Genomic DNA, 576,716 nt, shown 5'->3' with positions numbered 1-576,716 from the left:
GCAAACATTAGATCATGGGATTGACTTCAGTCTCACTAAATGCTGTCAAGCACTATGATGTTAAAGGCTTTGTGCTAAGGGATATGGAAGATACAAGATGTTCACCTGTAGGAGGAGAAGTTAGACAGATGTACAAATAAACTACACAACCACATAGAAAGTGCTAAGGATCCTAAAAGAGATAGAAAAGATTCTTAGATATGGAGGAATAGGAGACCACCTCCCTGGAGAGGTCCGGGAAGGCTGCATGGAGGACGTGGGAAGAGGTAGGATTTGAGGGGCTTCTGAAAGGTGGGTGAGATCTTAATAAGCAGAGGAGGCTACAGGAGAGTGAGGGATTCCAAGGCAGAGCAGACACCTGAGGAAGAGAACTAAAGGGGAAACACAGTAGCCCAATCAGACTGACACGTGTGGGGCCAGAAGGGTAAGAATGGGATATAAAGCTCCAAAATCCCTTTCGTTGAAGGAGTTGGATTTTTTTTAACACAATGCTTACCAATTACGCTAATTACGCAAATTTGACAAATCACTTACTCATGGCTCATGGCTGTTTTACTCAATGTAGGGACCTCTAAGGCATTCATTCCCATACTCTCACTGTTATATATTCAGATAAAATTTGGCCCCATGAACTGGAGGTATAGTATATATGGATATTTTGGCAAACATAATAACAGCTGAAATATTTTATTTTATTTATTACTCTTCACATGCCGAGCATTGTACTAAGTACATAAATAAGTTTATAATGTCCACATGAAGTGGACATTTTTCTTCCTGGAACTGTTATTTTTCTGGAGCTGTTATTTTTCTTCTTATAGAAGAAGGAACTGAGGTACAGAGAGGTTAATGAAGACACTTGCCCAAGATTCCACAGCTAGTGGGTGGTAGAGGTAAGATTTGAATCTAGAAACTCTGGCTCCAGAGCTAATTTGCTATACCATGCTGCCTCTCACATCAAAGATGTGGTTAATTATTTTAACAACCTGTTTATACCCTTACTAATTCAGGCTTTTTCAAAGTTGTTTTTAGCCTACAGGATGAGTTAAAGCAACTTTTTTGGTTTATATCTATGTGTTCATCTACCGGAACTCTGACACCATTCTGGATACTGATTAAGGGGCTCATTTAGCGAGTTGAATCCCAAGAACTCTGAATCATCATCGAAAACAAGTCATGCCTCCATGGCTAGCCAAGGGAAGACTTGCCTGTGGTAAAAATATATCTATAGATGATACACAATTCCCCTCATACCTCCTCTAAAGCAGTTTCCATAATTAAGGGCAGACTAATCTCTCCTAGCTGCCACCCCCTCCCGGCTTCCAGCTGAATAACTCCAGACAGATAAAAATGTAACCTGCTGTTAAAATCCCTAGGAAAGAAAATTCCACAGCCACCCCCAAGGTAACAAATCCCCCCGCCTGACCACTTGGGGCGATGCCTATTCATCAAGTCAGAAAGTTTATTTACTTACATCCAGTGAAACTGCTTTGTCCTGATTTCCTTAGGGGCCCTCAGGTCCCTGGAAAACCTGCTTTGTTCTGTGGCAGCTGGCGCTGTTTCAGATTCTAGGATCACTTAATTGGGTTGTGACTTGTTTTCTAGTCCTGACTCCTCTGCCACCAAGGAGACGCTGAAGTCAGCAGCCTGAGCAGAGGGGACTTCAGGGAAGTCTGTCCTTCTAGAGGGGGCTGTTCTTATTGTTGCCCAAAGAGCTTGGCCTCTCTTGGTAGTTGTAACCCCTTCCTTTGGGTGTCAGCCGAGCCTAATGCTCTGACCATCTGGCCCATCTCTTGGGGGACTCATTCTTTAAGTCCTCAGAAACTTGAAGGGCTAGGCTGCCTTGGGTAAGAGAGCCCCTAGATCTGAATTTCCAGGAAGCTTCAATAGTCTGGCAATGAATCCTACACTGGGTGCTTGGGGCAGGAGGCCCTCCTCGGCCTCCCAGTCAGTAAGGACATGGGCATAGGGCACAGCAACCCCTCCCTTCATTTCCTATTCCAACCCACAAATTCTCCTGCTACTGCCGGATATGGGAGGTATAGTAATTATCCCAACATTAAGACTCCACTCAGAACATTAGAGTCTCAAAATCACCAGATCCTCCTGACTCCAACCAGCCCCTGGCTGTTTGTTAACTCTTGAGGTGGGGGGATGCTTCCACTCCACTACTCTTTATTCAACAAACATTTATCAGTGGGGTGTGGTGGCTCACGCCTGTAATCCCAGATCTTTGGGAAGTCAAGGTGAGAGGATCACTTAAAGCCAGGAGTTCGAGATCAGCCTGAGCAACATAGCAAGACCGCATCTATGCAAAACATAGAAAAATTAGCTGGGAATGGTGCTGTGTACCTGCAGTCCCAGCTACTAGGGAGGCTCAGCCAGGAGTATCGCCTGAGCCCAGGAATTTGAGGTTGCAGTGAGCTATGATGACATCACTGCATTGTAGCCTGGGCAAGAGAGTGAGACCCTGTCTGAAAAACTAAAAATGACAACAATAAAAAAACTATTTATCATGAGTGAGATGTGCACCATCTGGGGGATGGTCATGCTGGAAACTCAGACTTGTGGGGGGAGGGGGGAAAGGGCATTTATTGAAACCTTAAAATCTGTACCCCCATAATATGCCAAAATAAAAAAAAAAAGAACAAGAAAAAAAAAAAAAAAACTATTTATCAAGCATCTACCAAGTTACACCAGATACTGTGTTAAGTGCTTGGTGGCATCACGATGCATAAGACACTGCCCATACCTACCAGGCTCTCACAGTCTAGTGGGACAAGCTGATTACCAACCAAATGACTATATTATATTACAGTCCTATATACCTGGAGTGATGTGTTCATATGCTATCATAACATACAGCAAGAAGTAAATAACTGCCTGGAGAAGTTAGAGGATGTGAAATTTAAGCTGAGCCTTAAAAATGAATAGGAATATTCCAAGAAAATAAAGGGACTAGAACACTCTTACCAAAGAAAGCAACACGAACAAGATGCTAATGCAAAACATGATAGATGCCGTAGAAGAATGTGTGCATTATTCAGAGAAGAAAGAGTGAGTCTACTGTGGTGGGGAAGGGCTGAGGGAAGGAGGCAGACAGGGCCAGAGAGAGCAACCTGAAAGGTAGGCTGTGATCAGATTGTGAAGGCCTGGCCGAGGAATTTGGTTTCACTCAATGGGCCACAGGGACCAGAAGAGTCAGGAATTCTTCTGGGTTTTAGAAAAATTCCTCCTATAGGGAAAAAGGTATGAAAGGTGTAAGTACTCGAGGTAGAATTGCTCTAACAATCCAGGTCCTTTCCATTGTTCTCCCTGTCTACAGATGGGAGGAAGAAGTGGGGAGAACATGCAGCTGCTATTCTGGGGGATCAGTCTCCTCCGTGGTCCCGAAGGGTAGCAGCAGGCACCGTGGAAGAATGAGATCTCACCTCAAGAGAAGAGACCTGTAAGGTTTGGCACCGAGGATGGAATAGGCTGCCTTGAAATGTCACTGGGTCCCCTTTGCTGCAAAGAGGAATTCCTACTGTCTGGGTTGAGCTGCAGACCCTTTCGTGTCCTCAGGGGCACTAAAGAGATGTCAGGTCTGTAGGATCTGTGAAAGGCTCAAGTGCAATCACAAGGGAGGAAGTGTTTATAAACGGTGATGTGCCGCAGAATTGGAGGGTTGTTGTTCTAGTTCACATTCCTCTTAAGTCCTTTAAGAATTACATATCGGCCGGGCACGGTGGCTCATGTCTGTAATCCTAGCACTCTGGGAGATCGAGGCTGGAGGATCATTCAAGGTCAGGGATTCAAAACCAGCCTGGGCAAGAGCGAGACCCTGTCTCTACTAAAAATAGAAAGAAATTAATTGGACAACTAAAAATATAAAAAAAAAAATTAGCCGGGCATGGTGGCACATGGCTGTAGTCCCAGCTACTTGGGAGGCTGAGGCAGCAGAATTGCTTGAGCCCAGGAGTTTGAGGTTGCTGTGAGCTAGGCTGACACCATGGCACTCTAGCCAGGGCAATAGAGTGAGACTCTGTCTCAAAAAATAAAATAAAATAAAAAATAAATCACATATCATGCCAAGGACATACAAAAGCATTCCCATAAGGACTGCCCACTATGATCTTACTGCTGCATGTGAGAAATACATTATATTTTTGAACTTTTTGGTTAAGGGATGACATGGAGATTTGTGGCTAATAAACTACTGAAAATCAGCGAAACAAATATTTACTAAACCCCTTTCATATGCCAGCGCCAAGGACATAGCAAAGATTAGCTCTATTTATTTTATTTATTTTTATTTATTTATTTTTTGAGACAGGGTCTCACTTTGTTGCCCCGGCTAGAGTGAGTGCCATGGTGTCAGCCTAGCTCACAGCAACCTCAAACTCCTGGGCTCAAGCAATCCTACTGCCTCAGCCTCCCAAGTAGCTGGGACTACAGGCATGTGCCATCATGCCCGGCTAATTTTTTCTATATATATATTAGTTGGCCAATTAATTTCTTTCTATATATAGTAGAGATGGGGTCTCGCTCTTGCTCAGGCTGGTTTCGAACTCCTGACCTCCAGCAATCGCCCGCCTCGGCCTCCCAGAGTGCTAGGATTACAGGCGTGAGCCACCGCGCCCGGCCAAGATTAGCTTTTCTTTTGAAGGCTCTATTCCTAGCTTGGCAGAATAGCTACCACCGCTGATTACCTGTTCTGTCCCAGTCTTCATCCAAACTGCTTTATTATAAAATTTTAATCCTTACAACAACCATACCAGGTAGATATCATTATCCTCATTTTATAGATACTGAAATGGAAGCTGAGATATCTAGCTATAAAAGACAAAAGTAAGTGTACTTTCTAAAAGATGCATAATAATCTATTATTCTTAGTGAGTGGAAGAGTTTGACAAGGAAACTCCTTTATAATATCAACCAGCAAATACATTATGAAGACATGTTTCCTTGTGCAGAGGGTAAATATTAATAACTTTTCCAAGTTCACATGACTGAAGGGCAGTAGACATGGGATTGGATCCCAAACCATCCACTGCCCAGGTCCCACATCTTCCCTGAGCTGCCGTGCTGAGGGTGGGCGAGCTCTGAGGGGTGCCCTGACCACCAGGGCTGAGGCTGAGGCTGGAACAGGGAAGATAGCAGGTGCAGAGTGTGGCTCTGGGCGGACATATTTTTTAATACATTTTTTCTAAATTAAGTCGCATTCATTTCAGTGTTTCCTCAACTACCTTCTAGAATAAAGAGAAGAAAGGGTTACCAGATTCTAGGAGACCAAAGTGACTCGCCTTCTAGCTCTGCCTTTACAGCCCTTTCTTTGGGGGAATAACCTAGGTCAGCATCCCCCAAAGTGTGACTGAGGAAACATGAAGCTGCTGAGAAGCAACTTTTTAAAAAAGAAAAAAATATGCGTTTAGTTTTATGTAACTCAGCAGTTCTAATGCTCACTTGACCCCAGAACCTTTTATTGGTGGTTCACAGAACACTTGGTGACGCAAGCTGAGGACACCACCCAGCCCTCACACCCCCTAAGACAGTCCCTATATCAGAGGTGTGGATCAGCCTCTTGGCAATAATTTAACTGCAGCCATTTGCAGGCAGTGTGGGTGTGAAGAAACAAAAAAGCTGCCAAGTACTAAAATGACTGATTGGGGGACTCATTTAACTCTGTTGAGCCTCAGTTTCCTCATCTACGAAATGGAGGGAGCATAAGGTTGTCTTGGAGATTAATAAACGACTGCATTGAATGGGTTCAATGTAACTGCCTGACGTATAGCAAGACTCAATGAGTGTTAGCTATTACTTTCTTAAAGTGTATTAAATGCTGAAACCACATGAGACTTGTGAAATACTTTATAAACTATGTAGTACTCTATAAATGTCACCGGCCAGTTGTTACCGTTATCAGGAACTTCCAGGTCTCCGTGAAATGCTGCCATCCAATTAAGTCCTCTGTGCCCACAGAAAATACTCAATTGTTAAAGATCGATTACTCAGCTTGTTAAGGCGTCATTGTGCATGCGGTTCTGGCCTGCAATGGAAAGCAGCAAAAGTCCTGCTTTTCCCCCTCTGTGAATGGAAACTGCTCTTCAAGAAGCCACTTCCTTGTGAAATGAGAAGCAAAGCACATGGCTAAGGGGGGCTTTGCGATCAGTAACATGTGAGAGAACAAAGATCATTTAAGCAGTCCATAAGAAAGTTTAAAATAGTAATCCATGAGGATCTTTAGAATTTCTTGTTCAGCTGGTCAATTCCTAACTAAGTGACCTTACACTGGAATTTCAAATATCGAGTAAAAAGTAGAGAGGAACTAGAAAGTAATCCACTGGGTGGCTACTCCACAGTGTGCCGGGCATGCAGCTTGCGAGGAGCCCTTGTTTCTCTCTACAGCGGTCTCTGATAGCAGGAGCTTCGTGAATGTTTCCTTTACCCACACATTTTGTTTGTTCATCTGGATTTTCAGAGGAAGCACGTGACACCTTTAGCATAAGCCTGGCTTGTTGGTGCCCAGCAGGGTGGGGTCCAGGCACTTGGAAGAGCATACTATCCCTCCCAAAGAGGCTAACTGCCTACCAAGGCGCCCAGGATGTGCTGGAAAAAGCTGTGAAAACAGGCTACAGACACGGGTGCACAGTCGTGCTTGCCCACCTGACTGTGGGCACGGGGTACATGAACACCACCCACCGCCCAGAGGCTCCATCCTCCAGTCCTCTCTTGGGTTTGTGTGTTGGGCATGAAAACAGAAACCAGACCCGGCTCTGGTCCTCCTGCCCTAGATCTCATCTCCCTTCTCCCACCACCCCCGCCCACTCCCCACCTTCCTCACTCTCTTTTCCCCAGAGAAAATGCCTTGTCTATGTTAACTCTTTCCAGTTTACAAAGCGATTTTACAGTTGCCCCTAACACATGGGCTTGCAAGCCCAGGTAGAGCAGTGTGTGTTTGAATCTAGCTCTAGCTCAGGCTCTGTGACTTTGAGCAAGGTTGACTGACTCCTCTAAGAACAGTAAAATTCAGGTAAGCATACCTACCTCACAGAGGTATTGGGAGGATTAAGTGGCCTGATGTACTAGGCCATTTTCCACAGTGCCTGGCATGGAGGAAGCACTGTTTGGAGCAGCAGATACTAGTCTTAGGCCCTCTGAGTTCGGGGCTCATGACGTTTTACTTAAGAGGAGACTGAGGCACAAAAGGAGGCTGGACTGCTCAGGGCCACTCCATTAGTAAGATCCAGAACTGGATTTTGAACCTAGGCACTTGACTACCTGGACACTTTTCACCACTCTGCCTCCTGGCCCTTTTGTCTTTTATTTTTTGTCCCATCCTCCACACAACCTAAGAAATGTGTTTCTTAGTTATATAGAGAATGATTCTGCTATGAGATTTGTTTCATTTTCTGGCTCTTGTGGCCAAGAACTGACATGATTCCCACTGTTCTACAGTGGCCAGGCTCATAGCGTTAAATACATAAGAAAAAAATATATATAAAAATACACTATATACTTAATACTATGCATATATACATGTATTATATATGCAATATACATATATGCACATATGTATATGTGTACATGTATATTAAACTACATATAATTTTTGTCTAAGAAAAACTAGACAAATGTAGGTAAATTAGGTGTGGAAAATCCTCAGTGACATTCAGGGGCACATTCAAGAACAAAGCAGAGGCCATTCAGTGATGTGAGAGAAGAGAGAAAACAAATCCAGTCTCCATGTGATTCCAACTTCGCTGCAGCACTGCTGATTCAGTGTTTTCATTTCTTCAAAGAAATATTTGCAGTAGCTCTTATATTTAACAAGCTGGTTTGTGCTTAATGTTTTATAAATACAAAATAAGAATACAAGTTTTAAAAAGAGCAAGAACACACAATAACACTGAATAGTGCTGAGAAGGCATTATTATTTGGAACAATATATTTGATGTACCAGAAAAGAATTTCTCCGGGTACAGTTTGGATAGCTATTATCTTAGAACTTGAGAAAAATATACATAAACTATTAAGACATTATCAAATATAATCATGTTAAGAAATCAGAAGGCAACTAGTTTTCTCATAAATAAACACTCATAAATAAAACCTACCTTTTATTACAACCTGTCTTAAAAAGTAGATGGAAATTTTCTTTCAGATTAGAATTAGTCTCTCTAATAGCCCTTTAAAATGCATATTATTAATTAGAGCCATTTGAAAAACCTCAAAAGTGGAGAATTTGTTTGAGAGTGAGTGGTATAGGTAGTTTCTTTGATCCTCTGGAGTAGACCCAATAGTTCTTAAAGCTGGTGACTTCCAAAATCTTCCAGTCTTTGTAAATTGTTATCATAAGGCAGGGGTCCTCAAATTTTTTAAACAGGGGGCCAGTTCACTGTCCCTCAGACCATTGGAGGGCTGTTGGAGAGTGTGGTACACATTCCACGCATGCGCACTGTGGGCCCGGGACAAGTTGGATGCTAAGCAGGACAGGCAGCGGCGGCAAAAACACCCAGTGGGCTGGATAAATGTCCTGGGCGGGCCGCAGTTTGAGGATGCCGGTCATAAGGACAGGAAAGCTCAGAAAATACAAAGGCATCTCCATGGGACCACTGTATAAATGAGTCATTTCACCCATAGAATTTTTTTTCCATCTAATAAAGTACTTTTAATCATAAACAGTGCAAATGATGTGTAAATAGGTTGTAATGAATAAACTCCCAAAGTTTTAGGTTCTAAGACTTAATCCATGTTGTAATAGAAAGCTATAGGGAGATGTATTTGAATCCTGGCTCTCTCACTATAAGCTGTATGTTTTTATACAAAACATTTATCCTCCATGAGCCTTCGTTTACTTGGTTATAAAGTGGAGGTAATAATACATACCTCAAAGGTGCTATGAAGAATGGGTAAGATGTGATGCATAAAAGCTCACAGCATGGGTTGGACACACAATCGAGTTCTGTAAATGTTGGCTGAAATGGAATACTAATGGAAGCTGAAGCTAGACATGTCCAGTCCTTAAAGACAAATATATGTGGCTTCCAATTCTCTACTGCCCCCACCCCACCCCAAATCCCTGGAGTACCTTTCTAGAGAATAGTGGGTTTCCAATCCATCAAACTGATATTACCTTGTGAAGATCTCAAAATTCTTCTTAGATATAACTTCATTCTCAGAAAGCAAAGAATCATGCATTTTCTTTGAAAGCATCAGTTTCCAAACTTGAGGGGGCTTTGTTTGTTTTATGTTGCATAAGGAGGGTGATCTTCATTAAACTGAAATTTTATGTTTAAGCACAATCTCTATAAAATCAGTAGAAGCTGTGTGCTGTGATGGTGAAGACATGTGGGTTTGGAATGGGGTAGGATCTGCCTCCAGCCAGCTTGCCTTCTCTCCAATGCCCCATCTCTTCCACATCCCCTAGAGGACCCCATCATAACTCCCAGAATTCCCTAGGATGGTGTGAAAACTTCTGTTTTAAAGGGAAAAATAAGCCTTCCCATTCTACAGTAGGAAAGCTGTTGGGAATAGTCTGCTACAGCACACATGACAGTGATCCTGCTCTTTCACCAGCTAAATAGAAACATATGTAATTCTGGGACACTCAGGATGTTAGATGTTAGTAGGGTCACCATCTATTGAGAAGTCACAACCAGGGTTCCACACCCTTATACTTGATCTTAGCCAAAAGGCCGAGAAGAAATCCCATACCTTTATTATTTCAAATTCTTGTGATCTTTAAAACTTTCTTGGTTTTGTTCATAAAGGCTCAAGGTGGAATTTATTTTTACCTCACTTGTTAGCCTATCCTTAGTATGCATTTGCTAGTGATTGGCAAAATGGAAGTCACATAGGTTATTTTGGAATTTGGGCATAAGAGAGCAAAACTGCAAGTTTTAGTATTCTACAAGTTTAAATTCAGCTAATGCTTAACACCTCGTTGCAGACATCCTCCAAAAGACTATAAAGTAGATGCAATCCATTTGAGTCTAAATCGAGCAAAGCAGGCATAGTAACATGGGAGTGTTATAGACGAGGTCTTGCCCTGGTGTCACGTTTACCTCGATCTCCCAAGCGGAAGGAATAAAGAAAGTACTGTGCTTCAATTTGGGGGGCTATTTATACACCTTAGTAATTACAGATGTGAAAGCAATGTCTTTTGTAAGAAAGTTCTGGCTAAAACCATACTTTTAAGGATCTGGATAATAGCTTTCCAGTAGCTATTTGTATTTCTCTTCAGATCGACTATCAGCAGTATCTTTATTTACAGAAATGTGCTCCACACAGTTAAATCTAAAGCTATTACATTTCGGAAAGAAGAAAGAACCCCTTTATTTGGTTGAAAGCAGGCAGAAGGATATCTGTACTAATCCTCTGCAGCTCCAAACTTTTCACCAGCACCACACATAACAGTTAAATCATTTTAACTATTGAGTACAAGTGAATAACTACATAGCACTTTGCAATTTAAGCTCTTCTTTTAAATAATACATATTACTATTTTTGCTCCTAAATTAATTTCCATGCAAAACCTTATTTTTAAAGGCAAGTGTTAATAATACACAAGCTGCACTATGTCCTACATAGAACATTATCCATTAATACAGCTTGCTCCAATCTCTTGGAAAAAGGGCCCTTTCAAATCAGTGAGTGGCCTCTAATCTAATAAATTTAGATCAGTCTGAATTTGTTACACTCTGCTCGTTTTTACCCTTTTTCATCTAAAAGCTTAAACTAAAGAGGTTTATTTAGTCCTAGACTTTGTGTTTGCTCTTAGAGAGATGCCAGAAAAATTTCTTGAAAGAATCATGTTTTGCTAGTTGTGAACTGTAGAGAAACAGAACATGTGGGGCTGGGAGACACTGGGAAGACTGACTTAGAAACAAGCCTGCTGCTCAGCCTTCTGGCTGAAGATCTGAAAGCACCAATATTCTGGTCTGAACGGGTGGCTGAGTTGCACAAATATCCATGCTGTTGTGTGATTAGTCACAGAAAGCGAAACTGTGAGCCATTGAAATGCAAGCAAATTAAAACAAACAAACGAAAACCCCCAAAAAACCAAAACTGTAATTTAGTGCAGCATGCAGGGATAAAATGCTGTTTCATTGCCAATGGCCACAGATTATACTCCAATGGTAGCAAGAAAGTTTAGAAATTCATAAGACAAGACTCAGATTCAAGAGGAAAGAGCAAATATATGCATCAACTACTCTTGCTTCTCTTGTGTCCTATTGAAATGGTAGGAAAGTCATTTGTTTTTTTAATGAGACTATAACAATGTTAGGTTAGAAAGCAATCAAGCACAAGAACAGAAAGTTCAAAGGAACCAGGAAGATAGAAAGCAAATATGATCAGATGAACCAAAAAAATAAAAATAAAAATGGTGTGGGGAAAACAGCACTTCGAAACCATATTGTTCAATGCAACTCCAAGATCTAGGTCAACTAACACAAACAGGAATGGGACCTGGGACACCCATCAAAGTAATTAATAAAGAACTGAATGTAGAACAGCTGAGTTAATTGGTCCCTTGCAATATCCAGAGTTATAATGGCTAACATTTAATGAAGACTCACAAAAGTCAGGTACTCATTGAATCTTCATAACAGCCCTCTGAAGTAGGTACTATTATTATCCTATTTGTTAAACAAAGAAACTGAGGCACACAGATGATAAGCAACTTACAGTTGCATGGCTAGTAAGTGATAGAATAGGAATCCAAACCCAAGAACAGTTTGGATCCAGAAAACATGTCCTAAATAGCCATGCTGTGCCACACTGCCATAGAAGGCCAGTTGAAAACCACTTTTTGAAACTGGAGGGCTTTGGATTCAGAATAGCAGACCAAGCACAAGCTCCAGCCTCACCTTCCTGTACCATCCCTATAAATAGCAGCAGCCAAAAATGTATTCATTTTGACAGTGAAAAACAAGGAATGCACTGTCCCTAGAAGTAATGGCAACAAAAAAATTTAGTATTCATTTCTACGGTGAAAAACAAGGAATGCCCACATAGGATCAGAAACTTTGAGGACTCCTAAAAGACAGAAGTCAAATGGAATCAGGTTAAAGAAGGAAGCCACAAACCAAAGCACCTGCAAGAAGGAAGGACTGCTGAATAAATAGGGGAAGGAGGCCCAAAGGTGCTTGCGACCCAGATATAGCAGTTATTAGAAAAAGGAGTGGGACTTGGGGCAGCTAATGGGACAGGCACTCCTACCTATGGCTCTGGGGCTCAGCAAAAGAAATGCTGGCCCTTAGTGAGGGCTGTGACTGCAGGCACTTGGGTCACAGACACAGAGCAGAGCCTGGGTAAAATAAGGGGAAACAGGTACCCAGGTATCCACTATACCCAGAAGACTGTCTACACGCCTAGCCATAAGCACTTCTGCCCCTCCTCCACAGTCCTGGAGAGTATACCTCAGCAGACAGCACACACTGAGCCTCTCCCAAAAGCAGGCTTCACAGACAGACTAACAGGGAACCTCCCATCTGAAGAAGAATGCAAAACCATGAATCACCAATATTTGATGTAGAGGCACCAAACATAACAAATGGAAGCACTTGCATACTGAGGAAATAGAGAAAACAGAATAAAACTTTAGGATAGGTATCAACAATATCCTCAAAGACGTAACAGTATGACATCCATATATGACATCCATAAAGTATCAAGTGTAGATCTTGAAAACTAAAAATTAGATCATTTTAATTAAAAATCAAAAACACAACAGCTAAACTAAGTAGCAAAATGGACAATGAAAAGCAAATTAATGAGCTAGATGATCAGACTGAGGAATTGACAACACAATTCAAAAGGACAAAGAGATTAAACATACAATAAAATGTAAAGAGGCTTGGAGGAGACCCAAAGTTTCTAATATTTATATAATTGTTATCCCAGAAAGGAGATTATATAGTATCGAAGGGAAAATATATTCAAGGCAATAATAGAAGAACATTTTCTATTACTGAAGACAGGCATCTTCAAGATGGAAGGACCCACAAATGTCGAGCAGGGTGAATGAAAAACGCCCATTGTGGTGTAAACTCACACTCCAAAGATAAAGACAAAATCGCAAATGCTTCATAGAATAAAAATATCCTGATTCTGTACAGAAGAAACCAGAATCAGACTGATATAGACTACCTTACCATCCACAGTACATACATGAAAGAATGTCTTCTTGGGCTGTCTCTTAAAAACTCATATGGGAAAATTATTTTGAGCCTAGAATTCTATGCCCAGCAATCTCTCATTCAAGAGTGAATCAAATTGAAGACATTTTTGAACACACAGGAATTAAAACTTTTTTATAACCTATGAACCTTCTCTCAAAGAATTATTAAAAGTGTACATCTGCAAAAAACACAAAGAAAAAGTGATTTGATCCAAAAAAATAAGTGAAAATAATATGAATAATATCTTAAAATATAATATATGGACTATATCTTAAATATACTTTCATAAGATATAATAATATAATTATTATATATAAACACAATATAACATTTATTATATACTTATGTACTAGTATATAATAATATATAGCACTGTATTAATATATAAATATAATAATAATATCAACAAAAGAGATATGTCAAGTATATAACTATTCCTAATAATCTGAAACTAAAATTCTAGATAATCTCAAAAAGAGAAATAGCGGGGAGATGTGGAGGAGGAAATACCAGCATTTTAAGGTTCTTTTCTTTTTTGGAGGAGAAATTACATAGATATTAATTAACTTAATGATATTGATAGAAAATATGTTTAACTATTAATATTCAATTTTTAAGAACAACCACCAGAAGATTAGAAACAAAAAGACTGTAAAGGTTCCACACTTTAGGATAGGAGGCAGAAATGAAACAGGAAATAATCTATCCTGAAAGAGGAAACAGAAGGAAACAAGTTCTTAAAAAGAAAGACAACTAGAAAATACAAAATAAGATGGAAAGTAGAATAAATCTAAATATATCACTAATTACAATAAATATGAATGAGTTTTAAAAGGTTTAAAATAAAAGACAATTCAATAAGCATAAAATGAGAAATCATAACAACAAAATTTTGGAAGCTGGAAACAAAGATAAATGGTTACTAACTTAGCAGACCTGAAACTAAAACAGAAAGTCTCTGGACTGGGGGAAATGGAACACAGCTGAGGGATGAATTACCATATTAAAAACAGAGGGATAAGTGAAAGTCTAAGTACCCAGAGAATCTTGAGACCTATCACCCTATTCCCAGCATGTTTTCAGTGATGCTGCTATCCCCCAGGCAGAATACTGGGAGATTCTTTTCCAGGGAATAAGAACAGCCAAAAAAAAAAAAGAAGAAGAAGAAAAGAAAAAGACCTTGGGATACTGACATTAGAGATTTCTCCCAGTCAATCGTCCTGCTTCCTGCTGGGATATCTATGGTAAGCATGTCCTACCATGTTCACAAAGCTGCCCATCAGCTTGTTAGTGCCCCATTCTTAAATGAGCATAGAACCAAGGATCAATATATATCTGAGGAGAGTCTAACAGGAAAGATCAAAACCACATACAAAATAAAGCAAAGTTGGAAGTCACAGAGTCTGTTTTAAAGAAAACTTTTAAAAAATTGATTCATTCATTCATTCATTTATTTATAATCTCAGGGAAATGAGAAACTATTGCATCCATCAAATAAAAATAGGATGCTTTTAATAAGGAGCATTCAGAGCAAACAAAGATCTCTTAAAAATTAGGTATATTATGAATAAATTTTAAAATTTATCTGGGAACAAAGAAACAACCCTAAAAGCATTTAAAGGGTAAAAACAGGTTGTATGCAACAAAAAATGAATAATAATAAAAATTGCATCAGACTTTTCAATGGAAAAACTAGAGGCTTGGAGAATGGATCAATGTCTTCAAAAATCCTGGGGAAAATGGATTCCAACAAAGAATTTCATATCCAGTTAATTGTTAATTAATTATGATGGTAGAAAGTTCTCAAAAACTTATATTCCATGCACTCTTTCTCAGGAAGCAACTGGAAGACATGTTTCTCCAAAATGAGTAAATAAAACAAGAAATAACATGTGAGATTCTGGAACAGGAAATTCAACACAAGTGAAAATTTCCCAAATTATGGTGAAAGGAGACCCTCGAAAGATAGCTGTGTAGAAAGCCAGGGAAGAAACGAGTCCAAGTTGGAGAAGTTCAGATATTTCCAGAAGAGAGTTCTGCAGAAAGAAAAAATATATGGCATGTGAGATGTGCTCAAATACATCAAAAGGACATTTAAATAACCAGCAGGATTTGGGTATAAATTAATGATAAATATATTTTAAAAACTGAAATAAAAAAGGAAATAACTCCAAGGAGAGCATGAAAAGGTACAAGAGAGCTTTGAATAAAGTTTACATGGTCTAATCATGAAAATATAATATGGATCTAACCAAAGTTAAGTAAAAGTTTATGAGAAGGATAGGAGGAATGGAAGACTGCTTGGGAAGTAATAAAAGAATGCTAAAGTTCAGTCTCTCTAATGGTAGGTCAATAGATAATGCTTCAAACAAACAAACAAAAAAGCAAGAGGTGGCAGTAAAACATGTTATATTTAATAAGCCTCTTGACTCTTTTATTTGAAAACAGCAATAACTGGGAAGGACTCATGTAATTATTTTGCTAAAAATAAATTTTTAAAGACTCACACCTACCTACGAAGAAATGAGAAACGCACTGACAATAGGCCTTCAACAACACTGCATAGTAGACTACCAAGTTGATAAATGTATTTTTAAAAACTAAAATAGAAAAGCAAATAACTCCAAGGAGAGCAAAAAGAGTTACTCTTCCAAGATCCCAGGAAAAATAATTTTCAACCCAGAATTGTATACCTATCCAAACTATCAAATATTGTAAGAATAAAGATATTTTCAGCTATGTATGGATTCAGAAAGTTCACATTCATGCATCCCATATAAAAAGTATTTCACTAAAAAACACTTCAGCAAAACTAAAAAGGAATGCAAGAAAGACTATGACATGTGATACAAGCAACCATGGCAACTGAGTATTACCCAAAAGAAGAAAAGAAACTGAAGATGCAATTGAGATATTCTTTTCCCCATAGATTTCAGAAACAGTACTATAGTTTTTGTTTTTGTTTTTTTTAATGAGCAAAAAGAACATTTGATTTGGGCAATAAAGAATATTGTAATACTGCAAATGTTACTTTAAGGTTAAAGTTTTAAAATCAATCTACAGATAAATCAGGGAATGCTGAATTATAGTTAAAGACCATATTCTAAATATTATAAACTTTGACCATGAAAAATAAAAATAAAACTCTTTTTAAAAGCAGGACATTGAATGGGGTTGTAGTTGAGGTACTATATACTAAATTCCTTATTGTTCATAGTTAAGAATTAAAAGGTACCATCCAAGTTGTGAATTATAAATTATGAATCATACATATTTTATTTAAATTATGAAGAAAAGTATCAGATGATATAAAACAGAAGCAGTTAAAAGTGGTACCAGTGCTCCCTTTGGGAAGTGGAATTAGGGGCAGGAAGAGATAACAACTATTATAACATTTTTCGTTTTATATATTTTTTCTTATGGTTTGGATATTTTTACTATGCCTAGATAAAACTTTAATTTTTATAAAAGTCTAGCTTAAGATGAAAAACTAAAATGAAGGTGGATCCTCACCAAGAGGGAATTGATAGTATATCTCCCAATATCTCACAATGTATCCACACAATGGAACCCTGTGTGGATACAGGGAGGACCAAAAGGGATCTCAAGACCCTTGTTGGAGGGATGTCCATAATGTGATATTGGTGAAAATGTTTTTCATTCATTTGTTAATTAATTTATTCAATAAATATTAAGCAAGCACTTATTACGTGCCTAGCACTGTGCTAAGTACTGGGAACACATCGGAGGATAACATTTCTCATGTAGACACAGAGTTTGAATCCATCTTTCTGTCTTTAGAGCCTAAGCATTTAGCCCCCTAATCTATACTAAGGGTGAAGTTCCCAAGACTGTGAGAGACAACAGTAGACAAATGTATTAATCTCATGAGGTAGTAGAGACAGGCAGGGAGGCTTAGAAAGCCTGGTTGTGACTAGAATGCTAATCTTTGGGTTAGGTAGAAGTTAATTCTGACAATATGGGATTCCTTTGCTTTAATAAGAATAATGTACTTGAAAAGTCACCCCATTATGTTTCTTAGGCAGCATTTAGTCACTTATTTATATCATGGGAATAATTAGGACTCATTTTGTAATTTATAAAATATGCATAATGAACTATTTACAATATTAAGGCCTGTGATTATGGCATGTAATTATAGTATAATGGGTTTTTTTTTTTACAAAGGTTGATAAAATTAATCTTTTACTTAGTTTTTAATAATGCCTTTTTCAAAACCCCAATGTTTAACTAATTATTAATATTTTCCTTCCTGTCTAACATGTTTGGTAAAACTCCTTCCCCTTCTCATGGAGGTATTTTTAAACCTTTGGATTCAGAAAAACCTAGGCTTACATCTCAGTTCTACCACTCTTCAGCTGTGTGATGCTGGATGTGTTACTTTACCTCCCTACACTTCAGGTAACCACAGGTAAAGCAGAAATAAGAAGTCCTAATTTGTGGAGTTCTTTGAGGAGAAGATATAATGTACATAAAGCCCCTAGCACAGGGTCTGGAACCTGCATAGGGGTGATGACAACAATACCAACAACCTTTATTGAGGGCTTACTATTTCTAGGCCCTTTTCTAAGCACTTTGTATGAATAAACTCATATACTCAACAAATAGTAGCAAGCAGTAATCACTGCTACAGTAGTGTTCAGTCTGAGGACTGTATTCCCACTCCACCATTCTCTTGTCAAAAACACAGAGTGCTGGAAGCTTGTATTAATAAAACATCTTGTAGCTCCTTGGTATTTACCTAAATTAGTTGAAAACTATGTCAACACAAAAACCTGTATACAAATATTTATGGCAGCTTTATTCATAATTGCCCAAACTTAGAAGCAACTAAGGTGTTCTGGTGAATGGACAAACAAATTGTGGTGAATCCACACCACGGAATATTATCCAGCAATAAAAAGAAGTGAGCTATCGAGCCACAAAAAGACATGGAAAAAACTGAAATGCATATTTCTAAGTGAAAGAAGCCAATTTTATATACTGCATGGTTCCAACTATATGACATTCTTGAAAAGGTAAACCATACAGATAATAAAAAAGAGCAGTGGTTGCCAGGGGTTTTGGTGGGGTTGGGGGCAGGCGGGAAGGAATGACTAGGTGGAACACAAAGGATTTTTAAGGTAGTAAAACTATTTTGTATAATACTGTCATGGTGAATACATATCATTAAATGTTTGCCAAAACATGTAGAACACAGAGAGTGAACATTAATGTAAACTATGGACTTCAGTTAATAATAATGGATTTATTTTTTTTTATTTTAGCGTGTTATTGGGGTACAAGTGTTGAAGTTATATATATTGCCCATGCCTCCCTCCTCCCTCGAGTAAGAGCTTTAAGCATGTCCATACCCCAAATGTTGCACATCTTAATATCAATTTTAATGCTGGATCATCAATTGTAACAATGTACCACACTAACATAAGATGTTAATAAAAGGGGAACTGAAAACTGGGAGGAGTAGTGTATGTGAACTCCGTACTTCCCACTGAAATTTTCTATAAACCTAAAACTGCTCTGAAAAATAAAGCTTATTAATTTTTTAAAACCTTATCAATGCTACACTTTAAAAATATAAAGTTGTTCCAGAAAGTTAAGTAATGAAAATATTAATTTTTCCTAAAAAAAAGATCATTTTAAATAACTAAAAGTTGGGAATTATCTTACTTAAATAAGATTAAATGTAATTGATCACAATTGCAAAGATGTAGAAACAACCCAACTGCCCAACAATATATGAGTGCATTAATAAAATGTGGTATATGTATATCATGGAGTACTATTCAGCTATAAGAAACCAGGGTGATATAGCACCTCTTGTATTTTTCTGGATAGAGCTGGAACCCATTCTACTAAGTGAAGTATCCCAAAAATGGAAAAATAAGCACCACATGTACTCACCAGCAAATTTGTTTCACTGATCAACACCTAAGTGGACATACAGGAATAACATTTATTGGGCATTGGGCAGATGGGAGTGGGGAGGAGGGTATGAGTATATACATACATAATGAGTGTGAGGTATACCATCTGGAGGATGGACACGCTTGAAGCTCTGACTGGGGGGGGAGAGGAAGGGAAAGGCAATATACGTAACCAAAATTTAAAAAAAAGATTAAATGTAATTGGGTTCATTGCTATGTTATCACTGCTTATTTTTCACACACAAAACTGCATGCACAGACATACAAGAAAAAAAAAAGAAAGAAAAAATTACTCAGAGACTAAATAAAGGATCCTACTTTATCTATGCTGAACAATCTCAGACATAGAGCAATCTGCAAGTATTGATTCTTAGTGTGGTCCACACAATGGCAGCACCAGCAGCAGCATTTGTGTCACCTGGTCTTTGTTGGAAATGCAAATTCTCAGGCTCTGGTCACTTGCTGAATGAGTGGCTGGGGCCCAGCAATCTGTGTTTTAACAACCTCAGGTGGTTCTGATGCTGCTGAAGTTTGATAACTACTGCTCTATGTCAATGGATCTCTACCTTTTTTTTTTTTTTTGAGACAGAGTCTCATTTTGTTGTCCAGGCTAGAGTGAGTGCCATGGCGTCAGCCTAGCTGACAGCAACCTCAAACTCCTGGGCTCAAGCAATCCTCCTGCCTCAGCCTCCTAAGTAGCTGGGAATACAGGCATGTGCCACCATACCTGGCTAATTTTTTATATATATATTAGTTGGCCAATTAATTTCTTTCTATTATTTTTTTATAGTAGAGACAGGGGTCTCGCTCAGGCTGGTTTTGAACTCCTGACCTTGAGCAATCCGCCCACCTCAGCCTCCCATAGTGCTAGCATGAGCCACTGCGCCCGGCCGTCTACATTTTTTTTAACAGACACATGATACGTGAGAAAACGATCCCATGCTTGATAAAGGCGCTTCAGCTTAGGACTAGGGTGAGGTAGAGAGGTGCCAAAACATGAAATAATCATGATGAATACTATTTGAGTGCAATATTAAAAAAATCAATATTAACGCAAAAAAAATGCATGATGAACAAAATACCAGAATTTTTAACAAAGACAGGATCAGTGTTAATCGCTACTCCCTTTCAACTCAGGCAGGCACTGCTTCAGCACTCAGCAAAGGCTCAGGGCCAGGGTCCCGGATGGCAGCGCCAGCTCCCTCTCTTGACTGGCAGCACACACCCACGCCCGTGTGTCACTCCATCCTCTGTCAGAGCCATTGTCTCTCCTCTTTGTCTAAGTAGACCTCCCTCACTACATGCATTAAAAAGTGATTCTAACTGAGTGGAAACTATTAGCATTTCTAAAAGAAATTAATGACTGTTCCCAAGAAATTTACCTTTTCTGTGAGAACACTGAGTCTACACACAGAAATAATAGCAGAGAAGCTGCTAAACAGTCTCTCTTCATGCAAGCTACAGCAGGGCTAAGTGTTGAAATTCTGAGGAATCACTAAGAAAAAGAGCAAACCAGGCCACGTGGAGTTCATTTGATCACGTCGTTAAAAGTGCTTTCTGAACTGCCCGTGGCCACAGGAATATTTGCTGAGGTTATTATTTTCTTCCTGGGACACAGCATCTTTAGAAGGAAGGGAAGGCCTGTCGATTGGCGGAGGGGGTTAGAGAGGAAACAAAATCTACCATGGCCAGGAAGAAGAAATGAGAAAACAGATGTGCTTACCACCTATAGAAATAAAGAAAACTGAGGTGAGAGGGACAAGGTGTCATAGGGAACAGGGCACAGTGGGGAAAAGGCTGGGGGAGGGGGAGGCAGGTAACGCTTGTGCCTCAGGGCGTGGCTCAGCCTGAACCTCCCCTGGGATCTGGAAGCTGAGGAACTGTGGGTCCTGACTCAGGTTAGACGTGACCAAAAATTAAAAGAAGCAAATGACATTAAAACGGACTCAAGTAGTCATTTTTAAATTTCAAGTGAAGGAACCTGTTGGAAACTTAAACGCAGTTCAGACTTGTTCTCTGAAGTGATGGGCGGTGGGTGGGTGGGTGAAGGAAAGGGGACTCCCACCGTAATTTTGTCCTGAAAAGAATTGAAAAGAGGAAGAGTGGAAGCTCAGTTTGAGAGCACCGATCAATCCCTCGGAACGGAGACATTTAGTGACGCGTTGGGAATCTACTCCCCCAGTGATTTTGGCAGAGCAGAACTTTGCACACTGTTTTCTTTCAGAGAAACATATTTGTCTTTCTCAGTGATTGTTGCTGAAGTCCTGCAGCTGCAACTCGGCAGTGCCCACAGGAGCCAGAACAATGGGACAAGGCTCAGCAGGTTACAGAAAGGAGGGCACCAGCCCAGGCTGACAACGCAGGTAGAGGAATCTGGCTGGGCTAGGTAAGCTCATCCCTAACCTGCTGCTAGGAACTAAGTTGCCCACAGATATTAGGGTCAAGTAAAAATTGAAAGGCGAAAGCAACAGAGGAAGAAAGGACCTCCTCGGGGTTATTGGCATAGCTTGTAAGAACTCGAATTATTTAAGATCAGTTTCCCACAAAAGGCCTATTAGAGAACCTGAAAAGAGGTGAATGACATTTAAACAGAGCCTGAAAGAGTCTGAACATCAGGAGCAGGGCCTCTCACCTGTGTTTAGCAAATTACCCAAATTTCCTAGAAGTAGTTAAGAATGGGAAGGCCCCTACAAAGCAGGGACTTTGTGGAACAGGATAAGGGGTGGGTGTGTTCTAGCAACAGACTTCCAAGGACAGTGCTTACTTTCTCAACCTGTTACATTACAATTACACAAGGTCATCATGATCAGAGTAGTCTCCATACAGGAGGTCAATACAGGCTGGCCAGGTACAGGAGAGGAAGCCACTGGCCATAGCTGAAGTGTAACTCAGCTCTGGATCTGATGAGATGATCAGACAACCTTGGATCTACACCCAGAGAGGGAAAAAAAATGGTTCTGAGAGGGATGGAGAATTCTACCAGCCAAGAGGCCATGCCCACTTCAGGGCTGAGGGTGAGGAAAGAAATTCAAAGCTCAGGTCCTGAAAGTTGCATCAATAAAGTAGATAATAGTTTTCCTAAAATTAAAAAAAAATCTGTTTTTTAATCTATATATGCATATATTTATTTTTGTTTTTTCTTCTTTTAGAGTTGAATAATAGTCCCCTTTGAAAATACTTACTTGTCTCTGATAAATTGGGAGTAAAACATTCTTGTTACTACTGGAAAATAAAGACAAGGCTGAAAAGTTAAGATCTTTGCATTACAGTGCAGAGAGTTTTTGAGGATTTTTGATTTACCCAGTGATGTGATAAAAATCAGTCCTCGAGGAGAAAGATTTCAGCAGCAGGGTGGAGGATGAATTACAAGACAAGGCTGAAGACAGAAAGCCTAGGATCTCACACAGTTGGGGTGATTTAAAACATAAGAAAATAATTGCTAGGACTTGGTGATAGTAGAAAGGGACAAATCTGACAAAGAATTGTTCAGAGCTACATGTTCGTAGAAAACAGAGGAGAGATGAGTCCATGTCTTGAGGAGGGCACTAAAAGGACAGCAATGAAAAAAGTGGGCAGAAGGGACTGTTTGAGGAGGCCAGGTAATGGATCACTTCAGGGTTGGATTTTAGGGTAAATGGGACATTCATATTTTGTGGACAACTAGAGATATGGTAATGGATAACAGGTGACAGGTCAAATAAAATTTAGAAAAGAAAATACCCAGGTTGAAACTATGTGTATAGTGGTAGAGAAACAAGGCAAAGGCATAATAACAGCAACAATGGTAATTATAACTTCTACTACTTACAGAATGGCTGCTGTGTCCTAACCATTATACCAGAAGTGATATCTATTTTATCTCTAGACCCTCAGATCTGATTGTCCTATTATAGATGGGAAATCAAGGCTCCAAGAGGGTAAGGGACTTGCCTAATGTCACACATTGAACAACCACAACTAGATTTCAAGACCTCAAGATTTCAACAACATCAACTTTCAATTTCAAGACTCCCAATTCAACGCTCTTTCCATAGCCTATTTCATTTCATGTATGCTGGTACAGTCTCCCTGACACAAAACACTTGAGGTGGCAATATGAAAATATGGATATCATGGAAATATGATCAGAATAACTTTAAACAGAATAGAGTAAGGAACATCAGGGTGTAAAAGACTGGGTAGACCCAACTGGGCACAGGCCTGATATAGAGAGAGGCCAATAAATTGTAATGTCCTCCTACAACAATGAAAAGTTGCTAAAGGAAGAATTTTCCCCCTTTTCCTAACCCTGACATAGCACAAGGGTAGGACTTTGAAACATAATTTGGTTTTGAAACAATTGTCTCCCCTACTGATGCAAAGGGAAAGAAGAGATCCAAACAACAGCTTTAGAGAGAAGAAGGCCCAGTAGAGAGTTGAGCAGAAATAATTGAGATGCTTTATAGCTTCAGTAATAAATTCCCAGGACTCTCTCTCTGTATTATATATATAACATAATATATAATACATAATATACAATATATAGCATATATATATACACACACACACACGTACACACACAAAATCAGTTATAAGCCCCGTGTGTCCTCCTCTCTTCTCTTGGCTCCATACATTCCAAAGCCAAATGTAACAACTTCTATTTTCCTACTGTTGGCTTTAATAAGTATATGTTAGTTTTGAAGTCAAATGGCAAGATTTTTAAATCATTTTCATTTATCATACATTTACTAATCAGTTAATAATATATGCTAATCTCTGATGGACACTAGAGATACAGAGATGAAGTAGACATTTCCTGCCTTCAAGATATGCATCATATTTACATAGGCAACTATAAATTATGCACATGATGAAGGCTATTACAGAAATATGAACTAAATACTCTGGGCTTAAAAACAGGAATGAAAATCTTGGCCTGGAATTGCAAGACAGAATCTCATCAGGAGATGATGTTTTCTCTGGACCGTGAAAGGTGAGTAAATGTTTCTCAGAGGATCAAGGACACATAGAAAGGATGGAATATTTTAATTTGGGCAGAAATGGAAGCCAGAATAATTGATCAGACTAGAACGATCCCCCAAGGGAAATAACTCACAATATAATAGATAATGTGGAAAGTGTCTGAAGGATGCGTACCCTCCTCCAGTCCTGATATTGAATGCAGGCCCATCGACTGGGCAGGCAAACAGCAGAAGCCCAGACAGCAAGGAGCACCTAAAGTCAGAGCATGAGCAAAGTCATGGTGCCAGGGCTCTATCTCTGGCTATAGGAGCCCAAACCTGGGGGAGACTTTGGCAAAAGCCAGCCATAGGCTCAAGACAGGGCACAGTCCACCTCTGTGTTAGAGTGCTTAAAGAAGCATGAGGTCCACGGAGAATGGTCTTGGCCATTCCAACAGGAACCAGAAAAGGCCTGGCGAGCAGCCTTCTGATGCCTTAGAGTACATCGGACACCAGGTCTGTGATAGTAAGATTGACGTGAGACACCACCCAGCCAATATGATCTAGTTCTGAATATTTGTAATATTTTCCCAAATTACTACTATAATAATTCACAAAAGGTGAGTATTAGATATATATTTTCTAAATAACTAAATGAATGTGTTTTTATGCTACTTTAAACTTGTTTCTGTTCCATTTCCTGCAAGACTACAAGCAAGCTACATTATCATCATCGTTGTCATCAATTATCATCATCATCATTGCACTACCTACCAATCTTGGGGGGTTTACCATGTGCCTGACACAATGCTGGAGGTCTTTAATCCATAGAGCACTCTACAAGGAAAATGTTTATGGCCCCATTTTATATTAGTAGATGAAGCAAGTCAACTCCAGGTGGTAAAATGCCTCAATGCAACTTTCTGTGAATAAACTCTGGGATTACCTCCTTCAAAAAAAAAAAAAAAAAAGAAAAGAAAAGAAAGAAAGAAAAAGAAAAGAGTCAACTTCAGAGAGATGCAAATCTTGCCCCAAATCCCATATAGCTAATAAGTGGTGAAAATGGTGGGATCTCAAAGTTCATGTTTTATCTGGAATCAAAATAGCCCACCTCAATGGTGAATAAGTCATTTTAATTAAAAATTTTATCAATTAAAAGGGAGCAAAAGTTGGATTGTTTAGTTGGTAAATAGTTATGAGACTTTTAAAATGTTTTATTAAATTATATATCCAGAAAAGTATACAATTTTGTTGAATTTTCATCAGCTGACAAGACTGATTTTTCACATGTTGGTTAGATATAATAAGTTCCATGGATATAGCACAAAATCACATTTTCTTTCTTTATTATAGCCTTCTAACAAATAAGAGGGGAGATGTAAGTTTCCAATATACAGACTTGTATGATCTTATTCTAAAATTTACAAATAGTCTTCTGGCCCAAATAACTCAAGTGTCTTGTCTACCATCCTGACCTTCACCTATTAAAAATTCTATTAATTAATACATGCAATGAACTCCATCACCAAAAACTTCTAGACTGACTTGAAGACATTTTTACTGCACTGTATGCAGGTTATCTCTCTCACAGAAATATCTCAATTCTTCCCGCATCTCCTAAGGAGACTCAGTTCCTTTGAACTCCATTCTCAGTTCTTCAGAAGTTACAGAGCTGGTGGGACCTGAGTAGCCCATTTATTCTCATCACACAAAACATACAAAATGTAGCAAGGAACTTACATCTGACTAGCAAAGAACCTTGCAACATTCCACTTTTAAAAGTGTTCCTGTCTGTCATGGCATATGAATTATTATCCTGCTGCCCCGATCGCTAAATCTGCCCCCTCTCATGGAGAAGCCAGATGCTGCCTGTTCACTGCAATGCCTCTGTCACTTTTACTTTGCATCCTAATTAAGAAGACATTGAGAGACACATGGAAGTACAAGTTCCAGAAGGATTGTGCTATCTGTCATACTGTCCTCCAGATGTTCTAATGATACCTTTGAATTTGGATGGAGGAGACACACTGAAAGAACTCTGGCACCATGAAACCTTCCTGTGACTACTTGCTGAAGAAAGACAATTAACAACCGAACAGCTGCTAATGGGAACCTTTAGCTGGAGAACTTGTTATGAAAAGCATTTACCAGCTCTCAGAGGAATTCATACTGATAAACATGTTAGTTGCATGCCTTATTTTTGTCCTAAAATGCACAATCCAGCCTTTATAAATCAGTTTCTTTCAATTACAAACATGGCTCATTAAGACAAGAAAGATTTATCACTCGTTTTTAAAAAACCGTTATGTGAGCTCTTGAAAGCCTCTAGTAGGAATCATTTCCCTGAAATATTTTTAAAACTTCCCAAATATCTGACTGGTAACCTCTGTGATTGCATTACAAGAGAATTGCAAACAGATACTTTTGAATATGGGGCCCAGATATTAGGAACTTCCCTTTTGGACATATCACTAATTCACTTTCACAAAGATACTGTTCTGTAACAGCTCCACACCCCCATCCAGGGACAATTAATACAAGGTCTTGCTTTGGATATGTGTAACCTACAGGGGCAAAAAAGGATATAGTCAGTAATTCTTAAATTATCATCAAGGCAGTGAGCCTTGTCGTCGAAGTGGCCAGACTTTATTATAACTATGGGTTACTATTGTTCATATCTGCTCCAAAATGTAGGGTAGAATTGAAAGTTAAACATCTAATAAGGAACAGATATCATTCTCCGAGGGGTGAGAAAGATTAATTAATAAAATGGTCTTTTAAATAGAAACTCAGACAATTCTGTCCAACTTCATTATTTTAACAACCTCTTTCTCGACTCTGAAAGAAAAATGAACAATTCTCACTAATTTTCATAAATACTGTGCTAAGTAATCAGAAAATAATTAATTTAGAGCTCTTCATCAGTAATGGGGTTGAAGTTTCTTAATGAACAGCCTTCCTTTAATTCAATGATGAGGTAACTATTACTGAAATATTTATTGATATAAAATTAGATCAGAGAAAAGGAAAAAAGCTTTTTTAAAAAAAGTCAAATCTTTAAGTGGAGCTGATTGCTTGTCTGCTTTGGCACTTGAAACAATAAAATTCTAAAGAACACTAGAACTTTAAAAATAAATATAATGCTGGAGACTCAGACTTGTGGAGGGAGGTGGGGAAAGGGCATTTATTGAAACCTTAAAATCTGTACCCCCATAATATGCCGAAATAAAAAAAAAACAATAAAAAATAAATAAATAAATGTAAATACTATTTTTGTTAAAAATAGTCAATAGCTACTATGCATGTGTTATAGCACTACATTAAATGATATGGAGTGATACAAGTGAAAGAGAAGACTTTTCCTTCAAAAAATTATTGTCTAATTCAGATTTTTCTCAGCAGCAACTCTATTGATATTTTGTGCTGGGTAATTACTGGCTGTGAGTGTTACCCTGTGCATCATAGCCAGGGCAGAGGCCAGGGGTACCACCTCTGGCCCCAGCTGTGTCAACCAAAAATGTTTCAGACATTACCAAATGTCCCCTGGGAAACAAAATCGCCTCCAGTTGAGGACAACTGATGAATTGAAGGATCTAAAGCTCTGGAAAAACCTTCAAGCACACAATTTTCATGAGAGAGATACACTGATAAATCACATAATAGCTCAGCATCAAGAGAGATATCTAAATATAATAGCGCTCTAGGCAGATAATTGGGTGATCTAGTGCCAATTTCATTATTGCATGTATTAAGAAACTAATAAGTACAGTCTTAAAATTGGAGGAACTAAAAATATATAAAAGTATAATTAAAAGATAACCAAATCAAAAAAGCAAACTCCTTAATATCAGAAAAACTGCACAGAGGCAATCTAAATGAAAACAGACCAGAGAGTGAGAGATTTTTAAAAACAGAAACTATAACATGAACTAACATGACAGAATCAAGACCACATACCTGTCATTTCAATAAATCTAAATGACCTACACCAATTAAAAGACAAAAACCGAATCACGAATCAAAACCCAATTCTAAAATAAAGTGATTCAGAAAGTGAAAATGAAAAGATAGCATTATAATAAGAAAAGTGCTTACAATTTTAATATCTAGCAGAATGGAATTCAGAGCAAAAAGCATCAAACAAAACAAAGAAGCCTACTTTATAATGGCAAAATGTAAAATTCACAATGAAGATACAAGTGCTACAAACATTTATGTATCAAATAGCATAGCAGCATCATAAATAGAGAAGAAATCATAGGAGAGTCAAAGAGAAATACCTAGGAACCCACTAGTAGTAACATACTTGAAATCACCTCTCTCAGATTATGACAAACTGTATAGAGAAAAATAAGGTAATAGAAGAATAAAATAAAAATTAATGATAAAATATGACTAATAAATATAAAACTCTGTAGCATGAAAATTAAACTATACTTTCATTTCATATGAACATAGATATTCACAAAAATTAACAACAGCTGGGTGCAATGGCTCTTGCCTGTAATCCCAGCCACTCAGGAGGCTGAGGCAGGAGGATCCCTTGAGCTCAGGAGTTCAAGGCCAGCCTGAGCAACATAGTGAGACCCTGTCTCAAAAAAAAAATTTTTTTTTAAATCAACAATATATTAGACCCCAAAGATAACCTTTATAAATCTGAAAAAGTAGAAATAACAATGCCATAAAACTCTTCTGCAAACAACTCGAGTAAAATAGGAACTTTTTAAAAAGCAAAATTTCCAAATTTCTGGAAAACAATGGTTATAACAATGAACATATAAGGATAAATGAGATATAGCTAACACAGTACTATACAAAAATTCATAGCCTTAAATGCCTATTTGAATAATAAAGGTTAAAAACAAATGACATAAGCATCTATCTCTAAAAGTTGTATACAAAATTAATTCATAATTGCAAAGATACGAAAACAACCCAAGTGCCCATCAATCCATGAGTGGATTAATAAAATGTGATATATGTATACCATGAAGTACTACTCAGCCACAAAAACAATGGTACTCTAGCATCTCTTGTATTGTCTGGATAGAGCTGGAGCCCATTCTACTAAGTGAAGTATCACAAGAATGGAAAAACAAGCTTCACATGTACTCACCATCAAACTGGTATTAACAGATCAACACTTACGTGCAAATATAGTACTGTGTTTCCCTGAAAATAAGACTTATCCATAAAATAAGCCCTAGCAGGATTTCTAAACATTTGCGCAATATAAGCCTTACCCCAAAAATAATACCTAGTGATGGGCGTGGCTACGCAGCACATCTGCACAGAAAGGTGACCAGAAAGGTGCAGGCAGCCCCACCAACAAAGTCAGCTCCCCCCGTCAGGTCCTGGCCATCCTCTGCATGCTGTAAGCTGAGGCTTTGAGGGGAAAATAACACATCCCCTGAAAATAAGTCCTAGGGTGTCTTCTTGAGGAAAAATAAATATAAGACCCTGCTTTATTTTGGGGGAAACACGGTAGCAGCATTCATAGGGTGTCAAGGGGGAGAAAGGGGTGGGTATATACACACCTAATGGGTGCGGTACGCACCGGCTGGGGCATGGACATGCTGGAAGCTCTGACTTGGGTGGGGCAAATGCAATATATGTAACCTAAACATTTGTATCCCCATAATATGCTAGAATAAAAAATTTTTTGAAAAATAAAAAATAAATTGAAAATAAAATAAAAAATTAAAAGCTATATACAAAATTAATAGAAGGAAAATATATAAAAGGAATTAATAAAGATAATATGATAGCAACTAATAAGTAAGAAACAGATAAATAGTAGAAGTTACAAATTAATCCAAAAACTGTTTTTAGGAAAGAAGAAAGGTTAATAACTAGCTAACCTTATCAAGAAAAAACAAAGAAGAAAAAACTGCATACACAAAACAAAGATAATAAAGTAGAAATAGAAACAGAAGAAATTAAAGAATGACAAGGCCTTAATTGGCATAGAACTTGGTGAATCTATGAAAATACATTTTAAAACCTTTATGAAATAGATAACTTTCTAGAAAAGGTCACTTACTAAATTAGCCACAAAAGAAATAGAAAATCTGAAGTGAACAAATTCCATTAAAAAATAGAGAAACATGTCAAAAGAGCTTCAAATAACAATAAAAAGTGAGAAATCTAGTTTATTCACAGGGTAATCCTAAAAAATCTTTAAAAGCAGATAATTCTAATGGTATTTAAACTGTTTAGATTATAGGTACTGATAGAAAAATTAAAATTATTTTTGCGAAGCAAACATAATAATGATAGTTTAACCTAGCAAAATTGCATTTAAAAAAGAATACTACAGACAAATCTCACTTATAAATACCTGTGCAAGAATCCTAAGCAAAATATTTGCAAATAAAATCTGGCAGTACATTACAAGAATAATACAACATAATCCAGTGAAATTTACTATGGAAGTGAAAATGAAGAAAATTTGACAACCATTCTTTAAACAATGACACTCAGTAAAATCCAAAAAGATGAATGCCACCTTAACATTGCCTTAAAGCCAACCACATACTTAGTTAGGAAACCCTGGAGGCATTTCACAAGAGGCAGGAACAATAAATGATGCCTACTATCACTTCTATTATTTAACATTTTACTGATGTTATTATCCCATAACAATTTGCCAAAAATAAAGATTTTGAGGTATAAAATATTGGAAAGGAGGAAGTACTTTTTTTCCAGATTAACATCTGGTTTATACCTGGAACACACAGGTAATAAACTACAAACAATAAGAGAATTCAGTAAGGGAGCAGGGTAAAGAAAAAAAGATAATCAATAGCATCATATATTTAAAAATATGCATCCTTCTTCACTCGTGGAGACTGACTAATTCCTCTCTGGAATGTAAAAAAAAATTTTTAAATAACAGAAGATATAATAGAAGAAATGGCCCCATATGCCATATGTCAAAGAAAAAATAAGAAGAAATGTATAAGAACATTATGAAGAAAACTTTAAAATGCTATTGAATAAAACAAAGGAACACATGAACAAATGGAAAGATATATCATTTTTTACACATTATAATATTAATGACTTAATATTACAAGAAGGTCAAAACTCCCCACATTAATTTATTTAATAATATCCCAATAGGAATACTAATTTATTTCTTAACTAAACAGTAAATTCTAAATTCCATATAAAAGATTAGAATAAGCAAAAACACTCTGTAAATGGAGAGCAATAAAGGGGAACTAGTAGCACTAGATTTTTATTTCAAAAAACCATTATAAAATCTAAATAATTAAAACAATACTCAGGTCTATGAGCAATGAGTCAAAAATAGACTCAACATCATTAGGTGATTGAGGATATTACAAAGTGGCATTCCAGGCAATGAGGAGAAAGAGAAATGGTGCTAGGAAAAATGGATAGCCATATGGGGAAAGCATCCACACAATGAACTGGGATCATTTCTAGATGGATTGAAGCGTTAAAACCAAAAACAAGTAGAAAAAACAAAAACAAACAAACAAAAAAAAAACAAGTAAACATTAAAATACCTGGTGAAATTCCATAGGGGAATTTTTTTTTATATAATTCTCAATTTTCTGAGTATGACACCAAATCCAGAAGACATAAATGAAAAGATGTATAATTTAAAACACATAAAACATAATTTCCACATGGCTGAAACCAACACATGGCATAGACAAAATACAAACAAAAAAAATGATTAAGAACATTCGCAACACATATTCCAAATTGCTAATATTTCTAAACTAAAAGGAAACCCTTATAACTCAATATATAAAAGAGCAACAATTCAATTTTAGAGACTATGAACAGTTTGTGGAAGAGAAAATAAAAATGACTCTTGAACAGATGACAAGATGCTAAGTGTCACTCATACTAATAAAAATGAAAATTAAAACAACACTGAAATTACATTTTTCACTTATTGGCTGATATAGTCTGGATGTTTGTCCACTTGTCCAAATTTCACGTTGAAATTTGATCCCCAGTGTTGGGGGTGGGGCCTAGTGGGAGATGTTTGGGTCATAGGGCAGATCCCTCATGAATGGCTTGGTGCATTCCCCTTGGTAGTGAGTGCGTTCTCACCCTATCCGTTTGAGCAAGAGCTAGTTGTTTAAAAGAGCATGGCACCCCTTCTTCTCTCTTGCTCCCTTTCTTGCCATGTGACATGCCCACTCCCCTTCGCCTTCCAACATGAATAGAGGCTCTCACCAGAAGCAAATGCTGGTGCTATGCTTCTTGTACAGCCTACAGAACTATGAGCCAAATAAGTCTCTTTTCTTTATAAATTACCCAACCTCAGGTATTCCTTTATAGCAATGCAAAACAAAAACATTGGCAAAGATCAAAGAATAAGATAACACATTAGGCATTCTCATGCATTGCTGCTGGGAGGTTAAATTCACACAACCACTGCGGAGGGCCATTTAACATTATCTAGCATAAATAAAAATGTCCTCACTCTCTAACCCAGCAATTCCACTTCCAGAAAGGTATTCTACAGATAGATGTATACTCACATATCTGACGTGGAATTTGTACAAATGTATACATAGTCACATAAAAATAGCAAATGTTTACAACACAACCAAAATGGTCATTAATAGGGAAATGGTTACATAAATGCTGGTACATCCATATGATGGAATCAAAAAGAACAAGAATGTACTGAAATGAAGGTACTAAAATGGAATGAGCTCCAAGATAGAATGTTAAGAAAGGCAGGGAACTTTGGGTTCAAGATGAGATCTTAAAGAAAAAAAAATTAAAAATTAAAAAAAAAGGCAAGGAAGGAAAAGATAGTATGGAAAAGTGTGTACATAATTGGGGTTGAGGAATGGACCACACATATTTATTTATACACACATATGTACAAACTATCTCTGGAAGGATATGAAAGAAATTGGTTACAGCTCTCCCCTGGGCAGCAATAGTGGAAGAAAGACTTGCCTTTCACTATAAACCACAAAGTGTCTGTTAAATTAAAAAAAAGAAAAATCTATTTTTGAATGTGTAGTTGGATTTTGCTTGTGTTTTGCTAGTTTGCAATCTCTTCAATGATCATTAAGCCAAAAATGATCATTTTATCATAAAATTACTAACTTTCTCTCTAAATTTATCTATAGTCCATGTAATATTTGCATTATGCAGTCAACTTCATCTCAATAGGACAATTATTATGTTGCAAACACTGTTAACTCCGAAAGCCTCAAAGTCTGAGTCTATTATAAAAATAAAGTATTTCATTATGTCACAGATGAGATTATTCTGTTGCAATCTAAATTATATAGGATTTTGCTTAAAAACCTGTCTGTCTCTGACTCAATAACCCTATCATGTAGATTGATTCATTCAGACTGAAAAAAATATTTTATTCTGTTCTATTAGAAATTCAGGGAAAAGACAAAAGGAAAAAGAATAAAAGTTTATTTTTCTCTACTCATTTCTCAAGAGAAATATAAGCTACATTTGCTCATATTTGGGGAAGAGTTTAAAAGCATAAAGGTTGATAAATAGTAAGTAATCATAAAAAAGGAAGAAAGAAACAAATCATATCTGACAGCATAATCCCAGAACAAAATTTTTCTTTTTATATCAGAAGAGTTAGGCAAAAATCACCATGTTGACTCCCAAATTGCTCTATAGATTCAATTCTCTCTTGTCAGTCCCCAAATGGTTCAAATTTCTCGAATTTGAAGGCTTTTTGATCTTTGCATAATATTTATATCACCTGGTCACACAATTTCTTGTATATATCTCACTTCCAATTCAATCTTTAATGGATTTTAACTAACCTGATATCTCTTATTTCAAGTAACATTTAGTGCCACACCTAAAGAATAGTTGCAAATAGTATCTACATGATCTCATTTTAATGTTTTTTCTTCCCAAAAGGCTATTTCAACTTCTCATCATATAAACTAAAATTACCCAAAGCCTTTGTTGAACTATTTATCTATATACTCTGGGCCATTATTTCATATAAAAGTTTTTGTTGAAACAAGAGCATGATCTCTTGAACCTTGCCTTTTAATTAGTATAAGCTCCTTGGAGACAGATGGAGTGACTTCATAGCAGATAATAGAATGGACCTAAGAAACAGTGCTAAAATTAAACATTCCTTCCAAATGTTTCAGGCAATCCTAAACCATGAAATGCCTGCCAACCCCCTGAGAAGATCAATAGAGCAACTACTGGGTATATAAAGCAGAACCACCCACCGGAAAGTCCAGTTAATGAAAATCCACAATGGGCAATAGGTCTGCAAAATAAGCACATTCTTACAGAGAATGGATTCTCTTTAAATGTGCCTCTAACACTGGTAGATGGTCCAGTGAGCAATTAGACCTGCAAAAACTAACACCCGCAAGCCCCAAACTGATAAGACGGCTTCACATAAATAAGACTAGATTATTATTGAGTTCTTGCCTTTAGGAATCACTAGAGTACTGATATTAAACACAAGCATTCTAGGATCATCTTGAATATTGCAGCTTTTTCTTTAAGAAATTCAATTCAAATCAGCAACCATTAAGATTGTTTTGTGGAAACAGCATTTTTTGTTTTACTGACCAGCACATTTATCCATGTCTATTAGATTTACTGTTCATGTATTGTACATTATTTTTAAGAGGAAAAACATGCTCAAGTGTCACAGACTCTTCCCAATAAATCCATCAATACAGTGAAGTATACTGTATCTACTTTGCAATTCTATACTAGGTTAGAATCTCTCTTCTAAGAGTATGTTATTTATCTTACTAATGATCTATCAAAATAAATATCTCCTGTGGTACAGTATTATTAAATATTTTTCATAGCTAAAATTCCCCAGCTCCCTTAGGCAGAATTAATAGCCCTTTGTTCATACATGTTGTTATGGTTGGAATGTCTCCTCCAAAGCTAATGTTGAACTTTAATTGCCATTGTGACAGTATTAATAGGGGAGACCTTTAAGAGGTGATTAGGTTGTGAGAGCTCGCCCCTCACAAATGGATTAATGCTGTTATCATGGGAATGGATTTGTTATCGTGGGAATTCAGCCTTCTTTTCCTCTCTGGCACGCTTTCTTGCCGTGTGATAACATCCAGCTCGTTATGATGCAGCAAGAAAACCCTCAACAGATGTGACCCTTGATCTTGGACTTCCCAGCCTCTAGCAACACTAGCCAAATTAATCTCTTTCCTTTATAAATTAACCAGGCTGTGGTATACTGTTATAGTAGCCAAAAATAGATTCAGACAGAAAATCAGTACCAGGAAGTAAGGCTGTTGCTATAACAATAGCTGAAAATGTGGAAGTGCCTTTGAGCTAGATAATGGGTGGATGCTAGAAGAATTTAGACCAGCAGCCTGGAAAAAGCCTAGATGGCCATGAATGGAGCAATGGGGCCGTTCTTGTGGGGGCTCAGAAGAAGAGAAGATCTATTGGGAAAGTCTGAAATTTCTTAGAAATTACTTGAGTATCATCCATATCTGACTTAGATAAGACTCTGACCTTTGGACTTTTGAGTTGGTGCTGGAACAATTTAAGACTCTGAGGACTGTTGGGATAGAGTGATTGTGTTTTGTATGTCAGAAGGATGTGAGTTTTAGGGGGCTAGGTACAAAATGCCATGGTTTGAATGTGACTTCCAAACTCATGTTAAATCTAATAGCCATTATGATGGCACAGTGGTCCCCCCTCATATGCAGGGGGTACGTTCCAAGACCCTCAGTGAAGCCTGACATTGTGGATAGTACCAAACTCTATACATACTATTTTTTTTTTGTATACATACTTACCTATGATAAAGTTTAATTTATAAATTATGCACAGTAGATTAACAACTAATAATAAAATAGAACAATTATAATAATCCACTGTAATAAAAGTTATCTGGATGTGGTCTCTCTCTCTCCTCTCTTTCTCTCAAATATTGTAACTCAAACGATAGAATGTGAAACTGAGGATGGGGGGGACACTATATTAAGAGGTAGGACCTTCAAGAAGTGATTGGATCATGAGGGCTCTGACCTCATGAATGGATTAATGCCATTATCATGAGAGTGGGTTAGTTATCACAAGAATTTGACTTTCTTTTTCTCCCTCATGCATGAACTTCTTTGCCATGTGATACCATCTGCCATATTATAACACAGCAAGAAAGACTTCACCTGGGCTTCCCAGCCTCCAGATGCATGAGCTAAATAAATCTCTTTTCTTTATAAATTACCCAGTTTGTGGTATTGTTTTATAGCAACAGAAAATGGACGAATACACATAGATCATAGTGCTTCTCACATTTTTAACATGTGCTATTGTTGATGGTTCTTTTATTCCCACCAGATTGGGACCTCCCTGAGGGTGGAGAATAGATCTTATTCATTACTAAATGAAATGAGTTCCAATGACTTTCACAGAGCCTCCCACATTATAGAAGAATAATAATGAAAACTTGTAGCCAGCGGTTTATAGTCCTTTCTCCCCTGCCTAATCCCCATAGTAACACTGGAATGGGTGGAGGGGTACGGTGGCCGGGGTAGAGTGCTGAACTACTTAAGACAATTTCTCCTGAGTCATAGTCATGGTTCTCTTTTTTCCCTTGTGACTCCTAGATTCACAGTATAACTCTCTTCTGAATGTGGAGGTTGCTACACAGAATGAAAATTTCAGTCCATGACAGTTCATTGCAGAAACAGGCAACCTGTGGCACTGAAATTAGCAAGTGGCACCTGAGGTTCTTGGTGGTGACAGCCTCTCACACTACCCACTGCATAACCTTCTTTTATTTCTGTCTCACACAGTCTCTCCTCCCTCCCTTCCTTTGGTTCTATTCTGCTCCTCTCTTTTCTTCCTCCACTCCATATTTCCATTTTTCTACTTGTACTCAGGATAGCCCATGAGCTAAAAGTATTGCTGGGGAGGGATAGAAAATACTCAGCAGAATGGCACCACTTTTCTGTCACTTGCAGAGGACAAAAATCATTAATTAATTTCTAAGACTCTTCCTTGCAACCTCAAAATCCTAGAACAGAGCTGGAGATAGCCATCATTAATATAATAAGGGTGGGCATGAAAGATGAAATCTATTGCAATCTCTAGGGAATTTTTATCCTCTGGGCAATAGAAAGTTGTTTTCTTTTCAGAGACGAGGTCTTGCTCTGTCATCCAGGCTGGAGTACAGTGGCATGATTAGCTCAATGCAGCCTGGAATTCTTGAGCTCAAGCAATCCTCCTGCCACAGTCTCCTTAGTATTTGGGACTACAGGCAAGTGCCACCATGGATGACTAATTTTTTAAAATTTTTTTGTAGAGATGAGTTCTTGTTATGTTGCCCAGGCCAGTCTTGAACCCCTGGCCTCAAGTAATCCTCCCATCTCAGCCTTCTAAAATGATGGAATTACACATGTGAGCCACCACACCTGGCCTAGAAAGTATTAATTTAAGCCTTTGTATTGAACTGGAAAAAAAAATTTCTTGTTTTTCTTACTCCCTCCCCCATTCTGATTGATTAATGGTGGCTCTTCGGAGCACTGTTTCAATTGACCAAAAGAGAGTATTCTGACCCAACAAGAAAGAATGTTATGATGCACTAGTAATGTCTTCCTATACAATCAAGAAGAGAGGTGGCAACTTACATGCTAGGTATTTGCCCCATTTTGCCTCACTCTCTCATCCAGTGAATGACTATTCCAGTATCCTCGGTGTAGTCACCAAAGTTTACATTCAACTATTAACTGAACTTCAATATGAGTAAATTAATTAGAATTGAGTATAACCACAGCACTATGGTAGACACTGGACATATAAAGATAACTAAACACATCATTAATCTCAGGCAATAAATAGAGTCTAGCTTCTAACAAACACTTCCACTTGTGCATAAAACCAATCAATAGGCAATATTGTCTGTGTTGTTGTAGTTTTTAAGAAAAGGATTTGCATTCCAAATAGAACCATTCTTTTTAATTAAGCCACAAAATCTGAACCTTGGATTTCCAAAAGCCTAAACAAGTCACAGATATTTCTAGGGGACACCCAAAAGTTTCTCACTGCATTTGAAATGGAGTTAGGCTCCATGATGGAAATTTGAATAATTAAATACTGAGTACTGCCACTCCAAAGAGTTTGAGAATTTTCAGATTGCATGTACATAGTATATGATGTCAGTGACAATAGATGAAATGAGAACAAAGGTGGAGAAAATAATAGATTAAAGCAATATAATTCTGTACAGACATAGGAGTACAGCGTGCAAACATTAACTTTCCATAATGATCAGTTCAGAACAAATTGTGACAAACATAGAAACTGTGACACTGACACAGACTTGATGGGAGTAACAACTAGCTATCTGTGCTAAAAAGAGCTGTTTCCTTGCAAAATGATTCAACTTGAGAACGGGGCAGAAGCAGGGCAAAGACAGCAAATTCGAATGGAATACACATAACATAGCCCTCTGAGTTGAATCACCATCTGCCATCAGGGTCTCCTTCTCTCTCTCATCAATCATCATGCTAGTTTCAAGTCCAGCTAGAAACCATGCTAGTTTCAATGCCCTCCTAAGCATTAGGCTGCTGCTGTTTGTTAGATCTCAAAACTTTGTTTGCCTCTGACATCTATTATATTAGCAAATTTTTAGTTTTGTTTGATTACTTACTTGGGCTGTATTTGTACATGGACTTCAGAAAAGTCTCCTAGCTTTTAAGTTTTTAACTAAATATGTGCAATATATTAAGTACATAATGTTTAACTAGATACATCCCAATATGAAATTGGGAGTTTGTGCATTTTCCCCAAACCAGCCAAAATAATCCAAGAATTGGTCAGTTTTCCAGCTACCGCTCTCCACTCAAAGGTGAGATAGGTCCCCAGCCCCTGATCATTAAAGTAAAATAGAGCCACATGACAGAAAAACTTGCTCACCAGCAAGGTATTTCTCAAAGTGTGGTCCATGGACCACCCACCTCAAAATCTACCTGAGAAACATTAAAATGCAGATTCTTGGGTTCTACCCCAGAACTATTAAGAGCCCACAAATCTGTATCTTAACACTCACAAATCTGTATCCTTAACAAATTCACTAGATGATTCCTAAACAGATTGAAGTGTGAGGAGCCCTACCATTCTAGGGCAATAGCTCTGTGGCAAACAGCTTTTCTCTTCTACCCCTTAAAAGCATTTAAAACATATCAGTCAAACTAGTCACATCTGTGCAGTTAGCATTAAGGTAATTCAAGGTTTGGATCACTGGAAATTTTCCAAGGTTGACATGAGGCTCCCAGGCTCAACTAATGGGCTCAGAGTAGCCCTGTTCTCTCCCTGAGCAAGACAAATGGAAGCCACGTACCTCAGTCATGTAGTGACTCCACAACTGTTTACAGACTTAGTGGAGATCTCCAAACCTCATAGGACCCCTCACAGCCAGGTGCCCACCCTTTACCGGACAGTACCTCTGGGCCACCTGCCCTGTTATTTATTGACTGATATTGCTGGCACCAGAAGGGCAGCTCCAAGTGAGTCACAGGGGGATTTCTGTAGCGTCTCTGGCTGGTGCTGCTCAAAGCCAAGCACCCATAATTCCTCCAGCCGCCATCGATCAATGGCAGACACAACAACAAAAAACCCTAGCCAGGCAATTTAAAGTTCAAACATGGCTGCTGAGGGACAGAAGGCCGTATGCTGACTCCCCAGTTCCTTTTTAAGAGAGAAGAGCTCAGAGATAAATACAGAAAATCATTCTCTTACTATTTTCAAATATCTAACCTTTAACTTTGTTTAACTTCAATAATTGCTTGAGTTGAGAATCCTTTTAAAACCAGGTTCAAGTTGAATACTAAGTTCCCCACTTGATTTTATTGAGTATAGATTTCCTTTCCCAACACCTCAAAAGAGCAGTTATTTTGATTCAGACCATACATTTTAACACACACAAAAAAGCCCCCATGCAAATGTCGGCATAGAATGACAATACTTGAATTTGTGAATTTCCAAAGTATTTGTGAGCCTCTTGGTGCTTATTTTATGCTTCTAGCAAATATACTTCTACCAAATGCATACAGAGCATGACTTTGCACAAAGATCTTACTTTGTACAGGACCATACATGCATGAATGATCTAAAACAATGAAAGAATTGAATAGTTAGAGACAAAAACGACTACAACATATCTGTTCTACAATCCTCATTTTGCAGTTTAAAAAAAGTAGATTCTGTAGGGTAAACTCAAAGTTTCTTTTCAGCCCTGAAATTGTGGTTTTCCTAATATGGCAGAGGCTATCAGTGCCCTGCCTTATCCCTTCAGCAATCATGGTTCCCAGCTCTGCCCACAGCTTCCTACGGCAAGCACCTGTGCCTCTCCACCTGACTAAAGGCTTCTTCTGGCCAAAGGAACATACTGAGTTTATGCATGGGAGGAAGGAAGGTGCTGGGGAGTTAAAACCTCTGGGCCAGCTCTCAGCCAATGCCAGAAGCAGTCCCTAACCTTTTTGGCACCAGGGACAAATGGAAGGGGTTGGCGGGGCAGGAGGCAGGTGGGAGGCAGGCAGAGCTCAGGCGGTGATGCAGGGCCCTGTTTTCCTAGCTCGATACTGGTCCGTGGCCCACCGGGTTGGCAGTTTACACCAACTCCCAGAGGTGGGATAATCTGCCTGCTAACACACCCAGTGACATGTCTCACTTCATTCCCCTGCCAGAGCCCCCTGAATATTTACCCCTACCGGCACTCAGATCCTGGTCTTGGAGCATTCTTCTGGGAGACCTTACCCTAATATGCGAGGTCCCGCAGTTATGGCAGAAAGGGAAGACCAAGCTGACTTGGTTTTATATTTTTAAAGACACATATATTAGAGCATGTCATGAAGAAGAGGAAATAGTTTTGTCTTAAACAGTGTGAGACTTGTTCATCCAGTTCTTAACAAGTGCCAAGTTCTCAGGACCTTTGTCTCAATTCATACCAAGGGGTTATTCAGAATTGAATATCAACTAGGCTCAAAACTGACTTACCAAGCAATTTTGAGGTAAAACAAACAAACAAAAAATATTGTTCAAAAGCCTAAAATAGCATTTGGCAAACTTGCCTTATGAGATGAGAGCAAAGTATAGCAATTCTGTAGATATCTTCAGAATTAATATTTGGTCTGAATAAGCCAGGTGTCTCTACTTGGTTCACTATGTTTCAGTTTTATTTTAACCAAGAGACTTTTTCACCTACATTTCATTAAATTTGTTTTGAATCAACCCTAGAAATACTCACATTAAAGTTTTGCTTTTGGCCAGGTTTGCGGCGGCTCACGCCTGAAGTCCTAGGCCAAGGTAGGAGGATCGCTTGAGCTCAGGAGTTCAAGACCAGCCTGAGCAAGAGCAAGATCCCATCTCTACTAAAAATAGAAAAAAAAAAAAAAAAAGCCAGGTGTTGTGGTATACCTATAACCCCAGCTACTCAGGAGGCTGAGGCAGGAAGATCACTTGAGCTCAAGAGTTTGAGGTTGCAGTGAGAGTGAGACTCTGTCTCAAAAAAAAAAAAAAAAAAAAAAAAAAAAACTTAGCTTTTACCTTTTCTTTTTACTAAAGTAGTATTCATAATACTTTAGTTTCTGTAACAACATACAGGTTTTATTAAATAGATTTTTTTACAAGTTATAGGTTTTCAAAACAAAGACTTTCCTCTCTTCCATTGTTATATTGGTGGCTATATAAAGACATGAGAAGTGGGCTTTAAATTTGAGCTTCTGCTCCACTGAGTCTGAGGTCACTTAAAAATTAATTTAGGGTGAAAAATACAATACTTGGTGGATTGGTACAACTTTCTTCCCAAGAAAATATATTAAATGTCTTAAAAATAGTCATTGCTTGCTGCAGGAACACTGACAGGAAAAAAAAGAAAGTATCTGTGTTTTCCAGAACACACCAAGGTGCTAAGATTCCAAGTGAGCAAGTGATTTGACTGAGACCATTCAGAGAGCCAAAGGTGTGAATGAAAACCAGGCTGTAGGACCCCGATTCATGCTATCTAGCTAAAAATTTGGTTATTTAATCTCCTTACTGGGCAGAAGTAGATTTGCCCTGAATGCAATAAAGCTTAAACTCCAGGGCCCCACATATACCTACATCTCTTCCAGAGCTCTGGGAGGTCCTTCATATGACCTTAGTTATATAATCCTACAAAATTTGCAAAAGTGCAATTATTTTAACTGTAATCCATTGAGACCTATCTTCACTCTCACTTTAATAAGGATTCCTCAAATTTTATAAGCTTTAGATTCTACAGAATCTGATCCATTCTTCTGCTGGGTCTACCTTAAAACATGACCTGTATTTCTCAGCTGAATACTTACCCCTACAACTTGCAAACCCACCAGAGGGGACTTTTTTAGTCCAAAATTAACTCAGGCCTCACAGCACCTCCCCAACTAACAACTTCACTAATCCGTGGACTTCCAGAGATATTTTACAATTACTCTGAACCTTTGTGAGAAACTTAGGAAGCTTTAGTGCATCACTGAGCAGTTAACATCTGTGGATTCCTACTGAGATCTGAGGTTTAAACCAATTAGTGGTAACTGGGACTCTTTGCAATGGGCTTTCATACAGAACAAGCATATGCTGATGTTTTAAATTAAAAATGTACTCTCCTGTAGAGAGTGTCCACATAGCATCCTCCTTCTGTGGCCCATGTAATTACATTATTATTACATTGCATGCTCCAAGAGTGATTATGAGACTCATAGAAACACTGAATCCAGAAAGAAAATATTTCTATATAAAAAAACCATAACTCTCCCATTTATTTTGTGAATTTCTAATCATGGAACTCTTTTTATCTTTGCAAGGCTCCACAGCTCATTCTCCGCCTTTCATTCTCCACTCCCAGACCACAGCCAAAGTGCTAGATAAAAGGCAATGAACCCTAACACAATGGCCGGACACCCTTGTGGTTCCACCCTTGCAGGCAAACGCTTAGACCTGGAGAGGAGAGGGCAACTCGCCCTTCTCTCCAGCTCTTTAAATTGCAATTAATGTTGCCAAGTTTGCCTGCACCAGTTTCATTAAGCAGAATAATAGCTAACATTTCTTGAGCTCAGACTATGTGCCAGGAAATAAGTACTTGACATGCATTACTCCATTTAACCAATCAAATAACCAAGAAGGTAGGTACTCCGCAATGTCCCCATTGGATAGATAAGGAAACTGAAGCACAACGAGGTTAGGCAATTTGCCTAGAAGTACTTTTTGTTTGGCCACGTTGCTCACCTGGTATGCTCAGCCCTAGCCCCTGTCCACATAGGGCTTAGGGATGTGACTCAGGCTGGCCAGCTAGAGAATCCCATGCCAGCTGCGATGGTCGACTCAGGGATGGGCATTGTATTCATTTTCTATTGCTGCATAATAAATACATCATCACAATCTAAGAAGCTTGAAACAACACGAGTCCATTGACTTGCAGTTCTGTAGGGCCTAGGTCCAGGCACAGCATGGTTGAGTTCTTTGCTCGGAGTATCACAAGGCTAAAATCAAAGTGTTGGCCAGGCTGAGCTCTTACCTAGAGGCTCTAGGGGTGAACTCCACCTCCAAGTTCACCCTTGTTGTTCAATTCCTTGCCGTTGTAGGACTGAGGTCCTGACTCCTTGCTAACTGTCAGTCAGGGCCACTTTTCAATGCTAGTAGGTGCTCACATTCCAGGCCACAAGGACCCCTTCATCATCAAGCCAGCAATGGTGTGTTGAGTCCTTCTCACACTTCAAACTCTTATATAACCATCTCTGACCCCTAGACTCAGATTGAAAAGGGTCATGTGATTAAGTCAGGCTCACCCAAACCATCTCTCCATCTTAACAGTAACTGATTTAGGATCTTAGTTATATCTGCAAAATCCCTTTACAGCAACACCTAGATTATAGTGTATAGTAGAATAACTAGGAAAAGGTATTATAAATACCAGGGGCTGGGAATTTTCAGAACTATCTTAGAATTCTGCCTACCACAGGTATATAAATAAATCAAGCTAGACTAGTCAGAATCCTCTACACAAAGAAGCTCTTTTCTGGGCTCACTAACTGTATGCACAACATATGGCTAGAGCTGTAAGATGGAGAGAGCCTGACAGCAAATGAAGCCAAAATAGAAGGAAGAAAAGTTGAGAGAGAGGTTGCTGATAACATTATCTGAGTCTGGATCCAGCAGCTTGAGTTAGCCTTCTGTTACTTCCAATTGAAGAGTTCTGAACAACACAATTTCCTCACTCCAAATCACAAAGCTTTCTTACTTTAAAGCCCAAACTCTTAACGACCATGAAATTTTTCATTTTCTTTGGTAGGTTCCTGTATCCTAAATGTAATTTTTGCAAGGTTTTTTTTTTTCCTTATTATTTATAAAAAGAACAAGCCAGCACTGTCAATCTTCATTTTTTCCTCGCTATAATTTGGTTAATGATACCAAAACATAAGAAACCTACAATAACTGGAGAAAATTATCTGCAAAGTCAATGAATAAATAGGGAGGAAGCCGAGTGAGGACACTCTCTGTATTATGTCTACAACTTCCATTGAGTCTTAAATGATTTCAAAATTAAAGGCTCTGTTTTAAAAGTCAGTTGATAATTGAATCATTTAGACATCAAATTAAGCAAACCATACTGTTTTGCCACATGTTTATAAAATAAGTTGTTTTCTGTTTTCAGGTAAAATATACAAAGTGAAGAAGGGGAAACCAACAATACAAGAAACTTTGCCTTTAGTCTTCTACTTTATAGTGAAAAGTTCTAAAAGGAAAAATACTTAAAATATTTTATTTAGTACATTATATATAGAGAGAGATGTACTGACATCTAAAAAGTGTGCCACCATTCATATTTTTGTCATTTGTTATTATTGATAGTGTTGAAAGCATCAATATTTTCTCTTCCCTGTAATCTTTTCTTTTTTAATAGTTTATAGGCTGAATTGTGTCCCTACCATTCCCCTAAAATTTATATATTGAAGTTTAACCCCCAGTACCTCAGAGTGTGGTTGTATTTGAAGATTAGGTATTTTAGGAGGTAATGAAGGTTAAATAAGATCATTAGGATGGGTCTTCATCCAGTAGGACTGGTGTCATTATGGGGAGATTAAGACATGGACACACACAGAGGGAAGAGTGTTGAAGACACTGGAGAAAGACAGTCATCTACAAGCCAAGGAGAGAGGCCTTAGAAGAAACCAACCCTGCTTGAAACCTTGAGCTTGGACTTTTAGCACCCAGAAATGAAAATAAATTTCTATTGTTTAGGTCACCCAGTCTGTGGTACTTTGTTCTGGCAGCCCTAGCAAATTCATACCTAGTAGTATGATGCCAAACAAAATGCAGGCATGATGTTACTACTGTAATTGTTTTGTGTACCACAAACAGTGCCCATATAAGACAGCAAATGTAATCAATAAGACACTATTCCCCCGTCTTTCTCCCTCTCCTCAGGCCTCCCTGTTCCATGAAACGCAACAGTCTTGAAATTATGCCAATTAACCCTACAGTGCCTATAAGTGTCCAAGTGAAAGGAAGGATCCCACATATCTCACTTTAAATCAAAACTAGGAATGATTAAGCTTAGTGTGGGAGGCATGTCAAAGTCCAAGATAGGCCAAAGGCTAGGCTTCTTGTGCCAAACAGTTAGCCAAGTTGTGCATGCAAAGAAAAGTTCTTGAAGAAAATTAAAAGTGCTGTGCCAGTTAATACATGGATAATAAAGAAACAAAACAGCCTTATAGACAATATTGAGAGAGTTTGAGTGGTCTGGATAAAAGATCAAACCAATCACAAAATTCTCTTAAGCCAAAGTCTAATTCAGAGCAAGGTCCTGTTCCATTCTGTGAAAGCTGAGAGAGGTGAGAAGGCTGCAGAAGAAAAATTGAAAGCTAGCAAATGTTGATTCTTGAGGTTAAAGGAAAGAAGCCAACTCAATAACATAAAAGTGCAAGGCGAAACAGCAAGTGCTAATGGAGAAGTTAAAGTTATCAAGAATATCTAGCTAATATAATTAATGAAGGTGCCTACACTAAACAATGAGTTTTCAATGTCAATGAAACAGCTTTATAATGGAAGAAGATGCCATTCAGGACTTTCATAGCAACACAGACATCAATGTCTGGCTTCAAAGCTTCAAAGGACAGGACGACTCTCTCATTAAGGCTTAATGCAACTGGTGACCTTAAGTTGAAGCCAGTGCTCATTTACCATTCTGAAAATCTTAGGACTCTTAAGAATTTTGCTAAATCTATTCTTCTTGTGGTCTAAAAATGGAACAACAAAGCCTGGACAACACATCTGTTTACAGCATGGTTTTCTTAATATTTTAAGCCCACTATTAAGAGCCACTGCTCAAAAAAAAAGATTTCTTTCAAAATATTACTGCTCATTGACAAGGCAGCTGGTTACCCAAGAGCTCTGATGAAGATTAATTTTGTTTTCATGACTACTAACACAATGTCCATTCTGCAGCCCATAGATAAAGGAACAATTTCAATTTTCAAGTCTTACTATTTAAGAAATATATTTCCATGGACAGTGATTTCCACATGTCACCATAGACAGTGATTCCTCTGCTGGATTTGGGCAAAGTAAATTGAAAACCTTCTGGAAAGGACTCATCACCTAGATGCCATTAAGAACATCTTGTGATTCATGGGAGGATGTCAAAATATCAACATTAACAGGAGTTTGGGAGAAGTTGATTCCAACTCTCATGGGTGACTTTGAGTGGAGGAAGTCACTACAGATGTGGTGGAAATAACAAAAGAACTGGAATTAGAAGTGGAGCCTAAAGATGTGACTGAATTGCTGCCATCTCATGATAAAACTTGTATGGATGACGAGTTGCTCCTTATGGATGAACAAACTAAGTGGTTTCTTGGGATGAAATCTACTCCTGATGAAGATTGCTGACTATTGTTGACATGACAACAAATGATTTAGGATATTATATAAACAGTTGATAAAGCAGTGGCAGGGTTTCAGAGGATTGACTCCAATTTTGGAAGACGTTCTACTATGGGTAAAATGCTATCAAACAGCAAGGCATGCTATAGAGAACTCGTTCATGAAATAAAGAGTCAATGCAGCAAACTTCATTGTTGTCTTATTTTAAGAAATTGCCACAGCCACCCCAACCTTCAGCAACCACCACCCTGATCAGCCATCAATATCAAGACAAAAACCTTCTATCTGAAAAAAGATTAGGACTCACTGAAGGCTCATATGATTGTTAGCATTTTTGAACAATAAATTATTTTTTAATTAAGATATGTACTTTTTTTAGACATAATGCTATTGCACACTTAATAAACTACAGTGTCTATTAATTTTTATGTGCATTGGGAAACCAAAAAATCTCATGTGATCTGCTTTATTGTGATATTCGCTTTATTGCGGTGATCTGGAGCCACACCTGAAACATGTCTGAGGTATGCCCGTATTTAGTTCCAGTTCTAAGCAAAGGTCTACAGCATGGAGGAGACTAGGCCCGATCTAATGTGGTGAGCTCTGATTCACTACGCAGTTTAATGAACCTTCCTGTCCAATCTAATAATGAACAGCAAGCCACTTTCCCATTATGACTTATTTCAGGGAGGTACATGGAGAGGTTTAGGGTTGGAGGAAATTTGAGTACTGCACAGAGGACTGTACAGGAGACAGTTAAAATGGTGCCCAGACAGCTACCATTTATATCATTTGCAACACAATTCAGCATACCTGGTGCCATTGAAAAGCTGCCTATGAAGAAAAGTGTATTTTCCCACTGACTTCCATAATAAATCCAAAGGTGCATCTATGAAAAATAGATGCAGTAGAAAAGGGTGACACTGGCAGAGCCTGAGGAATGCTATTCTTATTCAGGGAAGGTCTTTCCCTTGGAGATTGTGATTCAACTGCTATGCAGTATAGCCCAAGTGTCAAGATTTTTGGAAACTTCCCAGGTGATTTCAAAGTGAAGCTATGGTTGAAATCATCTGATCTAGGACAGTACTTCTACAACATGAGTAAACATACAGATTACCTGGGGATCTGATTGAAATGCAGAGTCTAAGATGGTGCCAGTGAGTCTACATTTCTAAGAAGTTCAGGGAATGCCCGGCTGCTGGCTTGTGAACCACAACTGGAGCAGCAAGGCTGCAAGAGTGTAAGTTGTAAGGGTGCAAGTTGTAAGGGTGACATGAATTTAACCAGAAGAACCTGAAGGGCAATTTGGAGGCAAAAAAAAGTGGAACCTATAGAAAGCATAAAAATTGCTTCTTTACGTTGGCTACTGTGGGATCACTTTGCAGAGAAATCCATGAGTGGGACTCTGTCTTCCTTGTTCTGTTTCCATAAACTCATCAAGCAAGTACAACATCATTGATCTATTGTGATCAGAGTCAAAAGTTGTAGGGATGGGTCTCCAAATGTGCGGCATATAGAAAAAAAAATTGTAGGGATGGGGACAGAGCAGCTTCCCTTTGTGAGTTGAGACAATATGGAGTAGGAAAGGTATATTCATCTTCTTTTTTTGTATAGCACCAGCTTGCTACAAGCTGTAAACAACAGGGGGACTTATTTGGCACACTTTCCCTGCAGCAATTTGTCAGATGTCATAATTCCAAGAATAAAAGGCCCTTGGGAAAGCATAATGAATGCATTCCTTACTATTGAGTTTCTATGCATCCTGATATCTCTTAAGAGTCTCAGCTTTTATTTGTATAAAAACATTATGTTAATATTCATATCATTAAGCTTTTTGGAAAATTTTTATTTGATACCCAAATACAAGGTATTTTGGGTAAATAAAGCAAGAATAACATTTCAGGATTTTCATTGTCCATAAATGTTTACACCTAGAAACAACCAGAAAAGATATGCTTTTCACAGTTATAACGTTACTGAAGTTTTTTGTATGGCTTTTTTTCACATTACTGGAAGTAGAAATATGGGTGCTTATTTTAATTTCTGTATTAGCAAGTAAATATACATACATGAAGGGACTTACATGTGGTCTCAGGAGGTTTCTTCTAGTGCAGCAGTTTTCAAACGTTTTTGTCCTGGGCCACCTTTTCGATCTTAAAAATTTTGGAGAATCCAATTTGTTTTTGTTTATATGGGTTATTTCTATTGATATTTAACAAATTTTTAAAGTATTTATTAATTCATTTTAAAATAACAATGATAATCTTTTACATGTTACCATAAATATTTTTTCAGAAATAGTATATTTTCCAAAATAAAAATTTAATAAAAAGTAGCATTTTAAAAATATTTTTTGAGAATCTCTTTTGAGTCTGTTTTAATGGAAGACAGCTAAATTATCATATCTGCTTCAGCATTCAACCTGTTATATGTTGTATTAGTTAAAGCATATAAAGAAAATCTGGCATCTCAAGATCTATGATCTAGAAAAGAAAGAGGATTTTAATGTTATTTCAGATAATTTTGGATATCCTTCTTTGATACTATAGCAAAATTCAACAAGTGGTCCTTTCTGAAAGGTTAGCTGCAATATGGAATAAGAAATTATATCAAGGAACTTTTATTCTCTATTACATTAAAATCCACTGATCTACCTTGCTTTTTGAATGCATTTTTTTATCCAAGCATAACGTTGTGACTTTTGATTCACTGAGTTGTGGAGAGCTCCCAAATGTTGGTGCGTTTTATTATACAATATCAAAAAACACATTCATTAATGTCTCTACCAGTCACATTAGAAATATCTTTATGTATTGGAAAGCTATCACACACATGGTGGCAGAAACAAATTTTCCAAAATTCAGATTTTCACTTGAAAACTGAAACTTTATCATTGGCAACAAATGCAGTCAGTTGTTTTCTTTGATGTGATAGAACAAATTTTTTCTTTTAAAAAGAAAAAAATCAGCCAAATATTTATGTCTCAATATCAACAGTTTGTCATTCTCTCAACTGAAAATGCTCTAGGAAAAATGTGGTCAGTACAGATACAACTCAAACAACTCCACAAGTACTTTTCCTCAAGATAACCATCATACTTCACATGCAGTACGAGTGTTTGATGTGCACTTCTCGTTTAGTCACTCAGGATATTAAAAAAGATATGTGCTCAATAGCCAAGATTTAATAACGTTAATAATTTTTACTACTCCACTGAGGACTGTACTAAGCAAAACTGGCCTTATTTTTTTCCTACCACTGTGTGGCAATGTATACAATGATGACTAGTACAGTTTGAAGCCACTTCCTTAATTTGTCCTAAGGCACTAGCAATTTTACCCACCATTGACTTTGCACCATCAGTATTTGACCACAGGAAGGGTTTATTTATTTATTTATTTGTTTGAAACTCATACTATCTTCTGCAATAGTGCCCTATGTGATACATTTGGAAAAAGCTGTATTAAATGCCCTCTGGTAAAATTTCTTCACTTCTATGTATATGTCAACTCATAAAGATAATATGGCAGATAGATGCAACTAGAAACTCTTTCACAGGATCTTGAAGTAGAAAGGATTAAATGCCCTCTAGGGCATATTATCTTTTTGAGTTGACATATACTTAGAAGTGAAGAAATTTTACTAGTTTCCATTAGGCTTCAATGTCCTTTCCTATAATTTATTAATCAAGTTTTGGCTTACATATGGAATATCTAACACAGTGCCTGGAACAGAGTATGTGTTTTGAAAATGTTCGCTCATTTTTATCTAACCACCTTAAAAAGAGGATTTGAGGCATTCTTTTATGAGAACACATACATACACCATGACAAATGCATTTTAAAAACCTGAACAAACCAAAAAATACAGCATGAACAATTATAAGTGGGTTGTAAATTTGACTCTGAGCTTCTTGATATCCAAACAAACATGAGATTTCACAGTTAGAAAAGCCACATTATAACTTTAGGTTTTAATAGAAGTTGACCAGAACAGAATTCAGGGTCACAGAAAGTGATCTCTTTCTGGGTTGAGACAGTTTAGTAAGTATTAGATGTAGATTGCTGTTCTAATTTATGACTAGCAAAATATTATTTCTCTATAATTATATTGTATGCATTTTATTTTTAATATTATATATTTTATTAAAAATTATTTTATGTTTAAAATATATATTTTATTGTTATAATATGTTATATTTTGTATAATAATCTTTATAAAATATACTTTTCATTATATCTTTGAGGAGCCAAGTTGTTTAAGAAGTATCTTACTTAGGTAGTTATTTGTCTCATTTATTGAACAAGTTAAAATCTTCTCATTCACTATGAAATCTCCAGAGCCACAACAACAGCACATGCCAATCACTGAAGAAGTATCAAAAGTTTGTAGGAAGCCTACATATTTTTATTCATCTATTCATTTATTCATAAAATATTTATTGAGCATCTTGAATGTGAAAAACCACTGTGTATGTGGTATAAACACCTATGTAAGATCTTCATATTTCTTGAAGTCAGGTATCCAGGTGATATAACTCATACAATTTTTTCCTTAAAATGATAATATTTATAATACTTAAGCAGCTAAAAGCAACCAACTTTTGTATTTATTAGAGGCAAATTGTATACAATGCTTGGATAAGAGCTCATATTACGTACATGTGCTAATAGGCTTGGGTCTACACAGTGCAATATGAAGTGGAGACTTGTAGATAATATAAATGAATGTGAACTTGATTTTGGTGGACTGATTAATTATGTGTGGTAGGAGAAAAGAGGAAGATTACATGCTAAACCAAGAAAACATGAATAACAAAAGAGCACAAAACTGAGAATCAGACTCAGTGTTTGTCTTAGTTTTGCAATTACTGGTGATATAATCTTGACTAAAACTTTCAAAAACTTTTTCTCTCACTCTTCCTAAATATGAGTCCTTCACTACAGCCAAGTGATTACTCTCATGTCTTGGAAATTCAGGTTTACTCTACCTAATCATAGTCAATTTATTCAAACTGTACTCCACCAAAAATGATCTCCTCCCAATCAAAATTATCTGTTCATGTCATACATGAAGCCTTGCTCAGCATTCTGCATCTCATTGCATTCTCACCCCTCTCTTAATTCTTAAAGCATGTATAATATGTAGACCATTGATTTAGAAAATCCTTCAGGGCCTTTTGCTCTTAACTATTTTGTCATCATGTCTCAGATTTCCCTATCTAGCTAATATATGCCTCACAATGAATGTGAAATTCTAGCCTTCTCAGTCCGTGACATAATACTAAATAGATACAGGATAGTTGCTCAATAAATGCTTAAAGAATTTAATGGAATTTCATTGATCTGTGAGAAAAATAACTTACTATCTAGAATAGCCAAAGCCATCCTAAGCAAAAAGAACAAAACCAGAGGAATCCTATTAATACATTACCTGACTTCAAATTATGTTACAGAGCTATGGTAACCAAAATGGCATGTGCTGGTATTAAAAACAGACTCATAGACTAACCAAACAGATAGAGAACACAGAAATAAATCCACACCTCTACAGTGAACTGATCTGCAACACATGTGCCAAGAACATATGTTGGGGAAAGGACAATCTCTTCAATAAATAGTGGTGGGAAAACTGAATACCCTTATGCAGAAAAACAAACTAGACTTTTATCTCTTGCCATATACAAAAGTCAAATCAACATAGATTAAAGACTTAAATCTAAAACCTGAAGCTATGAAATTAATAAAAGAAAACATCTAGGAAATGCTTCAAGACATTGGTCTGGGCAACAATTTCTTGAGTAATAGCACCAAAGTACAGGCAATCAAGGCAAAACTGGACAAATGAGATCACATGAAACTAAAAATTCCTGCATGGCAAAGGAAACAAAGTGCAGAGACAACCCAAAGAATGAAAGAAAATATTTGCAAACTACCCAACTGACAAGGGATTAATAACTAGAATATATAAGGAGCTCCAACAACTCAATAGGAAAAACATCAAATAATCCAATTAAAAAAATAGGAGAAAGACTCTCAATAGACATTTCTCAAAAGAAGACATACGATTGGCCAACAGGTATATGAAAAAGTGCTCAATATCATTAACCATCAGAGAAATGCAAATCACTGCAATTTTTAAATGGCTTTTGTCAAAAAAATAGTTAATACCAAATGCTGACGAAGATGTAGAAGAAAAGGAACCCTTGTATACTGTTGGTAGGAATGTAAATTAGTGCAACTGCTAAGGAAAACAGTATATAAGTTCCTCAAAAAAACTAAAAATAGAGCTACCATATGACCCAGAAATTTCATTGGATGAGAATTCAGAATGTTGGAAAGATAGCTGCGTTCTCATGTTTGTTGCAGCACGAATCATGATAGCCAAGACATGGAATCAACCTAAGTATCCATCAATGGATAAAGAAACTGCAGTACCTATACACAATGTGGTATCATATAACCACAAAAAGGAATGAAATCCTGCCATGTGCAACAACATGGATGAAACTGGAGAACATTATGTTATAAATAAGTGAAATAAGCCAAGCACAGAAAGACAAATTTCGTATGTTCTCACTCATATGTGGGAGTTAAATATTAAAACAATTTATCTCATGGAGATAGAAAGTAGAATGATCGTTACTAGAGGCTGGGAAAAGTAGTGGGGAGGGAAGGATAAAGTGAATATGGTTAATAGGAGTAAAAAGATAGTTAATTAGATAGAATGAGCAATATTTTATAGCACAACAAAGTGACTATAATCAATAAGTTAGGATATACTGTAAAATAACTAAAAGAGTGGGATTAGAAAGTTCCTAACACAAAGAAATGATAAATCCCTGAGATTATGTATACTCCAATTACCCTGATTTGATTTATACATATTGTATGCCTGTATCAAAACATCACATGTATCCTATAAATATATACAATTATATACCTATAATAATTAAAAATAAAAGTTTTTTGAAAAGATGACTTACTACCTATCAATGATAAAGAGACATTTATATTAACAAGACAGTCATCAGTTACCAAAATTATCCTTAGACTATCTGATCATTGAAAGCTTCCCAGCAGTCTCCATGAATATCCTTAATAGGATGGTTCCCCCAAAATACTCTACCTGGGACTTCATAGTTTTTACTTTGTATTTTTATTAAGCACACCCACTAGGCTTTCCTGTCCTATGAATTCCCTTTGGAATTAGTACTACAGAGCAGGGCAGATCATAGTGAGTAATTAATAACTTTATTTCTCATGTCATTGTGTTGGATTCATTTTATTATGTCAGGATCTTATATAAGGACATTATTTTCATCCTTCCTTACTGAGATCTTTTCAGTTTATCGTTCCAGTGGTAAACCAATGACAGTGTTCCATTATTGCTACAGCTGGCATGGCAAATGATGACACTTTCATAAATTTTAATATGATTTTCAGTTACTTGTTTCATAATAAAAAGAATAATAATGTATGTGGTGCCAGAAAACCAATTATTATAATAAGTCAATGAAGGAGCCAGTTCATGTCATGAAAATCAGTATGGCATCTTGCCCACACATGCAGGTGTCCATGTAAATTAAGTTTGGCCCTGGGAAGTCTATTAGGTACACATCACCAGAGTAACTAGAATCATTGTGCTTGCACTGTGCCAGCCTATTCATTCTTCTTAATTTGGCATGATGATATCTAATAGTTCCATGCTATTTTTTCTCTTAAATTTATATGCTTAGAGGATAAAGGGGAAAAAAAAAAAACTCTTTGAAGAGCAACAACATAGGCTTCATTTGGTATCCTTTATTCAATATCCCTTTAGGACGATGTACTTCAGTTAGCTTTTCCAAATAAGTAACATGTGAAAGGTTAACTTGAGTTAGACATCAAATAAATAATAGACTTGAAGATCCAGAAATGATGTTTTTTCAAACTGGAAACAATTTGAGCAATATGACATTAATATTCCATTTATAATTACCTGGAAAGCTCAGGTAGCTGATCTATTTACATCCCCATATGAAGCATCCACATTGCTGGTTTTTTTCCATCTAAACCTAAATTTTCATATTTTTTTAATGAATCATTGACTATAGGCCCAGACTGAAACCCAGAACAGCTGAGTTAAAAATCTCCAACTCTGTCAGCTAACTCACCAAAGAGGATTTACAACAAAGAATCTTTAAGGATGTGCCTGGTTTATGTGCTGTAGCATTTTGAGGGCTAGAAGGAATCATGTATCTCAAATGCATGTGAGTTATCACTCAGCTATTAAGCTGGAATCATTGTAGGACTCTCCTCATTTGTTTTCTCCTCAGGAATTATATTTTTTATCACAAATAGGCCTCCTAAAACATTGAAGACAGACGACTTGAAGCATGGTATTTTGTGATTTGTATTGAACAATCCATTCAATCAGGGATTTTAAATCAGATAGAATTAGAATTGCTGCAATTCTCTAATAATTACTGGAACTCCTACTATCATTTATGGTCTACTGTGTTCCAGACACTGAGCTAATCTCCACAAATCCAATTAAATTGATATTAATGTCACCATTTTACAGATAAAGAAACTGAAAATCAATGAAGTTAAATAACCTGCAACAGATCACACAGCCAAAAAGTAGAAAAGGTAGGAAGTAAATACAAGTCTATCTAATTTCAAGGTCCGTGCTTATAAATACTCTGCTATGCAGCCTCACCCTTTTAAAATTATTTATATTCTGCCAAGTTTTGAAGAGGATTCAAGGTGGCTTCCAATAAAAGAGCTAACTATAATCCAATTATTAAAACAATGATAAAAGAAAAGTAATCAATCAAATAAGGAAGATTGTTATACCAAAGGACCCAATTAAAATATTATTTTCAAGCCAGCCCTTAGAGAAAAAAAAAAAAAACATATACTACATAGTTCTCTCTAACTAATAAAAGGAAACAGAGCAATAGTTTTAGAGTGGTCAAGTTTCTTAGCATTAAGCTCTAAGGAAATGTCATTGTGTCCATGGTTAGTGATATGGCATTAAACAAAACTTTTTCCATATACAGCTTTATAAAAGATGAATATTCCTTGTATGAGAATTACAAAGATCGTTCCTCAAAAACTGCTGAGGGTATAATGTTAAATTACAGTTCTATGAAGGAATTTCTATGGGTGCATAATTTTTTGGTGATGTGGCATAATATAGGTATAAAGCTTAGAGTATATAGAAGTGATTGTTTAAAATGGCCCTTAGATGGAATTTTCACATTGGCCTTGAAATATTTTAATTGCTATAAGAATTGCCCTCCCACCATAAACCACTAGAAAGCCAGACAGAATATAGGAAACAACTATTTTCAGCAATCAAACATTAAGCAGTGTAGAACTATAATCCCGGAGATAGGAAAAACAAATGAGGAGAGCCCTACAATTTTTCTAGCTTACTAGCTGAAGACAGTTTCCAGGGTATAAGAAGAGGAACCCAGGCAGAGCCTGGTAGTCCCACTGATTGTCCTGGAAGCCCTAGATAGTGTTATAAGTTGAAAAAAAAAAAAGGAAGATAGAAAAGAAAAATGCATACAAATTGGAAAGGAAGAAATGAAATTTTCTTTACTCATAGATGAATGTTTATCTATGTAGAGAATCCTAAAGAATCTGCTAAAAAGTTACTAGAGTTAACCAATAAGTTAAGCAAGGTCACTGGATACAAAGTCAATACAAAAATCTGTATTTCTGTAATACAGATGTAATACTTACAGATGAACAATTAAAAAATGACATTCTAAAATACAATGATAATAGCACCACAAACATTAAATACTTAGAGATAAATGTAATGAAATATGTTCAAGACTTGTACACTGAAAACTACAAAAACTTTTTGGGAGAAATTGAAGAAAACCTAAGTAAATGGAGAGAGATACTATGTTCGTGGGTTGAAAGACTCAATGTTACCATTTTTTTCCAAATTGATCTGAGGTTTGAGAAAAAAATTATATTTTCTCTTCAGCATAGAGTCAATGAAATTCTAATAAAGATTCCATTTTTAATAGAAATCAACAAGTCAATTCTTGATATGGAAATGCAAAGAACCTACAATAACCTAACAATTTTGAAAAAGAACAACAAAGTTGGAGAATTTACACTACTTGATTTCAATACTTACTCTAAAACTACAGTAATTAAGATGGTGTTATATTGATGTAAGGAAGGCATACAGATTAATAGAACTGAATATGAAATCCCAAAATAGATCCACACATATATGGTCAATAGATTTTTTCTATATAGGTGCAAAAGTAATTCAAGAGAAAGTATAGTCATCTCAACAAATGGTGCTATAACAATTCAATACAAATATGGAGAAAAATTAATCTCAAACTTAACATATTATGTACAAAAATTAATTTGAAATGGATCATAAACCTAAACACTTAAGCTAGAGCTATAAAACTTCTAGAAGAAAATATAGGAGAAAAATTTTATGATCTTTCATTAGGCAAAGATTTCTTACATAAAACACAAAAAACATGAACCATTACAGAAAAAAATCAGTTGACTTCCTTTAGCAATCTTGTAGAGCAAGTCTACTAGCAATGAACTCCTTAAGTTTAGGTTTATCTGGAAATGTCTTAATTTCTACTTTTGAAAAGTTTTGCCACTAAAGAATTTTTTGTTGACAGGTTTTTTTGTGTCAGCACTTTAAATATGTTGTCTACTGCTTTCTGGCCTCCATGGTTTCTGATTCAAAATCAGCTGTTAACCTCGCTAAGCATTGCTTGTATCCGATGAATTGCTTCTCTCTTGTTGTTTTCAAGATTCTCTGTCTTTGGTTTTGTACAGCCTGTTTATAAGGTGTCTTGATGTGTATATCTGTAAGTGGATCCAGCTTGGAGCTTGTTGAGCTTCTTGGTTGTGTAGAATTATGTTTTTCATCAAATTTGGGACATTTTCAACCACTATGTTTTCAAATCTTTTATCTCCATTTTCTCTCTCTTCTCCTTCTAGAATTCCCATAATGTATATGTTCATATGGTTTGATGGTGTCCCACAGGACCCTCAGGTCCTATTCATTTTTCTTAATTCTTTTTTCTCTTTGTGTCTCAGACTGGACAGCTTCAATTGCTTTATTTTCAAGTTCACTGATTGGTTCTTCTGCTTGCTCAAATATTCGTTGAATCCCTCTAGTAAATTTATTTCAGCCGTGGTATTGTTTAGTCATGTCCTCTCTGTCTTTTTTATAATTTTTAACTTTCTATTATTATTTCTATTTGTTCAAATATTGTTCTCCTAATTTCCTTTACCTCCTGGAACATTGTTTTCTTTTAGCTCAATGAGTATATTTAAGATACTGGATTTAACATCTTTGACTAGTAATTCCAATGTATAGACTTCCTCAGATATAGTTTCTGTCACATTCTTTTTTCCTGTGAATGAGCCATATTTTTCTGTTTTTTATGCTTTGTAATTTTTTATTAAGTACTAGACATTTTTAGTATTACATTATAATGTGATAACTCTGGAAATCAGATTCTTCACCTTCTCAGGAAGAATTTTTTGCTGTTGTTTAATGAAGACTGCATTGCCCATCTGTATAGTGACTTTTCCAAGCTGTCTTTGCAAAGTCTCTATTCCTTATTGTGTGTGGTTACTAAGGTTTCTGTTTCATTATCTCTGTAGCCAGCCTGTGACCTGACAGAAATTTCCTTAAATGTCTGTATTAAAAAATTTTAAAGGTGTATACATCTCTTTAAATCTTCCCATAGACACCTTAGAAGAAGCCACTATAGCCCTAGGAGGCTGAACTAAAGGCAAACATCCGTGCTGGTCTCTTAAAAAGCCACCAGACCAACTTTATGGAGGACAACATTCTTACTATCTACCCTAGCACCAGACAGCTACTCTAGGAACACAGGCCACTATTCCCATGGCCACAAAAGGGCTGAGGAATGGGGATGGTATCTGATTCACACGCGTCCTTCTCTCACCAAAGTTCAGCAGCCTCTCTCTTCATCGAGCGCACCCTAGATTGCTATAAGTGTCTGATCAGGCTCCAGAGTTCCAAAATAGTTGGTTCTGATCTTTTTTTTCCTTTTATTTTATCATATTATGGGGTTACATATATTGTTAGGGTTACATATATTGCCCCTGCCATTCCTCCCCCCATTCCCCACCTTGCCAAAACCTCAGGCATGTCCAACCCCCAGGTGGTATGCACCACACCTATTTTGTAAGTATATATCCTTCCCCACCTACCCCCTTCCATCTGCCCACCACCTGATTAAAGTTTGTTTTTTTTTTTCCTTTTTTAACCTTTTGGTTACATTGTATATCTTTGTCTCTCCCTACAAAGGGTTAGAGGTATGCCCTTCCCCCCCCCTCAGTGCTCGCCACAACCCTAAGATGTGTATCTCTCCCCCCCAAAACCTGGTGAACACTACCACCATTTGAGCACCATAGTTTTAATTAGTCAGTACCAATTTGATGGTGAGTAGATATGGAGCCCATTTTCTTGATCTTGTGTCGCCTCACTTTGGATAACGGGCTTAAGCTTAATCTAGGAGAGCATAAACGGTGCTAGCTCACTGTCATTTCTTAGAATTGAGTAGTATTCCATTGTGAGCATATACCAAATTTAATTATCCACTCATGAATTGACGGACACTTGGGTTGTTTCCATGATCTTGCAATAGTGAATTGTGCTGCCATAAACATTCGGGTGCAGATGTCTTTATAATAGAATGTCTTATGCTCCTTTGGGTAGATGCCCAACAATGCTATTGCTGGGTCATATGGTATTTCTATATCTAGCTGTTTGAGGTATCTCCAAATTTTTTTCCACAGAGGTTGCACTAATTTGCAGTCCCACCAGCAGTGTAGGAGTGTTCCTGTCTCTTCCACATCCTCACCAGCAGTTGTTGTTTAGGGATTTCTTGATACAAGCCATTCTCACTGGTGTTAGATGGTGTTAACTGGTGGTATCTCATTGTGGTTTTTGATTTGCATTTCTCTGATGATTAGAGATGTTGAGCATTTTTTTATATGTTTGCAGGCCATTATTCTGTCTTCTTTGGAGAAGTTTCTGTTCATTTCCATTGCCCATTTCTTGATGGGGTTGTTTGATTTTTTATTTGTTTGTTTATTCTTTTAAACTCTAGATAGATTCTTGTTATTAGACCTTTATCAGAGGTGTAGAGAGCAAATATTTTCTCCCATTCTGTGGGTTGTCTATTTGCTCTAATGATGGTTTCCTTAGCTGTGCAGAAACTTTTTAATTTGATAAGATCCCATTTGTTTATTTTTGATGCAGTGGTGATTGCCTTGGGGGTCTTCCTCAAAAATTCTTTGCCTAGACCAATGTCTGATAGGGTTTTCCCAACATCTTCTTCTAGGATTCTTAAGGTTTCATGCCTTAGGTTTAAGTCTATTATCCATCTTGAGTGAATTTTTGTGAGAGGTGAGAGGTAGGGATCCTGTTTCAATCTTCTGCATGTAGCTAACCAGTTTTCCCAGCACCATTTACTGAAGAGAGATTCTTTTCCCCATTGTATATTTTTGTCTGCTTTATCAAAGATAAGGTTGCCGTATACTGATGGTTTCATCTCAGTCTTGTTCCAAAGATCAATGTCTCTGTTCTTGTGCCAGTACCAGGATGATTTAACTATTATTGCTTTATAGTACACTTGAAGTCAGGAAGACTGATGCCTCCTAGTTTGTTCTTTTTACTTAAGATTGTTTTGGCTATATGAGGTTTCTTCTGGTTCCATACAAAGTGCAGAATTATTTTTTTCTAGATCTGTAAAGAATGCTGGTGATATTTTGATGGGGATTGCATTAATTCTGTAGATCAATTTAGGTAATATTGACATTTTAATGATCTTGATTCTACCAATCCATGAACAAGGTAGATTTTTCCATCTGTTCAAATCATCAGCAATTTCTTTTTTTAGTGTTTTGTAGTTCTCCGTGTATGAATCTTTCATACCTTTCATTAAGTATACTCCTAGATATTTCATTTTCCTTGGTGCTATAGTAAAGGGTATTGCATTTTTGATTTGAGTTTCTGCTTGATGGTTCTTGGCATATATGAATGCTTCTGATTTGTGTATATTGATTTTATAACCTGAAACTTTACCAAATTGATGTCCCTCTTGCTAGATTGACAAGGACTCAAAGGGAAAGGACTCTAATAAACTCAATAAGAAATGAAAAAGGAGAGGTCACAATGGACACCACATAAATACAAAACATTATATTTGATTACTATAAAAAACTATATGCCCAAAAACTATAGAACGAAGATGAAATGGATAAATTCCTGGATTCATACAACCTCCCTAAGTTCACCCAGGAGGTAACAGATCTCCTGAATAGACCAATCTCAAGCTCAGAAATTGAAGCAGCAATTAAAAACCTCCTCAAACGGAAAAGTCCCAGACTAGATGGCTACATTTCAGAGTTCTACCAAACATACAAAGATGAACTCATAGCTATACTACAGAAACTAATCACCACCATTGAGAAAGATGGTATCCTTCCTAACTCATTCTATGAAGCCAATATAACCTTGATACCAAAGCCAGGAAAGGATGTAACAAAAAAAGAAAATTACAGACCAATATCCCTCATGAATACAGATGCAAAAATCCTAAATAAAATTCTAGCAAATAGAATTCAGCAGCACATCAAAAAAATAATTCACCATGACCAGGCAGGCTTTATTCCAGGGTTGCAAGGCTGGTTCAACATACATAAGTCTATAAATGCAATTCACTTCATAAATAAAATCAAGAACAAAAACCATATGATTCTGGCAATAGATGCAGAAAAAGCATTTGACAAAGTCCTACACACCTTTATGATAAAAACTCTTAACAAAATAGGCATAGATGGTTCACACCTTAAACTTACCAAATTCGTTTATGACAAACCCACTGCTAATATCATTCTAAATGGGGAAAAATTGAAATCATTTCCTCTTCGATCCAGAACTAGACAAGGATACCTACTGTCTCCTATTCAACATAGTACTCGAAGTCCTAGCTATAGAAATCAGACAAGAGAGGGGTATTAAGGGCATCCAAGTGGGTGCAGATGAGATCAAACTCGTACTCTTCACCAATGATATGATATTATACCTAGAAAATCCCATGGATTCATCCAAGAGACTCCTAGATTTAATAAATAAATTTGGTAAAGGTTCTGATCTTTTTTCCAGCTTAATGACTATTTCAATAGAGGGACTGATTTCTTAATCTTCCTGCTCCACCATTTTCTGTGACATCTCTCTCTGATTTTTAATTATAAAAAAGTTTAGTTGTCATTTTAACTGAGATAAAATACTAAGTTACAAATTGAAGATAATAACTTGATAACCTTTAATAATACCCAAAACACTCATAAAATCAACTCTTCGTGTCATGAGCATAAAATAAACTATATGCAAGGCAGGTGAATGATAGAAACATTATTGAATAATAGGCAAATATAATCTTTGCTCACCAAGGACAAAGGGCCAGGTTCAGCTTCAGCAAGGATGGCAACGCAGAGGCAAAAAGATGTTATTGTCATGGATGGCCTGGTTTCTATAGTGTTAACAGATTGTTGTCCATTTCTTCAATCTGAATTAAAATGGACTGTGGCTGTGACTTCCTAGCTCCGGACACCATGGAATCTGCTCAGTGTGTTCCTTAGCCTTTCTATATCTATCACCTTCTCCCCCATCTCCCTAATTAAACACACACACAGGTGAAATGTAGGTTACTTACAGGGAGGATTGATCTAATTTTAACTTACCTCTTCAATGTTCTTCTCCTTTGTGGAGTAAAAATAAAATTTCCCCCTAAACATAATGTTATTTATCCTGATATTTGCATATCCTTACCGTGGTGATGAGCCTTTTGCCTAGGGGTAAAAGTTTAGCTATCACTATATTAGGGAAGTGGTGGAGAATAAAACATGAATAATAGAAAGATAATTTTTTTCTTAGCATTTATTTGTTCAACAAATATTTATTGAGTACATTCCTCATGCAGACATCGTTCTTATGCACTGGGGATACAATTACAGGCAAGTAAAAGAGTCTTTGCTTTCATGGAACTTGTCCAGTGGGTGAGAAAGACATTTATCAAAAATAATCATATACTATGAATATACAAAAAAAGTTAAGAAAAAGACTCTAACGAAAGATAAGAATCTATAAGAGCATATAACAAATAAAGATGATAAAAGGCTGAGATCATAAGCATGACACAATGTTAACTACATAAAGGGGATAAGAATGGAAAGAGGATACTTTAGAAAGAGAGACTTGCTTATGCAAAGGCCCTATGGTAGGAGACAAGGTAGAAGGATTAGAAACCTGAAAGAAAGTCTTGCGGCTACAGGAAACTGAGGAAAAGGAAGAGCATTAGTGTGTTGTAAGAAGTAAGAAAGACATATAGAAAAGGTAACACATAATAAGCATTTTGTTCTTTATTCTGAGAACAGTTTGAGGCTACTGGAATATTTTAGGAAGAAAAGATGGGATGACATAGAGCAGATGTGAATAGGTCACTTGAGAGGCAATTGTAGTAGTCCAGATAAGAATGGATGGTGGCTTGGGCAAGAGTGATGTTGATGAAAAGCTTTCAAATGGAAACATTTGAGGATGATCACATTGCTAGGACATGGTGATATATCGGATATGGAGAGTAAGGGAGAAGTTGGCATCAAGGATAACTCATGGATTTCTGGCTAGTACAAATGGACTGATGAAAACATCAGTCCTGGTGAATAAGAAATATTGAATGTTCTATGGTAAGATTCTAAGTTCAAGGCTGGACATGTTGAGTTTAAGGTATGCTTGAAATATGCAAGAAAATTCCGTGGGCAGATGGACATATGGGACTATACTTCGAGGAGAGGTTTTTCATGAAAATATAAATTTGTTGGTCATCTGAGCATCCGTGATAACTGAACCATAGTTCTAGCTGAGATTCCTTATGGAAGAATGCAACATGGAAAAAAGTGGGGCATGGGAGAGCAAGCCTAGAACTGTGCTTAGAGGAAGATGAGCATTCATGAAGGACACAGAACTGGTCAGAAAATATAAGAGGAAAAAAGGAGGGTATGAGAGGATTTCAGGAAAGCCAAGAGAAAATATTATTTCAAATAGGAGGCAGTAGCCATCAAAGTCAGATCAGGTAATTGGGTTCTGAATTATCCACTGAATTCTGTCCCACAGAGAACACAGATGACCTCCACAAAAGGTATTTTGGTGGATTGTTGAGACAAGTTAGATTGCAGTGACAGTGAAACATACACAACTTTTTCAATAAATTTGGCTGTGAATAGGGAGTAGGGAAATAGGACAGAAACTTATGGGAGTGTGGTGGTGGTGATCAGGAATTTATTTTATCTAGGAGAGATTAAGTAGAAATGATTCATACTTATGGTGGAGGTGACAACTGTGATCCAGGTGTCAAAGTCATCAACAAACAAAGATACTCAGAGGCTGCCAGATGACAAGAACTAGGAAAGAAAGAGGGTGATAGAGCTGAATGGCATGAGTTTCCAAGGAATAGATTTTTCTTATAAGAGGATAAGAGAGTACTGAGTTGGAAGAAGCAAAGAGAACACCAATTTCATCTCCAACCACAGGTTTGCCATGTGAGTGGTTAAAGAATAAATAGCACCATTTTGAGATGACTACAAGGGTTGCCCTTCCCAAGGGGAGAACTTGGTTTCAATTAAGGCAAGGGGGATCTTGGGAAAACTTAGAGTGGACTAGAAAATAAAGGCATCTCTCTCTCTATTAGGCTGTGCAATCCTCAAAATCAAGAATTATGTCTATATTGACAAGATAGTTTAGTGTGAGACCTTAGGGTTCTCAAAACTTTAATGTATGTCAGAATTACCTGGAAGGCTTGTGACAACAAAGATCACTGTGTCCCACCCTCAGAGTTTCTGGTTTACTAGCCCTCAGGTGAGTTCAAGAACATGCGTTTCTAGCAAGTTCCCAGGAAATGTGGACTCTGCCATCTGGGAAACACACTTCAAGAACTCCTGAGATAATCTATGCTGTGATGACAAATCCTGAAATCTCAGCAGCTTAATTATTTTTACAAAACCTTATTTTCACTTATGTAAAGTCAACCTGGATTGGGAAGCTCTGCAGGGCAGTTCTCTTCTGAGCAGAAATCCAGGAATCATGTTACTCCTACCTTGTAGTGATGCCATCTTGAACATGTGGCCTCGAAGGTCACATGGCAAGAGAACAGAGACCTGGAGAGTCACGTGAGATGTTTCCAGAGGTCAGGACTGGACATGGTTTACATTATCTCTGTTTAGGTTGCATTGGTCAGAACTTAGGGAAATCTGGGGAATGTAAAGGAGAACATAGATGTTTTATGAACATAAATAATCTCTGTCAGGGCATCTTCTCTTTAACTTCAGCAGAGGGAGCAATGCCAGTCAATATGAAGATGCAATATATGTTGCCTGGTTCAATGAATTGAATAGAATTTAAATTAATAGAATTTAATGGACTCTACTAAAACCTGGATTTTAGTTTCCCTGCAGAGAGTCAAAGCACCACTTACAACTAACCACTGTTATCTACACACATTCCCCCAACACACACACACACACACACACACAGATTATGGCCTCCTCTGAGTTATCTTTTCCAACCTTGCCAGGCTCAACTTTCCATTGCTACATTTGGCACATTCATAGATTGAAGTGATATGCACATGCTGAGATGGAAAAGAAAATAACACTGGTTAAAAAAAGAATGGGACTGTAGCGTGCTCACTCCCCTTTGCTGTGAATTTAAACATTTGAAGTAGAGTATTGGCTCAACGAGCAGTCTCCTTTTAGAGGTTATACCCTTGGGATGTTCAACTTCCCATATTGCTTTCAAGGTCTTTATTATAGTCAAGGGCTGGTGACGGCCAAGTGACAGGAGAGCTGACAGTTCCATTAGCTATAGAAGGAGGACAGGTCAATCAAGACTTTTCACATCTGTAGGTAACAAGCTGAGTTTCTGAAGGCAACCCAGATTCCACTAGGACAAGCTGCAGACTCTTGCAACAAGATGAAGTGGGCTCTGTAGTGGCTGCTTTTACCTCAATGACCCTACATCAACCACTTGAAATAGAAAGCATTAGAGCTGTTCCAGACATGTTTCCTGCCAGCCTTTGGTAGCACCTAGTGCAGAGTATAGGAACACAAACTGAGAGGGAGAGAGGACTTTTCTGGGCTCCAAGGTGCCAGGAGAGCAAGCTTCATCCTCGACCACTCATGGTCCTGCAAGGAAAGAAAAGATGCTGTGATGAGTACTGGGGGTGAACACACCCTTTGGTTCCAATCTTTGGAGATCAAAGAGGTCACATTTTAATAATCTGCACCTTATTTATCTCCAATTGAAACACAAATCTCACAGTGCTGAAGAATTACTTTGTGTGACAAGCGCATCTCTTTGGGGGAAGGTGAGAAAACTAAGGAAAAATATGAAAGAAATTCCAACAAGGAGTAAAGAATGTATTTATTATTCAGTGTCTCAATACAATTGGTATAATGGAGGTGATTCCAATTAAAAAGCAGTTAGATTGACATTTTCTTAGAAATATTAATTTCACGGCATTTCATAGAAAATATATTGACACATGTATTACCTAGCTACTGCTTTGAATCTTTGCACAGTACAAATCTATTTAGCTTCAAGTTCTCATGGTAGTGATCAAAGGAACAAAAAGTTAGTTTAATTCTTGTCCTTAGTGAGATGGCTTTCTAAAGGAGAGGGATACATTTGTGGCAACTGCCATTGAATTCACTTTTTTTTTTTTGGCATATTATGGGGGTACAGATTTTAAGGTTTCAATAAATGCCCATTTCCCCCCCTCCCCCCAAAAGTCTGAGTCTCCATCATGACCATCCCCCATGAATTCACTTTTTAGACGTAAAAGTATGCTGAGACTTGCATAAACATGAGCTGCATTTAGGTCCCAGGAAATGATTGGCTGAATGACATTGTGTTTGTAAAATGTCAGTGTACCTAAAAGCTACTCTACAGGGTGGAAAAATAATTCTATGTTATTTTACATAATATTACTAAATATATAGAAAAGTGAGAGCATGAGCCTTGGAACTACGGTTCAGGTTTCAGTATGTATTTCATATATAGTGAGAACAATTTTAAGAAATAAATTAGTGTCAAACTGCATTGTAAGTTGTTCAAGGATTATGCAGTGTAAAGGAAAGGGTTTTTATGGATTTTTTTCATCAGAGAGACTTGAGTTTCTCCATCACTCCATCATTTTCTATCTGTGGGATCATAGGAAAGTTACTTAAGCTCGCTCAGCCTCAGTTTCCTCATCTATAAAAGAGACATAATATTATTTACCTGTAGAGTTGCCATGAGAATTAAATGAGATATATGAAAGCACCTAGTCTGTAATAAATGTTCAATAAATGGTAGCCGTAATTGAGCTATAATTATTACATTCAGCTTTCTGTAAACAGGTGACTGTATTAAATACTGCTTATCAAAAAGGATGTGATTTCTAAATAAAAAGCTTTCTTTGTGAAAAAAATTTAAAAAGGATTTAAAAATTATTTTAAATGATCTTGCATTTGTGTAACTGCTAATACCAAACATACATTAGCTTGTAAATGTCTGCTGAACTAGGAAGCCGGTTTATGTTTCAAAATAAATGTGGATGAAAAATAAGAGGGAATTAATTCTGGCTTGCTATTTGATTATACTTTCTATAGTGTATTTGGATTTCAAAATTCCCATTGACCTTTACATTAAACTGTTTATGTGTCACAGTGTACATACCTTTGAATATTCTTTTAGACACACACCTAGATAATCTAAGAGAACCATATCAACTATAACATACACATTGAAGATTATAAAACATCATATGAGAGAAAGATGATTCCTGAGTCACAGAGTTTAAAGAATTGCAAGGGCCGGATGCGGTGGCTCACACCTGTAATCCTAGCACTCTGGGAGGCTGAGGCAGGCGGATTGCTCGAGGTCAGGAGTTCGAAACCAGCCTGAGCAAGTGCGAGACCCCATCTCTACTATAAATAGAAAGAAATTAATTGGCCAACTGATATATATAGAAAAAATTAGCCAGGGCATGGTGGCGCATGCCTGTAGTCCCAGCTACTCAGGAGGCTGAGGCAGCAGGATTGCTTGAGCCCAGGAGTTTGAGGTTGCTGTGAGCTAGGCTGACGCCACGGCACTCACTCTAGCCTGGGCAACAAAGCAAGACTCTGTCTCAGGAAAAAAAAAAAAAGAATTGCAAGACTAGAAAGTTATTTTAAAAGCTGCTCATTTTAATTAGTTCCTATAACATCATTTATCATGATAAACTGTGAGAGATCTGTTCATAAATACTGGAATTTGAAGGTCACATTTATAGATAACATAGCTGTTAGGCTTTTTCTAACTGGTCAATTCTCCAGAAGTAGGTCAATTTCACATCGACTAGGCACATTTTTATAGTTTTCAAAAAAAAATTCATTTCTAGGAGGTCATAGTCATAGTTCCTAAAAAAAAAAAAACTTAAAAGACATGTATTGTAAGGAAATTAATATATCTTTTTACCAACATGAAGTCCCTGGGTTTCCTCTCCCACACCATTCAACTGAGTTAAATGTCAAAATCAGTAACAAAGTTTAAATGTTCCATGCCATCTCTGACAACTGTATAAATTAAAAGCCTGTCAAGTTATTTAGTTTTTAAAATGAAGGTAGACTTCCTGGCAGTCACATTTTCCACCCCTGATGACTCTGACCATATCCAGAGAGGATATGCACTAACAAAACCCAGACAGGCAAGGAAGGAGAAGGACAAAAGGAAATAATAAAGGAAAGAAAAATAGGAAAAGAACAGTTTCCAGAGCAGGAATAGAAATAATCAATAGTTATTTTTCTAACTGCCTCAAATACAAAGAGAATTCAAGAAAATCAGAAATTTTTTTTTTCCAGTAAGATATGGTAAATAAAAAGAGGCACTCCTTCAGAATCAAGTGTTTCTAACTTACATGTAGTAATCCTTATGGGAAAGGGACACTCTAGGCAAATGTTTTCAAATTGCATTATAAATACAGAATACGTTTCATATTTTAGTTTTAGGAGTGGCCATACAAGGCCTCTAGATATTTGGTCCTCCTATCAAATCCAAGCAGTGGTACCAAGACATCTTTGATGAATGAAGATGAAAACAGGATTTGGGAAACTAATTGGATTCCTTATCTAATTTGTTCCTTTGGAAATGAATGAGATTCATTTCTTTCACAGGAATAAATTCTAGAATTAGGATTCATCTATGGTAAGTTTTATATAGATATCTGATTGTGCTCTTTTTGTATACAATATTGTATCTGTATATGATCCCATTAAAATAATGAAATGAACAACCATACAAGCAAATATCAGTGTTAATCTGTTCAGATCACAGATTTCTATAGAAGCAAAGGACTAACACATAATGGTACTTATATTGTTACAGTGAGATACCATTTAAACAGATTTAAATATACTGTTGTTATACTAAATATAATTTAGTATAGTAAAAATATGATTCAATAAGGACCAACATGAGTGCCAGTAACATTATCTTGTAACAGATTCTACTACATATACATTAATTCACACATGCACGTTATTAAGTGTATAGGCAAAATGCCATGTGTCTGAAGAACTGCAAACATAAAATAGCCACAGTTTCTGATCTCTCTGTCATAAATCTTTGCTGCTTCTGTAGCTGCATTGCACAATTGAGCCTGTTTGCACCATATGAGCAGTCCCCAGAATACAGTGTTTATAAAGGAAAGAATTCTACAAATCCAAGATGGCAGCGACCACAGGCCCTAGTCAAATGATATACTCTTGTCCTTTGTATTTACAGAGTTTGAGTTCCCGCTTCCTTAAGAGAACCAGGACAGGTAGAGGGATGGAAGCCTTACTTGGGACAACTCCTGATGCCCTTCTTTTCTTGGGTATTTCCCAGGTAACTGACATCATCCAACAAGCATATGCAGCTTTTCTCTTATTTGAAAGTCAGATTCAGAAGCTGGCACTGATTATGCATTTGTGATAGAAAGAATATAATAACCAGAAATGTGCAATGAGTTCAACGGAAAAAACTATGGACTTTTTCTGGGCTGTATGGAACTTCCACATGCTTTACAATGTTGTGATATCATTCAATAGTTCGCATGGGTTTAAAGTGATTCTTGACTCATTATCTTCTCTTCACCCTTTCTTTCCCTTCCGTTCCATAGCAATTCAGTTCTAAAGCCATTAGGTGGGACAGAGTAAGGCAGGTGTCCAGACCAGGAATAGGGCAGGAGTCACAGTGGTCCAGAGAAAGTATCAGAGTCTGAGTGGGGAGAGGGTATCCATATGTGAGAGGACTCAGTGTGGGGTATCAGAACCTGAACTGAGTGATGAAGCCATCTGCCCAAAGGAAAGTGTGGCAGCTGTGATAGGAAATTGGTGACATGTTGGGGAACTGATGAAATAAAAAACACATCAAATGTAATGAGTACTGGGTGTATCCCTGTCAGAAGAGGGAGCTACAAATATGAAAAGGGAGAAATCCAGAATGAACTCTGTGGTGTTGGATTGGAATTGAAGGTACCAGTGTGAACTCACAGTTGTTGTTTTTGTGTATATATATCTATATGTATGTATATATTATATATTTGTATATAATATATATTATGTATATGTGTGTGTTTTCTTACAGAAATATACATAAATAGATATATGCATATAAATGTACTTACATGTGTGTATGAAGATGCACACATCTATTCTCTAGCTCTGCCTACTGATATTGCTACCCTAGTAGCAATGACACATTCCTCACTGAAAGGAACCAGAGCTTATTGGAAAAGTGGCTATTTTCCAGGGCTGAAGCATGGAAAACATAAAATGAGCTGGGAACATCTCATTGTGCCAGAAAATGGTCACAGAATGAATGTAACATTCCAAAGGAACCCAGAAATCATCTTAAAGGGGCTCTCACTGGCCAAGACAATTGGATCATCTAAATACATAATGGTAATAATGTATTGTAATGCTTTTAATTAGGAAAACCTGAGAAAATACAGTTATAAGTAAACAAATAAATTGAAGGGCTGATATTTACATGTTTTTGTATTTACCTAGTTACACAGCACCTACCCACAAAATATTTGTAATTACAAAGGAAAAAAGAATAAGACTGTAGGGAAGGCTGGCAGATACCACCTTGATCAAGATGAGGGTGAACATCATCAGTAATGGAACGGATCAGAACTGATACTACGTGTTATGATGCAACGAGAAACAACAGCATGACTTCTGCAAAATTCCTGCAAAAGATGTATAATCTGAATCTAATCACGAGGAAACACCAGACAAATCTAAATTCAGGTCCCTTCTACAAAAAACTGACTTGTAACTTAAAAAATATTAAGGCTATAAAAGTCAAAGAAAACCTGAGAAAGTGGTCCAGATGGAATGAGGCTAAAGAGACATGATACTAAATGCAACCAATGATTCTGAACAGGATTCTTTTGGTATAAAGGTCATTATTAGGACATTAATATAAAGTACATTTGGTGCATGGGGTCTGAAGATCAGATGGTAATATTTTATTCATATTGCCCCCCCCCTAAATTCATATGTTGAAGCCTAACTCAGAAGTGACCCCATTTGGAGATATGGCCTTTAAAGAGGTGATTAAGTTAAAATGAGGCCAATGAGATGGGCCCTAATTCAATTTGACTAGTATCCTTATAAAAAGAGAGATACCAGGACTGCATATGCACAGTGTAAAGACCACATGAGGGTACAGTAAGTAGGCAGCCATCTGCAAGCTGAAGAGAGAGGCCTTAGAAGAAACCAAACCTGCTAACTCCTTGGTTTTAGACTTCTAGCCTCCAGAACTATGAGCAAAATAAACTTCTGTTGCTTAAGCCACTCAGTCTGTGGTACTTTGTTATAGCAGCCCTAGCAAACTAATACAATGGTTATACTGTGGTCATGTAGGAGAATATTCTTGTTTGTAGGATACTAAAGTAACAGGGATGGTGAGGTATTAGGTTACTAGCTTACTCTTACGTGGTTCAGAAAAAAAATATTCTTTGAAATGAACTTGCAAATTTTCTGTAAGTTTGTGATTGTTTCAAAATAAAAATATATGAACATATAATCAAAACTTAAAAGCCCTAAAAAAAGTGTTTGCAAAGTTGAAAGAAGAGCAGAAAGAATAAATGTCATGCTGTTTTCAACACACACACTGTTCCACATCACTGCCAGTGATAGGCTGAGAGGAAATGGGTTTAAACTGAAAGATTAAATACATGAGTAGAAATTTCTATATCTTCTTTTAATGAAAGAAGCTCTAAAGGTCTTTATAAATAGAAGATATCTTAAGTTTTATTCCCATACTTAACTGAGTCAAGCATCTGCTTTCATCCTCTGTAAATCTGTGGTTCCAAACTCTTTACAGGAGATCTCTATTTACAAACTCAATCTTATGAGGGTCCCCAGTTATGTAAGCAGGTAAAAAATGTAGCTACTCTAGATAAAATAATGATTCTGGATTAAAAAAGAAAAAAAAAAAGTCAAATTCCCTTACCCTCCTTTCTCCTTCCCTCATAAGCTCAGGAATTCTGGGGTGCCCACTAAGTTTGCATTTCTATGAGGATTCCTTTGGCTCTTTAGAAAGAGCTATATAGATTTTAGGTTTTTATCCCCACATACATGCACACACCCCCAGGATTTAATTAGCATGCATATGTGCCAAAGGATGATCCATGGCCAAATGTTGGCACCATGCTGACAATAAGGTGGCACTAACATCTGGATGCCGCTGGTGCTTCAAGTTTAGCCCCTTCAAGACAGTGCGATTGTCTTGGGGTCCAGGCAACCTCTAATGCAAAGATCATGCTAAAATATCCGTCTCAACTGAACATAGAATACTTTTTTTTACACCCATTAACCATCCCCACTTTATCCCCATCACTTCCCAGCCGCTAGTAACCATCATTGTATTCTCTGTCTCCAGGAGATCAAATGTTTTTAATATTTAGCTCCCAGATATGAGTGAGAACATGTGAGATTTGTCTTTCTGTACTTGGCTTATTTCACTTAACATAATGTTCTCTAGTTCTATCCATGTTGTTCCAAATGGCAGGATTTCATTCCTTTTGTGGTCATATAATATTCCACTTGGTATATGTACCACAATTTCTTTATCCATTCAACTGTTCATGGACACTTAGGATGATTCCATATCTTGGCTATTTTTAATAGTGCTGCAATAAACATGGGAGTGCAGATATCTTTTCAATATACTGAATTCCCATCCTTTGGATATATACCCAGCAGTGGGATTGCTGGGTCATCTATGGCAGTTCTATTTTTAGTTTTTGGAGGACCCTCCATACTGTTCTCCATAGTAGTTGCCCTAATTTATATTCCCACCAACAGAGTCCTAGGGTTCCCCTTTCTTCACATTCTCACCAGCATTCATAATGATATGAATGCTGTCTTTTTGATAAAAGCAATTTTAACTGGGGTGAGATGATAGCTCACTGTAGTTTTGATTTGCTCTGCTCTACTAACTAATGATATTGAGTATTTTTTCATATACCTATTGGCTATTTTTATATCTTCTTCTGAGAAATGTCTATTCAGATCTTAGCTCATATTTTGATAGGATTATTTGATTTTTCCTACTGAGCTGTTGGAGCTCCTTATACATACTAGTTATTAATCCCTTGTCTGTCGGGTAGTTTGAAAATATTTTCTCCCATTCCGTGGGTTGTCTCTTCACTCTATTGATTGTTTCCTTTGCCAAACAGACACTTTTTAGCTTTATATGATCCCATTTGTCCAATTTCCCTTTAGTTGTCTGTGCTTTGGGGGTATTACTCAAGGAATCATTGCCCAGACCAATTTCTAAAGTGTTTTCCCAGTGTTTTCCTTTAGTAGTTTCATAGTTTCAGGTCTTAGATTTACATCTTTAACTCATCTTGATTTGATTTTTGTGTGTGGCAAGAGATAAGAGTCTAATTTCATTCTTCTACATATGAATATCCAGTTTTCCCAGCACCATTTATTGAAGAGACTATCCTTTCCCCAATGTATGTTATTGGAAACATTGTCAAAAATAAGTTCACTATAGATATGTAGATTTATTTTTGTGTTCTCTATCTGTTCCATTGGTTTACGAGTCTGTTTTATGCCAGTACCATGCTCTTTTGGTTACTACAGCTCTCTAGTATAACTTGAAACAGGTAATGTGATTCCTCCAGTTATATAATTTTTGCTCAGGATGGATTTAGCTATTCTGAACCAGAATACTTCTAAGCCTACCTTGAGGAGTTGGGATACTCTGAAGCATTAAGGAGATTGATATGTATTAGAAAACTAAGGTGAAAAATTGAGCTACCCAACCAAAGAGCCTCTAGATTAGATTTGGAACCAGAAACCTTCTAGTATAGCTAGAGGTTCCTTGAGTCTATCCTCCCCTGTCCCCCATAACCTACATTTCTCTAACACAAACTCAGGAGCTCCATGGTACGCTGCATTCTTGTTCAGAAATATTCACCGTTCCTCTCTGAGTAAAGATTATACTTTCCCATCCCATTCATGTCAGGTTTGATCTTGTGATTTCTCTTTGGCCAATAAAAAAATGCCAGAGTGACTTGTGTCACTCCTGGACAGAAGGTTTAAGAGCCAGCACATGGTTTGCTGTATTTTTTTCCTCTGCCACAAAACTAGCAATGAGCCAAGTAAAAACTACTGCACCAGCCTAATCCCAAAATCAAGATTATGGGGATCATATTTGTAGTTTACCCATGATGGACCTGTCTGTGCTGTCATTGTAACATGGATGAAAAATAAATCTTTGAGTTGTAAACCCTTGAGATTTTGGAGGGGTTTGTTATCAGAACAAACCTAGCCCAAGCTGACTAGCACAATATTCCAATTACTCAGCATCATTTCATAAAAGGAAAAAGTTTATTGATATAATAAATACTTTAAAGTATTTAAATGGAATATCAGATATTTAGTTTGTTATTTTTAAAGTCTTTTTTTTAAACAGGGTCTTACTCCATTTCCCAGGCTGGAGTGCAGTGACATGATCATAGCTCACTGTAACCTCAAACTCCTGGGCCCAAACAATCCTCTGGCTTAGCCTCCCAATTTGCTAGGACTACAGGCACGTGCTACTACACCTGGCTAACTTTTTTGGGTTTTTTTGTAGAAATGAGGTTTCACTATGTTGCCCAGGCTAGTCTCAAAGTCCTGGACTCAAGCAATGCTTCTGCTTCAGCTTCCCAAAGCACTGGGATTATAGGTGTAAGCCACCATGCCCAGCCAAAGATATCTTGCAAAAATCTGTGTTGTATTGCTTTGTCTCTATGAAGTGACCACTTCCTAGACAGCTAAAGGTAAAACAATGTGAAGACCCACAATTTGAGGTCACAAACACCACTTCAAAAATATATATCCAACACTCGATTCGCAACCTGTGGCTGCTGAGTAATTCACCAAAATGACGAACACAAAGGGAAAGAGGAGAGGTACCCGATACATGTTCTCTAGGCCTTTTAGAAAACATGGAGTTGTTCCTTTGGCCACATACATGCAAATCTACAAGAAAGGTGATATTGTAGACATCAAGGGAATGGGTACTGTTCAAAAAGGCATACCCCACAAATGTTATCATGGCAAAACTAGAAGAGTCTACAATGTTACCCAGCATGCTGTTGGAATTGTTGTAAATAAACAAGTTAAGGGCAAGATTCTTGCCAAGAGGATTAATGTACATATCGAGCACATTAAGCACTCTAAGAGCCGAGATAGCTTCCTGAAGCGTGTGAAGGAAAATGATCAGAAAAAGAAGGAAGCCAAAGAGAAAGGTACCTGGGTTCAACTGAAGCGACAGCCTGCTCCACCCAGAGAAGCACACTTTGTGAGAACCAATGGAAAGGAGCCCGAGCTGCTGGAACCTATTCCTTATGAATTCATGGCATAATAGGTGTTCCAGACTTTGTGAGAAGTGACAGAAAGGAGCCTGAGGTGTTGGGACCTGTTCCCTGTGAATTCATGGCGTAATAGGTATAGCACACCTGTGAGAAGCAAAGAAAGGACCTTGAGCTGCCAGAATCTATTCCCTATGAATTCATGGTATAGGAGACAAACCTAATAAAAGCCGCTGGACTCTAAAAAATATATATCTCCAAGCAGGGCTTTTCTTTCAATCCATCAGTCAGAGAGCACATGCTAATTTTTTGTCCTTCTTTAACATCACATATTATACATCCACATTCCTTAGAGACAATTATCCCCCAAACACAAGTACTTGGGTGTCATAAGATTCTGTGTCACCTAGAGACCCATGATCCCATCTATTTCTCAGCCCTACAGAAGCTTTAAAGCACCAGAAAGTTTGAGCTATACTCCTAGCCTCCATCTGAGAATATCACATTCAAAGGCCTATTGTTGTTAAATTATACCATCTCAAGCAAAACAGACAGTAGTCTGGACTGCTCCTATATTTTGCTAGAAGAAAGGTCTGATTCAGACAATTATCCTTCTGGAAAATGACTACTATACTATACCAAATTATAAGAAAACTCATTTCTATAACTCAACAGTAAAACCTAGGCAGTGTCCTATACTCTTAGTGAATTTTTTAAAAAATTAATAAAAATAGGAAAACAATGCAATCATGGCTATAAACCAAAGCAGCAGTTCTTCCATTGGGAAGAATTTGTTTTTCTTACAGTGGACTAAATGTCAATTCCCAAGAGAATTATTTGGAAATTTAGAACCAGAGGTGACAGATTGTCCCCAGTGGCTCAGAGAGGTAATTTGGCTAATATAATCTTGTTAATGAAGTTGGAATTTCACCTAGAATTAATAGCTCAGCTCTGCCAGGGGTTGATAGAAATTCAAAAGGCCAGGCTAAGGTTTTAATTTCTGTAAAACAATATTTCTCAAACTTTACCTCTTGGAACAGTATTGTCCTGAAAGTTATTAATGAGAATTATGTGAGAAAGGGATATTAATAAGTATTCTGTGAGAAATACTAAAATAAATTTGTGAAATGCCTAATACTATATCATTTTCTCTCTTTTCCCAATGGCAATTAACATATTAAAGAACTTGAAAAATATTGCAATAAAGAAACCTGTGTTACATCATTTACCCAAGTGATTCACAAATGTATAGGGAGGACCATATAGCAATCGTTGGAACTAGTAATTCTCTGTATGCACTAAAAGATCAAATCTGTATCAGCACCATAGAATGGATGATCAGCTGGTTAGAAATGAATTCTCAAAACTGTTTCCAATGTCCCAAGGGTGATCAGACTCTGTGTGACCAAAGACATCCTAGTCTGAAGAGACACAATTTAGAGGAAATATCACTCAACATTCTGTAAGACATGAAACAGTTAAATAGAAATGCTCCTAAACTATTCCTGAGGCACTGCAGAGAGTGCTTAGTGGTGTTAAGCAGGAAGTGCCATCTGGTTAGGCAAATAGATCCATTGTCAACTCTAATCCAATTTGGAAGTGGTTCTTATAATCAAAGAGATTTAAACCCTCTGCTACCACCTTCCAACCCCCAGCTATCACCACCATGGTATACGGAAGAATGCTGATCCAACAGAAGGAGCATAGATGGAAAGCCCGGGGATCCGAGATACAGACATCTACAGCATTACAAAGCTGTTCCTGGGGTTACTAGGCAAGGACTTCTCACATGATCTGTAATTAGCAGACAGCCAGTGACCTCAAATGATCACAAGATGCCCCATCAACCCTCACCTCTTTTGGTCTCTGTGGTTCTGAACTGTCACCCGTGCTGTCCTAACTGTGCCATATTGGCTTCCGTTATGCTGAGTACAGATCCTTGTAGCTCTCCCATTTCCTTTGTCATGAGAGCTCCATAGACTCCTCGGAAGTGCGAAGAAAAGTGCTCCCTCCAAGTAACACTGTTACTGGCTGGAGAGGGACAGATTCGAGAGTGTGTGACATTATCACTCTTATATCTGAAATCGCAATTTCCTCAGGCCCTCAGCATCTCCATTGCCCCTACATGAAACCTGTATTCATTGTGCCCAACCCCCATTACCCTAATATGTCCATATGCATTTGAACTTCCTTGGAAGTCACAGTTCAAGATAAGGTTATCATTGTTGTTATTTCCAGAAGGTTCCTTGGCCCCTATGAACATCACTGGAAATAAAGTTACCTAAAAAAATTATAAATTTCACACATCAAGTCTCAGTTCTAGACCATTTATGATCCTTCATATGTATTGTCTTAGTCTGCTAAAACTAGGTGGCTTGAAGAAAAAACATTTATTTCTCACAGTTCTGAAGGATGGAAGTCCAAGGTCAAGGCACTGGCAGATCTAGTGTCTGGTGAGAGTCCCCTTCCTAGTTTGCAGGTGGCCAACTTATATGTTCACATGGTGGAGAGCAGAGAGAGAGGCCAGCTCTTTCATGTCTCTTCTTATAAGGTCACTAATCCCTTCATGAGGCCTCTACTCTCACAACCTAATTACCTCCTACAGGCTCCATCTTCAAATACCATTACATTGGGTGTTCAACATATGAATTTTAGGGGGACACAAACATGCAATCCATAATACTCTGCCCCAGCTCCACAAAATGAATGTCTTTCTCACATGAAAAATACATTCATTCCATCCCAACAGTCCCAAAAGCTTTAACTCATTCCAGCATCAACTCTAAAATCTAAAGTCCAAAGTCTCATCTCAATGTCATCCAAATTAGACATGAGTGAGACTCAAGGTACAATTCATCCTGAAGCAAAATTTCTCTCCAGCTATGAACCCATGAATCCAGACAAGTTATGTGCTTCCAAAATACAATGGTGAGACAAACATAAGATAAACATTCCCCTGTCAAAAGGAAGAAGAAAAGAAAGAAGTAAGGGGCGATGGGCCCCAAAGAGTCAACTACCTACAAGGCAAACTCCATGAGATCCAAACCTCAAGGATAATCCTCTTTGACCCAGTGGTCCACCTTCCAGACCTACTGGGGCAGCACTCCGTAACATTCTGCCCTTGATCCCTCAAAATTCATTTCAGTGTGAGTTGGGTTAGTCTAAACAAAGCTGTTATGTGGAAATTGGCTGGCAACTTACTAAGCCAGTAGAGTCAGGACTCCGAATAACCTTATAGAATATTCCCTGGGTGTGCTGCATGTTACACGACACAACCACAAATCTACTTGTTACCTTTTGGGGAGGGAACATTCACACCCACACAGATGTACTCTTAATTTTTAGGTGAAGAGGCAACATCAATCTAGCGGAACATCCTACCATATGCCTTGGTATATTCACTTTCTATTTAGCTTCTCCCTCTCTGCTTTTAGTACATGGAGTTCATTTTAACATGTCACTTTTTTTCCAGATAAGTATACTTTTTTTTTTAATCTTTTTGAAACCTGAAGAAGATTGTCTCTCCTGACCTACTGAGCCTGACCTTTTATTACCTGATTCCAAGTTCTCATTCACTTGCGAAGTTACTGTCACAGCTTAGGGGCTTTTTCCCATTCTCCTGGCAATTGTCAGTCTCTCCAAGAGTTTATATTACTGAAAAGACTACCAGCATCTCAGCTGAGATTCTGACTAAATGCAACAATATATTTACAGCACTTAGATCAATCTCTTACCAAACAATTTAAATATAACTGATAGACTTAAAAAAAACTTTCCAAATCATCACTAGATGATATCTTAATCTTTTGCCTGTAATACGTTTTTCCTAAATTTTTTTTCAAAATTTTATTGTGGCTAAATATAACATGGATTAAATAATGACTTTAATTATAATTTACTTATACACATTTTATATACATTTTTATACTTAATAACTATTTTAGACATACTTAAACTTATAAAGATGTACCTATCCATAATTGTTTTATCTAGGTTTTATTTATATATATTTTAACCATATTATGTGCTATAGTCTTTTTTTAAGACAAATAGCTTCATAGAACATAAATCATTGAAATAATCTTTCTTTATATAATAATAGTAACCTTATTAGCAACAACTACACATTTAGATCAGGTTCTTCCAAGTATAAAACTCCATTTGGAACTTATCACTTCCCTAACACTGGAGTAGGATTTAGGGAGCTGCAGGAATGATGTTCTAGACACCAGGAAATGGTTTTATAGTTGCTATTTTTATGTGAAGAACTAGATTGAAAACAAAAACAAAAACCCTGCCATCCCTAGTTATGGGGAAAGACTGGCTGTCCCTCACTTGGGCAGTGACACTCCCTAACACTGCCCTCCCTGTGGAGGTGAGGCTAGCTGCCTCCGCCTTTCTTTAAGCCGCAGAGCTCTCCTCCAGCGTATACTCTGGTGCCTCTGGGAGAGGTGAGAGGAGGCACAGAGAAACGCTGGGCCCTGAGTGGAGAACTCAGAAGGTAAGAGCGGCTTCTGTTTGGGCTCCAGACTGAGGAAAACAGCCCTGGGGTGAGAGCAGCAGGGGCACATGCTATTTCTGAGAAGGTGGTCAGGGTGATTTTTTTAATTATTAAGTATATTTAAGGAAATACATTTCCATTACCTTCAGGTACACTACTGAGATGCAGGGCAAGGAAGTATAATTTAAACAAAGTTTCTTAAGGGAATTACTTTAAAGAAAATCTGAATGACTTGCAATTGATGAATCAATTATTTGAGGATAAATGGGTATTTCTGAAGTGCTTAAGGGTATTTAAGTGATTTCACTCTCCTCTGAAAATAAGTAACTGCCTCTAATTTTGTCAATACCATTTATTACTCTAGTATAGCCACTCCAGAGCTCTCCGGCACTGGCCTGCACTTGACCTGATATGGGCCCCCCACAGCAGGAGGCTGACCATGAGCTTCACCTTGAGCCTCAAATTGCACTGACACCAAGGCACTAAATCCCAGAGTTCTGTCAAAACGTTGAGGCCTAGATTTTCCTTGGCGGTGACCCCAAACAGAAGCAACTCTTATCACCTGTGCTCTCCACCCGTGTCCGGCATTGCTCTGTGCTTCCTCTCCCCACCCCAAAGTTTCACTGCTTCTGTCCTTCCCAAAGTTTTCCACTGAAACATGGTAAACAAGCTCTCCTACACCCTTCCGCTATTCACCACAAGCTCCTCCCATCTCTTTGCCCTGGCTAAATCCTGTCTCACCCAAGACTGTTGCTCCCTAAGCCTATTAGGCTTCAGGACACAGTTCTGGCTCAATTTCTTACTCTGTGCCTTGGCATTGGGAAGTAGAGTCAGCATTTTCTTGGTTCATACATGCTGCTTCCAGACCATTATTTCCTCCTGTTGTATAAAAATCCCTGCTCAGTTTAGGAGGCTGCCATTTGGCTATATGACTTCTTACCCCTCCTCATCTCTGTCAGCTCTGCCTGCCAGCCACTCTACCTTGCTCTGAACAGTTTATTGACCTGGCTAGAATTCTTCCTGAATACTGCAAGGACTGCCACCATCCTGTGTGACTTCATGTGGATGATGATCCAGGGCCCTGGACTCATGGTTTCTCACAGTTCTACTGATGGTCATTTTGGTCGCTTTCATCCATCCCTTCCCCTATCTCACCGGGGCCCTTCTCATAGCTCAGAATTGCTCCTCTCTAGAAAATTCATTCCACATACTCTAACTTTCCAACCCTGCCTTACTTTATCCCCACTGTAGCAGTTCAGAAACCTCAGCCAGATTTCTAGTCCCTTAACACCTTCCTCTTCTAATCTACCAGTTCTTAATATGTCCATACTCTTCCCTGCCTGGAGTCCCAGGACCCATGTTCCATTACTGCCACCTTACCCTCTTTAATAGTCTTCATTATGATAATTATCAAAAATTCTACTGCTCACTTTTAGTGACTCTTCCACTAGAACATAACTCCTTAAGAGCAGGGACTCCAGTTCACTGCTGCAACCCCGGGGATTAATAGAGTGAACCACTAATGAACCTCATGTACAGCAGAGATTCATAAATATATATGGACAGAAGAAAGGATATCATCTTTTCTTCATTCTATAGCCTAAGAACCCCTTATTTAGTCCAATAAGTTTTGATTTGTCACAACTTTTCAGAAATGTATATGATGATTCAGTAAGTCTGAAAATATTCAACATTAGAGGGTTGATTTAATACTTATTAGTACATCTATATAAGAGAATACCAAGCAGACAATAAAAGAATACCCTAAAAGAGAATTCAAAAACATGAAAAAAATCCACAATATATCATCAAGAATAAAAAGCAAGTTGTAGTGTAGCATATACAGTACAATTTCATTTTGATAAATGGGCATAAACACATCTGGAGAAAAAAAATCTATGTGACCCTGAGTTTGGTGATGACTTTTTAAATATAATACCACAATCATGACCTGTAAAAGAAAAAAATTGTTAAGTTTAACTTTATGAAAATTTAAAACTTCTGCTCTGCCAAAGACACTGTTAAGAGGATCAGAATGCAAGCCACAAACAGGAAGAAAATATTTGCAAAATACATCTGATAAACGACTTGTATCTAAAGTATGTAAAGATTTCTTAAAACTGGACAATAAGAAAACAAACAACCATCAAGAAATAGGCAAAAGATCTGAACACATGCTTCACCAAACAAGATATACAAATGGCAAAAGAGCTTATGTAAAGACACTCAACATTAGCTGTCATGAACCGCAATTAAAACAATGAAATACCATTACACATCTGATTCAATGGCTAAAATCCAAAAAACTAACCACACTAATTGCTACTGAGGATGTGGAGCAGCAAGAACTCATTCATTGCTGGTGGGAATACAAAATGGAATAGCCATTTGGAAGACAGGTTGGCAGTGTCTTACAAGGCTAAACATACTCATTCCATATAATACACTCCTAGGTACATACCCAAAATATTTTAAAACTTATATCACACAAAAACCTACATGTGAATGTTTGTAGCAACTTAAATTGAAAATTGAAACGAAGCTTCTTGTCCTTCAATAGATGAATGGACAAATTGTGGTACAATCAATCAATGATGAAACATGCAATATTATTCAGTGATATAAAGAAATGAGTTATCAAGCCATAATAAAACATGGACAAATCTTCAAAGTATATGGCTAAGAGAAAAAAAATCATTCTGAATAGGCTACATACTATATGACTTCAATTATATGACATTCTGAAAAAGATAAAACAATTTTACAAAGAGAAGTTATTTGCAGGGTTTTTGAGGAGAGGGGAAGAGGGTTGAATAGGTGCAACATGGAATTTTTAGGGCAGCGAAACTATTCTATATGCTACTGTAATGGTGGATTCATGTCATTATACATTTGGCAAAATCCATGAAACTTTACAGCACAAAGAGTGAACCTCAGTGCATGCAAATTTCTTGAAACTCATTTAGGAGGTCAGGGATCCAGGATCCAAGATCCTGGAATGCAAAATGTGACCAAAAAATCTAACTGCATTACAAATGTGTGAAGCAACTTCACTGAAAGGGGTGGGAGAAAAAGGTACTAAGTAAGTTTAGGAACAAGCAAATACAGTAAGATTAAAGGCAAAAGAAACTGCATATGCTACTGTACTCTAGCTAGTAAAGTTGATTGCATGGAAGTATGCATTAACAATTCTGAATCTGCTATACATGTATGCTGGAATTGAACCATATGTAAATGGACAGCAGATAGTGGGAGCTAGGTTTTTCACTGTTGGAGTGGGAGATTTCAGATGAGCAAGAAGAGGAGGTTAGAATGATGACTGTGATAATGAATTAGAGTTGGAGAAATCAGTATGAATTCATGTTTTAGCTTAAAATAGGTATAGAAATAGGTTACATATAGAAATATATATATACACACATACACATATTAATATATACAATGTATTTTCTTGCTTGGTTCAACTCCAAGGACCTAGAAGCAATGGCACCCCAGTATTAACGAGCACCCCTAGCACCAAGATCTTGCTTTCTAATACCATTCTGTAATAAAAAGACCAGGGATCCTTGGAGAAATGGCTGATTCTAGGCCTGGGGTCATGACAATGAGCCATGAAAATGAATAGATGCAGTACCAGAAAGTAATAAATTATTCCTCAAAAAAAAAAACACTCAAGACAAAAAAACAAACCCACAATTATGGGGTTATGTCTAAGGGCAATGATATATGAGCCAATTGAAAGAACTCCCAGTAGCTAAAGCTGGAAAACTTTAGGGAAAAAAGTAAAGCAGCATTGCATTATAACCCAAAGTATAAAAATACATATCCATGAATCCATATTGATATAAATAAATGATTGAATAAATAAATAAGTGGGAGAGAGGAGAAAAATCTCCCATGCAGAAGAATCCCAAGTAATTTTTGTGATACTCTATCTTCAAGGATGTAGAGCATTGAAACAGTGTTTAAAGAGAAGTAAACCAAAGAAAAAGAAAATTAAAAAATAAAAAAATTAAAATAGATTTAAAAATTTTTTTTATTATATAAAAAAAAAAGGATGTAGAGCATAACTCCCCATTCCATAAGTTTGGGCTGTACGTATAGACTTTCTTCCAACAAGTACACTATGGGGCAGGGTGGTAATAACTTCACAATGAAGAAACCTGACAAACACTATCAAGGTCAACCTCAACAGTAATAAGTCATGTATGTAATACCTACCCTGGATACGATGTAATCAGAATGGCATTTTACCTTTGTGATCTTCCTTCCAAAAACCCATATCCCTAGTGTAATCATGTGAAAAATCTCAGACAAATCCCAATTAAGGGGCATTCTACAAAATTCCTGACAAGTAATCCTCAAAACTGTCAAGGTCATCAAAAATAAGCAAAGTATTAGAAACTGTCACAGTCAAGAAAGGCTTAAGGAAATATGATGACTAAGTGTAATGTACCATCCTGGAACAGAGAAAGGACATCAGGTAAAAACTAAAGACTAAAAACAATGAATAAAACACATTATTTAGTTAATACTAATAATGTATTAATATCAATTCATTAGTTGAAACAAATATACCATGCTAATGTAAAATGTAAAATAGGAGAAACTGGGTACAAGGTATTTCTATACTAGCTTGCACCTTTTTTGTAAACTCAAAAACTGTTCCTTTTTTAATAAAAAAGTATATTTCAAAAAAAAAATAAAGTAGAAACACATGCCTCAAAACATTATCCGTGATTATCTTTTAGTAGTGAGATCACAAGTAATTTTTCTTTTTTGTTTGTCTATACTTTAACAATAACATGACTAGATTTTGTTCTCTAGCTCTTGAAGGTTTGATATTAGCCTAACAGTCCCAGCATTCGGCTTCTTCAGATAGGTAAAGTTTTGGACCTTGTCAAGCAAGTGACACCTGTTCCTACCTGTAGGGGACGAGTCCCACTGTGCAGAGGATAGCAAAGAGCATAAAAATGCCTACCACCACGAGCAGCAGTCCCAGGATGTCACCGCACTGCACAATTTGCAGGTATCGGGGTCACCAAGAAAGACACGACTCACACGAGCAGCAAATGGAACAATGCTTTCCTCACACAGAGAAGCAGAACAAGACCGTGTCAAGAGAGATCCCCTGGTCAGCGGGTCTTGCCTGCCCCACAGCTAACACAAGGAGGTGGTCTGCATGCACCCCTCTTGTGCTGCAGGTGAAGGACCCCATTCCCTCCTCTACCAGGGACAGAAATAGCAGAGGCGTTGGCCAGGTGCCATATGATGCACATGCTTTAAGCAGAACAAGAAAGTAAACCTTGAACCTGGATCAGGGAAAGATACTCCTTCTAAACAAGACCATGTCCCCAGCACAGGCCCTGTGGGCCTCCATCTCCCTGTAAGGAAATGTCCAGGCCTCTGGCACACTCTTATGCAGCCATGCAAGGGTCAATAGCTGGTGCACGACCCCCTTTCCCAACAGCCTCACTCATACCAGACAGTGTAACCTCTCTTTGAAAAAGAAAGTAAATATAATTATGTCATAGTGGCTGATAAAGGTAAGTCATTTTTAAATATTAAGGAAATGCAGTAAGTCATTATTATTAAAGGAACAATTACTTTTGCAAATTAAGCTTTAGGAATCATGGCAGAAAGGCAGTTTCAAAACTAATTATGCTGAGTAGAAGTAAAAGCTCAAGTTCTTCAGAAAGATAATCCTCCACATATGTTACAGAAGTCAGAGAGAGACCAACAGAGCAGAATTTCTTCCACTGAGAGTGGCAGAGAAGGGATATGAGAAGACATCAGTTCTACCCTTGGCTGATGGGTGAATCCCTCTGAAACTTGCCCTTCATATCTGCCCAAAGTGTCAAACCCCAGTGACAACAAGTTTATTTGTCACTAAGGTAACTGGCTTCATTTTCAGATTGCAAAATCAAGTTATATAAATCAAGACTAAAATACTCCATGATGATTTGCTTGTTTTATTTGTAAACAAGAGGTTAATGAATACTAATTGTGGATCGGGGTGATGAATACTACTTATAAAATGACTAGTGCCTTTGTTATCTAGATTTTAGCCTTCTCAAACTTTAAACATAGGACACAGCTGAACCCACCCAGATTTCTGACCTACAGAACTAATGATGTGAACGAATAAATGTGTGGGGGATTTTTTGTTTTGTTTTTATTTTTTAATTTGTAATTTTTAATTATTATGGATACATAATAGTTGTATATATCTTTATGGGGTACATGTGATGTTTTCATACAGGCAAACAATGTGAATTAATCAAATCAGGGTAATTGGGGTAGCCATCACCTCAGGCATTCAACATTTCTTTGTGTTGGAACATTGTGCTTTCACTCTTTTAGTTATTTTAAAATATACCCTAACTTATTGTTGATAGCACTTTGTTGTGTTATCAAGTATTGTTCATTCTAACTATCTAGCTATATATCTGCCCCCATTAACCATCCCCACTTTATCCCCCCTCCACTGCTACCCTTCCCAGCCTCTAGAAACCATCATTCTACTTTCTGTCTCCATGATATCAATTGTTTCTAATATTTAGCTCCCACACCTGAGTGAGAACATGCGAGATCTGTCTTTCTGTATTTGGCTTATTTCACTTAAGATAATGTTCTCTAGTTCCATCCATGTTGTTCCAAATGGAAGTATTTCATTCTTTTTGTGGCTATATAATATTCCATAATATTCCATTGCATATATATAATTTCTTTATCCAGTTATCCGTTGATGGACACTTAGGTTGGTTCCACATCTTGGCTATTGTGAATAGTGCTGTAATAAACATGGGAGTGCAGATATCTTTTCAATATACTGAATTCCCATCCTTTGAATAAATACCCAGAAGTGGGATTGCTGGATCATATGGCAGTTCTATTTTTAGTTTTCTGAAGAACCTCCATACTGTTCTTCATAGTGGTTGCACTAATTTACACTCCCACCAACAGCGTACTAGGGTTCCCCTTTCTCCACATTCCTTACTGCCATTTTTTTTTAAATAAAAGCCATCTTAACTGAGGTGAGATGATATTAATATTTCACTATATTTTTGATTTGCATTTTTCTGGTGACTAATGATGTTGAGATGTTCAGCATTTTTTCATATACCTGATGGCCATTTGTATGTCTTCTTTGGAGAAATATCTATTCAGATCTTTGCCCGTTTTTAAATTGTATTATTTGATTTTTTTTCCTATCCAGTTGTTGGAGCTCCTTATATGTTCTAGTTATTAATCTCTTGTCAAACAATGTGTGTTTTAATGTGCTTTAGGCTGCCAAATTTGTAGTAATTTGTTATACAACAATAGAAAACTAATACAAGGACTGTCAAGATTCATTCACTGCAGCAGAGAAGGGCAGCATATTAAGAGTGGGGCATAGTAAGTAATGTATCATGCAAGGAGACCTTTGGAAAAGTAAGTGTTGTTGGCCATGGGACTTCTTAGCCATATGAAATTCTTCCTTTATTTGGAAAATGATAGGATTGCTCAACTATCATCTGTGTTATACTCTGACATCTGAAAGACATGACCATTTAACTTGTTCCCCACACGTGATTTATAAACATTCAACAGGAAAGAAAGTAGAAGGATGAAAATTTTTATAACTTGCTTTTTGGACAGGGGAATTATGCTTTCTTGCTACATTGTAATTTGCCCATTAGAGACTAAAACAAACTCATTTGGTTTTGTACCAAATAAGAAGCAGAAGGTTGAAATTAGACATTATAACTGTCCATCATTTACCTTATTACAGAGGCATTCGGTTATTCACAATAGGCAAAAGATGGAAGGAAGCAACTCATGTGTCCATCCAGAGATGAATGGATAAACACAATATGGCATATACATACAATGGAATATTACACAGCCTTAAAATGGAAAGCAATTCTGACATATCCTGCAACATGGATGACATTATGCTTGAAGACATTATGCTAAGTTAAATAAGCCAGTCAAAAATGACAAATATTGTATTATTCTACTTATAATGAGGTTTCTAGAGTAGTCAAATTCACACAGACATAAAGTAGACTAGTGGTTTCCAGGGGTTAGAAGGGGGTAGGGGATGGGGAGTTAGTGTGTAATGGGTACAGAGTGGCAGTTTCAGAAGATGAAAATGTTCTGGTGATGGTTGTACAATAATGTGAATGTTCCCAATGCCACTAAACTGTACACTTAAAAATAGTTAAAATGGTAAATTTTCTGTTATGGATATTTTACCACAATAAAAAAATGAGGGATTAGATCAACTCCCCTTCTTTGGAAATCATCAGTTTCTGTCAGCAGAATTTTACTGTGGGTGACTTTCTATAATAAAACTCCTTCCATTCCCATCTACTTATTTGTGTGAAAAATGTTCTCAGAACTGACATTTAAAAAAAAAAACCTAGGAATATAATTACTGCTGAATCTTGTGTCTTTCTAGCAACACTTACACACATGAGCTAATTGAAACAAAGTAGCAATTTTACTTTTTGAGTTTAATTATGCTGATCAAAATGTGTGCTACATTTGTGTTGTTTTGATCAATTGCGTGCTAATAATAAGTATAATGGTAACTAAATAAAAAATGTAGTAAAACAAAGAGCATATTCATAGGAAATAAACATTATGTAAGCTTTACTTTATATCCATAATTTTGTGGTGAGAACTGTGATAGAGTGATCAGTTAAAGACCTTCCAAAAGAAGTATATTATATTATTATAACTTTTGGGAAAAGAGTGAAATGGAAATCTAGCTTAAATTGGAAACTAGAACAACATAAAATTTCTGGCTGTTAAAGGTAATCTTGTTCTTGTATTTTTTTAATAGATGATGGTGGATCTCACTCAAATGCTATAATATTTTGATTCCACACTAGATACATTTAAAAGTAATCTGAATAATTATCTTTTAAAATTAGACTGGAAGTTATATTTCAGGTAGTTATACTACCTGAAAATATATTTCAGGTAGTTATGCTTTCTTTTGAAAAGTTATACAGTTTTATATCTATTACTTTAGGGGTTATTCTTAAAATTTTACAATGAATATCTAGCACAATGCAGTCCATAGTTAAGACATTGACCTTCTTCTAGATGATATAATACATGGATTTAAAAACACTTTAATTCTAATCACCCTTTCCAAATTACATAATACTAATTTTCAAGTATTTTAATTCTGCCCTGTTTTAAACTCTCACAATTTAGATATTTTATACAGATATTTGTTTAGATTTGTTTATGAGTTTACCAGAGTCTTTGTTCACCATTCCTTCTTGCATCTCTAGAATAATATTTCTTCTTTTTTAAACACATCCTTTAGAAATTAAACACATCCTAAGCAAATATAGATCTGTTGACAAATTCTCCCAATTTTTGATTATCTAAAAAAGCCTTTATTTTGTTTGTCCTTATTCTTAAACGGTAGTTTTGGTTGGTAAGAAAGAGTTACTGTTTCAGATATTATTCCACTCCTTTTTTACTTTATTGCTGTTAAAGTCACTGTAGCAGTGCTAATTGTCAGCAGTCTAAGTATCTTTTCTCTGTAGGTAACTTTGTGATCTCTTTTTGGATTTTGATGTTCTACAGTTTCATTGCAATATTTCCAGGAATAAATTTCTTTTTATTTATCCTGCTTGGTATAAATGGATTCATGTCTTCCATCAATTCTGGAAAATATGTAATCATCATCTCTTCAAATATTGCTTTTCTTCTCCATTCTCTGTATTTTCTGTGTGGGATTCTGACTATACATTTATTCTTCTGGTTCTTCTCAAACCTTTTGATGCATATGGTCACCTGAGGAGTTTACTGATTAATACAGATTATTATTCAAGAGGTCAGCAGTGAGGCTGAGTCTCAATTTCTAACAATCTCCCAGGTGAAGTTATTGCTACTATACTTTGTACATGTAACAAGGGACATAGTGTTAGACCTTCTCTTTCTGTCCTTCACATCTATTAATATTTCTTTCATATTTTATACCTCCTATTTCTCTACATTGCATTCTAATTAATTTCTTCAGGCCTGTCTCCCAGTTAACTTATTTCTCTTTCCTTATCTCTGTTAGGCTCTTTAACCCATCTGTTTTATTTTTCAACAACTACATTTTTTATTTCAAAAAATTGCATTTTGCCTTTGTACTTTTTTATATATGCCTGGACGTTTTTAAAAGTGCCTTGTTGCTTATGTAATTTTTTTGTTGTTTTTCCATCTTATTTTTTAAATAGTTCACAAAATGTTATTTTATGTTCTAGATTTTATGATTCCCATGTCTAAAGTCTCTGAGGCTCCAATATATTGTAGGTTCCCTGCACCAACTCTCATTCATGTAGTTTTATTCCTTTGCATGTTTGGTAATCTTATTTATGGGCTCATATTTGATCCTGATCAATGGAAAATGTGAGAGCATAAAATGAACATATTTTCACCAAAGTGGATTAAGTTTCTGTCAGCCACCAGCCAGGGTAGGCTTCAAACCTGTGACCGCTAAAATCACCTTCGGGGTTCCTGAGCTTAATCTGGGACACTCAAGTTTAGCAACTTCCCGTGCGCATTTAATCCTCCAGCCAAGGCACAGTTTCTTGGTGGCAGTGACAATTTGGCTCCTGCCTTTGTTAGAATCCCTCCTTTCTTATATGCTCATTGTGTGCCAAGTCCTCATAGATTTTTCTTTTCTTCTTTTTTTTTTTTTCCTGGCCCTTTGGAGATTTTCCTTACTTCTTTCAAACCCCAAAATATGCCAACTATGTTTTATGAAGTATCTAGATTTTTCCCCCTAAGGAAAAGAACTCCCCAATGCACACACAAACACATACGTATTCAAGCCATGATATTCCCAAAGCTATAAGTTATGAAAAAAATTTTCACTTGAGTTACCCTCACAATTGGCTATGTGTGACCCTCAACCCATTACATGGTTATTTCCCCAGATCCTGACTATAACATTTGAATACATTTCATAGCTGAAAAAAATATACTCATTAGATTCCCAACTGTAGAGTAAGAGCTATAGAAAAATAGGTCCAAGTGGAGACTATGTATCTCTTTGCACATACAGAATAGTAAGTCAAGAACAATAATTACACCTCTAGGAAAAGGGCAGAGAATATTGCTACCATCAAAGACTGGAAATGCAGGGTGGTAATTCCAGCATGCCCAATGTAATTCTCTAGTTTAGTTAGTACAAAAAATGATCGATTCTCAGAAAGTAATAGTGAATTTTCAAAACCTGAGTTAGTAGATGACTCCAATAAAAGCTGTTATTCCAGATGTAATCTTTTTAATGGACTAAATTTGTACTGAAAACCAGTCATCTATCCAGTGATTTTCTTTTTTCAATATCAACAAGCAGAAAATAGCAGAAACCAACAGCTTCCCCTGAAAGAGAGAGAGTAGTACAATAAGTCCTCACTTTAAATCATCAGTAAGTTCCTGGAAACTGTAACTTTAAGTGAAATGACATATTACAAAACCAATTTTATCATATGCTAATAGATATAAACAAGAGTCAAGTTCCTACAGCATATTTCTGGTCACAAAAACATCACCAAATTTCTCAATAAAGAAACAAAATACTTGTCATACTAAGTGTTGAAACAAATGTGAGCTATGCATATACACTTAAGAAAGATTAATATAAAAACAAGTAAGATAATTATTTACCCAGGTTTTGGTGAATCAGTGAGGGATGGCAGTCATAGTGGTGGTGGATTAAATCAAGGAAAAAATGTTTGCAAAGCGGAAGTTGAAAGCAGTACCTCCTACCACCATGCATTTCAAAAACAGACAATCACCAGTATGATGGGCTCACTGGTCGTTTTGGTTCTGCATTGTTCTTCCCAACCCTATTACTCCAGTTTAGGCTCAGAGATAGCCAGAGCCTATCCCAGCAGCTCAGGGCACAGGTGGGAACCAATGCCATTCCATCACAGGGCACACTCACACACACCCACAACTCACTCAGACTGGAACAACTTAGACACACCAATTAACTAACTGCGCACATCTTTGAGATGTGGGATGAAACCGGAGTACCCAGCGAAAACCCATATAGACATGAGGAGAACATGCAGAGTCTGCACAGATGGTGGCCACCAAGAATCGATTTTTTTTTCTCATCAACATTATAAAGAAACCACGTTGAAGGAAATGCCATTGAATGAAATGATGTTATTTGAGGACCTGTTGTATATCTTCGTTATCCGGTGTCAGGATACATCAACTCCCAAGTTCTGTACCACAATTTATTTCTCAGGGATCTTGACTGTTTCTCATGCCTCAAGGTCTCTTACTGACTCATCACCTTGATGATAATAATACAACCTAAGGAGCAAAAAGAAGCTAGTCACCAAGAAGCCCAAGTTAAACCTAGGCTCATCAGAAGATGGAAAGTATACTCCACAAAATTAGACAAATCTGATAGCTCAGTGAAGTTTTTGGCAGATCAGTAGCCTGGCTCAAGTCAGTATATTCCCTCCAAAATGAAAAATTAGTTGCAATATTTTATACATACAATTCTTGGTGGGATCTTTGCATTTTGGAAGCTATATACACTATATCTACAAGGTAACTTATTTATTTGGTGACCCGAAACTTTACCTAATTTGAGTAAGGCACGGAGCAGGAGAAGATCCTTCATTTTTTTCCAAACTATGCTGCAAACAGCTCTGCTCTTGGATCCCCATGACCCAGCCAATGTAATGGTAGGGCAGATTAAATGCCTTAAGCAGATTAAGATAATATATGAAGCCTGTAGCAAGAAGAAAAATCACAGTAGAGTCTTCCAAGAATTTGGAAGAAAACTACAACCTCCTTGGTATGTAACTATCATTTTTTTTTTTTTAAAAGCAACAGTTTGCTTGCCACTAGTCCTTGCTAACCATGGTACATCTGGTGATCAGGGACTCAGCTGACCAACATAAAGTTGGAGTTTTCAGATATACCTAGCCCTAAACTGGCTGTAAGCAATGTACTCCACAGTCAAGGAGAAGTTGGTATAATAGAAACCAGCCTTAGGAAGATGCTAAAAAAAAATAGTTGAATAAGAATGTTGCCCACTTTTCTAGCAGACCTGCACCACCCATGCTGCCATCTCCTCTAAGCTCATTTCATGGGCAGACATTGCTTCGTGGGAAGTTCCCTATGAGTAGGCGATGTGAAAGAGAAACCTGTGGCTGACAACTGAGAGAGGTGGACCACCAGGACATTAGAGCCCACTCAGGGCAGGGCTATCACTGAAGAGAAGAAAAGGGGAGAATTCTTCCCAGTGGGCAGAAACTCAAGTACATTTCTTTGTCCATGTTGCCCAAGAGAAGGGCCTGATTGGTTAATAGAGTTAATAGATTGTCAAGCTCTTAAAAGAAACATGATCAGAGGATTGATGACAAGACTATCTGTGTCTCCCATTCATGTTCATTATAATGTCTCCGCTGCAGAGAAGGTTCTTAGCAATCGGGTGAAGATCAACGAACCTGTGGCATCAGTGAGCTCCTTTCTCAAGTAAGCCCATCTTTGTTCAGTGATTTCTGAAATTATCCATCTGGGTAGGGACAGAGATTATGCACAGGCTCATCAACAAAGACCTACCCTCACTCCAGTTGACCTGGCTATTGCCAGAGTCAAGTGCCAAGTCTGCCAACATTTACTGACCCTGGCCCCTCCCCAGTATGGTGGATGGAATACTCTAATCGCACCAGGAATCCATCCTGTGGCAGACCGATTGCACTGAATGCTGCTACATCCCAGGAACAGACATTTATCCTGGATTTCGGTATGCCTTCCATATCTCACAATCTCAAGTAACACCTACCATAGACTTACTGGATGGCTTTTTCATCCTTGTGGAATATCACACACCATTGCACCTGGCCAAGAAAGTCCTTTTCACTATAAAAAGAAATAAGTCAAAGGGATAAAAATTCACTGGTCATATCTGCTTCCTCATCACCCAGATGTAGCTGGAATTGCCTATTAAAGACTTACTCACTGTATCAGCCAGTACCTAACATTTTGAAAACATGAAATGCTATCCTACAGAATTTGGTATATGCTCTGAAATCAATAAATGACTAGAGGGCATGAATTCAGCACTAAGGGGTGAATAAGGTTGGCCCCTCTTACACCTATAATTGATGACTCATTCACAAAATATTTGCTACCAATCTCTATAACTTTTTGCTCTGCTAACTTAGAGTTTTAAATATCCAAGAAAGAGAAGCTGCCACCAAAGGATTCAGCAATAATCCCACTAAACTGGCAATGGCAACTGCCATCTGTCCAGTTGGTTCTCCTGAGGACACTGGATAAAATTAAAAAGTGGTGTTTAATCCTAGTTCTCCATGAGAAATAAAATAATTGCTACAAAATGGGAACAGGAAAGACTGGAATCCAACTGATCCTGAGGTGTCTCTACTAAGTCAAGAGGTAAAGATTAATGGAGGAGTCTAATCCAAAACAGAATAGATGCCAAGAGCTCATATTCCTCAGGAATTAAGGTCTCAGTGAGAAACTCAACAGTCTGAGGTGCTTACTGAAGGAAATATCAACCATTATGCCTTTGCAGAAGTAAGAATTATAGCATCTGTTCAATGTTTCTTCCTTGCCATGTTATGAATATAGTCATATACCTTTTCCTTTCTTTTCCTTTTCCTCAGGATAGCTAACTTTATTGTTTGCTACTTATATTGAAGAATTTTAGATGGGGACCTAATTGATAATCTAAATAAATAAATTTTAGTTTTCTCCTTTTGGAAAGTTCTAATCATTCAAAGCGTGGATACACATTAAGCAACTTTTTGGAAGTATATACACAGAGTGTAGATACTGTATCTTTTGTATTAAATGTAAAAGATAAGTATATACTTGAATATATTTGTACGGAATGGATATATGGAAGAGAAAAATGAATGGATGGATGGATATGTAGTAATAGCAAAGAAAGAATGTCTCTGATTTTTTTCTTTTAAGAAAAATTCTACTACTCTCTATTTTTTCCTTCTGAAACTTGTATTAGACATACATGGTACAGCATCTCAGTCCATTCTTTATGTCTTTTTATCTCTAGTTTATGTCATCTGCATTAAAAATTGTTTTCTTTAGGTCTATCTTCCAGTTCACTAATTCATTTTTCAGCTGTATCTACTATCCTGTTTAATATGATCAATGAGTTTTTATTTCAATGCTTATATTTTCAATTTTTATAGGTTCTATTTGGTCTCTTTGATACTGTATTTCTTTTTTAATTAATTATTTTTTTTATTTTAGCATATTCTGGTGGTACAAGTGTTAAGGTTACATATATTGCCCATGCCTGCCTCCCCCTCGAGTAAGAGCTTCAAGCGTGTCCATCCCCCAAACATTGCACATCTTACTCGTTGTGGTTGTATATACCCATCCCCTCCTCCCCCCTCCCACCCTCCTGACACCCAATAGATGTTACTCATATATGTCCACTTAGGTGTTGATCCGTTAATACCACTTTGCTGGTGAGTACATGTGGTGCTGGTTTTTCCATTATTGAGATACTTCACTTAGTAGAATGGGTTCCAGCTGTATCCAGGAATATACAAGAGGTGCTATATCACCATTGTTTCTTAAAGCTGAGTAGTATTCCATGGTATATATATGCCACATTTTATTAATCCACTCATGAATTGATGGGCACTTGGGTTGTTTCCACAGCTTTGCAATTGTGAATTGTGCTGCTATAAACATTTGAGTGCAGGTGTCTTTTTCATAAAGTGACTTTTGATCTTTTGGGTAGATGCCCAATAGTGGAATTGCTGGATCAAATGGTAGATCTACTTGTATCGCTTTGAGGTATCTCCATATTGCTTTCCACAGAGGTTGAACTACTTTACAGTGCCACCAGCAGTGTAGGAGTGTTCCTCTCTCTCCACATCCACGCCAGCATTTGTTGTTTGGGGACTTTTTGATAAAGGCCATTCTCACTGGAGTTAAGTGACATCTCATTGTGGTTTTGATTTGCATTTCCCTGATGTTGAACACTTTTTCATATGTTTGTTAGCCATTATTCTTTCTTCTTTTGAGAAATTTCTGTTCATGACCTTTGCCCATTTTTTGATAGGGTTGTTTGATTATTTTCTTGCTGATTTTCCTGAGTTTTAAATAGATTCTAGTTATCAGCCCTTTATCAGATGTTTAGCTTGCAAAATTTTTCTCCCATTCTGTGGGTTGTCTGTTTGCTCTCTTGACAGTTTCTTTGGCTGTGCAGAAGCTTTTTAATTTGATCAGGTCACATTTGTTTATTTTTGTTGCTGTTGTGATTGCCTTTGGAGTCTTCTTCATAAATTCTTTGCCTAGGCCAATGTCTAGAAGAGTATTTCCAACATTTTCCTCCAGACTTCTAATAGTTTCACCCCTGAGGTTCAAGTCTGTTACCCAGCATGAGTTGATTTTTGTGAGAGGTGAAAGATATGGGTCTTATTTCAGTCTTCTACATGTGGCTATCCAGTTTTCCCAGCATCATTTATTGAATAAGAATTCTTTACCCCAGTGTATGTTTTTGTCTGCTTTGTCGAAGATTAGTGGGCTATTTGAGGATGGTTTTATATCTGGGTTATCTGTTCTGTTCAACTGGTCAATGTCCCGGTTCTTGTGCCAGGAAAAAGCTGTTTTAATAACTATAGCCTTGTAGTATAGTTTGAAGTCTGGTAAATTGATACCTCCTATTTTGTTTTTATTGCCTAGTATTGATTTTGCTAAACAGGGTCTTCTCTGGTTCCATATGAAGCGTAAAATTTTTTTTTCTATATCTGTGAAAAATGATGATGGTATTTTGATAGGGATTGCGTTGACTCTGTAGGTCACTTTGGGTAGTATAGACATTTTAACAATGTTGATTCTGCCGACCCATGAGCATGGTCTATTCTTCCACCTGTTTACGTCCTCTACTATTTCCTTCTTCAGTGTTTTATAGTTCTCCCTCTAGAGGTATTTTACCTCCTTAGTTAAATATATTCCAATGTACTTTATTTTCTTTGTTGCTATTTTGAAGGGAATTGAGTCTTTGATTTGGTTCTCACTTTTATTGTTGTTGGCGTATATGAATGCCTCTGTTTCTGTGTATTGATTTTGTATCCTGAGACTTTACCAAATTCGTTTATCAGATCAAGGAGCCTCATGGTTGAATCCTTGGGGGTTTCTAGGTATAATATCATGTCATCAGCGAAGAGGGAGAGTTTGATCTCTTCTGCTCCCATTTGGACGCCCTTAATCCACTCTCTTATCTGATTGCTGTATCAAAGACTTCCAGCACTATGTTGAACAGAAGTGGAGATAGTGGGCAACATTGTTTTGTTCCAGTTCTAAGTGGGAATGCTTTCAATTTTTCTCCATTCAATATGATATTGGCTGTGGGTTTGTCATATATGGCTTGTATCATTTTTAGTCAAGCCCCGTCTATGCCTATTTTGTTGAGCGTTCTTATCATAAAAGGGTGTTGAATTCTGTCAAATGCTTTCTCTGCATGTATTGAGAGGATCATATGGTTTTTCTTTTTGCTTCTGTTTATATGGTGAATTACATTTATAGATATGCATATGTTGAACCATCCCTGCATCCCTGGGATGAAGCCCACTTGGTAGTGATGAATTATTTTCTTGACAAGCACCTGGATTCAATTGGCTAGGATTTTGTTGAGAATTTTTGCATCTATATTCATAAGGGATATTGGCCTGTAGTTTTCTTTTTTTGTTGCATCCTTTCCTGGTTTTGGTATCAGGGTTATGTTTGCTTCATAAAATGTGTTGGGGAGGATTCCATCCTTCTCGATGTTGTGGAATAATTTCTGCAGGATAGGCACCTTTTCTTCTTTGTAGGTGTGGTAAAATTCAGGTGTGAAACCATCTGGTCCAGGACTTCTTTTTAGGAAGGTTTTATTTATTGCTGTTTCAATTTCAGTACTTGATATTGGTCTGTTCAGGAATTCTGTTTCTTTCTGGTTGAGTCTAGGGAGGCTGTGTGCTTCTAAGAAATTGTCCATTTCCTCCACATTTTCCAGTTTGTGTGCATAGAGGTGTTTTTTTTTTTCGGCATATTATGGGGGTACAGATTTTAAGGTTTCAATAAATGCCCATTCCCCCCTTTCCCCTACAAGTCTGAGTCTCCAGCATGACCATCCCCCAGATGGTGCACATCTCACTCATTATATATGTATATACCCACCCCCCTCCCACCTGCCCAATACCCTATTACTGTAGTACCTATGTGTCTGCATAGAGGTTTTTGTAGTATTCATAAATTATATCTTGTATCTCCATGGCATCAGTTATAATTTCTCCTTTATTTTTCCTGATGGAGCTTATTAGAGATTTTTCTTTTCTGCTTTTTGTTAGTCTAGCCACTGGTGTGTCAATTTTGTTTATTTTTTTAAAGAACCAACTTTTTGTTTTATTAATCTTCTGTATAGTTTCCCTGTTGTCTATTTCATTTAGTTCTAATTTGATCTTAATGATTTCACTTCTTCTGCTGGGTTTGGGGTTGGTCTGTTCTTCTTTTTCCAGCTCTTTGAGATGATTCATTAGATTGTCTATTTGTGACCTTTTTGACTTTTGGATAAAGTCATTTATGGAAATAAACTTTCCTCTCAGGACTGCTTTAGCTGTGTCCCACAGGTTTTGGTAACTTGTGTCACCTTTGTCATTTAATTCAAAGAATCTTTTGATTTCCATCTTGATTTCCTCGTTTAGGAAGTGATCATTCAGCGGAAGGTTGTTTAGTCTCCATGACTTTGTGTAGAAATGAGGAGTCCTGTTAGGATAGATATCTACATTTATTCCATTGTGGTCTGAAAAGATACATGGTATAATTTCTATTTTTTTAAATTGTTTAAGACATGCTTTGTGTCCTAGGATATGGTCAATGTTAGAGAATGACCCATGAGCTGATGAGAAGAACGTATATTCAGTGGTTTTGGGGTATAATGTCCTGTAAATGTCAGTCAGGCCCATTTGTTCTAGGGTTCTGTTCAAGCCCATTATTTCTTTGTTGATTTTCTGTTTGGAGGATCTGTCCTGTCAGTGGGGTGTTAAAGTCTCCAACTATTATGGTGTTGTTGTTTATCCATTTGTTTAGATCCAGTAGAGTTTGGTTTATGAATCTGGGTGCACCAAGGTTGGGTGCATATATATTTAGAATTGTTATGTCTTCTTGTTGAACTGTACCCTTCACCATTATATAGTGACCTTCTTTGTCTTTTATTACTTTTGTTGATTTAAAAACTAAATTATCTGTAGTCAACACTGCCACGCCAGCTTTCTTTTGGCTTCCGTTTGCTTGAAATATTGTTCTCCACCCCTTTATCTTTAGTCTGATTGCATCCTTGCAGGTTAGATTTGTTTCCTGAAGGCAGCAGATATTTGGCTTGTGTTTTTTTTATCCATTTGGCCAGCCTATGTCTCTTGAGTGGGGAGTTCAAGCCATTCACATTTATTGAGATAACTGATAGGTGGGGCAGATTTCTGTTCATTTTGTTGGGTTGAACTTTGTTGCTTTGTTTTCTCTCTTGAGCCATTGTAGTATCTGGGCTTTGATCTTTAGCTTTGAGTAGATTTACATTCATGAGTGTTTCGTGTGCTGATCCATGGGTAACACTGTTTTGAGTACTTCTTGAAGGGCTGGTCTTATCTTGGTGAATTCCCTCAGTCTTTGCTTATCTGAGAATGTCTCGATTTCTCCTTCATATATGAAGCTTAGTTTTGCAGGGAATAAGATTCTCGGCTGGGCATTGTTTTGTTTCAGAAGAGTGAGAATGGGGCCCCAGTCTCTTCTTGCTTGTAAAGTCTCAGTAGAGAAGTCTGGTGTTATTTGAATTGGCTTTCCCTTGTATGTTACTTGCTTCTTTCATCTTACAGCTCTTAGAAGGGCCTTTTTAAGTTGATATTTTGGTCAGTCTGATGACTGTATGTCGTGATGTCTTTCTGTTTGCGTTGGATCTCCCAGGGGTCCTCTGAGCTTCTTGAACTTGTATATCCAGATTTTTAGCAAGGCCTGGGAAATTTTCCTCTATTATATCTTCAAAAAGCTTGTCCAACCCTTGAGTGTTGTCTTCTTCCCCTTCTGGTAAGCCTATGACCCTCACATTAGCTTTCTTTACATAATCCCACATTTCTTGTAGGCTTTGCTCTTTTCTCTTGTTTCTCTGCTCTATCTCTGTGACTGATTTATTTAATTGGAGGGTGTTATCTTCAATCTCTGAGATTCTTTCTTCTGCTTGATCTACCCTGTTCTTGAGGCTTTCCACTGTATTTTGTAGTTCCTTGAATTGATTCTTCATTTCCAGGGGTTCAGTTAAACTTTTCTTCATTGTATCAATTTCTTTAGTGAATTTTTGTTCCAGGTCCTGGAGGCTTTCTGTGGTTTCTTTGTGTTGGTTATGGAGTTGTTCTTGCAGGCCATTGAATTTTCTTATGATCCACATTCAAAATTCCTCTTCTGTCATTTTGGTTGCCTGATTTTGGTTGGTGTCCGTTTCTAAGGGGCTGGTGCTCCTCTTTGGGGGTGTGGTTTCTGTTTGGTTCTTCATATTTCCAGAGTTCCCTCACTGATTTCTTCTCATGTCGATCAGTTGTTGCTTTTTTCCTTTAGGTTTTCGTTTCGGTATTCACATGCCTTGTGTAGCTTCTGAGCCGTTAGGTGGTGTCCATGGGTGAGATTTGATCACTCCCTGTATGCTGAGTCAATAGGTGCCATGAAAAGGGTTTGCAGAATGTCCTCCCTGTCAGTAGGTGGCGCTTGCTTAGAGGAACAGGCTATGCTGTTGTTTTTGTGTCCTGTAACCAGCTCTTGTTCTTGTAGGGAGGCACTCTAGTGCCTCAGGTGGTGGGTGGAGCCCTGGGACTTCCAGGTGTGTCCTTTTCTCCCCCTCAGTGAGGGCTGGTCTAGGAGTGAGTCTGGGCAGAGCTGGGTTGGGTAAGCCTGCCCTCAGACACCACCAATGCCATTAGCAGGGGTCAAAATTCTGTTCTCTGCTTCCAGGAAAATCTGTCAGGGAGGAGCTGGAATGGCCCCACTCAGTCAGAGAGTCTGCGTGTGGGTTTGGGCTGTCTGAAACCTGCAGTCTGGAATAGGCTTCTCTTCTTTCCACCCTCCCCAACTCCGCAGCTACTTCTGGGTCTCTGCCAGCAGGCCTGACCTCACGCCACCAGGCCTCCCCTGGCTGTGATGCTGGCCAGGAGGTTCCCTGCTCAGGAACGCCATCTGGGCTGGGCACACGGCCTCCCTTTGGGAGGAGGGTTGCCCTCTAGGACACTGATCTGCCCCTGAAGGAACACACACCTCAGTAGGCTGTTCGTGTATATCCCTTCTGTGCCCCGGGCAACGCGAGACCTGGGTGCACGGGATCTGGTCTGCAGGTCTGACCTCTGGGCCCCAGAGTTCAAACTATATCCCCACCAGGGAGAGGAGTGCCAGTCCCAATTTGCCCACAGGGAGCCAAAGCCAGGTCTATGTCTCTCAGCCTCAGGGTCTGCCCCGTTCTCCTGGGATCACTGTGCCAGCAGCACGTGGGAGGGCTGGCGGGTAGGGAGCTCACAGTCTGAGTTCCCCTCAGTCAGCTGTAGGGCCCCAAAAGGGAAGGTCCCGTTCCCTGGAGGTGCCTCCAGCTCATAGCTATATTGTCTCTCTCAGCAGCTGCGGATAGGGTTGGGGGAGGGGAGAATGAGGCAACATGGCACCTGCCACATGGCCCAGGTCTGTGCACAGGGAAGTGCCCTGCAGAAGTTGGGAGCCTGGTGCTGCATCCGCTACAGGCTCACCGCTCACTGGTGGTGGCCATCTCTGGGCTGGTGTCCGCACCCAAGTGGGTGGAGAGCCACCCACTTGGAGCCCATCAGCAGTCCGAGATACAAGAGAGGTGAAAGTTAACCGCTCCACCTACCCTTGCTCCTGGTTTCCAGGCTGCTCCGGAGGTCTGTATTTCTTTTTTAATCATTTTAATATAACTTCTTAAAGTCTAACAGATAAATGTAACATCTGAATTTCTTAGAATTATGATCTTGATATTTGTTTATCCTCTTTGTTGATTCTAGTTCAGGGTGAATTATTTCCTTGAATATTATATAATTTTAAATAGTGAGCTCATCTTTAGAGTATTTCTGTGAGCGAGTTCTTTGGCCTGGGTTGTGTATTTGCTTTTCCCAGGTGCCCATGGGTTTCATGGACCTGTGACCACTTCTCATGTTGATTCTCAGCTTGTAAGTTCATGAATCATACAGTGTAGTGTATATTTGAACCACAAACCCATGAGATGACAAGCCTGTGATTATAAAATTCTCCAGGCGAGTCTTTGTCTCCCAGCAACCAGAGACAGCTAGAAAAGTTCTACATGGTCTCCTTGTGTGGGTGAGCAGATTTATTTTCTAGTCACTCTTACTGAGTGTTGCCCTTCAAGAGTCCTGGCTTTATGCATATGTCTCAGTTCCAATTCCTACTTCTTACAGTCCCCACACCTTGTCATCTGTCCTTTCCTGGTGTTATAATCTAAATCCCTAGCTTACCCTAAATCCCTGACTACTGGCACCCATTCCCCTACACGCATGCGTGCGCACACACACACACACACACACACGCACACAGAATATCAGTAGCTGGCACAGTGTCAGATGTGGGTTTTTATTCACTTTCTCGCTGGAGATTATGCTCTGTGAACTCATCTATCCATTTAAGGGGGTGAGGCTTGAAAAATTGTTCATCCAGAATTTCTAGGCATATTGTCAGGGGAGGATGTGCAGTTTATTTCATATAAAGTATTGTCCGAAAAGAAAGTTTCAGGTAGTAATAAATTAAAAAGGTCTGTGACATAATAAATCTTAAAGAGAGGGTTTAATTTGCTGAGAAAGGAAGAATAAATAGGTGGAGGGAAGGAGGAAAAAGGCACTCCCAGCAGGAGAGCAGCGATGGTAAAGAATCTACAACAGGAAAGCGGAAAGCAATTGGCTTCCATGACTGAGGAGAAAATCTTTGACCCAGGTAGGGAGGACTGGTAGATAAACAGGCACGGAAGTGAGGGAAGGAGTGTGCTGGATTGTGTGTTTTCTGGGAGGCTGTGGGAATTTTATATTAAAGATCTATATCAGGTCGTTGTTAAAGGAAGTAAACAGTACATGTGGCTTTAAGACCCAGCCCAGATTCTCAGTTCCAGGGGGAACAAGACATGAAAAAAGCCCGACAGCTTTAAAATGAAAGTTCATTTGACCAAAGGAGAGATACAATAGAGTTAAGAGGCGACTGTTTTAGTCCAAAAGGAGACCGAACGCTGTGATACCATTTGACATTGAACAAGTGTTGACAGATGAGCATCCACAAGCACTTCTGACAAGACGTAGTGCCCTCAGGCTGTGGACAAACCTGCAAGTGGGCGAGACAGACTGTAATACACACACCACTTTATTCCACCGTGTCCGCAGTTTATGATTACGAATCAGTTTTCTTTGACATGCCCCATTTTTCACTGCAGCATCCTTGTCTTGGTGCCTTTATCAGTTATAACTTCATCAGAGCATTTGAGTGCACCATTTACAAAATCGCTTTTTGCTGAAAGTTAGAGAGTACAAAGAAGTGCAATTCTCCAGAACAAAAGAGAAGACAAAAGCACTACCTGGAGACTCCAGCACAGATGGCCTTCATTTTTCTAACAAAACACCCTTGCGAGGTGTTTTGCCAATAAATCTCTTTATGTGTTACACTAAGATGAAATCACCATTGAGTGGATAATGCATGCAGGTTGTCTCCATAGGTGGATAAGAGAAGAAAGTAAAGGTCTTCGATGTAATGTAAAGGATTCAATGTAATACTCAAATGCTTGATGGAGCATTTGAATATGTAAAATAACCATGTTCAGCCTTCTCTCTCAAATCCTCCAGCTCATAATGTAGTCAGTTATTCACATTCCAAGTGAGAAGTCAGTTCTCTCTGGAGGCAGCTCTATTTTATGCCCTCCTATGTGTTCTCAGGCTTCCCTAATATACTGGAAGGCGCATAGTAGAGGCCTGGCAAATCCTCTAATTTCTAAGAGCTACCTGCACTATCAGTTCAGCTTTGGCATCCTTTTCAGTTGACGAAATTGCTTGTATTTATTCTATCATCCCATGCATTAATGTAATGCTAACCACTGAGAATCAAAATAAAATCCCAAGCCTCCCAACCGATTGAACACATCCCCTCTTGGCCAAGGGGACCTCAGAGAAATCTTAAAAACTGAAATCCCGGCCATGGCAAGACAGGAGGTGAGACACATCCCCTCCCTGGCCAACAACATTTACTGACCCTGACCATTAGGCTTTCTTCCCTGAGGGTTAAAGAGAAACCAGCTCTTTGGAAAGACTTACTCCCATGCTGATTTCAACCAACTGCCTAAAGCTGCTCCTACATCTTTGTAGTTTCAACACAACTGACCAGCATTCTTTCCTGGTAAGAGGCCACCAACCATGGAGTGGTTCTTACCAGTCTAGGGAGGCTGCACACAGAAGGTTTTGTGTATCCTCTGCTTCACTTTTTGACACCAGAGGGTAGATCCACCCTGGATCATGCTAACCATCTTTTGAACATGGGACTTGTGAAGTGGCACGAAGCTCAATTGCACATGCGCATGTTTCTCCTTTCGTAAATATCCATGACTCCTCCAACAGCTTATTAAATATGTATATTTGGGCAACCCACTCAGCATAAACCCCTGTTCTCTTTACCCCTCCCTCAAAGAGCTTGCTCTGGGCTTCTGCCCGAGCCTCTGCTCCTCAGCCTGCAAGATGGCCATCTGCAGGCTACAATCCTGTTTTTGAAATAAAGCTCTCCTTTCCTGGCCAGGCGCGGTGGCTCACGCCTGTAATCCTAGCTCTCTGGGAGGCCGAGGCGGGCGGATTGCTCGAGGTCAGGAGTTCGAAACCAGCCTGAGCAAGAGCGAGACCCCATCTCTACTATAAATAGAAAGAAATTAATTGGCCAAATAATATATATAGAAAAAATTAGCCGGGCATGGTGGCACATGCCTGTAGTCCCAGCCACTTGGGAGGCTGAGGCAGAAGGATTGCTTGAGCCCAGGAGTTTGAGGTTGCTGTGAGCTAGGCTGACGCCACGGCACTCATTCTAGCCTAGGCAACAAAGCGAGACTCTGTCTCAAAAAAAAAAAAAAAAAAAAAGCTCTCCTTTCCAAATTTATGAACCTCACCATTCTCCAGTTGACACTACCACAGCATAATCAATTCCAATGCCTTCATTCACAATTATGACCCATGAACAATCCACAGCCGTGAATATTTAATATTGTTTATGAAAGCAACGTCAGTCCTTAAGTCACAGGTTTACCCAGGTATCAATCACAGCAAGCAGGGGTTGGCATTTGCAACACAGCTTCTGCTATGCCCCAAAGGTCAGAGCCCTGACACCAGATCGGCTTCTCTGTGTTCCTATCCTAACTATGCCACTAAGCCACAAGTCCGGAGGAGGTCATTTACCCTCTTTCCACCTTTCTTTTTCAATCAACAGAGGGCAGGCTACTACTTGCAACTGCGCCAACAGAGTTCAATATATATCAATGAATAAATTGACATTAATATAAATTTAGATTCACAGAATATAAATATTCCTGAAATGTACCTTCAAAACTACCAAGTGTCATTCTCCTAACTACTAATTACTTCAGATTGCAAATGTTTGGTTTAAAAGTTGAATCCAGGCCATTTTTATGATGTTTTAGGGCCTCTTCATATAACAAATTATCCTAGTTTAACACAAAATACAATACACATTGCACTTGGGTAACCACCAAACCCCCCCTAGAAACATGGGGCATACAGTTTATTTTGCTAAAACCCAAAAAACTCCAGCCGCTCTCATGGAAAATAACTACCCAGATAAGTTGAGTGTTGGCTCCTAAGAGTCTTAGATTGGGTGGGCAGCTAACCCTTTCCTGGAACTGTTTTGTATCCAGCCCAGCAAACAGGAAATGGCTGTTGATTGTCAAATTCCAAAAGTTCTGCAGTGACCAGAAGCAGCAAGGTGCCCATTTTAGCCCATGGGGTCAAATGATTCACAAACACCTATCCTATAGTTGTGTTTTTTCTCCTTTTCTTTCCTTTCTTTTCTTTTGGCAGTTCCAGCAGTTGGATCAATCAAAGCCCCAGAGCCCTTGTGCCCCTCAAAGGAAAGTTCTAATAGACCCAATGTATGAATGATTTTCCTCTCATTCACTGATGCACATTTATCTTTTCATTAGCAAATAACACTGAGCTGAGCTGGTCATCAAGTCAACACTTCTCTGGTTTTTATTATGAGGCAGTCTGCATTTGCTGTGGCTTTTTACATCTTCAAGTTGCCCTCCCCTTTTCTTCTTCCTCCACCTTCAGATTTCATGTAAAATTTTTTTGAGAAAAATCCCCAGTAAATGTTCCATGAGTGGCCTTGCTTAACAGCTTCCCGCATCACTTACATTTTCCTTCAGCAACTTTCTCATTACGGGCTGCTGCTCAGGTGTGGGGTGTGATGGGGTGGGAATGGTTGGGGGTCAACATCTCTCACCCATCTGTATGCTTAGAGGCTCTGGCATACCATATTTTTGCCTGGTTACAAAGAGACAAATATATGTCTTATTTGAAATAGTCAATGCCTTTTCTTCATCTGCATGTTATAAACTGTATGCCTCCCTCTTACAGTATATCCTGGAATTTCTCTTAACTCCTTTTCTCTGCCACACTAGCTGGATCTGGTGTATTGCGCACTCTGTATTTTCAGATATTTATCATTGAAGTGCTATGCCTGTAAAAATCTCGAAAATTGATTTTAGTAAAACCCATCAGTTCACATATCACCTCTGGTCTTTAAAACAATATGTCATTGCAAAGAATTTTGTTCTACTGCCTTGGCCATTCCACCATTCTTCTTCATGCTGCTTAGAAAGCAGCCAAAGTTTGGGGGTGGCCATCCTCACAAGTTTTGCAGCTGCAATGGGGTCTGGTGCACTTGTGGGCTGTTCTCTCTCAGCGGGCCTGTCAATAGCATCCATTCAATCCCTGGCACACACTATCCCCCCACTCTACCCCTGCAGCCTTCAGCAACAGGATCAGTTCTGCCCACCCAGTGACACCACCTAACTGTATAGCCCCTGTACCCCTCTTCATGAGCAGGCAGAAATTTCTCTGTCCCACCTAGGTGAAAGAAATTAGAAACATTTCGCCCCCCAAAATATGGCATTTTGACATGCTGGCCTGACTGAAGAAGGCTCAAGGTCCCTGTGACCTTACCTCCCCTTCCACTGGCACTCTCAAAAAGTTAAAGTTTCTTTAACTTTAACTAGGAGAACAATTGTTCATTTCTTCCCCTCCCTATCAGACCAAAAATGTGACCACATCTGAATAGACTCTTTAAAAGGATAATGTTCGGCCTCTCAGAGTCATTCAAATTCCAAAGAGAACTCTTTATCAGTTAATCCTTGTTCCCTATCCATTCCTCTTCCCTGTGCAGAATTGCTCTTTTCCCCCCTCCCATTACCCATTTTACCAGAAAGGCATATAAGCTTCTGAAACCTTTTGGGGAGTTGAATCTTCATGCTGAGGGCTCCTGTGTATATATGTTAAATAAATGTGTACTTCTTCCTCCTATTAATCAAGCTGCCTCACGTCAGTGATTTTTCAGTGAACCTTAGCGGGCAAGAGCCTTTGTTCCTTCCACAAGTCACTCAAGACCCAGAATTTCTTATAGGAGCTCAACTCAGAAATTTCTTCCTCAATGCTAGGACTTCAATCAAATGCACCTCAATGGTCAAAGTCCACTGGGCCTTGACACATGAATGGCAAATACAAGAATCAGAAAATTTCTTTGCCTTAGAAAGTCTGGCTTTTAAGAGTTGGGTCTTCTTGTGAAATCCTATTTTGGATTTCAGGAGCTGTTTTAAAACCTTCTTGGTTTTCTTTTTACTTGCTCTCCTCCACCCAGCCCCATCATAACCTCAACACACTCTCCCTCCCCTTGTATTCCTGTTATAACAATCTTCAGCCTCCCCAAGGCAAAGAATGCTCTCCAGAACAGTGGGAGGAAATAAAAAAGAGAAAGCATATAGAGTTTTAAAAACTGTGCCCCTCACAAGGACAAGTGTTAGAAAACAAACCTGGGGCCCACTCACCCAGCACAGTAAGGCCAGACCCTGGAGCCAAGAGTTGCAGCGGCAGAAAGAGACATTGTCTTGCAGGGTGCCATGAAAGGAGAACTTCTCAATGGCTCATAAGTCGGGGTTTTTTAAAGGCAAAAGTGTTACCAGCCTCTGAGTCAAGGTTTTTCCAAGTTCTCGGTGTTTGTGGGAAAAGAATTTCAGGACATGCCACGTAAGCCAAACAAGTGACAGCTTTTATTGAAAGCAAAAGTACACACTCTCAAAGAGGAGAGCAGGCAGACTTGAAAGAGAGCAGCTGCCCTGGAAGTGTAACAGAGAGAATGGCCTGAAAAGGTGTAAAAATGTTTTTTGTCTCTTCAAAACCCCTTCACCCTTGTTGAGAACTAAAACCTACATCCCTGCCTCAGACTAGTGGTTGGGAGGGGTAGGAGAGTGTCCTTTGTTCTTTGTGCCACAGGAATTGCCCGGGTGGAGGCCACAAGATTGTCTTATTAAAAAATGGGATTATGGGATTAATCAGAACTTTTAAAAGCTCTGTACTTCTGCCCAGAGGTAAGACGTTAGTACTTTGAAATAGAAGTCTGCCAACCTCCTCTTTTACCGGCAAATTAATGAACTCCTCTTTCCTTCTCCTCAAACCACTTGTCCTCATCCTTCTGATGCAGCATCAGGGATAAGTGCCGGAGTTTCAGCAACAGAAGGAAGTGGTGTGTTCTTGGCCAAAGAACAACCAGACACACCAAAAGCAAACAAGCAAGAAACAAAGTTTATTGAGGAAGTATGAGATAGGTTTACAGAGCAAGAGCAAGACATGTTCACCACAGACGATGAACAGACCCCTCTGTCATAACAAAAGGGCTCTGGTAATGGTCTGGGGTCTTGCTTTATAGTGTCTGGATTTGGCTCTCCTCATGGTTTAGACATCACCACTGAACAACTTTGATGGACATTTAATGGCATGATAATTAATCTTAGGTTATTCTAGGTCACTTTCCAGATCCTATCATACCTGTGCTGCTTAGCCTGCAGGCTAGGGAATGCTCTGTATTCTTTTGCAATTGGCATACTAAGTTCATTTTTGTTTGTTTGTTTCACTTTTTGACAAAACTTAGTTTTGTCATTCATTTTAATTTTGGCCATTTGAGTGAATGTGTAGTGGTATCTCATTGGTACACTAAGTTCTCATTGGCAGATTGGTAGGGTGTTCCCTCCTCCCCCAGGTGTGGCAATTGCTCAGGGCACCTTCATTTGTCCCCAGGAGGGCCAGAGGTCTCTAACTGTTTACCTAACAGTATTAGAGTTTTTGTAGTCTTACTAATTGAGACAAGGAATATTCAAGGCCAAGAGGTTGTCTTTAAGAATTTGAGTAGTAATTTCTGGAATTAGTTTCTCTCTCATTTTCATACTTTATATGGTTGTCTTGGAACTGTCATGGTGATTTCAAGGGTGGAGAAGTTTTAAAACCACAATGGAAATGATATTATAATTAGCCAAAGTTCATGTAGGGTAGCAGAGACATCTTACAAGCTGGTGAAAGCCAGTTCTTGCCTGCAATTGTCATCCCCTTTATTTAAGGTTGTTTACTTTAACACCTTTACCCGATCTTCAAGCCCCTGCATCAAGTGTTAGCCCTGTCTCCTAGTCTCCTATTCTATCAGGGGTACATTTCAGGCAGGCCTGACCCCAAAAGGCAGGATATCCTAAAGTAGGGGCCATGTGGATTCAGAGATTCTTGTAATAGTGGAAAGGAATGTTAAGATGGGTGTGATAGGTCCCTTGGGGGAAATTTAGAACAGGGAATGGTGGTCAGAATTTAATTCCTCAGTTCCCCCTTATCTGCATTTTCCATCCAGTGGGGGTTTCTGGAAAACAACTCCAGAACTATTTTAAGAAGCCATCTTTAAAAAAAAAAATGCCATCTTTTAGTTTCCATAGAGAACCATAATGCCTTGTGACTCTGGCTTGCTTGGAGAGCCATTGTTGTCTTGGAGGGCCTCATCAGGTTGCCCATTCACTTTTCAAGGCTAGTCAGGTGCCCAGAACTTCCCATGAGAACTCAAGATTTTTCTTTATTTCCATGCTTTGGGGTCCTGGCAGGGTCCCTGTAACCAAGTCCAAGCTTATACTACTTGCTGTGTGAAAGCAAATAAGTTGAGAGACAAGATGCCAGGTCAAGGAAAGCGACTTATTTGGGAAGACAGCAAACGAAGAAGGTGGTGGACTAATGTCCTAAAGAACCATCTTAAGTTAGTATGAACTTTAGGCTCCTTTTAATGTTAAGGGAAGGAGGAAGAGAAGGGAGTGTTACAAGAGGTAATTGATGACTGCAGACATCTGGGCATCATCTAGGGTCCAAAGAGGTTGTGAAACTTCTTTGTTCTTGGTCAGTTAACTTTGGAGGACGTAGGTCGGGTCATGATGTTCCTATAAATCCTTAACATGGCATTGTTACTTGTGTGCATACTTTCCTTATCTCCCAGGGAGATAGATTTGGGAAAGGGATGGTTATCATTTATTTTTTCTTCCTAGAGTTGAACTATAAACTAAATTCTTCCCATAATTAGCTGGCCTACATGCAGAGCTAAGCAGAAGCTTTTAACCTAAAGGATATTACTGCAGGGGGTCAAAAGTAAAACGGAGCTAGTCAAATTATGCCACCCTTCCACTGCTACACCCCAGAGGGGTTCCTGCTCAGCCTCACAAGGAGCCACATCCTCTGTGCGTCTTTATTTTAAAACCATTCCTGACACCATCTTCACTTTTCCTGTTTCTCTCTTTAAATCACTGCCCCTTTTTCTCTGCCTCTTGCACACTCTGGGAATGGGATATTTATTGTTGCCTGAACTTGTCTTTCTTCTCATCTCCTTGACTGTATCAAACTTTTCATTTCTATTTTAACTTTTACTATTTTGATTTAAATTTCATCACCTCCATCTACCCCAACTGCCATCTCCATTAAATACTTCTGCAACTAGGAATATACAGTGTTCAAAACCTTTGGATTTATTTTTTCCCCGAAGTACTACTGGAACAAAGAGGATTTTTGTTGTTATTCAGGAAGCCTTAGAACTATGTAGTGGAACATCCATTTTAATCAAAGACCCAAACGAAGAAAAATTTCTTAGCAAGAAGAAACTGCTGCCATCAAAATGAAGAACTTAGGACCGGCCATAGTACCCAGCTAAAAAAGAATACTTGAGTTAGTATCCTTAGCAATAGTTAGCAAGAGGCAACTTTTCAAGTTATAGTTTACCAATAAGGCAGGCAACCAGCATTTTGCAAAGCATTGTGAAGGAAGAACCTCTATAAAGACTGAACCTAAAATGAACATTTATCATTTGCATAGTCATTGACTAGAAACAATTTGCAATTAGTAGTAAGAACCCTGAAAGGAAAGAGAAAAGCAAACCCCACCACTATTTAATGAGCATTCACCCGTTGACAGGCAGAATGCAAAGTTTTTACATGCTTTGTTTTTATCAATGTTCACAGCCAACCCTATAAAATGGAGCTACTATTTTAGCCATCTCACAGAAGATGAAACTGAGGTTCAGAGCAGTTAAGTGGCCCAAAATCATGTAACCTATCTGTGATAGAATCTAGGTCATTTTAACACCAGTCTACACTCTTGACCCAGAATCAAGTGAGACAAGAAGTGGTCACAGGACATAAGAGGGAGAGAGGATAAGCTGAATTTAGACAACACAAAGGGAGGAGAAATCCAAAACAGCGACCCTTCCCTTAGATACATTTATAACAATAATCACCCAATATTTAATAAGAAAGAACATGACAATGGTCCCAGAATCCCACTCAATAGTATATATAGCTACTGTATATATTTATGTTTTTAAAAATGTATGGTAAAATATATATCACTGTCTACACAGAGAGTGGTCTCTGAATAAATTATTTTTAGATTTTTATAGAATTATGTTAAAAAACTCTCTATTGTTAACTTTAGATACATAAATATTTCAGTCAGTGTTCTGGTAGAAAGAATGGAAAACCAAATCAATAGTTTTCTTGTCATAGAATTATATCTTAAATAGTGTTTTAATTGGGTGTGCTAATCAATGTTCTTCATTTTGTATTGTGTTCCGTACTACCATTCTAGATCATCCTGAAAAGAGACAAAAGGTTCTCACCTTTAAAATCATTTTAAGTCATATGTTAACATTTTCTCTTGTTCAAACAAGAAATTTTTTTATCCTGTATGCATACTTTGTAAAGTATTCTAGTACCTGATAACTTTTCTTAGTCATTGCCAAATCATATCAGAAAGAGCAATTCTCTCACATTATATGGGATAGTCTGTGTTCTTTTTAGTTCATAATCCTATTCATTCTTTTAGTTTACTTATTTTTTGTCAATATTTATACTTCAAAGTGTTAGCATACATATCCAAATAAAGACCTTTCAATTCTCTATTCGTGCAGTCTGATTAGAAAATGTGACGGACGGCACCTTTACATTATAAACTCCTTGGCTGTAGTAACAACAACTTATTAATGGTGTCTGGCATTATATTTACGCTTGGTGCATAAAATGTGCTTAGTACAATAAATATTTGTTGACAGAATTTGGGCCACTGCCGTACTTAATACCAGTAATAATAATAGTAATAATAGTAATTAACATTTACCTAGTGGAAGTGACAAGTGAGTTTGGCATTGTTCTAGGTTTTAAATTACTTCTCTCATGTAAGCCCCATAACAATACTTCATTGCTATTTTGCAAAGGAGGAAATTAAAACGTAGAGAGGTAGGCTGCGCTACCCAAGATCACATATCCAATAAGTGGTAGAGCCGGACTCCATCCATCCCATGTGTATCAGACTCTAAAGCCCACCACTCAAATACTATACTTTCACTGTCCTCTCAACTTCTCTTAAGAAGCTGCTGAATACCTTTTTAACATCACCATTCCCTTTCACATTTTCTTGGAAGTCATATCTATTTGCAAATTTCATTCCCCAACCCCTGTCCAATTTGCATCTGTACTCCTGCAAGGAAATGTCAGATCTTAGCATGCATGCTCATTATTTATGGTTCTTCCCAACCGTATGCTTGTAAATGTTTAACACTCCACTGGGTGGTAGTGGTGAGGGGAACCATGATTTGTAGTGTTGTCTGATTTCCTTGGTATAGATACCACCAACATGGATGATTTCACGACACCAACATGATAACGAAGAACAGAGTAGGAAAGAGGTGTGCACAATTGGCTTTCTGCACCTGGTGCCAGTGAATTCTGACACACAATCAGCTCTTGCCCATATAATTAGTGAGGCTGAAGAACAGCCTTAAAAAATAAAAATCCTCCCTATTAGGATTAGCTTTAGATGAGTACCTAGTAAACACACATTTGTTTTAAACACATACTTGTGTTTAAATACATACTTGTTTTAAACACATACTTCTCACATACTTGTTTGATGAATTAAACTGATTTTTTGCTCTTCTAGAACAGTTCTCAAAGTCTGGCCCCCAGACCAGCAATATCAGCATCTCGTGGGCATGTACTATAAATGCAAATCTCTGCACCCCACTCCAAACCTGCTGAATCAGAAATTTGGTGGTGACAAGGAGAGGTCAGCCATCATTGTTTTAACAAGCACCCAGGTGATTCTAATGCATGCTAAAGTGAACCACTGCTCAAATGTCAGAATCTCTTCCATTTCAGCCCACAAGGTAAAAAAGTCAAGTTAAAGAAAGACTAACAAGGTCTTTCTAAGATCAATTTTAATGAAAAAAAAGTGGGGGAGGTCAAAGTTCTGGCAAGTAAGTGTGCAATGCAGACTGCAGAGGAAAAAGGTCCTGGCCCAATTATTACTCACATCTGAGTGAGAAGAGGTGCGTGTAAAACCTACCCAAGAAGATTGCTCCAAAACACAGAAGAAATTCACTGACTCCCCACAGAAGCAATGCCTTAACAGATATGAGAAGAAAATGAGCCCAGTTGGAAAGCTTCGGTCTTTACCATAAAGCTGCAGGGGTCCCCAGCCTATGGTGAGTTGTATAATTATTTCATTATATATTACAATGTAATAATAATAGAAATAAAGTGCACAATAAATGTAATGCATTTGAATCATCCCAAAACCATACCCCACTCTCCCCAGTCTGTGGAAAAATTGTCTCCCATGAAAACGGCCCCTGGTGCCCAAAAGGTTGGGGACCACTGAGCTAGGGGACCTCTGCACTTTACATGATGAGTCTCCTACCTAAATACCACCTGGGATCAGTTTTTTCTGTCTACTTCAGTAGTCCACCTGCATCAGGTTCTCCTGGAGGGCTTGCTAAATCACAGACTGCTGGCTTCCTCTCTCCCCACACCTGACGAAGATTATCTTCTTCACCAAACTTTAGTCAGGCGCCTCCAAACTCTTTTCTCAATGACACCCTGGCTTTTAGTCTTCTCTGTTCATCTGGACCAGGCATCCCGCGGGCCTCATGTGAGTGTTTTTGCCTGTCTGTTTTTTTAATTCAAAATAAGATATATGCAGTGTGCATAGGAATTTGTTTATAGTTCTTTTAAAAACTATAGTCTGGCCCTCTAATGGTCTGAGGGACACTGAACTGGCCCCCTGTTTAAAAAGTTTGAGTACCCCTGACCTGGGCATTGTCCATTTAGCAAGAATCCCACTATATCGGTTTAGTCAGAATCCTCCCCCCTTGATATCTGATCAGCTCCTCATCTGCCACTACCTCCCAGCTGATGTCTCATCACCCTGGTCTGCCTTCAGCAAGAATCCTGTTAGGTCCCTGTAGCCAGAACCCCCATCCCCTTAGCCCGGATGTTTCCTCTCGGTGGTTTCTCATCCTCTGACCTGCACCCTGCTCTTTGGCTATAAACTCCCACTTGTCCTTGTATTTGCAGTTGAGCCCAATCTCCCTCCCCTATTACAAAACCTCACTGTAGCAACCTCCTTTGAATAAAATCTATCTTACTGGCTTTATCAAGTGTCACAAATAGAATTTCTCTCTAACACACCCCACCAAGTTCCTGATTCAATTAGGCTGGGGCAGGGCCCATGAATTTCCATTTGTGACAAGTTCCGGGTGATGCTGATGCTGCTGGTCTGGGAACTACACTCTGAGAACTACTGGCCCTACCTACACTCCCTAAGTTCTCTTGCCCTCTGGATAATATTCTTGAATTATGAAGAAGCTGTTGGATTTTACCCAGAGGCTATCCTGATGGAGTGGTAGGTAAGGAGCTGTGTACCCTGAAACTGGCAACAGAAAATCTTTCATTTTGGTAGGACCATCCCAGCAAAGCAGAGACACAGTTTAATCAGAGCTGTAATTGGTGCATTGCATAAGAATTTCAGTGTTCTCTGCTGTACCTCATTTTACTCTGACGAGGCATTTATTGCAGTTTTTAAATGAAAATTTTTGTAATTAGAGAATACTTATAAGTGTAATCAATTTTGGCTTATGGGAATGCTTTTCTAGAAATCAAAACCTATGCTGGCATCAACATACAAATATTCCAGAAACAAACATTATGCCATTTACAAGGTATTCATTAATATTGTGATATATTACAATATTGTAATATTGTAATCTATTTTCAGCATCTCATTCAGGAATGAGCTGATACTTTCTCTGTGAAAATTCAATGTTCCTATTACTGAAATGACCCAGATGTAGCAGAGTAGTCAGTACAACCTGTCTTCTTCATTTTGCTCCTTAACCACATAAATAACCAAACAGTATTCATTAAGCTTGCAAATAGCATCATATTGGGAGAGAAATTACCACAAAAGAGAGGGAACAAAAAACTCCAATACAGCATGACCTTGATAATTTGGAGCAAAGGAGAGAAAATGTAACAAAAATTATCAAAGCAAAGTACTACATATAAAGAGAAAATCCAAACAATGAAATAAAAGGAAGGTCATTATATATGCAAATTTGCTACTTATTTATTCAGCTATTAATTATTGAGCACCTATTATGTACCAGGCTGTGAGGGTAGAGTGGTGAACAAAACAGACACTGTCCTTCACTCAGGGAGCTCACAGACAAGGGGGGAGAGAAGCTTTAAGCAAGTAAATAAACAAAAAATTTCCAGTTGTGATAAGTGCTTTGAAGGAAAAAAAGCAGAGTAATATGAAATGGAACAATGGGTGTGTGAGAGAAGGAACCATTTAGGTAGAGCTGTTGGAGGAGTCTCTCTGAATAGGTGGTGTGAGCTAGAATGTAAAGGATAAGCAGTCCACTTTGAAGAGAAGGTTGTTCTACACACGGAGGACGGTTAAGGCAGAGCAAATATCCTGTGCTAAGTGTCTGAGCGTGAAAGGTCTTGGTGCATTCTTGGAACAGAAAGACCAGTGTGGCTTGAGCACAGTGAACAAGGGGGCAGGGAGAGCAGTGAGGTGGGGGAAGAGGGGGAAGGAACCCAGGTGAGCATGCTTCAGCAGCATAATATTTTCAAGCAGCGGTCAGCAAACTTTTTTTGTAAAGGGCCGGATAATATATGGTTTATGCTTTCGTGGGTCAGAAGGTCTCTGTCACAACTACTCAATTCTGTGGTTGCAACACAAAAGCAGCCACTGACACTACTTAAATGAATGCATGTGGCTGTGTTCCAAAAACACTTTATTTACAAAATCAGGCAGTGGGCGGCTCGGCCTGCAGGCCAAATTCTTGCAGTTGCCAACCCCTTGAAGAATAAAACCGGGCATGATGCTGAATAGGAAACCGAAGTAGGAACAGGAAACTCATCTTCCAAATTAATCAGCATTAGTCAGACCGTCCCTGAATAAAATGTCTCCCTTGGACCCCACACTTAAGTGGGATATGATAGGTTCTGAAACAGTGATGACTACAGCTTTGGAAAACAGGCCAAGCAAAAAGTTTAAATGAGTTGATTTATTCAACTTGAACAATAGAGAAGAGGTAATAAAATAGTTTCACATGGTCGAAGTGCTGTTTTGCTGAGGATGTGGCTGTTTACCTGGTCACTGAGTACAAAGACACGGGGATCAAATGGAAGGGAAAAGTGAGAAGCAAATGGAACTGGAAGAGCAAACACCTGTACACAACGGGCCGCTGGCTCTCCTCTCTGCCTCGGTGGCAGACACGTGTGTCTGGGAGTAAAAGAATGTGTCACTCACTGTGTGTTAGAGATGCCACTGTTTAGAGGAATGCCATATTGCAAACTTTTACCAAGTGAAGAGTTGCCTATAATTAATCATCTTTCAAACACCGCTTTTTCCTTTCTAAAAAAGGATGTATTGATCACTTACGCTAGCCCAGCTGTGCTGAGCACTTGACACGCACGGTCTCGTTTACTCTTCACAACGCTCCTAGGAAGTCAGTACTATCCCCATCTTCATTTTACTAAAACCTGAGTCAATGCTATTATTAGCCACATTTCACAGAAAACGTAGACTTAAAGATATTAATTACATAATTTGCCCAAGGCCAAATAGCTAGTAAATGGTAGACTTAATTAATTTAATTTTTAAAGTGAGTCACATTATTCGAGGAACAGCTGTATTTACACTTCTTTCTTAAAGAGCACCAGGTGATATAAATCATAAGATCTCCACTGTTTCTGTTCAGAAGGTCACACGTTAGAGAGAGCACACCTTTGACCACAGCTCTGTAAACAGTGATTTCCATTGATTTCCATTGATGTGTGTGTGAGCACTATGTGTAAAGGCCCAAATCTTCGAATACTCTGAGGTGTAGATTCATTTTTATAAGCTCTCCTAGTCCCTTTTGTAGTAATTAGGGTTTTAAATTTCTTAAAATATAGGAAGCATAGTTGTTTTATCATTCTCTGACACTTCCAATATTTGAAGTATTTGTAGGTCTGTTTCTGTTGTCTTTTATTCTGTTGGTTTCTACTCTTGTGTCTCACTGCCTTATGTGCTTAGATTTTTATTATTATTATTATTGGGGTAGCTTCCCCTTCTTGTATCACTCCTTGTGGCCAAGGCCCATAGCCTTGCATTCTCTTGGAGGAGAGTGTGAGGTGAGTGTTTTTCTAGCCTACTCTGACACTTTGAGGTCCCAGTATTATGTATAGAAGGATCTCCTATTAGATTTCCTGTCTTGGGCAGGTCTTAGGCTTTGTCTTAGTCCCCACCCCTTTAAGGCCAGCTGGACAAGCCCACTAGGACTGGCAATTGTCCTCAAGGCAGGAGTGGCTTCAGGGCTTTGCTTATCTCTCTAGGTCCTACCTTCGCTTAATTTAGGCCTAACATCCCTAACAGTTCTTCAGTGTTCTTAAAAAGGGGAATTTTAAATATTTGGTAGCATTTTAGGTCCTTATACATGCAGCAGTCCCCAACTTTTTTGGCACCAGGGACCGGTTTCATGGAAGACAATCTTTTCACGAACTAGGGATGGGGGTGGTGGGGTGTTGTGGGTGGGGGAGGCGTGGTGCAGAGCTCAGGTGGTGATGCTCACCCAGCCCATTTCCTGGTAACAGGCCACAGCCCAGGAGTTGTGGACCATAGTATTAAATGATTCATCTTACCCAAAGACCAGTATGGCCTTTGTTCTTGGCTCCTGGGAAATGATCTCTAAACCCTTGCACTGTACCTGATAAGAGTGTCTTGCATACCTGAAGGCCTGGGCCACACCAACAAGCTAATGATGTGATTTAAGGTAGGGGCTCTGAGTCAGGTGGTATCAGCTCAACCTCTAGAGGGGCAGTTAGCCATATCTAAGTGATGGAGCCCCAGTAAAAACTCTAGACACCAAGGCTCAGGTGAGCTTCCCTGGTTGGCGCTACTCTATGCACATTGTCTCACATTCATGCTAGGAGAAGTTAGCACTGTCTGTGGCTCAGCTGGGAAAGGACAATGTATGCTTCAGGCATGGAACCTCCCTGGACTATGCCCCATGTGTCCCTGCCCTTGGAAAATGTTAATCTGTATCCATTTGTGGTAGTAAATGATAACCGTGAGTACATTGGCTCTCTATGAGGTCTGTGAGTCCTTCTAGTAAGTTGGGGAGCCTCAAACTTACAACTGGTGTCAGAAGCTAGGGTGGTCTTGGGGACTTCTCTACCTCTGCAGTTGCTTTCAGTGGAAAGGTAGTCTCACTACCTAGCCAGCCGTATCATTGGAAATAGAAAATTCTATAGTAATTAGGAAATGCCTTTAGTCTGTGTTACATACATAACTGTTTCCCTTGAGTTGAGCAGTATGACTGAACTCATATTTTTTTTAATTTCAGCATATTATGGGGGTACAAATGTTTAGGTTACCTATATTGCCCTTGCCCCACCCAAGTCAGAGATTCAAGTGTGTCCATCCCCCAGACAGTGCATACCACACCCATTAGATGTGAATATACCCATCCTCTCCTCCCCCCACCATCTGCCCAACACCCAATGAATGTTATTACTATATGTGCACTTAAGTGTTGATCAGTTAGTACCAATTTGATGGTGAGTAGGTGGGGGAATGAGGCTGGGCAGAGCTGGGTTGGGTAAGCCTGCCCTCAAGCTCCACAAATGCTGTCAGCAGAGGTCAAAGGTCTGTTCTCTACTTCTGGGCAAAGCTCCAGGGAGGGGCTAAAATGGCTCCACTCAGCCAAAAAGTCTACATGTTGGGGTAGGGCTCTCTGAGACCTGCAGTCTGGAGCAGGCCTACTCCTTTCCACCCTCTCCTATTCCACAGTTTCTCCCGAGCTTCTGCCAGCAGGCTGGACCTCAAGCCTGGGGATCTCCCCTGGCTGTGATGCAAGCTGGGAGGTTCCCTGCCCAGGATTGCAGCCTGAGCTGGGGGCACAGCCCTCTTGTGGGAAGGAGGTTTGCAGCTCAAGCACGTTGATCTCCCCTGAAGGCACACACACCTCAGTAGGCTCTAAATATCCCTTCTGTGCCCCTGGGCAATGCGATTGAGACCTGGGTATATGGGATCTGGTCTGCAGGCCTGTCCCCTGAGGCCTAGAGATCAATCCCTGCTCCTGCCAGGGAGAGGAGTGCTGGTGTCAAGTCACTCACTGGGTGCCCAGCTAGACTGATGTCTCTCCATCTCAGGATTTGCCCCACTCTACTGCAGTCACCAGGCAAGCAGCAACTGGGAAGGCTGGCAGGTAGGGAGCTCATAGTCTGAATATCCTTCAGTCTGCTATAGGGCCCAAAAGGAAAGGTCCCATTCCTGCAGATGCCTCTGGGTGGTGACTAAATTGTCCCTCTCCACAGCCGCAGGTAAGGAAGGGGGAGGGGTGAATGTAGCAATATGGCACCTGCTGATCGGCTCTGGTCTGTGCCCCGGAAGGTTCCCCAAGGGAGCTGGGAGCCTGGTGCTCTGTCTGTAAGAGGCTCACTACTCACTGGCAGCGGCCGTGGGCTGGTGTCCACAGGTCTCTCCAACCACCTAGAAGTCCACCAGTAATCCGAGATGGAAGGGAGGGGAAATTTAACTGCTCCACCTACCCTTGTCACTGGTCTCCAAGCTTCTCTGGGGGGCATTTCTCCAGTTCTCCTCCACAACTTCTTCCTGTGGGGTTTCCTGTAGTCTCAGGTACCCTTCCTTCCAACCCTGATCCAATCTATGTTTGTCTACCTGTTTATTTTTTTTCACTTTCTTCTAAAATCTGTCTTTCTTACAGAGACACTCTGGCTGGTGGTTTTTCTCGTCCGCCATCTTGCCTCTGACTGAACTCATTTTAATCAAAATGTCAGAACTAGCTTTTATAAAATGCAGATATCATCAAATACTGACTAGATGGTTTTTCAACAAATGTCATCATATGTGTGTGAATATATATAAATGTAACATATGGTTGTGTGTGTACGAACATACCTGACTAACAAAACAGCACTGGGTGAGGAGTCGAGAGGTGTGGATTATACTTGTACTTCTAATTCTGCTACTTTTTATCAAGGTCAGTTCTGATGATTCACTTAACTTCTTTGAATCTACTTCTTGATAAACCCAGTGATCCAGGTCGGGGGTTCTCAGTGGGGATGATTTTGCCTACCTGGGGCCACTTTAGAAATTGATGGGGCTACTTTTGGTTGTCATAACATCTGAGAGTGCTATTGGCATTAGGGGAGCCAGGGATTCTAAGTGTTCCACAATGCATGGCAAAGCACTGCCCAACAAAGAATCGTTCTATGTGCCACACAATTTTTGGATGTTTTATCAGATATTCATATAGGTGAGACATCTGTTTATAATTATCTGAGCCTAGAATCTAACCCTGTTTTATACATTAAAAAAGTATGTTTTTGCATGATTTTAATATATATGGAATTACTAGGACTTACACTGCCATGGAAATTGAGAGAAGATTGCACACTTTGTTTGGCTTGGCACTTTCCCAGCAATGCTGCTTGTATCACTGAGCCCACCCACCTGCATGCATCTCTGTGTGTGGCTGCACACTTGTGGTGTGAGCACCGACTACTCCACAGTCTTCCAGTGTGGTCCTAAACTGAGCATTCACATAATGAAATGCAGTGTATTTATTATAAATCACTGTCATTTCTTTTCTGTATTGTAGTCAGTGCATTATGACTTTTTAAAATTATGTGTGTATGTAGGTTATAGTATCTCTGCAATTGATTCCCCCCCGAATCAAGCTTATTCCTCCCATCTAAGCAAGGCTTTGTGCCCTTTGGCTATCATCAGTTTGATTTTCTTTTTGACATCAGTTGCACAGTGTGGTGAATATAGCTAATAATTGAGAACTGCATGTTTCAATATTCCTAAGAAAATAAATTTCAAATGTTCTAAAACAGTGGTCCTCAACCTTTTTGGCACCAGGGACCGGTTTCATGGAAGCCAATTTTTCCATGGGTTTGGGGAGGGAGGTGGAGCTCAGGCAGTGAGGCAAGTGATGGGAAGTGGCTGTAAATACAGGTGAAGCTTCACTTGCTCACTGGCTGCTCACCTCCTGCTGTGCGTTTGCCCCCTCCCCACCCCCCATTCCTAAGTTTCATGGAAGACAACGTTCCACGGACAGGGGTTGGGGGTGTGGGGAGCAGTGGAGCTCTGCAGCCCAGTCCCTAGCAGGCCACGGACTCAGTGCCAGTCCTCAGCCCAGGGGGTTGGGGACGGCAGTTCTAAAATATTAAATATTCGAGATGATGGATGTGTTAATGAGCTTGATTCAATCATTCCACATTGTATTAAAAAATCATAACATCAGTTTGTACTCTATAAATATATACAACTATAATTTGTCAATATTTAATAAAAATAAAATTAATATCTACAGATTTCATTGTTTGGTGTTGTAGTCTCCTGTCAAATTTGCTCTCTGCCAATTGTACACACACACACAAAATAGGAAATCACTTGGGATCCCCCTTTTTCATGAAAAGTGATTCCACGTCGTTAAGAATGTGCCCAAGTAAATAATTCTGCAAACTCTTTCTTCCTGCCTTCATTCCAATTAATTAGTCTGGTTTGGGCTTTGCACAGTAAAGCTGGATATATTTCTGAGCCACCTTGTACTATGTGGCTCCATAATAACCACGTGCTCCCTCAAGGATATTCTCTTATGGAGGATAATCCTCTGCAGAGATCAAAAATAGGTCCATCGCGTCCATTTTCAAAGGTAGCCTCAGCTGAGGACCAAGTGATTGTGTCTCCATTTCAGTATGATTCATTTTGGTGAACTTACTACTAAATAGTGGAATCGCACTGAGTGAGACAGTGTCTTTTATCATGAAGGCCTTATAATCCAATCGGGGAGAAAGTCATAAACCCAAAAAGCTATGATATAATGCAGTGAATGGGAGAATCTGAAGTGTGAGATAGAAGCAAAATGCTGTGGGAGAGCTAGGGGAATAACTAATTTGACCTGGGAGAGTAAGGAAGGGTTTCAAGAAGTGAAATGGGGTTTGGGCAGGGGTGTTTCAGGCAAGAGCACTTCATTAACAAGGTGTAGAGAGGAGGCTAGAAAGTATAACGCAGGTCTCAGGACAATCTGGTTAACGTGCTCAGAAAGTCAACGTCAGTGAGGAGACGGGGACAAGGTGGCTGGAAAGATAGGTGGACCTGTCTCAGCTCAGGCTACTATAATAAAGAATCATAGACTGGGTGGCTCATAAACAACAGAAATTTATTTCTCATAGTGCTGGAGGCTGCAAAGCCAAGGTCAGGGTGCCAGCATGGTTGGTTTCTGGTGAAGGCTCTTTCAGGTTGCAGACTGCTGACTTCTTGCTGTGTTCTCACATGGGAAAAAGAAGACAAGAGAACTCTCTTTTATTAGGTCACTAATCCCATTCCTGAGGGCTCAATCCCCATGATCTAAACACCTCCCAAAGGCCCCACCTCCTAATACCATCACACAGAGGGTCAGGATTTCAACTTATGAATTTTGAGGTGACACAAGCTGTAAGTCCATTGCTGGACCCAATCGTGGATGACCTTGAAAGTCAGGCCGAGAAGCCTGGACAGAATTCTGTAGGCATGAGGGAACCCTGAAGTTTGGAGGAGAATGAGATGACCAGAGCCCTGGTTTGGGGAAATTTTCTAGCTGGCATCTACAGGGTGAGATGGGGCCAGGAGGAGGTAGGGAGAAAGAGATTTCTATCAGGAGGTGATTGTATAGCCCAGGTAAGCACGTGAGGGTGGGGGCAGAGCAGCAGCAGCTGGGCTGGAACAAGAGGGCAGCCTGAGAGTCTCACAGAGGAGGTGGATTGTGGGAAGGGGCTACACCTTGCTCCAGGCTCTACCTGGTTGCCTGAGTACATGGTGACAATGCTGTAACCTGGATGCCAACTTTCAGGGGGAGGGTTGCCCAGGAAGATGGAGGTGATGATGAGCTCAGCATGATTTGGAGGGCACTCTGTTCATGTGGGGATGTCCAGCAAGCTACTAGAAAAAGAGGCTGAGTGCTCTACGATTTCCAGAGTATCTGTCACTTCTCTACTGCCCTCTCCTCCTCTGAAAGACCTCTTCTCTATCACAACTGAAAGGCTATGGCTAGCACCGTGGTTAACAGCTCATGCTGAAGCCAGCTGACCTAGAATCACAGAGCAGCTCTGCCACTCTCTAGCTATATGACCTTGGGTAAGTTACTGGGTTTCTCTAAGCCTCAGTTTCCTCATCTATAAAATGGCAATAACAAGAGTATCTTCTGTATAATGTTCTTTTGACAAATAAACAAGTTAGGACCCACATATTAGAAATGCCTAAAAATAGTACCTGTAATTAAGCCAGATTATTTCCCATTCCACACACACACCCAGAAATTTCCTACCTCCTGTCATTTGTCCCTGCTGCTGCTCTCTGCTTATAGTACACTGCTACCTTCTCCCAACCAGCCACCAAGGAACTGAGTCCTGCCATTCACCTTACTCTCTACATAAGATCCTGAATCCTACTTACTCTCAATTCTGGGAGCTAGGGTTTGATTTAGAATTATTCACAAGTATGGAAGAGTTCGCATGCTCACTGTGATGATTAAACAAAAGTCTTGGCTGGCTCAAAAGGGGAAGTCCAGACTTTATCCTATTACAGAAAATACTCTGATTCTGTAGGGCTTTCCTAATACTTTTTAATAGAGGAATCATGTAGCAAAGCACTTCACCAAAAATATAAATGGTTGGGCGCAGCGGCTCACGCCTGTAATCCTAGCACTTTGGGAGGCCCGGGAATGGGGGGTGGGAATTGTTGAGACCAGGAGTTTGAGACCAGCCTGGGCAATAGGGAGATTCCCGTCTCTAAAAAGAAAAATATTTAAAAATTAGCCAGGTGTGGCAGTGCTCACCAGTAGTCCCAGCTGAGAGGCTGAGGCAGGATCACTTGAGCCCAGGAGTTGGAGGTTGCAGTGAGCTATGATGCCACCATTGCACTCTAGCCCAGGTAACAGAGTGAGAACCTGCCTCAAAACAAACAAACAAACAAACAAACAAAAACAGGCTTTATCAGCATATAAAAAGGAGAAAAACGAAAGCTTGGGAAACCCAAACAAATTTGGTAATGTCTAATGTTTGCTACTGGCTTTTTGTAGATAATTGAATGCTTGGCATCTCTATTATGAATCTTTTTTGGCAGCATTTTTCCAGGTGAAAAGCATTACCAGCCAGTTCTTCCCGGCTACCTTCTGCCCATACTTTGTTTTGGCAAATGAAACTTGCCTGGGAGCTGCAGAAATGCTACTCTGCACAGAGCTGATGCCAGTTCAGAAGAGACATTGTCCTCTGTAAAATTAAGATAAGAGTTCAGAAAGGCCACTCTGCTTCAAAACATGATTTTAACAATTTTTTTTAAGTTAACTGAAACAGTAGCTCAATGTCATTCCTTGAGTTTCTACTTATTACGGTATCTTTCTTCTGTTTTAGAACAGTTCCTACAGCAATATAATGAAAATAACCTTTATTTTTTTTATTCAGCCTCAAAGAGAGAACTATAAATTATTCCTCATCCTAGTTTCCTTTCAGCTCATACAAAAGCCAGTTCTTGCTCTGCCCCAATAAATCAACCCTTCAAAAAGGGCAAGGTAGCTAATCGGAGAACGCAGGTTCCACTAACTAGACAATGAAATCCTGTGTCTGTCATCTTTGGAATTAATAAGAGATAAAGGGCCACTTTAAATAAAGTTTCCAAACCAGGTCAGGAAAGAGTTAGGACACAAATTGAACCTGTAAACCTGATCATTATATTCATCTAAGACCATATAATTTAACAAAGATTGAAGATTCAACTGCATTTTACACCCATGAGTAAATGCCTTCAATACATTTCCAATAGAATCAATGACTTTGGCCGGGCGCTGTGGCTCACGCCTGTAATCCTAGCTCTTGGGAGGCCGAGGCAGGCGGATTGCTCAAGGTCAGGAGTTCAAAACCAGCCTGAGCAAGAGCGAGACCCCGTCTCTACTATAAATAGAAAGAAATTAATTGGCCAACTGATATATATATGTAAAAAATTAGCCGGGCATGGTGGCGCATGCCTGTAGTCCCAGCTACTCGGGAGGCTGAGGCAGAAGGATCACTCAAGCCCAGGAGTTTGAGGTTGCTGTGAGCTAGGCTGACGCCACGGCACTCACTCTAGCCTGGACAACAAAGTGAGACTCTGTCTCAAAAAAAAAAAAAAAAAAAAAGAATCAATGACTTAATCGTTTAATTTCTGAAAAATGTATTTCCAAAAAAGAAATAAATGTTTTGGGGCTGGGAGTGATCAGGAAAATGTTTCTTAGAGGAAGTAATATTGGTACTAAACTTTGAAGGATATAGAACATTTTAATAGCCAGAGAGGTCCATAATTATTTTGCAAGAATGGATTAACTCAAATCAATCATACCCTATGATCCAACTTTTCTAGTTTTCCAATATCAATGTCCTCAACAGAGTAATTAATGAAGCCAACATTTATTGAATTCATTCTCTACATGGGTTAAAAAGATGAATAAAACATCAGACCTGCCCTCAAGGAGCTCTCACCCTCTAAAAAGTTCAACTGTTGCTTAATTTTATTACACAAAAATAAAATACAAGAATCACTATAAATTGATTTTGGAATTTAGTTGAAAGCTCTACATGAAAGTTTTGCTTCATAGCTATTTTCTCAGTAAAATAAAATGAAATGACCTAAGATACAGAGAAGACAGCTTTCCCAGAATAGAATGTGGTTGCAAAAATCAACTAAATTGAATAAACTTTCCCCATAACCATAGTCACAGCTTAGTAATTTTACATAACTGCTTGAAAACTAAAAAAAAAATTTTTTTACATGGTTAATGCTTATGGTAGAGCACTTCTGTAAAGGTAGAATAGGAAAAAATTAAGTTATATTTAATATGTGGAGTCCCAGCTTGAACCCAAACAGTGCTAACTTTTCTGGCCTGAGTCTGTTTTCATGCAGGACCCAGAGACCTCCTGGGAGAACCTCATTTTAGAAGAAGAAAGAATTCTGCACATGGGCTTGGTTCAAAAATGGTGTTTCAGTGTATGACACTCAAAATTTGTCCTCAAGTCCAACCCCTGGGCTTGAATAAGGACTTTAAATTTTTTTAAAAAATTGAAAAGAACAACTTTTACTAAGAACCCTATAATTATAGACACTAGGGTACAGGGAAACGCACAGTTTGGGGATGCATGTCACATGGTGCAACACAAAGTGGAGAAGACCCACTCTGTCCCTCCTTCTGCATCACATATCTTTGGCTTACTGAAGTTTCCGAGACTCTTGCATCCTTTTGCTCTGTTGGCGGCTTCCAGGTGGAAGAAGGGGCACGCCTTACACAGGCAACTTGACTGTGGACATGTTAGCAGTTGTGAGATCATCAGCACCAAATGATGCTAGAGGACATAGGAAGAAAGTGGCAGGCGTCACCTCAGATGCCATGAGGAGATAATAGATGGTACATGATGCATGTGGACACCACAGACATAATTAGGGAGTATTTTGCAGAGAGCTGCAGGACTTTCAACCGCAGATGAGGAGTAAAGGGTTTATTCCTGCTTATCTGACCTCATTTGTCTACTCCCCCACATTGGAGTGGACTACATGAACATAGGTTACTCAAACATTAGGTCCTTATTTGTTTCAAGAATATGTTGAATTATTCTCTAAAAAGAAAAGTGTTCACTTCTCTGAAATTTAGTAACATATTCCACAACTTCTTTCCCATCTGTGGTATTGCTGGTGGTAGACTCATCTCTTAAACTGCTGTGACCCAGCAGAATATGCTGAACATAAGCGAGGGGGAGAAATGCACAGGGAAATTAAGAACATAAAGGAGTAGAGTTTGTTCACCAGGAAATACTCTTTGCCTTGCTCTCCTGAGAACCAGTGACACTAAACGAGGAAAAAGGATTCAGGGTATTTTTGGAAATTATATAAAATGTAAATTGAACTTTAGTCCAGAGGACATCCCTGTAGAATGCCTACTTAGAAACTTCTGGGCTGGATTCCTTACCTCATTTAAAGATTTTTGCAGAAGCTTTCCTGCTTACAAGAGAAATCTCTGGAAAGGAACTCATTTTAAAAGGTCTGTATGAAAATGCTTAGAATGGGTTGTCACATACCTTGTTAGAACAAAGCTGACTGGAGATGGAAAACTATGTATCCTGTTGTACTTTTAATGGCCTTCAAAAATAATTAAAAGTAAAATAGGAAAAAATACTGACAAAGTTATTTGGTCAAGACTTTTTTTGACAGTTTTTTGGAATTTGAAAGCTTCTTGTTTTTGCAACAATAGGTCTTCCTTTCTTCTTCTCAGTCTACCTTGTGCTATGCTACCAGGTTAATTTTTCTAGTGCATCACTTTTGTGCTATTTTCCTGCTTAAAATCTCAGAAATTAAATTCCATAGGCAATGGGGAGTAGGGATGGCAAAGAGCAACAAATTTACAGAATAATCCCTATATCTAAAATGTATTGCCTGCTATGTTCCAGGTGCTGTTCTAAACACTATGCCAGCATTAACCCATTTAATGCTCAAAAGACCCCTGTGAGATAGATGCTATTGTTTTACTCTATTTTAAAGATGAGTTTAAGGAACTTGCTCAAGATTACACAGGTGGCATTTCAACCCAGGCAGTCTGACTCTAGAGCTCAAAAAGCCCTCACAGATACAAAAGAAAAATGCATTTCTTGTCCATTGAGCCCAGAAAAGTCAGAAACAAGGAGGAGGAGGCTCTCTAGCCTCATGTCAGCGTTCAACACTTTCCACAATCTAACAAGGACTCTTTCCTATCTTATAATTCGCTGTCCCATCTCAATTCCTCTCCACTAGTGGAATGTTCTTACTACTTCCAAATGACATTCTTCCAGAGTATCATTGTTTTCCTATCCTTCCAGATCTTAACCATCACTTAGGACCCACATAAAATCCTGCCTATCGGACAAGGATGTCTACTGCATTCATTGGGAGGGACCTCTTTGAATCACAAGCCCTGGGGTCCACACCAGTTGTTGGGCATCATTGCTCACTGCTTTGCAGGCTTCTATTCTTACGTGTTTTTTTCTCACTTCTAAATTTTAATCCTGTCCAAAGCAAGATCTAATGATACTACACATTTCAGAAACACCGTATTGTCTGTGTAAGGAATATAATTGCCGTGGCACAACCACAGGTGTCAGCCCATGTTTACATACAGGGCATCCTTGGCTTGATAGAATAAAGCAGGGGACAAATAAACAACAAGCACTGAATCTGGTTCTTCTCAAATTGCCAGGAGCTATTGTCACAGGGCTGGAAAGATCCATAGGAAATGTGTTTTATGGCTCCAGTTCTCTTTGTTTCCTCTAGTGATTTCTACCACACGCATTTTCAGTTTACTGGTGATTCCTTTACAAATTTAAAAAATATATTTCAGCTTAATTTTCTCCCAATATCAACATCTTTTGCCTCTGCTAGACAAAGTGCCTGTGCTTAGCCCACTTTTTCTTTTCTTCTTGACATCATCACTTCTCAGATTGTATTGCATTAAAACGTAGAATTTTATTTCAATTCCTTTGTTGCACTATGCACCTTATTTCAAGCATTCTTAACATTGGCACTAAACTTTATAGTCACATTAACAATTTAGAGAATTTATAGTGCCTTTCATTGAGTTTATTATTCAGAATACCTGTATTTGGAGGAGTCAGGGGAGTTATTACTGTAACTGAATCTTTTTTTTTTTCAGAAAAGGAAAGTGGACAGTATACTTTCTGAGCCCAATATGTACTATTATAGAACATAAAACTAATGATGACTAATATGGGCATTTATATCACCTTCCTGTGAGGAGAAAGTTTCAAGTGAAGGCTCCATACAGTTACCAGCCCTTAAATCTTGATTCAGGAAAGGTAGTACAAGAGTGACAGAGGCTGGAACTTCTGGCTCATTTTCCTAGAAACAGCATTGCTTAGAGAAGGGACAGAGAGGGAGTGGGAAATGTAAAGGGAGGTAGAGGTGAGAGAGATATTTCTCCCCAAGTACTTGTTCCCTTTACTGGTTTCTGGTGAAAAAAAATAGAGAAGATTCCATTATGTTGTGGGCACTTATAAAGTGCTTTTTTTCTACAGTTTCATTCCCAGCTTAAATTTACAGAAAGCCTGCTATGTCCTCCTTATGCCTGGAAGGGTCTGGGCTAAGGGTAACAAGTCCTATTTTTCTTGAGTTTAGGAAGAGTCCAGCCAGAACCTCCATATAGGAAATCTGCTGCTACTGTTTTAAATTAAGTTACAATGTTCATGATTTGGGTATGTTTAGTAGTTATATTGAAATTTGCAACCAAAACATACATAGAGTATGTATAAACAAATCATGGCAATAAAAATCATTCTCATCTTTTTGTTTCCAAAACAAGTAATAAGAGAAAAAAGTTTTAATTCATGAAATGTTAAAAGAGATCAAATAAAAATATTAAAATATTCATAGAAAAGGAACTAATCAGGTCAGGGATAGTAGGGGATGAAAATAAATAAGGAAAATATAGTCATCAATTCTCATTTTGATAAGAAAGGCTGCCAAAGGTCACAGGTGGGTCTACTAAGAGACAGAACAAGGACACAAATCCTGCACTCTGCTTATTGCACCTTGTAACTAAAGGACCTTAGAATAAATTTGGCCCTGAAAATGGGTCTCTTATCTGTAACAGGATTGAGAACAAATTGGTTTAGTTTCCAGAATGAAAATGAAGCTATATTTTTAAAGCAACAGTGGTACACATATAGGAGTAACCTTCACTGAGTGTGGGACAGGTGGGAGGGGGTGGAGGGTATGGGTATATTCATACCTAATGGGTACGGTGTGCACCGTCTGGGTGATGAACACGCTTGAAGCTCTGACTCAGGTGGGGCAAAGGCAATATTTGTACCCCCATAATATGCTGAAATAAAAAAAATTCCTAGTGACCACATTAAAAATATATATAACTGAAAAAAAGAATAGTGGTACATGTTGGATGCTTTCTTAAATATTTTGAGCAAATGTGCTTATCTTTCTTATTAAAACTAGAGAATTTACCTCTTAAAATGACTCATTTCTATGTAACTCCCTCCTATTTTTCCCCCTAGATTAAAGATTGATGATGAGCTTGAAGCATCTCAAGATGCACACAAAGAGAAAGTGTTATATCAAGTCACATAGTGGTCTTGCACATTTGAGATTTAAGAATGTGTAGAACTCTTAGATAAGCATTTAGTGAGAATCACCCCTCTGATGTGTAAAATAAATGGTGATTCTTCTAACTACAGACTAAGATGTACCAGTCATCCCTACAGTCCTGAATTACAATGAAATGTGGGTGCCAATTAATCTTTGTTATACATGAGGCACAAAAACAAATGTACAGGGACAACACCTAGGCTGGCTTTATCTATCATGCAAAACTATTTAATGCTGTCAGCACTTTTTGATACAGTGGCTACTGAGCAGGCTTAATTACCAAAGGGCCAATGTAAGACCAATTACATCAGCGCATCTGGTTCTGGTTAGATTCTTTTTCTGGAATCAAACAAGCTTTGCTAATATTGGTGGATCCTTTTTTTAGTCAACTTTCTTTAGGCAAAACAATGAAGGCTACGGTTTGTATGCAACATGCTGATATATAATAACGTAGCATTACACTCTTGATGGAATTATTTTGACAATTTATTGTACCAAAGATGTGAGTGTGTGTGTGTGTGTGTATATATATATATAAATGCTCAATTTAGACATTCCTATCTGAAATAGCACCTCCTTTTTTCCTCTTCCTTTACCCATTTTTCTTATTATGCTTATCATTTTCAGAAATTACATATTTTATAATGTAGCGATTTTATGATAAAATATAGTACTTTTTTGTCTGCTCCTCCATAATGTAAGGTCCATCGAGTGCCGGGACTTGCCTTATTGTCTCTACCTGACATGTCGTAGGTATCCAATAGAAGGTTAACATGGTCTATCTACTGTAATTTTGTTGTAATTTTATATGAGGTGAGCATGATTTTGCAGAACCACTTATTTATAGCAATTTTTAGAGATACGAAAAATGAAGTGGAAATTTGGTGTTTTACTAAGAGGTGCTTGGTAACCTCTTGGAAGTATGTTAGCATTCTTCGGTACCATTATCTAGGAGTGCTACCGAATAGCTTCTGGAATTATACTCACAAGATACAGGAGGCTAAGGTGGAATGATTTCTAAGGCTCAACATTAACATTGCACATCCCATTTCAACTCTTTCCAGCCTGCCTAGCATGGCTTGAAACTAAATTTAAATGTCTTTAACACTGGCCATCTCTGTCTCTCTGATTCTGTGTCTCTCTCACATACGCACATATATATGCACATAGCAATTTTCTCTTTATTAAGACAAAGAGAAAAAGATAGGAAGACCCCCGTTTCCCTTCTCCTTCCACTCCTCGTGGCCCCAAAGTAGACTCTCACAGGTTCAGACTCCGCTGCCCCCTCAGACCTACCCAGCGACTAGCTGTTAAGAGCTCAGCTGTGCTGCCAGTTTCCTTCCCAATCGTGACAGACTCAACAGGCCTGTTCAGCTTGAGAACTTCACCATGATAAGATTTTAAGTTACATAACAGATGCAATTTCAAACATATAACTGCAATCTGTAGTCTGTCTGCCGTGTGTGTGCACGCGTGCGCTTGCACGTGTGTTTCAAGACCTCCCCTTACTCCTGCCCCTTAGAGCTTCTCATGGTTATTTCACCTCCACTCCCCACATTGTGCCATCAGAAAGGAGGTTGGCTTGGTTCCCCCTACGACCCCGGACAATGGTGAGGGGGTTTCATTACATTTGACTCAACTTGATTTTGTTAGGGAGACAAGGTTAATAAATTAGGGTATTCTTCCAGTTGGATTTTTTGAGTAGTCCAGAGTCATCTTTCGAATCATGAGCACCTTCAGCATCTAAACTGTAAACATATCTTACTATGATCATGGCTTCTTTTTTTCCCCAAGGGAGAAAAACGACCTCAGAAGGAAATTCTTTCTTAAGAACAGGATGAACTCTGCTTCAACCAATTTATTCCAATCTCCAATGTTAGATCAACACAAAAGACCCCTGTGAGATAGATGCTATTGTTTTACTCTATTTTAAAGATGAGTTTAAGGAACTTGCTCAAGATTACACAGGTGGCATTTCAACCCAGGCAGTCTGACTCTAGAGCTCAAAAAGCCCTCACAGATACAAAAGAAAAATGCTGATCAATAGGAAATAGTCACTGATCAATAGGAAATAGTCACACACAAAAGTGTTCATCATGAATGTATTCCTTTGTGAAAACAACAGTATACTAAGGCCAGGCCATGTGCCAGAAGACACAGATTTTATATAACCTGTGTCATGGGCAATATACAACTCTAGGCAGTCACCAACTCTTGTTTGTCGGACAACATCTTCTATAGCAGTGGTTCTCAACTGGAGTCAGTTTTGTCAGTCACGACAATATCTGCTGGCATTTTGGTTGTCACAAGCAGGAATGCAAGAGCGGGCTGTGATAATGGCATCTGGTGGGTACAGACCAGAGGTGCTGCTAAATGTCTTCCGAGGCACAGGGGAGTCTCCCACAACAAAGAACTACCCTGGCCAAAATGTACACAGCGTAAAGGTTGAGAAACCCTGCTCTGTACCGACAGATAGGAATCTAAAGCATGAGAAGTCAGCATGGTGCTTGGAAGCACAGTAGCTTAAGCCAAACTAATTCTCCTCTATGGCTGTGAGTCTTGGACACATCACTAAGAACGTCAGTGTTTCAAACTGTGCTTAATAAAATGACTCTGCAGGATCAAACAGATGCATTTTATTCCCATGTCAGTCCACTGGTTACAGAATTTGCAGTGCTATCCCACTGCTCTGCGAGTAGAACAAACGTTTTGGTTGAACTACAAGAAAGAAGACATCCAGGAAGATTCACCAAATCATAATGCCAGTGACACCTGTCTGAAGAATGTTAGAAAACTTGGGGCTGGATGACTCAGGTTAGATAGTGGGTGACCTGCAGGCTAGGATTAATGCCAAAAGCCTTGAGGAGCATCAGGGAGAGCTGCAAATCCACAGACCGTCCTCTAGAATGTGAGCACAAAAGAAAGATGTCAGAGAGATACAGATTAGCTCTCCGGCAGAGGAGGTGGATCTGTGGGGCTCCAGTCCCAGCTTTGATGCTAGCTGTGTGATTCTAGGTAAGTCTCAGACCTTCTCTATAAAACCAAGAGCTGTCTTTCTCTCCCAGCCTAATATAATGAGAATTAAATGTGAAATAAGCAAATGACCGTGGTAAACAAACAAACAAACAAATAAAACCAGGACCCAGCCTGTGCTCTGTAGGATTCCCTCCAGCTCTGTCATTCTCACTCAGTGGTTGCCTCGCCACCTGCTCTGGTATACAGGGATTGCAAGAACTCTGTGACAGGATGCCAGTGAAGTATATTTATTAATTCGTAATAGTGTATGGTAAAGAAAATAAAGAACAAAAGGCACACATGCAGGTTTGCATAAATGGGAAACCTTTAAATTGATAATCATTCATTCAACAAAGAATTACTGAGCATTTCCTCTGAATAAAGAATAGAAAAGATCCAAATTTTTCTTTTGAAAAATATGTTTTAAATGATCCTGAGAAGCTCTGAAAAGGTTTGTTTCTTAGGATTTACAGTAGTTAACATTCAGTTCCACCAGTGAAGTTCTTCACTGCATTCCACATGGGACAGATGGGTCTCCTTTAGCTAATAATCCTTCCAGGTGGTGCTGACACAGCACATATTTGAATATTCCTCTCTGTGGGAAACAGAGATGTAACTTCTATACTTATCTTAATCTGCTGACAACCTGCTACTATGACTTTTTTCACAGCCCTGGGTTTTCAAAGATCTAAAGTTAACTCTTCTCTTAGAGAATATACACAAACAAGCAAACTCAAAACTTGAATGCCACGCTCTCATTCTGTAGCTCTGGTTCTTGTCTTTGTATCGATTCCCACTGAGCTGACTGTTGGTCTTCGGTGTGCTCCGTGCTGGACAGCTGTCTGCCTTGGGAAGAGAATGCCTTGGTTCCAACTGTTACATCCTCAAAAAGGCCACCTGGAAAAGGAAGAAAAGCCCACAAAGCTTTACTTCGATGACATGATGAAATGGCTGCATGCACATCAAATCAGAATCAGGTCAGTCTGGTCAATAAGGATGCTTATCTAAAAAGAAAAATGACTCCTCTTGTAGCCAGACATTGCATTTTATAGCAAGAGCCAATTAGTCTTTTTTTAATGAACCATATAGTAATTAAAGTGATTCACATGCACTTTAAAGGTAAAAAAAATAAAGTTCTAATTGACACTAAAGTTATATTGCCATGAAGTAATCCAGTCCTCTTTCCCATTGGTTCACAACTACCGATTTGGACTTTCCATAAGCAGAATTCTAAGTCTCAAAGATTCCTAGGCAATTCCACGTCCTCAGTACTGTCAGTAATTACACCAGTCTCTCCCCAGGTCAGGCTGATACTTTTAATCACATTCAATTATACTGTGTTTGTCAGTAGCAATTCATCTTAAAACCTCGTGTTTAAAAAATTTTATTCATACAGGTTTATGTGCAAAATATTTTCAGACTGTTTAATGAGGCCCAGATCAAATGCAGCTCTTTTCCCAGTAGTTTTGGCAACAGTGGAACAAACAAAACAAAGTCAATCATAAATGTTTAGAAAGTTTTAGTTCAGAGGTGACAATTAATTGGGAACTGGGACAACAGGAGGAAGACAACCAAACATAAAGTAGAGATAAAGACGGGGAAGTGTGGGAGGCTTGGGGAGCTCATACTAGGTCTTTTCTGAGGGGAAAGGGTAAGCAACAGAAGTAAAAATTATATTCTGCTCTTGGAGATATATGGGACACCTGTCCACAGCATCAGGAAAGGTGGTTCCTAAATCCCCAAATGCAGTCAAAGGAGGCATGTATTTAATGATCCGTATTAAAGGGAAAGGAAAAAGGAAGGGTCAAGGTAGGGCAGAAAGCATCTGCTTTATGTTGAGTAACTCAGAGGGATGTTACTCTTCAGAGAGTGCTGGTGAGAAAGGCACCCGCTGAGTTGCCGTATCAACTTCCTGCTGGGTTTCTGTATCAAGAGAACACCAAAGTGGAAGGAGCAGGCAAAGAAGAAAGGTTAAAATTCCTAAACAAAATGTAAACACTTACAAGCCTCAACGGTTCAATGTGAAGCTCAGATGAGATAACGGTTATGAAAAATCTGTTTCCCCAGTCTCTCAGCTGATAACAGATATTAGAAGCCCAGGAATATACCAGATTGGGGGTGGGGTTGTTCAAGAGAGGCCAGTGGGGCCCATTAGGGAATGATTATAGAATTACAGGGGAAGAGAGACCAGAGGTCCTTATGCCTGACTTTGGACCCAGTGTAGACAGTGTCCTTGACAGGTGATATTCCGCTTCTATGAAACAGTTTACAGGGACAGAAAGCTCACAGCTGTACTAAGAAGACAATGCCACTGCTTATATCCAGAAACAGGAAGATAATGGATAAAAACCAGTCATCTCTTTTTTAATTCTGAAAATTGCTATGTCATGGAGTGTTCCAACCAGTGCTCAGCATAAGGATAACACTGATAAATGTCATCATGAAAATGATTAAGAAATTTAGCTCTGGAATCATACAGAACAGTGATTCTCAACTGGGGGTGATCCTGCCCACCAGGAGACATTCAGCAGTGTCTGGAGACATTTCTGGTTGCCAAAAATGGTTGGGAGGGTGCCGCTAAATATACTACAATGCGGAGACAGCCCCCAGAGCAAAGATTTATCAGCTAGCCTCTTTCAACCTTTCCTCATCTGCAAAATGTGAATTATAGAAGGACCTATTTGAAATTTGTAAAACACTTTATAGTATAATAAGCCTATTTTGACCCCTTTCTTCCCTCCTAAGCACAGCCCTACAATTTAGTAAAGCAGGCATTTGAAACTTTGTATTACAAATGGGGAAAGAAAAACTCAGAAAAATTAAGTAACTTGCTCAGATAGCTATGCTGTTAAGTGACAATGGTGGGCTTACAAAGAAAATGATTTCTAATCCACGCTTTTCCCACCATAACTTTACAGATGAATGAGAGAAAACTATAGGGGCTTAGGGACTTTCAATCTTTGGTATTGCCTCAAATCACAAAAGATTTCTTTTGCATGCCTGTGAATATGAACTCAAAATAGAGAACAACTACATAAGAGGCTAAGCTGATTAAATTAATGCAGAATGGAGCCCCCCACCAAAAAATTGACAGTTTAAAACTTGGCCTAGTATGTCCTTTTTTTATCTCTAGTTTTTATAGTTTCACCTGCTGAGGACATTATGTATTTTTCAGGACTTAACAAGAAACTGCAATCATCCTTAGGGACAGGCACTGTACCAATGCATTTAAAAGAATTTCTAAAATACTATGTGTTAACATATTTCAAATGCTGATTTTGTGTTCCCTACCATTTATCCATGACAGGAAAAATTGCTTCCCATAACTGCTATTTATTTTAAGAGAGGATAATTTTATTTTGTTCCACTACACTGAGAAAGACCTCTGTATTTCATCTTTCTAGTTTAATTCACCAAAGTAAGAGAGTATATGAGTACAGCTGCAGCTTGAGGCTCTGTTGGTTGTTACATTTCTGAAATATATACTTATGAAGTATAAATAATTATTTTAAAAACGGAAGATTATATGAGTACAGCTGCAGCTTGAGGCTCTGTTGGTTGTTACATTTCTGGAACATATAGTCACAAATTATAAATAATTATTTTAAAAAATGGAAGACGGAACTCTTTCCTGTTGGCTATAAGATTTGACTCTGAGTTCTGTGCACCTGAGTATGAACACTTGGGAATGGGAAGGGGGAGAGGGCATTAAGATATGCAAAAATAATGTCTCTGCTTTGAGTCATCATCCAAAAACAATCTTCCTAATCCACAATCATCAGGGCCAGGCTGATGTAATTGTTGGCCAAATGTTAAGTTTATAATACACTTGTGTGATATGTTAAATTCTTTTAAACGTATTTGTTGTTTTTTTTTTTACCTTAAAAAAATTACATTCACTTCTTCCTCAACATAGATTTGGAATTTCAATCAATAAAAAGATATGCTGTCAAGGCAGTCTGCACAAGATAAAATTGACCTTTTTAAAAAAAAACATACATAAGTGCTTTGGAGTATGCTAACCAAGATAGATAAAACTATAAAATACTGGAAAATGTTAGTTTCATAATAATTATAGGCATTAGAAAGAAATCTTTACAATAAGTAGCAGAGCCATACACAAATGTTCCTTTTAAAGGGCACTGCTGACTTAAAAAAAATAAAAAATGAAACTGTGCTTTAAATAATGTATTTTTTGTCTAGGTACAATTCATGTTCAAAATTGTATTCTGAAATAGACTGTTTTTATGGTGTGGAAAAGGAGAGTTTATATTATAAAATATACTTTATAAAAATCTAGTTTCTAGGATCCAAATTTCATTTATAAAATAAAACATATAATATAAATGTAAAAACAAAAATAAATAATAAAAAAAACAACTTTTTCTAGCATTTTATCAAATATATTTGATGTCTTAAAAATAACAAAAATAACACTGGGATTAAGTAGTTTTTACTAACTCACTAATTCAGCATGAATTAGGCCCATGTTGATGACAACTGGACTCAATGTTTTGAGTTAGATAAATACTAAAAGATACCTCTCTCTCTGGGCAGGCAGGGTGGCTTCACTCATATGATCCACTCAATAGTTAGGTACCTCCGATGTGGCACTCACTGTCCCAGCCACAGACCACACTGAGGAAGGATCCCCTCCTCATGCTGACTTGAGTGTGGGGGAGGAGTCAAGTCATGGTGGTGACTCTAATAAGGTGGAACAAGTTTCAGATGGACACCTAACACCTCCTGGGAGAAAAAAAGACTATTCTTGGGTTATGAAAGCAAGAGAGATTTCCGAGGCAGTAACCTGAACGAGGTAATTATTACTCTAATTATGTATGAACCCTGTGTTGGCAAGGGTGGGCCATGAAACCTGGCATGACACAGAGTTTGGCACATGCTAGTTCTCACTAAAAGATGCGGGTGCGGGCTTGCTACATAAATTACTGGCAAACAGGAAGGACAGCACAAAAGACCAAAAATGTGAGAAGCAGGCCAACGAGGAAGATGATTTTGTCCCTTTAAATCGGCAACAAATATGTGTATACTTAACTAGAGACACAAACACTAGATTAAGTGCATATCCTTACAATCCCCAGAAGTTCTAAACAAATTCTGTAAGAACTTTTAAAGAGTAGAGAAAAATAAAAGATAGATGTCTATAAATTAAACTTTCACCTTGTATTTTCTTTCTTTTTTTAGATACATTGTTTATTTATTACTAATTAATTACTAATTAGATTACTAATAAATAAGGGCATAAAATGTGCTAGTTTTAAGTTACAATTTGTTATATATGTACACATTAGTGCAACTATTACCTACATCATGATTGGAATTTTTATTTTATATATAAATGCCATGCTATTTATCACATAACATCTCATAAACATTACATTCTCTACTATATATTTCATAAATATAAACCTTGTATTTTCTTTAAGCCACAATACACTATGATAATTTACATATAACTAAAAAGCTTGTTGATTTTCATCTAGCTGGGAAACAGTTAGCTAAGCCCAGCTATGTTTTCTTGCTGACATCTAGGTTGAAGGCCAGCAGTGACACAGTATGGGAAGTACCCTAAGAGAGACGTGGATGTGGGAGAAAGCTCGAGGACCACTGGTCCCTCTCCATCTCCAGATGGGGCTGAAAATATGGACCAATGCAGCACTTAGTGGGTCTTGATACTATTCTTCAACAAAGCAAGTAAATTCTAGGCATAAGCTTCTCATCACTTCTTTCAGAATAAGCAGACTGTGGACAGTATTGTTGGCATTGGATGGTGCTATTGTAACAGTAGTGAACAAGCAGTTCCAATGTTCCCAGTCATATAAAGCAAATCCAGTAACTTTACTAATGATACAGCAAACCCATAGGGCAAACATTTATATAGCAATAGTCTTCAGGTGTTACATAAAAATATATTGCCTCAAGCACAAAATGTTTGTAAGGAAATAATTCTAAGATACCAATATGGGTAGATGTTAAAACACACGACATAAAACAGCTCGCTCATAAATCAAAAGGTCCTTTTAATTTCCCATTTCTACAGAATATCTGTAGGAGAGAACTTGGCAGAAGGGAACGGTGGTACCACTGCAGCATTAGAGTGGTGTTTTGAAAATCACCTCTGTGCTGCCCTATTGGTGATATGCCTCTGACCACACAAGTATATCAGAAATAGGGTTACTTTCAGTGGTTTGAGGAGGGTTGATTTTAGCAGCAAAACCATTTTAATATATCATTAAAGAAAGCCACGCTCACTCTTACCTTAAGGTTGAGAAGCATGGCTATTGAAGACAATACACTTAGGCTATCAGTACAAATAGAAATGCTAGGAGAGGCCATGAACCCACATACTGGGTCACAAAACAGCTTTCCCCAGCAGATGACTGGTTTCTGTCATTTTAACAGAATTATTTCAGTGATAATTTTTAAATTCCTATTTTAGCTATACATATGAATTTTTCTAATTCAGGTACATAAGTGCAGAATTCTATTAAGTAGGAAGAATAGCACAAGGTGATCTACCACACTTATTAGGAAAAGGGCTAAGGAAGGTCATAACTGTCTCTGAAAATTGCCTTGGATAATTTTATCTCTGACCTGAATAGTCTTACTTTTGTTGCATGGAATGCAACAAATTCTTTACTGCAATTATTAAAACTCAGAGAAATCAAGACTTTGCTTACTGTAATTTCTGTTTAAATAACTGATTTATGATTCTATGAATTATAAACTTAGAAAATACAGAAAGACACACAAAAAAAAAAGAAAAATAAAATTTTTGTACCTACATTACTCAGGAAAAACTGTTAATGCTTTGGATATATCTTTCTAGATTTTTATTTTCTATGCGTAAGTGGACATTTCTATATATGCTGCTTTTTAATATATAGCTTTTTGAAACCTAATATATTGTGGTAATTTTCACGTAATAGTATTCTTCTATGATAGTTTTAATGGCTGAATTACATTTCACTACCTATCTGTATCACTTAAGAAGGAAAGAAAAAGGACATATATACGTATTTCACAAAGCAAATTTGAGGAGTTTTGGGGGGACTAGGGGTTGGCAGTGTTGACGGTTAGGCCCAGAGAGCATTTAAAACAACCTCGACCAGTGGTTTTCAGGTGTTGTCTCTGGGCCAGCATCACTGGCATCACTTGGGAACTTGTTAGAAAGGCAAATTACTGCACCCGCTCCAGACTCTGCATCGGAAACTCTAGGACAGGGCCCAGCACGTGGTGTGTGAACAGGCTGCCAGGTCATGCTGATGACTGCATGGTGCTGATGGTATGAGAGCCACTGATCCAGTCCAGCCACAGCATACAGCTGAGGAAACTGTCTTGGCAAAGGTGACTGACTGACTTATCTAAAGTGGTATGGCTAATTAAAAGAAGGCTCAAACACGGGTCTTTAACTCCTACTCCAGCACCTTCATTTTCTAGCCCAGTGCCAACTGAAGGTGCTGGTTTGGGTGTCCAAAAATCCTTTTTAAAAAACATTTTTTTGCCTCTAGAAGACCATAAACTTGTCAAACAAGGGAGAAGGAAAGTGTGTCCAGCACTGTTTCCTGATATTAATAAAGGAGGTTGGGCTCAATGCTGACAAAAGGAGAGCCAGAGCCCTTTTTGTTAGTTATTTAGAAACTGAAGGGGCCAATATCTCAAACCAGCCTTCCATATAAAGCTAGTCTGTTAAGAGTTAAGTGAATGAATTTGTGGGGGATGCGTGTGTGTGGCGGGGTGCGCCTGACATACCCTGATGTGGTACATGATTAGACGCATATGATGTGGCATTATCATACATGACAAGATTCTTCTCTACGTCTAGCACTCCACATGGGTCTGTTTAGCAACATTATTTGGTCAGTTCAGGTAACCAAAAGCTGACAAAGAAACGGAATCTTCCATTCGCTGCTGGGGGGCATGTAAAACGGTAGTACTATTCTTGTAAACAGTTTGGCAGTTCCTTTTAAAACTAAACATGTAATTACTCCATGACCCATCAATTGCAGTTTTGGAATTTGTCCCAGAGAAACAGAAACTTACGTTCACACAAAAACCTACAGACGAATGTTTATGGCAGCGTTATTTCAACAGCCAGAAACTGGAATCAGCCCCAGTGAATGGCTACGCAAACTGTGGTACATCCATACCATGGAATACTGCTCAGCCGTAAAGTGCAGCAAATGACTGACACACACAACTTGGGAAAATCTCCAAGGAATCATGCTGAGTTTAAAAAGCCAGTCTCAGAAGGTTGTATGCTATATAATTCCACTAATATGACATTTTTGAAATAATAAAATTTTACAAATTGAGGACAGAGTAGTGATTATTGGCATTCGGGATGGTGGAGAGAGAAGAAAGTGTGTGATTTTAAGAGTAACAGAAGGGATCCCTGTGTTGATGGAACTGTTCAGTATCTTGACTGTGGTGGTGGATATACAAACATATCCAGGTGACAGAACTTAATACACACAATACACACACACAAATTGGCAGAAGTAAACCTGGGGCAATCTGAGTATGATCGGAGGGATTGTATCCCTGCCTATACCCTGGTTGTGACACTGTATTATAGTTCAGTAAAATGTTACCATGGGGGAAAACAGGGCAAAGTAATACAGTTTTGTATTATTTCTTATAACTATAGGTTAATTTATAAAATTATCTCAAAAATTTCAGGTAAAAATAGTGCTATAATACTTGGTAAATGATCTGGTCTAGTTTACAACAATCCAGCTACCTCTAGCTATGTGTAGCCTTGAGATACACTGTTCAAAGTCTTTTACAGTGATGTTCTGGTCAATATATCACTGAGATCCAATTTTCCTCAGTGGAATGACCCGAGGAAGGCAGTGAGTGAAGTTTGGAAAGCACCTTAAAGCAGTGGGCTACAGTAAGACAGAACACCATTGTCTTAAACAGCAGTTGGGCTGTTAACACCTTAAATCTTAGGTTAGTTAACACCTTAAATTTTAGGTTGTATATGGAGTACTTATTCTAAGTAGTCCACTAAGCACACCTTTTTGCTTTCTCATTGCCCTGGAATAAATAATGAGGAAAGATTTTGGCATTTTTAAAAACTCAGAATGCCACAGCAGATTTTCTACATACACAACAGGTACTTAATAAATATATTTTTTCAAACTGAATACATTTAAACTGAAACTTTAATTTTAACCTCGTTTTTTTTTTTTTTTGGAGACAGAATCTTACTCTGTCACCTTGGTAGAGTATGTAGTGGCATTATCGCAGCTCACTGCGACCTCAAACTACCAGGCTCAAGTCATACTCTTGCCTCAGCCTCTTGAGTAGCTAGGATGACAGGTGCCTGCACCACCACACCTGGCTAATTTTTTCTATTTTTCATAGAGACGGGGTCTTATTCTTGCTCAGGCTGGTCTCAACTCTTAACCTCAAGGGATCCTCTCTCCTTGGCCTCCCAGAATGCTAGGATTACAGGTATGAGCAACCATGCTTGGCCTAATTTTAAAAGTAAAAGTAATATTACCTTACAAAACAGGAAAAAAAAAAAAAAGGAAAGATATGCTATAATACCCTAACAAAATTATCATTTGGGTCTATTTTCCATATAATTTTAAGATTTTTTTTCATATTGATTATAATATATGCACATTTTTAATGATAAATATTTTTACATGATACTCAGTAAGTCTTTATTCTTTAATTGCTGCAAAATAGTCCACCATTACTTAATCCATTACAAACTTAAATTTCTCCTAGGGTTGTTAAGATCATATATAATACAGATACAAATTATTGTCATGTTTACAGATTTTTTCCCCCCATATTTTGGAGTATTTTCTTAGGATAGAATCTCAGAAAGGGGATCGCCAGATTGAAAGGTATGAATATTATAATTTAATGCATATTTTTTCCATTTAGCTATACCAACTGACAATGCCAGCATTAGGGTTTCTTTTTTTTTTTCTAATTAGTGCTAGTTTAATAAAAAAAAAAAAAGGTGTCAATGTTTTTGCCTGAATGTATTTAATTGTTATGAGTTTAAACATTCTCCCAAACATTTGTTTTATATTAGTTTTTCTTTTTAGTTACTTGTGAGTTCATGTTCTTTTCCTTCACTTATCACCAGAGTGTTTAAATTTTTTTAATAGTTTGTTTAAGCTCCTTAATAAATGTTAATTTTTTTGTGCACTGAAGAAATTAAGTGTAAGGCATGGTATCATCTCACTAATCCTTACAAAAACCACCTAAATTAAATATCTAATTTAATTCTTCCCAAAATATAAATGAGGAATCAAGGTTCTGAGAAGTTAAGTAACTTTTGCTCATGGCTATAAGCTAGTTACAAGGCCAAGTTTGCAATCAGATCTTTGTGTCTGAGCCTAGTGTTTATTCTATCACAAAAGCTCCCTTCCATCTAATTATGATGAAAGATAATTGCTATGGCAACTTTAATTGAAGAAGGAATCCATAATATTCCAATTTTAAGAGAGATTTAGTAGCAGCTAGAATTATACAGGCACCCAGTAGATTACTTCTTTTGGATTAGTCATAAGGATGAGAAAGAAGAGTTAGAATTGCAAATTAAAACCCTACTTGTAAAAAGAAAATAATTCTTTGATTAGAGGAGAAAGCTTCTGGCAGATGAGGAAAGCCAACAGGATAGATGAAAAATTGGCCTGAAATCTCAGAAAGGAACTTTTGTTGAGGAGTTTAGAAAGCAGGATAAGTTATAGTGGCGCAGTTTAGTCAGTTTAGTAAAAACAGTTATGACAAATAACAGGGAAGGACTGATGAGAAAGGATCAATTTGTAACCAGATGCTTATTTTCTTTAGCCATTTACTACTTAGACATTTCTTTGAAAAAATATTTAATACATGCAAATCTTTAAAAAGGAAAACATGCTGATACATCCATTTTAAAATAAACACCATTTCTTAAGTCTTTTATTTGTACTTGCTGGAAATAAACAGGGAATCACAAAATTGTATGTAATTAACCTGTTTATTTTAAAGGAAGGGTAAAAAACGGCTTAGGAGGAGTTTATAAATGGTCATACTGACAGAGGGGAACCATTGAAGAGGATGCATTGCACTGTTTTACCAGGAGCCTTAGCTGTCTTACTTTAAGCCACAAGGAAAGCAAAGAGGAGATCTTTTATACAGAACTGCTCACCAAGCTTTTCCAGGTCAAGGACAGCTTAGGGTATGGGACTAGAAAAGGTCATAAATCAAGGGCTCTCAGTGTTCAGAGAGAGAGAGTCCAGGAGCAGCCAGAAGACTCAGGAGGATGCTAAGAAGGTGCAGAAAGGTAAACTCTAGGTGATATAAAAAGACTGGAGAATTGGAGACAAAGTACAGTAAGTCCTCACTTAATGTCATTGACTGGTTCTTGGAAACTGCGACTTTAAGTTAAATGACGTATAAGGAAATCACTTTTTTTCTCATTAAAGTTATAATGAAATAACATAGAAGAAAACAATGTTATTTGAGGACCTGCTGTATGTCATTTCACTTAAAGTCACAGTTTCCAAGAACCTATTGATGACATTAAGTGAGGACTTACTGTACATTAGAGAGCTATAAAAACAGATTAGTGTAAGAAGGCAGCACTTTGTACAAAGAGAGAGGTAGTGGGAAAGCAGAAAAACACAGGCTCAGGAAAGCTGAGATCGAGTCCCTCCCTAAACCTACTAGCAGAACAACGCTTGGAGCCTCAGTTTTCTCTAGTTTTGCCCATTGGTGGTTGCAGGGATAGGAATAAAGGACATCTATGGCCCCACAGGCCCTGGTACTGACAAGACCCTCAATAAATGTAAGAAATTATTATTATTATTATTATTATTATACTATGCCTACATATTTATTTTAAATATTGCTACAGATGCATTTCTTTCTTTGCTGTTTGTAAATGAATTCATTTCTTTAATTGTTTATTTTTAAAGGAAGAAGCACGAATGCCTGATTGTGTATATAAAATATCCAAGGCTTAAATACTATGGCTTTCTTTTTCTTATATTACCCCAAGTAATGATATTATAGTAGTGATGGATGCTGAAATTGTGGATACTGCATCTAAAAACAAAAAAACAACTGCAGATCTCCAGTCAGTTGGCAAATATAGAAATGTAGGTAGCTTAGTGTAAAATATCACTTGTTACTTGAAAAACAACCTGAAGCACAGAGGCCACTGATAGCACTGTGTAGGGGTCTTGGAAGGTGTGTAATGCGCATTCCTAATTACTGACATAATGTACTCCTGAGAAATTCAACTCTAAATCCAAGACTAATGACTAAGCCATGCATCTTTAAAACCTGAAACAATGTGGCTCAATTTACAATAATTAAGTCCTTTGCAAATACAGGCATATTTTGTTTCATTGCACTTCATTTTATTGTGCCTTACAGATATTGCATTTTTTTTTTTTTTTTTTTTTTACAAATTAAAGGCTTGTGGCAACCCTGTACCAGCAAGTCTATTGGCGCTATTTTTCCAACAGCATGTGCTTACTTCATGTCTTGGTGTTGCATTTTGGTAATTCTTATAATATTTCAAATTTTTTCGTTATTATTATTATGTCTATTATGGTGATCTGTGATCTTTGATGTTACTATTATAATGGTTTCAGGGCACCATGAACCGTGTTTATATAAGATGGCAAACTTAACTGACAAATGTGTGTTCTCACTGCTCCACCAAACAGCTGTTCCCTGCCTCTCTTCTTATCCTAGGGCCTCCCTATTCTGAGACACCATCATATTGAAATTAGATCAATTAACCCTACAATGACCTCTAAGTGTTCAAGTGAAAGGAAGAATCACAGGCCTCTAACTTTAAATCAAAAGCTAGAAATGATTGAGCTTAGTGAGGAAGGCATATAGAAAACTGAGATAGGCCAAAAGCTAGGCCTCTTACACCAAATGGTTAGCCAAGCTGTGAATGCAAAGAGAAAATTCTTGAAGGAAATGAAAAATGCTACTCCAATGAACACAGGAATGATAAGAAAGTGAAACAACCTTATTGTTGATACAGAGAAAGTCTGAATGGTCTGAATAGAAAATCAAACCAGCCACAATAATTCCCTCAAGCCAAAGTATAATCCAGAGAGCAAGCCACTAACTCTCTTAATTCTGTAAAAGCTGAGAGAAGTGAGGAAGCTGAAAAGTTGGAAGCTAGCAGAGGTTGGTTCATGAGGTTGAAGGAAAGAAGCTGTCTCCATAAAATAAAAGGGCAAGGTGAAATAGCAAGTGCTGATGTGGAAGCTACAAGTTATCCAGGAGATCTAGCTAAGATCATTGATGAAGGTGGCTACACTAACCAATAGGTTTTCAATGTAGATAAAACAGCTTTTTATTGGAAGAAGATGCCTTCCAAAGACTTTCCTAGCTAGGGAGGAGAAGTCAATGCGTGGCTTCAAAGGACAAGCTGACTCTCTTGTTAGGGGATGATGCAGCTAGTGACTTTAAGTTTAAGCCAATGCTCATGTACCATTCTGAAAATCCTAGGGCCCCTCCTTAAGAATTATGCTAAATCTATTCTATCTGTACTCTATAAACAGAACAACAAAGCCTGGATGACAGAATATATGTTATAACATGGTTGAATATTTCAAATGCAGTTGAGATCTGCTCAGAAAAAAAGATTCCTTTCAAAATACTACTGCTTACTGACAAGGCACCTGGTCATGCAGGACCTCTGATGGAGATATATAAGGAGATTAATGTTGTTTTCATGCCTTTTAACACAATATCCATTCTATAGCCCTAGATCAAGGAGTGATTTTGACTTTCAAGTCTTATTATTTAAGAAATACATTTCATAGGGCTATAGTTGCCATAGATAGCGATTCCTCTGATGAATCTGGGCAAAGTAGATTAAAAACCTTCCAGAAAGAATTCACCGTTCTAGATGTCATTAAGAGTATTTGTGATTCATAGGAGGAGCTCAAAATATCAACATTAATAGGAGGAACTTCTAACCCTCATGGATGATTTTGACTGGTTCAAGACTTCAGTGGAGGAAGTGACTGCATATATGGTAGAAACAGTAAGAGAACTAGAATTAGAAGTGGAGCCTTAAGATGTGACTTAATTGTTACAATCTCATAATAAAACCTGAATGGATGAGGAGTTGCTTCTCCAGGATGAGCCAAGATCTTGAGATAGAGTCTACTGGCAAAGATGCTATGAGCACTGTTGAAATGACAACAATGGATTTAGAATATTACATAAACTTAGCTAGTAGAGCAGCAGCAGGGTTTGAGAGGATTGATTCAAATTTTGGAAGAAGTTCTACAAGTAAAATGCTATCAAACAGCATGGCATGCTACAGGGAAATCTTTTGTGAAAGGCAAAGTCAATCAATATGGTGAACTGCATTGTTGTCTTGTTTTAAGAAATGGTCACAGCCACTTAAACCTTCAGCAACCACCACTCAGATCAGTCAGCAGACCTCAACAATGAGGCAAGACCCTCCACCAGCAAAAAGATTGGAACTCACTGAAGGCTCAGATGATCATTAACCATTTTTTAGCAATTAAATATATTTTACTTAAGGTATATACATCATTTTTAGACATCATGCTATTACATAATTAATAGACTACAGTATTGTATAAATATAACTTTTATATGCAATGGGAAACCAAAAAATTCATGTGACTTGCTTTATTAAGATATTCACTTTATTGTGATGGTCTGGAACCAAACCCAGAATATCTCAGAGATGTGCCTGAATATCCAACTGGAATCATTAAGATTAACTGAAGAGTCTGGATGATTACTCATTAAGACACTCTGTAAAACAGTGGGAATGGATGGACATGAATACGACCTATAATCACTCAATCATTAGTATATTACAATATAGACTGGACTTTTCTGCTAGCAGGGCACTGAATATTTGGGAATGACCAAAGCTCTACCACATTTTGATGAAAAATACCAGCATCCTTCAAAATGAGCTAATTGTCATAAACTGATGGCTTCTAGTTCACTATGAGATTTGGATCTTGCCATCTTTCCACAGAAATGCAAGTTCTGTGAGTTGTCCTGACTGATTGACTAAGTGCACACTTCAGTGCCAATCAGAGCTGGCCCAATGTGTAGCTGAAAGGGGCAGCCTGTCTTAGGAGAAAGCGTATGTCTCCCAGAGACAACATGGTCAGGCTGCCCACCTTCATGACTTGGTTTCTTCCTCTGTAAGATGAGCTTTCCTCTTCTGGTTGGTTGAGGATTGCATCAGATAGTGCACTTTCTGTGACTGGCCCTATATAGGCACTCTCCCACACTTGTGTCTGATAAAGAGTATAGCTGAAAGCCTTCCCCCATCTGCCCCAGTGGAACCTGAAATTCATGAGTGGAGAATTGCAAATGTATCATGAAATATCAAGGGTTCCTTTGCAGAAAAATGGGAAATAATTTCCTTAGGATTGTAGAAGTTCTGAGAGGAGACACAGAGATAAAAGTTTTGATCTGATGAGAGTAAGGACTATAACTTGCCCAAGTTATAAAGCCATGAGAAAAAAATACACTATGTTTTGATGGGGAGTAAAGGAAATTTTGAAACTCATATTGTTTTAGATGTCTTTAACACACTTAAATTGCTAAAAGACTGTGAATAAGTAGTCCATTGAGCCTGCTGTGCTCTCAGAACTATTCCATTTGGTATATTTAAAAATAAAGCCTATAAACATTGGTGCAAAATGTTCTTCTCTATTTTCTACCAATTTTCTTCTCAATTTCTACCAATTTGAAATATCCTTTTGAAAAAATATTTTTAAAATTTCCCCCCTAATTTCTGTGAGGTTTTCATCTTTCTAAGGTATGAGAAATGAATGGAAAAAGAGTTGGTCCAGATGAAGTCCCTCAGAAGGCATCTTGGGACAACCAAGATCCAGCATGATATAAGTGTGCATGATCTCATTCCTCTTCTCAAGAAACCAAGGTTCATAACAGTGCAATGCTAATAAGCAAATGCAAGAAAAATATTGGGAGCAGGTTAGATCAATGAATATTAATCCTTTCATTCTAAATGCCTATAAACAAACCCAGCAAGATATTGCTCCTCATTCAAGTCTAGTAATCCTGGCAGTCATCTTCCCCCATCCAAATTCTGCCCTTCCTTCTCCAATAAACCCCTAACACCAACAATCCGCAGGGCACTTAACTTGGTTTTTTGTTTGTTTTTAAGTTATGAAAAATTATAAATATTAACATGTTCTCTAGTAAAGAAATAATATTAATAATGAATCCACATGTATTTAGTACCCAGAAACAATAATTACTACCTCATGGCCATTCTTTTTCCATCTAAATCTCTGCCACAGAACTCTTTTGCAGCAAATCCCAGTCCTAGTATTTCATATAAAATTCCGTATGGATCTCCAAAAGAGAAAGGCTACTATAAAAATACAATCACAATGCCATGATCACATCTAAAATATTAATTCCTTAATATAACCAAATATCCAGTCAGTGATCAAATTTCCCCAACTGGCTCATATATTTTTTTTAAATAGTTGATGTTTGTTCAAATCAGAATCCATATGTGGTCTAAGTATTACAATTAATGTCTTTTAAATTTATTATATATCACAGGTTCCTCTTCTTTCCTTTTTTCTCCACTTGTAATTTGTGTTTTGAAGAAACTAGGTCTTTTATTCCACAGAGTTTTACAAAGACTGAAATGTAGTTACTGTTTTTGTGTTTTTAGTGTCATTATGAATTCATGGATTTGAAATATATTTGATACGCTTTAACCTACTGCAGGCATTATAATTGATAAACAAGTCATCCTATTTTGTCAGTAAGAACCTCTTCAACCCAAAGCCTAAGTACTGTTGATATGATCCTACTAGTTTACTATAGTTTGATTGGGTTGTTCAACCCCTTTGTGGTATGAGAGGCCTCAGTCTCATCTTGTACATTTCTTATCCCAGAGATGGAATCAACCATTTTCCCAAGAAGCCTGGCTCCTTTTAGTGAGGAATGGTACTTAGCAACTGCAACTGGAGATTGACTTTCTGCTTACAAAGCCCTTTGGACACCGAACCTCATGTATACATACACATACACAAGCCATGCCCCTTCTGGGGCCACCATGTTCTCTTTTCAAAGTACACCAAGAAAAAATCCTGCTTCGAGTGTGCTTGTATCTTATTCAGAAATCAGGTCCTGGTAAAATCTGGCTGCTAATCCATCTGGTCCAGTGTTTTCTTTTCTTTTTTTTATTGGAAGATGTTTTTATTCCTGCTTTAATCTCTTTGCTCATTATTGGTCTATTCAGGAGTTCTATTTCTTCCTGATTCAGTGTTGGGGGGTTGTGTGCTTCCAGGAATTTGTCCATTTCCTCTACATTTTTGAGTTTATGTGCATATTTTCGTAGTATTCACAGATATTCTGTACTTCTGTGGCATTGGTTGTATATCTCCTTTTTCATTTTTGATTGAGCTTATTTGGGTCCTTTCTCTTCTATTCCTGGTTAACTGAGCAAGAGGTCTATTAATTTTGTTTATCTTTTCAAAGAATCAACTTAGCTGGTACCCATACTCAGAAATTACTCCATAACATTGAGAAGGAGGGAATCCTTCCCAACTCATTCTATGAAGCCAGTATCACCTTGATACCAAAGCCAGGAAAGGACACAACAAAAAAGAAAACTACAGGCCAATATCCCTTATGAATATATATGGAAAAATCCTCAATAAAATACCAGCAAACCAAATTCAACAGCACATCACAAAAATAATCCACCATGACCAAGTGGGCTTCATCCCAGGGATGCAAGGATGATTCTACATACAGAAATCAATAAATACGATTCACCATATAAACAAAAGCAAAGACAAAGACCATGTGATCATCTCAATATATGCAGAAAAAGCACTTAACAAAATTCAGCACTCTTTCATGATAAAAACCCTCAATAAACTAGGCATAGAAGGAACATGACTAAAAATTATAAAACCCACATATGACAAACCCACATCCAACATTATACTAAATGGGGAAAAGTGGAAACCATTCCTGCTAAGAACTGAAACAAGACAAGCGTGACCACTGTCACCACTTCCATTCAACATAGCAGTGGAGGTCCTAGCCAGAGAAATCAGGTAAGAGAAATAAATAAAGGTATCCAAATCAGGAAAGAGGAGGTCAAACTATCCCTTTTTGCTGATGATATGACCTATCTAGAAAACACCAAAGACTCCACCAAGAGACTCTTGAAATTGATAAATAAATTCAGCAAAGTCTCAGGTTACAAAATCAATGTACACAACTATAACACTTATTCCTGTAACAGGCTGCCAGTCAAATCAAAGACTCAATACCATTCACAATAGCTACAAAGAAAATAAAATATCTAGGAATATACTTAACCCAGGAGGTAAAAGATCTCTACAAAGAAAACTACAAAACATTCAGTAAAAACATCACAGATGACACAAACGAAAAAATATATCATATGATGTGCATGGATTAGCAGAATCAACACTATTAAAATATCCATACTAAGAGTGATTTACATATTCAATGCAATCCCCATCAAAATACAAATGTCATATTTCACAGATCTAGAAAGAATAATTCTATGCTTCATTTGGAATCAATAAACAACCCAAACAGCCAAAACAAACTTAAGCAGAACAAATCTGGAGGCATCACATTACCAGACTTCAAGCTATACTACAAGGCTATAGTAACCAAAACAGCATGGTATTAGAAAAAAAAAAAATAGGGACATAGAACAACAGATGAGAACAGAAAATCCAGATTTAAAACCATCCATATACACAAAATTGATCTTTGACAAAGCAGACAACAATATACACTGGGGAAAAGAAACTCTATTCAACATATGGTACTGGGAAAATCAGATAGCTACATGCAGAAGAATGAAACAGGATCCATCTCTCTTACTACTCACAAAAATTAATTCAAGATGAATAAAAGACTTAAATGTGAGGCATAAGAATTCTAGAAGATACAACTGTATTAACTCCCCAAAAAAAGAAAAAAAAAAAAAAAAGAATTCTAGAAGAAAGCGTGGGAAAAAATCTTCTAAATATTGGCTTAGACAAAGAATTTATGAAGGAGACTCCAATGGCAATCATAGCAACAACAAAAATAAATAAATGGGACTTGATTAAAAATTTTCTGCACACTTGGGAGGCCGAGGCGGGCGGATTGCTCAAGGTCAGGAGTTCAAAACCAGCCTGAGCAAGAGCGAGACCCCGTCTCTACTATAAATAGAAAGAAATTAATTGGCCAACTGATATATATATAAAAAAAAAAAAATTAGCCGGGCATGGTGGCATATGCCTGTAGTCCCAGCTACTCGGGAGGCTGAGGCAGAAGGATCGCTCCAGCCCAGGAGTTTGAGGTTGCTGTGAGCTAGGCTGACGCCACGGCACTCACTCTAACCTGGGCAACAAAGCGAGACTCTGTCTCAAAAAAAAAAAAAAATTTTCTGCACAGCTAAGGAAATAATCACCAAAGCAAACAGACAACCTACAAAATGTGAGAAAATATTTGCAAGCCACACATCTGCATAAATGCTCAACATTACTAATGATCAGGAAAATGCAAATTAAAACTGTAATGAGATATCACCTTACCCCAGTTAGAATGGTTTTTACTAAAAAGTCCAAAAATAATAGATATTGGTGTGGATGCAGAGAGAAAGGACCGCTTATACATTGTTAATTGGGGCTGCAAGTTAGTATAACTTCTATGGAAAATAGTATGGAGATTCCTCAAACAACTAAAACCAGACCTATCATTTGATACAGCAATCCGAGTACTGGCTATTTACCAACGGAAAAGAAGTCATTTTATCAAAAGGACACCTGCACTCAAATGTTTATTGCAGAACCCTTCACAATTGCAAAGATGTGGAATCAACCCAAGTGCCCATCAATTCATGAGTGGATTAACAAAATGTGGTATATGTAAACCATTGAATACTACTCAGCAATGAAGAAGGATGAAATAATTCCTTTTGCAACAATTTGGAGGGAACTGGGGGACCATTATCTTAAGTGAAGTATCTAAGGAATGGAAAAACAAACATCACACATACTCACTATTAAGTTGGAACTAACCAATGAGTACACATGTGCACAGAGGGAAGTAAAAGTCATTGGAAATCAAGCAGGGGGGAGGAGGGGAGGGTTGGGTGAAAACGATCTAACGTGTATAATGAACACTTTATGGGTGATAGGCCACATTTATAACCCTGACTTAAGCATTACAAAGCAATTCATGTAACCAAAAACATTTCTACCCCCGTAATATTTTGAAATACAAAAATATAGTATAAAACAATTAATAATCTACTAACAACAACAACAAAAAAGAAACCAGGTCCTAAACTTTACTCAGAGATTAATCTTTTTGTCTAGTTAACTAAGTAGGACAGGTTAGAAAATACCACCTTAAAACTGAAATCATTTTGTCAGACAGAAACTAAAAACAAGAAAGCTCACGAGTCCTTTCTTTTTCCACTGGAATTAAAAGGAAATAGCTAAGCTCTGTTATCAGAAAATGGGAATAGAATAAAAGATCTTTCTAGATAGAGAACTTATTAAAAAAAAAAAAACTAGGTAAAGATATTCCTGTATGGGTAAAAGAAAAATGGAGGCAGGAGGGAGAAATAACTGCTTCTAGAAAAAGGGTCATCAGGATACTCCCCTGGGCATGGAATTATAAAAGTGACTCACTGCCTTGTGTGGGGATAGGTTCCTGCTGTTAATTTGCTTGTCAAAGCTGTGGAAGGATGAGGTAGAGCTGATCACTGTGTGGAGCCTGTGGGTATTGGAAAGCTATCCTGAAGAAAATTAGTTTTGTATCCTTGTTTGGCTAATGAGGAGTATTTCTAACCTCACTAAAGGAAAGTACTCTCTCAACATCACAGTATGTTTGGAAACAGGAAAGAAAAAAAATAAACAAAAACCCCAGAAGGGCATGTTTCATAGTTTTTATAATTTAGATCAAATTTATTCAGATGGCCAAGAGTTTCTCAGTCCCAGAGGTTCTTGTAAAACTGAAACTTATTATAAGTAAGGGGGTTTGGGGAGGCCAGGGCACAGGACTTATTACAAATCAACCATAAGAAGACTTAAACAGATCCTTCACAAAAGAAGATAAAGCACCTGAAAATGTGCTCAATGTCATTTGTCATTAGGGTAGCAAATGAAAATCATGATGCGATATCCAGAATAGCTAAATAAAGACAACTGGCATTGCCAAATGATGTCGATAATATGGAACAACTGCAATTTTCATGCACCACTGCTGGGAGTGTAAAATGGCATAAGTGTTGCAGAACTTTTTGGCAGTTTATTAAATGTTGAATATAAATCCACCTTACAACTCCAGCAATTCCATTCCTAGGTATTTATTTACTAGAGAAAAATGAAAACATGCCCACAAAAAGATTTTACCAGAATATTTATAGCAGCCTTATTCAAAACAGCCCCCAATAGGAAACAACACCAGTATCCATTAACAGGACAATGGATTAACAAATTGTGGCTTTTTCATACAATGAAATACTATTCTGTAACAAAAAGAATAAACTACTGATAAATGCAATAATACAGATAAACTGCAAAAACATTATGTTAAGTGAGAGTCCAGACCAAAAAAAGGTACATACTGTATGATTCAATTTATACAAAGTCCAGATATAGGCAAAATGAATCTTAAGATGATATAAAATAGAGACAGTGGTTTTGGGAAGAGAAAATTAACTGGAAAAGGCCTGAACAGAACGTTCTGGGAAATGGATATGATCTATATCCTCTTTTTGGATGATGGTTACATGGGTATGTATCAGAGGTTCTCAACCAAGAATGATTTTCCCCTGGCAGACATTTAGCAATGTCTGGATACATTTTTGATTGTTATAACTAGAGAAATGCTACTGGCATCTAGTGGGTAGAGGCGAGGGATGAACAGGACAGCACTCTACCAAAAAAAAAAAAAAAACCACAAAAACAAAAGAATGATTCATTTAAAAATAGTGAACAGTGCCAAGGCAAAGAACCCTAGTGTACATACAATTTTCAAACCGAACAATTAATATCTGTACATTTTATTGAGTGTTAATTATTACAAAAAAAAAAAGAAGAAGAAAGAAAAGGAACTCAATAAACCCTCTTCTAACTCCAAAATGTGGCTGAAGGAGAAGCTTGGAAAAAAGTAAAACCAATTCACATTTCAATCCTATGAGTTCAACTGCTCAATAAATGCATCACATATCCAAATTGTGCTTCATAAATGTTTATTAAAATAAAAAATATTAGGGGAAACATGGATGGGGTATAAGGAAATCATCTCAACAACTTTCCTTTTAAACACACTCTTCCTTTCTTCCCTTCTTCCATTTGTATAATTCATGCCTGGACTATTCTACTCAAAACTTCCTGAAGGGATTTGATTCTAGCCTCAGGGAAATGTTTAAACAGTCGGTGTACAAAGACAGTCCTGGTGTCATAAATCAGTGTGGGAAGGGAGCAGGTGAGTCAGCCCAGGTTTCCCAGTGAGGCTGAGCATTTGGCTCGCTCAGCGCTGGACTGACACACTCTTCCCAGCACAGGCTGAGGCAGCCACAGGGAGTGGCAGGTGTGGAGCTGGGTGAGGGTTTCTGATAGGGCTGCCTCTGTCCTGTGGGTCACAGTAACAAGCTGGCAACTGACTTTTAGGGTGCTCTCTGAATCTAAGCAAACATTTCTGGTACAAAGTAAAAAGTTCTTAAGTGGAAAGAGAAAATGGATCAGAAAATGTAATGCCGTGAACTAGTTTAGGGTATGGATACTATTAGCTCTGATCGGTTTGCAGAAAACAAGCAACTCTTGACTCAGGTTACTAAAGTTGAATTTCATAAATAATTTTTTTTTCCCCTTGGGGGTATCTGAACTGCATAACATTAGCCTTTCTGCCAGTGATTTTCAGGCCTTCCCTAATGCTTACAATGGTACCCAGAATATATTCTCTGCTAAGCCTGGAGGCAGCCCTGAGTCAGCTTTTCCCATTACCTGTACACCTAAGCCATTCAAGAGAGAGATTATTCAGAAATGCCTCCAGAGGAGATGCTGTAGAGCTCCTTCAATATTCTGGCCTTCTCCCCAGCCAAGAACTTTTCCCACAAGTTTAAATGAACTGACTTTTAACAGAAGCGTTCACATCTGTTTTCTTTCCCTTTATTCAGGGGCAGCTGCTTCAGATTTTGGGTGTGGAAAATTAGAATTCCCAAGTTAGAAAAATTGCCTACAAAAACTTCACTCACTCTCAGAAGCCTCAAGTTCTATACTTGTCTCTAACCTTCACGTTGATTCTCCAGGATTTGAGGTCTATGAGCAATGAAGCCCATTAGCTAAATTCTTTTGGAAACCTGACAAACTCACACTGTGCAGTTGTTCCTGTGGGCACATCTGCTGCACAGTAGAGGAACGAAATTGGATGCGATCCTTCTCCTACCTCCCAGCTTTACAGTTTAAAGTGGCAGCGAGTTTCAGAAGTAGAAGGTGGGGGGCAAGAAGAGCACCCTTACACTTTGGTCACCATCCTCAACATGTTCAAATACTCCAGCTTTATGTTCATCATCAATTAAACACTTAAATCGCTAACTCCAGAGAGCTACTTCTCAGAGTGCAATCAAGATAAGGGACAAAACACTGGTGATTTTTTAATTCCCAAATCTTGCAGGTGACACAGCCATGGCATGTCCAGGAGCCCCAGGTCCATGCACACAGACAAAATGCCTCCTCTTGTTGATGCTCGTTTTTTTAGGCTTCCCAATAAAACTCATTCTTAAACCACCTCACCACCACACACACACACAAAACCCCAAACTTCTATGTAGAATGGTAATGTCTTATCTAAATCTGTGTGTCCCTTCATGAGGTCTTGTCCACAGAAAGTTTCCAGTAAATATTTGTTGCCTGGAATGAATAAATGATTGAATAAATGAATTACGTAACTAGAATCCAGATTTACTACATTTCTACTGGGGTGTCAAAGAAAATAATCTTTTATGGGATGGGGCAGAAAAAAGATTAGGAACTTTGATATTTTCAACCCCAGTACTCTAATACTTCCAAGTTACTTGTCCAAGCATCCTGGCCAGAAAATGCTCTTTAAAACTTTGCTCAGGGCCAGGCGTGGTGGCTCATGCCTGTAATCCTAGCACGCTGGGAGGCCGAGGCGGGCAGATTGCTCAAGGTTGGGAGTTCGAAACCAGCCTGAGCGAGACCCTGTCTCTACTAAAAATAGAAAGAAATTAATTGATCAACTAAAATTATATATACAAAAAAAATTAGCTGGGCATGGTGGCCCATGCCTGTAGTCCCAGCTACTCAGGAGGCTGAGGCAGTAGGATCGCTTGAGCCCAGGAGATTGAGGTTGCTGTGACCTAAGCTGATGCCACAGCACTCACTCTAGCCTGAGCAACAAAGTGAGACTCTGTCTCAAAAAAAAAACAAAAAAAACTGCCCTGCACTGCCTCAATGTCAAGACCAACGGACCACAGCCCACACTGCTCTTCCTGTTTGCAGAGATAGCTATCACAGAGTGAGGTTCCCAGGGATTTCATGGTGATTGTCTGTCTCTTACAAAAGTTATCTGTTGGGGTAACATTGTAAGATTCCAGGAATTAGAATTAAGTCATAAGTTTTCATGCTGAAAACATAAACTTAAAGATGAACTCAATCAGCAAGTGATTTAAAATGTAGGGATTAGGCAGTTGGTGACATGGACAACATGAAGATTGTTCCAAGTGTTATTCTGAATACTGAGGCATAGTTTGGATCCTAACAATCACTGCAGCTCACCAATTTTTCAAGTGTTTACTTTCCATGAATATCATGTCATCCTAGTCTGTTTAACTCAAAAGTTCTAATCCCACCAGATCACCTATAATTAGAGAGTGATGGTGCATTCTTAGAAGACAAATATAGACACCAGAGAGGTGATGCATCAGCAGTCTGAAAATAATTAATGCTTATCCTCACAAGGCCACCTACACCAAGACACTTGGGAACAGTTCACTATAGCCATAATGTCATAGAAGGATGGCAAAATCATTTTTCTTATCTGCAGAAGTAGGTCACAGCAAGAACATTTGGCAAAAAAAACAGAGTGGACATGAATGGATTTTGCGACACAGTCTTTTCATTTATTACTTCAATCCAAGACTTGATGATCAGTTCATTCTGTACTAATGATCTTCCTAACGTGGTAAAGGACCGGAATTGAGGCTTTGAAATGCATTATTTCAGAACATATAAAAAGTCCCACTACCAACATACTGTATAACAAAGGTGCAAACATTTGAGACACTAACTGGTTTTTGTTGTTGTTTTTCTATTTCTAATGACATGAAAATAAAACCTATCATCCTGAATTATAACACTTAATAGGAGTCTGAGCTAGGCAACATATAGTCACAGAGGCTAAAGGTTAGCTAACAGTATCCCACAGCAGCCTTTTACACTCAGCATATGGCCCACATGTGAGACAGCATTTTATTTCTTTCAAGACTTCTATTTAAAAACAACAGTCAGACCTAGCAAAAACAATCTTGAATTTCATGCCTTTCACTAGTGCTGCTGCCTTCCAAATAATGAATGGCTTTACCCAGTGACAACGAGGGGGTAGAAAAAGCATGTGTACAGGATGAGGAAAGGGGACCATGACATTCACACCAATAACTTTCTAATCTCAGGGAAAGGTCACCAGAAGGGCTGAAATCCACTCTACTTAAAGCTTTCTCCTGTCATCAGTGAGAACGGCTTCTCCAATTAATGCTGCACCTCCTGAGAATCACTGGGAGTCACAGACTGACTGACACTGGACGCTCCTCCTAGGAACAGAAAAAACATCCCCAGGAAACCAGGCTCTTATTGACCTACATTTTAAAGAAATGTGCTCTGAAGTTCTGGTAAGGGCTAGAACCCATTCTTTGGCTCCAACTCAGGGATACTCATTTGGGTGCAGTTCTTCTTCCCTTCCCCCCAAATGTACTGAAAAGATTTTCTCCATGCTTTTTCCCTCCCCCTACTTTTTTCTTGCTAAGAGCAATTCTATTTCATTTTTCACAGAATATGATTTTCTGTGTTCACTTTATCATTTTTACTCCTCTTAGTGTCATTAATGACCTTCAAGCTAAGTCAGTTATTCTATGCCTTTTCCTTCCACATTCATCCTTTTATTCCTGCCCCCCCCTCCATTTCAGCACTGAAGGACAATTGCACAATGAGTAAACTGTAAAATTGTGTCACAGTTCCCCTTGGGACAATCTTCTTCCTTGAGCTATTAAATTGGAAAATGGTTTTCTAAAAAAAATCAAGGCTTTGTCACAGAGTACAATCATTTCAACGTAAAATTAGTCCTTTTTCCAATGAAAGAGGTGTAATACCTTACTTGTGAATGCACAAAAGGATTTGGTAAATGGAATATTAAAAAACCTATCAAAAAAAAAAAACAACCTATCAAGAGCTTCAAAGAGTTATGTGCAAAGTTATATGATATTTGGTTCCTTAAATGTGGACAATAAAATCACACCAATGTGGAATGCTAAAATTGTGCTTTCTGTATTGACCGTTGTAAAATCAGTTCATTTAAACATTGTAAAGTGAACCGCATTTCATTCACACGCCCATCCATGTAGTCATCCATCCCATGTATTCACTGGGTTCCTCCAATGTGTCAGGCAGAGTGATGAATCAAAAGTAAATTAAAATAAAACAGCAAGGCCAGGTATGGTGGCTCATGGCTCATGCCTTGTAATCTCAGCACTCTGGGAGGTCGAAGCCAGAGGATTGCTTGAGGTCAGGAATTCAAGACCAATCTAGGCCATCCTGAATAAAAGAAAATTAGCTGGGTGTTGTGGCATGCACCTATAGCCCCAACTATTCAGGAGGCTGAGGCAGGAGGATCACTTAAGCCCAGGAATTTGAGGTTATAATGAGCTATGCTCAGGCCACTGCACATCAGTCTAGGCAACAAAGCAAGACCTTGTCTTTAAAAAAATTTAAAAAAAAAACCAAAAACCAAAAACAAAACCAACAAACAATCCTGAGAATTATGTCAGTGCTTATTCTCTATTTTAGGTATGCCACTCACCTCAAAAAGTATCTCATAAGTTGTATTTACCTGCAAAAATGAGGAGCCACAGTAATAATAAACCTACCTGTAGGCAGATTCACTAAAGCAGGCATAGTTTTACAGGACATTGTAAAACCCATGACTGTTTCACTAGTTATTAACTGGCAGCCTAGTAGGCAGTACTCCAGCAAGGAAAAGGAGGCTTTGGAATCAAATAACTTGTGCTTGGATTCTTGCTCTGTGGTTTGCTGACTAGATGGCCTTGACTTAGCTTTTCTGAGCCTCGGTTTCCTCATGTGAAAAATATAAGTGCTATACAAGTGCCAAAGGGTGGTTATAATGATTAAGTGAAATAAAGTCCACAAAGCTTCTATTATTATGCTTGTTGCAAAGGTGATGTTCAATAAGTTACAATTTTGGCACCATCATTATCACAGCTGGGTTTTATAGCCTGGGAGAAATGACCTAAGGAATTCTTTCTTTCTCAGAAAAGAAATAAAAGGGTTAATATCAAGAAGGCTGAGAACTAGGTTATAAAATTAGTATGTCACATGTCCTAGCCCTATGCCTCTTCTCCCTTGAGTTGCACTCCTACTTCACTCACCTGAGTCCCCCACGTACTATCTCCATAAATCCCCCTCTACACTAGTACCCCATTCACTGACACCTATCACCATTAGCTTTTCCTATCTAGCCCAAACTTATTTAGATATAGCTTAACTCAGGGCATTAGTCAATCATTTTAAATGAGTCAAACAAACGGAAGGCAATAAATCATTTTTTTTTTCTTGCTTGCAGATGGAGATGATAGAAATGTGAGGAAAGGTGAGGAAGATGATGGACCAAAAAAAACCAAACAAACAAAAAAATGAAAAACCCAGAACTTAGTGATTCAACCTTAATGGCAAAAACTGTCTTTACATATACACATATCAGTACAGCCCTGCTTATCAACTATGACATTCACATTGAGCCTGAGTGAATGGAAAGGCCATTTACTAAAAAGCTAAAAATGAATGAATGGGTGCAAATAGCATGTGCTCGCTAGTGGAGAGGACTATTACCATTACATGTTCACCTCCATTTGCCTCACAGAATTACGGAACACTAGAGCTAAACATAGAACACTAGAGTTCAGAGGTGGAGACACTGAGACCCACGGTAGTCTTAAATGACTTGCTAAAGGCAACCCAGCTACCAGCTGCAGAGCTACAACTAGAACCTAGATGTCTTATAGTTTCATCCCAAAAATAATTCAAAAGGATGAGGATGTAAAGTCTTCTGGTGATTAATGTTATAATGTTTTGTTTTTGTTTATTGTTGTTGTTTTGTTTAGGGTGAAAAGGATGTAGCCTGACTTTCAGAAGGGGCTTGAGTCTGAGGAAACCATGTGCCTGGTGGTAGTGGTGGCGGCGGTGAAGGCTCTGAAATAGCATGCAAAATTTTAAGTGGATATACATTTTTCTAGGCATAGGGTCCAAAGGGCGTAGGGTTCAAAACTGTTATCAGACTCTCAAAGGTGTGAGTGAACAAAATAACGTGAAGCACAGTGGAGCAGGCTGAGACCAGAACAATTAGACTGCTGGTGTCCAAGCTGCTGCAGGCAGAGATGCATCCAGTGCAAACACAGATGATGTGGGGTAGGGAGAGGTTGGCTTGCAGACTGGACTCCTTTGTGGCACCTTGGCTTCAAGCAGGGAGCTTTACCTTTACTTTCTACCTTCTCTCTCTCTCTCTGTCTCTGTCTCTCTCTCTCTCTCATTCATTCATTCATTTATTTAAAGACACGGTCTCCTTCCACATGTTCTGGTTAACAAAAAAGAAAAAAAAAAAAAAAGAAAAAACAAACAAACAAACAAAAGACATGGTCTCCCCCTGTCACCTAGGCTGGAGTGCAAAGGCACAATCACAGCTCACTGCAGCCTCAAACTCCTGGGGTCAAGTGATTCTCCCGCTTTAGTCTCCTGAGTAGCTGGGCCTACAGGTATGCGCCAACATGCCTGGCTAATTTTTATTTTTTGTAGAGATAGGGCTCACTATCTCACCCATGCTGCTCTTGAACTCCTAGGCTCAAGGAATCCTCCCTCCTTGGCCTCCCAAAGTGCTGGGATTATAGCCATGAGGCACTTCTCCCAGCCTAGCAGCTTTCTAAATTATCATTCTGCTCAATTTGCTGGAGGGAAGCCTTCTGCTGCTAGGAGTGGGAAGACTGATACCACTGTTAGACCATATCCTATAAAATATCAACAAAGCTCTCACCTTCCCCACCCATTTTTGAAAAAATAATTTACTGTACTCAGACATGAGTTCCTTCTCTTGACTGTGTTTATTGATGTTCTAACAATCAAGATGGATGCCTCTTGCTTCAAAACATGTTTATGAATGCTTATGGGTGGCATTCATAAACATGGACCAGGAATTGACTCTGGATAGAGGGAAAAAAAAAATCTACATCCATTTTTCTTATCCTGAGAGGATAATGAAAATGACTTTTTCCATTTCCTAGCTTTTCACAGGATGATCTTCATCCCAAAGGCCTAGGTGTTGCTACAGTTGTACCAGAAACCCCAAGTGGATTACCCACCTTTCCTTTTTTTATAACCTGTGAAATGTTCTCTCTTCCATTTTTTTCCAGATAATAAAGAGTTGAGGGCATATTTTTAGAACCGAGAAGTTTTATAGAATGTTCGATAACTTGGGATAGGGAAAAATGAGAGCTAGCGAAAAGCAATAAAGGTTAGAAAGCAATATATTTGGTCATTTTCACCCAAAATTAGAGCTTCATGCCCCTAAGATACATGCCTAAATAATGTTGTTTGTGTTGCATCAACCTTGAGCTATAATATGGCAAAGTAGATTACAGGAGATCACAAAAAATAGTTACAACATTAGCAGCAGCTAGCAGGAATATTTTGGCAAGCAATCACTCTTACAGATTCAGTTACAAGCATCAGGATCACAGACTGGGCCTATGTGAGGTGATACTCAATTCAAGTATAAATACATGGCTGCACAAATAAGTATCATATTGAAAAATGACCACCCTACAAACCAATTTTAGAGGTTTGATGTTTGTCTTCTTTTGCTTTTAGCCCCTCACTGAACATTGTTTCTGAAGGGCGGTGGAACCCTGGGGTGGGGTGGGGTGGGGTGGGGTGGGGTGGGGCATTGCGGTGGGAGATCAACTTGTTCAACACTACCCTAAAAATCACCGCAGGTGTACCCATTTCTCCTTGTCTGAACGCTGAGTTGGGAGATACGAGCCTCGCCTCTAATAGTAATTGAAGTCGATGTTTAATTAGAAATAGAAGGAATAGGCATAGAGACAAAAGTCACAACAATTTATTTATTATATTCCATGGACTTCTCATATATTCATTGACTTGACCATTACTATACCCAAGAGATAACTAATACTGTTAGTATACAGAGAAGAAATGTTTTTCCTGAGGTCCTATGGCCAGCATGTGGAAGGGCTGAGATTTCATACCACACCCATCTGATTTCTAAGCCATGCTCCAATCTTGCCTCCTAAGTCCTGCCATTTCTGAGATTCTGTAAATTTGTGATGACATATCCATTATAATTTTCAACTGTGAAATATAGCAAGGCTCATAAAGTATTTAGACATTTCTGTAGAAATCTTACTGACATTTAAGTATGCAATAATATTGTACTTCTCACATTAATATATCTTAACTACTATTACTACAACTGTAAAATAACATAAAAGATCATAGCTTGCACATTATGTTTAGTTTCCAGAGATTCGCATTGAAAGCTGGCACAATCAGAATATATTAATAACTAGTAAATTATTTAGCTATTTTTTTTTTGAGACACAGTCTCACTCTGTCGCCCTGGCTAGAGTGCAGTGGCGTCATCATAACTCACTGTAACTGCAAATTCCTGGGCTCACGTGATCCTCCTGCCTCAACCTCCTGAGTAGGTATCATTAAAGGCACATGCCACCATGCCTGACTAATTTTTCTATTTTTTATAGACACAGTGTCTCACTCTTGCTTAGGCTGGTCTTGAACTACTGACCTCATGCAATCCTCCTGCATTAGCCTCCCAGAGTGCTAGGATTATAGGTGTGAGGCACCACATCCAGGCCATTTAGCTATTTTATTTAGCTCTGATGAATGGAATATTGAGTTGAACTTGAGACAGTTAAGCATTGAAAGAGATAAAGTCTGAGTCACTCAATGGAAAAAGAAGATGCAAATCTGATAAAGAGTTAATACTATGGTTACAAGAAAATAATTGTAGACAAATAACATCTACACACATTTCAAGTGTAACTTTTAAACAGGAAGCAAGTGGGATCTATCTCCAGTATAAAATGAGTACATGTACCTAGGTACCATTTGATGCTTAAACAAAGTCAGCTGAAAGCACATTCACTTCCGGATGTGGCAACTAATTAGAGTTGCGGGCAACACCTGTGCATGCTCAGGTGGACCCCTGATGCCAACTTTGTTTAGTTTTAGATCATTAGAGAAGGAAGCTTTCATTTAATCCACCTAGCTTCCTGAACTTGCAGCAGTGGACCATAAGAAATCAGACACTAAAGTTATTAAAAGCTGATTTCTACCTATTGAGTCTGAGAGCTAACAATGATGTTTGTAGAGAGGGGACACATGGGAGCACTTAGAGAAAAATAGGAAAAGCTAAGGTTCTGCTTCCCCAAATCCTGCTTTATCCTCCTTTTCTAAAGAACATGGAGCAAAATGACAGTTCAGAATGAAAACTTTTCCCAATTCTTATTCCCAGCATTAAAATGAAGAAGTAAATTCTTATAAAGAAACACATTTCCACTCCCTCCTGAGAGATGACTGAAGCTCAGCTGGGAAGAAAGAGAAGGGAAGGAAGAAAGGCAGAAGGAAGGAAGGCAAGACCAGTGCAAACACAACTGGAACAGACACAGGAAGAAAATGTTGTCTTTTAAAGTGTGGGGAACAGTTTTATATTTCTCTTCAAGTTGTCTTTTTATTTCTGAAATAACAACATGCATTTACCCTCCTACCAGGGAAATAAGGTAAAAGGTGAACAAAAACCTTTTACCTTCTGAATCTCACTGTCACTTGAACCCTTCACCAATCCAAGATTTTTATGTTTTTTATGTGCATGACTTACCATAAAGGTACAAGGTTTGTGAAGTCATTTTACAAATGAGAAAATGACGATATCAGGTACTAAGAAAAACACTTGAGTTTACTTAATGAAATGTTGAAAAAAGACCAAAGCATTTTCCAGAAAAGGGTACTTAGTAGCTTAAATTTTTAATTAAATTATATTAAATTAAAGTACCATGGAAACATAGACTTTTGTGTAACAGGATAAATTATTGAGATATATACTAGTGTATTGTCTTCTTTATTGCTAGAAATTCATTCACAAAAGAATTATAGAGAGTTTTCACCCTCCTCCCTTTCCCCTATGCATAGAAAGAGCAAAAAGACCCTAGTGAGCTTGCATCCTGGCCTTGGTATCTCTCCTTCAGGGTAGAGCTTCCAGAAGCATGGGAAGTGGGCTGCACAAGAGGGGAAAATAGACTTTTTGGGTTGCAAGTAAGGAGAGGGGTGGGTTAAGTTCTGAAGTGGTGGTGACCCATGCCTTTTTTTAGTGCCTGGCCTTAGAAGTATCAGGACCTGGGAGGGCAGATGATTATGAAGATGCCAGTGGAGACCCTAGAGGCAGCAGCACAGGTCTCAATGACCAGCCTGGCACAGAGGGAGTAAAACTACCAGTGGAACTGCCCATTTTTGAATTTGGGTAAAGAGGAGTCTTTCCAACAATCTTTTTTGCAACTTTCCTGGACCGACGGACTTGGTTACTTTAGGAGAATGAAAACTTGCTTGAGAAAAACACACAGACATTGTAGTTCCAACATCTATCCAAAAATTTGCAATTGGAAATCAATGTCACACAAGGAAAAAAAGGTTCACTGAAAACGCTACCAGAGAAAGCAGTACTTCAAGCATTACCACATGAAATTACTAAGAAAGTCACATTTTCCAAGTCTGATTCAGAGAGTTCAACTGGAAAAAATATATGAACTATTTTTTTAAAAACCCACTTTCATAGGGAGAAATACCAATTAACACTATACCCAAATACCACACAGTTGGCTGAAGTGGGAGAGAAGTGGTTCGGGATGAATTATGAAACAAAGGGGATCCATGTCCAGCAATTAATCTCTAAAGTCCTTGGCCAAAGTTTTCCTCCTCCTCCAGGCTGACAAACGTGTTTTGGGATTTGACATCCAGAAAAATCCTTGGGAAGTATTCTAAGTAATTTTTCTTAGAGGAGACAAAGCAGTAAAGAGGCAAGGTAAATTGCCTTCTGTATTCCTTTGATACACTTATCTTTATAATATGGTAACACTACACTGATCTACAACAACACAATTTAAATGGAAATTTTAGACATATTACACATTTTGCTGACTTTTAAAATAGCAATGCACTGAATATAAACAGATTTCATCAAGCACGATTTTTTTCTTGATGACTCAAGGTCAACATAATGAATTACTCATTTGTTGTGTGGCCTTGGGCAAGTCATCAGAAGCTCTCCCAAGTTTCAGTGTCTTCATCTTTACTACGAGAATGACAGAATCTATCTCATAGAATATAGCGATGGTGTCTTAAATGAGATCATCCTGTAAAACACTTAGCATAGAGCCCTATACATTATCAAGAGTCAACCCAGAATGGTAGCTGTTGCTACTTTTTCACTTATTTCCCCACCCTCGACTGTGAGCTAGAAAACTGGTGATGACCTATGAATGTAACTTCTTAAGTTACCATTTAAGTTTTAAAACTCAAATTTCACTTTTGGAAAAAAACAAGAAAAAGATCTAACTCCCATTTCTTCCAATATAGCAGATCTGATGTTAGAAGAAGCCCTTTTAGCACAGAAGATTAAAAATGCTGAATAAACCCCTTTAAAATATTTTTTAAACACAGAGCTGAGCTTTCAGAAGAATAAGTGCATCCTCTGAGGTAGAAAGCACTATTTAACACCTTAAAAACTGGAAGCAGCCTCAGCGTTCACACAAATGGTCATACAAACGAACATTACGCAGCCATTAAACATCACCTTTGTAAGTCACATTAACAACCAGGGAAATTTTTCACAAAAATGAAACATTAAGAGAGAAAAGAAAAATCAATATTATGAATAACTGAATATCATGTAGATATTACAAATCATGTTTCAAAATGATGGAGTGGCTAAAAGCACAGACTCGGGGGCTAGAGGTGAGTTTGAATCCTACCTCTAACCATTTAGGTAGCTTTGTGAACATGAACAATTTTTAAATTATTTCTGGACTCATTTTCGCATGTAACAAATGTAGATAATAATAGTACTTATATTAGGGACTCTTGAAAAGATTAAATAAGTTAACATTTTTAAAGTGCTCAGAATAACTGTCACATAGTAAACACTCAATACATATTAGCTACTATTAGTAGTAAATGACATGAGAAACTGTTTATAATATAAAGAAAGCAGGATTCAACATTATATACAATATGATTCTAGTTTTGTAAAACAACTGGCCTATTGCTTTCTTACCCCCTGCCCCCAAGCATGTATGCACAGAGAAAACACTGAAAGGAAATACATCAAAATGCTTATTCTGAAGGATATGACTTGGGCACATTTATTTTCCTTTTAGGACTATTTAGTTTTAAAATTTCCTACAATCATTATATATTGCTTTTAAAATTAAAGAGAAATACTATTTTTTTTTGTTTAAAAAAAGAACTTATTTCTTCTACTTGAATCACAGTACTTCATAGTGCTAGCATGATAATTTTCTTCAGAGGTTCAATTTCACAACATCACTTTCAGGTTAGCAAGTAAGATAAGAGAATGATGACTAAAGGAAAAAAGTATCAGAAGTATCAGAATAATGCCTGAAGGAAAAATATCAGAAAAGAAAATCTGGTAGATTCCCACATCATGAAGGAGATAGATAATTTCAATATTTATGTAGACTAGAAATAGGTCACTCAGCTAGTGATAATACTCATGCAATAAAAGGTAGCACAGGTCTGGGGCTAAGAAAAATGAGTTGTTTCCCCTTAAATTTAATTTGCTTAGGTTTTGTGTTTATAGTAAGATGTCCTATATATATGTAGGACATATATTCACAAAAATGTGAATGATAAAGGCAAGTGACACAGCTATGTCTGTAAACAAAGTCTACTTTAAAAATAAAATGTATGATTCATAGAAAGAATGATAAACCAAAGTCACCTTCCTTTTAATTTGGATATATTTCTGTCTTTATGAATCAAGCTACTGCAACAAAGATATCCCTGGAGTACTATCATATTTTCTGCTTACCAAGCACTTTTTCAACATCCTTGAACTAAGGAATTTCCTTCCTTACTGACCCTACTTCCATAAGTCAGAAGCCAGAAAACTTCTATGAAGCCAGGTAGCACCATGTAACCATGCTCTACCAATTAGACAATGACTCAGGATTAGCTTCAGAAGTAAGTAACCTGAGGAGACCATACAGAGAATCCATCCTATCCTGTGTTGACCACGAAGGAGAAGTATGTATCTTTCTGAGGACAGCAGGGTAAAGTCACCCATGTAAATGATGCAGTGATATTTTCCCAAAAACAAACCCAGATGGCATGTCAGGCTCTGTTCCTGGCTTAACTACCTAATATCCTGCAATAAATTCTGTTTCTGCTCAAACTAGCCACAGTGGATTTTGTTGTTTTTAAGAACCCTATTCTGAAAAAAAAGAAAAAAAAAAAAATACAGAGATAGCACATATTCTGAAAAAAAAAAAAAAAAAAAAAAAAAAAAAAAAGAACCCTGACCAACATGACAAATGACAGACTCAGAAAATTAAATAACTCATATTTCATTGGTTTGTCCTTTATTTTGTTCCTACTACATAGAGACTACATTCTCATTTACAGGTGGGGAAACCTTCCCTAGGTTGCACACCTGGTAAGTACATGGTAGAACTGGTATTCTAATCCATATATTTCTGGCTCCACAGTCTAAAATCTTATACTTGACACAAATCCCATCTCCTTCCCCAAAAGAAGATATAAAACAATGGTCTACTGATGATCCTTCAAAAATATTTCATAATGAAAGAAACCCCAGCTTGCTTTACCTAAGCCCATTCTCAGACTTTTCAGTTCACTTCACTGTGACTTCTAACCTTGAAGGTAAAAATAGAATGGAATCCTGGTAAAAAGTGAATGTCATACAGTTGGTACTATATAGTATATAGTAGCCTCTTTAGACTGGGTTTTTTCACTTAATAATATGCATTCCAGTTTCCTCTGTGTCTTTTCCTAGTTTGAGTGCTCATTTCTTTTAAGTGCTGAATAGTATTCCATTGTCTGGATGCATCACAGTTTATATCTGTTCACCTACTAAAGAGCATCTTGGTTGCTTCTAAGTTACAGCAATTATAAATAAAGCTGCTATCAACATCCCTCTGCAGGTTTTGTGTGAACGTAAGTTTTCAACTCCTTTGGTATTGATCATATGGTAAGGATATGTTAAGTTTTGTAAGAAACTACCAACCTGTCTTCCAAAGCAGCTGTGAATGAAGTGTTCCTGTTGCTCCACATCCTTGCCAGCATTTGGTGGTGTCAGTGTTCTGGATTATGCCCACTCTAACAAGGGTGTAGTCGTACTGCACTGTTATTTTAATTTGTATTTCCCTGGTGGCATGTGATGTAGAGTATCTTTCCATATGATATTTGCCCATCCTATATCTTCTTTAGTGACATCACTCTTAAGGTCTTTGGCCTATTTTAAAATCAGGTTATTTTCGTACTGTTGGGTTTTAAACATTCTTTGTATATTTTAGGTAACAGTCCTTTATCAGAGATACATTTTGCAAATATTTTCCACTAGTCTGTGGCTTTTCTTTTTATTTTCTTATAGTGTCATTTGCAGAACTGAAACTTTTCATTTTAATGAAGTCTAGTTTATCAATTCTTTCTTTCATGGATCATGGTTTTGGCATTATATCTAAAAAATCATTGTCACAGGGTAGGTCCTCTAGATTTTCTCTGTACATTATCTTCTAGTTTAATAGTTTTGCACTTTACATTTTGGTCTGTGATCCATTTTGAGTTAATTTTTGTGAACGGTGTAAGGTCTGTGTCTAGATCCATATTTTTATATGTGGATATCTAGATGTTCCAGCACCATTTATTGAAAAGACTCTCTCCATTGAAATGCCTTTGCTTCTTTGTCAAAGACCAGTTGACCGTATTTATGTAGGTCTGTCTCTGCACTCTCTATTCTGTTCCACTGACCTATTTGTCTCTTCTTTCACGAATATCATACTGTCTGATTACTGCAGCATTGTAGTAAGTCTTAAAGTAGGGTAGCACAAGTCCTCTGCTTTGTTCTTCTTCAATATTGTGTTGACTATTCTGGGTCTCTTGCCTGTCTACACAAACTGTAGAATCACTTTGTTGACATCTACAAAACTACTCCCTAGAATTTTGACTGGGAATGCACTGAATCTATAGATTGGGAATCTACAGTTGGGAAGACTGAAACCTTGACAATTTAAGTCTTCCTGTTCATGAACATGGAATAGTTCTCCATTTATTTAGCTCTTCTTTGATTTCTTTCATTAGAGTTTTGTAGTTTTTGTTCATATAAATCTTATACATATTTTGCTAGCTTTATATAAGTATTTTTTTGGAGTGCCAATATAATGGTATTATTTTTAATTTCAAATTCCACTTGTTCATTGTTAATGTATGGGAAAGCAATTGACTTTTGTATATTAGCCTTTTGTCTTACAACCTTGCTATAATCACTTATTAGTTTCAGGAGTATTTTTTCTGATTCTTTAGAATTTTCTAAATAGACAATGGCATCTGTGAACAAAGACAGATGACATTCTGCAAAAGACAAAACTATAGGAACAGTAATAAGATCAGTGGTTGTCAGGGGTTGTGGGGGGGTTGTCAGGGGTTGTGTAAAGGATGAATAAGTTAAGCACGGAATATTTTTAGGGCATTGAAACTACTCTGTATGATGAATACATGTCATCATGCATTTGTTCAAAGTCATAAAATACACAATGCCAAGAGGGAACCCTAATTTAAATGATGGAATTTGGGTGATAAGAATATATCAATGTAGATTCATCAGTTGTAGCAAATGTACCATTCAAGTGATGGAATGTTGTAATGGTAGAGGCTATGCATGTGTCGGGGCAAGGGGTATATGGGGAATCTCTGTACCTTCCTCTCAGTTTTGATGTGAACTTAAAACTGCTAATAAAATTAAGTCTGTTAAAAAAAAGATGAATAAGAATGCAAAATTTGGTCAGATGCTAAAATGGATCCTGGGAGCCATATATATGAATGACTATATTTTAAGCCAATTTCTGCCAACCTCTAAAAACAAAACAAGCCAACAAATCTCTCAGGGACATCTGAAAACACTATCAATGTTGTCACATGTATCATAAAAGCAGAGGAACAGGCAATAATATGATGAATTTTTTAAAAATACATTTCAACTATGTCCCAATTTCTGTAATCAGCCCTATATTGCAAATTACCACTTCATCATGGTAAATTTGCAAATGTATTGAGAAGTTTAAAAAGATCTTTTAACACCTGTTTTAGGGATACCAACCACCTTATTATTAGCCCCTCTGCACATTTAGAAAACAAGGTTCATTTACCAAGTCTGCTTAAATTTTTAAAACATGAATGTATTCAGTGATCATTTCATTTTGAAGAGTAGAAAGAAGCACAAGGGAGCTTCTAAATGCTGGCTCTCATTATACTTCCAATTATTTCAATTATTTCAGATTATGCATAAGGCAATTTCCCCTCTGACAAAATGCTGGATAAAGATATCCATGGGAATTCAAATAGCAGTAGTCCTTGTATATATGGTAAATTACATCTTTGAGGGGAAAAAAGCTAAATTAGGTGATGTAATAGGAATGTGATTGTCTTACGGAAATACTATTATAAAAAAAAAGTATGTATAACTAAACCTAGTCCCAACTTTATGTATAACCACAAACACCTTATCATTTAATCAAGTATTCTGCATTACCTTATACATAATTCCAAAAGAACAATAAAAGGAAGCAAAATAATAAAACTATGCCTACTATAATTCCTGCTTGATTGTATGATAAAAATCTGAGGATGAAGAAACATCACCACTAGAATCATAAAAATACAAATCTTTCTTTGGGTAAATCATAAGCGATCCATTCAGCCCAATGAATCATTTCTTAAGGACTTTCTTACTGCATAGGAGTGGCTCTTTGAAAGCTGTGTTTGCCTTGCATGACTCTGGGCTCTAATTACATCTGATCAAGATAAACCTTGACCTAACAGAATTCTCAGTCTCACCATGGAACTAAGACCTTTAGTATGGAAAGGGTCACTTAACTGGTTTTTTAAAAACTGTCAATTTTGCTATGCTTTTTTTTTTTTAACATATATATATATAATGAACTGAATATGGCCTTTCTCTAACTAAAAGCCCAATGGTTTCTGATATTCTTAAGATTCTGACTCTTCAATGTCACCAGCTATACTTTCAACCTTAATGTTAAGGCTTGAATGTCTTTAAGATGAACATAATCAACATCTACTTCTTCAGCATTTTCCATCTCTCCTCCCAGCCCTCAGAATGTGAATTCACACCAACAATAAGCTTCAAAGCTTTAAAATAAATGGTGCTCAAACTCAAAAATAACTAATTGTGTATATATTGTATATATATTAAAACTTTCTACCTTAACCTCAAGTCTCATATGTTACCTTACACATTGTAGTAATAAAGTGACCTGCAGTCAGTGTGATGACTTTTTTACTTATATCTGTGCTATTTCCTGGCCCTAACTCTCCAATGGAGCCTGACTGCCCTCTCCCACCTCTCTTCCCTACTTGGTACCACTATGTTCCCTTTCCTAGGGCATGGGGGATAAGCCTTGGTCTAGTCTCTTGCCTTGTGTGGAGTATTTTTATTTTTTTGTATTTTATAATTTTTTAAATTTTACAATATTTTACTATGTTTTTATTTTGAAATAATTTTAAACTTAAAGAAAAGTTGCAAAAACAGTACGGTGTTCCCATATGCCCCTCATCCAGCTTCTCTTTACATTAACATCTTAAATAACCACAGGATAATTATCAAACCAGGAAATTAATACTGGTACATTCTTAAGTAAACTATAGAATTTATTCAAATTCCACCAGTTTTTCCACTATCATTTTTCATGTTACATTTAGATCCCTAATCCCCTTGAAGTTTATTTTTATTGTGGATGGAAAAATCCAAAGTCTGAAATATTTGAAAGAAGTTTATTCTGAGCCAAATGTGAGGACCATGACCCAGAGCCACTCCCAAGAAGCCTTGAGCAAGTGGACTTGCTGCGGTTGGGTTACAGTTTGGTTTTATACATTTCAGGGAGACAGGGGTTACAGGTAAAGTCATAAATCAATATGTGGGAGGCATAATTGGCTTGGCCCAAAAGGGTGGGACATCTCCATGGGGGAAGGGTGCTTACAGGTTATAGGTGGGTTTAAAGATTCTTTGGCTTGTAATTGGTTAAAGACATGAAGCTTTGTCTAAAGGCTTGGAATGTTTCAACATCAGGAGTTATCAGAGATAAGCCAAGGAACACACACTTGTTGTGTAAATTGAGGACCAGCAGGTTTGTCTTACATACTCTTACGCTTGTCAATGGGTCACAAACGACATATCCAAGAAGGGAGGGGAGCATGATGAGGCATGTCTGACCTCCCTCCTCCTGGCAGACAATTTAGTTTTAGGATATTCCTTTGGTCACGAGGGAGTCCATTCAGTCAGCTGGTGGGGGTGTGAACCTTAAAATTTTATTTTAGTTCACATTTTGTATGGTGTGATATATGGATCTAATTTTATCTTTTTTGAAATGCCACCTCAATTGTTCATAGCAGCATTATTCACACTAGCCAAAAGTAAAAACAACCAAATGGCCATCAACTAACTGATGAATGGATAAATAAAATGCGGTCTATCCACAGAAGGGAATGTTATTTGGCAATAAAAAAGCATGAAGCATTGATACATACTACAAGATTGATGAACCTTGAAAATATTCTGCTAAGTGAAAGAAGCCAGTCATAATAGATCAACTTGTCATTTTTTTAAAAAATTCTGTAATTTCAATTTATATGTCCCCTTTCATCCAGAAGTTGTTCAATAAGAGAATTTATAAATATCCAGGTGCAAAGGACTTTTTCTTTTCTGTTTTTGTTAGTCAACTGTGGCTTTCAGCATTAAAAAGTACAATTCTTTGTCATGTTTACCATTTGGGGGCTTAAATTCTTGATCTCATATTAAGATTGCTACCACTTCTCTCTTTTTGTTTCCATTGACGCGGTATGCTTTGTCCAACCTTTATTTTTAGTTTATATGAATCACTGTTTTAGTTAATGTCAGGTGTGGGGACCAAATGTCAGGTCCATATTTCCTGGTTCTTAGTTCCCAGTATCAAAGAACAGTTACTGGTACTGAGTCAAGGGAGCAAATGAGCAGACCAAGCAGAAGCAAGCAGGCAAAGTACCAAATTTTATTAAAGTATAGTCCATTCCGGAGAAGAAACTGGTCAACACCTAAGACTGGAGGAGACCCCGAGTTTAAGGGCAGAGTATACAAAGTATAGTATACTCTCAAAGCCAGTAGAGAGCAGACTGCTCCAATAAGGAACAGCATCAGCCCAGGGTTAGAGTCTGTCCTTTACGTTAATCCCTAAATAATATCCTAAGGTGAGGGTGGAACATTCATTAATTTTCTGGAAAAGGGGCGAGTCCTCCCCTTTTCTATCCATGTTAAGACAAGTTGCCGGGATTGCCATAGTATTTGTAAACTGTTATGACACTGGTAGATGTGACTTTTACTATGTTAATGAGCATAGGTCACTTGAGGATACTGTCACCTTACTTGTATGCATGCTCCAAAGACCTTCTTTTGTAGCCTTGGTCATATGTCTACTATGTGGCCTTTCTACCTCTTTTTTGGTTGGCCAGCCCTTGGAGATCCCTGTTGTAGACCCCTCTGCTCAATTTGTTCCTCCTAGTAGACAAAACATCGCCTAGTGCCATCTTCTCTTCTCTCTACTTACCCCTACGTAATACTAGGTCTCCTATATAGAACATATACTTCAGTTTTATATTGTGAACCAATCTGTAATCTTCCTATTAGGTAAATTAAGCCTATTCACATTTATTGTTAAAACTGATATGTACCATCACAAATCTATGATAATATTTTGTAACCATGAATTAAAAAATATTTCCTATGTTTCCTTCCATATGAGAGGTGTATATTGATGTTCAGGAGGGTTTCTCATTTTGTTCTAGTGATTATCATTGTACTTATACTTTTTTAAAACATCCTTTATTTGACTGTTTACCATCTGATCTATTAGGGCTTGTGGGGGGGAGTATATTCTTTTTCACTCACCTCCCATCTACACAAAAATGAGTTTTTTCTATTTTCATCTTTCCCTATCCCTTCTATTCTCATTTTTAGTTGCATTATCTATACTTTGTAACATTACATAACATTTTTATGTTAGTATCCTACCATCATGTCCATCTTTATTCTAGCCTGATATGTACGCATGCATTTTTTAAGGGCCTTCATCAGTGCCAGTTCTGTGCTAAAGTCTTTCCAGTCATTACATGGGATTCCTCTAATATAGTGTTCAACTCATTTCTCTGTAATGGAACAGATAGTAAATATTTTAGACTTTGTAGGATATATGGTCCCTATTGTAATTGCAACTCAAACTTGCCAGTATAGCACAAATGCAGCCACACACAAAATGGAAACAAATGACCTCAGCTGTGTTCCAATAAGACTTTATTTAAAAAAAAAAAAAACAGCTGTCAGGCCATAGTTCGTTGACCCCTGCTCTAGTACATTCTCTAAGAAGAGCTGATCAGTGCAGGATCCTCTAAGTTTTTCAAAGGTGAAAACTTCTTTACTATTGCCTTGATGTTTGAAAGACAGTTTGGCTGGACATAAAATCCTTCATTCACACTTTCTTTTGCATTTCTTCCTCTCTTTCTTTTAATGCTGCCTCACTTGCCGTGATTTATGTCTGATGCTAGTTTAATTATTTTGCCTTTATAAGTTATTTGATTTTGGCCTAGAGGACTTGAAGATTTGAAATCTAATAGTGTTCGTATGATATGTCTCAGAGTTGACAATTCTAGGTCAAAACCCCAGTGATTCAAGCGACTTCTCTAAATGTGTGGATTTAAGTCTTTTTCTATTTCTGGAACTTTTCTTAAATTATAATTTTAAATAGTAGCTCTGTATCATTGTTTAGTTTCTTCAGGTTCTATGATAATTTTTTAAAAGACCCTTTTTTGCCTATCTTTCATTCCCAATATTTTCTCTTGGACTTTCTTTATTTCATTATGTCATTTTCATTGTCTTGGTTATTTTTCTAACTTTCTTTAAACCCCTTATTAAATTTTCATTAGAGTCTATTTTCACTTGTGAACTTTTAAATTTATTCTTCATTATTGAGATAATTTTGACATTTTTTTCCATTTCTTTTCTGAGTTTAATTAACTCTTTTTTATTAATTTTCCTGGGTTTTGTCCTCTTTTCATTTCTAATTCATGGTGGTTTTTCAGATCCTCAAGTGCTTGTTTGAATGTACCTAATTCTGTTTGAAGTATGAACTTACACTTTCCTTTTGCTCCATGGTTGTTTTGTAAGGGAGGATGCATCTCAATTGATGTTTGTGATTTGTTTTGTTTTGTTTTATTTTCTGATCACCTCTAAAATTTCTCTACTGAGTTTACTTTCATTTTGTTCATTTTTTATGATATTGAAGTGTTTTTTAAAAATCCTATTTTAGAAAATGCTCTTTTCTGTCAGTCTAGCAAAGTCTAGGTACTTCAGCAGGGTTTTTTGTTGGTGTGTTTGTTCTGGCAAGACAAAAGTGGGTAGGAGACCTCTAATTTTATGATTCCCTTTGGTCTCACAGAACCCTAAGCTTTCCACTTCTTTTCTCCTTCATCACCCTGTTCCCTAAAAGCACTTCTTTTCTTTTTCTTCTCTAGAAGCTACTTTTAAAATAATAGACGTTATTTTTCAGAGCAGTTCGTTCTCTAAAATTGAAAAATTGAAAGGAAGGTACAGAGATTTCCTATGTTCCCCCTGCTCCCAAATATGCAAAGCCTCCCCCATCAGCAATGTCCTGCACAAGAGTGGTACCGTTGTTACAACCGATGAACCTACATTGACAGATCCTCATCACCCAAAGTTCATAGTTTACATTAGAGTTCACTCTTGGTGTTGTACCCTCTATGGATTTGTACAAATATATAATGACATGTATCCACATGTATTATTATCATAAAGGGTAGTTTCACTGGAAACTAGGTTTTTGGAAGACTGTGCATTAAATGATACCTATCCTTTTAAATTGTGCTTATCACTTTAAATAGGGTCTGCCTCTTTATATGGTACACATGATCCTATATAGCCTCTGGCTCTTTAAATCATATTACTTTAAAATATCTTCCCTATACTCCAAATTTAGGCTAGATTTAATTTTTCTGGTGGCCATTCCAAAACACCCTTAGGTACCTTCACTAGAATACCCCTTTTGTCTTCTCTGAAATTTTTCTTGGTCTGTCTCTGCTCCTCACGAAGCCTGGCAGGGATAGGGCAGAAGTGTGAGGAATTGAGCACTGGAATTTATTAATTTCTTTTTTTTCCTATTTTCCCACAGCTTTGGCAGTTTTGGCATTCTCTATCTATGAGTAATGCTAAGGGGTATGGTTTTGTGTAGAATTTTCATAGCTGGAAAGTTGGTTCTTGTTTTCTGCTTAGGAGACTGATTACTACATAGCTGCCATTGTTTTCTGCTACCAATGGAGCATTTTTAGACTCACGGGATGTACCGAAGGATAGAGAGAAGTGGAACACAAATTTTCAATTTAAAAAATGGCCAGTAAAAGAAGAAAAGCAGGGTGTATAAGAATGTGGCAATATGAGAGGGGAAAACCTTTAATTTTGTGGAAGTAAGGTCAAAATCAGGCTGGGGCTTCTCTTGCTGATTCTTTCACATGACCAAGCACAGTTTTGTTTTGTTTTTGTTTGACAGGGGAGGGAAGAACACAAAGAAAATAGATTACAAAACAGATAAAAAGCATCATTTTCACAGTGTGACCCTCTAGACCTTTAACATTATGAAATGATTGAGATAAGCACCTGAAAGACAAAGTTTAAAAAATTCTTTTATACCCAGAGCAAATCCATCTTTAGTTTAGATGGATTTTATAAAGCATGTAAATACTAAATGACAAGCTATACTCTGTATGCCATCATTGAGTTAAGAGAGAAACAACAGTTAAGAAAAACTGAAAAATCCAGTGAATCCGTCTTACTGTCACTAAGCACAATTTCCTTTTCATTTCATGCAACTCTAAAAGTAAAAACAAAGCCACAAACCATTTACCTCTAGAAAGTACTCCACAATTTGTGACCTAAACGTAAACATTTAGCAGACAACAAGAACTATAGAGATATTTAATTTTAGTATGACCTTAAGTATTTCAGCCCCACCATGCCACCCACCCATCCTGAACATCCTTGACTCCAAAGATAAAGAGTAGTGGTAAAATGTGATACCAATCACATTAATTTATAAAAAGGCTATACCTGGCCTTTTGTTATTTACAATGTGCTTTCAAAGACAGGAAGAGCAGTTGCTGCTTTCTTTCTACAGATGTGAAAACCAAGGTTAAATCATAAAGAGCCTAAGATAACATTAAAAGGCCTTGTCTTACATTTTTCAAATATAAGGCAATGACTGATAAAATAAACATGAGAGAATTCCAAATCATAGTTACACTCAAAAAACAAGCTAAGCACTTTCAGGGACCACATGCACACAATTGGGAGGCAGAGAGAGCTGAAGCCGTGGGCCTCCCTAACAAGGCTAAGTTAAGGGTAGGTTCTGAGGGTCAGGGTGGGGGGAAGGTTGACTCAGACTGCATGATATTAAGAAAGGAGACCAAAGAAAGTTGCTACTCACAACTGCTAGAGGTCACGACTTATGTGGAGCTCCACATCTAGAGAAATGGAAGAGACCCAACCTTCTGACCAGAAACAGAGCCAAGCTGTCTGCTGGTTCAGTGAGTGATCTGTAGGAAGCCCAAATATCACCACAAAGATGCATCATTATGGCCTCTGTGCTCAAGGAGGTGGGCTGAAGTAACCCCCAAACTATCAGTGGGAAGGAATAAGGAGGAGAAAAGAGAACTTAAGGTGAGCTTGCAAACCAAAATTCCAAAATTCCAAAACACATGGAGATATCTAACTCTAAGATAGCCACAAAATTAACAAGTAGAAGATTAAGCACCTTCAGAGAAAATTAAACAGAACTAAAAAAATTTAAAGCTGCTATGTTTAATATCCTCGAAAAGATTTTAAAAATTTGATACCTTAGAAATAAAAATATCCATTGAAATAAAACTTAACAGTGGGGATAAACATCAGAATGAGTGAATTGGAAGATCTAAGACTGAGGAATTTATTATCCTGATGCAGCTCTGAGATACAAATGTATGTATGTGCATGTATTTACAAATTACATAAACATATATGAAAGAACAGTTAAGAGGCAAGGATAATAGGTTGGAAAACTCCTATACTACTATATATGTCTAATAGGAGATCAGAAGAAGGAAATGGGAGTGGGGAATAATGGAAATTTGATATATAACAGCTGACAATTTTTCACAACTAATTAAAACCAGGAGTCCTCAGATGGAGTATTCACAGAGTACTAAGTAGAATAAATTTTTGAAAATCCACATTTAGAAATCACTGTAAAACTATAGTACATCAAGCATTAAGATAAAATCTTACAGGCTAGAAGAAAAAAACGAGACAGTTTATCTTCAGAGGAACAGCAAATAGTCTTACAACAGCTGTCTTATCAACAAAAATAGACAGCAGAAGGCGACGAGTGATAGATCTTCAAACTGAAAAGGGATCTAGAAATCTGTACCTAGCTTAGCCATCATTTAAGACAGTGAGCAAAATGAAGACATTTCCAGACATACAAAGACTAAGGGAGTTTCCCATTCACAGACTGTCAGTGAAAGAAACACTAAAGGATATGGAATACAAGAAAAAAAACAACAAAAAGCCTGAGAACTGACATGTATGAGGTAATGAATATAAAAATATTTAACATTAATAATGAATTTGTTTTTAAATGAAATTAACAAAAACAATAGATGATAGTAAGGGGGAAATGTAGAGTGAGAGAATGGAATGTGCCAACTAGGTGGTTAAAAAATGGTAAGGTCTTTACTTGTTTGGAACAGGTAAAGATACTGAACAATTTAGTCTTTACTGGAAAACTTCATATCTTTTATACAAGAAAACTGCAAGCAATTGCTTCCAAGCCGGCAGAGAAATTTATTTTTAAAGATGAAAAAACTATCAAGAGAGGACAAGAAATAAAAGAAAAAATAATAAAGTATAGTAATCAAAAAAACATATCCCGCCCTGCCCTCACCAAGACCACAGACATAAGCCCAACTACGTTAGTAATCACAATAAACGTCAAACAGATTTAACTCACCCATTTAAAATAAAAATACCAAGAACCAAGTCTTCTTTTTTCAGTGCTCTGATTTCTGCTAAAAACATTAACATATTTGGGGGACTTGATCAAAAGCAGCTGTTGGTTCAAATGGACAATGTCTCAAAGGTTTATTGCAAATGATTTTCAAGCTGAAGTTTAATCAAAAGAAAATTTAATAATTTGATACCAGTAGGAAGAGAGCCAGAAACATCAGGACTACTAACAAATGTAATTTTTTTATGAAGAACTACATTCAGTTCTAAAGAGACAAGAAAAGGCAGAAGCACCTGAACATTATTCTTATTCCTCAGTCCAATTTAGTCTGTGCTCTGTTATTATAGCTTCAGACTATACACCAGACACCCTTGTGTGCTACAGATTAATCACACTGTCTTCCTGAAAGCTAACCTCTGATGCTAACTGCATGAAGCCCCTGGTTGAAGAAGTACTTCCCTGCTGCCCTGACATGAATGAGCGCTTGTCTATGACCATCGACTCCAAACTTCTAATCCATGAAGCAGCAACACGCTGACCTCTAAGGGGAGGGCAAACTGGATGACAGTTTTGCTTCTTCAGGTTAACCTAACCCACAAACTTTTACACTTCTGTGAATCCTCCAGCTACTGGACATTGGAATCAGTGGGTTTTAGAGCTGGAGGGATGAAAACACTGGAATCTGGACAGGGAAAAGTGACTTAGGCCCAGTCGCACTGGATGCAGGTGTTGTAACAGCCACGACCAGTACCCAGACCTATCCCCTACCTCGACTGCAGGACCTTTTCCCCACTGCCTCACAGCTGAGGCCCACGAGAGCCCAAAGGACACTCGAATACCTTCATTCTGGTTTCCCACGATTCCTCTGGCCTAGTCCTCTGACACCCTTCCTTTTCTAAATCTTCTCATTGCTAAAGCAATGAATCATTCCCGGGAGGGCTCACGAGAGGTTCTTAGTTGAGGCTTAGAACAGTTTCACCTTCCAATCCATCATTCCCTTGAAGGCTGGCATCCTTCCCAGGCTGTTGTTTCCCCCTCTAGCCAGAAAAGCTCCTGAGAACAATATAGCAGCTCCATCCACGAGCAGAGCAAGCTCAGTCATTTCAACCTTGATACCAGTTTGTTTCCAAAAGCAGATATTTAGCCTCTTTTCAAGAAAGTAAGACTCATCACCAGGAAGCCACTTGACCGAACACTGCCATGCTCAGTGTGTGGGGAGAACAGTTTCCTCCAGTTAGTAGCTCCAGGCAAGGGAAGAGGCTTATATTTTAAAACATTTTCTTGGGGTAATCATACTTGTAAATAAAATACAAATGCAAAACTAATTAGAAATCAGTAAACAATTAGGAATTAATTATGCCACAAGTGTTTCAATGTGGACCAAGATCCAGAGTCAAAAACAAAAGGTGAAACCAAAAGTAGAAGCAGCCTGAGGTAGGGTAGAGAAAAAAAAGGAAAGGGGAAAAATGAGGGGCTATCAGAGAACATTTCAAGTTTCTTCTTCTTCCTTTTCTCTAATGCAGCCCATCTGATAGGGTTCGCCCTTTGCTTGCCTCCACAGACAGGAGTGCCAAGGGCCAGATGGCACCCTGTCCCCATCGTGCCTGCCCTTCCTTGTGGCTGTAAATAAGGTCTTGTGGCATAGACTTAATTCTCTTGGAGAGCACACACACAAAAACTACGCAATCTGGCTTTATATATGTTTTTCTTCAGTTAAACACTTTCAAGATGTTCAAAAGAAATAAGACCTAAAGAAATAAGACCTAAAGACCTAGACCATTTAAGGAATACAGTTATGTTATTAAGAAGGGGTCAACAAATTAGGAACAGCTGGGAATAGACAAAATGACTCCATGTTCCTCAACTTTAAAAATCACTTACATATATAATGTAAACTGATCCTTCTTTGAACAGATAAAGCAACTAGGACCCATAGAAGGTTACCTGACGAGACCAGAGTCATCAGTCCAGTGGGTGGCAGATCTAAGATTAGATCTTGAGTATCCCATAACGGCATGAGTGACCATCCCACCACATCAGACTTGCTGTGGGAAGCAGAGGCCAACAGAGGCTGCACACCCTCAAAGGAAGGAGGAAGCCCAGAGACTGGGAGGCACAAGGATGCTAGGTGTTCACACCAATGGCAGAAAGATGAGTGACACAGGCAACTAACACGTGGATTCTACAAAGCATCTTAGTGTAAAAGAGAGGAAACTTCACGACAACGATTCAGTTTGGTGCAATAGTCAGGGACTGTGTTGAGTGCAAGTTAATAAGGAACATTGAAGAAAAGAGGAAAGTACTAGTGACTAGGTGTTTGTCATAAGTTAACGAATTTTCTTCTTTTATTTCTCACTTTAGTGGGGATTTATTTCTTACTTTAGTGAGGGCATGTTATATTATCCGCTAAGTGTTTCTTACAGGTTGGTTCTTGAAAACCTTTATCAAACACACGTTGGATACTTGTGATAATGCAGATTCCTGGGCTCTATCTACTTCAGAGGTAATAAATCCAGAATCTCTCCAGTTGTTGCTCAGAAACCTGAATTTTAAACAAGCTTTCCAGGCATACTGACATTTAAGAACCAGTACCACCCATAATTACATCATCAGAGAATTAGAGAAACTCTATCTGTCCTCCAGTCCTCCTCACCCCCAGTTCAGCATTACACATACTGAGGTACAGAGACGGTTTGAGTGCCCTCAAATCACAAAGCCTTCCCAGAGCCTCCAAGGCCTTCTCACCCCCCATGAATGACAGATGGACTGAATTAGGCTAGGTAGCACTTGGTTCAATTTTAACATTCTATATTTTTAAGTTAAAAGTGAAAATATGTATTGTTCTGCTAATGAAAAATATGCCACATTTTCTATCATGAGTACATATAATCATGCACCACATAATGACATTTCAGTCAGCAATGGACCACATATACAACAGTGGTCCCAGAAGGTTACAATGGAGCTTCCCTATACAGGTATGCCATTTTTAATCTTTTATATTGTATTTTCACTGCACCATTTTTCTGTTTAGATAAATACTTAACGATTGTATTACAATTGCCTACAGTATTCAGCACAGTAACATGCTTTGCAGGTTTGTAGCCTAGGAACCACAGGCTATACCACATAGCCTAGGTGTGCAGTAGGCTATACCATCGAGGTTTGTGTAAATGTACTCTACGATGTTCCCCACAATTAAGAAATTCCCTAACAATGCACTTCTCAGAATGTATCCCCCATCACTAAGCAACACATGACTATATTTCCTTTTAAATCTGGGGGAGGGGGGGAGCTAATTTATTAAAAACAAGCAAACAAACCAGTAGGCATAATTATAGACTTAGTAGGCTAGATCCTCATTCCTGCTTCTCTCATGAAGCCGAGAAGGCCACAGCAGCCCCAGGACCATCAGACCTTCCCCATCAAATGCTCCAGAAGGCATAGAAACTGTCCAGATTCACGACTCCTAGGTAGAGACAGAAATGTCTATGGAGCAGAAAGCATGGTGGAGATCTGGGTAGAGAGCAATCTCTTGAAAGATGTGATGTGGCAGCCACGTGGGGCTGGCTAAATGTCTGGTCAACCTCCAGGCACTCTGGCCTCATATTCCACATTCTCTCTAGCATATAACAAAACAGTAGAATCCAATATGAAAGGAGGCAGAGGAAGGGACAATTCGGACTAAAGAACTATATTCAACTAAGAATACCTGCTTATTTCCCCAAACCACAGAACACCCTGCAGTGCAAAAAGGAATAAAGATGAGCACTCCATCCTTATCTCTTATTTAAGTATAGTTTCCAAGGAAGACGCATCTTGGCCATTCTCAGTGGGAGTCAAGCTATAAATCAGGAGTGAGGCAGAGTTTAGCCAGATGGCTCAATCTATCAGCAGAACTCTATGGCATGTTACTACTTAGGGACACTGTGTTTAGGGTGGATGAGATCCAATTAAAAGAAACCAGGAGCAGGTGCAGGGTGGGAAAGCATTGTTCAGCTAGAGGCATTCTGAGACTCTGGAGGGATTCAGAGTGTACCAAGGAATGTCAAAGGCAGATCTTGTTCCTACTGTACCGTTCTGACCAAGGTGGCCCTGTCCAGAAGGAATACCATCTAGTCACAAAAGGAAGAAATGGTATCCTTTTGACAATCAGTCTCTAAAACTGCAGCAATACTTCTTGAGCAGATAAGAAAAACTGCCACCAACAATGTACCTAAGAGCATTCTGCCTTGGTCATCCAAATCTTTACAGATAGGACAGAACAGCGTCTCCCCATCGGTGTTCTGCAGAATGTTAATCCTATAAGATGTTCTTTAAAAAAGTCTCCCAGATATAAAGTACATTTGGGAAATATGCGTACTATATTCCTCAAGTAGGAGGGAATAAAGGATAAGCACAAAAGGTCCTGAAAAGTTATGCAGTTTAAAAAAACTAATTTTGTTTAAGCAAACTTATTAATATTAAAAGAGGTAACATTTTCTAGTACTTAAGAATGAGGGTTCTGGAGCCAGGCTTTGTACCTCATGTTCCTCCACTCACTAATTGTGTGAGCCTGGGCAAGTTCATTGCTCTGACTCAGTTTCTGTACCTGTGAAATAGGAATAATAATATACCTTCCTGTGGTGGTGTCATGAAATGAGCTAATATGTGCAAATCATTGAGAACAGCACCTGGAATAGAGAAAGCATTAAAAAATATGGGCTATAGGCCGAGGCGGGTGGATTGTTTGAGCTCAGGAGTTCAAAACCAGCCTGAGCAAGAGTGAGACCCTGTCTCTACTAAAAATAGAAAGAAATTAATTGGCCAACTAAAAATATATAGAAAAAAATTAGCCAGGCATGGTGGCGCACGCCTGTAGTCCCAGCTACTCGGGAGGCTGAGGCAGTAGGATCGCTTGAGCCCAGGAGTCTGAGGTTGCTGTGAGCTAGGCTGATGCCACGGCACTCTAGCATGGCAACAGAGTGAGACTCTGTCTCAAAAAAAAAAAAAAAAAAAGGGCTATTATAATTTGCATTATTATCTGATGATTAATATCCAATTATTTTTATAACACCTATTTACATCCCAGGGAACCTGTGTCCCACAGAACAGAGGAAAGCTAAGTATAGAAAAACTCCCTCTCTACCTGAAGAGAAGCCAACATCCTCTGTAGCACTGTTGATATTCAGTCTCCAATATCAACTTAACTTTCTTGGGTGTGTTTCCTTATCTATAACGATAAGAGCTTTAGTTAGTCCTTCTAGCTATAGTTGGCTAGGATTCTAGGGAAAATGCATAGTAACCATTAAAAGGAACAGTTCTGCCCAATCTGGTTTCAACCTGGTTGCTCTTAAGGTTCTAACTTCTAGACACTTTACTCAGATTTAAAGCTGCCACTGCAAGACTTCAGGTTAAGAGCTGGTTGCTGCCCAGCTGGATGGATGTGAAAATGGCCTTGTGTCACTTCACTCCAGAGCAGAGCTGTGAGGCACTCAGAGTGGAATAAACAAGCAGCAGTAATGGCATAGCAGTCTGCAACCTGCCTGCTCCAGAGGACTCTTCTGTACCTCCAACCTCCTCTGCCTTGGTTTCTGGCACCAAAGCTTGGACATCATTCTCGTTTCCCCTATTATGGTCCCCAGTGCCCACAGCGAGCCCTAGCTTACATACTGATCACTTTGCTTGTTTGAATCTTGCTAACTCTTTCTAATGGCTAAATTCTTCTTCAAGTCTTTCTCATTTGTACAAAACTCCAGGTTGCAATTTCAATGCAAACAGCCATCTGGGCTCAACCTTGTTGACAGACCTCAAATCCAGACCTTACCTGTTGAGTCCACCACTGTTCTTGCAGAGGAAGGGCTGTTGCTTCCACCCTGAGTACAGACTGCTCACGCAACTCAGATTTTTAGGTTTCTAAGATGTCACATGGCAGTGTCAATCTGCATTTTATTTGTACTTACATTCATTCATCCATGCAGCCATCTAGCCAGCCAGCCAATATTTATCAACTGCTTCCTACATCCAGGTGCTGTTCTAAGTTCTGCTGATACACATTGAACAAAACCAGACATTTCCCTTGTTCTCACTCGACACATTTTAGTAGAGAAAAAAGGTAAACAAATAAGTGAACAAGATTGAATAAAGGAAAGTGCTATGAAGAAAATAAAACAAGTTGTAATGGTGGTAGGGAGAAGGGGGCTTGGTGAAGGAGGTCACGTTAGGCCTCTGCAGTGGGAGGACACCTGAGCAGAGACCTGAAAGACAAGAAGCAGCCAGCCATGCAAAGACCTGGTGCAGAGTATTCTAGAAGCAGAGAAATAGCCAGTGCACAGACCCCATGGCCAGAGCCGGCTTGTGATAAGGACTGGAAAATAAGGCCAGCATGCCTGGAGCAGAGTGTGTAAGAGAAAGAGAGGAGGAGATGAGTCAGAAAGGGAGGTAGGGCCAGATGTTGCTTGCCCTTACAGGCCAGGATAAGGAGTTTAGATTTTATTCTCATTGCAATAGGAAGCCATGGGAGAATTTTAAGCAGTGAGTAACATTCAAAGGAATACGTCCATCCCTCTTCCTGGGGCCACTATAAGAACTTTAGTATGTGCTTAGCAATATGCCAGAGGTTCTCAACCAAATCCTACATTCTGCTGGCTTATAATGACACTAGGGATATTCAGGTACTGTAACAAAGTAGAAACTAAGATTATAACATAACCACCAAAACATATCCCTGTTGGCCTGAGAGAAGTGTTACGGTGTAATTTAAGAATTTAGAATTTCACATATGTTAATAGCTCTAATTAATAAGATAAACCCTTCCTTCAGGATTGGGAGTGATAACAGCTCAAGCAGGAGCACCTCTTGAATCCTAAAATGGCAATTTTACAGTAAAAGAAGCATTGCTCGCAGTGACTTGGCCTAGAAAGTAAGAGAATTGGAAATGTAAAGATGGTATCTTTAACAAGTGTCATTCTACTATTTTACAGCTCTTACCAATATAGCTCTAAAAAAAATGTGCATGCCCTAAAAGTCCTGACTTCTTCAGCATTATACAATTCATCCATGTCATAAGAACACTTGTACCCCCCTAATATTTTGAAATAAAATTACAAAAAGATTATATATGAAAGTGAGTTTCCAATTAAAAAAATAAATCCCAAACACAGGCAAAATCAGCAGCTCCATTCCTTGCCACTGTAATAAATGATTAAGTAGGTATTGCAAGGTGAAAAAGCAGAGCTTCTCTTTCTAATCCTGACAGGCACCTTCCCCATTTTCACTGATCCTTTATCTTAGCGTGAAGACCTGCATAGGGAAGCTGACTCCTGGTACATTCTTGATAAGAATACATCTTTCCAGGGGTAACAGCAGGGATGACACTTTAGCAGACATTTTTCATAATATTCTGCAAAGTTACTCTGTACCTTAGAAATTGGGAAAATGTATATGCTCCTGACAATAATATTCAGTAAACAGACTGAAACCAGATGAAGTACAATCACCAATAGAGAGGGACATTCAGTAATTAACATCCAGACGGTTCTAAGAGCTCCTCTGACTGAAGATGCTAAGAGCACACTAATATCATCAACAACAGGCCAGGCTTCACACACCTGTGTTTACTTAAGACTGAGACAACATCCTTAAATGGGGTATGACCTCCTCAAATTCATGGGCAAATAATACACATTGATCCTCCTTTCAAATTCCCCCATAATCAGTTCAGATAACTCTTTTACCTTTACTCTCTTTAAGACTTGTGTTAAGGCTACTTTGTAATAAAATTATCCTCAATTTATATCACACATGTTTGACTGTTCTATTTCCCCCAATATATTGTAAAATACTCGAAGTCAGAGTCATTTCTCTCGCCCCTCACTTATCCATGGTATAAAAATTTCAAATAGTACATGAGGGAGAGAGAGAAATAAAAAACAATGATTTCCCACCCTCTTCTCTCCAGAGATAACCACTGTTAAGTTTCTTGCATCTCCCTCCATAAAATTTTGTAGGCACATATAAACTTTAATGTTAGTCAATTCAATGAGCAAAACTCAGAAGAAATATAGATTGATATACAAAATTTTCAACCATTTCTCGTTTAAAGAAGTATACAAATAAATAATTATAAATTACTGCAAAATAAGGGGGAAGATGGGTGCGGACATTCCAAGTAGATACAACCTGCCTCCACCCACCACTCATATCCCTCTGCCCCTAGGACTTTAGTGAGCACTGCCTTTCGGTGGCAGGTGGAGTAACCCTAACACAGGCCTGGTGAGTCCAATTCGGTCTCTAACCCACTAGGTATTCCCTGGCCAACTCACTCCATCTCTTTGTATCTCGGTTTCCTCTCCTACAAAATTAGAAGGTGTTCACTAAGGTCCCTTTGAGAATGTAGGATGGAAGTTGATCAAGGACCAACATATACACATAGGCATGCTAAAGACAAAGACTGAACCCTTTATCAGTGTAAGAGGCTCAGGAAGAGGAAGAATATCAGCGAGGTAATCAATGTAACAGATTTCCAAGAGAATATGGATGTAAATTCAATTGGCATAGTTATTTTTTACCACTTTCTTGAGGTATAATTCACAGGAAAATCTACACGTCTTGTTTTACCACATAACCTAGGTGCACCAAACAATATACACTGCTCCTGAAGTTTTCTTAGGGATCCATCAGCAACTCTTTAAAAGTAGAACTAACCTACATGTATTCATTTCTCACCAAAGTATGTGGTCTTCCCACTAGCATCAAAGGGCTTAGTATTTTTCCATTGTCAAGAGTCATAGATATGTGCAATTACTTCCAATAGATAGAGGGTCACAACTTAAACCACTAGTTAACATCTTAATTCTCATTTACCACCTCACTTGCCAATCAACTTACTACCCAGGAGAAGGGTCATCCTTCTGGTCAGTTTATATTTGCAGCACTGAGTTGTGCCAGCAGCACAAATCTCTCTCCAGGCAAGTGGGGAAAGTGATGAAGGAGGGCCAAGAAGAGAGAGACCAATGGTACTGAGAGTAGGTAGGATACCATCCCTGTTAAACAGCCATTGGGCAATTTGACTTCAAGCTACCAGTAGCAAAATCACTAATCCTGGTTCTAGGGCAAAGCTGGGAGAAGGGAAGTGGCATTCACAAGTGTCTCTGTCAGATTTTCTTGCCATTTCTCTCAGAGGCAAGAAAGATGGGGGTTGAAAGAACAGACCTTGGAGTTAGCTATGTGTCCCGCCACAACTAGATAATTACCTAATGAATTTTGATCCTCCATGTGCTCATTTATTTAAAAAAGAGATAAACAAGGCAATACATGCATTCTGCTTATTATTATTATTCTTTGAAACTGTGGGTTTCCATGGGTTATCTCCTGTGAAAGACAGGATCCATGAAAAACAATTCAAAGTAAAACTGAGAGATCACACCCTAGAAAAGGAGCTGTTCCATACCTGAAAGGAATTCATCCGTCGAAGGGACGGAGGCAGCATGGCATTATTCCTTGATAATATCAACAGCAGCTCCAAGCAGGTCGCAGAGGGCAGGGTTAGGGAGTGGACGCTGATGTCACTTTCCCATGAGCTGGCAAGTCTGGAACATATCGAGATAATTAATTTTCATAAATGTGCTACCATAATAAATTTTAAAATTTTATATTGAAGAAGCAAGCCTTCAGTTATGAGAGAAAAGGGCAAGGTACAAAAAGTAGAAAGAAAATATATTAAAAAATCACAGAGTAAATATCCAAAACATTTTTATAGTATTTTTGGCATAAAGCAGATGGATTAGGCCTTTTTTCAGGCCACAATTTCATACTCAAAAGCATAGGAGTTTTATGAAATGTGGTCTTATTTGTGTGGAACCTGCTAAGGGCCGGGCTGGTCAGGACTAACAGCTAACACACTGAATGTTTCCTTGGTTCAATTCCCTGTTCCACATGTACTATCTTGTTTAGTCCTCAGAAACCTAAGAAAAGGAACTACTGTTATCCCCATTCTACAGATGTGAAAATTGTTTCTGAGCTGGATAGGCCCTTAAGGAACATCTAGTTCAGTGATTTCCAAACTTTTAAAAAGTAACAGAGTAGTTTAAAAAAATCTTGCAACAGCCCCAACTTATAACACAAATGAAAGGACAGCCGCTCTGTCTGAAGGGGAAAGGTTGGCAGGAGGCTTCCCTTCATCTTTCAGAGTGGCCCTTGAAGCATCTCTGCTGTATCCTGCGGAACCTATTTGAAAATCCTTTCATTTGAGAGATCAGGGAACCCAGGGCTAGAAAAGTAAAGGGCCGTGTCTGAGATGAGACGGATGTGTAGAAAGTGACAAGTCTGGTCTACAATCCTCATTTCCTGCCTCCTCATCTAGTGCTTCCAGTAAAGGGAAAAATCAGGAAACAATTATGAGAAAAACAGTGTAATAAGAATAGGTCAAGTTATGCTTTCAACTCTTCTATTCACTTATTTCCAGCCAGATTCCCTAACAAAGTGCCTCTTATCACTGTCCTAATTTTTAAAGATGTATATGTTTTTTGCCATTTCTATAAACTTCTCTCTGCAAAACTATCTTTAACCAAATCAGTGGTGAATAATGGAAGCTTAGAGAGCATCAGTGGCTGAGGGTATAATGGATTTTAACACTTTACAGGACAGGTCATGGCCAATGGTTTAGCCATCTCATCAATCAGGTTACTTATGCTGACACATGTCTGACATAGGGTGGCGGAGGTAACTCTCCTTTGAAGCACTTGCCAAGTAGTTAGACTGGAATAAGACACTGCTCACTTTCCTAAAACTGGTCTGATTTCAACAAGGGCATATTTAAGTGTCTTTTCTGTGTTTTAAAAATTATTATTTTATATTGATTGGATCTGCTATTCTTTCTGCTTTTACTCATTATATTACATTTTCAACATTTCTGTGGCATGGAAATTAAAATGTTACCATCTTTTCAATAATTCAAACTTAGTACTAGTACCGTGGCTCCAAGCTCACTCTCCACCCACGCCCCCTGCTTCCTCATACCCCCCATAATCCCACAGTCCCTTTCCATTATCTGAATAGCACCACACTACGCATTCTGTGTCTTGCAGATGCAGTTTCTGGGCCTGGAAAGCTATTATCCTTCCTGGTGAACTTCTATTCATCTTGAAAGACCCACTTAAGTATCATCTCCTTAGAGATATTGTCCCCTTTTTCCCTACTTGCCTAATACCGTACTTACCATCTATTACAACACTTAGCACTGCCTATTTAGGATCCTCATTTGGGATATGTCTGCTTCTTCCTAGATCAGACATGATTCAATTCTTCTAACTTTCTAGGCTTATTTGGAAATAAAGATTAAAAAGTTGCCTCAGTGTTGCTTTTCCACAGACACACTCTGGTATTACACTTTTTTTTAATTTCAGGATATTATGGGGGTACAAATTTTAAGGTTTCGAATAATGCCCTTGCCACCCCTCCCCCAACAAGTCTGAGCTTCAAGCGTGACCATCCCCCAGACAGTGCACATCTCACTCATTATGTATATATATACCCACCCCTCCACTCCCCTCCTCCCTGCCCAAAATGCAATAAATGAAATTCCTATGTGTCCACTTAGGTGCTGATCGGTTAATACCAATTTGTTGGTGAGTATATGTGGTGCTTGTTTTTCCATTCTTGGGATACTTCAGTTGGTAGTATGGGTTCCAGCTCTATCCAGGAAAATACAAGATGTGCTATATGACCATTGTTTCTTAGAGCTGAATAGTACTCCATGGTATACATATACCACATTCTACCATTTGATCCAGCAATCTCACTACTGGGTATCTACCCAAAAGAACAAAGGACAATCTACAAAAAAGACAACTGCACTCGAATGTTCATAGCAGCACAATTCACAATTGCAAAGCTGTAGAAACAACCCAAGTGCCCATTGATATATGAGTGGTATTACACTTTTATTGGCTAAAACAAATACTTTCTCTCCCACTTACATTTGTATGTTCAGTAAATAACTTAAGATTTTGGAATTTATAACCTTGACCCCCACCATCCACAACAGGGTTCACTAAAGCTATTTTCATTCTGATTTTTTTTTTTTAAGTATGGTGAAAAAGGTTTTGCTTTTTCTGAATTGGATCTCCTGCAGCAAAGACTACTTTACACGCCTTGGATTGTGAATGGCCCTTGGGAGCTCATCTGTGAATCTTCAAAACCTAACCCAGGCCTCTCATGCTGTGGACCTTCAGTCAAGGTTTCCCAAGATGAAGTGAACGCTGCAACCTGGCCCCAGGCCTGCCAGAGTAGAAAGCATCTTCAAGGTAATCGCTTTTTTGTCATTTTCCATTCCTCTTTTAGCAGTAATATATTTGCAAGAGGAAGGGGAAATGGTAAATTATACAAATAAATATATTTTAAACAGAGTTATCTTAGTTTATTATGGCTATAACATGTTCTCCATAATGTATGCTTTGATTTTTTAAGTCTTACATCTTAGGTTTCCCCTGACTATTGCTTATCCTGAGCTTAACCTGTCCAGAAAGTGCATCAGGCACTTTAGCTATATTTGTTGTCTGTAATCCTACAGCAGCTCTGAATGGTAGGCATCACTCATCCATTTTAAAGACAGGAAACAAAGGTCAGAGAGGTTAAGTGATTGTCCAACATCACACAGCGAGTGAGTGGTGGAACCAGATTCAGTCAGGGCTGCCCGAATCCAAAGCCTGTGCTCTCCCTACCATATCACACTGACCACTGAGGACACTATACATACTATTATCCTCTAAAAGCAAGCCATGAATAGGACCTTAATAATTGAATCTGTTAATGCCTATTTCCTCTGTAAGTTAACTCTTTGGCTTGCAAAATATACAGTTACGAGTATTTTCATCTTTCTGTAAGAAGTTACTTTATCCTTCTTAAGATGGTATTTTATATATATATTCCAAAACTTGACTTAAAAAAGGTAGTAAGATAGACATAGAAAAATATTCATATCTTATGGTAAGTGAAAATAGCCACATGATGAGAAAAAAGATTAGGAGGCAATACAATATACAAATGGATATTTCCATTACAGGGAAATAATAACCTGGGTTGGTTTTTACATTTTCTTCTTTATACTTTTTTTTTTGTTTCCTTAGTGTTATTTTTGTAATCAGAAACAAGTTAATGGTATGATAGGTGATTTCTGGTGCTGACAAAAAAATGTTTAAATGCTGCTTAGAAGTTTCAACATAGTGTTAACAGTGTGACCTATCAAAAAGGACATTGAAATAGAAATTAAAACACATTCTCATGGCTTTGTCACTCACCAGTGAGTGATCTTAGACAAAACCTCTGGTGCCTACTTTCCTCATAAGACCCTGGAGTCAGTATACAACCTATCGAATGTATCAAACTAACAAAATTTACACAAAACGACATTGTTACACTAATGATGACCATAGTCATAAAGGTACAATTAGTTACGCATGTTATTTATGTCTCTATGTAATTACAAACATTTACAGAGTATGTGAATCCAACATTGGAATTTTTAATTTAATCTTTAAAATATTGTGTGATTTACCAATTTTTATCCCCATTTAAGCTAGTTAAGTTATTGTCATGATTGAGATCCAGTAAGTGATGAAAAAGAAAGTCAAGTATGCTCCTTTCCATTTGAATCCTATTCTTTTTACTATGCCATAAGCCAAAAGTATATTAGATATTATTTAACGAATTCTATCCAAAAAGATTGAAAACTCCAAAGGCAAATAATAGAGCAAATTTAAGATATCTTAAAATGTTACATTTTAAAAAAATTTGAAAAACCTTATTTTTGAAATTAGACAAACCAGCTAGGCCTAATAGACCTCAAATTCCTATCATCCATCCTCTCTTTTCTATTCCCACAATATATTTTTCATTAGTCCCAGGACTTATTTTTTCTAATGTTAAGATTTATAAATTTTCTCTATAATTTTAATTGTATAAATTATTACTTTAATCACATGAAGCATTCATACACACAGACAAAGACAGAAAATAATATATAAAAATGATAATTGCAAACATTTAAAAAAATTTTTTTAAATGATAGTTATTTAAGAGAATATGAACTATGGGTGACTTTTCCCCAAAACTACAGGTGAAGTTTTCATCTTGCATGACCCCAGGAGTTCAAGACCAGCCTGAGCAAAATAGCCGAGACCCAGTCTCCACCAAATAAGAAAAAAAAAAATTAGCTGGGTGTGGTGGTACACATAGCTGTAGTCCCAACTACTTGGGAGGCTGAGGCAGGAGGATTGCTTGAGCCTAGGAGCTGGAGGATGCAGTGAGCTATGGTCACACCATTGCACTCCAACCTGGGTAACACAGTGAGATCTTGTCTCCAAAAAACAAAAATGCTATGTAAAAATAGCCTATAAAAATTTGCAAGGTATAAGTTTCATTAAAAATTATAAATTAAATATCAAGATGGTAAAATAAAAAACTGGAATACAAAACACATTAAAGTGTATGATAATTATGAAGAAGAAAGGAAGGAAGGAAGGAAGGAAGAAGGAAGGAAGGAAGGAAGGAAGGAAGGAAGGAAGGAAGGAAGGAAGGAAGGAAGGAAGGAAGGAAGGAAGGAAGGAAGGAAGGGAAGGGAAGGGAAGGGAAGGGAAGGGAAGGAAGGAAGGAAGGAAGGAGAAAAGAGAGAAATAGCTTGGCATTCTTAAAATTTTGTTTTTCCTAAAACAATTCACAAACTTAATATGTGGAATTTAGGAAATCTCTTGACAAAGTCAGAGGTGTCACTTGCAACTTTCTCCCCATGGCTCAAATATAAATACAAATGTCTGTTGACACAGCATTTTAAGAAACATAGGACAGAATCTGAATCACTTCTGTTATCTCCTGCAAAGACATCATAGACTATTAGACCTAAATTAGTAATCTTCCACTATAAATCAACAAGCAAGATAGTTCAAAGGGAATAATGAAGTAAACATCAATTGAAACTATTTCCGTGATTTTTAAAGTACTGGGAGAGGAAAAGCTTTCCCAAGAGACCAAGACTGTCAGCCAGGTGACCTTAGTCTAAGAGATCAAAATGCAAGCAGAGGACATACCATTCTTATTTCTAAACTTTTGCCTTGACAAAATCCCTAGAGAAGCAACTATGACCTATCTATTTTGAAAGAGGTAACAAGAAGGGGAAAAGAGTCATTTTGTATCACTTCTAACAAAAATGATGAAATTGAGAATGAATCAAACCAATCAATATCAAGAAAAGAACCTGAGAAAATTGAGGTAATACAGTCTTCCAGGAAACATGGAGGTCATTTAATGTAACAAAGGTTAGAATGACAAATAGAGATTATATAACATCTCCAGCAAAAATTAAAATCCTTAAAAGGGTCTAACATATTGTGCAGAGAAGAAAAAATGGTATGTATAACAGAGATCAAGATGGAACCATTTAACTTAAATGTCATGTTTATCCTATTTTAGTAGGTAATTTGGACTCTAGGCCCTAAGAACCAAAGAAAGCAAATAGCCCATTACGGATGCTGAAATATTATGTTGTTTATACCTATAGATGTTAGATTTCAATTTCAAAGCTGTAACAATGATAAACCCATCAATTTAAGCTCTCAAAATACCAAAACAAGTAAATGATCACAACTTAGCAACAGAATCATTATAAACATACAACTATTTAATAGATAATCTGTCCAAAAAATCAAACTTTTAAAAATTCTCATGAATCACTCTCAAGAACACAAAATTCTAAAACAAATAAATGCATTAGTATGTCTTTTATGATGAGCCATATTAACTTCATTATATTTAATACTTCAATATTTCAAAAGTACAAATTCATAAAAACAGACTCTAAAAAGTACATGTATCAACTGCTTTAACATTTCAAGATAAAGTTCATGAAGTAACAAACAGTATCCACAAGAAAAAGGTGTTTTTAAAATTATATAAGAAAAATTCGACCCTTTTAAATCACAAGTGTCAAAATTGTTCTTTAATTCTCTTTGAATTAAAGGCACTTTGAGAGAAGGAATTTAGGTACAAATTGCTAAAAGCTATACCTTTCAAACTTTGCCTACAAGGCCTATAAACTTGTCAAGGCAACTCTCCTACACATCAGAAGGAGGGGGGGATGGTTCTGATTTAAATAAGATACCAATAAGGCGCTCAAAAGTAAATGTAAGGCGCGGTGGCTCGCCTGTAATCCTAGCTCTCTGGGTGGCCGAGGCGGGTGGATCATTTGAGCTCAGAAGTTCAAGACCAGCCTGAGCAAGAGCGAGACCCCATCTCTACTAAAAATAAAAAATAAAAAGTTAATTGGCCAACTGAAAATGGAAAAAAAAATAAAGAAATAAAAAAAAATTTTTTAAAAAAGTAAATGTATTAGTTCATTACAAAAATAATAAGACATTTTGTTTCTTATAAATTTCTGTGTCACTGTGAGACCAGCTGTTGAAAACACAGGAATTAGACTGGAACACTTTCATTAAAGAAGAGAACCCACCCTACAAACAAGCCTGCCAGAAATTTCACAATTAGAAGTGATATCATTAAGAATATAATAATTAGAAGCCCACCTAAAGAAGCCAATTACTCTCTCAGATTCTTTAAAATACTTTTTGTTATGGAAAATTTCAAATATACAAAAATAAGAGAAATGTATAATGGATGCCAGGTATCCAACACCCAGCTTCAGGCCATCATTCTCACATGGATGGCTTTCTTTCATTTATATCCCCAATATTACCCTCTACTCTGAATTGATTCCAGACAACATAATATTTCATGAGGAAATATTTCAGTATGTATCTCTAAAACACAGATTCTTTTTTTTTTTTTTTTTGAGACAGAGTTTCACTCTGTTGCCTGGGCTAAAGTGCCGTGGCGTCAGCCTAGCTCACAGCAACCTCAAATTCCTGGGCTTATGCGATCCTCCTGCCTCAGCCTCCCAAGTAGCTGGGACTACAGGCATGCGTCATCATGTCTGGCTAATTTTTTATATATTTTTAGTTGGCCAATTAATCTCTTTCTATTTTTAGTAGAGATGGGGTCTCACTTTTGCTCAGGCTGGTTTTGAACTCCTGACCTTGAGCGATCTGCCTGCCTCAGCCTCCCAGAGTGCTAGGATTACAGGCGTGAGGCAACGCGCCCAGCCTCACAGATTCTTTTTAAAAATTGTACCCGCCATATAATTTATTACACCATGCAAAAAGTTACAATTCCCTAATATCAAGTCTGCAGTCAATGTTCAAATTTCCTTAACTGACTTAATTTTTTTTAAAGTTTGTTTGAGTTTGAACTACATAGATCCATATATTGCAACTGGTTGATATTTCTTAAGTCATTCTTAATCTATATGCTACATATTATATGATTACATTTATATGAAATGCTCAGAACAGGCAAATCCATAAAAACAAAAAAGAGATTAGAGGTTGTCAGGAGCTGGAGGAAAGGAAGAATAAAGAGTGTCTTTCATTTTAGGGTGATAAAAATATTCCAGAATTAGATAGTGATGGTTGCACAATATTAGGAATATACTAAAAACCATGGAATATACTAAAAACCATTTAAGATGGTGAATTTTATGGTATATATATTTCAATTTAACAACAAAAAATAAATTTGAGGAAATATTAAATGAACTTTAGGGATATCTATAGATGTATTCAGCTCTTATTGAGTTAGATAAGAATTGAATGCACTGGCTTACTTATATAATGAACTAGTAAAAATATTCTCAACAGAAACTGAAATATAGTTTCCATTATAATTCTAGAAAATGTTTACTTGAAAATAAACAACACACAAGACAAATTGGCCTCTATATTATGTAGCTGATTACCTAAAAAATAATCTTTAAATATTTATTTTTATTTTAATAATCTCTTATTTCCAAGCCCTACCTCAAATGGAAAAAAATCAAGCTCCAAATTATTTAAACTGTCATGCTGGCATCTACTGTCCTTTGACCTTGCTTTTTTTTTTTTTCTATTTTAAGTGTTTAAATCATTTCTTCCTACTTTTTATTCTGAGATAATTATAGACTTACATGCAGTTGTAAGAAATATTAAGGTTATTAAGTATGGAATGCCTGATTTCCTTAAGTACTAAATTTGACAGTTGATATCTCTGACATTTCACTTTGATACTTCTTGGGTTTTGTTTATTTTTAATTGTGAGAGTACATCCTCATTCTTTCAAACACATGTTGTGGCTTGTGATTATCTTTTAATATTCTTTTTCGGAGCAAATTTTGTGAAATCATGAATAAATAAAAAATTCATGTTACTTTTGAATATGAGTTCCATTGTGAACCAATGTAGCACAGACAGCTTGAAATATCAATGAAGTGTTTGGGAAGGATGTGACTAATGAACACACAGTACGTTGATGGTTTGAGAAGTTCCATTCTGGTGATTTTAATCTTGAAAATGAGCCACGTGGGTGACCTGAGACCAAGGTAGATAATGATGAGCTGAAAGCTGTAGTGGAAGTGAATTCACCTCAACTTACACGTGAATTAGCAGCAAAGTTTGACGTTACTATTCTAACAATATTGGATCATTTGAAACAAATTGGCAAGGTAAAGAAGCTGGATAGATAGGTTCTGGATGAATTAAACAAGCATCGAAAGAGAAATCGTCTCAAAGCTTACCTTTCTTTGCTGTCACAACAAAAAGGCGAATCGTTTCTACACCATATTGTTATGTGTGATGAAAAATGGATTCTTTTTTGACAATCGCAAGCATTCGGCATAATAGCTGGATAAAGATAAAGTGCTAAAACACAGTCCAAAACTGAATATTCATCAGAAAAAGCTAATGGTATTTTTTTGGTGGTCCAGCGCTGGTATTATCCACTGCGGCTTCATGAAACCTGGTCAATCGATCACAGTGGATGTCTACTGCAACCAGCTGGATGAAATGGTGAGGATGCCTGTGATTAAGCAGCCGAGGTTGGTCAAAAGAGACAGACCAATCCTCTTGCAAGACCACATGTAGCAAAAAACAACACTGCTCCAACTATAGAGGCTGAACTCGGAAACTCTCTGTCATCCACAGTATTCACCAGACCTTGCACCAACTGACTACCACTTCTTCCAGGCTTTGGACCATTTCTTGCAAGGAAAAATATTCAATTCTCAACAAGCTGTGGAAAATGCCTTTCGAGATTTCACTACCACTTGCTCTCCAGGTTTCTTTGCTGCTGACATAAAGAAGCCACCGTTAAGATGGCAAAACTGTGTCAATAGTTTGGGCACATACTTTGATTAATTGTACTGCTTCTTGTTTGAGATATAATCAACTTCTGATTCAAAATCAGACATTTCATATTTAATGGCCTAATACTACAGAGCAATCTTGTCTGCCCTTCTTGTCTGTCCTTCACCTAGTTTCCCCCAATGGTAACAATCTGGATAACTACATTGATATTGCCATTGATAGAATCTACCAACTTTTTTTAGATCTCACTAGTTTGACATGCACTCATTTGTGTGTGTGTGTGTAGTTCTAGGCAATTGTATCACATGCAGAGAGCCACGTGACCACATTAACATTGAAACAGCCAAGATACAGAACAGTATCTGTACACAGCCACCTTCCTTCCTTTTTCCCTTGCTCCCTACCTCCTCGCAACCACTAATTTCTTCTTTATCTCTATAATTTTATTTCAAGAATATTACATAAATGGAATCACACGGTATATAACCTTTTGAAATTGTCTTGTTTCACTCAGTAAAATTCCCTCAGGATCCATCCAAGTTGTTGTGTGTATCAATAGTTTGTTCCTTTTTATTACTGAGTAACATGTCCATGGAATATAACCACGGTTGTTTAACCATTCATCTACTGAAGGCCATTCAGGCTGATTTCAGTTGGGTCTATTATGACTAGTAGGTATTGGCAGCTATTAACATTTGTGTTTTAGGGCAAACGTAAGTTTTCATTTCTCTAGGATAAAAACCCCAAAGTACAATTGCTGGGTCATATGATAAGCACATGCTTAAAAGTTCATAATTTTAAGGTAATCAAATTCATGCAATTTTTTTTAAGCTTGGTACTTTTTGTGTCCTGTTTCAGAAATGTTTGCCAAATCCCATATTTTAATGCATTCTCCCCTTTTTTAGCCTCCCTCACCCTACTTTCTCTACCATCACCCCTGTTACCCACTGGCTTCTCTCTGCCCTCAAGCCAGATGCTCTGGCACTAATAATTCATATTCTATATCATGCTATATCACAGTCTGAGGTGTGTATGTCCAAAATATTACAACTTGGGTATCTTTTCTCCTCAGTTTTTTTCCTTACTATGAACAATGTTACAATAACGTCCTTACTTATATAGTCTTACAGCCTGGTATGTTGATTTGGATGAGGTAGAGTCCCAGGAATGGTATTAAATATTATCAAGTTGAAGAGTATATGCATTTTCATTGTAATAGGTATTTCCAGAAAGTCTGTGACAATTCTCATTTCCACAACCAGTCATGAGAGTACTCTTTGTCCCATACACCGACCAATAATGAACAGTTTGAATTTTTAAAGTTGGTGGAAGTAAAACTATTCCATGTGATTCATTTGGTTTATATTTGCCTAATTATAGTGAATTTGGGTTTCTTTGCATGTATTTGTTGACTATTTGGATTTGCTTTCTTTGAACTGATTTTTTTTTTTTTAATTTTACCTATTTTCAAATTTTTGTTGAGTTGATTGCTGGGGTGCCTCAACGTACAACTCAAGGAATGCCATGAATAGCCCTAGTTAATTATTAGGCCTTTTCTTGTTAGTTTGTAAGAAATAACAAAAAGCAAAGTATAAATGGCAAAACATACAATCATTGCAATTGAAATCAGAAACTATGCAGGAATGTGCTCATTTTCGTCATTATTGATCAACATTTGCTTGTAAAGGAGATGTTTAAATTAACCTCCCTTTTCCCTGGTGATATGACTGATTTACCTAGAAAGTCTGAGAAACTCTTTTAATAACAAGAGTTTTAAAAATATAGCCAAGGTAACTGTGTAAAAGCCAAAAGCCTCTCTATTCCCCAGGGAGGTGCTGGTGATGGGGTGGAAGGGGAGCCTAAAAACAGCAATGGAAAAAATACTTGCCTCTTTTACAATAGGAATCATGACTATAATTTACTTAGAAATAAAATTTAACAAAAAAGACAAAGACCCGTAGACAGTAAACTATATAACCTTACTCAAGAACATAAAATAAGACATGAACAAATGCAAAGATGTACTCAATATCACAAAATGTCAATTGTCCTAAAATTTATATTTTAATTTAATCAATTTCAATTAGAATCCCAAGGGGGTTAGTTTTATCATAACTAGATAAAATAATATTTGCAAGAATAAATGCTTGAAAATGACCATGAAAAAGAAGAATGCTGATGGGCACACTTGCTTTCCTGATATTAAAATATATAATAAAACCAGTGTAATCAAATCCACATGGTGTTATATGAAAGCAGACTAATAGGTCTGTGGAACAAACCGGAAAATCCAAAAATAGTCCCTAATATTTGTGAAACGTGACATCTTACTATGGTATTTACTCATAATAGTACAATTTGAGGAGGGAGAAGTAGATTATTTATTAAGGGTGCCAGTTCAAATAACCACCCATCCAGGAGAAAATAAATTTAGAAACCTATCTTATACTATATGCAAAAATAAATTCAAGATGTATTACAGGCATAAATGTAAAAAAAAAAAAAAGAATTAAAAAACCTTGCCAAAAACCTACTATAAACCCATAAGCTATTTTTAAAAGTTTATATTTTTTAAAAATTTTATTGCTAACACAAAATACTTTAAATCACAAAGGGAAAAATCCTTATGATAGAAAGAGTACCTATACATTTATAAAAATAGGACAAAGAATGGAAATTCATTCCTGAAAAGGCTTTTAAGTAGTGATTTTTAAATAATTTTGAAGATCACAGGTATCTATCTTATCACATGATAAGATAGTTAAAACTATGAACTCTCTCTCCACAACAGTGTTCATCTTTACAAAGAAAATTTTGCATTGATTTTGGGTATCTCTCAGATCACCCCACTCCCCAAGTCCATTCATATTCTTCTTTAATATAGATGAAATCGTACAATGATGGCCATTTTTGGTCTGGTTTCTTTCACTTAGCATGTTTTCAAGATTCATGGACTTCTGAGTAAGAATAATAAAACAGTTCCATTTTGAACTAACTTCTAATTACATATTATAGTATCTGTTAGCATATTAATAAATGTAACCATTTTGGAAGAGTTTTCAAAGAGAAGGTCTTCCTGGCTCACATTTTTACCACATTCCATTACCAGAGGAAATCAGTTGAAAGGGAGGCTGAGAAATGCACTTCCAATTCTTTAATAACTCTCCTGAGGAATTGGAAGTCAAAAGTATGAATGTTGGGATGTAATAAATTAGGTCCACTCTATTAACATTCTCATGAGTAATTTCGACACTTGGCATTACTTAGGTCCCCTGTCCCATTGGGACAACTCAGTTGACACTTTCATTAATCAGCACTGTCTACTCTGTCCCACAGTTTAAGTCCTTTGCCAATGTGCTTGCAAAGTATTTAGGATGTATAACGCACAGAGCAAGAGTTTCAGATATTTTCTGTTTTTTTTAATAGCTCTTGATGTCTTTATTTTTGCAAGAAAGAATTTTTTAAAATATATCAGTGAATGTGTTGACATTATTAATATTGATATTATTGTGTTGATTAAATGGCATTGTTTACTGTTTTGAGGTTGTTTTGTTTGGAGGCGTTTAAGATTTTCTTCTTTGATGATTTCTAAGACCTGGTTTAACAAATAGGTTCTCTTCATTTTTCAATTCAAATTGGTTGGCAGTGACTGTGTTGGATGGTGAAACCATGTCTGGTCTCAGCAGAAAAGAGAGATATGATCTAGCAGAGCTCTATCAGTCAATGGCTTCAGAAAGGGGTGGGTCCTGGTAGTTTGTATCATCTCAACCCCACTGTCCCTTTCCTTCATAGAGTACCCTCATACTCCTCAGTATCCCTGGCTTCTCTTTATACCTCTTCCTAAGTCCTCAGATATTCTTCTCTTAGAAATCCCTACACCTTTCCCTCACAAGACAACAGCTGGCAATGGTATAACTCAATTCAAATTCATTAGGCCTGGCTAATCTTGGTATCTTAGCTACAGTGACTGAACTAAATAACCCTAAGTCACAAGTGGCTCTCTCTGACATGTTAGAAGACGAATCCTAATGACTAAGAATTCTGTCCCTCCATGAGAAATAAGAATCAAATGGTACAATCATGTTCCCTAAATAAAATGAATATAAATAATAAAACCTATCAGGTCAGTACTGACATTCTCCTCAATTTTGTATCTATCCCTTTACCCATTAGATGATCCCTAGAGAGATCTGATTACAGAAAGTAGCAAATGCGCTCTAAAGTTTTACTTAAAGATTTTAGGGACTAAGAAGCAACCCCTAGAAGAGCCTCTTGAGTCAAAGAGGGAAATATTTGACTAAATTTTTCCAAAGCATAGCCAAATGGATGCTTTTGGAACCTAAGAAGAATTTCATTCAAATCTCCAAAGGCTACTATTTTATTAAACATTTTTAAATTTTTAGTTCCTTTTTCTTTACCACCACATCCTTGAAATGAGCTATCTTTGATAGCCAGCTTTCATTATTCTATACTCTGTTCATTTTGGAGAAGCTATTCTCAATTTGGTACCAAAGTATGAAAAAGACACTTACAATGTGGATTACCATCCCAGTACCGTGTGCTGTGGTCCTTTGGCATCCAAAGAAGATTGGTTCCAGAAACCTTCCCACAACCCACAGATACCAAAATCCAGACATTCAAGCCTCTGATATAAAATGGCATAGTATTTGCATATAACCTACACATATCCTCCTATATACTTTAAATCATTTCTGGATTATTTACAATACGTAATGCAATGTAAATGCTATGTAAATAGTTGTTACACTTATTGCTTTTTATCTGTACTATCTTTCATTGTTGTATTGTTATTTTTTATTGTTTTTCTTTTAGTTGGTTCCCCCCACTGCCAAGCAATAGAGTCTCGCTCTGTTGCCCACGCTAGAGTACAGTGGCACTATCATAGCTCACTGCAGCCTCAAACCTCAAACTCCTGGGCTCGAGTTATCCTCCTGCCTCAGCCTCTGTAGTAGCTAAGACTATAGGCACATGCCACCTTGCTTGGCTAATTTTTTTTTTTCTTTTTTGGGGGTAGAGACAGGGTCTCACTATGTTGCCCAGGCTGGTCTTAAATTCCTGGGCTCAAGCAATTCCCCCTACCTTGGCTTTTCTTTTTTCTGAATATTTTCCATCTGCATGCAGTTGTTGAATCCTGGGATGCAGAACCTATGGATACAGACAGTAGCCTGTATAACTTTGGGGAGAGGGTGGAGTGGGGGAGTTAAATATAGGCTACTCAAGAAATCAGTATTCTAGAAAGTTTTAAAGTAATTGTAAGACAGTGAGAAAAGGTAATTGTGCGCCTGAATTTACCAATGTTAAAAGAGCTAGAAAAGCTAACTTGCCCCTTTTTTTAAACAGTAATATGAAAACACTGTCATTTTCTAAACCAATTCATATTATAATGAAAATATTTGTTAAGGCTAAAAGAAGGAAATATTGTAATTTTGAGCCTAGCTTATAGGAAGAAAGCACAGTGTTTTTTGATGATCCAAATAAAAAAGCTTACCTATTTTTTTATTTTAAAATAACAAAAATATCACTTATAACCAAAATATTTTTGTTCAATTTTTGATAAAAACATTCAAAACATATAAACCTGCTTTCATTTCATAAAATAAACAAATTTTTCATTGAAAGCAGCAAAGTTATACTATTGATATCAAGTTCATTTCTTATTAAGACCCCAAGCATCTTCTTTAATTTTGCTTCCTGAATACAACACTGGGTTTTAGAAACTAGCAAAAATAAGTCACTTCCTTAAAAGTATGAAACCCCTAAAAAAACAAGACCTAAATGATGATTACAGATCTAAATTAACATTGAAAGATAGTCATAATATTTTGATAAGTTTTAAAAAAAAGCAAAAGAAAGAACAGCACATATAGCTAGACTTTATTTATGTAACTTACATTTTCTAACCATATCTTCCTGTGTATATGTACATAATAAGGTGTGTGCAAGAAAGAGTGCCAAAATATTAGCAGCAGGGACTGGGATCATATAAATTATACTTGCTCTTTTCTATTTTTTCTTGTATTACTGAAAATGTCAACAATTAATATATATTATTTTCATGATCATATACAAAGTAAAACTACTTTCATTTTGAAAATATCAAAATGAAATATTTGAATGCTCTAAAATATGTATTAACATTTCAAGCAAAAATAGTCTTTACTGGCCGGGCACTGTGGCTCACGCCTGTAATCCTAGCACTCTGGGAGGCCGAGGCGGGCGGATTGCTCAAGGTCAGGAGTTCAAAACCAGCCTGAGCGAGACCCCATCTCTACCATAAAAATAGAAAGAAATTAATTGGCCAACTAATATATATATAAAATCAGCCGGGCATGGTGGCTTGTGCCTGTAGTCCCAGCTACTCGGGAGGCTGAGGCAGGAGGATAGCTTGAGCCCAGGAGTTTGAGGTTGCTGTGAGCTAGGCTGACGCCACGGCACTCACTCTAGCCTAGGCAAGAAAGCGAGACTCTGTCTCAAAAAAAAAAAAAAAATAGTCTTTACTCAATAAATTGATCAAATCATCTTAACAAGGAATTTTGATTTTTATTTAAATTAAGATAATTTAACTGAAACTAACCTAATAAGTAATCTTTTCCAAGAAAAAATGTACTTAAGATATAAATTTGGAAGTCAAGATTTTTATATCAGGATCACTCAAGTTACTCTAGATATTAAAAATGTGTTACCTACAAATTGACAAATTTGGTAGTTGCTATTAATAGGATTCTTTTCTTAGATTACAAAGAATATAAAATAAATAATACTAATAACTACTAATAACCTGAGGTAGGGATATTATGTATTATTAAGAAAAAGATAGAGAGATGTTAATAAAACTAGGGAGATTTTTTTTTTTAAGTGTCAGGAATAAAGGCTCGCATCCAAGAAGTGTGAAGCAAAATTATTTCAGGTAATTTCCATTGACTAGGAACAAGGTAAAAGCCCATGTTATTTACCTTAGCATTTTGCCAAAACAAACCAGAGAAGGTGTCATCTTTGGAGAGAGTCAGTGTCCAACGTAACATCCAACCTAACATCCGTTCATATTTTTTATTATGTCCAATAAAATCAAAATAATAGCCAATCTGCCTGGTGCCATGATCCCATTAGGTCTTGCAACCTAATCAGAGCCAGCTTAAGTCTAATCAGATCAAACAGCTGTTTTAACAGTTGGGTTTCTCCAAAATTAAAATTTTCTATTCCTGACAGTGCCTAGCAACTCAACTGTTAAAACAGCTGCTCAAGTTGAAGAGTTAAAAACCAAGTATACACACAATTTTCCTCCCATTTGCAATTGAGAAAGAATCTGAGATTCTTTCAGAATAGAATTTCCTAAACTTAAGTTCATTTTAAAAGTTCATTTTGACATTTCCCCACCTGTTAAAATTTTTATACTTGTATTGCTTCTCCCTCTGACCTTCAGCCAACATTTCTGCCATTATTCTCTCTTGGTGCTTGCCCTTTGTCTCCTTTATACTCAAAATCATAATTGTCAGCTGGCAGTTTGGTATTTCTCTCCTTGGAAACATAACCTGTGTGCTTTACACTTCTACTCCTCTCTATTGTCTTGGAGGCATTTTCACTTCTGAAACAGACATGGTAACTCAGAAGTCTCCAGATACCACTAAGTGAAATATTATTTCCAATGACTTACATTACTAGCACTAAGGTTAATTATTGAGGTAAGATCCTTTAAAACAAGCCCAAAATGCTATGTGGCCCACAGCTTTCATTTTTCGCTAACTTTATAAATGTCTTCGAAATGCTATACTTGTCATCATGATCTCTTTCAGACATGTCTATTTGTCTAATTTTCTATACCTACTCTACAGCATGGAAAGCTATTCACCAACAATCATACCACCAATACTGATTATTTAGCTTTATCTGTCTATCCATCTCCCTACCTTACCTTTCTATCCATCCATTCATCCACCCACCTTCTCATCTTAAAATTGTTGCCAATTGGACTGGACATGACCAAGCTAAACTGACTCTGATAAGTTCTTAAAGTCTGCAAAAGATTGTGAACCTGCTTTTATAACATTTGCTTTCATCCCTCATAATGTTCTTACTCCCCACAATTGCATTGCACTACAGATAATTTAAAACCTTAGCTTTCAGGGTCCAAGAACAGATTTACTGCAGGACCCAGACTCATGAAACCCGAACATACCTACAAAGAAGCTGAACACATTTCAAGATTACAAAATTTTTCCTGCAGCAGCTCCAGCTCTTCTGCTGGGTTATATATACAGAATGATTCTGGCATATTAATCTTAGAAACAATCTCATCCCATGCCCCACTTCTCAGTAGGTGAGGGTAGAAGCCAAAGATATTTCAAAAGTACAGATACCATAAATGAAAAGGTGCTCACAGACCTTGTACCAGGCAGTCCTAGGGCAAGTTGACTCTAACGGAGAGATTGGAGTGCTCAATGAAAAAGGGCTCGATTCTAGGGCTGGAAGTCATTTTTATAAGTCATGTCAAACCTTAAATTACAAGTATAGCAGAGCTAAATTTTCCTAATTAAAGGAGACTTTGAAATACTGGCTCTGCTGTCACTATCTTATCATAATAATGTCAGTGCTGAAGATACTAGCCTCAAACTTGCCTAACTTTATTTTTGAGTTAGTCTGCAGAACAGTATTCATTCTTCCAGCTTATAGTATTGTTAGAATCAGTTTTGCTTTACAGGGCTAAACATAGAAAAGTTTTCATTTTTAATAAGAGCTTAGATAAATAACCCTAAATCCCAAAGGGCCTTGTTAAAGCAGCCTCATAAAAGTTTTAAACTTGCATATGAGTTTGAAAAAAAAAAAATGTCTACCTAGCAGTTTGAGCTCCCGCTGACTTCTCTAGCCTTGGGGAAGTTATTGTTAAAATTCATATGTCTCGCTATTTCAAATGATTTAAATCAATCTATTATGATAAATCACCATGAAGTACACCAAATGAAAGATACTGTTCAAACAAAAATCTCAATTTTAAATACATAAAATACACACAACCTACCCGTCTGTATGTTTAAATAGCATTAAGTTTCTGATACATTAGTCATCTAACCACATATTTTATCCTCAGAGCCTAGGATGCAAAAACATATTTTGTATTAGGTGATCTATTTTCCCTTTCTTTTTTTAGGAGGTCATTTCAACACATTTTGACTCTAGAGAATTAAAGTCTATGAAGCAAAATTCCAACAAAATTGGAAACTAAATCAGTTGGAATAACATGAACTTAAGAAGTGGGCAATATTAATATTTTTACCACCTCCTTTACAAGACCTGGAAGATCAAGAGTGACAAAGTTTATCTAAAAGGTGAAAGAATGACTGCAAACAGAACAGAATCTTACATTCAAACAATGGAATACTAGAGATGGCTTTTTAAAAATGCCTCAGTGCCTAGCACATCATCTTACAATACAAGTGCTTAATAAATATTTGCCAATAATTTTTTTAAAAAATCATCTTTTAGATCATCTTCCATAATTTTCGTCCCATTATAGGACCACCATTAGTGCTTCTTAGAACTTCAATCCAGTAACCAGGAATTTCTACTCAACTCTGAAAACATGTTAGATTTGAATGACATATCTCAGAGTAGAAACTAACATGAGAGGAATTTAGCCCTTCTGCAATATTCCTAACTTGTAGCTGTCTGGTCTTCGTTTGAAAACCTGCAATAACAGGCAGACTCACTGCAAGGAAGTTGTTTATACTGAGTGAAATCTATTCTTCAGAAGCTGAGCCCTTCAGAAAACATCTAACAGTATCTAGCTAGCACTTTCTCCTGATTGTTCTCTAAGCTAAACATTTCGCATTTCCTGCAACAGTGATTCACATCATATGGATGAGTCTCCTTACTATTCTAGTTGTTTTTTCAACTTAGTGATCGTTTATTAAAATAATCCTAGTATTTAATACAATCTTCGCCATCAGTGACAAATAATGAAAATTTGCATGGTACCTTATGTGTTATCCAACTCTTGCATATATATCATTTATTTAAGTCTTCATAATAACTTTTTTTTTTTTTTTTTTTGGAGACAGGGTCTCACTCTGTTGCCCAGGCTAGAGTACAGTGGCAACATCATAGCTTAGGGCAACCTCAAAGTTCTAAGCTCAAGCGATTCTCCTGCCTCACCCTCCCAAGTAACTGAGGCTACATGCACACACCACCACGCCCAGCTAATTTTTCTGTTTTTTGCAAAGATGGGGTCTCACTCTTGCTCAGGCTGGTCTCAAACTCCTGGCCTCAAGCAATGCTCCCACCTAGGCCTCCCAAGGTGCTAGTATTACAGGTGTGAGCCACTGCACCCAGCCCATAATAACACTGTATAATGGGATTTCATTGTGTCCATTTTACACACAAGCAAACTGAAGTTTAAGAGGTTAAATGATGTGCATGTGGTCTCCTAGAAGAGTCAGTACTCAAATCCAGTCCTTTGACTCCCAAGTGTTTTCCACTGTAACCTTTGAGCCCCAGTCTTTCCAGCTATGAAATGGGGGTAATACTATTTGCCCTTTAAGCTTCAAAGGTTTCTTGTGAATATCAAATGAGATAATGCATAAAAAATGCATAAAAGGTAGATTTTTATTGCTAAGATCATTCATATGCAGACAACCTCTGCTCTTTCAAATACTTAACTTATGAATAGGAGTATTCCAAGGTGATGTGAGTGTTACTGTTCTTTACCTTCAGAGTGCAAAGCATATGGCAACTAAATGATCCAGGAGTATAATAAGACCAACATCTATAAAGATGTAGGAAAGTCACTCATATTTGGGAGCCCCGAATTCAATTAAGAAGGCATTTTCCTAGAAAAACAATTTAACTTACACCTGTTCTGAACTCTTAGTACTCTGTTAGCTTTGTAGATTATATTACAAGTTAATGGATTTTTGTGGACTGATCTGGGAATCTATTTGATATTTATAACAATTTTTATGAGAAAACATCCTTATAGTTCTAAAGAATTACCTTAGAAAAAATGAATATCCCCATTTAGAAGCTAGAAGAGTTTTGTTTGTTTTTAACTCTCTTGTTGAGGCCTATTAATGGTTTTCTAAGGCATGGAGGGATATTTAAAAATAATTATTTTATTCTCATTTCAAAAGGAATAAAGTTAGTAGTGTATATTCTAGAGCTAGTTGAAGAATGGAGAGTTGATTTTTAATCCAAGCACATCTTACCAAGTGCTGCTACAAGAACGTCACATTAAGAGTACACTTCCTTCATTTGGTCATTGTTTTCTAGAAGGGGGAATTAAACAAATCGGCAGAAACCTATAATAAACTGTCTCTGTTTCTCAATGAAAATCATTTAACATAAAAATTTTTAAATGTTTTATCTAAAATTTCTAGCATATACAAAAGTAGAGCTCGTAGTGTAATAAACACCCACATCTCCACCACCCAGCTTCAACAATGATCAATTTATGGCTAATCTTGTTTCCACCATATACTCACCCAAAACTCTCACCCCCTGGATTTTCAGATTCCCACAAATACCAGATCATATTATCTATAAATACTTCAATATGTGCTCTAAAAGATAGAGACTTATTTTAAGATATCATGGGCATATTACTATACCTAAAAAAATTACTAATAACTCTTCAATCTCATCAAATGTTCACATGTCCTCAACATTTTAACTTTTAGTTTGCTTCAATTGAGATCCAAATAAGGTCCACATATTACAGTTGTTGGACAAGTCCTGCTTCTTTTAATCTGTAGCTGCTTCTTCCCCCCTTTTTAGCCCCTGCTAATATTTTGTTGAAGAAACTAAGTTATTTGTCTTATAGTTTCCCAGTCTAGAGTCTGTCAATTGCAACCTTATGGTATAATTTAACATGTTCCTGTTTCCTGAATTTCCTACAAACTGGTAGCTAGATCTAGAGACTTAATCAGGTTTGATTTTTTAAAGAAGGCTACTTCATAAGTGGGGTAAAATATACATATATATGTATACATACTATATGTTCTTTTCTATATACTACCACAGTAGTATATAGTGATATTCATCATTGCTTTTTATAGTTGTATTGTTCTTAATTGAAATACTATAATTTATCCAGGCAGCCCCCACTGACGAACATTTGGGCTATTTAATTTATTCATTCATTCATTTTACAAACAGTACTCAAATGAACAGTCTTATGCATATGCCTTTTAATTTTATATGTATCTGTTAGGAGATAATCACCACCCCACCCCCATCTCGCTTTTGGTGATGTTAATATTCAGAGACAATCATTGCCAAGTTCCACTATTTCATGATGGTTCAGAGAATGGTGATATCCCAATTCTATAGTTTCTTTTTCATTTATCAGCTGGAATCCTTCTATTAACAAAACTTCCTCTCATCATATATTTGGTTACTCTGAGGTACAGTTCATAGACGAAAAGTGAGATAAATGCTTGATTATTTTCCCCTTTATCTTCCAGTTTTCAAAACAATGAGATGGTTCCCCACCATCTTCCAAAGGTAATGATGAATAAAATTTCTTTTTTTATTTTTTCCATCATTATGAACTCATAGATCTAAACATATTTGTAGTTTTATCCTTGCTATTAAGTTATTATCCTTGTTGATACTCAAATTGCCATCTTTGTCCAGCGGAGCCTATTCAAGCTGTCTCCTTAGTCCTTTTGACATGACCCTGATAATATATAATAACATCCTTTGTGTTATAACAAGAAATTACAAGTTCTTCTTGATTACCACATCCTGGAATCACTCACTTCTGGATAGAGCCCTGGTGGTGTTTACTTGAGAATGGTATAATGTTTAGAGACCAAATAATCTAGGGACTAGGTATGTACTGCCACTGGGTTAGTCATTGCTTTTAACATTGTCAATCACCAGAGCTAAAAAGTAAGTTTTTAAAGATTAAAACAAGTGATTTTAATATTTCTATTTTAAATTCAAGACTACACATTTTTTATTTAACTTCATTGATCTGGCTTCTATCATATCTTCTCTCTCCCATGCCAAAAATCTCAGTTCTTAGGACACAAATATAATTACTCATTTGACTTATACTAAAATGCACATACAACAGTCTCAGTATATCAGTATCACATTATCACCAATAATGATTATGGAAACATTTAAGACACTTTTGCAATTTCTTTTGTCATTTGGATATATCCAAAAGAGATGTACAGTCCCACTGCTGTATTTTAAAGTCTCTTGGAGCACTTCTTCTTTGTGTGTTTATGCCACCAACTGTGTAAGCACTTAGGTTTATTTTTTTCCCCTATTTCCTATGGAATGGCTTTTAGGAATGGCTAGGAATTTTTTAGGAATGGCTTCTTAAATCTTATTTTGCCTTAGAATTAAGTAAAATATATATTTGTTCCAAAGGCAAATCTGTGAAATCAGATATATTTTTAAAAGACTAACTTCTATCCTTATTCTGTTTACTCTCTTTTCTTCTTCCCTTCTTCCCGTAAATTTTATGGTTTGACTTTTAAAATATAAGCAAATATATTCATATTCTCACCATTCTTAAATAAATGACAGCATACTATACACTCTTTTCTTCATCACAGTTTATAGTGATATTCATCATTACTTTTTATAGTTGTATTGTTCTATAGTTGTATTGTTCTATTGTATCTACTATAGAACATATTGTTCTATAGTATTGAAATACTATAATTTATCCAGCCAGCCACCATTGATGAACATTTGGGCTGTTTAATTTATTCATTCATTCATTTTACAAATAGTGCTCATATGAATAGTTTTTTGCATGTCTTTTAATTTTTGGCCATGTTTCCTTCCTTAAAATAAATTTCTAGAAATGGGATTGCGCCATCAAAAAATAAATGCACATGTAATTTTGCCAAATTCCCTTTCATAAGTATTGTACCATTTTGCATTTCCAGCAATGTATGAGATTTCCCATTTCCCATAGATTCACCAACAGAACATGTTGTAAAACTTTTGCATTTCTGCCAATCAAATAAAACTCAAAGGGGTTTTACTTGCATTTATTTTATTAAGAGTAAGGTTGAATATCTTTTTATAAGTTTAAGAGTTTTTTCCATTTTATTTCCTATGAAGTATCTGTGCATATTTTTTTCCATTTTTCTATAGAGTTGTTTTTCTTCTTTATTTGTAGGTTTTTATATATGAGGGATACTAGCCTTGGTCTGTGGTTTAAATTACAAAGAGTTTTCCACATTTACTCTTTATTTTTAACTTTTTTTATGATGCTTTTTATATATGAAAAATTTTTAATTTTTTTGTGAAGACATTGTCTCAATGTATATGAAAATGTTTTATTTTTATGTACTCAAATTTATCACTCTTTCCCCGTATTGCCTCTAGATTTTGAGTCGTTGTTAGACAAATTTTCTTCATTCCCTGGTAAGGAAAGAATTCACCCATATTTTCTTTTAGTACTTATGTGGTTTCCTTTTTAAACCCCTAATCCATTTAGAATGGATCCCAGTGTAAGATGTAAAGATTAAATTTTATCTTTTTGTTTGCATCTACCCCAATATCAACACTAATTATTATAAAGTCTACATTTCCTCACTGATTTGAGGTCACTTTATTACATATTATATTTCTATATGAAATCAGGCCTATTTCTATTGTCCTCCAATGGTCTATTTATGGATCAATATCACACTACCTGAATTAGAGTAGCTTAATAATACACCTTAATATCTGATAGGGCTAGTCCCTCCCCTGATTTCTTTTATTTCCCAGAGTTTTCCTTAACTTTGCTTCCAAATAAACTTCATAATCAACTTAGCTGATAAAACAACAAAATTTGATGTCATTTTTACTGAGTTTTGTTTTACTGAGTTTGTATTATATATTAACTTAGGTATAACTGACATTTTAATAAGCGTTACCTCCTTATTCAAGAATATGGTATATCTTTCCATTTGTTTAAGACTACTTTTATAATCTCTTTCAAAAGTGTTTTATAATTTTCTTCATACATGTTTTGGACATTTCTTGTTAAGTTTGGTATTTTAATTTCTTTTTTTGTTATTATAAATGGAGTCTTCTCTTTCATAATATATTCTAAGTGATTTTTGACTATATAATTTTTATATAATGTAAAAGATAGCCTTGGGCTGGGTGCTGTGGCTCACGCCTATAATCTCAGTGCTTTGGGAAGCTGAAATGTGAAGATTGCTTGAGGCTGGGAGTTCAAGACCTCTTCTCTACAAAAAAAAATTTTTTTTAATTATATAGGCATGATGGCCCATGCCTGTAGTCTTAGCTACTCAAGAGGCTGAGGCAGGAGGATAGTTTGAGCCTAGGAGTTTGAGGATACAGTGAGCTATGATCACATTACTGCACTCCAGCCTGGGCCAACAGAGTGAGACCCCACCTCTTAAAAAAAAAAAAAAAAAAAAAAAAAAAGCCTTGACACAACTTGCTAATTTAATAAGTTATCCTGTTTGTAGTAGTTTTCTCATGGATACTTTTGGGTTTTCTTGATATATAATCATATCATTCTCAAAAAAAGATCATTTTATTTCTTCCTTTCCAATTGCTTTTACTTGTCTAATTCCATTAGCTAATATCTCCAACACAATGTTAAAGAGTAAAAACTCAAAGCCAATATCAAGTTGGCAAAATTAAAAAGTGCTGACCATGAAATGAAGCAATGGAAATGCTTAGAATTCTGGTATGGGTATAAAATTGTATAGCTACTTTGGACAGTAGCTAATTACCTAATAATATTGAAGATGTGCTCTAAGACCCAATCATTCCATTTCTCAGTCTAAAGAAGGGAAAAGCTTACATGTGTTAAACATGACATGAATAAGAATGCTTACTGCTGTATTATTTGTAATGCAAAAATTGAAAACAACTCAAATGTACACCAAAAGGATGATAAGTAAGTTGTTGTATATTCTGACAATGTAATATTTTACAGCAACTAAAATGAATGAACTACATATGTCAACATGGAAAAGTCTTAAAAACACAATGTTAAGTGAAAAAAGCAAGTTGCAAAAGAATACATACAACATGATACCATTTATGTGGCATTTAAAAACATGTCAGTCAATGGTATATAACTTTAACATTCATATTTAGTTAAAGTACTCATATTTAGTAAAGCATTCGTAGTAACCAACAGTATACATGGCAATGATAAACACCAAATTCAGACACTACATTTCCTCCAGGGGAAGGATAAAAAGGAATGCATTTAAAAGAAGCTTCCACCATGTTAATGCTTTATTTTTAAAAATTATATATTTTATTAAAAACTGAGGGGTAAGGAAATGGATTTTTATTAATTATGTAACTTTTCTATAAATTCAAAACAGTTCATAACAAAAGTCAATTAATTAAATTATAAACGTGGTGAGAATTCTTAGGAAATTAGCCAAAACACTCTGAGAGACTGACTCCCTCAATGAAGCACAAGACATCAGAAAACAAATATTCTTTCTCTGACCTAATCAGCAATAAAGACAGAACTTTTAGGCAATTAACTCTGAATACAGATGCATGTAACTGGTCATTGTACCTGCTGCGGACACCGGCCAGTGCTGGCATGCAGTCTATACTGGATATCGGGCTTGTGGTAGAACACCTGGGCAGGCACAGTTAGCAGAAACACCATGGAAGAATGTATAAAATACTGACATGATTGGCCGGGCGCGGTGGCTCACGCCTGTAATCCTAGCTCTTGGGAGGCCGAGGTGGGCGGATTGCTCAAGGTCAGGAGTTCAAAACCAGCCTGAGCAAGAGCGAGACCCCGTCTCTACTATAAATAGAAATAAATTAATTGGCCAACTGATATATATATATAAAAAATTAGCCGGGCATGGTGGCACATGCCTGTAGTCCCAGCTACTCGGGAGGCTGAGGCAGAAGGATCGCTCGAGCCCAGGAGTTTGAGGTTGCTGTGAGCTAGGCTGACGCCACGGCACTCACTCTAGCCTGGGCAACAAAGCGAGACTCTGTTTCAAAAAAAAAAAAAAAAAAAAAAAAAAAAAATACTGACATGATCTACTACGTGCCATTTTCTTTCTAGACTTTTTCTAATCTAGATATTATTAAAGTCTGAGAAACATCTTAGATACTAAAGGATAAATGTTCACATTAGATCCCAAAGTACAAAGTAAAACCAGCTGTTACCAGGAGATTAACTGCAAAAAAAATGAAATCAGACCTGAAGTCCCAGAATTAAGCCTAATACTAAAGTGAATATCACTTCTATCTGGAAGAATCAATCGGTAACTCTTAATAACAGGAGAGTTCACAACACTATACAAAAATAGAATTAGATGGGAAATAGACTAGAATCCAGCCCTCAAGCACCTTATTTCAAAATAATGTATATATCATTTATAGACCAGGTTTATGAGATTCTTCAGGCAGAAAAGAAAAATGTCAAGTTGAGACAAATACAGAAGAGGCAAGAGCTCCTTTATGGTAACAAATGCCACAGGCCTCTCCTACTTAACTGTTAGCAGCTCAAGCCCCCAGGGGTGTTCACCTCTGATCCAGCATCATTAACCTCTGCCCACTGCACTACAAATCTCATTTCTCCAGGAGGCTGTCCAGATAGCCACTTCCTTAGAGCATGACGGCAATTACTCCTATGGGGCTTGGGGAGTTGTGTATTACTTATCTGTGGACAGTCTGCTGTGTGGCATGTAGTGCATTCACCCATTAGTTAAATGACGCATTTTAGCTACTCCTTTTATGCCACAAGAATGCCAACCTCATCTCAATATTCAGAAGTAAAGGTCAGCAAACTTTTTGGTAAAGAGTCAAATAGTAAATATTTTACTGTCTGTTTGTGGGACAACTGTCCCAACTATTCAACTCTGCTGTTGCATGGCAAATCAGCCACAGACAACATGTATACAAACAGGTGGGGCTGTATTCCAATAACATTATAAAAGTGGGGGGGGGGGGTCCTGGATTTGCCCTACTGGCTATAATTTGCCCACTCTTGATCTAAAGCAATCAAGCACACTTTGAAAGGCACTGTCCCATATTAAAATATTAAGTTCTTTTCACTTATCAAAGCCCAATTCAATTCCAGTCTTCAACAAATACACATCGTTTACTTATATGTAAGAGATGTTTCTCCACAAGGAAACCTTTCTACCTAATTATCTGGGCCTTCCTGCTGTTTCCTCTGAATAAAACCCATAGTGCAGGATTTGTAGCCTTTCAGAGATGAAGGAGTCCTTTTAGTAACTAGTGAAAGCTATGAATACTAGCCAAGAAAAATGCACATATATATACACACACACACAATTTTTTATAACATCTATAGAATTCACTGATACCCTGAAATTTGCTGGAAGTTAGGGCAATATATCCAAGGACTCAGGATGCTGTCATATCTCTTGAATTAGTTATCTATTTAGCTGTGTAACTGCTCTAAAACATTGTGGCTTTAACAGCAAACATCTTACATAAGCATAGGGATCCCTAACCAGCTAACATTTACCAAACTGGCTGGAAAAACAAAACAAAACCTGTCTTCCCCTGAGAATTCCCTGAATTCCCAACTTTTTGAATTTTCCCTTATGGTTTTACACCCAAGCTCTGTGTATCTATAAACCTGTCAAGCACACAACCTCAGGTGGTAGCACTGCCAGGCATAATCAATATGGTTGCAGAAAATTAAACGTACAAGTCACATTATCATTAATTAATGTCACCTGTAAAAGTCCCTAGTACATCAATAAAAAATTAAGATCTTCACGTAAAAAAAGTTTTAAGTTAAAATTATTTATTACATTTCCTTTTTTTCCAATAGATTTCAGTGTAAACATACACAGAGAATGTATCTAAATATTCTAAGATGTTTTGGACTAATAAGCACTACAACATTTATAGGTCATGTCCCCAAGGTAAAGAAGTGGGATCTGTAGTTAGTCTGTATCTGTAAAGACATCTGCATTCTTTAGGGAAGGCAGTATAAAGTAGGAGAAACTGAATTTTCCAATGGAAGTGTGAGCTAGAAGCAGATGACAGCTTTGGGATGGACAACTGCTGCTCAGCCTTTTTTCCTCCTCTCTGGGACACGGGTACTATAGTGAATAAGGCCTGGCTGTATGTGTATATTTGAATGACAGATCCAGTAGTTGTAATTCCTCAGAGGCCAGTTTGTAATCATGGGAACCCAGCCTCCTGGACAGATTTTAACATGGAAGGCTGCTATACATAGTGATGCCATTTGACATATGTATTATAAACCATTCCGGAGCTTACTTCTATTTGAATCCTTTACGAAGGACTAGCTTTGCCACTTGGGTGTACAAGGTAAGTGGTGATGGTTTGCATAATACGTAATATTAGATGTAGATTAGTTCCATTACTAAACTATATGCTCTACAAGTGCAACAGTTTTGTAGTTTTTATTCACTAATGAGTACCTATCACCTAACATGGTGTTGATTAGTTGAATGCATGAATAAACAAACAAATCTTCCACTTTATCTCTGTGATAGGGTGCTTGTGTGTGTGTGTCAGCAAAATATAATCCATTATTTAAGTGGTTTAAAACATATTAATCTTTTTTTTATCTTAGCGTATTATGGGGGTACAGGTGTTAAGGTTACATATATTGCCCATGCCCCTGCTCCCCACTCAAGTCAGAGCTTCAAGCGTGTCCATCCCCCAAACGTTGCAGATCTTACTCGTTGTTTGTATATACCCATCCCCTCCTCCCCCCTCCCACCTGCCCAACGCCCGATAAATGTTATTCCTGTATGTCCACTTCGGTGTTGATCTGTTAATACCAATTTGCTGGTGAGCACATGTGGTGCTTGTTTTTCCATTCTTGAGCTACTTCACTTAGTAGAATGGGTTCCAGCTCTATCCAGGAATATACAAGAGGTGCTATATCACCATTGTTTCTTAAAGCTGAGTAGTACTCCATGGTACACATATACCACATTTTATTAATCCACTCATGAATTGATGGGCACTTGGGTTGTTTTCACAGCTTTGCAATTGTGCATTGTGCCGCTATAAACACTGTAACCAAGCCATGCTTGGCATATACTGACACCTATTGGTTGACATAGAAAATGGCTTCCCTCTGTACCCTTGGGGGATTCCAGAACCCCCTCCAAGGATATCAAAATCCACCAATGCTCAAGTCCCTTATAAAATATGGCATAATATTTGCATATAACCTACATACATCATCCCTTATACTTCATCACTTCTAATACAATGCCTACGTATCACTTCATTTGCATGGATTCAACAGCTTTTTGGAATTTTGTGAAATTTCTTTCCAAATATTTTCTATTAAGGTTGGTTGAAACCATGGCTGCAGAACCCACAGATATGGAGGGCCAACTGTCTATTCTCCAATCTCCTTCTTCCTTAAACTCTTATTTTCCAAATTTGATTCAGTTAGTATCGGAAATCTCTCCACCCCACTGATATACAGGATATTCTGGTGCAATTTCTCAAAAGTGTATTCTTTGGGACAAGTGTTCCCATGAAAAAGGGTTCCATGATCATGTAAGATTTTTAAGTGCTACATACTATATTTTTTTTTAGCAACTCACACTGAACTTTAGAATATTAAGGTACTAAGCAGGATAGCAGTAAAAAAACCTATATTCAATTTCACTAAGGCCACTAATTTACTATTTTTTTTTTAATTTGGTTTTTGGGAGTTTTTTGTCTGTTTTGTATTATTTGTTTTGGTTTTTTTAGAGACAGGATCTTACTCTGCTGCCCAGCCTGGAGCGTAGTAGCATGATCATAGTTCACTGCAGCCTCCAACTCCTGGCCTCAAGCAATCCTCCTGCCTCAGTCTCCTAAGTAGCTGGGATGACAGGTGCACACCACCATGCCCACCTAATTTTCTTTTAAATTTTTTTATTTCTTCTTCTTCTTTTTTTTTTTTTTTTGGTAGAAACAGGGTCTTGCTATGTCACCCAGGCTGGTCTTGAACTCCTGGGCTCAAGCAATCCTCTCACCTTGGACTCCCAAAGTGCTGGGATTACAAGTATGAGTCACTGTGCCTAGCCCACAATTTGTTTAATAACAAAAATGATATAACAGGCAGCAACTACTGCACATTAACAACAACGTTTTACAAAGACAATCTCATTTAATATTATTTGACCATGGACTCTATATGTTTTCCTCCCCCCTCAAAAAACTATTAATATCTTTTGAAATATATTTTGGAAAGCATATCCTTCAATTTCCCATCTTTTTCCCTTTGGTCAGGCTGTCTCCTCTTCAATCTCCTGCCCCCATTATTTTCTATCCCTTAATTCTCAAATCAAATGCTACCTTCTCCATGAAGCTTTCCTTAATTAACTAGAAAGCTTCTTGTTTATGTCTACCTAGGACATAGCATGTGTGTCTTATGAAGCTTTTATATAATCTGTCTGTTTTCAAGATTAAACATTAGACTCTAGAAGTAGGCACAGGAAGCCTAAATGAATGTCTGTTGAACTGAATTTGAGACTAACCACTGCATTCATTAAATAGCCATAGCAAGAGAAAATAAAGTCTTCAGTTTATAAGACAAACTAAACACAATAAAGAGCTTGAGATGACACCTTTAAAATGCTTCTAAGTGTCCCCAAATCATGGAAGTGCAGCATGTTAAGCATACCTATTCCCAAAAATGAAAAAATTAAGGCCCAGAGAGAAGGCTGTAATCTGGCCTTAGCTATAGTCAACAGAAAATCTGGGAACAGATTCCATGTCTGATTCCAGTCCCATACTCTTCCATTGCCAAATGCTAAATGCTCTTCTGCAACTTACAAATGCCCTAAATGTTTCAAGTCATCTCAATATCAAAGGCCCTAACAATCACCCCCAACTAAAGATGGGGGAATTATTCCTGTGACTGTCTCATTTAACAATACCAAAGTCTCCCTGCCAGATAAGATTATTAAATTTAAGAAATACATTTCTATAACTACATCACAAAGCTCTATGGCAATTTTTTTCAACTAGAAGATAGCATGGTCACTTTAATCTTGTTCTAGGTTCATTCTACCCTTCTAGAACACATTTGCTGAGTTATCCATAAAATGATCTAATAATTTGAATATATTTAAAGTCATCTAAAGAACAGTTAAGAATTTTGCTAAGAACAAGGTGTTTCTAAGTAATCTCTCTACCCCAAAATTCTGTTTTTATTGCAATAGTTTTAAAACACAGACCAAATAGTTTCATCAAAGAAGTAAAAGGTGACTGGTAAACCAAGGTAGGTATGGAGATTATACAATGACTAAAACCCACCTGACCCTCTTCCCACTGGGAAGAGGGTCAGGTGGGTATGTGAGTTCAGGTGTCCCTCAGTATCTGCAAGAGATTGGTTCTAAGACACTATGATACCAAAATCTGCAGATGCTCAAGTTCTTATATAAAATGGCATAGTATTTGTATATAACCACACACATCTCTAGATTGCTTAGATTACCTAATACAATGCAAATGATATGTAAACAGTTTTTTTAATTGTTGTATTATTACTGTTATTGTTTTTTTCCAAGTATTTTCAACCCACGATTGGTTCAATCCACAGATGTGGAACCCACAGATACAGAAGGCTGACTGTAATTATTAGAATTAGGTCCAAAGAAGTCCAGAGAAAACAAATCAAGTAGGAGATATAAATGAGAGCTCAATATAAAGAATAATGAAAAAATTTATTATTTGCAGAGAGTCAAATATGGAAAAGAAAGGGAAGAGGGTCAGCCCTTCCCCCACAAAAGGGTCAAGATGTTTTGAAGCTATTCACGGGTGCATGACAATATGGAAATAAACTAAGATAGGCTTGGGGGCAGCTAATTAAGACTGGTGTTTGCAACTGAGGGAGAAAAAAGAGTAGATACTAAAATTAGGTTTCGAAGCACTAGTCAAGTTTAAGCTCTATTAGATAGGTAAAAAGTATAGGAGCTCACAGGAGTCTTGATAGTATAAATCAGAAGAGTCCAAAAGCAGCTCTTAGTAACTAAGCTCATTTCTACCACTATTTCTTCTTCACAGGCAGTGGATGAGTCTGTAAATATTGACACAAGGAAGACTTGAGGCTGGGCTCAGTGGCTCACACCTGTAATTCTAGCACTCTGGGAGGCTGAGGCGGGATGATCACTTAAGTTCAGGAGTTCGAGATCAGCCTGAGCAAGAGCCAGACCCCATTTCTACTAAAAATAGAAAACTTAGCCAGGTATCATTATATGCACCTGTAGTCTCAGCTACTCAGGAGGCTGAGGCAGGAAGATGACTTGAACACAGGAGTTCAAGGTTGCTGTGAGCTACGCTGACGCCACGGCACTCTACTCGGGGTAACAGAGTGAGACTCTGTCTCAGAAAAAAAGAAAAGAAAAAAAGAAAGACACCTGGCAGACAACCAACAATTCTGAAAACTGAATGTTTTGGAATTCTAAGTGTACTACACATAACCTTAAATTCTGTAAGTGATGGTAACCACAGCACTTTCCCCACAGAGATAGTATGGGGATTCAATGATATAATGTACGAAAAAACTTAGCACAAGTCTGATACATAATAAAAGCTTGGTCAATGAAAGTTAATATTATTATTAAATGATTAAACCAACAATATTTATCCAGACTTTAAAGAGGAGAAGGTTTATATCAAGCTTATAAAAAAGAGTACATGGATACACAAAAAACACAAAAATATCACCCCCCAGAAAAGAAAAGCAGGAGCAGCCATCTTATTATGTCTATTGTAACCTTATTTGAACCCAGAGATTATTTCTATTCAGAAAACTCAAGTATTCCTGAAGAACTTTTCAGAGTTAACTTGAACAACCTAGCATATAAATTGTCAGCTCTGCCTCCCAATCTCCACCTTTTGGCTTTATTGATTTAGAAACAAACTCTGTGATAAAATTAGCAAGGTTAAGTCACTTCACCAGTAAAGGTACCATTATTTTACATTGCCGAAAGGAGAAAAATGATAGAAATAAACAGATGCTAAGGAAATAAAAGTTAAAAACACACACACACACAAAACCCCACAGTACCTAAAATGAGTTTTTATGTATTTATGCATTTATTTTGCATTATTATTTCCAAAGATGTAAGCAATAGTTTATTAGCCATGGACAACAGGAGAAATTGTTTTTATAGATCTGTTAATGAAGACCTTGCCCATGCAATAATACTTGTAACCAAAGATACCAATTTATATATAAATCCCTTTCCCATAGAAATATTACAAAAATAGCATGGATGCTGGTTAAAATGGAAAGTTTAGAGTCCTGTGGGTAATTACATACCCTTAACAAACACACTGAGCTATATAAGACCTGCATAGATGAGTATTTGTGAAGTTGTAGTATTACATTCTGATTGGACATGACAGAGTGCATCACAGACATAGGAGAAAGCAGGGCTGGGGCGGTTAAACTGGAGCCAGGATGTAGAAGACCTCATGTCCTAATCCAAGGAGATAAAGATTTGGGGCAGGCAAAAAGGAAGCAGGGGATATGATTGGGAAGACTGGGCTGGCTGCATAATGTAGGCTGGTTTGGACAGTTCACGCAGGTTGAAGAATGCATGCACATAAACACCATATGAAGAGGGTCAAACACTTGAACTAGGTTGATGCAGTGATGAAGAGAAAAGAAAGAATAGATGAAAAGGTGATTTCAAAGGTAGTAGAATGGGTGTGACTTCATACCTGGCTGGATGTGGGGGAATTGGGAAACAATTAAAGACCAACTTTAGGTTTTGAGCCCAGGTGCCCAGGAGAATCATGATACCACTGACAGAAATACAAACAAGAGGAAAGCTACATTTTCCAAAAGTGTTAATGAGTTCCTTCTACCTTGGGCATACTGAATTTAAGAAGTTATCAGGACATCCAGCAGAGACCAACATGGAGACAAGATGGAGATATAAACAAAGAACTTAATGAAAGATAGGATTAAAAAATGTAGACTTGAAAGTTTTTACTCAATAGAAATTAGAGTTTGTACTATGAGAGCAGATGAGCTCAGCACAGGGGAAAAAGAAGTCAGGGAGAATACTCTGTTAGCAGGAAAAAGTAAAAACAGCAAGGAGAAAGGGAAGAAGGTCAAAACAAAGAAGAAGGAAGGGTTGGGGGCCAGAAGAAAACAAGGAGAACACCAAGGCAAAACGCTTCCAAGAAGAAGCAGTGAATAATGCTGAATGCTAAGGATTGAGAAAAAGCAAATGATTTGGCTTAACAACTGTCACTTGAGATCTTTGAAAAAGCAGTTTCAGTAAATGAGTGCAATAAAAGCATTAGTAGACATGCTAGACAGATCTCCTTAAACATGATACAAAAGTAAAAGTCTTCAATTCCCATTTTAATTTTGATAGGATCAAAATTTAAAACTTTTATATGTCAAAAGATATCATACAGTTTAAAAGAAAGGTACAGGATTTAAAAAGGATTAATATTCACACTCTGCAAGGATTCTTAATACCAAAGACACATACACAGATTCACAGACACAGAGACTCACAGACACAATATGAACAAGCTATTCACTTTAAAAGAGAAAGTTCAAGTGTCTAACAAACATAAACAAAAATGGTTACACTAGTAATCAGAGAAACAGTCATTTAAAAAAGATACAATTCTATCAGATTAGCAAAAATTGCAAGCCTGATAATATCCAGTACTGAAATAAGGTATGAAGAAAAAATAAAAGTATGATCAAAAAGAGCCCCCTAGAAGAGTAAATACAAAGTATCTATGAAAATTTAAAATATCATTAGTAAGGAGCATTTCCATTCTCTGATAAAAAGAATGAGGGCTTCTTTTATGGCTGATTTTTGGGCTGGGGCAGAGAAAATATGAGTCTAGAGTATTCTGTGAGATCAGGAAGTAAGGAGGTATGGGGAGTATGTCAAAGGAATATGGAACCCAGCTCAAAAGAGTTCCCAATGGCCAAAGCTGAACAATTTGAACAACAAAATAAATAAATAACACATAAAATTAATAGCATTGTATTGGATTATAATCCAAAGTACAAAATAAATATACATGAGTCCTTGAGATATAATTTAAAAAATAAATAGAAGAAACAAATCTTCCTTACATAAAAATTCTAAATAAAATATATACATATTACCCTCTTCTAGGAGACAGAGATTGTCACCCCCACTCCTTTGAGTTGGCTGGACTTAGTGACTTGATTCCAAAGGATACAGTATGGAAAGGGAAATATAGTAACGTTACAGTGAAGGAATGGCCAACACCACCTTAGCCTAGGAATCAAAGTGAACATGCCAGTGATGGGATGTGAAAACGTGATATGATGGTATCTTTCCAAAACTAAAACCAGTCTAATCATGAGGAAAAACATCAGGCATTAAGGAGCATTCTACAAAATGCCTAACCAGTACTTCTCAAAACTGTCAAGGTCATAAAAAGCAAGGAATAACTATCACAGCCTAGAGGGGACAAAAGAGACATGACAAATTAATGCAACGTGGTATCACAGACTGGATCCTGGAACAGAAAAAGGCCATCAGTGGAAGAAGACCTGGTGAAATCTGAATAAAGCTTGGAATTTAGTTAAGAGCAATGTACCAATGTTGGTTTCTTAGTTTGTTTTTTGTTGTTTTTTTTTTGTTTTTTGAGACAGAGTCTCACTTTGTTGCCCAGGCTAGAGTGAGTGCCGTGGCGTCAGCCTAGCTCACAGCAACCTCAAACTCCTGGGCTCAAGCAATCCTCCTGCCTCAGCCTCCCGAGTAGCTGGGACTACAGGCATGCACCACCATGCCCAGCTAATTTTTATATATATATATTAGTTGGCCAATTAATTTCTTTCTATTTTTTTTTTTTTTTATAGTAGAGACGGGGTCTCGCTCAGGCTGGTTTTGAACTCCTGACCTTGAGCAATCCTCCCGCCTCAGCCTCCCAGAGTGCTAGGATTACAGGCGTGAGCCACCGCGCCCGGCTGGTTTCCTAGTTTTGACAAAGGTGCATGGTAATGTAGGATAATAACATTGGGGAAAACTGATACCGGGTAAGGGGCACACAGGAACAATTTGTACTATCTTTACAACTTTTCTGTAAATCTAAAATCACTCCAAAATTAAGTTTATTTTAAAAATTTAAAATAAATATACCCCTGGAAGAGCAACTCCACTTTTTTTCCAATCTTCTTTAAAGAAATCCTTGCATAGGTGCACAAGGAGGCATGAACAAGAGATTGTACTGCAGAATTGTATCAGAGAAAAATTAAAAATGATTTTATTAGAATAACTAAGTCACAGACTATATACTCAAGACTATATAGTCTACATTACTGACTATAATATAACAGTCTAAAGAATGAAATACATCTATAGGCACTGAAAAGACATAATGTGTGAAAAAATAAATTACAAAAAGATACTATGGCATATGATAGTATTTAAAAAAGAAAAGAGAAAAGGGAACAAAATATTTCTGTATATACTTCTGGGTACATAATAAACATACATGGATGTTTAGATAGAAGTCTGGCAAGATACACAGCAACTTGGTTACAGCGGTAACTTATATAGAGGGGACTGGAATTGGAGATGGTGATCGAGGGGATTGGAGCTTTATGACGCTGAAATTATTTTATACTGAGAATGCCTTTATCATTTATCTGAATTAGGAATGATTAAGTATTTTAAGTTGGGGAGACAATTTTTCTCTGACATGGAGAGAAAATGGCAGGGGTAAGGTTCTGGCAGCTGATACTGTGCCATGGATAGAAAAGGTGTCCCATGGAGGGCAGCTATATTGCTGGAGGCCTGTGGCCTGAAGCCTTGCCGAGGTCCCCGAGACAAAGCACTTGCTTCCACAGTGGATGTCACAGTAGTAGTCAGACTTAGCAGTGGGAACACCAATAATGACATCTCCAATTTATCTTGGTTTTCAATAGAGGTGCATGCACCTGGAGGGCTCTTACAGCCATCTAGATGTAAAAAAAATCCCCAAGTATAATACTGAAAGAAACTGACTTCTTCCCTCTACTACAGCCAACTTCAGAACCCAAAGCTCATTTTTCAATCACAATGTCTAGAATAAAAGCAGAACCAGCCAGGGACATCGTAGTTGTTTGACATGACAAATGTCAAGCTACAATTCTGACCGACACTAAAGATTACACACCTTTTTCTTTAGGCTCATTATCCCACATTAAGCCAAAACATTTCCTTGCAAAATGGAATTATAAAAATCATATAGAAAATCTCAAAGAAAATTTAACTCAGAGCATATATTAGAATAAGTGCTAAAACTCCATTAAGGGACTAGAGTTTTCTTTAATATGTGTTAAAGAGATCATTTCCTATTGATAACCTTTGGTATTTTTAAAAATAACATTTTGAGAAGCTTCAGATATTTAACTAAAAGCTTTATTCTCTAGCAGAGCTAAGTTTCAGTAAGTGAAATTTATAGTCCCTTTCCCACTATTAAAATTCATTAAAATAGGCCACATAGATTTTGTACTCCATCACTGTAATAACACAAGAGCAACACAATACTCTTTGCATTGAGACAACCAAACTTTAATCCTGATGAACACAACTCTCTGCTTTCTCTGAATCTGCTTTTAGTAGACGATAAGCTGGAGAAAGTCACACCATAAGAAAGATTATATCAATCTAAACTCATGACCACAAACCTCAAATGGGCAATGAGCAATGCCTACCAATCCCACACATCTCTGGTCATCTCACTCATCTCTTCTCAAATAATTACTTTAAATCTTCTCCATTCTCTTCAAACTTCCAACTGTCCACTACCCACACTCTTTTCCCTCTTGTACCTCCTCCCCCTTAACTACTACCTGACTACTGCAGATAAAATAGAAGCCATCAGAGGACAAGTCTTTCATCTTCCCCAAACCTACTATGCAAACCTATTCTATCCACTGCAATCCTGAGCTCCTTCCCTTTTGTTACAAAAGGAAAATCATGCCTGATCCTGAGGCTAGGTGCTCCACCAGAGAATCAGATACCAGCTTTCCCATCTCATCCTGGAATCTTACCTTACCAGTATGTCCCTTCTTAACAGGACCCTTCTTGTTGGTTTTTAGATAGACTCAAGGGGGGTCTAACCCCACCTGTCTACCTTCAGTCAATCCCATCCCCTTCCTATCACTCCTACCCTTCACAGCCAAACTTCCTGAAACAATTGTCCACACTTTTTGTCTCTATCATACCACCTCTCACTCACTGCTCATCCCTTCCAATCCAGCTTCTAGTCCAGTCATCTGACAAGACAATCCTGCTAAAGCGATTCAACATCTTACCTGACGTTTCAGCAGCACGTGACCACTTCCTCTTCCTTAAAGCATTTTCTCCCCTTTGCTCCTATGAAACAGTATTTTGTTCCTTTCCTCTTAACCTCTGCAACCACTCTTCTGTTTCCTTTTCAGACTCATTCTCCATTATTCGATAGTGTGGGAGTTCCTCATTGCTCAGTCTTCCGTTCTCTCTTCCTGAAAAAAGCTTACCCATGTCTTCGGCTTCATTTGTGATCCATATGCAGACGACTCACAAATTTACAAATCCAGTCCAAACTTTCATCTGAACTCCAGGTCTACATATTAACTTTCTACTTTCTGTTTCCTTTTGAATGACTCAGACATACCTCAAACTCCACATGCACAGAACTGAACTTCATGATCTTCACCCAGAACCTAATCTTCTTCCACTGCTATCTGCCCCATTAAATGGTGGTTCATTCCCCAAATCTAATCCATCACCAAGCACTGCATTTTACTTACTATGTGTCTCTCAAATCCATCTCAGCTACCATCACCAGCTACTATCACCCAAACTATAATCATTTCTCTTAGGCTACTGCAATAGCTTCCTATCTATCCAAATCCAACTGTTCTCTAGATGGCTACCAGAATGACTCTCTGGATAAAATGTTCAACATGTTCTTACTGTTCTTAGGACAAAGATAAAATCCTTGCAAGTCCCTTTAGGGCCCTGAGTTGGCCTGGCTCCTCCCTGTTCTTTGTCAGTGTCTCACTCTCTCCATTGCAGCCACTTTGGCCTTCGTCCTATCCCTGTACTCACCATGGTCTCTCCCAGTCCCACCACAGGTCCTTCTACACTGCTTTCCACAGTTAACGCCTCATCCTTTAGACAGCAGTCAAGCATCAATTCTTCATGGAATCCTATCCTGACCCAGCTAGTCTCCCTGTGATTTGTTCTCACAGCACCCTATACCTCCTCTTTGTCATACCACTGATCAAGCTGCAATTCTGAATTTATTTGTCTTTCCCACTAGACTGCACGAAGGTCTGTAATATAAGGCATCAGGCTTCTTTTAGCTCAGTATTATATCCCTAACACCTACTACAGTAGCATGCAATTAATAAGTATTTGTTGAATGAATGAATGATCTTCTTCAATACCTGAGGTTGAAAATTTTTCTATTCAATGTCCAAATTCTATGGGTTCTTGAAATCCAGCCTCTCTTGTCTAGTTTCATTGGAAATGGCTTCTTCCCTTTACATTTAAATTACCTACAACAGCCGTGTAGGGTGTATCCCTACCTCTAGCTTCTCTCCAATTCAGCCCATCCACACAAAGCTGGGAGAATGCTGGGCAATATCTTACAGGCATTCAAAACGGTTATAGGAAACTAGACGCACCAAAGAGAAAAAGAGACTAATTGTACAATGAAAGGGAAGCTTAAAACCACTCCATTTAGGATGCTTGACCTAGAGAAGAGAACCTAGGAGAGAGTGGCAGGTTATCTGAATATCTGAAGAGCTATTATATTAAAAAATCAGCAGCTTAATTTTTGGTAGTGCTGGATGAGAGTTTCTGGGAGGCAGATTCCATTCCAATAAAAGGAAGACTATTCTAATAATTAGAAACTCAATGTGGCTGCTTTTGTAAATTGTGAATTTGCTATGACCCAGTGGATTCAAGCACATCTGGTGAAATGCGTATCACAGAAAACAATGGGTCTCAAAACTTTTTTCAGCTGTGGAACACTTTCTACCAAAAAAACCATCCTGTGTTAAGCCTACTATTTGAAAACAGATAAATGGGAGCATCTCTATGGGGAGATGACTGCCCTCTACCCTCCCAAACCCTCTGGGAACCACATATCCCTCCATCGGCTACAGCCTGTTGGAGCTCCCTAGAGGCCACCATATGAATATATGCCTGCTTTCCCTGCCCAGCCCTTTCAGCTTTTACTGAGTGGAAGGGAGTGGAGGACAGTCCCTACCTTTTTAAAAAATTTTCTTTAATTCAGCTAATGAATACTATTTTCCACAAAAATTTGTTCCTTAAATGCTATGGGTTGAGTGTTTGTGACCCTTCCAAAATTCATGTTAAAACTTAATTCCCAATGTAAGGAGGTGGAGCCTCTAGGTGATTAGGCCATGATGGCTCTGCCCTCGTGGATGGGATTAGCACCTTTTAAAAGGACTGGAGGGAACTAGCCAGGCCCTTGTGCCCCTCCATCCCTTCTGCCATGTTAGGACACAGCAACAAAGTGCCATCTGGGAAGTGGAGACCAGGTGTTCACCAGACACTGAACCTGCTGGCTCCCTGATCTTGGACTTCCCAGCCTCCAGAAGTGTGAGAAATAAATTTCTTCCGTTTTTAAGTTACCTAGTATCAGGTATTTTGTTATAGCAGCAGAAACTAAGACATTAGCATTTACATAGATTTTGGTCTTCTGAATGATTTTGTGTATATTTATCATGTTACCTTAACTTGACTATGAGTTCCTTCTTGGCAGAAATCTTTGTTCTCCTGCTTTAGAATCACTAACAATACCAGGTACAGTAAAGGGTAATTTAAAAAAAAGAAAAAGTAAAACCCAAATCCTTCTGATGTGAAAGGTTAACACAACTACTTCAGGTCTGAGTCATAAAAATACCTCATATATTATTAGAAAATATAGAAAAGTTGAAGAAACAATTTCTTACACATATGCCCCTTCCTTCCTCTAACCAATCCCAGTCCCCTCCCACTTTTTACCCTCACAGGTCTCGACTAAACTTGTCTCATACTTTCATCAGAAGACAGAAGACGGATTTCTCCTCAAGGAAGCAATCTCAAGAGATTAATTGTTTTTCATAAGAAACTTGGAATCTCTAGAAAAAAAGCTCACTTTTATTATACCTCGTGATCTTAATTCCTGTCTCTTCTTTAATGATTACAAATGGATTCATGGATAGTACAGGAATTTCAAATAAAATAACTTTTTGTTTAGGCCATTGTACAGTCATACATCACTTAACTATGGTGATGCATTCTGAGAAATGCATCCTTAGGCAATTTTGTTTTTGTGCAAATATCATAGCATGTACTTATACAAACCTAGATGGTATAGCCTACTATATTCCCAAGCTATATGATACAGTCACTGCTCCTTGGCTACAAACCTGTACAGCATGTTTCTCTACTGAATACTGTAGACAACTGTAACACAACGTTAAGTATTTATGCATCTAAACATATCTAAGCACAGAAAGGGTGCAGTAAAAATAAAGTACTATAATCTTACAGGACCACAGTCATATGCACAGTCCATCATTGACTGAAATGTCATTAAGCAGCATGACCGTACTTACACGTCCAAAAGAAGGATTTTTCCAATTACAAATGAAAGAAGTATGTGTTTAATTTGCTTAATAATGAAGAATGGTCTCTAGATGGGTAAGTTTTGGTGACAACATAGTACTAACAGACAAACATGTGAAAATGATTTCCAAAGATGCATTTATAATTTCCCATAAGCACCTGGCTACGTTCCTATATTTTTAGATTAATTTCAATTCAATGAATTCCTGTTCTAAGAAGCTAAGGCACTGGACTTCTCAAAAAAACCAAATTTTTACCCTTAAATTCTGATTTATAACATCAGATACGAACATGTTGTAAATCAGAAGTTTCTGCTATTGATGTTACATGTTAAGACACATAAATATTCACTGAATATTGTATAGTAAGCAATATATCTGGGGGAGTAATCAAAATGCCAATACATTCTAAACTACCAGGGGAATTTTACTTGAGGAAAAATATACATTTATAGTGGCATTTTCAGATCTCCTAAAATTTTATGGTGAGAGACTATATGATATAACGAAAAAGCACTGAATTTCAAATTAGGAAAACCTAACTCTAATTCTGGCTCTATCACTAACAAATTGAGTAACTAAAGTTATGTCTCTTTGGTCCTAAGTTTCCTTCTTTGTAAAATATTAGACTTGGATGTTCATATCTGAAGTTTAATTTTATCCTACTCTGCAAAGTCAATATACCTAACTGGGATGTCCTGACAATGTCAAATGTCATCTCATAACTCCTATGCAGGAAGTACAGCAAACACTTACTTGAAATAAAGTGCTCTTTCAGGAGTGGTGACACTTACCAATTCATTCATTCACTCATTCATTCATTCATTCATTTGTTCTAGCATCATATTCACAGACTATTCAAATAAGTTAACACAAAATGTTTTAGTAGGTTAAATAATCACTAAATAACAGGTCTTAGATATTCTGCTAAATGTATTAATAAAATTAGCAGAAATTAAACTTTGGTTTGTTTTACATTTTTATCAACCAAAAGAACAAATTATTCTTAATCTCCTAAAAAATACCTAATTTTATCTATAAAATATTTCAGGCAATGATAGTCTCTTGCCACATCAAACAATGATAGTTTCTGCAGAATATCAAAATTAAAAAGAGTCTGGCAATGATTTATTGGCTATAACACTAAAAAGCACAGGCAACAAAGCCAAAAATAGACAAATGGGTCTACATCAAACCTAAAAACTTTTGTTGCCTAAATATACAACCAACATAGTGAAAAAGCAACCTAAAGAATGGGAGAAAATATTTGCAAATCATATATATTTGATAAGGTATTAATACTCAGAATATATAAAGCACACCTACAACTCAACAACAAAAAACAAAATTAAAAGGACCCAATTAAAAATGGCCAAAGAACTTTAACAGACATTTCTCCAAAGATGAAATAAAGTGACCTACAAGCATATGAAAAAATGCTCAATATCATAAATCATCAGAAAAATACAAGTCAAGATCACAATGATATCACCTCATACCCATTAGGGTAGCTACTATTTAAGAAACAGAAAATAACAAGTATTAGCAAGGACGAAGAGAAATTGGACTGCTTGCGTACTGTTGGCAGGATTGTAAAATGCTGCAACTGCTATGGAAAACAGTATGAAGTTTCCTCAAAAAATTAAAAATAGAACTATCATATGATCCACCAATCCCACTTCTAGATATATATACAAAAGAATTGAAAACAGGGTCTCAAAGAGATATTTGTAAACCAATGTTCACAGCAGCACTATGCACAACAGGCAAGAGGTAGAAGCAACTCAAATGTCTACTTACAGATAAATGGATAAACAAAATAGAACATACACATAAAAGGATGGAAATCCTCCTACAGACTACTACATGGATGAACCTTGAAGACATCATGCTAAGTGAAATAACCTATCCACTAAAAGACAAACACTGTATGATTCCACTTACATGAAGTATATAAAAGTAGTCAATGTTATGGACTGAAATGTGTCCCCCTCAAAATTCATATGTTGAAGGCCTAACCATCAATGGACCTGTATTCGGACACAGGACCTTTAACGAAGTCATTGAGATTAAATAAAGTCATAAGGGCAAGGCCTGTTATCCTTATCAGGAAGAGATACAAGAGACCTCTCTGTCTCACACCACGTGTGCAAAAGGAAAGACCATGTGAGGACACAGCAAAAAGGCAGACATTTACAAGCCAGGAAGAAAGACCTTACCAGAAAGTAAACCTTGATCTTGGACTTTTAGCCTCCAGAATTGTGAGAAAATAAATCTCTGTTATTTTGGGCATCTAGTCTGTGGTATTTTGTTATAGCAACCCTATAATACAGTCAAATTCACAGAAACAGAAAATACCCAGGGGCTGGGTAAGAGGGCTTTTGTTTAATGGGTATAGAGTTTCACAACTGCAAGATGAAAAAGTTCTGGAGAACCGTTTCAAAACAGATCACAACACTGAATTTCACAACAGTGTGAATATACTTAACACTACTGAACTGTACACTAAAAATGATTAAGATGGTAAATTTTGTGCTATGTGTTTTTTACCACAATAAAAACATTGAGTAGAGTTTCAACTTTCCTGCTGAAATAAAGGAGGAAAAAAGGAAATACTACTTTTAAATAAAAATAATTATTAATATTATTTTATATATACAAAATTTATATGCATATGGTTTATATGTGGTTTTTAATTCATTGGAAAAAAACAATAATGACTATTTTAAGCAAAAACAACACATCTATTTTAGAAGCAGTATTCAGCAATATGGAGCCAAAGAAAGAAACCAAATTCATTTATAAAATTTAGTCTCCAAATTCTACTAAAACTAGAAATGAACATAACATTTCATTGACATTTCTCCCTCAATATATTTTGCAATAAAATGCTGCTATTAATAGTACAATGTAGAATAGTTCTCAGCTCAAATTCTTTACTTTCCTAAATCAGATATTTTATCCTTTGAAAAAGATCAAAGAACCATTACCAATACTAGGACTCATTTAACTGACACAGTGAAGAGAATTCAATTTATCTTTAAAACAAAACAAAACAAAACAAAAACCTTATTTACACTTAATGATTACATTCTCCTAAGTTCTTGTCTCTTAAAAATACAAAAACAAGCAGCTTGATACCTATGAAATTCTTCATTATTGTTTAATAAAAACAAATCTATTCTTCATGTGTCCCTTAGAGAAAAAGAGAAATGTAACAATAAACATTTATATTTTGCTACTTATTCTGTTTATCCTAACAAAGTTAACATGTGGGATATTTCTCTATTTGCTGGCCTAAATACAATTTCAAGAGAATTGTAAGCTATAACACATGGAGGGAAAAGGCAAACATAGCTTGATTTCAGAAGACAGTCTAGAATTGGGTTTCTCAACTTTGACACTATTGGCACCTTGGGCTGAAAAAGTCTTTGTTGTGAGGGGCTCTCCTATGCATTGCAGGATATTTAAAAACATCCCTATTTACCAGATACCAGTAGTTCCCCAAGTTGTAACTTGCCAAATGTCCCCCCTGAGGCTAAATTCCTCCCAGTCTTGAGAATATGAGGTCACAGATAAACTGATGAATTGGTAGAATTAAACACTGGAAGTTAATATAGAGTCCAAAGTCAAAAAGCTAATATTTGCCATCTAGATGCTGATACAAAAATGAAAGAATTTGAGATAAAAGATAAATTATTCCCCCAATACAAAATGTGAAGCAGTATAAAAACCACTGGTGCTCAGCAAGATGTAAAATGCTGGTTGGAGCAGGGGTGGGAGGGGTTGTTGATGAAAAACAACACACTTAAAAATGTTGAGAGATGTGTGTGTCAATTGCTAGAAAGAAATAACATTCTAAAAATATTGCATGCCACTTTTTTGTATGTGCTGAAGGAAATAAAACCAGAGTTACATTTGCTATTTTCCTCTTTTAGACTACCATCTGGCAATCCACACTTCCACTAGAAAAAAATTCTAGCTAATTGGATTATAATAGTTACTACACCAACCCATGTGCCAAAAATATACCAGGGAGTCTACAGTTCATTTGGCCATGTCCAAAATGAAAAACACTAATGTTTTTAAAAGACAAAAGTAAATAACTCACAACTCGTTTGCTCAACTGACGATAGTCATTATAATATTTCCAGAGTCACAGGGAGTTGTTAAGAACAAGTGAAACAATGGGGCTGGCGCATCAAATTCTTGTAACACTCCTCAAGAAAGGTGGTGTAAATATTCTACACACAATGCATACAAGATTCATCACCATAACGGGATCTACATCCACTTCCTTTTTTCTCAATATCCAAAAGTTGTCTCAACAAACCGACACAACCAGACTAGTATATGCTTGAAGTTCTTTTTACTAATCGATAGAGGCAGGCTATGGTAACCAGAACCTACAGTTACCAATAAACAAACAAAAATGACCAAATACAAAGATAAGCAGAAAATCATGTACCACTGCACAAACATAAACTGTATATTTTAAGCACTTTTACAAGTATTCATCTAGCTGAGCAAACAGACACAGTCCTGGCTCATATGGAGTTTATAACCCAGAGCAGGAATTCTACTGAACTCATCAAACTAGTTTTGGAAAAGCAATACCATGTAAGAAAGGTACCAAACTCAACCTCTCTGTTCAAAAAAAGAAGAGCTAACACCCAAGGGAAAAAAAGTTAATAGAAAAAACAGAAGACTTTAAGTATAAATATTAATACTATTCTTACACAGACTGAGAGAATATTGTATCTGTAAAATAAGAATGGATTATGACATAAAAAATTTTCAGTAAGCGCACATTTATGCACATTTGTATGAAATCTTAGAAAACCAAAGATAAAGAGAAAATCCTAAAGGCTTTTGGAAAGACAGAATAGATACAAGACATTTTCAGATATTCAAGGATTCACTAGTCCAGGATTAAAAGAACTATAAAAGGATATACTTCATCAAATTAAAAAATGAAACAGAATATTGACTAAAAAAGCAAATTGCAAAAAGGTAGAATACTACTTATAAATATTTTTAAAACATATCAAACAAAATAACATATTTTAAGGAAATACTTATACAATAAAAATATAAAAACTCTCATGGTCATAATGCATGAGAGTAAGGGTAAGCAAATGGGGCAGGGCTTTGGCTTGATACTTCTTTAAGAAGAAACAACCACCATCATCAGAATCACAGAGAATCTATATAGGAGAGGGAGGGAGGAAGAGAAGTAACATCAAACTCTAAGTCCTTTCTGGTTCTAGTGAAGAGTATGGATACTAATTAAATCTAGAGATTGATAAATAAGAAGATTGAAAAATAAGAAGTTTAAATGTACATTTTAAGATTAATTATGGAAAACCATTTTGAAATAGATATTTTCTATTTCCAAATCATTAAAGGAAAGAAATGATACACACAAGGCAACCAATCTAAAAGAGGGCCAACTCTGTCCAACTATATCAATAATCACAATAAATGTGAATTAATTAAATTCACTATTAAAATAGACTCTCATACTGGAATTTAAAAATAACCAGCTATGCAGTTTATAGGTATAAGTTAATGAGAGATACACCTAAGATAAAATGACACAGGACAGATGAAAGTAAAGAAATACAAAAAGATAAAATAAATCAATAATTTTTTAAAAAGTAAATATTAACAGCAGGCAATTAGAATGAAAGAAAAAATAGCATCAAATGGAAGAAGAACAAAATCTGCTATTGATAAAACATGCAATTAGTCAAATTGTCATGCCACAAACCTTTATGCATTTAATAACAGAGCTTCAAAATATATAATGCAAAAACTGATACTAAAACAAGAAGAAAATTACTTCCATAATCATAATGTGAGATTTAACATACCTTTCATAGAAATTCACATTTCAGATAGATAGAAAAGATAAATATAAAGGGTTTTAATAAACTTGACTATATAAATCTAAATATATAAACACAGACACACACACACACCCCCCAACAGGGAATATAATCAATGAACAGCTGAAGAGTTGACCATGTATTAGGGTACCAAAAGAAAAAACATCAAAAAAAAGTCTCAAAAGCATAAAATATATAAGCATATTCTCCTCTCGTCATGCCTCAATAAAGCATAAGGATAGTCAATTGAAACTGTTTTCTTTAGACTGGCATCAGATAGGCAAAAACCTAAATGGCAGTTTGGGTGAGAGTACAGGGAAATAGGCATTTATAGAAACTTCAGTGGGAATATAAATTTACAATGACTTTTTACAAAACAATTTGATATTATATACCAAAATTTTAAACGTCCATACCCTTTAATTCAACAATTATGCCTTTAGAAATCCCTCTTATAAAAAAAACTTACACATAATCACAAACCAAATATACAACAGTACATAGTACACTACTAATTATAACAGCAAAAATTAATAAGCAAACATCCATCAACAGAAAAATGGCTTAAATAATTTACAGTACCTCCATTTCATAAAATATCAAGCACTCATGGAAAACATATCCAAGACAAAGCCTTATTTTTTAAAGTTTTAAAAAAAGCACAGGTGTCATCCTAATTATGCTAAGATATAAAATGAATAGAAAAAGGAATGGAAAAATACACAACAAACATTTTACTTCTAGAGGGGCATAATGGAAAACTTTAATATTTTACTTTATATATACATATTCCTTACTATTTGAATATTTTATGATTTGTACTGCTTGCATAATTTAAAAAAAAAAAAAGCAATAATTTTTTTAATGTCTTATTTACTTCCCAGAACAAGACTGGGATCTTTCTGTTCTTAGTACAAATTTGATCAAATCCATCTGAGAGTACCAGACAAGAATAAACTTCCAACATGTTCCAATAAGAATGCTAGCTGTTCCCTGTGCTGGGTATGATCTTCCCTCAGATATGGCTCGCTACTTGCTTCCCTCAAGTTTTCCACTTAAATATCACCTAATTTTCCCTGACTTTCCAATATAAAATGACAACTTCCTATACCTATCCTACCATTCCCCAACTACATTACCTTGCTTCATCTTTCACTAGAGTAATTTACTACCTGTACCTAAGTGTTCTTATCTTTAAAATGGGGGAGATAAGAGCACCTACCTACCCCCACAGTATTGTTGTTGGCCTTATATGAGCTACAAGTTCTTGGATGAGTGCCTAACACATAGTAGGACCAATAAGTCTTTGATTATTTGTGTGTGTTTTATTTATAGTCTACCTTCTCCCTATTAGAATAATAACTCCAGGAGGCAAAGTTTGTGTTTTGTTTGCTATTGTACCCTGATGCCTGGAAAGTGCTTATCAGTAAATATTCACAGTTGTGTAAGCCTGATTTAGTACTGCCACCATATGTAGGGACAGCTTAGATTATAAAAAAAGATTACCAAAAATTGTTTTTGGTTAATGGAAACTTTCTGTATATTAGTATGAATCATCTGTAATAATTAAATCTATGTTTAAAGCTTATCATTTAGCAGTATCATTCATAGAAGCTTCAAGTAGGGAAGTGGTACAGTACCATTTAATTCATACCAACATTGCAACAAGCTAAAATGTAATGTTTGTAATGAGAAAACAAAAGCACAACTTACTTTTCATTCCTACTTTTGATGCACGGCTGATAGAGGACCTTGACAGCACTCCAGGCAAAAGTGGAATCTGTTTTCATGGAGTCTTCCAACAGGGGAAATTTTTTGATACATTTGGAACTTCTCAAAGATTCAATCACCAAACTATCCGAGTTTAAAAGCCATAGCTAAAGATGTGAAGATAAAGTACAAGTGTAAGGATATTGCCGCCCTATCCATATCTTATAAAAACTCAAAAAAAAAAAAAACCTATAAAAACATCAGGAAAAAACAAAGGCTGTCAAATATATAATTTTTAAGTAGGATAGGCCTTTCATATGGTAGAGCAACTAACATCATAAAGTTAAAACAAAAAAAGACAACTGACTAGGAGAAAACATTTAATACGTAAAATTATTGTATATAATATACAGAGCTCCTAGAAATCAATAAGGAGGAAAAACAGCCTAATAGAAATACAGGCAAAGAATATGAACAGAATTAGCAGAAGAAACACATGATAAATATATATATAAATGTTAATATAATTAGTAATAAGTAAATGCAAAATTTTTGTGCCACCAGTTTTCATTATCAGATTGACAAATATAAAAAGATTGATAACACACAGTTCAGAGAGGGGTTTGAAATGGGCATTCCCATAAACAACTGATGAGAGAAAATTTGGGGATTTGGATGCATGTGATTTACTGAGGAAATATTCTCAGGAGAAAGAAAGTGGATGAAATGGGATAAGTCAGGGAAAAGAGCTAGTCAAGGATGTGGACTTGGCTGGAGTCTGGCTGCATGGGGTCTCGCTCTCGCTCAGGCTGGTCTTGAACTCCTGACCTAAAGCAATTCTCCTGCCTCAGCCTCCCAGAGTGCTGAGATTACAGGCATGAACCACCTGGCCTGGCCAGAAAGATCTATTTCTAAAGAAGTACTAAAATACATGTGAAAAGGTTATTTTCACTGCAGCACTCTCTGTAACTGCCATACAGCGGAATTCCTGTCATTGAAAAGTCAGATGGATATTTACAGTAATAAGAAACAGTCCTCATGACATATTGTTATATGAAGCGTGTTACAGAAAAATGCTAATTATGTGATACGGTTTTTATTTTACAGATAGACAAATATCTGTGAATGTACATATATATAGCTTTATATGGATAAAACAAAATGTAGTACACATGCCAGACTGTTAATAATGATTATCTCTGGAAAGTATGATATAGGAGGGCAGGAGACAGGTGGAGGGGGGACAAGATGGGAGAACTACCACTTTGTTATGGTCTTCATGTTGTCTGAATGTGTTTCAAGAATATATTACTTCTATGAAAAATAAACATTTTTAAAATTTAAATATATGTTAGAAAGTTTTAAAAAGTTTCTACTTCTGATTTTCATCTTGAAAATCTTATAATGAAAGAAAACTAAAACTGGGCTGGGTGAGGTGGCTCACATCTGTAATCCTTAGCACTTTGGGGGTTGAGGTGGAGAAATTACTTGAGGCCAGGAGTTCCAGACCTGCCTGAGCAAGAGTAAGATGCCATCTCTACAAAAATTAGAAAAATTAGCTGGATGTGGTGGTGTGCGCCTGTAGTCCCAGCTACATGGGAGGCTGAAGCAGGAGGATCACTTGAACCCAGGAGTTTGAGGTTGCTGTGAGCTAGGCTGACGCCACAGCACTCTACCCAGGGTAAGAGAAAGAGAGAGGGAGAGAGAGAAGAGAAAGAAAAGAGAGAGAGAGGAGAGAGATGGGAGAGAGAAGAGAAGAGAGAAAAGAGAAGAGAGAAATCATATCTTAAAAAAAAGAAAAAGAACAGAAGACTGATTTCAGACTATGATTATGAGGAATATGTAGTTATCAGTGTCAGTCAGAAAGTATTTTAGCTTTTCATGGAAATCATCTGGAGTTAGAGAGCCACAGGATATCCATGGACAGCCAGCTACAGGGCCATGCCTAACATAGCTCCTTGCAGCCTTTTTGCTCCCATGTTTCTCTATTAGCTTGTGAGCTCCTTGAAGGCATTTTGTTCTACTTGAACACCTAGTCCTAGATCAATGCCTTTCAATTCAGAAATGCTCAATATATGTTTAGTGGTTGAATAAAACAGATGTGGAGGCGGAGAAGAGACTTAGACCATGATTCTTGGATTTCCAGATAAATGACCCAAATTCATTTCTGTAGAAACTATTTTTAATAGAGACAGTGTAATAGTAGATCCTTGTGGTACATGTAGGGGATGATTCTGCCAGCCACAGGGCCTCTTCTCCAAAACTTGCCACTATTTCTGAAATATCAAAGAGTCAGAGGCAATTAAAAACAATAGGAGGAATAGAACATATTTTAAACACAAGAGTATCAAATGAGGGAAAAAAAAAAAAAGTGAGAGACAGAATGGTGTTATACTGACCAAGAAAAACTATTAAAAACTGGGAGGGAAAATCCTTATTTTGTGGTATGAGTTTCTAAAGAACAGAAAGCAGATGTTCTTTCTCTCTGTAACCCTAGCACCTAGTACATAAAAGCATTTGATCATTTGTTATTAAATTAAGGGAGTTTGATTTATACATTAAATTGATATTAAAAAATTTAATTTTTGATCAGTTCTTTTCTAGACCTGAGAATTAAGAAAAAAGAACGAAAAAACTAAAGAATTTCTGAGGCCTTGGATTCCTAGGCTACAAAAAGCTAGAAGAAATTTCTTACCAAGATGTATACTCTGCCATCCTGACCTTGAATAGTGAATCTAAAAGTGCTTCTAGCAGAGGAGAGTTCCACCAAGCACTGGGCAATCACGCTCTGGACAAACTGAGACCTATTTGAACAGAAATCAGTTTTCACAATGTGTCTCTCGTAATAACTCTAACTGGCAAGATAAGCCAAAAATACCCACAGGGTACCTAAAAGGCAGAGATGTCAGCATGCCAGACTTCTATTCACTACCCATTCTCTCACAACCTGTGCTAATATGGATTTTAATATATTTTAACATATGTATGTTTGCTCCATTATTCTTAAAACCCATTCTCCAATACTTAATACATTTTCTATCCCAAAACTAACTATTCACCTCACTGAATTAAAAAAAGAAACCATGTCAGAACAAGTCAATATTCCATTTATGCTGTAGCACATTAAATAATGAATAACTAAGTTACAAAAGAAGGTAAGAAATTTCTTCCCAAACATTAGACAGTATAGTCTACAATTTTTTCCATCTGGATATCCCCAAAGTATCAGCTCTAAGGTACAAAATCAAAATATTTACGGAGGATAAAATTCAAAGCTATGTTCAGATTGACATAATTTTTGGATATCAATAAATAAATTGAAATGAAGACATACCATAGTTAACTTCTATATGCGAATTTAAAAAGATTCAAAGAAAAGAAACACTAGTAGATTTAGTGGCTAAGTATCTTTTTTTTTTAATACATAGGAGTTATGAGCACATTTGTCCATACCATTACATAAGCAAAACATAAAGAAATAAATTCTCAAATCTTTTATATGTATGGTTTGATTCAACTGTCTAAAAGCCTTTCTCAGCTGGGCATGGTAGCTCACATCTATAATTCCAGCACTTTGGATGATGAGGTGGGAGGATTGCTTGAGCCCAGCAGTTGGAGACCAGCCTGGGCAACAGAACAAGGCCCCCAATTCTGTAAAAAATTTAAAAATTAGCCAGGCACAGTGGCTTGTGCCTATAGTCCCAGCTACTCATGAGGCTGAGGTGGGAAGATGGCCATGAGCCAGGACATGCCACTACACTCCAGTCTGGGGGACAGGGCAACAAAGCAAGATCTTGTTTCTAAAATAATAATAATAATTCAAAAAAATGAAAAGCCTTTCTTAAAGGTCTTTTTTATTCCTTTCCAAATTAGAATGCTATGAATAAAAATAGATTCCCCATGATCAACTGTGCCTCCCTTTTCGTGCATTTGAAATTATAAAATAAGCTTAGTTTGCTATTTGTACCTTGGTATGATCAGAAAACTGCTATCAGATGGCCGAATAATTATCTCTGTCACATAAAACTTAGTGGTTTCTAGAAGCAAAAGAGAAGAAAAGTAAGACTATCCCCAATACAGTAATAATTTTATTGTGGGCATGTTGGTCTCCAATTGTGAAATTCCAAACTAAATATTCAACATACTTGTGAAATTAACAGTCAATAAATATTTTCTACAAACTACTTAGGTTCAGAAGACAAAGCATTGGTAACTATAAGGAGATAGCTCTGAAACTTCAGACAGCACAGTGTCTTTTTAGAAAATCATGCCCAAAGTGAATCTGTTGCAGCAAGACTCTGCTCACACATTTGGAAGGTTATAAAAATTAGTCACATCACAGTCATGGTTCACTTATGCCAAAATCTGGCACTGAGTTTACTCATTTCTGTAAAATGGCTACAAAGCTGAAGTAACCAAAAAAGGTTTTTTAATCATAGTATCCCAAAGCCTGTGCACAGATGCTGTGAACTTCAACATTAGTATTTACCAAGAATCTCACTGACTCTATTAACACACAAGTCTCATCAACTCTGGTTACCTGATTAGTTTACAAAATTTTAAACAGTAGACTAGATACTAATAGATATGAATGTAAACACAATCATCTTGGATTTAAAAATGTATGAAAAATATTTAATTTCACCAGCAATAAAGGAAATACAAATCAAAATGAGATTTATTTTAGCATCAAACAAAATATTTTTAAAGGATAAGGTACAGTACTGTATACACTTATGAGAAGTGGCTATGCTTATTTACATACCGCTGTGAAAATTGAAAACGACAGATTTCTGGAAACCTGCTTGGCAAAGGCCTTAAAATTGTGTATATATTTAGACACCAAAATTAAATACCTAAGAGTTTATCTCAAAGAAATACTCATGGATATATGCAAAAACTGACCTATAAAGATGCTCATAATAATAGAAAAATGCTGAAAACAATGACTCAATGACTAAAAATTGAGAATGGGTTGGATAAGCAATTATATACTTAGGTAACAGAATCTCATGCATGTTTCACATTTTAAATTAGTCAAATTAAAACCAGAAGTATGGGAGGCTGAGGCAGGAGGATTGCTTGAGCCAGGAGTTTGAGGTTGCTGTGAGCTAGGCTGACGCCACGGCACTCACTCTAGCCTGGGCAACAAAGTGAGACTCTGTCTCAAAAAAAAAAAAATAATAAAATAAAAAAATAAAACCAGAAGTAATTGAAAATGGTGTTGTCATTAAAAATGGTGCTGTCGAACAATTTTTAATGAGACACAATATTATTTCTGGTAGATTTTTTTGAAAAAGTTATTAATTACTCAATATTATAGACAGAAAAGGGCAAAAAATAAAACCAATAGATAGTTTAATAGATTATTTTATAGAGAGAGCCATGATGACAGATTTACCTATTTCTCCATTAAGTTTTGTAAATTTTTACTTCACTACTTTGATGTCATGTTATTAGATGCAGAATTAATCCTTTTAATATTATGAAGTGATACCTTTTATCCCCTCTGTTACCCTACAATTTAATTATATAATTTTAATCCCACAGGTATTATTATTGTTTTATACAATTAACATTCATTTAGTGTCATATACTTCCCGCTTTCTTTACCAGTCCTTCTTGAACTTAAACCTTCTACCTGGGGTCATTTTCTTCTACCTGAGTATGGGCAGAATTTCTTTCAGTAAGAAACCACTAGTGGTGAATTATCCCAGTTTGTGTTGTCAAAAAAATATATTTATCTTTGCCTTCATTCTTCAAGGACATTTTCACTTTATACAAAGTCCTAGGATCAACAATTATTTCTTTGTGCACATTGACAGAATCATTCCACTGTCTTCAAACTTCCATTACCACTGCTCCTTTGAGGGTGATCTGTCACTTTTCTTTAGTTACTTTTGAAAGTTTCTCTTTGCTTTTTATTCTGCAGTATTACTCTGATGTGTCTAGGTATAGATTTCTTTTTATTTACCTTACTTGGGCATCATTGAATTGAAATTCACTGTTCTTCCTGAATCTATAGACTGTTGTTCTTTATCACTTTTGTAAATTACAATTCTCAGAAAGTATCTTTTCAAATATTGCCTATGCTCCATTCTTTTCCTCCTGGAAGTCTGATTAAACATACATCAGATTTTTGCCTCAGTCTATGTTCTATGTCTCTTACTCTCTCTTCTATAGTTTTTGCCTTTTGTCTCTCTGTGCTGAATTACAGATTTTTCTTGTCATTTATCTTCTGTTCATTAATTCTTTCTTTAAGTAGTACCTAATCTGTTGTTAAATAACCCACTGAGTTTTTAATTTCAAGTATATTTTTCTAGAAATTCTATTGTGGCTCTTTCTCAAAGTTTCCTTTTCCTTTCAGCAATCTTCAAACTTTTTATATTATTAAATATACTAAGCATGGTTGTTTTACAGTTTACATATAATTCCAATAAGAATTCTATTTTCATTGTCAGCTGTTTTTGTTAATTCTTGATGACAGAAGTATAGTTTACTTGTGTGCCTATTTATTTTTTTGGTTCTATGCTAAGTACTGTAATTGAAAAATTACTTGTGGGAATAATGTGAGCTTTACAATGAAGGTACTTCCCTCTAGAGATGATTTGCATTTGATTCAAACGCCTACAAGGCACCTGAGGTCATGCCTAGACCAAGGCAAACTAAACCAAGTTTAAGATTTGAAATTTCCTAAAGTCCCAACGGATTGATACCTGTCCATAATTTTACAGGGATGTTCCCCTTCTGATTCATCTTCACTGTGAGGGTATGGACTTCAGGGTCTCAATTTTTTTGTGGGGACAGCCGCTTGTCAGGTTCCCCATCTTGCACAGTGTTTGATTTCTATCCTTAATTCTCAAAGCAATCGAAACAAAAGTTCCAATGTTAGAGAACTGGCAAATTGCGGGGAAAATATGGCTTGAATTTTGTGCCTCTTTTGAGTTTGCTTTTGTGGTAAGTTACTCACATATTTTCCATTTCCCTTGCTCTTTATTCCTTCCTTTAGATTCCAGTTACTACCTGATACTTTTCACTTCAACCTGAACAACTTCCTTTAGCATTTTTTGTAGAGCAGGTCTGCTAGTAATACATTATTTCCATGTTTCCCCAATCCTATGTCATCTCTTTCTAGGTTAAATCTCTAGTTTGGCTGATACATATCCTATGGTAGATTCCTAATGAAAACATACCTCTGAGGTCTATGTTTTGAGACTTTGTTATTTCCCAAAGTGCATTTAATATCTTCATATTTAACTGATGGTTTAGGTTGTGTCTAGAATTCTGGGTTGAAAATGTTTTTCCTTTCAAATTATGAAAACATTGCTTCATTGTCCTCTAGCTTTCAGCTGTGCTATTAGGAAGTTCAACGCTATTTTATTCCTAATCCATTGTATACTAACTGCTTTTTTCCCCTCTGGAAACTTCACCCATGGTGTTCTGAAATTGCTCAGTGATGTGGCCTGGAGTGGCTTCCCTGCCATCCCTCCATTAATGACACTGGTCACTTAGTGGACCCTTTCAGTCAAGAACCTGAAGTCCTAGCTCTGGAAAATAGTCTTGTAATAAATTTTTACTATTTTTTCCTTTGATAATTGTCTAAGCCCTGTTATTTCTATTCTCTCTTTCTAGAATTTCTATTAGCTAGATGTTGGTTGTCCTGAAAGGCTCAATTCATTTATTCATTCGACAGATATTTACTGGGTACTCACTATGTGCCAGACATTACTCTCAGTGCTGAGGTTACAGGGATAAACAAGATAGACAATGTCCCTACCTTCAGTAAACTTATATGATAATATATTTTTGATATATCTTCTTTTTAATTTTTAATCTTTTTTTAATCTCTATCTTTTGGTTCTGATTTCTATCAGAATTTTTTATCTCTATCTTTTGGTTCTGATTTCTGAGACAGTTCCTTAATTTTATCTCTCAGTTCTTTGGGTTTTTTTAAAGCTATTACTTTTTTTTTTTTTTAGAGATAGGATATCCCTCTTGCCCAGGCTAGAGTCCAGTGTTTCACTGTAACCTCAAACTCCTGGGCTCAAGTGATCCTCCTGCCTCAGCCTCCCAAGTAGCCAGGACTAGAGGTGAGTGCCACCACGCCAGGCTAACTTTTTTTTTTGTAGAGATTAGGTTCTACTATGTTGTCCAGGATGGTCTTAAACTCTTGGCCTCAAGTGATCCTCTTGCCTCAGCCTCCCAAAACACTGGGATTAGACATGAGCAACTGTACCTGGCTGAACATTACATTTTTAATTCCATGTTCTCTGAATTATTGAAGCAATATTATTTCATTTCTCCAAGGGTATTTTATGTTTCTTTAAAAAGTTTTCTTTTGCTGTCTACATAATTTTTTTTCTTATCAATGCTTTGAATTTGTTTCATTGCTTATTTATTTGCCTTGGTTTCTTTTATGTTGGAGATTTCCTCAAACATTTGGTGATTCTCAGCAATACATTTGTACGTAAGTATAAAACAATAAAATGCTGAGAGGAAGCTCTTGGGTATACGTACAAGGCTTACTGACTACACAATAGCTAAATGTAAGCTCTTTTTTATTTTTTTATTTTGTTTGTAGAGATGGGGTCTCATTATGTTGTCTAGGCTGGAGTACACGGCTATTCACAGGCACAATTGTAGTGGATGATAGCCTTGAACTCCTGGGCTCAAGTGATCCTCCTGCTTCAGCCTCTCAAGTAGCTGGGAATACAGGTACATGCCACTGTGCCCAGCTTAAGCTCATTTTTGTAGAATGACAATATAAGCTCATTTTCGGTTGAACGACCCCAAAGAATTAGTGTCTATAAGTCTTTTCTCTACTTGGTATTCTTCCATTTTTCAAAAAAAAAAAAGTCTTCCAATCCCCTAACTTGAGGATTGCTGAAAGTAAAGTAGGAAACCTAGAAGTCTAATAGCTACATATATAAACTTTGAACTAATCCTGCTCCCAGCTCTTTGCCTCAGACTGCCTTTCCTGTTACCTGCTGCCTCTAAATTCTGACCTTTTATAGGGCTCTACAGTCAGTATGGGTTCACTCCTCATCCAAATGATCTTCAATAGACACCTAGGCTGCAGCTTCTTCCACACTGCCATGTGTGTTTCAGAAAAGTTTGCTTCTATCACTTGTTTATGTCACTGTTGTCTCCTCTCCATTTCTTTTTGTCTTTGTAGATATACATCTTTTTATTCCTTAACTGACATTTTGATTGGACTTCAGGGAGGAGAAAAAGATTTAGGAATCAATTCGCCTTATTTAACGGAAAGCCTTAACATTCTCTAAGATATTGCTTAAGGAGTTTGCTTTCATTCTCCAAAAATGACACTGAGGATGGCATCCTTTACTACTACTCACTCTTCCTATTCTGCTCACTTTGAGCAAGCAACTATTTGCAAAAATCTGATCATTTAAAAAAACAAACAAATACACCACCTGCCTTTCATTAAGTACAGCAGCTTCACTTAAATTACATCTTCTAATTAATTATATTAAAAGCAATTATTCATCACCCACAAGCTTACACAGCATGTTGTAGCTCTCTAGTCATTTTAAACCGTATCTTTAAATAGCAATGTATTTTAAATATCATGATTTTATTATATTTTAAGGTAGAGTATAACATAGAGTTTATATAAAGTATAATTAACATTACTAGGAAAAGAGAATAAGGAACAAAGTACAAAACTCAGAATGTGTTTTCTTACATTTCAATAGGTCCTTTCCCACCCCTAACCAGAAAATACAGCCCTAAGGCAGATGGCAGCCAAGAAAAGCAACTTCTTCATCTCTGAGCACTAACTCTTTGGATTGAGAAGGTATATTAAGAAAAAGGTTCTAGTCTTCTTAAGATAGACCCAAGTACAAACTTTATATTATTGCTTTATGTCTACAAAGAAGATATAAAATACTGAAAATGATCCAGCTTTTTAATGCTTATAACTCAATATTCTGTACTCATAAAGGTCAAAATATACAAACTTCTTGGCATATTGGATGATATGTTAGTTGGTTTCTATTTTGAAAAGCATCAATTCTAAAACATACATTAACCATCTATCTTTCCTATATATTTACTATATAAAATCTCATTCTGGCTTTTAAACAAGAAGGCAATCATTTTGGCTTTTTGTTATGAAATTCTTACCTGATGACACGGTCTCTCCCAACGTTACCTTGCAACGCTTACAAATTACCTTGGTATTTGCCTTTGGTTCCTGCAGAACAGAAAATGTCATTTAAATGTCATTCAGCTTTTCTTAAAAGGAATATATAATTTTAACATAGTCCCTAGAGTATACATTGAACTTTACATTTTACTCTGCCCTCTACTAAATACTGGGAATATGTTTAGCTTGTGACCATAACTCACATGCATGGCAATAATTTTTTTCAAATCTTAAAACCAAATAATACACAGACTGACTTTTCCAAACCTAGCCACTTCTTGGTAATCCAAACGTTGCCAAATAATTTGAACAAGCAGCACCTTACATTTCTAAAAAGCAATTCCAAATAGCCTTATAATTTAGAACAGGCATATGGTAGGCAACAAAAGCAGAGAGGGTTTAATGACTTACTCTAACTCATGTGTATAAAATACAGAAAAATCAGAACTTGAACTCATATTATTTTGATTTCTAGTCTACTGTAATTTATGTAAAAGTAACCTACAACTCATAGCCACCCATAATTGAAAAGTTAAAAATATCTAACCTGTTCCTATAGTTCTATTTTTTCCCTTTAAGATGTGCACTATAATTGGAAAGATGAACAGTGTTCTGCAGCAAATTCTTGAAACATTCTTAAACTTTAAAACTTCAAACATTATTAAACTTCAAAAATCCAAATTCATTATATGGAATACAGATTAAAATAGCTAGCATTCACCTAATCATTAAACCAAAAATGCTCCTTTGCACATCCATAGTTATACCTTTGTTAAAGCCACACAACTTTCCTCCCACCCAGACATACTGTAGCATGGCAGAAACCATACAAAATAGGCGGGGAAAACGAAATTCTGCAACTCTGGACATTCAGGTTACCTCTCCAGGGAAATTACAGAAAAGAGTGTAGGCCAAAGTAAGGAAAGACAATGAGTTTTTGATGTGGGATAACATATGTAGTAATCTAAGGAATAAGTCTTAACTGATTAGTATAAATTTGGGTATAATTATTTTCCCTAGGCATAAATAACTATTTCCTGAAAAGTTGCATAAGCAGCACATTTCAGTTGATTCATGGACATGCTGCTAGAAAAGCTGATGTTCAAATCCAGGTCCCATAGATGCTGAGGCTTCTGAACACCATGCTAATTGTTTTACAAACTACAGGTCACACACCATTAGTGGGAACCAATTCATGGAACCAATTCAGGGGGTTATAGCTTGAATTTTTTAAGTGAAATACAATAGAATATACAACAGTGATTCAAACACTGGATAAGTATTGCTTCAAGAAACTAATTTTAGGTGTGTTTGTGTCTGTGTGTGTGATCAGATCCTGATGTAAAAAACGTGTTTACTTTAGTTAGAGGTCAAAAAGTCAAAAGCAACTGTGCAACTTATATGGGGGGGCGGTTCTCTATGATTCATTCTTTCACCCAACCACAAATCTATGCTACTAGTAAAAATCCATAAATGCCCCACAGCACTTCCCTATAGGAAGAACTCCTGAGATGAATCCCTTCATATAATGAAGAAATCTTCAGTAATATAAACACTTATCCCATTTTCCCTAGTCTAGTTGCAGTATTTGGACAGATTCTCTAGTCTTTCTCTAAAAGTATCTGCTGAGAAAACAAAAGCACACGTGAGCTCCATAAGTCAGCTCGGACCTGGTTCAAACATTTACCCAGGCACACTCATGAAGTGGGCCCCACAGAGTATCCCTGGGCCAGAGTACCCCTGGGCCAGAGTACCCCATCTCTGGCCTTTGCACTCATATCCTTGTATCTGGCACATTGCAAATAGCAGGTCTCAGACAGGTGACCAGATTGGGACATTTCCATCAAAGGTACTACAAAGATACAGAAACCTAGGAAGGTGCCAATTTGTTCAGGTCCAGGAAGAAGAGAGCTCAGAAAGCCAGTATGGCTGACTGCAAAGGTTGACATTTTGGCAGTTTCATGCTTTCTTACAGTGAAACATATCCATGTGAGCCCAAAGTGGTATTACAAATACTTTTTAAAGGATACTATTTTGTACAAGTTAAATTTGACCATCCTCATTAAATCTTACCAAAAACTACGGGCTTTATTAAAAGCTAATACAGGGTATAGGAATAGTAGTGCTTGAGAAAAAAGGATTTTTCTATTTGAAGCAGAAATTTTTTTGTCAGATGCTCTGTTATGTATTTCATTTATAATTGCTCTCATAGAACATTTTGCTTTGTCTTTCAAGGAAGGAGGATAAGTGTTTCTTGTTTTTAAAATAAGATTCAACCCTTACCAGACACGAGTAATTAGGATTTAAAAATCTGATCAACAAAAAGCAAATTACCTCAAACAACCAAATGTTGTTCAAACAAACCTATAGTAAAAGACACTTTTTTGTTGTTTTATTTTTTTTCTTTTATTATATTTTATTTTTTAATTGGTACATAATAATTGTACATATTTATGGGTACCTGGTGATGTTTGGATACATATTAAGTGTAGTGTGATCAGATCAGGATAATTAGCATATCTGTTATCTCATGTATCATTCCCTTTTTTTTTGTAAAAGACACTTTTAAGACAACTCATAAAATTTGTATATGGCCTGGTATTATATCATCAGGGAATAATTATTAATTTTATCAGATGTGATAACAACAGTGTAGTTATGCAAAAAAATCCATGTCTTTAGAAATACATATTGAAACAAAGATGGATGAAATGACATACATAATGACTGAGATTTGCTTTAAATCATTTTAGCAAAAATAAAAAGCAAAGCATACTTGATGAATCAAGATGATTGGCATATTGAAGTTCATAATACTATTCTTTGTATACTTGTGAATATTTACAAAGTTGAACATATTTTTCCAAGAACACAAAAAAAGACACATTTATGGATTTAATAAAACAAATCACCAAAATCAATAAATTATTACTAAGTACCCCAAAAAAGCAAAAAAAGTTGTCAGTCATACTTGCCAGCAATAATATCATCAAAGTTGAATTTTATTTGTTCTTTAAAAAAACAGAATAAAGTTATCAGTGTGGCTATACTTTATAAGTGTTGAATAACATCAGGAATCTTATAAAAAGATGAAATGCCATCTTTATCATCCTATTATAAGATGCAAAATTTTTATTATGTTGGTAGACACCAAAAATAGCACAAGCGATAACAAATAAATATAATAGGGAAATCTTCAGCAGATATGTTTTGACAATAAAAACTACATACTACCACATGGACCGAGGCTCAAATAAGGTAGTATAAACTCTAAAAGGGTACTGAAGAAAAATATTCTTAGGCTTTATTTTTAAAAGTAGATCTTTTAAATTAAAATATTATAACATGTTAATTTTGTTTAAAGAGAATCTCTGCTTTGTAATAATACATTTTTCTTCACCTATGCTTCAAGGAAATAATACAGTTGTGCAATGAAGCAGCCTAACAGTGTGGGAACTCAACAGAGCAAACTTTGAAGAAAGACATTGTTGTGGACTAATTAAATCAATATATTTGAGAGATGGCAATGCTGTTCAGAGAGGCGGATTAGCCTTCTGTCCTCGCTTTTATTTTCCTTTGTGTTGTTTCAATTTCTAAGGACCCTTGATATTGTCTTACCAAAAAAAAATGTTTCCCAAGGGGTACCATTAGGATGCTTTGTCACCATGTGACATTTCAAAACCCTGCTAGATGGCTAGACTGGGTGATATGATAAATAGGTTTTCAATAGCACAGAGCAGTGTTGTTCCCACAGGAGCCTTGAGAACACTGTTTAAGCAATCCCTCCAAATTTATGTTACTATTTTGGTCACAGGCACACTCTTTCAACTGCTACAATACGCAATTAAAGTGAAACTTCCATCCAGGCTAACTTGGAAACAATCTTGCCAATAGCAGCTTATCATGATAGTACATGATTTCCCACAGTCTCCTTGATACTAAAAACTTTAATGTCTAAATATGAAGGGTTGTTCTTTAACACATAAGATGGCTGTTTACAATGAAGAGAAATTCTTATAAGTGGCACATCTGATAAAGTGTAAATGTGAAGAATATATTTTAGCATAGAGTGCAGTTTATCTACAAAGGGAAATATGATTTCTCTCATTTAATCTTTCTCCACTCCTTTTTCGCTCATGCCCTCCAAATATATTGAAATGTATAGCTTAATCATAAAAATAAAAGTTAAAACATAAAATAATAAAGTATTAGCATATAAACTTAGGTAAAACCTCAAATTTAACATAATGATATTAAATATAAGTTTACATTAACTTCTTACCATTTACCTTTAAAAATATGGAATGCTAAAGTACTACATTTCACTAAAGTGAACCATTAGATAAAGGGATTTCCATTTATAGTGAGAGATAAGGCACTAAAATAATTTTAACTGACAGTTGTCAGTTAAACATCAATATTTGATGAATTTCCTTAATCTCCCTCAAAATAGTTCTATGATCAGGTTTACAACCTAAGAGCCACCCAAATGCTGCATATTTCCTGCAGTAGCTCAGTTCTTATTAGAAAAATTAAATGAGTTCTAAATGAAATTTGAAACACAATGCTTTTGTTCCTACCAATAATCAGATGTTGAAATGATTCTCTGGCAATGATTTCCATTACTTTTAAAATCACATCTATATTGACTGGCTATCTGGAAAATTATTTCTCATAAGGGCCAAGCCAACACCACTGATTTTCTTTTAAAATAAAGCAAACCACTTGTTCTCTGCAATAAATGGAAACTGCCTTCCCCCTAAAGCAACTTATATAGCAATAGCCACCTGACCTCACATAGTCAAGCACCAACTTAGAGCCTGAAACACTAGTTTTATCTCCATTCCTGGGCTTCTCCATTTCCTCTTTTTCCTTGATGGCATCTGCATTTACGACTTCAGCAGAAGGCTAGACTATGGGCAGAAACAGTAAAACACCTAGGGGCCTAATTGTAGAGTCAGTACTGGAGCAAGAGAGCACTTTTAATTTAGATCAGACTATTTAGGATAAAATGCATCCAGATTATGAAATACTGTCCTAAAAATAAGAAAGTGGGGCATTTTGGTTGTAAAACAGTAGCACTCCCAAGTCTAAGTGTGAAGAAGTCCTCTTTTCCTTGTTCCTCCAGGCCCTCTGTGGCTGTTTTGGTTTAAGACCATATGTTCTTCCCGTATCAACAGAGCAGAGCTGGAGAATAAAGGCAGTTAAAAAGAATGGATTTGGGCCTTAGAACAGTCTATGTAACAAGCCCTGAATTAAGAAAAGATTGAAGAACCCAGTATCTAAGCCAACCTCTAAATTAGCATTTATTTTGAGATGATATTTTACCGGTTTAAGATGGTTCTTGGAAGAAACACAGTGCATCTCCACTGGGGATGATTCAGGTCTTGGATGCCCGATATCAGTTCTTAAATTCACCAAGAAGAAAGTGTCTCCAATAAAACAGTCATTCTCTTGTGGATGAAGTGGCTTATTAGCAAAAGGGTCGGGATGACAACACCATTCTCCAACTAGAGCTCCCCAGTTCTCAGTCGGCAGTGGGAGCACCCTGAGGAGCTTCCTAGTGGAAAGAGGAAAAACTATTTTTTATAGCACAGAATGAACCTCACATTTTCTTAATGAAATCAGCATGAGAGATGAAAGAAACTCATCAACCACATGGCTTGCAATGTTAATTTTCCCCCAATTACAGAAGTATTATATATTCACTGTAGACAATTTTAAAAATGCAAAGAAGTATAAAGAAAACAAAAATCATCTCTTCTCACTGCCCAAATATAAGTAACTATTTTTTACATGATTGTAAGTTTCTTTGCCATCCTTTCAAGAGATACATTTATATATATGCATGCAAAATTTGGGATCAGTGGATATACATAAACTATATATTGCTTGTTGTATTTAGCCATATCATGGTTCTTAATAACTCCACAATATTCAATTCCATGGGTATGTCAAAACTTTTGAGATCATTCCCTCACTGGTAGATATTTAGGTTTTGAATTTTCCATTATCGATATCCATGTGATAAATGTTCCTATAGAAAACTTGTGTACACATCTGATTATTTCCTTGGGAAAAAAATCTTATGTGAGGTGATAAGCAGAAATGATATGCATATTTTAAAACCCAACACCCATCTGGTGAACTTCTTTCCAGAAAGGCTATACCAATCTATAATTCTTGTACTTACCATTTTAACAATTGAATACTATCATTTTTCCATCTTTCCACAAGTAATGAGTGAAAATATTCTCAATTACTTGTGAGACCGAATGTGTTTTCCTATTTATTGACCACTGTGTTTCTTCTATGAATTGTGATCAATGATTCTTTCCCAGTGAGGTGTTAGTATGTTCTTATTAATTTTTAAAAGTATATTCTATATTAAAAATATTGGCCCTTTGTCTATTATCTATTACAAATTTTTTGTGTGTTATTGCCTTTTAATATGGTTTACATGACTTAAATTTCAAAGCACCTAACAACTTTCTTCTGTGATTTCTTCTGTTATTATATTCTCATGAACTTTTAATTTTGGAATAATTTTAGATTTGTAGAAAAGTTAGATAGTTTAAAAAAAGTCACAAGACAGTTCCCAAATATATACTTCACCTAGCTTTCCCTGATGTTTACATCTTATATAACCATGGTAGATTTGTCAAAACTATAGACTTTATCTGGATTTCACCAGTTTTTCCATTGTCCTTTTTTCTTTTTTGTTCCAAGATCCAATCTATGATAACACATTGCATTTAGTTATCATGTCTTCCTAGTCTCTTCTGGTCAGTGATAGTTTCTCAGAATTTCCTTATTTTTCAGGACCTTGAGATTTTTGAAGAATATTGGCCAGACATTTCATAGAATATTCCTGAGTTTATCTGATAGTGTCTCAAGATTAGACTGGGGTTATGGGATTGGGGGAAGAATCTCACAGAGATGAGGTACCCTTCTCATCACATCATATCAGAGGGTACGTTCTATCAACACGATTTATCATTGGTGATGTTAATCTTAATCACTTGGTTAAGGTGATATCTGCTAGGTTTCTCCTAAAAGAATACTAACAAATTAAGGTGCATTTAGATGTTTTAAGTATGTAAAATGTGAATGTATCATTTTCTAACAATTCCCCCATGTTAACCATTGTTTTTGATTCCCCAATCCACTATGAGTCTCATAAAAGAGTAATTAGTTCAGAAGAGGGTAGACAATTTCTAACTGTAGAGGACAGAGCTAGGAACAAGCAAGGCTAATTTTAGTTTAACATAAGGAAGAATTTGCCCTTTCAAATTAGGATATGCTGCACTACTGGCATCATCAAGCAGCTGAGCCTGTTAAGGATACTGAGAAGGAATTCTTTCAATACATTCCCTAAAAGTCTGCTGTGAATTAGTCTGCTGGCACAAAATATAAATATAAACAGTCCCTTCTCTTAAGGTACTTGTGCTCTAGTAAGAAATATAGATATAAACAAACAATAAAACCACATGTAACACATGCGTATAACTGAGTAATGGTTCTAACCTATTAGGAGCAGGGGGAGTAGCACAGATCCCTTTGAATATGTAATAAGAACATTAGCTCCCTCCTCAAACACACATTCCTGCAAGCACACAAAATCTACATATTATTTTAAGGGATTCATAGGTCCTCAAAACCAATCCATGAATTCAGGTCAATATACATAAAAGTGTTAGGGGAGTAGACTGCACATGGACTTCAGAGAAGAGGTAATATGTGAGCTGGCCTTTGAAAAATAAATAGTAGTTCTCCAGACAATAAAACGAATTAAGGGCATCATGGAAGAAACAACATGAAGGTAGATGCCATATCTGTTTACCTTACTGCCTGTATTCCTACTGTCTGACATAGCAGTGTAAGCCTTACAGTGTAAACTCTTAAATATTTGTTAAAAAAAAAAAATGAACTAGCACATTTTAATAACTATAACACATGAGGCAACTGGTTAGGTCTGTTGCATACTGAGATTAAAGGGTTAACAAACCTTTTCCCTTGCTGCCTGAGAAATCTGACCTTTGGTTTAACCATCTAGCGCTGTTACCCTGGAAACCAGGTAAGATCTTAGACATGGACTGTATCACTAGGCAACATTGCTTATGGTAAAAATGATTCCCTGAACTGGGAAGAACTATGAATGAGCTTAAATGTCTGATGAGCATGCCATGCTTTGGGCTTCCCTGAATGAAATCTTTTGTGGGGAACCCTACAAACTATGCCCAAGAATTGTTACAAGAGATATTGGATGCTTAAGGCATGTGGCTTCTTCTAAGCCAGGGCAGTTCTAGTACCTCCCCCATGAAGATCTTGTGCCTTGTACCTGGAACTATGTCATGTGGAGAGACAGGAATCCCCAGACAGGTATGTGAGCTGTCACTTGCATAAAATGCTCCACAGCCCCTGCTGAGAGGAATTCTTGATGCTGCCCCCTGGCAAGAAAGTTGGCCTGTGGTAGTCTTGTGAGTCTGCATGTTTAGTTGAACTTAAAAAGACCCCTGGTGGGTACGACACACACCTTACTTCATTTAATGTTCACAACAACTCTGTGAGATAAGAAATATCATTCCTCTGTTATAATAGAAGAAAGTGAAGCTGGGAAGTATTAATCTACACAAGTTCACACAGTGAGAGGTGATCAGCAATGCCAACATCTTAACCCAAGTCTTATTGGCTCCAAAATGAAACTCTTTCCCTTGGAATATATTCCCTTTTCTGGCAATGTAGAATAACCATAGAAGAGACCAGGCAGGTGGGGTGGTGGCAAACTGTGTGGGGTGCTAGGGGCCACACTAAGGGATGGGGACTTGGTCCTACAGATAAGTGGGAAGCATTATAGAATTTTAGGCAGGGAAGTAACAGGTCCGACTTGAATTTTTATCAAGAAGAAGAGGGCAAACAAATTGCCTATTTAGAGTGGGAGTTAGGCCAAAATAGGCTCCTAGACCTTCTCTATCATGATTCTCTGTCCCCTGACATTCTGCACATAGTGTAAATAAACAGACCCTCAATGCACAAAAACTCATTTGTGATCAAGGAAATGAAACTGTATACCAAGATTTACAGTGACCTGATACAATGCTCATTAACACAAAATATATTTTAAACTTAACTTGCTTGACCCCATATCATAGTGAATAAAAGCTATAATATGTCTTATAACCATCTCCATAATACATCAGGGGCAAGAAAGTACCTAATTCTCAAGTCATTGCAAAGATAAAAGGGTTTTTATAGCAGAAAAAAAATTTTCTGATGTTTTGGAAAAATCATAAAACCTTTAAGAACAAAAGATGTATTTTAATCACAGCTCTACTTAAAGTATATCTATCTAAAACCCTGAAAAGCATACTTTGATATGTTCTACTTCCCAAGAGAATTTGCAAAATAAAATAGATACCATTTTTTTTCCAGGTAGTTTTTAGGTAAAAACCTGCTGAAGCTCAAAAAAAGAATGAAATTGTTTCTTAAATTTTCTCTCAGTTTAAGATTCTATGATGAACAGCAATGCAGGTTTATAGCAAATTAAAATTTGCTAGTTATTTTTAATGCATCTTGAGCACAAACTTTTGGAATAACTAAAAATACACAACTTTTAATAAATGCTATTGATTGATGATGTATTTAACACTTAAACATATACACAAGAAAATGTACCTCCCTTAAAGTTACAGAAAATAAGAAAATAAAGAGAAGAAAAATAAAATAAAGAATAAGAAAATAAACATACACACACAAAAATGAAATGCCCCTTAGCTTTAAAATCAACCATTAATTAGTGATAATCCACAATTTTAATAACACAAAGCTTTTACAGATTGGGTTATAATCAAACAGACATTAAGAATCTTAAGAATAGCATCAAATATTTAAAGCTCAAAATATGGCTGCTGAAATTTAGACATTAATAAATTCAAGTGACATTCTCTAACTGGTATGTCACAAATCCTATAAAACTAGCTTTGCCTTTTAATACTATTATGTACATAGTATGATTAGACCTATAAAAGTTTAATTATGTTCCAAAAGTTTGTATAATATTACCAACAGTCCAGGTTTGTGCCTGTAGTCTTTATTAACCTCTTTGTTCACTTTAACATAGAAAGTGACTGTATTCGCGGGAGTAGTTATTTTCAGACTACAATTATAGCTGATCTGCCAAGTGGACCAGTCAAGCAGTTGGATGTTCTGACATCTCATGTTTCCATGAAGCCCATCCTGCTGGTTTCCTTCTGGAGTTTCAACACCCTCATGAGCTCTGGGCTGACACCTTGCACTGCTCTGCCAGTGCAAGCAGCACGGGGAGGACCAGCCCAGAGACCTCAGAGAGCAGCCTGCTTCAAATGATCTGAAAATCAAAAGGCTTAGGTCTGAAAGTTTTGCTTGACAAAATGATGCCATTCAAGTATGACATGAATTTACTTCTCAGAGACATAAATTCCAAACACAATGACTGTTTAACTATTTCTAGGATGATTCACAAAGAAGAACATTTTATTATTGTTGCTTGACATCAGAGCTTTTTAGTCCCAAAAAGAACATAATTAAAAATTGTTCATGTTCAGACAAATTTTATTGAAAATTCTGATCTGGTAAAAATATAAATTGGAAATTTTTATTGTAAAGAAACGAGGTATTATTTATTTTCAAATAACCAAAACAAATGTCTAACAACATGTGATCCTAAATTAACAAAAAAAGCTGCTATAATTAGCAGATGTCATGTGCTCTGATGCTAATAAGTATTAAAAGCCATTAATGAGTCTAATTGAGTTAAATTGTAGTCTATACCTTATTTCTATAATTAGGTTGACAAAAACCTTTTTCATTAAAAAAAAAAGGAACAAGTGTTAAGTCTTACACTAGCCAAATAGTCATGAATCATAAAGCACATGAAACCCAAAGCATAACTTTATGAGGTTCACTGATAAGAGAATTTTCATGCTAATAAGACACAGGTTTATCTAATTCAACTTCCTCATTTTACAGATGAGGAAACTGAGGCCCAGGAAATTAAAGTAACTTGTTTCCAGATAATAAGTCTAGCTTCTAAGCAGATCTAAACCTGCTCCATTGCTCCTATTTGAGGTGCTCCCAATACAGATAAAATATATTTCAAGGTACTTTCCTGGGAAAGATGTTTATAATTAGTTTACTTTCCTTATAGCACATACAATCTCTTTTGAAATACCTTTGGTCTTGTTTTCTATTTAACAAGCACAGAAGTTGTCCTTACCACTCATATAAAACAGATAACTAAGGTAAAATGAGAAGACCAATGGATTTGGTATAAACAATCAATATAAAATTCATGTGCAGATATTTGAAAATATGTTCTTTCCCCATAAAACAAACAGTCAGGGGGCATGCTACCTGAGAGTAAAATGTAAGCAAAACCTTGAGTCATTTACTAAGGATTTCTCTGCATTACTGAAGGCATATACATGCCAGACACATACGTGTGATATGAAAAGGCTTTCAGGTAAGCTTTGCTCAAAAGAGGCAAAAGCTAAGTCAACTCCACTGTTTATTTTCTCAAAGAGAAAAAGGAAGAAAGGTGATTGATTTCCCTGGCACATACAGCATATGTGAATCAGAGTCCTGAAACAAAAGGAATGAAACTAGATAATTTGCTAGTATGCTAATAAGAACAATTTGGAAAAGGGGGAGAAGTCTATAAAACCAACTAAAGAGAGCTTGTTGTGCATTAACTGTTATAGATATATTACATCCTTTAACTCTCTTGACAAGTTTGAAAAATAGGCCTTATTAAAAGAAGCTGAGGTGGTAGAAACAAGGTTCCCCAACTAAGTTATGAAGTTGGAGTTCAAATCCAGGTCCCATTCTCCACACTACAGGGCCTGCCAATGGCCGGGGTAGAGAGAGTGAATGCTGTCCTTCGATGTTAGCCTCTAAGCCCTTCTAGTTCTCAGTTCCATGATCATAAAAAGACCAAAACAAAACAGAAGATACAGTTCCTAAATGGGAAAAATAGGGGCTACAGATAAAGAGTTTTCCATATCATCTTTTCCCAATGAAACACAAATATCAGCCAATGATGGATGAACATGTCCTTCACTGTAAGCAGCACCAGGAAATACTGTCACAATGAATGTGTCCCTACTGTAACTTCTAGGTCACTTCACTGTTGTATGGGAATGAATGTTTCAGAAACTTCATCTGAGAATTAAACCAAAACCTGAAATAGGTTGACAGAAGGAAAACATTCTTGGCTGAACTACAATGTAAACTGGGATGCTCTGGACTTTTCAGGATAAAGTGGGCCTGTCAATGAGTACAACATACTCTGCAGCAACTGTAACCCTTAGGTAATCCGAGCAAAGACAAGGTTCTCTCCTCTGCAAATTTAAAGTCGCCTCATTTCTTACTCAAGATGATCATTCTGAGGATGCTCTGTAACCCTCCACTTACACCAGAGTAACTTGTGTTATCTCATCCAACTGGGACACTGCCAGAAATCAGGAAGCAAGCAAGAAAGGCTGGTAGAAGGCCAAAATAAACACATCAAATTTATTCAATTCAATCCAGCCAGAAGTCACTGAGAGCATACTATTCACCAGGCACTATGGCTGATGCTGGGGATGAGAGCAGTGATGATGATGATAAGAATAATAATTATAGTAGTAGCTAACACATACTGAATGGTTGTCATGTACCAGGCACTGTTATAAACACTTAAACTTACTTGATCCTCCTAACAACCATATGAGGAAGGTCCTATTGTTAGCTGCATTTTCATAATAAGGAAATTGAGGCACAGAGCGGCTAAGTAACTTAACCAGGGTTGTGCAAGTTAGATGCAAACCCAGTTGGTCTGGCTTCTGAGTCTGCACTATGGGGCACTACACTATACTGCACTCTCAGTAGAGTGGGGATAAAGGATATAGGGGACAATAAGATTATTTCCACCTGAGAGTTTAATCATGAAGACAGGCAAGTAAACCTTAGAGGAGCGCCTAAACCAACCCAGGGTTTTGGAAGGCTCCCAGTAGTAACTGCCCTGTCAGCTGGATTCTAAAGTTCAGGTAGGAGCTAACCAAGGGAGACAGGAGCATAGTGCACATTCCAGGGGGAGAAAGTAGCTTTCATAAGTCCCCAGGGTGAAGGAAAGTATGAAGAGACTGTGAGAATCCACACTGATCTCCAGAATGGGGTCAACAATGATGTGTTTTTGGGGGGGAAGGCAGTAGGGTGGTGAAAGAGGGCTGAAATGTGAAGGTGGAGAGGAAAAAAAGAGGTCAACTCACAAAGGACCTGATGTGGCATGCTAAAGACATATGGAATTTATCCTGAAGAAAAGGAGGGCCATGGAAGGGTTTGAACAGGGAATCTAGCTGCATTTGACAACACTCACCCAGTGTCTAAATGGATCAGACAAAAACTAGAGGAAGGCAAAGTGGATGAGGAGCTGGCAACAAGTGTAATTAAGTGAGAAGACAGTGGCTTCAACCAAGGTAGTGGCCCCACAATGGAGGAAAGTAGAGTTACATAAGACATGCTAATGAAGAAAACAGAAAAAGTACCTGGTGAGAGACTATTTATGGGAGGAAACCCTTATAGGGAGGAACTCAAGCAATGATACCAGGTTTTTACCTGGAGGTTGGGCATTATTGAAACAAGGACACTGAGAGAGAAGCAGGTTTCAGATATGAAGGATCTGTTCATTTAAAAGTCACAGGAACTTGACTCAAGAAGCCCTGTCTAATAAAGAATTCTGAATTTTCTCTTTATATACTGTTAACAATAAAAAAGTTTTGATCTGCCTTTCCAGCCTTCGAGTGGTTAGACGCTGAAAATTTAGGGGGAAGAATTTGTGCCCAAGAAATAAGAAGGCTGACGGGAGAAAGAAGACAAAGAAATAATTAAAAGTGCCCTAGGGAATGCAAAAAAAAAAAGAAAAGAAAGAAAAGAAAAACACCCAGACTGCAAAGAGCCCTTCCTATCTCAACAGGGTAATCACAGCATATCGAACAGGTTACAAGATTAACCTAATCATTGAGAAAAGGTTAATTTGTGCTCTGTATGCTCTGTTTTAATAATCAGGGGAAATAGGAAATGGATTTTAGGAAGGCACTGATAAAAACAGTTCAATAAAAACTTTTGCTGCAAAACCTTTGGTTAGGTAGAAAATTCACTTACTGTGGAAAACCTCACTCACCATCACAATCAATAAAAAGTGACAACTCCAACGTCTCTGTTCCTAAGAGAGGTGCTACAGTGACCAGCACAGGCTTTTCGACCAAGATAAGCCTTCCTCCCTCCAAGCCGCATCCTATTATCTCCCCGGGAAGAGCCAATCACTCTGACTGCTGGCAAATTTTGTGGTTGATTTTGTTCAAAGTAACATTAAGCTGGCTCTCATCTGAAAGCCCTATATTGCTGCGTTGACAATTACTTCAAAAATTATGATAGAAAAAGAGATAATCATTGCCAGGCACAAAATTAATCAGTATTAAATGCATTCCTTACCTATCCTTTATGATGACTTCACCGCAGGATTGGCAATAAAACGTGCAATGTCCTTGGGCTGGTGAAGTTTGATGAAACATTGAAATCAGTTCTAAAGAAAATCAATGAAATAGCAAATCTGAGAGGCTGTAACGAATATATTAAAGTACTTAAAGAGTTTAACAGCCACGATAAATTACCACCAATAAACACTGTTTATGATCTACCTAGAAGTACACGTTTAATTAGCATTATCTGATGACTCAACCAGAAGCAAATATTGTGAAGTGTTTTCAAAAACAACAGATTTTGCTGAGGCTTTCAGAGCTAGGTGCTGCCCTAGATTACCCACGTAACATTTGTTGAGTTATTTCTCTCATTCCATAAATACCAACATTAAGGATGAGTGAAAATGAACCATTTCCTCCACACAGAGCTAACTACACAGATCTTCACCATCCTCAGCTTCCTTCTGCTATGTCTCATAGCACAGTTCTTCATCAGTGTGATTGCTAGTAAAGAGAGCTCTTAAATTTAAGTTAATTTGATTTAAAGGAGGTTTATGCCCACTCTGGAATATTACCATATGTACAAACAAAATGGATCTCAAACTGGTTTTTATTTCACAGGGCCCTGGGATTGCAATGGCTCTAAAGAGTCCACTCTTTCAAGAGCAAAATTAAATTTCTGATGAAAGCCATGGGAAAACACTGAAAGCCATGGAGAAAAATGTACATTTCCCACACTATGTGAAACAGAAGCATAAGGCAGCATATTCCCTTAGTTTGTTGTTTCTCTCGTGAAAAAAGGAAATCTTCATTAAAAAAAAACAACTCTAAAATATCGGTCTACAGAAAACCTAGTTAAAGAAATGATATCATATCCATCAGAATCAAGAAATTTGAATTTGGTTTGTGTTTTTACTCCACATGTATATTAAGGATAAAAAAATGGATGCTAGAAAATTTAAGCCCTAGCAATTAAAAATCCTTGAATTTCCAGGAGTGACCACAAATCCCTACCACACTAAGGTGAAATAAAGAGCATTATTCTTTAACTTTGAGCAGATTGATAGAAGACCTAGGTAAGACATCCAAAATAGTCCTGTCAGGCCAATAAACAAATATTCAGTGAAACACTGCCCTCTGCTGGCCGCCCAGAATGAGGCACTGGATCAGGCTTAAAAGGCAGAACTTTCTGACGCACAGGAACTGGACAGCACAGCTGCTGGATTGAATCTAACACTTCTGTTATATACATCACATCCTATTATGGCCAGTCCCATTTCAGGGGTCATGATCTGACACTCAAAACAGTGTGCCAGGTTGATGTCTACTATAAGTGTACTTAAAAGGGTGTTCTTACTGTTGAAAAGTCACCTTTTTTTCATCCTGAAACACAAACTTAATGCTAAAACTTTCAAAAGTCACTTCCTACAATACAATTTGATTAACGTTCACATCAGTATGCATCTACTCATATTTATTCATTCAGCAAGTTATTTATTCACCACCAATAGTGTGGAAACCACTAAAGCAATTAAGTGCTGAGGAATCTTATTTTGCATACACTTTCATGCACTGTGGAACAGGCTTTTAAAATTTTTCTTTTCAGATATTTAAGTAAAATCTCTTAAAAGTGTAAAGAAAAGGAGACCAATGAACACAAATAATATGCAAACCGGCACACAGAAAGCAATTTATTTTGTCCTATGGTTAAGATTAAACAGTGTTTGTAGATTTAAAATTTTATAAATAATTCCAGTTTTGCTATTTGTGTATTCACAGTTACAGACTATGGGTGGGCAACAACCTAATACTGTGTCCCTGGAGGTCTCCATTCCTCCATCCCTAAGGTCACAGTCCCAGAAAACACTGCCCTGTGAGTTCCTGCCTGCCTTTTCCCAGTTTCCAGATCCAACACAAGATTCCTGCTGTGCTTACTGTTGTTCATTATTGCTAAAGGATAAGGTGATGATATCACAAGATCCAGACTCCCATGGCCTCTTCCCTGAAACAAAACTTTGTCTGCCTATTATTAGGTGCACTCAGGGAGTCTTTTTTCCCATCTTGGCGACCCCATCCTTCTTTGCATGGTTATTCCAGTACTTATTCTTAGCAATTATCCTATGCCACTTAAGCTCCATTGATATCTCTTTTCTACTCCTTGTTCCTAACCAACTCTGCTCAACTCAAACTAGTTATTCATTAATCCAGGACATCAGCAAAAATTACTCTCCAGCAAAAAAGGAGTGAAACTCTATCTTCACTTTGCTTTCAAAAGCCAGGAATAGAGACTCAGGGGAATGCTCAATGTCTCCAGAATGGCTCTTCAGAACAATCCTACTAACCCCACCACCAGGATCCACACAGCTCAGATGAAAGGCTTATTATAGATGAGGCAGCAGTGAAGTCTCAGGGTATAGCTGAAAGAATTATAATCTTTCTCTGAGAATAAACATCACATCAGTGTTTTAGAGCCTGTTTCATCATTTTAATCCCCTAAAGCATATTGTTTACATTTTAAGAGATGTAATCAACACAATAATTTTATTCAATATAACTCTGAGGTCTTATGAAATTTTCGTGCTGCCTTACTGAATCAATATATCAATTATAAAATATTGTAAATATAACAGGCTTAGCAACAATCAAAATTAAATTATGTCTCAAACTCAACCTCAGGACCTTTACGTGTACTGTTCTATTTGGAACTGTCTCTACATGAATGAAATCATTTCTATCATTCAGTTCTCTGATCAAAATTCACCTCCCTCACAGTGGCCTTCCCTGACCACCTGTCACCCAACCCCTAGTCACTCCCTATCCCATTACTCTGCTTTACTTTACCCATGGCACTTTTCTTCGTATGCAATTAAATTATGTGTTCATTATCTGTTCTCACCCAATAAAATGTGCTCCATGAGAGCACAGACCTTCCCTACCTTGTTCACTTCTGTATCCCTGGCACCTAGATATTAATGCCTAGATGTTGGGAAAACATGATTGAGGAATTAATGAAATGTGGCTCATAAGATCATTATTTTATTGCATAACCCAATATTACTATATTAAAGACAGAAACAGGAGTTTGCAGGATTTTTTCCTGAAGGAATGTATGGACTCAATGGTTCACTTATTAGAAGCTGCTATCATGAGAGAGCTCTCAAATCTCCAGTAGGGATGTTTTCCAGGAAGGCTTCCCAGTATCTCAAAATCTGTGACCCTCCCTATGTCTTGAAAGACAAGACAAGGCAAATATGGACCACAAGATGGGAGCCACAGACAACGAGTGCACTTTGCCCAGAGATACGCTCCAGTGGTTATAAACAACCTGTTTATTAGAGAGGGGCTTCCTGCTCTCTCCTGGATTGGTGGATTAGTCCACCATAACTAATCAAAGAAATATTGAGTCACTATACCTCTTTTGTTTTACCTCTGTTAACTGACAACTACCTCTTAAAACTTAGAAGCTAGCCCCTGAAAGACTTTGTACCTGTTTGTTCACCTAGATTAGAAGCCCCTGGAGAAGACTTTTGACCCTAACCCACTACCTGTATCCCCTAGCAACTGCATTCTGATATGCAAATATGTTACCTTGACAACTGGTAATTGATGTCTGTGATTATAAAAACCTGTATGAATCTAACCATGCTGCTGGCGTTTATAGAGACACGCCAGTCTCCTACGTACTCCCTGCTGTGTTATATCTGATCTTTTTATATACATAAAACTATAAACTATAGTCTCTGTGTATTCTTTTATTTCTCTCTGTTGCCTATCAATTTCCTTATCCTCTGTAGTGACCCCTATCTTAGGGACTTGGCTCCATGGGGAGAAGTAGCTAATCTCTCCTCGGGCCTGCCTCAAATACTCTTCCCTGCACCTAGCACATAGCATGAACTGAAAGTATCTGTTAAATGAATAAATTACTATGTGATGCTTTATAATCAACCAGGCCTTGTACAACTGCCATCTGATTTAATCTTCACAAAACATCTGTGAGTTAGGAAATTTTACAGTTAAAGAAACAAAGCAGGAGGTATTGGGGAAATCTCTATACCTTCTGCTCAATTTGGCTGTGAACATAAAAGTGCTCTAAAAAATGGAGGGAGGGAGAAAGGGGGAGAGGAAGGAAGCCTCGGGTCAAGTGACATGTTCAACTGTACATAGCCAATACCAGGCAGCGCTGACAACGACCCTACTCTTCTCAACCCCCAGCTCTTCCCATGCTGCTGATGAATAGCTTTTTTTCACCTGGGAAAAGTTCAACTTATCAAAAGAAATATCACCTTTGATTTATAATGAAAAAGTAAACGCAGAAACAAAAGTGCTGATATCACTCACTTGGGCAGAATTCTGTGCGCGCATGCAGCCGCAGGTGCAGTCCATCTCCGGCAACGAACTGCAGCCCGCGGCAGGAAGAAGGCACAAGCCTGACCTCTGCTGGAAGCCAGATCTCTGTGCAGCCTTCAGGAGTCTTCATCTGGAGTGAGGATGGCGTTATGGAAATATCCATGGGCATACCTTCTTCTTTTGCTTCTCTGGTAATTAAAAATAAAACCCAAGTAAATTACTTTTTATGACGAAAACCACATGATGAAAGAAAAAAAAATGACCAAGGATCTCTCTGTTCCTCTTCAATAGGGGCTCTAAAGTCACTGCCTCAGAAAAACAGCAGCAAGTGGATCATAGAAGCCGCAAATCTACACTAGATTTAGATCAGGTCAGAGAGTACTCTTCATTGTCACCGTAACATGCAAGTCCTGGGACATATTTCTTATTCTGGATTCTGAGACCAGCACTACAATCATGTTTTATCTTATAGTAAATCAGAGCAAAGTACTATTACTTGATAAACAGGGTTTTGATAAAGAGACCAGGATTAAATGAAATGAAAGATACAAGAGAAAAACTTTCTTGTCAATTTTAAGAAAAAGAAGTAATGAAGAAAACACTCAGTCATCTATGAATACTAATTCACAGTAAACACAAATTACTCAGTGTAGGCAATAAAGGGTAAAACACAGTCCCTGTCCACAAGGTGTCAAAAGTACAGAGGGGATGAAGGCATATATAGAAATGACCCTCCTCCAAAACTGAGATATGCTAAACATTATACCAGAGGTACAAAGTACTATAGCTCCCTCTTAAGTACAGATGGCAGGCCATCCACATGGTGTCACCTCACTGCAGACAGCAGGCAATCTGCTTAAGGGTCATCTAAACACAGGACAGATCACGTGTTCAGGTTAGGCTTCTTCTTTTTTTTTTTTTTTTAAGAGACAGGATCTCACTCTGTCGCCCAGGCTGGAGAACAGTGGCGCAATCGTCGCTCACTGTAGTCTCAAACTCCTGGGCTCAAGTGATACCCCTGCTTCAGCTTCCCTAGTAGCCAGGACTACAGGAATGCACCACCACACCTGGCTAATTTTTATTTTTTTCTTTTTTTTTTTTAGAGATAGGGGTCTCACTATGTTGCCCAGGCTTGTCTTGAACTTCTGCCCTCAAGTGATCCTCCCACCTCAGCCTAATAAAGTACTGGGATTACAGGCATGAGCTACCATTCCCAGCTAGGCCTCTTAATTTGCCTTAGAAAATCTTACAATTACTTTCTGGCTAGTTCTTTTTCAAAGCACATAGATCTGCACTTAACTGACACTACAGAATATCAAGTACTTGAGGTTTTTTGCAGGGAAAATAGCCTCAAACCCTTGAGTCAAAAGTCCAGTTTCAAGAAATGTTTAAAAAATAATGATCCTCTAAAGCAGCAGTCAGCCAACTTTTTCTGTAAAAGCCCACATAGTAAATATTTTAGGTTTTGTTAGCCATATATGATCTCTGTTACATATTCTATTTTGTATTTTGTTTTTTTGAAACACTTAAAAAAATAAAAAGTAAAATCCATTCTTAGCTCACAGGCTGTACCAAAACAGGCTGTGGGGTGGATTTGACTGATGGACTGTATTTTTCTGACCACTTCTCTAAAGCTACACAATGTCCATTTTGCTACCTCAATGATTTTCAAACTGGACTATGTAGAGCTGACACTTGCAAGAGCCTCAAGAGATACCACTGGTTCCTAAGTCCCCGATACCACTCCAACTCTAGCTTACCACTCTTCTTTCCCTTCCCCCAAAATTCAATCATTTACGCAGGGCCAAGCATGGTAAACACCAATCCAAACATAGGGAACCACAGTGGCCTGGCATGGATGTGAGAAATCAAGCAGGGTATGGAGGGCATCCACCAGGACCACCAGCCAGCACGGGTGTCAGATCCCAAGTCAGGTGAGAGGAAATCTGAGTGGGACATGGGGGTAGCTCAGCATGTGGTTGCAGAGCATCTTGGGTTTCTGTAACAGCTTGGGCTACTATACCAAAATACCATAGACTGGGCGGCTGAAACAACAGACATGGCAGAGAGAGGAAGTTCTGATGTCTCCTCCTCTTCTTATAAGGCTACTACTGTTATCACAGGGGCTCCACCCTCATGAGCTCATCTAATCACTTTCCAAAGGCCCTACCTCCTAACACCATCACATTGGGGGTTAGGTCTTCAGTATATGAATTTTGGGGGGACACATTCAGTCCATAAGAGTCCATAAGCAGATGGGGAGAGTGTCAACAATGAGTGGAGGGAGGGGAAGCAGCAAAGGATATCAACAGAAGATTAGTCAAACAGAGCAGTATTGACCAAGTAGATAAATGCCACAAGGATACTGAGGACCAGCATTCTCACTGTGGGAGAACAGTGTTACAAAGAGAAAAAGGGAGAAAACTAGAATGGACCTTACGGTGGTGGTGGGGTAGAATGAGAAATATCTGTGTGAAGTCATGGTTTTCAATGTATATAAATAGATATGGTACGATAGATAGATGTAGATGGATGGATGTCCATATGTATGTATGCTCATCCATACAGAAACATCATAGATATGTCACACATACACACGCAACCCCTAGTTCTAGGAGAGGTGAGACTCAATGGTAATGAGCACACCTAGTGCTCAGATCTTGGTTTGTAAATGCCATTTTCCACTTAAAAAAACAAACAAATAAGCAGAGTTTCTTAGTAAAATGATGACATCCAGTAAAAGGAACAAAAAAGAATGAAATACTCCTGGAACATGTTGCTGTGCAACAAATTAAGGAAGAAATAAAAAAATGATAGGAACACATCCAAAAAGACACAGAAACCATCTTGAAGGGACTCCCCTGGCCACATTTGATTCAAGCAAAAAAGTAGCATACTGAATAAAACAGGACCATGTGTCCTTGCTGATGTAAATAAATGAATAAAATGAAAGTCTGATGAGGAACAGGATATTCACATAGTCTCAAAACACCTCTCCAATTAATATTTATTGATTACAAAGAGAAGAGTAACTTTAAGGTGGAGAAGACTGGCAGGCACTATCTTATTTAAGTATTCAAAGTTAACACAACCAATAATGGAACAAATCAAACTCATGTGCCACCTGAAAGAATGCAATATGTGAAACCATGTACCATCTAACATATAGGAAGCATCACTTCTGTGATATTCCTGCCAAAGATGTATAACCTGAATCTAATTTTGAGAAAAATAAGACAAATCCAAATGGAAGGACATTCTACAAAATAATTATGCTATAACCTTCAGAAGTGTCAGGATGATGAAAGCCAAGAAAAACTGAGGAACTCTTCCAGATTGAAACAGACTCAGGAAGCATAACAGTGAAATGCAATGCATGATTCTGAACTGGATTCTTATGCTTTAGGGATATTATGTGAACAACTGGAAAAATGTGAATGAGGTCTAAGATGACAGTGACATAATTTCTAATCTTGAAAGTTGCATACTGGTAATTTGGGAAAATGTACTACTTTGAGACTCTAATTTTGGTGACATACTACATAAAATCTTAATACTTGAGTCTTTCTTCATTATTCACTTGTATTCTTTCAAGTATTACATCTTGCTTAAAAGTATCCAATAATTTCATCTCTCACTCTAAGTACAAGCTAAAGTCCTTTCAATGGTCTGTAAGACCCAGTGATATACTAACTCTCAGATCCTACAAGCTCTGGAGAACCTGTTGTCAAAATTACAGAAATTCTGCAAATCAGTTCAACTCGCCAGTTAGTAGGTTGAAGGTCATCTATGGTGAAAGTATTTACTCCACAGGAATCGACAAATGCCGCCAATCAAATCTTTAGCTTATTTGGGTTTGTTTTGTTTTCATGGAGTTTACTAAGGGTTTTTTAATCATGAACAGGTATTGTATTTTTTCTAGTGATTACCTAAATGTATTGAGATGGTCATATTTTTTTCTTTAATCTTTATACCTGCTAATTACATTAGGAAAATCTATTTATGTTCAGCCATCTTAGCATCTTGGGATAAAATTTGTCCATTCATTTACTCAATCAACAGATGTTTACTGAGTTCCAACTCTAGTGCCAAAAACAGCATAGTCAACTGATTTCTCATGAAGATGATGAGTTATTTCAATGGGAGAAACGATGGATTTTTTCAACTAATGGTGACAGAACAACTGTATATCCTTGTAAGAAAAAATGAACTTTGACTTCTACCTCACTGCAAACACAAAAATGAATCTGACGTTATCACAGATCAAGATATAAAAGCTAAAATTATTTAATTCCTAGAAAATAAAACCAGCAAAAATCTCCACAACCTTGAGGTAGGAAAAGATTTAAGACAAAAAAAAAAGGCTAACTATTAAAGGAAAAATAGTGATAAACTGGATTTCATTAAAATTTTCTGTTCATCAGAAGACACTATTAAGAAACATAAAAGGTTAGTCATAGATTAGGATAAAATATTCACATATTCACAAGGCATATATATGAAAAAAGTCTTGGTTCAAAACTATATAAAGAATTCTTTCAGGCCAGGTGCAGTGGCTCACACCTGTAATCCTAGCACTCTGGGAGGCCTAGGCAGGAGGATCGCTCAAGGTCAGGAGTTCAAAACCAGCCTGAGCAAGAGCAAGACTCTGTCTCTACTAAAAATAGAAAGAAATTAATTGGCCAACTAAAAACATATATAGAAAAAATTAGCCAGGCATGGTGGTGCATGCCTGTGGTCCCAGCTACTCGGGAGGCTGAGGCAGAAGGATTGCTTGAGCCCAGGAGTTTGAGGTTGCTGTGAGCTAGGCTGACACCATGGCACTCTAGCCCCGACAACAGAGTGAGACTCTGTCTCAAAAAAAAAAAGAAAAAAAGAATTCTTTCAATTTAACAATAAGACAAACAACCTGATTTTTTAATGGCAAAAAATTAGAAGATACTTTTAAGAAGAACTTGCATGAATTGCCAAAATGCAGATGAAAGGCACTCAACATTATCAGTCTTCAGGGAAAGGCAAATAAAACCACAAGACATTTAACACCTACTAGGATGGCTCAAACCAAAAAAACTGACAATATTAAATTGTCAGGTGAGAATACGAAGCAGTTGTAACTCTCATTTTTTTTCTGATGAGTGTGTAAACTGGTACAACCACTTTGGAGAACTGTTTGGCAGTTTCTCACGAAGTAATGACTACATCTATCCTATGATCCAGAAATTTCATTCTGGTATTTACACAAAACAAATGAAAATGTATGTCCACAAAGCAACTTATAGAACAATGTTATGGCAGCTATATTCATAATAAACAAACTCTGGAAGCAAGAAAAACATCTAGCATAGGAAAATGGATAAATGAAATTGTGGTATATTCATACAATGGAAAACTACTGAGCAAGAATGGACTACTGATAAATGCAACAACATAGATGAAACATGAATCTCAAAAACATTATGTTGAAGGAAAGCAGCTTCAACCAAAAAAGAACATACTGTATAAATGCATTTATATGTAGTTTAATAAGTGGCAAAAACTAATTTATGTTTAATGAAATCAGAACAATGGTTGCTCCTAGCATAGGGGAATTGACTGGTGATAAATCTCAACAGCCAAAGACCACCAGGAACAAACCAGTAGTAGTCCAGCAAAGTTAGGTTTCTTAACTTGTTAAACAAGGGAGCATACTCCAGGAGAATTGTGAAGGATTTGTTGTTTTGTTTTGGTAAGGTTTGGGCTCCTAATTATTCTACAAGGTGCACTGGAATTGGAGATATTTGTCCAAACTCGTGATTTTTCAAAGAGAGGAAGAAAGGAAGATATTCAGAGAGTACTATTACCCCCGTTTTAAAGTTGAAGAAATTCAAATTAAATTATTCTATAATAATTTTGTGAGGAAGATATGATTTGAACTCAGTTCTCAAGGAAATCCAAAATTGCCACACCAGATATCTGGCAGATATGAGGAAAATCTTAGCATCAATTTACCTGTGGCACTGTGTAATTAAATTTTCAGGATTTTAATATCTCTTTTTGAAACAGCAGTCACAAGGGGACCACAAACCATTGAAATTGTTGTCAAAAAAACAAGAGAATTTTTCCAAAAAGTTTTTTGTTTTGCGTAGCGCGTAAGTTAAATGTTTGCAGACTTCTCATTGGAACTCAGAATATGAATAAAAGAATAAGCTCCAATAAGAAGTCTGCAACCTGTGTTTTCGTTCACCGAACACAGGTTCCCGTGTTGGTTTCTCTACAAAGAGCAAGTTGAGAAGGAAAAAAAAAAAAAAAATCCGAGGTTCTTTGCAAAACAGGAAGCTTGATATAAGATTCGAGATCTTACAACAAGGAACACGAATAAAGGTAGACAAGGCGTTTTTTTGCATTGTTTTACTGGAAACGCCGGGCACTGCCAACCGTGTTTTACATCATTGTTCCTCAAACCTGAATGTGCATTTGAATCCTGGTCATCTCGTTAAAATTCAAGTTCTGATTCTGCAGGTATGGTGTGGGACCGATAGCCTGCATTTCTACAAAGCTCCCAAGAGACGCCAAGGCAGTCAGTCGGGGGTGGCGGGCTAACTACAAGCGGAGGCTTCCCTCTGAGTAATCGAGAGGCTCTAAACAACCGTTCCCAAGAAACTCAAAGTCCCTCCTTCAGAGGGAGGCGGCGACGTCCGCGTCCCCGGCGCCCGGGCGGCAGAACAGCAAGCCGAGCACCGCGCCTGGGAGCCCTGGTCTTACCCCAGGATCAGCAGCGCGCTCTGCAGCTGTCTCCGCAGCTCCAGGAACACGCGCGTCTCTGCCGCAGCTGCCGCCATGGCGGGGCCCGGGCGGGACCGCCCCGGAGGTGCAGACGAACCCGGGTCAATCCGGACAGGAGCCGTTGCACGTGCGGCGGGAGAAGCGGCGGCGGCGGCGGCGGCGGCGGTGCAGGCGATGCAGGCAGCCGGGACGGGAGCGCGCGGCCAGCACCGCCTGCCAGCCCACAGCGCCGCCTGCCGGGCGGAGAGCGCGCCGCCGAGAGGGAGGGAGGGCGCCGGATCCCGCGAGAGGGGAGGGAGCTGTGGGGAGAGACGCGAACGGAGGGGCGGGGCGGGTGGAGCTGTAGGCCGCATTTTCAAAACCAGCTTTTTAGCCCAGAGTTCTGAGAAAGGTGGGCAGGGAGAGCCAAGCTGTCCTCCCACTCTGCTTCTTATGAACATGGCCTGGCCCTTAAGTCTCCCGAAAAGTGACCATAAAATCAGACCGGGGAGACACCCCTTTGGCTAGCTTAGGATGAGGCTCGAAGGGAGGGAAATGATCCTGGCAGGTGATACAGGTGGGCACTGTTCCCAGGAAGTCCAAGAGCAGAATTCCTCGCCTCAAACCCACTTTATCTTAGTCTCTTTTTTATGAACTAGAGTCATTGGTTAGCCTCAGCCTGAGACAAAATGTCAAGTTAGGAAATCTCCAAAATTGATACAGTTGCAAAAATGTAAGAAGTTTTCTGTTGCCTAGGTAGAAGAGTGTGGTCGAAAACTACTATTTCGAATCACAGGACTAACCATTTCTTTAAAAAAAAAAAAAAAAGAAGATGAAAATAATTCTGTACGACATCTGCACTATTCACTTTTGTAGAAGTAAAAACTAATTCAGAGAAATTGTAATCCTATTGCACGACAAGATAATTTTGGAAAATATGAAACAGAAAAGAATCTGATATTATGCAAATACTTATAATGGAGAAATGTTAAAATACAAGACCTTAGTAGAATTACAATATGACTTATTTCAAAACAAGAGACTTATTTTTTTTAAACAAAAGCAACGATGCCTTAGATACAGAAAATCTTGTTTATTGATGTTGTATTTTATAATTTCAAAGTCATAATTACCACACACCAAAAACATTAATTTGAAGCATTATTGTGTTGCTGCACAAATTACTGTATCACAATAATTAGAAATCATGGATGGAGGTAACAACTCAGTTTAAAAAAATAAAGTTTGCTACTATTTAGTCTCAAATAACTCATCCATTTGAAGGGCAATGATTTCAACTCATCTCCCATTTTAATCTTCAAAGCTATTAAACACTTAAATATGATGAATTATATTGAAATATATAACATTCTTAGCACCACATGCTCTCCATAATTGTTTTACTAGTTTAAAAGATTGTTATATTGTATACATAATCACTATTTTTTTTACCTTACTGTCTTGGTGAAACTCTGCTATCCTCTTTAGAATAACTTGACATGATTGAGAAAACTCTGCATTCAAAATACTTCCAAATCTGATACCAAGTATTTGTCACCTAACTTCCCAAGTCGCCTAACCTCTCCGAGCCTCAGGTTACTCATATGAAATATTGAGGAATTATTTAACTAATACCATACTTCCCCCAAAATAAGACATGGTCTTATATTTATTTTTCCTCAAGAAGACACCCTAGGGCTTATTTTCAGGGGATGTACTATTTTTTTAAGTATGGTACAACAATCTACATTTATTCAAATATAGTTAAGTCGTCTTCTTCTGGAACATCATCATAACACTCCAAATCCCGGATTCCATCCTGAATTCCATCCTGAATTTTTTGCGACTCTATTTCCTTTAGAACCATTGGCCCCAATCTCTCATGTTGAGCAATAGAGCTCTCATTAAATGAGCAGCTCTTATCCATGTAACCTGCTCGGAGTGCATTGGTAACAACACTGTCAGTGATTTTATCCCATGAATTCTTCACCCAAATCACGACCTCTTGCAGGCTAGGCTTCACAAAGTTTCCATGCTGATTTCTTGTCATTCTATTTTCAATGTAGTCATTAATTTCCATGTGCAAATGGTCTTTGAATGGCTTCTTTATTGCAATATCAAGGGTCTGCAGATGGGCAGTCATTCCTGCAGGAATCATTATTTGATCTATTCTTCTCTCTGCAAGGAAGTTCTTCATGTCTTTAGCACGGTGAGTGCTGGCTGAATCCCAGACTAGCAGACCTCTTTGGCCACCTCGCAAAACAAGTGGCAGCATTAAATCAAGCCACTTCCTTATAACTGCTTGTGTGCACCAGGCCTTTTCAGTTTCAAGAACATAAATGTTGGAAACACGTTCAATCTTATCTTTCTTGCCCTTAGTGATGATAAGAGGTGTGACTTTCTTTCCATCCAGACGAATTGCCAAAATACAGGTAATGCGTGAACTTTCGTGACCAGAGGAGGCACCCCTCTGTTCAATTGTCGTTTGGGCTCCTTGACCCATAAACACTGCAGTTTCATCCATAGCAATCATGTTGCAAAGTTGGTATTTAGAAAAGTCGATGCCATCAACAAAGGACTTGAATTCAAGTGCTCGCTTAATAACTTCAGCATCTTCCAACTTAAACAGTGTGGTTGATTTTCTTAGAGACAGTTCATATCGCTGAAGGAAGCGATCCAGCCAGTGTTGTGATGCTTTGAAATCTTCTGGGGATATTTCTAATTGTGGTGCCATTGCAAGGGCAAATCTTTGAATATCAGCCCTGCGCACAACCAAAGCCTTTGCTCTCCTGTCAGCAATCCATTCACCAATCATGTCTTCCAGTTCGGGAAATAAAGGTTGCCGACCTGAACCACACTTGTGCTTCTTAGCATTTCCTCTATCCACATGTAGACTGAGGTTAGCATATTCTGCCCGCCATTTTCGGACCATTCGGATATCCAACTTCTTCTCTCTGCAGAAAGCCATAAGATTCTTGCCCTTGGAGTCCTCCACAATTTCTTTCTTGTACTCAACAGAATAGCTCTTTCTTTTTGCACTCATCTTGTCTGCTGGGGTGCAGATACTCAGGAAAAGCAGAGATAGGCCAGCAAAGCTGATGTGTAAAGGCTGGCTTATTTATCAGAGATCCAGTGAGCACTGGGTCCAATCTGCACAGTGGAGCAGAAATGATCTCTCTGGGCTCAGTAGGAGACTGCTTGCTGAAGCTTTCCCCCTATCCCCTGGTGTTTGTGGGGAGTGAGAGAAGCCCACAGTGCTGAGTAAAATGGCAGCTGCAGCTTTCGTTCTGCCCCCTGGGGACACACAATACCTAAAGCGGAGGGTTACCCTCCTCACTTCACTGAGGAGACTTTCCCCTCAAAGCCTCAGCTTGCAGCACGCACAGCATGGCTGGGACCTGACAGGGGGAGCTGACCTTGTCCGTGGGGCTGCCTGCACCTTTCTGGTCACCTCTGGGATAGTAGCTCTCACGATGGGGCAGATGAGAAGGGCTGCTCGGCTTCTTTACCCGCGCCACGGCGAAATGCCTGGGTTGTGCATACGCTGCGTAGCCACGCCCATCGCTAGGTCTTATTTTCGGGGTAGGGCTTATATTGCGCAAATGCTTAGAAATCCTGCTAGGGCTTATTTTATGGGGAGGTCTTATTTTCGGGGAAACATGGTGCATAGTATTTAAACCCTTTTTTAAAGTTTTATTATCCCTTCAAAATCTCCATCAAGATGGCACTGGAGAGGGCGTTCTCTAAAACCCTTTCCCTCCACTCCTGCCATTGGCGGCTGTGGCCACTTCGCCCAACAGTCCGCTTGAGGGCGCTGTGGCAACAGCTAGCTCCGGCAGGCAAGGCGTTCACCGGGGCGGGGATATAGGGCCGTCGACGTCGACGCCGGCGCGGACGCGGTGCACGCTGGGAGCTGTCACTAGGCCCTTGGGCTCCGGGCCTTGGTGTCGCTGCCGCGGTTGCCAGGAGAGCGGCGCCGGCGGGGAGCGGCCGAGCCCACGGCAGGTAACAGAGTTCCCGCCCCCAGCGCGGTCGCTAGACTAGTCGCCGGCCCTGAGCATCCCTCTCGGGCCGGCTCATTCGGGAGCCGCTGGGACTCCCCGCGGGTCTGGCTGCTGTGGCGTCGGGGGTGTTGCCGCCTCGGCCCCGCCTGGAGCCGCGAAGCCGGCCGGCCGCCCGCCCTCTGGTTCCCCGGGAGACCGGAGCTGCACGGGGACCAGAGGGAGGGTCAGGACCGGGCGGGGGCGCGAGGTTGGCCCGGGCAGAGGCGGCGGGAGGCGGGGCCGGGACGTCCTGTGGCGGGTCGCGGAGCCCCCCGCGCCGGGCCGAGCGGCGCGCAGGGCTGAGGCAGAGGTCGCACCTGTGCGGTGAAGGCGCACACAGTAATCTCTTTGTTGGAGGAATCCAGGCATCGTGCGGTCTGTTCATCTGGTGGGCTCTTTTAGGATTGAGGAGATACCGGCTATGGTTAATGTTGTCAGGTTGGGGGTTGGAAAGGAGGACCGAAGTTTATTAAGAGGAAGTCAGAATAGTCACACGGAAGTTGTTAACAATTACCGGCTTTGATTCCCAAGCCTTTTAAAGTTGCAACATAGTAATAATTACTCGTTCCGTCTCCTCCATTGGTCTCTTCTACCCTAAGGGGGGGGGGGAATAGCACACAACCTTTCTTAAAAGCTAAGTAAATTGTATTCGGATTATTCTTACACTTCTTAGAATTCTGTGGAGTTTGAGAAATATGAAGATTGGAAAAACCTGATTTAGAAACTGTAGTTAAAGCAATCAAAAATTTGATTACAGAAAATATAGGAAACTGAAAAATAAGCCCTGAACAAGGGCTTATAGACAGACAAAAATTCCTCAATTTCGGTGTTATTGTCTGTTGTCCATGCAGACATAAATTCTTGCATTTTAATTTTACTTGTAGATATTAATATGGCCTACTATGAATAACTTCAGCATTATGTGCTAAGTAACTCACCACCTGATAGACAACACAGTGATTTAGTTGGGCTGACAGACTTTAATGAGTAAATTAAAACCATGCATAATCCAAATGCTGTATTGTATTGATTACTTTCAGCCACCACTCTAAATCATTCTCCTGAATTGCTAATAGCAAATCTCCAGGTGGGCCTGATTATTAGGGACCACATTCTTGAACAAGGAATTGAAAACACCTAAGTTTGTAGACAAACTAGAAAATGTGATACCATAACCAAAACCTTAAATGTAAGTTAAATGTTGTTAATTAAATGTTTGACTATATACATTCAAAAAGACTCCTATTGTGTAGTTAAAATAATGGAAAGAGCTCTGGCCTGGGTATGAAAAGATTAGGTTCAAGTCCTTCATTCTGCTGCTAATAGTACATGATTTCATTTGGCCTCAGTTTTGTCATTGTTTAAGGGAATTTAAAATTTTTCCAAACTGATGTTTCCTCCTAACACTGTTGTAAACCCATTTAGTGGGCTTACTGCCCCAAAACAGTGTACTGTGGCAATTAATTTAGGATCCTAGCACACTAGGTTAAACTAGTTTTTTGTTGTTGTTGTTTTTAATTTGCTTATGAAGGCAACAATCTTTACTGCTATTCGTATATACATGTAAATTTCCAGGGGAAGGTTATCATCCAGTTTCCTAAAACTTACCTGACCTGAGAGTCTGTTTTCTCATGGCCAACCTGTTAACATCTCTTAGATTATAATTACAGAGAATACAAATTTGAAAATTGCTGCACTTGAGCTGAATCCCCTTGCAGCTGTGAAATTTGGCTTTTTAAATGGGCAGTTCCTGCTTTCCAGAGCATGAAGACTAGTGGCAACTCACTTGTATAACAAAAGAATTACATTTTCCTTAGTAAAATATTAATATTAAGGATGCACATAGGTCTCTTTGAGTCTTAATAGTTTAATTTATGGCAGAATAGTATCTTCTTTTTTCTTGTCCCTTGATACTTTCCTTTAACCCTAATTAATTCATGTTTTGAATTTGATTTTATGGCGGAGTTATTGATTTTATTCAGAGTGGTGTTTTAAAGTTCCAACAAGTAAAGACTCTTTGATAATGGCATTACTTTTACTCTGATGATTTTCCCTTCTAGTCATTAATTCTTAAAACTATGAAATGTGAAAGAAGCCACCTGAAATGTACTTAATATGTAATAACTACATAATTTTAACGGCTTAGATCATCAGAAAGAGCTAAAGGTTAAAACAAATTCTGAACGAGTTATTGCTAAATTGCTTACAAACAGAATGTCAGTGTTGAGTACAATCTTAAATTGTTTTGCTAAATTCTGTTACCAGTAGGTATCCTTATCACACAATGAATATGGATATTCTATTCTTTGTAACTTTGTTAAGGGTCAGTGCTATTAATGCATACTTTTGTTTAGGGGGAGCAGTGGGAATAGAACATGTAATTTTAATATATAAGCCTTAATTCAGGTAAATTCTCTCTCTGAAATAAAATTAAGTAGAAATATAAAGCTAATATTTTTGTGTAATAGCTAACCATTTTTATTGAGAATTTTTTTTTTTTCCTTTTGAGACAGAGCCTGACTCTGTTGCCCGGGCTAGAATGCCATGGTGTCAGCCTAGCTCACAGCAACCTCAAACTCCTGGGCTCAAGCAATCCTACTGCCTCAGCCTCCTGAGTAACTGGGACTACAGGCATGCACCACCATGGCCAGCTAATTTTATATATATATATATATAAAATATTATATTTTTAGTTGTCCAGCTAATTTCTTTCTATTTTTTTAGTAGAGATGGGGATCTCACTCTTGCTCAGGCTGGTCTCAAACTCCTGAGCTCAGAGGATCTGCTGCCTCGGCCTCCCAGAGTGCTAGGATACAGGCATGAGCCACGGAGCCTGGCCTATTTAGAATTTATTATATGAAAATTTGATCCCCTTGTCTTTAAACTGCAATTTCCCTTTTCTTTTTATTGTATGTACCTCCTCCTCCCCAAGCTATCCAAGCCTGAAGCTTCAATGACCTTTCATTGTATAGGTCAAAGGTATAGTATCAAACTTATATGCAAATTTACATAAAATGATGTGCACTTATTTTATGTTACATTTCAGTAAGTTTTAACAAATATATACACACCCATGTAACCAGAATCAAGATTTGGAACATGCCACCACTCAAGCCTATACTGTTATGCTTTTAATCTCTTAGAATGCTCTCCCTGTCTCTATATTTCTAAATTATGCTTGTCTTTCAAGACCCAGTTCAAATGCCACTTTGTGAATCTTTTTGTGATTACCTCATCTTAAATTAATTTCCTCCCCTTCTGACCTTTGTGTTTACATTTTTTTGAACAATCTTTTCTGTCCTTCATAGTGGCTAAACCAATGACATCCTTATAGCAGGCACTTATATTTATTTGTTGGACAGATGGATTAATGTAGTATTTCCCAAACTGCAGTCACTTTTATAACATCTTCAAAAATCTGGCCATATCTGTGTACTTCCTGTATACTTATTAATATTTCTTTACAAAAGTGCGATTATTAAAATAATTTTTAAAGGAAACTTGAAATAACAATGAATAAAAAGCAGGTAGCACTTGCCATAAGTGCAAGTGAGCATATGGATAAAAAAATGAACACAAAAGTGTTGTTAATTTCTAGCTGGAAACTATTGCCTGCTTGAGACTTTGATCTTTGTTTCTAAGCTTTGCTCTTTGTTTAAAAGGGAAATTGGCAAGAATTTCAGTGGTGTTGATAACATCTCTTCTTGATGCAGAGGAATTGAAAGAGAATGAAGCTGGAAATAACTTCCTTACTTGATGTAGTGTAGCTTAGCCCTGTCCTCTCAAGTCCTTCTGGTTGGTGGCCCAAATTTTGGGAAATACTGGGTTAAGGGGGGCTTGCAAATCCTTAGAATTTTATCTATGCAAGAAATGAAAAATAAAGCCTTATTTGTAAATTAAAAAGTATACTAAACTTAATTTTAAAATACAGTACAAAAATGAAAACTTAATATGATCAATATTGAATCAGATTATATCTTTATTTTTTTCAAAAATGTCCTCAATGTTATTAGTATTACTTTTAAAAATAGAACACCTAGCACCTTATTGTTATTAGGATACTTTAGCTTTAAGATAAACTTCTGAATCTAAAACAACAAATCTAAATCTAAAAACAAGTGGGAATCTTTCATAGGATGAACTGGTGTTGATCAGGAGTGATGTTATATTAATTTTTATCTGGCAAAGAGTTTATCAGGTAATAAACTTTAAAAACTCATATCTCCTCCTTTCTCTAGCCACTGAAGTTTTATTATAGCTATATTTTCATATCTCCATCCTGCCAAAGACATTTCTAGCCTTTTTTTCTTCTGAGATAATGACAAATTCTCCTCTCTTATGGAAGGAGTTTTATATGAACAGGCAGGAAAACAGTCCCTGGTCTATCTTCTCTGTCATGTATTTCAAGTTGCTATGGTTACTTATAGGCATATATTTGTATTATGAGCCTAAATTTGCTGTTATTTTGTGTTCATAAATAAAGAGCTTAGGTGAATAGACCATTTAGTTTGGTGTTAATATTTTCCAAAAAGAAAAAAAAATTTAACCTGAGTGGTGGTCATAAGTTTATCAGTATAGACAGTAATGTGCCATTTAAGCTGAAGTCAGATTGCTGTTAATCTAAGGTTCTGGGATGCAACCTCAAATTGAAAGTAGGAAAAGAGTCATCTTGGATGCATAGTCTTTATTTCATAAGAGAGCCTTCACTCAAGCAAGTGGTTTCTTTTCTGCTTTTCTGCTATAAAATAAAGCAGCAGTATAGAAGCAGTGCAGATAAATTGTCATCATTTAGAAGTGACAACTGACTGTAATCAGAAAAACTATAAAAGCACAACAGTCTTAGTCCTTTGAATTATGCAGGTATATAGTCCATAATTTTTCAGTTGCTTTTGATTGTGCTATATGAAAAAGTACTATAAAATACCAGCTACCTAAAGCTCTTAGAATATGTGTTACTTTGATCAGATTTTCTAGATAGCTAGAATTTTTTATATTATAACCTAAAATGCCATCCCAGACCACTAATTATGCTTTTTTGCTTGTCTTCAGCATGATGCAACTGGTCAGTGGCTTTTCCACATACACTTAAAAATTTTAAAGTTTCCTGGAGATAAGTTTTTCTCCTGCTGAGAAGAAAATAGAACATAGTACAGTACTTGCTTTAAAGTTTGTCTCTGTCCTTTTGGAAGAAATACATATAGAATGACATCCATATTGTATACAGTGTTACCACCAATTAAGAGTTCACTTATGAGCCTAAATAGAAGGGTTCCAGCAACATAGTATCTGACATTTTATTTGAAGACTGTCTTCAAAACACTGTACTCCAAGCTTACCTGATTCTATAACTTGAGGCTGCCTATTAGTTTTATACAATCTAGTAACTACTGTTTATGTCTTTTAAGTTATAGAGGTTACGTTTGAAAAACGAAAATATTATTTGGGAATAAACTCTTTTTTAGTTATCTGTTACTGCATGACAAATTATTTCAAAATGTAGTGACTAAATAACTGTCTCACAGTTTTTCTCAGAAGGGATAAGGGAGTTGTTTGGCTGTAAAGTTCTGGCTTGAGTTTCTTGTGAGGTTGCAGTTTGATGTTGGCCTGGGCTCCAGGCACCTGAAGGTTTGGCTCGGATTGGAGGACCCACTTCCAAAGTGGCTCACTCAGATGATTGGCAAGTTGTTTTTGGCTATGCTATTAGAGGGAAGTCTTCATTCTAGCCCATGTGGGCCTCTTCCAAGGGCTGCTTAAGTGTTCTTATGACATAGAAACTAACTTGCCCCAGAATGAGTGATCCAAGAGACATCAAGGTGGAAACTACAATGTCTTGTGGCCTTTTACTTCTGCAGTATTCTATTTATTGTTTACAAAGGACACAGGTAATTCTGTGTGATGGGATTGCACAAGGGCATGAATTCCAGGAGGTGAAGATCATCGGAGGCCATCTTGGAAGCTAGCTGCCACATTGTCTAAAGCCAGTATGTGAATATGTATCTAAATAATAAGCAGTACATATATACTTAATATGTGGTATATGCCCAGCTCATTATAGTTTTAGAAAGAATATTCAAACACCTTCAAAGGTCACTTAAAGATTACTATACTAATCAAAGCAAGCACTTCACTGACAAAATTCCTAGTTCCCATAGATCTTTGGGATGGGGGAATAATTTTGTTCAGGTGTAGTACTTAAGATACAGATTTTATTCATTTTGATTTTGTTATGAAATGAAGGAGGAAATGCCACATTTTACACAGCTGCTATTTGATATACTTTAGGGACATTATTCATTCATTAACCCTTTTAAAATTAAAACTCATTTATTACCATAAATAGGGGATAATTCATATGATTTTAAAAGTATAAGAAAGTATACAGGTAGTCCCCAACTCACAACAATTTGACTTACGATTTTTCAACTTCATAGTGGTGCGAAAACAATACACATTCAGTAGAAACTACTTCCAGTACCCATCCAACCATTTTGTTCTTCACTTTCAGTACAGTATTCAATAAACTCCCTGAGATGTTTAGCCCTTTATTATAAAATAGGCTTTGTGTTGGATGATTTTTCCCAACTATAGGCTAATATAATTGTTCTGAGCTCTTTTAAAGCAGCTAGGCTAAGCTATGATGTTTGGTAGGGTAGGCATATTAAATGAATTTTGGACTTACAATATTTTCAACTTGCAATGGATTTATTAGAAAGTAACCCCATCATAAGTCAAGGAACATCTGTACAATGAAAAGCCTCCCTCTCCCTGGCTTCATACACCCAATTATCACCTGTGCCTCAGGAGGTAATCAGTTTTATTTTCTTGTGTGTTCTTTCAGAGATATATTGTGCATATGGAAACTAATATATTTTCCATTTTTTGTATAAATAGTAGCATATTATAAACACTATTTTGTACCTTGGGTTTTTTTGGTTTATTTGGGGGTTTTTTTTTGTTTTTGTTTGTTTTTTGGGTTTTTTGGTAAATACATCTTGGGAGCATTTTCTGAATCAATACATACACTTTTTTTTTTAACCAGCTGAGTATATGCTATTGTTGTTCAGTTTTTATAATGTTTCTTGATTATTTACTGTGAGTCAGCTGAAAACGTGAAAGCTAAAATGATAGGTGAGGCCTCTCTATCAGGGATTACTATCCCTGGAATCACAGTAAAATTACAATAAAGCAACATAAGTTCTATGATAAAGGAAGTATAATGTTGTGTAGTCATTCACAGAAAGGAGGTGTGTATATGAATGTTGTGGGGATGGTGGAATTGTCAAGGAAGACTTACCAAAGGAGATAAAATCTGAGATTTGAAGGGTGAGTAGGTACTATCCAGATCAAGTTAGGACTTAGTGTTTCACACAGAGGAATAAAAGGCTGGCTCTCAAAAAATGAATTTAAAACATTACAGAGCTACAGTGATCAAAACAATGTAGTACTGGCATAAAGACAGACATATATATAATGAAATACCATAGAGAGCCCCAAAATAAACCCTAGTTTATACAGTCTAGCGGTCTTTGACAAAGGTGCCAAGACCACTAAATTGGTAAAGGACAGCATCTTCAACAAATAATGTTGGGAAAAGAGAGAATTTGGACCCTTACCTTACACCTTACTCAGAAATTAACTGCAAATGGATTCAAGACCTAAATATAAGACCTAAAACTATAAAGCTCCTAGAAAAAGACATAGGAGAAAATCTTCAGGACATAGGGTTTGGCAATGACTTCTTGTATATGATAGCAAAAGCACAGATAATAAAAGCAAAAATAGACAAATGGGACTACATCAAACTTTAGAAAATCTGTGCATCAGAGGACACAATCAACAGAAAAGGCAAGCTATGCAAAGGGAGAAAGCATTCACATCATATATTTGATAAGAGGCTAATATCTGTAATATATAAGAGCTATCCCTACAATTCAATAACAAAACAACAGCAAAAATATACACACATAAAAATTGGCAAAGACTTGAATACACATTCTCTAAAGATAATATGTAAATGGGGAAAAACATAAAAAGATGGTCATTCTCCTAATTATTAGAGAAATGCAAACCAAAGCCACAAAAAGATACCACCTCATGCCTATTAGGACAGCCACTATAAAAAAAAAAAGAAAAGAAAATAACAAGTGTTGACAAGAAAGTATACAGAAATTAGAACCCTTATGCACTGTTGATAGGAATATTAAAAAATGGTATAACTACTATGTACCATTTGTACAGTATGATCATTCCTCAAAATATTAAAAATGAAATTACCCTATGATCCAGCAGTCCATTTTTGAGTATATATTCAAAAGAATTAAAAGCAGGATCTTGAAGAGATTTGCACACCCATGTTAAAAGCAGCATTATTCACCATAAGAGGTAGAAACAACATAAATGTGCATCAATAGATGAATGGATAGACTATATATATATATATATATAATACAATATAGAAATATACAGTGGCATATTTAGCCTTAAAAAGGAAGGAAATTATGACACATGCTATAATATGAATGAATCTTGAGGACATGCCAATGAAATAAGCCAGTCATAATATTAATAAAAAGACAAATACTGTATAGTTCCACTTATAGAAGGTATCTAAAGTAGTCAATAGCAACAGAAAATAGAATTGTTTAGTGGTTGTACAGTTTCAGTTTTCCAAGATAAAAAGTTCTGGAGATTGACTGCACAACAGTGTAAATATATTTAATACTACAGAACTATAAACTCAGTGGTTAAGATAATAAATTTTGTGTTTTGTTACAATTTAAAAAACTTTAAACTTTTAGAAACATGAAGCATATGGCATTTTAAAATTTTATACCATAATGTAAGCCATGTGTCTAAATATTGAAAAAGGTACTGAATGAATAATGGGCCAAGTTAGAGGGGTTGAATCACAAGGTATCATTCAGAGGCATAGCATTTTGAGTATAATTTAATAGAAAATTATATCCAGAAAAGAAATAGCATAATATAAAGGTCCTGAAATGGGAAGGAGCAAGTCTTGAACAGTGAAAAGTTGCTTGGTTTTGCTTAGCTGGGACAGGAATATGAATAATAAGATTGAGAGAATGGGTCCAGTTTATGAAAAGACTTTAATTATATAGTTAAGAGCATGGATTTCATTTCTAAGGAATTGAATGTCACAATTATAGCAATAATAAGAGCACTTGTTATGTGCTAGGTAAACACTGGGCTAATGTGCTTCTCAGGGATTATCAAATTTACTTTTCTGAGCTTTCAGCAAGGAACCTGGTCAAACTATTATATTTTTTCCTATGTAAATTAATCGACTCAGGGAAAAAGTGAAGGTCATGAAAATATGAGGCTGTTGTAATAGTCCTAGTGTACAAAGTTCAGGAGCCATGGGTAAAAGACTGTTCTGAGAAGTGTGCACATTTATTTTATTAAACTGTTCCAAGACTAAATCTTTCCAATCACATAAGTACAAGTTTGTGCAATTGGGAAGGTGAAGGTGCTGTTAACAGTAATGAGGTTAAAAAAAGGGGGGGAATTCAGAGAACAAAAATAGTAGTGCTTGACAGATTATACCAGGCGTGGGGAACCTGCAGCCTTAAGGCCACATGCAGCCTTCTAGGTCCTTAAATGTGATCTTTTGACCAAATCGAAATATTATGGAACAAATCCTTTTATTTTTATTAATACATTTTTGTTCATTTTGTATATTTTTATTTTATTTTTTAAATGAATTTATTTAAGATACCAAAGAATAAGTTTCAACAAAATAATCCTCCCAGATTGACCAGCACAATTAGAACATTAGGAAGCCATAAGGGCTAAATTGACAGCTGCTACATTTATTGTTTAGTTCTAACTTTCCCTGACTAACTGTGGCACTACCACATGAGGCTGGTTGACAAGAGTTTATGGGGGTCGAGCACACCAGTCTGTTATCAGCTTTTGGCAGTGGTGCACTGTGTTTCTGTTTGAAGTGGAATTTTTGAGTAATTGCACAGCTCGACAGTATTTTTTAATTCTCTCTGCTTAACAGTCCATCATGTCAAAGAAAATTTAGAGAACATTGAAGGAAGAAAACAGATTTTTAAATGAGAATTGGGAACTGCAATATTATCTCTTTTCTGCTAAAGATGATTTGCTTGCTTTGTGATAATGTAATGTCAACATTAAAGAAATTCAGTGCTCATCAGCATTATAGCACTCATAAGGACCACAAATATTTTAAATTAGAGCGAGAGGCATGGAAGGTTGTATTGCAGGAAATTAAAAGATGAAAAGCAAAAGCAAAGACAATTCTTTCACACAGTAGTAAGACCTGTAAATAATGCCACTGAAATAACTTATAAAGTAGTAGTATGTATTGAATAGTATGTACTCAGGAAAAAAGGGAAGCCATTCAATTATGTAGAAATTGTCAAAGAATCCATTGTCAAAATTGTAGGATGCTTAGACCCCAATATGTTTCAAAGGACAATTATCTGCCTCTTTCAAGGAGTACTGTAACTGATCAGGAGCATGAATTCGCCTTCAACTTAACAACTTCATACAGTACTCCAAAAAGAAGATATATATATTATTCAATCACTTTGATGGATCAACTGTTACTACTGACTTGGTGCAGGTTTTATACTTCATTCGGGTCATAACAGAAGATTTTCTTTGCTAGAGTTACCCACTTTGGGTATTCTTGTGAACAGAACACAGGGAATAGATTTCTTCAGCAACTTTTAAGATGAATGTTGTGAAGTTGGACTGAATTTGGTAAATTTAGTGAATATATGTACAGACAGTGCACCTTCCATGACAGGAAAACATGAAGAGTTTATTGCACAGATAAAAAAGTATTAGAAGATCCAGATACTATCATTTCTTTTCATTATATCTTACATCAGCAAAATCTCCATGCCAAAGCTACTAGTTTAAGTGACACTCTTATGAGTGTCACAGTTATGAGTATTTTTAATTATATTTGTGCAAATCCAACATAACATCATCAGTTCTATAACATGCTTAAGTTGAATGATGAGATATTCAGTGTGGATTTGCCCTGTAATTCTAAAGTGTATTGGCTGTCGCAAGGATAGGTATTAGCCAAAATTTTATCTCTGCAGAACAGATAGTTAAATTTCATGAAGAACAGAATCAGCAATGTGAATTATTGAAAGAAGATTTCTGTAAGAATGCAGCATTTCTGTATCATATCATTTCAAATCAAAATGACTTGAATATTTCTTTGCAAGGTAAAACTAAGTCTGTATATGATATGTGGCAAAAAAATCCAAGCATTTTGAAAAAAGCTATCTTTTTTCAAAACACTTCTTCAAAAGGAAATTTCAGATGAACATTTTCCCCAGTTGGCAAAGGTCATTGATGAGTAGAATGATAGATGTGAATCATTTGTAGAATATGCAGCTGTTACGGACCTATTAATTGGAGAATGCAATGAAAGGTTCACTGCCTTTGAGAATCACGACCTCACACTCAAATTAGCATTTCAGCCTCACCTAGTTGATATCACCAAGGCACCTGAAGACCTATAGATGGAATTGATTAAGCTCTCAGTAGATGACATTTTAAAGTCATTGTTTGATGCTAAGAAAGATCCAATTAAAATATGGAAAAATGCAGTAGAATATCCACACCTTCAGCAACGTGCCTAAAAAATACGTTCTTGCTTTTCAACCAGTTATTGCTGCAAATCTACATTCTCCTGCCAAATCATCCAAATCAGGATGCCCTTAAGGTCACAAATGACTGATACCCATCTGGAGGATCAACTAAAACTGTGGACTTCCATGCTGCAACCAAATATTCAAATGCTTTCCAATAAAAACGCAGTGGCTCACACCTGTAATCCTAGCACTCTGGGAGGCCTAGGCGGGAGGATTGCTCAAGGTCAGGAGTTCAAAACCAGCCTGAGCAAAAGTGAGACCCTGTCTCTAGTAAAAATAGAAAGAAATTAATTGGCCAACCAAAAATAGAAAAAATATAGAAAAATATATAGAAAAATTTATCCGGGCATGGTGGCGCATGCCTGTAGTCCCAGCTACTCAGGAGGCTGAGGCAGGAGCATCACTTGAGCCCAGGAGTTTGAGGTTGCTGTGAGCTAGGCTGACGCCACGGCACTCTAGCCCAGGCAACAGAGTAAAACTCTGTCTCAAAAAAAAAAAAAAAAAAAAAACAGACACAACAAAGTCATGAAAAGGTTAATTAACTTTAAAATTAACAAATACTTTTCATTTTTGAAATTATTAAGTACATAGTAGTTAGATATTTTTACAAAGTAATGTACACTTTTAAGTGTATCTACTTGAAGTTTCTTGAATGAAGCCTTATTTGATTACAGCTAAATTAATGCAGCCTTTCAACATGAAAAGGTCCCCCACCCCTGGATTATACAGTATTTCTTGTATTGGGATGATATCCTAAAGAGAACAAAGATACTATGAAATGGAAGGTAAGGAAAGTTGCAATAATAATAAAAGTTCATGACTTATCAGTATTTTGGAGGGTGACCATTATTCATAAAGGAATTCTAAATAAAGATTTTACAATAAGCAATATCTTTTTTTGCTTCTGATTCTGTTAGGTGCTTTAGAATCTAACAGTGTATCTAGAGTTAATGCCTTCTTTTGCGGAGTAACACTGCAGCAACATTCTTTTGTTCTTTCATGATATGTGTTACTGTTGTCATATTAACCTTAAAACATGAGGAGATGAACCTTGAAGAGTTGTATAAACAGAACAGGTCTGCTGTAGGCAGTACCCTATTTTTCTCTGTAAAGCATCCTCAAATTTAATTCTCTTTTCTTTCCTTTGCCCATCAAAGGAGTTAACCCTTTTGCAAGGCTACTTTCTGTCACCATTCTTTCATAGCTTTGAGTAAACTGATGTGCACAAACACGTGCATGGTCTGTGTCCAGTGTGAATGCTTTTTTAAAAAAACCTATTTCGGCCAGGCGCGGTGGCTCATGCCTGTAATCCTAGCACTCTGGGAGGCCGAGGCAGGCAGATCATTCAAGGTCAGGAGTTTGAAACCAGCCTGAGCAAGAGTGAGACCCTGTCACTACTAAAAATAGAAAGAATTAATTGGCCAACAAAACATATATAGAAAAAATGAGCTGGGCATGGTGGCACGTGCCTGTAGTCCCAGCCACTTGGGAGGCTGAGGCAGAAGGATTGCTTGAGCCTTGGACTTTGAGGTTGCTGTGAGCTAGGCTGATGCCATGGCACTCTAGCCAAGGCAACAGAGTAAGACTTTGTCTCAAAAATAAATAAATAAATATTTAAAAAGTAAAAAAACCTATTTATGTAAAGTTGGTGCCTTGTTGTGTAGTGTTTTGTCCTATCTTTCAGATGCATAGGCATGATTGAATTTGCATCTTAGTGAATTTGTGTCTGTGTCCTTCCTTATGATTATACTTTTGGAACAGTTTTAATAAAATGTGCAAAGAAAAATAAACCTTAAAATTACATGAATTTAATGGAAAAAAAATTTTCTCACACTAAGTGATTAAAATTTGTTTACAGATATTCAATTAAATTTGAATAACTACGGAAGTATAGAAAATTTATACTGTTTGGCTAGTATATATAGTATAGTATTTACATGTTAATTTATGTAAAAAAAACAGGCTTTATTTTTAAATTCAACACTAAAATAGTATACTATTTTTTAAATGCTGAGAACATTTTTGTTAAATTACTAATTTTTAAAAATATTGGTTAAGTGCACAATGGAATATTGCATAGCCACAAAAATGGTTGAAATCCTGCCATTTGCAACAACATGGATGGAACTGGAGATCATTATGTTAAGTGAAATAAGCCAAGCACAGAAAGACAAATGTCACATGTTCTCACTCATATGTGGGAGCTGAATATTAAAAACAGTTGATCTCATGGAAACAGTAGAAATGTTATCAGAGGCTTGGAAGGGTAGCAGGGAGGGAGAAATAAAGTGAGGGTGGTTAATGGGTACAAAAATATAGTTAGAATGAAAATATTTGATAGCACAACAAAGTGACTATAATCAATAATAAGTTAGGATGCACTTTAACGTAACTAAAAGAGTGGAATTGGAATGTTCCTAACACAAATGATAAATGCCTGATGATACCCCAGTTACCCTGATTTGATTAATTTACATTGTATGCCTGTATCAAAACATCATCGCATGTACCCTATAAAAATATACATCTATTATGTACCTATAATAACTAAAAATTTAAAAAGTGTAAAGAGGTTAAATTTTATTTTCTTGCAAACAATGATTTGATTGACTTAATATGGTGGATTTAATTGCACTGTAATAATTATTTTTATTTTTACTTTAGTATGTTTTAGACTATTTCTTTCAAAGTTTAAGCAAAATCATTGTCCTCATTAGATGAAGAACAATATTTAGCTACAAATAAGCATAGTTATTTTGAAAAGATGCTTCCTAAAAGTGATGTTTTAAATGAGCTGGAAAAAATACATGATAGGGTAGCTAAAAGTTAGAGTTATCTTTCATCTTGAGTTTTCCATCTCTCTTTCTAATCATTCTGAATAACTATGCATTCATTTTTTATTTTATGTTTTACCTTCTATGTATCAAAAAAGCAATGTGTTTTTTTTTGTTTCCTCCTATATAAAAACAAAATAGAATATGGTCAAACTATAATTTAGATTTCCTTTAAGTGTAAGTTTGTTATTCTGATATTTAATCTCAGGCTGATTTTCCCTTGCTACCTAAAAAGTTTCTGTTTCATTTTCTCCTACCCAGTGTATACACAGAGAAATCAAACAGGTTTTATTACCAGCAAATAAACAATATTAGAAAGTTATGTTTGAAAAAAGCAAGATACCATCCTAAAGCAAAAATTTAGTTGTTCAGGATACAATTTGTATTCACACAATTACTTCTTTCTATAGATATGGCTAATATAATAATATATGCCTAAACAAGAATATGTAATTGAACTGTCAGTGATGTTCACAGATTTCTTCAAAATATGGGAAAATTCTTAGAAATATTTGTTTTCTAAACTATTGTTTTGTCCCCTCATAACTAACATCCCTAGGGAATTATATCTCCCTTTGCCAAGAGGAAAACAAAACTTTATTAGGTCCTGTAAAATATCCCTTAGTTGCTTAATAATAGAATGTGTAAACTAAAGCACACTCCTAGTCCAACAGGAATCCGCACATCATCCCTGGGCATCGTAAATTTTGGGACAGCTATACTTGTAATTCTGTTTTTGGATGTGCAACCCAACTTGCAGTACCTCTCTAGGATTTTATCCCACTCAGGAGCATATTTTACCTCTATGGATTTATTTTCTCAGGGGGAGTAGATTGTCTTCTTGCACACACTGTATCTAGTTCCACTTGTATATACTTCTACCATCATCATTTGTCGAATTAGAATCACCGTTTCACAATGCCTGCACCTCCCAAAGCAATCTACAGATTCAGTGCAATCCCTATGAAATATCAATGACATTCTTCAGAAATAGAAAAAATTCTAAAATTCATATGAAATCACAGAAGACCCTGAATAGCCAAAGCAATCTTGAGCAAAAAAGAATAAAGTTAGAGGCATCACACTACCTGACTTCAAAATATACAGCAAAATTATAGTCATCAAAAAAGCATGATACTAGCATTAAAACAACCACATGGACCAATGGAACAGAAAAGAGAATGTAGAAATAAATCCATACGTTTACAACCAGTTGATTTTTGACAAAGGGGCCAAGAACACAAAGTGGGATAAGGTCAGTCTCTTCAATAAATGGCATTGGGAAAACTGGATATTCCATATGCAAAATGACCCTTATCTCACACCATCCACAAAAATCAACTCAAAATGGATTAAAGACTTAAGTATAACACCCAAAACTGTAAAACTACTAGAAGAAAATATAAGGAAAAAAATCTTGTTGATATTGGTCTGTACAATGATTTTTAGTTATGACCCTAAAAGCATGGGCAACAAAAGTAAAAATAGACACATGGGATTACATCAAACTAAAAAGGTATTTTGAGTGGGACGAAGAATAAATAAGAGATAAGGAAATGAAATAGTATGGAGAAATCTTTCAAGAAGTTTTGTATGACAGAGAACAGAGAAATGGGTTGGTAGCCAGAGAGCCTATGGGGGTTAAGGAAAGGCTATGGATTTTAGTTTTACACTATGGGTGATTCCAGGGCTTGTCTGTAGGCTGGTGGAGAATGATCCTGTAGAGGAGGAGAAATTGGTGTTGAAGGAGAGTGAGCTAGTAAGGAGTCCTTGAGAAGGCAAGAAGAGATGAGATCCAGAACACAGCAAAGGGGTGGTCCTCCCTATAGGGGAGCAGGGTCCTATGTTCTTTGTAACAAGAGGGAAAGTAGAGAATATGGGTGGGTATAGGTGAAGATAAGTTGTAGATTTGTTGGAGGGAAGATACGAATGTTCCTTTTGCTTCTGTTTTCTTAATTACATTTGAAGTTAGATCTTTAGCAATGATGGAGGAAAGGTGGTATTAAAGTTTTGACAAGAGAAGGTATGAAATTGTGGTGTCAGAAAGGTAAATTTACTAAGGAAACATAGTGGGTTTGGATAGTGTTGAGCACCTATTTGAGATTTGTGTTTCCCAATTTAAGTCCAGCCAGTCAACCTGGTTGTATGATTTTCCTCCAGCAATGTTCAGTGGATAAGGTTAGGCATGGAAAAAGCAGATGAATTTAGCCTGTATTGGGGTTTTGCCAGGTAAATATGGTAGAGGGAGTAAAGAAGACACTTTACTTTCTAGCCCTGAGTTAGGATGAGTATGAGAAGGAAAACAGCCTCCATAAATGAAGAGTAATAGCTAAGAGTTAGGGCTGTAAAGCCAGGCTGCTTGAGTTTAAATCCCTAGCTCTGCCATTTACTAACTGTATCACCTATTAATAGTATTTCTATGTTTTAGTTTCCTTATCTGTAAATATGAATAATAATAGTACCTACCTCATAGGATCAAATAGGATTAAATGAATTAAAGTAGGCAAAGCACTTGAAGAGTTCCTGACATTTAGTAAGCAAACTCATATTAGCAAAGATGCTGCTACTTTTGCTGCATCATAGGAGGTCTTGTCCTCAGAGGATAATTAAGACTAGAAGGTGGCTAAAGATCTGTTGGCACATTATCTGGAGTGTATACCATTTGAATGTTTGAGACAAGTGTATAGGAGATTGGATCAGATTGGGGAGGTATAAAGCAGGCATCCTCAAACTACAGCCATGGGCCACATGTGGCTGTTTTTGCCCATTTGTTTTTTTACTTCAAAATAAGATATGTGCAGTGTGCATAGGAATTTGTTCATAGTTTTTTTTAAACTATAGTCCAGCCCTCCAACGGTTTGAGGGACAGTGAACTGGCCCCGAAATACCTGGTTTGTGTTGTATTCCATCCTCAAGGGACATTCAAGTTTTGTGGAGTGACTAACTTTATGATGAGTTGGTTAAATAAATGATTTGCTAAAGACTATTTAGTGACATTGTCAACACTGGAATTCAGAACTTTTGAGCAAAATGAAACAGATTTAATAATTGTCAGATTCATTTATTAAATGGTAACAATTTATGATAATTTTTCATTTGATCAAAAAGTTTGGAAAGAGCATCTACTTAATATAAAACTTTTTTTACTTTCATAATCAATAAGCAGGATTTTTTTTTCCCACTGCGTGGTGCTTGTAGTAATTCATTCATTTATATCCTTGGGATGTGATATAATATTTAGTCCCCAAATATATCTTTAGAATTGGGTGATAGTAAGTCTTTTTATGTTCAGCCTTCCCCCTGCCTTTCATGGCAAAGGAGAGAGAGGGAAGGAGAAAACTCAGCTAGTGATTAGCCAACTTAGCCAAAGTCTCTCTGTGTAGTTATTCTGAAATTAGGTCTATTCACTTTTTATAACCATTTAAACAACACTCTTAAAAATTGAGGTGGTCTGGTGCAATATTTTATTTCTTATTATATTTTAGATTTTTTTACACTATAAAGTATAAAAATAAATCTGTAGTACCTGATAATTTACATAGGACCTAATTTGCCCAGAGAAATCTATGGCTTTTTCCCCCTCATAAACAGCTATTTTGTTTAAACTTTATAATTGAGACAATACATGAGACTAAATCATGTTTTATGACAATTCAGGTCCGTTTTATTTGAGTTGTAAGTTTGAAAGTATTGGAACTGAATTGTCAAGAGGACTGACTATTGATGAAGTCAGAAAAACTACCAACTAACAGCTCTTAAAAGAAAGATTACAAATTCTATTTTGATTTACATGTATCACATAGAAAAAAGCAAATTAGAATTTTTATTTACTTATTTCAAATTTTCTAGTTGTATCAAGTAGTTTGTTATATCTCTTGGAAAGCAGGGTTTTTTTTGGGGGGGAGAGGAGATTAATTTCAAACAAAGCTCATTTGATAAAGGTGATGGAAATATTTGATACTGTGTTCAGGATGATGGAAATGTTCTGTACTTAACTGTAGTGAGGAATCTTGATTTTAGTAATGCTTTTATGGGTGAATGCATTAGTCAAATTCATCAAATAAATGTGTTAAGTATGTGCAGTTTAATAAAGTTGTAAAGCAATGCTACATTTTAATTTATATTCATGAGACAGTTCAAGGTAGGTTGGTGAGTCTCCAGTTTTCCAGTTTGCTGCCAGAACTTATAATATAATTAAGCAGCAGAGCCACGTGATGCTTAATTATAGTTTATTAGCCCTCATAATTAGCATACTTGCTTCCTAGTATTATTTTCATTTCATAGGAAATAATGGTGGCAATAACTGGTTTTGGAGCATTTTCTATGTGCCAGGCACCCTGATAACTTTAATGTTACTTACCTAATTTCGGTAATCATTGAAGTATAGGTATTTGCATCTCCTTTAACAGATAAAGAGACTGAGATTTGAGAAAATTAAGCATCTTGCCTAAGGTCATACAGCTGTTAAGTAAGTTTTATAGCTAGAATTTCTATTTGGACTATCTTGACTTTAACCCCTGTGCTTTGGAGGTCCTTCACTTTACTCCCTGTCTTTTCACGGCCTGGGTTTTCTATGAAACACTATGCTGTTATTGAATGGGTTGTGTGTTTGGGGGAAGTTTTCGTTGTGTGCCACAACCTTTGTGGAGAAGCAGCATGGTATAAAGTTTTCTTGATACAGTATGGGAATATGTTATATTTCCATTATGATCTCAGCTAGTGGTGTTTAAATATGATATGTAGGCCATTCACAAACTCTTTGTTAACAGAGTGTGATGACAAGATAAGCACAGTAATGAAGATAAGCATTTGGAAACTTTTGTAGCAATTTGATGTTGCTACAACAAGTAAAGCACATGATTTTATATTTTAGAAAAGTATCAGTCAATGATGGATTGGGGGGTAAAAACTGGTCCTTCAGTACAGATAGTTTGAGAAGTACTGACCTAAGCCATTAGAAAATAAAATATGGGGAAAATACCTGACAACTGTAATTTGTATTTATTATATATTGGATGAAAAGTTCAAAAGTGGTCCATCATTAGACTTTTGATATATAACGATTAATTTTATTTGTAGTAAAATTATTGGGAAATTATAACCAAATCTTTAGTCCTAGGATTTGACCATCTTTTTGCATGAAAAAGAAAATATTGCAGCTATGCTGATGAAACTTCTACAAAAAGTCCTTTCTCATTTTTCAGCAGTTTTCATTAAGATTTGTTTTTAATACTCTGAGTGTTATATGTGTACTAAGCTACATGAACCCTTTTTAATCATGTTTAGAAATTTTTTGGCTAAATAAATAAGAAATTTCAGATTTCTTACCTGACTCGACTTTTTAGCTTTGGACACATACAGGAGTTATAAATCTTACAAACTTAGCTGGTCATTATTGGTTTGCTTTTTTATACCAAATAAGAAAAGTTTGTCTGAAGGATACATATATTCAGATAATAATGCTTCCAAATTATATTATTACCCTGATTATAGATAAATAATCTCTATTTCATTCATAGAAGTTACTACTAAATTGCTTTTCAGGTTAATCTTCCCCACGCACCAAATGTTGTATATCCTCAAAATGGATGCATTTTATATCTTATTCTAGAAATCTTGCTAAGGAAAGAAAAAAAATTGTCCCTGTCAGTGAAATTGATGCATGTTTTACTCCATTACTACTAGTACTTTCTTAGGTTTATTCATGAGAATTTAGTTATTTTGTACTAATTTATACTCACAAAATCCAATCATGTTGATACTTCCCAGGCGTTTGCTTTAGTTTTGCTTTTCTTTCTTCTTATTTATCAGAAAGAAATTAAAAGCATTTTAGATCGCATTCATTCTAACCTTCATTCCATATATGTCACATCTATTAGTATTTAACTAATTTATTAGTTATCAAAATTTGTGGCTTTATTTTAATATGCTAGTCTTTTGTATCTCAAACACATACAGATATTGCTTTGTATGTATGTTATGTGTGTGTTTATGGTTAAAACTAGTTTATAAAAATTTTAGAAACTGTAGATTGACGATGAGACTGCTTGCATAATTTTTAATCTATTTCCAGTCTTAACCATTATACTGAAACACTTTGGTTATGAATCCAGCTTGAGCCATATATTATAAGTTATATATTTTCCAGCATACAAACATGTGTAAAACATAGTTCCTACTCTCAAAGAACTTTCACCCTGGTAAGAGAATTATTTAGTGAACTCTTCTATAATACAAAATTAATCTTGATGTGAAAGGTTAAGATTATTTTGTTTTACGTATCATTTTATGTATCATTTAAGTTCATATTTATCATGAGTTCCTCAGATTACTTCAAAATACTGCTTTATGTGTTATTTGCTGCTCTGAGAGTTCAGAGCATGATGATATAGTAGTCCCTCTTGTATCCTCGGGATACATTTCAAGACCCCCAATGGATGCCTGAAACTACAGATAGAACAGAACCCTATATATACTGTTTTTTCCTATATGTACATACCAATAACAATGCTTAATTTATAAATTAGGCACAAGTATTCTTGTGCTTTGGGACTATTGTTAAGTATAATAAGAGTTGATGTGATAACCCTAAATGAATAATGGACAGATAGTATCTATAGCATGGATATGCTGGGCAAAAGGAGGATTCATATTCTGCAGCTTGAGATTCCATCACACTACTCAGAATGGTATGTAATTCAGAACTTATGAATTGTTTATTTTTAGAATTTTCCATTTAATATTTTTCGACTGCAGTTGACCACGGGTAACTGAAACCCCACAGACACCAAAACTGTGGAAAAGGGGGGACTACTGTATTACTTGATAAAGCGTTTTCCTCCCACATAAGCTTTATATTAATTATTTTAAGCCCTACAATCAAATATATACAATTTTGAAGAGAAATATAGATTGCCTTGGGGTTTACCTTATTTTGTTCTCCACTCTCACCCCTCTCAATGAAGAATGAAAGTATCATGAGATTAGGGATGTTCTCTCTAGTCTGCACCCAAACATAGTGCTTGTCACATGATATCCAAAAGTAAATAATTTTATATGTCAAGTGACTACGTTTAAGGTGATTATTCTCTTCAAAGATGGCATTTGGGCTTCTCTGTTTTCATGTTTGTGGAAAAAAGAATTGATATAGAGAATTGGAAAGCCTCTCTTTGGTATAACCTTAACCAAGGAAATTTTTATTTAAAAAAATCAATAGATCTGCAGCCTTTTTCAACACAAACAGGTTTTACTCATACGGGCTGTATTCTCTACTTGTTCTTAATCTTTTTGTAAAAAAAACTATTGTTTGCAAATGTTATAAAATAGTAGACTCTCTCCCCAATAAAATGTAAGCCAAATTTTACTTGTTATTTGAAGTGATTCACAGATCCCTGAGGCCCATTATTTTTATACTATTGAGATACTATTCACATACAATGCAATTCACCTATTTAAAGTATATATTTATAGTATATAAGAATTGGCCAGGCACAGTGGCTCATACCTTGAGGATCACTTGAGGCCAAGAGCTCAAGACTAGCCTGGACAAAGGCTCCCATCTGTACAAAAAATAAAAAATTATCTGTGTGTGATGACACATGCCTGTAGTCCCAGCTACTTGGGAGGCTGAGGCAGGAGGATTGCTTGAGCCCAGGAGTTTGCGGCTGCAGTGAGCTATGATTGAACCACTGCACTACAGCCTGGGCAACAGAGTAAGACTGTCTCTTTAAAAAAAAATATTCTTTTAAAGATGGTTTTCAGTATATTCACAGTTGTGTAACCATCATTACAATCAATTTTAGAACATTTTTGTCACCCCAAAAAGAAACCCCGTACTCATTAGGACTTTACTCTCTCTCCATTTCTCCTCAATTTTCTTTCCCTACTCTAATCAACCACTAATTTACTTTCTGCCTTTGTATATTTGTCTATTCTGAACATTTCATGTAAATGAAATACTATATCTGTTTTATGTGAATGGCTTCTTAGCATAATGTTTTCAATGTTCATGGATGTTTAAGCGTGTATTAGTACATGTTTCTTTTTATAACTGAATAGTATTCCATTGTATTTTAATTATTCATGCATCAATTGATGGACATTTGGATTGTATCCCCTTTCTGGCCATAACGAATAATGCCTCTATGAGCGTTTATATACAAGTTTTTGAATGGACATGCATTTTCATTTCTCTTTGGGTCTATATCATACCTAGGAGAAGAATTGCTGGGTCATGTAGTAATTCTGTGTTTAACCTTTTGAGAACTACTAGAATTTTTTTCAAAGCAGCCACACCAATTTATGTTCCCTCCAGCAGTATATGAGGGTTCCAATTTCTTCATATCTATAACAACAATTATTATTGTCTGTCTTTATTATAGCCATGCAGTGGGGTGTGAAGTATTATCTAGTGGTTTTGATTTCTATTTCCCTGATAGTGATATTGAGTGTCATTTTATGTACTTTATGACCATTTATATATTTTTATTATAAAAATGTCTATTCACATCCTTTGCCCATTTTAAAATTATTTGTCCTTTTATTATTGATATATGATATTTATTATTGATATTTATTATATTGATATATGATATTTATTATATTGATATTTATTATTGATATATTGATATATTGATATATATTTGCCCTTATATTATTGATATATATTATTGATATATTATTGATTATTTATGTATCTAGTCCAAGTTCCTTATTAAATATATGGGAGATATATTTTCTCTCATTCTATCTGTTGTCTTTTCACTTTCTTGATGGTATCCTTTGCAGCACAAAAGTTTTATTTCTATTTTTTCTTTTGTTGCTTATGTTTTTGGTGTTATTTCAAAGAAGACTTTGGCCATAGGTCATAAAGATTTACTTCTGTATTTTCTTCTAAGGGTGTTATAGTTCTAGCTGTTATATTTAGATCTGTAATACATTATGAGTTAATTTTTTGAGTATGTGTAAAGGAGGAAACTTCATTCTTTTGCACATGGATATCCAGTTATCCCAAACTACTTGTGGAAAAGACTATTCCTTATTTCCATTGAATTGTGTTGGTATCCTGTGAGGCCCATTCTTAGACCTTCCTGCAGATCCATGAGCCTAGCTATAGGGAAAGGTACACAGTGAGTTAGAAATCAGATAGGATACCAAAAAAGTGGAGGAGAAGTCACACTAGTTTTTAAGTTAGTTTTTAATTTGAGCCTCAATCAAATCCTTGTTGTTATTCTATATTAGTTATCTATTGCCGTATAACAATTATACCTGAACTCAGTGGCCTAAAACAGATCTAGAGGTCACAATTTTGAGAGTCTTACCTACGTCATTCTGGCTTAAGGTTTCTCATGAACTTATTTTTATAGTCAAGATGTCATTTGGAGCCACAGTCAAATCAAGGCTTGGTTGAGGATGAAGCATCTGCTTGATCTTCTTCTAAGATGGCTCACTCACATGATTGTGGCAGAAAGCCTCAGTTCCTTGCCACAGGGACCTCTCCTTACGGCTCCTTGATGTGACCTCACTGATGGCAGCTAGCTTCCCCAGAACCAGTGATCTAAGTAAGGAGGAAGTAGAGTGCTTTTATGACCTATTGGCCATTATACATTGTCTCTTCTACCTTGTTCTTTTCATTAGAATTGATCACAAAGTTCACCCCAACGTGCTGAGGGATTAAGCGCAACTTTCAGAAAAAAATATCAAAGAATTCATAGACATATTTTAAACCACCACATATTCTTGTCAGTTTTATTCAAAGTAAAGTCTAATTCCAAACAGCTGATGTTGCTATTACAATATCATTTATTGCTAGATGCCGCTTATTAATAAAATAAAATGATCTCCAAGTCATTCATTTTCCCCTGTTTTTCCCTTCCTCCCATATCCTTGGTGTTTCCAATCTAACTAGACTTACTATATTTTAGGATCGAAACAAAGTAGAAGAGTATATATATATATATGAGAAATGTTGTGTCAACAAATATGACAGAGAAATAGCATGATTTCTAAATTAAGATAAGTATCAAAAAATTTATGACTCTTTTGTATCCCTAAATTCTTACAGGCAGTTTTGCAGTTCCTAGGAAGGAACCCTCAAATAGTAATCTTTGAGCCTATCTTTGAATACTTTTATGACCATATATACTAGCTGAACAGAGTTTCAACCACTTCTAAATTAAGAAACATTTTTAAGTTGCCCATTACCTTTATAGCAAGATCATTTGAACCATTTTAATATTTTATTTTATAACCTGGTTCCTCTTGCAAACTCTTTTGTAGGTAATGATTTTACATGACTTTGGAATTGGTCTCTAGTGGGACATTGTGGGAGGATGAACACAGAAGAGCTGGAGTTATCGAGTGACTCTAAATACAGAAACTATGTAGCTGCAATTGACAAAGCACTAAAGAATTTTGAATACTCCAGTGAATGGGCAGATTTGATATCAGCACTTGGAAAACTTAACAAGGTATGTCTGTCTTATCCATTTCCTAAAAGTAAAAATCAGAAATCCCTGCTTGTACTAACTAGATTTCTCTGAATCTTGAAGAATTTAAAAACATTGCTAAATTCTAGATTACTTTTGGTAATACTATTTTACTTCATGAGTTTCATGTCTGTGTAGTCAGGCATATTGTGAAGGATTTAAAAGTTCTAATTCAAAGAAACCAACAGTGCTTAAAAATTTAACATTATCACTGTTATTATTACCTATAAAAACATAAGACTAGGAAGCAAATTTGCTAACCATCATGGCTAGTGAGTTTCTATAATTGAGTATCAGATATGGTTCTGGAGTTCCTGGCAGCAAAATGAAAAACTGCAAATGGTAAGCAGTAAGTTCTGTGTCCTTTCCAGATAGTATGTAGCAGCAAGGAAACATTTTATATTTAGGCAAGCCTCAGTTATAATTGAGTACTTTTACAAAGCTTGGTATACAAGCAGTCACTGATGGCTTGGAACTTGGCCTTGATTGATCCTTTTTGACATGTCTGGCTTTTATCCACAGTTACTGTGATGGTATCACTGACCAACTTGTAGCTTTTCATTTTGACTCTGGTTTTTTGTTTTGTTTTGTTTTTTTAACTGAGATCAAATTTTTAACTTAGATCAAATGTTTTTTAGCTCACACCCATAGTTTTAGGAATGCCTTTAAATATTAAAGGGACTAGATAGGAAAGGAATGATCTTCCAATAACTATTTTAACATCAAATAGCTTAACATATAATTATTAGAAAAAAAATTGTCTTAAAGTATATACCAACGTATGTGGAAAAAAACCACAAACTGTTTTTCCTCAGCTCTCACACTGTAATAATCAACACAGAAGACTTCTGTGATCTCAAAATATTTGCCTATTTCTCCCCACCAGCAAGCAAACTATCAATTCTACAGTGGATACCAGTTGGGTGTCGTGAAATTCAATTCTGACACTATCTACCTAAAGATAGCATCAGAGCCCACATGTTAAGGGCTCAGTCCCACAAGACTGCTTCCCTCTTCCAATGCCAATTACAATCCCCAAGTGGTTTTACCTGTGCTTCTGACAAACTGGCTATGTATCGGGGTTCCCATGTACCCCTCCTTGGGTTTGGTTAATTTGCTAGAGCATCTCACAGAACTCAGAGAAATACTTATTTGCATTTACCAGTTTATTATAAAGGATATTACAAAGGATACAAATGAAGAGATGCATAGGGCGCAAGGTATGGGGGAAGAGGCACAGAGCTTCCATGCCCTCCCTGGGTGCACCACCCTCCAAGAACCTCCATGTGTTCAGCTCTCCTGGAAGCTCTCCATACCCCATCCTCTTGGACCTTCTATGGAGACTTCATTGAATAGGCATGATTGAAACAAGGACAACTGTGTAGAAATGTTATTGGACAAAAAGGGTATGATATAGTACTAAAAAACTGAGTGAAAAAAACCAGCAAGGCCTGTCTGTTGAGATTCTTCTTGGCCCGTCTGTACAGCATTCCTTCCTCCTGGGTATGGGGCAGGACCCCTTCAGCAAGGAGGGTCTTATGATCTATGATCAGACAAAGTAGGTCAGAGAATTTCTTTATGGACAGCTCCAAGACAGAAAGGCAGTGGAAGATTTCTGCCTTAGGGAGAAAAAGGAGCAGGTGAAAGCAGGACAGGAGAAGGTCAGAGAGAAATTATGTTTTTTGAAGCCTGCTTCTGAAGCCCAAAGTGCGCCAACATTATAACAACAAACTATAATAAGGGCTATGGAAGTTATGAGCCAGGAACCATGGACAATAATATATAGGTATTATGACATATATATATACATCATATATATATATACACATTTATATATATATATTATTGTATACCATAATATCACGCCAGGACACTAGTTTTCAACCTGATACTCACTACAGAAAATCACCTTGATATCATAAAAAGAAAAGCTTTCATTTCAACATGCCAAAGATTTATCTTAAACTTAGATGCACAAGTTTCTGCTTGACGACTCTAACATTCATCATTCAAGGTTTGAAAAATTCTTGATTTCTTTACATCCACAAGAAACTGCATTCTAAAGTTTGAGTTTGCTTAAAGGTAGTTAGGTTCTTTCTTTTTCTGAAGAGTTCTAAAGAATCTCTTTCTGAAGACTTATTGGGAACCATTTTGAAGGCAATTCATTAAATATGGAAATTAATTTGCCTAATTAAGTACATAATTAGTTTTTATAGATTAATCAATATTCATGAAAATAGATTTCACTGTATCCAGCTAACACAAAATAGAATACCCAAGTCATTGACGATATTTACCTAAAATCATGGTGAAACAAGGCAGGGATTATATATATATTTATTGAATATATGTTTTAGTATAAATTTAATGAACTAGGAAATCTAGGGCTGACTGTTCTGCTGTACTGCCTTTGGCAGTCGTGTTATATATTTCATCTTCAGTTTGTTCTTTTGTAAAATAAAGGACTTTGTATTATATTTTGTATTATATATTTCTTCTAAATTCCACTTCTAGCATATTATTCTGTCTTCATTCTGAGTCTTCATTTAATGACATCCTATCAATACATTACTATAATACTGTCTTTAAGCTAAAGCACTACATTTATAAGATCTTTTCATTACTTAAATAACTAATCTCCTTTGGGTTGTTTATAAGATAGAATCTTGGGCCGGGTGCGGTGGCTCACGCCTGTAATCCTAGCACTCTGGGAGGCCGAGGCGGGTGGATTGCTCGAGGTCAGGAGTTCAAAACCAGCCTGAGCAAGACCCCGTCTTTATCAAAAATTGAAAGAAATTAATTGACCCACTAAAAATATATATACAAAAAATTAGCCGGGCATGGTGGCGCATGCCTGTAGTCCCAGCTACTTGGGAGGCTGAAGCAGGAGGATCGCTTGAGCCCAGGAGACTGAGGTTGCTGTGAGCTAGGCTGATGCCACGGCACTCACTTTAGCCTGGGCAGTAAAGTGAGACTCTGTCTCAAAAAAAAAAAAAAAAAAAAGATAGAATTTATAGAAATCCTTCCTTGACCATTATCTCTAAAGAAATATTATAATTAAATAAATAAAGCAAAATGGTTTTTGTCTGATTGGGAAATTAAGTTTCCAAAAACAAATGGGCAATTATAATCTCATAAATTTTCTTATAAGTATTAGAATTGCTTGCTATAATAGAGTAGTGGTTGTCCCTCTTCCAATTACTGTAAATATCTATGGGGAGGCCAGATTTTCTTCATTTATTTCAAACAAAGCATCAAAAATGGATTGAAGGCTGATTCATGACATTTCAGCTGTCTTTTCATACATTAAATATTAAATATTTGAAAAAAATCTAAAACAATGCCTCTCATAAATTTGTTTTAGAAAATATTTTTCACTAAAAATATGTTATTTTAATGTGTAATGAGTTTATTTTTAAACAAATTAAGAAATGTTTTTTAATTTCCTCAGTCTAATTTTAAATATATATATTGATAGATATAATGACAAAACAAAGACCTACAATGATAATTTTTGATAACATTGTGCTAGAAAATGGAAATAAAATGAAGTGTAATATTTTTGTTTTTCTCAATTACATTAAAATGTTTTCTTTAAGGTTTTACAAAATAATGCAAAGTACCAGGTAGTGCCCAAAAAGCTGACCATAGGCAAACGCCTAGCTCAATGTCTACATCCAGCATTACCAGGTGGAGTTCATCGGAAGGCACTTGAAACATACGAAATTATCTTCAAAATCATTGGACCTAAACGACTTGCCAAAGATCTTTTTTTATATAGGTAAGAATAATTTTGCTACTTATATATAATATAATTACATCACTAAACTATTTTGCTTTCTGCACTAAAAACTAAAAAATTGAAAATTCTTTTACAATTAGAAATTTTCAGATATAAATCTTAAATATTTAAGTGATTTAGAATATTCCTTAACATACACTTTTTAATTAGATGTCATTTATTAAGTTTTCATTCAGAATTGTTGAGAGTATAGTACATTCTATCTTTTTAAGCTTAAAAACTCACCTGACGCCTGCAATCCTAGCACTTTGGGAGGCCGAGGCGGGCGGATTGCTCAAGGTCAGGAGTTCGAAACCAGCCTGAGCGAGACCCCGTCTCTACCAAAAATAGAAAGAAATTAATTGCCCAACTAAAAATATATATACAAAAAAAAGTAGCCGGGCATGGTGGCGCATGCCTATAGTCCCAGCTACTCGGGAGGCTGAGGCAGAAGGATCGCTGAGCCCAGAAGATTGAGGTTGCTGTGAGCCAGGCTGACACCACGGCACTCACTCTAGCCTGGGCAACAAAATGAGACTCTGTCTCAAAAACAAACAAACAAACAAAAAAAAACACTCACCTGAGGAAAAATAAGATACCTTGATTTTTTGGCAGATTTCAATATTCTTTACTTGAAATAGTCTTTTACCTTGATTTTTGTGATACCACATTTTCTTGTTTATTCTTTCTTAATCTTCTTTAGCCAGCTCTTCCTCCTTTACCTGAACTCTACATATGAAGTTTCTTAGGCCTCACTTAGTCCTATACCTTCATATAGTTTCACTTTATATTCTCTCCTTGGGCAAGCTTATCTATGCCCACAATTTATCTTTTTTTAAAAAATTTATTGTATATATTTAAGATATACAACATAATATTGTGAGATACATAAAGATAGTAAAAAAAATTAGTATAGTAAAGCAAATTAACATATCCTCCCACATAGTTGCCCATTTTTTTGTGTGTGGCAAGAGCAGCTAAAAGCTTCTCATTTAATAAAAATTCCAAATAAAATACATTATTATAATCTTCATGTTGTACATTAGATCTCTAGATTTGCTCATCCTATATACCTCCTACTTTGTATCCTTTGACTTATAATCTCCCCATTTCCTCCTGCCCTTAGTAACCAGTATTTTAACATTTATGTGCCAGCTTCAGCTTTAAATTCCTTTTTACCTGACATCTCTGTGGATCTTTAAAGGTAACTAATGCTCAACCTGTTCTAAACTAAACTCATTCTCTTCAATAAACCTGGCCTTATTGCAGTGTGGGCTCAGTAAATGACAACACCATCTACTCCTTTATACAAGCCTGAAGTCTGAGAGTTATACCGTGTTTCCCCGAAAATAAGACAGGGTCTTATATTTATTTTTCCTCAAGAAGACACCCTAGGGCTTATTTTCAGGGGATGCGTTATGTGTTATTTTTTTAAGTACAGTACAAAAATCTATATTCAAATATAGTTAAGTCTTCTGGAACATCATTGTAACTCTCCAGACCCCAAATTCTATCCTGAATTTCTTGCAACTCTATTTCTTTTAGAACCATTGGCCCCAATCTCTCATGTCAAGCAATAAAGCTCTCATGGGACAGATGAGAAGGGCTACTTATCTTCTTTACCGCTCCGCAATGAAATGCATGAGTTGTGCAGATATGCTGCGTAGCCACGCCCATCACTAGGTCTTATTTTTGGGGTAGGGCTTATATTGCACAAATGCTTAGAAATCCTGCTAGGGCTTATTTTATGGGTAGGTCTTATTTTCAGGGAAACATGGTACTTATGATTTTGTTTTCCCCAACTGCATTCTCCTACCTCCTGTGTATGGTCAGTCGCTGAGAGTTCTGTCTCATGGTAGTTAAGAACACAGGTGGTTAGAGTTAAACTAGCTCTATGATATTGGGCCACTTTCTTCACCTCCCTATGTTTGTATCCTCATTTATGAAATGAAAATAATATTACCAACTTCATAGGGTAGGTAATGGAATTGAAAGAGTTGGTACATGTAAAGTGCTTAGAACAATGTGTAGCATGTAGTAATTGCTCAGTAAATGTGAGCTATTACATATGTCTCAAATATATCTACTTCTCTGAACCTTCCTTGGCAGCATGAAGTCTAAGCATCATCTACCACCTGTTCTTATCCTCTTTTACACTGTTCTCCACAGAGTACCAGAATAATCATTTTAATACATTAAATAAATAATACCACACTCCTGATAAAAACCTCTATTGACTTATTCTTGTCACACTTAAGAAAAATTCAAAGCTTCTAAGGCTTCATGTACTCTGACTGACCCTGGCCTCCCAGAGTGCTAGGATTACAGGCATAAGCCATGCACCTGGCCATAGTAGACTCTTAATAGATATGTGTTGAATCAAAGAAATACTATTGGTTGTTATTTGATATATTAAAATACTATTAAAGAGAAATAAGCATGATGTCTTAAAAATATTATCTAAAGTCAGTGAAGGGTATTTTTAATAGCAATAAATAATACATTCAAAGATAGTACTTAAAAAACAGCATTGGTGAATCAGTGTTGCATGTAATTCTCTGATAATTTGATTTTCCTTTCTCATGACAAGATTTTTCTTACATAACTCTTACCTGCTACTTTTTAACTCTTAAATAATAGAAATTTTACCTTAAGCAATATATTTAGTCTTCAAACTTGAAGTATACATATTTTATATGAAGTATACATATTTTATTTCATATTTAATATGAAGTATACATATTTTTATCATCAGTATGTTATATAAGGATAGTAAATTCTAGAATGATATTTCTAAATGTGGCAGATATTCTTGTACACATGCATATACACATATTATGTAGTAAATTATATTCTGTACTTTTGAAGTATAGCTAATTTAAAAACTAAAGTTTATATTAAATGTATTTTTATTTTTTATTAAATAGTGATTTTTTTAATCTCAAGGTTTATGGTTTAACTCAAATACTTTTTTTTTTTTTAGACAGAGTCTCACTCTGTTGCCCAGGCTAGAGTGCCATGGTATCGGCCTAGCTCACAGCAACCTCAAATTCCTGGGCTCAAGCAATCCTACTGCCTCAGCCTCCCGAGTAGCTGCGTCTATAGGCATGTGCCACCATGCCCTGTTAATTTTTTTTATATATTTTTATTTGTCCAGCTAAATTTCTTTCTTTTTTTTTTTTTAGTAGAGACGGGGTCTCGCTCTTGCTCAGGCTGGTCTGGAACTCCTGAGCTCAAACAATCCGCCCGCCTCAGCCTCCCAGAGTGCTAGGTTTACAGGCGTGAGCCACCGCGCCTGGCCTGACTCAAATATTTTTAAAGTTCTATAACCTATTACGTAATAAAATAACATATTGCCTCTTCAAGATTATTTCTTTTTAATGTGATATAATACACAAAGGTATTGCTAAGAAGTCTAGAAGTGCAGTTTGAGCTCCTTAAGAAATTTAACTGAGTATGTAAAGTGAGCTTTTGGTAGTATAAATCTAGACCTCAGGCTAGAGAGAGATTTTAGAGCAGCCAGCATTTAGGTGGAAGTTGAAGGCAAGAGAATAATTGAAATCACCCAGGTACATTGTAAATAACAAAAAGGGGAAAGGAATGACCATTTTGTGAATAGTTAGGAGTCTCAGTATTTAAAGGGCAGGTAGGGGAATGTAGCCAGTGACACGAAACAAGAAGAGTCAGAGATAGAAAATGTACCAGGAGGCAAGCAGTCCTGGAAGCCAAAAGAGAAGAGAATTTCAAAAGAATCTTATAGTTAGTATCATATATTACAGAAAAAATAGGATAAGGGCTTAAAAATAGACCAATGGGTCTGGCAATTAGTAGACCATAATGAGAACAGTTTGTTATGGGGGCTAGACGTGTTATGACTGATGATTAGACGTAAGGTGACAAATTGGAGAAAATGCATAAACATTTCTTTCCTCCTAAAAATTGATAGAGTGTGGCATCTTTAAGCCAGGAGGTAGTTAAAATAAAGATTTTGGGGTTTGGTTATTGCTGTTATTTTTTCTCTTTTTAGAATCATGCAGAAAGATTTGAGTACATTTGTGTTGAAAGCAAAGATGTCAGTTAAGGAAGAAAGATAGAAGTTACAGGAAAGAGAAAGAATAATGGATGGAGCAGATCCCTGGCAGAGACAGGTCATAGGCCCTTGAGCACATGGAGGAATCCTGGAAGAGGCTGAGAGAATAGAAATGTTTCCTTAGGTCAAACTGTACCTAAAATGGGAGGCAGAAAAGTGGGAACTTGAAGGCATTCTCACTTGATGGTTTCTATTTTCTATTAGAAAATAGAAAGGAGCAAGGGAGAGTCTCAATTCATTTGTTAAGCACTTGCTAAGTGCAGAACGTGGTGTTAGGGACTTGGGATACAGAAATAAAAGGATAATTATGGCTCATCGGTTTCTGATGTTTATAGTCTGTTGGAGAAGACAGATATGAAATAATTAAAATAAAGAATGATAAATGTTTTGATGAGTAAGTATTGGATACTATAGGAATATCAAATAAGGGGCCTAACCAAGTGTAATTAGAAGATAGTCTCTTTAAGGAAATGGCATAGTCTGAGACCTGAAAGTTTTGGAATCACCCAGACAGATACTGAAGATATAAATAAGAAAGTAGGAATCGTGTCTGTCACAGCAGCATGTGTAAAGTCCTGGACACTAAAAAGAACATGGCAGCTTCTGAAAGAAATCAGAAAAAAAATTTTCAGTATAGCTGGAACAGAGGCTGCAAGAGTAAAATTGGTGAGTGTACAGGGCTGTGTAGAGGTATTAAGTAGGCAAATCTTAAAAGATATTAAAAGCCACACTAGCAATAGGAAACTAATGAAAGGTTTTACTGAGAGCAGCTGCTTCAGGGTAATACTGAAATAATATCTGTCAAAACATGATGATCTTTTCTAGGTAGATATAATTGGTGGAGATGGAGAGGATTTATTATATTCAAAAATATCTAGGAGAATAACTTGGAAAGAAAACTTGGTGATGGATTACAGGTTAGATTTTTAGAAAGGATGAAGAATCATTTCTAGATTTATAGCTTTTGGTCAGCCAGATAGATAGTTATGCCAGATTTTGAAATGGCAATTACAGAGGGCAGATTTTTTGTTGTTGTTTCTGTTTTGGCTTGTTTTTGGCGGGGGTGCAGAGGTTCTGTTTTGGAACTGTGAAATATGAAAACTGTCAAACAGGTAGCTGTTGGGTTTATAAGAATGAAGCTTGGATGAAAGAACTGGGTTAATTTAATGTATGTAGAAGTCATCAATATACAGGTATCATTTTAAGCCAATCCATATAACTTCTTATTTCATCAAAAATAAAGATTTATATACATATATAATTGCATATGAATTAATATTTTATGGTTATTTTGCTTCTCTTCCCTTTTTGTTTCTATATTTTAAACAGTTCTGGATTATTTCCTCTTCTTGCAAATGCTGCCATGTCTGTGAAACCGACATTACTAAGTTTGTATGAGGTATATTACCTACCTTTGGGTAAAACATTGAAGCCTGGTCTACAAGGATTGCTAACTGGCATTCTTCCTGGCTTAGAAGAAGGATCAGAGTACTATGAAAGGTAAGATAGTATTTGATGCAGCTATGTAATCGAAGTCATGGATTTGTCAACAAGCATCCTTAGAGCAAATATGTCTGAGCATCACAAAAATGAATTATTCTAGATATATTAATATATCAGCTGAAGATTTGTATAGCAATAAAAAATTGTGATAGTGTATCTATTGCATGTATCATACTGAAAATATAGCAAGTGGTAAGAACACAGATTTCAGAGATGGATGGAATGGGTTTCAGTCCTGCCTGTGCAGACGCTGTGAGCTTAAGAAAGCCTTTCTAATGTTTGTGAACTTTATTCAGATTGCTCATCCATAAAACAAACATAATACGTATTTCATTGTGCTATTGTAATAATGAAATCACTTAGTCCAGTGCCTAGCACATATATGAATGTTACTCAAAATATTATGACCTATAATTTAAAATAATACAACAGAAAAAACACTTAGATTACTGAAAATAATGGAAAATTGGTCCATGTGCCAACAATTTTTAAATTGCTAATGGGGGAAACTAGCCTAGTTCCAAGTACAGTGCTGTTTCACTAGCTGTCGGCATGGTACTCTTGATATTTTAACTTTTCAAAGAAAATGATTTGATCTGTTTTGGAGGCTATTATTATTTCTTTGGGAGTTAATAGTTGTAGATAATGCATGATGACATTAAGTATCTTTAATATCTCATTACTAATAGTCTTACCAAAAAACAAAAAATTGTAAGTTGAGGTGGCAAAAATAGAAAATACCAAACTTACTTTATGAGTAGACTTAATGATTTAAATTTATTTATTCAAGTGCATTGACTAGTTATACTGTTTTTCAGCTGTTCCCATAAAGCATTAAGAATCTAATCCTGTGTATATATATTGGACTATGCTTATAAGCTACTTTGAGAAAAATTAATTTTGCCCTCAAAACTTACTTGCTGGCCGGGCGCTGTGGCTCACGCCTGTAATCCTAGCTCTTGGGAGGCCGAGGCGGGCGGATTGCTCAAGGTCAGGAGTTCAAAACCAGCCTGAGCAAGAGCGAGACCCCGTCTCTACTATAAATAGAAAGAAATTAATTGGCCAACTGATATATATATAAAAAAATTAGCCGGGCATGGTGGCGCATGCCTGTAGTCCCAGCTACTCGGGAGGCTGAGGCAGGAGGATCGCTTGAGCCCAGGAGTTTGAGGTTGCTGTGAGCTAGGCTGATGCCACGGCACTCACTCTAGCCTGGACAACAAAGTGAGACTCTGTCTCAAAAAAAAAAAAAAAAAAAAAAAAAACTTACTTGCTTTTATTAATTTTACTTTTTTACTTATTCACACACAATTTCATAAGCATATGAAATTATTTCATTTAGCTTATAAATCACTTTTATTTTAAATTGTTATATGAATTCTCCTAAGGGAAGCATGGAATCAATACCACCACCAATAACTCTACTAGTTATTAAAAATTTAACATAGAAATTGAATAATGATTTTTATGACTGGTATCCTCATGATTTCTCTTGTTTTGCTAGTTATTCCACATAAGTTCTATAAAATGATTTATAAATGTGTTATTCTTTTAATGCATAGATAAATTGAGGCCAGAAGAAACTATAGTCTTAGTGTTAAATCACATAGCAAATAAACACTAGAACTCATCAACTTATCTTCATTCTAACTCCACTGTACTACAGTGTAATAGATTTTAATGTATTGCATTGTTTATCTTATGTTAAAAACAAATCAAAAGTAATCTTTAAATATATTTCTTGTTAAAGCAGTAATGTATCCTTGATTTTGTCATAGATCTAATTCATTAAAGTTGTGAACTATGTAGTATATAATTTCAAAAAGAAAGAAACATTTGGAAATGTCCTTTAAGATTTTGTAGAAAACCAACAGAATGTATGTTCTATAGGACTACTGTTAAATAAAATTTATATAGTGTTTTATTGCTTAGAGTAGTTTAACAACCCAGTGAAGTAGATAGGTCTTGTGGTGGTAGTTTTGTTGTTCTCTTCATTTTACAGATGAGTAAACTGAACTGAAGAAATAATAAGTGACTTCTCCAACATACACAGCTAGTAAATGGTGGAGCCAGGACTTAAATCCAATCCTCTCACTCTAAAGTATATTTTTCTTCCAGCTTGTCACGCTTGTTTCTAGGGTGGAGCATATGACCACAGCCTGGATGCTTTCATGCATTTTAGAAAAAGATTAACGATTTATTTTTTAAAATGTGAAACTAAATGTTTCCCTTCTTAAACCACTTTACTTTATACCTCAGAACAAACACATTGTTGGAAAAGGTGGCTGCTGCAGTGGACCAGTCAGCATTCTACGGTGCCCTGTGGGGTAGTCTTCTCACCAGTCCTGCCGTGCGTTTACCTGGAATCACGTATGTTCTCGCCCATTTGAACAGGAAGCTTTCTATGGAAGATCAACTTTATATAATTGGCAGTGATATTGAGCTAATGGTAGGTCTGAATGTATGGTTGCTCATTTCACAAAAATTTCTTTAGAGTCAGGCACTATTCCAGACAGATCATACTGTAAACAAAATTCCTATTTTCATGGAGCTTACATTTTTCATTAAGGAAAATTAAAGGCCCAAATAATAATTATTGTTTTCAAAAGCTTAATTTTTACATAAAAAAGAGATTGTTATATATATCTGTTATTTATTATCTCCATTATCTATTATTCAAGCAAATAAATGGTTTTTATTATTAACATCTTGCTGATTGATCAGAGCACTTAACATAGCCACATTCTTTATAATATTTCAAAGGGGACCTTCTTTTTAGTCATAGCTTTTATTATAAGATAGATGGATTTTAGATAAAGTGATAAAGCCAGATTCTGTATGGAATTTGTACAAGAGGATGTACTATTAAAACAGAGAGTCAAAGATAGTAGGAAAAAAATCACATTGGTTGCTTACTTTTATAGAATACTTTTCTTTTCAATTTCAAGATCAAGAACAGAAGGAAATCTTTTATCTCTATAGAGTGCCATACTCTTAAAATGAGCAAAGAGTAAAAACAACAAACTCTTAAGGGTAGGCAGGCGTGATGGCTCATGCCTGTAATCCTAGCACTCTGGGAAGCCAAGGTGGGAAAATTTCTTGAGCAAGAGTGAGACCCAGTCTCTACTAAAAATAGAAAAAAAATTAGTTGGATGTGGTGGCATGTGCCTATAGTCCCAGCTACTCAGGAGGCTGAGGCAGGAACATCACTTGAACCCAGGAATTTGAGGTTGCTCTGAGCTAGGCTGACACCACAGCACTCTAGCCCAGACAACAGAGCAAGACTCTGTCTCAAAAAAAAAAAACCCACAAAGAAAGAATGAAAATATATTAAATTATTTGATAAGAATACAAATTAAAAAAAGAAACTCTTGAGGATCATTGCAAAGTTTTAAAAATTTGATTATTCTTTACTTTCCCCCTATATGATTATAACATTACTTATATTTTTATGTAGATTTATTGAAGTATAATTTATATACACTGAAATTAATCCTTCTTACATTGTACAATTGTATGAATTTTGACAAGCACATGCAGTCATGTAGCCACTACTACAGTCAAGATACAGAACATTTGCATTACCCCAAAAAGTTCTCTGTGCTCCTTTGTAGTCACTCTCCTCCCTCTACACTCCCAGCCCCATAGAAATGCTGATCTGTTTTTTGTTTCTACAGTTTTGCTTTTTCTGGAAAGTTCTATAAATGGAATCATACTGTATGTAGCCTTTAAATCTGGTTTCTTTCACTAACATATTTGAGATACATCCATGCTTTTGTGTGTATCAGTAGCTTGGTCCTTTATATTGCTACATAGTTTGCTACATAGTAATCTATTGTATGAATGTACCACAGTTTATTTACTCTTTCACCAGCTGATAGACATTTGAGTTGTTTCACATTTATGACAATTGTGAACAAAGCTATTATAAGTATTTGCATATAGATGTTTGTGTAGACGTACGTCTTGTTTCTTGGGAATATACTAGGAATGGGATTACTGGGGCATATTGTATATGTATGTTTAACATTTTTCAAAAACAGGTTTATTGAGGTATAATTCAAATACCATAAAAATTACCCTGTTTAGTTGTACAATGCAATGGTATTTAGTACATTTAGAAAGTTGTACAACTATCACCATTATCTAATTCCAGAACATTTTCATCACCCTCCGTAAAAAAAAAACCTGTATCCATTAATCACACGCCATTTTCCCCTCCCTCCTACCTCTTGGTTTCTGTGGATTTGCTTATTCAGACCATTTCATATAAATGGAATCATACAGTATGTGGTCTTTTGTGGATGGCTTTTTTCATTTACTATAATATTTTCAAAATGTATTCATGTTGTAGCATGTGTTAGTACTTCATTCCTTATTATGGATGAATAATATTCCATAGTATGGATATACCACATTTTATTCATCAGTTGATGGATAATTGGGTTACTTCTGTTTTGGGAGTATTATGAATTAGTCCTCTACTAAACATTTATGTACAAGTTTTGTATGGACATATATTTTTGTTTCTTTTGGCTGTGTACCTAGTAGTGGAATTTCAGGGTCTTCTGACAATTCTTTGCTTAACTTTTTTAATAACTGGCAAACTGTTTTTCAAAGTGGCTGCTCCAATCTTCACTTCCCATCAGCTCTATATAAGGGTTTCAATTTCTCCATATCCTTGTCAATACTTGTTACTGTCTTTTTTTATTATAGTAACCGCACTGGGTGTGAAGTATTATCTCATTGTGGTTTTGGTTTACATTTCCCTAATGACTAATGATGTTGAGCATCTTGTCATTATTGGCCATCTGTATATCTTCTTTGGATAAATGTTCAAATCCTCTGCCAATTTTAAAAACTGGATTTTGTTTCTGTTGTTGAGGTGTAGGAGTTCCTTACATATTCTAGATAACTAAACCCTTATCATATATATGATTTGAAAATATTTTCCCTCATTCTGTGTGTGGATTGTCTTCTCATTTTCATGATAATGTCCTTTGAAGCAAAAAAGTTTTACTTTTGATCAAGTTCAATTCATCTATTTTTTTTTTCTTTTGCTGCCCATGCTTTTAGTGTTATATTTAAGAAGCCATTGTCTAATTTAAGGTCCTAGAGATGTACTCTATTTTCTTCTAATGTATTTTAAGTTTATAAAAAACTGCCAAACTCTATTCCAAAATGGCTATATATACTATTTTATTCGTATTTAAAAATATATTGTTACATGTCTGTCACGGTGAATAAGAAAAAAAAAAGAAAAGAATTGAAATATATTGTTACATTTCTTTTTAATAAGTTAATGGAAGTTTTGAAATTTTTTAAAAATTTATTTAAACAAATAATATACTTGGATAAATATTTGCAATACATCACAGTCAAAGGACTACTCTTACTGCTATTCAAAGAGCTGCTATAAACAAGTAAATATGAAAAATCAAATAGAAAATGGATTTGAACAGATAATTTAAAGGAAATAAAAATAGCTCAAACATGAAAAGATGTTCAACATTATTTGTAATAAGAGAAATAAAATTTATACTATACCAAACCAGTTTTCATATGTTAGATGGGCAAAAATAAAAAATGTATTGCTTAGCATATGGAGAAACAGAAATTGTCATGCATAGCTGGTAGGAATATAAAATGATATAACCTTAATAGACAGCATTGCACTGTTTAAATTATAACTGTATCTACCCTGAGGTTTGGCAATTGTACTGTGATGGATTTATCTTACAGGTGTACTTGAATGTTATGTAAGTATATTACAGCATTATTTATAAAAATAATGATTAGGAGCCTTTTAAAGTGATATTAGGGTTCATTTAATGCAATACTTCTTTGGCCATAAAAAATAATGAAGCTCTTTGTATAATGATAAGAAAAATTCTCCAAAATATATTGTTAAATGAAAAAGGTGGGGTTTGGGATATATGAATGTATTTTGTGTACTTGTATTTACAGAAAATACTAGTAACACTGGTTACCTACAAAAGGGAAATTAGGTGGTTGGAAAACAGAAATGGAACAGAATGATTTTGCTGTATACCCTTTTGTACTCCCTAATTTCTGAATCATCATGGTGTATTACCTACTCAAAATAATGTAAATACCTTTAATTGTTGATAAGCTCCTCAGAAGCTTTTATTAGAGAAAATGAGTTGTTAGATTTTCATGACAAATCTTTTCCAACCTAATAGACAATAAATGTTAAAGACTCTCTTATTTCAGGTAGAAGCAGTAAGCACTTCAGTGCAAGACTCAAGTGTACTTGTACAGAGAAGCACATTGGACCTCATACTGTTTTGTTTTCCATTCCACATGAGTCAGGTAAAACATTAATATTGGTATTAATATAAAGCATTCTTGAAAAACTATAGATTCATGGTGTATAGTTATTTTTTAAAGGCATGTATGTTGGATTCTTTTGTTTTATAAATGAAAACACACAAAACAAATTCCTTTTTAAGGAGTGGAATTTGTTTCACTGATTTAATAAGAATATGGTAATTGAAGTATATTATTTCATAGTTTGTAAAAGTTCTAACCTATAAATAGCAAGATGTACTCATTAATTGCTAACTCTGAATATGCCAAGACTTTGAGACTCAGGTCTTCTATCCAGCCATGATCTATCTGTCCTGATATTACCTTTTCTTGCTTTTGTGATTTTGAGATGAATGCTAGACCCTTAGCAAAGTTGTCTGTACTTTAGGAGCCATATATTTAGTCATTGTGACATTCTTTTATTACAAATAAAAGCAACTAATTTGACATATCATAAATGAGGCATTTCATTCCCAGAACTTAATTTAATCAGTGTCCTTATTTTAAAAGAAGTAATCTAAATTCTTTTAGTGCATAAGCATTCAAAATGCTGGAACGACATACCTAACAAAAGTAATAAGATATAGTAGAGAATATCTCCCTTGGAAAATAAGTTTATTGCTAAAAGCAGTAGCAGAAAAGATTATTTGAAGTTTTTGTAAGAACTGTGATTAGTATATAATTGTAGTGCATTCTCATTAATATTGGCCAATTTTTCTGTATTACTTTATTCGTTTTTTTCTTTATTAAGCTACTTAAATTTTTCTTATATTCAACTTGAAATTGAATTATTAATAATTCAAGAATTTTATACTTCATTGCCTATACTGTCACTATTTGGGATATAAACCACCCCCAGTTTCTATTTTAAGACTTTCACCCTTAAACCAAAGGCTTTTATTCTGCCCTCTGGCTCTTCACAGAAACACCTGCTGGAATATCTCAGCATAGTCTAAATTTAGCAGTGTTCTTGTATAGAGGTGACCAAACACACATAAGAATGATATTTGGTTTTTTAAAGGTTTATAAAAGAACACAAAGAAGATCATGCCTTAGAAAGGTATGTAGTCCAAATGCCTAAAATACATACTGTCTGGATCCTTATCAAAAAAAAATGTATTGACCTTTGCTCTTGAACTTTCCCATTGCATTCTTCTCTTCTAAACATTCAACATTATTAGTCCCTCAGCTGCTAAGTTCCTCAACAGGATCTGAGGACTTAAATCATAGTAAGCTGAAATTGAGAACTTAATTTGTAATTGTACTATATCAGTGTTCTTCATTATTTTATCAGCCTGTCCTTTCTTTAATACTTTCTTACTCTACCTTCTCTGTGTATTAGTCAAAATTTTCTCAATCCTTACCTTCTATAATCTATATTATGAAAACAATAGCTATGTTTAATGTGTTTTTAAGTACACACCCAATTCTAATATTCCTCTAATTCTAATATATTTCTCACCATTACTGTTTCTAATTCTAAAGCTGGTAGTTCAGCTCACAACTCAGATAGTTGCACACATTCTTTTCCTTGAGATAACCATCATACTTAAGTAAAAGTTAGAAGTGCTTTAATTGTACTTCTCATTTTATTACACAGAATATTATGAAAAGACATATCCAAGGGTCAGTATTTAATAAAACAAATTTTTGTTTTTTAATCAACATTCTTAAGTGAAACTGGCTTTTTTCTTCTTTTTTTATTTTAATGCAAGTACATGACAGTAAAAAATACAATGAATACAAGTACAGATGGTGCCACTGCTATAGTGCCTCTTTTCATGCTAAGGTGCCAGCATTTTTATCTACTGTTGCATGATGAATATAAATGTCAAAAGAAAGAAAAAAATTGTCGAAAGAAAAAATAAAGCAAATAACATTTTGGTGTTGTTATGAATATGCATATTTTTTATTTGTTATGAATATGAATAGCTAGTTTTTACTTTGTGGCTCTTGAAAGAGTCTTAGACATACCCAGCAATCCGGGAACCACACTTTTGAGAATTTCATAGATTAATAAAAGACATCTGTATTTTAAAGGCGTGCCCATAAGTTGCTGTTGTTGATCTGTGTTGTGTAACATCTCAGTTATTTCTCTGAAGTTTTTTTTTTTGTTTTTTTGTTTTTTTTTTTGAGACAGAGTCTCGCTTTGTTGCACAGGAGGCTAGAGTGAGTGCCGTGGCGTCAGCCTAGCTCACAGCAACCTCAAACTCCTGGGCTCAAGCAATCCTGCTGCCTCAGCCTCCCGAGTAGCTGGGACTAAAGGCATGCGCCACCACACCCGGCTAATTTTATATATATATATTAGTTGGCCAATTAATTTCTTTCTATTTATAGTAGAGACGGGGTCTTGCTCTTGCTCAGGCTGGTTTCGAACTCTTGACCTCGAGCAATCCGCCCGCCTAGGCCTCCCAGAGTGCTAGGATTACAGGCTTGAGCCACCGAGCCCGGCCTGAAGTTTCTTTTTTAAACAAATGAGCTAGGTGAATCCTTTCTAATTCTATCAAGAAGCATAGTGTAGTAAAAAGTTCACTGGTCTATTACTAAGGAGAGATCAGTTCTTCATCCAGCTGGGGCACTAACCAGGCATTTGAATTTGATTAAGCTCTTAGGCCCCTTGAGGCTCAGGTCCGTTATTTTTTATAGAGGGGTTGTTAAACTAGTCAATTTCTAAGTGATGTTTTAATTCTCAGATTCCAAGATTATATTCTAAAGTGATTAGTAATATTCTTAAGATTAACAGCAAATTAGTTGCCTTCCCCTTTTTTTAAAAAAAAAACTTTACCTCTTTTAGCTGAAACACAGTCTCCTTTAATCAATGTTTAAATATCTAATTAAGACTACTGGGAAAGAGGCAGGAAAAAAAAGAATGATTCATCTTTAAAAGATCCAGAACAAAATGAAAAACATTAAGATTTGTGAAAGCTGAATGATTGCTACAAAAGGGGTGTATTATATTTTTTTCTGTATTTTTAAATACATTGAAATACTAGAAGATAAAAATTTTTTAAAAGAGGAAATGAAAGACCTGGAATTGATGAAGGTAGTGACCTTCTAAGGAGTTTATAGTCACTTGACAACACTACACATGTGAGAGATTAATAGCATATGATTTTCTTAAACCTATCCCATCTTGTTCCATTGTCTTTGTTTTGTGTCAGATTTCATTTTTATTGGATAGGATAAAGAAATTTAAACTGAAAGTTAAAATACTTCAGTTATAATTTCAGCTATGCAACTAAATAGCCACATTACCTTCCTTACTGTTTCCTAATCTGTAAAATGTAATTCCTATGTTTGAAAGATCAAATGAAATAATAATATATGAATGTACCTTATATACCTTAATGTCTGAGCATATGACAAGGCATTATTTTTTAAAGAAGAAAAAAACAGTATGCTTTTTATGTGATTAAGTACAATATACATTCTTAACTTTTTTAGGCCACTCGACCAGATATGATTAGGATCTTGTCAGCAGCCCTTCATGTAGTATTAAGGAGGGATATGTCCCTGAACCGAAGACTTTATGCATGGCTTCTTGGTAGGTATTTGATGTGTGTGGTCATAGTTGGGAAGAGATGGAGGGAGATTTACCATACCTGAATATCAAGTTGTGTATATGTCCTAAATGAAAAAACTAAAAGTTTTTATGTAAATGAACAATGAAAAGATAATAGTATTGTGTATTATATGAAGAAATTTCAGAAACTTCTTAATTGAGTCTATCTGAATCCATAAAGGTATGTTCCTTTTGACAAGACTTTTTTCCCCGTATAAATTGAGGTGGTTATACTATAAGGTAGTAGACAAAAATAAAATAATAATCAAGATAACACCATACTGTCAAAAAAAAAAAGAAAAAAAAATTAGACATGAGGATCTTGTGTGACTACCAAAAAAAAAGAAAAAAAAAAACACCATACTGTCCAGAACTTTGAAGTCATCAAAGGAATCGGGTCTAGTACCAGTGTCACACATGGTGCCAGCCTTCCACTCAGGCAGTAAAGCATTTTATACACTTTGATCTTCCATACTTTTTGTATTTGGCCGGTTTTCACAATTCCCTACTGCCTATAGTGAGAGGATACACTATAATTTACCTTGGATGTTCCGAGTCTTCCGTTATTTCACTGTTAGTAAGATTGGAGAAACAACAACAAAACAACAGGGTAATTCTGGAAGAATACTATGATACTTGCATATTGAATTGGTTTCCCTTTATTAAACTATCTAAAATGATCTCTCTTGCTGACATTGAATGGGCTACTAATTGGTAAGTGTTTAGTGCTGTTTTTGAGATATTTGTTTTGGAGATATTTGGTATTTAGTGAAAAACAGTTTTGAGAATTCCATTTTAATTCATTTTGCTATTTGTTTCCATGGAGGTTTTGATAACAATGGTGCTATCATAGGACCCAGAAGCACAAGACACAGTAATCCTGAAGAACATGCCACTTACTATTTCACTACCTTTTCAAAAGAATTGTTGGTCCAGGTAATGAATACCTTCTTTATTCTTTGGCTACTTAACACTAGAATTACTGAAAAAGTATAAGACAAAGTCCTGCCTTAATTGAATTCACAGTTGAAGGGATGGAGACAAGACTCTCAAACTTCCTAAGTATGACTATAACAAGCAAATGACTACAATAAAATGATAATCATAAGCTATGCTACCATATAAGGCCAGAGTTTCTTTTTTCTCTTTGTTGTTTTCATGACTTTATTAAAACATAGTTGCATCTTCTTACCTGTCTGCCCTCTGAAAGTTGGAGCTTTTCCACAAATAGTTTAGAACCTGTGTTATTTCCTATGAGGCTCCAGGGAAATTTGTGGTGCAACTGGTATCTAAGTGTGGTGAAACTGCTATTGTAAAGGAAATGTTAAAATGACCTATAGGTTTATTTCATACTATTTTAAAATATTATTTCAATTATATATTCAAGATATTGTTAAATAAAATAAATGAAAATACATGGCATCTGAAGCATTTTTAAATGAGTGAGGTTATATGAATATAGTTAGTTTTGAGTCACTAGTGGGAAAATAATTGCATAATAGCAGATGCTAGTTTGGAGTTGATCTTAATAAATAGAAGTGTTTCATCTTTAAGGCAAACAATCAACTCATGAATATACTTTTCTCAATTTTCTTTGACTCTTCCACTGTTATTCTAGAGAAAATTTAAGTACTTTTTTCTTCTCTCAAGACAGAAGAATATAACATTTTTTCCTAGCAGAGGAAGAACCAACCTTGGTGAAAGAGCTTCAGAAAAGCAGTAGAGGATGTACATCTCCATTATATATGGTTATATTTTAAAATATTTTTCTTAAGGAAAAAAAAAATCTTTCAGTTTACTTAAATGACTAATGTACCTTTTTTTTTTAAAGGCAATGGTGGGAATCTTACAAGTGAATGGATTTGGAGAAGAGAGCACTCTAACGCAGGATCTAAAACCTTTTCGTATTTTAATCAGTTTACTGGACAAACCTGAGCTAGGTAATATTACTGTCCGAAGGTATAAAGTCACATATGGTTCTTTTGTGTTGTTTCATAATAAAAAATAAGAGTCATTAGGAAAATTGTTAGATTTTGAGGTGGCCTTTAAATTCAAGTTCCAAACAATTTCTTACCTAAAAGTTTACTATTCAAAATTAAGAATTTACAAGTGTTGATCCAACTGGTATGTTATTGTGTATGTACCCTGTGCTGTGTATGCAGCAGAAGAGTCATTTTAAAGATGCTGTCTAAACTTCTCTTAATCCTGATTATGTTATTAAAATTGAAATACTTACGATCTGTCATAACTAATTTATAGTTCACAGAATTCAAGGAATTGAGCAAAAATATTTGGGTTAAACCTTCAACTTTCTTCCTAACATTCCCTTTATTCTGTTTGTTTTTGCTTTCTTCATTGTATATTTGTTATATATTAGATCTGTTGGGAAGTTAATTATGGCACCTGAGACATAAATTAAGAAAAAAACATAAATATTAGCAACAGTAAAATAAAACCGTAAAGTATATAATTTTTTCAAATTATTTGCAGATGTTTTAGCAAATATGCATGTCTTGACAGCCACAGTAGCTTGGGCCTGTAATCCTAGCACTTAGGGAGGCCAAGGCAGGAGTCACTTCAGGCTGGGAGTTTGAGACCAGCCTGAGCAACATAACAAGACCCCATCTCTAAAAAATATATATATAAATTAGCTGGGCATCATGATGTGCAGCTGTAATCCCAGCTACTCAAGAGGCTGAGGTAGGAGGATTGCTTGAGCCCAGGAGTTCAGGGATCCAGTGAGGTAAGATTATATCACTGCACTCCAGTCTGGGCAACAGTGCAAGACACTATCTTAAAAAAAAGGAAATAAAAGAACAACAACAACAAAAAAAGAATCTCAAATATGCATGTCTTCTCACCATTTCTTAAAATAAAAATGAAAACTTTAAAATATAAAAATAACTTGAGTTATATCAATAGCTTTGTGGATTTTTTTCAGCTATTATATGATAATAGATGAAGCTCAATTTTTTTTAAGAAAATTGGCATCTGTAATAGCAGTAAAATTTAGCCTTATGCATTTTAATATTATATAAATTAACAATAGTAGTAACACAAGTAGCATTTATTGAATACTCATTATATTCTAGAGACTGTGCTACCCACCTTACAAATATTTTTCCTAACCCTTAAAACAGTCCTGTAAGTTTGATAGTATTGTTTTCATTCTCTATAGGAAACTTAAGGTCAAAGAAGTTAAATAACTTGTCCAAGGTAACAGAGCCATTAACTGGCAAAACCAATTTCCCTGATTCCATAATTTCTAAATGTCAACCTACACTTTAAATAAACATTTGTTCAGTTATTTACTATTTTATATTAGCATCTCAAAATGTGAAGTTTAGTTTAGCTTCTGAGAAATATTATTTTTCAAAAATACTTCATTTTAAAGAACCCTTTAATTGGACCAATTTTCAGATGATTATAACTTTGAGTGCTAATTAATTACTGTCTTTAATTCGTATATTAATTTTAGGTCCTGTAATTCTGGAAGATGTCCTGATTGAAGTGTTTAGAACATTATATTCTCAATGCAAAGCAGAATTGGATCTTCAGATGGACCCACCCTTCAGTAAGGATCATGCTCAGTTAAGCAGGTAGATTACCAAAAAATTAAGCATAACATAAAGATGTTCTCATTTATGAATAGTCATAAAATAAATACACACTATTCATATTCACTTAATATAACTTAAAGTATGAGTAATAACTAACTGGGGAATCCTCTATAAAGTTTGTGTTCTATGTAAAATTGATTTAAAATATCACTGTATTTTTGTAATATGAAGTATAATTAATAGTGATCTGCAGTGATCTTTCAAACAAGCAATTAACAGCATGATGGCAGAACCACCACATTCCAGGGTTAGTTCTTAATTTCATCAGTTTAGAAAATTAAGTTTTAGCAGCTAATGTGAAGATACAGTCTTCATGAAATTTATTTACATTCACCAAACTCCTAGGAGACTGCCACATGTCAATTATTAATAACAATAGGAGTTATCTTGCTTGGTACAACTCCCGTTGTTTGTTTGCGTGGGGTAGTGCGCCTCAGTGACTTGACATACTCAGGAGACCAAATCACAGATCAGAAAAAGATGAACACAGAGAATGAACATCACTAGGTGGCCTTTTTTTTTTAAGTTATTTCTTCTTTAAGGTACATGCATACATATTTCAAATGTCTGGGACAAGTTATGTAGCATTAGCATGTCCTGTATTCTCTAAGTCAGTGATTGATAGATGCTGACAAAATCTTTTTCCTTTCTTCATGTTAAGCAAATCACCTCTTTTCCAGTATCATCTTTCATTACAGTATGACAAAGCTTCCAAGACTATAATTTTTTTTACATGGTTTGCATTTCATTGATGTCTCCTTGGTGAAACTTTGGAGATCTGCTGGGCTTTCCTAAAACATACTTTTATCTCTATATTAAAATGTTTTAAGACAGTTTTTGACTTTTGATGATATAATCCATTATTTTTTATTAAAGAAGTTAATAGTAAGTAATCTGGTACTCTTTTTCATTATGTAAGCAGCCTGATAATTTTTTTACCCATAGAGTATTTAATTAGTCTATTTTGCATACTAGTTGTATTGACTATATAAAGACAATTGTTTTAATTGTTAGGATGAGAGGAGAAAATAGGTTAAAGGATTGCCACTTGAAGTAACAAAAGTTATTTTTCCCTGATGGAATTTCAGTAATAATGACTACATAGAGTAGTAGTCTTTTTTTGTTGTTGTTTTTCCAGTTAAGAATAATAATTTGATTGAAACTGGTCAAAATAAACTTAACCTTTCTTAAGAAAATCCTGAACAGCACAGGAAAGTAAACAAAATTCTTCAGAATCAAGGCTGTCAAAATCAAATCACTGCTCAGTTTACATGTGCCAAGGGAAACAAAAGAATTTGATGCCAAACTAACAGTCCCATACTCAAAATTATAATAACTTCCTGTTCTTTTGTGTTTTTTATTCAGAAATTATACAAGGCTAATTTCTGGTCTTGATATATCTGGTCTTGATCACACATTAGAGTTATGAAAACTCAAATTTCAAAAAATACATACAAAGTAATAGGACAGTAGCAGTAGATAAAAATTATTTGTTGTAATATTCTAACTGGCATGTTTTCTAGCAACTACCTAGGAGTATATACTGCCCTAATAATATTGCACTTAAATTTGAAAAAAAAATGTTAATATTTTAGTTTTTCTTTTTCTTTCTTTTTTTTTAGTAAGTTAAGGGAAAATAAGAAAACAGCAGAGCTGATTAAAACTGCCAACCTTCTCTTTAATTCCTTTGAGCCTTATTATATGTGGGATTACGTTGCACGTTGGTTTGAAGAATGTTGTAGGTATGTTCTTTTTTCATTCATTTTAATTTAACAACATCCAAAGCTAACCTTTGATTTTAAGTTGTTGAATCTAATGAAAAGCATGTTCTTTTACACATTCTACTACTGCTGACAATTATTACTTATTTACTAGCCATAATCTGATTCTACCTTGTTTCTTCTTCTAGGATATAAAGTCATTGATCATATAATCTTAGAATTGGAAAGGAGTTTAGAGATGGGTTATTCTAGAAGAAAGGTTTTTCTTCTCCAGTCTACAATAACCCAGTTTTTCTTTGTTGTAGAGAAGATAGCAAATTTGTGGCTGCTACCTTACACACTTTTTCAGAAGTATTCCCTCTTTGATTAACAAAAAACTTCCTGGTCACTTTTGTGTTTCTAAAGCCATTAGAACCAGCCCATGTTGTCACTGATGAGTGATAAAAGCTGTCTACCATGTAGGAAATACAGCCTAAAAAATGATCTTACAACCCTAGGATGCTAGTCAATCTGACTGGAATCTGTATGGATTCTAAACCAAATTCTCTTAGAACAAGATTAACGGGGCCAGACGCAGTGGCTCATGCTTGTAATCCTAGCACTCTGGGAGGCCGAGGTGGGCGGATCGTTTGAGCTCAGGAGTTTGAGACCAGCCTGAGCAAAAGCAAGACTTTACTAAAAAATAGAAAGAAATTAGCTGGACAACTAAAAATATATAGAAAAAAATTAGCCCAGCATGATGGTATGTGCTTGTAGTCCCAGCTACTCGGGAGGCTGAGGCAGAAGGATTGCTTGAGCCTAGGAGTTTCAGGTTGCTGTGAGCTAGGGTGATGCCACGACACTCTAGCCAGGGCAAGGGTGAGACACTGTCTCAAAAAAAAAAAAAAAAAAAAAAATTAACATCTCAATCCTAAGGAGCATGTAGTTAAAAAGTAAACATGTATGATCTCAGGATTAGAAGTCTTTTAATAAAAAATTTAAATGTTGCTGCTATACATTAATCCCTTTAATGATTTAGAAAGTTGTTTGCTTACTCATTCAGCAGATGTTGAGCACCCAGCTGAAAAACACTGTGCTATGCAGATAGTCCCTGTCTTCAAAGACCTTATAGTGGGAACAAGTAAGACATGCACATGTATATTCCTAGTATTAAATTTAAAATTATAAATGCTTTAATAGATTAAAATATAGGAATGCAGAGGAATTATAAGTGTCTTTTTACCACCTGGCTCTACCCTGGGTTTTCATCTACATTCATAAACACACACACGCCCCCACATACACATCCACACTTCTTTAACCTGAACACATATTAATTTTCATACTGTTGTGCCTTCATTTATACTATTCTTTCTAAAGTATTCTTCCCCCTATACCAATGTAATCCACCTTTCAGTACCCTTCTTGACTTCCTCCCTTCCTCAAATTTCTTATCAGAATCAACTTCTCTCACACTATCACATTGTTGCATTTATTTGTCTACATGCTTATGTTTCTTGTTGGGCAAGGACTATATCATTTTCTTACTTTGTGTCTTCAGAGTATAGGGCAATATATTGTCATATAGAATTAATATGACTTAATTTGAATATTTATTGGAGAAATGATCTCTACTGCTTGGATCAAAAGAAGCTTCTTGGAGGAGGTAACATTTGATCTCAGACCTTGAAGGTAGAGGAATTCTGAATATGAAAGAATGAGATTGGGGAAGAACAGTAGTTCAGGAGGACAAATGGGTCTTTCTTTAAAGACCCTAAGGTTAGAAATCGAGTAACAAATAATTCATTTTAACTAGAAGGTGACATCTGTAGTGGGATCAATGGGAAATATGTCTCAAAAAGTGAGATATGGGCCGGGCGCGGTGGCTCACGCCTGTAATCCTAGCTCTCTGGGAGGCGGAGACGGGCGGATTGCTCAAGGTCAGGAGTTCAAAACCAGCCTGAGCAAGAGCGAGACCCCCGTCTCTACTATAAATAGAAAGAAATTAATTGGCCAACTGATATATATATATAAAATTAGCCGGGCATGGTGGCGCATGCCTGTAGTCCCAGCTACTCGGGAGGCTGAGGCAGAAGGATCGCTCGAGCCCAGGAGTTTGAGGTTGCTGTGAGCTAGGCTGACGCCACGGCACTCACTCTAGCCTGGACAACAAAGCGAGACTCTGTCTCAAAAAAAAAAAAAAAGTGAGATATGTCCTTCAGAACCCTTGGAAGTGTAGTATGGGAGGAGAGGTCCTAGGAATCTTGGTTTGAGAATTTTTCACAGAGGTACACATTCCATTTTCCTCACTCAGGAAACATACCTGGGAGAAAAGGAATGTGTAATCACAAGAACATTACCGTGTGTGACCCAATGTTTATTTGGCTCTCATTAGGAAGACAATGATGTTGTCACATGTATTTACATAACTTGATAGAATACTTGATAAAGTGATTTTCCCTTTTAGGAGGACACTGCATGCCAGACTTCAGATTGGGCCTGGAGATAGTAGTGAGTCATCTGAGTTACAGCTGACCAATTTCTGCTTACTGGTGGATTTTTTGTTGGATATAGTTTCTTTGGTAAGACCTCCTTGGTGAAAAAAAAAAATAAGGAAATCTAATAACATAGTTCAAATATTTCATGCTGGAGGCAAACCTCATCTCCAAATAAATTTCATCTTTAAAATTAATTTGATTTTTCCCTTTGGAATAGCTTTTTCTCATATAATTTTCTGAGTGTATTGTCCTCTGACATATATGTATGTATATAAAATACATGGAATATACTTCATAATTGCATGTTATAAAATCTTAACTGTTTAGTGGTCTAACGCTGCATTGATATTCATTAATGATTCTTTCTATTAAATGAAGACTGTTGGAAATCTTTTCCCCTTCTGTTTTCTCTCCTCAATTCTTTGCTTTCTCATTTTGAAGCCTACTAGAAGTATGAGGGTGCTGTGTCAGGTATGACATTCAGCCTGTTTTGTTCTTAACTGATTCTATTCACTTTTATTATATTATAATTTTAATAACATGGCAGATAAAATGGGTTATTTTATAATATATGCTTTTGAAGCACTTAAATTGAGAATTTGGGAATAGAAATTGTATAATTCAATAATAAAATGGTTATATAATATTAATGAAGAGCATGATTACATATAAAACATTAAAGATGAGCAAAAAGTATTGTCTCATTTGTGTAGATTAAAAAATAAGTGAAATATGTAACTTTGGGGACATACATTGTTTAAAATTTTTTCATTTCACTTATATTTTCAGGAGACTTATATTGAAATCCAGACAGAACACTTGCCTCAGTTGTTGCTCAGAATGATTTCTGCCCTGACAAGCCATCTCCAGACATTACACTTGTCTGAACTCACAGATTCACTCAGACTCTGCTCAAAGATCCTTAGCAAGGTTCAACCTCCACTATTATCTGCTGGCACTGGAAGTGTGTTGCATTTTCCAGGTGGGCAGAACAACTCAGTCAAAGAATGGGAAGACAAAAAGGTAATTTTAGCTATTATTTTTAGAATTAACCCAGTTATATTTCTTCAAAGCAGAACAGTTTCTAAGTAAAATCATTATATTTTAGCATTTAAATATTAGTGAATCTTTCTGAGGTTTGAGTGCTATGGCAGTAGACTATCTTGTAGGCTTTATAGGCTTTTAACTGTCTATATCAGCACTTTCCCATAGACGTATAATGTGAAAGACATATATAATTTTAAATTTTCTGGTAGCCACATTAAAAAAGGTAAAAAATAAACACATGAAATTAATTTTAATTATATTTTATTCAGCTTGATATACCCAATATGTTATCATTTCAACATGTGATCTATATAAAATTGATGTCTTATAAAAATATTAGTGAGATATTTTACATTCTTTTTTGCACTAAGTCTTCAAAATCTAGTGTTTATTTTGTACTTACAGCATGTCATTCAAATGCTAAATTTTGATCAGAAATATTTAATCTGTATTTAATTGCAAAATTTATACCTGAAAAATTAGAGTCACAGACACAAGTTGTTCCAAACATACTTAAAAGTTTTCTAAGAACTAAATTATCTATATTTAGATTTAAATAAAATTAAAAATGTAGTTCCTCAGACTAGCCACATTTCAAGTACTTTGTAGCCATATGTGGCTTATGACAGTTGTATTGGACAGCAGATGTATGTCTAAACTTTGCTGTCATTTTCATATACACTAAATATTTGACATGCTCTTCTTGAAATCCAGGATCTTTTTATTCTCCTGAGTCATCCAGATGCCTAATACTTTCTGTATGAAGTTGGATATAATTAAATCATGATAATAATTTTAATGTCTGGCACTAGTAATATACTTAAACACCTCTTAAACATCCATGGAAAAATTAAAAGCTTTCAAGTGTATAATATTAAAATATTTTAGTAAATGTGACTGAAAAACATTGAATTGAATTATATAATTAAGTTGAACTTAAGAACAGTGGCATTACATTAAATGAAAATTTAAAAATTTCTAGAGTATCAGATTTATTACCTAGACCCTGGGTTTGTATAATTGCCCTTATTTCTTTTTTTAGTTGCTTCCCCCCACACCCAGACAGCCAAAATATCAGTTTTAACCCTAAAACTTTTTTCTTGGTCCATCTAAATGTATTGTTCTTCATATATGAAATGAACATTGCCAATCCTTAATGAATTTAAATATGCCCCATGAGTATCCTACATACACTAGTCTCTCTTATTTTCCTACCAACCTGCTCTTTATTTGTGGTATATATTGTTTCTACTATAGTTGGAAAATTCATTTTGTTGCACTGTTTTCCTTAAATTATGCTCTTAGGATCTTCACAGAAATAAAAATAAAATAGGTCCTAACTGCTATTGAAGCTTTGGTTTTTATTTGAATGAGATTAGTGGGAGTAGGACAAGGAAAGCCCTTAACATTCTTTCAGTAGTATGACTATGTAGAAGATTGACTATGTAGATTGACTATGTAGAAAACATCTGGAGTTCCTTATTTATGGTTACAGGTAAGGTAAATGGGAATAACCACTCATATGAACTGGAGGATAATTTATAATGTACATTTTTAAGTTAAAATATTTCATTAATTTTGGAGTATGTTTTTTCCCTTCTCTATCTTGTATGCTCCCAGAACATATATATTTTTTCATATTTTTACTGAAGTTCAATGTCTTCACTGAAATGTTTGAAAATTGATCATATCTAAAAGCTGAGAATGTTTTCTGTATTACATTTTTTGAAAGTATAAGTCAAGCAATGATTCTTTAAAAAATTATAAACCTAATTTAACTCTATGCACCTACTACATTTGTGTAAAATCAGTATGTTGGATCTCCATACTCAAATGCCTGAACATAATTTCTTTCTATTTTTAACATCATTAAAAAATGGGCAAAAGGCATAAACAGAAGTTTTCCAAAAGAAGATAGACAAATGGCCAACAAACATATGAAAAAAATGTTCAACATTACTAATCATCAGGGAAATGCAAATTAAAACCACAGTGAAGGCCGGGCGCGGTGGCTCACGCTTGTAATCCTAGCACTCTGGGAGGCCGAGGCGGGCGGATTGCTCAAGGTCAGGAGTTCAAAACCAGCCTGAGCAAGAGCGAGACCCCGTCTCTACTATAAATAGAAAGAAATTAATTGGCCAACTGATATATATATATATAAAAAATTAGCCGGGCATGGTGGCGCATGCCTGTAGTCCCAGCTACTCGGGAGGCTGAGGCAGAAGGATCACTCAAGCCCAGGAGTTTGAGGTTGCTGTGAGCTAGGCTGACGCCACGGCACTCACTCTAGCCTGGACAACAAAGCGAGACTCTGTCTCAAAAAAAAAAAAAAAAAAAAAAAACCTCTCTTTATCAACACCAACCCTATACTAGGCACTGGGTATCTGCCTTTCTCAACCCTTTCTTTCTAGTTAAGAGACACACATTAAACAAGTAATTATGCATTTAATTACAGTTGCGATAAATGTATAAAGGAAAATTTCAAGTGATAGGAATGTGGAAAATGGGGTGATCTGACCTCGCTAGGAGCCAGGGAAGGCTTACTTAAGGAAAGAATGTTTGAGAATTGTGGGATGGAGGTAGGTAAAAAGTAGAGAGCACTTGACAGAAGAAGGAGCATATGCAAAGACTCTTAGGCAGAAGGGAGCACTGTGTAGACAAGGAAAGATGCAGCTGTGAGTTAGGCAGAGGCACAGGGCCTTGCTCACTGTATTAGTGCTTTTATTCTTTATTTTAGGAGCAATGGGAAGGCACTGAAGGGAAAAAGGCAAGTGAGGTAGTCAGATTTATATATTAGAAAAGTTACTCTGGCTGCAGTGTAGAGTATGGATCTGAGAAACAAAAGGATGTGGGGAAACATACAGTAGTATAGGTAAGAGATGGTAGTAACTTGTAACATGGGGGCAGTGAAGATAGACAGAAAATGGATAGATTAGCAATGTATTAAAGAAGACAAATCAAAAAGACTTAGTAATAGATTGAAAAGGGTAAGGAGTGATCACTAACCTTTATTGTTTACTAAGTACTAAGCATTGTACCACATGCTTTATATATACTGTTACTTAATCCTCATAGCAACTATAAAATGTGGGAATTATTATCATCCTAATTATACAGAAAAGGAAACTGAGGTTTGAAGTGGTTAAATAACTTGCCATGCATCACATAGCTAGTGATTGCCAAAGCCCTAGCTGACCCAGTCCCACACCCTTAAGCACTATACTGACATGGATGTGGGGAAGGGGAGGAAAGTTGGAAAAGATACCAAGATTGACCCCTAGGTTTCTGTGTTCCTGGCTTGAGGAATAGTGTGTCATTCACTGAAGCAGGGAACATTAGGTGAGGCCCAGCAATGGGCAGCAGTGCATTTAGTTCATCTATTAATCAGATCACTTTTTATGATTTTTTTCAAATTCAAATTATACTCTGGCATGGTACCCAAGGAATTCATGATATGAACAAATTTTGTTTATTTAAACTAAGCCAGAACATATACTTGATGATTATACTTATCCTTATTATAGGGAGGAAAATGCTAATAAATTCCAGCTTTGTTCCAGGAACAGGTTCATTTGTTTGTTTGTATTGAAATTAATTGTCTACTATCTCCCTCTCTAGATTATAAACTATTCCTTTTATTCCTATTACATATCATGGCACATGATATAAGTTCAGTAACTATTCACTGAAAGAATGTAAAATTAATAGCAAAGATTTAATTAGTACTTTGTACATTTCAACAAAAATTTCATATTCATGTGGCCCTGAACAGATGATCTATTAGATAATTATTTCTAGTTTTTAAAATGTCATTTTTAAACCTTACATGTCTCATTGTTTGTATCATTTAGACATTAGGACAATGATTTCATAAAGTAAAGTAAATAAATTATTAGTCATTTGAAAACAAGAATATAAATCCTAGAGATTTGTATATGTACCTATTTTTTGTCCTCAAGAACCTAACTTTATGCAATGCATGTAAGGAATAAGAAATATTTGGTGAATTGATATGTATTAATGTATTAATTAGAAGCATATCAGTATTTCCTATTGATTGTCATATGAATCAGTATAGGAGCTACTTTAAGATTCAACAGAATATATAGATTATATAGTGAATTTCCAATCTTAAACTTCTTTCAGAAGGTGGCCATTTCTAATTCCTAATAGATACATTTATCTACTTAGCCTTTTACTTTTTTTTAAATCTCTACCAGGTATCATCAGTTTCTCTTGAAAATCCTACTGAAGTGTTTGAAGATGGAGAAAATCCACCAAGTAGTCGATCCTCAGAGAGTGGATTCACTGAATTTATACAATATCAGGCAGACCGAACTGATGACATTGACAGAGAACTGAGTGAGGGACAGGGGACAGCTACCATCCCAATTGGTAGCACATCCTCTGAGACAGAAACAGCATCCACAGTGGGCTCTGAAGAAACCATCATCCAGCCCCCTTCTGTAGTCACACAAGGAACAGCAACCCGAAGTGGGAAGAAAACCCAAAAGACTGCAATGCAGTGCTGCTTGGAGTATGTCCAACAGTTTCTTACCAGACTTATCAACCTCTATGTTGTTCAGAGTAACTCTCTTTCTCAGGCTTTGGCTACAGAGCATCAGGGGGATCTTGGTCGAGAACAAGGAGAGACTTCAAAATGGGACAGAGATTCACAAGGAGATGTAAAAGAAAGAAATATTAGTAAACAAAAAACTTCAAAAGAATACCTTTCAGCCTTCCTTGCTGCCTGTCAGCTCTTCCTAGAGTGCTCAAGTTTCCCAGTTTACATTGCTGAGGGGAGCCATACATCAGAGTTACGTTCAGAAAAATTAGAGAGTGGTAAGGTTGTTTCTGTTTCACTTATATTTCAGTATATTCTGTAGCATACCATTTTTTAAAGAAGCATTCAGATACCAAAACTGGAATTTTTTTTGCCAGTTAACTTTTTAAACTTGTTTTAATGTAACTTTTTTTTTTTTTTTTTTTTATTTTGGCATATTATGGGGGTACAGATTTTAAGGTTTCAATAAATGCCCATTTCCCCCCCTCCCCCCAAAAGTCTGAGTCTCCATCATGACCATCCCCCAGATGGTGCACATCTCACTCACTATGTATGTATATACCCGCCCCCCTCCCCCCTCCCACCTGCCCAATACCCTATTACTGTAGCACCTATGTGTCCACTTAGGTGCTACTCAGTTAATACCAGTTTGCTGGAGAATATATCTGGTGCTTGTTTTTCCATTCTTGGGATACTTCACTTAGTAGTATGGGTTCCAGCTCTAACCAGGAAAATATAAGGTGTGCTATATCACCATTGTTTCTTAGAGCTGAATAGTACTCCATGGTGTACATATACCACATTTTATTAATCCATTCTTTGATTGATGGGCACTTGGGCTGTTTCCACAGCCTTGCAATTATGAATTGTGCTGCTATAAACATTCGAGTGCAGGTGTCTTTTTTGTAGAGTGTCACTGGATCATTTGGGTAGATGCCCAGCAATGGGATTGCTGGATCAAATGGTAGATTCACTTGTATCGCTTTAAGGTATCTCCATATTGCTTTCCACAGAGGTTGAACTAGTTTGCAGTCCCACCAGCAGTGTAGGAGTGTTCCTCTCTCTCCGCAACCACGCCAGCATTTATTGTTTGGAGATTTTTTGATAAAGGCCATTCTCACTGGGGTTAAGTGATATCTCATTGTGGTTTTGATTTGCATTTCCCTGATGATTAGAGATGTTGAGCATTTCTTCATATGTTTGTTGGCCATTCTTCTGTCTTCTTTAGAAAAATTTCTGTTCAAGTCCTTTGCCCACTTTTTAATGGGGTTATTTGATTTTTTCTTCCTAATTTTCGTGAGTTCTAAGTATATTCTAGTTATCAGTCCCTTATCGGATGCATAGGATGCAAAAATTTTCTCCCATTCTGTAGGTTGTCTGTTTACTTTCATGACTATTTCTTTGGCTGTGCAGAAGCTTTGTAGTTTGATCATGTCCCATTTATTTATTTTTGTTGCTGCTGTGATTGCCTTTGGGGACTTCTTCATAAACTCTTTGCCCAGGCCGATGTCTAGGAGAGTGTTTCCAACTTTTTCCTCTAGAGTTCTAATAGTTTCATATCTTAGGTTTAAGTCTGTTATCCAGCGTGAGTTGGTTTTTGTGAGAGGTGAAAGGTGTGGGTCCTGTTTTAGCCTTCTACAGGTGGCTATCCAGTTTTCCCAGCACCATTTATTGAAGAGGGATTCTTTTCCCCAGCGTATGTTTTTGTCTGCTTTGTCAAAGATGAGACGGCTATATGAGGATGGTTTTATATCAGGATTCTCACATCTGTTCCACTGGTCAATATTCCTGTTTTTGTGCCAATACCATATTGTTTTAATTACTACAGCTTTGTAGTATAGTTTAATATCTGGCATATTAATGCCTCCCATTTTGTTTTTGTTGCCTAGAATTGCTCTTGATATTCGGGGTCTTCTTTGGTTCCATACGAAGCGTAAAATTATTTTTTCTATATCTGTGAAGAATGCTGATGGGATTTTAATAGGTATTGCATTGAATCTGTAGATCAGTTTGGGTAGTATAGACATTTTGACGATATTGAGTCTGCCGATCCACGAGCATGGTATGGATTTCCATCTGTTTACATCCTCTGCTATTTCCTTCCTCAGTGTTTCATAGTTCTCCCTGTAGAGGTCTTTTACCTCTTTGGTTAAATATATTCCTAGGTACTTTAATTTCTTTGTTGCTATTGTGAAGGGAATTGAGTCTTTGATTTGGTTCTCAATTAGATTGTTGTTGGCGTATATGAATGCCTCTGATTTCTGTGTATTAATTTTGTATCCTGAGACTTTACTAAATTCATTGATCAGTTCCAGTAATGTAACTTTTTTTAAATGCAGTACTGTCACTATTGGAGAAATAAATATGTTGAAGATTTTGTGAGTTTGATTTCTTTCATGGTTTGATTGCCAGTGATTAGAAGCTAAAAAGGAAATCTTTGGAGAAAAATAATGTAACATTAGATTCACTGGTTTCCTTTATTATGACCAGTATCATACGTGTTTACCTATATTTGAATTTTTATATATACATGGTACAGTGAGTAGTATATAATGTTTGTTGATTAATATACAAATGTTAATATATTTTCAGGACAGGAAAATAGAGTGTATAACTTGGCATAAGAAAAATGGATATTGAAAACAATGTTTATGAAATTCTTTTTTGCTGCTTTATTTTCTTAAAGTTGTAGACTAGGTGATAAACCATGGTTTTGTTAACAGCTCAAAGCCCAAAGGAAGTGAGTAGAGTTGCTTTGGTTTTTGAAATTAACTTAGTCTGTGTGAAATATTTAGTGTGATGAACTCTGACTGCTTCCATCTTCTGTTTCAGACTGTGAGCATGTACAACCTCCACAGTGGCTCCAGACTCTGATGAATGCTTGCAGCCAAGCAAGTGATTTCAGTGTTCAGAGTGTTGCTATATCACTAGTCATGGACCTAGTGGGACTGACACAGTCTGTGGCCATGGTCACTGGGGAAAACATAAACAGCGTGGAGCCTGCACAACCCTTAAGTCCAAATCAGGGAAGAGTTGCCGTGGTTATTAGACCTCCCCTTACTCAAGGAAATCTGAGGTATATAGCTGAGAAGACTGAATTTTTCAAGGTAAATTCTAAGAAGTGCATACATGATTAAGATCATCACTGCCGTGTATGATACTTGACCTAGTTTGCTTAACAGTGCTTTTAAAGATGATACTCAGGCTTAATTAAACACCTCTTAATATCATACCACATAGAAAATGTCACCCTTGATATATATCGTTTTCCCCATTTTGTTCCCAATTTTGTGAGGAGGAAAAAAGATAAGGATAAGGGAGTTTTAGGGTAATGAAAGGCAAGTATTAGTACACTGAAGCCATGGAGGAAATAATTTCAGCTAAAAAAGAGGAAAGCTCATTTATATAGTCGAGCTTATTTTCGGATTAAGTGGTTGTGACACTTTTGCTTTTCATGGAGTAAAGCCCCAGCACTCCAAAACTTCCAGGAAAAGTTTTTCTGACTCCTCAGATTGTCTATCATATGTAGTGTGTGACGTCATTCAGAAAAAAATGCGCAGCCTTTGATTTCTACCACAACAGTAGAGATGATATCTTCTACATGAAAAGAATATGAAATATATGGATTGTATTGTGTCTTAAGTGGGTAGATTCTTTATACTGTACATTAAAAAAGTTTTAAAATCTCATTTCTAGTCATTGTGCCCCTCTAGATATTTCCTCCTGCTAGATTAGAGTTGGTTTTTATAATGTTGTAGTGGTAAACCCTGAAGATTGTTGCATTTTTATTAATGCTGTCCTAAATCAAGTGCTATATTAACACATGTAGCTCTAAAATACATATTACCAACTTTATAAAAGTTTTAGTAGTTTGGATATTTGGACTATGAATTACTTTTCACTTTAACATATAACCATAAATATTATATTAAATTACATTCAATATGAAATTTGCATTCTATTAAGGATAACTTATTCTAGCATCACTTCATTAAATATCACTAAAATAGTGAAATGGGTTCCTATCTGGGCCCTACAGAAAGTGCGTATGTGTCTGTCTGATGTTGGTTGGGCACTATGGCTCATGCTTATAATCTAGCACTTTGGGAAGCCAAGGCAGGAGGGTAACTTGAGGCCAGGAGGTCAAGACCAGCCTGAGCAACATAGTGAGACCCTATCTCTACAAAATTTTTTTTAAAAACTTAGCCAGGCATGATGGTACATACCTGTAGTCCTAGCTCCTAGGGAGACTGAGTTGGGAGGATCACTTCAGCCCAAGAGTTTGAGGTTGCTATGATGGCACAACTGCACTCTACCCCAGGTGACAGAGTAAGAGTCTGTCTCAAAATAAATAAAATATCATTAAAGCACTATTATAAAAGATTCTAAGGGCCTGGGTGACCAGAAAGTAAATAGATGGAAAGCTGCACTTGTAAAGCTCATCACAGTGGCATAATGCATATTAAAGATTTTCCAGGTCTGACAGTCACAGACCAGGTATTAGTTTGTACTTAATGGGAAATGTTTGTTAAATAAGATTTCATTTATGGTTTTATAACTCTGTTACTTTTGCATCTTTTTCTATAGCATGTAGCTTTGACATTGTGGGACCAACTGGGAGATGGAACACCTCAGCACCACCAGAAGAGTGTGGAACTATTTTATCAACTACATAACTTGGTTCCTTCTTCTAGCATCTGTGAGGATGTTATAAGTCAGCAGTTAACTCATAAAGATAAGGTAAATCCTCTTATCTTGTGCATATACATATCCCCTATCCCATTAACCAAAAAGTAAATTAAGATAACTCTTTAGGAAAATTATTGCAGTTATATCTGAATAACAGGTAGTATATTAATAGCTTTATTCAGAATGATCTTAATATCTTTAAAATCAACATATTCTCTTTCTAGAGGAAAATTCTGTATAAAAGTGTCAGTAATATGAAAAATCACATAATCCAAAAATGATGAATTTTTTTTTTGCCTCAGGACACCAGTTATGGATAATGATGATTAACCCTTTGCATTCACTTGCTTTTTTCTCATCATCCACTAGACATTATCCACACTCGACATCTGAGTGCAAAGGGTTAAAGTTGTTGCTGATCTAGGTTCTTGGGTCATTTAAAGAGTGATCAGTGGCCTCAGTTATAGAACTTCTGGATACATTAACCAATATATGTGAAATGAAATAAAGTATAAATTACATTTATGAGCTTAGCATGTTAATATGTGAGATTATATTTTTGCATCATAATAAATATCCAAAATAAGAATTTTATATCCTAATGTATAGGAAGTGTGATACATAAGTCAAAGATGGCTGAGTTATAAGTCAGCCTGAGAAGAGGCTGGAACAATCATTCTGATTGACCTACCTCTTCAGGGTAATTTAATGAAGCCTGTGATCTTCCTGTGCTGCTTTCTAATATAATTAGAAGATTTTATTGAAGAGCTTTTAGAAGTGGATTGCACTATTTTTTAAAAACTCAAAATACTAGTGAGTTTGAATGAATCATATTCAAAAACACATTGTGTTAAGTAAATGAAGCATTTGGCGGAGGAGGAAGTGGTAAATGAAAGAATAAATGAAAGGAATTAAAAGTTTATTCCAAGAAAAATGATAAAATTCTATTTCTGCTCCAACACACTCTTTCAAAATTGTTCAGAAATAAAATTTTAGCATGTAAAGAAATAAAATTTTAGATAAAGCCATGTATTTTATTTATTTATTTTTGAGACAGAGTCTCACTTTGTTGCCCAGGCTAGAGTGAGTGCCGTGGTGTCAGCCTAGCTCACAGCAACCTCAAACTCCTGGGCTCAAGCAATCCTACTGCCTCAGCCTCCTGAGTAGCTGGGACTACAGGCACGTGCCACCATGCCCGGCTAATTTGTTCTGTATATATCAGTTGGCCAATTAATTTCTTTCTATTTATAGTAGAGATAGGGTCTCGCTCTTGGTCAGGCCAGTTTCGAACTCCTGACCTCGAGCAATCCGCCTGCCTCAGCCTCCCAGAGTGCTAGGATTATAGGCGTGAGCCACTGTGCCCAGCCCAGTATTTTAATCTCTTAATGTTTGTTTTACATTAAATGTAAGTCCAGAACAAATTATATGCCTGTTTTTACTTGTGTATCATTTCATTTTTAAAGAAGTACTTCTAAGTTATGAATAAAGATATACATTCATGAAAAAAATTAAAATACCTCTCATTACTTAATTTTTACATGTTTCTATTGGTTGATGTACAAATGCAGACTTCATAAAAGCACGTATAAAGCCCATAGAAAAAATAAGCACTCCTCTAACCTATTACAAGAAATTTAGATAGTTGTAGTCTGGTTTCTTGAGGCTTTTGCTTGAAGGATTCCATAAATACTAGATGAAGACTATAAAAATTTTGATAATGTGACAATTTCTACTTGGTTTATATTAATACATGCTCATTGTCTAATACCCAATGCTTGTCTTTACAAATGATTTATTTTTGCATTGTTCTTTCCATTATCTTAATGCTTAATCTTTTTCCAAATAATCCCAAAAGTCATTTAATATCTTCCTTATGTAAATAATTTTTAATTGTTTAAATGTTTTAGTATAATAAACCAGCTTTATGAGTGATGAAAAACTCATTTGGTATTAATTTATCATTTTTGAGAGAAAAAGTAAATTATATAGTGCAATAAAATCAATTGACAACTAAATGTTTACATTAAAATGATGGCAGAAAATGCTTCTTTGACTCAAAATATCATGATATGTACATAATTAGCTTTTTCCTTCTACTGTTATGCAGTAATCTAGTAAACTGTTACCTAAAGTCTAAACTAAGTAATAAGTATTTATGAGGCAGGGTAAGATCCTTTAGGTTCAATATTTCTGTATATGTTTAAGTATTTTCTGTGTTTCTACATTCATAAAAATATATAATTAAAGTTTATTTCAGGGCATATTTGAGTACTGTGGACATTGAACATAATACAGTACTCCTAAATAGTTACTTTGATTTTACTAAAATCATTTAATATTTTGAAGAGAGAATAAAATAATTTAATCTCCCATATTTCTCCTCAGAAAATAAGGATGGAAGCACATGCAAAGTTTGCAGTTCTTTGGCATCTAACAAGGGATCTTCATATAAATAAGTCTTCATCTTTTGCACGTTCTTTTGACAGGTTGGTTACATTTTATATTCAGATTTTATATTCAGATATCTTAATGTTGTCTCTCTTCTTTAATCCATTGTGTAGTTTGTCAAAGCTGGAAGATAGCAATTTACACATTTTATAAAGAGAATTTTTAAATTACTTTTAAAAAATGTGTATTAAAATGCATGCTATTTTTACTTATCTACAGATTTCCCTTCTTAGCTTTAGACTACCCAGTGCCACTTCCCTTCATTGGATGACTATTCATCAAGTCCCTACTTTGTGCCAGACACTATTCTAGGTGCCAGGGATACAACAATGGATGCAGCCTTCTTTTTTATGTTTTTTTATTTTTTATTTTTTTTTTTTAATTATTTTACTTGGGTTTTTTTTTTCTTATGTTCTATGGATACAGCCTTCTATATTCACATTCAGTGAATCTGTGGATAATTAGCTGATTGTATTAAGTGTTTCTCAAGCAATTATTCTCAATTTTCTGCCTGTACTAGACTTTTAAAAAATCTATGCGTCAGCCAGGCATGGTGCCTCACGCCTGTAATCCTAGCACTCTGGGAGGCCAAGGCAGGAGGATTGCTTGAGCTCAGAAGTTCGAGACCAGCCTGAGCACTCTAGCCCAGGCAACAGAGTGAGACTGTCTCAAAAAGAAAAAAAATCTATGCATCAATTCAAAGAAACTTGAGCTGCCTGAGAGTGGTTTTACTTTTGGTCTAGACTACTTAGGTGACTCATAGCTCAAATATCAGATTTGCATTAACTTCAAAGGAACTACCATATATAGGTAGATTCACATATTATTGTAAAATAGTCTCACCAGCAGGTCTCAGAGAGAGGTGGCCAGAAATCTAACTATGGTTGAAAGCTCAGCTCAACATTGGATGTGTGCACTACTGAGCATTATTTTAGCTGGTGCTTTTCAGCCAGCATTACCATTGGTAAGGGATCTGCTATTGAACCCCTATGATATATTGAATATATTGAAATTGCACTTTACAGTAACCATTTCTAATTTGACAACTACCTTTCCTCAATTTACAAGTGAGGCAATGGAGGCCAGGAGAAGTTAAGTTACTTGCCCAAGACCATACAGGTGATTTTAAGTTTGGGTTTTCTGATTTTAAACCACACCTTCCTTCCTTCAACAGAAGGTCTTCCTTGAAGTGAGCACTTAGTTTGACTCATGAAAAGAATGGGAGCACAGGAGCATGGACTAACATAGAAGTAGTGTTGACTTGCAGAAGGTTCAGTATTTGGTGATATGAAGAGGAATATATTGCTACAATAAGACTAAATACATTTTATTTTCTATTTTGTAGTTATCTTATAAAAATGTATGCTTGTGAAATTTCAAAAACATAATTAAAAAAAAAGGACAAAAGCTGTTTTTTTTTTCTTTCTTATTACACCTCCTGAGACTGTTGGGAGTAAGATTATAAAAATGTTGTGGTCGAAATTTATCTTAATGTAGGACTGCTTCAAAATAGTTAATTCAAAATGAGAAACAATTTATTATAATGTTAATTTTAGAAAAATTAGAGTGTTACAATTCAAGTAGGTGTTTTGTTCTTTGTTTTAATTATTGGTTTTTGTTTTAGGTCACTGTTCATCATGTTAGATAGCCTTAACAGTCTTGATGGTTCTACTAGCTCTGTGGGACAAGCCTGGCTGAACCAAGTCCTACAAAGACATGATATCGCCAGAGTTTTGGAACCGTTGCTATTGCTCCTGCTTCATCCAAAAACGCAGAGGGTTTCAGTACAGCGTGTACAAGCAGAACGTTATTGGAATAAGGCTCCTTGTTATCCAGGAGAGGAGAGTGACAAGCATTTCATGCAGGATTTTGCCTGTAACAGCGGTGAATATCACATGAAAGTAGAATGGCTTTATTTAGAATTAAGTTATTAAAATAAAGTGAGAAGTGAACAAAACAGTGGTTAACAAGAGAAGTGGGTATGAGATTTTCTCCATGGGCTTATTTTCTCCTCTCCTCATGTACTAACAGTGCCATGTGGGCCATGTCATACTTCATTGATGACCATCTTAGAGGACGTGGATCTCTCTTATTAGTTGGCTCTTTCAGAGGAGGAATCAGCCACAGTTCTGGTCAGATACATTCTTCAATTTTGATGGAAATATCTTTAGAACTTAGTTAGCAATCCTGATCCTTCAAGACTCTCTGTATATACTTTGCTAGGAATTTATAGTAAGCCTATAATGCACATTTTATATTTGATGAGTCATTTTCCGCATCTGTAAAATGGGAATAATAATAACCACCTCTAAAGGCTTTGTTATGACCATTAGATGTAGTCATGTTTGTGACATGCATAAATATTCACTATTATTACAAAGTCTACACTTTACAAACTATCAAGTGGTGCCCTCTATACAGTGGTAAGGGCCCCTAATATTAGATGTATATGTTATACTTTAGGGACAAAAGACTCTCACATATTTCATTTATGTCTCTTGACAAATAACCATGTTAGGTCAATAATGAAAATAGCATTTTATTGAGCAAATTGCTGATGCTTAGAAGGCTGTGGCTTTCTCAAAGTCCCACAGCTAGTAAGTGGTGAAGCTGGAGCCAAACCATTATGCTCCTACTCCATCTCTAGTATGTTTCTACAGAGCCTCGTTTCTTCTCTCTAGCTTCCTTTCCACTGCTTCCCTGAATCTTCTAAGAACTTGCTCTACCTTGCTTATTGCCCAAATGTCTTTGTGTTAGCACTTTACCTGTCTGCTGAATTCTTACTTCCCCTCTGAGATCAGTGTCAGACGTTATCTGCAGTATCATGATGCTTTCTCTGAATTTGACAGCATTGGGTTTGTACTACTTGTATGGCACTAAGCCTTTTACCTTTTCTAAAAAAAAATCCCATCAATATATTTATCATATGCCCCCCACAAAAGCACAGAAATGAATGATATATATGTGGTCCTCTACTAATTTTAAACTCTTTAGAGAGGAGCAATGGTATCTCATCCTTCTCTCCACCTTCATTGTCCTGGTTTAGCGGCTTACACATATGGGATAATTCATAAATATTTATTGAATCTTATAAAAATCAAGGAGGTTATGTACTTTTACATTTGACTATCCTAAACTATTTGAATTTTTAGAAACAGGATAACTAAAGGGAAGTATTACACAGGGAAGAAAAATAAACTTTTCATCTACAGTGGAAATGATGCCTTGGGGGAAAATAGGGTAAATTTTATATTTTATCTATATTAAATGTGCTCTTATGTTTAATTGAATTGAATAATAGGGCTTCTATTGCTGAATTATCTTTAAACTATTAAATTCTAATAGTCACATAATTCCTGACTTAAAAGATCTAAAGTAGTGATAAAATAAAATATAATTTTAATAGGAAAATATAAGTAAATGACACTAGTTAAAAGTCTTGAGTTTAGTCTAAATTTCTACATTTCAGTTATTTTAATAAATTTTATTTTCTTTCCTTACTGTTTTTATCATACACCAGTAAGCCAAGTACAACTCATCACATCAAAAGGAAATGGTGAAAAGCCACTTACAATGGATGAAATAGAGAACTTCAGTCTCACTGTTAATCCATTAAGTGACAGACTTTCCCTCCTAAGTACCAGCAGTGAGACAATTCCAATGGTTGTGTCTGATTTTGATCTTCCAGACCAACAAATAGAAATACTTCAGAGTTCTGACTCAGGATGTTCACAGTCCTCTGCTGGGGACAACTTAAGTTATGAAGTTGATCCTGAAAATGTGAATGTCCAAGAGGATTCTCAGATGCCAAAGGCAAGCTCCCCAGATGATGATGTTCAGCAGGTAGTGTATGACCTGATATGTCAAGTTGTAAGTGGCCTCGAAGCAGAATCTGCACCAGTTACATCTCAGTTAGAAATCGAAACTATGCCCCCAAATTGCACTGATACAGATCCAGGTGAAGACGTGATTAAAAATGAAGATCATTCTACTCAGCAGAGTCAGAAGGCTTTGCTGAGTAATGAAAGTTCTCAGTTTCTGTCTGTGTCTGCAGAGGGAGACCATGAGTGTACGGCCAATGGAATGTCTAGGAATAGCTCCTCACCTTGTATTTCAGGAGCCACACAGACTCTTCATGACCCTTCTATTGCTTCCACAGAAACCAAATCTAGACAGAGGAGTCACAGTAGTATTCAATTCAGCTTTAAAGAAAAATTATCAGAAAAAGTCTCAGAGAAAGAAACAATTGTTAAGGAGTCAGGTAAACAACCTGGAGCAAAACCTAAAGTAAAACTTGCCAGAAAAAAGGATGATGACAAGAAAAAAACTTCAAATGAAAAACTCAAACAAACCAGTGTATTCTTTAGTGATGGTCTGGATTTAGAGAACTGGTATAGCTGTGGAGAGGGAGAAATTTCTGAAATTGAGAGTGACTTGGGTTCTCCAGGATCACGGAAATCTCCCAATTTCAACATCCATCCTCTCTATCAACATGTACTCCTGTATCTCCAGTTGTATGATTCATCAAGGACTCTATATGCTTTCTCTGCGATCAAAGCCATCTTGAAAACTAACCCTATTGCTTTTGTAAATGCCATTTCAACCACTAGTGTAAATAATGCATATACTCCTCAGTTGTCTCTGCTTCAGAATCTGTTGGCCAGACACCGGATTTCTGTTATGGGCAAAGACTTTTATAGTCACATTCCAGTGGACTCAAATCATAACTTCCGGAGTTCTATGTACATAGAAATTCTTATTTCCCTCTGCTTATATTACATGCGTAGCCATTACCCAACTCATGTCAAGGTTACTGCACAAGATTTAATAGGCAATCGAAATATGCAGATGATGAGCATAGAAATTTTGACGCTTCTGTTTACTGAGTTGGCAAAAGTAATAGAAAGCTCAGCAAAGGGTTTCCCTAGTTTTATTTCTGATATGTTATCTAAGTGCAAAGTTCAGAAAGTGATTCTTCATTGTTTGCTGTCATCTATCTTTAGTGCACAGAAATGGCATAGTGAAAAAATGGCAGGTAAGAACATGGTTGCTGTGGAAGAAGGTTTTTCAGAGGACAGCCTTATTAATTTTTCAGAGGATGAATTTGACAATGGTAGCACGCTCCAGTCACAACTTCTTAGGGTGCTTCAGAGGCTGATTGTTCTAGAACACCGGGTAATGACTATTCCTGAAGAGAATGAAACAGGTTTTGATTTTGTTGTGTCTGACCTGGAACACATCAGTCCCCATCAGCCCATGACTTCTCTTCAGTACTTGCATGCTCAGCCAATCACGTGTCAAGGCATGTTTCTCTGCGCAGTGATACGAGCTTTACATCAACACTGTGCATGTAAGATGCACCCACAATGGATTGGTTTAATCACATCTACTCTGCCTTACATGGGAAAAGTTCTACAGAGAGTGGTTATTTCTGTGACACTACAGCTATGCAGAAATTTGGATAATCTAATTCAGCAGTACAAATATGAAACAGGATTATCTGATAGTAGGTAAATGTTGATTTTTAACTTTGTTGTTGTTGAGTTTTTCACATGTATGACTGCTTAGATGTCCAGAAAGTTAGTCACAAGTAATAAATAAGTACATTAGTGGTTTTCAATAGGTTATAAAGAGTATGTCATTTTCACAAAGAAGAAAATTCACCTTGAGGAAGGGTTTCAATAAAAGAATCTGGAACAGAAAAGGGAAGGAATATTTAAACAGGTCTTTTTTCTCCCAAGTGCTGAAATTAGTTTTGATACTCTTTACTGAATTGGCAAAAGTAATAAGTTTAGGAAAGGATTTCCCCAGTTTTACCTGATATTTTATCTAAGTGCAAATTAATTTCAGCTGAAATTAATTTAAATCTGCAAATCTTCCATCTAATTTTATTTCTTGTTTTGGATTTTCATGGTTTGTTGGCAAATTCCATCTTTGTACCCAGGCCATGTTCAAAATTAGTCTGTGAAAATTAGCCAAATGTTTAGTAGACTGGTGTCATATTTTTCTCCAGTATAACCTTAGCTACTCCATGTAAAATAATAAGAAAACTGCCTATATTATTTAATATTAATATGCCTGTCATTCTCCAGTAGCTAGAGATTCCCTGGCTATATTTGTTTATTTTGTATAGAACTCTTTAGCCAAAAGGAACTCTAATACATTTAGTTCAACTCACTTATTTTATAGATTAGGAAATAAAAGCACCTGATTTATTCTTTTAGTCATTTATTCATTTAATATTTGTTGAACATATACTGTGTGCCTGGCAACATTTACTAGTGATAAAATATGAACTATGCCTTCATTGAACTTGTGTTCAAATGAATGCATTTTATTTCAGGCCTCTGTGGATGGCGTCAATTATTCCACCAGATATGATTCTTACTCTTTTGGAAGGGATCACAGCCATTATCCATTACTGTTTGTTGGATCCAACTACACAGTATCACCAAGTAAGACTACACAAATATTTGACTCCTTTTTAAAGACTATGAGGTTTAATAATTTTGATTTGTAAACCTCAGTAAGTAATATTATGATTTTTCCACCCCAACTATAATAGCTTTTGGTCAATGTAGACCAAAAATACTTGTTTGAAGCACGCAGTGGAATCCTTTCAATCCTTCATATGATCATGTCTTCTGTAACATTGCTTTGGAGCATACTACATCAAGCTGATTCTTCAGAAAAGATGACTGTTGCTGCATCTGCATCTGTTACCACTATTAATCTTGGAGCCACAAAGGTTAGACAACTCATACTTAATCTGTAGAGCTCAAGAATATATTTGAGGACCTTCCCAAAGATTATATTCAGAATGTGAATAATTTGTATAGTATTTATGGCACCCTGTAAAGGATGAGTAATTAGTTATCAAATCGTTTTTAACAGTTTTATTGAGAAATGGTTGACATCACAAAATGCACCTATTTTAAGTGCACAATTCATGATTTATTTTAGTAAATTTAGAGTTCTGAACTATCACCCCAATGCAATTTTTGAACATGTGCTTCACCATAAAAAGATTCCTTGTGCTCATTTGCACTCACTCCCTGAGCTCAGCCCTAACCTCAATCTACCACTAATCTTTTTTCTCTATGTATAGATTTCCTTTTTCTGGGTATTTCATATAAAGGGAATAACATAATATTTGGTCTTTTGTGTCTCATGTCTTTCACATGACATGTTTTTGAGGATCATACATGGTATAACTGTTCCTTTTTTTAAGGACATTTTAAGTTGACATTTTAATATGCAAAGCCCTCTTCAAAAGCAATTTAGCAAATATATACAGAGAGCTTTAAAAGTTTCATAGTCTTTGACCTAGTAATCTACTTTAGGAATTAATTCTAAGGTAACCAAAATTATGCAAAGATGTAATATACAAAGTGTTCATTATAGCATTATTTAATGGCAAAAAAGAGATCTTAATAAGGAAATGGGCCACGTGTGGTGGTTCACACCTGTAATCCTAGCACTCTGGGAGGCATAGGCGGGTGGATGGCTCAAGGAGTTCGAAACCAGCCTGAGCAAGAGTGAGACCCCGTCTCTACTAAAAATAGAAATTAATTGGCCAACTCAAAATATGTGGAAAAAATTAGCCAGGCATGGTGGCACATGCCTATAGTCCCAGCTACTTGGGAGGCTGAGGCAGGAGGATCGCTTTAGCCCAGGAGTTTGTTTGAGGTTGCTGTGAACTAGGCTGATGCCATGGCACTCTAGCGCAGGCAACAGAGTGAGACTCTGTCTCAAAAAAAAAAAAAAAGAAAAAAAATTGTTACATAAATTATCCTTTCAGTGTTACATTATGTAGCCACTAATAATCATGGTTTTGAAGAAGTCTTGATGGAGAAGTGCTCAAAAGTTCAGTGAATGGGGGTGTTACATACTTGAACAAATATTGAATTTTTAATTGTGTAAAAAAAAGTTATCTGCAGACAAAAGAATAAAGAAAATTCACGTTAATGGTGATTATCTCAGGATGATGGGATTAATGATGAATTTTTAGATTTTTTTTTCCTTCCTTGTATTCTTTGGTATTTTCCAAATGCTGTGCTATGTCAAATTGACATCTCTCAATAACCTGATTTAATTCTAGACCTGACCACTTAGATCTGGGACTCATGGGAAAATATATGAGATTGGGAGAAGGGAAGGGTGGGAACCATTAGAACATTTGATCTAAGTTTTGATGTTTGGATTAAACTATACGTTTTATGTTTCATTTTACTTAAATAAAAAACACAACGTGTTTTGTAATTATAAAATGCCTCACCATTTTTTAAAAGACTCTACATCAGACTTAAGTTGAATTTCATATGTTGTGTTTTTTTAGTATTTCATCACAGAGAGTAGACTGGCATTTGGTTGATTGGTAGCTATCATTTTATAGGGTTTGTATTTCTTTCAGATTTAAAATACTGATGGTTGCAGTTCTTAACACTATTAAAGTTTCCTCTACTGTTATTTAGGTAGTAATACATATAACTACTATATATTATTTCAAAAAAACCAAAAAGTACAATCTAGTTATTAATATTTTCATTTTTTTATTTCACTTGTCATTTGCTTCAAATTGTTTTAGAACTTGAGACAACAGATCCTCGAATTATTGGGCCCCATTTCAATGAATCATGGTGTTCACTTTATGGCTGCCATTGCCTTTGTGTGGAATGAAAGAAGACAAAATAAAACCACTACCCGGACCAAGGTATGTATTTGACCCTTTGGTACTTTTTGTTTTTTCATTTGGTAAGCATTTGGTGAGTACATGCTAATTTTCACCTCTCCTTAGGTTGCCATGAGGTTGGGGTAGATAGGCAGTGGAAAAGCAAAAGTTTGTCTACGGGTTTAAATAAAGACTTGTTGTCTAAATTTCATTAAGTGTTGATTAAAATTTGAGGTCAAGTATAAAAGGTATTATTTCATGTGAAAAAAGAGAAGCTAGTATGGTATTAAAATTGTAACTATATTTTAAATAAAAGTGGTAATATGGTACAGTATATTTTTTAAGATGCTAGTCATTCAGAGTATAAAGCAAGAATATAGAGAAAAGTTTTCATCTAGATTGTAGTTTTCCATTATAACATAATGGTTTAAATAGTCCAGGTTTCTAAATGTAATTCATGTACTGGTTTTGACTAGATTATATATGTAAATTTTTTGTGAGTTTGAAAGCTCAAAAATGATGTTCTATTTTGGAAATAAATCATGATGCATTAGAATAGTAGGCTATTAAATAATTTACATTCACATAATTGACATAGTTTTTCCACCGAAAGATTCTTGATTTGAAAATTTTGTGCTGATTTCACATTACATTTCTAAAGTAATAAAAATAAACATTCATACCATGTTACATTATTTTGCATGTGAGGATTCAAATATCACATTGAACAGAATTCTTTAATCTAGAACTATTTCAAAGTAGTCAAGGAGATGTGATTTAATATGGCATGTTGAACACGCGTTTGTCTCTGCTGTCTTCCAAAAAATGAGAGTAAAAATATTTTAAAAGGCAATAGGCAGCCAGGCATGGTGGCTCATGCCTATAATCGCAGCACTCTGGGAGGCTGAGGCGGGAACATCATTTGAGCTCAGGAGTTTGAGACCAGCCTGAGCAAGAGCAAGACCTTGACCCTGTCTCTACTAAAAAAATAGAAAAAAATTAGCTGGACAACTAAAACATAAATAAATACACACACACACAAAATTAGCTGGGCATGGTGGCACATGTCTGTAGTCCTAGCTACTTGGGAGGCTGAGGCAGGAGGATTGCTTGAGCCCAGGAGTTTGAGGTTGCTGTGAACTAGGCTGATGCCACGGCACTCTAGCCCAGGCAACAGAGTTGAGACTGTCTCAAAAAAAAAAAAAAAATGCGATAGGCACAGTGGGGGGGCACACGTGTAGTCCCAGCTACTCAGGTAGAAATTAGACTTCATGGTGAAAGCAGAAGTTTTCAGGAAAAGTCTACATATTGAAAAATGGGAATCAACCTCACCCCACTGACCAGCAGAAAGCTTTATTACCCCTCCTCCCAGGGTTCAAATCCTGACTTCTCCCCTCACTAGCTGTGTGATCTCAGGATAGAAATATTACTTTCTTGGGTTGTGAGAATTAAAAGAAGCCAAAAAATAAATAAAGAAAAAGAAATATATATATATATATAGTTTAGAGCAATATTTAGCACTTAATAATCATCTATACATATTAGCTATATTATTATTCCTCACATTTAAATATCAATAGAGAGCCAAGGATTACCAGTCACATGAAGAAAGTCTCTAATGTGATAGACAAAAACCAAAACAACTAGACTAAAAAAGTAAAACAGTGCAGGTCACAGAAGAAAATGGAAATTAATAGCGATATTCTTCAAGGGGTGAAAATCCATGAAATAGGAAGAGAAAATTTTATAAGAAAGACCATCCAAAAATTTTAAATGTTCTTGGATATTAAAAATTCTGTAGCAGAAACAAAGCAGTATCAGTTGGAGAGTTGGAACAGAAAGTGGATAAATATCAGAAGTGGAATATAAATTGAAAGATATGGAAAATAGGAGAAAAGAGATAAGAATATTAAAGGAGTGGTACTGGAGGCCCAATATCTTTTTTGAGAAAGAAAGAAAACAAAAAAGTGAGAGGAGAAAAATATTAAAGAAATAGCATGATAATATATTCCTCAGAAATGAAGGAAATGTTTCCAGATTGTGCCCAGCACAGTGTAAAGCAATCCATACCAAGATAAGCATGTAATTTCAGAACACTGGAGATAAAGAGGAGATCCTAAAATCTTCTAAAGAATACTGGTCACATTCAAAGGAATAATGATAAGATTTGTCAACCGTGACACTGGAAATTTTAATGGGAAGGTAGTCTCAACCTGTAATTCAGCCAAACTCTCACTCAAAACATTTCCAGCCATGCAATGTATCAGAAAAAATTGCCATCAGTTCACATTTTTCTCATCTCCTAAAAGATGTAGCTCCACCAGAGGAGGACTAAACCAAGAAGGAAGAAGACACGGGATCCAAAAAATACAAGGTTCCAACACAGAAGAGCCAGATGAATCTCTGACATGATGGTGACAGGAGAGTGATCAAGATGACACTATGTAGCAAGCCTAGAGAGTACCAATCTAGGGTAGAATTAAAAGACATTTAACAGAAATGTCCCAAGAAAGAAAAAAAAATAGAAGAGAAGGAGGAGGAAAACAGAAGATTAATTACGTGAAGTATTTGAATATATAATTAGAGATTTATAGCTGGAGCATTTAGGGATGAATTTGTGATAGATATAGAGAAAAAAAAAACAAAGCAGTTTGTTAACTTTAGGAAAAAGAAAAAGTTGTACAAGAAAAGATATGTATACAACACAACCATAAATGGTCATGTGAATATTGGATATGGATTTAGATAAAATTATGATATAACTCAGTTGGAAGGATAGGGAACAAAGTGTAAGAGAGCTAAATCTTTGTCTTCTAAACTATTAATAGAAAATGAAGAGATGTTGAAAATTGGGAAAAAAATCATAAAATAGGAAAAACAACAGTGTATGCTATTTAGAAATAATAGAAAAGAACTAAAAGAGTTGAGCACAGCTTTGGGACATGGGAAGAGATAGGGCAAGGTACTATTTTTTCCTTACAAACCTTTTAGTCTTTGATCAAGACTTTCAAAAGGAAAAAAAAGCTTATTATCCTATTTGATTTTTTGAGATGATGTACATGTATTATGTTGATTTAAAAATTTACCTAAAGTAGGCCGGGCGCTGTGGCTCACGCCTGTAATCCTAGCTCTTGGGAGGCCGAGGCGGGCAGATTGCTCAAGGTCAGGAGTTCAAAACCAGCCTGAGCAAGAGCGAGACCCCGTCTCTACTATAAATAGAAAGAAATTAATTGGCCAACTGATATATATATAAAAAATTAGCCGGGCATGGTGGCGCATGCCTGTAGTCCCAGCTACTCAGGAGGCTGAGGCAGAAGGATCACTCAAGCCCAGGAGTTTGAGGTTGCTGTGAGCTAGGCTGACGCCACGGCACTCACTCTAGCCTGGACAACAAAGTGAGACTCTGTCTCAAAAAAAAAAAAAATTTACCTAAAGTAGTCAAGGGACTTGAAAAGGCCTTTATATTAAGAAGAGACCATAAAATAGTCTCTTAATTCGTTGACTTCTCTTAAAACTTGTATACACACATACGTATATGAATACAACGCTGTGTTTATCCAGGTTATTCCTACAGCCAGCGAAGAACAGCTTTTACTAGTGGAACTGGTTCGTTCAATCAGTATTATGAGAGCAGAAACTGTAATCCAGACTGTGAAAGAAGTTTTAAAGCAGCCCCCAGCCATTGCCAAGGACAAGGTAAGAAAAAGCTTTTCTTTGTTTTTGTTTACAATTCTGTTTCAGAAATGATGCTGGTAGGTACAGTATTTTTTATATAATAATGTCCTTTTGACTATAGTGCAGATTGCAGAGATGACAGCATGTGGCCTTCACACTGTTTTTAACAGTTTTTAGTATCTACAGTGACTTGCTATTCTGATCATTCTTGTAGCCAGAGAAGAGCAACTAACTGCTCATGTCTGTATTTGTATATCAAAGGCAGTTAGGAACCCTGTGAAAGAAATTCTTACTGGGAGATTTTTCTGGTCATTTAAAGGAAAAACACAGAAACCAGAGCTCAAGTCTGCTTACTTCACTTTTTGCTGTTTTTCACAGCTTTCCTTATTGATTTCCTTTCCAAATGAATCTTTCAATTCTGTAAACTTTCCAGATTTTGCCATAGCCTTAGTTCTAGGCAGTGTCATTTCTGGACCACAATACTATGCTGTGCAAAGGCTACAGAAAATGAATGACATAGTCCCTCACTCACATTTCATTGTCTCTAATTAGGCAGACATAAAAGTCTACAAATTAGGAAAATTATGGACTTTTCTGCTTTTTCTGTTGTTCGCTCAAGCATTACCAAGAGGTCGTATTTTGTTAGAAAATATTTACCAACTACAAACATTAGACTCCAAGCCAAGCAAATGAGGCCTAAATACATCCTCGAAAGAATTATAACATACAACTGAGAATATGGAATTATGGTTTTCCTTTATCTTTTTCTTGAATTCCAAAGGGAAAAAGGATGTTTGTTTTCTGAATAGTCAGTGTTCTTATTAACTTTTTAATAATTTCCTGACTATTCTAAAAGCACCTCTAGAACATTTGTCATAGGATTTTTAGTTTGTACATTAAAGCTCAATACAGCATAGTATTTCGAGGATCTGCTTGTGCCAGACATTGGCTGAATATGAGGGATATGAAAACAAATCATAACAAATTCTACCACCACCTCCAACTGCTGCCTCCTTATTAATCTCTGAATCCATTAGACACCTGATTTTTCTTTGTGTGCTAAAAGGGGAAACCTTCAAGGGAATAGTTGGGACTGAAAAAGAACAAATTGGTAAATGTCAGTGGATATCAATATCATTTTCTTGAGGGCAGGTGTTTTTATTATATGTTACACTCAACATTATCTTTAATGACTTTAAGCTATTAAATTTTAAGCTATTAGGAATCTAACCCAAATTTGAACTAACTAATTTAACAGATATATGTAATAAATAGACTTAAATACACATTCCATAAAAAATCTCAGCCTAATTCTGATAACACCAAGGGTAAGCTACTCAAAATAAAAATAATATTGGAGCTTACAGAATACATGAATCATTTAAAAGTGACTGGTGGAGTAACAAATTTTGGTATGTGGGAGGAGAAATTGAAAGTCATTTCATTCCTTCCATCTATTTTCAACTTTTTAAATAGCATTTGTGTTATGAGTTTTCCCTACTAAGTGGAAGGGAGCTGCATGGTTTTTTTTAAATGACAAGCTAGTATTTGATTTTATTTTCTTTTGATTTTTTTTATTAAAAATTGACAATAAGATACAGAGTAGTTGCAACAATGAAAAGCAAAGGCAGCATTTTTCTTCACTATAAAATTGATTTCTTTTGTTTATAGAAACATCTTTCTTTGGAAGTCTGCATGCTTCAGTTTTTCTATGCTTATATTCAAAGGTAAGATTACCGATGTGGATCTCTCCTTACTGCATTAGCAATGTATAAAAGTTAGGGAGAATATAGGAAGAAAAGCACTTGAATTCTTTCAAGAAGTTGCTGTAATTCCCCCCACCCCAAACTAAAAGAACAAATGCTAGAAACAGAGAAACATTGTTTATGGGTGTATTAATACAAATCATGGGTATCTTAATGACCTAGCCATGCAAATCTTACAAACCTAAAAACCTAAAAGTATTGAAGGTACCTGGATGTTAAAACACTGAATTATAAGAAAATCATTTAACTAGAAATGAAAATATAGGTGAACATGTAGCAATATATTCTGTTTTGTTTGTTTTTAATGTTAGGAATGATGACATGAAAATATCTTCTTGTTGTTCCATTTTGTATTTAGCTGACCATGAACAGAAGTTAGTTGATTTGAGTTTTGATAAACTTCTTACTTGAGAGCCTGAATCTTAATCCTCTCTTATAGGATTATTCCATTTTAATCACCAAACTTGGCATCCATTTCGGATCCATGACTATCATTTATGAGGTTAGGCTATTTAGTGCATTTAAACTGATTGTGACCTAGAACAAGGACTGCCTAAAATCTGAATTTAGATACAGAGATGTGTTAGAGTTAAGTTCAGACTGAAACAAAGATAATTTCATTTTTTGACAGATGAGGAGTGGTGTTCAGTAGACAGCCCTCCCTAACATGAGTGGAGACTTATACGTGATGGAAAAAGACCTAATATAAGCAGGAAATGGAGAGACCAGGATAGGGAATGGGTGACTGTGTTATCAGTGATTAAATTGAGAATTATTGCAGTCATATTTTACTTTTGTGAGTCCATGTGATAAATGAGATTTCTATAGCAAAATTTCTCGATTAAGAAATTGCATTGAGCATTTGAAATGTATTTAGTTTTCTTCTTAAATAATATTAGTTGAAAATATAAAGCTTTTAGGAATTTTGTTCTGTCATTGTCTATAAAAATTTAGGGAATGTTTCATAGAAACTAATAGAAAAATGTGTTAAAGACTGTGGGAATTATCTTTAAGTAGAAATTTGAAAAATAAAACTGTGAGAAGATATAAAGAAAATTAAAGTTTACCATGGCTTTCTATATATACAAGCTATATTTATCTTGCAGAATTCCAGTGCCCAATCTAGTGGATAGCTGGGCATCACTGTTGATACTTCTGAAAGACTCTATACAACTGAGTCTTCCAGCCCCAGGGCAGTTTCTTATACTTGGGTAAGCAATTTCACTTAAAAATATTATTTTGAATAAAAATATAATGTTTACTGTCCTAATTGCTGAATAACAGATGTTTTGGGTGACCATGTGATCTCTCCATTTTCTCATAGGATTCTGAAGGTACAGAACTAGATGTATAAGGCCTGTAAAAAAAGAAAAGCGCTGAGGGGAGGAAACAATGTGTGTTTATACATATACAAAATGTAAATGCACTAGCATAAAACTGTTATAACAGTAGTTATTTTGGGGGGAGAACATGGGATTAAAAGGGGAAGGGATGTGTAGCATGACTAAAGGGGAACTTCATAGAGGAGAGGGGCATTTGGGCTTGACCTGTACATAAAGCAGCTTAGAAAAGTCATTTTCTCTCAGTGTCTTGGAATTTCCAGATCTGTGTTAATTTGTATAATTATTTGATAAATGATGGTCACCCATAACTGTAAGCACCATAATGTTATAAATAATGTCTGTGTTTTGCTCTCCATTATTCTTGATTCATATTAGGTCCCCAGTAAACACTTGCTCAGTGAATAAAGGTAGTAGGAGCAGAAAATCTTTGTGAAGATAGGAAGGAAAAGGAGATATACACACACACACACACACACACACACATACATACAAGGGCAAAGTCCATTATCTGGCTTGGTGATAGAGTATGGCACAGGCAGTAGAATGGTGAGAAATAAGGGTGGATGAAAAGGGAGATAAGAGCTAGATGGAGAAAGAGCTTGAATTTTATTTTAAGGAATTTGGGCTTAGGAGAAGGGACAAGGTCGGAGTGGTTGCAGGTTTTGAGGAAGGACAACATGACTCTGGCAAGGTAGTGGTAGGATAGATCAGAGGGGAAAGAGGCTGGGCTAGGAATTCTAAGTAGGAGGTAGAGACAACTATTGATGGGATTGAAAGAATAGGACAAAGAAGTAAAAGGGGCCAACAAAGGAGATAAAAAAGGAAATATCAGAAAATGAGAAGAAAACAAGGTATATTCATTGTTCTAGAAGCAAAGGGAGGTTAAGAGAGCATGGTTAACACTTTCAGAAAGGTTAAAGAATTTGAGGAATGATAAGAGTCTGGGTTGACAATTTGGAGAGGCATTGGTGATTTAAGAGAGGAATTGGAGAGGTGGTGAGCACAGATGTTAACAGCAAAGGGTTACAGTGAGAAAGTATCTATTATTATTTGAGAATGTTGGATCATGAAAAGAAAGAAATGATAAGATAGTAGGAGGAAATGTTTGGAAGTTGTCATTTTAATGGTAAGAAAGGCCTGAGGATGCTGAGTAGTTAATACCAAAGACTGAAATTGTACTCTGACTTAGTTCAAATCCTAGTTCCTTACTTAATAGCTGTGTGGCCTTCAAGCAGGTTATTTAACCTCTCCATCTGTAAAAATGTGGGAAATAATAGTGCCTACCTCATTAGGAGGATTAAATTAGTTAATATTTATTAAACTCTTAGAACAGTATCTACCATTAATAAGTGTTATCTAAGTGGAGAGTGATAGATTCTAGATTGAAGGGGGCTCATTGATAATACCAGATTTCAGAAACAGTTGGAAGGGGATAGAGTATAAAAATGACAGGTGTAAAAGTGAGAAAGAAGGAAGCATTTCTCTTAAGACTTTGCTACTCAAAGTTTAATCCTCCAACCAGCAGCATTGGAATCACCTGGGAGCTTGCTAGAACCCTGGTCTCAGGTTCCACTCCAGACCACTCAAATCAGAATCTGTATTTTAACAAGACCTCCAAGTGACTTGTATGCACACTAAAGTTTAAAAAGTATTATGTATAGAGAGAGATAGTATAGAGTAAACTTTTCCCCAACCTTGCCCATTGATGATATTAATAGCCAGCAAGAGTCAACATGTTATCACACTAAATGGCTATAAAATCAACCAATTGTAAAGAACTTTGACCTTTTTGGTCAACTTCTATATCTCTGATGGTGATTTTATATATGTAGGTGAATAATTTTCATAGACTTAGTTTTTTCCCTTATTGTTCTTAAGGAACTGACAGCCAATGGTCTCAAAATTTTGAAGTGAAGAGGACGGAAGGTGAGGGTTCTTCAGTAAAATGGCCTCAAGTTTTCTGGTAAACATAGGAATGTAGTCTTCCACCATGAAGCAGAGAGGAAGTGGTGACACAGCGGTGAGAACTTGAGGAGAGCAGATCAGCATATAGTAGCTAAGTAACACTGAAGGCTCAGCCCAGGTGTGTTAATCTAGAGATCCTGCTCAGGAATTTCAGAGATCAGGATGATACCTGGACCCCAGAAAGGAGTTTTATATGCTGGAGGTATGATGAAAAGAGTAGTAGACTCAGTATCTATAAATACTGGATCACAGATTATAAGATAACTAATGTTCATGATTTTTAATGATGAGAATAAATGTAGATACTAGACGTCAAATAACAGTCTCATAAGAATTTCTGATTCTTATAATCTTGAGTTCCAGCCCTCATATTTATGACCTTGGATACATCAGTAAACCTAATCAAGACTGTTTTCCCATGTGTCAAACAAGAACAATATCTGTTCTACCTAACTCTGAGTTGTTTTAAGGCTCATAGAGGGAATGTATGTTCAGTTCTTTCAGTCATTACCAGAAAACCCTTCTGGCTAATTTCATTAAAAAATTAAGTCCATATATTATGATCTGTAGCTTCTCCCCTAGAAGATTTGACTGTTTCCTCACTTATCCTTTCTTCTTTCTCAGATAATGAAGGATCCTACCTCCTTCTCAACATGTGTATACTCTTGAGTGTTAAAACAAAAAGTTGAACATTTTCAGTTATATATACTAGAAACTTAATTTCCTTTTAAAGTTTCTGTTGGTTGCCTTGGTACGGAGGCTCACACCTGTAATCCTAGCACTCTGGGAGGCCGAGGCAGGAAGATCGCTTGAGGTCAGGAGGTCAAGACCAGCCTGAGCAAGAGTGAGATCTGTCTCTACTAAAAATAGAAAAAATTAGCTGGGCATGGCGGTGCATGTCTGTAGTCCCAGATATTGGAAGCTGAGGCAGGAGCATCGCTTGAGCCCAGGAATTTGAGTTTGCTGTGAGCTACAATGACACCACTGTACTCTAGCTAGGGTGACACAGTCTCAAAGAAAAAAATTCTGTTGGTTTACCTTTTTTGCCAACCATTCTACTTATTCTCTAAAATCTCCTACTTACAAAACAGAAATTACTGTGAAGGTTGCTCTTCAGTATCACTTTACATATTAGTTTGGAAGTAATTAGCATATAATTTATCTTATAAAAAAGCAAGTCAAAGTAAATATTAAGTAGAAGCTTAGTAAGCAATGGAAATGGAAAATTTTCTTCATGAAGTATTTTTAATCTTATATATTAAATATGCAGCAAGTAATCTTATATATTTAATATATGTTAAAATTAATGATTGGTAAAGCCTAAGCAACATAGGGAGACTTTGTCACTAAAAAAACAAAAGAAATTTAACAAGATTAGCCAGGCATGGCAGCACACATACCTGTACTCCTAGCCACTCAGAAGGCTGAGGAAGGAGGATCCATACAGCCCAGGAAGCTGCAGTGAGCTCTGATCACACCACTACACTCCAGCCTGGGCAATAGAACAAGACCCTCTCTCTTAAAATATATATATTGGTGGCTTTTTTTTTTTTTTTACTTTTTTGTTGATATATAAAACACATAAAGAAAAACATATAAATAGTATACAACTCTATAATTCCAAAGTGTATAAAAAGTGAGCATGCCAACTATATAACCACAAACCCAAATTAAGAAATAAAACACCATGTGTCCCCTCTGGACCCCTTCCAATTACTATCCTTTCATTTCCCCAAAGATAACCACTATTCTACCACCACAGATAGATTTAGCCTTGTTTTTAAACTATAAGTATATGTAAGTATTTTATTTTGTGCCTGACTTCTTTTACTCAACATATGTTTGAGATTCATTCATGTAATTCACATAGCTATAATTTATTCATTTTCATTGCTGTTTAGTATTTCATTATATGAATATCCCACAATTTATCTCTTCTGCTTTTGCTAGACATTCAGGTTCCTTCCAGTTTTTGGCTCTTACAAATAATGCTACTATAAGCATCCTTGTATGTCTTTTTTATTTATTTAAGCATATTATGGGGTTACAAATGTTTAGGTTATGTATATTGCCCTTGCCTCACTGCCCCCAGTCAGAGCTTCAAGAGTTTCCATCTCCCAGACAGTGCACATCGAACTCATTATGTACTTATGTAACCCCATCCTCTCCTCCCCCCTCCCATCTGCCTGACGCCCGATGAATATTATTCCTATATATGCACGTAGGTGTTGATCAGTTAAAAACAATTTGCATGCTACACATCCAATAAAGGGCTGATAACTTGTATGTCTTTTATGTGCATGTTTATGCATTTCAGTTGAATCATAGGATATGTATATATATTAAATACTTAAAATAGAAATTGAGGCCAGAAAGCCACTTACTCATTGTGAGAAATTACATTGCATCTTTTTCTTTAGACTAATATTTCCTATTTCTGTTTTTCTCTTTTGCCCTGTTAGGGTTCTGAATGAGTTTATTATGAAAAACCCTAGCTTGGAAAATAAAAAAGACCAAAGAGACCTTCAGGTAAGGCATTCTGCATTAAGAGCTGTTGCCAAAACTGTGTTTCTCAGAGCCCTCAATTTGAAAATGAGAGGGTCAAATATGATAATCTGTGAAGTTTCTTCCAACTCTGGACATTCTATGAGAATCAGCAGTATCTATTATAAAATATCTGTTGTCAGAAATACGAACTATAAAAGTTCATAACTAGTATGCATGTGCACATTATAGTAGTTCTTCCTTATTTCTTTAGGATGTGACTCATAAAATAGTAGATGCAATTGGTGCAATTGCTGGTTCTTCTCTGGAACAAACAACATGGCTGCGACGAAATCTTGAAGTTAAGCCTTCTCCCAAAATAATGGTTGATGGAACCAATTTGGAATCTGATGTTGAAGGTAATGCTCTGAAACATTTAGGTTTATTATCTGTAGGCATATATTTACTAAGAAATCATTTCAGCTAGCACTAACTATATTGTCACCTTTCTCTTATTTAGATATGTTATCACCTGCAATGGAAACCTCAAATATAACTCCCTCGGTATATAGTGTTCATGCATTGACATTACTCTCAGAGGTAAATATATTATCAAGATTTTTCACATGAACTTTCAAGTAAACAGTTTCATAATTAAATATTGGCAAGTAATTTTTATAGAGGAGTTTTTAATTTGAAAAACTATTTTTTACTTCTAGAAATCACCAGATAGAATTAACAAATACAAGGTTTTGGCCTTGTATGTATTTGGATTATTTAGTTTGTTAAACATTAATGATAATAACTTTAGATATTGCTCTTTCTCTGCATCCACTATTTTTTTAAGTGTATTTTTTAAGAAAGGAAAGTAGTTTTGTATCACAGTATGGTAGGGAGTGTTGGAGGTGGTCTAATGAAGCCTGCCTCTATAAAGTATTTCACAGTTTACCAAACATTGTTGTAGATATTCTCTGACAGGCTCTTTTTAAAACCCTATTACACAGCCTTGCATGTCATTTTTTGTTTTCTCTTTACAGATGTGGATCTGGGCCTTATAAATATTAGAACAATATGACTAAGATCAAATAGCTATTAATTGACAGAGTTGGGAATTGTATGGCCTAGTTCATTTGTTTAGTTTTTTGGGGGCCACCTTATGGTCAGTGAGTCAGATTACGAAGTTTCTAGTCCTAAATTCACGATTTATTCACTGTCACATTAAAAAGTTCTTGTACTTTTTTTTAATACATCCCTATCTCAGTTGGAAGTAGTAAAATTGGCCCACATTTATATCCTGTAGTTACAATGGACAGAAAAGCAGATTGTGGCAAAAAATATTAATATAAAAATGATTTAGGAAGATCTAATTCTAGATTTTTCTGATCGTAAGGTATTCTAGGTGTTCTTACAGACTGAAAATCAATACTGATGATATCAGTTTCAGCTCATAGATTATTCTACATTTCATTTCTTATGTTTTGTAGGTTTTGGCTCATCTTTTGGATATGGTTTTCTATAGTGATGAAAAGGAGCGGGTTATTCCTTTACTTGTAAATATTATGCATTATGTTGTGCCCTACCTCCGAAATCACAGGTACTGCTATTATTTAAACAGATTTTTAAATTAATTCATAGACTGTTCGAAACAAATTGTTTCCTTATTGCCATGTAATTATCATAAAATGAGATTATTTTTACCTTGAATTATGATTGGTTAAAAACTTATTATATATTATTTCTCCTATGGTGCTTTTTATTTCAAGTCTTTACATCCTTGTCTTAATATGAACATTTGTGTATAACTTAATATGATGATCAATGTTAGAACATATAGGTTAAGGTAGTTTTTCTTCCTTATAGTGCACATAATGCCCCTAGTTATCGAGCCTGTGTTCAGTTGCTCAGCAGTCTTAGTGGATATCAGTACACACGGAGAGCTTGGAAAAAAGAAGCCTTCGACCTCTTTATGGATCCCAGTTTCTTTCAGATGGATGCCTCCTGTGTTAATCAGTAAGTTGCCCTCTTGGTTTTATTCAACATGGTGATGCACCCGAGGGTCTGTTAAAATCAAATACTGGCTTACAAAATAGAACTCTGTTCTTTAACAATAACAACAACAAAATTTAAATTACATATCACAATCTTTATCTCTTTCAGTTGGAGAGCAATTATGGACAATCTGATGACACATGATAAGACGACGTTTAGAGATTTGATGAGTGAGTATTGTGGGATAATAGCCCAAACAGTGTTTTTCTTGTACATTGATTGATTCTTACTATTTACTTTTGCTCTTTTCTGGAAACTACTAAATTAGCTCTTTGTCAGATTATACTTAGTAACCTATGGGAACATAATGTTAAAACTTAAGGAGGACAACTTAGCAATAAATAACAAGTAAAACTATTTGTCCTTTGGGGGCAACTAGTAGAAGGAAGAGGCCATGTCTAATTTGACTCTCAATTGTTTCCTCAGCTCACAGCATTGTACCTGACATGTAATAAACACTCAATAATTACTGAATGAGTGAGAGAGGTGATGAGATAGAGAAAGTCAGTCAATTGGATCCAACCTATCAGACAAGTTATTCTAAATCTCTAGGGTTCAATTTATCTTCTCTGAAGAAGGGGGGTCAAGAACATCTAAATCACCCTCTACTCCCCCCCCCCTTTCTACTCTATTTTGATTGGTTTTACACTTTAGGCTTCTATTTAGTATTTCATCTGAAAAAAGGTTTTCTCGATCTGTTTTTTTAAAAGCTTGAAAGTTACAAAACTGAATGAACTTAAATAGCAGTGAAATTGTATGATTTTGTAAGATTTTGTGTAGATTCTTTAGCTAAAGCTACAGTTTTCTCATCTGGAAAAGCGTTTTTTTCTCTTTCCTCTTCACAGGGTTGTTTTAAGGTGCAAATTCATCAATTCAGTAAATATTTATTAAAAGACAACAATGAGCCAGACATTGTGCTAACCTTAATCAAGCTTTAAAAACTATTTCAGTAAGAAGGTGTAAAGGAAATAAAATAGGGTGACGTGTGATAGATTTTCAATAATAGCTAAAGAGCTCATATTTGAGGTGAAACTTAACCCAACGTGAGAAGGCCCAGAGACAGAATATTCCAGCCATAGGTCAACAAAAATTACAAAGGTCTTAGGGTGGGAGCAAGGTTGGTAAGTTCAAGGAACAGCAAACAAGACAATGTGGCCATAGCAGAGTGAGTCAGGGGTGAGTAACATGACATGAGAAAGGGAGAGATGAGTAGGTAGGCCAGGCCATGCCAGAAATTACTTTAACAGGAATGTAAAGGATTTAAGCAGACAGCATAAAATATAAAATGGTTTTCCTAGGGTTTTATAAAATGATATTGTTAGCGGTTTTACCTTCTAAAACTCACAGCTCTAAATGTTCCTGTCTCTCTACATCACAACTCCTTCCACTTGGTGTTCCTGCTGTATATGCTGGATCTGGCTGCCAGCCCTTCTGCCTCAGAGGGGCCCCAAGTTCTCTACCTCAAGCTCCTCTCAGTCTTGAGTATCATATGGAATCTAGCCATTTGTAAAAACAACCAAATAATCTTTTTCCAAATGACTAGATGACTGTCTGTGTCACAGACTCTCTCACTTGCTTTCTTTTTTCAGCTCGAGTAGCTGTGGCTCAAAGCAGTTCCCTTAATCTCTTTGCAAACCGTGATGTGGAGCTAGAACAGAGAGCCATGCTTCTTAAAAGATTAGCATTTGCTATTTTTAGCAGTGAAATTGACCAGTATCAGAAATATCTTCCAGATATACAAGGTAAATAGTAAAAAGCTTTCTCTATCTTTCAAACTATAGTTCTTTCTGTACCTTAGAAAATAGTTTCTCTAAATTGTAAGTTGGGGTCAAATATACCAAGTGTAAATAGATAGGGAATGTTGTAGCATTAGAAATTTTTATACTGAAATAATAAAAATTATCAACACCAGTATCTAAAAGAAATCAACATTGAGTTTGTAGGACTTGCCTAAAGGTGGTCTTTGTTTTATTATCTGGTTCAAATATCCTAGGAATTCATGTTTAAGGATGAGGTTTATGACTATTTTGCTGCAGGTAGGCAAATTAACATCTTTTCAATGTGAACAAGAGATCATATACTCTAAGGAGAGGACCAAAATACAAGCAAAGCCAAGAAATTGTGACTAGAAGTAATACTTAAAGGTCTATAATTTGGGAGCTGGGCGGGAGATTATATAAGTATTTTGATAACCTTTATCAAATAGGTTTAGTGAGCCTCTGTGTCTAGAAGGCTATCAGTACACTCATTATCACCCCACGCCACCAAATAGCTCCACAATGAGGGTGAACTTCACCCAGGGCACAGTTATTTGCTGCCTGAGTCAGTGTGCTGTAGAGCCTCCAGTCGCAGGACCTGACATGGAAACACGATAGTTGTCATCTCTCTGGGGAGGTTTTTCTCATCTCCCAGAAGACAAGTGATTCCTTCTTTTTTGACCCTTTATATTTAATTGCAGATATACAATATGTACACTATTTGTTCCGTAATTTTTTTTTAAGTTGACCAGATCAGTGCTACTCAAAGTGTGGTCCATGGACTAGTACCATTCATGATAAGTACAGAAATTTACAGTAAATATTTGCTTTTATTTGCCATTTGAAAAAATAAGAAAATGACATTTATATTTTATATGTATTTATTTTTCTTGTAATTCATTTTTATTACATCTTATATCAAAATTTCTATCAGAATAGAAATTTTTTGAAAAGTAGGTCCTTCACCACAGATAGTTTGAGAATACCAGACTAGATGATATATAAAGTTTTATATGATAAAGATTTAAATTATTTAGTTATTGAAAATATACTGCGTTTCTTTCAGAGAGATTGGTTGAGAGTCTCCGTTTGCCCCAGGTGCCAACACTCCACTCTCAAGTGTTCCTGTTTTTTAGAGTGTTACTTTTAAGAATGTCTCCACAACATCTTACCTCACTCTGGCCTACCATGATTACAGAACTTGTGAGTTAATTTTACATCAGTCAAGTTATAAAACAATGTTATTAGTTTCCATGTGCTTACTGGATAAAAAGCTTATCGTGGAAGAGAACTGAATTGTAAACCAGTAACTGTCCATTTTTATGGTTGCAATAGTAAAACAAGTCAGACTCTATCTCCATACAGCTCAAACTTCCAAATATGCTGCACAGATGGCCAGCTCCTTGAAAATGATTACTTTATCTGATCTGATTTAGTGTGCAGTCTCTACTGCACCACAGTTTTAACTTTGTTACGACCTGCAGTCCTGGTTTCCACCTGTAGCAGTACCTCTAGTGATAGAGATGGTCAAGCTGGATATAAAGGGACTGACATACACTCATTCTTGAAGTGCAGCACTTACTCCGGTTAAAGTTGCTTCAGAGAGACTTGCACAAAGATTTTGTAAACTCCCAAATAGTAAAACCTTCCCAAGTCCCAGTCTATTCCTTTCCCCAAATCATACCCAGTCATCCTGGTCCTCATTGGAATGATTTGGGGAGTTGGGAAAGTGGGATCAGTAAAGAAAGGAAAAAGAATCCATATCTCTCAAAACCCAGCTTTCTAATTTCTCCACAAAGACATTTCCTTTAATATTTTTCTCTCATTTTTTTAAATAACTGTGATCACTAAATCACAAAAAACAAAACCTTGCCTTCATCTCACTGGACGCTGCCAAATGAGTAGCAAGGCTCTGTGATGCTAAATTTACAGTTTTACTTTCAGAAACTAAGTATAATTTAAAATATTCTAAGGATGTATCCTAAAATTTGTTTTTATATTAATGAAAATACAGCCTAAAATAACTAAAAGAGTGGAATTAGAATATTCCCAACACAAAGAAATGTTAAATGCCTGAAGTGACAGATACTCCAATTACCCTGATTTGATTAATCCACATTGTATGCCTGTATCAAAACATCATTTGTACCTTATAAAGATGTACAACTATTTACCCAAAATAATCCAAAATAAAAAAAATTTTAAAGGAAAATACAGCCTAAAGATAACTTGAAAAGATTAAATATCCAGTTTAAATAAACATTTAACATTTATTTCATGTTCTGCAGGTACAGGTATTTTTACTGATGGAGCAGGAACTCACTGCTGATGAAGATATATCACGGTAATATTTATTTTGATATATTGTTGTCAGCTTTTATTTTTTTTATTTTATTTTTTTTTTTTTTGAGACAGAGTCTCACTTTTTTGTCCAGGCTAGAGTGAGTGCCGTGGCATCAGCCTAGCTCACAGCAACCTCAAACTCCTAGGCTCGAGCGATCCTTCTGCCTCAGCCTCCCAAGTAGCTGGGACTACAGGCATGCGCCACCATGCCCGGCTAATTTTTTATATATATATCAGTTGGCCAATTAATTTCTTTCTATTTATAGTAGAGACGGGGTCTCACTCTTGCTCAGGCTGGTTTTGAACTCCTGACCTTGAGCAATCCGCCCGCCTCGGCCTCCCAAGAGCTAGGATTACAGGCGTGAGCCACCGCGCCCGGCCTGTTGTCAGCTTTTAATATCCTGAAATCATCCAGAATGTTACTCAGCAACTAGGAGAGTATAGATAGTATTTTATCTGAATACTATATTTAGTCCATTGTTATCTAATGGATCATGTTTGGATAGAGTGTAGTTTCACTTATTCCTTAAGCATTTTAGACTAGATTAATCTATCAGCATTTATGGCCTTTGGCCTCTAGACACAAATTTAAAGCAATACAGATAAATGAGCAATGTTGGTTTTGGTAGGTCAGATATGGTCCCTGAAACATTGCAACACATAGCAAAAACCTTTTATGGCAGGTAACCTGGAACCAATATATGTGCAAATATTTCAGAATGGTCCCAACTTAATGTACTATATGTTATTATTTTTAATATAAGTAGTTTGTTAATGTTTACCCAAATATGATTTTTATTTATATAGAAATTCTCATACAAATTTATAAATTTAAAAGTTCCTTGAAGACCATATGTTTTGAATATGTTCTGTTCTTTTTCAGTGGTAGGTTTATAAAAAGAGTCTCCAGTACTAATAACTGTTTATATTATTATAGAAAGCTCCCCCCCATCGTTGCAGAAAGAAAGTGAAGAATAATGAGGTTTCTTTGTTTTACAGTTTATATTTTTATTTTCAGGGAATATAAGTCATTTACTATTTTTACATTCTTAAAATTTTTTGAGAACAGCAAAAATAATTTAGTCATGACCTTGTTTAACAATCACTGGTATATTTGTACCAGGATGATTATGAAAAATATTAGCAGGCACTAGTAGATTTTCTCGAATTCCCTGCTAGCAAATGAGTCCAGCTGCTGACTGTACTGTCCTCTGTTTACAGGACTTCAGGCCCCTCTGTGGCTGGTCTGGAGACAACATATACAGGAGGTAATGGCTTTTCCACTTCATATAACAGCCAGCGGTGGTTAAACCTCTATCTCTCTGCTTGCAAATTTTTGGATTTGGCTCTGGCATTACCCTCCGAAAATCTTCCTCAATTTCAGATGTAAGTAAAAATGAAGATATTAATGGATACTTTTGAAAATGCATTTGCTTTGGTCATTGACATCTAAGCCTAATTTAAAGTTCTTCGTGTATGTTGCAGTATTTATAGTTTCTACTAAAATTCTTTTGGCAGGGGGTGGGCAGCACAGTTATTGGAAGTAAATGGTTGATGTGGATATATTAAGATTAACAGACTATTCAATGAACAGATTGAGTACCCTCCAGATGTGAGGCAGTGCATACATGTCCAGTGAAGGAGACATACAGTTGAACACAAGATGGATATTATGGGAGCTCATGTATAAGATGCTATGAGGCCACACAGCAGAGACCCCCTCCTGGCTTTCAGGGTCAGAGCAGGCCCCAAGGGGAGTGAAACTGTGAAGGGTGAAAGCTAGTAAAGGTGCTTGTGCTGAGAAGACAGGGGCAGGAGGGACCTGGTATGTTTCAAGTGCGGAAAGATCAGTATAGCTGGAGCAGAATGTTGAGAAAAGAGGCTGGCAAGGGACTAAATTATGTAAGGCCTTACAAGCTGTCCTAGAGAATTTGGACTTTATTCTATCACAGTGGAAAGCCACTGAAGCATTTTAAGGAATGAAGTAATGTTATTAGGCTTGCATTTTAAAAAGTTTATTTTGGCTATGTAGTGTGGAGAAAGGGCAAGACTAGACTCAAGGGGGCTGGTTTTTTTTAGATGGTAGCACATTGAACTGAAAAGAATAGGGAGATAATTGATAAAAGTAAATTCTCACAAAGTCTTGTTCATAAATGCAAAATATTTATGGTTTTTCATATCTAAATTTTAAAAATAATAGGAAACTATGATCTTTCCAAAATGTAGTAATTTGAGAATTTATCCATAAGATCAATATGTATTTATATAATGTATTATTATAATGTGTTGTATTATTCTTTGGGAATGGAATATTAACCAGGCTGCTTACATTCACAAAAGTAATTAAGAACTCTACTCTTTGATGCTCTGGGAAAAATGACATTAGATAGTGTGCTCATGGTATTGACTTTTTATCTCCATGACAAGAACTAAAATGACTTTATCCTCTTTACTTCTCAAGATGTTACTACAAAAGGGAAGGAAACATGCCATAATCTTAGCTACAGTTTTTTAAAATCTATTTTTTTAAAAATTAAATTCTATAAAGTAGAAGAAAACATGGAGAATTTAATAATTTAATCTTGAAAGAGTAATATCTAAGTATGATAATATTTTGGTAATTCAAAATATTTGATAATTTTTTTTTTTTTTTTTTTTTTGAGACAGAGTCTCGCTTTCTTGCCTAGGCTAGAGTGAGTGCTGTGGCGTCAGCCTAGCTCACAGCAACCTCAAACTCCTGGGCTCAAGCAATCCTACTGCCTCAGCCTCCCAAGTTGCTGGGACTACAGGCACGAGCCACCATGCCCAGCTAATTTTTTATATATATATATATATATATATATATATATATATATATATATTTATATTTATATATATATATATATATTAGTTGGCCAATTAATTTCTATTTTTAGAGTAGAGACGTGGTCTCGCTCAGGCTGGTTTTGAACTCCTGACCTTGAGCAATCCGCCCGCCTCGGCCTCCCAGAGTGCTAGGATTACAATATTTGATAATTTTTGTACATATAAATTAAAAAGCAGCCATAAACTAAAAAGTACCATAAAGCATTCTAAAAGACAGCAATGAATTAGAAAAATATATTTGCAATGTACATGACAAAAACGTCTAACATGCTTAATATGTAAAAATCAATAATCTGATAGAAAAATGGGCCAATGGATGACAGAGTTAATAGTTCATAGAATGGCTTCTAAACACAGAAAAAGATGCTCAACCATACTCAGAAATTCCAATTAAAATTATAGATACCTATCAGGGTGGTAAAGATCTAAAAACTGCTTTCTTTTTATCCATAGAAGGTTATTATTCTTGTTGGAAGTGTACACTGATATTGTCGAGTTGTTCTCCAAAGAGGTTATATTTACTAAAATTTAAAATATATTTTCTCTTTAAGCTAGTAATTCTGTTACATCCAAGGATTTATCCTACCACTGTACTCTCAAATGTGCACAAAAAAATAAGCATTATATAAGGGTATTATGGCATTTTTCTAAGAGCAAGCAAGAGATTGAACAGTCTAGGAAACTCATTAAATCAGTACTTTCCTGGTTCATGTCTGTAATCCTGGCACTTTAGGAGGCCAAGGCAGGAGGATCGCTTGAGGCCAGGAGTTTGAGACCAGCCTGAGCAAGGGCGAGACCCTGTCTCTACTATAAATAGAAAAATTAGCCTGGCATAGTGGCATATGCCTGTAGTCCCAGCTACTCAGGAGGTTGAAGCAGGAGGATCTCTGGAGCCCGGGAGTTTGAGGTTGCTGTGAACTGTTATGATGCCACTGCACTTTAGCCTAGGTGACAGAGCGAGACCCTCAGGGAAAAAAAAAATCAGTACTTTCCAACACTAGAGTACTATGTAGCTATTAAAAAGAATAGGGTTTTATATGATATGGGATTATTTCCAATATACATAATTAAATCAAAACAAGGTATAACTGCCAGTTGCACGGCTTATGCCTGTAATTCTAGCTACTCAGGAGTCTGAGATGGGAGAATCCCTTGAGGCCAGGAGCTCGAAAGCAGCTTGGGCAACTAGTAAGACCCCATCTCTAAAAAAAATTTTAAAAATTAAAAACAAGCAGCAATCATGTGTGTTTTTTTTAAAGGAGAGGATTGGTTGTACAAATATGCATTCTATGCATAAACTCTCTCTGGAAGGAGATTCAAGAAGGTGACAACATTGGTGAATCCTTTGATGGAATAGAAACCGCCTTTCTTTGGCATGCTGTTTTATATGGTTTGAATTTTTTCCATAGTCAGATATTATCTTTACTTATTAAAGACAAAAAAAAAAACGAGAAATATAAGAGAGGTGTAAAAGAAGTTCTACTTACATTTTTCTTAAATTGTTTCAGTTCTTTGCCTCCTTACTGTGTAGTTAAGGAACATTTAGCCAATTATACATTGAGAAATCAAGTCTTTGCCAGTACAAAGAGATAGTAAAGAAAACAAAAGCAATTTCCTTTTATCAGTAAGAATTTTTTGCCTATTAGCTAATGAGGAAGGAAACATATGTTGAGTATTTGCTTTGTGCTCATGAAAAAAATAGTGACGAGCACTTCATAACTTTATCATTTACTCCTTATAACACTGAGGTAGTTAACGGTATCTTTACTGAAGAAAAGGCCCAGAGAGATTAAGAAACATACCAAAGGTGACAAAGCTAAAAGTGGCACAGGTGGCATTTGAATCTTTTAAGTAGGAGGGTCATGATCTTTCTACTACAATATGCCTCATCTTAGATAATACAATGTCTGTCATACTGATGTGCATATCATTCTTTGATACATAGGTACCGATGGGCCTTTATTCCAGAAGCCTCAGATGATTCAGGTTTAGAAGTCAGAAGGCAGGGCATACATCAACGAGAATTTAAACCATACGTGGTACGACTGGCAAAACTTCTTCGGAAAAGGGCAAAGGTATTGTATTCTTTTGGTTTGGTTCGGTTTTATGTAACCACATGTTGTATTAGTGAATTGTTTATTAAATACTTCCTGGGAAATTGAAGACATTATCAAGTTGAGCTATTTTTAAAAATGTCCCTAGTTTTTAGAATTAATGTCTATAAGCCTAATATTCCCAGACACTTAGAAAATACATTGTATTTTAAAGGAATATTTTGGTTATATTAATTTTTTAAAAGAGAAGAAAAAGTCTTTTGTACATTAATAACATCTACCTTAAAATATTTTCTCCTCAAAAAACATAAAAACCTTGGAACCATGCATGTAAAGTACTTAACACTGTAGTCCTAAACAGCTATTGTGTCAAAAACACCCATAGTATTCATCTTAATGCCATGATGAGAAACAGGATAATATGAGTTGGTTGAGAAAAATTCAATATCAAAAGATTATTAGAAAAAATGTTAGATTTGTTTTTAACAGAACTAATAATTGGGTAAGATTATACATTTTACACTTTTAGAAATTATCATATTTCATCAACTGAATTAGCTAGACCTCGATCAGAATAATAATCATTAGCATTCGTTCTGTTTGTCTATATGAAGTGAAATATTTATGCTAAAAATTCTATTCTAGCTAGGTGTGATGTCTCATGCTTGTAACCCAAGTACTCAGGAGGCTGAGACACAAGGATTATTAAGAGACCAGGAGTTCAAGACTAGCCTGGGCAACAGAGAGAGAACCCATCTCACAAAAAAAAAAAAAAAAGAGGGGGGGGTAGGGAGGGAGAGAGGGAAGGAGGGGGGAGGGATTAGCTGGCCATCATAGCACATGCCTGTAGTCCTAGCTACTGAGGACAGAGAGGCAGTATTGCTTGAGCCCAGGAGCTCAAGGATGCAATGAGCTATGATCACTGTATCCATGGCACTGCATCCGTGGCACTGCACTCCATGGTGGAGTAAGACCCCATCTCTTAAAAAAAGAAAAAATTTCTAAGAATGAAAATGAATTAGTTCTGCTAAGTCAACATTTTTAGGCTTTTTTCATTATGACCTACAGTAAGAAATGTATTCCACATCCTAACCCAGTACTGCTGTGTAACAGAATATAAACTTTCTCACAAAAAAATACTTGCCTTTAGCACACAAAGTATTTTCTTTGTTCTATAGTTCCTATTGTTGATGCTGATTATGTCCCATTTAAACATATTTCAAGAACCCTCCCACCCTGCAGTTTTTAAAACACTACTCAAAATTAAACTGTCTCTATTAGAAAGGTAGTGAAGGGACTCATTAACATAAAGCATCTACTTAGAGAATATTCCTCAAGAGGAAATGTGGGAATTAACTTAAAACATATACCATAAAGTATAAGAAAAATAAGATATGTAAAATATGTTTATACTGTGTCTTATGTACTTTATCTTTCAGTATGCATCAGAGTAATTTATTACAGATCTTTGCCCAAGAACATAAAAGTAATGAAACTGGCATAGTCATCATTGGGTCTGTGTTACTAATCTTTTGTCATCTCTTCTTTTGCATCCAAAAAATTTCAAAAATAAATTGTACAATTTGGGTATGATCTAGGCTGTTTTGTGAAACCTAGTTTGCAGTATGTGCTTTGAGTGCTCAGAAATTTTCCAGTCTTCTGGAGTCCTCTACTCAGGTGTAGCTCTTAAATAGAAATCCATAAATACAGAAATGGAATGGAGGAAAGTGATTGAAAAGGAAGTTTTACTTGAAGGAATTTACATAAGGAATTTAATTTTAAAATCCCAGTTGCTTCTATAGAGGGTAAATAAAAAGACAGAGAATGAAGATTAAAATTGGGTCCAGAGTTTAGGGATAGGATTTAGATACTTTCACTTTCATATCACAGGGTTTGGAATAATAATCATGACGACAAACCCAGAAGCAATGCAATTATATATGACCCCAGGTGCATGTCCTTTGTTATTCCTGCATCTCATTAGTAATGAGAGTTTTTATAAGACTCCTCCTTTATCTAAAGCACAAATATAACAGTCCTTTGCCCAAAACTTGTCCCACAGAATAAGAAAGCTAATTTGATTGGAAAGCATCCTTCCATCCACATCACTTTTAAACAAGGTCTTCACGGCCAAGCATACTTTTCACTGGAACAAAGGATATGAGTTCTCCTCTTTCCTTCCACAGGACAAGGAGGAGGACTTTAAGACAATGATTTTGGAGGGATTGGAGATGGCCAAGCATCAGGTGAGGGTGGCTTTTGATGCTTGTGATATGGCAGCAAAAGTTGCCACATCTGGACCAAATATTGAGACACAAAGCCAATTCTGGGTTTCAACAAGTACAAGAGAGGTAAACAGGAAGGAAGTCTTTAAGTGTAGTTTGGTAAAGTCAAAGAAGAAGTCATTTGTTTGGAAACATGTTTGGCTTTATTGTATTTAATACTGAGGACGTATGTATAGTTCTGATTAGGAACAGCAGAAACACTGAAACAAGTGTATTCTTCTTGGTCAAAGGCTTAGTATAAGTCCCGCTCTTAAAGGCACATCCTGACAGGAATATAAATGAAAGATTACATCATAGTTCTCTTATATTTAGAAATGAGCTATATAGAGGTAAGCATAGTTTTCATTTTTCTTCAAGATAAATTCATCTCTGTACACTCTTTTGTCACTGAGTTGCAGTTTGATTTAGGGACTAGAGAGGTGGTGTGATCGACCAGTTCTTGAGTAATGGTAGTGATATGAAAGTCAGTCACAGAACTCTCAGTAGAGCCAGTGTCATAGTTAAGAAAAAAGATGGTTTTGTGTATCTTATAATCTAGATTAGAGGTTAAACAATTGCTAAGTAAATTAAGTGACAGCTGTTAGGTGTTTTTTTTTGGTTTTGGCCAGAGAAAGAACTAGGTAATCTTGTTTGTTCCTGGAGTCTTCCATTTTAACTTGAATCTGTTTTCCTTTCTCAGAATTTTACTTTAAGCAAATAAACTTAGAGAGCACACACAATAGCCACCAGATTTTATATCTGCTTTATCCACTAGAAAACTAGGATATTAAACTAGTTTCTCAACATTTGATCTTAGAAGGCAAACTCCATTTGTTAATCAATATGAAAGGTGGCAATTTTGTTTCCTAAGTCTCAATGATTTTTTTCCTTTTCCTATACAGTTCATTATTATCTTTATTTAGGGTGGTGTTATATCTGATTCTGCCCAAGTTCAACTGTAGTTCTCTCATCTCTCTCTGGACAGAATGACGTCTGCAGTTGTGTTTATGTAATTCTTAGCTTCTTAAACTAGCCTCTTGTGTTTATATTTGGTTAACCATTATCACACACATTTTTTGACTTCTCTACTGAAATATAGAGATTAGATTTTTCCATTTTCTAAGTGAGGAACCTTTGCCCTCACTTAAGAGTATCTTGCCAAGGATGCACACAATAAATAAATGGCAGAGCCAATACACTAACCCAGTTCTTTGGACTCTGGATCCAGCTTTCCTCCCCGTGTCGTTTAGCACAGCCCAGCGGGAGATAGCAGTGTCTCTCAAGGATCCTTTCTCCATGCTGTAGTACTGGCAATAATTATTCACTTTGGACCTGCTGCCATCTTGTGGCAAGTTCAGGCCATTGGCTAAAAGGGAATTAACTAATTTACTAATGGAAAAACATATAAAGCTCTTTGTCCCTTCCTGTCTTCTGTAGTCATTTCGTGATATACTACTTGGTTACATTAGTGAGATTCCAGAAATCTGGGAGCTTTTTAAGTATATGCAAAGCACAACATGAACTTTTAATTGACTCTCCCTATCCCTGTTCAAAACCATTTTTGCTAAGCCTATCTGTGCATTTTACTTGAGAATTATTACCACAGTGTTAGACCCCTCCATACAAAATTAATAACTGGCACTAAAAAGTCTTCATGAGAAACAAGGGTTTAAACAAGTCTGGAATGGAGACTTAATGCCATCATTTGTATTCGTTTCTTGACTGCTCATGTTTATATCTTATTTTTCTAACATACTACATCATCTGTTAATAACAATTCCCTTTTTGTTTTGCAGAAAAATCCAGAAGACGACAACTCAGGGAGAACGTTGGGTTGGGAGCCAGGGCACTTGCTGCTCACCGTCTGCACCGTGCGCAACATGGAGCAGCTCCTGCCTTTCTTCAACGTCCTCAGCCAAGTCTTCAACAGCAAAGTCACAAGCAGATGTGGAGGACACTCAGGGAGCCCTATACTCTACTCAAACGTCTTCCCTAATAAGGACATGAAACTGGAGAACCATAAACCATTTTCCAGCAAAGCCAGGCAAAAAATAGAAGAGATGGTAGAAAAGGATTTTCTGGAAGGAGTGATAAAAACTTGAGCACCACCAGTGGTTCCATTTAGCTTAAATGTAAATGTAATTATTTAAAACAAACACACTGCTCTGAGTTGTATAGTTTCCTTTTTTTTTTTTTTGTATGTAACAAAACACACTTCAGGTTGTATTTAATTTAAGTATTTGTAAATAAGAGCAAATGTCTGAATGTGGCCTGAATCAAGTTTAAATATTGTTGGCTCATATTGATTATGGTGCCTAAGAGAGAGCTATATATACATATATAGTCCATTGTTTTTATTGTCCTGAGTTGTCTTAAACCTGCAAAATACACACTGCACATTTTTTTCTATTGGTTTCAGGCTTGGTTTAATTTAGATTGGTTGGGGATTTTTTTCCTTATTACCCATGTTCTGGTATCAGAATGGTGTCACTTCTCCGTCAGAGGCTGGGTAATGTATTACAATTAGTTTTCCTGCCACGTACCTTCACTAAGAGGAGCAAGGATTAACTGAAGCCTGGACCATCTTCCTCATAAAGGACAGCATGAGCACCTCCACCTCAGTATGGAGGAGAGATGGCCAACGTCCCTATTCACACCTCTGAGTCCTTGATGGTGCTACCTGGATAGGTAAGGCACTTAATAATCATTCTGAAGACTCTGCAATGGAAAAATTGGTTATATAATGTCTTCTCCACCCTCTCCATTTGTATCAACAATGGTGAATGCTGCAAAACAACATCTGGCTTAGGTGACAGTGATGGCAAAGACATAACAAGGAGTTGGTGTAATAGGATTTAATTTTCCAGCAGCCTGCATGAATTGTTCCCTGCATACAGCTATAAAGTTAATGATTGAATCATATGCTTAAGCCTAATATTTTACATTAGTGAGACTGAAATTAGAGGTAAGTTTCTTTAACAAATAAGACTTATATATTTCTAAAGAATTACTCTGGTAGTGTTTAAGAAAAGCAATCAGATCTAGAAACAATCCAGTAAGATGCATAGTAAACATGATTATAACCGTAGTATTGCTATAATTACTGACAGTTTTATAAAAAAATTTTAACAATCCAGTTTCTCAGGAATATAAAAATTATCTTCAGAAACATGGTTGGGGTCTTTCTCCAATTCCTCCAGCCAGCTGAAATACTGCCAAGCTTACTTCATGTGCAAGGCTATCTGCACTTTCCTGCAAGTCAGATTAAAGGAAATAAGATGAGAGACAAAGAATCCTCATACCTTACTTGCAACTCTAGGGAAGGGGGAAAGTTGCTTCCTGATTTTGTTTTTATTAACATACTCAAATGAAAACTTTTTTTTTCATCTTTCAGTAACAATTTCCAAGGCCCTTAAATAACTGGAAAACAGGTCAAATTCTTCTAAAGAAGGTAAGTTTTTAAATTAGTTATTCCAAAACCCTAAATAAATTCAATTAATAAACCTATTCCCTCAAAGGCAAGGAGGCCACAATTGCATAAGAGTAACTCTTACACCCTCACTTGTACTCTCCTCATCCATCAGGGATATTCATTCACTAGATTCTGAAAAAGCTGTCAGGTCTCATGCAAATTAATCCTTCTGAGTCCCTATTTCAGTACTTTGCCCTGGCTCTACAAACACTTTAAGGAGCATGTGAAGAGGGCAAATCATAAGACTCTGGACCACAAATCTTGTCCTTATCAAGAAAATAGCAGAAGCACAGAGTAAGGCTGTCATTTATAGGAAATATATGAAAAACAAATGGAGCGTCCAGAGACAATGATGAATGGTACTGATTGATTTAGAAAGGGACTACAAAGCTAGCTGTTTTCATAGTCATATTATTATATTAATCTACTTCACAGTACAAAGTATTTATTAGTTATTCCTTACTTAGAAATTCAGGAAGTCTAGAATAAATCAAAAGAAAAATACTTGGGGATACTAAGTGGGTCCAACTTTGTTCAACTATTTAACTCATTAAAATAATTTTGCAGGCCGGGCGCTGTGGCTCACGCCTGTAATCCTAGCTCTTGGGAGGCCGAGTCGGGCGGATTGCTCAAGGTCAGGAGTTCAAAACCAGCCTGAGCAAGAGCGAGACCCCGTCTCTACTATAAATAGAAAGAAATTAATTGGCCAACTGATATATATATAAAAAAAAATTAGCCGGGCATGGTGGCGCATGCCTGTAGTCCCAGCTACCCGGGAGGCTGAGGCAGAAGGATCACTCGAGCCCAGGAGTTTGAGGTTGCTGTGAGCTAGGCTGACGCCACGGCACTCACTCTAGCCTGGGCAACAAAGCGAGACTCTGTCTCAAAAAAAAAAATAATTTTGCACTCTTAATATAAACCTGAAATTCTCTATAAACAAATCTCAAAGACATAAACCTTAATTAGCATAGTGAGATTCCAAATGCTATTTTTTTCTTTTCTCTCCTAGTGTTCCTCCCCATCACCTATGTTATATTAGACACTCACTGCACATTTTTTCAATAGAACCATCCCAGCTTACTTGAGAGTCAGCTTCTGCATATACTCGGACAACGTCTTCAGTACCAGAGGGCCGGACAAAAGCTCGGGAAAGCTTGTACTTCTTCACCAGGTCATTGATTGCCTCCTGTAGTCCTGGGGGTGTAACTGCTTGTCTTTCAGCATCTGTGGTGCTAATAACTCTCCTGTCTGCAACCTAAGCACAAGCACTTCATATTTGTTAACCGTATTACACTCTTTCTTTCAGAAGCTTAACCTGTTCAACATAATTCCCACCAAAGATTATCCTTTTTTCATTTTAACAGTAACATACCTATATTTCAGCTTATTGTACCAAAGTACCAGGTTAAGTATAAGATGAACTGCATTAAAATTTCTTAAGTTTTACTTCTCCAAGGTCAGGGTTATTGATTTTAACATTTGTATAACTTTTCTCTTTTTCTTCAGTCTTGCCTTTAGCAAAAAAAGATATTTCTATAGTCTTTATAGGTAGCACTAAAATGATGGCCAAATACATACTGTATGACTAAGTTCTATATCATACCATGGACCCAGTGTAGTCATTGATCAAATAACTTTAGCTATTTAAAATAAGTGGATACCGGCCGGGCGCTGTGGCTCACGCCTGTAATCCTAGCTCTTGGGAGGCCGAGGCGGGCGGATTGCTCAAGGTCAGGAGTTCGAAACCAGCCTGAGCAAGAGCGAGACCCCGTCTCTACTATAAATAGAAAGAAATTAATTGGCCAACTAATATATATATATAAAAATTAGCCGGGCATGGTGGCGCATGCCTGTAGTCCCAGCTACCCGGGAGGCTGAGGCAGCAGGATTGCCTGAGCCCAGGAGTTTGAGGTTGCTGTGAGCTAGGCTGATGCCATGGCACTCACTCTAGCCTGGGCAACAAAGCGAGACTCTGTCTCAAAAAAAAATAAGTGGATACCTATTATATAAGAGGACTGTGATTAGCATCTCCTGAACTAATCTGAACAATCAGCAGCCATTCCTGTGGACTCTGGTTTTAGTATCTCTAAATGTCTTTCACAAATTCTGTTAGTGAATATGTAAACTGGTATAAACTTGCATAGAAGTCAGCAATTTATCTGAAATACCTTTAAAAAAAATTCTCTCCCACTTCTCAGCATCTAGCCTCAGGAAAGTACTCTATGAACCAAAAAATAAAGCAGAGGAAATATTTTCACTTGAAATAAAAGGCTATCTGGGTTTTGCTTCAAAATAATATTGGGGGGAGGTATGGAGAATGTATAGGGCAATAGCTGAATTCAGTTTAAGCTAGGTACAGAGCAGTTCATTCTTTTGTTCTCTATGTTTTAAATCTTCCATAATAAAATCTTTTTTTAAAAAAGATGTATAGAGTCATTCTTAATATCATTATAATAAAGTTGGAAACCACATACTTAGATATTATAAGGCCTTTTCTATATATTGTATGTGTGTATATATGAAATGAAAAGACATACTTAGGAAGTATTTTCAGTATTTTAGTTAACATTCAGAAAAATTATTTTAAAACCTCTCACACCTTAACTTTGAGTTGTCTGTTTGGAAGATCTGTGTAGAGAGCATCCCACTGTTGTATAGTCAAGCCCTTCAGAGCCAAGATTGCCTCAATCACCAGCATGTCAGAAATAGCATCACCAGCTGCCTGAAAGATGGGAAACAAATGGAAGAAACCACCCTTAACATAAGCAAATCCTGGATATGAATGTTCTGTCTTACAAAACCAATCAGTACAGGTTGAGCATCCCTGATCCACAAATCCAAAACATTTTGAATGCCAGTAGGATATCCCAAGGGAAAATTTCCACATGATGGGTCACAGTTAAAATTTAGGGACATGATAGCCAGGCCCTGTGACATGTGCCTGTAGTTCCAACTACTTAGGTGGCTAAGGCTGGAGGAATGCTTGAGGACAGGAGTCTAAGGCTGTAGTGTGCTAGAATTGTGCCTGTGAGTAGGCACTATATTCCAGCCTGGGCAACATAACAAGACCCCATCTCTTAAAAACGAAACACAAAAAAACAGGCTCACAATAGTTTATTCAGTACCCCCAAGGGAAAAAAGATCCAGCCACCTTCAGCTGCAACCTATCTTTTCCCATGCATACCAGATATGTATATATTTATGTTAAGTACATATATGCATGAGTAAGTGTAAGAAAATGATTGCTTGTCTGTAGCATGTAAGTTCAGAATCAGGAATGGTGGTGATGCCAAACAACCACATGAGAGGCTCATATAGTGACATTTTTGTTTTCTGATGGTTCAATGTACACATTGTCTCATGCATAAAATTAATACTGTATAAAATTGCTGGGTGTGGTAGCTGGTGGCTCATGCCTCTAATCCAAGCAACTTGGGAGGCTAACGTGGGAGGATGGCTTGAGGCCAGGAGTTGGAGACCAGCCTGGGCAACACAGTGAGACCCAATCTCTTAAGCAAGCAAACAAAAAATTAGCTGGGCACGTGCCTATAGTCCCAGCTACTCAGGAGGATCACTTGAGACCAGGAGCTCAAAGCTACAGTGAGCTATGATCACACCACTGTACTCCAGCCTGGTTGACAGAGCAAGACCCTGTCTCAAAACAAAGTAAAATAAAATTATCTTCAGGCTATACATATACATTGCATATATAACACAAATGAATTTCATGTTTAGACTTGGGTACCATCCCCAAGATACCTCACTGTGTATATGCAAGTATTCCAAAATTCAGAAAAATCCAGAATCCAAAACACTTCTGGTCCCAAGCTTTTTGGATAAGGGATACTCAACTGTATCCTGAGCTTCCCTATCACCCTTACCCCTTGATCCCATGCAGCATTAACTGGAGTTTTTTTGTAAATAAATACAAACAGTAATGAGGTAAAGATATCCATGGAAAACAACAATGAAAAGTATATAAAGGATATTGAAACTAGCCCTTAAACTTGTTTAATCCTCCTTCTCATCTATAAAATGAGATTAGACTGGATCAGGCTCAGCCTAACATTCCAAGACTCAAATGTTTCTTTATAACTAGATCACTTTTGAGATAAAAGCATCATGGTAAAATGGAGAAATGAGCTTTGGTGTAAGATACACCTCAAAACTACCACTTAGTAGCTCTAAGCCTCTGTTTCTTCATTTATAAAATAGGAATTAAACCCCTCTCCCTATGTTACTGCAAAGATTATAGGATAAGGCATATAAACTGCCGAATATGTGCAAGACACTCAAATATTTGTTCCATTGATTTTCTCTGCCCTGAGTATTGCTTTTCCACAGCCACACTCTATACTTAATCCCAACTACTACATGACCCACACATACGTGTCCTCTGTCAAAGAGATAACCGATTATCTTTAATGAATTTCCTTAAGGGTGGTTTAAAAAAAAATACTTAGCAACATACAATGTATATACTCAGTAGCTGCATTTGTTGATTCTAGGCTACTTCGTATATACTTGAAATTTTTCATCATAAAATGTAGGGAAAGGGAAGCATATAAAAAAACACTTTGTCATTTCATTTCAGTGTAAATCTCAACTGGATACACTACTGTTGCAAGGAAACCAACAGGACTTCTCCACTTTAATTTTTTATACAGCACACACTGCTCTGTCCCACCCTTCTGAATAATGTAAAGGTAACCAAGAATTCCACCCCATCAGTTCTGACCTGGTTAAACAAGTCCATAATGTTTTCAAGCATCTTAGCAGCTTTTCTTTTCTTATCTTCTAATTCTTCTGCTAGTTGTTTTATCTTCATTTCAACCGCTGTACTAAACAGTGCCTGCAATAAAAGCATACAAAATCAGTCTCAAAATACTATCCAAGCCCCAGTCATAAGTACTATCATGCTAGCTAAACCACTTTTACCATTAATCAGTCTGAAGAAACCACAAGGGAAAATAATGACAGGCTTATAACGCATAAAACTATTATAAGATCAAATCAGAACCCAAAGATATTACTAGGGGAAAAAAGTTTCTTTGTGGATTATATAACTGCTTATCAAAATTTAAACAGCAGATTACAAAGAAAACACCACCTTGACAACAGTTGAATACAAATAATGAGTTTGTGTTTTGTTAGCCAGCTAAATCAGTTTTGTGCAACCAGGTTACTTAAGACTTTGTATCTTTTTTAATTAGAAGGATAGAATTCATTGCAACTAGCACAATTTTATTGTCCTAAACTTAAAGGCATGAGTGATGCAAAATTAGAAAGTGGGTTGATCATATTTATCAAAGTATGGCAAATAGTGTCATGAATATTTATTACAATATATGTATATCATGTTCGAGATTGTCATGTCATCTGGAAATGCCTTAGCCATCTTTTTATTGGCTTCCAGAGGCCCACCACTGAAGAGGATTAGCACACTATGCTCAACTACTTGATGAAATACATTTTTGATTTTTGTTCATAATATAATGTACAGGATGGTCACTTTTTTTTTTTGAGACAAGGTCTTGCTCTATTACACAGACTGTAGTACAGTGGCCCAATCATAGCTCACTGTAACCTCGAATTCCTGGACTCAAGTGATTCTCCTGCCTCAGCCTCCAGAATAGCTGGGACTACAGGTGTGCACCACCATGCCTGGCTAATTTTTTTTCCTGGTAGAGAGAGGGAGGGTCTCATTATGCTGCCCAGGCTGGTCTCAAACTCCTGGCCTCAAGCAAATCCTCCTGCCTCAGCCTCCCAAAGTGCTGGGATTACAGGCATGAGCCACCATTCCAGGTTTCGTTACCTGTTTTTCTAACTGAAGTTTTACTGGAACACAGCCATACCCATTCATTTCTGCTACACCAGCAGAGTTAAGCAGTTGAAACAGAAACCTTATGGCCTGCAAAGCCTAAAATATTTACTATCTGCTCTTTAAAAAAATCATTTACCAACCTCTCTACTAGATCACTGAAATTATATTTTAATTGCATTTTGTAGGAACTTATTTTTCCCCTTCTTATATTTATGTCCTCAAGAAGCCAACATTGAATTAATGAGAAAAATGATTTGGCCCAGATACAAATTTTCTGTTGGCCACCTCAAATCCACTTATGAAATGAGGTGAAGTATAAAAAATTTTTTTAAAACTTCTAAACTTTATGACTCTACTAAGAACCACTTCATTATGCATAAACTATGAATTTTACATTATGTAAATTATACCTCAAAATTTTTTAAAATATTCTGTCTGCCAAGAAAGCCATACAAAACTTTATATGCTTATCACTAATTACTTTAAACTCATTTCCAGTTGTTTATAGTAATTCTTAACTTTCCAACACTTTTCAATTTACCACAGCTACTGAAGTTTTCCTTTTCCCACCAATGGCCAGTTGAAGGAAAACACATAGACAATCTACTTAAAACAAAATTAAGAACTGCATATTGTTTAAAAACACTAAATTAAGAGAACAAATTAATATATCTCTTCAAATTCAAAGAACAATCATTACAATCTAAAAGAAAACCAGTTTTATAATATGTAAGGATATATAAGTTAACCAAAGAATCTTACCACCATCCAATCATTTCAACAACGTAGAGTACTACCTATTAGCTCCCAGATACAGAACTCCCATTGTAAAAGTGCCAGCTACAGCAGCTGCAACTATGTAGGAGAACTTACGGTGCCATGCCCATTTGCTTCAAAGTAAACTCCAATGTCAAACTCTTGAGCCTTGTGGTGCAAATGTTTTACACCAGTTTTGGTGCAATACACAGGTACCTATAACACACATTTAAAGAAACACAACAGCAATTACTCAGGTGACAAATGGTTATTGTATTATATACTTGATACCTCAGGGATATAACAAATAGTAAAGCCTACTGGAGCTTAGCCCAGTGAGGAACAAGATTCGGCATTACAATTCAAAATGGGTAGTGTCCCATGGGGCATAGAAGGCACTATGGAAGCTCACAGCCAAGTGAAAAGCCAGCGAGAGATGGGGGTCTCCTTATCTGCCATGAGAGAATACAAGTAGGTGCATGACATGATCTGTTTTAGAAAGCTGAGTTTAGCTACAGTGTGGAGAATGGCTTAGAGCAGAAGTCTGTAAACTTTTTCTGTAAAGGGCCAGACAGCAAATACTTTAGGCTCTCAGGCCATATAGTCTCTGCCACAATTACTTAATTCTACCCTTATAGTGTGAAAGCAGCCACAGACTATATATCAACAAATGAGCATGGCTCTATTCCAATAAAACTTTATTTACAAACAGTGGCAAACCTGTATTAGAAGGTTAAGAAACAGGAAATCAGTTAGGAGGTTTCTAAGACTAATCCTACTAAGACATTACAGTGTCTGGACCAGCAACAGTGGGTGGGGAAAGTCATGGATGCATCAAAACGAGATTTAAGAATGGTTAAGGAAAGACTGATGGGAGCAAAACTGCAAAAGAGACATCAAGTAAGATCAGCATTTGACTAGATTTAGGAGACCTCAGGAATGGCAAGGGCTAAAAATATTTCATCTGTAAGACAGTGGGTTGAGAAGTAACCATCTCTGATATGCTTCATTTCTTAAACAAGGCATTTTACCTATAAGAAAATTTTAAGATGGAAAACAAGAATTAAAATACTAAAATGATAACTCAAGTAGTGTGAAATAACCCAATTCCTGTGAAAGGCAGGCAACTGGGCCCCAGATAGAGTCCCTTGAATGAGGTTATAACTATAACCATATATTTAATCAGATCACAAAACTAGTAGCCTCCAGATAGGTTGTTTTGTCCACCTGCTATTTCTTTTTTAAAAAGTAGGAATTCACATGACAATTCAGAATTCCAGCTTCTCTTGAAGAATCTGACTAGAGCTGACAGTAGCTGGCCTGGGCACACTGCTCAGTCCTTGGCCACCTGTGTATTCACACTCACTTTCCCTGTCCAGGTCCTGCAGGAATCTGACTTTGCAATTCCTACTTTATAGAGAATGAAGAGGTAACAAAACTAGTTTAAAAAAAAAGCCAGAATTTGAAATGAGATACACAAAAGTTGGAAAAATATTACACCAGTTAGTGAGAAAAAGAGTAAAGGCAAACAGGCTTCCAGTTGTTTCCATGAACCCCTAACTCTCAGAGCAGTTCATGTGGTACAAAGGGTGGCCATCTGGGGGACACTAGGGAAATAACTAGAAACAGAATCTCCTACCACCCCAGGAAACCTCTCCATGAAAAATGAGAGTAAGAAAACAGTTTTATTACTGAATAAGCTTAAGCTAGACTATGATGCAATCACAGGCAATGCACTAAGAGATTGCAAAAACAGAAAGAACTCTCACCCTTTAAAATAGTCAAGCAGGTACAATCCACTCCATATAAGTCCCCAAGATAAAAGATAACTAGGGACAAAGAGTCTCTCCTTGACCAGACTTTAGTCAGGCTCATCTGAGCCCAACTAGGCCCCATCCTTGGGCATGTCCTCCAAGAGCAAAATTTTAGCAAGAATCCTCAACCTGATATCTGATTACCCCTGATATCTCATCAAAGTCCTCATCTTCCACCACCCCCCAGGTAATACGTGATCACCCTGGCCTGCCTTCTTCAAGAATGCTGTTAGGTTGGTTTAGCCAAAATATCCTCCCCTTCCCTTGATGTTTCCTCTCAGTAGTTTCCATCTACTGACTCCTACCCCTCCACACACACCCTGGCTCCTTGGCTATAAAATCACACTTCTTGCTGTATTCAGAGTTAAGCCCAGCCTCTCTTCCCCACTGCGAAACTCCATCACATTAGTCCTTGTACCTATCACAACAGTCCTGAATTAAGTCTGCCTTACCATTTTAACAAGTGTCATGAGTAATTTTTTCTTTAACACTAATCTTCAAATAAGAGGACCTGACGACACCATTTGTGTCACATAGTTTATCCTAAATTTACCTAGTAACTGGGATAGCCATCTGTGTTAGTTAATTGCTTTTATCCAAAGCAATAATAAAATTTCTCATATCTCTATGATGAGTAGATAGTTACAATCTGGAGCCAGACACCTAAACTCTCATGAGACTGAGAGACAGGGGTACTATCTTCCCTGATACTTATATTTAAAAATGGTCACTCCAGACCCTTGAAGAAAAAGTTTCCTGGGCTATAAAATTGGCTTATGTGGTCTTTAAGAAGATTTACATTCATTACAAAGGGACAGAGAAATAATTTACATGTTTTCTAAAGGAAATGCTCTAAGAAAAGGTAGAGGGAGTCTCTCCCATTTGACATCAAGGACAATTACATTTTTTATTATTTTTTATTTCTCTTTACCCTTACATGGACAACAGCTCAGCTTAATGCACTGCAGCATATTCACTTTTATTAGGACAATATTTTCCTCACAGAAACATCTTACAATTAAACTATCAGAAAAAGAAAATAGTTCAGTACCTTCATAACTTCTTCAAGGTAACGTGTTGAACTTCCATTTGCATATGCAGTTTGTACAACACCAATATTCAAACTTTCTCCAATCTAGACAAAAACAGTGATACTTAATATCAAAGGTATAGTCTACAGAAACAAATTTAATGAGTTCTAAATTTAGGATAACAAAAGTGCCCTGTGCACTTAGTGTGTGAAATAAATGTGTGAAATAGTGTGTGAAATAAATGAGTGACTGAAAATTTACATGTATACCAGAAAAAGACCAAATTTTTTTTTTTTTTTTTTAGAGACCAGGTCTTACTGCGCCGGCCAAGCCAGAGTATAGTGCTATGACCATAGCTCACTGCAGCCTTGAACGCCTGGGCTCGAGTGATCCTCCTGCCTCAGCTTCCTGAATAGCTGGGGCTAAAGGCACATGTCACCACCCATGGCTATGTTTTTTTTATTTTTTGTAGAGACAAAGTCTCACTATGTTACCCAGGCTGTTCTTGAACTCCTGTCCTCAAGTGATCCTTCTGCCTTGGCCTCCCAAAGTGCTCAGACTACTGGCATGAGGCACCACACCCAGCCCCTAAAATATTTTTGAGCACTATTTAAAGCAAATCTACAAGAAATCCTCTTTAAAGAATTCTGTGATCTAATTTTTATTTCCTTCATTTTTTAATAAAAGTCTTTATTGAATTCTTAAAATATACTTTCTCCAGATTCTATTTCTAATTACATCCTATACTTAAAGCAAACCTGAAAGAGATTTCTAAAAGAGCAAAACAAAACAAATATCCTATAACTAAGTTATCATAATCATAGGAAATAAATCTCTCAGCTGATGAAACTGTTTGTTAGAACTGGGGGCTCCAGGGAGTGAGCACAGAACTGTCATTAAAATGTCAGTTATGAAGAAAGCAAAAACTTCATAAATCTTCAAATCATAAAATTTAGCCAGTATAAAGAAGAAGAGGACCTTTAGGTTCGAAAACCAATGCCCAATGTTGAAATAACTGGAATTACCACTTTTTTTTTTTTAATTTTCTGGCCACAAACGTGAGGAATTTCTCCTAAATTGTGCCCTTCTTACATTCAAGTGACTGTTGGATATTTGGATATGGAACTATTTTACTAATAAGTCTTATTTCACAGGGTAGCCAATCCCCCCACCATACCTCCAACAGGAGCTCTTTAAGGAAACTGCTAATTAACGTTGCTATCTTGTCGCCATCTACGAGATGAAAGTGACCATCTGCATCATGGTAGTAATAAACAATTCTGTCTGCATCTCCATCAAAGGAACAGCATCTTTCATTGGACTTCATTTCCATGCCTAGCACACAGGATAATTTAAAATGCACTTTGATCTAAGAAATGGGAATAAAACTCAACATAAAAAAATTTTAGGTTTTTCTGTTAAAATTATCCTTTTAAATAAATGTCTTAATCTTTAGTGTACAGTTTATTGGTGGTTTTTATAGGTCAAATTCCTTCATGGCAAAGTGAAAAACATTCAAAATCTATTTATGCTAAAACTTGCTATGATAACTAAAATAAAATTCCACTTTATAAGCCAGTTGGTTTGGCTAGAGAGGTTTTCCGTACAGTTTTCTTTGAAAGGTACGGATATTTCTAGATGCAAGTGACCTAGTACTGTGAAATCTTTCATGTATAATATAAAAAATAATCAGCACTAGATGAGGTATGTGCTTTAATTCTAATAGAAGTGATTTTTATTTGTCCACACTACCAATAACAAGAAACACTGGTAATTAAGAGCAAAGAATTATAACCCATGAAAGAGAACTGGTTTGTGAAATTTGCATAAGGTTACTAAAACCTCAGCAACTGCTGCATCGAATTTATTAGAAAATCTGGCTATTCTTTAGCCATGACAGCAGCAGAGTGACAAATCCAACATGAGGCAACTAAGAAGTGAAAAGCTTTTGTTGGGAATATGATCATGAGGTTGACTAAAGGACACAAAGCAAGCTTCAGGAAAGCGAGGGCTATGGTTTTATTCATACTATGGTCCCAGTACCTCCCAGTAGAGAGGAGGAGCTCAGTATTTAGTGAATGGATAAATGAGTGACATAGAACTGAACTGTCAGTAAAGTAAATGTCAAAACAAGCAATTCATTGAAAAGGGGCTCAAATTGGTTGAATACACTGAAATGTTAAATGCTTACTACAGTGAGCCAGAATAACATGAATGAATGAGGCAACTAGATAAACTCTGTAGAGTTCTAGAATTAATGTCCTGTTTAAAGGAGGTGGCAGCTATTTGAGTGCAGCAGATTATTGCCATATCTGAACAGACATTTTCTGACTTTGGTTAAAAGATGCCAGAGATTCCAATACATAAGAGAAATCACAGAATTTTTAAACAGTGACACAGAAACACAAACACACACAGCAGACCAAACAAAACACATCTAGCCAGGTTTGGTCCACAGGCTAATAATTTAAGATCTGTAATGCAGATAAATGCATAATATCTCTTAATACTACTAAAATTTAAAGAACAGTCTTCCTCTTTATCTTCCCAGTATGGAAAACACTGATTCTGCTGACAAGTATATGAGTTATGTTCCTTTTCCATAGTGTATCTAATTCAGATAAGGTATCTAAAAATGCTATTGTTTGCTATCCTTTAGATCAGTAGTTCTCAAAGAGTTATCCTCAGAGTAGCACCATCAACAAACTGGCCTATGAACTTGATGGAAATACAAATATCTATCCTACACAAATCCTACCCCTGGCCTCCAGAATCAGAAACTCCGGAGTGGACCCAGGAATCTGTGTGCTAATAAGCTGTGCAGGTGATTCAGATGCATGCTAAAGTCTGAGAACCATTGCTCTAGAATGCCATTTTCTGATTTTGCTTTCCCCACCCAACTTCCTACACACTATGAAGAGTGGTGTGGCTCACAGGCAGAGAGAACACACCATATTTTACATGGCACTGACAAGTGGCAAGATTCCTAAATGTCTAAATGTTGCAAAGCCAGGACTAGATGCATGATTCTTAGCTCACGTGGCCACCTCAGTTTGTAAATGAGATGGGCTTCCAAGGGCTCTGAAAACAAATGTTTACTACAAATGTTGCGAGTACTACATACCCTGCGGAGGTTTCTGATGACTCTTCACGAAGTCAGCTCCACATAAATGATTGAGTTTCCCTTTGGTCCCATCATTAAACAGCTGGACTGACAGGCCCTGTGAGAAGTAGTGTTCCATTTCTCTTAGCTTCAGGGCCCCTATGCCATTTGCACAGTCAACCTTAAGCGATCTAGATTCATCTCCACTGCAGGAAGCCTTCAAAGGAAAAAGACAAATCGAAGGAAAACTTCAAGTTATGAAAGTAAAAGTGAAATATAAAGCTATCCACTTATGTGTATATACGTAAACATCTTCTTTTACTTCAGCTAACTCATCTGTTTAAAAGAATTACAATTTTTTAAATTATAAAACACTAAAGTAAAATTTAAAAACACCTCAGACACTGGAACAGTTTCACTCATTGAGCAACTTATGGAAATAGAGCTTTATTAGAATTTAGCCTCAATTAAGCAGGGTCTCTTAAAAGTAATATTACAGTCTATGTTACATGGCAGCCATTCAAACGTGGGAATGAGCACACTGACAAATGAGCAGTAATGGTATGTGTCATTCTCTGCATAACATACATCAACAGCAGAGAAATATGGGTTTTTTCTAATTGTCAGTTTTCTCTACTACCCATCCTCACCCAAAATACAAGTTTGATGACAGCAAGGGCTTTGTTCTGGTTAACTCTGCCTGGCAATGACATACACTCAATGTTTGCTCATCAAATAAATTAGATGCCTCAATTCTCTCCAGGTTTAACAACCCAATATACCTAGAAGAAAATCCTTCTCAACCATAGATGTGTCAAATACTAAATCAACAGTACCTACATTAACGCTAAGACCAAATCATCTGAATACTTGATACCCATAAGCAAGACCCCCACCGAGGTTTCTCCCCCAATGGTCTCAGAATGAACCATGTGCCTTGCCAAGCATGAATGCCAACATGCAGTTAGCAGGGTACACAGACAAGATCCTTGCACCTGGAGCCCTAGAGAGAAAAAGGAGATATGCTACATTTTTGGAAAAGGAAAGAGGAGTGACAAACTAAGATAAATTATTCAACTGATCATTGCTACTTTATTCATTTGTTTGAACTTCTAACCATGTTCAAGACATTTTTCACCTGTTTGGTAAGTTCCAAAAAAGCCTTAGAGAGTTTCTGGTAGTAACCTTCTGTGGTTGCCTTTCCATATCGGCCACTGGTGTTTCGACAGTACACCATGTAGTGCAGCTGGGGTGTTGTTAGCAAGCCATAATCTGTCATAGAAATACAAAAAGCAATTCACCACATTTCTTAAATGTATTCATACTGTAAGATTTTTGGGGTGACAAATCCTCTTATCATCTCAGACATCTCAGAAAACACAAAGATACTAACCTTCAAACTATCCAGATAGACACATATCGAAATCATCACAACTACATGTCACATACTCAATTCTAAAATATTCACTACTATTAGCAAAAAACAATCATTTAGTATAGACAGGTAAGAATGGAAATACAAAGCAAAACAGATAAGTAATAGCTGAATTCTGTTTCTGGTAACACTGCAAACTACGTAAGTCAGATGAATCATTCTCCTGAAAAACAACCAAAATTCTAGATGAAAGAGAAAAGTCTTTTTAAAGAGAACTGACAAGTTACAGAATTTTCAGCCCAAAACCTATGGGAAGGCAGGAACTCCAAGATCTGAGCTAAGAGAAGCCAGTTTTGCTGTGAGGACATTCCTCTAAACTAGTAATTGAGCTGTAGTTTTCAGTGTAAAAAAGTCCATGCTGATCTAAGATGTGGAACCCAGTAGAAGATCAGGCCTTCATGAAGTTGAAACAACCCCAAAGGAGTATATCTTCAGAGCAAGGGTTCTGATTCACCCCAAGTCACTACTCCCAGGACAGTTGTCTTGGCACTGAGCAAAGGGGAGAAGCCATTCCCGAAGAGCTGTCACCACAAGCACAGGCCCTTGCATGGACTTCCAGCCCTAATATACATAACCACAGGGGTATAAAATGACCTTGTCATAAACTAATTTAAAGTGGACTCAGCCAAATAGTGCCCCAGGTACCCAGCAGAAGCAAACACTAAACTTTGCCACAGAAATATACCTTCATCATAAACCTCAAAAACATCCATAAATAATGTTCCATAAAAACCAAACAGCTGGGCCGGGCGCGGTGGCTCACGCCTGTAATCCCAGCACTCTGGGAGGCCGAGGCGGGCGGATTGCTCGAGGTCAGGAGTTCAAAACCACCCTGAGCAAGAGCGAGACCCCGTTTCTACTATAAATAGAAAGAAATTAATTGGCCAACTAATATATAGAAAAAATAAGCCGGGCATGGTGGCGCATGCCTATAGTCCCAGCTACTTGGGAGGCTGAGGCAGAAGGATTGCTTGAGCCCAGGAGTTTGAGGTTGCTGTGAGCTAGGCTGACGCCACGACACTCACTCTAGCCTGGGCAACAAAGTAAGACTCTGTCTCAAAAAAAAAAAAACCAAACAGCTTACAAACATAGCTAAATACACAAGAAAGGCACCATGAGTAAGAAATAATGAAAAATGGATAGCAGAGATGGACCAATATCCAATAAGTAAATATTCAGTGACTACATCTGTTAATGGACTTGAAATTCAAACAGAAGAATTTGGACTGGAGGCAAAAGGAGTCATTTTAAGTTCTTAAGCCCTGCAGTTATACAACAGAAATGGTAAGTTATAAAGGCAACCTTGGCTCTGGTATAAGAATGAGATGGGGGAAAGGGCTCAAAAAAAGTGGATGAGAGCTTAGACTAGTTTAAAGAGTTTAAGAAAAGCAAACTATTATTCCAAAAGGCCTGCTAAAGGAGAAAACAAAAGGATTTTGTGACCAATATCAAAGTTATCAAATAAACATCCACTAAATGACTATTCCACATACTCAATAAAAAGCATCAGCATCTATTCAACTGATCAACCAAGAAACCTGGTATTTGTTCTTCAAAGATAATGCTCTCACATCACACAAAAGCCTTCGAATTCAATATAAATTGTAATTATTTCCATTTCGCTTGTTATCATCCCTCTTGCATAAACTAATGCATATGCAGTAGTGGTCTAGCTGGTCTCTTTTCCTTTCTTAAAACCTTCCTTTCCCTTCTCTACACAACAGCCAGAGGGAATAGCTTAAAATGAAAACGTGATCACATTATTCTCCTGCACAAAATCCTTCCATGGAGTCCCACTTCATCGGGACTAGAACCCCAATCCTTGCTTACCTCCCTAAGATCTTTTACTAGCTGCCCAACGCTCCCCTGCAGCCACATTAACCTTCCTTCATTTCCTGAAGTACACTAAGCTAAAGAGAGAAATGAGGGAAAGGTTAAAGAAATTACTCTCAAATTTTTCTAGACTAAAACACTAGAAGAGTGCTGGTTCTAGAGAGAGAATGAGAATGCTGAGAAGGTCAATGGTTCCGGGGAAAGAATGCAATTTCAGGCAGGCCAGCTAAGAGACGACATAACTCAGGCCAGCATGTCACACACTGCAGTCAGTGGGTCATGGAATCTACTTAGTGAGACACAACCAGCTTTTCTGCATCTTAAACAGATGAATGAACATCTGGTAGTATGGGTGAGCCCTGCTTTACTGAGACTACTGTTCTAGTTATACACACAAGCACATATGCACAGGCCATGACACAAAATGGGCTTCTTACCATTTGGGATTGGATACACAGTGAAACAAAACAGACTACTGAAGGGGTGTACATGACAGGTAGTCAAAAATGGTTAATGAAGTAGTAAATGAATGAAAAGAAAAGTAGCTGGAGAATTGGCAGTAGAGATGACCACTCAGAAATCATGTAGAGTGAAAAAGACAGAAATGAGGAATGCCCTTATCAAGAAGCAGAAGAGGAGCCAGCAAAGACCAATAAGGAAGAGTAGAAGCTAAGCAGAGGTTAAAGAAAGTTTTAAAAGTGTCAAAAGCAACAAAGATGTCAACTGAAATAAGAACTTTAAAGCATAAATTCTTAACGTGATTTTTAGGTCACAGACCCTTTGAGTATCTGACAAGAGCTATGTATCCTCTCCCTAGAAAAGCGCCAGCTGTGTAGATAACACTCCAACACCGGAGGGCCACAGGGTGCCTGCAGCTTAACCAAACACTCCCCTGGGGTTCCTGGGCCCCAGGTTAAGATCCCCGCTGTACAACAGTCACCAGATTTGGTGACCAGAATGCAGATGAGTGTGGGGGAGACGTTTACTTCATGGAGAGGAGACGCTGGACACGGACCTGCGGAGGCTAAAGAATAACTAGAAAATGAGGAAACAAGGAGAGCAGAGCCAGCTCTTAGACGAGGCCAGATTAACGGTGCAGGAAAACAGCGGAGTGGAGAGGAGGTTTCAAAGGTCAAGACAGGATTTTTGTTTTAATGAGAAAGATTTCATACCAGGAAAATATTCACCTCAATGCTCAGGGAGTCACTGACTTCACAACAGCATGACCTACGAGAGAAGAGGATCCTGGCCTCCATTTTGCTGCACTGAATTCTCTCTCATGTGCTAAAACAGGAAGCCCCTGTGCAAACTTGAAACCATGATTCAAGGTAGGCCAGATAGTTTCCATCACTATTTGATAGGTAACAGCTGATTCCACACATGAGCAGCTATTAGGGAATACCTAATTTTGACAAAAGTTCCCCAAAATGAACATCTTCAAGTAACTTCAAAGGTTTTTATTTCAGAAAATTCTTCACTAAGGTAGAAAAAGTTGTATCGGATCAGCATTTCCTACCTAACATCTCCTGTAGGACTCCCATAGGTAAATCAAAATATGCCTGCCCAGAAACAATCTGGAAAACCATTTTAAAAGTTAGTGTTTTGTATCTAAGAGCTCATTTTTTAAACATTTTTTGTTCACCTTTATTTTCAGACTTTTCTAAATAAATATACATTCCTTTTGTAATCTTGAAAAATTTTTTCAAGATTAATTTACTACTCAGGACAACTACATACCATGGAATTGACCTCCTAAAGCAGTCACGCCATCTATTACAGATTGTGAAAGTTTCTCACTGCTGGGCCTAGGAAAGAAAAGGAAGAAAATATATCCCATCCTCAAACCAGCAGAGCTGCTGGTTCTGCAAGCAAATGCAGAAATTATGTGCTAGGAATTTCAAAATAGTAAGTTCATTGTATCTGAACTGAAAGCCATTAACTCTGAAAAGACACTGGTAAGTCATAAGCATTTCCCAGTAGCCTTTCACAATCTATCTTCCCTGGAAAAACTCTACCTTTTAAATGAATTTAGAAAATAGATATAAAGGATACCCTAACTACACAATACCTAAATACCTTTCCAAATTTGACTTTAGCAACATATGTGTTGCTTAAGAGCAGTAACGATAAATACTGAAAGCACACAGTGTGCATATAGAGTATCGGCTATTAAACCACAAGACAGAACCTATTTCCCGTTTCATAAAGCAGGAACAAATTATTCATCTACAAGAAAATAAAGCAGGTCGTTATAAAACTGCCTCGAAGAAAAACATGTTTTATCATTTAAATTAGTTAATAGGTAAGATCCAAATACATGCCAGATGGCTTCACTGTGGGATAATTTACTTCAAAATGTAAGTCACTTGGCCAGTTTTGCTACCTATAAACCTACAATCAGCGGTATTTGGAAGACTCCCAGGTAACATGTTAGAAGACTAAAAATAAAACAGTCAGAGCCATTAGGAGATCAAGTAGAAACTTCCTTTTGAAAGAATCTGTGGATAAAACAAGATTTCATGCAAAAAAACGAATCCTACTATTTCAAAATACACTTTAAATATAACATTTTGAAAAAAGATATGTTTTCATAAAGGAAGGCTGCAAAATATGACAACTATGTGGAAAATAATACAGATTGTTGTTTTCCAGTAAACTCCAGCATGGGAAAATGATATAAATATTTGAACCAATAGTAACACAGATTATAAAGTAAATCTTTAAAATAATGAGTGAAAATCATGTGTTCTGACTTTGTAGGGAAAAAAATACACCTACAGGAGGAGGGTGGCAGACATTTATTAAGTGCTTCTCTTCTGCCAGGAAATAAGTATTTTGCATATATAATTTCATTTAATTCTCACAAAAACCCTGTGATAGGCCTTATCAACAACATTTTACAGATGAGAAAATGGAAACTCCAAAAACTTAAGTAACCTGTTACAGTCATTGGAGTTCAAACCCAAGTTGGACTTCAAAACCCAAGCTCCAAGACCAGGCACAGTAGCTCACGCCTGTAATCCTAGCACTCTGGGAGGCCGAGGCAGGAGGACTGCTTGAGCTCAGGAGTTCAAGACCAGTCTGAGCAAGAGCGGGACCCCGTCTCCACTGAAAATAGAAAAAATTAGCTGGGCAACTAAAAAAAAAGAAAAAAGAAATTAGCCAGGTGTGGTGGCGCATTCCTGTCCTCCCATCTACTCAGGAGGCTGAGGCAGGAGGATCACTTAAACCCAGGAGTTTGAGGTTGCTGTGAGCTAGGCTGATACCACAGCACTCTAGCATGGGGAACAGAGTAAGACTGTGTCTTAAAAAAACCCAAGGTGCAGTAGTTACTTAGCATCTACACCCTACAAAAAAGGCCAGGTAGGTGGAGAATTGCCACACTTGGGGCAATTCCTCTTTACTTAATTCTTTGGATTTGTCTTAGATATTAAAGCTGGTGCAATCATTTATCACACTCCCAAAGCTACTTCCATCAGCAACTCTTGTCATTACCTGGTATCTCTACCAATAACTATGAAGGCATCTTGTTGCAGATTCACAGCTTCTTTCTTGCTGATGTCAATAAGCACTCTCTGTAGGTCCTGTTCCTCAGCATTTGCCAAACATGTAGCATGTTCCTCCCAGGATGGTGCCAACATTTCACCCAAAGGGTCAACCAGTTTGACACCATTGTCTTCCTTAAAAGAAAAACAAACAATAAGCAATTTATGCATATGTATGAGGGTGAGCTGAGGAGGCAGAACTCATGCATGTTTTTAATCCCAACAAAAGACAGCGATGGCTGAGCAGTTTCAATGCCTAATACTAATGCCAGACCCTGGCCTAGGTGTTTTTAATATATTACCTCACTAAATCCTCAGGACATCCATATCAATCTAAATAATAATCCTATTATTATGCCAATCTTACTTTAAGAAAAAACTGAGATTCAGAGAAGTTTGGTAATTTTGCTTACAATCACACAGCTAGTAAGTGTCAATGCTGATATTAAAATTTCAAGTCTGACTCTTAAACTTAACAACCACTATGCCACACTAGCTTTTTTAAAAGGCTGTCATCAGTGTGTCCACTATTAATAACTGACTAGGGCACAAGTGGAGCAGAATGGGGGTACCTAGAAATTCTTCTCACTATGACTCAGAACTCCGAGAACATACTGGCTAGTTTGTCAACCAGTGAGTGGTACAGAAATTGAAAACTGACTCCCAACTCTGTTCTGCTCAAATTCCTGGAAAGAAAGAAAATGTAGTTCAGAGCGAATATCAACTGAAAGAAACAGCTCAGAATTGTTCTAGGAAGTGTTTCTGGAACTAGCAATAATCATGGGGCTCTTCCTGCAAGTCATCAATCAATTATGGCAACTAACACATTTAGACATTTACATATTTACAATGATCACACATGTAGAAGTTGAACAGGCAATGCCCTTGTTTGAGTTACAATCTTTCACTGACCTACATAGCTTTAACTTGCTGCTGATTGAGCTACAAAGGCAAAAATCTCATGCCCTAGCAATCAAATAGATGCATACTATTCAAACCCTGTATTTGTGGGCTATAGGCAATTCAGAATAGTTATGTTGTGTCAAAAGGTTAGCCAAGCTATAGAAACAACCTAAGTGTCCATCAGTGGATGAATAGATGAAGAAAATGTGGTATACAGACACGATAAAACATTATTCACCCTTAAAAAAGAAAGAAATCATGCTATTTGCAATAACACTGATGAAGCTGGAGTACATTTTAAGTGAAATAAGCCACACTCTCAAAAACAAATACCGCAGGGTCACTTATACGTGAAATCTAAAAAAGTGGAACTCATAGAAACAGAGTAGAATGGTGGTTGCCAGAGGCTAGGAGGTGAGGGAAATGGGGAGATGCTGGTCAAAGGGTACAAATTTACAGTTATAAAATGAATAAGTTCTGGAAGACTAATATAATGTACAGCACAGTGACTATAGTTAATAACGTATTATATATTTCAAATTTGTTGAGAGTCGATTTTAAGTATTCTCACCACAAAAAAGTAACTATGTGAGATGACAGATGTTAATTAGCATGTTTGTGATAATCATTTCACAATGTATACATATACCAAAATGTGATACTATACAACTTGAATAGTTTTTGTCACTTAAACCTCAATAAAGCTGAAAAAATAATTGTATTAAGACAAATACTTTGATTAAAATTTTAACTGTCACAAAGACTAGAACTATCCAGCCTCATCAATACCTGCCCAATGCTCAGCTTTGGATCCCTGGACCTACCTATTTGGCTGTTAGTTCCAAATAGTATTACCTAGCTATAAAAAAAAAACTGTCTGAAAAAAATCACAAAATGTGTCTTTTCAAATGTTTAACCTTCCCCCACCATTCCTAATGTCTTTAATCACTGCTAAATGAATAACAGTAACACTTTTACTGATACTGTCTCAATTCAACTAACTTGGAAGGACATTCTGTTATTTCTCCAATATGGACACTCTCCAAAAAATGGCAGTCTCATTTTATTCTCTCCACACCCTCTAATGAGTCATGAGCTAAACTGTCACTCTCTCAAAAAGCTGTTCCAAAGCTGAAGGCCCATATAAATGCGAAAAGGCACACTCCTAGAATTAAAACTTGTACTTTGGATCAAACTGCTCAGACACCAGGGTTTGGTCTTATAGTTTTCTTTATCAGAGCACTAAACGAATTACCTCAGGATTGTGGGATGCTGTTACCATGACTCCTATCGTGGATTTTGTTTGTTTTGACCTCAGGACAGCTAATAATCCCATGCGAAACATGACGTGATCAAGATGTTCTGCCTTCGTTCGAAATCCAGCAGTCCCATATTGAAGAATGAGTCCATTGGGCTTGGCATGTGATGCTGAGTGCTTTGTAACAGCACCTAAATCCATGTCTACCAAATTAAGAAATATTTTTTTCAGGCATAACACAAGAAATCTTTTAAGAACCATTTGCTTCGAAAACTACCACTCCAAACTAATAGGTCTGCTTCATTCTGAATCTCCCCAAAGAACCCTATGTTTGAGAGAGCAAAGAGCAGAATAAGCCCTGCAGGTTAGAATTACCTAGAAGATCCTGCCCAACATGTATTGTCTGCTCCTGGGCAGACTTGGGACAGAAATCAGATTGTCCCTAACGCATCCCCCATTTTAACTCCAGAACCCAGGGTGAACTTAAAACAGTCCACTCTCAAACTAAAATGAAGATTTTATAGCTACATTCAGAGACTTCCATGGGATCAAAGATTATCTCATTTTACAAAAGGGAAAACGAAGTTAACCTTTGGCAGCCAGTGATGGACTGAGGCTAAAGGTCAGATTCTTCAAGGGTTTTTTTTTGGGGGGGGGTTGTTTGTTTTGGTTTTTTTAGAGACAGGGTCTCACTCCTGTCACCCAGGCTAGAGTACAGCAGGATTATCATAGCTGCCATTGGAACCTCGAACTCCTGAGCACAAGCAAGCGATCCTCCTGCCTCAGCCTCTCGAGTAACTAGGACTACAGGCGTGCACCACCACACCTGGCTACTTCTTTTATTTTTATTTTTTTTTTGTAGACAGAGGATCCCACTATGTGGCCCAAGCTGGTTTCCAACTCCTGGCCTCAAGCAATCCTCCTGCCTCCTGAAGCACTGGGATCAAGGGTGTGGAAAATGGAGGGCGGGGCGGTGCTGGGCCCTAAAGGCAAATTCTTGAATGGACTGGGACTATATACTTCCAAATATCTGGGAAATCTGCATGGTTCTTTTGCTTTCTCCCAGACTATAATAGAGACATATTCCCAAAAAGGAAAAGCAAAAGGCAACAGTTTTCCTTCCACACCTGCTCAAATCTTTTTCCATATTCATAGGGAGAATCAGGAGACTCTTCTAAATTAAGTTCTGAAACCAGCAATATCTTCTTCCTAAGGAATGAGACCTTTTACCTTTAATTTTAGAACTCAAACATCAGCCCTTAGCCCACTAATACTCTTTTTTCTCTGGGATACTCCAATAAAGTGCAACTTGAGGTTTCTGACCTCAGTCAGCAGTGTACTCTCAGTGGACCATATACTATGCATTTCCTGGGTCAATTAATTCCCAATTAACCCAGAGATGAGGAGCAGTCCCACATTTACTGGCCTTACAATTTTATTGTCCTTCACTGCTTCAATGAACAAAAATTAAAGAAAATGGTGGAAAATGTTTGCCTTTGTCCGGTTGGAAAAAGCTGGCATTCAACAAGCCAATTTAGTTCAGGCCAAAGTGAGCAAATCTCTTTCACATGGATGAATAGAGAACTGACCAGTGTATCATGATTATTCATAAGGGTGTAAACCAGTCCTGTCCTATTAAATCCAGAAAGGAAAAAAAAAAAAAATCAGGATAACCTGCTATCACCTTTCATGCGCTTTAGGTCCTAAAGCTGCTTTCAATGGGTATGAGAATGCTTTTATTCAAAGTATATTTGCTTTTAAGCCCCAATTATGATACAGCTGCTTGAAGAGAAAAAAAATAAGACAAATAAACAAAATATTTTTTTAAAAAAAGTATATTTCCCAAGTCCAAACAGTGTCCACTCTTAGAAAGTTTAAGAGGGTGCCCCTCCTCGCCATTCAATCTTCAAACCTCCTTGGTTCCTCTCTCAACCCCCGAATCACCGCACGACTCCTGGCACTCAAGCACGAGGTCCCCACAGGCCGGTGGACCCGAGCCCAGCACGAGACCCTCGGGCCGGCCCCACCAGCCGCCCCGCGAGGTGCAGTGGCCTGAAGGCGTGTCAGGCGCGCGGTCCGTCTGCCGCCCGCTGGCCCGCCCGGCTTCCCCGGAACCCCTGCCGCCGGAGCGCCCCCATCTCGCCCCAGTCCCGGGGCCCCGCTCACCCGTGCCAGGAGAGACTCCCCTTCCCCTCCGCCGCGCCGACACGCTCCCAGCCGCCACGCCAGACTCCAGCCCCAGGCGCCCGCAGACGTGGCCCTGCGTGGCTTCCGGCCCGTGGCCACGCCCCTCAGCCAATCGCGGCGGGGGAGGGCCCGCTGGCCCCGCCCCGGCCTCCTGCCGGGCACGCGCGGCTCGCGCCAGCGGAACTGCGGCTGCGGTTCTGAGCGGGCTGTGGGGTTGTGTCCATTGAATGACCAGGAAGGGTGAGGCCCCCGCGGCGGCCCCGGGGTTGGGGCCGGGGGTCGCGGGCCCTCAGAGAACTACACCCGCGGAGACGCAGCCTCCGCCTCCGCCTCCCACTCTGGGCCTCGGGGGAGGCCGGTCCCGCGTTCCGGGAATTGGGGGTTTCCTAGCGGTCTCGGATGGGGGCGGGGGTGGGGAAACAGCCCGGGTTGGGGCCTCGGACGGGGCGGCCTCGGCCCCCGCGAGCGCCACAGGCTGCCCGCGTCCCCCTCTCGACTGCCGAGCTCCTCTCCCAAGCCTTTGGGTCCGGAAGCCTCGGGCCGCCGCCCGCTCTCCGGGGCCCCCTCCCCCCCGGCTCGTTGTCAACGTCATTTTATTTATTTGTCTCTAAGGCAACCCCCCTCCCCCACCTCGGGGCCGAGGCTAGGTGAACCCAAAACGTAGGGAGCCCGAGGATGCGACCCCGACCCGTGTGGCTCCCGGGAGGGGTTGAAAGGCCCGCCCCGGAGGGTCGGGGGCGACCGGCGTTGGGGGCGGCGGGGCCCTCGCGAGCCCGGAGCCCGGGGACCCGGAGCCCCGCGCCGCGGGCACTGCGGGCCTCCCTCGCCGCAGCGTCTGGCTCCTCCCAAGCCGGAGCCCGGGCGGGATTGGAGCCGGCCGCTGCCGGTCCCAGAATTGAGGCTTGCGGAGTGTCTGCAGGTGTTTTGCCAACTACCTGTTGAAAGTGGATTCCCAGATTAGTTTGGGGCCGGGAGGGGGGGGGGCGGCTAGGAACCTGAATTTTAACGGAGTATTTTAGGGGATGTTGTGCATGCTGTTAATAGATTTTGGAGTCAGGAAATAAAGCAGAAGAGTCTTAAGTGTCCCGGTTTGTGCCCCTGGCTCTCGCTGCGAAGCGTTCCTGCAGAATTGCTTCCACGCAAAGGGACCTTGAGGAAATTTCGCGGGACACTAGCTGGCATTGACAAACTGAGTGTCCCTCGGCCTTTCCAGGTTTCCAGGCAGGTTGATTTCGAGACAACATGTCTGCTTCGGTGAAAGAAAGCCTTCAGCTTCAGCTGCTGGAGATGGAAATGCTGTTTTCTATGTTTCCTAACCAAGGAGAAGTAAAACTTGAAGATGTAAATGCCCTGACGAATATAAAGAGGTATTTGGAAGGCACAAGGGAGGCGCTGCCACCAAAAATCGAATTTGTGATTACGCTCCAGATTGAGGAGCCCAAGGTGGGTGCCTTTATTTGTTTTAACTGTTGCTAGGTACCCAGTTTTTAACTGAAACACCTAGAACATGAGCTTCCTGTCCAGGAAATAGAAATATTCTAGATGCATATTTCTTGTTTGAAAGCCAAATATAAAATATGTGGGATGCTCCATAAATTGTCTTCAGTAAATATCTTAAATTTTATATAAATATACACAACTTTTTAACAAAATGCCTAGTTTTATTAATTGAAACTATCTTGTAATCTTATAGCACCATTATTATTTTGTTCACTCATCCAGTTTCTTACCAATCCCACTGTTGTAGTATAGGCTACCTTTTACATATGCCATGATTTTCAATCTAAAGATTGCCTATGATAAAACTGGCTTTTAAGGGGTGAGTGAATTTTTTTTGATGGCACCATAACACAGAAAGCAAATACAGATACAAAATCTAAATATTAAAAATGAATTTACTTTCATCTTCTGATCCATTTATCTCCAGCAACATTAGCATAGCATAGGTTACACGTGGACTGGGCATTTGAGAACCACTGTTTTAGCTATTTCCTACTCATCCTTCAGTTGTCATTCCCTCAGAGGAGACTTCCTGGTTCCCCAGACTGGATTCTGTCCCGCTGGTTACACACTTCAATGGAACCCTCAACTTTTCCATGGTAATGCTTCTCACAATTGAAATTAAATACTTGCTATGTGTGATTATTTGTTTAATGTGTGTCTCCTTCACGAGGCCCTAGACTTCATGAAGGGCAGAAATAGTGTCTGGCTTCTTCACTTTATTGCAGCACAGGGCACCTGGTACATGTAGTTGTTCAATAAATATTTGAAAGAATGAATGTATAAATGGAAAGAATAGCGGATGTAAAGTACTTTGTACGTAGCTGACACTTAGTAGTAGCAATAACTATTTCACATCTCAGAATCATGCAGTTGCCATTGATAAACTCACTTATGTGATTTTATGGTATTTAAATCTATTTGATTTTCATTTTAAGGTGAAAATTGATTTGCAAGTAACCATGCCTCACAGCTACCCCTATGTAGCATTGCAGCTGTTTGGACGGTCACCTGAGCTTGACAGACATCAGCAGCTACTTCTCAACAAAGGTCTCACTTCTTACATAGGGACTTTTGATCCAGGTGAGCTGTGTATATGTGCAGCAATCCAGTGGCTACAGGACAACAGTGCATCCTATTTCCTGAACAGAAAGCTCGTGTACGAACCATCTACACAAGTAAAGCCAGTCAAGAACACATTCCTCCGAATGTGGATCTATAGCCACCATATATATCAGCAGGACCTAAGGAAAAAGATTTTGGAAGTTGGGAAAAGGTTAGATGTGACTGGATTTTGCATGACAGGAAAGCCTGGTATAATCTGTGTGGAGGGTTTCAAAGAGCACTGTGAGGAGTTCTGGCACACAATTAGGTACCCTAATTGGAAGCATATCTCCTGTAAGCATGCGGAAAGCATGGAGACGGAAGGAAATGGCGAGGACCTGCGCCTTTTCCATTCTTTTGAGGAGTTACTCCTTGAGGCCCACGGTGACTATGGGTTAAGGAATGACTATCACATGAATCTGGGCCAATTCTTAGAATTTCTCAAAAAGCACAAAAGTGAGCATGTTTTTCAGATATTATTTGGTATTGAAAGCAAAAGTTCAGAGTCCTAGGAACCTATTAAGAAGCCTTTACTCATAATTTCACTAAGTCGGTATTTCTGTTAATAAGACCAAAAAAAAAAAAAGGCCTGTGGCTGTGTAGCTTCATTGTGAGAAACCTAGCTCCAGAATTTTCACGTGGCAATGAATTTCAGCTGATAATGAGACAAATAGGCCTTTTAACTTTATAACAGTGAAATTATGATGTTATCTCTAGGTTCTTGTGTTAAATCATTTAAAAAACGATTTCATTGTATATTAATAAAAAGAGTCTATTTAAACAGTGAGGCTGATTTGATTAAAGAGGAGTCCAAAGCCAACAGTTAACATTGATGTTAACTTGATTTTTGAGAATCAAACTATAGTTATGAATTCATAAATGTGAATAACATTTCTCCCTTTCATGATGCTAGCACACAGGTGACACATCAACTTTCCTTTCTTTGGAAATGGATCTAAATCAAGTTTAAAATAAGAACAAAAAGAAACTACGTGTTTACTTCACCTCTTAAACTATTTTGAGTGTGTTCTTTTAGTAAAACTAGATCCTAACAGCCATGGCTGTTAGGAATAGAAATGAAGTCTCCAGAGTAATGAAGATGACATACAATTCTACGTGTGTTCTATGATGTTTATTTACATCAGTTGGATAATGATACCAATATTCTTAGTTCAATTTTTACCCACAAAAATACATGGTTTCTAGGCCGGGCGCGGTGGCTCACGCCTGTAATCCTAGCACTCTGGGAGGCCGAGGCGGGCGGATTGCTCAAGGTCAGGAGTTCAAAACCAGCCTGAGCGAGACCCCGTCTCTACCATAAAAATAGAAAGAAATTAATTGGCCAACTAATATATATAACATAAAAATCAGCCGGGCATGGTGGCTCGTGCCTGTAGTCCCAGCTACTCGGGAGGCTGAGGCAGGAGGATCGCTTGAGCCCAGGAGTTTGAGGTTGCTGTGAGCTAGGCTGACGCTACGGCACTCACTCTAGCCTAGGCAAGAAAGCAAGACTCTGTCTCAAAAAAAAAAAAAAAAAAAAAAAATACATGGTTTCTTACCTACAAAATGTTCTCCTGGTTTCATCCAACCTTTGTGTACCAGAGTGCATTACGAAGCAGGGTGAGAGAGTGTTGGGAGGGGACCATTGTGGTTGGTTGCATGATCACCTTACTGGGAACAAAATATCAAATTCTACAGTTTGGTGATAAGTTATAAACATCTCTTCTGAAAATTCTAAGTTCCAGAGGCTTCAGCCTTTTTCAAAATGAGAGATGATTTTAATGATAAAAACCTCATTTAAGGTAGATATCCATCCTCCCCGAAAGTGTTCAGGAGTCTCACCAGCACTAAGGGCTGTCATGAGCAGCCTCTGCAGCTTTCCCTGTTTCCGTAGTCTCTCCTTAGCTACTGCTGCCCTTTCCGGAAGCTTTCCATTGTCCTGCTGGGTCCCTGGCACTTCCACTGATGCTGGTGTCCTGCTTCCCTCAGGATGCCAAAGCTGGATGCTGAGATTTAGTAACAGGGACCCCTCCACATTTTGTGACACATCCCATTAGATGCCAAACAGTGCTGCCTGTGCCGGGAACCTTACAGAACTTCTGATGAAACCGTGCCTTCTGGTTTTACGCTGACCCTAGGATGCAGACACATGTCCTTGGGCTAGGGAGGGGACATAATGGACCAGCAGACCTGTACCCATGAGGCCTTGGGGAACAGGGTCTACTTTGTCCCGCCTGCTTTCTTAGCTCAGAATGAGTTTCCTCTCAGGGCACGCTCAGACCGTCCAGCCAAGGCTCATTGTGGGCCTGCCCTGCCAGATCATCCAGCTTGCCCATCGTGTTTCCATCCTAGTTGTGGACATGCTGGAACTCAAGTGGGGACCTCATGCTTAACATATATACAAAGGGAAGAGATATGACGCTGCCAAAGATTCATTTCTCAATGTTTACCATGACTGAAAACAACAAAATATAGGAGTCATTTTCCTACAGTCTCCCCACAGCTATTAATAAGTATAATGTTCACAAGATTTTAGAGCCTCAACAGATATAACTTCAATAAACTTTTTTCCTTTGAAATGTAACAATATGTGCCATCTACCCACCTCATAGAGGTTTTTGTTTCTATGATTAAATTAGCAAAAGCTACGGAAAGATAAGCATAAAGAGCTAAAATATAGAACAAAAAATACATGATTTTTTTGTATCTAAAACATAGGAAATAAATTCTAGTTTATGAACTCATTACTGTTTCTGGAGCTATTTCTGATGATAATTTTCAGAACTAACTTCTATATGGCCAATCTGAGCATTTGTCAATACTTTTTTTCCTATCAGGAACACTAGTGATAGACATTTATTATGGGAGAAATATAGGTTTTACAGAAAAAACAAAACTCAAAAAATACATATAATTCAAAACTCAGCTTTGCATGTACAGGAGATTTCTGGTTGTGTTTGCACAGCCTGATAAGAGCACATACAACAACCCTTCACACCCTGCACACATGTACACAGCGCTTACCTTGGGGGGCCCCCTTCTCTATACGTTGGGGGAGATCCTGGGGAGATGCTTTTGAGCTCTTGCTGCTTAAATGCCTAGTGCCACCCTCAGTTTTGGGTGTTCATCAGCACCTCTGAGCTACCCAACATCTTCCCTTTTGTTCTTGGAAGTCAAAATCAGTCTCTATGGCTTGTAACATAAGAATCCTGATACTGTATATATTATATTTTTAAATGGTTATTTTTGAAGAGTGCTTCTTTATAAAAGTTACAGCATGTCTTTAAATTGTACTGAATTAAATCAAGCATATTTTCAAATGTGTTCATTGCTCTTCATTCCTTATTGGTCTATTATGTGTTAAGCTGACAGCGGAGGATGCTTGCACAGTGAACTGAAGAGTGGGCCCGGGGAGTTGGCAGACCATGACACAGGGGCCTCTAAAACATTCCTAAAACATTTTGGTGTTAAGCCACAAACATGTGGCCTGTGAACTCAAAAGTGTTTGTGTACGACTGCTTACACACACCGCCCACCCCCTCTCAGCACTGATCAGGAAGGCCCTGGGATGACTGAGTTCTTTATAGAACACTTTCGAACAAAACAATGTTCTATCATTTGCTTTCATCTCAAGTAGCCCGGTAGTAAGTCAAAAGGAGAGTTTCCGAAGAGAGTGTGGTTTTCACTTGAAAGTCATAATCCTGATTTGCCACAGTAGCTCTGAGCCCACTGGATCTCCCTCATAAGGTCCACGTGGTAGAACTAATTTCACTGCAGCCCAGACAGCTGGGGAGACCTTTCTTTCCAAGCCCAAAGTTAGAAGCATCTGGATCAACCCATAAATGCAGAGCACACAAAATTTAAAGAAGCCCACCAAATAATGGGAGGCCTCCATAGTCATAGAAAGAGCAAATTTGTTCCTTGCTATAGAGGGGACGTCCCCACATGCACCAGACCTTGGGCCTCCACTAAACTTGCCTCAGCTGGCAGGCTCTGTGTTCTCATGGGGTTTATCCTGCACCCTCTGGCATAACGTGTCTTACCAGGCATCCAGGGAACTAATGACTCCAATTCTCCAGGTCCTGTTGGCCTGTCATCATCAGTGTGTTGGATCAGCTGCTGCACTGCCCAATGGTAAGGTGATCAAGGTCTGGTATCAAGAATTATATTCTGACACGAAGTCAGAGAGTTAATGTAACACTAAAAAAAGACAATCTCTATTGCTGCTTATTGAGACAGAACAAACCACTTCAAGTGTGCTCTATATACATGAATAAAGGAAAAACAAAAAAGTATTGACCAATAGCTAGCAACCTACTGATCTGCTCCAAGAAAGAGAACTTAACTGGCAGCAGCTGCAATTGGAATCACCATCAGAACAAATTTCTGAGTATATGCGATCATTCTTAGAGACCCATCTGTCTACTCCTACACATGCCAAAGGTCATGTTAAATCAAAATGTGATAAGAATCACACTCCTGCTTTCTTTTAAAGCTTTGGGTGCTGGGACTCATGTCTGCAAATTTCTTGGTACTTCCTGATAGAATAACCATTTATTTATGGATCAAGGATCCAGTGTGCATGTATCACTGTAGAAGACAAAAAAAAAAATCAATTTTAACTCTTTAAACAACTGGGAATATAACTGGAGGGTGGGTTCATTCCTGTAGCATACACTGTCCCACAGACCATAATGGTTTCCAGAGACCCCAGAAATTTATATTTGTTCAGAAGTGTCCCCAGATGACTTCCAAAAGGCCTCATAGTTTCCTTTCTGCAGTGCAATGTTATCCTAGCAAATGAGAGCCTCGAAGATACACTTTGGAAAACATACAATATTATTACAGAGTTCTTCATCTTAGGCGTCTTTCATATCCCTGTGTGGCAATTTGGTGACACTCTATCTTGGTGGCTGCAGTCAGGCTTTTCTGCTGTTGTTACACACATCAAGTAGGGCCTACACGGGTTGCCCATGTATTTGGTCCTAAGCCAGGCTGGTACTCAGCAGATATATACTGGTGTGGCTGTATTTCTTTTTTACAATGGTATCCATTTTTCTCGGCCAGTATCCATGCTTCCTGGCTAATTTTTTGAACGTCACTTCAGGCCAGGAGGCCTTGTGATTAACTCTCCACCACCAAAGATTTCTGTGGGCCAAACTATTCTGACTGTATCGGGCCTGCTCGTAGTATGACTGTTTTCCCCTTGTCTCCAGTTAATTGCTACAAAGTGCTGCTAGCAAAGCCTCTACCAACCTCAAGATTCTGATATCTCCATTGAAACAGGGAAAACTTTTACCAGAACATTTCCCACAAGCTGTCCCAGCTCACGGGGAAGAGTCACGGGAAAGCTTTTCATGAATGCTGGTTTTCCCTCACGAATGCATTGCTCAAGGTCTCAGAGGAAGGAGGGTCACTAATAGGCTCTCTCAGGAGATATAGGGGATTGTTGGGATAGTCATAGAGCATACAACAAATCCACACAAAATTCCTGTCTTTGTAAATCTTTGAATTCCTTTATATTATTTCAAAGAATGTTTGCATTCTCAGTTTCATTGAATGTGGGTTATTGCTAAGTCCATTTTTCACTCACCTATCTGAACCAACAAGGAGAGTCACTTCCAGCTGCTAGAGGCCACACCCTGGATCCGTAGTCTGTGGCAAATGTCCCTCTGTCCATGCACACTGCCCAGCCCAAAATGACGTTTCTCCTCCTTAGTATGACGTTCTCAGAGTCCCATACGCTTTTTTCTCGTTTTTTTTCCCCCAGTATATAAGAGCAAATCTAGAATTTTTTTGACGTGAGTCTGCTCCTCACGTGTTTGACTTTTTAATTCTATCGGCCACAGCCCCTCTCCCTGCTGGACTCTGATTTTATGTGTGGAGAGAGAGAAAAATGTGGGAGATGCACAAGGGAAATTGGTTTCCCTTTAGAAGGTAATTATTACCTCAGGTGAAGTCATTACAGGATCTTTAAGCAAGGCAGTAGCAACCTCTTCGGACAGGAAGAGCTCTTGCTTTGATTTGCAAGAGAGGACGCGTCAACTATCCTGGTTTTCCTGGGACTGAGGGGTTTCCTGGGACACAGAACTTTCACTTCTCAAACTTGGAGTATTGTTCGCCCTAGTTTAGGATATCATGAGTCTTCCAAATCCCTCTCCCCATAGATCCCCATTCCAAATGAAGGTCCTGCTGTTTCTTGGTCAGTATTCTAACTTTTACATAAGACGCCTAGTGAGGATGTGAATTTAACTCATAGTATAATTGGGCAACCAGCAAGATTAAGTATGACCTTCATTTTCAATTATTTCAGCCTTACGGCTAGTAAGAGAGAAGAGATTCTTTCAGCAAAAACACAGGATTTTTTTTAGTTTTTAGACTGTGCCTTGAGCTGAGAATTTAAGCCTCAACCCTAAATTATTTCTCTTTACATACCCATCTCTCCTAGAAGCAACTACCCAATCCCAGAGTCCCAGAATTTCTTACCCTTTCTGCCGTTTTATGGCAGCAATCATTTGATCCACCAAAATCTCCCTTTCCTTATATAATGCATTCCATGCGTATTTTACCTCATGGTTGTGTTTATGAGGTCCCAAACATATTTTGTTACAATAATTTTTATTAACTTTTACATTTTCTGTTTGTATTTAGTCCTTTAATCCATTTGGAGTTTACCTTTTCATATAGTGTAAGGTAGGGTTCCAGTTTTAATTTTCTCCATGCTGTCAGTTTTTCCAATCCTTTTACTAACATTCTATTCTTTTTGATTTTTGTGCTGCCTTTGTAACTCATATATTCTTGTGAGTTTCCTATTCTCTTCCATTGTCCTGTATGTTCTCATGACTTGATATATATGTGAGTATATGTGTCTGTAAGTGGAGTAACTCCTCTCTTGGCTCTGCTTTTACAAATTGACTTATTTATGGACTACTATTTCTCAATTGTGGAGAAAAGTCAGTTAAAATATCCAGCTAATATTATTGTGAACTATGTGTTTCACATTTATTTCTGTCATTTTTTAATGTGTTTTGAGGCTATTTTAAGAGCATAGACAGAATTATGTCTTTTAATGACTAATGTTTTTAAAATACTCTCTCTGGTAATATGTCTTGCCTTGAAGTCCACTTGTCTGATATTAATAGAGTCACACCAAATTGAGCTTACAGTTTGTGTGAATTATCTTTTCCCATCCTTTTACTTCAAACTTTTTTGTGTTATTATGTTAAACATATGTCTCTTATAAACAGCATATACTTGGATCTTTTTTAAAAAATATAACCTAACAATTTTTGCCATCAAGTTGGAGTGTTTAGTTCACTTGCATTTAACATAATGACCAATAAAGTTGGGTTTAAGTCTACCATCGTGCCAATTGTTTTCTATTTATCCCAGGAGTGAAGCTGTTAGTTTATGTTCTTTGTTCCGTCTTTATCCTTCTTTTGAATTAATCAAGTATTTTTAAATTATTACATTTTATTTCCTTTATTAGCTTTTTAACTATGTATTTTTGTATTATATAAAAGGGTTACCTTGGGTGTTACAATATGCTTCCTTAATTTGTTATAATATTCTTTGAATTATTGCAATATACCTTAAATTATAAGGTTTGTAGCTTGTTCATAAAGTGATACATTACTTGCAACAGTTATTCCTTGAATTAATAATATACTACTTTCTGAATAATGTACAAACCGTACAAAAGTATAATTGCATTAATCCCCCTTCTACCCTTTGTCCTACTCTTGCCATATATTTTACTTCTACATATAAACCCCATATACAACTTCGAGAGGCTGAGGCAAGAGGAGCACTCGAGGCCAGGAGTTTAAGACCAGCCTAGGCAACATAGGGAGACTTCTATCTCTACACAAAATTTTTCAAAAATTAGCTGAGTGTGGTGGTATGCGCCTGTAATCCTAGCTATGCAGAAGACTGAGCCAGAAGGGTCACTTGAGGCCAGGAGTTTGAGGTTGCAATGAGCTATGATCGTGCCACTGCATCCTAGCCCAGGCAACAAAGTGAGATCTTTAGTCAAAAAAAAAAAAAAACACCAAAAGCCAAAAAAACCTCACATACATTATTATTTGTACTCAACAGTCAATAGTCTTAAACAATGTTTATAATAGTGTATTTCTCATACATTTACCCTTTCCGTGCTTATGGTTTCTTCCCACATGCTTCCATCTGGGATTGTTTTCCCTCAGCCTGAATAACTACTTCCCTTAGTGTTTCTAGTAGTGTAGGTCATAAATTATCTCAGCTTTCATTAGTCTGGAATGTCTTTATTTTGCCTTAATTTCTGAAGGATATCTTCTCTGTGTGGAGAACTCTTTTTAAAATTTTTTTATTTTATTTAATTTTTTTTTGAGACAGAGTCTTGCTCTGTTGCCCCAGGTAGAGTGCAGTGGTGTCATCGTAGCTCACTGCAACCTCTAACTCCAGGTTTCAAGTGATCCTCCTGCCTTGGCCTCCCAGAGTGCTAGAATTACGGCGTGAGCCACTGCACCTGACCTATGTATAGAAATCTTAAGTTTTATTATTACAGCACCTTAAAGATGTCTTTCCATTATCTTCCATTTTTTTCTGCTGAAGAGTTTGCCATCGTTCTTATTGTTGTACTTCTGAAGGCATTGTGTGCCTGTTTTCTCTGGCTGTTTTTAAGAATTTTCTCTTTATTTTTGGTTTTCTGTAATTTGCTTATGATATTCCTATGTATGGCTTTCTTCGTAATGATCTTGCTTACGGCTCGCTAGCTCTGAATCTGTCAGTTGATGTCTTTCATTAATTTGAGAAAATTCTTTGCCATCATCTCTTCATATAGTCATTGTACTCCAGTATCTCTCTTCTCTCCTTCCGGCACTCAACAGCACATATATTAGACCATTTCATTCTAGGCAACATCTTTCTTTCTCTCTCTCCTTTTTTCCTCTGTCTAATGCTTCAATTTGGATCATTTCTAATGACCTGCCTTTGAAGCCATTCATCTTTTTTCTGCTAGCTCCAGTCGGCTAAGCTCATCCAATAAATTCTTTTTTTTTTTTTTTTTGAGACAGAGTCTTGCTTTGTTGCCCAGGCTAGAGTGAGTGCCATGGCGTCAGCCTAGCTCACAGCAACCTCAAACTCCTGGGCTTAAGCAGTCCTACTGCCTCAGCTTCCCAAGTAGCTGGGACTACAGGCACGTGCCACCATGCCCGGCTAATTTTTTTTATATATATATATTAGTTGGCCAATTAATTTCTTTCTATTTTTTATAGTAGAGACGGGGTCTCGCTCAGGCTGGTTTTGAACTCCTGACCTTGAGCAATCCGCCCGCCTCGGCCTCCCAGAGTGCTAGGATTACAAGCGTGAGCCACCGCGCCCGGCCCAATAAATTCTTTTTTTTTTTTTTTTTTTCTAGAGTGAGTGCCGTGGCGTCAGCCTGGCTCACAGCAACCTCAAACTCCTGGGCTCAGCGATCCTACTGCCTCAGCCTCCCGAGTAGCTGGGACTACAGGCATGCGCCACCATGCCCGGCTAATTTTTTGTATATATATTTTTAGTTGGTCAATTAGTTTCTTTCTATTTTTGGTAGAGACGGGGTCTCACTCAGGCTGGTTTCGAACTCCTGACCTTGAGCGATCCGCCCGCCTCGGCCTCCCAAAGTGCTAGGATTACAGGCGTGAGCCACCGCGCCCGGCCCCCAATAAATTCTTAATGTCAGATATTTTATTGTTTTAGAGCTAGAACATACACTTAATTCTTTAGATATCCCATTTTTCTGATAAGGTCATCCATCTTCCATTTTTTTCTCTAGTTTTATTAACATTACTATAAAAATTATTTTTAAATCCTTGTGTTGATAATGCATCACAGTAATCTCTCAATTGACTTGCACTGATTTTTTTCTCCTGATTAGGGGTCACATTTGCCTGCTTATACAGGCAGTCCCAGGTCACAGACAACCTGACTTATGGCGTTCCATACCTACAAACAGGCTCCCAAACTTTCTCATAAGGATTATTTGTAATTTAATAATTAAATTGATAATTCAGGAACTAGTTTCTTCTGTGCATGTAAACAAACAAACTAATGGTATAAATAGTTCATTGGTACGGCATCTTTGCACTAGCAGCTAGTCTTATAGAGAAGCAGCTGATAGAACATGAATAATCAGAAGATCCAGAGCCAAGAAAGTTTATGACAAAACAATCAGCTGAAGCCTTTCAACTCATTGAAGCAGAGTGTGCTAAAGCTCGAGGAGCAAGAGCCTAACATTGAACGGTTTACAAAGGCTTACTGTGCAGCTAGTGAGAACATCAGCTGCTACAAGGCCACTTATGAGAAAAGAGAAGAGAAGAGAAGAGGAGAGGAGAGGAGAGGAGAGGAGAGGAGAGGAGAGGAGAGGAGAGGAGAGGAGAGGAGAGAAGAGAAGAGAGAAGAGAAAAGAAAAAGGTTGTGCAAAAGAAAAGAAAAGAAAAAGGTTGTGCAAACAACCCTAGACACCGTTTCTAAGAAACTGACTTCAGTGGTAAGCTTCCTTCCTTCATCAACAGAATCAAATCCTGATTCCCAGCACCCACTGCATCCTCTCCGGCACCATCTCCGTCATCTTGTGGTTCTTGTTAGCTGATCTCTTGCCTCAAACTGCCCCTGCCAGTAAGCAGGGCACTGACGCAACATTAGTTGAGTGTTAACCTTTAATATTGTGTTTTGAAATTTCTCCCATCTAAACTTTTCGTATGAGTTTGTTTTTATGTTCTGTATGTTTGAGTTAAAAGAAAACACAATAGTTTCTTTATTATAGTATGGAGGTTATTATTACTATTATCATTATTATAATTATTACAGTATTGCACTGTATTATTACCACATGTGAGCCAGTATTGTATTGTTATTTTTATTACTTTTATTTTTATTATTATTATTTTTATTGTTATTTTTATATGCGCTATTCATCAGGGATCTGAGTTACATACAAATGTGACCTAAAGATGTTCTCAGGAATGTATCTCATCCATAACCTAGGGACCACGTGTGTGTGTGTGTGTGTGTGTGTGTGTGTGTGTGTGTGTGTGTGCATAAATATTTTTTTCCTTTCTGGTTGTATACTGAACATTTTTTGTTTCTCTATCTTTTTAGAAATGTGGTCTCGCTATGTTGCCCAGGTTAGATTTGAACTCCTGGGCTCACATGATTCCTCTGCCTCAGCCTCCCAGAGTAGCTGGGACTACAGGTGCACACCACCATGTCTGGCTCTGAACACTGTCTTTAAAAGAACTCTAGAAACTGGAGTTTAATAAGTACCTTTTTCTGAGAGAGGGCACATCATGTCTTCTCTCAAGGAGCTAAGGTAAGAGGCTGAGAACTTTAATCAGAAGTGAAGCTGGATCAAGGCGAGCTTGCAAGTTTAATTAGTTTCAGTACACTTCTGGGTTTTTTTGTTTGTTTGTTTTTTGAGTCAGAGTCTCACTCTGTTGCCCAGGCTAGAGTGCCATGGTGTCAACCTAGCTCACAGCAACCTCAAACTCCTAGGCTCAAGCGATCCTACTGCCTCAGCCTCCCAAGTAGCTGGGATTACAGGCACGCGCCACCATGCCCGGCTAATTTTTTGTATATATTTGTAGTTGACCAATTAATCTCTTTCTATTTTTAGTAGAGACAGGGTCTCACTCTTGCTCAGGCTGGTTTTGAACTCCTGACCTTGAGCCATCCTCCCGCATAGGCCTCCTAGGGGAGTGTTAGGATTACAGGCGTGTGCCACTGTGCCCTTCTTATAAGAGTAAGGTCTGTCTTGTATGTGTTACAGGAGTGGGTCTCATTTTTCCACATGTATTTTATTTATTTTTATTTTTTGAGGAGAAGGAAAGAAAAATTTATTAATTTGCTAGAAAAATCCTATATTTATTTTAGAATAAATATGTTCACCTCCTTATAAACTTCAATCACAAATTGGATTTGTGGTAGAGATAATGTTGTGTTCACCAAATTTGTTTCATTTTATAGTCCTGGAATCACAGAAAGACAATGTGTCTCAGTTTCTCTTGCTGTACCATTGGAGCTACGTGACTGTGTCTTATCCAGGGGAATGTAGGTATAAATGATTTTTCCACAACTCCCCCTCCATAATCCTCTATTTTTTTTTGTCTTTTTGGTGACTCTGGAGGCCACATGATAAAGATGGCAGCACCACATAATGGGTGGACCCACCTTCCCAACTAAAATGCATTAGATAATGATATTAGCAAGTACTAGGCTTTCATTGTGTGAGCCTTGACATTCTGGGCTTGTAGCAGCAGTTAGCCTGGCCTGGCCTACATAAGACTGCATTGAATTTATGAATTATTTTTCGGGAGAAATAACAACTTTATAATATTAAGACATTCTAGTCAAGAGCATAGTTTATTCATATCTTTTTTATCTTTTAATATAATTAAAAATTTTTTTCTTCATAGAGGATTTTCATTTCATTTGCATTGTTATTATAAGTTATAATTTCTTTTGCCTATAATTTCTAGTTGATTATTATACAGGTATGGAGAAACGCTGATTTTTGAAGATAAATGTTATATGGCAAACTTACATTCTCTTAATAGCTCTAATAGTTGGTAATACTGCTAGTTGTGTATGCTGATGTTATCTGCAAAACTGGCTGTATTATCTCTTCCCTGCCTTTTTTTTTTTTTTTTTTTTTTTTTTTTTTTTGAGACAGAGTCTCACTTTGTTGTCCAGGCTAGAGTGAGTGCCGTGGCGTCAGCCTAGCTCACAGCAACCTCAAACTCCTGGGCTCGAGTGATCCTTCTGCCTCAGCCTCCCGAGTAGCTGGGACTACAGGCATGTGCCACTATGCCCGGCTAATTTTTTATATATATATATCAGTTGGCCAATTAATTTCTTTCTGTTTATAGTAGAGACGGGGTCTCGCTCTTGCTCAGGCTGGTTTTGAACTCCTGACCTTGAGCAATCCGCCCGCCTCGGCCTCCCAAGAGCTAGGATTACAGGCGTGAGCCACCGCGCCCGGCCCCTGCCAATTCTTATACCTCTTATTTCTTCTTCTTCCCCATAGGTTTGTCTATGACTTCCAGTTAGTTTATCTTAAACAGTAAGAGTTGTAGGCTGCCTTATTTTGTTCCTGATCTTTAAAGGAATGAATCAAATATTTGTCCAGAGTATAATAACCATGGTAAGGAAATTTTCTATTCCTAGTTTGCTAAGAGTTTTACAAAAATGATAAATGTTAAAGTCAACTACTTTCCCTGCGTCTACGGAGATGAATATATGATTTTCTTCCTTCCTTTATTTATTTATTTTTTTGAGACAGAGTCTCACTTTGTTGCCTAGGCTAGAGTGAGTGCCGTGGCGTCAGCCTGGCTCACAGCAACCTCAATCTCCGGGGCTCAGCAATCCTACTGCCTCAGCCTCCCAAGTAGCTGGGACTACAGGCATGTGCCACCATGCCCGGCTAATTTTTTGTATATATATTTTTAGCTGGTCAAGTAATTTATTTCTATTTTTGGTAGAGACGGGGTCTCGCTCAGGCTGGTTTCGAACTCCTGACCTTGAGCAATCCGCCCGCTTCGGCCTCCCAAAGTGCTAGGATTACAGGCGTGAGCCACCACACCCGGCCTTCTTCCTTTATTTTATTAGTATGACTTATAATGATACATTTGCTGACAGTGAAGTCCCTGCATTCCAAGATAAGCTCTACTTGATCATGACATATATTTTTAAGTACATTATTGGATTTGGTTAGCTGATACTTTAAGATTTTTACATCTATGTTTATAAATGAAATAGGTCTACAATTTTCTGGTTTTCAATTCTTCATATGTTATGGTCTTTCTTGCTTTGGGATATTTGCACATACTTTCATCCTTTGCCTCAAATGCTTCTCTCTCCCAATACTACCCCACCCCAACACACACCCCACCTGGCTAGTTCCTACTGACTCTTTACCCTTCAGGTTACTGCTTCTCTTCCCTGACCTCTCCCTCTTACTATACAATTTATTCCCTCTGTGTGCCTCAGTGGCATTTTATATTTCCTCTGTTAACAGCAAAGTGGGAATGCTATAAAAAGTGTTAAATAATATATTTTCTTGTTCTGGGGCCATGCTCCCTTCCTCAGTTGCATTGCTAGCACACTTTTTTAAAAATGTACTTCATTGAAGCATTATTTACCAAGGTATTTTTGAATAAGCATTTCTCATAGACTTAGACTTCACTTCTTTCACAGAAATGCAGTATTACAGCTATTGGCATATAACTGGGTCTTCTAGACTTGCACTGCCCAATATGGAGGTCACTAGCCTGGTGTGGCTGTGGAGCACTTGTGGGCAGTCTGAACTGAATTGAAATGTAAGTATAAAATATGTACTGGATTTTGAAGACTTAGTATAAACAAAATAATGTACAATATCTCATTCAGAATTTTATATTGATTACATGTTGAAATGGTAATGTTTTGGCTATATTGGTTTAAATAAAATATATTATTAACATGAATCCCACCTGTCATTTTTTTATGAAGCTATTAGAAAATTTAAAATCACACACAGGACAGTGCTATTCTGTGCTGTGGCCTAGTGAAAGAGGAACAGACCATAGAGAAAGATAAACATGGATTTAAAGCCTATCTCCTTCATTTACGAGCTCGGTGGATTTGGCAAGTTCCTTAAAATACCAACTTCTAAGGAAATTGTGAGGTTTGCATTAAATTAAAATAATACATGTATAATACTTGGCACCTGGTAAGTAACTATCTAATGCTTATTTCATAATCTTTCCCTAAGGACAAGGAAAGTAGCTCTCATACCACAGTGTCCAGTGTATATGAATACATTTGTGTTGAATGAAGTTCATGATGAAATTAGAAGTTATGAGAATAGTTTGCAAATTCATAATACTTTGTTATATGACCCCTAAGACCCAGCATTACAATGAATCCATAGATGAAGAAAGACAATTATTTCATAATTTTATTCATTCACTTTTTCTATGCTTTAATAAATCTTTTGCATAGGTAAATACATTTAGTTATAGCTGTAAGACAACATGGCAACAGACAAGAAATAGTCATTCTGAAGCTTTTCCAAATAACTATATTGAGGAAACTCTTGACTAAATGTTACCTTCAGAAATACCCAAACCCCTTCTACTCATACCTAAAACAATCTGTGTAACCTTCAACTTTCAATAAAATCATTTTATAGTATAGTTATCTTGGACATCTTATACTCTTTAAAGCATTTGCTTCAAAAACAGAAAATTCTCTAATTCTACAAATAAATAGCCAATGTTATTGCACCTGAGCTTAAGAATTTAAAATTGTTTCCATTAGTTCAATCATTAATTTCTAAAGTAAATCAATACAATCTGGGGGTGTAACTACTCTTTTCATAGAATGGTCTTGGTAATTAAAATATTTTAATATATGATGTAAAGATAATTTCTAATATTGGGCACATGGTTACAAAACTTTCTCCAAACTCAGAAGAAAGTAAGGCTGTTGTAACACAGTGAGCTCTCAGTTACCTAAGCTAATCAATGGGCCATTAAGGCAGGTGACTCAAGTAGGAACCTAGCTTGTCTGGGAACCATGGTCTTGCCCCTAACTCCTGAGATCCTTGTCTTAAGAGGCAGGACTCCTCAAGCAGCCCTTTCTCAAGAACCTTAACTACACACTCTCCTATCAGCCCTTCTCACTGCCCAGGCTATGCTGACATGAAGGTACCAACCTCTAGACAGGGGCCACAGTCCACAAAAAGCCCTGTGGCAACAGTATGGTACCTGAAGGATAGGACATTTGGTTAAGGGGAAATAAAGGCGCTTTTAGAAGGGATCTCTAAGGACCAAGGTGATGAGAGCTTTATTCCGAAAGATGTAACAATGACAAAAGAATATTAAAATCTAAGGCTGCACAAGGCATTGTAAACAGCAGTGATCTTTCTTAGAAATGTTAGCATTCAGTTGCACAAATATAATCTAGGATTAGAATAAAAGTACCTGAGAAGTTATCTTTCTCTAGGCACCAAAGTAATGTTGTTTCTATTTAGCAAAAGTTCGTCGATGCCTAAATTCATTTGTATCTTTATTTTAAAAAGTAGATTTTAACAAAATGGTCGACAAAATTATGGGTTTTAATGTGATAATATCAATTTATTACTAATTTTGTCTTCCCATTAGTTTCCTTTATAAAAATGATGAGTTTCTCAGTAGTGGGTACAATAGCTTTTAAATAGAACTTGGGCAGAATAACTAAAATAGAAACCATAAATAACCAGAAGGCAAATGAAGCAAAATTGTCTAGTGTTATGTTTATCCTAATTTGTATCAATATCCTTCCATAAATTTTTAGATTGTTAAAGTAAAATTATCTTAATCTAAGCATATTATGAACCATTATAAAAGATTCCAACCTTTAAAAATTATGAAAGATTTGAAGATCTCATTAATGGAGTTAGAAATGTTGGCTATTATCCTACTGGTCAACTTTGGTCTGTATATTCTGGGCTTTTTTGGGCCAAGAATAACAATCAGGTAGAATCTGGTCATAATTAGCACTGTACATCTGAGAGCGGACAAACGCTTCTTTGTTTTGTGGTTCAGGGTAAACCGTGGCCGTCTTTTCTCGGTATGCATCTTTGACAATCTAGATATAAAAAAAAAAAAGAATATTATTGTAATAAACAGAGGTGACAGTGAACTCATGTCAGAAGTTTTATTCATTTCAAAAAATTATAATTTACGTCTTGTTTATTTCCAGACAAAAAATAACTATTATAACAAAAGCACATAAAACCAATAAAGACATAAAATGAAAATGTAATTATAAACCATATAAAAAAAGAGAGAGGGGAAAGTGATACCAGCAATTAAGGAAAAGTGCAGCTAGTGGAGATTTATTCATGCATGATCACACCAGGATTTCTCAGAGGAGACAGCGTTGACATGACCTGACTGGTAATTAACTTCAACTAAGAATAGTCCCGCCAAGCTTGAACCTGGAATTTTCAAGAATCCCTATTCTGACCACAGCCTCCTACACAAATCTCTTCTTTTATCCCATGGTCTCTGGACCCTGCATCCCTAACCAGGTGGAGTAGGCAGGCAGGGCGGGTGCTCCTTGCCAGCGTCACAGAAGCCCTCCCCTCTACGTCTGTGCCACTGGCGCAGTTAGGGTCCCTTGTCTGGGGAGCCTTCAGCCGGGGACTTCTCCCTCCATGGCTGTCCGTCCCAGAACCATGCGTGAGTTTTCTGTGATGTCCTGCTTTTCCTAACCTGCACATTAAACTTTTGTCCTTAAACTTCCTCTCATAGTTCCCAAAAGGCAATTCCAAACCTTCCCTGTCTTCATCTTAAAGTCTCCATTTGATTCTCATTACTCTACTGAGAAAATTCCAGCTGCTCACAGAAAACAATCTTAATTTTCCTTCTCACCAACTCAAACTGTCTCCTCCAGATCCTCGTACATCCACTCTTCCCCTAGTTTCTTTGAAAAAAAATGGATTCTTCTTATCAAAGGCAAATCACTCCATATGTGCTATTTCTCTTTTATGCCAGTTCTATAAAACAATCACTGAGGAGCTATTTGTATGACTGACTTATTTGGGTAAATCTGATTTTGAAGAATATTAGAATGATTAAGTATCTCTTCTCAATGTAAAATTATGCATTTATGAACATTTATGGTTATAAATACTGTGCAAATACTGTATATTATGAAGAAATGTCGAAAAAGCAAGAAACAAAAGTATGTATACACTATAATTATAATATAATAATGTTAGAAAATAAAGCAGACAAAAAACTCAACACAAAAATAATAATAATAATGCTTATATTAGAAAAGTAGAATATGTTTTTTTCCTTTTGTCTCTTTTCCTAAGTGCCTTTAATGTAGTATTATTACTTTTTAAACAGCTTTATTGAGGTATAATTCACACAAAATTCAACGATTTTAAGTATACAATTACATTATTTTTGTAAATTTATTGAGTTGTATGACCATTACCACATTCAGTTTTAGAACATTTCCATCACCCCAAAAAGATCTATTGTGCCTGTTTGCACTGGCAATATTAACTTGGTAATAAAGCACACTGTTTCACTACTGAGAAAGATTATGTAGAAATTTATCTCCTCTTTCTGCTCCCAGGCATATTACAGTAATGATCTTTGAAATCTTTATTCTTACCGTGTCAATGCAAAACTCCCTGGAAGAGTGGCTTATATTTTATTGCTTTCCTAATTTTCCCTGACTTCTTAACCTCTTGTACCTCTTGAAAATGCTTTTGTAATCTGATAACTTTCTAAGTACCAAATAAAAGTCTTTATCTGTCTTACTCTCCAGGATTTGGTTTTGTTAATCACAACTCCCAGCCTGAAATTGTCTCTTCTCTAATCTCTGACATGCTGCTCACCTCTGAGTCTCTTCTTAAAATCCTGACCACTTCTCTTCATAACTGGCTTCTTTTTTCTTTCTCTACCAGACAGAACAATAAACTATATTCTATCCTCAGTTTTCTTTCCTTGCTATACCCGCTGTGTTGGCAACCCCAACCACTCCTAGATATTCGCCTGCTACCCCAGATCTGCAAATGACTCCCAGATCTTTATGCCCAGCCTCTCTTTAAGTTTCAGTCATTTCCATCTACTTCTCATATTTATACATTTGATGTGCCATTGATACCTCAAATTTTCAGTCTATTTACATCATTTTCCTCCCTGAAGTTGGTTCTTTGTTTTAATTTCCCAACTTCTATCTCTGTACTCAATATTCTTCCATTATTCTAGATGTAATATTTCAATCTTTCTACACTCCCTCTGATGTCTCCTGCTCTCTTACTTTTTCCTCTAAACATATGCTACCTCCTTTTCATTTAAATCTTCAGAATGAACTTAAAATGATATTATGCTGTTCAGTATATTAATAGCTCAAACTAGTTACAAGCTAGTAGATACATATCCGGAGAAAATATGAGCATGCTTTCATAAATAGATAACAAGATTATTAAGTTTTTGAAGGATTACTTGTTTTTTGAAGAATGTACATTCAATCAAATCATGAGATATGAATCTTAAATAATGTTGTTTAGGTAAACTTGCTAATAGCTTAAGCTAGTGGTTTTAACCAGGAGCAATGTGGCCCCAGGGAGACACTTGGCAAAGTCTGGGAACATTTTTGGTTGTCACAACTGCAAAGACGCCACTGACATCTAGTGGCAGAGGCCAGGAATGCTGCTAACTAAACATTGCACAATGCCCAGGACAGCCCTCAAGATAGTTACCTAGCCAAAATGCCCAATGTGCTGAGATAGAGGAACCCCAGTTTAAGAGATAACCACTTTTATGGGCTGAATTGTGTTACCCTCAAATTCATATGTTGAAACCTTAATTTCTAGTAGTACCTCGGAATGTGACTGTATATGGAGACAGGGCCTTTAAAAAGATAATTAAGTTAAATTGAGGCCATTAAGGTAGGCCCTAAGCTAATTTGACTGGTGTCCTTATGAGAAGGGGAAATGTGGACCACGCAAGGATGTGGACACACACAGAAAGACCACATGCAGACACAGCAAGAAGGCAGCCATCTGCCAGCCAGGGACAGAGGACTCAGGCCTCAGCAACCCCAACCTGCTGACATCTTGATCTTGGGCTTCTAGCCTCCAGAACTGTTAGAAAATAAATTTCTGTTGTTTAAGCCACCCAGTCTGTGGCTTTTAGTTATGCCAGCCCAAGCAAACTAATACAATTGTACTGCACAAAAGTTGATTTCTCTCTCAGTTTAGTTACAGAAAATTTCCCTGCCTTTAGGTTCTTCTTGACTAACTCCTCACAAGCCACCCAACAGCTTTTGAGTTCTTTGCTCTCATTGTGTTGCCTTCTGCCCAGTGGTGTCAATTATGATCTTAGTCATTTAAGATGCCATATATCACAGAGACACAGATAAGGAAGGTGGTTCAAGGTCTAAATGTCACTACCGTATCTACAATATTTTGGCAGGTATCACAGTACAATATGGAAAAGAATAGCCTGAAAAGGCAAAAACAGGAGAAATCTGGCTGAGGGGAAGCCCTAATGAATTATTTAAAAAGAATTATTGGGAAATGAATGATTCAGCCCAATTCTTCCATTCCTCTGTAAGGACCAAATGTAGCTCCTGAGCTCTATTGGGTCACTGTGCCTCATTTCCCTGACTTCTGACTTAGCAAGTTGATATACATATACAAATATACATGCCAGGAAGTAGATTTTAATATTTAAAAATGCATATTTAGCAAGAGAAGGAGGGAAAAATAATGAAGCTTTAATAAGAGTGGTTGTACCTTTTCTGCAATTTTCAGCGAAACATCTCTAATGGTATTCAAAGGAGGATAAAGCCGGCCTTCTTCCAAGTGTTTATCTGACACTTGATGAGCTATAACCTGAAAAAAAAAAAAGAAAGAAAGAAAAATGTTTATACTTCACACCATACAATGTGGTGCTTATTCCAGATAACTATGTGAATGGTCACATATAATGGTGATGTGTAGACACAAATCCCATTAATGTGATCATCCAATTTCATCTCCCTGTCTATCAAGGAAAAAACTGAGCCTAGAGAGACGTGGTGGTTGTTGGGATCATCACACAATGCGTGAAAAATGTGGGAAGAGAATCTAGGTGTCCTCTTAGTCCACTTCTTTTTCTACTGTACTGTGAAATGCTAGACACTTTCCAACTGATGCATTAGGGGAACAGGAGAAAAGAAAGTAATAAAGGAAGAGGAGGGTGACAGAAGTAATGGAAAAGGACCCTGGGAGCACAGAAGGGCAGTTATCCCAGGCTGACCACGCATTACCCCAGCTGGCCTGTGCAGGAGGCTGAGAAAGCCAATTCAGAGTCACATTATAAGTAGGATTTTAATTTTACACAGACCCTGGATTATCTGAATCACCTAACAAGTCTCAGCATCTGCTGTCACCAAACCATTCCCTAGTACTAAGTCAAATAGTGTTAAATTGTTTTTCAAACCCTGAGGCAGACAGCAACTCAGCAACCTTAAAGTTCCCTCCAGCTCTAAGACTCTGGTTACCTTTCCAGGTGGGGTGGATCTGAATCAGCTTAGAGCTGGGCCTTTGTTTAAGAGAAATGTGGATGTAGAGAGGGTGTGATTCCAACATTTTGAATAATCAAAACATTTATTTTTCAGTATCTCTTAATATTTTTCAGGTTTTTTAATCATGAAATGATTTCCAAGATATTGTGTTATTGCCATCACCAAAATAACGCTTGACTCTGAACAAGCATAACACTACAGAGAGGTTAAAATAGTGTTCCTGTACTTGAGAGATTTATAATTTAGTGAGATAACAGGGTACAGGAAGAAAAAGAGAACACTGAAAAAGAAGACAGTCTAGACTAAAGGTGAAATATGAGTATTAAGAAATACAAGAGGAAAAGCAGTTATGGAAGTCTTCAGAGTGTAGAGAGGTTTGAGTTTGGAATTAAAGGAAAATGAGGAGTTGGACAAACAGGAAAGTGGTGGGCATTCCAGACAGAAGACAAAGTCAGAGCAAATGCAGAAATGTCTGAGCTGGACTCAGCGAGCCGAAGTGTTCAGACCTGGGGTCGGGAGCAGAGGGTCTGGGTAGAGAAATAAGGATTGGAGTGTCATCAACACCAGAGAAGGAGTTTGGGTTAAATGCCATGGGTGACTGAGGATTTCTGAACAAGGAGATTAAGGCAGAGGAAGAGTAGGGGGAGAGAGAAGGAGGCAAAATTATTAGTGTAACTGTTGTTTGATTATTACCTTACATATTGTATAAAATATGACATATAATTGCAGAGTATTGATCACAATTTGACAACAAACTCATCATATAACTCATCAATTTCTTGCCTTTGTAACAGGATGTTGAATAAAACTTTCCCTTTGCCCAGAATTGGTGACCAGAGCCCCAAAGAAACTTTAGGACAAAGAAACATTACATGTTCCACATTATCAGGAAGCCACCAAACAAGTAGGGTTTCCCATCTCTCTTAGAGCCTAAGAGATGTTGGAATCACCCTGCCACCCCCACAATCACAGCCACCCCTTCCCAGAAGGCTGAGATGGGGAGAGAGAGGGAAAGTAGCTAGAGACATAACTTGGCCTAGTGGGTAATACAGTGGCTTTTTCTTCCCCTCTTCTTGTTGCATGTCACCCCTTCTTGAAGCTTAAGGTGTCTTTAAGAGGGAGAGATTGGCATTCTGTTGTTTATATACATATGTAATGTACTTATTACAGATATGCATACTTAAATAGAGGAGAAGAGAATGCAAAAGGGAGATTCAGACAGAAGGAATGGTTATGAGCAGTCTGCATTCCCATTAGTGGATCTGGTATGGACACATGAGTTTCCAAGGTCAAGAGGCCACTGCAGAGCAGGCCCCTGCAGCCCAGGACACGTGAAGAAGGATAAGGAGGCAAAGCTAAAGCCAGACCTCCCACATCAGGGTCCTCTGAACTCTCACTTATGTGTCTCATAAGAAAGGCAGATTTGGATCCTGCCATAGAGGCTTGATGACCTAAAATAGTGGAGAGTTAATAAAAGGGATATTTGCCCTTTTCCATACCCTTCCTATCTCCAACACATTTGAAGAAGTAGGCCTCAATGGGGCAGGAAGCTTTTCAGAGTCTCACCACACACTTTTCCCCAAATTCTTCAAAATACTAGTGTCAGAAGAGTAAAAGAGAAGATGGGTCTCCCCTACCTGCTACTGCAAGCCTCTCACACTGCAGGACATGCTATTTGAATGAGATATAAAATTTTAAATCAAGCAGATGTTTAATTATTGTTCATTGACATAACCCTAGCACTCAGAATAATGCCTAGCATATTAGGAGATACTTAACACTTGTTAAAAGAAGGAGTTGAACTGAGAGTTATGGGATTTTACTGAAATGCCATTAAGAGAAAGAAAGGGGAAATCTGATGAAGAATTATTTAAAACAATGATTGGAGCAAAAATAAAACCATTTTATGTTCATTCTCCATTGAATTGAGACTACTTTTTAAAAAATCTTGTTACTTATTCTTCCGCAAAAGATTTGTGGCAGGTTTAAATCAGTTGGAATTTCTTAGATGTTAAAGCAAAATCTTTTATGGGTATCTGGTATTGTTATTTAATTGGACAGAGAAAAAATGAGTAGCACAATATTGAAAAATGTAGCAGCATGCTGGTTGAAGGCTCAGGCTCTGGTATGAGCTGGACCTGTGTTTGAATCCTATCTGTTACTATCTGTTTGAATTTGGGCACATTAATTAACTTTTATAAGCCTTAGTCTTCCCATATAAGTAATGTAGAACTAATAATAATTCCTAATTCATAGGACTAAAATAAATAAATGCCAGCAAAGAATTTACCACAGTGTTTCTGTCAAATAAATGTTTGATGAATCTTAGCTATTTCATTAAAAAAACAAATAGGCAGCCAGCATAGCAAAGCAGAGGCAAAATAGCTTTTGGGGTGAGATCTACTTCTACAATGTATTAGTTTATTAGCTATTTGATTTGGAGGCAAGTTCTATAACCAATCAATTTCAAATTTTTTCAACTTTTTCTCCACTGGCACATAGTATTCAATATCATTGTTTCTTCTCTAGAATTCTACACAAATGTCATTTTTTTTTGTTTATTTAAACATAATTTTTTTAGAGATAGGGTCTTGCTCTGCCATCCAGACTGGAGTGCAGTGGTGCGATCATAGCTTCCTGTAGCCTCCAACTCCTGGGCTCAAGTGATCCTCCCTCCTCAGTCTCCCAAGTAGCTGAGAATAGAGGTGCACAGTACCACACCCAGTTAATTTTTTTTATTTTTTGTAGAGACAGGGTTCTTGCTATGTTGCCCTCAACTCCTCAAACTGCTGGGATCCAGTGATCCTTCCATCTCGACCTCCCAAAGTGCTAGGATTACAGGCATGAGCCACCACTCCAGGCCACAAATATCATTTTAAAAAGACTGGGGACAGTCAGAAGATGGCTGAGTAAAGAAGAATCATTCTGAATCCTTGCTCTCCACGTGTGCCTGTCACACAAAAAGGGAGCCAAGAAATTGTGGAGCAGAGTCAAGCAGCAAACAGGTGGCCATGGGGAGCCCCACTAACATACAAGGAATTGATTCTGGGGGTGGAAAAGGAAAGAGTATACAATAGTCCTAGTCTCACTCTCGTCTACTGAATCACATTCAAAAACTATCTGCTGCCTTTGACATGCTTTGGGTGTCTCTAATGACATTGTGGCTGATTTTAAATAATCTCCCTCCCTTTCATTCTGACAATGTTATGGCAGCTAGATATTCAGTTATCCAGTGACTTAAGTGAATCAAAGCTTCCTCCGGATGCTGTTGTCCAAGGTGATTATCTCAAGTGTCCTCTGGGCAGATAGCAGAAAGTGGTGGAGCAGGATAGATCAGAGGACACCAGCAGGTGATTCAAGAGGAGTGGGGTGAGGACAGGCGGCTAGAGTTTGTCTCTCAGGTGTGAATAGGGTGTGAGCAGTCTGCTGTCAGGCTGCACCACAGACCACGTGGGGCCAGGAAGGCTGACCCAGGAAGCGTTATGCGCTCTCATCAGAGGTCCAGAAGACTGTCCATAGTGCCAGGAAAGTCAAAGATCTCTCCCTGATATAAAACCATCCAGAAGTATTCTTTGGGATTGGTGCTAAATCCAGATTTCTAGTTCCATAAGAGATCTAACCAGTACTTTTGACAATAATCCTAATGGTTAAATTTGGGGTTGCTGGACAAAAAAATTCACCTAGTTCTCCAACATGTTCCTTTTGTTAACTATAAAATATTATCTAAACAAGAAGGACCTTCTTTGTTGGGCCCTCTGGCAATGAATATGTGTGGTGTTATAGTTATTCTTCTTGCAAAGATGTACGACTAGTTCTATTTAATTCAACTCCACATGTATTTACTAATGTGCTTAGCACGGTGCTAGGTACTACTGGAGTTCTGAAAGAAGTATATGGAAGACTCTCTATCTTTAAAGAAGATTATACACAATTTAATTACAGAAGAAACACTTAATCTTTTAAAATATAAAGCTTTCAAGAGCAAAATACAACTAGAAATAAAACTAAATGTCCAGGTCTTTAATAAAGACAGCATGACTAAGGAGAAAGATCAAGATGAGCTAGCCAGACTTGTCACAAAGAGCCAAGGATGAAGTGGGACTTCAGCAGTACGGGACGGGACTGAAGGACAGGCTTACGTAGGTGGAGAACAATTCTCTGGGCTTTCCAGGCAGGATAAGAGATAAAGTAGTTATACAAGGGCACATATGAAACACACATATACAGTGTGTTTGAAGGCTGTGGAATGAGGGAGAATGAAAAGAATGTCAGGCTTCTAAGTTGTGGTGCCTGTTTCGAAAGGGGTGGTCACTAACAGAAATGTGAATGTGCAGAGTGAGAAAAGATGATTAAGTATGCTTTTAAGCATGTTGTGTTTAAAGACGCAGCAGGGCATTTCTGAGGAATTGTCCAGCAGGTAACTGGAGATTTAGTAAAAGATGAGAATAGAGATACACAGGTTTGGCCACTATTAGAATGAAGATAGTAGAAACAAACGAATGGACGAGATCTTTGAAAGCATAAGAAAAAGAGAAGAAAAAAGGCAGGGGGAGAAATTAATGTTGGAATAAAAGCTCTTAGTTCAAAGGGAGATGAAAAGGGCACAAAGAAAACAATAAATGGGACATAACTGAGATGGTATAAAAACAGGAATGTTGTGTTGAAGCCTAAGAGAAAAACAGTAGAAAGGCAAAAATATGTAGCAAGAGAGATCACTAGTTATGATAAGAATAACACTGCTGACACGACCACATTTCATTTTTTTCTCCAGAATTTTTTGCTAGTGATTATTACTTTTCTTGCATAGTAAATGGAAAATATTTTAATGAAATTTGTCACTAGAGGGTGCTAGAGTTACTTAGAAAAAGAAAAAACCCACTAGCTACTGTGAGTATATATATGTTCTGATATGCCTATTCTGAAAAACGTTTTCCTTAATGCAAAAACAACTTTAAAATGCTCTCTTAGTAATCAGACACCCACTTACATTTCACAACATTTTTTGAGTTAAAGAAAACCTGAGATGTCAGTTATCATGTTGTTAACACAGTGAAAAGGACAGAAGCAGAATACTGTAGCTTCTGGGCATCTGTTCTCACAGAATGAGGACAGGCGCCAACCCCTGGGATTATGCTCCTTTAGACCACATCAATAATATAAAAATCTTTGTTTATGCTCTTAAGATTCTTCCTCATAATGATAAAAATAGCATGTTTGCAGAATAAAAATATTTGAATATTAGTCAAGTTCTATTTGGTTCAGTTCAGCTGTAATGTTGTACATGGTTTAATTTTAAGAGAAGAAATTCATGCAAATTTTTCATTCACACATTGCATCTTGTTCAAATCTGAAAACATGAGATAAACCAGATGGACACTGTGATTATCAAAAGCTCATGATTTTACAAACAGATGCCCAATCACCGTGTCATCCTGCTGAGGCTAGGGAAGAGGGGAAGGAGAACTGATAGGAACGTGAAGCTCATAGTATCTTCTTGTGCCACGAGTAATAAAGTCCTTTGTCTCTGACCTAAGAGTTTCATGTTTTCTGCCAATATCTATGAAATTGTGGCTAACTTGTTAGCTTGAAAGTAGGGTAAGAAGTAACATTCTTGGTGGGTGGTGGGTGGGTGGGAGGTGGGGTGGGGATGGGTAAACTCACAACTAATGGGCGCAGAGCACACTGTGAGGGATGGGCACGCTTGTAGCTCTGGTTTGGGCAAGGCAATGGCATTACATGTAACCAAAATGTTTGTACCCCTATGATATTCTGGAATTTAAAAAATAATAAAATAAAATAAATAAATTGGGGGGGGGAAATTAAGTAGGGTAAAATCTCAGATCTTTCACAGTTCATGACAGTATGAGATTCCCTAGTGGGCCTACTCTGTGCTGTTCTGAAAATCTTTCCTGAAGACACAGACCAGAGCCCACTTCTCCTGTCCTTTTAAGGATTTTATAAACACCCTTAATTCCCTATTTTAATTTCTGCTTTAATACTAGAGTGATTTCTGCTTTCTATACTGAATGTTGAATGATAAATACTTCTACTCTACCATATCAAACTTTACTTTTCAACCCTCAAAATGCCATTATTTAGGAAGGTTCTAAATGAGAAAATATTCACCACTTAATCATCACTTGGAAACAATATTTTTAATTATCTCATTGCTATAACACTTGATCCAAAGTATAAAGATAAAAAGGGTCCCTTTTAAGAAATCAAAACACAGAACCTTTTACTAATGACTCAATATAAATGTTCTGCCCACACCTTCTTCTCCACTGGGAAAGATATTCTCTTCTTCAAACTTCACTTTGTCTAGACAGTGAGCTGAGATGCTAGATAAATAAAACATTAGACAACATAGGCTGAGCACACTTGGTATTTTATAGCCTTGGCAAACTCAGAGGATTTTACAATACCTCAGCAGTGGTGAGAAAAATCTCATCTGTGATGTGCCTCAGTCCACAGGCCACGACACCAAGAGCAACTCCAGGGAACACGTAGGAATTATTGCCTTGGCCAGGATATAGGGTCCGTCCATCTGGAAGAGTGACTGGATCAAAAGGACTGCCACTGGCAAATATTCCACATCCCTACAACACAGACACATACAACTAATTTTAAAAAGAAGCAAACTATTTTAAAACAAATATATCATAACAGAACTACCCCATAGGCTAAACAGTGAATACTTAGAAGCCTAACTTTTTATTAACTTCCTAGTAAGTCTAGGCAAACTTCTGTGACGCTGGGCAATAAGTGCTGGAATGGGTGCTTATTACTGTTCTTCATCTTACTCTTTTACTCCCAGGAGAAGTGTACAAAGTACAGCACACCCTAAGACCGTCACTCTATGCTCTGCATTGGTCCAACCCACAGGCTCATCAACCATTTCTAAGTAGGCTTCCAATTATAGACTTCTGAAGATAAAAACGACAAGTTAATATTAAAGCATTGGAAATAATGACACTTTAGGTCAGGGTTTAGGGATCAAAACATTTGTAATACAAAGTAAAAAAACTAGAACAAATTTTTTTTTTTTTTTTTTTTTTTTTTTTGAGACAGTGTCTCACTTTGCCCAGGCTAGAATGAGTGCCGTGGCATCAGCCTAGCTCACAGCAACCTCAAACTCCTGGGTTCAAGTGATCCTACTGCCTCAGCCTCCCGAGTAGCTGGGACTACAGGCATGCGCCACCATGCCCGGCTAGTTTTTTCTATATATATATTAGTTGGCCAATTAATTTCTTTCTATTTATAGTAGAGACGGGGTCTCGCTCTTGCTCAGGCTGGTTTCGAACTCCTGACCTTGAGCAATCCGCCCGCCTCGGCCTCCCAGAGTGCTAGGATTACAGGCGTGAGCCACCGCGCCCGGCCTAGAACAAATTTTATATATAGAAATGTTGTAAAGAATTATATAGAAAAATCACATATGAAACTCATTAGCACAAGTGGAATTAGCAAATAGGAGGAAGATTAAGCTACCAATATTGTCTTCACTTTTCCTGTTACTAATATTTTGTCATAATTGTTTTGAGAAATCTCATGTATCAATATCACATGCTTCAAGAAGGCATTAACTCAGGGCCCTTTGGGTGCTACATTCCACACTGCTAATCAAAAGTAGAGCATTTTTCTGATCTGTGAGGGTGAGAGTGGAGATACAGTTGAGAGTATTCAGGCTCCCAGGTAGAAGTAGGAAACACTCAACAAATAAAGCATCATAATTCAAGAAATCTATTTGAAAAGTCTAAAACATCAAATCCCCAGAGCATAGTTTAAATGATGACAGAATGGGTTGTAACTTTTATACCTCCTATCTCATTACCTCATATTTCATACTGCAGTCTAGATCATGATATTCATAATATTAACTTAATAATATTCATTTTTAACAAATGTCATTAATACACCTTTTGGTTCTTTTGAAAGTTGTATAACATAAAATTCAACCTTCAGGATATAAAAAGATGAAAATAGATGAGAGAAAGCAAATTCTCATATAGGTGTTTATAAGACACCTGTTTTACACAGAATTAGGTTTTGTTTCCAGACAAGTCTGACACCATAAGCTCTGTTCAACAGATAAAACATTTCATTACAAACAATTTTCTAATGTAACTAAATTATTATTTCATATATAGGTTTTTGAAAATTATTTTTGAGAAAGAAGCCTGCAACATTATATATCTCGCCCCCTTCCTATATTTCTATCATTACCATATTTTAAGGAGGAATGGCATTAAATAAATGATAGTACTATAGCTAACTAAACATTCTCATATACATGAATTGTTAACATGGAGAAGGAAATCTTCCCATTTGTAGATTGTATTTTCAAGGTTTAATAATCTTTCTGTACATTGTAGTTTAGCCTTTTTAAACTATCTTTCACCTATGCATGCAGCGGCAGCAATTCACATCTAGCAACAGGTAGACCTTTCCTTGTGCTGTAAGCATTTGGCTAAACCAGTGTTTAAATTTTCATCTTCAAAATGACTTTCAATATTTTATGTATAACAACAAAGGACATTAGGCAAGATCATAAGAAAAAGTTGAGGCCATTTATATCAGACACATGCAAATTCTGAAACAACTTCATAAGTTTGGCTAATTCTTTTTATGTTTGCTGCAGATGAGTCTTTAAACTCTTAAGGCTTATTGAGATATACTAAGACAAAATAATTAAACAGTTGTTTATTATGTGCCTACTATGTGTAAGGTATCATGTCAAATTTTTGCTCAAAGGGCTTTTTGTTTTCCCTTTAAGGATTCAAGGACTACTGAATAATGTGAGGCACATCCCTCAATCTAGAGATGAGATAAAAATTCAAAATATTAGTGAGGATATTGAAGGCATCCCCAAATAAGAGAGAGAAACAATGGAGTGGCTCCCAGCCAAAAAAGCATTCATTCTAATAATGAGCATTAAGGATATACTACTATTAAGTAGAGCCATCAAGTTTAAATTGTGGAGAGTGATATAACTTTGTATAGGGTTTACCTTCCCTAGTTCATTTTGGATTTATTTTGAAAATAAAAGCTTTAGATAGACGTGACTCAACCTCTATTTTGTTGTAATGATATTTCCAAGTCTTTGCAAGGAAAATAACGCTCTTGCTAACATATCAGTCAAATATATATTAGTACATGAATAGTATAAAATAAATCATGGTTTTTAAAACAGTAAGTATTGAAGCACTGAGGACTCCTATCCCAACTTGGCTGGATGTCAAGATAGCTGCCCAAATGCTCCACCCATGGCATCAAAATCCAAACCCAGGATTTAGCAAAGCAAAAATAAGGCTGTGGTTTTATACTGTATGCTTCACTGTTTGGGAATAGCTTGTTAAAAGCCATTTCAATAAGCATCTAGAACCAAGCTTTTTCCTTTCTATTTAACTTTTATGTTCAAATCTTAGATACTTTCAAATCACCTAAGGAAAATGATCACTAAAATATTACAAAGTTTATTTTATTTCATTGAAGAAGAAGATTTATACAACAATCTAAAAAAGGAAATAGTTCTTGTCTCTCTGACTTGTACACTTTTCTTACAGTCTTGGTGGTATAATTTTTAAGGTTAAGTGATAAGAAACTTAGAAATCCTAGGCTTCCCTATAATAAATCAAAATTTGATTATTAAAACATTAGTTATGCTTTTGCTTTACCTTAGTTATTTTATAGCACTGCTCTGCAGAACATTCTGCTTTGCTAGTTGGATTACTCAAAGCAAAAATAATAGGCCGTTTGTTGAGGGCAGCCATATCTTTGAGGATTTGTTCTGAGAATGCACCACCAATAGCAGCAACACCTAATGAAGAAATGAGAAACTGGTGATTAGGGTGTACCATTGGTTAATTCATCTAAGAAGCATATCCTCCAAAATTATGACATATGTCAGATAATTTTCTAATAGAACCTCAAAAATACTGTATAGAATATTTGTAATTAAAATATAGTGACAAATAGAAATAAGTTTGTTAATGCCAATAATTTTTAGGGTTACAAATCTATAAGCATCTGTAAAAAAAATTTAAAGATAACATCTGATTCATAATACTGAGAGTTAGTAGCCAAGCACTTGGAATTCTGGTTATAGGCGTTTGTAACAGGCAATTAAAATGTGTCCTATATATATATATATATACTCTTTCTATAAGCAATTCTATTAGTATATTTCAGTTTGTTAGGCTATAAAGCAATTATATAATTATGAATTTTTTCTTTTTCTTTGGTTTTTTTTTTTAAGAGAGAAAGGGTCTTGCTTTGTCATCCAGGGTGGAGTGTAGTGGCACAATTATACCTCACTGCAGCCTCAAACTTCTGGGCTCAAGCAATCTTCCTGCTTCAGCCCCTGAGTAGCTGGGAATACAGGGGTAGGCTACCATGCGTAGGTCATTATTTTTAACTTTTTTTAGAGATGGGGTCTTGCTATCTTGCCCAGGCTGGTCTCAAACTCCTGGTCTCAAGTGATCCTCATGCCTCAGCCTCCCAAAATGCTGGGATTACAGGCATGTGCCACCATACCCACCAAACCCATTGGTTTTAAAAACCAGTGCTAACACTTAAAACAATCATCTGATTCAATTGCAAAATTGAAGTATCACTCATTGCAAGAATTTTAACAGAAGAATAAAGCAATTGGCATAAAGGAAATGAAAAATGGCAAGATTAATGATAGGACATACTTTGTAAAAATGATACTAAAAGTTTAGTAAAGTCTCTAACATGGAGTTAGTAGTTACTTTCATTATGGTTATCATCATTATGATCAATATTGTCATTTGTTTCACAAGAGCTTCCAGGAATGGAGTATGATACATAGTAAAGACAGACATTATATATGCACAGAGTAAAGGATAGTTTCATAAATTCCTTTGAGTTTTCTTTTAAACTGCTTTAAATTTGACCATATTACATACCCTATGTGCACATGCAATGTGTAAGTACTGTGATGGTGTGTTATAAGGAATATAAAGGTATGTGAGATGTGATCCCTGTCTTCTAGGAGGGTCTAAGCTAGTTCAGTGTTTCTCACCTTAACACCACTGACATTCTGTGCTGGATTCCTTGTTGCAGGAGCTGTCCTGTGCATTATAGGATATTTAGCAGCATCCCTGGCCTCTACCTGCTAGATGTCAATAGTCTCTCTATCCTCCCCAACCTTTCCCTCTCAGTGAAGACAACTAAAAATGTCTCCAGTCATTTCCATATGTTCCCTGGGGAGCAAATCTCTCCCATTTGAGAACCACTGTCTATCTGGGGTAACCAAGCCTGGAAAAGTGCTGAATATGCCAGGTATTAGCTGGCTGACAGAGTTAGCAGAGGGGGCCAGGCACTCGAGCTTGGATCAGTAAGAGAAAGAAGTCAGGACTGAACTTACAAATCTAGGTCTCTAAAGGGTATTATTGCTTGAGTGAAGGTGTAGTTTTATTTGTGAATTCTAAGGGTTAGAGTTTCAAAAAAGGTAAATTATGCCTCAAAAGTTAGTAGTAAGAAAACCAATCAGGTCAAAAAGGGGGTAGGGAAACAGGGGAGGGAGGAGAAAAAGTTTACCTATGAGGGCAGTTGGTTTTATTTCTTGAACAATGGCTTCTAGGTTCTTCATTTCTTCATGTTTATGAGCAAATATCTCTTTCTCTTGTGTTAGGGAAGCACGTCCCTAAGTAAAGCAAATAAGGAGAAATGAAAAATCTGCCAAATGTGTATGGATCAAAGAAGTTTCATACATGTATATATTTAATATATATAACCAGTATTTATGCTTAATATTTTTATGTACTATGTGTTATAGCTATTCTTAAAATCTCTTTTCCAATTGCCAGAGTATTATTTTATTCATTCTTTCAACAAATATTTATGTGTCAGACAAATTTTCTAGGCAATAGAGATATAACAGTAAGTAAAACAAAGTCTTTCCTTCATTTAATTAATTAATTAATACTAAAAAAATCCTAATTCTACAGACATTTGTGAGAAACCAGCATTAACAAATGGTAATGCAAAATATCACTGAAATACCAATATTGTTTGCTACAAATTATTTGTGTTCTACAGCAGTGTTTCAGAATCTAGAGTTGGCTTCAACTGCACCACTGCTAATTTTTGTGCCACTGAGTAAGCCATAATTATATCATTGTTTGTTAGATTTTACGAGTAAGTATTAGCTTTGTATGTTTTGGTTTTTGTTTTATATGTTTTTAATGTTTTGGTTATGAAAGTGTCATATGTTATCTAGTGAACATTTAATTATAATATTCTAGCTATAAATTTTTAAGATTTGACTATATAATAAATTACCGACTAACTTTATATGATACTTTATGACTTTCACATATTTCATTTGATCACCTCAACAATTTTGAGAAGCAGCACAAGTATCAGTAGAGCCATTTATGAGCCATATGAGGAAACTGAGGTTCAGCAATATTAAGCACTTGCTCAAGGCAAGGGATTGTACTGCCACTCAGTCTTTCCAATACAGCACAGAACTACTGGAGAAAAAGCTTTACAGATAGTATGTCAAATTGTTTGCAAATTGTTAATCCTGAAGATGGTATAATATTTTTTTTTGCTTCAAAAGGTTATAATTTTCTGTTTTTTTAAAGCAATACACTGAATTATAGAAAATTATATGTGAAACATATGAACCTTTTTGTGCTTATCTATAAATAAGGATAACAGAATTTTCTACCTCATCAGGTTGTTCGTGCGTTAAATGAAATGTAATACATGTAAAGCACTTAGGACTGGTTTATTAACAAGAGTTCAATGCTAGTTGTTGTTGTAATTAAAATTATTGTGAAGAAAGAGAAAAAAGTCATAATCCCAGCACTTATAACTTTGGTATGTTTTCTTCTAGTCTGCTGTAAAATGCTATTTTTGTACCACTGTTTTCCATTATGAGCAATGACATTAGATTGAATGTCTTTCTAAAAAGAGAATTCACCATTAGTCATTTTTGAGTTGTAAAAAGTTATCATCTTACCCTTTCTCCCTGTCTATAAAAATATATTACATCTGAGATACTGTGAAAAGAATCTTATTTAATTCGCGCAAAATCAAAATTGAAGTTTACTATTTCATATGACTTCAACAGAGAACACTAGTCACCAGTTGAATATCTTACTCCATATTCTTGTTCACCATGCTTATTTTAAAAAATTAGTCAAAAGAATCATATAATTTAGTTTCTTTCATGAAGAAGCATCAAATTGTTCAATAAATCTTATCTGTTGTCATTTGCCTCCTTAGAATTAGAACAGTTGATGTAAACCTAGATTGTGTAAGTAAACAGTGAATATTCTCAAACACTTCTTTTTTGTGTTTATTAGACAAGATTTTTAAAAATTTCCCTTTAATAATATAACTAAAAGTGTATGACAATACTGAAATCTTTACAATTCTCACAAGATGTGTAGTGGGAGAGAGGGTGGCTCCTACCTGATGCTCTCATCCTCACCTCTCTTAGCTTCACCACTGGGAAATTTATCCCATTTACATATCTCATCAGAGATTTAGCACCATCCCAGCATGTAAAAAGTGGCTAAGCCTGATGACAATTTTATTAGTTACAAATAAGAAAACAGGTATTTGAAGTGTCAAAGAATTCTCCTCAAATATTTCGATAGTCATCAGACTTTGATTTAGAGGAAGTGGTAGATTGAATTGGCCCCAATTCTTTATCATTCCTTCCCTGTCAAAGTTCTTTGCCATGTAAATTTGCAGTTTTTTCCACAAAAGGCAGAGTATACTTTCCTCTTCCTTGTCTTTGGACTTGAACATGTGTGTTGCTTTGTTCAACAAAATGTGGGCTGAAATGAGAGTGTGCCAGTTCCAAGCTAGGCCTTAAGAGAAACTGGTGTTTTTGCCTGCCCTCTTATGCCTTTGCTGCTTATTTTAGAAGTGTATGACCTGGCTGGCCAGCTGGTCCAAGGAAGATGAGAGCCTTGTGAAGCAGATGTGGACCTAACCTGCAGCTGAAAGCCACCCAGCCAATATCATCAGAGTTGTTCCATCTGATCCAAAGATGAGTGGGAAATAAATAATTTATGTCACTGAAATTTAATGGTTGTTGGTAACATAGCTGACTGATATAAGAGTGATTTCAATTTTGATTACATATTCTACCTCTTTTTCTTTCTTTTATTTTACCCAATGTTTTTCCCATCTGTTGCTTTGGGAGCAAGAGGTTCCTTTTCCCTGAAATGATTTAATGAAAAGAATGCTTTTGTAATCTATATGCCACCCCAATGCCCTTATTACTGCTTTCATTACTTGGCAAGAATAATTTTGCATTATTAGAAAAAAACCCCAGCAATTCTGGTCATGGATAGGAATAAGAATTTGGAAACATTTAACAGTTATAGTGTTTTAACTATCTAAACCATTTCCAAACTATTTCTGGAAGTAGTACAAGCTCAAGTTCATGACTATTTTGATTCTTACACAGTGAGACTTCCAGGAGAGGTACAAAATAAGGTGCCTTGGGGAGGCATATTTCCTGGGAATAATAACTTTCAGCTTCTAGCATTCTAAACAAAATATGATACAGTTTTGGATTGTTCCTCTTTCCCAGAAATGCACATATGTAATTGCAGACATAAAGGCAAGAAACTAGACTAATATCTAGGCAAATACCACAGAACTCCAAATTGCTTCTAGTGTGACTTTCCTGTTCTTGAGCTAACAGGCTAAACTATATTCCCCACATCTCTCTTGCAACTAACTAGAGTCTCTGTATTAAGCATATCATTCACAAAGTTGATGCACCTTCACAGCACACTAGAGGAGAAATGGGCATCATGAAGTGGAGGCCATGTGGTTCTTCTGAAAGCTTGCAGTGGTGATACTTTGGTTTTTCTCAGGTAGATATGGCTGTCTCTAATGTCTAGTACACCACCAACAGGTGGGTGCTAAGTAATGGTGGTGGCAGCTACTATAACTGACAGCTTTCTTGTTTGTGGCTGAAACATTGATTCTTGAGTCAGCAGCAACAGCAGAGGCAAGAGGTCCCTTGCTAATGAGGATCTATATTGCAAGAACTGCTCCTGAAAGCTCAGCATGAAGCCTACTTCAAAAGTTTAGAGATTTTTCTTTTTGAGATGTTTTTACAGATAAAAGAATTTGTCTAATGTATGCTAGTTTCTCTAACAAAGAAAAAAGATCTCAGGATAATTATTCACCTATTCTAGATATAGTCATCTCAATGAAATATTATGAAACATTATGTAATAACCTTGAGAGTTGCTGAGAAAATGCATATCTATAGAGAAGACTAAATGGATTGCAGGCTTTGTCTATCAGTCTTTTTGGCTTTCCACCTGACAAAATGTAAATATTTTATAAATACAATTCACTAAATTATATTAATATGTCACATTACTTTTATTGAAACACTTTTTCATGCTGTAGCAGAGAATTCTAATTGCCCATCAATATCCATTCTCTGTTTTTTAACTACTTATTTATTTTCATTCTCTCCTTTCTAGTAATACTATTTCCCAGTTTTGGCTGGCCCCATGGCTACCCAGGTGGAGACTGCATTTCTTAGCCTCCTTGCAGCTTGGAGTAGCATGCGACTGCCTTCTGGCCAAAGAGATAGAATGGAAGTGATATGTTGTGTCCCTAAAAAGGAATGAGGCACACTATCCAAGTCCTCGCCACCCCTCAGCTGGCTGGAAGATGGTAATAACTGAAAAGCTTCTCTGTACCCAGAGACAGATGGGGGAAGCACATCCTAAGGCCCTGGTATATCCACCTGTACTATTAGGTAACAAAGAAACACATTTTATCTTGTTTAACTTACCATATCTTTGGGTTGGTCTCCTTGTATAACAGTTTAACCTAAAATCCAATCCCTTCATTTTAGATATTGGAAAATAGCATAGATAGACTTAGGAAAAGACTTTACCTTAGCAAGCCCTTATGCTCCAGGAAACCAGTGATCAAACTATTAAGACTAAGAAAGTATCTACACAATTTTTAAAGGTTTGCAGTAATGTAAATTCTAACATCTTTCTATATTTAATCATTCTTTTTTATTCCCAACCACATTCCTGCTTACTGTAACTTAATTCAACTTCTTTTTGTTCAACTTTGTACCACTGTCCTTAAATAATCTTTTGTATATTCAAAGACAGATATTTAATCACAGTATCTTCTCCTTTCCTAATCTGTTCTTATGGGCCCATCTTTCTTTCCTACAGTTAACAAGGTGGCTCTACTCTGAACTCTCAGATGCTTTTGTCATCCTTTATATACCACAGAACCAAAAAAACCTGTACTCCGTCAGGGGAACAACTAACATCAGATATGGGAAAGGATCTTGTTTCCAATGTTCTATTAATGTATTCCAATATTAAGCTTTATTTTTAATGGTAGTAAAATATTATAACTAATTATTACCTTGTGGTTTACTTTGAAATACAAAACAGAAAACCTACCAAAATAATCATGAGAGAAAAGAACATTGATAAAATTTGGGGGATTATTAACAGAATAGTAACAGGAAATAGTAAAAAAGACTTTATGAGGAAAATATGCACTGTTTTTTAATTTTAAAAAAATCCTTGGGCTCAACAAACAGGAAGATTCCACATAATCCATGGCCCACAGCATGGCCCACAGTTTGAAATAGAAGAATGAGTCAATCCCAGTAAAGGCTTGCTGAAAGCAGCCAGTCTGGGAAAACAACCAGTTCTTGGCCATTCAACTACTGACAAACAACATAACAATGAAAACACATCCAAACTGCTTCTGGTATATAGTTTACAATAAATTTGCATATGATCTCTATAAAAATAGAAGTATATTCCTTTTCATTAGACTATCAAACCAAGAAGTAGCCACCCACATGAGACAATAAAAGTTACATAAGAGTAAAAATCTTAGAGATGATTTTGTTAGCAGATAAAATAACCAAATTCAAACTGGTACAACATGGGCCAGTAGCACGTAAATAAGAGAAGAGTTTGCTTCTATTGAATGTGAACCTACAAGTCCATAACGCAAAGTGAATTTAAAAGATGTTGAATAATCTGAAAGTGAGAGAGATATAATCCCTATTTTCTTAATGCAATGATTCAACATATTTTCTTCAGTGCAGTGTCCCAGATTATCCAAAACAGCAAATTTCAGAATTTTTAAATGCATTTTACAGGTTGTCTTCATCACGGTTGACTGTACTTAATGTGTCAATAGTTTGTGATAAATTTTGTTGGCTAGGGACATAAATAACCAGTAGCAGAATGTATTCTAATAGCTAACAGCAAATAAATTTATGTTATTTCTGAAAACTTTTCATGATATTCATAAAATTTTAAAAGGTCCACAATTAGACACAGAAAATGCCACCTATAAGTGCTGAAGATAAAACATCGGACTAAGACTCAGGAGAGCAGAGTCCCAGACTCTTCCACTCACTATGACTTTAGGTTAGTCCTTTGATACTTCCGGTAATCGTGGTTTCCCCATGTATAAAATGGCTTGGATCAGTGATGATGGCAGTGCTGGTGAGAATGAACCAGAGTTGTGCTTTCCAAAGCTAACTGAGCACCAGAGTCATCTGAGGAAAAACAGATTCCAGAGCTTCCAAAGCTAATTCAATTCCAGGGTGAGGTTCTGGTATTTTTAAAAAAGCTTCCCAGGTGATTAGAAATGATTAGTACATCTTAAGAATCATTGTACTAAATAATCTATCATATCCCTACCAGATGCATTTTTAAAAGGTATGTGATAAAGTTTCAAAAAAGTATGAAATGGTGAGTCTAAAGAAGGAAAGCTACAAAATAATATAAATTGGCAGTCACAGATGCCTAATACTTTTTTTGGCTGACAACCTGAGACATAAAAAATATTTACTGTAATTTAAACCTACTAAATTGCCTAGAATGAGAAGCAAATCATAAAGAAGACATAAATATTGTATAAAAAGAAAAGATGTAGGTGTAGTCATAAACATCTTACTTTATTCATCATAGTATACCCACTGGCAGCTCCTAGCCACTGAAGCCAGAACTTGGCCAGAAGATATTCCATCTAGTGAAAAAAACATAAATTACCCACAGGCTCACTCCCAAAGGCTGGATTCCTGGTGTGACTTACAAAAGCTGAGAGAATACTGAAAGAAGGCCAGGAATCATGAAATGGTAATACTAGCGTTACTGAAGGGCTTTACATGACAAAAACAGAAGAATGAAAAGACAAAAAAATAAAGGTCTCTCAAATATTTTCTCTGCAATTTTCAAAGTTGATTTCATGATCTGGATTAGATTAAAGAAACTATTGGAAGGTGATGACCTTCTCAAAATCCGGTAAAATTGAGGCAACTGCCTTTACCTTTGGACTTCCATTTTCTAGACTAATGGCTCATTTTTCTCCTTCTGTTCAAAATCTATGGATAACTGGGAATTTCTTTGTTATATCATTATTTGTGATTGCGATATCAGTCACCCCTACCCTCTTATTTTGTGCTGATTCTTTGCATAGAGTAGAAGATAAAACCGGGTTGAATTACTACCTTTTTCAAAAGCACAGATGTTAAGTTGGGAGTGGGCAGGAGAAAAGGTGACCAAGATTGCCAAGATTTGGGGTTATCATTCCATAACCCAGGATAGGTATAAGTGAATTAGTTATAGATTGCCACTGATAAGTATGTATTCCTTCCTACACTCAGGCACTAGAAGAACTTTTCCACAAGTGCCTATCTTGAATCACTGACTACTTGGACTTCCTACCCCATTTTGTTGGCCTGTTCTTGCTCTCATGTCAATAGTGGTTTCTTAGGTTGAGTGTGGCTCCTCTTTGGATCTGTAGACAGGGCCTTCTCAGCAAGCTGCAATGCAGGTATGTGTGCTTGCTAAAGAGTCCAGAGCTGTGTTTCATCATCTCAGGACAGATTAAAAGAAGGCAAATTATGTGATAAAAGTGTTACAAGGGGTACAGAATGGTTGTGATTTAAAGAAGTAGGTGGTAAACTCCATCAAAATTTAATTTTGTGTGTTAAAAATCAATGTTCATCATTTTCTGTCTAAAAGACTTATGCTTATAATCTTTGGCCTCTATTCTTTTTAATACCTACATATGCATTGATCGTACTCTATATGAAATGGAAAAGTGGGAGAAAATAATCAAACCAGATATTTCTCACCACACTACAAAGTCTCTTAGGAGTTCATTTTCTTTTTTTTTTTTTTAAGCACAGTGTTTGAAATGTATTAACCATCAATCAAGGCAGTGGCAGCACCACTGTCTGAAATTCTGATAAAACAGCAGAGCAAAGGAAAATTTTTTCTATACAGCCTGGCATTTCAAGGCCAGGAGCTAAAGATAAACTCTAAGGAAAGAAATAATTCTTCTCAAAACTACCTTTATGCCATACAATATACCTTTATTCACTATCTCTTTCTATAAGAGCTAAACATTTAACTACAAATCAAAAAATATAGTGAAGTAAAATTATTGAAAACAGAACAAAATAAAACCAAAAGCGAAACAAAATTCAAACCAGTCTATGGTCTTATTCTGGATTAGATGAAGCCTACCCTTCATGGTATCTGTTAATATACTACTTTTTGTTTCGAATGTTCTGTCTTAGCATTAATTTGGTTTATTAGTGAAAGCGAAAATGTATTTATTTAAGGAATAGATTAAATCTGGATTGGTTTGTTTTGTGGCTTCTTGTCCTCCCTGAAAATGTTCCAAGTCAGCATTGCAAAATGCAAACACTACATATGCCAGTAATGCTCCTTTCTCACCCTCTCTTTACTGTTTTTATTCTTACTCTAATTTTTATTTTGGAAGGATTTTTAAAAGTAAGTATTGGTTTGCTTATATTAAAATATACTAATATTAATTGAAAAAATTAATATATGAAATGTTTCCCACTATAAAATACTAAGATATTTGAGTATTATCAGTAACCAAGTAGTTGATTCAATGAACCTTACTGATATTGATGAATTATTCACAATATTTATATTCTATAGCATACAACTCCTTCCACTGCTCATATGGATATGAGGTAAATGATGAAAAATGCTGTAGCTATGATATTGAAAATGAAAACATAAAACATGCTAGAATAATAATTATCTAGTGTGATGATGATATAACTCAGAGCTGACCTCAGAGCTTATATTTTAGTTTTTGGTTTTATATCTTCAAAAAGTAGAGTTTCACCAAGAAAACTTTTTATTTAAAACTTTATGATATTTTTATATATTATAAATAATTACATTATATGTTAATAAAATTAATAAAATGATTATTATTGGTTCTCAGGGGATGTTGTAAAAGTATTAAGGATGAAAGACAAACAAACAAAAGAATCATGTAAAATAAATTTAGAAACAGGATTATACTAATTTACTAGTTATTCTAAGGTTTATGAGTTCCGCAACAAAAGTCAATTTAAGAATTCTGACCGTTTAAAAGCATGAAACTTAATATCTATCTTTTATATTAAATAATGCAAAGCTATTAAATGTATAGCAACCATTTAAAATGTAACTTTATCTTGGCAAGCTGAATATGTGCACTTCTTTATTTTGGCAAGTAAAAGACATGAAGTAAGTAAGAGTGACTGACTTGGTCTAGCCAACAACTTCACAGTTATTCCAAGTATTGTACTCCATGTAATTGGGAATCTAAGCTCAGTAAATCTATGTTAAAATTATTTGAGATGCTAACGTCTATAGCATCTCAATAGCATCTCAATCTTTAATACAGATTTCATATAAAAATGTCATTAGTAACCACAAAATAAAACCATGGTTGCAGACTTCCACTTTTTGGATTCTTGAATGTTTTATGTCCCTAAGCACAACACAGTTTTGTATAGCTTTTTCCATAGCTCCAACTGTTTACAAGCTGATGATGCCCAAATCCCTACCTCCAGACCAGACTATTACCATGAGTGTCAGTCCCGTATCTCCAACTGCCAGGGGGACATCTCCATCTGGGATTTCCACGTTTAAGGAACCTTAAACTTGCTATGTGTAAACCTGATCTCACCATCTCCCTTAAACTGGTCTGTTCTTCATTCTTTTTTTATGTTAATGGCTGCATCACTTACCTAGACACCCAAGGAGTCCAGCCTCTACTTTACCCTATTTCTTCTTCCATATTTAATCAGTTACTAAGTATACCGATTCTATTTCCTAAATATCTACCGATTAAGCTTCTTTCATTCACCTTCACAGTCAGACCCCAGTTAGTTTTTATTTGGATTATTTCAACAGCTTTGTACCTAGTTTCTTTTTCTTGGTTTCCCCTCATTTCCATCTATCCTCCACAAAGCCCTCAGACTGACTGAAAAGGCAAACTCCCCTACACAGGTTTATTCAATTGCTGCTCATTTTCAGGAATCAGAAGGTCCTTTGTCACTTGTCATCTGCTTCCTTTCAAACCTAATCCTTAAATGGCTCTTGTACCAAAATATTTTCTTTCTTTTGCTCATGCTGGTTCTTCTGCCTGGAAAGCCATTTGTTAATTAACTCATTTATTAACAAAATATATATTGTCAGGTATGTACTAGACATTGTGTAGAATGCTGAAGATTCAAAAAGATGAAAGATATGATCCTTAGCTTCAGTCAAGATTTCTCAGTGAACTTGCCACCATGTTTCCTTTGTTTCAGTTTTGGATATAGGAAGTTTAAGATATCCATGGAGGCTCCAGATAAACTCTTAACTCTTCCTTTCCAACTGAATGCACGAGGCACCTTGTCTCAGGATCTTCCTCAGCATTCCTATCTTTCTCTTGAGTGCAGCAAGGAGCACAATCTGTATGCCCTGGCACCATGAACATATTTCTATAACACTTTCATACATCACTGTAACTCATTCATGGCTTGTTTGAGTTCTTCCCACTACGTTGTGAGCTTCTTGAGATCAAGGTTCTTACTGTATCCCCAGAGTTTAGAAATATGCCTGATTCATAGGATATTTCATTCAGTAAATGTAAATTTCATTCAGTAAATAAGACATATGCCCAAAGATATGACATGACGACAGTATACACATTTTAATAGTTATGCTGATTCTTCAAAGCAATAGCAAATTTTAAAGCCAAGAAATCTATATTGAAAGTCTCTGTTTTTAAACACGCTTGCTACAAACAGTTATGCATATACTTTTTCTTCATTTAAGGCAAAATTGTCTATATAGAGATTTTAAAAAGTATTTTTCTAGCTTTAAAGAAATATAATTAAGAATTTGTAAAATAAAAGAAGGCATTAAAATAACATGTTTTAAAGTAACATGTATTTGATATATTTCCTTTTATGATTTTATATACCATTTTATTTTTAAATCAAAAGTTATATATGTTATTTTGTTTTTTTACCTAACATATTATGAAGCCTTTAATGTGTCATTTATTGCTCTTTAAAGAGAATTCTAAGCTGATATATTCACGTGGCTATGCTACAACTTATTTCATACATCTCTATCATATAGAATAGATACTTAGAATGGAAATTATTGGCTTAGAAGCATAAACTTTTAAAAGCTCTGAATAGACATAAAACAGCTTTCTAGAAAGTTTGCACACATTCACATGTATTTCTGTATTAAATTCCAGAAGACACTGCTTATCACAATTACTCCTTATAATTCACCTTCACATAGAAAGGGGATTCATTTGTGTTTTTTCTAGCAGTTTACAGAAGAATGATTGATAAGCACCGATGACAAACTGTATAGCAACATGGTCACAAACCTAATCTTATTTAGTTCTCACGATAACCCTATAAAGTAGATACTATTACCTTTATTAAAGCTGGGGAAACTGAGGCTTAGGTAAGATAACATTCAAACAGCCTATTTATTAAAGTCTTCAGTCAGGAATTCCCAATCAAACACTCAAGAATTTGGTTGAGAGAAAGGAGCAAGTAAAGAAGTAGCTATTTCATTTTTTTCCTCCTTTCTTTCTAGTTAATGTACAATTTGACAGATGGCTCTTAATAAAAAATGCTATATCTCAGTATTTCATCTGTATCACTATTAAATTGCCAAATTGCAAACTAAACTAATCCAAATGGACTGACAATCCACAGAGTTGTTAAGGAGTCTATTCTTATTGCAGATGGAATCTGTTCCTCAGCTATAGTTTTCTTCTTTATTCAGAATGACATGATCATTCATGTTTAATGGCTACTCTTTTAACAGAGTGTAAAGGAAGGTGGTGGAAACAGAAGTAGCCTTTGAGATGGTCATCCAGAATGGCAAATTGATCTTTACTCTGGCTAAAAATGACAAATTCTTACCTTAACTATTAATCCTTTTGAGTCAACCAACCATATCTTTTTGATGGCTTTCTCTTTCGGTAAACCTTCTTTTTCCATGGCCATAACAATCAGGTGTGCAATCCCTAAGGCAGCCTGAGAAAGAGATTATGAAAAAAAAATTTTTTTTAAGTTGTTACACATGATATCTTATTATCAAGGGTTACATTTCACCTCGTTTTGTCTTTGTTAGTAAGGAAGTAAAAAATGACTCTGCTCCTAGTATAAGTGAATGAATATAGCTCTTTAGCCAAATGAGTACAAAATAGACAAAAGTATTTTTTTCACATTTGGGTTAAGCCAAATGACAATTATTTACCCTTCTTACTACAACAGAAACACTATTATGTGGCCTGCTACTTAGTAACAGATAAATCACTGATATTCTTGATTGTCAGTATCTTTAATCCTATTAATGCAGTTAAGATTTGCTCCAACAAGAAAGTATTGAATTTAAAATAATGAACTGGACAACCCTGCACATTGGATGTATAGTTTATTGTTAGGCTCAGTCTCTTCTAATTGAATTTGAAGAATGAAGCCTGGTCATTTGGATGGGAACTTGACCAATTAGGCAACCAAATGAAACTGTCAAAATATCCGTGTTCCCAAGAATTCATTTACTCTCTTAATTTGGACAAAGAAAGTGTTGTGAAATTTTTTACAAGATTAAAGGAATCACATTCCTTGGTATTTGGTAAATTTTGTAATAATCTGTGAAAACCAGTATCTTTTCAGGGACAAACAAGTGCTAGTTTTGAATCATCCAACCATGAATACTTCTGCTCTGTTGAGTATCAAGAACAGACCTGTGCCATTCACAAAAACCCTCTGAAAATTCAAAGAGGTTTAATAAAAGTAAAGACAGCATATAATAATCCACAAAATAAAGAATTCAAATGTTAATGAGCTGTCATGTAGCCTTGGTTTTTATTTCAACATAAAAGTGAATGAGATTTACATTCTGAATAATTTCACATATTTGTATCTTAGTATTCAAATTCTAGCTTCATGTATTTTATATTAAGAGCAAGCAAGGCCGGGCATGGTGGCTAACGCCTATAATCCTAGCACTCTGGGAGACTGAGGCAGGTGGATTGCTTGAGGTCAGGAGTTTGAAACCAGCCTGAGCAAGAGCAAGACCCCGTCTCTACTATAAATAGAAAGAAATTAATTGGCCAACTAATATATGTAGAAAAAATTAGCCGGGTATGGTGGCGCATGCCTGTAGTCCTAGCTACTCGGGAAGCTGAGGCAGGAGGATCGCTTAAGCCCAGGAGTTTGAGGTTGCTATAAGCTAGGCTGATGCCACAGCACTCACTCTAGCCTGGGCAACAAAGTGAGACTTTGTCTCAAAAAAAAAAAAAAAAAAAAAAAAGAGCAAGCAAAAAGAAAACCAACGTACATACTCAAATTTCTATCAGTGTCACTGTTTTGCTCACAATCTTGTTGAATTTGAAAATTTAAAGTTTCTTAAAATATATATACATAGCCACAATGTATTTCTCTATTTATCACATGCTATAATTCTAAAGAGATTTTTGGCAGTTTTCTCACAGGAAGCTCAAAGTCAACTAACATTTTAATTTCTATTTAGAATTATTATTTATTAGAGTCTAGTTTTCTTCTTTCAAATGATTAAATTACAGCAAATAAAAACTGAAAGCATAATTTAGTCTTGTTGCAATTTCCTTCCAACAATTTAAAGTGTTTTGGTTCTTTTGCAGTTGAACAGTTATAATGCACTCCTAGTCCCTAATTCAAAATATTTCTTTCTTAAAAGCATAGTATAATTACATATATGAACACTGACTTGTGAGTCAAATTAAGAAAATTTATATGTGACAAATCAGCATCAGATATACTCACTTAAATACTCAAAGGCTTTCATATGTAAGCATACATTGGGAACTTTTTTCCTGCATGGCACAGGAAATTATGCCTATGAAAATCTATGGCAATATTTGATACTCTCATAAATTTAAAACTGAAAAATATCTCTATACCTCTCCACTGAAGTCTCCTATGAAAAATTGTTAATAATATGCCTCAATAATTTGGGAATCTTTAATAAAAGCCTATGGTTATAATATACTAAAATATGAAAGAATACTTTAAACTTTCCATTAATGAGTAATTAAAACTAATTATATGTTCATTAGTTAAAATAGCATAAGTATTACAAAAGGCAGGTACCTCTCCAGCTCCTTGGAATAGTATTGTCTGATCAGACAGTTTGTTCTTGGTTATTCGAAGAGCTGCAAGGAGACCTGCAACTGCAACAGATGCTGTTCCTGAAACAAGTAATAAATATCCTTTAGTAACCTTCAAACAGGCCCTGTCAAGTCTGAAGCCTTTACTCACATCTTGAAATCATCACAAAATAGGTTAACTAGGATTGAAAGGAAACCTGTTGGTTGTCTGATTCCATGCTTGCATATGAGATAAAACTCTCAAGCTACTGACATCAATATTTTAAGAGAGCAGCTTACTACTATTCTTGAAATGTTCCAAGAAGAAGATACTGTGGCTTATTTTGGTGACACAATGAGTAAGAGCATGGGATTTGGATTCTTATGTGGATTCCAGTTTAATCCACTTACTACATGAAAGAATTTAGAGGAATTATTTCATATATCAAATAATGTCCTCATTTGTAAAATAGTTTTACTATATGAGATGAGAGAGTAATAAGTGATAATTAGATTCTTCTACCTAATTACTCTTGTGGTTTTGAAATCTATTACTGATCCCCTTCACACAAAGTAGTCATGTAGTGAATGATTGCTGGTAATGGCACTGACGGTATTGATATTTTTGATATATTTGATATTTAATGTTTTAATTTTCAAATTTGAAAAATCAGCTGTTAATAGCAATTAAAATCTGATTTATTGCATTCTTTAATTGGTTTTCTACCTACAATGATCATTGGTAGATCCCAAAAGTGCTAGACAAAATTAATATAAAATTTATTTAGGATAAAAACTGTGTTTTCCTCATCATGTCTCATAGGCATAGAAACTTCACAAGTTCTAATTACATTACTTCACCACATATGCTTGCACAGATCCCAGAACTGTTCTCTTGCTTTGATCGTAATTACACAGCTTAACTTCTTTATGGCTTATGCCTGAAATAAAACTGCAGCTTCTTGTAGTGCTTTCCAGCTGTATCTACATTTTACTTTTCTAAAGTAACATTCTCCCTATGATGTCTCTAGATCACCCAGCTGGGTAGTAAAGCCTAGTTAACCTTTAAATACCTTTACTTTGTTAAAACATAAATTAGAGTAGGTTTGATGAATGACACAATGATGAAGTATTTATTATGTATGCCAAGTACCAAAGATAGTCAACATTTTATTATCAGTATAAATGTTCTTTTCAGTCTTTTGGTTTGTTTCTTGTATAATTAGGTAGTCACAAATAAGACCACAATAAATAATAATAGTTTAAAGCCTGTATGTCTCTTTTGTGTTTTTTTTTATTTAGGATCACAATGTGAACTGTAAAAATAAAATGTTTGCAACTTTGAGTCAGCATTGCAATAATTATTAACTGTGGTAAGTCATATATTATGCAAAAGCCTCTCCTCTATACATTATTTAAAATGAAAGTCTGTGTAAAAGTATGGCAGAAAATAAAGGTCAATAAAGAAAGGAAATGAAAATAGCTATTGGATCTGGCAATTACATCACCAGTGACCTTTCAGAGAACTATTTTAGTGACATGTATACATGTTAGAGCTGAAGACGGAGGACAATGTGCTGAGGCAGAAATGGAAGGTGAAGAACAGGGAGGGCAGTGTAGAGTATTCCTTGGAAAAAGAAGAAATGGAAGAACAGGGTGAAGACGGAGATGGGAGTGGGAGGGAAACAGGGTTGAGGCAAATATTTTATTTTTATATTTTTAAGGAAAGAATGACACAGGCTGCTGGAGGGGGAAAAAAGGATTGAAGCAACAATTTTAAGAATTAAAGCAATTAAACATGGTCATAGACTAAGGGGAAGGAGGCAATGGAGAGAAAGAGATTGAAGTTACAGGAGAAGTTGTCTTCCAACTCTAATGAGCTTTCCCAACGTGGTAGGGTGTCATTATTAGTCAAGAAAAGTAATATTTGAAAAATTCCACAAGATTAAATTCTTTTGTAATAAAAAGATTTAACAAAATATAAAATTTTACAAAAAATGCAATAGAACTTTGCATTCTAACTCATAGACTGCTTTTTCTGATAAATATTTAGCAAATTCTAATACAACAAAACAGTCTAAAATAGTTTCTTGCATTTTAATGCAAAGAAATCTGGGATGCACTGGAGTGTAATTATGAGTACTAACTCAGAAAAATTTGTGAATAAGAGGAAGGATACCCAGAATGATATTTTCTTTCTTTCTCTGTACAACTTGTTTGCTACCATCAGTTACATCTAATATTTTGTCAAATAAGTGGTACAAAAAAAGTATACCACCGATATGATAGCAAATACCAAATTACACCATAAACAAAAAATGATACCAATTTGAAAAGAATACTAATAGAAGCAAGATCCTTTTGATACTAAGTAATCTTGCTAATGAAAGATTATATCTTAGGTATTTTTGATATAATGGCTCAACAACTAAGTATGTCATGTCTGATCTTTTTACACTTAAAATTTTAACTTATAAAAATTATCTCATTCCAAACTCACTATTTTAACATAATTTTTGTCTCTTAAAATATTATAACTATCTTATGTCTATAATACATTTAAAAATATTATTTTGTATGGTTGTAATATTCCATACTATAGATGACAATTCTTTAACTAAATCTCTATTTTTGGATATTTAGAGCACTTCTGATTTTTTTGCTATTAAAAACTGCATTGCAGGCCGGGCGCTGTGGCTCACGCCTGTAATCCTAGCTCTTGGGAGGCCGAGGCGGGCGGATTGCTCAAGGTCAGGAGTTCAAAACCAGCCTGAGCAAGAGCGAGACCCCGTCTCTACTATAAATAGAAAGAAATTAATCGGCCAACTGATATATATATAAAAAATTAGCCGGGCATGGTGGCGCATGCCTGTAGTCCCAGCTACCCGGGAGGCTGAGGCAGAAGGATCACTCGAGCCCAGGAGTTTGAGGTTGCTGTGAGCTAGGCTGACGCCACAGCACTCACTCTAGCCTGGGCAACAAAGTGAGACTCTGTCTCAAAAAACAAAACAAACAAAAAAAAAAAACTGCATTGCAATGAATATCCTTGTACATTTACTTTACACACATTTATTTTCTCAGGATAAATTTCTAAAAATAGAATTATTGTATTGGCTTGAAGATCCGCATGTTTTAAAGGCTCTTTGACAAAAATTGGCTTCCCAAGAGTTGTACCAATTTATACTTCCATAATCATTGTATGAATGATCATTTTCTAAAAGCAGCATTAATAGTGGGATTATAACAAAAATCCTTGTCAGCTTGATAGAGAAAATCAGTTTCTCATTTGCTGTTTAAATAACTTTTTAAAACTTAATAGTAAGGTTGAACTTTTAAAAACATGTTTATTGGCCATGGTATTCATTCTTTTATGAATGTCTGTTCTACCATGTCTGATTTTAATCTTTTCAACTATCAAAGCATTCAGTATAAGATTATACTACATTTACAAAAATGTAAACTAATGTATTAATTACATTTTTTAGAAATCCTAAGAAGTCAAACTAGTTTATTATGACTATAATTTCTATGTACAATATTTATAGCATCATATTACAGAATAGCCATTCAAAAGGAGAAAAATCTCTTTTTGTAGATTATTTTAAAAGACTAGAGGGTAATACCTATTCTTTCAATCTGAAATTGCTGAATTCTGGTGGTCTTCAGATTATATAATTAAATGTCCAATTTCTTAATAGACTTAATTTGTACATTTTTTTCCAGTTAAAAATAATTTACAATAAGAATGCATTTATGTCTAAAATAAGTTTGAACCAAGATTTGTATCACTTAAGATTATATTAGATCACTAATACAGTAGAATTTTAAGTATATTTTTCTTTAATCAAATACTTTTTATAAAATAATATCTTTTAACTAACACATCTGTTAAAAAAAAAAAAAGAAAAAAGTGTCCATCCTAAGGTCCAGTGTAAACACATTTATTTACATGGTAAGGTTGTAATGGTTACATAATTATTTTCATTGGCACTAGAATGTAATTTCTGTGCCCACAGTGGGGAAAATATTACATCTGTGGGCATAATGGTAAAAACATAAAGTTAAAACGTAAAAAAGAGAAACACATGGAGAAAATATGTCATAAGGACACAATATGGAGAAGTGTACAAAATGGTTTGGTCATTTCTAGTCAGAACCCCAATAACTTGCCAAAGGTTTTCTCTAGTCAGAGATTAGACACATTTTCCTCAAACTTCTCTTTTTGTTTCCTAAGGCAGCAATACTCTAAAATTCCTATGTGGAAATAAGCAGACTATATGCATGCAGGTTATATTTCAGGCCAGATTAGTCGAGGTGAAAAAAACCTGGTTATTTAAATGCCTTCACAACAGTGACCTGCTGGGGCAATATGCTGCTGTGGATCCTCAGGGCTCTTCTGCACGCACTGCTTTTGACCTTGGCTTGGCTCTTGCCTCAGATTTCCCGTGCTGCAGACTTTAATTCTGATGTACCCCAGGCCCTGACCTCTAAATTCCTGGCCTTGGTTGATAGAAATTTTGACCCTAATTCCTAATTGCTTATTTTGTTTAATGATTTGGATTTAGCATTCTTTTTCTTAAACTCAACTCTGATTCGTATTGATACCGCATAATGATTCAAAATTATAGAATACCGGTCTTTGACTGATAGATGAACATCTCTACGAGACCCACAAAATCAAAAGATATAGAATATTAAGGAAAGGATGGTAAAGGTTTGTTAAATAGCTTACTGGTGGCTCTTTTAGAGACCACCACAAAATGAAATACTAAGTGACTTAAAGACGCTGGTCTGCAATGCCTGTGTTTGTGGCATCAGAGGCTCTCTACCATCATACATGGGATCTTCAAGTTAGGCTTTCAACACATTAAAATCAGTCCTTCTTTCTATAGCTCACATTTACAATTCTTAACTACTGGAAATTTCCAGGTTATTCCCTTTCTGAAACCCTCCAAATATTTACTTCTCATGAATGAATACTCAAAAAGAAATTTAACATAAAACAAGACTAAAACAAAGTTTAAACGACTTAAGCATCTTTGTCATGAAAATGGGAACTAAAGAACAATTAACATGTCAAAGAATTTGGGGAGAAGAAAGATGTGATCAATTACTTTTGTGTACCTCAAAAGGTATAAAGAGATTCATGATTTTTAAACACAGTAAATTTAAATAGTTATCATCTTAAAGAACTTAAGCATAGTGAATTAAAAATATATTTACAAGGTACATTTCAGTTGACAGCATATTTTTGCAAATCATTATTTTGTCCTTAATATAGAGTGCATGACAGAAACACTACCATCCCCATTTTACATTTAAATTTGTCTTTGATCACCTCATTTCCAATGACAATCATCTTTATTCCACTTTGGCTACCTTCCTTTTCATCATGGGGTTTGCCATCACTCAGACCTGATCCTTCTGGGAAGTACTGCATCAGAATACCTCACTCATGTTCTATCTTTATAGGTCTTTTATGTCTAGGCCCTTCTGCCTACCAAACAGAGCTTTGTCTTCACTTCAGAAAAAAATAGAAGCTTTTATATAACTTCTTGCCATACATGACAAAATGAAAACTCAGACAGGTTAAGTAAATTGATCAAAGTCCACAGCTAGTAAGAAGCAAAGCAAATCAGTTCTGACTCATGAGTCAGAACTCTTAACCTCTACATATAAGAATGTCTTTTATTTCCTCTTTTTCAGTTACTGGCCTGCCATTCTTCCAGTTCTTCATGGAGGAAACCTAAGATCCATCCTTGGCTCTTTCCTCGCTATCAGTAACCAATCATGTGTCTACTTCTCTCTATCTTCACTGGCACTTTCCTAGAACAAGGTACCATCATCATCAAGGTACCTGGATTTCAGCAACAGCCTTCAAATTTGCTCCCATTCAATCTTGGTCTCTACTCTGAAGGCAATGTGAGTAATCTTTCCAAAATGCAAACCTACCATAGCCAACCTAATTCCTTAGTTCAACTCTCACCACCACCTCCTTCAAAATTAATCCTTTAGGCCAAAGGTTGGCAAACTCTTTTTGTAAAGGGCCATAAAGTAAACATGTTAGGGCTTGTGTGCTATAGTGTCTGTCCCAGACTTAATTCTGTTGTCGTAGCATGAAACCTGCCATAAACAATACATGGGCATGGCTGTTTTGCAATAAAACTTTACAAAAACAGGCAGTGGGCTGGATTTGGCCCAGAGGCCAACTCCTGCTTTAAACATACTATATTCATTCATTCCATTAAGATTAAGTACTTTCTATGGGTTATGAACTGTGTTAATGACAAGTTAATAATATAGTGATGAGTGAAACAGCCATGTTCCTTGCCCTCACAGAGCTGAAGATTTAGTGGAAAGGGAGATATCAATTTTAAAAACTTGCATAAATTTATAAAACTGCTACTGTGATAAGCACCACAAGAGCAAAGTACACAGTGTATGAGATATGAGGTGAATTTGAGACATGGGACTCAGAATGTTTTCCTGAGGAATGTCATGATTGAGATGAGATTTGAAGAAGGGAAGGAAGAGTATTCAAGGAAGAGAGATCGACATTTGGATAGACACTACAATTGAAAGAAGCCTGGCTCATTTGAGGACCTGAGAAAGAATGTATGGCTAGAACGGCAAAAGTAATGGGCTGGAGAAAGAGGCAGGGGTCAGACCATGCATTTTGAGCCATATTCAGGAATTTAATCTTTATCCTAAGTGTAATGGAAAACCATTAAAGTATTTTAAGGAAAAGATGAAACCAGATTTCTATAGCAAAAAGAAAACTCTGTTCACCACTAAATCCTCAGCACTCAGATCTTAGATGATGGTAACTTACCCTAGGGTAAAGGAAAGAAATCTATAGAAGACACAGATTTTTATGATAGGAAATCAGAAGGATTTAGTGGTGGGCAGCATTTGGTAGGAAAGCTGAAGGAGAACGAGCTATCAGGAATTCACTGAAAAGGAGAATACTGGAAGATGGTCAGGTTTGGTGGGGAAATAAGAGTTTGATTTTGGGTAGGCTGAGTAAGAGGTAACTTTTGAGATATCCAAGAGGAGATTTCTTGGAGCTCATTCACTAGTGCATAGATAATATGGGACATTCTAAAGTCACAGAGTACTTTTCTTGAATATACGAAATTAAATGAGAAATGATGTGTGAAATCATCAAGCATAATTCCTTGCATTTAACAGGTATTTAGTATATATTTATTGAAATTGAATCACTATAAAACTATGAACTAATTTCAGACATGTTGTTCTTGATCCATACACAGTGAAATTTTTTATTACCTTGAATATCATCATTGAATGTGCAATACTTGTTCCGATACTTGTGCAGGAGACGAAATGCATTCATATTGGCAAAATCTTCAAACTGAATAAGGCAATTCATGCCATACCTATGGGACAAAAACTTTCACATTAGAAAGTTTAATGAAATAACATTTAAAAATAAACCTTTAAAATTAGCACAAAGAAAAGGTTAAACGTTATTTTCTTTTAAAGGTCCTATCTTGCTGTTTAGTATAAATATGTAATACAGTATGTATTCAGTAAATACTTACTACATGCTTACCTCAGAAAAGGCATTGTGTTGCCACTGTGAAATAATATAAAATGACCAAAATGCGGTCCTATCCTCAAGGAATTTCAAACTTAGTGGAAACAAAAATCTTTTGAAATAAGTGAAAAGTACATGAAAAGTAACAAAGTAGTATGCATAAACAAGGAATTACAGGTGTTCAGAGGACAGGTATCACTTCTAGCTAGTGTCACAGGCCAAGCAACAGATGAATTAAATTTTAATGGATAGTTATGATTTCAAAAATAGAGATGTGGGGTTTTACAAGCTAGGGAAAGCAGAAGCAAAATAACAGAGGAAAGACAGGAAAGAAAAAAATTGTTTAAAAAAATGGCAAAAAGCCCTAATTGGCTATAGTGTGGTGGTATACGTAAGAGCACAGTGAAAGATACGAGGTCAGGTCTTCATTCTGGTCCTTCTAGTCCCACTAATTCACTTGTTCTTGCTTCACCTCTATATGCCAAAGGCAGTTAATTCAACAGTCACTGGCTATCTCCCTAGACTCCCTGTCCCCTTGTTCTCCCTCACCCCACTAAGGGGGCACATAAATCCACACTGTAGAGTCTTAGCCTGGATCTCCAACAAGTCCTGCAATATTTGTTTTTCATCTCTTACTAATCCTCATCAAGATCCCCAAAGCAGCTGCTGTAACAAAATAACTTAGACTGGGTAATTTATAAACAATAAAAATGTACTGTAAGGCCAGGCGTGGTGGCTCACGCCTGTAATCCTAGCTCTCTGGGAGGCCGAGGCAGGTGGATTGCTCGAGGTCAGGAGTTCGAAACCAGCCTGAGCAAGAGCGAGACCCCGTCTCTACTATAAATAGAAAGAAATTAATTGCCTAACTAATATATATATATAAAAATATATATATATATAAAAAAAAATATATATATATATATAAATATAAAATTAGCCGGGCATGGTGGCGCATGCCTGTAGTCCCAGCTACTCGGGAGGCTGAGGCAGAAGGATTGCTTGAGCCAGGAGCTTGAGGTTGCTGTGAGCTAGGCTGATGCCATGGCACTCACTCTAGCCTAGGCAACAAAGCGAGACTCTGTCTCAAAAAAAAAAAAATGTACTGTACCCAGTTCTGGAGGCTGGCAGTCCAAGATCAAGGTGCTGGTAGACACCATTGTCTGGTGAGGACCTCTCCTCATAGATAGTGAGGAGAGGTCTTGCTGCATCTTTCCAGGGTGGAAGGGGCAAGCAAGCTCCTTTCAGCCTCTTTTATAAGGGCATTACTCCCATTCATAAGGCAAGAGCCCTCATGACTTAATCACTTCCCAAATGGCCCCCACCTCTTAATACTCTCACATTGGAGATTAAGTTTTAACGTATGAACTTTGGAGGGACATAAACATTCAGACTATTGTAGCAGCTTGTACAAATCTTATTTTACTCTCCTTATCCCCCAAACATTCAATCTCTTTTCAGTCACCACCTCACTGAAATCAAGGCTAGAGAGAACAATCTTAACCTCAGCTCTCCTGGATATTAAAGAAACTTTGTACTTTTATTGCTCTTTTTTTCCTCTATTTGTGAGACCTTTTCTTGCTTCATTGTTTCTAATCCCTTGATGGACCTTACTGAATCAACTTTACCTTTCTACACTAACAACTTCAACTTTTCCTCACTGGTCTCTTCCTGTCCTCAAGGATTCTTAGGACTCCCTGACTCCACCTCCCTTCACCATGACAAGACCAAAGCTATGCTACTTATCTTTCTTCCATCTGATGCTGCTAAACCTCTCAGAAGAGAAGGTACTAAACCCTGCCCTTATTTCTCACTTCTTATCATCATTATACCAATAATTCAAGGACAGTCTCAAACCGCCACCCCTGATATCATAACGCAGCTGAGGTCTCTCTTTCTTTTTTTAGATCCAACAAAAAACTTTTAAGTCTGCTATTTTTCTTTCATTGTATATATATATATATATATACACATATACATATGTGTGTGTGTGTATATATGTATGTATCTATATATTATATATTTATCCTTGATGGACTTTTCAAATCACCATAAAATTCATAGGTAAAAACTGGCATTGAATGTTTATTATTATATTTTAATTACTAGTATAGCTTAGTATTTTTTTCTATGTTTATTGGTCATTTGTAATTCTTTCTGGAAGATTGCATGTTCACTGGTTTATTTTTCTATTGTTATAGTTATTCTCTTTACTATTTCATAAGAGGTCTTTATCTATCAAGAATAGTACCTTCTGTTATATATATTGAAATGGTTTTCCTAATCTAGTATACTGTGCCATGAATCATTTAGACAGTGTTCCTATTTTTTTTTACCAAAAGAATTTTAAATTCTTATGGAGTCAGATCTTTCAATCTTTTTATTTATAGTTTCTGCTTTTGATAATATGCTTATAATAGCCTTCTTCACATATATTTATTTCACTATTAATCAAAAATTTCTTCTAATGGTATCATGGGTTTAGAAAATAGTTAACCTCTAAATCTGGTATTACTTTTACTGTTAGGCCATAGATTAAAAAAAAAAGATAGATCAAAATTTCTGTTTTCTATATAATCACCCAACTATGCCAACACCATTTACTTAACAGTCTGTCTTTCCCCTCATCACCTGCAATTATATACTATATTCTGATGTACAGTAGGATCTGTTTATGTGCTTTTCTATTTTATTTAATTTATTTATTTATTTATTTTTTTTTTTTGAAACAGAGTCTCGCTTTGTTGCCCAGGCTAGAGTGAGTGCCGTGGCGTCAGCCTAGCTCACAGCAACCTCAAACTCCTGGGCTCAAGCAATCCTCCTGCCTCAGCCTCCCGAGTAGCTGGGACTACAGACATGCGCCACCATGCCCAGCTAATTTTATATATATATATATGAGTTGGCCAATTAATTTCTTTCTATTTTTATAGTAGAGACAGGGTCTCGCTCAGGCTGGTTTTGAACTTCTGACCTTGAGCAATCCGCCTGCCTCGGCCTCCCAGAGTGCTAGGATTACAAGCGTGAGCCACCACGCCCGGCCTGCTTTTCTATTTTAGTCTACTGCTAATGACAAATATCTTTCCATTTTATAAGACATAAGATATAGATATAGGCATACACACTCGTATTCTTCACAACCACTCTATGAGGTAAGTACTATCATTATCTTTATCCCACAGATGAGGAAACAGGCATGTGAGCATCCTATTTTGGTTCTGCTGATGATTAGTAGTAGTCTATCAATTTGTCTATCACGAAAAAACAAACCTCCCGGTTTTTTTACCATAGTTTTCTAATATGGTAATTTATAGTACCAAATTAGAAATTTTTAACTTCTAAACTTTAATATTTAGTATTGTTAGTCATGCTTTATTCTTCTTTTTAAGTATTTGCTTAGCTGTGATCGTGGTTTAAGAGCACAGGCTCCTGATTCAGAGCTCCTGGGATGAAATCTTGTCCTCGTTACATGGTGTGTATCCTTAATTCCTCTGTGCCTCTGTTTTCCCATCAGAAAAATGACAGCAGTAATGACCTACTGTCATAGGGTTGTCATCAGGATGAAATGAAGTGATAAACGTTAAGTGCTCAAAGCAATGACTGGAATATGAGTATTCTATAATCGCTGGATATTTTTCATTATTTAATAGTAACACTAGAAGACATAGACAGTAAAATAATATCCTCAAAGAAAAAAAAACTGTCATTCTTTGTAGTATGTCCAACAAAGCTATTCTTCAAGAGTAAGGTTAAAACAAAAACATCTTTAGATAGATAAAAAACAAAAGACTTTTACTAAAGGAACTTCTAAAAGGTGTACTTCAAAAAGAAAGAAAATAATCCCAGTAAAAAAATAATCTGTGATATAATAAAAAGATAAAATCTAGAAAAATGCAAGCAATTTTTATCCATATAAAATAGGAATGATAGATAAGGCTACTTCAGCATGACAGAGTGAGGAAGTTGGCATATTCATTTCCCAAACAGCAATAATACTGCAGAACAAAATCTTCAAAACAACCATTTCAGTGTTCTGTAAATCAACTAAAGGCATCAAGAAGCAACAATTTAAAAGTAAAATAGGGGGCTGGGAGTGAATTCTTGAAAGGAACATAAAGTTTTTCTACTCTTTATATAGATGAAGCCATTCTTCATCTTCTAAGGAAACTCTTCAGCTAGCTTTATTAATAATTTAAAAAGTTACTAAGAAAAAGCATTTCTATGGTTGTAAGTTATTATATTACTGTTTTTATAACTTTAGCAAAAAAGCAAATGTCATGGTAGCAACTAACTACCCCCAAACACAAATACCAGTTAATAATTATCTGCTTGTAATGGCTACTCTCCACTTCTCTGGTTTCTAAGCAGGACTTTAGGAGGTAAAGACAGCATGCCTTTGGAGAGTGCTCTCATATGGTTTGCTCCTGATGTGCCATATACTGCAGCATTAGATGATCTGTCATTATGTTCAGAAGGAGCAGATCAGAACCTTGTGGTCTCCGAATGTGAGGAGGAATCAGAGCCTTCTCAATTCTATTCCCGGATCTACTACTTACTTGGTTCTGTGGTTTTGGGCTTGTTACAACTTCTCCGTGGTTAAAACGAAATCCCCATAATATGGTTTGCCTTCAGTGTTTAGGACACATTGTGGTCAGGCTATAAATTTATAATGTTTCCTAAGTGAAACCTGGGAATAGGCATAAGTAGTAAAACAGTCTACAGGATACCTCATCATTTACCAAAGTTTACTTTAGAATTATCCCCTGGATATTGCATATCAGTTTTAATTTCAAGACTTTTCTCTACCTGGTAGTTAACTCTGATTTGACTCCTAAAGATTTAGAGAAAGACATTCTGAATTCATTTTGTGATACAAGCATCTTGCATCATGTAATGAAAGAAAGCCACGTAAGGGATCTTGTCCCAGTCTGAACCAGCTTTGTTACTATGAAATTATAAGTAGTGGAACACTCAGAAGTTAGCCAATTCAATTCTACATAACTATGAAAAGAACCTACTATTTTATGATCAAAATATCACATAAAATAGTGGGTGTAAATGGTTATAAAATTTAACAGAAATCCCACCCATAAAATTAACATGTAAAAACTCCAGAGATGTCATTCTTTTGGCATCATTAAATCTGACCCAAAAAACCCTATTACAGTGACTAATTACTACATATAGCACTTACTAAGTGTCAAGGACTATGCTCCATATTTTATAGGGATTGTCTCATTTAATTCTGTCAGCAACCTAGAGAGGAAGGTACTATTATTATTCATTTAATAGATGAAGAAACTGGAGCTTGGCAAGATTAAACACTATGGCTTAGCTCATACTGCAAATAAATGGTAAGGTCTAAACTGAACCATAGGTCTGTGGTTTTAACCACTGTATATACTGGCTCTCATAGAGCAGCAACATAGTGATCAGATCAATAAAATGAACTATATATATATAAAAAATATATAAAACTAAAAAAACTATACTGATAAAATAAGGGAGTTCTAATTTTATCATAAAACTAGCAAGACAACATTTATATGCATTCAGCACACCAGGTACTTTTATTATAGAAAGTATATGGACAGATATTGGTGAAAACAATACCTTTGATTATAAGCTACCAAGGATTCTAAAGCTTCAAAGGACAGGCTGACTATCCAGGTCAACTAAGCATGCTTTGATTTTTCCTGAGAGAATATAAACATTTTTTAAAGAATTTATTACATACATGGCACCATGGAGCATTAAAGATCCAGAGCACTTTAGCTCTGATGAGTACCTCAGAGATCATTTACTCTAAATTACTCATTTTTGATAATGTACTGAGGCTTGAGGGTGTTCAACAACTTGAGTAGCAAATAGGAAACATGGACCTAGCCCTTGAAATGCTCACTGGGAAGCATTCTCATTGAGAAGACAAAGGATACAAGGAAAAGACTTAAAGGAGGTTCAGATTAAAAGCAAAATCAGTGGCACACAAAATCTCTAAATGGTTTAGGGAAGACAATAACGAATTAGAAGAGGCTTAAGTTGGGCCCTTGGTAGGATTCAAATAAGGAGAAGAGTGGATGGGGAAAAATAATAGCAGTCTCAAAATTTGCACTGGGGACACTGAGAACATCAGTTTGAAGAATTTCAGAAGGTAAACATTGGTCATGGAATTCAGATGATGAATAATCTTGAATGCTAGCATGAGTAATTTGAAGTTGACTCAAGTTTTCTCTGGCTAAGAGCCAATCAAATTCAATTCTTCCTTGTAGGTAAGAATTAAGAACAAGAATGTGCTCACTTCTCTGTTAATTTGTTGCAATTTGGCTCCAGTTCCTACTACTTTACTTCTATATTATTTTATAATATTTGGAAATTTCTTTCATTTCCCTTATCATTCCTTTTATTATATTTTACTGACACCTTAATTATTCTCTATTATGGTGGAAATTAAAAAGATTCAGCCATAATCATCCATTCCTTTTCCCCTCAACAAATTTATCTATTTTTAAGGATTCAGCAATCATCTTTTATATAAGTGACTTCTAAATTTATATCTCTATTGCTGAATAGTTCAAGAAATCCATCTCTATATTGCTAAAATGATAGCAGGGACTTGGAGAAAGGTTATATGATGTATCTTTTCTCTTTCAGAATAAGGGATAAATGTTTAAGCTAACATTTTGAACCATTCTTATTCAGTATTTATTTCTGTAAGGGCAACTTATTTTTACATGTTATTTTTACATTTTAATAGGTAACAAAGTATAACAATAATGTGAAGCAAGATTTTCTAATTATGTACAGAGGCCATCTGATGGATTGCAAGGTAGAGTATGAGCAGATACACGAAAGGGGGAACATCATGGACTCTATGAGTTGAGGGCAGCATGGGTACAGGCTCAAATCCTCAGAACAGCTTTGGCTCTAAAGCACTGATCTGCACTTCAATAATGCCATTGTACTTTGATCTTCCATTTCTAGTCTGCACCATTCCTTGTGGCTAGAATGACTTCATATAAGGGATGCAGAAATTTAGAAAATGCTTTCATAAACTTTTATAAAAGCATTAAAGGTCTCCTCAAATGCATATCCCAGTAAATAACTCATCTCCAACCTCAACTATGTCATTTATTTCTGTAGATTGAATCAGTAAATCTGTCTCTTTCTCCATTTAGTCTAGATCAAACTGATTATCTTTAAAAGCCAGCAACTTCCACTAACACAAGAAATCAAGTTTTGAGCAGCAAAGACAATTTTATATTATTTTACCACAGAATATGAGAGACATAAAATTTTAGAGCTAGAAAGGTCCTCAGAGACCATTCAGCAACAAATAATGCCCAGGAAGATTAAAAAATCACACAAGGTCACAGGAACAAATATGCTAGCATGTATCAATATTTCCACCTCAGAAAAAAGCCAGAAGGGCCAAGTATAATGGCCACTTATGATAAAGTAGTATTTTTTTTTTTTTTGAGACAGAGTCTCGCTTTGTTGCCCAGGCTAGAGTGAGTGCCGTGGCGTCCTAGCTCACAGCAACCTCAAACTCCTGGGCTAGAGTGATCCTTCTGCCTCAGCCTCCCGGGTAGCTGGGACTACAGGCATGCGCCACCATGCCCGGCTAATTTTTTATATATATATCAGTTGGCCAATTAATTTCTTTCTATTTATAGTAGAGACGGGGTCTCGCTCTTGCTCAGGCTGGTTTTGAACTCCTGACCTTGAGCAATCCGCCCGCCTCGGCCTCCCAAGAGCTAGGATTACAGGCGTGAGCCACAGCGCCCGGCCTTGTAGTATTTTTTTTTAATGTAGGAAAACATCTTCTATTTCATTTCAGAATATAAAAATACAGAATATTTTCAGAGAAATTTACCACAATTTTTATACAGGCATACCTTGTTTGATTGTTTTTCACTTTATTGTGCTTCACAGATAGTGTGATGTTTACAAATTGAAGGTTGTGGCAACCCCGCCCTGCAGCAAATCCGTCATCACCATTTTTCCAACAGAATGTGCTCACTTCGTGTCTCTGTGTCACATTTTGGTAATTCTCACAATATTCCAAACTTTTGTATTATATCTGTTACGGTGATCTACAATCAGTGATGTTTGATGTTACTATTATAATTGCATACTATCAATAAATTTAATCAATAAATGTAGTGTGTGTTCTGACTTCTCCACCCAGCAGCCATTCCCCTGCCTCCTTATTCCCTAAGACAAAACAATATTGACATTAGGCCACTTAATAACCCTCTAAGCGTTCAAATGAAGGGAATAGTCTTACAACTCTCACTTTAAATCAAATGCTAGAAGTGATTACGGTTAGTGAGGAAAGTATGTCAAAAGCTAAGACAGACCAAAAAATACACTGCCTGTACCAAACAGTTAGCCAAGTTGTGAATGTAAAGAAAAAGTTCTTGACAGAAATTAAAAGTGCTACTCCAGTGAACACACAGATGATAAGAAAGTGAAATAGCCTCATTACTAACATGGAAAAAGTTTTAGTGGTCTGGATAGAAGATCAAACCAGCCACAACATTCCCTTAAGCCAAAGCCTAATCCAAAGCAAGGCTCTAACTCTTTTCAGTGCTATGAAGGTTGAGAGATAAGGAAGCTGCAGAAGAAAAGCTGGAAGCTAGCAGAGATTTGTTCATGAGATTTGAGGAAAGAAGCCATCTAATATAAAAGTGCAAGGCGAAATAGCAAGTGCTTATGTAAAAGCTGTAGCAAGTTATCCAGAAGATCTAGCTAGGATCACTGATGAAGGTGGCTACACTAAAAAAAAAAGATTTTCATTGGAGACGAAATAGCCTTCTATTGAAAGGAGATGACACCTAAAATTTTCATAAGTTGAGAGAAGTCGATGCCTGGCTTCAAAGCTTCAAAGGACAGGCTGATTCTCTTGTTAGGGGCTAATGCAGCTGGTGACTTGAAGTTAAAGCCAATGTTCATTTACCATTCTGAAAATCCTACGGCCCTTAAGAATTATGCTAAATCTACCCCTGCCTGTGCTCTGTAAATGGAAGGAAAAGCTTGGAGGACAGCACATCTGTTCACGGCATGATTTACTGAATATTTTAAGCTTACTGCTGAGACCTACTGCTCAGAAAAAAAGGTTCCTTTCAAAATATTACTGCTCATTGACAATATACTTAGTCACCCAAGAGCTCTGATGGAGATGTACAAGGAGATTAATGTTGTTTTCATTCCTGCTAACACGACCTCCATTCTGTAGCTGATGGATCAAGGAGTAATTTTGAGTTTCAAGTCTTATTATTCAAGAAATATATCTTGTAATGCTATAGCTGCCATAGATAGTGATTCCCCTCATGGATCTGGGCAAAGTAAATTGAAAGCCTTTTGGAAAGGATTCACCATTCTTGATGTCATTAAGAACATTCATGCTTCATTGGAGGAGGTCCATATATCAACATTAATATTAGAAAAGGCTGCTTTCAACCCTCATGGATGATTCTGAGGGGTTTAAGACTTCAACTGGATGAAGCAACTGCAGATTTGGTGAAAGTAACAGGATAACTAGAATTAGAAGTAGAGCCTGAAGATGTAACTGAATTGCTGCAATCTCATGATCAAACTTGAATGCAATAGGAGTCGCTTCTTATGGATGAGCAAAGAAAATGGATTTTTGAGGTGGAATCTACTCCTGGTGAAGATGCTGGTTGTGAACGTTGTTGAAATGACAATGAAGGATTTAAATTACATAAAGTTAGTTCATAAAGCAGCAGCAGGGTTGACTCCAATTTTGAAAAAAGTGCTGTTGGTAAAATGCTATAAACAGGATCACATGTTATAGAGAAATCTTTGGTGAAAGGAAGAGTTAATCAATGTGGCAGACTTCATTGTTGTCGTATTTTCAGAAATTGCCACAGCCACCCCAGCCTTCAGCAACTATCATCCTGATCAGTCAGCAGCCATCAACATTGAGGCAAGACCTTCCATCAGGAAAAAGATTAGGACTTGCTGACATCTCAGATAATCATTAACATTTTTTAGCAATAAAGTACTTTTAAATTAAGGCATGTATTTTTTTTAGACATAATGTTATAGCACACTTAACAGACTATAGAATGGTGTAAACATAACTTATAGGGCTGAGAAATAAAAACAATTCATGTTACTGGTTTTATTGTAATATTCGCTTTATTGTGGTCTTCTAGAACCAAAGCTGCAAAATCTCTGACGTATGCCTGAGTATGAATGTTACCCTTCAGAGTGGCCACTTTCAGATTACATATTTAACCAATGACGATGCAACTGCTCAAATACTTTCAAGGTGAGTTCAAAATCAGTTTCCCTGCTTTATATCTTTTTTTGTTTTTTTTGAGACAGAGTCTCATTCTGTTGCCTGGGCTAGAGTGCCATGGCGTAAGCCTAGCTCACAGCAACCTCAAACTCCTAGGCTCAAGCAATCCTCCTGCCTCAGCCTCCCAAGTAGCTGGTACTACAGGCATGAGCCACCATGCCCGGCTAACTTTTTCTATTTTTAGTTGGCCAATTAATTTTTTTCTATTTTTAGTAGAGACAGGGTCTAGCTCTTGCTCAGGCTGGTCTCGAACTCCTGACCTTGAGTGATCCACATGCCTTGGCCTCCCAGAGTGCTGGGATTACAGGAGTGAGCCACCTCGCCAGGCCCCTACTTTATATCTTATATGTAGTTTTCTTCCTTTTTTTTTCGCTGACAATAGATTTGAACAAATATTTTTGAATAAAAACAACAAAAAAAGAATTGGATCCAAATATACTGACTTGGATCAAATTTTTCATTTTGAGTATTCTTAAAAATCAATATCAGCCTCAAAGGATTTTCTTAAAAAATGTTACCATTGTGGTATCTAAAAGAATTGCTATAGATTCTAAAGATAATATTCAAAGAGGAATTACCAAGGTACTGTGAACTTTAGCAGTAATCGTTGTATAGAGTTATAGAGTTGCAGAGTACTACTTTGAAAGAAAAAAATATTCATTCAGATCTTTGTTTTAAAAAAAAATAATCACCCTATTTTATAGTGTAACCACAAAATCAGTAAAAATGAAAAAGGACTTTGCATGTATAACACCTTAAAATAAAATTTTTGAAAGTCAATATCCATTCCTGGACCATAGAGTAAGAGAAATCTATACATATTAGAATAATTAGAGAACTGTACAATTCTCTATTTCAGAAATAGCTGAAAGCATAAACCCAATATAAATTATAAATCTTGTTTCTCTGCCACAATCACCTGTACTAATATCAAAGTTTCAACACTCACTAACAAAGTTTCAACACTTCACCATCTTCCATAACTAGCACCCACCTACTGATAATGTGTCCTGAGTTATATCTATTTATCATTAAAAATTAATATGATTCTATAGCAATATTATTGCCTAATACTAATAAAAATGCCAAAATATCATGTTCTCTGTTTTATAAATAAGCTCTTTTCTTCTTACATACTGGAGGGCTCATGAACTAAGCCATCATATGTCCCAGTGGTATTAAAAATATTTAAGCCCAAACTGTTTTAAGATTGTTTATACTGGCATCCATATGGGTACATTTACATGCATGCCACTCCTTCTCTCCTTAAAATAGCTCAATAATTTGTTAAAGTTATTTAATCCAACATATTAAACAGAATGTGATGCTGCCCATGTAGTTCTAAGAACTGTTTGACCTCCCTTTGCATTAAGCCATTTTTGAATGCCTCTAGTACTTCTTTGAATTAACAAGTATGCTTGTATTTCAGCCTAAATTTTTAAGAATGCAACTCTGTTACTGCCAAACTGACACATTTCCAAAATCTGATTAACAAAGCTATCTTCTAGATAGTTGATCTTTCAGGAAGGGCACTAATAAAAAGCTGTGTGGAAGTTTGCTAATTTATCATTTGTAAACTTATAATTTCATTCTTGTATCACTGAGAAATATAAGCTAACACAAGTAATTTCTGTGCCTAAAACAATATTCACTAAACAGAACACTTATAAATAATCAAATGGGCTTAAAAATCTAACTACTTGAAATTAAATTTTCTCTCTTGTCACTTACAATTGAGACTTTTGGCTCAAAATCTCAGTGTTTCCACTACTCTTCTGAGAATTTCTTTCACAATTCTAAATCAATAAAAAGAATTGGAAAAATACACTCACCAGTGAGATCAATAACCCCAGGCCACCTATTATTATGTAGAATACTGAATACTAAAAGTGAGGAAATAAAAATCTGATATTTTTGCTCTCAGTGGAGTCCAGTTAAAGAAGGGTTTTAGCCTCTCTGATGAAAAATTTCTGAATAAGACCATGGCTATTACTGAGGCATACATGACAGGATATAACTTTGTGTTGTCCAGATAGAAAATATTTACGTCAAACTGTTTTCCATAGATGTGCAAGAAACATAAATAACCTCTGAAAAAGTTAATTACAGTTCATGTTTTCAAGAGTATTAGAATTCCATTCTCACTGAGACGAGTAGACTGACAAAATATGGTCAAGAGAAATTCTGAATCAATTTCTTACATTTTTTCTTTATATATATACATAATTATTCTGTTTATGTGGTATACGTCACCATTGATAATCCATTCAAAAACATTAGAACAGGAATACAGAAATACAGAACACAGAAATATGATGTTTTTATAATAAGCCAATAGTTCTAACATTCTCCTCGCTCAGTCTAAGCAACCAATTCAAGACATTCTTCTTTTGTCCATACCCCATTCGGATTTACACTGAGTAATGAAACTTGCAAAAGATAGAACACGCTTTAGAAAGGAGAAAATAAAGAAAATGCCTGCAAAATCTAAATACTGAAGATAATAGGTAACAAAATCTATAAAGTCACCTAAATAAACAATGAGTATTATAATAGTTTTATTTCAGGGTAAGACTTTTTTTCTTTGCCTTGCTTTCCTTAAAGTCAACTTAAATGACTATTATTTACATACAATACAAAGTACCCATATTAAGTGTATACAATTAGATCAGTTTTGATAAATGCATATTTGTATAACCACCTTTACAAGTAAGATATAGAATATTTACAACACCCCTAAAAGTCATCTTTTGGTCGTCTCAGTCAATCCCCAGTCCAACTCTGGGCCCAGACAGTCACTGATATGTTTTCTATTACTGGAGATTAGATTTTGATGAAACATTTTAATCATAGGGAAAATCATTAGAAAATAATATTAACTAATATCCATGTGCTCCTTATACAATTTTATGAGATATTAACATTATGCCATATTTATTTCAGACCAAAAAATCATGTATCACTTGAAACCCCTTTTGCCCTTCCTTGATCCTGTCTCTCAGGAAACCCCTCTTTCCTGAATTTGTTCTTCAACATTCTCATGCATGGTATACTTTTACTACAAATGTATATATCCAAAAATAAACATTACATTGCTTTTAAACTTTACATATGTGGATAACTTACACATATATGATGGATGATAAATGGTACTCAATTCTTATGAAATAACTACGGTGCCATTATTAAGAGCTCAAGCTAAGTGGGTTGAAATGTATCCTTTAACAGTATTTTTCCTAATTCTACGATTCTTAGATATATCCATGAAGATACATGAAGTACTAGGTCATTCAATTTTTATGTATTGAACAATATTACATGCTATAAATATGGTATAAATTATTTCCCTTTCTCCTCTGGGACATTTATATTGTTTCCAATTTTTCATTACTATAAACAAGGCAGCTATGAAAATTTCTATACATGTCTCCTTATGAATGAGTTTCCCTGGGTTGCAAGTGATATGCAGCAGGTTATGATAATATTAATTATATTGTAAGAATTTCATGAATTTACACTCCCACAAGCAGTATACATATTCATGGACAGCCCCTCAAATATTTGGCATTGTCAGTTTAAACATTTTTGCCAATCTGATGGATATTAAATGGCATTTGATATCTGTGAAGGGGCAGTATGGTGCTGGGCAGCCATGGAAAAATGCCACTTGAAATGCCCATAAGAAAGAACTTGCTGAGGAATGCAGTTAGATAACTACCTCCAGCCACAGTGCCTTTGAGTCTTTCAGGTATGCTGCAGCATTAGATCCCCAGCCTCCAGCCAATTAGTGAGCACAGCAGTGGTACTAGGGCCTGGCCATTTCTACCCAATGTGGAACTCATCTAACAGGCAAGCTCTGCTCTGTTATTGGATTAGGTGAGATTTTGTCAGATGCATATTATAGTCTGAGGCTCTCCCTGCCCAATTCTGTTTCCCAGAGGTTCATGATGGTTTGAAGTCTTTCTTTGCCCAATCCTTCTCCCTCCTAGTCTATGTTTCACAGGCATTACTACTAATAAACCTCTTATATTACAACTCCATCTCAGTAATGACTTCACAGAAAACCCAAACTGCTATCATGATTGATTAGATTAGAGTTCAAGCCTCTGCTAGTCAAATTGCTTTGATTTGAATCCCAACTCTACTTCCTGCTTCCTCTGGACATTGAATAGCTTAGTTAATTTTCCTATGCCTCAGTTTCTTCATCTCTAAAATGGGAATAATAACAGCACTTACCTCACATGTTTGAGAGATTAAATTAATATAAGCCCTTGGAATAACCTCTTGTATATAGAAAGAATCAATAAATATGTTATTGTTTTCCCAGTGTGATTTTGTTATTTATCATAAGAGTCGTGATTAAGTTTGGAAGTGTATGAAACCATATTTAAGTAAGCAGTTAACTGGGAATATTTAATGTTCCTTTCCTTAGATATGTGCATATATTTGGATAGGTATTACGATAGCATGTGGGTAAAGGTAGTATGATCTCAAATAAAATACTCAGTAATAATAAATAGTTTCAGTCTAATTAGTTTTAGTCATTGATTAACTTATATTTTCAATCTTGTTCCCCTATCATTTGTTTTGAATTATCTATGCAGGTAACATTAAGAAATACTGACATTTCAGAAACTCTTGGAAGGACTTGATTATACACCTTTTCTATCAAAAGTAGAGCACATATTTGGATTTCTTAGTCTACAAATTGTGAGACTGTCTTATTAGTTTACTTTAAGGGAAGTAATAAGAACTAGTCAAATAATAACATAGAATTCTACTAAGACAATGCTTAAGCTAAAAGATAGTCAGTTTTCTGTTCTAAATTGGCTAATTGGCTTTTTCCCCCTGAAATTTGTTTCTCAGATATATTCTGTCCCCTTATTTCATCAATAATTTCTTAAAATTTAGGATAATTACGGGCCAAAATGTATCTATCTACAAAAAAGGACTGCAGAAAGAAGCTCAGTAACTAATACGTTCTGCTTACACTCCAGCCCTCAAAGACTAGGTTAATAAGAATTTAGAAGAGCATTAAATCTTCAAAAATGACCCAAGCACATTTATTGTTATGAAATTCTTGTCTCTTGAGTTTGGCCGAATGTAAACTTCTGGAATACATAGGTGTTTATAAAAATAAAAATCTGCACTAAATTCTTGGAATATATTTTTTGTCTCATTCCAAAAGTCTGTATTTCTCCATTGCAAGAAAAATATTGTTCCAAAATCTCATGGGAAACATAGACCCAGAGGCCTGCCTCTACAGACCTCTGTAATGAAGTTTTACAAATATATCTCTCCTACTTTAATCCACCTAATGGAAAGGGAGGGAAAAAGTACATCAAAAAAGGGTGCAGGCCGGGAGCGGTGGCTCACGCCTGTAATCCTAGCACTCTGGGAGGCCAAGGCAGGAGGATGGCTCAACGTCAGGAGTTTGAAACCAGCCTGAGCAAGAGAGAGACGCCGTCTCTACTAAAAATAGAAAGAAATTAATTGGTCAACTAAAAATATATAGAAAAACTTAGCTGGGCATGGTGGCCCCTGCCTGTAGTCCCAGCTACTCAGGAGGCTGAGGCAGAAGGATTGCTTGAGCCCATGAATCTGAGGTTGCTGTGAGCTAGGCTGATGCCTTGGCACTTTAGCCGGGGCAACAGAGTAAGACTTTGTCTCAAAAAAAAAAGGGGGGGGGTGTGCTGAGGCAAGGGGTGGGAAGAGAAAAAGACATTTACTATCTTATAAGGAAAATGAGTGATATTACCATATATCAATTGATTTATATAATAAATCCCTATTTGATTTTCTAAGACACACATTCTAAAAATATATTTCTTATCAGACCATATACTATATGTCTTTTAATACTCCTTTTAATACTGTATGTACTATATGTTCTAGATCACCACTCTTCATTCCTTTTCGTTTTATAGTTGTTAGCTAAACTCTTAGAACAGATCAGATCCCAGATTTCTAGTTAAATGATCTACTATACTTCAAAATCTCTCTTCTTCCTAAAACTCCCTTGAAATAAAAAAAAAAAAATTTTAAAGCTTGATATTTGTACAGGACAAATTCTATTTAACTATTAAACTTTCCTCTAGCCAAAGTAATCACTAGTTCCTTCAGTGATTAGAAACACCTGAGAACCTTGGTGTCTCAGATCTGCATGCTACAGGAAATTAACTAGGATTTTGCAAAAATTGCAATCCTGACTAAATGGTTTTAGACCACTAGACAAAACAAACAAAACAGGTTTCTTCACTCAGCATTTAGTTATCCAAACCCTAATATGCTACTGTAAACTGGTAATCTCTGAGAAAGGGATGCACAGTATGTGGAATTTCTCATTCTTATTTAACTAGAAAATATTTTCACAGCCCGAGAGAGTTGAAAAGAATACTAAAAAGACCTTACACATGCAACTCTTTAAAAAATTCTATTTATAATAAAGATTACAAAACCTATAATGATTAATTATTGTTCTCAATTAATAGTAGTAAATCAAGTAAGCTTGTCATTTTTTGGAGAAGAAAATTTAAAAAGTCAAAACAGGTATATGTATCATCAGAACCAAAAAATTTAGTTAATTTCAAATGAAGAGAAGTTGTAGATAGGCTAAGGAGTAAAAGACAACCATCTAAAAAACACCAAAATTTCAGGAAAGGACCTTTTACTTTCTGGTAACACAAAATAAAAAGATCTCAAAAAGGAATATGCCCATAATTTAGAAATATTCCTACTTTGTTGCTATAGTTCCAACTCTTTTCAAAGCTAGACTAATATATTAAATAGTAAGTAATTTTACAAAGCTCCACAACATTCAAAAGGGATAAAAATTTTTTAAAAAATGATGGCAAATGACAATTTACAGACATAGTTTCATGAATGAACTAGGTTCTCTTTTCTTAAGGGTGGTTCTATCAGATCATAAGCAAAAAGATGTGGCAGTTTAACAGGAAAAGGGAGAATGTGGCCACTGAGTCACATGGAGGCTGCAATTGTTTGTTTTTTTTTTTAAATTTGGCAATGCTTAATAATAAACATATGTGGAGTAAAGTGGTCCCTACTCCTGTTTCTCATATGAGCTGTATTAGTCACTTTGTTTTCCCATAAATTGATAACAATAACATTTTGTGGATTTTGTGGTATCCGGAAAGAAGATTAAAGTTTATGTTTTTGAACTCCCAGTTAAGAAGAAACTTGGCAATAAAAGAGAATACAGATTCAGAGTGATCCTAGTTGCAAGCCAAAATATCAAGGATGGGACATTCTAAATTCTCCACATAACAAGTAATGTAAACACAATATGAAATCTATAGGAGATTATAACTTCAAGTAAAAATTTTCAGTTTCATAATCAGAATATAAGACAGTAAGGACATTTAAAAATGCAGGCATCATTACACCAACTCACCGGATATACTAGGACCCTAGTGATAGGACTATGAAGTATCCTTGATAGGGCTACCACATAAATAAATAAACAAATCCATAAACATTTACCTTGAAACAATAGAGATAGAAAAGTCTTAGCATTGTTATGAAATAGACAAAGAGACGGATATTTTTTCCTGAAATGTAATGTGCTATCTTAAACTTCCATATTGCCTTGTATTAGGTTGTCAAAGGCACCAATTTCAAGTGTTATAGAAGATAATTTGTGTGCAACATACTTTAATTGTATCTAAAAACAATATTCTAGGCCTTAAAACTAGGTACATAACGGATTTTTGAAAACCACATTTAAGAGGAGAAAATGAAACAAAGGACATTTAGATTAAATATTGGGTAGACTAACATATTATGCTTGCAAATATTTCCATGGTTTTACGTAGCAGAGAAGCTGTACTTCTTTTAGGGGTGATTAGAAATGCAATGTAGTTAGCTACTTACTCCTTAAGTCCAGGGATTAGATTCAAATAACTAAAAGCCAAGCTAAAGCCTTCCTCTAAAACTAAGGACTGCATATCATATTCACGGCTCTCTTTATAGATTTAGCATTTGTATATGCAGATAATTTTATATTTATAGAATTTCTATTTACATATGTGCTTATAGAATTAATCTTTACATGTAGACTAATTCTTTATTTTAACCAGTAACATAGTCATTTATTATCATTAAGAATTATGTATTCCTAGCTCTCTGGGAGGCCAAGGCGGGCGGATTGCTCGAGGTCAGGAGTTCGAAACCAGCCTGAGCAAGAGCAAGACCCCGTCTCTACTATAAATAGAAAGAAACTAATTGGCCAACTAATATATATAGAAAAATATTAGCCGAGCATGGTGGCACATGCCTGTAGTCCCAGCTACTTGGGAGGCTGAGGCAGCAGGATTGCTTGAGCCCAGGAGTTTGAGGTTGCTGTGAGCTAGGCTGACGCCACGGCACTCACTCTAGCCTAGGCAACAAAGCGAGACTCTGTCTCAAAAAAAAAAAAAAAAAAAAAAAAAAAAAAGAATTATGTATTGTACATAATTGCATATGCTGTACTTTTATATGATTGGCAGTGCAGGTTTGTTAATACCAACATCACCACAAATACATGAGGAATGCATTGAACTATGACATTACAATGGCTATGACATCACTGGGTAATAGGAATTTTTTATTCTATTTTAATCTTACAGGACCACTGTTATATGTACATGCGGTCCATCATTGACCAAAATTTTGTTATGTGTTGCATGGCTGTATAAACAAAATATATTTTAAAATTAATGAGAAACTACAGTAGTTTTACTATAAGGCAAGAATTAGACTTTTCACATTTAAAAGCCATTTATTTTTGTTTTCTAAATAATTTTTTAAAAGATCCAACCTTGAATTGGAAAGGAGAACTTTGTCTATGAATATCATGTAAAACACAGAATCTTTTTTACCAATTTATTTTACTTTGAAAAAAAGTTTACTGTTCTGTCTTCATTTCTAAAACTGTCCTCATGATCTTTTCCCCTTATATAACCAAACTATCTTTATTGTATAAAACTTTAAACATATATTGAAAGTAGAGCAGGAAATAAAATTTGGCTGGATCTTCACCATCTTTTCTACCTGTCATCTTTTTTTTATATGTAATTGTGTTCATACACATGAATGTTTGTTTTATGTGAGTGTTGAAAATATTAAACAAAAATTAGAATCAATATGTATCAGGCATATTGTAGGCAGCACCTCAAATCCTCCTGGCCTTGACTATTTCTGAGGCCTTTGGCCACCTTTTCTTCCGTGGCTGCCACTGGGTAACCAAATATGTAAGGGCTCTACCAACTTCACACAGGCAAAGCCCTACAGTCCTTATTTCCTGCCCTCACTGGGTACCTCTTACCTCCCACTCCTGGCTTCCCTCTTGCTTTTGAGGTGTGTGAGGCCATGAGACCTACTTAGTGCCCACACATGCAGAATCAGGGGAAGCCTTTCACCAATGAGATACAGAAGTTGAGGAGTAAATTCTTCTCCTGGGGACAGGTTGTCCTGGGATGCAGTAGTTCATTCATCCGCTTGAGAGACAGCTTTATGAGATCAAGCAATCAGATGTACCTGTTATCATGTGATCACCAGCTCAGAAATACACCCTTGAGCTGACTTAACCCTCTTGCTCTGACTCACTTTCTTTCACCTCATTCCTGCTCCCTGAAATTGCACTCTGAAAAAATAATAGTATGTAAGCTTCAGCCTCAAGCTCCAGGTTTCAGGGTACTTGGGTATAGCAGAGGCTGTGGATGCTCTGCCAATTTTCCCTTCAGCATTTACCACAATAGTTCACTCTGGCCTGATTCCAATTGCCAGATTCTGCATCTCTTTCCTTAAGGGCTTTTCTGACCTATTCTGTACCTGTTTGTGGCAAGCTAGAAGGGCCAGAGAATTAATGACTATGAAAGCAGACCTCAAGCAATGACCGACAAAAGTTGCTGTTTAAATATTACAGATTCCTTACCCTTTCTGTGGGATAACGGAGTAGCAATACCTAATTCTATCAAAGCAACTAATGGCTTCTCGTAATAAAGGCAAAAGATCAGATACTCTATAAACTGTAATATTAGTTTTTTAAGTGAGAGTTTCAAATTATCCCTTTTAAGAAGACATAAATAAGGTTTTAACATCCTTATGAGCAAATCTTTTATAAGACAATAGTTCAAGCTAAATGATGACTAAATATACTATATAGCGGTGCTATTTTTTCTAGTGTGGATTTACAAGAACCTTGGTTTAAACACTTCTTTCCAAGTTTTCAATTTTTATTATCAGTTTTTAACAAAGTTTTAAGAAACTTACAAAACAAACACCTCAACTCAAAACATACATTTTCAACAAAAATCCTAAAACTTGTTTTATTCCATGAATAAAAACAGCATTCCACAATTTAAAAGAAAATTTTCTTCTATGATGAAGTATTTTTATATATGAAAAATGATAGAGGTTGATTTTCCCTTAAACTCCTGAAATGTAATTTTACTAATAGATGCAGATGATTGATTTCACAGTGCTGAATCAGGTAAAATCACTACCATTTTTCAAAGAAGATTTCATGTCAGCTGACAAGAATCTATTATACTTTATGTTATGTGCTATAAAATAAAAGTTATATGACACCATCTCTGCTGCTTCAGTTAAGTCTTATCCTGCCAAGCCTTTCTAACTGTACTAACATGTGTGCCCTGGTGACTTTTCAGTTATTTAGTTAAGTGTCTATTGACCCCTTCATGTCAGGTATCCTACTTTTATAATGAAAAAAAGTGAGTTTTTAATGGCAACTTTTTAGTCTTTCTTTATCTTGCTTGATTCACTGCTTGCTGTGTTTGTCCCTATTAACCCCTTCTTTCTTGAAACTCTTTTCCTTTAGCTTCACTGCTACCTTTCCAAGATCTGACTCCTTTCCTCTGATGTGCTGACACTCTACTATTCGTGTTACCCAGTGCTCTGCTAACAGTGAAATATGCAGAAGAAGAATATAAAACTATTTTATGTTTACTACTTGATTTTTTAAACCTCCATTCTGATTTCTCTTACTACATTGATAAGTGCTCATGTCCATGCTTAAATTAAAAAGAATAAATTGAAAGTGTATTTTGATTCATGATAATACCAAAAAAGAGAAAATGTTTGACTAAAATATCGATACTGTCTGAGATTAAGCAGTGGATGGATGAAAAGAGAAAAGTAGAGGCGCTTATAAAAATGCCTGACCCCTTAATCTCTAGGGTACATTAAAACAAAAAACAATTTTGAGGGATTGAACTTTTGGTAGCAACCTCTTCTCTTTTTATAAACACATAACTAGTATAGTATAGATGAGCCGATATAGGATATTAGTTAATTTAGTTGAAATCTAGTAAAACTTAGATTTTCTCAGAAGATTCATAAAAGATTATTTTCCAGTTCTTATACTTAGTATCCATTATTTTTGTTTAATGTAACTGAGAATTTTTGTAGTTTAATTCCAGGATAGAAGATCCATTTAAACTACTACTAGACATCAATATAAAATCCATCTAGAACTGTTTTTTTCAGAGTGTAAGACATATATTGGGACTTAAAACTAACATGTAAGTAGTTGATTTGGAAAATATACCAAATCAGGTGTGCTTGCTGCTGTTCACAAATCACTACATAAATAAGAGATGCACATGATGAACGATGATCAATCATGTCACTTCTTTCAGAATCTGCCATTGATTGGTCATCACACATCTGTTAGTTCATGCACAGACACCCAAGTATATAATTGTGTTTTTTCCAAGAGATAGACTCCCAGAGGCATCTTACAAAAATGGATGATCAGAAGAGGAAATTAGCAAAAATGCCTAAGGAAAGTACAGTGAAGAAATGAAGAGTAACACTGGAAGTGAAATTCAATGTGACTAGAAGATTTGAAAATGGCGACAGCAAAGTGAAGATGGGAGGAGAATCTAGTACTACGTGAAGCTACAGGACAAACCGTATTGAAAAAGTTCAATGAATATTAAAAAATTAACTAAATTAGTTTCAACATCTTTTTGTTTAAACTGCACTAGCTACAGAAAGTCATTTACAAGTGAAATGGAGCATTGATTTCTTTTCATTGAAGATTGTAGTAAAAAAATTCCCAGTCTAATCAGCTAGCATTTAGGTCCAAGCTTGCCAGAGTTAGTCATCTCACTGAAAGAAAACGGTTATTACAGGAAGACTGAAGAAGAACCTTTAAATGTCAGTAAAGGCTGGTTTCTTTGTTTCAGAAGTCAGCATGAGTTGATTAATGTTAAGCTATCTGGCAAACCTGCTGGTGCAGATAAGGATGCTACTGTAAAATCTGCACTTGGAAGAACATTATCAAATGAGGAAAGTGGTTGTGATACATAATATGACAATGTCCCAGAAAAAGTGATGCAGCAAAAACCTTCATATTAAAGGAATGCTCTAATATTCTATGACATTGAAAATGCAAAGATAAAAAGTAGACAGTTTATCCATATTTGGAAAGGAGTATAATTTGCCAAGGCACAGAAAAGATCTTGCTTCATACAAAGCAAGAAGTATTCAAACTACTTTTGAAAAGTTTTTTTTTTTTTTGAGACAGAGTCTCGCTTTGTTGACTGGGCTAGAGTGCCATGGCATCACCTTAGCTCACAGCAACCTCAAACTCCTGAGCTCAAGCAATCCTCCTGCCTCAGCCTCCCAAGTAGCTGGGACTACAGGCATGCGCCACCATGCTCAGCTAATTTTTTCTATATATTTTTAGTTGGCCAATTAGTTTCTTTCTATTTTTAGTAGAGACGAGGTCTCACTCTTGCTCAGGCTGGTTTCAAACTCCTGACCTTGAGCAATCCTCCCACCTCGGCCTCCCAGAGTGCTAGGATTACAAGCGTGAGCCACCATGCCCAGTCTAGAAAAGTTTTTACAAAGAAATAAAACACTTTAACCCTAAATGTTACTAATGTTTAAAATTACAATATACTAAATAAATATTAGTTTTGCTATTTTTCCATTCCCCAATATACTTATTATTGGCATTAAGAGATTTTTTAATGTTTTGACAAAAAATTTTTAAAGGTTAGAGAACAATTTAAATTTTTCCTATTGGTTATTAAGATCACTTAATAATCACAGTTTCAGCCTGCATGGTTGTATGTATGGTCCCACGCAAAGAGAGAACTTCCTGTTTTAAGAACTATCACTGATTTATTTGCAAAAAGTTCTGTCACTGATAACAAATTGCTATAGGAAAGAGACTAATAACTTACATGCTATACTACAATTCTCTAGCTCTACAATAAACTATTAAGAGCAGTTAAGATTTTTAAAATGATTTTCAGCACATTAAATCTTAAAACAGACAGCTATCTGTTTAAAGTAAAATGAATCCCACCTCAAAGAAATATCTAATATTGATTAATCTATAAGATAGCATTCATTTTGAAGAAAATACAATAAATATTGTCTAAAATATAATTTTAATATATTTTGTGAACTAAATAAATAAAATAAACCCAGACACTTACATATCCATTATACTGACTTTCATAAACAGAGTATTTACATTCTCATATTCAGTCCCTATAAGACAAGATGTGTAATGTCAACCACTTAAATACAAACCTTTTTTTATAATATGTGACATTCAATAGCTTTTGAATCTAAATTTCCCAGCAGGCCCAGCCTCAGGGCTCCCCATCCCTCACCTTTAATCAGGATTACCAAGTAATTCTATGTTAGCAGAAAACACACCTGAAAACCAATGCCCACATGTCCACTACAAGTATGTTAGCTCTGTGTCGTGGGTAGTCACAGGCCAAGGAAGATCAAAGGCTCAGTTAAGTTCAGAACAGTTAGAACACCATGTAGTTTAAGGTAACATGACATGAGGAAAGGATTCAGATAGGATGTGCTATGGCAAGGTCATAGTTTAGATTACCAAACTAAAACTTAGATTTAGAATTCAACCGAATGTGCCAGAAAGCTTCCTTATCTTCCTGGACCTCCTGCTATCTGCATCCTAGACTTCAGAATCTAGGGTCAGGGGTTCCAGTTCTTACATGTAAAGAACTTCAAAATAAATCATCACTCCAAGCGTTGTCACAACAAGAAAAACAGTGAACAAACTCAAAGTTAACAACTCTTCTTAATCCATCACGATACACCGTGCTGCCCCCAAAACTGGAAAGACAGGCAACTACGGAGAATCACAGCTGTGAGCAGAAGCCCAGGAGCAGAACCCTACAGCTGGAGCTAATGTGGGTGGCAAAGCTTTAAACTATATTTGATGAATTGCTGGAGACTCAATGTAGACTAACTTGAGAATTAAAAACTACCAAGAGGCCTAGTCTTAGAGGGAGGCCGCTACAAAAAAAGAAAAAAACCACATAGCTGGGCATGGTAGCATGTGCCTGTAGTCCCAGCTACACAGGAAGCTAAGGCAGGAGGATCACTTACGCCTGGGAGTTGGAGGTTGCAGTGAGCTATGATGGTGCCACTGCACTCCAGCCTGGATGACAGGGTAAAATCCTGTCTCTTAAAAACAAATAAATGAATTCCATTCAAAATTGCATATTTTTTAAAAAAACAAAACAGATGAACTCTTATCAAGATGACATACAAATATCAACCTAAATTAAGATTAATTTTAGGAACAAAAGGCAAAATAAGTATGATGACTTCTAGCTGGATGAAATCTTGCAAAAGCAAAATTATAATTTCAGGAGAAATTCATTATGTGTTTATAATTCAATATGTATAACTATGGAATATATTTGTTTGTTTTATCTTAACATCAGAATGAAAATAAATGAATGGGGATACAATATATTACAAAACTAACACAACAACCTTAACCACCAGCGTATATTATATATTAAATAGTTATTGAAAACGTATGTATGTTAGGGACTGTTCAAAACCAAGTGGATTGGTTCTTTTTCTCTTTTGTTCTTTTACCTGCATGCATGAAAGCTTTAATTCTAGTTTACTATCAGATAAACCTTAATGTGAGCAAAAACTTGAAGAAGGGGAAGGAGGGAGAAAGAAAGACATGCAGGTATCTAGGAGAAGAGATTTCAAGTTCAAGAGAACAGCAAAAGACCCTGAGGTGGGCACATACCTGGGTATATAGGAAATAGCATAATTTACAACATCCATTGAATGAAACCTCTATTAAATTCATATAAATTTCCTAGTTGTTAATATTCAAAATACCACAAAATATCTATTAACTATTTTGTTTTTTTAGGGACATTATAATGTTTAGGTTAAAGAGGAAAATGCATAATTTTTAACCAAATCATCAAGTTTTCCGTAGTTGCATTTTCACACTTTAAGTTAGAGTACTGCTTATCTTCATGATTGCTTGTTTACAATTCAACCAAAAGCTTATTGTCATTTCTACTTTTACTATTATACCAAAAACAATATTTATAAGATGTCTGAATTCAGAATATACTATACATGCCATCTTATTTGCACTTGACATATTTGAATAGCATTCCTTTAACTCAGAGAGGAGTATAGTGCATTGATTAAAAGCATGAGCTCTGGAGCCAGACTGTCTGGATTTGAATCTGACTGTAACTTTCTGGTTGGGTAGCTGTAACAAATTACTTAATCTCTCTGTGCCTCTGTTTTCTTATCTGAAAAACTGGGATAAATAATTGTAAGAATCTCCCAGAGTTGTTTTGAGGATAAAAAGAATGTGAAGCATTTAGAACTGAGCCTGGTATATATATATACCTCAAAATGTACTGGCTCTGGCTGCTGTTACTGTTATTAACATTGATGGAAGAGATCAGGTAGGTTTTTTTCTTTTTTTTCTTTTGATGTGTAATACCCCAAATAAGAAGGAATCATGCTTTCTTAACTTTTAATCTATTGTTCTCTCTTAATGGCAATAGTTAAAATTATTCTTCAATTTCTAAAGATTTAAATCTGTGATAATATTTGAATGCACATCAAGTATTCATTCTTTTATTTAAAGAGATATTTTTAAATGTTGAGAAAGCAATGAATTCAATGTAAGTAACCTCAGAATTTCTAAATTAGAAGAAAATATGCTTTTTAATGCCTAATATTTATGAGTGCTCTGTACTTAGGTAAAAAAGACTTACTTAAAAGTGATTTCTTTTTGTATTTGTAATATTTAGGAGAAAAATACAAACAAGTGATAAACACAGGAGCAAGTCAGCTATTCCAAGGAAACTGAGTCCTTACAAAGCATAAAATATATTCCTGAAGAATGTATATTTATATTAAAAATTTCCTCATGGCTTTGGAGTGTTCTCTTTGTGACTATAAGCCCTGATGAACTACATCAGATCATTCGGAGTTACAGTGTTAACAGCTTAACAAGAAAACATCAAATTGCACTGAAAAGTGAATGCTACTATATTCCATTATAATATTATTAAGCATTTATTATGTATAAGTACTATTCCAAGTACTTTTAATGAACTGTATATTTCATTGAATCATAACAAATAACAAAATAGTTTGATCTCTAACACAAAATGATATTTTACTAATCTTTTAAAAACTGTTTCTATTGAAATTTTCATCTATAAAACCTTTACTAAATTTTTTTGTGGTAAAAACCATGTAACACTGAATTTACCATTGTAACCATTTTTAAATGTACAGTTCAGAAATGTTAAGTATATTCATAGCATTGTGCAACACATCTTGCAAAACTGAAACTCTATACCCACACTAATTCTCCCTCCTCCCTTCCCCCAGCCTTTGGCAACCACCTTTCTACTTTCGGTTTCTATGATTTTGACCACTTTAGATATTTCATGTGAGTGGAATAACATACTAACAATTTTTTATAATCAGGAGGATTGCTTGAGGCCCAGAGTTTGAGATCAGCCTGAGCAAGAGCAAGACCCTGTCTCTACAAAAAATAGAAAAATTAGCCAGGCGTGGTGGCATGTGCCTGTAGTCCCAGCTACCTAAGAGGCTGAGGCAGGAGGATCACATGAGCCCATGAGTTTGAGCTTGCAGTGATCTATCATGACGCCATTGCACTCTAGTCTGGGATACAGAGAGAGACTGTCTCAAAATAAATAAATAATAAAAAAATAATAAACTGAATAGAAATGAATTTTGCCTGTTTAATCAACTGCATGTATGTGTGGGATGGGGTAAGGAGTGAAATGTGATAGGAAAAAGGAAATATACGATATCTGCTTCTGGGTTAGCTGTTTTACTAAACTTGCCTTCATTCTAGGGTATCTCCTCAATCTCTCTTTTGCCCAATTGTTATTTCCAATTAACATCTCCACCATACAAATTCTCCAGAGTAACTTCTATACAAACGCCACTCAAATGAACTAAACTCATTTTAATTCATCTTTGTATTAGGATCTCTTTATTTACTCTCTCTGTGCACTTAAGATTTATAAGCTATAAATACTACTGGGCAGAAATTATAGCTTTAGAGTAAACCAGAGTTTAATTAATAAAACTAACATGAGGCTAGAATTGTTTCTATCCTCAACTATTTGTAACCAGAAAACAATATAAATGCTTGCAGATTAAATTGCATATTAAGTATGTAATTTAACCTTACATAAGACTAAACTTTTATTTTCTATGGACGAAATTCTTTTACCCCTGAAATACATATGCAATATTATCCAAAAACATTTAACAAATATACAATCACTCTATGTATGTTTTGTTCATTTATGAAGAACTGTTAGTTTTACACTGTAAATCCACAGGTATATAAACACTACTTTATTCAGAATTCAGAATTAATTTCAAATAATCATCCAGTATAAATTCCCTTAAGGTTACATACAGTTTTCACATACACCTCTGACATTCCAGCTCTAAGATTTTACCTCAGCCCTTATTTAACAACCCTTTGTTGAGCACCCAAAAAGTATCACAATAAGTTTTATAAAGGAAGAGAGAAAAGAACCAGGCCCTGACCTCTAACAGCTCAAAGATTTAAATGCTAAATCAGATAAATAAATGTAATTACAACAGAGTGTCACACATACTGTTTAGGTGCACTCATCCTATGAAACTATACAAGAAAGCTTTTCTGAGCTAGACCAGGACAGTGCAGGCAACTAAAACCAGTTCTTTATAAAGGATACATGGAGAAGTGGAAATGAATCAAGGGCATAATAGAGGAACTGCCTGAATAGATTTAGTAATGAATTCTTTTTTTTTTTTTGAGACAGAGTCTCACTTTTGTTGCCCAGGCTAGAGTGAGTGCCGTGGCGTCAGCCTAGCTCACAGCAACCTCAAACTATTTTTAGTAGAGACGGGGTCTCGCTCAGGCTGGCTTCGAACTCCCAACCTCAAGCAATCCGCCCGCCTCGGCCTCCCAGAGTGCTAGGATTACAGGCGTGAGCCACCGCGCCCAGCCTAGTAATGAATTCTTGACATAAATGCACAGGTCAATAATGGGGGTCATAGAAGATACTCAAGAAGAACAAATTATTTCCATCTCTGCTTTGGGATATAATCAGATGACACTGATACAGATGTTTCAAAAAGAGAGGGAGAGAATGTGTCAAGAACTAGTCTAGTCAACTGGCATAAATGGCTTATGCAAGCCCACATATTATTTTTAATATCTGCAAAGTTAATAGTTTTTAGTATCTATGTATCATTTTTATTGTGGAAAAATTTTTATTATGAACTTGCTTTGAAGTTGACTATACAATTAATATGTAGCATAAAGAATATAAAGCAAGGCAAATAAAAACTTTTTGTAACCTTTTTTTCTCTTGAATTAATTACCTTGCCAATGTCTCTTGACCTCCTGATAAAATAAACTTTGGGTAGCAAGCTGAAGCTTATGCAAAACAAAATAATTTAAAATGTTGAATAAGTTTATTCCTCTGGGTCATATATAATTATATGATGTGATAATCAAACATTTTCAATGAACTCAATAATTGCAAGCATCCTTGAATCACTAGATTTTATCATACAACTGGCCCTGAATGTTGAAACAAAATACAGCTTCTTTAGTACATTCACTGAATCATAAAGTTGGAACACTTCAGAGATGTTTAATTCTAATCCATCTTCCCACTTCTGGCAGAAATCTTTACAACTTAAGCATATCTGCCCATGTAATTCAAGTGAGAGAGGTCTCAAATAATATTAACAACAAAAACAATCAGGAATAACAACCTCTGTGTGATTTTTATATTTTTGGAAAATTCTAACTATTAAATGTTCCATCTAATGTTAAATCAAATTTGATAGCCTATACCTTATGGACCATAGTCATCCTTCCAGGAAAATAAAAATTATATTGCTATTTATAGCACTTAATAAAAGTAATTTTATTTGTTTTTTTTTTTTTTTTGAGACAGAGTCTCACTCTGTTGCCTGGGCTAGAGTGCCGAGGCGTCAGCCCAGCTCACTGCAACCTCAAACTCCTGGGCTCAAGCAATCCTCTTGCCTCAGCCTCCTGAGTAGCTGGGACTACATGCATGCACCACCATGCCCGGCTAAGTTTTTGTATATATATTTTTAGTTGGCCAATTAATTTCTTTCTATTTTTAGTAGAGACGGGATCTCGCTCTTGCTCAGGCTGGTTTCGAACTCCTGACCTTAAGCGATCCCCCCCCACCTCGGCCTCCCAGAGTGCTAGGATTACAGGCATGAGCCACCGTGCCCAGCCTGTATATATTTTATCTCAATCACCACAACCACCCTATGAAGTAGGTACTACTGTCATTTTCCCTAATTTACAAGAGAGGAAATTAAACCTTAGGCAAGGTTAAGTATTTTTCCCAACATTGCAAATGAAGTAGTTGATGGAGCTGAGGGCTGATTCCAAGTCCAGGTTTTACTTATCACATGTCCCTGAGACATGGGCTTTGTAGGCTGATAAAAATCAGGTTTCTAAACTTCCTGAGCCAAGACTGAGACCTCAAACCATGGTAAATTCACTGAAGTAAGAAATGTCATTCTAAGAAGCCTCTGAAGAAATGGATTGTGAACTCATCTCAGGTGACACCATTCTAACATGTGTTCAGTAGGATGAACCCTTTTTCCATTTGAATTTCTGCACATTCAATCTAATAATATTGGTTAACAATAAATTTAACAGTTGTTTATTTTGTTTTCTATTCACAAACGTGGTAGTTTGTTTTGTTTTTTTTACCATGCATACTACAGAATTTGATATTATTTTAATGAGAATGTTAAAAAAAATGGGTCACCATCTGTGACCACAAAAAAAAGTCTGAGGAATTGATCACTACATCATGACTAAATTGAAAACATGGCATGCATTAATTCTGGCTTGCTTTATAGTCACTGAAATAAAAATAACAGTCAAATGCTGGAAAATTGAGTTAGCCAGAATGTGATCATTTTGGCAATGTGAATAATTATTTTGTTCTTATATCTTGATTACGGCAAGTTTTACACAAATTTTGTTACAGCTTTAAGTAATGCTACTTTGAAATATATCAGCTCAAACAATATTTAATGCCAGCTTGCACTAAATGTAGTTAGATTACTTTATGTAAACAATCCAAATTTAGAACTAACCTCTACCTCCTCAAGGGATAATATGTTCCCGAGGCTTGAGAGAATCAGGTATTCCTCACTCATCATGCCCTTATGGCTCTCCTATCCACATGAAAATGATGCTTACTACTAGTAACTCAACAAAAATAAAGCATGCTTAAAATTTAATTTTCTAGTAATAGTGAAAGATTTGTGCCAATCTACTCAACATTCTCTTGTGCAGCCTCCCTTTGAGTAGCTCAATTCAGTACAACATGTACTATCTACTCAGTGCCAGGTATTGACACAGAAACTTGTTCATAAAATGAACAAAGTAGATCCCCTGTCTACTTTGGGGAGCATACATTTTAGTGGAATAGACACATAATAAGTATAAACATAAGAAATGATTAAATTATATAATATTCCTAGAAAGTGATAGTAGTATTTTTTAAAAAAAAAAAAAAAGAAAAGCAGAGTAAAGCAAGGGTATCAGGAAAGCCAGCGGTGGGGAGAAACTACGGCAACTGTCAGTATTGTATGGGATAGTCAGAGTAAGCCCCAGAAGAAGATAAGATTTTGGCTAATGTATGAAGAAGATTAAACTGTTAAACAATCACATTTCTGGGGCAAGAATATTTTCGACAGAAGAAAGCACAACAGCAAACATTCTGAGTTGGGGACATGCCTTGAGAGTTCAGTGACAGCAAAGACAGTGTGCAGAATGTGGCTTCGGCAGAGTAAATCCATCAGACAGGTCAGAGGGGAGGCAAGTCAGGCCTTGGGGACCACTAAAAGGACTGTGGCTTTTACTCAGTGAAATGTACTAAGCGCCAACAAGAAGGTGAGGTCCAGATATGGTATTAGTTGCAAATTACATTTTTTATTTCCTAGAGAACAAAAAATGTCCCCTTAATTTCTGACTTTACCCCCAATGAACTTTCTAACTTTGCTTCTTTAATTACTCTTTTCCTTTCAGCATCTTTAATCTCCAATAATGAACTTTTATGTACGTTGTTCAAATATTTTTATACTATTTCCTCATCAAACCAAAAACACAGATGGTCTTTAAAAATAAAAAAATAAACTGCTTTCATATGTTCAGACCTGCTTTATTTCTGTTTATAAATGCATGTAAATTAAAGAGGGTAAGAAAAGATTATTAAAAAAAGATGTTATTTTGACCTACAAGGCATGGCTACTGATGGTGCTTCTGTTTTTTTTACAATAATCTATGAGTACAACTCAGGAAATCTACACTGAATCTTCTTTTTTTTATTATTATTACCAATGAGTAGATGTACTCATTCTTATTTTCTAATTTATTACATATGAGAATATAGATAGAAAAATATTAAACACAAGCTTTTAAGAAACGGGGCCTCATCTTAATGAAAGTTAAGGAAACAGAAAAGGGAGAGAGACATAGAAAAGAAGCATGGTATATAGATTATTGTCAAACCATAATGATTATCTTTAATAATATAATAACTTAGCTTTAATAAATTCAGATAAAATATTACGGGATTTCTCTATATAGATCTCAGTGTTCATGGATGAGGCTCTGGAGCTGGATCACTCACTGCCCAGGTGGCAATGAGGACCCCACCAACTCTGTGGTAGCTGTGGTAGGAGCCCAGAGACTCCCCCGGCACAAGGTGACAGCTCAACTATTACATTAAAACTCACCAGAGGCCGGGCGCTGTGGCTCACGCCTGTAATCCTAGCTCTTGGGAGGCCGAGGCGGGCGGATTGCTCAAGGTCAGGAGTTCAAAACCAGCCTGAGCAAGAGCGAGACCCCGTCTCTACTATAAATAGAAAGAAATTAATTGGCCAACTGATATATATATATAAAATTAGCCGGGCATAGTGGCGCATGCCTGTAGTCCCAGCTACTCGGGAGGCTGAGGCAGAAGGATCACTCGAGCCCAGGAGTTTGAGGTTGCTGTGAGCTAGGCTGACGCCACGGCACTCACTCTAGCCTGGACAACAAAGCGAGACTCTGTCTCAAAAAAAAAAAAAAAAAAAAAAAAACTCACCAGAGGTAGGTTGGGATGTTATACCAATGGAAGGAAACATGTTAGCTGGAATGATACTGCAGATAATTGAGAAATACGGCAGAAATAGTAAGTATAAAGACAATGGAAAAAGATCACAAAAAGCTGAGGACAAGTAACTGCCAACGTGAAAACCAAAGGGCCTCCCTTATAGAGACACAAAGGCATTCTCAGATGCTGTAGCTCCTGGGCAGAGAGAGCGGATGACCAGGAACAAGACTTAATCGTCAGAGTGGTCAAGCTCCAAAACTCTTATGCATGGCAGACCCACTAAGCCAGGATCCTGACTGTCAAAGAATGGGAACGTGCCACGTGGACTAGGATGTCTGCTTCAATGTCTCCCCAAATCTTGAATCCTCAGACTCCCCAGAACTTTCTAATCCCACAAAAGTAGCCTTCCCTTCTTTCTTGAGGGTGATGAGGATAGAGACTTCTCCCCTATAATAAATATGTGCCCCCCAACTCCCATCCTTTGCCTCCCCTCCAGACCCCTGGGCCTATAACTAGGGTTATGTCACAACACAACCCACCTGGGATATACTACGGCTGACAAAGGAAGAACGGGACTATACCCCAAAGGAACTGCAAGATCTAGCTAGTTTGTATTAGTCAGGAGAGTACATGTGGGATTAAGTTTTGAGGGTGTTTGATCAAAGGGCTGGAACCTAAGATTAAGGGAGAGTTTATTGATTTGCAGGCACTCTCTTGAGATGCAGCACTTAACAACTGGCAAGAACCCCAAGAGATGGTACAAAGTCACTACTAGGATGGTTCCTACAAACATGGACAAACACACGATTCACACTAAATATGGCTGAAATGCCAGAAATGCTGTGGAGATGGCAGAAAAGGTGATTACAAGGCTTAAAGAAGTGGGTATTCTGGAATATACATACTATATAAAGCCAGAAAATCCATCAGATGATGATGTTCTTTCTGCAGAAGGCCTAGAAAACCTACCATTTACCAAAGCCATAGGAATATGCTAGTGAGAAGATACTGACATTACTATCAATAAAAAGTTCAGTGGTGGCTCTCTGAAGGCTAGGAGTGACAGGAGAAAAGTCTGATATATATTAACAAGGCTGACTGATAATAATGAGGAGGAAAGGACCAGGTGAGGATGCTTAACCATTAGAAGCCAAGTGGGCAATATTATCATAAGAGGCACACATCATAAGAGTGGTAAGGGTGGTGTGATATGTGAAGCTAACCCACAAAGAGTTATTGAGATAATTAATACAATATTGCATCCCTGGAGACAAAACAGACAACTAACAAGGCTCATTATGTATCATCAAAAATGAATGATCACAAAGTCGAGGGTATTGTCCCAATGAACTCACAATCTCTTGCTAGGCTTCCAAACCTGAGCCAATTTTTAGACCCAGAACCCCCAGACTGAAGAGCCCTAGTTTTCAGAAGAAAGGATCTTACAACACCATGCCAAGAATACAAAGTTACAAGGTAAAACGCCCCCAATCCATCTCCAAAGAGACCTATAGCACTTTACTCAAGTAACTGTGCATTGGACAAGGAATACCCAAACACTGAGGGCTACTGGGCAATTGACAGTGATACCTAGAGACCCGAAGCATCAAAATGCTAACCCCCTCTTCCCCCCTCGTTAGAGTAGAGGCATATGGGAGCCAGTAATAAATGGAGCTCCAGCCAAAATCTAGCTCAAGATGAGTCCATTGGGACCACAGACCCACCTGGTAGTGATTCCTCAATCCCCCAATATATTATATAATCAGCATAGACATACTTGGTAAGTGCCACAATACCCATACGAAGTCCTTGGCCTGAGAGGGAAGAGTTATTGTCACAGACAAAGCAAAGAGGAAGAATGTGAAGCTGTTCCACCCCAATGCTGCCAAGATAGATTTAATAACCAACATAGTATTGGGGGATAGGAAGGGCCACAGGAAGTAATTAGTGTTCTCTTAAGGATCTAAATAGCATGGAGGGGTGGTCCCAACAAAGTTATCCAAACCTGTTGGTGGGTCTAAGGTGCAGTACAACTTCTCCCTTTATCCACTCCTATTTCTGTCCCCTCCCTTCCAAAGGGGCTGACCCCAAAGGCACTCCTTAATAAACTCCATCTCTGAGTCTGATCTGTGGGTAACCTTCAAAAGTCATTTCCCACCTTGAAATTAAGTTGTGTTTCCTTTTAAAGCTATGTTTCCTTAGGCTTATCTTCAAGACTACTTCCCAATTTAATTGGGTAGCATTAGGTTTCATTCCTAGACAACTTTCCCAAACAAAATAATGACATGCCAGAAGGTATTTTTGAAAAGTCTTTGGCATTTTTCTCTGAGAGGAGCCCAGAAGTAAAACTCCTGATTTATAGACACTCTCTATATTAAAAATTGTTGACTCTTGTCAATCCCCATTTCCTTAGCAAAGGTCTCAGGTAATCCCTAGATTCAATACTTTTTTAAAAACACAACAGTTTTTTTGATTCTGGATTGACACAAAGCACTGAAAATTAGCTCAAATCTCATTTTCTCCAGAAAGCTTTTCACTGGTTTCAAATAATAATAATTTCTTCTATTTCAGCAGCAGTTAAATGCTCATAATTTAACACCTTCTTTGCAAATGTTAAAATTGTCTTATTTAGATATACTTTATATCCAGAACTACATTTCCTTTTCTTTCATATAGCCTCAGTATTATCAACACAATCTCTTCATTAATGTTACTACTGAGAAAGTTGTAGATAATTTCAAAGCCTTACATGAAAGTTTCACAAGGTAAGGCACTTAAAGTATGAAAATCTACTAGAAATTAACTATATCATGCAATTTTGAACTTAACTGCAGTTTCTAAGCCAGTTCTATGAATAAGTATAGTTTAAAGAAATAGGTTAAATAATAATAAATAAATAAAGCATGTTTCTAAAAAGTCCTATAATTGGCAAATATACCCTGCACTAAAACTTTGGGTAATGAAAGATTCAATATATTCTAAATAGTCACTTTCTGCTGCTGGATACAACTTCTTAAAAATGAACATTATAATAAAAAGAAACCAGAAGTATGTGTCTAGTTACATTTGATTCTAGTGACGAGTTTATTTCTATGAAAAACTAAGGCAACATATATGTTTTTAAATAGTACATGGTTTTTGTGGTTATGGAGTAACAACAGAAATGACTGTCAGTTACTGTGACAAAATTTTCTCAGGATAGATTACTAAATTATGGTGGAAGTCTCCTTTTTGAAGGAAAAAATGGAAAATTTTACAATAGCATTTGGTCTACACTCAAATGCTAAATATAGATTGAACATCCCTAATCTGAAAATCCAAAATCCAAAACTTTTTGAACACCAACATGACACCACAAGTTACCCTGAACACATAATTTTTTCACTGTATTCTGAGTATGTCATCTTTTTTACTGTTAAGTACTTATGTGTGAATAAGTATAAGAAAATGATTGCTTATCACTAGCATATAAATTCAGAATCAGAAATGGTAGTGATTGATGCCCAACACACAGATTGTCTACGTGAGTGGCTGAGATAGTGACACCTTTGCTTTCTTATGGTTCAATGTACACAAACTTTGTTTCGTGTACAAAGTTATTAAAAGTATTATACAAAATTGCTTGCAGGCTATGTGTATAAGGTTTATATGAACATAAATGAATTTATTTAATTTGGTCCTATCTCATTATGTACCTGCAAGTATTCTAAAATCTTCTGGTCTTAAGCATTTTGGGTAAGAGATACTCAACCTCTGTAAGGGTTTAATTTTAATTGAATACTTAGATTTAATCAGAGATTCATGGGTCGTAATGGAATGCACTGTTTCTTGCCCCAATCTGGACCCTGTGGATTGTACCAATTGATTCTCAGTCCACACCTCTCTCTGCTTCTCTTACCACAAAGGGTCAGAAACTAGCCACAAAGATAACTGAAGATCATATTTTATCATAAGCCAGAAAGTAAGTACAGACTGGCATTGAACGTTGAAAGGCTTGCTGAGGTAATTTAGTCACTAGTCAATGTCTCATTTACCAAAATCAAGTATTTCAACAGGCACAGGTTCTAAAGATTCTTATAAGAAAAAAAGTATTTTCAAGGATAGGAACAGAGATAACCTTTGTTCAGACAGATACATGACATTATCATTTGGCCACCAACAGTTATGAAGAGAGAGAAATAAATAGCTAGGATTTATATATTTTTTATTCAAATCACTTCTAATTATTAAACCATTTTGCATCAAATTTAGATTTTTTTTAAACAGTTTATTATGTTAGGATATCTTTAAATTTTTTAAATCCAACTCAAATATAGGTAAAAATAAAGATTATACGTACTTGGAAGAAACTGCCTCCATGAATTCATCCAAAAAATCATCATATTCAGGACCTCTTACTCTTCTCTGCCGTAGCCCAATGTACAACGGATCTTTAAGTAACTCCTATTAGAAAAAAATTACCATAAAAATACATTATAAATAAGTGATTTACTCTAAGCCTCAGGTTCCTTACCTATATAAAAAGAACAGAAATATAAATAAAATCTTGCCATACAGATTCAGACTTAACCTACAGAGTTGTTATTTAATTTTTTTTTTTTTTTTTGAGACAGGGTCTCCCTCTGTTGCCTGGGTGCAGTGGTGTCACCATAGCTCATGCAACCTCAAATTCAAACAATCCTCCTTCCTTATTAGCCTTCCAAGTAGGTGGGACTACAGGTGTGCACCAACACACCCAGCTAATTTTTAACTTTTCTGTACAGACAGTATCTCACTGCTGCCCAGGCTAGTCTCTAACTACTGGCCTTAAGCAATCTGCCTGTCTTGGCCTTCCAAAGTGTTAGGATTAGAGATGTGGGCTACCAAGCCCAGCATTATTTAATGTTATACAGAATATATCTACAGTATTTATACACCAAGTAAGAAAAATAATTACTAAATGTTAAAAACATTCTCAGTTATTCTGAGGGAAAGAAAAGGAATTAAAATATCTCAGTTGTGCTAATTAGAAAAGTTCAATTCAGATTTTACAAAGTTTTTCACACAAAGAAATAATATTGAGTTTTGAATATTAGCTTAGGGCAGCAGTCCCCAGCCTTTTTGGCACCAGGGATAAGTTTCATGGAAGATAATTTTTCTGTGGCCAGCGGGTTGGAGGCGGCAGCTTTAGGGAATGAAAAGATAATAATTCCTTTCTTAGATTTATTTTCCACTTCCAGAAGCAAAATCTTCAAACAACATTTTGATTATACCTTTAATATGATAGATGGCAGACTTTAAAAATAAATTTTTTAGTTTTGAATAAGTTTCCTTAAACTTAACCTTACACAATTTAAGTTGTTTCTAACTGATATATCTGAGAAAACATTCCTCTGTACAAGTTTTAGTATATATAATATATAATATTATTTTTATTAAATAAGTTCTTAAATTGAGATATAATTTATATACTATATGTACCCATTAATAACCAAAGTTCTCAGTAAACTAAGAACAGAAAGGAACTTCTTCAACCTAATGAAGGACATCTATAAAAAACCAATAGCTAACCAGTACATTTAACAGTGAAAAACTGACTCCTCTCCACTTCACACAGGGAACAAGACAAGGATATCTACCTTTACCACTTCTATATTTAACACTATACTGAAACCCTAGCCATTACAGAGAAGAAAAAGAAAAGAATACAGATTAAAAAAGGAATAAGAGAAGAAAAAGAAAGGAATACAGACTAAAAAAGGAACAAGCAAAATTATTTTTATTTATATACATGTGACTGTGTACATAAAAAATACTAAGGAATCTACCAAAAAAAAAAAAACACTAGAAAAAATGTGAATTTAACACAACTGCAGGATATAAGATCAAACAAATCAATTGTATCTCTATGTACTTGCAATGAACAATTCAAAATGAAAAAAATATATACAACTGTAACAGAGTAGTCTCCCCTCCTCTCATAGTATGGAAGCAGAAAATTGAGAGTGGGGAATACATGTAACAAAGGGACGGGCCTGAGAAAAAAAACACCAAATATATTTTCTGTCTTTTTTAAATTTCCTCCATTCTTTTTGGGAACTGTAACCTGGCCTGCAACCCTGCCTCTGGCACGTAGTTAAAAAGGACAGGAGAATATCTTTTGTTCTTTGTGTTATAGGAGATAGCTCCACCATTCCAGGCCAGTGCCAGCCTCCCAGGTGGGCCCAGGTGGGCCCAGGTCACAGGCTTTGTCTTCAGCAAAGATGGAAAGAGATGGGACAATTAGAATTGTTAATGACAATAGCCTAGATCTGAGGGCCCTCCCTTTAAAAGCTCTGTATTTCTGCTTACGTTAAGGAATTTGAACTTTTTGAGATGAGACTCTACCATTTTCCTCCTTTGCCAGCAAAGTAATAAACTTCTTTTTCCTTCTCCTCAGCCACTTGTTCTCATTCATATGATGCGGCCTCAAGGACAAGTGCCGAGCTTTCAGTAACACAACTCCATTTATGACCGTATTCCAAAACATAAAATTCACAGAGACATATTTAACAAAGTATGTGTAAGACCTGTACACTATAAACCACAAAATATTGCTGAAGGAATTTAAAAAGACTTAAGCTGGTTTAACAGGCTGCAAAAAATGTCAACCTATGTCACATAATGATGAAACAAGACCAAACTGTCACCTTCAGTAACATGGAATAGGGAAGATCTACCCAATGAACTTGTGAATTTAGCTAAAAAGATTTCCAGGCAGAATGCTGAATTGGCTTTTCATAGGTATATAACAAGGTATAAAACAGAAAGGAGCTGAGGGAGGAAATGTTCAGTTTGTCAGCAAAATTTAAAGGGAATATAGAGGACACAGGACTTGCTGGTAAAAGATTTCCAAGATAATATAAGTTCTGCAGTCAAAGATGAAATTAATTGTGTGGTTGTAATACTTTTTTGAAAACTTCTGAATGATTGAAAGTGGACTCTAATAGAACATTTTGGCTAGATAAAAGGAACTGGTCCCATAGAGCTCTGACATGCTAACCAATGTAGAAAGGAGGTCTGTTTTAAAGACTGAACAGAGCTTTTGTCTAATTCAGTAGACTATAATACATAGAAAGCCTAAAGAGTTTTTAAGGGTGCAGTAGTAACTTGGATTAATTAGGACAGAAACATTTTTAAATGAAAATGCTTCTCCGGGTTTCTAACTTTCCATAGGCAGAAATAGGCCAAGACAGTTATTCAGCTGCTAACACAGACCATTTCTTATAGAAAGGAGGAGTATCTTGGAAGACAGCCCAGAGGGCAGAACCAAAAGCCTAAGAGAACAAGGAACTACAGAACCACTCTGAGGAAACAGAACTGGTCCCTACTCAGACTATTCCCTACTCCCCAAGTAGGTGGCCTGGCAACACGTGTCTAGTGGAAATTGCTATAGACCATATGATTCCTATTCCTCCAACTTTGAATGTGGATGTTGACTGTGGTTATTCTGCCTCTGCCTCGCCATTGTATGTTTGGTATGTGGGAAAACATAACAGGAGCCACACCAAGGAGCAAAATCCAAGACGCCTCATTTGCATCTAGACCTGATGTAGATGACATAGTCTTGAACTTTGGGCCTGCTGCTATTAGCTGGGATGAAACTTTTGGAATCCTAGGATGGAGATGAGCATATTTTACATGTGGAGTGCGAACAGTCTGTGAAGAATGAGAATCTATATGGAGAAAGGCCCAGCTGTGCAGGCATCTCAGCCTTCCTAGCCATCCCAGCCTTCCTAGCCAGCCCACAGAATCATAAACATTAATGAAACAGTAATTGTTATAAGCCACTGAATTTGGAAGTGGTTTGTTATATATAAATGATATGAGTTTTACAGATATGTGATGTTGTTAAGAAGGCTAAACTATTTGAATAATCTGAAGTGGAGTTTACTTAAAGCCAACAGAAATTATAGACCAGTTCATACCTACAGTCCTACTGTGATTACTAATAGCACTCTCTTTCATTGTGAAATTGTCTTGGTTTGGCTAATGTATTTTACTTATAATGTACTGCATAACAATAAGTTAAGGCTTTCCAGCTAACTGGAAGTTAACATGCTAAATCATATAAATGTATTTTAGATGAAATGTAAAACCTGAAACCAAGGGCTGTTGTAAAGCGCAGCTGTTCCTTAAGGCATAAAAATCTTTAAACAATCTACTGGCAGGCTTCTTAGCAGCTGAGGCTGAAGTGCCAATGTGCTACTAACGGCTGCCAGAATTAAAATACTTTCTCCATGTCTGGAATATATTTAGATTTCTACAAAGTGAATTAGAAAGAGAACACAGTTGAGAAAAAAATGTTACATGTTTCCCCTTCTCTTTTCTCTCATTCTTTCTCATGCTAATAATTAAAGTATATACCATAAAGAAGTATGAGTGCAATGTTGAGTCCATTACAAAGATTTTTGAATAAGATAGAAATTTTGAACTAAATCAGAAAGTTATAAAATTCTTCCAATCATAATAATGTCCCTTTCAAAAATTGGTTTTTTTAAATTTCATAATTTTAACTAAGAAAGTTAAGATAATGAAGGCTTAAATAAGGAGTACATTTGGGGAGATTTGGATGATGAAAAAATTAATATCTATAAAAAGCAATTTAATAAGACTACTCCATTTTGATAATGGCTCCACAAACCAAGTAGACTGGCACAGAATAAGTGATATTAATTCATTGGATCAAAAACTACATATGGCCGGGCGCGGTGGCTCACGCCTGTAATCCTAGCACTCTGGGAGGCCGAGGCGGGCGGATTGCTCAAGGTCAGGAGTTCAAAACCAGCCTGAGCAAGAGCGAGACCCCGTCTCTACTATATATAGAAAGAAATTAATTGGCCAACTAATATATATATAGAAAAAACTAGCCGGGCATGGTGGCGCATGCCTGTAGTCCCAGCTACTCGGGAGGCTGAGGCAGTAGGATCACTTGAACCCAGGAGTTTGAGGTTGCTGTGAGCTAGGCTGAAGCCATGGCACTCATTCTAGCCTGGGCAAAGTGAGACACTGTCTCAAAAAAAAAAAAAAAAAAAGAAAAAAGAAAAAAAAGCTACATATGGTCAGGAGTAAACATTCAATAGATCTTTGCTGGAGAATAAATCAAAGACTTGGTATTAAGCAAGCACTTAAAAAAGATTTGAACTTCTTTAGCACAAGGTGTCACATTAAATGCATATGGTATCACTGAAAACTGAAGATTCACAAATGTGAGAGAAGGAAAAAAATTAGGGGAAAAGAGCATATGGAAATATAAGAGAGCTCAGAAAAGGAGATAAGTAGGATATGTACCGGTAATTATACTAATTATCTTACTTGTTAACACTATCTCAATTCTAGACCCTTGGAAATTTATATTTGAAGCACTCATTTATTTGAAGCTAATAGTAATCATTATCAACTCTCACCTTGTTTTTATCTCTCACATTTCTACCTTTTCAATATTAAGTTTCTGAGAATTAAAAAATATTTTCCTAAGGTTTTATTTTTAACTTTTCATTACAAAAGCAGTATTTCCCTATCACAAATGTTTGAAAACAATGAAATATAAAATTTAAAAAAACAAAGAATACCAATCATCTCTACTCATTCAGAACTACCCACCATTAGTATCTTGATGCATATTCTTCTAGGTCCCTTTGCTCATGTCTATGCACGTATAATATTATCTGTCCAAATCGGGGAAAACAGCATAGACTTTTATAATCCCTTTTCACATAGGAATATATGGTGAAAATTTTCATGTCAATAAACTAACATTTGTATTAGAACTCTGTCCTCTAAGATATTATGAACAAATTAACATCCTCCACACCCCTGTGGTATATGTTTATTTTGTTGTAGCCACAAGGAAGATATTATCTTTTCATGTCTGTGTATGTGTGTGTGCGGGGGCAGGTAAGCATAAAATGATATCAAGTAGCATTCATTTGTATTTCTTTTCTAATACTGTCGAATATTTTTTCATAAGTTTATTGGCCATTTTTATTTCTTCATTTGTAAATTATCTTGTGTTCATATGTCTTTATGCAATTTATATATTGGACATTTAACATTCTCTTATTGACTTGAATATGTTCTTTAAATATTAAGAACATTATATACCTTTATCTGCTATAATGTAAATATTCCCCATTTAATCATTTAGTTTTAAATTTTATTTATAATATACAGAAGATAACTCTTTGTTACTATTTCTTATTTTTGTTGCTATTTTAAAATTTAAAAAAGATTATACAATGAAATAATATATACTTTTTGCTATTTTGTTGGTTTATTTCATCACTATGATTAAGCAAAATAACCATCACATTCAGTCAAGAGTTGAAAGCCAGTATTTATAAAATGTCAGCATGCCTATGAGCTCGCATAATTTTTAAAAAGTGCTTTAAAAATGATTAAAAGGGAATTGTGGTTCATTATGTCTAAACCAGGGCAAAGGATTTTGCAGTCATAATACATACCCCTGGTAATTCTGAAGTAGTTGCTATGTGAAACATATATTGAGAACCACACATTTCAAACTTCTACATTTATATTCATGTGAGATAACATTTACTAAATGCTTACAAATTGCTAGTTACAATCCTAAGCATTCTAAGAATATTAAGCCATGACAACTATATGAGGTAGCTTCTCATCTTATATAAGGAAACTGAAGCAATGAAAGGTTAAGTAACTCTTTAAGATTACATAGCTAGTTAGTAAGTGGTGAAGCTGGGAGCATGGGTAACCATGAAACTAATTTGTAATTTCTTGTTACATGCTATTTTTATCAGGTTTAGATATCAAGGTTATATTCTTTTCAGGAAATGAAATGTTAAGCTGTCAATTTTATATGTTCTGAAACAGATATAGCACAGAAACTACATTTCCTTAAAAGTTTGAATGATCAAATCCATAATCTTATCTGAGCTTAAAACTTAATTATACTTATTTAACATTAAATTTAGATCTATTTTCCTTTTTGCATGTTTGCCTCTTCTATTTTATCTATTTTTGCATGGAGTCTGGTGACATGGTTCACAAGCATTCAACCATTGGTAGGTTGTTATATGAAACAATTGATTTCATGAGGGTAGATCTTAAAATTGTCAAGTTGGCTAGTTTTCTTAAATGCTTCACATTATCTCAGGTTAGTATGTTTCTCTCCTTCTTTGGTATCCAATGCTTTTATGTTATTCCATTTCTGTCCAGTACCCTACTCCCTCAGCCTGCAGAATGCATATCCACTTATCCTTTATGAAACTTCTCACTTTGCTCAGCTGTAGACCTAGCTTTTTTTTCCAATTAAGACATGCCTGGTACATAATACATTTCAAAAATTTTCAAGTTGTTAAATTAGAAAATAATCTGATGATCTAAATGAATCTTTTGTTAAAGTCCTACGTGTTACTTCTAGAGATTTTGCTTACCGCTAGTGGACCTTTGGAGATAGTAGGGAAGAGAGTGAATGGTGAAATTTTAACTCTTTTAGAGGTCACTAGAGAATATCTTTGTAGCTTGAGAGACCTTTTCTGAAACTCCTAAAATCCCATTAGGTAGATTTAATTGATTTAGACCAATATTGAGCACCTACTCATTATGTTAAGTGAAATAAGCCAGGTACAGAAAGACAAATATCACATGTTCTCACTCATGTGGGAGCTAAAAAAAAAAAAAGTTGATCTCATTGAGGAAGAGAGGAGAATGATAGTTATCCAAGGCTAGAAAGTGTGTGTGTCTTTGTGTGTGTGTTGGCAGGGGTGCAGGGGAATGAAGGGAGGTTGGTTAATGTGTACTAATGTTAGTTTCACTACTGTACAACTTTCTCAATGTCCACATTATACTAACAATCTCAATAAAAGGCCCAGGTTTAAAATGAATTCTTACATTTTTCATCACTTTTTACTCCTCTTTATCTCTCCCTAGAATTTTTAAGATGCATTATAGATTTTGTGGCTTTTAAATCTTATTTGATTTTAGTGTAACTTATCAGAGAAAAATGTTTTAAAATATATGAAAAAATAAAGAGGAAATATTAATGTTCAATGTACATATATAATTTTAGGATAATTGTTTACAGAGGTCAGCTTTGATAATTTCTAAGCCATTTCTACTGGTATTGAAAAAGAAAATGCCAGATAAGCAATGTGTTCTATCAAATGTTTACTTTTATGAAGGTTAAATGAGCACTCATGCATAGATCAAGGTACGTATTATAACTTTGTATGTATAGGTTAAACAACATAATTAAGTTACTATTATAAATATATTTTTGATCATGCAAAAAATATATTTCACATTATTAACAGATCAAAAGTTGTATCTTAAATTGTTTTAGAAAGGAACAAAGAAAACAACCATAAAAGTTGTACATATTTGTATCAAGTTATTGATGCTATATATGTTCGAGACTTGGGTCTGAAATTTGTAAACAACTTTTTAAAGGTTTACCCATAACTTACCATTATATTTCATCTCTATTTGAGACAATTCTACTTTTAATTTCTAGTACCTATCACCTATCACTAATCCTAAATATTAGCAACAAAGAATGAACAAAAATCTGTACTACTTTACATCTGACTTTAAGATTCTAAAATATTGAGGCAAGAATGAGAAAAGCTAAATGCCAAATCATCTACCTCAAGTTCAACATAGACTATTAGAACAAGAAGACTTCAGACTGATTCAATTTAATGAGTCCTACAGGATTAGTTCCTATATAATATTTTTAAAATAATAATTTTTAAAACTATAATACCTTAAAGCAAAACATATATGATATAGAATAATGGCATAAATAATTATCGAAGTATCATAAAGCACCAAGGAAGCTGATAAATATTAATCACATTCTAGAGAAGGAAAAAGGAGAACAGAAAGAATAATTTTCTTATAAGAGTTTGGGGGCAGAATTGAAGAGAGGGGGAGAACCAGACAAAAAAGAATGAATTTTATGAAGTTCCCAAAGTGAGTTCAAAATGTAAGAACTGGTGCCATTGTTAAGGCACATAGCTGTTTTACAGACTTAAAATTGTTTACCTCATTTTCTGTTCCCACGTCCAAAAGGACAGGTAGGCATTCTTGGGGATTCATCCCTCCACAAGCTGTATATAGAGCCAGTTTGCCCACAGGGATGCCCATTCCATTACAGCCCAGGTCTCCCAGGCCAAGAATACGCTCTCCATCAGTCACCACAATGGCCTAGGGAAAAAAAAAAGGAAAAAAATACATATTAATAGATTTTCACAAATCCTGAGGCACAATCTCTGGTTTCTATTTCTGAAATTAATTACTCCTTTAATGAAAAATTAAGCTGTTAAAACACATAAATTGAATATATATGGAAAAGATTTTATGATTGTAATTGTGGAAGAATGGGGAGAATAAATAAATTTTGTATATACACACACACACAATGCTTTATTAGGTTATTGAAAAAAGAAGAAAGGCTGTGCACATGATTCAAACAAACCAAATAACTTAGTCTTTAATCAAGAGAAACAAGTAAGAACAGTACAGGGAAATAAGCGCTCAAACTGGGAACCAAAGTGAAACTTGGAGCAACTTTGAGACTTATTACATCCACTTTGAGTACAGTTACAGAAATGCCCGTAGTTAAGTATTACATAATTGCTGAGCAGACTGAGGAGGTCATACCTCAGCCCAAAATGTTCTGATCTTTAGTTTATGTATCCTAGCACCATCCTTCCAGTTTCAAACAATATTGACCCATCCTCTTTAAGTCCTATAACCACTTGACATTGTTTTACCATCTCTGAAACACACAGTAGTATAGTCTGCCACTTCTCTTACCTGATAATCTTCCATTAGACTTAATGAATTTTGTTTGGTTTATTTACAATTACCTTGAATATTTATGAAGCATATATATATATATATATATTCTAAGCATGTAGAAATTTTAATTCTATGCAATCTGATATCACTATTGAAATTAATGCATCTAACATCTTTATTTCTGATTCATGGTCATTATATGAATTTAAACAAAATGAATCTTAAACACAATTCATTAGATATTCTACAAACTGTCATACTCATCATATCCATGGAACCTTGGAAAAATGTCAGTTATTTGGCCTTGGAAAAAGTGGTGCATTTTAGCTTCTGTTTCTTATTTGAAAAGTGGGAATAATAAATGTACTTTTCAGAGTTGCTATATAAAAATTAGGAACTAGCTCTGGATATCATGTATACCAGCACCTATAACAGCATTTGACACATAGTAATCAATCAATAAGTATTAATCAATTCAATAAATCTATGATTCCATGAAACGAAATCATGATATGTAAAGAATTTACCATCTATCCTTCAATGGTCTGAAGTCCAAAAAAAAAAAAAAAAAAGAATTTACCATCTGGTACATACACAAATTCTAAAAAAATTATATCTATTATTCATATTATTATCAGAATTAATTATAGAATCAGAACATTTTAGAAGTAAAGAGGAATCTAAAGTATATTCCATCTACCCCTCTATAGATTAGGGAAATGAAGATCAGACAACTGAAATAATTTGCCTAAGGTTATTTACCTGGTTAATATCAAAGAACCAGAACCCAGGTATGTTAACTCCTAGAATAGTGCTCTTGCCACAACACCACATTGCAGAATATATTTTAAAACATACTTTTGGGATCTCCTTTAATTTCCTATTCACCTATATAATGCAGCTCTTAAAAAGCTGTCTTAAAAGTAAAGACATTTTTAGAATCTGTACCCCCATAATATGCCGAAATAAAAAAAAAAAAAAAAGTAAAGACATTTGAGAGGTGGGTGAAAATTATTTTTGCATAGCCATATATTCATCTTTGGAAACTTGTCCAGGTCTAATTACAATGAGTCAAATGTTATGTTCTTTGGAGGCGGCAACCTGATAGCTCTGATTTAAGGCAAAAAAGATAAACAAATGCTGCAGAGAACTATAACTTTATTTCTTAAATTAAAGCTAAATATTCAAAGTCCTAATGCTGCAAATGTATATTTAATAGAACAGCTATTAAAAACAGAGGTACTTTTATATATCGATAATGTATATTTGTGAATATGTTCCTTATACAAGTAAAGTCCAATTGGCTTGCCTAGACTTATAAATATTTTTATTATATTATGTATTTTATAAGGAAAGTAACATGTTATTCAACTTAGCTATGATCTGAGTAATAATTTATCTAATGCTTTCCAGGTTTCATTAAAGGCTCTTAAACCCAGAGAGTTGCTTCTTGTAATTCTCATGAGTTTCAAAATTGTTTAAAAAGGGGTTTAAAGTATCTACAGAATCAATGCAATCCCCATCAAAATACCATCAGCATTCTTTACAGATCTAGAAAAAATAATTCTTCACTTCGTATGGAACCAGAAAAAACCTTGTATAGCCAAAGCAATCTTAAATAAAAAGAACAAACTGGGAGGCATCAGTCTTCCTGACTTCAAGCTGTACTATAAAGCAATAATAGTTAAATCAGCCTGGTACTGGCACAAGAACATAAGCATAGATATCTGGAATAGATCTGAGATACCAGAGATGAAACCATAAGTATATGGTAATCTAATCTTTGATAAAGCTGACAAAAATATACATTGGGGAAAAAAATCTCTCTTCAATAAATGGTGCTGGGAAAACTGGCTAGCTACATGCAGAAGAGCAAATCAGGATCCCTACCCCTCACCTCTCACAAAAATTCAATCGAGATGAATAACAGACTTAAACTTAAGGCATGAAACCTTAAGAATCCTAGAAGATGTTGGGAAAACCCTATCAGACATTGGCCTAGGCAAAGAATTTTTGAGAAAGACCCCCAAGGCAATCACTGCAGCATCAAAAATAAACAAATGGGATCTGATCAAATTAAAAAGTTTCTGCACAGCCAAGGAAACCATCAGTAGAGCAAACAGACAACCCACAGAGTGGGAGAAAATATTTGCTCTCTACACCTCTGATAAAGGTCTAATAACAAGAATCTATCTAGAACTTTAAAAAATTAACAAGAAAAAATCAAACAATCCCATCAAGAAATGGGTGACAGAAATAAAAAGAAACTTCTCCAAAGAAGACAGAATAATGGCATGCAAACATATAAAGAGATGCTCAACTTCTCTAATTATTAGAGAAATGCAAATCAAAACCACAATGAGATACCACCTAATCCCAGTAAGAATGGCCTATATCAAGAAATCCCAAAATAACAAATGCTGGCGAGGATGCGGAGAGACAGGAACACTCCTACACTGCTGGTGGGACTGCAAATTGGTGCAACCTTTGTGGAAAAGAATTTGGAGATACCTCAAACAGCTAGAAATAGAAATACCATTCTACCCTGCAATAGCATTGTTGGGCATCTAACCCAAAAGAGCATAAGACATTCTATTATAAAGACATCTGTACCTGAATGTTTATAGCAGCACAATTCACTATTGCACAGTCATGGAAACAACCCAAGAGCCCATCAATTCATGGGTGAATAATTAAGATGTGGTATATCCTCACAATGGAATATTACTCAATCCTAAGAAATGACGGTGAGCTAGCACCGTTTATGCTATCCTGGATTAAGTTTAAGCCCGTTATCCAAAGTGAGGTGACACAAGACATGGAAAATGGGCTCTACATCTACTCGCCATCAAATTGGTACTGACTGATTAAAACTATGGTTTTCAAATGGTGGCAATGTTCATCAGGGATTTTGGGGGGGGGAACCCAATCTTAGGGAGGTGGCGAGTATTTTGGAGGGGAAGGGCATAACTCTAACCCTTCTTAGGGAGAGGCAAAGATATACAATGTAACCAAAATGTCAAAAAAAAATCAAAACAAAACTTTTTATCGGGTGGTGGGCAGGCGGTAGGGGGGAGGAAGAAAGGGGTGTATGCTTCCATAACGTGTGTGATGCACACCACCGGGGGATTGGACACATTGGGGGGAGGGGAGGCAGGGGCAATATTTGTAACCCTAACAATATTTGTACCTCCATAATATGATGAAATAAATAAATAAATAAAACAAAATAAAATTTTAAAAAGAGGGTTAAAGTAACATACATTTTCATTTATTTTTGATAGCTCATCTATGTTAAACTAAATGTATATCTTGAATATAATGTCAAAGAAAAGCATTATTTTTTTTTGTTTCTTTATAACTTTTATTCCCTAAGCTCTTCTCTCATCCAGAGCTAGTATTTAATTATCTAGATATATATGAACATTTATACAGGTGGTAGTTGTTTGAGAAGTTTTTAAAATATGTTTTGAGACATTTCATATGGCTCAGTTTATGCCTTATTACAAATGTACATTCATAGCATTAGTTTACAAATATTCCAACATTAAAGAGTAGATTTTAATAATGAAGGATTTATCTGAAATAAAAAAGATTAGTTATTCATGCAGTTTGTCATTAATATTCCTCTGCTTTTGTTTTTCCCTACTTTATCTCCTGCTTAAGAAAAATAAAAGTTGGATGTTTTCTGTACTACTATCATGTCACAACAGCAGCACAGTATCAGTAAGACAACCACAATTCTATAAATGATTTTTGTATTTCAGAAATTAAATCTTCATACCATTATATAAATTATTACCTGAGAATGACCTGAACAGAAACTTCCTGTATGAAATATGCAGAGTTCTCCTGAACACACACAGTCTATGTGTCCTGTCTTCATCCCTTCCTTTCCTTTCCCAAGGCCTATCCTTCTCTTGTAGTCTACCTAAATGCAAAATCATTGTATTTTTTCCTGCTCTGGAAATCATTCTTCTAAAATGTGTCTCCAAATAAAATGTTCTCAAATATTACTTATATTTTAAAAAGTCACTTCCTTGTTTAAATATGACATTCTATTTTTTTCAAGTCTATATCCCTCTTCCTGAATCTCAAGACCTTTTATAATAATTTGATCAACCCTTATTTAAGCAATCTTAATTCTACTACACTTCAATATTAATACTCAGCTTTAGTCAGGCCAGCCAATTTCCTTATTATCTAAGAATATACCATCCTCTTCCTGAATTTGATATCTATATTCACATGTTCCCTTCTTAGGATAGTATCTCTCTCATTTCTAATTATCAAAGATTGGATTTAAGTTCCACCTTTGCTAGAAAAGTTTTCTTAACTATTCAAGTCTTCTCTGAATAATAGTCTCCTCTGAGTGAATGAATAGGGCACAGTTTAATTATATTTTGCTTAATAATTGATTGTTTTTGATTCATGCGTACTGTCAACTATACAGTAGAGACCATATAAGAATAAGATATACTTAAGTGTATCTTCAGTATTGTTTTACAATCAATAGCTGCCATTTATTAAGTGTCTACTGTGTGCCAGCCACAATGTAGGATTTTTAAAATAATAGTTGGCATAGTTAGGGTCAAGAATATCAGTGTGGGCCCAATATTAAGAGTCCAAAGGATAAAGACAGGCTATGAATAAAGTTAAATATATAGAGATCAGCTAGTTGGAATAAGAAGCAGGGCGACTGTTTAGTGCCTAGCTATTCTGATTAAATAGATATTGATTAGAACTCTCTACTCCAGAGCTACTTCCTCTATTGACTTGTTGACTTTTAAAATCTCCTCTAGATTCCTGGTTAAAATGTAAATATCCTTCTTAGATGATCAGACACTTACACTTTATAGAATTAAGACATTCCTTAGGGTAGTAAGAACAGTATCTGTGGATAGTACAGTCTACTTGATGGGAGAAAAGTTGAGGACCCAACTCAGGTAGAGAAAGTAAAAAAAAAAAAAAAAAACGAGACTGGAAATAGTGAACAACATTTTAATCATTTTAATTTACAAGTTTTCCTACATGAGTCTTACAGAGCCAAATTAATCTATTCTAGCCACAACTGTTCAAATAGAAAAGATCATTAAAGGAGTCATACTTCAGAAGTCATAGCTGAAGTAACTTTGTACCATGAAAATGCATTGGTTTATTCAATCTTAGTCCTAAAGGATACCACAAAGTTGCTGGCATCCAACAGAAAAGAAAAAGGGAGCCAGAGAGAAGACAAGACATCTTACCTCCCTTAGATATGAAAGGTGGCATAAGAGCAGGGGCTCTGGGTCCAGCTCTGGGGCCTGCATTCAGCTTCCACCACTACCATACACCACTAAGTAACCCATCTGTGCTTTCCTTCCCTCACTACATTATTATCATCATTACAAGAGTTAATCCATGTAAAGTGTCTCATACAGAAAATTACCAAATATCAAACACTATTATTACTTTTATTTTCACTAGCTCACTCATGGAGGGAAGTCAAATGAGCTATTTAAAGTCATAATGACAAAAGAAATGAATTAACAGATTTCTTTTGCTTACTTGGATTCCTTTTAGTGGATGATTAAATATCTACTAAGATATGACAAAGGGGTTTGCTTAAAGAAATTCAGTTGTTGCTGCATGTTCAACGTTTATCATCACTTAGAAGGGAGATACCAAGAAATTACACACAAATAATAAGGAAACTTTGTATCCAAATGGCATCAGAATAAAATTAATTCATTATGTAAAAGTCAAAGGGATATAAATCAGGTGACAGTCACTAGAAAAGCTAGTGAATGCCACCTATTATCATGAGAATTTCAGTATGTTTTAAACTGATTTATGGAATAGAAAAGAGAAAAAATTTGCCATAGTGGAAAAATTTGATAACTTACCTTGATGACATCTTCTGGCCATGCATTAAGAATTGAAGCAATATGCCCCCGATCATATATACTAATAAAGAGACCTCTGGCAGAAAAGAAAAAAAGAATAGTTTTAATTAACTTCAGACCTGTTGAACTATCATGAACATTTAAAACTTCTTTCAAATTCATTTAATATATCTCCATTTTTATCAAACTAGTGAAAATTACCTCCTTAAATAAATAATGGATAGGAATCTTATATGTAAGGGAGAAAGTACTTTAAACAATATACTGACATCTACAATGAAGGTATGTATATTTATTCTTAAACTTTTAAAATATTTTGAAATTAAGAAATACTATAGGCCGGGCGCGGTGGCTCACGCCTGTAATCCTAGCACTTTGGGAGGCCGAGGCGGGCGGATTGCTCGAGGTCAGGAGTTCGAAACCAGCCTGAGCGAGACCCTGTCTCTACCAAAAATAGAAATAAATTAATTGACCAACTAAAAATATATATACAAAAAATTAGCCGGGCATGGTGGCGCATGCCTGTAGTCCCAGCTACTTGGGAGGCTGAGGCAGTAGGATCGCTGAGCCCCGGAGATTGAGGTTGCTGTGAGCCAGGCTGACGCCACGGCACTCACTCTAGCCTGGGCAACAAAGTGAGACTCTGTCTCAAAAAAAAAAAAAAAAAGAAATACTAGATACAGAGAACTTAAATAGCATTATCAATTCCATTCATACATTCATTTACAATCTTTCATTTAATAAGATAATATTAAATATATGAAAAAGCACTTTTTTTTTTTTTTTTTGAGGCAGAGTCTGGCTTTGTTGCCCAGGCTAGAGTGAGTGCCGTGGCGTCAGCCTAGCTCACAGCAACCTCAAACTCCTGGCTCAAGCAATCCTCCTGCCTCAGCCTCCCAAGTAGCTGGGACTACAGGCATTCGCCACCATGCCCGGCTAATTTTTTGTATATATATTAGTTGGCCAATTAATTTCTTTCTATTTATAGTAGAGATGGGGTCTCGCTCTTGCTCAGGCTGGTTTTGAACTCCTGACCTCAAGCAATCCGCCCACCTCGGCCTCCCAGAGAGCTAGGATTACAGGTGTGAGCCACCGCGCCCGGCCTGAAAAAGCACTTTGAAAAACAACATGAAGCACATGTAAACAGGCATTTCCAATGTATATTCCATTTATTACATTTTCAATGTGAAGATGAGAACATGTATCAGAGATGGCTGAAGTGACTTGACAAATGCTCAGCAACTCTTTCATGTGGAGGTGATTCTTTGATTTGTGGTCTTAGTTGCTGTTTGCAACTGTTATTTAGACTCAACTAAAGTCTTTAACACTACCTGCACCCTGCACCCTTCCTTACAAAAGTTTAACAGGTAACTTTATAAATTAAAATGTTAAAATTTTAAAAATATAAATGCTTTATCTTCACTTAAAAGGTTTTTTTTTAATTTAAATAGATTAACGAGTACAAGTCTTGGTTTTTTGCTACATAGCTAAGCTGCATAGTAGAGAAGTCTAGGCTTTTAATGTGCCCATCACCTGAACAATGTACACTATACCCAACAGGTAATTTTCCATCCCACATCCCTCTCCCATACTCCCCCTTCTGAGTCTCCAATGTCTAGCTCTGTATGACCATGCATACCTACTGCTTAGATCCCACTTATAAATGAAAACATGCAGTATTTGGTTGTTTACTCCTGGATTATCTCATTTAGAATAATTGCCTCCAGTTCCACCCAAGTTGCTGTTTTAGTACTGTTAAATATAATTCAATACAGATAACCACATATGACAAATGTATAGCTTAATGAATTGTTATCAGGCAACCATCCTTCTACATAATATTCATTTAAACAGAATCTTGCCATTTAAACAGAATCCTCCCAGAATTCATTTACATGTTTTCTCCCAAAAACTCTTCCCTCCTAAGAGTAACCACTATCCTAACTTTTATCATACCATTTCACTTACAGTTTTTATCACCCAAATCATAAAACATCCCTAGGCACCATTGTTTAATTTGTCTGATAGTTTCCTACTATCTGGACTTTACTGATTTCTTCCCTATAGTATACTTAACATGTTAAACTTTTTTCTATATTTCTTAGAAAATCAGTAACTGGATCCAGAGGCTTAATCAGATCAATGTCCAATTTTTTGGACAAGACACTTTATGGGTTGATATTATCAGAAGACATACAATATTTGGTATTCCTTTTTTTGATGTTAGCAGCTGCTGATACTAAATGCCTAAATTCACTAATTCTTTGGGAATTACAACATGGTGCTATTCCAATTTTATAATTTATTACTTATTAACTGGAATATCTCTTTAAAGAGCAATTTCACCACATCTACTATTGAACTGATACAGGGAAAAGGAAAAATGCTTGATTCTTTTTACTTGTCAATTTGTAAAATAAAAAGCTGGTTTACTGGAATTCTTTGAGGGTTTCCACTTAGTTGTTTTTGTTATTGTTGTGTGTGTGGTGGTGAGTTTTTTTTTTTTTTTTTGAGGAAGGATCTATGAACTCATGGATTTAAACATATTTGATATGTTTTAATCCATCACAGTTATTTTCCTTATTGATACTAATGTTGTCCATCTTTAGCAAGTGAAATACTCTTCATACTGTCCCAAGTCCCTTTTGACATGACTATAGTAGTTCTTTTAAATTTCAAAATAGGCCGGGCGCGGTGGCTCACGCCTGTAATCCTAGCTCTCTGGGAGGCCGAGGAGGGCGGATTGCTCAAGGTCAGGAGTTCAAAACCAGCCTGAGCAAGAGCGAGACCCCGTCTCTACTATAAATAGAAAGAAATTAATTGGCCAACTGATATGTATATAAAAAATTAGCCGGGCATGGTGGCGCATGCCTGTAGTCCCAGCTACTCGGGAGGCCGAGGCAGTAAGATCGCTCGAGCCCAGGAGTTTGAGGTTGCTGTGAGCTAGGCTGACGCCACGGCACTCACTCTAGCCTGGACAACAAAGTGAGACTCTGTCTCAAAAAAAAAAATAAATAAATTTCAAAATATTAGAGGGGTACAAATGTTACTGGTTACATGGATTGCTTTTGTAATGCTTGACTCCCAGCTATAGGTGTGCCCATCACCCAAACAGTGTACCCATTAGGTAGGTTTTTTGCCCCTCCCATTCTCCCCACTGCCCCTGCTTGATTTCCACTGAGTTTTACTTCTCTCTGTGCATATGTGTGCTCATCCGTTAGTTTAAATACATATGGCGTTTGTTTTTCCATTCTTGAGAATGTTCACTTAGGAGAATGGTCTCCAGTTCCATCCAAATTGTTGCAAATGACATTAATTCATACCTTTTTTCGGCTGAGTAGTACTCCATTGTATACATATATCACATTTTATTAATCCACTCATGAATTGATGAGCACTAGGGTTGATTCCACATCTTTGCAATTGTGAATTGTGCTGCCATAAATACTCATGTACAGATGTCTTTTTGATAATAAGACTTATTTTCCTTTGAGACTATAGTAGTTTTTGATCACTTTCTTGCTCTCTGTTATAAGATGTTCCAGGTTTAGTTTGAAAAAATTCAGCCCCTGGCTTGAAATGAGCCATTTTTCTAAGACGTCCAGGTTTAGTTTAGCAGAAAGTAGTTTTTCAAGGCCACAATCTAGGTAATAAGAATACTTACCAATGCTTTTAGTTGGCAAAGCATTGTTATAGAAAAATCACAAGACAATGTTGGTAAGATTCACTTTCTATTCATGGCTGCAAATCTCAAATTAACACTCTTCTCCTATGCAATTTACCACTATGAATTTCTTGCAGATTTAAGTGACCACTCTCTTGGAGGACCATTTACACCTTCTTTCTCCTCCTGTCTTCAACATCCATACCCCTCTTACATTCTGGTGATAACCTAAATCTTGTAAATAGATGCAATACAGTGAAAACTACCTCATCATTCTAATATAAATTCCATTAAACCATCTGCACATATATGTTTTCACATCCTCTGCCTTCCCTCCTATTACAATAGAAGAAACTTCCCTAACGTTATTAAGGCCACAGTCTTGTGTGCAGGAGCCTAACCCATCTCAGCTTTTCAAAGGCTTCACTCTTGCAATTATTCCATTTCCCATGCTGCATCATTGCTTTCTCTACTTGATCAATTTTAATGGCATGAAAACCTTCCCTAATATTATCTATTTTTTCAAAAGATTGGATTTTTATCCCCTACTCTCTTTTCCTTCATAGCAAAAACCTTCAAAAGACTTGCACATTCTTACTGTCTCTGTTTCTTCACCACCCATTCTCTCTTCAGTCTATCAATAAGGCTTTTCTCCCTCACCTCCCCATAGACAACTCCTACCAAAGTCACTGAGGATTCACATCTGAATATAGGCAAAGGTCAGCTTTCAACTCTGATCTTAGTTGACTTCTCCACTGTGTTTGACATGGCTGACTTTGCTCCTTCTTGAAACACTTTATCTTCTCATTGCTGTGATACCAGATTTGCCTGGGTTTCCTCCTAAACCCTTTTTGCTCCTTCTCTGATTCCTTTGCTGCCTCTTTCTCCTCTGCTAGTCTCCTTAGTGCTGACCTGTTCCGGGGCTCTATGCTCACCTCTCTTCTCCACCTACGCTCTCTATTGATGTATCTCAACCAGTCTCATGGTTTCAAATATCATGTTCATAATGATGACTCTCAAATTTCTATCTTCAACCTAAATCTCTCCCTTGAGCTCCAAACTACAAATCTAAATACCTAGTTAATTCTTGTGGATTATGCAAGCCTCAGCTCAAACCTTAGTTTCTCAGGCAGGCCTTCTATGATAATACTAGTCAGTGCACCTCCATCCCACCATTTTTATCATCTTCATAATGCTTATAAATACCCGGAATTCTCTTATGTATTTGTTCATATGTTTACTATCTGTCTCCACCCTGGCACCCTTACCTAGTGCACAAATACACACAAAGCAGTAAGTTATATAAGTATACACACTCTCTATTTTGGTTAGTTACATTTGTAACCCCAATGACTATCAAGTGTGCTGGTACACAGTATGTGTCCAACAATATGTGCGGACTTCAGTGCTAAAAAAATAGGCTTTTATACTCAATTTTTTAAAAGCACAGAAAACATGAAATATGATCTGAAAAGAAACCAGAGTATAGGAAAACATGAAATAAATCCAGACTTATACTGACTTACTAAGAAACCAAAAATTATATTATGACAAAAATTATATGGGAGATTACTTATGATAGTCTGACTCAACAAAAATATTAATTTACTACGTTGACACATATCTTTTCCTGGTTCTCTTGCTGTTTCATATGATTTTGCTTCTTGAAAATGATTATAAGCTCTTTATAGGTTATATATTTCTTTTGGATCCCTGTGATAGCCAACTTGACCCTATATATAATCAGCAGGACCTCAATAAATAATTGTAAAATTAAAATGAAATATATTTGGACTTTTTAGAGAAGGCACTTTTGTTGAATTATCAAAGATATTCTTGGCAACATACTATTAAATATTTCTCAGAAACTGGTTAGTTAGCTAAGGTTTTCCAAATAATGCTGGTCTTAGGAAACATCATTTTTTAAATAAGGGGGATAACGAATGATACCAAAATTAACACCAATTAAATGTCAAGGTTTATTATATACAGATTTGATTTTAGCTTTAGTGGAAGAGCCACTTGACTACCTGTAATTTTTTACATTGTGTAGAGATTCATTCATGGCAAAAATAATCACTTCAGAGAGAGCTCAATAAAAGATGCATAATGTCACACCAAAACCAAGCTTTTTAAGAGATTTATTTGCAATGCTTCCTGAAATGTCTTCATGATTATAAATCTAACAAGATACACAGAAGTGTTTTTGGGACAGAAATGACTCATATTGTCTGGAATAGAGTTGGATATGAAACATTAATTTTCAGCAGATACATAGTTATAAAATGAAAAGTTTAGACGAAAAAAGTATCAATGATATGTTAAAATGAATGAAATTACAGTGAACACTTTTCTATCATCCCTATTTTTGTTGATCAATTTGTTTAAAATATTTAATTTTTATTCAAAGAATGTTAAACATGCCAATTAAAACTACTCATACTTAAAAAAATACACTTTTGTGTCTGTTTCATGTTAGAACTGAGACAATTTTAAAGTGTGGACTATTTTTTCATATACAATAGTTCAAACTTTTCTCATAACCTCTAACATTATATGTATTCCACTCTCAAAACAGATTTGGAAGATGACATAATATTCTTACTTTTTCACATTGTCTCAGATGACATCCCTAATGAAGTTTATTTCATATCAAAATAGAATTCATTTTATAACATGAGACTTTCTATCATAACTAGACTTTATTTTCTTTTGGAAACAGACTGGAGGAGGCAACCACTCTGCAATTTTCTTAATAATCCTCTCTTCCATTACAGAAACTGATCTTTTAAAATAAGAAAATTAGACCTCATATTTTTCACAAAATGTGAATATGCATTACTGAGTCCTATCAGTTAAGCCAAAGTTGAGCTATATCAACAGATCTGGGTTGATGGGAAAATTACTACTAAAAAAAGCTAACTTCGGATAAAATGTAGGCCTGAAGATCAGGAAATAGCTGGGATAAAGATATAGAGTTAAGAGTCATATGTCTACAGTCAAAAGGAATAGAAGATTGGACCAATGGGGAAAGAAGAGAAGGGCAAGGGGAAAGCTTTACAAATTAGTACCCCAATAAAAGAATAGGATAACTAAGAATAGTCCTTAAGAAAAAAATTATCTAACAGGAAGGACAATCAGTATTTTTGAAGCCAAGGGAAGTCAAGGGAGGAAAATGGTAAGAAGGCATGGATCAACAGGATCATACTTTTGTAGTAAATCCCTAGAAGAATTCTTCTAAGTGTAATACAAAGAATTGTTTTTTCCTACACTGTTTGATTTAAGCAGATAACATGATGCCTCATCACTACAAAAACATTCTCCTACATAATCATAACCAGAAAATTAATATTGACCCATTATTCCCATCTAATCCTCAGATACTACAATCCTAATACTTTTGAAATTACAATTCAGTGTTTTTATAGAATGTCCCTCAATTTATTTGAGTCTGTGTGGTATTTCCTAATGATTAGATAGATTATACATCTTCTGCAGGAATACCACACAGTGATGCTGGCTTCTTCTCATTGTTTACCATCAGGTGGCCCCATTCCCGACTTCTCACCTGACTGGTGATGTTCACTTTGATCCCCTGATTAAGGTAGTGCCCTCCAGGCTTCTTCACTGCAAAGTCATTCTTTTTTCCTTTTGTATTTAACAAATATTATATGGGAGGATTCTTCAAAACTCTGTAAAGACACTGCTTCTTCATCCAACTTCCAATATATTCATATCAGTATGGGCTCATGGTTTATCGATTTATTTAATAAATTTTAATATGCTGCAAATGTGATTTATTTGATGGCCAAACTGTCCCAGGTTATAACCAGTGGGAGCCCTTTCAAGCTGCCGTCTGTGATTTTTTACATAACCCTACCAGTCTTTGAGTACTTCCTTACTTTCTGGTATAACATATCCCAAGTTCATCTTTTACCTAGTCTGGCACAGCCCTGGAATCAGCAATTTCTCTAAGGAGTTCTGGTTCCTTCTGGTAGAGAATGATATATGATAATTACATCCGAGAGCTAGGTGTGCTCATTGTTACTGGGGTGTTGCTGTTCCCAGGCCAACCCAGTGGACAAAGCTAGACTATATATGTATGTACGATGTAGATACATACTTCACACATATCTGTGTGCATTTGTGTACACACACATATTTATTTGCTTCTGTATCTGTCTATCTATATACTGAAAACTGTAAGTTCACAACAATACTTCAGCAAGGTTCATTTTTGTTTTCTCCCTTCAGTTTTCACTTTTTCCTACAGTAAGAAACCTAGCTCCCATTATGCTTAATATAGTTACTTATTTAATCAAATAAGTATACTTGAAATATATGAAAACAATATATGAAAAATATGAAAACAATCTCCTTCTCTTACTGAGCGGACACCACACTCACATCTGTCACACCCCATTCTCTGAAGTAGGTAACCCCCTACACGGACGCCCTCCTCAACCTACTGGGGCAATGACATGTGGCACTGGACCACCCTCCTACACAGATTCTACCCCAACCTTGCTTCCCTCTCACGTCTTGAGCGAGGCCACCCTCCTATGTGGGTGTTCTTAACCCTGCTCAGGCTTCAATATTTCAAGCTGGGGTCCCCAGCCCTTTCAATCAGAGAATAAAAGAGTATTATACAGGGAGGGGTGCAGTTGGACTGATGTTGCTACCTCTGAGGAATATGGAAAACTGGTGTGGGGTGGATGAAAACAAGCTATTATCATCTACTGCTGTTGGAGGCATGCCAACCTACAACATATCTTTACACATGATAATTTTTATCCCTTTGCTTATCATCATACTTGTGGAAATTATTTTCCTAATTTTTTATTTATCTTTCACATTTCTTTGTTGTTTCCATTTATATACAGTGACAAAAATTGACTTTTCTCCTTTCATATTTCTTACATCTCTTTCAAATATACAAAGTCCTGCCTCATCAATCATTTGTCTATATTTTAATATTTTTTCTTGGTTTAATTCAATTCTTTAAATCTATCTAAAATTTCAACTTAGTCTGTGAGGTAAGGACCTAATGCCCCACTTCGTATCTTTCCAAATATGATACTTCTGGTATAACTATATATTGATCTCATTAAAGTCTGCTGTCTTTTTAAAAAATAATTTTTATTTCAAAATATTAGAAAGTATGAGTGTTCTTACTACTTGGATGAACTGTATAATGCTGAAGTCAGGGCTTTTAGTGTGTCCATCACCAGAATAGTGTATATTGCACCCAGTTTTTAATCCCTCGCTCCCACCCCTCTCCCCCTCCTTTTTAGTTTCTAATGTCTGTTACACCACTTTATGACCATGTGTACCCACAGTTGAGCTTCCACTTACTCATAAGTGAGAACATGTAGTGTTTGTTTTTCTATTTCTGTTATACTTCACTTAGGATAACGGTCTCCAGTTGCATACAAGTTGCTGCAAATGACATTATTTCATTCCTTTTTATGCCTGAGTAGTACTCCATGGCACATATATACACCACATTTTCTTTAACCACTCATCAATTCATGGGCACTTAGAAGATATACAAATGGTCAACAGACACATGAAAAAATGCTAATCATCAGGGAAATGCAAATTAAAACCACAATGAGATATCACTTTATCCTTATCAGAATGGCTATTACTAAAAAATCAAAGCACAACAGATGTTTGCATGGATGCAATAAAAAAGGACCACTTATACACTGTTGGTGGGACTGTAAATTAGTACAACCTCTATGGAAAATAGTATGGATATTCCTCAAAGAACTAAAAGTTAACCTACTATTTGATTCAGCAATCCTACTACTGGGTATCTACACAAAGAAAAAGAAGTCATTATATCAAAAAGATATCTGTACCCGAATGCTTATCTCCTGTCTTTTGATACCTGCTTTATTTTTTCCTTCAAATTATCAATCTATGCTTATTGAACTTCCTTTTTTATTCAGCTAGATTTTATCCATTCTGCCAATAATTCTTAATTTCCTTGCCTATTTCTCTTTCCATTATATGCCTTCTGAAAACCTTCAAAAGTATATCAATTCATCTGCCTTCTCTTTTCTTCAACTCCTATTGCATAGTGATGTTTGTAAAAGGCACTCAACCTTTTGTTGAGGTATGTTAGATCCACTGAAAACTTCACAGTCTGGCTGAGTGCAGCGGCTCAAGCCTGTGATCCCAGCACTTTGAGAGGCCAAGGTGGGAGGATTGCTTGAGGCCAGGAGTTTGAGACCAGCCTAGGCAATCCAGCCTGGGCAATATAGCAAGACCCCATTTCTAAACAAATAAAAATAAAAATTAGCTGGGCATGGTGGTGCACCCCTGTAGTACTAGCTACTGCAGAGGCAATCAGGAGGATCACTTGAGCCCAGGAGTTCAAGGTTACAATGAGCTATGATGGTCCCACTGCACTCCAGCCTGGATAATAGAGTGAGATCATGCCCCTAAAAAAAAATAAATAAATAACAAAAAAGGAATACGTCACAGTTTCTGTAGTGTCAGCTAGGTCCTCACAACTCAACATGATTTCTCCAAGCACCTCCTACAAGCTGTTCTTAGATTCTTCATGAGAGCTACTTTGTATTTTCCTGTCCCTTCCCTCTCCTTTCCCACATCCCTCTATACTCTCATTAGATTAGCACACTTCCATTACTCCCAAGAGAAAATAGGATCTCTCACCCTCTAGCTACCCACCTACAAACTTCCTTCCCTCTGTACCCATTCTTTCTTTCATTATAGCATTAGTGAATAAAGTGTGAGTGTCTCTGTCCTCTAGTTCAGTTTACCCTGACACTGTCACTCTCTGGCTACTCCATAGTATTCTTCATAGTCTCTTTGTTTCTGCTTACCCCTTAAATGCTGGCATTTTCAAATGTTTAGCCCTTATCTTTTTTACTCTAATGAAGAATGAAGGTCTAGGGAGTCCTTGCTTTGCTCCAATCCTTGGACTCATTTTCAAAATCCACTTTGTCTCAGCTTCTGCTATGTCTGATCCTTTGGCTTTATCTCCCATTTGTCGTCCACCCCCACCCCTTGTTCTTGGCATTTGATCAACTAAGTCAGCCTGAGAACTATCTAGCTTCTAACTCTGAGTGATCTTCTGAGGATTCATTTAGGCATCCCTCCAATTCCTCCAGCTCCCTTTCGCTGCTAGGGTAGCTCCTAATTGCTTATCAGAGGCAATTCAAATGTTACCTCCTCTTGGAAATATTTTCTGACCCACATTCTCAAGATGAGTTTGGAATCCCTCTGAAATCCCATAGAACTCTGCTGTTTTTCTCTACTATGACACTCATCATGCTGTCATATAATTTTTCATTTTATTATATGTCTGCCTTATTAGATTATAAACTCTTGAAGTCAGGAAATTTGTGTGAAGAAAGAATTCTCCTTCAGAAAAGGAAATAACACAAAGAATAAAGGTAAGGAAAAAGGAAGATAGTTCAGATGTGATTGAGGCACTAACTGTCCCATTGGTGGGTGAAACACTAGGGCAAAAATCCTAGGATGGAGAACAGCCAAGAGCTATATGATCTGTGGATATACAAGAAGACCATTCAGGTATCCAAATTACCAATGCATAGCACTGACAGTCCAGATCTAAACAGCATAAACAGATGGCTGTAGCTTCCAGAAATCAAAAGTGACTACTAAGATTGGCAATATTCTTCCAAATGGTGGTAATATACTAAGTATTACAATTCAATTTTACTTATTTTTTTCTTTGTATAAATTTAAGGGGTACAACTACAATTTTGTTACACGGATATACTATTTAGTGGTCAAGTCTGGGCTTTTAGTGTATCTATCACCCAAATAGTGTACATTGTACCCATTAAGTAATTTCTCATCACTCACCCCCTCCACCTTCCTACCCTCTGAGTCTCCAGTGTCTGTTGTTCCACACTCTATGTCCATGTGTACATATTATTTAGCCCCCACTTATGAGTGAGTACATGCAGTATTTGTCTTTCTGTATCTGAGTTGTTTCACTTAAGATAATGGCTTCCACAATATCATTGAAGGGAAGCTATAAAAAAAAAAGGAAAAAAAAAAGATAATGGCCTCCAATTCCATCCATATTGCTGCAAAAGACATGATTTCATTCTTTTATGGCTAAATAAAATTGGGATCAACTTCGTCCAAACTCCTGTTATTGCTGGTATTCCGACATCCTCCCATGAATCATAAATGCTATTAACGACATTTACAATGATGGATCCTTTCCAGAATGTTTTCAATTTACTTTGCCTAGATCCATGAGAGGAATCACTATCTATGGTAGCTATAACATTACAAAATGTATTTCTTAAATAATAAGACTTGAAACTCAAAATTACTCTTTAATCCATGGGCTACAGAACAGATGTTGTGGTTGTGTTAGCAGGCATGAAAACATTAATCTCCTTGTACATCTCCATCAGAGCTCTTAGGTGACCAGGTGCATTGTCAGTGAGCAGTAATATTTTGAAAGGAATCTTTTTTTCTAAGCAGTTGTTCTCAATAGTAGGTTTAAAATATGCTGTAAGGCCGGGTGTGGTGGCTCACACTTGTAATCCTAGCAGTCTGGGAGGCTGAGGCGGGCAGATCCTTTGAGCTCAGGAGTTCAAGATCAGCCTGAGCAAGAGCAAGACCCCATCTCTACTAAAAATAGAAAGAAATTAGCTGGACAACTAAAAATATATAGGAAAAATTAGCCAGGCATGGTGGCACATGCCTGTAGTCCCAGTTACTCGGGAGGCTGAGGCAGGAGAACTGCTTGAGCCCAGGAGTTTGAGGTTGCTGCTAGGCTGATGCCACGGCACTTTAGCCCAGGCAACAGAGCAAGACTCTGTCTCAAAAAAAAAAAAAAAAAAAAAGGATGCATCAGAGAAGATGTAAACAGAAAAAGATAATAGTTTAAAAATATTTATGAGATTATTACAAACAGTCTAAGAATCATTTTTAAAATCTCAATCAAGGCCGGGAGCATTGCTCAAGGTCAGGAGTTCGAAACCGACCTAAGCATGAGGGAGACCCCGTCTCTACTATAAATAGAAAGAAATTAATTGGCCAACTAATATATATAGAAAAAATTAGCCAGGCATGGTGGCTGATGCCTGTAGTCCCAGCTACTTGGGAGGCTGAGGCAGTAGGATTGCTTGAGCCCAGGAGTTTGAGGTTGCTGTGAGCTAGGCTGACACCACAGCACTCACTCTAGCCTGGGCAACAAAATGAGACTCTGTCTCAAAAAAAAATCTCAATCAAGAATAAAATTTATTTTATAAGTAACCCAGAAGTAACTCAGGCTTACATTTGTAAAGCCTGTTAAATATTAAAGTGGATAAATTTAGAAAGATGTGTTCAGATTCTTCTGTAACACTGAAAGTTAAGAAAATAAAGTAGCTGACATATCCATGTCTTTCTCAGTCTGTATTGCAATTATTCTAAGATATTATATGATGAGAGAAAAAGGCACCAAAAATTTCTACAATTTAACTTTGCAGGAAAACAGTCAATCTTTACCTATGCTGTGTTCAACCTCTTAGGGGGTATTTGCTTCTTCTAACCTTCCTTTCAGTAAAGAGTGTAGCACCAAAGATACTAATACACACTAACATTGTTTTAATATGACATTATAGTGAAGAAAATAAGAAACACCCAGAGCTATGAAGCAGTATAGCTGAAATGAGGATTGAGAAACAGAGAAATGGCCATAGATAGAATGGTCGACTCTTATACACAAAAAGCAACTGCAAAAGTACCAAATACTTGCCAATCATCTATACTATACTCATCCTGTTTGAGTTAGCAAAATCTATCATACAGAATAATTACTTAGCCTCACACCTAGTCTGGTATCTCAGATTTCCTTCCAAACATTAAAATTAACAGCAATGAAGTAAAGGGAAAAAAGCATTTTTCACTTTTAAGTGAAAATACATACATTCTATCAAACATTTATTGGCAATGCAAAGAAAAACATCTTTCAGTTACTTAATATCTGTGGAATGAGAGTCATAGCTAGGGCCAATATAAACTGACTATGCAATGGGATCCAAGAGCGGAAATAATAGAGACACTTAATAAAGGAAGTGCACCAGAGTAATGCCATTGCTTTTTATGAAAAAAGGCAAAGACCCAAAAGACAAGAAACTTCAATTAAAAAAAAAAAAAAATACAGTAGAATTCAATCACCTCTAAACATATAACACTTTACTCAGACCATTAAGATCTGTCCCAACGTTTACATGAAATTTACCCACGCTGACTCATGATTCTAAAATCTGTAGGGAATCTCTATCGTTATTATAACAACTTTCATTAACCACGCTGCTGTTGCTATAAGCTTTCTAAAATTTATTATAATAGTTTCAAGCATTCTTGAATAGCAAAAGCTTCTTAGCTGAAGTTTTGTTTTCAGATCCCTTTCAAATTGCTAATAAAGTAAATCCCACTTTAACTCTGGGCCTTTATCCAGTAGAGTCTTTCCCTTTGCAGATTTTTACTTTGAAGTCTGTATTCTTGCAGACTAGTTTATCTAAACCCAATACTAACCAATCAAACCATTCACCCAATTAGTCTCATTTCCTTTTCTAACGTTTCAGAAAACTGAGAGAGACCCACGTGCATATACTGAGAATGACAGGAGTAGGCCTTTATTAACCTAACCGGAAAAGCTACTGTTTACAGGCATTATCTCTAGGTAGTATTTTTCTTCCTTTTCAGAGAAAAGAAAATTCACCAACAGAAAAATATAAGCCATATGTAGCCAGGCATGGTGGCTCATGCCTGTAATCCTAGCATTCTGGGAGGCCGAGGTGAGAGGATCACTTGAGCTCAGGAGTTTAAGACCAGTCTGAGAAAGGGTGAGACCCTGTCTCTACTAAAAATAGAAAAATTAGCCAGGCATCATTGTGCACACCTGTAGTCCCAGCTATTCGGGAGGCTGAGGCAGGAGAATCGCTTGAGCCCAGGAGTTTGAGGTTGCTGTGAGCTAGGCTGACCCCACAGTACTCTACTCAGGGCAACAGAGACTCTAACTGAAAAAAAAGAGAAAAGAAAAGAAAAGAAAAGAAAAGAAAAGAAAAGAAAAGAAAAGAAAAGAAAAGAAAAGAAAAGAAAAGAAAAGAAAAGAAAAGAAAAGAAAAGAAAAGAAAAGAAAAGAAAAGAAAAGAAAAGAAAAGAAAAGAAAAGAAAAGAAAAGAAAAGAAAAGAAAAGAAAAGAAAAGAAAAGAAAAGAAAAGAAAAGAAAAGAAAAGAAAGAAAAGAAAAGAAAAGAAAAGAAAAGAAAAGAAAAGAAAAGAAAAGAAAAGAAAAGAAAAGAAAGAAAGAGAGAGGAGAGGAGGGGAGGGGAGGGGAGGGGAGGGGAGGGGAGGGGAGGGGAGGGGAGGGGAGGGGAGGGGAGGGGAGGGGAGGGGAGGGGAGGGGAGGAGAGGAGAGAAAGAAAAGAAAAGAAAAGAAAAGAAAAGAGAAAAGAAAGAAAGAAAGGAAAAATATAAGCCATATGGACAGACTTCGTATACTGACACATGTAGTTCAAGCAAATTCCTCTGATATGAGGCCACTTTTTCAAAGAATTTTCCAGGGGAGGTTGCTACTACTAGGCTTAAAGAAACTGATCCTTCCAATCCTACTCCATAAACCAAATAATGCCTATTTTCCCTCAGATTTAGACCATCCTTACATAAATTAAATTTATACTATCACTGGAAATCCTGTCACTAGTTTCCTAGAAGTCTAGCATGAGTGAGAAATATGCTTTCAGAAAGCTGTAATATTATCATACTAACAACATGATTCACAATAGGTTTCTTAGGCTACTTCCTTGGGGGAGTTGTACCTGAATTCTAGTTATATCAGGGTTAGAGGCCTCTCCTATATGATTCCATAGTATCATGTACTCTCCTATCATGGCTTTTATCACACAGTATTATTATTATTTTTTTATTTCGGCATATTATGGGGGTACAGATTTTAAGGTTTCAATAAATGCCCATTTCCCCCCTCCCCCCAAAAGTCTGAGTCTCCATCATGACCATCCCCCAGATAGTGCACATCTCACTTATTATGTATGTATATACCCGCCCCCCTCCCCCCTCCCACCTGCCCAATACCCTATTACTGTAGTACCTATGTGTCCACTTAGGTGCTACTCAGTTAATACCAGTTTGCTGGAGAATATATCTGGTGCTTGTTTTTCCATTCTTGGGATACTTCACTTAGTAGTATGGGTTCCAGCTCTAACCAGGAAATATAAGATGTGCTATATCACCATTGTTTCTTAGAGCTGAATAGTACTCCATGGTGTACATATACCACATTTTATTAATCCATTCTTGGATTGATGGGCACTTGGGCTGTTTCCACAGCCTTGCAATTATGAATTGTGCTGCTATAAACATTCGAGTGCAGGTGTCTTTTTTGTAGAGAATCACACAGTATTATAATTGCTTGTTTGTTCGCCTCCTCTATTAGGCCACACGCTTCATGAGGCAAACCATTACATCTGTTTTGTTCATTATTTTATTACAGTGACCTAACACAGTGTTTGGCATATAGTATCTGAGGCATATTAAAGATGATCACAAATTCTTTGACCCTTCTCCCATAGAGAAGTGGGGTCTATGTCTCCTCTTTGAATCTGGATGGCCTCTGTAACGACTCTGACCCATAGAATACGGAGGAGTAATCATGAGCTGGTTTCCAACCAGTCCTTAAGAAACTAGCAGCTTTCTCTTCCTGTCTCTTGAAACACTTGCTCCTGGAGCCCCAAGACTGACTGGGGTACGGTCAGAGAGACTTTCCCAGGACTACATAAATTTGGATAGTTTTAAGGGAATCAATTTCCAGATATTAATATTTACCTCTCATATTTCTCTACCCTAGAATCAGGGTCTTCTGGTTGTGAATTCTGACAATGTAGTGTGTGGAGGTGACTTTGCCCTTGAGGAAGACACCCATGAAAGAAAGACAAAAGAACCATACATCAGAAATGGCTTTTTCCCTCATATATTTAACAAAAACCATATGCTTCTAGCTATTTATAATAATTAGAAATGTTTGGAGAGGAAGAAATCAAACAGCTGAAAGCAGTAAATAGTGATATTGATTGTTTTAACACAAACTGAGCATTTTCCAAAACTACTAAATATTTCTAGACATACTGGACAAAACTTGCAGATAAAAATTTCATGTTATTTCATTCAAATAAAAGATGTATCATCCAATCAGATATTGGATAACATTTTATCAAATTTATGAAATTTTTATTTCTATTAAATAATCCTCACATTATTTTATTTTATAAACTGCTTCATATTTTCTATATCTTTGTCCAAAATTTAAAATTATTTACCAATGACCAAACCAATACTTTTAGCAATATGTGTTTTTATCATTCACTAAATATGCAGAAAGTTTGATCATTATGTCTAAAAAGATTAATGGATTTATTTTTTATTAATCACATATATTTCTTATCAAATCATTTCTAAAAGCCCAACACCAGAACTTAATACATGCATACATACTTACCAAGTAATATCATGCCTGTTTCACTCTATATCATAAATAACTTGTAGTTTCTGCTATAAATGACACTGCTTTATTACAAACTAGTAAATGAGAAACAACTATCTTGTTTTATACTTTATTTTTTAAATAGATAAATCAATTTAACTATATTTGCATAATTTTAATCTTGACATTATGACTTTTATTAATTACATGTGATGTGTTCTATGAGCTATTTCTCAATGGTGTTTGTAATTTTCAAAAAAAGAAATATTAACACATTAACTTGAATTGAAAAATAAAAGTCAGAATTTTCTGGCAGAAAGTAAGTCTAATTTGCCTGAAATATTTGATAAAGAGGATTATTTGGGCCAGTGAGGTTATATGGCAAGTATTTTCCATTAAGCGAATGAGCTAAATCTGTAACTTCAAGGTCGTAACAAAAGTAAATGTAAGGTACACACATTTTATATTGAAAACATTTAATGTTGAATATGTATTGAAATTAATATTTCAATTTTCACAACACTTTATGAGTATATCTGATTAAACAAAATGTGTTTAACTGAAAGAATAAACATATTCATGACCATTTAGAAAGTCTTGGTAAAGACTTTTAGAAATACTTCTCAGAAATTAAAAAAGTGATGACTCTGATAACCAGGTAATAAATCCTTTTGCAATTCAGGTGGCTTCTAATTCTTTGCTTTGAACAATTTTGAAGGAGGATATAATAGAGTTATCAGTTGGAGGACCATTAAAAATGAGTTTTCATGATATATCTCTATGTGATTTTTGACACATAACTTGGAAAAAGTTCTAAGAATTAAGTGACAAGGCTAACAAAACTCTTTCCAGTCTCATCTACTAAGTAACATATACATGAATGCTACACATACATAAATTAGGGGGAGAAATGTCCATTTTATTAAATTGTTCATTTCCAATAAAATTTATGTTTAATAACTAATCAAAATTGAACACACATATCTTGTTAGATCAACTGTATGATAGCAATAATCCTAATGAGAGAAATTTTTAAGTTATAGCCTTAATTACAAATAATAAAAATATTAATATTACTTTATATATGTGTAATTGCACAGAAGTATAATGCTTGACCAATAAAAGGCTTTCAAGCATTAAGATGTATTACATTAGGACAAAGTCAAGAACAGGAGTGGAGTTAAAATATAAATTCAAGGAGACTAAGGAGCATTCCAGTATTTCTGTTAAGGAAGCATTTGTTTTCATATATTTTAAATGTATGATGAAATATATAATTGTATTCCTTTGGACACATTTAAATGAAAGATATAATAGTATTATTTTGATATATCAATCTTTTAAATTTGCTGGAAACTACATTCTTTGCAACTATTCAACTTTATGACAAAAGTTGTCAGATGTCAAAAAGAGTAAGGACTGCACAGTTTTTCAAAATTCTCTTAAAGGACTTGCAAACAAAATAGTATGATGTCCAATAATCTACAGTAATAGGCAAACATTTGAGTTTTTACTGATGTTGACAGATGTGCCATCTTAGTTCTCTATTTGATGCAAAAATTCCTTGTTAAATAACATTCATTTCTGAATGTGACTGGCCACAAAATTGATTGAAATTCTTAAACAAATTAATTTAGTTACATACCAAGAATACATCTACTTCAATAAAAAATTACTAATGATTTTAGAATCCAAGAAATACAGTGTTCAAATAAAACCTATGAATTTTTAAACTTTTAACTATTTCCCGAGTATTCTGATTAAACTAAGGATCTGTGTTTCCCATAACATGTTAACAGCTGCAGGATTCCCCAATGGCGTAGTCATATTTTGGTTTATTTGCAATATGACATGAAGTAATAAGAAAGAAAAAAAAGACAACTTTCTATCAAGCATGTCTCTTTAGATTGGGGGAATGATAATCATTTGGCATTGATGAAATTACCACAGTTACTCTCAAACCTACAATTGCAGACTTGTGTGTATAGCTATTGAAAATATTTAAATTCATCCTAATATTTGGCAGCATACTGGCAACCAAAAGAATTCAATCTTTTAAACTCTCAAATACATAACAAATAAATTAGTTTAAAGGGAGAGGCACTAGATTGGTGGAGAATTACTTGAAAGAAAATGTATAAAGCCACTAGGATCTCAGCCTTCAGACTCCCTCAAGATCTTGCTAATTAACTATGTCACATGTTCACAGATGGGAAAACAAAGGGACTGGTGTTTATAAAGTATTACAAATGCAAACAAAGACTCAAATTACGGTTTCATTTTATGGTCTTGTTCTTTTTTCCTTTTAAACTAAAACAAAACAATTAATCAATAGAGGTTTCTACTAAATTAAAGGTTTGAGGTAATACCAATAAAAGTCATAGATTCAGTAAAACAACGAAATCATTCAAATCATAGAAAAATGACAGGAACCTGAGATATCCAGAACACAGCTTTACCCTGTTTTTCTCTGAGCTGCAGGAAGGCGCCCACTCTGGAGGAGGGAGAAAGTGTGACACTCTGACAAGATGGGGCTGCTGCTATTTTGTTTTTTTTTTAAGGACATGGGCTCTCCACTTAGTTTAGGAGGAAGTCAAGGGCTAATGACTGTCTAAAACGTGGGTTTGCAAGTCTCACCCATTAAAGAGAATTAATACAAGGGGCAGAGGGGGAAGGAAAGATAGGAAAAATATGGTCTAAGGAAAACTACTACAATTGAGTACAAAATACTCAAAATATATAGAGTCAAAGGCCAAGAGTGAAAATTGAGTTAGTTCTCAAGTCTAACAAAAGAGAATGAAAAAAAAGGAAATTTCCTTAATTTTGAGAGGAATTTATCAAATGGGAAAACATAGAACAATATATTAGACATTGTTTCTAAGAGCAGTTGTAATAAAAGATATAAAAAAAGCCTTCTCTATTTGGCATTTCTTTCTCATATAGACTCCGATTAAAAACAGGATATAGGCCGGGCGCGGTGGCTCACGCCTGTAATCCTAGCACTCCGGAAGGCCGAGGCGGGCGGATTGCTCGAGGTCAGGAGTTCAAAACCAGCCTGAGCAAGAGCAAGACCCCGTCTCTACTATAAATAGAAAGAAATTAATTGGCCAACTAATATATATAGAAAAAATTAGCTGGGCATGGTGGCGCATGCCTGTAGTCCCAGCTACTTGGGAGGCTGAGGCAGGAGGACTGCTTGAGCCCAGGAGTTTGAGGTTGCTGTGAGCTAGGCTGACGCCACGGCACTCACTCTAGCCTGGGCAACAAAGTAAGACCCTGTCTCAAAAAAAAAAAAAAAAAAAAAAAAAACCAGGATATAATGTTAAACTACAAATGCCTAAAAATCAAGTTGAACAAATCAAATATAATCTTTGCTGAGGATAGTTTGCTATATTGTTAAAGTATCAAACTGGGATATATATTCTCTACTCAGATATTAATATTTATCCATTGACTGGGGGAGATGAGTGGAGGGAAGGTTTTTATTTTACCAATCCAAGGTGGCAGTTGGCAGATACTTGGACAATAGAAATCCTTCATATAACTCTTAAACTGGCTGAACTAGCTTAATACATAAATGAGACTTTCAGCAACTTGCTCATCTGTTTTCCAACCACAAAGAATTCTTCCCACCATAGTTATTGGTGGTTTTCTCTGCATACAGACTAAAGAAGATTGCCCTCTGGGATTATATGGGCTTTTGTTTTGTTTTGTTTTTTGGTATGTATCTCATTCCAAATAAATGCAAGGAGAAAGCAGTTCTATATACTATTTGGCATTGCTCATGATAGTGAGTTACTTATTTATTATATACAATGTTCAAATTGCCTCCTTATTTATGTCACTAATAAAATGAATTTCATTGATATAACTTTTCAGATTTTTAAACTCTGTGTCCTATTTTGTTACATGGGAAATAATGAACAGTAATAAAGGAAGGAAACCATATTACCATGTCCAAGAAACAGACACATGTTAGGAATGCATTATAACTGCAAGATAATAATAAGTTACAAGCTAAACTTGGTATAAAAATAATCTTTGCAAAAAGAAGTCTATATCATTATCTCATTTATTTTACTAGAAAATTCAGTGACCTTATCTGCTCATGTGAAAAAAAAATAACTCCCCAAGATCAAGTAAATTTTTTTTCTGGGTGAAGACTTCCTTGAGAAACTTTATATCATTTAAATTACTGCTTAGACTTAACACTTTCCATCTGTCTTCAGAAATATTTATATTTCCTTGGAGGCACCAAATATGATATACTGGTCATGAGGCAGAATAATATATTAACTTCCTTTATATTCTATGAATAGTTTTAAAAACATATTTTCAGTGATTTTTATGACTCTTGATTTGTTAGTGTCTAAGAAATAACTCCATTAGTGATATTTATAATATATGATTTGCATAGGTTTTTGAAATCCAATTCTCAAAAATATAATTTCAGTTGATGACTATTCATATGATACCCATCTTTTTTTTCTATTCTTATATTTTACTGAATATATTTTATAACATCGTAACTAAGTATGTTACAGATGTAACCTCTACAATCATAGTATCAAACTAAATTTTAATACTTAGAAAATTTCTATTTCAGAATTTAAGAATATGATATTTGAGAACTGTAGGTACATCTGAACTTTAGATAAATCAGTCTTTTAAGTTCTGCTCAAAAACAATCAAAAGAAAAGTTTAAGGCCTGGCATGGTGGCTCATGCCTATAATCCTAGCACTCTGGGAGGCCAAGGCAGGAGAATCGTTTAAACTCAGGAGTTCGAGATCAGCCTGAGCAAGAGTGAGACCCCATCTCTACTAAAAATAGAAAGAAATTAGCTGGACAACTAAAAATATATACACATAAAATTAGCTGGCCATGGTGGCACATGCCTGTAGTCCCAGCTACTTGGGAGGCTGAGGCAGTAGGATTGCTTGAGTCCAGGAGTTTGAGGTTACTGTGAGCTAGGCTAACGCCATGGCATTCTAGCCTGGCAACAGAGTGAGACTCTGTCTAAAAAAGAAAGAAAAAAGAAAAGTTTAAGAGGTTATTTAAAAGTTTAAGAGATTATTTAAACATAATAACAATAATTTAAACATAATAACAATATTAATTTTACAGATGAGGAAACTAAAGTTCACAGAATTGATGTTATAGACCCAAGATCATACAGTTAATAAGAAGCAATGCAGGCATTCAAACCATGCCTCTTCAGGTCCAAACAACATGCCAGGCAGGCAATGTTTATTCATGCTCTATTGCCCATTTATCCACTCAGCAAAGACTGCTAATTCTACTAGGGTCTGGGGTAGAGTTGAAGGATACAAAGTTGCCCCCCTCAAGAAAAAAACAGTCAATAGACAGACAGAAAAAAAAAGTCAATTATTACATGTCAGTGTGATACAGATCGTGAAAGTACCCAGGAGATTTTGAGGGTACTCAACTTGATGTGGGGAGCCAGGTGGGAGGAGTAGGAACAAGATAACAATGGAGATGCAGAGGTAGGTGAAGGGGCCAGACTGCAAAAATTCTTGAATGTCAGGCTAAGGAGTTTGAATTTTATCATAGGGGAAGTGGGGAGCAATTCACTGATTTTAATCAGGAGAATGACATAATTAGATATACCTTTTTGAAAACCCCATTCTCTTTTGATTGTTTTTGTAGCTTACAAAGTTAGGAAACCTGGGAAACTGGGATGTTAGGCTGGGGAGTAGGCAGGTGAAGGTAGTTGTGTGCCATACAACTAGAGATAAGCGGGAATAGTTAATAGCTGGCAATATGAGTAATAAGCTTAGGAAAAGAGATCTGGGATAGAGATATTGTCTTAGAAGTTCTCTGGTTACAGTGAATAAGAGAATATACAGAATAAAAGGAAAATATTCTTTTCCTTAGAGAGTACAGATATTTCAGTGGGTGGAGTGGATCACTGCACTTAGTTGTACAGATTAAGAAGGAAATATATTATATTGGAGAGGGGAAATGTATTAGATTTAGTTCATGGAAATTAAATGTTGAGCCAATGAATTCATAGGGAACATGGAGAGAAATATATGAGATAAGGAGGATAAGGCTGCAGGGTGTTTACATTCTTGTAACCACACAAGCGAGGTGAGCCAAAAGCACAGCTGGAGTTAAACTCTGAGGAGCAGAAGGCCCAGCTGAGAATGAACTATGCAGGCAGAGTAAAAACACTCCACCCCCACGTTAATAATATTTTAATTTAAAAAATAGGTGCACAGAAACGAAATGAATAATGTTTAGTGGCTGGATAAAAATGGTTTAGTTTGCTCTTCCTTGGTAGAGGCAGGGGGAGATGGATTTGTGCAGTGAACAAAGACAAGATCACCAGGGGACTGGCTTGGGTTATAAATAAAATGAACAGTACTAAGCCTGCAAGCGTGAGAAATTCTGATGACAGCGGACCCCCTTATCTCCAGCTGATGTACTTAGAGTCTGTATAAATACCTGGGGGTCCTATCACCTCACCTACTTACAGCCATGGACTACAAGACTGGGGAATTATTCCCAGGCGACCTGCTTACTGCTATTGTCAACTGAGTTAGCCTACAGTCTCACTTGATTTCCTTGCTCCAGATCCTAAGAGAATCAAATCCACTGAAAGCAATTAGGACTGATGGAAGGGGAACCAATACCGCAACAGTCTTTCTGGTCTTTCCACCTGGCTCTAGCCTCTCATTTCCAATCTTTTATCCACATAGTAGTCAGAGTAATCTTTTGAAACTTCAATTGGATGCTATCATTCCTCTGCTTCATATAGCTCAATGGCTTTCCAAATGGACTAAGAATTTTAATGACACTCTACTATGACCCACAGGACTCTATGAGTCATGCATGTGACTGCTGCCTACCTCAGACCTCATCTCATGCCACCCTACCCAGTCTCAGACCTTTTGAACACACTATTCCCTCAGTCTCAAATGTTTTCCTTTTTCTTTTTTCTGATTTTCACAAACTGATTCCTCACCTTTCAAGTGTCAGCTTAAATATTATCTTCTCAGAGATACATCCCTAACTACACTATAAAAGGAAATCCCCTTGTTATTGTTTATTACTGTCCTCTATCCATTTCCTTCATAACATGAACTGTACTCATGTATTTCTTTATTCACTTGAGAATTACCTTTAAATTCCACAAACGCAAAAAACATATCTTTTATTTGCCTATATTCAATGTTTAGTAAAGTGCCTGGCATGCAGTAGACACTCAATAAATTCCTGGTAAGGGAAGGAAGGAGAAAGGAAATAATGAGCACACAGAATCTTTAAAAATAATAGCAGAGTTGGGAACAAAACATAAGAACCTTCTGGAAGAACTGAGTAGTCAATAATGTTATTTGACAATTTCTAAAACTAGATTTAAATGTTAAATTACTATAATTAATCCAACTAGTGTTAAAAGTAAAAATGTAATAGAACAATATTCCTATGAAATATCTATTAAGATTAAGCTCTTCTGGAAAGCAATATATGAAACTCTTCACATGTAAACACTCCAGCATTTGAGAGAACAATCTTAATTAACAAGCATAATATATCATTTTACCTATTAACACATATTAGTCAATGAGGACTGAATAACTCAGAGCCCAGGTAGAAAACATAATCAACCTAAGATAAGAAGACCCAAAAATGGTCTAGGAGGATGCATTGGCTAATTTCATGTGTCAATTCAGCCAGGCACAGTACTCAGAAGTTTGATCAAATAATCTAGATGTTTCTGTGAAGGTAGTTTTTCAATTATGTTAACATTTAAATCTGTAGATTCTGAATAAAAAAGATTACTCTCCATAATGCCTCATCCAGTCAATGGAAGGTCTTACTAGCAAAGCCTGATCTCCTCTGAAGACGAGAGAATTCTACCAGCAGAAGACTGCCTTTTAGTCTCAATCTACAGCATCAGCTCTTCTCTGGGTTTCCAGACTGCTGGCATATCTGCAGATTTTGGACTTGCCAGTCTCCACAAGCACATGGGCCAATTTCTCAAAACAAATCTCTCTCCTCTCTCTCTCTCTCTCTCTCTCTCTCTCTGTGTATGTATGTATGTATGTGTGTGTGTATACGATACCTGGATGATACTTTCCTTGAAATGATTATTTTCAATCATAAAATAAGCAGATTTAAAAAAACCTACAAATACCAAATGTTAATGGCTTCATCTCCACATATCACGACCAACTACTGTTTCCAAACAAATATAAACTCAAAATGTATATAAAATAATTTTACATAACTTCTTCATTTATTCACTTTGAAACTAGTATAAGCACCCAATTAATCAAGCATAAATAAATAGACTGTTGTTCTGATAAACTCCAAAGTACTTTCCATGGTAAAAAAAACACTGGAAAGAATCCTAAGGTAACACTAACCTCATTAGACAGATGGAATTTATTTAGCACATTGCCAATAAAAATTAATTTCTTTGAATAGGGAAATAATATACTTACACATTTTTAGCTTTTAAAATAAATTACCTCATAACAGTGAAAATGTTTTATTTAATGAAGCAGTAATATTTTGTAAAATATGTAAAATATGATACTTTCCAAATTATTATAAATGCCATTCATTCAGCCACAAATTATATTAAGACTAAGATTTATATTGTTAAATGAGAAATTTATTTGCTTAGAAATGAAATTCAATAACTTTCATGATTTATATTAAATAGATAATTATATAATTTGGAATCCTTCCATCAACCATATTTTTAAATTATTTTATTTATTTATTTATTTTAGAGACATGGTCTCACTTTGTCACCCAGGCTGAAGTACATTGGTGCAATCATAGATTGCTGCAGCCTTAAACTCCTGGGTTCAAGTGATCCTGCTGCCTCAGCCCTCTAAGTAGCTGGGACTACAGGCGTATGCCACCACACCTGAATAATTTTTCAAATTTTTTGTAGAGACAAGGTCTTACTATGCTGCCCAGCCTTAAGCTATACTCCCAACCCAGCCTTCCAAAGAGCTGGGATTACAGGTGTGAGTCACCGCACCTGGCTCTGTATCAACCATTTTATACATGTTACCATTGTGAATATAAAATATTAAATAAAATATATAGTACTGAATTAAAATAGAAAATTTTTATTATGCCTTTATTTGAAATATTTAAAATTTATTCTGGCTAGGCCCAGTGGATCACACCTATAATCCCAGCACTTTGGGAGACTGAGATGGGAGGATAGCTTAAGGCCAGGAATTTGAGACAAGCCTGGGCAAAATAGCAAGACCCTGTTTCTACAAAAAAATTTTTTTTTTTTTTTTTTTGAGATTGAGTCTCACTTTGTTGTCCAGGCTAGAGTGAGTGCCGTGGCGTCAGCCTAGCTCACAGCAACCTCAAACTCCTGGGCTTGAGTGATCCTTCTGCCTCAGCCTCCCGAGTAGCTGGGACTACAGGCATGCGCCACCATGCCCGGCTAATTTTTTTTTTATATATATATATCAGTTGGCCAATTAATTTCTTTCTATTTATAGTAGAGACGGGGTCTCACTCTTGCTCAGGCTGGTTTTGAACTCCTGACCTTGAGCAATCCGCCCGCCTCGGCCTCCCAAGAGCTAGGATTACAGGCGTGAGCCACAGCGCCCGGCCCAAAAAATTTTTTAAAAATTAGCCACATGTAGTGGTGTGCACTTATATTCCTAGCCACTTGGGAGGCTGAGGTGGCAAGATCACTTGAGCCCAGGAGTTCAAGGTTATAGTGAACTATGATAGCTCCACTGCCCTCCAATCAGGACAACAGGCGATGCCATGTCAAAAAGTATACTATAAATTTATCTAGGTATAAAACACCCAACATTTTTAAGGGTACATAAAAGAAATCTTTGGTGACATTAAATGATAATAAATGCTGATTATTTTGTCAAGAAAGCTGATGAAAACAAACCTTTGAATTTTCAGAAGAATACCTAGATAAGCATATGGGGAATTTTGGAAAGGATAATAAAAGCAAACACTGTCCTTACTCTTTCTCTTCAACTACTGATTTGAGTGGAGGAGGGTAGAAGCAGTGCCTCCAAGAAAATTCTTCCTAATAATTTCTCTACTAGCTAAATTGTAGCTAAGTCAGGAAAAACATATAAAAATAAACAAGAGTTTTCAAGCATTTACAGAAAAGAGTCTGAAAAATCATACAAAGTATTTAAAAATTAGATCAGAAAGATATAATTACTTCAAATAAGAAAATGTCAACATTAGATTTTTTTATCCATTCAACTTAGAGAAATTTCAAAACCAAACATTATAGCCAGGACATAACTATGTAAACTGATATGTGTTTGCATGTTTGTTTGGGGGACAGAGTAGGAATTTGATGAGATGGCCCAGTAAGGCACTTTAAATCTATTTAAAATTCTTCTTGCTTGAAAATCTATTATTTTTAATAATTCTTGAAATTGTGGTAAAAGTTATAACTAAAGCACTTTCTGAATTAGAAAACAGAGTTATCTCAAATGATGTGTGATGTAATTTAGGGAATGTTCTATATCCCTGGAACTATTCATCTGTAGGCTACGTTTTTAAAACATTCACAAAATGTTCTAGTTACAAGTGATCTTAGAATCCAGCTGGTTTATAGTAACATCCACAGACTAATCCCATTTATAACATATACAACCAATGATTATCCAAATCACTTGAATATTTCCAATGATGGAGAATAAGGAAGTCTATTCCAATGTCAGATAGTTAAATTAACAGAAAAGCTTTGAAAGTTAATCTGAAGCCCTATAATAATTCCATCCAGTGATTTTAGTTCTACATTCTAAGGCTATGCCATGCAAGTATACACTTTCTTCTACATGAAAATCCTTCAAAGAATTGAGGATCTAACTTTTGAGTCTTTTCTTTTAGGCTAAACATTCCTATTTTCTCTAACTCTTTCTCACATGACAAATTTTTAATAACTATCACTGCTATGGTCACCATCTCTGGATATATCTTCTCAAAAACATGGTATCCAAAACCAAACACAATATTTCAGATGTGGTCTGGGTATATAATGCAAAGCGATATAAAAACTGTTGTCTGGCTTTTTAAAAATTATTTTTAGTAATGAAGAGTTAGATTTATAATCCTCCTTAAAAATATACATCCTTCCTAAAGATGAGGAAATAATGCCCAAATTAATACACTTTAATAAATACCACTTGAGATAAAATTTGGCAATTTTTCTTAATTCTCCATATGCTATGTGTAAACTTAAGTCAAAACACCTGGGTGTACCACACAGCTTGCAGCAAAGTTATTTTTGGATCCTAAACTAAATTTCCATTCAAGTTTTCCACATTTAAAGTCTCTAGATGAATATGGAGACTCGATGAACTGTTACTTTATATTTTTAAGGGCTTTTTACAGTAAAAGATAAGTTTCACTGCCTTGCTAAAAAGATTTATATGTCTATGCATAAATTTAGACAACCCTTAGGTCTTGATGTAAAGAACTGATGTTTGAATCATGTCTACATTTTTTCCATTCTCCAAATTTTTCCTAATTAAGGCAATGCTTAGGAAAGAAGATAGTTTGGTATTTTAAACTACTTCTGGGCACTGACTGAATTTCCAGTACTTAAGATATAGGATACTCTACCTCACTCCTATTTAGCACTAGTCATATACTCATTTTCACAAATATATCATTTATTCTGTTCAGAAGAAATAGCTAATTTGAATTAGTAGCTCAAGAAATCATCTATATCTCTATTATAAATTAAAAAATCAACTTTTTGTAAAAAATTATCTCTAACTAAAAAAATCAACTAAGGTAACAGTTCAGACTTGAACTAGTCCAGACATTCCATCTGGCTTGTTTCATATCTTAGAAAGAAACATTCTACCATATAGTTCTTTTTCTCATACTTTAAACTAGGGTTGGTTCAAATACTAAGCCTATTTCAAGGGAAATGAAAGAAATGAACCAAAGAGTATTATAGAACAAGTATAAATCAAAATCAAGGGCTTATTAACATAGGCAAATCATGAAAAATTTAATGATATATAACCTTAAAATGATCATTTTCCTGGAAGCATTAAAAAGTTAGTTTGTACTCTTAAACATCAAATATTCTAATTTCTAAATTTCTAATTTTATAACACAGTAAAAAATAAAAGTTACACACTAAACCAGAACTATAAGCCAAAAATATTCTCTGGTTCCTAAAAGTCTCCTAAATATTTCTAAAAATTCTAAAGTGGCTTAATTAAAGAAAGCAAATCCAATTAAGAATAGTCCTAGTTCACCTGGGCAGCTCTGGTATCCAGAGGTTTAGTTTAGGACCTCCTCTCACCACTCCCCAGAAATTCCCATCCTAGTCTATGAAAAAAGGCTATCTCTGAGAGTGAGATGATCTAAGACAGAAGATACATCTACTAACACTGAGTCACTTGGCAGTTTACATTATAATTGTCCAAATAACAAGTAGAATAGCATCAAACTATTGAAAGTGCCTTTAACAGAATGAATGTTTGTGTCCCACTAAAATTCGCAAGTTGAAATCCTAACCCCCAATGTGATGGTATTAGTGGGTAGGGCCTTTGGGAAGTGATTTAGGTCACAAGGAGTGGAGACCACATGAATGGGATTAGTGTCCTCCATTAAAGAGACCACAGAGAGCTCTCTGCTTTTTGGCCTGTGAGGATTTAACAGGAAATTGGCAGTTTACAACCCAGAAGAACCCAACCATGCTGACACCTTGATCTCAGACTTCCTATCCTCCAGAACTGTGAGAACTGAATTTCTGTTGCTGATATGGCACCCAGTTTGTGGTAATTTATTATGGCACTTCAAATTGACTAAGACAGAGCCACAGCCTTATTTCAAAGGTTAAAAATCTGACTTGCACTTATTAATACTGCCTATGAAACCATGTTTCTTTTACATAAGCAATTTAAGCTCACTTTATAATTAATTACTGAGTTATTGAAGTACTTACAGCTTAATCAAATAAAATTACCATCATATACGTGTATAGTATATCTTTAGAACAGATATGTGTAAAAAAGCAAGGTAAATTTAAAACTAGAGACAATTTATAAAGCAAGAACAATATGAAAGTTTCATCCTATTAACCTCCCATTTGTTAGGTATAATAATTATTAATATAATCTGAACTATATAATAAGAACATTCTTTGATTAAAGGAGTATTAGCTTTGGGAAGGTTTCTTTTTACATTTATTCCTTTTAAGCTTCTTTTCTTGCTATTTCACAAATGAAATTATCTATTTAAATGATACCCTCATCACATAATCATCATACCCTCATCATACACTACTTGCTGTATATCTGCAGAAACCACATGTATCCATATGAATAAACATTATTTAGATTCTCATATGCTTTCATATGTGAATACATCTCCATTTCTTCTTCTTTTTTCTTTTTAGACACAGGCTCTGTCACCCAGGTTGGAGTTCAGTGGCCTGATTATAGATAGCTCACCGTGACCTTGAATTCCTGGCTCAAGCGATCATCCTGCCTCAGTCTCCTGAGCAGCTGACACTAATAGGCACGTGTCACCACACCTGGCTAATACATCTCCATTTCTAATCATTGTCATGTTGGTTTCCATATTATTAGATATACTTCTTCATATGAAATCATACAATTCAGATAAAGCAAGTTTAGTCTTCACAATTTAATAAATACTTCAAATTCTTTTTGGAATTCGGAAGAAAATAAGCATACAAAGATATTATTAACTGCAGGAAAAAACTATTTTAATATTTTGCCTTGGCTCATCCTAAGAATTCCTTTTATGCATTTCTCTAAGAATCTTCTAGGAAAAAATAAAGCAAACTAATAGAACATCTTATTGATTGATTCTTTTTAATAATTAGTCTTACTGGTAATCTATATGACTGTCAAAATCAAAACATATATATTTGCATAGCATAAATAATGTGCAACTTAAAATACTGGGAGCTTAAGTACATCTCTACTAAATTCCAAGTCTATATACTTAATTGACTACTAGACCCCTCTACTTGGAAGTCCCACAGACATTTAAAATTTTAACATGTCTTGAAAATGAGCTTTCTATCTCTCTTATAAATTCCAATATTCAATGCATGATATCATCATCCATTTAGTCATCAATAAACACAGGAGTTACAATAATAACAGTAACAATTACCATCATTTGGAAATAACTATTTTGTGCCAAGAATTATAATAGATATATTATCTGTATTAAATCTAATCCCCATCTCCAAAAATTTTGTAAAACAGGTACTATCCTGAGAAACCATGCTATGAAGAATCCTGTCTAATTTTGTTTAATTCAGTTTTTCTCCAATTAATTTGAGCACTGAACACTTTTCTCACCATAACTTTTGATGACCCAAAAGTAACATGTTGGAAAATGCTTTTTAAAAAACAACAACAAAAAAAAAAACTATTATTACCAAACTCTTGTATTAGCCCATTCTGTTTGCCAAAATCAAATCACTAATGTACTGTATAAAGATGAGTAGCTGGGGCAGGTTGTGGTAGCTCATACCTGTAATCCTAGCACTTTGGGAGGCCAAGGCAGGAGGATCACTTGAGGCCAGAAGTTCAAAACCAGCCTGAGCAACATAGCAAGACCCCATCTCTACAAAAAATTTAAAAATTAGCTGGGCATGGTGGCACGCACCTATAGTCCCAGCCACTCCAGAGGCCAAAGCAGGAGTACTGCTTGAGCCCAGGAGTTTGAAATTGTAGTAAGATATGATGACACTGCTGCACCCTAGCCTAGGCAACAGAGTGACACCCTGTTCCCCTCTCCCCTCCCCCAAAAGATGAGTGGCTGTAAAGAATATAATATGAGCTTAAAGTTATATTGCCTATATTTAATCAAAAGTTTACTTTCTCACAGCTTGATTCTTTGGAGTCCAATTTCTTTCAGATCTATTATTTATGAGAATGTGCCTGTTAGAATAGTATGCTTAAACAGAAGGAGAAATGAAGAACACAGGCCGGGCGCGGTGGCTCACGCCTGTAATCCTAGCTCTCTGGGAGGCCGAGGCGGGCGGATTGCTCGAGGTCAGGAGTTCGAAACCAGCCTGAGCAAGAGCGAGACCCCGTCTCTACTATAAATAGAAAGAAACTAATTGGCCAACTAATATATATAGAAAAAATTAGCCGGGCATGGTGGCACATGCCTGTAGTCCCAGCTACTTGGGAGGCTGAGACAGAAGGATCGCTTGAGCCCAGGAGTTTGAGGTTGCTGTGAGCTAGGCTGACGCCACGGCACTCACTCTAGCCTGGGCAACAAAGCGAGACTCTGTCTCAAAAAAAAAAAAAAAAAAAAAAAAGAACACAGCACAGCAATACCTTATACTTTTCTTTTTTTTTTTTTTTTTTGAGACAAAGTCTCACTTGTTGACCAGGCTAGAGTGAGTGCCGTGGCATCAGCCTAGCTCACAGCAACCTCAAACTCCTGGGCTCAAGCAATCCTTCTGCCTCAGCCTCCCGAGTAGCTGGGACTACAGGCATGCGCCACCATGCCCGGCTAATTTTCTATATATATTAGTTGGCCAATTAATTTCTTTTTATTTATAGTAGAGACGGGGTCTTGCTCTTGCTGGGGCTGGTTTCGAACTCCTGACCTCGAGCAATCCGCCCGCCACAGCCTCCCAGAGTGCTAGGATTACAGGCGTGAGCCACCACGCCCGGCTCCTTATACTTTTCTATGTGAGTGGATGAACAGAATAATGTTAAGCTACTATTTCTATGAGGTAGCAAACAACATATATTAACTGAACAGCAACCAGGCATTTAGTCAAAATAGCATGAGAAATACAAGAGTAACTTATAAAATATGATCCCTTCTCTCTAGAAGCTTACAATTTAGTTGAGACAGAATAGTAAAGTACCAAAAGAGGAGATTTAGAATACTCAGATGGAACATTAGAAATATCAAAAGTAGAAACATGATTAATTGTCAAATATGTCACATGATAATATATATCTAATAAGGACTCAAGCCAGGTGCAGTGGCTCATGCCTGTAATCTCAGCAACTTGGGAGGCTAAGGAGGGAGGACTGCTTGAGGCCACGAGTTTGAGACCAGCCTGGGCAACATAGCAAGACATTGTCTCTAAAAATATTAAAACAAAAAAAATTAGCCAGGCATAGTGGAACATGCCTGTAGTCCTAGTTACCAAGGAGGCTGAGGAGGGAGGATCACTTGAGCCCAGGAGTTTGAGGCTGCAGTGAGTTATGATTACACCACTACACTCCAGCAAGACCCCGTTTCTTAAAAAAAAAAAAAAAAAAAGAACTCAAAAGAGAGGAAGACAGTATTTAGAAAATACGGAAGTATAAATTTAATTTCCAAAGAAATTATGTAAATCTGCGTTAGCTGTCCTTTACATATACCTGCATTACCAATTTGCACAAAAATTTTCTTTTAAAAAGAGTTTCACAGAATACAAGTAATTTGGTAACATAGGAAATTCAGCATTCTGCAAAAATACAAAAAAGAATTATCTCTACCTTCCAAAAATCACACCTCTATGTACAAATTAACCAAATTTACATTTGTTGACATAAGCAGATTGCACTACCAAATACTGGAAATTCTTCAAGAATTAAATTGTTATGGGCACATGGGAACAAGACAATCCAAGCAAGCCCAACAACATTCTTAAAAATTATTAACATTATCCATGACATCTTGAAAAACCCACAAAAAGTATCTATGCCAACGAGCAAAGAAATTTCACACAAAACTAATAAATGGATATTCCAGCAGTCATTTAGGAAAAAAAAATGGAAATAGAGTTATTCATATAAGAACTTATTTTTGGATATCTCGCCAGATTTTAATGTCACATTCAAAATAAAAAATAAACATCTAGCTATAGGAAAGCATCATATCATTAAGATATATATTAAAAAGTATAATTAAAAGATATACCTGTTTGTAACTACTGTGTTAACTGCAGTCCTCGAAGAACTATCAATCCTTAACTTTCACTTATTATGTCCCATGAGCTACCACCAAGTCCATACAAAGTAAATATATTAAGAGGTATCTTCCTGTTCACTTTCTGGATGTCTTTGAATACCTGCTGTTGCAGTAGAAAAGGTTTAATAGACATTTGTCAATTTGGGCTTAAAAATATAAATAGGGCCGGGCACAGTGGCTCACACCTGTAATCTTAGCTCTCTGGTAGGCCGAAGTAGGAGGATCACTCAAGGTCAGGAGTTCGAAACCAGCCTGAGCAAGAGCAAGACCCTGTCTCTACTCAAAATAGAAAGAAATTAATTGGCCAACTAAAAATATATAGAAAAAATTATCTGTGCATGGTGGTACATGCCTGTATCCCAGCTACTCAGGAGGCTGAGGCAGAAGGATTGCTTGAACCCAGGAGTTTGAGGTTGCTGTGAGCTACAATGATGCTATGGTACTCTAGTCTGAGCAACAGAGTGAGACTCTGTCTCAAAAAAAAAAATCATATATATATATATATATATATATATATACACACACACACACACATATAGTCTACATGCTAGTATACCTGGAAGATCCATCAATCACATCATTCACACATTCAAAATTCCCTTTCTAATTAAATACAATGCCTAGGCCGGGTGTGGTGGCTCACACCTGTAATCCTAGCTCTCTGGGAGGCCGAGGTGGGTGGATCATTTGAGCTCAGGAGTTCGAAACCAAGCTGAGCAAGAGTGAGACCCTCGTCTCTATTATAAATAGAAAGAAATTAATTGGCCAACTAGTATATATAAAAAAAAATTAGTCAGGCATGGTGGTGCATGCCTATAGTCCCAGCTACTCGGGACGCTAAAGCAGCAGGATCGCCTGAGCCCAGGAGTTTGAGGTTGCTGTGAGCTAGGCTGATGCCACGGCACTCACTCTAGCCTGGGCAACAAAGCAAGACTCTGTCTAAATAAATAAATAAATAAATACAATGCCTAAATTTATACCACATAACACAATTTCAAACAGGTTTCTTTTTTTATAATTATAAGGGAAGCAATGAGAATTATTTTACTGGAAAACTCTAAAATCATCAAAAGTTCAACAAAATATATACACTAAATAAAATGCAATATGACAGAAAAATGCCATGAAGAGATCATACAGAAATAGTTTTAGAAACTCTACTTTGTCTGTTAGTAGAGCATCCCTTTACTTAAATTTCAAATATTATGGAAACGTTTAAAGAATGATAAAACGAGTATCTCCACCTAGATTCAACATGGATGAGCACTTGCCACAAATGCTCTCCTACTCACCTTCCCCATCTCTTACTCTCCCCCTCCCCAGCCATCCTTCCATCTATATATTAACTCATTTATTTCTGATGAAGCCCCCTATAATCAAATTTATTAATATTTCTATAGAAAAATAAATGACACTGTCTGATAAAGGCTATTATAATCTTATAAATTCAGTTCACATATTATCACCAAATGAGCTCAGATAAGATCAAGTTTTGTTCCAAATGAGACTTTTTTTTTTACATATTTGGATTTTGAAGCTTTGTAATTAAAAATATGGATAAAAGGTGGTGGGCTGTAATATTATGCCTAATTTATAGATGAAGAAACTGAAACATAGAAAGGTTAAATACCTTCTACCATATTACAACAAGCAAATGGCAAAATCTGTAAGTGAAAACAGGCAAACTACTCCAGAGCCCAAACTTTCACAACCACTATGCTAGGAAGCCTTCGGTCCAAAAGGATATATATCCTTGTGATTTTCTTTATCTTTATTCAGAATCTGGGTAAAAAATTTTTATGATAATTTTTACTCCTAATCTAAACCACCATTCTCTCTCACTGGGTTTATTGCAAGAGATTCCTAACCCATCTCCCAGATTCTTCTTTTGCTTGTTTAGTCTGTTCTCAACATAGAAACCAGAGTGTTCTCTTTAAAAATATTAGATCATGTTATGTCACTGCTGAAGACCATTTAGGGCTTTCCATTTAACTAAAAGTACAAGCCAATGTTCTTCAAAATAGCTTATCAGAAACTCTAGGACTTACACCTTCTCATTTACTTTATTTCTGTGACCTCATCTGCTACTCTCCCCCTCTTACTCCACTCCAGACACCCTGGTCTCCATGCTGCTCCTGGTCTTCAGGCACGTTCCACTGAGGGCTTGGCACTGGCTATTCCCTCTGTCTAGCACATGTTTCCCCTTGTATCTACATGACTCCCTCCCTCACTCCTCCATTATCATCTTACAGTGAGGCCTGCCCTGCCGACTCTGTTTAAAATTACAACTGCCTCTTGCAAAGCAGCTGATACTCCTGATCTCCCCTCTCCTGCTCTTCTCTTTTCCTTCTCCATAATACTGTCTTCAAACGTTCTAGACAATTGACTTATTTTTTATTTCCATAGTCTGTCTCTTCTGCTCTTAGAATATTCACATATAAAAGTATCCTAAGCCCTTAGAAAGTTATCTAGCAAATAATATACGTGCTCAAAAAATAAACGTTGCTATTAAGATTTCTACATCAACTTCAACCCCAACACTTTGTTTCAGCTAACCTCTTTTACATTTCTTATAGTTGCTAGTCCTTTTCAGTATCCCACAGAAATATTAAATTTAAATTTAAAACCACCAAGTTACACATTTATGCTTTATTAAGACTATCTTTATGTATTATAGAAATATAATTTTAAGACATGTACAGATGTTTATGATACGTTACTCAGAGAAGACAGTACGGTAAGAAACAGTTTATATAGTATGCTTGCTGGCCATTATTCCATCTTCTTTTGCAAAGTTTCTATTCATGTCCTCCACCTACTTTTTAATGGGGTTGTTTGATTTTTTTTCTTGTTAATTTTCCTAAGTTCTATGTAGATTCTAGTTATCAACTCTTTATCGGATATGCAGCATGCAAATATTTTCTCTCATTCTGTAGGTTGTCTGTTCGCTCTACTGATAGTTATTTTAGCTGTGCAGAAACTTTTTAATTTGATCAGGTTCCATTTTACTTTTATTGCTGCCATGATTGTTTTGGGGGTCTTCTTCATAAATTCTTTGCCTAGGCCGACATCTATAAGAGTTTTCCCAACATTTTCTTCTAGAATTCTTATGGTTTCATATCTTAGGTTTAAGTCTGTTATTCATTGTGAGTTGATTTTTGTGAGAGGTGAGAGGTGCATATCCAGTTTCAATCTTCTGCATGTGGATATCCAGTTTTCCCAGCACCATTTATTGAATAGGGATTCTTTTCCCCAATGTATATTTTTGTCTGCTTTGTCAAAGATTAGATGCCAATAAGAGGATGGCTTTACATCTGGGTCTCAGTCCTGTTCCAAAGGTTTATATCTATGTTCTTCTGCCAGTGCCATACTGTTTTGGTTATTATACCCTTGTAGTATAGCTTGAAGTCTAGTAGATTGATGCATCCCAATTTGCAAAAGAAGACAGAATAATGGCCAGCAAACACATAAAAAATTGTTCAACGTCTCTAATCATGAGGGAAATGCAAATTAATGCAAATGAGATATCACTTAACTCCACTGAGAATGGCTTTTATCAAAAAGTCCCAAAACAACAAATGCTGGCATGGATGCAGTGAGACAGGAACACTCTTACACTACTAGTGGGACTAAAAATTAGTACAACCTCTATGAAAAGTAATATGGAGATACTACCTCAAAGAACTAAAAATAGAACTACCATTTGATTCTAGCAATTCCATTACTAGGCATCTACCCAAAGGAAAAAAAGTCATTTTATAATAAAGACATCTACACTTGAATGTTTATAGTAGCACAATTCACAATTGCAAAGACATGGAAACAACCCAGTGTCCATCAATAGATAAGTGGATTAATAAAATGTGGTATATGTATACCATGGAGTACTACTCAACCACAAAAAACAATGGTGAACTAGCACCTCTTATATTATCCTGGATGGAGCTAAAGCCCATTCTTCAAAGTGAAGTATCACAAGAATGGAAAAACAAGCACCACATGTACTTCAATTGGTACTAACTGATCACCACTTAGGTGCACACCTGGAAGTAATATTCATCGGGTGTTGGGCAGGTGAGAGGGTGGTAGAGGAGATGGGTGAATTCACAACTATTGGGTGCAGAGCACACTGTCTGGGGGATAGGCACGCTCATAGCTCTGGCTTGGGTGGTACAAAGACAATATATGTAACCAAAATGTTTGTATACCCATAACATTCTGAAATTTAAAATAAAAAATAGAAAAAAAAGAAAAATAGTATATATTTGAATATATCAGGTTATTATATATAATAACATTAAGTAAAAAAATGGATGTGCACATGTAGAGAAATAAAATTAGACCCTATCTCATACTACTAATATATATAAAAATCAAATCAAAGTGGATCAAAGACCTAAGTATAAGACCCAAAACGATAAAGCTACTAGAAGAAAACATAAGAGAAAAGTTCCTTGATGTTGATCTGGGCAATGATTTTTTAGGTATGAATTCAGGCAACAAAACAAAAATTCAGGCAACAAAAACAAAAGCAAATAGGATTACATTAAACGAAAAAGTTCTGCACAGCAAAAGAAACAATCAACAGAGTGAAAAGACAACCTATGGATTAAGAGAAAATATTTGCAAACCATATGTCTCATAAGGAGTTAATCGAAAATATATAAGGAACTCAAACAATTCAATGCAAGAAAACAAATAACCTGATTAAAAAATGGGCAAAGACTGTAGTCCCAGCTACTCGGGAGGCTGAGGCAGAAGGATCGCTCGAGCCCAGGAGATTGAGGTTGCTGTGAGCTAGGCTGACGCCACGGCACTCACTCTAGCCTGGGCAACAAAGCGAGACTCTGTCTCAAAAAAAAAAAAAAAAAAAAAATGGGCAAAGAACCTGAATAGAGACACTTCTCAAAAGAAGACACACAACAGGGATATGAAAAAATCTTCAACATCACTTATCATCAGAGTAATGCAAATTAAAAGCACAATGAGTTATCATTTCATACTTGTTAGAACGGCTATTATCAAAAAGATGAAAGATAACAAGTGTTTGCAAAGATGTGGGGAAAAGGAAATCCTTTTAAGTATAACACTGTTACTGGGAATGTAAATTAGTACAGCCATTATGGAAAACAATATAGAAGTTCCTCAAAAAATTACAAATAGAACTACCACATGATCTAGCATTCCCACTACTGGGTACCTGTCCAAAGGAATGGAAATCAGTATGTTGACACGATTATCTATACTCTCATGTTTATTGCAGCATATTCACAATAGCCAAGATATGGAATCAAAGTAAGCATCCTTCAATGGATGTATGGATAAAGGAAATGTGGTTTACATACACAATGGGATATTACTCAGCCTTAAAGAAAAAGGAAACTCTTGTCATTTGTGACAACATGGATGAACCTGTAGAACATCATGTTAAGTGAAATAAGCCACACACAGAATGACAAATAACCGCATGATCTCACTTATATGTGAAATCTAAACAATAATCAAAGTCATAGAAGCAGAGCAGAATGGTGGTTACCAGGGGCTGGGGGATACGGGAGTTGCAGAATTGCGGAGATGTTGGCCAAATTTCAGTTAAACAGGAGAAATATTTAATGAGATCTCTCGTACAACATGGTGACTATAGTTAATGACAATGTATTTAATAATTGAAAATTGCCAAGAGAGTAGATTTTAGTATTCTCACCAGAAATAAATAATCAGAATGTGAGATAATGCATTTATTAATTAGCTTGATTTGGCCATTTCACAATGTATACATGTTTCAAAACATCATGTTGTACACCATAAATATTATATACAATTTTTATTGTCTACTTAAAAAATAATAAATAATTTTTAAATTCCTGCAAAAAACTTACTAAATAAATAAATAAAGACACACAAGTTATATTTAAAATCAAAGATGACATACCTTGGCTTCCGAAACACTAAACTATATTGTTGGCAAGCCAGACCCACAGTGGGAGTATAAACAATAGGCATGAACTTCTCAACGTCAGACATTAGCACTCTATAAAAGAGCTTTTCATTTCTATCTTGAAGATCCATTAAGAGAAGATACCTGTGGAAATTGGACATAATTAGATCTATATCCCACAAAGTTATGAAACAGCTGCTTTGAAATCTAAGTTAAACATTTTCAACCATGTATAAAGTAGGTTTGAGGTTACATAGAAAAAAATTTGACTGCTACACTTGACCAGCCTAAAAAAAAAAAAGGAAAAGAAAAGAAAAAATCTGATCAAAAACAACTTTATATTCTTAAATACCTCAAAAAATAAAGAAACATAAACTTGATTACTATCATTCAAACATTAAAACCATTGATGAAACACCACAGTTTTATTCAATACTTGAGGAGACTATCCCTATTTTAAAAGGAAAGATAAAAAATACCACCATAGATATATAGTAGTTTAACATTAACTCAACTAAGCAAATAGAAAAACTTCATCCTTTAACTTACAGTACTGAATAACCAAGGGAAATGGCACAAGAAATGAATAAGAGAATGCAGCACTCATCCTAAAAATAACTAAGGTAGGCAAGTTCAAGAGACTTTTCTTATTATTTGTATCTAATGGTCTTTTTTTTTTTCTAGAGGCACCTCTGAACCAGAGTTATCTTTCCAAGTATAGACCTCTTCATGTTACTTGTAGCTTTCAATAGTTTATAGAGTAAAACTCAAACTGTCTTGGTATAATTTAAAAGAATCTTGCAAAACTATACTCAATAATCTTACCAGCCTTTTTGTATTGATTTCTATTCTCTAGAGTAGCTGAAAATGCACAGAATTGAGAGTCAGAGATGCATGGAATCTAATGCTTGGGCAATTAAATAGGCATACCCAGAAAATGAACATTTGGAAGAAAGATGATAATTTTAATTTTAGACATGGTAAAACTGATTTAGCAATGTGAAAGTCATCAATGCTAAATCAATGGTTGATTCACAGACCTCACTTTACTTAACAGGACATTTGACACAGGTGACATTACCTAGAGCTCAATATACACTTTTCCTTCCTTGACTTCCAGTCCATCATATTCTCTTGGTTTTCCTACTGTCTCACTGGTCCATTTCTTTTCTGTTTCTTTGTCATTTTATCCTGTTCTATGAGAGCTTTCTAGCTCTCATGTGTAATACATTCGGAAATTACGCTGGCTTTACCTTCAAAATATATCCAAAATCTGACCACCATCGTTACTACCCTGGATCCAAATCACCACCAACTCTTGCCTGAATTATTTAACAGTCTAAAAGTTCTCCCAGCCTGCATATCTATTCTCAACATTGCAAACAGTCTCTATGAAATATAGCTTAGATCATGTTGATCTTTTGTTCAAAATCCCCAAAAGCTTCCCTTTCCACTCAGATTAACAGAAGTCCTTCAGTGGCCTTCAAAGCCAAACATAATCTGTCCCCCATTACCTTGCTAACTTTCTTTCCTAACCTACTATTCCTCCCCCAACTCATTCTGCTTCAGATACAAGTCTCCCTGGTGGTCCTTGAACATGCCAGCACACTGTTCCTCAGATTTCTTCATGGCTAACTGACTCACCATTTTTGAATATTTGCTCAAAACTCAGCTTCTCAATCAAGGCAACCCTTACCACCCCATTTAACACTGCAAACTGGCCATAACTACCCCCAGTATTCTCAGTCCCTCTTTACCTTTTCTTTTTTTTTGTTCATAGCACTAGTCATTTTCTAGCATATAACTTACTAATTTTTTTTACTGTTTATAATTTTTAAATAATTTTTTAATAATTTATGTCAATTTTATGAGGGCAGAGATCATTGCCTATAATCCTAATATCTAAAAAGTATCTGACACTGAGTTGATGCTCAATATATATTTGAGGAATAGCCTATAGTAAAAACATGAAAGTTTCCAGCTTTTAGCAGGTAGCTGATAAAATGGCCCAGGAAAAGAATATAAAGTAAAGATATAAGAGGCTAAAGGAAGAGGAACAAGTAAAAGAGAAGACTGTCAAAGAGCTTAAGAAGAAGCAAATATACACTCATTGCAAAAACTGAGTCAGACTCTTTGCCCAGCCACCTCATCTTATCCAGTGGGCTCATGAACAAAGTGGCCATGGGCAAGGATGGAGGTTATACATGGGCTCAGCAACATGGACTTCCACTCACCAAGCCAACCTGGCCACAGCCACTGCTGAGTGCTCGATGTGCCAGAAGCAGAGATCAACACTGAATCCCTGGTAAGGCATCTTCTCTACGGTAATCAGCCAGCTACCTAGTGGCAGGTTGATTACACTGGTCAGTTTCATTCATGGGAGGGGCAGCATTTTGTTTTTACTGGAACAGACACTTACTCTGGATCCAGACATACTTTCCCTTGCATGCAATGCTTCTGCCAAAGCTACTATATTTGTGGGGACTTAAAAAGTGCCTTATCCGCCATCATCATTTTCCACACAGCATTGCTTCTAATCAAATAACTCACTTCATAGCAAATGAAAGTGTGGCAATAAGTTCATGCAATTTACTGATTTTGCAATATTTCCCACTAATCTGAAGCAGCTGGCTTGATAGAACAGTAAAATGTTCTTTTGAGGACTCAGTCACAGCACCAGCAAGGTGGCAATACCTTTCAAAGCTGGGGCAAGGTTCTCAAGGAGGCTGTATATGCTCTGCATCAGTGTCCAAGGAATGACACTCTTTGACAGCCAGGACTCATGGATTTGGGAATCAAGGTGTGGAAACGGGAGTGGCACCTCGCACTAACAACACTAGTGACCCACTATCAAAATTTTGCTTGACCCTATCACCTTATGCTCTGCTGGCCTAGAGGTCTTAGTTCCAAAGGGAAGAATGTTTCTACCAAAAAACATAATAATGAACCCACTGAATAGAAAGTTAAGACTGTCACCTGGCCACTTTAGGTACCACACACCTCTGAACCAACAGGCCAAGAAGGGAGTTACTATGTGGGTTGGGAGGAATTGATCCTGACTACCAACAGGAAACTGGATGGCTGCACTACAGTGGAAGTAAGAAGGAGTAAGTCCAAAATTCAGGAGCTCCCTTAGAATATCATTAAGTATTATCATGCCCTGTGATCAAAGCCGATGGAAATTACAACCCAATTCAGACAGGACTGCTAATTGCCCAGACCATTCAGGATTGAAGGTCTGAGTCACCCCACCAGGTAAAGAACTATAACCAGCTCAGCTGCTTGCTGAAGGCAGATTATCCTCCATAATGTGAGTGGACCTCATTCAATCAGTTGAAGGCCTTAATAGAACAGACTAACCTCCCTTCAGGCAAAAAGGAATTCTGTCAGCATGCTGCCTTTGGACTCAACTGCAATTGTTCCCTGGTCTCCAGCCTACAGATTTTTTACTTTCTCTTTCTGTGTGTGCCTCTGTTTCTGTCTCTCTATCCTCCTCCCATTTATATTCATTCTGTTTCTCTGGAGAAATCTGACTAATACCAATACTTATTACTGTGTTTCCCCAAAACTAAGACCTACCCATAAAATAATCCCTAGCAGGATTTCTAAGCATTTGCGCAATATAAACACTACCACGAAAATAAGACCTAGTGATGAGTGAGGCTACGCAGTGTATCTGCACAACCCATGCATTTCCTCGCAAAGCAGTAAAGAAGATAAGCAGCCCTTCTCATCTGCCCCATGAGAGCCTTATTGCTTGACAGGAGAGATTGGGGCCAATGGTTCTAAAGGAAATAGAGTCGCAAGCAATTCAGGATGGAATTCAGGGTTTGGAGAGTTATGATGATGTTCCAGAAGAAGACAACTTAACTATATTTGAATAAATGTAGATTGTTGTACTGTACTTAAAAAAAATAACACATCCCCTGAAAATAAGCCCTAGGGTGTCTTCTTGAGGAAAAATAAATATAAGACCCTGACCTATTTTCAGGAAAACACAGTAGATATTGGGAACACTACTTTTAACACTCACAAAAGTATTTCCAAATAGCTATTATACTCTAAAATCCACAGATGAAAAAAACTGACATTTACAGAGGTTCAATATCTTAATAAGAAAGGGTAGAGTCAAAAGCAGACGGCGAAGCACATAGTTTCCATGGCAGTGGCCACAGTGGCTTCCTCAAGGATCCATTGCCAATAAGATAGAGCCAGAATTTCAACCTAGAGTTATCTAATTTCAAAGGCAGGAAAAATATACTGCCTTTATCTTTGTGTAAACACAGAAACTAAATTCTAAACAAAGGAAGTGACCTAAACTTGCAATAGTGTTAGAACAAAGCTTGCAGGCTGAAAGAGTGCCCTTTCACCTGCAATGTACTTAAAGTGTGACTAAATTCTGCTGAGAATCCGTAAATAAAAAAAAAATAAAAAAAAAAAAAAATAAAGTGTGACTAAAATCCATGTTAACCTGTTTTTCTCTGTTTAGGGTGGCATTTCCTGATAACTTACCTTTATAGCAACAATTTCATAAGAGAAATGTAGTCTCTCTAATGATACAGTTTAGAAAGGAAATTTTATTTCATTCAAATACTTCTAGAGAGGATAAATTTTTTTAAAAAATTATTGTATTTATAGGCAAATTCTCCTCAAAGTTGACTAACCTTTCCAAATTACTAAATATTTTAATTTTCTCATCCACTAAAAAATAATCTAGACAATTGCATAAGAGAAATATAAAAATCATCTTCAAAAATGTGTTACCTGTCAAAGTCAGAACCCAGACGCTCAAAATTTTTAACTACTCGCAAGACCTGGATCTCCTGATTGTTGAAGCAAGGTGGCAACAATCCATGAATGTTCAACTGCTGTCTCTCTTCCAGGGTAAAAGCCAACTCCTACGGAGAAAAGAAAAACACAATAAATTGAGGGGGGAGAAACACAAAAAGCATATATATACACAAATAAAATCCAACAAGGATATGGAATTAAAAATCTGAAGATCTGGCATTGTTCTAAGCATGGCCATGTGATTATGAATAAATGAAGTAAGCTCTCCATACCTCAGTTTCCATATCTGCAAGATGAGAATACTGTATTTCCAAAGCTGTACCATTCAGATATTATTAGGATGAAATTAGATAGTGGATGGGAGGAAACTACTTTAAAGGCACATAAATGAAAGAAGATATCATCAATATTAATATCAGTAAATATAAAAATAGTTATTATAAGAGATTTTAAAACTACAAATATGGGTAGGTCACCTGTGACTGCCTCTAAAATATGTCGGGAAATTCCCTCCATAATTCTAAGGTACCTGTTTCAACACTTGTCTCCAGAGTTATCTCCTACAATTCGTATGTACTCCCAGGCACACAAAACTCCTCACCTTTGCCTAAATACCACACTTTTTTATCCTTCCATGACACCTGGTCAAGAATGTCCTTTTTCCCTGCTTGTCTGCCCTTCAAATCTCACTTCAAATGCTTCCTCTTCTCTAAAATCTTTCTAGACTCACCTAGCATGTCCATTACAACCCTATTATTATACCCATGTCATTTATTTATATGAACACTGACTGTATAAGGCAATAATAACAGCAAACTATGGAGCTCCAAAGAAAAGCAAACAAAATAGAAATTATGGGTTGATGCAAAAACCAGAATGGACCTAAGAGATTTTCTGGGATATAATATCAGTAGAAGTAATAGGAGCCCCCATAGTCATTAATAGAAGAGAATGATCTGGTGGATTGAGATAAGAAGTCCTCTGGAGAAGACTCCCACTGGAGATACTGAAGTCCAAGAGGTTTCTTTGATTAGACTATGACTACTGTTCCTCTGGGTCCAGCATAAGTGCACCAACACAATATGATAGTCAGTATTATGATATGAATGCTTGTGTCTGCCCAAAATTCATATGCTGAAATCTTTACCCCCAAGGTGATGGTATTAGGAAGTAAGGCCTTTGAGAGATGATTAGGTCAGGAGGGCAGACCCCTCATAAATAGGATCAGTGCCCTTATAAAAGGGACCCCAACGAGCTTGTTCACTCCTTCTGCCATGTCAGAACACAGCAAGATCACCATCGTGAACCAGCAAGCAGGCCCTTCCCCAAACACCAAATCTGCTGCACCTGTATGTTGGATTTCCCAGCCTCCAGAAGTGTGAGAAATAAACTTCTTTTGTTTATAAGTCACTCAGTCCACAGAATTCTGTTAGGGCAGCCTGAATAGACCAAGATAGTTAGTTGGGTTTCCTCATTGAGACCTCTGCTATTTATAGACAACTTGGATGAGTAGGAACGTGTTCACTAACTTTGCATTGAGTGATCCTATAGCCATCCTCCTCTATCTCTGAAAGCTTGCAATGGCAGAATAGTGACTCCTAAGTACTTGTGAAGTTTATTACTTGGGGAAAAAACACAAATAATTTAGTTTATCCCAGAGGGAGATGACAGACCCTGATTGGTGAGTAATGAACATGTCCAACCCCAGGAAGTTTATGAAAGAGGTCAGTGGATGAATAACCCTCTCTTTCTTCTAATTTTTTATATGAATAGGCCCATCAGGTTCATGTCACTGATAGAAAAGCAGATTTTGAGTTTAAAAATCAGTATTAAGAGACTCAGGTTGGTACTTTCTGTGAAGAGCTCCCTACCAGAGGCCCTTAACCTAAGATTCTGGATCTAATTATAGACCCTCAAGGAAGGTGAGTAATTAAGGAGGCCTGAATTTGGACATCTTTTTCACTAACTCTATGAAATTTAGTACTTTCTTCCACTATAAATGAAGGCAATAAACAAGAGAAGTAGTAGTGTTAGTAGTTTCTGTGTCTTTGTCATAAGTGCAATAATAAATATTTTTGTATCACATTACATTTGTGGCATATATTTTGAAATATCATTTATCTTCTTCATTAATTTGAAATTACAGTAGTTTTAGACCTACAATAAGGTGTTTTTTTTTTTTTTAATAACATGAACAGGCATGCAGGCTAGTGGTGTCAACAACCTTCATACTGATCTCCTTAAAAAATAAGATTTTAGGTCTGGCGTGGTGGCTCACGCCTGTAATCCTAGCATTTTGGGAGGCTGAGGCAGGTAGATCATTTGAGCTCAGGAGTTCAAGACCAGCAGCAGGATAGAGATCCCATCTCTACTAAAAAAAATAGAAAGAAATTAGCTGGACAACTAAAAATACATAGAAAAAATTAGTCGAACATGGTGGCACATGCCTGTAGTCCAAGCTACTTGGGAGGCTGAGGCAGGAGGATTGCTTGAGCCCAGGAGTTTGAGGTTGCTGTGAGCTAGGCTGACACCATGGCACTCTAGCCGGGGCAACAGAGTGAGACTCTGTCTCAAATAAATAAATAAATAAATAATTAAAATTTTACTTTAAATTATCCATATTTAGATTTATTATCTTGCTATCTGTTTTAATAAAGAACATTTCTTACAACATCACATATGTATTTAATATTTTCATATCTGTATTTCACAATAATTGGTTTCCTTTGTAACACTATGTGCACTATTTATTTTAAAGCATTGCCTTAGGGAGTCCACAGGCTTCACCAGCTTTCAAATGAGGCTTTGGCACAAAATGTGTTAAGAAGTGTTACAAAGAGCTATGCTTCAGATTCATAAGGGACATACACCTGAGACATGATATTCCCAGAAAAGCCACAAGATGGCTTTCTTAGTTCAGATCCACAGTGGAGATTTTCCGAAATGTTTTCTGTCTCCTTTTACTGTTAACTTTATGGGAGACTGTAAAGCTACCTGTATTGGTGAGAGTTCTCCAGAGAAACAGAACATATAGATGTGTGTGTGTGTGTGTGTATAAATTTATTGTAAGAGAATTATTATAATTGGCTCATATGATTATGGAGGCAACAAGTCCCAAAATCTACTGCCACCAAGCTAGAGATCTAGAGGAGCCAATGGTATAGTTCCAGTCTGAAAACCAGCAGGCTCAAGACCCAGGGAAGAGTTGATATTTTAGTCTGAATCCAAAGACAGAAAAAAAAAAAAAAGAACAGTGTCCCATATTCAAGACAGTCAAGCAAGAGGAATTCCCTCTTACTTAGCTTTTTCACTCTATTCATTCCTTCAACTGATTGGATGAGGCTCGCCCACATTAGGGAGAGTGATCTGCTATATTAATTCAAATGTTAATCTCATCCATAAATAGCCTCACCAACACTCCCAGAATAATGTTTGACCAAACATCTGGATACCCCATGGCTTAGGTAAATTGACACATAAAATTAATCATCACACTTACCATCTATTTTTCAACTAATATCTGTTGAGTGAATGCTTACAATGTTTACGGGCACAGATAGTCCCATGAAGCAGCTTACAATCTAGAGAGTTTACCAGAATATTATATAAATAGTTACACAAATAACTATAAAATAACAATCATGGTAGTAAGAAGTACAAGGAAAAGAAAAGGAAAAACTAAAGCTCTAACTTAATTTAGGAAGTTAAAAAGAAAAAGTCCACCGTGCAGTGATGTTAAAATTAGATCTGAAGGATGACTAGAAAAATATAAGTTGACCAGGTAAAAAGCCAGGGGTGGGAGTACAGTAGACAGCATAGGCATAAAACCCTGATACAGAAAAGCTGGGCTTCTTGGAGAAAGTACAGGAAAGGAAAATGCACCAATTGTGAGAAGAATGATGAAAACGGGCCACTACAAAGATAGGCAGGAACCAGAGCAGGCAAGTCCTTATTAGACAGGTAAAAAGTTTTGAACATTATCCCAGGAAGCCTCAGTACCTTTCCTGACTAGTTATTCCATTTCATGAAAATGCTGCAAATGAGTAAGCAGCACTCAACCAATCACCATATTTACCAATCACCATATTAAGGAATCCCCATACAAAGCCTAGCTTAGTTTACAAAAGGGGGGGGGGAATGCTTCAGAACCAGTTTCAGTGTACCAGGCAAATCACTGATGGTTTAATCTGGGGTCATGATTTTCAATCTGTTTTCCATGTCTCTATACAATTCACATACATACTCCCACCTGAAACATATTTCTTTGTAACAATACCTCTTATCCAGCCAGGCCTGTAATCCTAGCACTCTGGGAGGCCAAGGCGGGTGGATTGCTCGAGGTCAGGAGTTCAAAACCAGCCTGAGCAAGAGCGAGACCCCGTCTCTACTATATAAATAGAAAGAAATTAATTGGCCAACTAATATATATAGAAAAAATTAGCCGGGCATGGTGGCGCATGCCTGTACTCCCAGCTACTCGGGAGGCTAAGGCAGGAGGATTGCCTGAGCCCAGGAGTTTGAGGTTGCTGTGAGCTAGGCTGATGCCACGGCACTCACTCTAGCCTGGGCAACAAAGCGAGACTCTGTCTCAAAAAAAAAAAAAAAAAAAATACCTCTTATCCACCACACTAAGGACATATCTGATTCATGCCTTATAGCAATAACATTTTAACTCATGAAAATTAACTTTAAAAAATACACTTCATAAAATATCTCCAGTATATAATGGAAACACTGGCAAAAAGAATGGCTGCTTCTGGCAAGGAGAACCACCTAGCTGGGGCACACAGATATGGGAGACACACTTTTCATATTTTTATACCTTCTTATTTTTATATAATAAATGTATAAGGCCATTTTTAAAATATTAAGAACCACTTATCTAAATCTCCAAGAATATTATAATTATATTTACATTTGTTAAATTTTGATCCTTTTGTTTCTGGCAGCTCTAGCTAAGGTAGAGGCTGCTAATTGTATACCACAACTTCTATTTCCTTCTTCCTCCCTAGTTATAGAACCCTAATATTATTCACGGTGGCAATACATTAAATAAAAGATATTTTCTTTTTTTTCTTTTTTATTTTTTTATTTCGGCATATCATGGGGGTACAGATTTTAAGGTTTCAATAAATGCCCATTTCCCCTCTCCCCCCACAAGTCTGAGTCTCCATCATGACCATCTCCCAGATGGTGCACATCTCAATATAAAAGATATTTTCTGATTCCCCTATAGTTATCTATGGTCATATGACCTAGTTCTGAACACTGACACATAAGTGGAAGTGCTATGTGGGATGTGGAGAAGGCTCCTTAAAGAGAGGGGACCCCACTGGAAAATGAGCCTTCTTGTGTTTCTCTGATTTCCTTCGGCAGCTGCCTTAGAAAGTGTACATGGTATCTGCAGACCCATGAAGTGATCTTGAAGACGACAGAGCAGCAGTCTATGTTCCTGATGACTCTGTGGACCCACTGAACAGCCCTAGACTGTTTACCTCTGATTTCCTTCATTTGAGAGAGAAATAAGCTGTATCTATCTTAATTAAGTCATTATTATTTTGATTTTTTGTTATATGTAGCAAAACATAATCCTAAATGATATACGGGTTATCCTTATACCCAACTAAAGGAAAGAGATTCTCCAGTACACACCCAACAGCATATAAAAGAGGGTACTGTCCATTTATCCTGCAAAGAAGGATGTGAATTGGGAACAGGTTACAGCAGTACCTGGAAGACAGAGCGGAGCTATAAGAGTGTTACTTCAAGAATTATCCCTAATTCATCCATTCAACAAATTTTTACAGAACACTTACTATATTTCAACTCTTATGAGCAACTATGTTGAAAGAAAAATCTACAATGCAAACCAGTATAACACATCTATCCACCTCCATGAAGAAATTTTGAACCTCGAAAATTCTGTAGTATGGATTTTCTCCTTCACAGCACAAAGGGGCAGAAGTGAGTATGTAGATATCAAAGAGGCAAAACATCTTTCTAAATCCTTAGAACACAGAAATTTTATAAATTATGTACAGAGTTATTGTCTTACATAAACCATTTTCCACAGAATAAACTTTATTATTAATATGATTTGTATAGCAAATATGTACCTGGTAAAATGGGGGAAAAAATGTGAATATACATTTCAGAGCGATTCTTTAAAGTTAGACTGAGCTTCACACATTCACACCTTAAAAATAACAGTCTGAAGGCCTGGTTCTGTGCAAAATGGTGAGTGTGCTATATTTTTATCTCTTTCTCTCTCTCTGAATCCTACAATAAAGCTTGCACAGAATGCACTCAGCAGCTATTTAGATATTCTGAAAAGTAAATGGTAGCAAAAGAACTGAGGAATAAGACCAGAATCCAAAGTAACAACACACCAGAAGTGAGTTTCCTGGGGTTTTTTCTTCCAGTATGGCATGGCTTTTATTTCCCCCCCTCTATAATCAACTGACCTTGAATCAAAAGCAGCAGAAAAGGTGGAAGTGCAACTGACTGTGGACAAAAAGAGTGGCATGAATGGTCTAAGAATCAGGAAAGGGGACTCTTAAAGGTCACAGAGAAGGAAGAATATCCAGTATTCTTTTTCATTCTCTCCAGCCGCAACCACCAGGTAATTCCACAAGGGGTGGCAGAAGCAATGGCCACCACAGAAGCCTAAAATTCTAAGGGAAGGGATCATTCTTTTTAACCAGAGGAAACCAACCAGTTCCAAGATCTTGGGTCAAATGCCTGTTCCTACTTTTTCTCAGTCTTCTAGTCACATCACCCAGATGCAAATCCAGCTGGAAGAAGTACACAGCAGAGCAGGAAACTAAAGGCCCAGTTTTCTGGGCAGAAGGCTGGAAAGGGGGTCCCCAGGGAGACAGAACATATTAGAGAGCTCACAAAGGAGGGAACTCAAGAGAGCGATCCCATACAGTTGTATCTGAACTCCTGGGATCACCTCTGAGTTATACGTGCATAGATCTGACCTTAAACAGCATACCAAAGGCTTTGAGAACTAAAGTATGGAGTAAACCACTGCAAAGATCCCACACTAGCCACTGGGTGGTAAACACAATGGACAAATCCAAATACTATTACTGAGTAGGCTTTGAAAACTAAATTGCTATTGGAACCCCAGGCAATAGAAGGTGGATCCAACTTGTAAAATGACCAAACCAATTTGAGTGACTGCTATCTGTTTTCTCATCAGAAACAAAGGAGGAAGTGGAATGGCATTTCTTAAGTCTAAAAAGAAAAGAACTGTCTACTCAGAATTTATAACCTGTGAAAATATCTTTCAGAAATGAAGGTAAGATAAAGACATTCTCAGAGGAAGAAAAACTAAGAAAACTGGTCTCCACCAAACCTGCTCTAAAAGAAATATTAAAGGAAATTCTTTAGATGGAAGGAAAATGATACCTGAGGAAATGTGGAACATCAGGAATAGAAGAAGAGCAACAGAAATAGTAAATATCTGAGTAAATATAACACATTATTGTTTCCCTCTTAAACTCTTTAAAATATGTATAACAGTTAAAAATAAAAGTTATTAACATTATATTATATTTAAACATCTTTTCTGCTAGATTTGACTGGCTTAATAAAAAAGATAAAATAAACATCTATGTAATACATGTATATAAATGTAAATGAATATAATACATATAACTAACATAAACAGAGGAAAGTAATGAGACCTAAACATAGTAAGGTTTCTACACTTCACCTCAAGGGGTAAAATGTTAACTTTAAGTAGACTATGAAAAGTTCCGTATGTATATCATAATTGCCAGAGCAAGTACTAAAAAAAGGCAATACAAAGAGATACTGTCAAAAACTCAATAAATAAATTAAAATGAAATAAAAATATTCTAACAATAAATAATTGGGTGGAAAAAAGAAATAGATGAATGAAAAACAGAGGGAACAGATACCTAATAAAATGATAGAAATCCAAATATAATAATTATATTAAATGTAAATGTTCTAAAGGCACACATAATAATACATTAAGTGTAAATGTCTCCATATTATTATTATTAAGCTTTAATTCTCAAAAGAGAATTATAATACTTTTTTCTCATTTTCATATTTGATCAACTTAATTTTCCCATGATTTGGGAAAACATAAATTTCCTGAGAAATTTGAGGAAGAAATCCCTATACATAAACAGTTTTTCTCCCTTTGATGTGTCCTGCACTGAGAGATATATATTAAAGTCTTCTATTATTAGCATCTTTTATTTCTCCTTGTATGTCCTATACTGTCTTTTTTAAAGTTTTTTTATAATTGACAAATAAAAATTTTCATGTACAACATGTTGTTTTGAAATATATGTACATTTTGAAATGGCTAAATCAAGCTAATGAACATATGCATTACCTCACGTATTTATCAGTTTTTGTGTGTGTGTGTGTGTGTGTGTGTGTGGTGAGAACACTTAAATTCTACTACCGTGTCTTTTTAATGAAAGCAGCAGCTATGTTATTTGGTATATAGATATTTATAACTTTTATAACTTCATTCAAAACTGTACCTTCCAGCATTTTTATAAAGACTTCTTTGTCTCATTTAATGTTTTTTGACATATCTTCTACATTTTCTGATATCAGGATCATAACTCCAATTTCTTGCTATTTGTATCTTTTCATATTTTTATTTTTAGCCTTTCTGCAACATTTCTGTTTCTTATATACAGCACAGTTTGCTTATGCTTTGTGAGATAATCTGAAAATATTTTTATTAATAAGTGAGTTACTCTCATTTATATTTATTGATATGACCGATATGTTTGGTCACAATTCGGTCATATTATTATGTTATATTTACCATATGTAAAAATTGAATATAAGATCTTAAATTAGTAAAAATTTTAGAGACCCACAAAAGGATGCTCGGCTGGGTGTGGTGGGTCACACCTGTAATCCTACCATTCTGGAAGGCTGAGGCTGGAGGATCACTTGAGCTCAGGAGTTCAAGACCAGCCTGAGCAAGAGCGAGACCCCAGTCTCTACTAAAAATAGAAAAATTAGCCAGGTGTTGATGCATGTGCCTGTGGTCCCAGCTACTTGGGAGGCTGAGACAGGAGGATTACTTGAGGTTACAGTGAGCTGTGATGACACCACAGCACTCTACCCAGTGCAACAGAGAAACACTGTCTCAAAAAAAAAAAACTTCATTCACTTCATTTCATTTTTGGCTCTGAACATGTAAGTAAGGACTTAGTGGTTTACTAACTAACAAGATCCGCCTCTATTAGTAACAACAATAACATTCTCATGGTTTTATTGATTTAGAAGATAACCTCAATTTTGACATGTATATAGAAAACAAAGGAGGCAAGGCCAGTACTGCCAAGGCAAACTAGAACTCCACAGGTAACACTAAGACACACACACACAAAATTACTCTAACATAATAATCTTCCCAGGTATATGAAAGCACTACTTAATAAATTCATAGAGCAGAATTCTTTTAAGCCATGGATTGTGATTCATTAGTGAATCCCAACCAACATTTTTTAAAAAATTGAATTAGAATAGATACTACTAAAGTATACTAAACACAGTAAGGGAAAATATTATATCGTGAAATTTGGCTTCAATTGCATATGTATATTAGTTTGCTAGGGTTGCCATAACCAAGTACCACAGACTGGGTGGCTTAAACAGCCATTTATTTTCTCACAGTTCTGGAGGTTAGTCTAAGATCAAAGTGTCGCCTGGGTTGGTTTTATTCTGAGGCTTCTCTCCTTGACTTATTAAATGGACATCTTAAAACTGTGAACAGACAATCTAAATGTATTTTAATATATTCTACGCTTAAGGGGCCCCAAAACTGTAATATTATTATGAAGTCTTAGAAGTCCTTCAGCCTCCAGATTTCCAGGGATACTCAAACATAATCATGAACATGCAAGTACTTCTGCTGATGTTGACAGGCAACCATTTCCTGGTTATTGAAAAAAATAAACTAGTTTTTAGGCCTAGGGTTTGTATATTACTATAAAAGCTCTAATAGTTATATTTCCATGTTTTAGAGAACAGTATTCATTATTTTATTACTTGAATTTCTGCTATGGTTTGAATGTGTCCCCCAAAATTCATGTTAGAAACTTAATCTTCAATGCAACAGTGTTGAAAGGTGAGATCTTTAAGAGGTGATTAGGTCATGAGGGCTCATGAATGGATTAATACCATTAATGCAGGAATGAGCTTGTCATTTTGAGAGAGAATGGGTTTATAATAAGAGTGAGTTCAGCCCTCTCTTGCTTTTTCTCACTCTCTATCACCCTCTCACTTTCTGCCATGGGATGGTGCAGCAAGAGGCCCTTGCCAGATGCTGTGTCACAGCCACTAATTGGAAGAACTGGGACCTGGACTCCTTTCTCCGAGGCACAAAGTTTTAGAACATCCATTACTTTACATCACATTTCCCACAACTGTCCAAAAGCTTGAGGGAAATCAGAACACTAAAAATGAAAAATCTTAGGCCCAGTCCTCTCCAATATTTCTTATACTCCATATCACTAGTCTCAAGAGTTCTCAAATCAAAGTCATCTTTCTACTTACCACAGCACACATCATTTTGTTTTTATGATATCCTATACAACCACTGTCATTTCGACTGCAGCAAGGTAATAGGTATGGAGGCATGTGGCTGTCTATCTCTATTACAACGGCTTTCATATCAGCAGGATTCCATGTTAAATAATAAATAAGTTTCTCATATTGCTGAGGCAACTCCAGAGAACCGTGGTAGGTGAAAAATTTCTAACTAATTCATTCTGGTATAGTTTGCATTGAAGATAAAGAGAAGATTTAATGTACTTTTCCTTCACAGTCATGAGACTTATTTCTCTTTTTTTTACAATACATCCAACTAAGTCTTGGCATGCCAGGAAGCAAACAACTTACAAAAGCACTTCTCCAGAAGTTCATTTTTCAGATGTAAAAGTTACAATCCTGATCAAAATTAACTTTGATGAAACACCATCACTAACTTAAACTGGATCAAACTGCCTAAAACAGTGAAGAGTGTTGTCTTTTGGAGATTTACTTAAAGGTCACATTATTATTTAATCTTATAGATATGGAAACCATGTAAGCACAAATGAACTATGATAGAATTATTAATTATTGTTTTCTACCCTTGCAAAGAGAAAGTGAACCAATAAATTGAAAAATAAAAAATAAACATGATTATTTTTATTATGTATAGAATTTTAATTTTAAAGAGCAATTTATGAAACATTATTATTAGTCACATGAAAATTACTGGGAAAAATTTGAAATATAACTCATCTAAATCAGAAAACATCCTTGAAAATTAAAAACACTAAACATTAAATTAGACACATGCATATAAGACAGGCAAAAATAAGCATCTCAAAAATAGTCTGGGGTGTCTACAGAAAAATATTGGATCTCCTTAGTGTGAGGCAGAAGTAATTCCCCAGTTGCTTTGATGAAATGCTTTGACATGGATGCATATTTGCGTATAAGCAAATAGTAAGGCTTAGAATCATACATGAATTATTACTATTACAAAGGAAGATCCTACTTCTCCTAGGTTTTTAAACAAATTTTAATTCATATCACGTCAACTGTTAACCTTGATTTTACCAAGACTAAGCACGTCCTTTAGGTTATCCAGCAAGTAATGAAAATTCATAGGACTGTCAAGCTTAAACTAAATTCTAACTTTTCTGACTATATTCCAGCATACAATAATGGTACATACAATACCATACATAATAGTATAGGGAGTCAACTAAGCTTTATCATTCAGTGTGAATCTACTTTCACAAAATTACATTAAAGAGGATAATGCCCAAAGTACTATTTTAAAAGTTACATGCTTCAAAAGCTGAGTACTGTTTAAAGACAAAATAAATAAAAACAGTTTATTCATTCATTAAGTAAACATGTATTTAATGTCTACTAAGCAAAACATTGTACTAAATATTATGATTCCTTTCCTGTGACTGTTAAATAAGAAAAAAATTCTAGCGTTCTGGGAGGCCGAGGCAAGAGGATCGCTTGAAGTCAAGAGTTCCAGACCAGCCTGAGCAAGACCCGGTCTCTACAAAAAATAGAAAAATTAGCCAGGCATAGTGGTGGCCACTTGTAGTCCCAGCTACTTGGGAGGCTGCAGCAGGAGGATAGCTAGACCCCAGGAGTTTGAGGTTGCAGTGGGCTATGATGATGCCATTGTACTCTAGCCAAAGTGAAGGAGTGAGGCTGTCTCAAAAAAAAAAAAAAAACAAAAAAGAAAGAAATGGAAAAATTACAATTTAATAAATACAAAATGATATGGTACAACTGAACACATAAAAATGGAGGTGTTAAGTAAGATAATTAGGAAAGCCTTCCCTAGAGAGATCATTATTAAATCAACTAATGACATTTTAATTGTAAGAATTACACACAAGAAAGAAGTAACAGACTCAGCAAATATATTTTAAGTAGAAGGCTACCTTAGGGAACTAACAAGTTAAAATTTGGAGAAGATAGTAAACCTAATTGACAGATTGATTTTATCAACATAACAGGAAATTATAGCATATTATAAATACTTGGATAACAGACCGGCAATATAAAGGAAATGCTAATTGATGAAGGTACTTATTTCACGCCTATACATAGTACAAACTATAATGATGGAAATAAAACCAGAAAAACTGTTGTTGCAGTTACCCAGTGGTAAGGTCTATGTTAGTGTAGCTGATGAAGACTTCACACAGCCAGGTGACAGGCTGGACTGTTATGGGAAAATAAGATCACTAGCATCTCCTTGCAGCCCTAACAAACTTACAGGCCTACAGGTCTTCAACATAGAGCAGATCAAGGAGGTCCCATGGCTGAATAAGAGGAGTAAAACTTCCACTGATTGACCCAAAGTTGATGCACTAGATTTTGAATCCAATTTGATATAATGTAGAAAACAAAGTTCAAAAACATATTTTAACATATGAATGCTATACATTTGACAGAAGATATTTGTGATATTATTATTCTGAAGTAGGAATTAATCCTTACAGGTGAACAGGAGTCAAAAGGATTTTGATATCAGAAGTTATTAATGTAAACATAGTAAAGGCATAATTACTCTTGCTCTAAGATTGCCTATGCCATCTACCCACTCTTAACAGGCACTCTTGCCCCTGACTTAAAGAAAATCAAGCAGGTTGTATGATTCATGTGGTCCTTCTTAAGTGTCAACCCATAATTTGGTCATAAATTATAATAGGCAGGTAACACATGAAAGTCACAAATTGTTTTGTCACATCAAAACTTTTGTTCTACTGAAAATAGGCCCCAACCTGCAGAATAATAAAAAGGGGAGAAAATCAAACTAGCAATCTATTTTTAAGAAAAAAGTAACTAGGAACTATTTAAAATGTCATAAAACTAATGACCAAAACCACTAAATAATCATTGATTTGTAAAAGTTGCCTGCCACCACTAAATATAGAAAAAAGCTTACACTAGCTATAATTTATTAAATAAATCACAAGTCTTTAAGCCAATCATAATGATCAGAAAATCACCAGCAACATGACCAGCGGGGTTGGGGGGTGAGGTCCAGCTCTTAATGAAAAGGATGCCTACTAAAGAGACAACCAAAATAACTAAACCAACCTCCGTGCTGACTGATGGCATTTTCAACGTACTGAATAAACAGAAATGTCAAAAGCACACATACACACAAAAGGAACAATCCAGAGACAAACCTGGCTGTGAAAAAACAGTGTGACTTAGTATTTAGAGAATCAAAATGATAAATTCTGAGGTATTTTTTTTCATTTTAGAGATCTTGGTTTTTCATACCACACAGCTAGTGGAGGAGAATGAAATGCTACCTGGATCTGATAAGGAGTCTCTGAACAGAGTGCACACTGAATTCCCCTTTAAAAAAAAGAAGAAAGGTCTGAAAACTTCTTTTAAATTCCAGAAGGCCAGATTTTAAAAAAAGAAGAAGAAAGAAAGAAAGAAAGAAAATAAATGGCTTTCCCCAGTCTCATGTCTAGGACAGGATTTTCTACCAGGCCATGCAAAGTGTCCTAGGCAGAAGCCACCCACCACACATTCCCAGACTCTTAACCGTATCACTACAGAAACCAAGAGGCCTTGTATTTGCAGATCGTTAATGCAATCCGAAGCACTCTGAACACATTTCCATCCAAGTCGGACCAGTAGGACCACTTCTCTCCACAGCAACCCCCAGTAATTGCCACACTGTGTGCAACCAGTATGTGAGTGTCACATCGAGGCTGGCCTGGCAGCCTGCCTGCTACCTTCACAAAACACTCACTTCACGCCCTTTGTCTAATACTACTTTCTTTGCCTGGACTCTTGTTTCAGAGAAGAGCAGCCGAAAAGTATGATAAACAAGTTACACCTTTACCTCTACTCCTCAAATGGGATGCCAAGGTGCAGAGGCACCAGCACCGCCCCGCCATCCACTCGCGGGCACAGACCCGACTGGGCGGCCCCCTCCGCGCTGCCCGCCCCAAGGCCCCCCGTAGCCCCGGCCCCCCAACCGGGAACCCGCGGAGGGGCGAGGCCATGTTGCGGGGACCCTCATGTGGTAACTAACCTCCCGACTGAGCTGGGCTGGGCCGATGGGCTGCCAGGTGAGCCTGCGGGCTTACCTTGTTGAGGTGGGGGTTCCGCGTCAGCAGGTAGCCGCGCTGGTGGGTGTGGCGGCGGCGGGGGGCTCCGGGCTCCATGGCTGGCGCGGGGCTGGGCGGCGGGGTCGGGCCGGGGCGTGCGGCACGCGCGCTGCAGACGGCGGATGCTGCTGCGGCGCCGGCGCGGATCGCGGCTGTGGCGGCGGCGGCGGCGGCGGCCGCGCGGGGAAAGGCCCCGCGGCTAGGGGCGGGCGTGGGTGGCGAGAGGGGGTGGACGCGGCGGGAGGAGTCCGCGCGAAGCCGGTGTCCCCAGCTGGGCAGCCTGCGAGAAGCGCTGAGTCATGGCAGGAGATCAGCCGAGCCGGCGTGTGAGGAGGAGGAGGAAGAGCGAGGCCCTGGCGGAGCCGCTGGTGCCTGAGGGGCGGGGGCGGCGGGAGCGTGGAGCCCTGGTGCAGCCGGAGTCGCCGGCTCCCGTCCTCGCACAGGGCCCCTGGTCCCCACCGGGCTCGTAATCACAGCTGTAACAGCCCATCTCTGGGTGGGACTGGCCTAAGTGCGCTGTGCACCTAATGTCGTCCTTACGCCAGAGACCCCGGTGGGGAGGCTGGACAGGTTACCCCTCCCGCCCAGGAGGAAGGTAGGGGAAGGCGCGAACCTGGGAGGTTCAGGCAGAGGGGGTGGCTGCTCAGACACCGAGGGGCGCAGCATGGAAGGACTAGTGAAGGGTCCATGGCTGTTGACAGAAGACCTCGACTGGCTGATAAGAATCAGACTTGGACTCTCCCTTTTTAGTCTCTTGGAAGCTTTCTGTCCACAACCTTCGCCTCGCTAGCCTGCATGCCGGCCAAGCCCAGTAGCCCGAGGCAAGAGGGAACCAACCTTGACCCAGAAAGCCTAGGCTTGGGAACTGGGAGAAAGGCCAGAGAAGAGGCCTCAGGCACAACACCTAGTTAGTTTCTGTAGATATCCACAGCAACTTTATTTGAATGCTGTTAAAGTAAGAGGCAAGGAGTTAGGGTGCAATGAACAGTCCTATTTATCTTATGTATAATTTTTCTGGGAGTTCTAGAAACCAGATGTTCAAGAACCGCTGCTCTTGTTGAATTATGATGGGTAACTCAGTCTTTCAGGGCTTCAGTTTCTTCTTCAGTAAAACAAGAAGGTCAAAATAAATTCTCTTCCAGCATTGAAATTT

General features: G+C 36.6%; 6 protein-coding genes across 21 annotated transcripts; 3 read left to right on the top strand and 3 right to left on the bottom strand.

Moving 5' to 3' along the window:
• The first annotated feature begins 75,459 nt into the window (after positions 1 to 75,459).
• LOC105873865 (large ribosomal subunit protein eL21-like) lies at positions 75,460 to 76,090 on the top strand. The gene has a single exon (XM_076002739.1). The coding sequence runs from the start codon at positions 75,496 to 75,498 to the stop codon at positions 75,976 to 75,978; it is 483 nt and encodes a 160-aa protein (XP_075858854.1). The 5' UTR covers positions 75,460 to 75,495; the 3' UTR covers positions 75,979 to 76,090.
• A 58,744-nt stretch (positions 76,091 to 134,834) lies between these two features.
• Positions 134,835 to 277,752, bottom strand: UBE3D (ubiquitin protein ligase E3D). 4 transcript variants are annotated; one of them, XM_012769149.3, is made up of 10 exons: positions 277,523 to 277,748; positions 270,773 to 270,969; positions 266,448 to 266,538; positions 257,268 to 257,499; positions 251,918 to 251,987; positions 245,739 to 245,808; positions 244,467 to 244,575; positions 241,775 to 241,938; positions 191,812 to 191,950; positions 134,835 to 135,499 (listed from the first exon to the last, which is right to left on the bottom strand). In XM_012769149.3, exons 1-10 carry the CDS (start codon positions 277,597 to 277,599, stop codon positions 135,479 to 135,481), a joined length of 1,170 nt encoding a protein of 389 aa, XP_012624603.2. In that variant the 5' UTR covers positions 277,600 to 277,748; the 3' UTR covers positions 134,835 to 135,478. The 4 variants fall into 4 exon arrangements, with proteins under 4 accessions (XP_012624603.2, XP_075859281.1, XP_075859279.1 ...); XM_076003164.1 differs by lacking the exon at positions 134,835 to 135,499 and having other exon boundaries at positions 191,767 to 191,950; positions 277,523 to 277,749; XM_076003166.1 differs by lacking the exons at positions 266,448 to 266,538; positions 277,523 to 277,748.
• Positions 277,753 to 281,419: 3,667 nt separating this feature from the next.
• Positions 281,420 to 382,026, top strand: DOP1A (DOP1 leucine zipper like protein A). Of its 10 annotated transcripts, none has more exons than XM_076003154.1 (40): positions 281,420 to 281,527; positions 306,341 to 306,531; positions 310,149 to 310,330; positions 315,750 to 315,920; positions 318,183 to 318,376; positions 322,162 to 322,256; positions 323,275 to 323,313; positions 325,698 to 325,797; positions 326,669 to 326,751; positions 327,647 to 327,755; positions 329,294 to 329,414; positions 331,058 to 331,177; positions 333,603 to 333,717; positions 334,075 to 334,104; positions 334,423 to 334,656; positions 338,901 to 339,522; positions 342,077 to 342,351; positions 343,832 to 343,984; positions 346,319 to 346,419; positions 348,006 to 348,265; positions 349,902 to 351,891; positions 352,725 to 352,836; positions 352,947 to 353,129; positions 354,969 to 355,094; positions 358,614 to 358,748; positions 360,399 to 360,454; positions 361,600 to 361,704; positions 366,264 to 366,330; positions 366,560 to 366,704; positions 366,806 to 366,885; positions 367,770 to 367,879; positions 368,146 to 368,295; positions 368,443 to 368,504; positions 369,924 to 370,076; positions 371,158 to 371,294; positions 372,380 to 372,435; positions 373,656 to 373,820; positions 377,245 to 377,374; positions 379,540 to 379,599; positions 381,414 to 382,026. In XM_076003154.1, exons 2-40 carry the CDS (start codon positions 306,394 to 306,396, stop codon positions 381,717 to 381,719), a joined length of 7,470 nt encoding a protein of 2,489 aa, XP_075859269.1. In that variant the 5' UTR covers positions 281,420 to 281,527; positions 306,341 to 306,393; the 3' UTR covers positions 381,720 to 382,026. The 10 variants fall into 10 exon arrangements, with proteins under 10 accessions (XP_075859269.1, XP_075859267.1, XP_075859273.1 ...); XM_076003152.1 differs by having other exon boundaries at positions 326,642 to 326,751; XM_076003158.1 differs by lacking the exon at positions 323,275 to 323,313.
• PGM3 (phosphoglucomutase 3) lies at positions 381,796 to 406,879 on the bottom strand. The gene is made up of 13 exons (XM_012769151.3): positions 406,758 to 406,879; positions 404,589 to 404,794; positions 402,381 to 402,565; positions 400,623 to 400,690; positions 396,756 to 396,889; positions 395,639 to 395,834; positions 393,692 to 393,849; positions 392,535 to 392,618; positions 389,787 to 389,885; positions 387,828 to 387,941; positions 385,689 to 385,811; positions 384,171 to 384,344; positions 381,796 to 382,869 (listed from the first exon to the last, which is right to left on the bottom strand). The coding sequence occupies exons 2-13, from the start codon at positions 404,790 to 404,792 to the stop codon at positions 382,780 to 382,782; spliced, it is 1,629 nt and encodes a 542-aa protein (XP_012624605.2). The 5' UTR covers positions 404,793 to 404,794; positions 406,758 to 406,879; the 3' UTR covers positions 381,796 to 382,779.
• Positions 406,880 to 406,906: 27 nt separating this feature from the next.
• Positions 406,907 to 410,370, top strand: RWDD2A (RWD domain containing 2A). 3 transcript variants are annotated; one of them, XM_012769152.3, is made up of 3 exons: positions 406,907 to 407,018; positions 407,992 to 408,221; positions 409,217 to 410,370. In XM_012769152.3, exons 2-3 carry the CDS (start codon positions 408,021 to 408,023, stop codon positions 409,892 to 409,894), a joined length of 879 nt encoding a protein of 292 aa, XP_012624606.1. In that variant the 5' UTR covers positions 406,907 to 407,018; positions 407,992 to 408,020; the 3' UTR covers positions 409,895 to 410,370. The 3 variants fall into 3 exon arrangements, with proteins under 3 accessions (XP_012624606.1, XP_020142680.1, XP_075859278.1); XM_020287091.2 differs by lacking the exon at positions 406,907 to 407,018 and adding an exon at positions 408,786 to 408,877 and having other exon boundaries at positions 408,082 to 408,221; XM_076003163.1 differs by lacking the exon at positions 406,907 to 407,018 and adding an exon at positions 408,801 to 408,877 and having other exon boundaries at positions 408,141 to 408,221.
• Positions 410,371 to 424,317: 13,947 nt separating this feature from the next.
• ME1 (malic enzyme 1) lies at positions 424,318 to 575,818 on the bottom strand. Of its 2 annotated transcripts, none has more exons than XM_012769154.3 (14): positions 575,543 to 575,818; positions 560,862 to 560,995; positions 556,092 to 556,241; positions 516,009 to 516,084; positions 509,365 to 509,526; positions 500,660 to 500,763; positions 463,233 to 463,342; positions 455,947 to 456,044; positions 453,733 to 453,846; positions 442,020 to 442,125; positions 440,132 to 440,274; positions 436,883 to 437,056; positions 429,685 to 429,783; positions 424,318 to 426,008 (listed from the first exon to the last, which is right to left on the bottom strand). In XM_012769154.3, exons 1-14 carry the CDS (start codon positions 575,618 to 575,620, stop codon positions 425,838 to 425,840), a joined length of 1,719 nt encoding a protein of 572 aa, XP_012624608.1. In that variant the 5' UTR covers positions 575,621 to 575,818; the 3' UTR covers positions 424,318 to 425,837. The 2 variants fall into 2 exon arrangements, with proteins under 2 accessions (XP_012624608.1, XP_075859266.1); XM_076003151.1 differs by lacking the exon at positions 575,543 to 575,818 and adding an exon at positions 575,296 to 575,378.
• Between the last annotated feature and the right edge of the window lie 898 nt (positions 575,819 to 576,716).

The sequence above is a fragment of the Microcebus murinus genome, chromosome 5, assembly GCF_040939455.1.
Source record: "Microcebus murinus isolate Inina chromosome 5, M.murinus_Inina_mat1.0, whole genome shotgun sequence".
NCBI classification, from domain to species: domain Eukaryota; kingdom Metazoa; phylum Chordata; class Mammalia; order Primates; family Cheirogaleidae; genus Microcebus; species Microcebus murinus.
Note: the sequence above shows the minus strand (reverse complement) of the source record. Positions and strands in the feature narration are given on the sequence as shown.

Excerpts from the sequence above, each read along its gene's own strand:
- ME1 (XM_012769154.3), bottom strand. The coding sequence starts at position 575,620 with ATGGAGCCCGGAGCCCCCCGCCGCCGCCACACCCACCAGCGCGGCTAC. Across the intron at positions 560,996-575,542 it reads GGAACCCCCACCTCAACAAG|GAGTTGGCTTTTACCCTGGA; the intron begins GTAAGCCCGCAG and ends TTTTCTCCGTAG. Across the intron at positions 509,527-516,008 it reads GGCCAGAAGATGTCATCAAG|GCCATTGTGGTGACTGATGG; the intron begins GTAAGTTATCAA and ends TTTTTTCCCTAG.
- PGM3 (XM_012769151.3), bottom strand. The coding sequence starts at position 404,792 with ATGGATTTAGGTGCTGTTACAAAGCACTCAGCATCACATGCCAAGCCC. Across the intron at positions 400,691-402,380 it reads GTTATTGGTAGAGATACCAG|GCCCAGCAGTGAGAAACTTT; the intron begins GTAATGACAAGA and ends TTTCTTTCCTAG. Across the intron at positions 389,886-392,534 it reads ACCTTGAAGAAGTTATGAAG|GTACCTGTGTATTGCACCAA; the intron begins GTACTGAACTAT and ends TGTGTGTTATAG.
- LOC105873865 (XM_076002739.1), top strand. The coding sequence starts at position 75,496 with ATGACGAACACAAAGGGAAAGAGGAGAGGTACCCGATACATGTTCTCT.
- DOP1A (XM_076003152.1), top strand. The coding sequence starts at position 306,394 with ATGAACACAGAAGAGCTGGAGTTATCGAGTGACTCTAAATACAGAAAC. Across the intron at positions 333,718-334,074 it reads TGTTGGATATAGTTTCTTTG|CCTACTAGAAGTATGAGGGT; the intron begins GTAAGACCTCCT and ends CTCATTTTGAAG. Across the intron at positions 370,077-371,157 it reads ATATCTTCCAGATATACAAG|AGAGATTGGTTGAGAGTCTC; the intron begins GTAAATAGTAAA and ends CGTTTCTTTCAG.
- RWDD2A (XM_012769152.3), top strand. The coding sequence starts at position 408,021 with ATGTCTGCTTCGGTGAAAGAAAGCCTTCAGCTTCAGCTGCTGGAGATG. Across the intron at positions 408,222-409,216 it reads TCCAGATTGAGGAGCCCAAG|GTGAAAATTGATTTGCAAGT; the intron begins GTGGGTGCCTTT and ends TTTCATTTTAAG.
- UBE3D (XM_076003164.1), bottom strand. The coding sequence starts at position 277,599 with ATGGCGGCAGCTGCGGCAGAGACGCGCGTGTTCCTGGAGCTGCGGAGA. Across the intron at positions 241,939-244,466 it reads ATGGCAGAGTATACATCTTG|CTATGGCTTTTAAACTCGGA; the intron begins GTAAGAAATTTC and ends TCACATCTTTAG. Across the intron at positions 191,951-241,774 it reads ATCAAAAGTAGGAATGAAAA|ACTTGCCAGCTCATGGGAAA; the intron begins GTAAGTTGTGCT and ends GATATGTTCCAG.